At 38.4% G+C, this 561018-nt stretch overlaps 65 protein-coding genes, 4 long non-coding RNA genes, 5 other non-coding genes and 1 pseudogene across 139 annotated transcripts in view; 26 read left to right on the forward strand and 49 right to left on the reverse strand.

The window, feature by feature from the left end:
• The first annotated feature begins 507 nt into the window (after positions 1–507).
• On the forward strand, positions 508–8798 carry LOC135608750 (eukaryotic translation initiation factor 4G-like). 7 transcript variants are annotated; one of them, XM_065101826.1, is made up of 9 exons: positions 508–634; positions 1541–1687; positions 1807–1874; positions 1983–2039; positions 2286–3743; positions 3814–6877; positions 7007–7064; positions 7894–8088; positions 8174–8798. In XM_065101826.1, exons 2-9 carry the CDS (start codon positions 1585–1587, stop codon positions 8508–8510), a joined length of 5340 nt encoding a protein of 1779 aa, XP_064957898.1. In that variant the 5' UTR covers positions 508–634; positions 1541–1584; the 3' UTR covers positions 8511–8798. The 7 variants fall into 7 exon arrangements, with proteins under 7 accessions (XP_064957898.1, XP_064957891.1, XP_064957863.1 ...); XM_065101819.1 differs by having other exon boundaries at positions 3814–4015; positions 4115–7064; XM_065101791.1 differs by having other exon boundaries at positions 3814–7064.
• Positions 8799–14334: 5536 nt separating this feature from the next.
• On the reverse strand, positions 14335–19244 carry LOC135608792 (metacaspase-1-like). The gene is made up of 5 exons (XM_065101836.1): positions 18727–19244; positions 17376–17706; positions 15761–15881; positions 14907–15113; positions 14335–14584 (listed from the first exon to the last, which is right to left on the reverse strand). Exons 1-5 carry the CDS (start codon positions 19082–19084, stop codon positions 14525–14527), a joined length of 1077 nt encoding a protein of 358 aa, XP_064957908.1. The 5' UTR covers positions 19085–19244; the 3' UTR covers positions 14335–14524.
• A 386-nt stretch (positions 19245–19630) lies between these two features.
• LOC135608797 (uncharacterized) lies at positions 19631–27188 on the reverse strand. 2 transcript variants are annotated; one of them, XM_065101842.1, is made up of 4 exons: positions 26485–27188; positions 21628–22874; positions 20769–21157; positions 19631–20588 (listed from the first exon to the last, which is right to left on the reverse strand). In XM_065101842.1, the coding sequence occupies exons 1-2, from the start codon at positions 27159–27161 to the stop codon at positions 22676–22678; spliced, it is 876 nt and encodes a 291-aa protein (XP_064957914.1). In that variant the 5' UTR covers positions 27162–27188; the 3' UTR covers positions 19631–20588; positions 20769–21157; positions 21628–22675. The 2 variants fall into 2 exon arrangements, with proteins under 2 accessions (XP_064957914.1, XP_064957918.1); XM_065101846.1 differs by lacking the exons at positions 19631–20588; positions 20769–21157; positions 21628–22874 and adding an exon at positions 25214–25655.
• Positions 27189–27970: 782 nt separating this feature from the next.
• LOC135608807 (GATA transcription factor 26-like) lies at positions 27971–35787 on the reverse strand. 3 transcript variants are annotated; one of them, XM_065101866.1, is made up of 9 exons: positions 35513–35787; positions 32852–33217; positions 30669–30980; positions 30560–30587; positions 30313–30385; positions 30093–30196; positions 29825–30011; positions 29677–29734; positions 27971–28703 (listed from the first exon to the last, which is right to left on the reverse strand). In XM_065101866.1, the coding sequence occupies exons 1-9, from the start codon at positions 35577–35579 to the stop codon at positions 28315–28317; spliced, it is 1584 nt and encodes a 527-aa protein (XP_064957938.1). In that variant the 5' UTR covers positions 35580–35787; the 3' UTR covers positions 27971–28314. The 3 variants fall into 3 exon arrangements, with proteins under 3 accessions (XP_064957938.1, XP_064957925.1, XP_064957932.1); XM_065101853.1 differs by having other exon boundaries at positions 30560–30980; positions 35513–35785; XM_065101860.1 differs by having other exon boundaries at positions 30560–30980; positions 35081–35783.
• Positions 35788–41646: 5859 nt separating this feature from the next.
• Positions 41647–48336, reverse strand: LOC103975060 (uncharacterized). 3 transcript variants are annotated; one of them, XM_009389975.3, is made up of 9 exons: positions 47684–48336; positions 45824–45930; positions 45485–45553; positions 45004–45119; positions 44846–44900; positions 44448–44568; positions 44232–44279; positions 41986–42080; positions 41647–41903 (listed from the first exon to the last, which is right to left on the reverse strand). In XM_009389975.3, the coding sequence occupies exons 1-9, from the start codon at positions 47766–47768 to the stop codon at positions 41802–41804; spliced, it is 798 nt and encodes a 265-aa protein (XP_009388250.2). In that variant the 5' UTR covers positions 47769–48336; the 3' UTR covers positions 41647–41801. The 3 variants fall into 3 exon arrangements, with proteins under 3 accessions (XP_009388250.2, XP_009388256.2, XP_064957950.1); XM_009389981.3 differs by having other exon boundaries at positions 45824–45918; positions 47684–48303; XM_065101878.1 differs by having other exon boundaries at positions 45824–45909; positions 47684–47917.
• Positions 48337–50421: 2085 nt separating this feature from the next.
• On the reverse strand, positions 50422–55165 carry LOC135608839 (uncharacterized). The gene is made up of 6 exons (XM_065101887.1): positions 54986–55165; positions 53873–53961; positions 53710–53785; positions 52820–53097; positions 51576–51614; positions 50422–50958 (listed from the first exon to the last, which is right to left on the reverse strand). The coding sequence occupies exons 4-6, from the start codon at positions 53021–53023 to the stop codon at positions 50770–50772; spliced, it is 432 nt and encodes a 143-aa protein (XP_064957959.1). The 5' UTR covers positions 53024–53097; positions 53710–53785; positions 53873–53961; positions 54986–55165; the 3' UTR covers positions 50422–50769.
• Positions 55166–56313: 1148 nt separating this feature from the next.
• Positions 56314–60045, forward strand: LOC135608857 (GTP-binding protein YPTM2). Its single transcript, XM_065101911.1, has 8 exons — positions 56314–56486; positions 57357–57429; positions 58143–58190; positions 58274–58321; positions 58687–58758; positions 58959–59114; positions 59491–59594; positions 59689–60045. Exons 1-8 carry the CDS (start codon positions 56473–56475, stop codon positions 59780–59782), a joined length of 609 nt encoding a protein of 202 aa, XP_064957983.1. The 5' UTR covers positions 56314–56472; the 3' UTR covers positions 59783–60045.
• Positions 60046–60344: 299 nt separating this feature from the next.
• LOC135608844 (putative L-cysteine desulfhydrase 1) lies at positions 60345–68017 on the reverse strand. 4 transcript variants are annotated; one of them, XR_010485632.1, is made up of 3 exons: positions 66173–68017; positions 60684–60742; positions 60345–60537 (listed from the first exon to the last, which is right to left on the reverse strand). XR_010485632.1 is itself a non-coding variant. In XM_065101894.1 (2 exons), exon 1 carries the CDS (start codon positions 67545–67547, stop codon positions 66180–66182), a length of 1368 nt encoding a protein of 455 aa, XP_064957966.1. In that variant the 5' UTR covers positions 67548–68017; the 3' UTR covers positions 60585–60742; positions 66173–66179. The 4 variants fall into 4 exon arrangements, 2 of the variants coding, with proteins under 2 accessions (XP_064957966.1, XP_064957971.1); XR_010485633.1 differs by having other exon boundaries at positions 60684–60745; XM_065101894.1 differs by lacking the exon at positions 60345–60537 and having other exon boundaries at positions 60585–60742.
• A 2160-nt stretch (positions 68018–70177) lies between these two features.
• On the reverse strand, positions 70178–72572 carry LOC135608866 (uncharacterized). Of its 2 annotated transcripts, XM_065101918.1 has the most exons (3): positions 72445–72572; positions 72171–72336; positions 70178–70545 (listed from the first exon to the last, which is right to left on the reverse strand). In XM_065101918.1, exons 2-3 carry the CDS (start codon positions 72316–72318, stop codon positions 70403–70405), a joined length of 291 nt encoding a protein of 96 aa, XP_064957990.1. In that variant the 5' UTR covers positions 72319–72336; positions 72445–72572; the 3' UTR covers positions 70178–70402. The 2 variants fall into 2 exon arrangements, with proteins under 2 accessions (XP_064957990.1, XP_064957996.1); XM_065101924.1 differs by having other exon boundaries at positions 72171–72540.
• Positions 72573–73196: 624 nt separating this feature from the next.
• LOC103974965 (uncharacterized) lies at positions 73197–106862 on the reverse strand. Of its 4 annotated transcripts, none has more exons than XM_065101967.1 (26): positions 106506–106862; positions 104590–104645; positions 102278–102298; positions 102129–102183; positions 101920–102011; positions 101773–101828; positions 101589–101664; positions 101301–101367; positions 100655–100721; positions 93100–93166; positions 92086–92169; positions 91946–91987; positions 90343–90498; positions 86446–86523; positions 82427–82495; positions 82262–82327; positions 82037–82165; positions 79764–79820; positions 78384–78473; positions 77027–77092; positions 76701–76769; positions 76489–76593; positions 76229–76354; positions 74263–74321; positions 74147–74183; positions 73197–73576 (listed from the first exon to the last, which is right to left on the reverse strand). In XM_065101967.1, exons 1-26 carry the CDS (start codon positions 106609–106611, stop codon positions 73484–73486), a joined length of 1989 nt encoding a protein of 662 aa, XP_064958039.1. In that variant the 5' UTR covers positions 106612–106862; the 3' UTR covers positions 73197–73483. The 4 variants fall into 4 exon arrangements, 3 of the variants coding, with proteins under 3 accessions (XP_064958039.1, XP_064958032.1, XP_064958044.1); XM_065101960.1 differs by having other exon boundaries at positions 100655–100724; positions 102269–102298; positions 106428–106834; XM_065101972.1 differs by lacking the exon at positions 76489–76593 and having other exon boundaries at positions 100655–100724; positions 102269–102298; positions 106428–106834.
• A 940-nt stretch (positions 106863–107802) lies between these two features.
• Positions 107803–131353, reverse strand: LOC135608880 (uncharacterized). 5 transcript variants are annotated; one of them, XM_065101948.1, is made up of 24 exons: positions 131065–131353; positions 129100–129154; positions 128889–128980; positions 128742–128797; positions 128558–128633; positions 128269–128335; positions 127621–127687; positions 126605–126671; positions 125314–125397; positions 125174–125215; positions 123093–123248; positions 120888–120965; positions 116706–116774; positions 116542–116607; positions 116317–116445; positions 113776–113832; positions 112394–112483; positions 111045–111110; positions 110719–110787; positions 110507–110611; positions 110247–110372; positions 108818–108876; positions 108702–108738; positions 107803–108123 (listed from the first exon to the last, which is right to left on the reverse strand). In XM_065101948.1, the coding sequence occupies exons 1-24, from the start codon at positions 131302–131304 to the stop codon at positions 107977–107979; spliced, it is 2100 nt and encodes a 699-aa protein (XP_064958020.1). In that variant the 5' UTR covers positions 131305–131353; the 3' UTR covers positions 107803–107976. The 5 variants fall into 5 exon arrangements, with proteins under 5 accessions (XP_064958020.1, XP_064958003.1, XP_064958015.1 ...); XM_065101931.1 differs by having other exon boundaries at positions 108702–108876; XM_065101943.1 differs by lacking the exon at positions 123093–123248 and having other exon boundaries at positions 108702–108876.
• Positions 131354–132776: 1423 nt separating this feature from the next.
• Positions 132777–135381, reverse strand: LOC135608917 (transcription factor WRKY5-like). Of its 3 annotated transcripts, none has more exons than XM_065101982.1 (6): positions 135118–135381; positions 134846–134920; positions 134519–134671; positions 134036–134341; positions 133838–133951; positions 132777–133580 (listed from the first exon to the last, which is right to left on the reverse strand). In XM_065101982.1, the coding sequence occupies exons 1-6, from the start codon at positions 135292–135294 to the stop codon at positions 132972–132974; spliced, it is 1434 nt and encodes a 477-aa protein (XP_064958054.1). In that variant the 5' UTR covers positions 135295–135381; the 3' UTR covers positions 132777–132971. The 3 variants fall into 3 exon arrangements, with proteins under 3 accessions (XP_064958054.1, XP_064958058.1, XP_064958051.1); XM_065101986.1 differs by having other exon boundaries at positions 134063–134341; positions 134519–134677; XM_065101979.1 differs by having other exon boundaries at positions 134519–134677.
• A 6276-nt stretch (positions 135382–141657) lies between these two features.
• LOC135613211 (agamous-like MADS-box protein AGL80) lies at positions 141658–142497 on the reverse strand. Its single transcript, XM_065110310.1, has one exon. The coding sequence runs from the start codon at positions 142482–142484 to the stop codon at positions 141786–141788; it is 699 nt and encodes a 232-aa protein (XP_064966382.1). The 5' UTR covers positions 142485–142497; the 3' UTR covers positions 141658–141785.
• Positions 142498–148621: 6124 nt separating this feature from the next.
• LOC135608928 (uncharacterized) lies at positions 148622–148967 on the reverse strand. The gene is made up of 2 exons (XR_010485645.1): positions 148932–148967; positions 148622–148798 (listed from the first exon to the last, which is right to left on the reverse strand). It is a non-coding gene; the product is annotated as an uncharacterized LOC135608928 (long non-coding RNA).
• Positions 148968–158790: 9823 nt separating this feature from the next.
• Positions 158791–160803, forward strand: LOC135608936 (transcription factor MYB61-like). 2 transcript variants are annotated; one of them, XM_065102019.1, is made up of 3 exons: positions 158791–159159; positions 159232–159361; positions 159465–160803. In XM_065102019.1, the coding sequence occupies exons 1-3, from the start codon at positions 159027–159029 to the stop codon at positions 160456–160458; spliced, it is 1257 nt and encodes a 418-aa protein (XP_064958091.1). In that variant the 5' UTR covers positions 158791–159026; the 3' UTR covers positions 160459–160803. The 2 variants fall into 2 exon arrangements, with proteins under 2 accessions (XP_064958091.1, XP_064958084.1); XM_065102012.1 differs by having other exon boundaries at positions 158883–159361; positions 159465–160655.
• A 1656-nt stretch (positions 160804–162459) lies between these two features.
• Positions 162460–167681, reverse strand: LOC135608949 (pectin acetylesterase 10-like). Its single transcript, XM_065102030.1, has 12 exons — positions 167377–167681; positions 166275–166357; positions 165954–166083; positions 165778–165851; positions 165251–165337; positions 165062–165186; positions 164851–164911; positions 164658–164711; positions 164493–164570; positions 164221–164326; positions 163989–164134; positions 162460–162808 (listed from the first exon to the last, which is right to left on the reverse strand). Exons 1-12 carry the CDS (start codon positions 167540–167542, stop codon positions 162692–162694), a joined length of 1227 nt encoding a protein of 408 aa, XP_064958102.1. The 5' UTR covers positions 167543–167681; the 3' UTR covers positions 162460–162691.
• Positions 167682–169012: 1331 nt separating this feature from the next.
• On the reverse strand, positions 169013–172247 carry LOC135608931 (F-box/kelch-repeat protein At1g16250-like). 2 transcript variants are annotated; one of them, XR_010485646.1, is made up of 6 exons: positions 171882–172247; positions 171022–171579; positions 170200–170857; positions 169912–170046; positions 169588–169725; positions 169013–169447 (listed from the first exon to the last, which is right to left on the reverse strand). XR_010485646.1 is itself a non-coding variant. In XM_065101997.1 (3 exons), the coding sequence occupies exons 1-3, from the start codon at positions 172136–172138 to the stop codon at positions 170311–170313; spliced, it is 1362 nt and encodes a 453-aa protein (XP_064958069.1). In that variant the 5' UTR covers positions 172139–172247; the 3' UTR covers positions 170088–170310. The 2 variants fall into 2 exon arrangements, 1 of the variants encoding a protein (XP_064958069.1); XM_065101997.1 differs by lacking the exons at positions 169013–169447; positions 169588–169725; positions 169912–170046 and having other exon boundaries at positions 170088–170857.
• A 796-nt stretch (positions 172248–173043) lies between these two features.
• On the forward strand, positions 173044–174856 carry LOC103976194 (zinc finger protein ZAT1-like). The gene has a single exon (XM_009391405.3). The coding sequence runs from the start codon at positions 173531–173533 to the stop codon at positions 174434–174436; it is 906 nt and encodes a 301-aa protein (XP_009389680.2). The 5' UTR covers positions 173044–173530; the 3' UTR covers positions 174437–174856.
• A 672-nt stretch (positions 174857–175528) lies between these two features.
• On the reverse strand, positions 175529–189532 carry LOC135608958 (asparagine--tRNA ligase, chloroplastic/mitochondrial-like). Of its 3 annotated transcripts, none has more exons than XM_065102048.1 (16): positions 189028–189532; positions 188517–188585; positions 187688–187798; positions 186865–186972; positions 183618–183755; positions 182489–182566; positions 181560–181637; positions 181379–181447; positions 181184–181280; positions 180979–181088; positions 180736–180822; positions 179587–179682; positions 179422–179496; positions 177314–177440; positions 176000–176121; positions 175529–175923 (listed from the first exon to the last, which is right to left on the reverse strand). In XM_065102048.1, the coding sequence occupies exons 1-15, from the start codon at positions 189466–189468 to the stop codon at positions 176006–176008; spliced, it is 1800 nt and encodes a 599-aa protein (XP_064958120.1). In that variant the 5' UTR covers positions 189469–189532; the 3' UTR covers positions 175529–175923; positions 176000–176005. The 3 variants fall into 3 exon arrangements, with proteins under 3 accessions (XP_064958120.1, XP_064958123.1, XP_064958113.1); XM_065102051.1 differs by having other exon boundaries at positions 175529–175907; positions 180979–181062; positions 181206–181280; positions 189028–189530; XM_065102041.1 differs by having other exon boundaries at positions 175767–175907; positions 189028–189531.
• Positions 189533–189927: 395 nt separating this feature from the next.
• Positions 189928–190750, reverse strand: LOC135608997 (14 kDa proline-rich protein DC2.15-like). Its single transcript, XM_065102093.1, has one exon. The coding sequence runs from the start codon at positions 190493–190495 to the stop codon at positions 190064–190066; it is 432 nt and encodes a 143-aa protein (XP_064958165.1). The 5' UTR covers positions 190496–190750; the 3' UTR covers positions 189928–190063.
• A 108-nt stretch (positions 190751–190858) lies between these two features.
• Positions 190859–197703, reverse strand: LOC135608971 (adenine phosphoribosyltransferase 4-like). Of its 5 annotated transcripts, none has more exons than XM_065102077.1 (7): positions 197439–197701; positions 197114–197226; positions 196562–196672; positions 193764–193856; positions 192654–192692; positions 191709–191767; positions 190859–191163 (listed from the first exon to the last, which is right to left on the reverse strand). In XM_065102077.1, exons 2-7 carry the CDS (start codon positions 197199–197201, stop codon positions 191110–191112), a joined length of 444 nt encoding a protein of 147 aa, XP_064958149.1. In that variant the 5' UTR covers positions 197202–197226; positions 197439–197701; the 3' UTR covers positions 190859–191109. The 5 variants fall into 5 exon arrangements, with proteins under 5 accessions (XP_064958149.1, XP_064958144.1, XP_064958132.1 ...); XM_065102072.1 differs by having other exon boundaries at positions 192654–192803; positions 197452–197694; XM_065102060.1 differs by having other exon boundaries at positions 192654–192803; positions 197439–197694.
• On the reverse strand, positions 194668–196555 carry LOC135609006 (uncharacterized). Its single transcript, XR_010485660.1, has 2 exons — positions 196326–196555; positions 194668–196250 (listed from the first exon to the last, which is right to left on the reverse strand). It is a non-coding gene; the product is annotated as an uncharacterized LOC135609006 (long non-coding RNA).
• Positions 197704–202421: 4718 nt separating the features above from the next.
• LOC135609012 (flavin-containing monooxygenase FMO GS-OX5-like) lies at positions 202422–207775 on the forward strand. The gene is made up of 7 exons (XM_065102105.1): positions 202422–203110; positions 204895–204965; positions 205103–205255; positions 205340–205422; positions 206562–206697; positions 206785–206958; positions 207390–207775. The coding sequence occupies exons 1-7, from the start codon at positions 202543–202545 to the stop codon at positions 207594–207596; spliced, it is 1392 nt and encodes a 463-aa protein (XP_064958177.1). The 5' UTR covers positions 202422–202542; the 3' UTR covers positions 207597–207775.
• Positions 207773–212510, forward strand: LOC135609019 (uncharacterized). Of its 2 annotated transcripts, XM_065102113.1 has the most exons (4): positions 207773–208407; positions 211386–211541; positions 211634–211993; positions 212118–212510. In XM_065102113.1, the coding sequence occupies exons 1-2, from the start codon at positions 207987–207989 to the stop codon at positions 211454–211456; spliced, it is 492 nt and encodes a 163-aa protein (XP_064958185.1). In that variant the 5' UTR covers positions 207773–207986; the 3' UTR covers positions 211457–211541; positions 211634–211993; positions 212118–212510. The 2 variants fall into 2 exon arrangements, with proteins under 2 accessions (XP_064958185.1, XP_064958183.1); XM_065102111.1 differs by having other exon boundaries at positions 211634–212510.
• A 963-nt stretch (positions 212511–213473) lies between these two features.
• LOC135609029 (mediator of RNA polymerase II transcription subunit 16-like) lies at positions 213474–228967 on the forward strand. Of its 2 annotated transcripts, XM_065102120.1 has the most exons (16): positions 213474–214084; positions 214399–214467; positions 215455–215543; positions 217350–217462; positions 217808–217909; positions 219856–219946; positions 220018–220614; positions 220983–221604; positions 221695–221774; positions 221888–221970; positions 222666–222902; positions 224679–224853; positions 226036–226556; positions 227110–227286; positions 227572–227955; positions 228556–228967. In XM_065102120.1, the coding sequence occupies exons 1-16, from the start codon at positions 213738–213740 to the stop codon at positions 228694–228696; spliced, it is 3828 nt and encodes a 1275-aa protein (XP_064958192.1). In that variant the 5' UTR covers positions 213474–213737; the 3' UTR covers positions 228697–228967. The 2 variants fall into 2 exon arrangements, with proteins under 2 accessions (XP_064958192.1, XP_064958195.1); XM_065102123.1 differs by lacking the exons at positions 213474–214084; positions 214399–214467; positions 215455–215543; positions 217350–217462; positions 217808–217909 and adding an exon at positions 218648–218918.
• Positions 228968–231708: 2741 nt separating this feature from the next.
• On the forward strand, positions 231709–233295 carry LOC135609041 (CBS domain-containing protein CBSX5-like). Its single transcript, XM_065102131.1, has 2 exons — positions 231709–232034; positions 232219–233295. Exons 1-2 carry the CDS (start codon positions 231709–231711, stop codon positions 233063–233065), a joined length of 1173 nt encoding a protein of 390 aa, XP_064958203.1. The 3' UTR covers positions 233066–233295.
• LOC135609049 (uncharacterized) lies at positions 232142–235556 on the reverse strand. Its single transcript, XR_010485676.1, has 3 exons — positions 235367–235556; positions 235206–235285; positions 232142–233504 (listed from the first exon to the last, which is right to left on the reverse strand). It is a non-coding gene; the product is annotated as an uncharacterized LOC135609049 (long non-coding RNA).
• A 2400-nt stretch (positions 235557–237956) lies between these two features.
• On the forward strand, positions 237957–242756 carry LOC103974811 (E3 ubiquitin-protein ligase AIRP2). 4 transcript variants are annotated; one of them, XM_065102160.1, is made up of 6 exons: positions 237957–238378; positions 238488–238572; positions 239081–239231; positions 239303–239369; positions 239461–239695; positions 240927–242756. In XM_065102160.1, the coding sequence occupies exons 3-6, from the start codon at positions 239124–239126 to the stop codon at positions 241135–241137; spliced, it is 621 nt and encodes a 206-aa protein (XP_064958232.1). In that variant the 5' UTR covers positions 237957–238378; positions 238488–238572; positions 239081–239123; the 3' UTR covers positions 241138–242756. The 4 variants fall into 4 exon arrangements, 3 of the variants coding, with proteins under 3 accessions (XP_064958232.1, XP_018677973.2, XP_064958216.1); XM_018822428.2 differs by having other exon boundaries at positions 238503–238572; XR_010485678.1 differs by lacking the exon at positions 238488–238572 and having other exon boundaries at positions 237960–238378; positions 240927–241589; positions 241710–242756.
• Positions 242757–245552: 2796 nt separating this feature from the next.
• Positions 245553–247317, reverse strand: LOC103974790 (LIM domain-containing protein PLIM2b-like). Its single transcript, XM_009389680.3, has 5 exons — positions 246522–247317; positions 246327–246426; positions 246205–246233; positions 246017–246106; positions 245553–245928 (listed from the first exon to the last, which is right to left on the reverse strand). Exons 1-5 carry the CDS (start codon positions 246654–246656, stop codon positions 245722–245724), a joined length of 561 nt encoding a protein of 186 aa, XP_009387955.2. The 5' UTR covers positions 246657–247317; the 3' UTR covers positions 245553–245721.
• Positions 247318–248833: 1516 nt separating this feature from the next.
• LOC135609082 (actin-depolymerizing factor 1-like) lies at positions 248834–259034 on the reverse strand. 4 transcript variants are annotated; one of them, XM_065102193.1, is made up of 6 exons: positions 258677–259034; positions 257461–257602; positions 255338–255429; positions 252252–252371; positions 249370–249635; positions 248834–249293 (listed from the first exon to the last, which is right to left on the reverse strand). In XM_065102193.1, the coding sequence occupies exons 1-6, from the start codon at positions 258968–258970 to the stop codon at positions 249143–249145; spliced, it is 1065 nt and encodes a 354-aa protein (XP_064958265.1). In that variant the 5' UTR covers positions 258971–259034; the 3' UTR covers positions 248834–249142. The 4 variants fall into 4 exon arrangements, with proteins under 4 accessions (XP_064958265.1, XP_064958259.1, XP_064958254.1 ...); XM_065102175.1 differs by having other exon boundaries at positions 249154–249293; positions 252269–252371; XM_065102187.1 differs by lacking the exons at positions 255338–255429; positions 257461–257602; positions 258677–259034 and having other exon boundaries at positions 252269–252373.
• A 919-nt stretch (positions 259035–259953) lies between these two features.
• On the forward strand, positions 259954–266477 carry LOC135609109 (calcium-binding mitochondrial carrier SAL1-like). 2 transcript variants are annotated; one of them, XM_065102205.1, is made up of 11 exons: positions 259954–260267; positions 260518–260593; positions 260765–261952; positions 262052–262112; positions 262269–262387; positions 262485–262609; positions 263734–263833; positions 263936–264004; positions 265411–265494; positions 265617–265702; positions 265910–266477. In XM_065102205.1, the coding sequence occupies exons 3-11, from the start codon at positions 260876–260878 to the stop codon at positions 266058–266060; spliced, it is 1872 nt and encodes a 623-aa protein (XP_064958277.1). In that variant the 5' UTR covers positions 259954–260267; positions 260518–260593; positions 260765–260875; the 3' UTR covers positions 266061–266477. The 2 variants fall into 2 exon arrangements, with proteins under 2 accessions (XP_064958277.1, XP_064958270.1); XM_065102198.1 differs by having other exon boundaries at positions 260765–262112; positions 265910–266476.
• A 394-nt stretch (positions 266478–266871) lies between these two features.
• Positions 266872–275872, reverse strand: LOC135609119 (SKP1-like protein 21). Of its 3 annotated transcripts, XR_010485684.1 has the most exons (11): positions 275588–275872; positions 274122–274461; positions 273542–273766; positions 272982–273173; positions 272796–272906; positions 272553–272628; positions 271504–271607; positions 271267–271409; positions 269666–269799; positions 267320–267497; positions 266872–267146 (listed from the first exon to the last, which is right to left on the reverse strand). XR_010485684.1 is itself a non-coding variant. In XM_065102213.1 (10 exons), the coding sequence occupies exons 2-10, from the start codon at positions 274155–274157 to the stop codon at positions 267481–267483; spliced, it is 1038 nt and encodes a 345-aa protein (XP_064958285.1). In that variant the 5' UTR covers positions 274158–274461; positions 275588–275872; the 3' UTR covers positions 266872–267480. The 3 variants fall into 3 exon arrangements, 2 of the variants coding, with proteins under 2 accessions (XP_064958285.1, XP_064958296.1); XM_065102213.1 differs by having other exon boundaries at positions 266872–267497; XM_065102224.1 differs by lacking the exon at positions 274122–274461 and having other exon boundaries at positions 266872–267497.
• An 803-nt stretch (positions 275873–276675) lies between these two features.
• Positions 276676–283881, forward strand: LOC135609135 (short-chain dehydrogenase TIC 32, chloroplastic-like). The gene is made up of 8 exons (XM_065102231.1): positions 276676–276858; positions 278156–278387; positions 278553–278632; positions 279179–279332; positions 279474–279552; positions 281661–281745; positions 281959–282005; positions 283400–283881. The coding sequence occupies exons 1-8, from the start codon at positions 276753–276755 to the stop codon at positions 283565–283567; spliced, it is 951 nt and encodes a 316-aa protein (XP_064958303.1). The 5' UTR covers positions 276676–276752; the 3' UTR covers positions 283568–283881.
• Positions 283882–284302: 421 nt separating this feature from the next.
• Positions 284303–290004, forward strand: LOC135609143 (probable trehalose-phosphate phosphatase 2). Of its 4 annotated transcripts, none has more exons than XM_065102237.1 (15): positions 284303–284439; positions 284528–285440; positions 285537–285677; positions 285763–285871; positions 286071–286155; positions 287179–287542; positions 287640–287780; positions 287871–287942; positions 288093–288221; positions 288698–288754; positions 288830–288931; positions 289038–289115; positions 289197–289337; positions 289443–289535; positions 289638–290004. In XM_065102237.1, the coding sequence occupies exons 6-15, from the start codon at positions 287252–287254 to the stop codon at positions 289698–289700; spliced, it is 1167 nt and encodes a 388-aa protein (XP_064958309.1). In that variant the 5' UTR covers positions 284303–284439; positions 284528–285440; positions 285537–285677; positions 285763–285871; positions 286071–286155; positions 287179–287251; the 3' UTR covers positions 289701–290004. The 4 variants fall into 4 exon arrangements, with proteins under 4 accessions (XP_064958309.1, XP_064958312.1, XP_064958319.1 ...); XM_065102240.1 differs by having other exon boundaries at positions 284309–284443; XM_065102247.1 differs by having other exon boundaries at positions 284378–284996; positions 285088–285440.
• Positions 290005–290734: 730 nt separating this feature from the next.
• Positions 290735–291475, forward strand: LOC135613222 (auxin-responsive protein SAUR36-like). The gene has a single exon (XM_065110321.1). The coding sequence runs from the start codon at positions 290772–290774 to the stop codon at positions 291390–291392; it is 621 nt and encodes a 206-aa protein (XP_064966393.1). The 5' UTR covers positions 290735–290771; the 3' UTR covers positions 291393–291475.
• A 4732-nt stretch (positions 291476–296207) lies between these two features.
• Positions 296208–308299, forward strand: LOC135609161 (zinc finger CCCH domain-containing protein 19-like). Its single transcript, XM_065102260.1, has 10 exons — positions 296208–296751; positions 296845–296924; positions 297964–298151; positions 299028–299940; positions 300017–300144; positions 300697–300756; positions 300847–300897; positions 300990–301060; positions 304701–304849; positions 304959–308299. The coding sequence occupies exons 1-10, from the start codon at positions 296330–296332 to the stop codon at positions 307964–307966; spliced, it is 5070 nt and encodes a 1689-aa protein (XP_064958332.1). The 5' UTR covers positions 296208–296329; the 3' UTR covers positions 307967–308299.
• Positions 308300–309362: 1063 nt separating this feature from the next.
• On the forward strand, positions 309363–311117 carry LOC135609169 (GATA transcription factor 5-like). Its single transcript, XM_065102265.1, has 3 exons — positions 309363–309572; positions 309644–309985; positions 310076–311117. Exons 2-3 carry the CDS (start codon positions 309656–309658, stop codon positions 310796–310798), a joined length of 1053 nt encoding a protein of 350 aa, XP_064958337.1. The 5' UTR covers positions 309363–309572; positions 309644–309655; the 3' UTR covers positions 310799–311117.
• A 3490-nt stretch (positions 311118–314607) lies between these two features.
• Positions 314608–317363, reverse strand: LOC135613226 (probable pectinesterase 67). The gene is made up of 7 exons (XM_065110327.1): positions 316938–317363; positions 316704–316838; positions 315862–316045; positions 315601–315763; positions 315316–315522; positions 314985–315232; positions 314608–314909 (listed from the first exon to the last, which is right to left on the reverse strand). Exons 2-7 carry the CDS (start codon positions 316819–316821, stop codon positions 314756–314758), a joined length of 1074 nt encoding a protein of 357 aa, XP_064966399.1. The 5' UTR covers positions 316822–316838; positions 316938–317363; the 3' UTR covers positions 314608–314755.
• LOC135612094 (chromatin remodeling protein EBS-like) lies at positions 316875–317309 on the reverse strand. Its single transcript, XM_065107903.1, has one exon. It carries the CDS (start codon positions 317307–317309, stop codon positions 316875–316877), a length of 435 nt encoding a protein of 144 aa, XP_064963975.1.
• Positions 317364–317882: 519 nt separating the features above from the next.
• On the forward strand, positions 317883–319552 carry LOC103976191 (clathrin coat assembly protein AP180-like). Its single transcript, XM_009391403.2, has one exon. It carries the CDS (start codon positions 318017–318019, stop codon positions 319550–319552), a length of 1536 nt encoding a protein of 511 aa, XP_009389678.2. The 5' UTR covers positions 317883–318016.
• A 262-nt stretch (positions 319553–319814) lies between these two features.
• On the reverse strand, positions 319815–320623 carry LOC135609177 (germin-like protein 8-14). The gene has a single exon (XM_065102270.1). It carries the CDS (start codon positions 320602–320604, stop codon positions 319960–319962), a length of 645 nt encoding a protein of 214 aa, XP_064958342.1. The 5' UTR covers positions 320605–320623; the 3' UTR covers positions 319815–319959.
• A 1634-nt stretch (positions 320624–322257) lies between these two features.
• On the reverse strand, positions 322258–324282 carry LOC103974681 (plasmodesmata-located protein 6-like). Its single transcript, XM_009389558.3, has 3 exons — positions 323389–324282; positions 322828–322929; positions 322258–322734 (listed from the first exon to the last, which is right to left on the reverse strand). Exons 1-3 carry the CDS (start codon positions 324110–324112, stop codon positions 322724–322726), a joined length of 837 nt encoding a protein of 278 aa, XP_009387833.2. The 5' UTR covers positions 324113–324282; the 3' UTR covers positions 322258–322723.
• A 625-nt stretch (positions 324283–324907) lies between these two features.
• LOC135584254 (THO complex subunit 4D-like) lies at positions 324908–334577 on the reverse strand. Of its 3 annotated transcripts, XR_010485700.1 has the most exons (8): positions 334257–334577; positions 332062–332304; positions 331124–331267; positions 330969–331037; positions 329561–329751; positions 328668–328715; positions 325238–325535; positions 324908–325155 (listed from the first exon to the last, which is right to left on the reverse strand). XR_010485700.1 is itself a non-coding variant. In XM_065102276.1 (7 exons), exons 2-7 carry the CDS (start codon positions 332260–332262, stop codon positions 325298–325300), a joined length of 891 nt encoding a protein of 296 aa, XP_064958348.1. In that variant the 5' UTR covers positions 332263–332304; positions 334257–334577; the 3' UTR covers positions 324908–325297. The 3 variants fall into 3 exon arrangements, 2 of the variants coding, with proteins under 2 accessions (XP_064958348.1, XP_064958356.1); XM_065102276.1 differs by having other exon boundaries at positions 324908–325535; XM_065102284.1 differs by lacking the exon at positions 334257–334577 and having other exon boundaries at positions 324908–325535; positions 331725–332205.
• A 5375-nt stretch (positions 334578–339952) lies between these two features.
• LOC135609199 (uncharacterized) lies at positions 339953–344941 on the forward strand. The gene is made up of 3 exons (XM_065102296.1): positions 339953–340318; positions 342960–343197; positions 344526–344941. The coding sequence occupies exons 1-3, from the start codon at positions 339998–340000 to the stop codon at positions 344675–344677; spliced, it is 711 nt and encodes a 236-aa protein (XP_064958368.1). The 5' UTR covers positions 339953–339997; the 3' UTR covers positions 344678–344941.
• Positions 344942–350676: 5735 nt separating this feature from the next.
• LOC103974630 (uncharacterized) lies at positions 350677–372904 on the forward strand. Its single transcript, XM_009389498.3, has 23 exons — positions 350677–351288; positions 351387–351494; positions 353626–353774; positions 353861–353942; positions 354071–354462; positions 357414–357846; positions 357931–358154; positions 360475–360670; positions 360793–360929; positions 361000–361174; positions 361305–361358; positions 364092–364271; positions 366520–366632; positions 367349–367531; positions 369303–369360; positions 369691–369750; positions 369856–369897; positions 369974–370104; positions 370195–370330; positions 370416–370493; positions 371289–371405; positions 372358–372420; positions 372502–372904. Exons 1-23 carry the CDS (start codon positions 351124–351126, stop codon positions 372622–372624), a joined length of 3399 nt encoding a protein of 1132 aa, XP_009387773.2. The 5' UTR covers positions 350677–351123; the 3' UTR covers positions 372625–372904.
• Positions 372905–373813: 909 nt separating this feature from the next.
• On the forward strand, positions 373814–379602 carry LOC135609209 (transcription factor RF2b-like). The gene is made up of 4 exons (XM_065102312.1): positions 373814–374542; positions 376479–376611; positions 377115–377199; positions 378936–379602. The coding sequence occupies exons 1-4, from the start codon at positions 373938–373940 to the stop codon at positions 379292–379294; spliced, it is 1182 nt and encodes a 393-aa protein (XP_064958384.1). The 5' UTR covers positions 373814–373937; the 3' UTR covers positions 379295–379602.
• A 307-nt stretch (positions 379603–379909) lies between these two features.
• On the reverse strand, positions 379910–381064 carry LOC135609216 (expansin-A2-like). Its single transcript, XM_065102321.1, has 3 exons — positions 380845–381064; positions 380434–380746; positions 379910–380353 (listed from the first exon to the last, which is right to left on the reverse strand). Exons 1-3 carry the CDS (start codon positions 380993–380995, stop codon positions 380050–380052), a joined length of 768 nt encoding a protein of 255 aa, XP_064958393.1. The 5' UTR covers positions 380996–381064; the 3' UTR covers positions 379910–380049.
• A 4069-nt stretch (positions 381065–385133) lies between these two features.
• Positions 385134–386456, forward strand: LOC135609212 (expansin-A10-like). Its single transcript, XM_065102315.1, has 3 exons — positions 385134–385346; positions 385446–385758; positions 385839–386456. The coding sequence occupies exons 1-3, from the start codon at positions 385196–385198 to the stop codon at positions 386140–386142; spliced, it is 768 nt and encodes a 255-aa protein (XP_064958387.1). The 5' UTR covers positions 385134–385195; the 3' UTR covers positions 386143–386456.
• A 341-nt stretch (positions 386457–386797) lies between these two features.
• Positions 386798–390757, forward strand: LOC135609222 (uncharacterized). The gene is made up of 7 exons (XM_065102329.1): positions 386798–387149; positions 389373–389421; positions 389507–389609; positions 389707–389802; positions 389919–389993; positions 390085–390154; positions 390529–390757. The coding sequence occupies exons 1-7, from the start codon at positions 386838–386840 to the stop codon at positions 390595–390597; spliced, it is 774 nt and encodes a 257-aa protein (XP_064958401.1). The 5' UTR covers positions 386798–386837; the 3' UTR covers positions 390598–390757.
• A 913-nt stretch (positions 390758–391670) lies between these two features.
• On the forward strand, positions 391671–398107 carry LOC135609232 (superoxide dismutase [Mn], mitochondrial-like). Of its 3 annotated transcripts, none has more exons than XR_010485712.1 (7): positions 391671–392154; positions 392714–392760; positions 392857–392982; positions 393082–393138; positions 394752–394829; positions 396505–396716; positions 397126–398107. XR_010485712.1 is itself a non-coding variant. In XM_065102338.1 (6 exons), the coding sequence occupies exons 1-6, from the start codon at positions 391818–391820 to the stop codon at positions 396595–396597; spliced, it is 738 nt and encodes a 245-aa protein (XP_064958410.1). In that variant the 5' UTR covers positions 391769–391817; the 3' UTR covers positions 396598–396832. The 3 variants fall into 3 exon arrangements, 1 of the variants encoding a protein (XP_064958410.1); XR_010485713.1 differs by having other exon boundaries at positions 391769–392154; positions 397307–398107; XM_065102338.1 differs by lacking the exon at positions 397126–398107 and having other exon boundaries at positions 391769–392154; positions 396505–396832.
• Positions 398108–400617: 2510 nt separating this feature from the next.
• LOC135612099 (transcription repressor OFP1-like) lies at positions 400618–401448 on the reverse strand. Its single transcript, XM_065107920.1, has one exon. It carries the CDS (start codon positions 401446–401448, stop codon positions 400618–400620), a length of 831 nt encoding a protein of 276 aa, XP_064963992.1.
• A 7464-nt stretch (positions 401449–408912) lies between these two features.
• Positions 408913–410383, forward strand: LOC135613229 (EPIDERMAL PATTERNING FACTOR-like protein 4). Of its 2 annotated transcripts, none has more exons than XM_065110332.1 (4): positions 408913–409033; positions 409118–409490; positions 409578–409612; positions 409832–410383. In XM_065110332.1, exons 2-4 carry the CDS (start codon positions 409364–409366, stop codon positions 410066–410068), a joined length of 399 nt encoding a protein of 132 aa, XP_064966404.1. In that variant the 5' UTR covers positions 408913–409033; positions 409118–409363; the 3' UTR covers positions 410069–410383. The 2 variants fall into 2 exon arrangements, with proteins under 2 accessions (XP_064966404.1, XP_064966406.1); XM_065110334.1 differs by lacking the exon at positions 408913–409033 and having other exon boundaries at positions 409041–409258; positions 409352–409490.
• Positions 410384–413734: 3351 nt separating this feature from the next.
• Positions 413735–417759, forward strand: LOC135584275 (CBL-interacting protein kinase 18-like). Of its 2 annotated transcripts, XR_010485718.1 has the most exons (3): positions 413735–413915; positions 415249–416954; positions 417168–417759. XR_010485718.1 is itself a non-coding variant. In XM_065102348.1 (2 exons), exon 2 carries the CDS (start codon positions 415564–415566, stop codon positions 416893–416895), a length of 1332 nt encoding a protein of 443 aa, XP_064958420.1. In that variant the 5' UTR covers positions 413735–413915; positions 415249–415563; the 3' UTR covers positions 416896–417118. The 2 variants fall into 2 exon arrangements, 1 of the variants encoding a protein (XP_064958420.1); XM_065102348.1 differs by lacking the exon at positions 417168–417759 and having other exon boundaries at positions 415249–417118.
• Positions 417760–419104: 1345 nt separating this feature from the next.
• Positions 419105–425366, reverse strand: LOC103974546 (uncharacterized). 2 transcript variants are annotated; one of them, XM_065102362.1, is made up of 7 exons: positions 425167–425333; positions 424977–425077; positions 423533–423629; positions 421263–421444; positions 420952–421149; positions 419657–419716; positions 419105–419496 (listed from the first exon to the last, which is right to left on the reverse strand). In XM_065102362.1, the coding sequence occupies exons 3-7, from the start codon at positions 423621–423623 to the stop codon at positions 419353–419355; spliced, it is 675 nt and encodes a 224-aa protein (XP_064958434.1). In that variant the 5' UTR covers positions 423624–423629; positions 424977–425077; positions 425167–425333; the 3' UTR covers positions 419105–419352. The 2 variants fall into 2 exon arrangements, with proteins under 2 accessions (XP_064958434.1, XP_009387676.2); XM_009389401.3 differs by lacking the exon at positions 424977–425077 and having other exon boundaries at positions 425167–425366.
• A 208-nt stretch (positions 425367–425574) lies between these two features.
• Positions 425575–425656, reverse strand: TRNAS-UGA (transfer RNA serine (anticodon UGA)). The gene has a single exon. It is a non-coding gene; the product is annotated as a tRNA-Ser (tRNA).
• Positions 425657–426808: 1152 nt separating this feature from the next.
• On the forward strand, positions 426809–429985 carry LOC135609253 (protein LURP-one-related 7-like). Its single transcript, XM_065102366.1, has 3 exons — positions 426809–427232; positions 427688–427897; positions 429545–429985. The coding sequence occupies exons 1-3, from the start codon at positions 426999–427001 to the stop codon at positions 429665–429667; spliced, it is 567 nt and encodes a 188-aa protein (XP_064958438.1). The 5' UTR covers positions 426809–426998; the 3' UTR covers positions 429668–429985.
• Positions 429986–432605: 2620 nt separating this feature from the next.
• On the reverse strand, positions 432606–434187 carry LOC135609262 (sex determination protein tasselseed-2-like). Its single transcript, XM_065102373.1, has 2 exons — positions 433997–434187; positions 432606–433896 (listed from the first exon to the last, which is right to left on the reverse strand). Exons 1-2 carry the CDS (start codon positions 434080–434082, stop codon positions 433062–433064), a joined length of 921 nt encoding a protein of 306 aa, XP_064958445.1. The 5' UTR covers positions 434083–434187; the 3' UTR covers positions 432606–433061.
• A 4284-nt stretch (positions 434188–438471) lies between these two features.
• LOC135609270 (uncharacterized) lies at positions 438472–440696 on the reverse strand. Its single transcript, XR_010485723.1, has 3 exons — positions 440386–440696; positions 439867–440243; positions 438472–438614 (listed from the first exon to the last, which is right to left on the reverse strand). It is a non-coding gene; the product is annotated as an uncharacterized LOC135609270 (long non-coding RNA).
• Positions 440697–441679: 983 nt separating this feature from the next.
• Positions 441680–444363, reverse strand: LOC135584278 (patellin-6-like). 2 transcript variants are annotated; one of them, XM_065102382.1, is made up of 6 exons: positions 444218–444363; positions 444049–444120; positions 442610–443661; positions 442407–442531; positions 442194–442335; positions 441680–442119 (listed from the first exon to the last, which is right to left on the reverse strand). In XM_065102382.1, the coding sequence occupies exons 3-6, from the start codon at positions 443327–443329 to the stop codon at positions 441859–441861; spliced, it is 1248 nt and encodes a 415-aa protein (XP_064958454.1). In that variant the 5' UTR covers positions 443330–443661; positions 444049–444120; positions 444218–444363; the 3' UTR covers positions 441680–441858. The 2 variants fall into 2 exon arrangements, with proteins under 2 accessions (XP_064958454.1, XP_064958457.1); XM_065102385.1 differs by having other exon boundaries at positions 444049–444324.
• Positions 444364–448253: 3890 nt separating this feature from the next.
• LOC135609283 (uncharacterized) lies at positions 448254–449078 on the reverse strand. The gene is made up of 3 exons (XM_065102392.1): positions 448913–449078; positions 448596–448796; positions 448254–448433 (listed from the first exon to the last, which is right to left on the reverse strand). Exons 1-3 carry the CDS (start codon positions 449021–449023, stop codon positions 448398–448400), a joined length of 348 nt encoding a protein of 115 aa, XP_064958464.1. The 5' UTR covers positions 449024–449078; the 3' UTR covers positions 448254–448397.
• Positions 449079–449277: 199 nt separating this feature from the next.
• Positions 449278–449348, reverse strand: TRNAG-GCC (transfer RNA glycine (anticodon GCC)). Its single transcript has one exon. It is a non-coding gene; the product is annotated as a tRNA-Gly (tRNA).
• Positions 449349–449421: 73 nt separating this feature from the next.
• TRNAG-GCC (transfer RNA glycine (anticodon GCC)) lies at positions 449422–449492 on the reverse strand. Its single transcript has one exon. It is a non-coding gene; the product is annotated as a tRNA-Gly (tRNA).
• Positions 449493–453210: 3718 nt separating this feature from the next.
• LOC135609293 (uncharacterized) lies at positions 453211–468707 on the reverse strand. Of its 10 annotated transcripts, none has more exons than XM_065102436.1 (16): positions 468336–468706; positions 466751–467066; positions 466522–466624; positions 466082–466331; positions 465200–465492; positions 462522–463271; positions 462349–462443; positions 462189–462248; positions 462011–462099; positions 461861–461926; positions 460696–461247; positions 459081–459152; positions 457717–457787; positions 456905–456962; positions 455179–455443; positions 453211–454237 (listed from the first exon to the last, which is right to left on the reverse strand). In XM_065102436.1, exons 2-16 carry the CDS (start codon positions 466929–466931, stop codon positions 453516–453518), a joined length of 3627 nt encoding a protein of 1208 aa, XP_064958508.1. In that variant the 5' UTR covers positions 466932–467066; positions 468336–468706; the 3' UTR covers positions 453211–453515. The 10 variants fall into 10 exon arrangements, with proteins under 10 accessions (XP_064958508.1, XP_064958500.1, XP_064958516.1 ...); XM_065102428.1 differs by having other exon boundaries at positions 460696–460917; positions 460993–461247; positions 466522–467066; positions 468336–468704; XM_065102444.1 differs by having other exon boundaries at positions 460696–460917; positions 460993–461247; positions 466522–466899; positions 468336–468702.
• Positions 468708–469322: 615 nt separating this feature from the next.
• On the reverse strand, positions 469323–478824 carry LOC135609331 (PHD finger protein ALFIN-LIKE 2-like). The gene is made up of 5 exons (XM_065102465.1): positions 478574–478824; positions 478462–478494; positions 478166–478388; positions 469978–470098; positions 469323–469904 (listed from the first exon to the last, which is right to left on the reverse strand). The coding sequence occupies exons 1-5, from the start codon at positions 478671–478673 to the stop codon at positions 469653–469655; spliced, it is 729 nt and encodes a 242-aa protein (XP_064958537.1). The 5' UTR covers positions 478674–478824; the 3' UTR covers positions 469323–469652.
• A 1999-nt stretch (positions 478825–480823) lies between these two features.
• Positions 480824–492005, reverse strand: LOC135609334 (NF-X1-type zinc finger protein NFXL2-like). The gene is made up of 13 exons (XM_065102476.1): positions 490754–492005; positions 489268–489381; positions 489137–489192; positions 487839–487905; positions 486452–486544; positions 486250–486335; positions 485987–486149; positions 485681–485911; positions 485315–485505; positions 483720–483801; positions 482093–482299; positions 481318–481407; positions 480824–481230 (listed from the first exon to the last, which is right to left on the reverse strand). The coding sequence occupies exons 1-13, from the start codon at positions 491888–491890 to the stop codon at positions 481066–481068; spliced, it is 2682 nt and encodes an 893-aa protein (XP_064958548.1). The 5' UTR covers positions 491891–492005; the 3' UTR covers positions 480824–481065.
• Positions 492006–492846: 841 nt separating this feature from the next.
• Positions 492847–500578, reverse strand: LOC135613236 (phosphoinositide phospholipase C 2-like). The gene is made up of 9 exons (XM_065110337.1): positions 500066–500578; positions 497526–497722; positions 495237–495372; positions 494913–495152; positions 494572–494798; positions 494220–494337; positions 493590–493742; positions 493384–493470; positions 492847–493180 (listed from the first exon to the last, which is right to left on the reverse strand). The coding sequence occupies exons 1-9, from the start codon at positions 500396–500398 to the stop codon at positions 492887–492889; spliced, it is 1785 nt and encodes a 594-aa protein (XP_064966409.1). The 5' UTR covers positions 500399–500578; the 3' UTR covers positions 492847–492886.
• A 1521-nt stretch (positions 500579–502099) lies between these two features.
• LOC135609338 (dnaJ protein P58IPK homolog B-like) lies at positions 502100–514573 on the reverse strand. Its single transcript, XM_065102481.1, has 9 exons — positions 514302–514573; positions 512572–512737; positions 511046–511247; positions 510790–510950; positions 510616–510709; positions 510313–510525; positions 508676–508756; positions 503756–503974; positions 502100–502421 (listed from the first exon to the last, which is right to left on the reverse strand). Exons 1-9 carry the CDS (start codon positions 514399–514401, stop codon positions 502251–502253), a joined length of 1407 nt encoding a protein of 468 aa, XP_064958553.1. The 5' UTR covers positions 514402–514573; the 3' UTR covers positions 502100–502250.
• Positions 514574–515766: 1193 nt separating this feature from the next.
• Positions 515767–520678, reverse strand: LOC135584297 (uncharacterized). 2 transcript variants are annotated; one of them, XM_065102490.1, is made up of 2 exons: positions 519838–520677; positions 515767–516090 (listed from the first exon to the last, which is right to left on the reverse strand). In XM_065102490.1, exon 1 carries the CDS (start codon positions 520603–520605, stop codon positions 519844–519846), a length of 762 nt encoding a protein of 253 aa, XP_064958562.1. In that variant the 5' UTR covers positions 520606–520677; the 3' UTR covers positions 515767–516090; positions 519838–519843. The 2 variants fall into 2 exon arrangements, with proteins under 2 accessions (XP_064958562.1, XP_009387497.2); XM_009389222.3 differs by having other exon boundaries at positions 516033–516171; positions 519838–520678.
• Positions 520679–524344: 3666 nt separating this feature from the next.
• Positions 524345–528743, reverse strand: LOC135613240 (uncharacterized). The gene is made up of 6 exons (XM_065110343.1): positions 528586–528743; positions 526537–527243; positions 526372–526461; positions 526100–526244; positions 525378–525997; positions 524345–525300 (listed from the first exon to the last, which is right to left on the reverse strand). The coding sequence occupies exons 4-6, from the start codon at positions 526170–526172 to the stop codon at positions 525064–525066; spliced, it is 930 nt and encodes a 309-aa protein (XP_064966415.1). The 5' UTR covers positions 526173–526244; positions 526372–526461; positions 526537–527243; positions 528586–528743; the 3' UTR covers positions 524345–525063.
• An 806-nt stretch (positions 528744–529549) lies between these two features.
• LOC135613248 (L-ascorbate peroxidase, cytosolic-like) lies at positions 529550–533059 on the reverse strand (annotated as a pseudogene).
• Positions 533060–534031: 972 nt separating this feature from the next.
• LOC135609348 (deaminated glutathione amidase, chloroplastic/cytosolic-like) lies at positions 534032–540278 on the reverse strand. 2 transcript variants are annotated; one of them, XM_065102510.1, is made up of 9 exons: positions 540069–540278; positions 539119–539255; positions 537393–537521; positions 537087–537121; positions 535832–535944; positions 535628–535720; positions 535156–535258; positions 534346–534428; positions 534032–534253 (listed from the first exon to the last, which is right to left on the reverse strand). In XM_065102510.1, exons 1-9 carry the CDS (start codon positions 540258–540260, stop codon positions 534212–534214), a joined length of 927 nt encoding a protein of 308 aa, XP_064958582.1. In that variant the 5' UTR covers positions 540261–540278; the 3' UTR covers positions 534032–534211. The 2 variants fall into 2 exon arrangements, with proteins under 2 accessions (XP_064958582.1, XP_064958576.1); XM_065102504.1 differs by having other exon boundaries at positions 537087–537145; positions 540069–540277.
• On the reverse strand, positions 536860–537020 carry LOC135613787 (U1 spliceosomal RNA). The gene has a single exon (XR_010487373.1). It is a non-coding gene; the product is annotated as a U1 spliceosomal RNA (small nuclear RNA).
• A 691-nt stretch (positions 540279–540969) lies between the features above and the next one.
• TRNAE-CUC (transfer RNA glutamic acid (anticodon CUC)) lies at positions 540970–541042 on the reverse strand. Its single transcript has one exon. It is a non-coding gene; the product is annotated as a tRNA-Glu (tRNA).
• A 4472-nt stretch (positions 541043–545514) lies between these two features.
• LOC135609354 (kinesin-like protein KIN-5A) lies at positions 545515–553687 on the forward strand. Its single transcript, XM_065102521.1, has 23 exons — positions 545515–545761; positions 546064–546244; positions 546335–546464; positions 546564–546725; positions 546812–547285; positions 547523–547620; positions 547711–547867; positions 547959–548028; positions 548342–548418; positions 548524–548577; positions 548661–548741; positions 548833–548944; positions 549351–549437; positions 549535–549710; positions 549802–549963; positions 550032–550139; positions 550244–550402; positions 550496–550579; positions 552289–552494; positions 552591–552692; positions 552770–552879; positions 552969–553120; positions 553210–553687. Exons 2-23 carry the CDS (start codon positions 546075–546077, stop codon positions 553438–553440), a joined length of 3162 nt encoding a protein of 1053 aa, XP_064958593.1. The 5' UTR covers positions 545515–545761; positions 546064–546074; the 3' UTR covers positions 553441–553687.
• Positions 553688–554312: 625 nt separating this feature from the next.
• LOC135609357 (uncharacterized) overlaps positions 554313–561018 on the reverse strand; it is an 8513-nt gene continuing 1807 nt past the window's right edge. Inside the window, exons 2-3 of the mRNA XM_065102532.1 lie at positions 558217–561018; positions 554313–554817 (exon numbers count right to left, since the gene is read on the reverse strand). The exon at positions 558217–561018 is cut by the window's right edge and continues 1292 nt beyond it. Coding sequence (XP_064958604.1) covers positions 558254–561018 — 2765 coding nt within the window. The 3' untranslated portion in view covers positions 554313–554817; positions 558217–558253. The remainder of the gene's footprint in view (positions 554818–558216) is intronic.

Genomic DNA, 561018 nt, shown 5'->3' on the forward strand with positions numbered 1-561018 from the left:
CTCATCAAGACCAAATCCGTTCACAGTTAGAAAACTACATGATTTGTCTCAGTTCCAGTAGATTTGGATGGATGCCTTCAGTTAATTATTATTATTATTATTATTAGTAGAATCATGTAGAACTTTTGGATGGATATGAGTGGATAAGACTAGTAGTAGAAAACATACCCTCCTACGGCACCGTTAGATAATAGATGCTGTGGAGATTTAATTGGCTCTCAGCCTCATCGAACTACTTGGCTGCCCTTTCTTCCATTTGTCACTCGGAAAGCAGCAGCGGATCGATGAAACGATCCATACATGGCATGCATCATCCTTCCGTTTAGAGGATGTATTGTGTATCATTGTAGGAAAACCTATTCGTTTAGGAAACATACTATGGTCCATTGGGCCGGGCTTTGAGGCCCAACAGCCTAAAGCGTCACCCCTAACTCCGTTGGAGACGTCATAGCGCAGACGCCACCCACGGCGGGTATATATAAGCAACAGGATTGCGATCCCTCACTACAAGAATCCCACCTTTGAAAAACTCCTCTATCGTGTGCTGTGCTGTTGCCGATTCCCGCTTCGTTCGCGTCCCTCGAAGCCCTAATCTCCCCTGAATCGCACGGCATTTTCGCTCCCAAGCTCTCAGGTTAGCGATTGGATCCCTTGCACTATCCCCCCGATCACCTCTGTTCAGGTTTTTTCTTCGCTCCGGAGGAAGTGGGGTTAGTTGTTTCTCCTTTCTTGATCGGAATGCTCGCGCAGTTCGTAGGAAGGGCGGAACCTGTGCGATTTGAATGTTTTTTGAGATCGATCGCTCGTCTTTTATTCGTTGGGTTTTTGACATCTCGTCTTTTGTTCCGGCCGCGGTTCTTGTTTAGATTTGGAGGAAGAAGTGCGGTCGGGATTTATGTCCGTAAATCAATCTAGGGCTGAGAGGACCGATGGCCAACTTAGAAAACTCGTTCATCGGGTAGCTCGGGCCAGCAAAGGGGATTCGTAGACACGGGCGGCGGTTCCGCCCCTCCTCTTCCTGTTGTTCCTCCCTCGTTAATCTCCCCATCATTATCCACGAGCCGAAGGTGCCTGATTTTATCCGTCTTTGTGATTGATACCGTCTGTTCCCCGACGGAATCGTGTTTTCTTTTGTTTTGGGTCGAGTAATTAAAAAAAAAAGGATTAGGGTTTGTGAGGGATTCCTTTTGATGTCGGTCTTTGTAGTTTCAAAAAATCTAGTAATGGGCAAGACAGTCAATCTAGGGTAAATCCTGTGAGTGCGAGTTCTGAAGCGAGTGGTTCCCACTGCCACCGCCCATCGGGCTGTTCAGAATGGTGCTGACCCCTCATCGGCGCCCTCTGATGGTATTCTGTTCAATTTAAACTCAAGTTTATTGTTTCTAAAGATTTATTCCTAGGCCTAGCAGTAGCATCCGGGATCTGGAAACTGTTCGAGTTAGCTTTTAGGGTTCGTGTGTAATAGTGATGATTTACTGATAAATATTTTACCTTGTCTTTACTGGAATTATAGAGTGATTTTGATGTTGGCTTCTGATAGGATTTTCAGATGCACAAGCCTCAGGGAGGGCAAAGCCAGTCGATATGCCAACCCCTACAAATGCATCCCGAGCCATTCCTAAGGCACCATCTTCTCAATCTGCTGCTGGAGCTTCAAATTCTGCTGCACCATCGGTACCATCTAAAGGTTCAGCATTGTTCCTTTTGATTAATTGTGTGTTCATTTTCCTCTAAGTTTGTTCCGTATAGGAACTTCAGAAAGGCTGGCTTCTTTATGCTATTCTCATTTCGTGATGCTCTCTTCAGGGGACACATCCAGCGCTTTTACTCTTCAGTTTGGCTCAATAAATCCTGGCATGATGAACGGATTGCAGGTAACATGATTTTTGGCTACCTCAAGTTGTATTCTTGTGTTTTGTTGTTTCTTGTGTTGCTTGTGATTTCCTCACTCATACTTGATCATTGCCCATGGATTATTGAAGATTCCTGCTAGGACCAGCTCATCCCCGCCAAATCTGGATGAGCAGAAACATGAACAGGTTTGTGAATATTTTGACACTGCTGCATATATTTTTCCAGTTTGATCATTTTTGTTCATAAAATTATCTAGCATGTAGCTGAGTGTAACTGGATCAGTCTCCCCTTAATGCACTTCATTGCCATATCTTTTTTCCCCATCTAATTGACAGTTGACTTGCATTTATTACACTTTAGCTTCATTAGAGACACTTAGTCGTGTTGAGTTTGATTATCTTACCGATGTTTTAATTCCTTTAACTTTTCAGGCTTGCACTGAGTCATTCAGGGCTGTCCCTGCGTTGCCTACACCTCCTGCCCCAAAACAGCAGCAGCAGCAGCAACAGAACAGAAAGGATGTCAGTGGTGCTCATCAATCTAGCAGTGGGGAGTCCCATTCTTTACCTGAGGTAAAGAGGAATGTTCATGCCCCAATCCCTTCTGCTCCAGTTGTACCACAACCAAAATCATCTGTTCGTCCCATTCCTCGAATGTCTGTGCCTATGCCCATGCCATTTCGACCTCAGCAAGCACAACTTCCTCCTCAATTTATTGGACCCAACCCACAGATGCAATCACCAAGTCTTGCAGCCAATTCACTGCAAATGCCAATGACGTTACCTGTGGGGAATAACACCCGAGTTGTACAGCAGAATTATGTTCCTAATATCCGACCTCATCTTGTGCAACAACAGGCAGTGATGCACCAGGGGCAAAGTTTACGGTTTGCCCCTCCAATTGGTCATCAATTTTCCCCACAGTTAGGTAACTTGGGAACTCCCATTGCTCCACAATTCCCCCAACAGCAGTCTGGTAAATTCGGTGGCCCACATAGGACTGCAGTGAAGATAACACATCCAGAGACTCATGAAGAATTGAGGTTTGAAAGAAAAAAAGATTCTGTTAAGGAAGGTGCGGCCACCGTGCAGAGGCCACTTTCTAGTGTAATTCCTCAGTCTCAATCTATTCCAACATACACTCCCTCTCATCAGATGAATTACTACTCCCCTATACAGCAGACTACTTATAGCCAGTCTCAACTTATTTTCCCCAATACTGTTCCTCTGGTAAGGGGGCAGATGCCTACAACCTCACAGGCTCCCAGATATAATTATCCAGTTAGTCAATCTGGGCAACACTTGACCTTCACAAGCTCTTCTATGGTGAACAGTGTTCCTGGTGGCAAACCTGCATTTTCATTACCTCGGCATAGTATTTCTGGAGGGACTAAGTTTGAGGTGTTTCCAGTTTCCTCCTCCTTGCCCACTACAGGCCAGGTAACCATGAAGCCACCTGTTAGTTTACAAGGTGAGAAAGTTGGGCTGTCTTTGTCGAGGCCTCCTGTAGTAATTAGCATGCCTTCTAGCATGGCAGAAGCACCTGAATCAGCAAAGATTTCTGCGGATGATACTGTTCCTAATCAAAGACACACAGAATACAGTCCAGATGGACCTTCACAGCAGCCTAAATCAAGTTCAGGATCCTTAAATAATGTTCAGCTGCCTGTCACAGATTCAAGTTCTACTGCTGCTGTTCCTCTTCTCTCAACACTGATATCACTATCTGAAGCTTCATCAGCTTCTGAAACAGCAGCTGGTGATTCTGGATTAGTGCTCACTGGAAATGATTGCAGGAAAAGAGAACCTGCCCGAATATCTGATTCTTTGAAAGATAACCAGAGGAAGCCAAGTAAAAAGGATGTTAGAAACTGCCAACAGCAGCATCAGGTATGCGAGCTTAGTTTTCTTCCTTTCTCTTGGCTTCTTAATTGACATGCAGATATCTGAAATCTTGCAGCTAGATGCAGCTTCTCCTGAAGGAGCAAGACTGTCTCCCTCAAAAGCTACTAAGGTTGGCTCTGTGGGAACTCAGGAAGTATCCACTAAAACTGAGAATATTCAGACTCATTCAGCATTTGATCTGCCTCGTCCAATAAGGACTTCTCCTCAAGCTGAAGACAGTATTTCTCCCGAAGTAGTAGCATCAGAACCAGTTGAAGGTAAGATAATGCCTACTGCATCTGACTCATTTGGATCAATATCTGAGAGGGAAGCACATCACGATTCTGCACTTGGTTATGTTGGCTCATTTGGTGCAGCATCTGATGATGTTTCTATCAAGGATTATGTCCGTGCTGAGGCTACAACTTCTTTGGGCCTTATGGTGGATGGAACTGACTCTGAAAGTTTGGGTGCCAACTTGAGTGTGGTTAACACGATTTTGGATTATAGGAGAGAGGAACTTGGGAAATCTGAAGCATCAAATGATCCATCACAAGATTTCACTATTTCTAAAGCATGTCCATCTTCTGCCTTAGCAAAGTCTTCTGAGATCACAGATGAAGTTATGATGTTAAAACAAAATGATGGAATAGGAAAAAGTTGGGAAGTGAAATCTAGCAAGTATGACGAAGTGGACATCAAACTTCTTAGTGGCTCCAATGATGATGTCGGTCGTGAAGTGCAGGAAAGTATGACGCTAGATAAACTAAAAAGGCCTATAGATACATCTTTGCACTTAAATGATTCTGAAACTGCATTTGATAAGAATCTTTCATCTGCCAGTGATGTGAATGATAAACTTGATACTTCTTCAACCAAATGTGAAATGAAATACAGCGAGGATGTTGGTTTAACTGATTCTGGTGTGGCACTTTTGGAGACAGCCGCTGTCCATGATACATCTCTTTCTGAGGTGGTACAGAAGCCAGAATCGAAAGCTTTGGATTTACCTGATGATAAATTGGCATCTGCAACAAGCTTGGGGCAGAAGGAGAAGCCTTTACTGGAGACCTTGAAACCTAAGGTTACTGCTGGAAAAAAGAAGAAGAGAAAGGAAATGCTTTCTAAAGCAGATGCTGCAGGGAGTTCTGACCTTTATAATGCGTACAAGTGCCCAGAGGAAAAGCATGAAGATTTCAGTAGGTCAGAAAGTATAGATGGTTCAACGGCCGACACAAAGGTTGCACATCTAAATTCTCGAAGTAAGGAAGATGGACAGAATAAAGCTGAATTGGATGACTGGGAAGTTGCTGCTGACATATCATCACCAAAACTGAAAACATCAGTGCATGGGCAGCTAGCTGTGGGAGCAAGGAAGCAATGTGATGATAATGGTTTTGAAGCTACTAATCGAAAGAAATACTCAAGGGATTTTCTAATGACCCTCTCTCAGCAATTTACTGAGATTCCTGTGGGTTTTGAGATTGCTTCCGATATAGCAGACGTGTTGATGAGCATTTCAGTTGGAAAATCACCATCCTCAAGTCCTGGGAGGATCATAGATCGGTCATCAGGTGCTTCTCGGATAGACCGTCGTACAGGTGGCACTTTGGATGATGAAAAATGGACCAGCTCACCTGTCTCTTTTGGCACTGGCCCTGTCTCTGGGCGTGTAGCTGCAAATGTAAGTCTTCGTCCTGGGCAAGGTGCCAGTCATGGTGTTTTGAGAAATCATCGTGGGAAAACGCCCAATCAGTTTGGAGGAGGGATTCCATCAGGACTAGTGCAATCTCAAGGAAGCATGCCACATGGTAATGCTGGTGCAGACAGGTGGCAGCAGGCAAGAGGCTTAATAGCCTCTCCTCAAATACCCTTACATGCAATGCACAAAGCCGAGAAGAAGTATGAAATTCACAAAGTTTCTGATAAGGAAGAGGCAAAACAAAGACAACTAAAAGGCATCCTTAACAAATTGACTCCTCAAAATTTTGACAAGCTCTTTGACCAGGTTAAGGAAGTTAACATCGACAATGCTGTCACTCTTACTGGTGTCATCTCGCAGATCTTTGACAAAGCCTTGACGGAGCCTACCTTTTGTGAAATGTATGCTAATTTCTGTCTTCATCTTGCTGGTGCACTACCGGATTTCAGTGAAAACAATGAAAAAATAACTTTCAAAAGACTGCTCCTGAACAAATGTCAAGAGGAATTTGAAAGAGGGGAGAGAGAACAAGCTGAAGCAAACCAGGTCGAAGAGGAAGGTGACGTCAAACAGTCTGAAGAGGAGAGGGAAGAGAAAAGGCTCCAGGCCCGTAGGCGCATGTTAGGTAATATTCGGTTGATCGGGGAATTATACAAAAAGAAGATGTTAACTGAGAGAATTATGCATGAGTGCATCAAGAAGTTGCTGGGAAATTGTCAGAATCCTGATGAAGAGGATGTTGAAGCACTGTGCAAATTGATGAGTACAATTGGCGAGATGATAGACCATGCAAAGGCAAAGGAACATATGGATGCATATTTTGACATGATAACTAAGTTATCAACAAATCAGAAGCTGTCATTACGTGTTAGATTTATGTTGAAAGATGCAATTGATCTTAGGAAGAACAAATGGCAGCAAAGAAGGAAAGTTGAGGGGCCAAAGAAGATTGAGGAGGTTCACAGGGATGCTGCTCAAGAAAGGCAAGCTCAATCAAGTAGATTGGCTCGTGGCCCTGTCATCAATAATATTCCGAGACGTAGTCATGCAGTTGATTATAGCCACCGTGGGTCATCTTCATCGACCTCTTCAAGTTCCCATCAGGTTGGTGGGCCCCGTGGATTGCCATCTCATGTTCGTGGCCATGGAGCTCAAGATGTGCGGTTGGAGGAGAGACATCAGTCTGAATCGAGGACTATGTCACTTCCCCTTCCACATAGGGGTACTAATGATGATTCTATTACTCTTGGTCCTCAGGGTGGCCTGGCCAGGGGAATGTCTATCAGAGGACATTCATCAATATCTAATGTATCAGCTGCTGAAAGTTCTCCGGTTGTTGGGGATCTTCATAGAATGACACCGGGTCCCAATGGTACTAATGGTATGGCTGATAGGATTTCTGGAGCAACATACAATCAACTAAGTCATCAAGATCATGGTAATAACTACAGCAGCAGAGACTTTAAGGTTTTAGGTCCTGCTTTTGAGAGATCTGCCACATCTGCCCTACCTGCTGGGCGAACTAATGACACTTTAGGTAGCACCCTAACTGCAGTTTCTGAAACAGGAACATTTCCAGAAGTTCTGCAAGAAAAATCAATTTCAGCAATTAAAGAGTACTACAGGTATTGTTCCCTATCATGTGTTTTGTATACTGTGCAAGTTTTGGTTGTGATAATTGGGACTAGTCTCTGTTTTTCATATTGACTAGGCTTTCCTGTCGTTTGGGTTTGCATGATGGGAGTACACAAATTATCTTCGGCCTTATTGATGATATTTTTCATATTAGTCTTTTGGTTTATCTTATTATTTATAGTTTAGCTTATTGTTGTGAACATGTATTAATCTTTTCACTGTATGAATCTCTAACCTCTTTGTGCTTTGTTCATCTCAGTATTAACATGAAATGGTTGAAGGGTTGGATTGTCTTTCAAACTGAAGATCAATGAAAATTTTGAACATCCTTTAAGAGAAATATTACCTTTTACCTATTTCTTTCCAGTTTGAGGAGGACTATTATTCAAACTTACAACAATATGGTTGTTCCTTTACAATCTGGTGACTACGGTTTGAGTAATTAAAAACAATATCCCTATATGTAATGGTTATGCTGTGTACATCGACCCTCTTTAAACCCCGTATTGGTGAAAGCTTCGTGCATAGAGTTCTCTCAATTCTTGCTCTTCTAATAAACAAAGTCAAAACAAGACAAGGATGCTCTTATATCTCAATTTGTGAGTTTAGTTGCTTGGTAGTAAGAACTACCAATTTAGCTCAGATGACCAAGGAGCAACTTTGGATTAAAGTTTTTCACATGTCATTTTTCTCCTCTCATCTGCCATTAATCTACATAGTCATTGCTTTATTGCATTAGATACTGTTGCTGTTATTTTTTATATCAGAAGTTCTTTGGTCTTTGCTTGGAACTAATGTAAAACCTACCTTTTTCTTCAGCGCCAAGGATGAGAACGAGGTTGTATTGTGCATCAAGGAATTAAATGCTCCAAGTTTTTATCCTACCATGATATCATTATGGGTCAGCGACTCCTTTGAGAGAAAAGACATGGAAAGGGATCTTCTGGCGAAGCTTATAATCAACCTCTGCAATTCCAGAGATTGCTTGCTTAGTCGAGCACAGCTACTCCAAGGGTACGAATGGTCTAGAGAAACCAACTTAGGTACATCGTCTTATTATCGATAACATTTTCACTGATCACCACTTGGTTGTTGTCAGGTTTGAATCCGTTGTTTCTTTGTTGGAGGATGCTGTAAATGACGCCCCAAGAGCAGCAGAGTTTCTTGGTCGTCTATTTGCCATAATTGTTATGGAAAAAGTGGTGCCTTTGAGAGATTTAGGGAGACTGATACTTGAAGGAGGCGAGGAACCAGGTCGTGCGAGAGAGGTTGGACTTGCAGCAGAGGTTCTTGGTAGCATCCTCGAGACCGTAAAGTCAAAAGGAGGGGACTCCGCTTTGAATGACATTCTGGGTAGCTCCAATCTACAGCTAGAAGATTTCCGGCCTCCGCAGCAGATCAAATCCAATAAGTTGGATGCATTTCTTCAGAGTTAGAAGGATGCTATGTGCAGGGCAACACATGGGTATTTAGGTTCACTAGGGCTTTTCATCCAGGAAAACATGGTACAATTGGTCTTTATTTATGCATGCGTGCCGTCGGTGCCATTGGGGTTGTGATACGTGATGAACGACTTCCTAATTAGTGGGCATTAGCAGAAGGGAATGATGGAGGTAAAGCCCAAGCCTTTTTGACCTGTGGTAGATAAAGGGTAGTTTGACCCGGAAGAGAGACCGACTTGTGAACATTGATTAATTCATATTCATTTATTTTATTTACAAAAATCGTTCTTTCTTGCAACTTGGTATGGCTAACAATGACGAGGGCCGAAATATTAGCCCAAGTCATCGTGGTTTATGTGTTTGATTTGATGCATTGTTCTCCAACCTTACGACTCTCTCTCTCTCTCTCCCTCTCCTTTTGGAATGTTAGCATCTCTATGGTTATAAAAATAAAACATTTAGATAAAATATTTATCAACTGAAACATAAATAAAAAATAAAAAATAATTTTAATATTTTATTTGATGATGGTAGACAATGTCGCTGGCGGGAAATGATAGTACCGTTGTGTCACGGACAAACTTCTAAACAAGATGTTTGATGTAATGCTTATGTATGTCCGTGTCTTTTGACATGTTCATGTTTTGTACAACATGTAGAGGGGCGGTCGAAGGCTTGTATGTCCGTGTCTTTTGGCATGTTCATGTTTTGTACAACATGTAGAGGGGTGGTCGAAGGCTTAATAGTCCTATTTTAGTTGGGTTGATGGCTTCTTTAGGCTTGTAATATAAAGGTTGTGTCATGTGGACACGTGTGAGAGATTTTCGGTCTATAATGGATCATTTTACCCTTTATTGTGTAATTATTCAGAGCTTGTAAAGTCTGTTTGTAATTTGCATTGTCTATGAAGTGTTTTTCGGAGATGTTTGCTTGTGGATCCCGATTGAGGCGTTTCCTCTAACTCGTTCTCTCTCTTTCGTGGGTCCTAAGGGACATGGGAGACTTCGGGGAGGCTGACCTTTGCGGACGGACACGTAAGGGTGCCGCACGACTTAGGCAAAATCAGCTAAGTCCGTGACAGATGGTATCAGAGCGGGACAAGCACTCATAGAAACACTTAGCATGCAAACGTGGGGGACCTAGCGGGGCTGCGTTGAGGGCAGTCAGCACACGCGCGACCGTTTGGGGGAAAACGGGCATGGAGATGTAGGGAAAAGGAGTCGCTCGGAGGAGTGAGCATCTGACATTGGCATTCAGAGGAATGACCAACCCTTCGCACAAGAGGCACCACGAGAACAGGCAAGCTTGGAAGAATTTGGAGCGCACAAAGGTTGGGATGGCTGAGTTTGAGCTACGGCTCAACGTTGACAACTATACTTGATGGTGCTCAAGGCAAGCGAGGCGCTTGGCAAAGGATGAGACCATGCAAGGTGGAATGAGTTGCTCAGCGGTCGAAAGAGTTGTGCAAAGCTCACAGAGGTGAGAGGAATTGCTAACTCGAAGAATTCGGTACACATATATGGGCTTGTATGCGGACAATGGAATGTTCGCGGCCATCCCAAGGCGACCGAAACTCGGCGCCATGGAGCATTGAAACTTTCTCTTCGGCATGTGAAGGATACGTTCGTAGGATGCTGAAGTGTGCAATGAGTTCAGCATGTTGCTAAGCCTTGAGTGGTGCAGCGGGGGCTGTATTGACGTGGAGTCGCAATCTAGCAAGTGCGTTTGCAGGTGGCAGAACAATGCACAGTTTGGTCAGCAGATCGGAGTAGTCCAAGGGGATGGTGGTCTCCGAAACGAAGAGAGATGTTGCTCCAATGGGACAGTTATCCAGGAGGGATAAGTCCCGGCTCTCTAGAGGGAGAATCACGTGCGACGGACTGCACATGCTGAGGAGGAGTACCTCAACAAACAACAACTCCACGAAGCTCAATGGACCGAGCAAGCGGCGAGGAGTCGTCGCATGATCTCGCTCGGGAGAATGCATTGGTGGATGCATTGCGAGATCAAGTGGGGGAGCGACCCAAAGCAACTCAAATGAAGGCACACTTGGAGTCGATATGGAGATCGGACTCAAGGGAGGGCTGACCCGTGGAATGGTGGGCGCGAGGGCCACCATCGACTCAATGGAAAAACGAGGAGCGGAGCAACTTGGGTGTAACTTGGCGAAGTACCCAAGCCGCATGAAGGGAGCCATCATAGAAGTTGGAACATGGAGCAGAGGCGCAGTGCTTTCCTTAGACAGAGGTCAAGGACATGAACTCTTGTAGAGGCAAGAGTAGGATCATGTTGTTCCATGGGTCATTCATTCTATCAGAGAGGACTCATCTTGCATGGTGCCAAAGATGAAGGGAGCTTCTAGGCACATGCACCTTATCTCGGAGGAGCATTTGATGGAGGAACTAAGGCGACTCAATTTACGAATGTGAAGTTGGGTTCAGAAGGCCTTAGCATGGGACAAGAGGACGCAGAGGCGGGTACTCTTGAAGAATATGCCACAGTGTTGCCATTCAAGTTGGCATGAAGGAAGCAGTGCGCAGCGGAGATTGTGCTGGTAGGGGCAGAGGCCCAGGATCCAGACAATGGTGTACAAATTATAGTGAAGTCGGTGGACTTCGGGAGTTACTAGGCGACGGACTGTCCTAGAGCGGTGCTTCATCTAGGTGTGACCCAAGAGTGGGTGGATGAAGGTCGATTGCCAAAGGAGCGAACAAAATCGAAGGTGGAAGAGACCCTACGATGTATTGACAGAGGCCACACATGGAGGGTTCACAATTCGAGTTTATTCCACAAGGATCAGAATGCAATGGAGATGTCACCAGGAGGCGGCATGGTGCAGCGGATCGTGGTGGAACAGTTCGTGGCAATGCGATACACACGACTGAAGCCCGTGAGGGACTAGATCATATGGAGGTATGATCGGGAGCTACTGGAAGCTCCACTTCGGTGAACAACACGACGGCAAGAAGGGCTATGGATTCAAGAAGTGAAGGCCATGGTACCGCAGAGGCGGGTCTTCCGTGTGTGCATCGAATTTTGCATCGGATGAAAACCTTGGTCATCCGCATATGGGGGTTGTGTTCCACCAAGGGAAAAGTTCGAATGCAAGTACCAGTGAGTTCCATGGGAGGGACTTGATCATGCAAAGGTATGATCAAAGCAACTGGAGAGTTGGACTGCTCCAGAGCTCATATTCGCTTAAGGGAGCCCGGCAAGTCAGAGGACAAGGCCGAGTAAGCGAACGTTGTTACCAAGGAAGCTAAGGAGAACAGAATCGGTGCAAACTCTACAACGTGATGGCAGAGGCCATGCATGGGAGTTGCAGTCTGTCTTTCCATCGACCAAACAGACTGCTTGGAGAACACAGAGGTGTTGAAGCAGGGGGTCGAAAGGGGCGAGGAAGCAACGACGAGTCCAGAGGGACTTAGCTACCCAAAATCAAGCATCAGTTAGAATGGAGGTGAACTCGGAGGAGGGCCACAGAGGCATATCTACTGATCGTGAAGAAAAGGGATACATATGCGAGGCGACGGATAGTAGTGCCATGGGCATGGCAGCGCCATGGTACCGCAGAGGCGGGACTTCCGTGAAAGTCATTGATCCCTTGCTCTCATGGAGGGAGAGCTCTTGGTCGTGAAAGGGGCCGAGGAGGTGGAGCATGCAGAGGCAATCTCCAAGTACCGAGACAAGGCTGAAGGGCAGAGGCCGAGGAACTTCGTAAGACCGGTGTCAATGTGCTTCTCATCAAGATAGCCGAAAGTGAAGGACTTCGGGTCATGCAAGAATGCATAACCAAGGAACGAAGCAGGCAGTACGCGGTGCTGTACCTTTGCTACTCAGTGGAGTAGGCGGCAGGGTTGATGGAGAAGACGGTACAATCCCAAAAGCGACCAAACCTATGAGAGAACTACTCCAAGTTGGGGTGAAAACTTTCGGCATTCCAAAAGTTCAATGGCATTGAGAAGGTGAATCACAGTAGCTAACTCAATGCAAGGAGTGCAAACACTTCAAGTGCTTCAGAAGTGTGAGCAAAGAGCAGGCGAAGGCCAGTAACCAGCTCGATGCATGGAGTACAACCTCGAGGAGGCGGGCGAAGTCAAGTAACCTTTGCCTTCTCAACTCTTAAGAGAATGGGCGAAACCGAGTACCCCAATTCTCTTATCTATCCAGCAGAGGAGCTCTGCACAAGTTCAAAGACCCTTCGAAGATAATGGAAGACAATAGTTGTCAAATTCTCACCAACGGTGATAAGTGCTATTGAGAGTAGATTGTCCGCTTCATTTCCCAACGAAATGCCAATCGAAAGCGGAAGTGATGCGAACCTACTTGGATGTGATAACTAAGTGAAAGAAGAGTCAATGAGCAAATTTTGTGGAGGAAGGACCCAAAACTTCAGAAGTTTGCGAGACGATGCTCGTTAAAGCTCCAACAAGCATCCACCCAGTTCAAGCAGCATGAGGAATTTGAGAGACTGGCGCAATAAGGATGGTCTTTTCCTTCATCTGGGGGATCCGCAGGAATCAACAAGGATCAACACAACTCAGCCAACCCCACACCAGAGTCAGAGTCAATGGTGAGTTGAAGCAGCATGGCAGATCAAAGGTTCGACTACTCAAAAATAGCAGCGGAGAGCAGCTAGGAGCCAAGAGGCGCATTGTAGCTGGAGCAGAAGATTGAAGACTCAGTAAAGGCGAGGAGTTGCAATGGCGACAAAGGCTTCAACGAGGACGTCGAAGGAATAAGTGGGGGAGAATGTCACGGACAAACTTCTAAACAAGATGTTTGATGTAATGCTTATATATGTCCGTGTCTTTTGGCATGCTCATGCCTTGTACAGCATGTAGAGGGGCGGCCGAAGGCTTAATAGTTCCATTTTAGTTGGGTTGGTGGCCTCTTTAGGCTTGTAATATAAAGGTTGTGTCATGTGGACACGTGTGAGAGATTTTTGATCTATAATGGACCATTTTACCATTTGTTGTGCAACTATTCAGAGCTTGTAAAGTCTGTTTGTAATTTGCATTGTCTATGAAGTGTTTTTCGGAGATGTTTGCTTGTGGATCCCGATTGAGGCGTTTCCTCTAACTCGTTATCTCTCTTTCGTGGGTCCTAAGGGACATGGGAGACTTCGGGGAGGTTGACCTTTGCGGACGGACATGCAAGGGTGCCACACGACTTAGGCAAAACCAGCTAAGTCCGTGACAGTTGGGGGCTGCAGGTGGGTTTTATGAATGGAAAGAACAACGATGAAAGGTGAGGGCTACTTTACATTTGCGTTAATGCCAATACAAATACTGAACAATGAAAGGACCATTGATATAGATGTCGAGTAGTATCACTCGACAACTACGTAAACATCGATGCAGATGCAGAGTAATGCTGCTTGGTATTTGCATCAGTGATCTTTTCATCGCTCGATATTTACGTCGATACCAACATAGATATAGAGCGACCCTCACCTCTTGCCAGTCGCCCTTCTCATCCACAATAATCATCCATGATCCATAACGATGTTGTCATCAATTAAAATATTAAAATTATATTTATATTTTTTATTTTTATATTTTCATTAATAAAATTAAAAATAAATAAACTTAGATATTTCATTTTTATAGTTATAATAATATACTTTTATAATTGTAATAATATTAATATAATTTGTTGATAGTTAACCGTCTGTGCTACGCTGACAAAATCGAGCAAGCCAACGGCCGAACAGAAGCTAAAACCGTCGAGCGTTCTCGCATATTTTATGGAGAAAGAGGAAAGCGTCGTTTCACGTGCAGTAGCCGAGTTGTAATTCTTAGGACACAGACGGTAGTACAAAAAACTCTCAATGCAATTAAAGAAATGAAAACAGTAGTCTAAAAATTGTGAATGTAAGTTCTTTCTTACAACAAAAGAAACGAAAAAAGATATGTCCTACTAGGAATTGTGAATCACACAATTTTACATCGTGTAAATATTCGGGTACTGTACTGTTAAGAGTTGGAGAATCAGCAGCTGGCACATCATAGAGAGAAGGGCTTCGAGTACACATCGAATTGTTCCCACGCAGTCAGTTGTGGTTCCTGCAATAATATATCCATAATAAATGATGATATTTGTTGTTGCAGATCCACTCAAACTCAAACTATGCCACAGATCAAGACTCCCAGAAGGGACACTCCCAGGGATAACATAAAAGAAACAATGCACGGGGTAATGACATGGAAATCAGCCTTTTTCTGTCTGGGCTAACTTTTTAAAAGGTTATATGTCAACCATGCAACCCAAGTGCTGTGGGAGCATTAACCTCATTCGGTCATCTAATGACCCAACATATGAGACGATGCATGGGTCAGGTGGAGAGAGAGAGAGAGAGAGAGAGAGAGAGAGCGGATTCCAGATTACCTGTCGCAGCCCACCACTTAAACTGCCTCCTGTCAACAGCATGGTGAGGAGTGATGTTACAGGACCTCCACCCATGGCATCACCGGTGCTCCTGATGGTTGTTCGCATCGAGTTCAGTATGCTTCCGTAGGTAGCCCCATGACCACGCTCGATGGCTTGGATAAAGCAGAAGGTCATTGCACCCGTGGAGGTGATTCTTGATAGAGCCTACACAAAGAAACTGGAGCTTTAGCTGTTGCATGGATTGATCAAGTAGTACAAAGATCTGGCTTCACAAGTTTCATTAGCTTGTTGGAGACCTCAAGAGTGGTCAAATTTTTAACTCATAATGGTTCTTAAGACCAGTAAGCAATAGCAAATATATGATGGAGCTTTGTGAACAAACTAAGAGTGCAGTTCAATAAATTTGTACAATACGGAACTAAAAGGAGTTAATTACCACAAAGTTGCCATCTCTATTTGAAATTCAAACATGAGCTGAGATGAGACAAGACTTGTTAGTTTGTTAAACATTTTTAAAAAGCTTTTATCCTTCCCATGTTCCTGCAAGTAATTCTAGTAGCTGTTGCTATCGATGGAGAACTTCTCTGACACCTAATACATTTTATCTTTGCAACAGGTAATTTTCCAGAACACTATGATGTTTTTACTTTTTGAGCTCCAATGTTTCCAGGGCTTTTAGCACCTTTTTGTAGCTTTCATGTTAAATTCTACTTCATTGTTGAAAGACAAAAGTCCATATGTCATAACTTTTGGCTGGTAATTGAAACCATTTTTACAATGGATCGAATACTTTTTTGAGGAAACTCATCCTCTGGCTAAGTTGGATTAGTTGCCAAAAGAAGAGAGGTTACCGAGGTATCAGCAGAGGTTTGGTCATCATCGCAACCACTGAAGGAAATGGCTTCACCACCACTTGTACCTTTCCAAACACCAGATCGAGGGCGATGATCTTCCCATATATATTGTCCGCTCCTACATCGATAAATATGATATCAATTAACTATACCAAAATAATAAAATATATTCTACTAATTTTAATTGTTCAAGAGATAGGCAAATGATATTGGTTCTTCATCCAAAATGAAGAGAGTGCCACACAAACACTATCTGACGTCAGTACTTGGCATGGCAAAGTAACAAATGTGAAAAACATCAGCTAGTCAACTGCAAACTTATTCCTTATTGTTCTTTTAGACTAATCTTTTTCATGGTGAGACAGAATCAGGAGTAAAAAGCTACAAATCCACAAACAGGATACCATCAGTCTGACATAAGGATTACCAATGTGGTAAGACAATGGCTAGTCAAAAAGCAAGTGTAATTTTGCTCACAAAAGCTTCTGACTGTTGTTCTCCTAATCTGACTTGACAGAAGCTAATTTGTAGAATTAACCACTACAGCTAACTGGATCATCCCATTTTCTGCACAAAAATTACATTTAACAGTATATGTCACATGTTTCCTGGATATGCTGAACATGATGCTATGTGTTTTAAGGGGATGGAATTCATCCTGAACAGGTTCATTGCCGAGCTCATGCCATCTTAAACACACAAAGCACATCCACAGGACATATATACATACATACATATATATACATATATACATACATATATATATACATATATACTTACATATATATATATATGTTTAGAAATTAAAGTACATGAAATTCTTAAAGGTAGAACTTTCATGCAAATGGAATTCAGTACTTTTGTGAACAATTAGACAAAATTAATACATCGTAATTACTAAAATTTAAACTTCTGATCATGGACTTGAGAAACTTATTATAGATCCTTTTTTTTTTTTGCAAAACTAAAAAACTCCTGATTATGTGTTTCAACAATATTAGCATAATATTTCATCCAAGAAAGAGTGATTATCACCATTCAGATGAGTTCTTCGGACTCTGCGTTTCACTGGAAACTAGATGGTTTTATCTTATTAATGCAGGAAATAGTGTGGTGAACAAACTTGATAGTGTGAGCTAGATGCATCTAAACTTACCAAAGACTATGTTGGGCTAGTGATGCATCACAGGTATGGGCCTACTCTAGCTAATAACCCATGTATATTGATAGGGACACCAGGACAACCAACTACGACAATAGTGAACCTTTGGACTTAATTTTTTTCCTAACTAGCTTGAGTACATAAGGAATTCTAAAGGCCATTGAATTTACTGAAAACAACAACAATGATATTCCAAAGCTCATGTGCAACCCAACCTACTATAAGTTTAAAAAATATGATGGCTGCTAAACTTGTCCATTGAATTCTTGCAAAAGAATATTTTATAAGATTAATGTCAGATTGCCAAAAGGGAGAGACTCAATGCAAATTTAACAAGCAACGATTATCACATATCATTGAACATGTCATAAAAAGTAAAAACAACAGAAAAGTTAGACAATATTATGAAGGAATAGAGAAAAGAAAGAACAATCTGAAATAGGTCAATACCTATTCATCCTACAGAGGAAAGGTAAATCCAGTACAGTACCACTGTGGCAAGCATCTATTATTGCATGAAGCTTTACTCCATGAGGAAGCGGTCTCACAATTGTTGCATTGATTTCATCATCTACAATCATTCCTTGTGATTCAAAGTCCAGAGGACACAAGGTTTCATCGTAGCCATCAACCTCATCTGAGTGATAGCTCCTTTGTTGCGAACCATGGCCAGAATAATGGAATACCAATGAGTCTCCTGGTTGACAGCCTTGTACAAGCCAATATAGGGCCATCCTTATATTATGCTTTGTCGGGAACTTATATGGATCAGTCTCTTCTTCTGCAAATTAATTATCTATCTTAGAACTGCTTTATTTAAGAGAGCAGATATATGGGAAAGATGATTTAATGCCACAAAATTGAATGATGTGTGAAATGATATATGCAGTTTCAACAAACTCATGAAACATACAATTTATATTAGGCTTGAAGGAGGAGAGATCCCACACATATAGGAGCGGAACAACCATATTATCAAGAAACCATCATTTATTCAGCAAATGCAAAGTAGACAAACATTTTGTAGGATGCAACAACACATTACAACCTTAAGAATGTATATACCAAGTCATATATATTTCAGAGGAGCAAGCTTAATGTGACACTAAGGTCTGTGCTTGTCATACACTGACAACGCAAAAGAAGAATGCTCCACTAGGGAGTCAAACAGTGGAGGCCAGCATCTACGTGTGAAATAGAAATTTTCTTGATAATACCTGGGAACCTGACTAAGATAAAAGTAACAATAGATGAAATCATAAGAGAGAGGCTTCGTGGACTATTTGATTAATAACTACAGACGATCACACATTTCCTTGTTTTCTTTTGACACTTTTGGTGTTAGTAAATATTGTACACAAGAGTGTGTTGCATTTTCTCCCTTCTTGTTAAGCAATTTGAGAGCAAAAACTATCTTATGGAGTATTCACCTGGTTGAACAACATATCAACTCTTCCTAAGGAAGTAGAGGAACCTTGGCTCATTCCTCGAGACAATTATAACCATAGTAGTTATGAGATTGTGCGGAGAAATACTATTAGAAAGAAAAAGGCATCCGGAGACCATTGAAAGTCTATTGTGGACGAAGCCGTAGATTATCTGCAGGGCCACGTCTTTCAAGATCAATGCTATTTTGATTAATGCTATTTTGACGACCGAGGCAATTAACAAACGATGCTATTCAACCCTGACATGCCGATCCAAACCGGACAACAATTTAAAGACTACGCTATCAAGCACCAGAAAGCCGGATTCCAAGAAAGGAAAGATCGAACCGAGGAGGAGGGTAAAGGTGGCGCACCGGTGAGCATGATGATCGAGGACTCTGGGAAGTCGAAGCGGTTGATGAGGAGGTAGCGCATACACTTGGCGTCGTTGATGCAACCTTTGAGCTCGTGCCGGGAGTAACGGTACGAGATCCCGCAGATCACGGCCCTCTTCCTCCCGTGCGGCGTCGGCGGAGGGCCCCACGGCGTACCGGCGCCGGGCGACGGGGCTGCAGGGGGGCGGTAGCCCTGGGAGGCCGCCGGGGCGGGGGCGCCGCGGGGGTCGGGGATGTAGGTGACGGCCTGGCAGAGGGCGCAGCGGATGGACTTGGCCCCCGGCGGAAGCTGGAGCGGCGTCCGGCAGCCGGAGCAATCGACGAGCATCAAAGACATCGTCGCGGCGGGGACGCGGCGGTTACGGTGTCGCGTGGAGGCGCGTGCTTCTTTGGCTCAGCGGACGACGAAAGGCGAAAGAAAGGGGGAGGAATATGTGATCCCTTCTTCGAGAAGTTGTTTCGCTTTGGATTGGATCCCTTAACCAGGAGGACGAAGTAAGTTCAACGGTCACGATGGAGTGTTGTTGGCGGTGTGGACGGTCACGATGGGAAGTTGCTTCAGTTGTGGGATCTCCTGCGGGATGATTCACTCGTTGGACCATTCGATGTCAAACACAAATCACAGCCGTCGACCAACCCGCGGACTCTCCATCGCGACCCACCGACACATGTCCTCATCAGGGCCATCGCAATCGTCGACGCGTTGTCGTCGAGGCACATACCAACCGTCCACTTTTATTAGCCAACACGACTCTGAATGGGTTCTGATCAACCTAAAAGCCAATCTAAGCTCAACTTGAGTTCGACCTCATCCTCGTCCAACCTAACCTGATCTAAGAATGCATAGTAAACCATATAACATTACCTGATATCATATGCAGGGACAAAAAAGTCACATTTGAATTGAATTCTTAGTACACCTTAGTTTAAATTTGAATTTATTCTCGTGTAGAATAATGGAGGGCGGCGCAGTGAAGGTGTGCTTCTGCGTGCAGCGTCGAGCAAGCTGCAGTGTCTCCTCCATGCAAGCCTTCCTATGTTGTGTGGGAAAGATGAAAGCAGGAAGATATAACCCCAACGTGTCCACCAAATACCAATATCGATTAATTGAGCACTACATCAAGGCGTCGGAATAATAACCACGCGCGTGGCTTTGAAGGATCCTGAATCTAGTAGTTCATGCAAACAGTAGCATATCTCATTAGATCATAATGCTCAAGTTGACCATGTTCTGCACAGAATGGATGATGAACCTTGGACACCACTATACTTTAGAAGGATTATTCAAGAACTCACCTGTGCTTATTTCAGTCACAATCTCCATGAAAGAACTGCACAAATCGGATCCTTGATTGGTTCGACGGTGAGAATGGCATCATCTGATGAGTTGCATCGCCCACAGCATTCCAAATAAAATACCCAGTATTTGCATTGTTGGTCAGAGAGACTATTCTACAAAGCGAAGGCGAAGAGTCTTCTACATGCTTCACATACATGTTGTTGACCAAAGCAAATCTAAGAGTTGGATTCCTTTAATCCATGTTGTGTCGGGATCAAGCTTCCATGCTTGGTTACAGCCTGAACTTCATATAAAGAAAGAACAGTTGTGTAGAATCAGATTTCGATAGCTACTCTCGTTATCTCTTGCGAGAAGCCATATTCTACACCACTTCAAGCGGATCTGCAGGTGTCTCCTTGACACATTCTACATCATGAGACTCTCCAATAATATGTCCGGCTGTGCCATGGCACTCGTCATCAGCTCTTTTCTTGTTTTGGGAGTCATTTACACCTGCTTGTGGATGCCTGAGGGATCAACAACTTTCTTTCACCTGATTCACCTGCAGTGCAACATAAATACTGTAAGTTCAACATGAGAACTCATTCATCAAGTTAGCAATACTGAGTACAAACAGAAGTAAAAAACTATTTTAAATTTTCGAGAAATTTTCGTCCTGCCAAGTATGTGAAGAGCTCATCAACTAGCTTGTGTATTGTACATGGGCAGACAAGAAACATACCAAAAGACAAACTAGAAGCAGCTCTGGTGAGAGTTTCCGTGACGAACAAGACTACGATCATCGCAATACTGAACAAGGCGTATATGGAGCAAAATGGCATGCTCAACCTCTTCCTGCAAAGTTTTTGAGAAGGGGAATGCACATAATTCTTGATCAAACACCTCCTCTTCATTGTAGTCGATCAAACATCCTTCAACCAGTGCTGCGCTCTGGGACTCAACTGCTACAAGCTGGTGATGGAAGGTGTTGATTTCTCTGAGGAGGTGTTTTACATGTCTGATGACTTCATTGAAATGATGTGGAGAAGAACACTCTTCCTTGGCGACATCCTCAAGTGTGGATACAGCTTCATCTTCCAAGTAAGCAAGAATATGCCTCACAAGTCATCCCTGAAATGATTGAAGCATTCCATTTTCTCAGTGTGATATTACATCAGATGGTTAACTCCCACAAAATATAAATAGCAACAAATAAGTTTGACATCTAGAATTGTTTGGTATGGTGTGTGTTTACATCGAATTAAGTGTTCAAACTAATCCAAAAGTTCATCTATTAAAAGCATCAGATGCTGTGCCTATATGCCTTGTGATGTTCTGCTCGTCTTAATCATATATAAAAGAAAGCATCTACTAAAGTGCCTTTTTTGTGTCAATGTATCACCAAGATCTAAAATTATTCTACTAAACTTGCTGAGCAATGACTGAATGCAAATGACTTAATAAAGACAAAGCATGTTTATTTCAAAAAAATGCAGAAACATCTCTGCAGCATATCTAATTATTTTCATCTCTGCTATCAGGATATGAATGTTATTTGGTTAAGGAATCCGTTCACCAAGTTAAACCAGGAAGGAGAGGACCTGCAGATGAGTAGTAACTTCTACAATGGCAGACATTTGATGATTCCAACTTCTTCAACACTGGCTTCTACTTTGTGACCCCAAACAACAAAACTACAGCACTGTTTGATGAATGGAATGCATCAAAACACAACTTCACACGCATGAATGATCAAGAGGCGCTGCTGAGGATGAAGAGGGCAGGTGTTTTCAGGTGGCTGGGGTTGAAAGTGAGGTACCTAGACACCACATGCTTCACTGGATTCTGTCAAAACAGCAAGGATTTTGGTCAAGTGATCACAGTGCACTCAAACTGTTGTGTCTGTGAAGGCCAAGCTTACAAGTCTCGCAGCTGTGCTTGATGCTTGGACGTCAAATAATGGGACATCAAATGCTACCTGGCCTATGCATACTGGATTCTGCTTATGAGGCAGGAATGTTCACTATTTAAATGAATTGTCTCATTACCAAGTTTGCAACCTTGTCAACCAAAACCATGAGGTAGGTCATTACAATCATGATGTGTAATTGAAATCATAATATTTCTTCTTTTTCTAGATTTTGACAAAGACAAGATCCCAATAGCCAACAGAAAACCATTTATGCAGGCATTGTGCTTCCAACTTTAACTTTGCTCCCAACAACATTTGTTCAACAGACTGAAAATTGTAAGACATTACACTCTTTTGTGCTGTACAAACACAACTGATGCATTTCCATTCCACAGCACCTGGATGACAGTCAATTCTCCCGTATGAGACCAAGCTCTGTGCATTTTGTGAAAATTCTGACTTCCAATAAACCTGGATGGTAAAGTTGATGAGCTGCTAGCGATTCAATATTTCTGATCTCAGTTAACAATTCTATTATGGCAGTCCATACTTCCCAAAGAAAACCACTGCCTTAGCTGGCGATCCTCAAGTGAGCAACATTTTGCAGGTCAGCAGCAAGCAGAAATAACATGGCAATAATTGAACTACAAGTCAATACGACCAGTTTACATCTGAAAGTTCCAAAAGACTTCTTTGAATCTCCAGATACTGTAAGACTGCAAGCTACAATGGAACCATCACATATGCCTGTCCTGTGGGATAAACCCGGAGTAGAGAACAGGAAGGCAAGGTGCATAGAGGAACTTCACTGAGCATTTGGTTACCAAGAGCAATTCATCAGCTGAATCAGATTGCCAATAGGCTTTTGCTTTTTGGCAATAAAAGAACTTGTATCCAATTAATTTCACCCACTTCTTAAATCTCGAGAACCGCACCCTAAAACATAAGTAATCCAGCTTAGCATGAACCAGAAAGAATGAGATACTTAAAGAAGATATATTTATCTAGGCTTCATAAGACTAACATTAGAACCTAACATTCACTACTTGAGCAATCTCAGTTTTATATTGAGACACTGTATTTAATACTCTTATAGCCTGTCGAACACAGACGGCAGGATAGAAGGATAATGTCCTAAAGGTTTTCACCTATATCATTTTCCATGGAAGGACACTGTATTTAATACTCATATATTGTTATCAGAAGGATAACAATATAAGACTGTCGAATACAGTCTTATATTGAGACACTGAAAGGAAGCTCCATGATCTTTTAACAACATAATGATGAGAAGTATGCAAATTCAACAGATTAGCACAACGTAAAACACCTCCCATTTTTTCAAACTGTCTGTCTAAGACAACATGTAAATTCTTAGCAACCTAAACTTCGCATGCCTACACAGCCCTGCATTTTATGATCATTAAAGCAGATACTGACATTCTGGAAATTTGCTTGCAAATTTTATTCCATTCCCATCATAATAATTCAAATTTGAATTATTTGGATTGGCTGTAATGCCATATAGATATATATAGAGAAAGAGCGAGTGAGAGAAAAACAATGCAACATATAAACTTCAAAGTTCTCATCTCATGTACCTCTGAGGGTTATATACCATTACAGCACTACTACATTTTAATTACCAAATAAAAGTAATTCAGGAGAGAACACATTGAGCATACTTCCTCTGCGTCTTTATCCAAGAGGAGTAAACAAATAAATATTAGCAAATATCTTACCATGATGCAATGCACTGGACTATCAAAATTATAAAAAAAAAAAATCTTCAATTGAGAGTTCATAAGTCAAACATCATTATAGTAAATTCCCAAGTAGGCAAATTCAATCATGCTCTGAACCTTTTGGGCTGGTAACTTTATGACCTAAGACACTCACCTCCACAGAAACTACAAATAAAAGCCCCTTTTGTTCTTTTGTTTGTTTCTTGTATTTCCATAACATAAGTTCAGTAACTTGCTGAGCAAAATATCGGCTTCAAAATATTTCAGCGATTAAACAATGAAGTAAGATATCGAACAAAATAAAATAGACGTCGCCGAAGAAACCTTAAAACAAGGAAAACTCACAATGCGATGGACGCCGATGGGCCCATCAAAGATTCATACGCAAGTCCTTGTCTCCTCGCAGAGCTTCTTGATAAGCTCCCCCCCTTTTCGGCCGATGATGCTCTTCGCCTTCAGCAAGGACACGATGAGTCCGAAAACGTTGTACCCAGGCCACCCCGGCCACTCCTTGACCTCTGCACCACTACCGTTCGCCGGCGGGACCGCCTCGGTGGACAGATCCTCGTCCTCCGCCTTCACAACCAGTTCCTGGTCGGTCGGATCCCACTCGACGGGGGCGGCGTTCCTCTCGGGCTTGGGCTCCGCGTCGGCGGGGTAGGAGGGTGCCTCGGCCTCAGGCTCGACGTCGGCAGAGGTGCCGTTCACGGCACCGGCCACGACGTGAATAAAGAACGGAAAGCAAAGGGTTTGAGGCGACGAGAGGAGAAGGGTTTTTAGTCGGCAGCAGAAGAAGGAACGGCGGGTAGATCTTTTTGAGTTTGTACTAGTCGACCAAATCACACGTGTCGGACGAGAACTCGCACGTGCACGATCGAGAGACCATAGAAGTGGATCGTGCTGGGCTCCACAGAGCCCATCGTTGTTCCCAGAAAGGTGGAGCTTTGTGTCAGTTTCCGGCCGTCAACGTTATCAAATTTTCACATCTTAAAACACTCATATATATATATATATATATAATCCTAAAAACTTGTGTAGTGTATGTATCCTTGAAAGTTGCAATTAATCTTCATCACCTAATCATCATTTTCAGTTTTGTTGAATTTTTAACTATGATTAATATCATTTAAGATCTCATTATGATGAAAATTATTATGAGTATTTTAGATTTTAATATATATAGTTTTAACTCAAACCACAGTTACAAGTTAACCTTAGTTTTCTGGATGAATATGAGGACATGTTCTACTTAGTGTAAGTACTTATTTCCTGAACTTTATAAGAGTACGTATCTAAACCCCTTGATAAAAATAAAAATAAAAATAAAATAGATGAATTAGGTGGCTACTATCTTTATTTTCTTTTATTGAGAAAATTTGTCTTAGCAAAAAGCATAAACAAAGCGTCTTTACGAAGTTAAAAAAAATAATTATGACAATAATTTCCAACTTCATTCTCAGTTTAGGAAGGCTGATATTTTCGATCTCATTTGATCAATTTCATCATCATCTATTTGGAGAAAAACCTGAACACACTTGCCAATATTCAGACAATAAAATAATCATAACTATTTTTCCATCAAGTTGGTATCTTTAAACCATCTGAGGACAGGGACAACCTAAATATCCCCATCCAATTATTTTCTCACATCATATCAAGTGATTCACAGATGAAGATTGAACTATATGTCTAATTCAAATGATCTGTGCACGGAGAAGCAGGATAGAGACATTCATATATCACCAAACTTTTTCATAACAAAAACCTACATTGATTGTTTGACATGTTTTGCTTACAAATACCACTGTAGCTAATAATTTTCCTTACCTGGAATTTAGCTCTGTGGTTATCCCCATATAATCTTCTTCTTCTTCTAGTGGTTTATGCCTTACAGATAAATGGCTCTCTTTCCAGTAAATTGCTTTTCTAGCTGGTAAATCTATTTTGAGGTACTCCAGTGCTTCCTGGTGTCCTGAAGCATATTTAAATGAGTGTTCTGTTGTGAGGTTGAGTTCAGTCAGCATGAAATGATTTACAGATATAGCTTATGTTTATCTCACAGAAGTTACTTGTTTTTATGGATTTTCATGTAGCTATATTAATTGAAAGTGCAGCTGATAGCATGCTCAAAGGAACTTATCCTTTAAGCATTTCTCATAGAAGTTACTTGTTCAGGAACTGTTCTTCCTGTTTTATTGACTCATCAAACATGTGTCAGGTGATGCTTTTCCTTTTGAAAGACCAGAACAAACATCAATATTTCTTGGTGAATTGGTTGCAATTATATGCCAGTCAAAGAACTGGTCTTGAAATCATGATATGTGATCAGATACCCATAGCACTGTGTCATAGTGTTCTATGTCTTTTGGCTAACTATTCTGCCAGCATCAGATTATTATTCTCAATACCACCAGAAACATTAGCAGATCAGACACAAGTTTTTTGCTGTGGCAAACTCATGCTCCACAACTAATCCTGCTAACAATTAAGAATAAGCTAATGATAGCTGGACATGTAATGCAAGCTACAATCATTGTCAATACCAAAGCATTGGCCAGCATAGTCTTTCTTCCTCTCTTAGATCACAACAAATGTTTTGCCACTACATGTTCTTCAATTTCAACATCTAGAATTTGCTTATCAAGATTGTAATTTTTTTGTCAGTATAATATAACAAGTTTTTATCTGGTAATATGTAAAGAAATGATAATTTGAGAAGTAGAAGTAGAGAGATAAGAAAAGAATCTAAAAAAAAGGAAGAAAAATAAGAAAGTAACAGGACAAATTTATGGCTCTCTTACTCGGATCCCAATTCAAGATCTTGCTTCTCCTCCAACATCGGTCCAAGTTCGCCACCGTTGGCAGCAGCCGCCGCCTCCTCGCTGCTGGCCGTCAGATCGTCACGCACGCGGAACACAGCGTGGAGGAGCACGACCGGCAGCCCGATGGCCATGGCGAGCAGGAACTGCGGCACGGCTCGCGTCATAACCAGCTCGACGCCGACCACGGCCAGCACGAGCGCGGCCGCCAGCCTGCGGTCCAGGACCTGGCGGAGGAGGGCGGAGTTGGGGAAGGCCTTGAGGAGGACGCCGTAGAAAAAAGCGGCCTTGGAAGCGGCCATGAAGAAGAGCATGGTGGCGCGGCGGCGGGGGAAGAGGGAGGCGAGTAGGAGGACCCAGAGGAGGAGAGCGTAGTGCAGGCGGAAGGATCGGAGGTTCCGGACGGCGCGGACGGCAGCGGCCTCGGCGTCGGGCGGCCCCGCGAAGGCCTGGGGACAGGCGAAGCGGGCGAGGGCCTTGCGGGTGCGGCGGGCGCTGTCGCGGGCGCGCTCGACGACCGCGGCGGAGCGCCGCAGCACGCCGCCGTAGGTCGCCATTGGACTCTGGTTCGTGGCTGGTTTGGGGAAGGCTGTGGCCGCGGAAGGACGAAAAAAGCAACCACGCGTACTCTTCGTCCCTTCTCTCGTGTACTCATTCATTTCTCCCCTCCTTCCCCAAGTAATGGGAGGAGGCGGAGCTCGTAACGGGAGTCGGGGCGTCATTAATCAATTAAATACTTAACTAGGGGTCCCACAGATGAACCAACGAAAAGAACTCGCACGTGCAGAAACTTCAAAGGCGACCTTTGGTGGGTTGAAGGGCTCATTTCGCGGGCGATCTTTGACCTCAAGCATTTCTGGGTCAACCCAGCCCTGCTTTCTTCTTTTGACGGTCAACCCAGCCCAGTTTTTTCTTTATTTTCGAGCAATTAAGATTGAGATTTTTTCGATCACTATACACAGAATACAAGAATTTCGATGTATATATATATATATATATATATATATATATATATATATATATATATATATATATATATCCTTACCATTGGCTAAATATCTATTAATTAGATTAAAGATACACATATATATTCAATTTTGAGTTCAATTTAGATAGCTAATCAAATCCGAAAACTAAAGAATGCGATTCACAGATACTCTTATCTATCAAATAGAATAAGAGTGAAATTATTCATGAAATCAATAGTTATCTGGTTCTGGTACTCTCTTTCATCTAGCAATTCATCTACTACTGGAATAGAATATTTATCTTTGACGGTTATGCCATTAAGAGCTCGGTAATCAACGCATATTCGTCATGTTCCGTCCTTCTTGCATACAAGTAGCACCGGTGAAGAGTAGAGGTTTAAAGCACCTATATACAACAATCAATGTCGAATGCTTGAACAAACATTATAGGCTTAGATAGTAGCACAAGACTGGCAAAAGTTGGGAAGAGAACAACAAGATGAACAAAGTAATCAAAGCTCAGTGTATGGTGATGAGCACTCCTTTTTCAATGGCAATACATATAAACTCTGCAACTCCATCCTTTTACTCTTTATACAAACACCTATTTCACTCAGTTATATTACAACTTTCTTGCAAGGCTATACAAGAAACAAAGCAGACCCAGCCAGTTCAAAGCTAAATGTCAGTTTTCAGCATACTTGAAAAAAAAATAAAAGTAGACTGAAATGTTTTATAGGAAAATAAAAGGAGCAAGACTTTGACACCCATCATTCAAGCATTAGTCCCTTGCATCAAAGGGAAATGAGCGATTCGGATATACTAATCTGTTATCGGTGCTTAATTATTTACCGCAGAAACTTGAAGATGGGTGGTAAGAAGCTTCAAGTCCACTCTCAGCTGGGGAATCATTTTGGTTTATAATTTGTCTCCAAGGATGGTACAGGAGTTCTGCTTCAGGAAATGACGCACTGGATGGCATATCCAGGAGCAAGTCATCGTCTGAGCTGTCAGCGATGAACTGTTTTGGGGCTAGCGAGTAGCTCCTATCAGCAGCAGTAGCAAAAATCTTTCTTGAATAGATGCAAGCCGCTTCATGGTCTACAAAGTCTTCTGTGTCATCAGTTACTTTGGAAACAACACTAGATTCTAGCTGATTTGAACATCCTGAAGGAGGATTCATGCCCCCAGACCTGCACACTCTTTTAGGGCTTCTCATGCTGCTCTTCTGCTCTGAAATCCACAGCACAACCACCAATTATGTTAGGAGGGACAAGTTCCTTATTGAATTTTCAACTACCTATACAAAGTACTCAATATTTACATCTGGAAAACTTTAGACAGTCAGTTTTTGTAATTTCCAATCAAGGTGGAATATTCCTCTTTTGAAGTGCCAAATATGATATCTTAAATAGACCCATATTGGAAGCGGCAGGTGTTATGATCTAGTCCTAGAAATGTCTGGTACTAATACCACAGGTATTTTTGGGTCATGTGGTTTGAGGTCCATTATATCCAATTCCATGCAGAACATGATTTGAACTTAAACATTTTAGGCCATATGGCTTTAGGCTCATACAACTTAAGTCATCGGTCAGTAGGTCTTCCAGACCAAGTTATGACAACCAAAGTACAAAACAATATTTTTTCCAGGAAGATATTTGCGTCCTCGATGCCTAAACTTGATAATAACAAGAAAATGCCATCAGAAATTTGACAACATGATTACGAGTATGTGCCTATCATAGTTAAGTGTTCCAGATTCCCCTCAAAATATTCTACTGTAAGAATGTGGAACAAGTTCTAGAAGTACTAAGTATAATTATTTCGTTTAACTTCACACATAACTTAGGATATCTTAGCAAATAAAGTAATAATTTGTCAATACTAGAGCGACAATGAATAGGCCCAACAGTAGTAACTATCGTTTTCGTGAATTAAAACCACATTTTAGATAATTTAAATATTTGTTTGTATAACACCCATGATGTACATCAGGGGTGACGAATTCCAAGAAAATAGAAAGAAAAGATACTGATGGTTAGAATTGACCATGGTTAACAGAAGAATGAAAATGCATAAGAAAATTAATATCCCTATTTCAACATGCTTTTATCTAATCAGTGGAAATATTGAAGACTCAGAGCTGGATAGTTCTGATTTTGCCTCTCACAAATCCTTTTGTGAGAAGCCAAATTGGAATTACCAGGAAGGAGTTGTCTATTTAGCTTTCCATTTCCTCTTTTCTTGTTTGAGGATGAACCCTACAGCAAATGAGATATCAATCAGAACTTACGACTCAAACAGCTTGATTTTACTCCAAAGGCATAGCTCGTATGGACCATTCTTTTTACCTTTATGTCTTGGTAGAACTCTGACCATTGAAGGTTTGTGCTATTTAGTAATGCAAGCCTTTCCACAGTCCTACACTCTTCAGCATTTGCTCCTGAAAATGAGAGATCAAGAACTCCTTCTTGGAACAGTTGCTGAAAGCAAGATAATGTGTCCAAGAACTGAGGACTTGTGAACATGCTTTTGAGGCTGCCAAATCAGCAAGAAGATAGTGTGAGGACTGGATAGCAACTTTATATTACTAAACAAAATTACTGAAATGCAACAAACCTTTCAGGGGGGTTGGCAGCATCTGTAGATGGTAAATATTTCATCAATCGTTGTTGTTCTTCATATGTCAGATATTTCATGAAGACCTCAAAGTTAATGAAAACCTACCAAGGTGATATTGTCAAATCAAATCTCAGCTTTGCAGACTACATCACAAACACATAGCATAGTGTAATGCACTTATATAGCCACTAAAAGACATAGTGAACTATAGTCTTACATTTAAATCAGCATAACTCAGGCAAGAATTCCAATTTTGCAGGTTATTTAACTTTTCGTTCAATATTAAATCCCTGCAAAGGACAGACAAAATATGGGACTTCAAAATTTCAATCAAGATAATTTTGCTACCAAAAGGTGGGCTTTGTAAAGAATAATCTTCTGGTTTCAATGAGTCTATGCCTGAAGAGCATCATTCAGATATGAGCATATACATTTCTTTTTCAAAAATGTATGCAGGAAATTACCTTTTTGGATTTTCCTGGGTTACTGGTGCTGTAGACTTCGTTGGGTCAGTACCAGAATTCAGATAACTTCTTTTTTTGCTTTTAGTATTTACAGATAAGGATGCTGAACCTGAGAAATCTTCATTGGTAATGCATGATTTATATACTGGAAATGAGCTGGCTTCTGATTCCTCCTCAACTGATTTTGAATTTGGATGTCTAATGAGTACACCTCCATACCCGATCTCAAAAGAACCAAGTGGAGTTCCACTTTCATAAAGCAAATCATCATCTGAGGTTCTGGACAGGTTAGAAGACTGCTCTTCATGCAATATAGAATACAGATCCTTCGTGAGCTTTTCAACAGAAGGTTTTGGGCGAGTTGTAAATGTCCTCTTCTTAGATGGCACTAATGAATGCTCTACATTGGACTGAACTGAACCTGAGAAGCAAAAAGAAAAACTATTAGATGAAAATAAATATATATTGGTGACAAGTTAGAGCCTAATGTAACTACAATAAGAAGCTTCAAAAGATGGATGCCCATAGCTGGAACTGACACAGTATTGTTGATCATTAAGTTCACCCTCATATAGATCAGCACATACTATAGTATAAGAAGTACAAAAAGGGTACAAAATTGTATGAATGAGAAAGAAAAAAAGTACACATTTCAGTCACATTTATCTATCACATACTAACAAAAAGAATATGAATGCCATATTTAATAAAGCAAACAAAGTATCGTAAGACTGCAACGGAGGCATACTTGTGAAGTCCGAGGCTTGAAACTCGGATTATTTTGTTTTTCCCGAAAATAAGAAACTTCAAACTAAGAAGAAGAAAAGCCAGCTATTATATGAACCTAGTATACATCTTTGAGAATTGCTAATAAGAAAAAAATATGGAAATTCATTAAAAATTTTGAATAGGGATACACAATACTCAGATGCTGTGAATTTATCGTAGTGTTTTGTCGGGTTATTTATAATAGGTCTTCCCTTAGAACACTGACACCAGAATAAATTGCATGTGACAACCTCAGTTATCTCTAAATGCAGAGTGTCTGATTGCATGAGGACACATAGGAAAAATGACAATGATATTCAGAAGAGGTGGAGCCAAGAGGATCTCAGCCTCTCCATTAATATACTAGTGATAACTAGTTCTCGTCCGAAAATATTCACTGGTAAAAGAAAACATGATTAGCATCATAGCTAATTCCTGAAGCATATTAATTGATTAGCTACAGATTGTTCTACCACTTTCTGATTGCTTGTCAGCAAATGAACAATATATTCATAGCTATTGTTATGATAGCGATAATCAATCATAGTCCAATTAGGAAAAAAATTCATATATAGTTCTTCAATTCATAAATCAAACTACTAGTTCTAGAACATCGAAGTTCATCTTCAAATGCACAATGGGCTTAACATTTGAATTTTGGGTAGAAGAAAGAAATGCATGTTCCAATATCTTTTGAGGAAAAGAATTGTAAATGTGTTCATATATTTCCAAAAGGCCGAGATGCTGAATAACTTGAATCTGGCACCACAAATGCACAAGGGGAAGTAGATGCACTTTATAAATCTATACTGATTCCAAAATCAGAAGTATCTCTACTCATTTTCATTCAATGCTAGTTATATTTCTTTTCATATAATATCTTTCTGTGGAGTAGCTAAATATTCAGTTCTAAGGAAAGAAAAAAAACTGTGTATCTAATTTACTTTTCCAGATTTGTAAATGAAAGAAAAACTTGGAATCAAAACAGATATGCAGGGGTAGGCATCTGATTGACAAAAGAAGCTCTTTCATTTACCACATGCCTCATCCAAAGAGAAATTCCAAAGTCCAATTATCTGGAAAATGATGGAAAATGGCAGCAACTGAAATACACAAAGTACAGAGCAAATATGACATTAGTGACACATACATCAGATGGATTATTGGCTAAGATATATGTCAAATTTGTGTTATAAGAGTGAATAGTCAGAAAATTAGTATTCGGGTCAGCAAAATCCTATCTGCATATGACTTCAATGATTGCTGACGTACCTCAAGTTGGACTAGGTAAATTTAGAATTTGTTCCCAGAGAAGTAAAAAAGTGAAAACTAAAACCCTGTTTCTGAATAGACTGTCTCGAGGTTAATAGGATAGTATCATTCTTCGAGTAAGTACAAATTCTGCATTTCCACTCAAGAATGATAAAATATGAAAAATAAAACCAATGCAATCAGTCATTCAAATAGTAAGGTATTGTCTAAGGTTTTTTCTGAGGTTTACAATTAAATGGAAAGGATAATAACCTGTTATATCACTTGCATCAGTGGTCCCAAAATGTACACAGCTTTCTGAACCAGATATAGCAGACTCAGAACTGGATCGATTGCTCACATCTCCTTCAACGATCTTAAGGAAGTTCTGGTCATAATACTGAATTTCACATTCATTTTCCAGTGTACTTTTACTTTGTTTGTTCTTTTGCAACTTATGCTCTTTGGATTTAGAGGATATACTTTTGATTTTTGAAACTTTTAACTCATCTGAATTAAAAAATTCACGAGCATGCAGTGGTACGTAGTTTGTCAATGAACCCTTTGTTCTCCACCTGGAACCACATGCGTTGCATAAAACTGGCTTTTCAGGTGGTCCATTCCGCCAGAGAGGGGTACCTATTCAACAGAAGATTCAGCAACCATATGATTCCTTAGAAACAAAATTCTTATAGATCACATCTGTCAATAGAACAGTGGCACACAAATGTAGATTATCAACTAAAACAAGTCTTCTTCCTTTCAAACAAAATTGGTAAGCTTATGAATGAAAATAAAGATGACAACAGAATTATGTTATCAAGTAAAAAAAAACCCATTCCCATGAAAAGGCAAATGTGAGTTCGAGAGTAACTGAAATAGGAAACCAAGAATTAGATTGCAATCTGTACTTCAAAAAACCAAATGCTTGTGAGACCCTCTCAAGTAACTATTTCCTTGGCCTAGTATGTAATTTCTATCCAACGCCATGTTATTTGAATTGTAACTAAAATCTGACTCTGAAGTTTGATTGACTATCTCTTTGGATAATGTTTATACAATAAATAGAGAACAAAAGAAATTTGTAAATCAATATATATCTTGCATAATCTATAGACAATGTGATTAGCAAAGTCTTATTGAAAAACAAATGAAACAAACAGCCTTATGGATAATGCCAATGGAAATCCCTAATTTTGGGTTTCAAATTCCAAAAAGTCATCCTGGCAATGGGTGCTCCAAAGGAAAAAATATTATAGAATAAAAGAGAATGGAACAACAAATACCATTTGCTACTTGAAACAAGTGAATGCTTGTAAATTGCACATGAGATTTTCAGGGATTCATCAATAGAAGGATAGCTTAGTTTTGAGCATCATAGAACATTGCCAACGACAGAATAGCCATTCGCCATAACTTTTAAGTAATGAGCATTGAGGCTGAAAAATTGGTTTTCCAAGAAGACAGTAGTACTACATGAGATCCTATTTGAGGAAGAGTATGGAGCGAGAATACAAAACTAGAAATTCACCAACTCTCCTGTAAGATCTACATGTAAGTTTTTCTCCTTATAATTACATTCTATCAAAGTTCTGTATAACTAAAAACATAAAACTCTAATTTTATTTTGCAATACACCCGAAGTTTAAATGTCCATCAACAAAAGGCCTACTAGAAAACACTAAGTCCAAAAAGCTTGCTACTAGATCTCCCACTGATGATCAATGAGTAATCACTTTGTTATGAAACCTATGCTGCCAATGGAAAAGGTAAATAATCTCATCCTATCAAATCCAATGGACAAATTATATCGTTGTAAATTAAACCTTCTCCACCAGTTCCTGAACTAGAGGCAGGTAAAACACCAAGGGAAACCATTCTAAACAAGTGGATCCATGTTCTCTTGCTGGCTACAAAAACAGGGAGAAGGAAACACATATCCTTTGCAAATTCGTGATTCCTTCTGAAGTTCACTGCAATTTCTCAAAAAATTCTGACATAGCAACTGCTTAAAGTCCCTTTTTTTTTTTTGCCAGAATTATCGGGATGCTTCTTAATAAGCAATTTGGATCACATACTACAAAGATATGCAAGCCTCAATTGTGGCTCACTAACGATAAAACCAGAGGCGAATCTTAATTAAGATGAAACACAGTCTTCGACCGAATTCATTTGGTGATATCACGCAGGATGAAGTCGGTCCTTTACCCACCTAACTGAGCAAAAGCACAGAGCAAGAGGTATACGCAGAACGAACCAGAAAGAAGTAGCCAATAACCAATCGATTCCAGAACGATTGCATTAAGCCTTTGCATCACAAAATGATGCCCTCGTTAGAAAATTAACGGGAAGAAGAAAATTAATGTGTCCCAGAACGACTTGTTAACCTGAGGAAATTAAACCGTCGAAAAAGAACCTAAAAGAAGCAGACGAGTGGCAGAAACTAATCAGAGAAGCAAGACAGAGATCCAGAACGGGTCATAAACATGAACAAGTGCTCACTTGTAACTCCACAATGGCGGCAAGGTCCTTGCTTTCCCATATGTACCACTCCTTTCCTCTCCTCTCCTCCCCTCCTTTCGATCCCAGGAGGGATCAAGCGCAAAATCGAGAGCTAGAAAAATCAAGAAAAAAAAAGAAGGAAAGAACTGTTTTTTATGTGAGAATTTGGTGCTAAAATTAGAAAGAGTTCCGTGACATCTTCTTGCGCCCCTTCAAACAAATATCATCGAGTCCTCAAAGACTCGGAACAAAGTCACAGCAAGCACAGCCCTCCTTTCGATAAGCACCAACATAAAGCTACACCAATTCTTCTATCCAGTCCAAGAAGACCAGAGAGGGAAAAGGAAAGGAAGGAAAGGAAGAGGAGGGGGGGGCGAGGGGAGAAAGAGAGAGAATGGAAGACCGGAGAGGGACCAAGAGAAAGAAATTTACAGGGTGAGATGGGCTTGTAGGTTGGAATCTGTACAATCCAATGGGAAGGAGGAGTCCATTGCTGCATAGAGTTAAATGGTGGGGGAAAAAAAAAAGGAGCGGAGGTGAATAGGGAAGGAAGAGGGAGACCTCCTTTTCTTCCTTGCCTTGCTTTTTCTACACGTCCACTGTGGATTGGTTTCTATGGGTGTCAAGTAAATGACCAACTCAAATGCTAACCACACCATGCTATGATGCCCTGTGAATAGGAAGGAAGAGGAGAGGAGGCCCTCCTTTTCTTCCTTGCCTTTGCTCTTTCTATTTGTCTACTATGGTGGATTGGTTTCTGTGGGTGTTGAGCATATGACTTTTAACCACACCAAAATTTGTCTGCATTAGGTTGCTTATAGTGTCATGTACATCATGTTTATTATTATTTTTATTATGAAAAGAGAGAGTGAGTTATCCTCTGTGATGTATTTTGGGGAGAAGGGTTTACTAATTTGCTATTTGATTTGACCATGGACTTTTTCTCAGGGAGAGAGGATCCTAAAAGCCACCCCTCCCTCCCTAACCAAAACCAATTTGGTGGGAATGTTGTGGTCAAGATCTCAAGAGGAAAAGGAGATGATGCTTCTTGAATCTAAACCTTTTGATCAAGCACATAATTGTAAGCTATTGGAGTAAGAAGCAATAGTTTAGAGCTGAGTTGAGGCTTTTTAACTTGGTTTAAGCTTGAACTCAAATCATCTTGATTTAAGTTTTTTAAATATAATTGTAGTAAAGAAGTCTCCCAATAGGCTTAGTCAAACTTGGGTTTCAGACAAGCTCATGTTGGGTCAACCACAAGAATGATTGAAGAGTATTAGAATGTTATTTTATCTAAATATAACATGCAATGCACAAGTCAGTGCATTATTGATATCTTTATTGAGCAAATAATTGCTGGAAAAATATGGCATAAGTATGCAAATAATTTAATCACCATCCCATCTCAAACAAGCAAATGATGCAAGTTAGATAGATGTTCCATCCAAAATTTACTTGCTCATGAAAGAAATCAAATGTTTTGGAACATTATTGAGGTTTCCATCCTGGTGTATCTAAATTTGAGAAAGAAGAAATATTTGGAATATATATAAAGGAAAAATACAAAGAACCTAGAAAATTTAAAAAGGAGCAGCCAAACATAAAACAAGAAGATATTTGAGTGGGATTCATTAAGAAATGTGTTAGAGAAAAATATTCATGTTGGAATTGATTGGGAAATGGCAATTCAACAATAGCATCAAATCTACAAATGCAATGACCAGCAATTGAATCCAAAACCCAACTTGCAATAAATATGTTCCTTAAACTATTAGATATATTATAATTATATGGATGTGTATGATTATTGTTTGTCAATTATATCTAGCATGGGCTGATCTCAGAATGATGGCATTTGATGTATTTGGTTATTAACATTAAAAACTAATCAAGACAGCATTTATCACCTCCAAGCATCTGATTTCAAGTAATAAAATTAAGAGGATTCCAAGGTCTTGCCTTTCCCAGAGAAGGGGAAGAGGAAAAACCCTTTGTCATGCTTCTTAAACAAATAATAACACACAACAATTCCATTCTTCCCAAATCTTTTGTTTACAAAAGATGGAGAATTATTTTTGTTTATAGTAAGTCACATCTTCTCAACTGCAATTCTAATTGGTATCAGATTCCTATCAGTAATTGCCAAATATCCCAGACTTATCTGCAAAGAATAAAGATCACAATAAACAGGATATTCCAACTCCCGAGTAAACATATGTAAAAAATGGAAGCTTCTCCTTGAGTATACCCATCACTTTGTCATCCACCCTCCAACTTTTTCTTATGCTAAGCCTCTTCACCAACTGGTTGTTGACACAATGAGCAAAAGGTTGTGATAGATTATATATTATTATTATTATTATAAAGGCTATGGATATATATGTTGACATCATGACATGTGACCATAATTTTCTATTACATATTTGTAGAAGAATGGTATGGATATTTGACTTGGGTTGCATTTTTGGGTGGTCTTAATTAAGAATTTTAACAAGTGAAGTACTCATTAGTTTCACCAAACCATTTTGGTATTTTTATTTTTAATTTACAGTCATCTTAAACTCGATTAAAGAGTTGACATCTTCCGTTAATGGTGACAATTCTTGATCCATACTGCAATTAATGAGGATGACATCTTCTAACTTCTGAGGCAAATAGAACAGAAGAGAAGTTATCTCAGCTTTTACTTCATGATGGCTGTGTATGGGTAGAGATATACTCTTTTATGTTCTATTCAGCTGTTCTTTAGGGATGTTTTTAGAATTTTTATGTTGGATTCATAAATGGAAATGGGATCAAAATTCTACTTTTTTCCTTCAAAAAATTAGACAATTATTATTTTTTAATAATACTAATAATCAAGATAAACATCTAAGGTAAAAAGTAGCATGATGTTTGTTTGAACTCTTTAATTGTTGTAGAGTAGAATAGTCTACCATTTCTTCTCTTGCATCTGAGGGTCCCAAAGTCACTAGGCTTGACCATGAGCAGATAAACCCTGATAGCTTGAAAGGTTCAACTAGCATTTACTTGTCTAACTCTCTAGAGACTTGATGGAGTTCCTTACCTATGAAGTATTCATCAGGAAATTATGATTGGTCCTAACAACACAATGTTTTGTGATATGGACTGCATGATTCCTCCCCAAAGCTCTTGACTGGACCACAAAAGAAAAAGAAGGTAAGGAAGTGTTCCTGAATGGAAAGCACTATTCTGTGAGAGCTGCCTCAAATTAGTGGTGGGTTGTATGCCAAACACTCAAAGAATTATATGGCAAAGCACTATGAAGGCTTCCATGGCTGCCCAAGCAAAACTGAAGAAAATGTCAACATAGAATATTTTCTTTTAGAAAGAGAAATGCATGAACTTCCTTGTTTTATAGGATAAGAAAAATTGAGAGACAGTGATTAGGATACAGGATGATAATTTTATTTGTTGATCTGAATTTACTACTATTTTAGAACTTAAGCTGATTGTTTTTAACTTGTTTTTCTCCTTGAGCATTCTTATCACTGCCAACCAATGACACACAATTTTGTCTCCATCTTCCTTGTTTCTCACACTTCTTATGTAATTTGGTGGAGTTATTGCAACTTGAGAGTGATGGATGGAACATATGACGTGAAGGCATTTATGTGCTAAAGCAAAATCGAAGGAAAGCTCAATATAGATTTTATCAAAGAATAAATTTCCCTTGTTTTATGGGGTAAGAAATTTGAGAGGGAAATTAGGGAGAGAGTGATGATGGTTCCATAGATCTTTTTCATAGAAATTTAGCTCATACTTTTTTCCCTTGTTTTTCTCCTTTCGGGCATTCTTGTCTTTGCACCAAAATAAATAAATAAATAAAAGAAGTTCCAATCCATCTTCTTGTTTCTCTCACCTATGCAATTTGGAGTTGTTGCAACTTGAGAGTGATGGGTTTTATGTCAAATAATGGAATCATTATATGCCATGAAGGCCTTTATGTCTGCTAAAGTAAAATTGAAGAAAAGGGTTAAAATATACATTTTTTAAAAAAGATTAAACTTCCCTTATTTTATAGGATGAAAATTTTGATTAAAAAAAATCAGGGAAAGAGTGATGATAATTCTTTTATGCTTATATAAAATCACTACTATTTTATGCTTAGCTCATATTTCTTGTTTTCATCCTTTTGAGCATTCTTGTCACTGCAAAATCCTTACTAGAAGAAGTTTCTCTCCATCTTCTTCTGTCTCTAACTTTGTATGTAACTTGGTGGTTTTGTTGCAACTTGAGAGTGATGGGTTGTCTGCCAAATAATGGAAGGACCAGAAAGAAAAATTAAATAAAGCTCAAAATAGAAAATTTCTTTTGTTTAAAGCATAAACTTCCCTTGTTTTATAGGATAAGAAAAATTGAGTAGAAATTCAGGGAGAAAAACAAATCAGGACACAGGACAATTGTAAAATCACCATTGTTTTAGAGAAAATGTGTAGTACATAATATCACAATTTATATAGAACTTTATCTCAACTATTTTACTTACTCTTATCCTACTGAACCATTCTTGTCACTGCCCATAGAATGAATGACAAGAGAAGTTCCTCTCCATCTTCTTGTTTCTCTCACATTTTGTGCAATGTGGTGGATTCATTGCAAGTTGATTTGGTGAAGGCATCAGGTGGGGCAGTCCATATCAAGACAAAATAGTTAAGAAAATATTGGCCATTCACTTGGGTGACTCCACCACAAGTAAGGCAACATGGCCACACACACACTGGTTCAACATTGTTTGACATTTCTACCATGGTGTCTGTTGAGGGGACTACAACAAAGTTCCATACTTACCTTGCACTCATGCAATTGGTGTTGAACTTGCTGTAATAATCTTAGACCAAATGGTGAAGATCAAAGTCATCATGTAATCATAATGAGTTTTCAAAGGATAGTAATGTTTAGTTAGACTTTCAATTAACATTCAAAAAATAAGTAATCCATGAAGATTGACAATGATATATATATATATATATATATAGGTTGTTAGATTTTGAAGGATATGTAATGTAGTTTATATATGTGATAGGTGTCTCTTAATTCTTACATGAAGGTTGTCTATATGATTGGGCAAAATGGAGCAAACCAAATTAGCATGCATCATTTCTTCTCCTCCAAATAAATGATTTTATGAAATGAAAAAATATATCATAAGTTCATTCATAGGAAAGCAAGAATTCTAAGAGAATCAATGCTCCTTTTGAACCAATATGAAAGATGTAAATGCAAGGAAGTTGACATGAAAAAGATGTGTGAGAGATGCTAATGTAGCGATAGAGGGTGAGCAGGTGTCAGCACAGAATTCATCCCTATCAATATGCTATACATAAACTTAATATGCTACACATTTATGTAACTATTGTTTGGTAAAATTATATTTTAAAAGTCTATTAAATATTTTATGACAAATTTATCCTTCTAATATTTTTTATATTTAATAAAGTGAATAAATAAAATAAATGAATACAATGTAATCTTATAAAAATTTTGTGTGGCCAAAATATATAATAAATTAAAATATCTTTATACACATAAATAAAACTAATTTTTAAAAATAAATAAAAATTTTACCTTATAGAAAATATAAATCATATTATTTTATCACTAAATCATTTTAATAATTTTAAAATTTTAGATGAAGTCATGTGATACTTTTAGAATTTAAAAATTATATTAACATCCCACGAATGTTTAAATGCTAATGCTACCTTTAGATGACATCAACATTTGAATATTTTCAATGTAATATCCGGTTCAAATATGATTTAGAAAAAAATATTAAAAATTAATTGATATTTGAAATGTGCGAACCCAAATGCACATTTTAAATGTGTCCACACTTTTATTTCAAATGTTTTCCCAATAAATCAATCACGTTGGCCCTCCATGTATTTGATTGGGCCACGTGTGTGTATATATATATATATATATATATATATATATATATATATATATATATATATATGAGATTCTACCATTGGAAGTGACCATCAAATTTTGTGTTTAAGTCGTAGGATTACAAGTAAATGCAAATCATTGAAATTGCTGATATCTGACATTTCTTAGGTTGTTGTTTGTAGTGCAAAAAATTAGCTGGCTATGATTGGCACAGATATGAGATTGGATTAAAGACCACCGATGGATCTAAGAACATCTTCCCTGAAACTAGGTAAAGCTTCATCCTCTCACTTCAGGGAATTGTATATGTGATCCTCGAACTATAACAGTATAATCTGATTTCTTTGGGAGAACGGTGGTGCGAATTATTTATCCCAAAAGAAAAACTAAATTCATAACACAAAGGGTAAACAAAGGAGAGACGTGCGACAAACGTAGCAGACTTTATGGGCTTCAGCAAACCTTACACGCATCCCCCCCTCTTTTAATTATACATATATATTTGTCCAAAACTTACCTCTTAAGGGAGCTATAACTTCACCCTTTTCCTTGAGGTGTAACACCAGCCCTCCCCTCATTCTCTTGGTTCCATGGTCGAAGCCACAACAAATCCTCACCAACGGAGAAACTATTACCAGTAACAGAAAAGATAGGAAAAGAGCTTGCTTTTGATCTCGAGCTACGAACAATTATAATGCACTTGGAAAAACCCAAAAGAAGAGAACGTCAAAGCACACAAAGAAAACAACTGCATCCAAGTTTCTTGGCCATCAGACTCAAAATATAGAATAAGAGGTTGAGGTTGTTAACGACGAAGAAGACTATAAGAAGGCAAATCCTCGATTCGACTGACATCTTCTAGCACTAGCTCTTGCTCCAGCTGATGGCGTGTTGATTTCATGACCGTCTGGATGGACCAGCACGAGTTAATAACAAAAGTATCACAAGGCAAAATGGGTAAATATCATTTAAAGCAGCACATAACATACGTTGAAGTCCATGTACGAGGCACGCATAGCAAGCCATTGTTGATCCATCAACTTGAAAGTTATGCAGTACAATACGTCAAACGCCCGGTCATTCTCTGAAACAAAATAAAAGCACTCCTCTTAAGCGTAACGCTTGCGTTAGTAAGTTAGTTTGACTTAAGACACTTGATGGACAGGAAATAAAAAGGAGAATGAAGATGCCAGCCGAAGAAACAAATCAAAATATATAATTTTTAATTGCCTGAAGTTTCACAAAGAAATTAGGATAGAGAACATGAAAGCAACAGATAAAAAAAAGTAAAAAAGAGTTCCTTTTTTGGTGGGAAAAAAGTGTAAAGCTCGCAGAATTCAAGTAGGACAAACATTCAAGGTTAAGTCCCGCTTCTTGAATCCAAATATTCACAACCCAACATCTTCATCAATGTACAGGCAAACATCTAATGCAAAGACCTTGAAGATAAAGAGGATTTTTATCAATGTTTTGGCTTTTGTCTTTGAACCAGCCATAGGATAACTTTGCAACTACTCATCCACCAGCTGGATCACTCGTGTTATTAATTTAACCCAAAAAAGGCAGGGTTGTCTAGTGGGAATTAAGTAAAAAGTTCTGATTTGAGGACAACCTGAAAAGTCATAGTGCTAAAGAAAAGGAAGCCCCATTGCACAAGGCTCCAACCAATATCTGGTTAGGGAGATCAGAATCAATAAATACAGCCTTACCAACACATAAAGAAAGACCCTGATTACAAAGGTTGCAAAGGAGCAACCTTCCTATGGTGCCAACACTTGTCCTAAGCTACAAGAGCGTGTTGGTGGTGTTCCCTAATAATGATTTGCCACAGAACATAGAAACCTAAGCCACAAATAAATATTTCACGTAAAGCCAATCAATCAACTGCTTTTTTGCAAGAACCTCTACAGATATCAGACAAATAATCTTCCTACAAGTAGTAAGTCAAAAGGCCCAAAATTGAAAGATATAAGAAGAATTCTAAACATTTTACCTATGAATTATCAATTCATGTTCTTGAGACCTCTCCTTAGAAAACCTAATCAAATGTTGACTATGAAGGTTTTCTATTGCCAGGAGACTACTAGAGACCATTCAAATTTAAATGAAGAAATAAGCAGGACTACAACTTCATCTAGAGACAAGATTGTCTATAGGTCAAAGTTACATGGTTAACAATTCATCACATAAAGTGATTCAACAAAATATTGAGAGTCATTAAAACAGGGGTTTTAATACCGTTCCGTACCGTCCGATACAGGCAGTAAATACCAATCCGCCAGCAAACCTGCACGCGGACCACCCGCTATCAGGTAGTATCAGCCTGGCTACGACGAGACGAGGAGAGGAAGAAGAGGTCGTTCGAAGAAGAGGGACAAGCATCGAAGAAGAGGGAGAAGCATTGAGAAAGAGGATCGCGGAATCACCGATGTGCCGTCGCCAGCATCTCGATGAACCTAAACCCGTCGAACCTCGGTGCGAATTTGTCTTCCATACCCTTTCTCGATACCGATTCAGTGCCACCCTCCCTTGACGATCCCGATCTAAGAGGTAACAACGAGGAGAGTCGTATCTCTTTGGAGGAGGAGCTAGAGGCGCGGAGATCAGCGAAGTCGGTAGTGAGAGTAGTGAAAGAGGCAACAGCAAGGAAGGCGGCGAAGACCCCGACCTTCTTTATCTTCGAACGATCTCCTTCATCTATTGCCACCGCACGGAGAACCTTCCGATGTCGTCTTTCTTCTCCCCACCTCCTTGACGTTGAAGGCCACAGACGAGACAAGGAGAAGAAGCACAAGGCTACCGCTCAACACGCCCTGTATCCTCTTTATATCTTTTTATATCTTTATATATTGATTTTTATATCTTTTTTATATAAAAAGATATATATTATATATCTTTTTTATATAAAAAGATATATATTATATATCTTTTTTATATAAAAAAATATATATTTTTATATTTTTATATTAATTATATATATTTATTTTTATATATTTAGTACCGCTCGATACCAAAATTGATTTTTATATTTTTCTAAGCATACCGCTCGGTACACCGTACCGTACCATACCGAACAAACTCGGTATACCGATAAGGTATGAAATTTCAATCCTTACATTAAAACACAATAACCAATTCTTGGAAAACAAAGATATGAAGCATGCTATAACCACTACCATTGCTAAATTAATTTCTCGACAATGAACTCATAAAAATAAAAAGTTTTTAAACTTACCTGAGAGTAGCTTCAGAAATATAGCTCCAATGATTGACCTTGGTTTGGCTGCAATTATCAAAGTAGTCTGTTAGTGGTGTTAATGGAGTTTTAAAATATGTTGGAGACAGTTGAGATATCTATAGTTTAATCGATTGCTTAGGTAAGCCATCAATACCAATCAAGTCAAAAGAGTTTGCTAACAAAACCAATAAAATAATTGAGTAAAGTACAAACCAGCTTGAAGATCAAGCATTTGTATGAGCATGAATGTTATATTTACACCAGCTACTGCAAAGGGGTATTCCCATAGAGCTCGGTCACCATCCTGCTTCCTGAGGAGATCCTGGAAGGATTTCTGCATGGAAAATTCTGTAGGACTTCAGATTACAGCTAAAGGAGACAATGACAACCAGGTTACTAACAAGAAGACCAGCTGAATGATGCAAACTGTGATGGTGATAGGACATCCCAGTCTGCAGCATCAATATCATTTAACATCTTGTTACAGTTGAAAAATAGTAGTCACAGCAAAATCAAAATCCTTTTTTTTTGTCTTAGACCAAGGACATATTAAAATTGTTCTGCACTTAAACTTTACTAGTAGATAGCAGAAAAATAGAAAATTGACTTACAGGATAATTCCTGGCAAAGAATAATAGGTTTTCTAATGATATGAAACCACCACCCCTGCAACACAAGAGCAAAGATAGTTTCCAGATCTTATAATTAAACCAAAGGTGAAAGTAATTAGCAAATATTATTATGAAAAAGGTAAGCAAAGTATTAGCACCTAAAATCTGTTGAAGGATCTTTTCCTTGCCATCCCATTTCCTTCCATTGTTCAGAGATTAAATCACGGAGTTCGATTCCAGGATAAGCAGCATACCAGAGGCCCCTCAAGGCTTCCTAACAAAAGTTTAATGATCAGACAAACCAAGAAGAAATGCTGTTGAATATACGCACATATGGGCTCAACCAACAAGATAGATGTAAATATTACACTCTTAAAAGCCTGCTTAAAGTATCCCAAGTACAAGAGACGACATGATCACAACTAACATATTGACCCCTTTTTCACTTTAAATATAGAGATCAAGTAACCAACATAATCACATGTCACAAAAGAAGATATTGATGTTGATACACATTACAGACAGAAAAAGTTCAACAGAACAGACAACAAAAAAGAATCAATTAGATAACTAGAAAAACCAAATGTAGATATTTAGAAATAAAATATATATGTTACAATCATGTTTTAGGCTTACTACCTGGTGCTCTTTCTTCGAATTATCATAAGAAACATCAAGTCGGTATTGTAACCTATGCAAGCATTCCTCCTGCAAGAATGTTAAATCATCAACTTTTATTCAGCTTTTCAACTTTTGAAAGCCAAAAACGAAATCCATGGTTCTCCATATATGATATTGACAAAGCAATGTAGCTCTTACAAAATCAACATCTACCTCATTGAGAGAAGAGAAAGAGAGAGAGAGAGAGAGAGAGAGAGAGAGAGAGAGAGAGTTGACTGAAGGAGAAAATGTATTGTATTGAATGTTTTTATATCATACAACTTAATGTGCAAATAATCAATGTTAGTAGGAGGTTACCTGAGAAGGTGTTAGGTCAAAAGATACACGAGCATCACTTTCTCTTCCTTGGGCACAAACACATGAAAAACCTTTTCCAATCCAAGCTGTTGATCCTGTGACAACCTCTATAAATAACAAAAGCTAATGAATGCAAAGGTATAAGAAACATATATACATATTTATTGATATAATTATAGAGTGCCTTAGCTCACCCTACATAACATCTCAGCACTAACTATAAAATTTAACAGCACCTACTATCATTTTAAGTGAAAAAAAAAACTTTTAATTTTCTTTACAATTTGTAATATAAGGATTACAAGAAGCAATGAAGTGCAAATTTAGGGAATAGAAACAATTTGCATGGCTCCAACAAATTTCAACTTTAAGGAACTTTGGTGAATTAGGAAGATGAGAGTTTATGTAAATCCCTGTGAAGGCATGACCAAGTCTCATATTCATTGTCGAAGAGAAGCATGATGATCTGAATAACTATCAGCTCGAGCAATAATCATGATAGTGATCTTCTTCTAGTAAGGTCATATTGCACATCTGAGACCCTATTCATATGGCTAACTCTCCATATTTAATTCCAGAATTCAGCTGTCATTATCTTTCCCGTCCATACAATGTGTGTCCCAACCCCCCCCCCCCCCACCAAAAGAAAAGCCATAACAGAACTCAGTTAAGTTTGATTAAAAAGGTTATATCACCCAGTGCATGAGGCTTCCACAAATGCAGGATCTAGGGAGGGCCTTCCCTCTAAATATAGAGAGATTATTTTCGTGGCTCGAACCCTAGATCACAAAGGAACAACTTACCGTTGTACCAAGGCCCACCCTCTAGCTAAGTTTGATTATATGATTTAAATAAAGACTCTGATCCTAGATTTTGAAAATTAATGTAAAGAAGTTAAAGAACATCTTGCTCTTGGACTTTTTGCTTCTAAACTTATCATTTTTTGTGGCAGGATGTTGGTTTCTCAGTAGCCAAGTGCATATTTGCATTTTATGACATAATGCAACAATTGGCAATAGATCGACCAATATTAAAATTCTTCATAGGAGCTTGCAAAAACTCACTGATCTCACCTGGATATCATCATATTTGTAATAGCCATTCTCCAATCCTCTGTTTTGTATTGGCTAAAAAATAACACCATTTGGTGCTTGATCATAGGATTTGACTCACGTCACTCACCAATTAATTAATACCATTTAGATCCATGCTTTTCTTTTTTACATGAAATTCTCATGATATGGGTTCTATCACTTCTGAGGTGACCTCATACCATCACTAGGGAAGCTAGCCCAGCAAGTTCCCAACACTTTCTCCTCTTCTTTTCTATTTAAAGCACTCAGCAAAGTTCATTATCTCGCTCCTCTATTAAATCTTCATCTACTGCGGGTGCTTCTTCCATCTTTTCATGCTTTTTTTTAATCAATTTTCAAATCACTCAACAAAATTAATGTCTCTACCTTTGCTCGATCTTCTGCAAAACTGCATAACAAAAACAAGCATTCAGAACAACTATGTGCCGTGGAAGAAGCTTCTCATGAAATCCATATCGATCATGGAAAATCAGTTACCCAAAGATTATGCCAATGCAAGACTTTACCGGCAATATAAAAGAATAAACAATACCAAAAGATGATCAAATTCCGAAAGATGAGCAGAGAAAATTGGGCAACCTAAACTTGCAATCAAAGACTCAGAAATACATCGGTATTCAGAAGTCCAAGCATAAACAAAGATGCTTCAGAAACTATTTGCTGAGTGCGTCCGCCCACCGGTGGCAGGCTAACCCATGACCATCAACTTCAATATTTTCCCAAACAGAGAAAGAGAGGGAGGTAAGAGAAGCGGTTTGCCACATACCCGGTGTCGAATGGTAGACGCTTCCTCGATCCGGCCCCTGAGATATTCTTCTGACCTCCACAAAGGACCCGCCATTCTCATCCATCTCCCCTCTCGGCCACTTCCCCTAACCCGCCAAACAACGCCTCATCTCAACCCGAACCTCCACCCAACCCTCAATTCTCCCCGTAAGCTCTTTCGAGAACCACACGGCAACATAAAACTAGGGTTCCTCCAGCACAAGTACGCCGAACACGATTAAAAGGAAGCGCAGGTGGGAAGAAACAAAAAAGGGGCACAAACCCGCTCTAAAGACGGCGATTCAAATTCCCCAGCGCGGCAAGGACACCGCATCCGGCGAGGAGAAATCAAAAGGAAGAGAAGAGGCGTAGCGCCTGTGAGATCGCCGGCGAGAACAGGAGAGGAGAGAAGAGTGGAAAGCGTCGGAGCTCTCTTCCCCTTCAACCCTTGCGGCCTCTCGCTCTCTCGCAGGTGCAGCCTTCTTTGCCTCGCTCTCCCTTCCGCCGTCGCTCCCTCGCTCGCCTTCTCTGACTCCCCCGCTCGCACGCAGCTCGAGTTGGCGAATCCCCTATTTAATTCCAAGCGGCGTGCGAAAATAAACCATTAAGAATGTATTAACGTGCGGAATTGGAAATGGGAGTCTGACATTTGCGAAGTCAAAGTACAGTATACTTTAGGATTTTATTTCTCCGTTGGCTTCTTCTGTTGCCTCCAAAGTAAATGAGTGCCGAATCGGATGCCACCACACACACACACTACTTTGATTCCGAGTCAATTTTGTGTCGGCTAAATGGGGACGTGGCGGGTCCCGCCGTGCGACTTCTATCAGTTCCACCTGATTCATCGGGGGGCCCGATGGGCCGCACATCGACCTCAGTTTGTTCCGTCTTTAGGTGTCATTCTGTGCGACCACTTCTCTCGAAAGTGTCGTGGCAACACGCGCCACGTAAAAGAGAAGCGTCGGGACCTCCGTTATAAAGTGAGCCTCAAAAAATAATATATATCAGAACCGCTGATGATCATTCCATCAAGTATATCATGGACGTTCATTTGATTTTTATAGGCTTTTCTGCTGTATTTTTATACTTGCTTTACTAAGATTATTACGTCAGACTCATCTGACTCAAAATGTCCACCTTGATATTTCCGGTCAGTAGTTTAATGGGGTGGGTAATTAAGACAAACTCTCAGGTATCGGATCAGGACGACTCGGATCGAGATCCGAGCCCACGTGGCGTCGATCACTAAGTCAAATGAGTAATTAATTTCCGACATAAGTTGGCGAGAACACACATGCTTTGGAGGGCATTTAATTATTGGTTTCGGAGGATCCGATGCTACCGGTTAATTGTATTTGTAATGAAATAGAGTAATTTGAGGATGAAGAATATGAAATGTCGGGATAATATAAAATTAAAATAGCAAATTAAAAGTATAAAGCTTAAGAAAGAAGTAAAAGACTTTGTGGTAAGATGAAACCTGGTCGACTTAATCTCTTTTAACAGATCAAATAATTAAAACAAATTAAGAACATAATCAGAAAAAAAATAAAAAAAAAAGGAGGAAATTTTTTTGTTGAAAATAATGGTGATTATTTAGAACTCTAATTGTAGAGCTTAAAAAATACCCTAAAAATAAAAAAAAAAATGTATAGTGCAATGCACATCTCGTTTTAACGAGGGTGGTTAATATAATAATCCTAAAGGATTTTTAATTTTTTTATAAAATATTTCCAACAGGAGAATCCAAATAAGATGGGTGGTGGGACCAGCGAGATGAGGATGGCATCCCACACCAACCAAAAAGGAAAAGAAATTACAGCATGGGGGAAACAATTGATGCAGAGAGGATAAGGCTTCATTTTGGAGCAACCCAAATCTCTCTCTCTCTCTCTGCCGACTACTGTTTGAGGAAAAGCTTGCATGAACCATAAGAAAGCTTCACTTCCCTTTCTCAGTTGGCTTGGCTCCACTGTAAAGGACTCCCGAGTAATAGTTCTAAGATCTCCAAAAGTTTGCAGGTATAAATATGAGGCAACCTTCCCCCTTTCACATGTTAGTCACTGAGGATGCCATAAAATAGGAGAAGGTTATAAATGCAACTGGATGCATATACCATCTGTGGGAACATATATAAATGACTAATCAAGAATGCTGGGAAAAATAACTTCATGTTACAGGAAATTTTCAGTAGCATAGACCATATACAACCAAACAAATATAAGAAATATATTAGCTGAACCACATCAACATCCCAAACTAGTGAGAAAAAGTTCTCCCATAAGAAAGTTCAATCTTACATGCTACAATATACTACAACCATAATTTATTGGTCTTTGCCACAATGCTTACATAAATTTGTCTTGACTATGATTGCTCTCGATTACAACAATGCAAAGGTGAGAAGAAAGGGCAAAGGAAAAGACTATTGATCGGAGTAAACCTTGGGTCACCCAATCATTGATTCAACCGATGGATTAACTGATCAGGCTGTAGATTTAAATTTTTTTTCTTAAAGAAGTGAAATATATACATATATATTAAGTTAAAAATGTAAATCATATCAACAATATTTAAAAAATAATTTTTAAATAATATAGTGAAAGAAGATGATAAAGACGAAGCGAATACATTGAGACAATGAAAGAATAATGAATATAATAAATTTTGTTCTTTTGTTCTTACAATAAAAAGACTTAAATATCTTTTTAAAAAATTAAATATCATTGAGAACAAATAAAAAGCAAAGATGTTTCAATCATTTCAAGGGCTCAAAATGATTCAATAAGTGAATTGGACCGATAGAGAGTCCAGTTTCCGATTTTTCCAATTCGACCAATTGATTTGTTCATGACCCTAAATGAAAAAAAAAAAAATGAAATATGGTTGCAAGAAACAATTTTATGACAGAAGAAAACACTCTTATCAAAGCTTCAAAAGTTAAATAAGAAGCTCAAAACATAAAGAATCTGGGCAATTCCTTTGTATCTTCCTAGCTGATGGTAGTGATATGTGAGATATGAGCTACCAAACCCAGTGAGATAATGATGCTGGAGTGGGCATTGGGTGCATATTAAGATTTAAATGCTATCTTGCTGCCTTTCTTCTTCTTCTACGGCATTTGAAACAGTCAGAACACGGGTAATAGACTTCTGTTCTACTGACATCCTTTGTTTGAAGCCTGCAAGGTGAAACCTTAAAATCCTCTACGAGTACTTGTCGCAGCTTCAGATTCTCGTCGATCAATTCTTCGATCGCTAGCTGATGCTTCAGCAGCTGATCACATAAATATACACAGATTGAGTTGCAAATACAACCACATGTTTGTATTGAAAGAAACTTGCTTTTCTTGGTGAAATTAATGGAAAGAAGTATCTTTTCAACGAGGTTCTCCTTGAAGAGTTAAACCTTTGAGTTCGATTAGAATGAATACTACATTAATCATGCTACCTTATCAGGCATACTTTCAGCAAACTTCTTCTCGAAAAACTAAACCTTTTAATTCGATTAGAATGAATTACACATCTAATTATGCTTATCAGGCATCCTTCCAACAAGGTTCTTGTTGAAAAGCTAAACGTTTGAATTTAATTAGAATGAATAGCACATCTAAGCATGCTACCTTATAGGCATACTTTCAACAAAGTTCATGTTGAAAAGCTAAACCTTTCGAGTCGATTAGAATGAATAACACTATCTAATAATGCTACCTTATTAGACATGTTCACCTAAGTTATATCCATTAGACTGTTGAAATCGAATGTAAAACATAAACAAAACAAACATTAAAAGAAAGGTAAAGCAAAGTCCTTGTGATTACATGAAGTGTCAAACAACCAGCTGCATATATCAGGTTCTGAGGCGACTGATATTATGTAAAAAGAATGACTTACCATTTGAAGTATATCGTTCTCTGTGAGCAAGTTTCCAGCCTGTAAAACAACACAAATCAGAAAAAATAAAAAAAAAAGAACTACAGGATAGCATCATCTTATTTATTTCCACAGGTAATTCAACTTATCAACCAGAAAATGGCCAAGTGGATGTGACAGAGGAAATGTTAGATACATTCTGAAACTCTGTAAATTCTGACCAATTTCTAATTGATAGCACGATGAGGTGGTACTTGGAGAACACAGAGAACCAAGCATCTGATTGGAACTAACTAATCCATATCCAACATCAATATAAGCAATGGCATATCCACTTTACTGATTTGGTCTGAACTTATTCTCCTTTATGGTATCATAGAGGTCATAAAACTTCTAAAATAAATTAGACTCATAAGAATTCTGGATAAAAAATAATAAAACATAAAAAAAGATTCTAATAATTCAAGGGCAGTAGGAAAATTTGGAGAGATTAACCATTAGAAGAAAGAAATATAAGAAACAAGGTCATGACGTGTAGCACGCTTGGCATCTAAATATAATTGGACAAACCAGACAAGAAAGAAAGGTTCTGTCACTCCTGATTTTCACCCAAGTATTTGGGAGGGATAGTATACTACATTTTGTCAATCCTTTTAAAGTTTATCTGTCTATTTAATATATGAAAGAATTAAATGACTCCCCCATTTGAATTTGTTTCACAATCTTCATTTTAGTTAACCAATATGGATGGTCAAGTTATCAAATAGAAAACTAGTTCTTATTAGTGAAGTCCATGGCCAATAAGAATTAAAGAGGTATTTGTCATTAAGTTGTTGGATAATGTTTCATTTTGATGATTATCATGATGCATTCAACAGACATATAGATGATATATGTGCATTATAATCTTTCTTACTATCAGATATTAACAATATAATGTCTTTTACTATTTCTTGTTCTGTGTTGAGATAAATGGATATGTAACACTAGGCATAAATTGTAAAATTTTTGCTGGAGTAATTCTGCTAGAAATATTTTAAGACAAGCTAAGCATGGAAGGTGAAAAAGAGAGAAAGAAAGTTGCTTCTTGATCTTCATTGATGGACCAAACAAGAATATGACATTATGTGTGATACGTTAAGTCATTTTTCTACTATTTCAAATATATTTAGAGAATAGAAGTAAGCAAGTAGAGTTATCAACAATAAATCAACTACAAACTTAGTAGTTTAGGTTGAATGCAGTATTTAAAATATGTCATATACCACTTCAACAAGTTTGACCTCAGTATCCTTGAAAAGTGGATCCTGCAAGAAACTGTTGATAACTTTTTCAGTACGACTTGCAACTGACTTCTCTAATGGTGTCTCTTTTGATGCATTAGGACTATGCCTAGCTTCTTCAGCAGGTCTTTCATCATTCATCGAATATCCATAGCTACTGCCAGTACTTCCAGATTTCAAATCCATGACATTCTCACTTGAGAGTTGTGCATTTTCAACAGGAGTTCCACTTAGCACCTTGGTGCTGCTCTGACCAGGACCTGGGATGGAGAAGATCATGATGAATATAGGAAGTGTAGCTGGTTTTTCTTCTGTTCAAAGTGTCAACATATAGTGGTTGCACTTCGAACCATTGACTCTAAAGAACTTTGTCTCATCATTCTAAACTGGGAAGAGCAAAAAATTACATGCAACCGTCTTGTGAAATCCAAGGAAAATCCACCTTACAACAAACGTCATAAGAACATATGACAATTACCATAGCTAAGATTTAAGAGAAAAAAATAGCCAGTATGCTATTTTGGTCATAAAAGGATGAAAAAAATTACTAAGTCACAAATTCATTAAATACTTCAACACAAAAAAAGTTTATCCATTGAGATCAATCGAAATAGCCTTGTCTGTTAAGAAGGTGGAAAAAAAAAAGTTCATCAATCAAATCTCAAGTGGATGTCAGTAGAGCAGAAAAATACAATAAATATGTTAAAAACAAGCAAACCCTGAACGGAGATAAAAGCATATGGTTAAGGTCTGAAAAAAAAATCATATTATTATATATGCAACTTTGATAAAAACTGCATCGTGTCATAGAAGAAAGAGAAGAATAAGGTTTAAAGCAACTCATAAGCTATTGATTGCTCAGAAATCCATACCTACACCAAAACCGTGGCCTAAACCAACCCCGCATCTGAAACCAACTTCAATGTTCTTAAAGCCCAACTTCTTTAGCTAATTGAGAAAACAAACGATAACGAGAATGAATAGAGTTCCTTATACAAGAGATCTTAACAGTTTACAATAACAATCTGCTCTTACAGAACTGTTGACATGCCTCCCAACTCCAGAAAAAGCATCAGTTGCACCTCTAGCAGCAGTCAGGACTTTCTGAACTGCTGGTATCACACCTGCATTACAAAGGTTTATCTGTTTGTTTCAATAAATATCGACAAAACGGCAACTAGTCATGAACACCAAAAGTACAAAAACAAGAATTCCTTGGTCAATTTAGTATTCCATTTCTTCCAAGGAACATATATAATGGACTTTTACATATGAATTCAGCATCTGCCCCATGCATGCATAAGACTCTGTAAAATTAATTCCACACAAGCAGCCCTACTGAACTGTCAAAAGTCCATGTATTGCATTCCATATTTGTCTATATATGAGGCTAACCATATCTGCGAATTAACATCCCACGGGGTTTCAGCCGGAGGATCAAAAGAAGTCAGAAATTTGACACTTAAAAGAATGACGAATACGAATAAGCACCAAAATAAAAGAGGAATTCAGATGTTATATAAATATTATACAAGGCAAAACAAATCAATAGTTTATACGACTTGTAATTTTGATAGTAGCAGTAATTTTGAAAAGAAAAATATATGTAAAAGACAGAGAAGAAGAGATGCAATACCACATTGTTCATACTTGAGAATTTCTCTCATTTTCAGAAAAAAAAAAAAAAACACTGTAGATTAGCTTTTTCAAACTTATTACCAATACCATAGAGAGAAATGAAAATGCTTACTTACATCAACCATACATTCATGCAAAGACACATATAGCTTAATGAAATCCTTGAACTAACTTATCAATATCAATACAAAGAACAACATTTCCTCCACTGAAACAAAGTAGAATTTCACAAAAAACCACGAAACAACCGGTAAAAATTAAGAACCGGTAATCCCACACTGCTGCATAACAATCTGACACTCGGAAATCATGCAATCCATATGCACGCAACACGTTCGTAAACTTTCCCAAGAAAGTTCACAGCCAACAAAAGATCAACAAATCAAACCCTACGAGATTGAATCGAACGCTGTCCGTTCCTGGCTTCCAAGAACCTTCTCAGATCCATCACGAAAACGACACAGGTGCAGCGACGGTGGGAGACGCGGGTTATGGAAGGGGAGGAATTACCTACATATATGGGTCGGCCAGCGCCGATGCCGACACCCGTAAAGACCTGAGCAACCTTGAGGGAGGAGGGATTCTCTAACGACAGCGCGTGGTCTCCATTGGTAGTGCAGATGGCAAAAGAAAAGATCACCGTAGACGAGGAATTGATGCCGCGCGCGAGCCGCAAGAAAAGAATAATAGAGAGAGAGAGAGAGAGAGAGAGAGAGAGAGAGTCGAGTGGCTAACCACTCAAAGTCATGTAAATGCATCGAAGAGGTTCTACTTGATAGACTTCTGCTTGCCCATCGAATGTAATGCCAATTTTTGACAGCGTATTGTTATAATCGGGTTAATTACATGACCTATTTACATTAACAAAATTTATATTAAAATTTTTATAATTATAAAAATAAAATATCTGATTTCATTTATCATCAATTTTATCGACAAGTACGAAAAATAATAAATAATAAATAATTTAAATATTTCAGTTATATTTTTTATGATGACAGATGATGAAGACGATAATACAGATATAAAGCATCACTTGGTAATTGCATAAGCATCAATACAGATGTCAAGCAATCATTACGTAGCTTTGTATCTACGTCGACATCGTTCGATAATTGTATTGGTATCGATGCAGATGTAAAGTGTATAAGTAACGACATAAATATAAAGCATTGACATATGTATTATCGTTTTACTCCTCTCTCTTTATCTCATATCTCGTCGCTGCTATCTCTCCTCATCAATAATAGTCACTCACGACTTTCATTAGTACCGTCATCCATCATCATCAAAAACATAATTAGAATATTAAAATTATATTTTTTTTATCGATTATTTTTATAGTAAAACCAATAACATTTAGATAAATAAAGTTTGATGTTTTACTTTCGTAATTATAAAAAAATTTAATCTAATTTTTTTTAAGATTAAAAATTGAGATACTAAAGTATCTAACTACATATACTAATTTTTAATTAGCCAGCTACAAGCTGATCTTATCAAACAATTTGTCCCGTTTTGACCTTAGAACGAAGTAACTTCGGGTGTGACGTGAGAAAATAAGCCTGATAATAAATATTGACACGTGAAGTTAAGAGCCACGTGTGAAATTGAGAGCCATGTAGGACGATGAGATTCATTATAGCAGATGGACGACTGGATCGAGGGAAGAGGATCGATGGACGGTACAGATTTAAGATCCAGGATCGTAACGCGCCCGATCTGGCTGCTCCTCCACGTGGGCGCGGCTTATTGGTACACGATGAACCAAAGACGATCTCAGCCGTCCATCGCACCTTCTTCGCGCTGTCCTCATCACGCCCCCTATGTGTTCACGCCTCGCAGCTCGGCTTTCCCCCGTTTCTTCTCCTCTCTCGATTCCAAAGGGGAGGGGCAGGGATCCGTCATCTTCGATCTCAGACCCTCCACCGATCACGCGCGAAGCCTCACGGTGAATCACACCCGGACGACCTCAGCCACCGGCTCCAGTCTTCGCCATGAATCCGGAGTAGTAAGTACCCCGACCTTGAGGCTAGTATTTGCATTGATGCCGGTAATTGAATTGCTTTCGTTTGAATCTCAAACTTATCCTCCATTCGGTCACGGAACTGGCGCTTAGGGTCTGTGAGTTTGATTCGTGCGGAGTCAGGTATCGGGGTTTCTGATGGATCGGAAAATTCTCTCTCGGCTGTGTAGGTCGGGTTTTATCGGCATGGTTGTCGATCACGAATTCGCATTCGTGCTTTAGATCGGCGATGTTGACCGGCTGTATTCGTCGGATCTGGTGGTGTGGTTTGAGATCCGGTGATTCTGATAGGTCTAGATCATAGTCTATTCCTCCATGCTTGGCGCTGGTTGATTTCATGTGCCCGAGTTATATATTGATAAGCGTAATCAAGTAATGGACCCATTTGATGGTTGTGGCAAAGTGGATCTGGGTCATCCATGGGAAATGATCGTTTGGTGCCCCTTTTGTGCGACAGGTGGTTGAGGGAGTTGCTCTGTTTTCGCTTTACAAAGACAAATCCAGTAGAATTTCTTGAGATTTTATGTATAAATCGATGGGCATTCCCTTTCTGTCGCAGTAATTGTATTCCTTGTGAAGAACTTGACAGCTGAGGCATTTGTCTTATTGACAATTCCTTGATATTGCTTTCCTTGACATGGTGGCCTGGTGAAGTTTTTTCCTTGACATTTTGACAATTGTTTGGTCATTTGCTCCCTTCTGGACAGTACTTGTAGTAGTTGATTTGCAAAATAGAATTTCAATTGCAGATGAATTGTATGCGATTTAGTTAATATAGGTCATAATGTGTAAATTGGTCTGGGATTCTTGGTGATTTTTGGTATGGAACTAACTTGAAGGGATGTTTCTTTGCAGTGACTATTTATTCAAACTTTTGCTCATTGGAGATTCGGGTGTTGGAAAATCATGCCTCCTCCTAAGATTTGCAGTAAGGAGCAAAATGTCTTTTTCTTGATAATGTCTTTGTATTTTAGAAATATTAACAAATCTGGATCTCATAGTTCAGTTACATGATTTTTTAACCTCTTTTTCTGTGATTGATATTAGGTGGTTGCCTTCTTATTTGAAAACATGGTTACAAAGTGATATCCATGAAGATGTTGGCCAAAAGATGGCTCTTTATATGTAACATAGGATCCAAACCTCATTTAGTATCTGTTTTATTCTGTCATTTATTAACCATGAAATCTTTAGTTGTATGTGGGAGTTCTGTGGAGTTTTGATTCATGGCAACAAGTCTTCCCAACTTGAATGATATACGGATCTGATTGATCTGAAGTAGGATAAAAACCTTGTCGATGTATATCTTTCCATATATTCTTTTCTTGATAATATGCTTACAAATTGAAGCACCACTATTTTTCATTGTTAATTTTATGATTACTGGCTGCTAACTTAGTATATCTTCGTTGAGTAGTTTCTAAACAAAAAAGCTTTTATTTAAAATATTGTTCTGGCATCAAACACTAGGACCAAACATCTACACTTGAGGTGCCCTTCGGGAAATGTTATAACATTGTAGTATTAAAGTTGGCATATTTGTGTTGAGGTGTAATACAAGCAAAGGTGCTAGATCTGGACTGCACAAGACTTTCATATTTGCAGAATTTATGGCATGACCTCTTTTATTTACTTTTGTAGGATGATTCTTACCTGGAAAGTTACATTAGCACTATTGGAGTTGACTTTGTAAGTGAGCTTTATCTTCTATACCGAGACAATGTAATGTTTCGACTAAATCATCTTACAAAGATATCTCTTTTCTTATCCAGAAAATTCGCACTGTTGAGCAAGACGGGAAGACCATTAAGCTTCAAATAGTGAGTTTATTAATATGATGTTTTTATTGTGTATCTATGACTATGAGATTATTTTTCTAATGTTCTAGATTGTGTATCTATGACTAAAACAACATCATATATATGTTTGCTGTTGAATGGTCTGTTACTTCTGGGGAGATGTTTTCCTTTATGCGATGTTCTCATGGAGGTTCATAATGTCAACTCTCTGTAGTCATGTCATAATCTGAGAATTCTAGCAGCAGATTTCATGTCATTCAAGATTTTCCAATGTTAACGTTGGAGACAGTTCTCTCTCAATAAACTAGATGTTAAGTGTAATTAGGCTTTGAGGTATCAATTTTCTAAGTTTTTCCTTGTTGAGACATTTTTTCTTATGGTTGCAGTGGGATACTGCCGGGCAAGAGCGTTTCAGAACAATCACGAGCAGCTATTACCGTGGTGCCCATGGTATCATTGTAAGCCTAGTCATTGCTTTCTGGACTTTAAACCAACTGTATCATTGTGTGAAATCCTCACTTTGTGAATCCAAACCAGATTTATGCTGTTCCATTTTGTCAACTCAAAGCCCATTTCTTGATCTAATTATCAATATAAATTATTAGTTATTTGCATGTGTACTGAAGCAGCTGCTCATTATCTGCACCTTGAGTTGCAGGTGGTATATGACGTGACAGATCAGGAGAGTTTTAACAACGTAAAGCAGTGGTTAAATGAGATTGATCGATATGCGAGCGACAGCGTGAATAAACTTTTGGTGGGGAACAAGTGCGATCTTACCGCGAACAAAGTTGTGTCATACGAGACAGCCAAGGTAATTTGGAACTATCATTAGCCTTTCTCATGTAAAGTCCTCGGACATCAGTTTCCAGAACTCTAGAACCAAAGATCACTGGCATTCTCAGTAGCTATGGTTGCCACTAGCGTGCCTATGAAAAAGAATCTAGGTTTGGGCTTTATATGAACTTGTGTGTTTGCTGAAATATCTCATGTTATATAATAGACTGATATTAAGTATGACCGACCAAGAAATGTGAGATTATGGTTTGACCAGTAAACATAAAGTGCAGCCCTCAACACATTAGGTACCTTTAAATGTATCTAAGTGATTTATTATCACGTAGCTTTTGCTGATGACCGACAAATGTTAGATACATGGATTGCTGATGTTTTTTTCCCCTATCATACAGGCTTTTGCTGATGAAATTGGTATCCCTTTCATGGAAACCAGTGCTAAGAATGCTACTAATGTGGAGCAGGCATTCATGGCCATGACTGCTTCCATCAAGGACAGGTATCACAACTCTATATGTCGAGTCTCGGAAACGATATTCCATATTTTTTTGAGTAGGTTGTCTTAAGTAGTAAGAGACTATACGATGATGCAGGATGGCCAGCCAACCAGCCATGAACAGTTCCAGACCACCAACAGTGCAAATACGTGGACAACCTGTCAACCAGAAGAGCTCCTGCTGCTCTTAGGCTCTTCTTCCTAAGTCTTCTGACTGGCATGTAGCAATTACTACTACTACTACTACTGCTCAGATTGATTGATACTCTTCTAAGTCCGTTCTTGGGAACGGTGAATCACTATTCCATTCTTTTTCTTGGTTATTAAGTTTGTACGAGTTGGGTATTTGGTAACATAATCTGTTTGGCTGACGACTCAGCTCTTGATCGTGTTCGTCTCTTGTAATACTCAGACAGACATGGCAACAAAACCGACTTCAGATCTTTTGTAATTCTATCTCTGACTCAGTAGAGGCTTATAGAAATAACACAATCCCATCCTATGATTATGTTGAAGAAAAGGAAAAGACCTATGGATTTTTTAGCATTTCAACAGTTGAATGAAAGAGCTTCTGAACATTTTGTGGATATGTGACTTCAGTATTGGTTTTCCAGATGGTTTCAAAGTAATATATCTCATATTCATGATATATATATATCATTTAATGTAATAAAAATATATTTTATTTTTTAAAAAATAATTTAAAAGAAGAGACTTTTCTAGAACACTCTTGCCATTGTGATGGAGTAGTAGTGTTTAATTTGATTGATATTAATTATAAGAACCAAATGGACCATATCAACTCTTTTAACTTTCTCTGAAAGAAGCTTCTCTATAGATACCATACCGCCCTCGTAATAGACACATTAAATCCTTCTCTAGGGCACCTTGTCGTTGACTTATTTGACTACGCCTGCATTTTGTATTGGTGGTTGGTGTTGGTTGCCTGCGACAAATGCAGGCAAAAGTATATGCATGTGTCTGCACGTTGAATTTAGATGTCTGCATGTGTAGTCGCTACTTGCAGTTTCAACTAACACATAGAACGTGACAATTATGCAACCAAACTTACAAGGAGGATCGAAAGGATACCTGAATCCAAATTCTACTTTGCTGCAACCCAGCATGGTAGTGCACTACAAACTGTAATCCTGCTGCAACATGCATGGGTCAAGTTACATGTACACATGTTGCAAGTGACTAACTTGCAAATCTGCAAATAAGCTATTTGTTCCAAAATGACCTGTAGACAGTTTATTTGCAAGCAACCAAAGTTACCTAATAGACTCCCTAGCAACAAAAATAAAATAAAATAAAATAAAATAGGTGTCTATCATAAAATTGAAAAATTGACCCTACAAGTTTCTCAAGTAACAAGTTATAAATAAGGTGGGAGTAATATTAACTGTCAACAATCCACTGTTGACAATCGCTCCGGGAGATTTGGGAAGAAACAGATAAGAATTGGCGACAAAACAACAATCACTAATATACAGTCTTTCCCATGGACAAGTGAGAAATTATCACAAAAGCCATTACTTGGTTGCTTGCAGAAGCCCACGGGATACAACTTCTTAACCAATTAGTCACTAATAAGTTTGCAAAACCCTACACTCACACTTACACAGGAGAGTTTCATCGTTTCTCTATCTTTTCAGTGAGACATGAACAATTAGTTTGTATGGAAGTTACCAAAGGTATCAAGTCATTTAGGAGCTAATCATGGAAAGGTGCAACATATAACATACTACCTCTATGGTTCACCACCGAATAGAGGACTCGGTCTATTTCAGATTAATAATGAATGTCAGCTATAGCAAGTGGTAGATCAAGGAAGAAACTTAAAGGTGGAAAAATGATTCATTATCTTTAACATCTCAATGAGTGAATAAAAATGAAAAATTAGCTTATGGTATGCATAAGGATGGTTTTCAATAATTGTAAAAAAAATCTGCAACCAACCAAAGAAAGAATCAACCAAAGAAAGAACGAAAGAGACTCGTAGCTTTGATCACAAGTTCCAATTTTATTCCAAATCCTTCAAGCTTACGTTACAACAACAACAACAAAACCGTAAGTCCCAACTATTTGGAGCCGACTACTTGGATCTTTTGACGCCATTGAGATATGTAAAAAGTAATATGCATAGTTAAGCTCAAAATATTTAAATATTTATTTATAATTTCTATTAAAGTCTTTTTAGGTTTTTCTCTCCTTCTTCTTGTACCACTAACATTAATTATTTTACCTCTTCTGATTGTAACATCCGAAGGTTTCCTCAGCACATGCACATACCATTTTGAATAATTTTCTCTCATCTTATACTCTATCAGAGCGATACCTAATTGGTTACGAATAAAAATATCTTTTTTTATCTTTCTTACTATCACTACACATCTATCTCAATATTCTCATCTCAACAACACAAACTTTTTGTATATGTTTTTTCTTAACTGTCCAATGCTCAAATCCATAAAACATTATCGGTCTACACAACTATCTTATAATTTTTTTTTATCTTAAAGGTATCCGAAAATCATACAAGATTCCTAACATCCTTCACCATTTTAACCATCCTGTTTTTACTCTATGAATAATATCTTTATCGATCTCTCCATCTTGTTAAATAATTGATCAAAGATACCAAAAGCTTTTACTTAAGGAGATTTATTATCCATCTAATTTAAGTATATTCGCTTGTCTATTTCTATAATCATTAAAATTATATTTTATATATATTCAATTTTGGTCCTACTTAATCTAAAACATTAAGTTTCTAAAGCTTGACTTCATAACTCAATATTATAATTAATTTCACTTAGACTCCCATCAGCTAAGACAATATCATCAGTAAATAACATACACCAGGTAGGTCTATCATGTAAGTGACTAATGAGTTCATCCATTATCAATGTGAAAAAGTACAGACTTAATGCGGATCTTTGGTGTAATCCTAGGACTAATTACCCCATGTAGTTAATTACCTTTAGCATTTCAGTCCCTACATTTTAAAAACTTACATTGGCATCCCTATAGTTACGAAAGTGAAACATCTAAGTCTATTTATCCTAACGCCGTCGATTTTACCAACAAAAACATAAAAAAGGACAAACGAGTAATTTTGATGTTTCAATTTGTGGTGACGGATAGAGTCGATGGTCGCGAACGACGATGTTGTTGAGGGCCGCAGGTGACTGTTGTAGATAAGGAGAGCAACGATGAGAAGTGAGGGCCACTTTGCATCTGCGTTGATGTCGACGCAATTGCTGAGCAATGCCGCTCTGCATTTACGCCGGCATCGACGTAGATGCAAAGCAACCCTCACCTCTCGTCACCGCTCTCCTCATCCACAACAGTCACTTGCAGCCCTTAGTAACATCATTATCCGCCACCACCAATTGGAGCGCTAAAATTATCTTTTTGCCCATTATTTTCATGTTTTTGTTGGTAAAATCAACGGTGTTAGGATAAATAGACCTAGATATTTCACTTTTGTGACTATAGGGATGTCAATATAACTTTTTAAAGTATAGGGAATAGGATGCTAAAGGTAGCTAGCTATAGAGGGTAATATGTGATTAGCCCGTAATCCTATGTTAATAGAAAATTCACTAGACACACTCCATATAGTTCTAACACTAGTAGCTACATTATTATAGATATTTTTAATAACATCAATATAATAAGTAGATACACCTTTTTTTTTTCTAAAACCCACCATAATAAATCTTTATAAACCCTATCATAGGCCTTATCTAAGGTAAAAAAACCATATACAAATCTTTCTTTTTCTCCTTATACTTTTTCATTAATTGTCTTAATAAATGAATAGCATCTATGGTTAATCTTTCAGACATAAAACCAAATTGATTTTAAGAGATATTTGTTTCAAGTCTTATCATACTTTCAATATCTCTTTCCCAAAGTTTCATAGTATAGCTAATGATTTTAATTCCTCTATAATTTGAACAATTTTGTATGTCACCCTTACTTTTATAAATTGATACTACAAAACACTTTTTCCATTCATTACACATCCTTCTGATTCTTATGATTTTGTTAAATAAGCTAGTTAACCAAGCAGCTCCCTTGTCACTAAACTTTTCCAGACCTCAATAGGGAAACCATCAAGCCTCACAATCTTAGCTATTTTCATCTTCTTTAATGCGTCTTTTACCACTAATTTTACAATAAATCGATGATTATTAAACCCACCACTATTATTTATCGTTAAATCTAAGTCATGTGTGGAATATTCATTAAATAATTTATAAAACTAATTTTTCATCTTTCCTTAATCTTGTTATCATTAATAAGTATTATTTGACCTTCATCTTTAATGCATCTAATATTACCTAAATCCTTACACTTTCTTTCCCTAGCTTTAGTAATTCGATATTTATCTTTTTCACCATCTTTAATACTAATTTATTATAAAAATATCATAAGCTTTATATGTTGCCATACTAACCTCTTTTCTAGCCTCTTTTTTAGATTCTTTATATCTCTTAATTTTTTCTCATTTTTATAATTTTATCAATCTTTAAAACATAATCTTTTAGTAAAAATCATTTTTAAATTTCCTCACACCACCACCAACTCTCTCTTAAAGTTACACCTCTACCTCTAGTTTTATCAAGAATCCCTTTTGTTAAGCTCATAATTTTATTAGTCATCATAGTCCAAATAATATTTAATATTATCCTTATCGTTCCAAGTCATCTCCCTTTTTATCTTATTATTAAAAGTGTTTCCATTATCATCTTTAAAACTTCACCATCCAATCCTAATAATTTTTTCTATTATTTTTTTCTTCTTTCATTTTTTACAGTAAATGTCTAATACCATCAACCTGTGTTGATTCATTAAACTTTTGTTAGGCATAATGGAACATAATACTATAACATAGTAGTGCTTTTTTTTATGAATAAAATAATACAAATAAATCGATATCTATGGATATCAATTTATAAGTTTTGATACCAAAACTTGATTGAACCAACAAATACCAATTGGTACGCATTGACCGGACCAATATTCAAAATATTGTATTTAGGTAAATCAAGAGCATTATCCTTAATCATCCAATCTGACATGTGGGGCATAAGCAGTAATGATATTCAAAACATATTATCCTTTCACAAATCTTAGAACTATAATTCTATCCCCAAATCTTTTTACATCTGTAAAATTGTTCTTAAGATCCTTATCAACAACAATTCATATATGATTTCTATATTTATCTTTTTTAGTACACCAAATTTTAAATCTAGTACTATCAATCTCTCTAGATTTTTTCCTACTCACTTAACCCTCTGTTCTTGAACTAACTTCTTTACTCCCATTGGTTCATAACAATGATAGAACTCTTGCCTACTTGGTAACACTTCTGGGTGCCGATGTGATGGGCTACTTCCGACAACCTCCTAGCCTATAGTCTGCAATTTAGGACACCTATCTCGTGAAGGTGCCTCACATCACTTCCAAGTGATAACCTAGCTTTATACTGAAATCAATTCAGATCCATGTTCATGAAATATAATATAGTTTTACGTTGGTTGTTAGTGACCTAACGCAATCCTCCACCTTTTTTATCCTTCAAACTTACACCAAGGGAAGAAAAATGACCTGACATTGTTTATACATACTGTAAAAAAAGATGAATTTTCATTCATTCAACTTTGGCCTTGGTTACAAAATCTCTTCCCTTTAAATAAATTTCCCAAGCATAAGACAAACTACAAAGAGTATTATATATTTACGAAAATCTCAAGTAAAGGATATCAATGACCCATTTTTTCTTTTTGAAGATCTACTTTCAAGTTTATTTAGCATATATAATATTCCATTTTTCATTATTGATTAGCATTGAAATTCATCCTTCGACAAGATCCCCAATCACACACATTATTCCCCATCTACTTTTTCTTTTACTTCTTAGGAAATATTCATGGATTGCACAGAAACTTCCAAAAGAAAAAATAAACTAAAAAAATAGTCCAAAAAAAAGGTTTGATTATTATTTTTGATACATAAGTTACGTCATCTGAACCTGAGTTCAATGCCAATCTATCGGGATTTGGATTAGTCTCTCTTCTTCCTGCACCTAATTTAGTCCCAAAAAGTGTCTCAATCTCCATCAATTAATGACGACAACATAGAACTTTAAGCAATCAATTCAACCATGCTTTTACCTGTGATATGCTTTTGGTGTTCCCATCTTTACGTTCTCAGTTGACCAAATGAAATTAACAATGCTATAAACTGTCTTTCAGTTTACACATTCGTAACGAACCAAGAAGTCATTTACCCTAGACACTACAACCTTTAGTCAATATTGTTGAGTTTCACATGCAGAGTCATGGCAGTTTTGGCAATTTAGTCATTGCATTCCGGCTTATGTCACAACTATCAAGTTTCACATGCAAAGCATTTTCCTTTGACATTAGATAATTCAACCAAAGCTAGAAGATATCTCATGGTTTTAGGCAATCATAGACCAAATCTTTAAAGTGCAATGCATGCCACATAATTTATTATCAATTAACTTGAAGTTAACGCGATAGAAGAAGTCACCGCACCTTCTCATTAGGATGGAAACATTGTGCAGTTAAATCCATCATTTACCAGCTTGTGGACTGCATCTCTAAGTTTATGGTAGTCACCTTCCATATTGTACACCTGATGAGAAATCCTTACGTACCCAGTGACAGTACTGCTCCCGTCCTTTTCGACGACCTCACCATCCTTGGGCAGCTGATAGTGAATCGGAACTTCGACCTTGAATTCTTTTCTTAACAAGCTCCTTAGTTTCAATGCATCCTTCTCGCTCAAAATCCCCAAACATCCCGGCAAACCAACCATGATCATGCTGCAGCACATCTCCGGGGGAGATCCAAGAAACGTCCCCCATGCATCTGCCAGCATCTTTCCCATCTCCACCACCTTCTCGTGGTTCCTCTTCCTGATCCCTTCGATTCCACCCTCAAACCTACCGATGAAATCCATCATTGAGGGCACCACAAGCTGAGCACTGTAGTCCCTGGTGCCGATCCATGCGCTCTCCAAAGGGAGGCCATTGCCGTACTCATGGGAGACCACGGGGTGGTGCAAACGGGAGGAGGCGGAACACTTCTTGGTGTATAGGAACGCCACGGACGGGGGGCAAAAGAACCACTTGTGGAGATTGCTCGTGTAGAAATCGGCCCCGATGTCCTGCACGTCGACCTCGACACTACCAATGGCGTGGGCAGCGTCGACGAACACCTGATCGACGCCCTCCTCGCGGCAGATCCTCGTGAGCTCCTTGACGGGGATCACGACGCTGGGCATGGACGTGACGTGGTCGATCACGGCGAGGCGGACTCTTCGGCCGTTGGCCTTCCCGAGCTCCAGGGCCTTTCGGAACTCCAGGACGATCTCCTCGTTGGAGGAGACGGGGAAGGGGAGGGGCACCTCGATGATGTGGCCACCGGCGCGGGCGACGTAGGCGTGGATGGACTTCTTGACGGCGCCGTAGGCGTAGTGGAGCATGACGACGGCGTCGCCCTTGCGGAAGCCGCCCTCGGAGAAGGCCCAGGAGGCGTGCTGGAGGACGATGGCGGCGGCGGTGGTGGCGTTGTCGACGAGGGATACCTCGTCGAGGTCAGCGGCGTTGATGAGCTCCTTGACGAGGATGCGGGAGCGGAGAAGTGCAGGCTGGAGGCGGTGGAAGTAGAACTCGTCGGGCTGGCGGAGGAAGAGCCGCTGCCACCGGAGCTGGGCAGCCAGGACCGATGCCGGACAGCTGCCGAAGCTGCCGTTGTTGATGCGGGCGACGGAGGGGTCGTGGTGGGCGAACTCCTCCGCGATCTCGGCAGCGGAGATGGGGCAAGATGCCGGCCGCGGCCGCTTCGCCAGATGGCCGTTGTCGTCGCCACCGTTTTCGGCGCAGTCGTCGCGGTGGTGGGTACCCATGGGAAAGGCGCCGAGGAGGAGATCTGATCAACGAAAAAAAGGGCCACGCTTAGGGTTTGAGCGGCTAAGGGGCAGAGGAGCGGTCACGGGACTTCTGACATAAGGGCGATTTTTACGAAAAAGCTCCCCTTTCTTTTCTTTTCTTTTCCGATAGTGCCCTTGTTTTCGTTTTTTCCATCCCGAAATTATTCGCCGCCTTCGCTCCCCCGGCGACTCCGCCCTTTCTCTGCTCCGTGGGGCGGAGAGGACGCCTCCACCTCGCCGCCTTCGCCCCTTCCCTGCCCGTCGTACCCGTCACCTTCGCCTTTCCCCACCCTTCGCGCCCGCCGCCTTCGCCCTAATTCTACTCCATGAGGCGGAGGCCTCGCGATGGAGGCGGCGCGTCAGAGGCCTCGTGGTGGAGGCAGAGGAAGGGGCGGAGGCGGCGGGCGCGACGAAACGGAGGCGACCGCGGGGAGGGGAAGGGAAGAGAGGGGAAGTGAAGGATATTTTCGGGATTATAAAAGTTAAGGATAATATCTTAAAAAACGAAAAAAAGGTTTTTTTTTTTTTTCATAAAATCACTCTATATATAATCTTAACAACTTTAAAAACAACATTAGTCCTTCAAGTACTAAGAACTCTGTATATGCATACCACTATCATTAATAGTCATACAAAAGACTCAGGTTGATGGTCATCTCTAACAATGATAAAAAATTAAACTATTTGAATTAAAAATATGTCTATAATACCTGGAATAACCCTAATATTTTTTACATCGTAATAGTTTCGTGAGTATTAATACGAATTAGAGTTTCAACATATAATTCACTTATAATAACTAAAAGAATTAACTATAATGATACACATAACTAAGTACTTCAAGGTATATCTATAGATGCTAAGATTAAAGTAAAAAAAGATAAATATCAAAATCAACAACTTTTTCAAGGGATATACATAATTTTACCTAATATAATAATACCACAAAGAGGAAAATTAATTATGATGTCATATGGTTGTTACTAAGTTAGTAAAATAAAATTAATTGAAAGAGTAGGACAACACGGCTCCCGATGATCAAAAGCTTTCGGTTTGAGTGGCCGACGGGCATTTTGTCGAGCACTTCGCTCGCAATGTCCGTGTTGGTACCGATGGTAGTGAGATCAGGCAAGATGTTGAGATATTTAATAATAGCTGATGAAGAGAATAGGAGATACACAGAGATATACGTACTGAACCACGGTACTTACATATTATCAGTAATTAATTTTTTTAATTTAAAAAAATTATATATTAATTTTTTTATAAATATAAAAATAAAATATTTAATTTTATTTATTCTTGTTGATTTTATCGATGAAATATACTGACATAGAAATAGTACGAAAATAATTAACAAAATTTTTTTAATATTTTAATTATTTTTTTATTATGTCTAAATTAAAACATCTTCATCGACTGTTATGATGGAGGCAGACGATAACACCATCGAGGGCGGCAAGTGATAGTGGTCGACGAAAACGATGTGATGGTCAACCATGTCGATGTCGATCTGAATATTGATGATCCAAGCAAAGGCATCGACCATGGTAGTGATGACAAGTTGATGGTGTGGATCTCAAGAATATCCTTGGGGATGGGCAAAATAGAATCCTAGAGGTCAAGCTTGAGTGACTTCTACGTCTTCTTGTGGGGGGAGAAGGAAGAAGCGAGAGAGTGTGACGATCGAAGATGAGACAAAAGAAGAAGAGGAAGAGAACAAGGATGATGGTCGTGCTACATCATCCTGCATCTACATCAACATTGCTTTGCATCTACAATAGCACCGCCATCGCCTCATCCTCTTCCTACTCTCCCATTACCTCACCTCCCACATTGACGCAAATGCATAGCGATATCAACGCATATGCAATACGAAGCAGAGTGACCATCGTCATTATTATCTTCTTCCTCTCCCTTTGCCTCACATATCGTCGCCACTCTTCCGCCTCTTCCTCCTCCCCCTGCAAGAAGTCATAAAAATCACTAAAACTCCACCTCCAAGATGTCACCCCACCTATCTTCAAGGACATCCTTAAGATCCACCAACACTATCATTAAATTATCATCACTGTCACAACCCTCGGCCCTCCTCGATCGTCGATATTCAAATTAATATCGACAAAGTTGATTATCGTATCATTCTAATCGACCACCGTCACAACAATCACCTGTGACCCTCGATAACGCCATTGTTCGCTACCACCATAACAATCAACTAAGAAATTTTAATTATGATATAACAAAAAATATATAACTAGAATATTAAATTTATTTTTTTATCCATCATTTTCGTATCATTCCTACACATATTATATCTTCCGTCGGTAAAACCAACGACGTTAGAATAAATAATATTAAATATTTTACTTTCTTAACTATAAAAATTTTAATATAAATTTAAAATATTAAATTAGTCAACTGCTTATTAAAGAACGGTAGTATGCGACATGCACATAGTCTTTTTCTTAGTTCTTTAATTATATTTCGAGTCAGTCCCTTGATGTGAGCCTCAGGTTGCATCCCAAAAATATTTTCCTGTTAGCAGTTTGAGCATCAAATCTGCAGACAAAGCTCACACGATAACATGAAAAATTCTAGAGGAGTTCAGCAAATTATAAAGCATTTATTTAAATATTTAAAATAAAAGCTTGTAATCAGAATTGACTGAATTCAATCAGAAAGTAAATAAGTTAATATAGCATGGCCTTGTGACAAGAAGACATGTTTAAAGAGTAACTGTTGACCTCATCCACAATGGCCTAAAAAAAAACCATAACAAGTTTCCTCAAGCACATAAACAGTACAGATATCAAAGAGATGGCAGATACTCATTTGGGCTTGTCAAAAGCAGCTATATTTTGAGGCTCACATTCCGGACTAAAAAGGCGGACAAGTAAAGCGGAAGTGGAGCTTACTGATATTGCTCCGCATGAAGCCCAGCGTAGACTCCGTGGGTTTGTTATCCTCGGACCTGCATCAGCACTACTGTAATTATTTCTCATGTTGAAAACGATTTAGACAAAACATTTTGATGATGAAAGTGAGAACCAATTCTGACAGGAAAAAAATGGTTTATAATAATATGTACTATCTCAGGAAGAAAAAAATGAAATATAGAACCTTCTTCAGCTCTTGTCCTTCTATTGGAATAAAAGAAACATGCTTTAGTAAATGTAAGAGTTTAGACACAAGGATCTAATAACAGTATGTTATAAACAAGTTTTGGTGCATTTTTAACGTGATATGAGCAAATAAGTCAGGGAAGCCTCGAAGGCTTGCATAGGCAACCGAGTGAGATGACAGAGGCAAGGTCCAAGCGTATCTAAAGGTGTGTTTGAGAACACATTTGATATGTGGATTGATGGTCCAATGCACATTTTAAATTTTAAATATGAATTGTTGACAATTTTTTTTCAAATTGCATTTGGCCGGAATACTGCATTACAAAGGCTTAAATGTTGATGCTATCTTAGGTTAGCATTAACATTTCAGCATTTGTGGGATACTAATGAAATTCTTTGAATTTCATATGATATATTATAACGTCCTCTAAAGTCTTAAGATTGTCAATCATATAATGGAAACCCTAACCCTCATTTCCTCTCCCCTTCTCTCGAAACCAACATGAAATTTTATTTACTTATTTCCAAAGATTATTTTACATTCATTTATATGATTGTATTCTTCTATTTATTATATTTCTGGACCATACAATTTTTTTTATAAGGAAGGGTGAATTAACACCTGGGCAACGGCGAATTCACACTCGAGCAAGGCGAGGCAAGGTCCAAGCACCTCTAAATTGTTCGAGCAAGCAAATTCACATCTAGGTGAGGTGAAGTGAGACGAGGCCCGAGCACCTCTAACTTGTTTAACTAGGCAAATTCACACCCAGTAAAGGTGAGGCATAACAACGCCCGAGTGCCTCTAAATTGTTCAAACATACAAATTCATGCCTAGGCGAGGCAAGGGCCAAAAGCGTCTAAATTGTTTGAACATGCAAATTCATGTCCAGGCGAGATAAAGCCTGAGTGCCTCTAAATTGTTCAAACATGCGAATTCATGCTCAGGTGAGGCGAAGCAATGCAAGGACTGAGCGCCTCTCAATTGTTGGGCAAGCGAACTCACACCTGGGTCCCGGTAAAGGCAAGGCAAGGCACAAACACCTCTAAATTGTTCGGGCAAGCGAATTCAATTGGGCGCTGCTTAGGGGTGCCCAGTCCAAATCAATCTGATTGAGATTGAGTTGAACCCAAATTTATTGATTCGATTCAACCAAGATAACTTAACTTCCTCCAAACCCACCCCCTACTTGCCCTGCACAAACCCTAGCTTCCCAGCCCCTCGCCGCCGACTCTCCTCCCTGTCAATGATCAGTGGCCACCTTTCTCCCTTTACCAGCAATCGACATGCCCTGTGAAACCTCTTCCTCCCTTCCCAACAGCCACCGAATGGCACACGTACCCCTCCCTCTTCCCCCCTTCCCCTCTTCTCCCTTTCAAAACCACCGGCACTACCCCCACCGCTGACTTAACGGACAAGTTAGGTTAGGAAATGCACTAGGTTGATGAACAAGAGGATATAAAGAGATGGTACCATAGTGGAGGCGACAGAGGACCCAGAAAGCAAGGGCCCCACCGACGCTGAAGATGCCGGCGGTGTGGCGCATCAGGCGGGTGCACGGCTTCGCGTCCGACCGCATCAGTTCCCCATCCGACCATCCCAGCGCCCGCCTCAGCGCCATCCTCCGTCTCCTTGCTCTCTGCCTCTCCCAAGAAGACCACAGCACAAAAGAAGAGCGTAGGAAATAAGACGATGACGTCCGTCGGAGTTGGCGGTGCCGGCAACACGAAAAGGAGGAGGAGGAGACCTCAACGAGGGTCGGATGGTTGGGTTGTGGGAGCGGCGACGGCGGACAGGGACGGAAGGGACGACGTGCTGAGAAGAAAAGCCCTACCGCCTCCTGACGAGGAGAAAAGGGGTCGTAGTTATTAAACTCGAACCGGACCGTTTAGTCGGACCGGAAAAACCCGCGAACCGGACGTCCAGCTGATTCAGTTGGATGGCCATGATATTTATGTCTCCACAAACACGTTTATTTCAAAGCCACTACCATAATATTTTATAGCTCATAGAGAATGTGATCTGATCAACAAGTCTTAAGTTTGCATCTTTATCAGACATTTGGTTTTTTTATATATTAACTTTAGATCATAAAAGAGTTTGAAAAAACATGTGTACTGATGACGACAAAGTTGATTCGACATCATCAAGATAAATAACCATGATCAATGCAAGCAGCATGACGAGACCACATAAGTGGAAATAGATTGCAAGACTCAAAAAGGTGAATGATAGTTGGTCTTTATCTAAGTTATACACCACACTTCACCAAAGCTAAAATATATCTACAATTTTATATTATTTTATATAATTTTTAGAATATTTTTTATTTTTAGTTATTAAAAAATTATGCAATAATATCTATTTAAAAGACAGTAATAAAAATAAAATTACAACCATTAAACTACTATTGTTTACTAATTAGGCTAGAAATTTCACTTGTCCAAATGCAGGCTAACGTTGAACAGGAAAATCATTGTACAATAAGGCTCGGGAAGATTACGAAATATACATATTGAATCTGATTCCAAGGCTTTATCAACGAAAAGACTTGTCACCCTTGAAATGTTCTAAAGTAAAACAGAGACATTGTAATTTCTGTCGAAATACTTTTTGAAAACAATAAAATATCGCACTCATGCAACGAAGGTCAAACAATAACTAATTGGTACGTAACTCAGAGTAACAGTTCCCTGTTGTTGCTACCGTACAATGTTAACTAATTGGTACGTAACTCGAGTTATTGCAATGTGCTGAGCATCCATCGCCAGCGCCATCACAGCGTTTCATAAAGGAGTGTCTAAAGTTGCTTGCTTTTGAGGACTTTTGCTTGTTTGACTGGAAGACACTTCTAATGTATTTTCTTCACCATCGAGCATCTGATAGCGAAAAAAAAAAAAGCACCATCAGTAATTAAAAGAAGAATTGTGTTAAATGAAAGGCAACTATGCCTTCGTGACACAGCAAATTAAAAGAAATTCTCTCAGATAAAACAGTCAGAATGGTAGACAAAAGGGAGGGTGTAAAGTTATTATGTGTCTAATGAAACAATTAGATTTCTATTGAATACAAACCACAAATTTCAGTGCTAAGCTGAAAGGAATCAGAGTTATCTCTTACATACACGATTTCCACTACAGGAGGAAAAATATGAGAATCATGACTTTTGATTCATAAAAGTGGCAACAAGGCAGTAAAGATGTTTACTAGAATCCAATGTAGTGAAGTGTGCAACTGATCGTTTTTTGTAATATAATCTCACCCAATGTGTATTGACACCTGATGCAGAAGACTTGAAAATACTCTTCAATTTATAAATTAGGCAGCTCATTACCAAATCAGGATGAACAGAAACTTTATCCAATCATAAGAAATATAAATCATTATCTATATGGAGTATGTGAAATTTCCAGAAACACAACAAATGAAGAGGTAGGATTAAGCAGAACCTGGCTCAAAGTTTCCAATTTGCTTCGAACAACATCCCTGAACAGGACTGGTATCAGCATAAACCATGGGTAACCCAAGAATTGAGATAATAATTACACTAAAGGCACAGACATACCAGATTATGTCATCAACAGTGTCATTTGAGAGAAGGTAATATATATTGACCGATGAAACCTAGCAAAGCAAAGGAAAACATGAAATATAGTTTGTCTTGGTTAAAGTCGATTAGTGCAGCAAATTATGCCCCAAATAGTGCTAAGTGCAAGTCAAGCCTAGTACCTTGTGAGAGCAAAACAGAACTACATTATGATATTTAAATTTTGATGAAGAGACAATGTTAGCATGCTCTACATAAGTGTTAACTGACATGAGATAGTACTATAATAAGTACACATGAGCTAAATTCATGGTGAATTGGTAAAGGGTACTCAAGTCATGAATACTTAATTAGATGAAAAACTAGCACCACACAGTAAACCGATAGAATCTCAATGTGGCCACAAACATAGTAAAGACGGATTCTTCCTTAAATTGTTTGTTTGATTCAGATAATTCAGCATAGTAGACTTTGCAGACATTGACAATGACATTTATTTGTTAATATGAAGTTATAGTTTACAGTGATTGGGCGACCATCAATTTCCACCTTAACATAGAGAAAGTTCATCTCAAGGCTCTATATATCCAGATACTAGTGCTCAAGAAAGCAAATGCTAAATAATCAACCCACCTTTGGCTTTTGTTGAACTAGTTCTTTAACCACTGGATACATTAAATTCAGATTATATCAAATTAAAAATAGAATAGGTTATATTTCTATTGCAATTAGGATATTTATTTCTTATTTCAGTGAATTTAAATAAGAGGATATTGTAAATTTTACATTAGGGAGAATCTCGAAACTATAACTTAAATAATTAAATTTATCTATTTCAGATCTAGATTAGGATTCAAATTCTTTTTTAAAAAATCCTCTTATTTAAATCCACTCAAATAGGAAACAAATATCCTAATTGCAATATAAATCTAAAAATTTCAATTTTCAATTTGATTTATTCCGAATTTAATTTACTTGATAGTTACAATCCTCCCCCTATTTAATAAATATGATATCAAATTTGATTTTACGTTAGTGGAATAGATATAGATAATGCTCGTTCAAGTCTACATCCCGACCTAAATGATGCTGTCAACGGACATACATAAACTTGTTAATCAGGACGAGCTCATTCCTTTCCAAGATCTAGATCGGCTGCTCCAAGAAAGTGATATGGATCCTTCATATACTTAAGAACATGAAGATAAGAAACACAATAATGTGTAGCAGAGAGTACAGGGGACAATGCTAATTGGTAAGCCATCGATCCCACCATTTACAAAATTGTAAAAGGACAAATAAATCTAGGAGTAAATTTCTCATTTGTCGCTTTAAAACAGACATTGATTTCAAATTCCCAGTCCCTTCTAATTTGATTTGCATATCTCTTTTGTATGCTTTGATCAGCTGTCCCTAGCTCTTGCCAACTCCATCACAAAGAAGATCCAGAAGGAAAGGGTCACAAGAAAAAAGTCACAAGGAATAACAGGAAGAGGAGAGGGCACAGCAGAGGTAAAGAAGACAAGGAGCAAAGAGAGACGAGGAGAGGAAGACAAAGAAGAGGAAAGAATTTAGGAGGAAAATGGCAATGAAGACTGATTAAGGAACGAAAAAGAAGAAACAAATAGAGGGTAAAAAAAGAGCAAGAAACAGAGAACAAAATTTTTAATTTAGCAAAAAGAGAAGAAAAATAAAAGAGAGTAGAAAAAACAAAAGAATTGCAAGATTATTATTTTATATTTTATTATACATATTTTAAACTTATATTATTCAATAAGCCAGTAATTCGACTTTTTGACACACTGGACTTTTTGACCCACTGTTCTGATCAGTAATTTAGTGACACCAAGCTTGGCAATGACTGGGTAAGTTTTAATAAGTACAGATGATATTACTATAAAAAAGAAGCATTTGCATCCAAGCCAGGAAAGAGTATAATACATATAGGTGCACTATAAATTGTATCAATACCACGAATCATTACCTGGCCAATCCGGTGAGCACGATCTTCTGCCTGAATTATATCACCAGGAGTCCAGGTCAACTCAGCAAAAAAGATTGTACTTGCTGCGGTCAGGTTCAATCCAACACCTCCGGCTTTGATTGAAAGCTACATATGGGCATCACCAACAATAAACTTCAGAAAGCATGGAACATGGGGTTTGTTTTCACATAGAGCATAAAAATATTACAGTCTGAGCCGAGAGATGTAACAAATCCAATTGAAAGCAGAAAGGAGCCTACAACTGCAGCCTTTATTTCAATCTTCTCCTGAAATTCATTTACTAAAGCTTGTCTCATCGATGATGGGGTACCGCCATCTATTCTTATACAGCCAACATTCTTTTTCTGCAATAAATTGATCATTCGTGGGCGATTATGATGGTGACCTATTTACTACTATTTATATGAACATAAAATCTACCTTAGAAAGATGGCAATGCTAAGTAACTTACAAGAAGAAACTGATGTATCGCATCAATCAAGGGCTGATGGTGAGCAAATATCAAGAATTTGAAGTCTGCCTGAAAAGTGAGGATGAGAACATACATGAAGCACCATATGTGCTAAAAGTTTTATAAAGTGAAGAACTAAAACATAGCCATTCACAAAAGGGTAAAAGGAACATGATACAGATTAACCAAACCAGATAATTGAAAGAGATGTACGACAGCTGACATAATTGAATTATGCAACTAATTGGTTCACAGGCCATCAACATGATGTCTGGCAATAGTTATATCTAGAAAAACCACATGACCAAGCAATTAGTTCTGGTTACCTCAATAACAGTACTCAGGTAATCCAGAACTGCAGGAATTTTAGCTTCTGCTGAATCATTATATATCTGCAGTTTAAATAAGAGGAAGCCAATTAAGAATCAAAATGGACAGTAATAGAAGATAAAAAGAAAACCAAGATTGTTAGTTTCACAGAATCATGATCAAATCTTTTTTCTCTACACAGAAAGATGATGTAAAAAGAGAAATACAGAACAAGTGATGCACTACACATGTACTATTGGCCAAAACTTAAAGCTAACCAAGGTCTACCAGGACACCATCTTTTCTGTTTCAGCACATGGATCAAATATAATCCTTATGACATAAACAGACTCCTTACTGGTTAAGATACTGCAGTATTTCTCTCATAACTGTGGAACATCCCTATTCTGAGAATTTCAAGCAGAATAACCATGGATCTTCTAATGTTATTGTGCAGGAACAAAAGAATTTCTTGTTAGATACACAATTAAGCACATGTATCTGGGATAACTAATATAAACAGAAATAACCCAACATATGATCAAACTTTGAAAAGCAAAAGAGTTAAAAGTGTAGAATGCCAGAGATATCGACGGCAAGAGCAAGCCACATTGCAAAAGATATAGAATTTTAAGTGGAAAAGATCTGAAGCAAGCGAAGAATCGGAACCTTAATTATCATAAATTTGACTGTCAATCGGTAGGGAACACAATTTGAAATGCACAGTAAACAACACCAAAGATTAAATGCTTATGTTGACATATAACATAAGAGGAATGAACGCTCCACATACAACATTTTAAACTTTACTATTAGTAAAAGAGAATATTCAAAGCTCAAATTTGTCCATTTCTAATGCATTTACCATGCTGAACCTGAGGTTTTTTATGTAACATTCATCCTCACAAACTAGAATAAGGCACGAAGAAAGCACCCTACTACAAATAAGGTAGTTGTTTTAGTAAACCTTGAAAATGAGTTTCAAGGTCAATTCTCTTAAGGAGTAAATTGATAGTACACCTGAAATGTATAGAAAACTTGCTTTATAATAAATATTCTCATCAAAAGAGATGAACTACTATTTGAAATTACCATTACATTAAGGTGGTGTCATGTCAACAACAGAGATTAATCAACAAATAATCAATAAAAAATAATATTCAACCTCAAACTATCTAAATGTTGCTGCTTCTAGATCTCTATACATTTCAGACATTAATTATTTTTAAAAATGAAGCATTTGACTATTGTGTAGCTCATTATTTTTCCATATTAATCACTTCCATCATGCAAGCACAATCCCATACCATTTTTGGAAAATGCAGTATATTTGAACCCACAAGTACACTAACATGGAACAAAGAGTTCAGATACCTTGTTAATAAGATTTTTTTGCATAAATTTTAAATACTCCATCTTCTCAGGGGAATCACAAGCCTGAATGTTCATCTTCACTACCTCCAACTGAAAGACAAAAATGGAACAACTTTGGTCACATATATATAATAATAATATAGTAAACCACATGCCATATGTGGCCATAAACAAGGCATCATTCAGTTTTTAATTTTAAGATATGTTTTACCACAAAAAAAAGAGCTTGTAAGCTAAAACAAGTTTAAATACCTACACAAGAAATTCTGTGATACAATTAAGGTATCTTCCGCATCTCTTTTTAATGTCACAAAGAAAAAAGGAAGTAAAAACTTCTTTGAGAACAACTATAAATATAAATAATACACAAACACTTACTTCCTCAAATAGGCAATTTAAACATTTTCAGGCAATAAGGTAACGAAAATCAAAATAAAGAATTTTAGTGATTTTTGAGGTACACGAAAACAAAACACTATAGCTAAGCACATGTAGACATGTCATGCCCAAATTCTATTATTAGTTTGTCAAAGAAAATGGAAACCATTTAAATTAAAATAATAACTCATAAAGCTATTCATTTTGACCTAAGAGCTATGTTTGTTGCGACCCACATGAAACTTGTTACAAACTCATATCCAATTTTCAGCTTATTTTCAGATACCCCAATGAGCAATTTATCCACGTTCCTAACATGTTCATTTGAAACTCCAACTTCACTTTTTAATGAATGAATAAAATGGCATATAAAGGATTTAAAATGCAGATACACAAATTTAAAATATAATATACGCAAGTGAAGAAAAAGAACATACACATAAACATACATGAAATGCACAAACCGAAAGAGTTGAAGAGAAAGAATGAGCAAGTAATGTAATTCCATATTAGACACAATGTCAAGTAAAAAACAAGGACCAGTAGTACCAAGTGATTACAAAAGAAAAATCTTGTAATTTTGTATAAGATCTACAATGTGAAGTTGATAAATCTGTCACATTCATTACTTATTATGATAATTTTCACTAAAACAATAAGTAGGGGCAAATTAAATCTTAATTTCATCAGTACGACAAATGACTTACATAACTGTCATAGACAATACAGTTTTCTCACTCATCAAATCACATCATAATTTAATTTGTGGACTTCCATCTAAATCACATCATATACGACTACAATGGGTCAGACTCACTTATAAGTTGCAATTGAATCTACATACAGAAATGTTATACAACAACAAGAAGGCATAATGTCCTAACTAAAGAAAATCAGCGTGATCAATAAACGCATGCTAAAGTTCAAATACTAATATAGGACTAGAAATGACTATTTCAGGTATCAGAACATGAAAGATCAGCGGGTAGGTATCAGGATTACCTCACGAAACAGAATTCTAATTTGTTTCATATCTTTCTCATTCAAATCTAGGAAGACCTGAAAATAGTGGCAACCAATTATGAGACCAAATTCCTATGAACCGAATGAAGAAGGAAATTTACAAAAGTTATGATTAGCAAGAATAAAACTATATATTAAAAGATTAAAGAATAGCCAAAATATAAAAATTCCAACAGAATATTTCATATTAAAAATATCTTGAGACAAATGTATAGGGTTATTAGAAAAGATAAAATAAGAAATGATGTCATTTGTGGACAAATAGGGATGAACTAAAACCAAAAATAAAATTAAAGGAAAATCAATTAAGAGAACTTCCACATAAACCATTAGTATAATATGATTCCAAGCAACATCGTTGCCCAAAACATCCTAGCATGATCTGCAGAGTATTATGGATTTTTAATGATCTTTTTTATTTTTGGACAAAAAGATGAGGAAGCCATATATCAGTTGTATACAATATTATAATTACCCTTTCAACATTTGACTTTTTTTTTTCTTTCTTTCAGCAAACAAAAATAACATATTGCTCAAGTAAAACGATGATACAATCCCTTTGTTTTCATAAGCCTTTTTCATGTAATAGATTATGTAGCAGCTCAGAACCACAATTGAGGAACACTTCCATGCTTCTCTTAATTCAAGAAGGAATTTAGTCAAAAAAAAGGTTAAACATAAATATGCCTTTTGAGGCCAATTTTTTGACTTTCATGAAGTCTGTTATCCACAAATACAAAATGTCAGTTATTTTCACACCAAGCCCTATCCTCTTTGGAAAAAGTTTGCATGTTTCACATTAAGACATATAATTAAGGCCCAGATGGCATATGACATGGCAGTGTATGAAAAGAAAACATTTCAACGATTTAGTGAGCCTGTTTAAAATCTGTCCTGATGATGCAGCAGTTTAACAGGTTGTGCAATCTTTTAACAGCCAAATGCAATCTAGTGCACCATAATTTGAAAAGAAAACCATAAGAGCACGAACAAAGCAAAGAATGAAGTAACATTTTTTGCAAATTAAGTTCTGCAGTGATTATTTTGCTATTACCAAAGATCTTACGAATCAATAATCTTGGTTTTATAATAGGATACCAATTCTATAATAGGATTATAACAAATAGGTATATATTAAGGGTGAAATTACAGCTTAAATGGCAAGATCTTACTTGAGGATCTTATATTAGAATTCATTCTTGTGTTTTGTCATTCTCTAAATAATTCTTATGTTTCAGAAAAAATTATTATGACAATAAGTTCATTAGACAATAAAAGATGTTGATAATGTTGTACACTATAAGCAAGGTTTGCTATACCACTCAGTACGGGCAATATTTAACCAATGGAAGACCAAAAGCGAAGCAACCAAAATCGACCGGTACATGACCGGGATGACAGGTACTGCTTGGAATGTTATACCAGTCAGTGTAGGTCTATACCAGTCAGTAAGATTAGTTGGGGGTACGGTTGTCCAACTAACCATTACGTCTTCTATCGGAGGTTATAAAAAGGCCCCTCACACTATATACCAGTGTCAAATGCAGGGAATCAGTTTTATGCATGGGTCTTATAGACACACCATATCCATAAACAATTTCATTAAATCAAGGATTTGGATTCACCCAGGGTCAACTCACATCATTCATTGGTAACAGCTCCGTAAGGAAATCAATCTTGGACAAAGACCCGTACCAATCCTAGCCCATACCGGTATGGGTCTGAGTGGGTATATAAGTCATATAACAACTCATTTATCATAGGTGTAGCGAAGACTAAAATTTATAACCTTAACAAACAAATTTAAATTCTACATTGAAAATAGTTTCCAAAACTATGCCAAAAGAAGGGCATTATACTGGCTCATTTAATGACTCATGTTTATTCTTCAAAAACACACAAGCATAAGGTTATAAAAACTAACTTTAGGTTGGAATTCATATTTTCAAATTGTCTTCATCATTTTTCAAATGTTTAAGGTTTAAAAAACTTAGAAAGATCTTTTGAAACACTATTTGATTCATAATCAGATCCAACCTATGGTCCACCAATTTATGATGCGACTCCAACAATCGTTATAACAGTGTAGAATTTTTCTTTATGGAATCTCAGAAAGGAACTTGATCCTTGGCAACACTGTAACTACCAACAGCGCTAACAAAACAAAGAAGGATTCAGGCTGATTTGTGTAAAACTTAATCGATAATAGCTTGGCATGATAAAATCGGTGTATTCGGCATGGAGAATTTTACTTGTTGCCTACGCTTCACTGGCAGCTGTGAGAGGACATCGTTTTTTAATCTGCGAATCATGACAGTTGCTTTCATTAGACAATGTAGCTCTTCATGGTTGCTTGCACCTTGATAAAATCCAAAGTAACCCTATAAAGATAAATTTTAGAAGTTAGCCCTCCTGATCAAATAGACAACTGCATTTGATGACATATGATTTGAAAAAGAAAGTTAAGCTAATCTTACACCCCTGCAGTAACGATTCCCATACTCGTGAACATTTCTGTAAACACCAGGATACAAGGCCTCGAGCTGGAAAAAAAACAGAAATCAGACTAAAACATTGTTAATGCATCATAAACTAGGGCATAAAAGCAAGACGCAAAATCCATTAGTTGGGTAAAGCTGCACCTGCTTGAACAACTCGATAGGTCTGGATAAAGCAGGAGTTCCACTCAGAAGAATTGCGTATTGAGCTTTCTGAAATATTAAATTAGCAATGGTTATGAAATAATAGTGCAACTTCCCATTTGTAACCAAGAAGCAGGTATGGTTTGATGACCAAAGAAAAAGAGCTGTTAAAACCAGTTTTACTTAACAATGTGCAATGCCTAAAGAAATATTTCCTTATTTAGCAATTTGTACACAGCAAAGCTAGAAGGCCGATACAAGGTTCATAGTTCCGTAACATACCGCCAGGTATAAGCAATATGTACCAATCCGATAGGGGACCAATCCGATGGTACATACTAGTTTGTCAATACAACCCAACCATACCATTTGTCGGAATGTCAATACATACCATACCAATGGTCGATCGGTACACTGGTAAAGACCGGTAAGACGAACCATGGGTCAATAAAATTTTGACAGACTAGTGTCATTACTTATAAAAGGAATCTCACAATGTTCAATGTACAAAAAAAATGTTTAGCAGCTACAAAATTAGAAATCAAAAAAGAAGAAACAACAATAGATAAAATAGCCAACCACTTTTTTGTATTTACTCTATCACAATAAAATTTGATGTAATTCATAAGATAAAAATATTACAAGAAAATGAATACATCAAAGGCATTCCCAGAGATGGATTTGACAGTTTTTAAGGTCAATCAAACATATCAATGGTGTCAATGAAGCCAGTTAGCATGGATGGGAAGTGACTAAAGTGCTGAAGAAATTTTCAGTTGATAAATCTGGCTATAACTGCAAAACTTGGTAGTGGTAGGAACTAAAGGAGAGCTTTAAAGGAAAAATAAGGGCAAGGTTCCATATGAATGGCATTTGCACATGATTAACCAATCTTAAGTTACAGGGGAAGCCTGCTAAAGAACAAGTCAGCATGTGAACTTCAACACAGAACTGGATTTAGATTTCTGAGATAGGACATCAAGGTTCATGGCGACATTAGGAAGTACAAAGACGTCAAAAGGACACTTAGAAGAGTTATATTCCAAGGTAGGCAATACCGAATGATACCGCCCGGTACGGGTGGTACGTACCAGTCCGACAGCATACCGGTACGCAAACCGCCCGCAACTGGGCGGAACGGTTAAAAGCACCCCGTATCAGATGATACGAGGCAATATCGAGCGGTAACGATCAAATTGACCGTTGGAGCCCTTTCTCATAGTATTTAAACCCTTCTTCTTCCCTATTTCACTCCATTAGATTCTCATGCTCTCTTAAACTATCTCAAACTCTTTTTTCTCTCCTAAACTCTACAAAACAACGATTTGTTAATTCAATCGAGACTAATTTGGGAAGATTAAGAGGAAGAAAATAAAAGATCAGTAGCCATCGTATAGACACAGAAAAAAGCTCATCGTATTCACGACCATCATAATATATGGAGAATCATACGGGCAACAACAGTATGGTGATAATTGGTCATCCTTCTCTGAGCAATATATGCCTCAGTAGATCAGTAGTGAAAGTAGAAGTTCTGACATTCACCAATATATGCCTCAAGAGCTACCTCAGACAAATATGATTCATGACGATCAGCCTACGATCAGCACCACATTGATGCATAAATGACATACAGTGTATCAATACACTATGTCATGGGATCAATTTTATGATAGGGTCCAACAAACATATCATATTGATATGCAGATATATAGGATCGAGGACACCGATCCACCACCCGTGGAGGCTCGTCGTTCGTTTTGGTGGTAGAATCAACAATCAGGTATATCTACATATGTGATTATTTAATTCATTTGACTTTAAGAGTTTATATGATAACAAAATAGTCTAACAATTCAAATGATTTTCTATAGATATTTCAATATTTACAAAAGGACAATTCATAACGAACTGAAATACAAACCTTGAACGAAACTTCCTCAAAGCCCGAAAAAGATATGTGATACTATTCTTACCTAATTTACATTTATTTTGCTAAACTTATACTATTACTATATTTATTTCTAACTTAAAAATCCAATTCTAACATTTTTTTATTTTCAGGTATTTTCGAAAGGTTTTACACCCTAAATTAGGTGTACCGCTAGGTATGCCCTGGCGTACCGCTCGGTACGCGTTGGCATACCGCTCGATACACCATACCATACATACCGAGCCAGCCTCGAAACACCAGTACGGTACGGTATTGCAGACCTTGTTATATTCTATGTGTAATGATCCAGTTCACCTTATAAAATCAACTGGACGCTACAATAAAAAAATCAACACCGCTTGTTGGAAGTTGTTGACAGCTGTTGAGACTGTTGAAAAAATTCGTTGCATGTCTGCCTCCCCTTTCTTTCCTCCTCTTCAACAGCTATTTGACTCCCGGTTGCCGCGACCACATAAAAATCCACCTCCTTCAATTACTAAAGTTGCGTCCTCATGCCACTGCTGACACCTCCTTCAGCACACGTCGCTGTCTCATCCTCATCCTCCACTTGTCCTCCTCAGGCCACAGTTGATGCCTCCTCCAGTACATGTCACCATCTCCTCTTCATCCTCATCTTCCTCTGCTTTTACTTCCTCATTTGATAGACATCATAACCTCTTATTCATCTTCATTATCTCCTACTCCGCCTTGGGTCTCCTCCTCCTCCATTCCTTTCTCTTTCTCGCTAGTCCAATCAGTAGTGACTCCTACCAAGTGTCCTTCTCACTAATCCAGTCAGTAGTGACTCATTCGAAGTGTCAATATTGCAATCCATATTGGTACTACTTACTGGTCCTCACGTCAACCAATGTCAGCATTGAACCAAGATTTTAAAATGAATCACAATCAATATGAACCTCATACTAACCATAAAACATGCTCAATTTAATATTACATGTCATGTTATTTATTCAGGACTTGGGTAACCATAAATTTCATGGGGATTATACTATAAAATACTGGAATTTTTAATTTTGACATGTTTTCAAATTAGCTTGAAAATATACAAATTGGCCAGTTTCATTTTCTATAGATCTCTGTAAAAGAGAAATAAAATCAAACATTTGTTATCACATCGTAGGTTTAACTACTCCATTTCAGATAGGTCCACTTGTGTCCTGGAAGGAGCTCTAAATATCTTGTTTTCCCATTTCTTAAGTTTTATCACTGATCTCAAGTCAAATGAGTAAACTTGGGTGACAAAGTCTGAGCAGGAACACCATGAATGCAAAACAATTTTAGATAAGTTTCAGACTCCATTTAGGTTATCATGTACTGGAAGGAAGCTGAAATTTTTCTTGCATTACCATTTCTTAAAGCTTTGACACTAATCTAATAATAAACATCAGTTACTGGGTGACAAATTTGATTAAGCAGGAACACCATGAACTTTCCTAATTTAGTTTTAAGTCTGAGAAAACACTAAGTATTTTCTTAAATTATTTGATAAAATTGATCTAAATGCATATTGGGCCATTTGGTATTCCATTAACATTGATAATATGTCAAAGGTGACAATAAATTAGTTTGACTAAAGAAGTATAAAATAATGTTATTTGATACTTCCATACTTCCATGTGAAGCTGCATAAATTGCGCCTGATATACATCCACGAGTTGGAAATATTGATGATAGAATTTAAATGCCAATTTGGAGTAAAATGCGCCCATACAAAGTATAATATATGGACATCAAAAAGGAACTCTGGTTATAAAGTGTTATATAAATTATAAACTATGTTATGTTATTTGCATCCTTAGTTCCTTACAATAGTAAATACTTCAATGCATAACAACACGGGTATATACGAAATATGCATGAATAGCATGAAAACCATGTTCTCTTCATTTTGTTGGTAATATGATCAATACAGCTATAGGAGAGCTTCCTCATCATAGAGACCAATTTTTGACATCAAGCATCATAAATTCTATCACATTTCATCGGCAATGGAAATAACAAATAATGATTTTAAGATTAAAAAATAGTTCACACTCATACTAAAGGCTGTTATTCTATGTCAGACCTGAAGAACTGGAAGACAAGCATTTGTTCGCTTAGCCTGAGCATTCTTCATAAAATGTGATTCATCTGCAATGACAATCTGAGCAGGAACAATCAGAACTAAAACCACAGAAGACATTCCAAGGATTCTATGAAAAAATATAAGATACGAGGACACTAGATGAATATATCTGCTACAATTGAAAACCAGAATAGTGCATGAATTTCTTATATTTGAAAAAGAAGAGGAAGAAGATCACAATTGCAGCAAACAAAATGAATGTCAAATTTAGTTTTTTAACCATCTGGTTTACAATGGTGCAAAAATCTTAACACCAAAAGAAAAAAAAAATACGGATGAAAATCTTAGGTAAAAGTTTCAAACCAACATGCTCGGCGACAGTTTACTTGCATTAACAAAACCATATAAAGTGTTCTTGTTGTAGTGATTTAAAAAGCGTTAGGCGCCAAAAGACGCCAAGGTCGAAAAACGCCCGAGGCGCTAGACGCTCGCCCGAGCAAAGCGAGGCGCTAAAATATAAAAACATATAATATAATTAATCTAATTATTTAAATAAAAAATATGCTATTAAATTAAGAAAATCGAGTACAAAATCACAATGTCATATTAATAAAAAGTCTCAAAAATTAAAACAATAAAATTTTACATCAAATCTATTGAGTTGCTTTGTACACTTGTCATTTATTCTGAAACCTAACAATAATTTTAAATAAATAAAAATTAATAGTATTAAAATTAAAATAATATATTATTAATCAAATAAATAAAAATATTATTATTAGTATACGGTTAGTAGTATACTATTAATATACTATTAACAGTATAGTGAGAAGACCGAGGTTGCTGAATCAACGACAGCGGTAGCAGGCGATAGTGGTAGCTGGAGCGAGAGCGGCGAGTGGCGAGCGGCGACGGCAGTGGGAGCAGCAGCGACAGCGGGAGTGGGAGCGGCAGTTGCGAGCGACAGCGCGAGCGACAACAACAGCGGCGAGCGACGATTATGGCAACGGTGAGAAGTCGACGAGCAACGATTGTGGCAACGGCAAGCAGCGACAGTGGCAACGGTAGCAGAGAGCAACAACATCGGAGAAGAAATCTCAGCAGCAAAATCGCGAGTGTTAGGGTTGGGGAAGTCGGGGAAATTGCGAGAGGGAGCTTGATATTGGTGATTTAGTTAGTTCGATTAAACCAACTAACGCACCGGAGGCCAAACCAGACGTAAAACACTAGTTCGATCTCCTGGTTTAACCCGGGCGCTCGCCCGATGCGCCCGACGCCTGGGCTCGAGTAATCGCCTAGGCGCTCGGGACGAGGCGCGTGGACATGAAGCGAGGCGCTCCGGCCTCGCCTCACACGAGCGCCTATTGAAATCGCTGTCTTGTCGTCATCTCGATTAATAGTATTGTTCTAATCTTGGAAACACCAATACTCTCAATGAGCTTCCTTTTTCTTTCCTTTCAAAGGCATAACTAGTGGCCTTCAAACCTAAAACCATCCAACTTTGTGGGTTATCAAGATTTAATAGAAAAAGAAAACAAACTATGAGATGTCAGATGAAAAAAAGAAAGTAACATGATGACTTCACCAATTTGTGGCACAAGAGAGACACAAATAAACGCTCTAACCCTGAAAAAGTTGACTGAGTTCTCCTTAGATATTTTCTTTCATACGCATAACCAGTAAATTGCAACTAATCCAACTACAGATGGAGCTCTGTTAAGCACATCGACTGAACCAATTGCATGCAAAAATGTTGGCTTGTCTTATCAAAGCATTTGACATAAATAATTTCTAAACTAATTTGATCAACTACATACCACAGTCAAATCTATTAAATTACAAAGAATAGGCACTATTTTGTATTTTAGTTGAACCAAAAGATACACAAAACACATTTGAGCCAGCACCTTGGCAAAGCCGGTCAGGTTGCCGAGAGATTATCCTTCAACAAAGTCTAGTTGATCCAAACATGTTTTAGGGGAACAAAATTACATACTATTGACTACTGAGTCACCAAGACTCTGAAGAACATAAATGTTTCCATCGTTGTGCCGAAAAGAATGCAAGATGCAGCACCAAGTTAAGGTTTAATCATTATGGAAGTTATTTTTCTGGATAGATCATGCTCCTATCAAGCCAGTACATGCCTCATACAGTAAAACATCCTCCTGTACCTTGCTGTATACCACAGCACACGCCATATGTTGTTTGAAACTAGTTTTGTTCAAAAACTTAAGTTACTCTACTTTTCCCTGTGATAACCACAGTAATTATAACATGAAAGTGCACAAGGTCAGTGTTGATGTACTATTTCATGCCCTAACGGAATAGCTAGGTGCCACAGTCTGCACCATGTATACAACCATACATGTTCAGGATGACTGTGTGAGTGTACAGTGCTGGTAAATTAAGAACTCCCATCACCCTTTTTACGTTCTCGTTTCTTTTTATTTTTTCCCTTCTCTCCCATTACCTTCTCCATTCACAGCCATTCTTCTCATTACAAAAAATTTCATGTTTGGATTCACCAGTTCTGGGACTGCATTATGTGTAACAATCATTTCATGGACTTCCTTTACTCATAATGTTACAATTTCTTTCTTTTCAATTTCTTGGTTTAATGTGAAGCAAAATTGATCCAACCATGATTGTGATAGCGTTAGCATTATAGTTAATGTTATCTTGGGTGATAAATTAGGTTAATTGGATGTTTGGCAAAGAATTGGAGCTTCCCTTACTGAGTTCCAAGCTCCAGAAATTTCAAAATGGAAATCATCCAGACCGCAGTTATGTCCATACGCCATAACTCCATATACCGTGTTTTTTTAATGGGTGGTATGATTGAGTCGACTTACAACTATCTTAACATAGTGATTGGAGTTACTCACATCTTGCAAAACTAGAATAATTTTTTTAATTGAAGGCCTTGAGACAGCAGTAAAAGATGAAAGCATATTATGATAATCTTTAAACAGGGTTGTAAGTTTAGATCAATGTTTGGAAACAGATCAAGCTCAACTTGTTTGTGAAGCATGAGTCAAGCCCAAACAATCTATTTTTTTTTATGGATTAACAAGTCGAACAGACCTAGGTCATTTTTGTTGTTTCAATCCCGTTCATCTTAGCCTACAGTTAAGCCTAATCTCTACCAATCATTTGATCAGGCCACTAAAATCAAATCCAAGTCCTGTAAGTATTATGAATTGAGATTTTAGAACCCAATGCTTTCGTGCCATTCTCACTCTATTCTATTTTCTTCTTTGGTTCTCCCGGTGGTGGTCATGTGGACCCAAAATGGACCAACCTACTTTCCAGTGCTCCCCTCCCACATTTCTGAATCTCCACCTCTACGAATACAACTATTGTTGATGCCAACTTGGCTGCTGCCACCTACTCGAAACCTCCAACACATGATTGAGCCTATGACCAACAAAAAAAAATTAAATATTCTCAAAAAAAAATATTATGTACATTATAGTTGGGAAAAGAAGTGTAAATTTCTTCCAATGTGGTGCTTAGAAATGTACCATTACAAACAGCAATTTTCTTTTTAAGATTAAAAATGTTTGCATCATATTCAAAACCCTAGAAACAAAATAATTCCAATTATTTCAAACATAAAATTCCCCATGTTTCAAAAACTAAATGTGTTCAGCATATAAGCAAGTGAAAATTATTTAAATAAAGGACTACAACCTTTCAAAACCTCCTTTCTTATCATTTGTCAAGTCTAAAATTAAAAAATGCTTTGTTAATTCAATTTGAATCAGGGTACTTGGACCGCGGAAGAGGGTCTCTCGGGGCAGCCTATTTTATCGATAAAACGAATGATAATACAAATAAAGAAAATAAGATATTGAAATGAGACAGACATTAAGAAAAAAATGTTTCAACAACCTTAAACTCAGAAGCCAGAAGTATATCTTGTATCTTAGGAACAACATCATAAGAAATTATGTTGAAAACGCCATCTAAATGGATATTTGACTTCAAATTCGAGGACACTATCTTGAATCCAGCCTTGTTAGCCCCTCCACGTTGAGATAGAACTACCTTCAAAGACAATCAAACACGATCAATGTTCACACTTGATAGGATAACTAATGTTCACACTTGATAGGATAGTTCATGTTGTTTGATCAGTGTCCTTAGTTCTAGCACGAACTCAGATTTTCCACTTCAAGATGCATTATAAACCTACCAGTCCCAAACAAGGAAAGTGTAGAAAGTGTTATATTGAATTAAATAAAATCAAAAGTTCAAATATAAACAAAAATAAGACCATCTTTACATGTCCAGCATCAAGAAGCCACCAAAGATATAAAAGAACCATTTTGCAATAGCAGCATATAAACAAACTGGGTTTTTATGAACACTACAGTCTCTACACATTACTAGCTAAACTAAATTAAGAACTTCAATTTAGGTACGATATCCATTTGAAAATTCATATTCCACCAGATTAATACAATTATCATATGTCGCTACCACCATCAAAAAGGTGACAAATTCAAAAGGTTCCCACCAATGTTGATCTCGAAAAGGCTAAGGTATAACCCTAACCCTAGAAGTACAAACGGTGATATGGTAGTTTTATTCACTTTCTAAGCATTTATTATTTTAATAGAAAATTCATTAAATTGTCTGAGCTGACAAATGGAGACTGGAAAAAAAAATAAGTTTACAAATTGTGCCACAATTTCCTTAACCCCTCTCTTTATAGGTAATAAATCAAAATTAAGTCAAATAATTTCTATCAATACAATATTGTGCACAACTTTCTTAGGAATAAAACAATCAGAAAATGAAGAAACTGCAAAAATATTTCCTTGTGTGTTTACCGTTTTTAAACTTTTGGAAAGAAAAGAATATACTTGACAATCAGGAACCACAGTGCACTGTGTACAACATATTGTCAATATATTCTCAGCAAGTCAATATAGGAAATGCCCCTAATGACAATACTGTGTGACTATATTGGAAGAAGAGAAAACTGAAAAGGATATGTAGGTTTCTAATTCATGACAAAAGAGGGGCATCCTGGCATGAGAATTCCACCACACCAAGGTCAGGTGTAGGACCAAATATAAGCAACCCCGACCCTTCAGCAAAAGGCTAGCCCGATGATTGAAACCCATGAAGCCTAGGATGCAATGTAACCACCTTAAAAAGGCACCAATCATAAACAAAAGCAAAGAGAAAACATATAACATCCTGTTTTTACAATAGGCCTAGGACATTAATTATAACTGAAGCACCTCATAAGAACAATTGCAAAGAAAAAATGATAAGAAATTAAACTACTTTCAAAATAAGAGCATGTAACATGAATCCAACACAAGGATAAACTTTCATGAGAAGTCCAATTTTAGATTCCAATGACTAAGACATAACATTCAATTGAGAAGAATATTCAAATACAAATGAAGTAAATTTCGAGTTAAAACAAAAAAAAAAGACTTATAATTTAAGATCAAAGGCAAAAGCTTTTATTACATACCAGAATATCTGCAGAAGATATATTAAGCCACTGCTGAATCATCTGCAAAACAAATTTAATGATTACCGAGGGGCACAGAGTATGTTAAGAGACAGTGATTCGATATGAATAATCAAAGAGAAGTAGGGTCTAATATTCACAGAAGCCCATTGTAAACGCAAGGAAGACGGGGTGACAACAAGAACAGGCCATGCATCCGGAATGCAAGCAGCAACAGCAATTCCCTGTAGAACAAAGCAACCAGTTCTCGTAAACAACAAGTTGAATATCCAGTTGGTACACAATGAAATTTATCATCTCAAAAATAAAACATGTTAATGTCACAATACCAATGCTACAATAACGAATATTACTTGCTAGTGTGAGCTTTATGTCAAACGATTTCAACCTAATCTGCAATAGAGAAGAAAATGAACCCTAGATAAACATAAGTTACCATAAAGGAGTTGGAGAATGCTGAATCAGAAAGTATTCTCATCGTTAGAGACTGTAAGTCATTGGATAATGTTGAATGAGAAAGTACTCTCATGAGAGACTGTAAATCTAAATTTTAGGTTGCTGTAATTTTATATATTAAGATGCATAATCTACAATTTGAACAATCTTCTTTATAGGTCTCCAGAAGTTCAACTTTAGCATGATATGAGTGTCTTGTTCTAGTGCCTCCCAGTGCTATGCACTCTTGCTCATCCAGATTGCTTGCTTGCTTGCTGAAGGGTTTATATAATGCCATACATCATTACCGTGGCAGACACTTTCAGGTTTTAACTTCTAAGCCAAGCCATAGCTCAGAAGATCTTGCAAATTTACCAAATCCTAAGTAGCCTTGCTCATTTGGTTTGCTCATGCTTTTTGTCATCGTATGAATTGTTTTTTCAGTAAAACCCTACTTAATTTCAGAATTTATCTAAAACGTAAGGTTGGTATGATAATCTTAAAGTTTAAATAGCAAACAGCAAGTTTTACAAATAGCCTATGAGAATGCTAAGAGAATAATTATGAAAATAAAAACTGAATAGACAACACTAAATGATGGGAAACTAAATGCAAAACCAATCCTATAAATAAAAATATATAAGATGATCCAACTTGAATAATATAAGCAATGAAGAACTTAAAAGCTCAATACAAGATCTGGGCCCAAAATCCAATACCTGTAATGTCTTTCCAAGACCCATTTCATCAGCTAATATAGCACGTCCACCATGCTGCAGCACGAATCTAACGCAGAAAAATAAATTGCAGTTTAGATTACACTGAAAAATTCTGAAAGGAAATTAAAAAGAAATGTCCATTTCAATGAATGAAGTCCTTAGATATTCCAGTGAAACAATTCCAAGCAGAATTTACTGTAGAATTTATCAAAAGTAAATCGTATGGAAGAAAGAGAACACCAATAACTTCTATTACATTTGAAATTTGTCATGCAAGATTCTGCTCAGGATCATTTTGCTGGACACGAGATACTCTTACGATCTTGGTTATGATGGGGTGTCAAAAAGTTGTATTTAGGTACCCAAAAACCTCATGAATGTTAAAAATTGTACTGCTTTAGTTATGAAAAAAATGTTTTGGATTGGACACCATTCCACATTGGTAATTATCCCAGAGACACAACAAGAAAACTTCCACAACTTACTCTAGATATTAAAAAACCTCTTTTTAAATACTAAAATCCTTCTACTATTGAGTGGATATGAAGATAGCAAATAATAATATTTTACTGATCACTAATAAGTAATAAGTAACAGTGATTTAAAAAGCACTAGGCGCCAAAAGACGTCAAGGTCCACAAACGCCCGAGGCGCTAGGCGCTCGCCCGAGCGAAGCGAGGCGCTAAATTATAAAAATATATAATATAATTATTTAAAATTATCTAAATTATAAAAAATATATAATATAATTATAACAATAATTTCAAATAAATAAAAATTAACAACATTAAAATCAAAATAATATATTATTAATCTATTAACAGAAAATTAATCATTTCAAAATTCAAATAAACTTAATATTAAGAGTATACTGAGCCTGATAGAGAAACGAAGCAGCGGCGAGCGGCGGCGGCGAGCTGTCACGGACTTAGCTGGTTTTGCCTAAGTCGTGCGGCACCCTTGCGTGTCCATCCGCAAAGGTCAGCCTCCCCGAAGCCTCCCATTGTCCCTTAGGACCACCAAAAGAGAGAACGGGTTAGAGAGAACGCCTCAATCGGGATCCACAAGCAAACATCTCCGAAAAACACTTCATAGACAATGCAAATTACAAACAGACTTTACAAGCTCTGAACAGTGGCACAACAAAGGGTAAAATGGTCAATTACAGACCGAAAATCTCTCGCACGTGTCCACATGACACTACCTTTATTTACAAGCCTAAAGAGGCCACCAACCCAACTAAAATTGGACTATTAAGCCTTCGGCCGTCCCCCTACATGCTGTACAAGACATGAACAAACCAAAGGACACGGACATACATAAGCATTACATCAAACACCCTGTTTAGAAGTTTGTCCGTGACATTCTCCCCCACTTATTCCTTCGACGTCCTCGTTGAAGCCTTTGTCGACACTGCAACTTCTCGCCTTTGCTGAATCTTCAATCTTCTGCTCCAGCTACAATACGCCTCGACTCCCAACTGCTCTCCGCTGCTGTTTTTGAGTAGTCGAATCTTTTGATCCGCTATGCTGCTACAACTCACCAATGACTCTGACTCTGGTGTGGGGTTGGCTGAGTTGTGTTGATCCTTGTTGATTCCTGCGGATCCCCCAGATGAAGGAAAAGACCATCCTTACTGCGCCAGTCTCTCAAAGATTCATCATGCTGCTTGAACTGGTTGGATGCTTGTTGGAGCTTTAACGAGCATCGTCTCGCAAACTTCTGAAGTTTTGGGTCCTTCCTCCACAGAATCTGCTCATTGACTCTTCTTTCAGTTAGTTGTCACATCCAAGTAGGTTCGCATCACTTCCGCTTTCGATTAGCATTTCGTTGGGAAATGAAGCGGACAATCTACTCTCAGTAGCACTGATCACCGTTGGTGAGGATTTGACAACTATTGTCTTCCATTATCTTCGAAGGGTCTTTGAACTTGTGCAGAGCTCCTCTGCTGGATAGATAAGAGAATTGGGGTACTCGGTTTCGCCCATCCTCTTAAGAGTTGAGAAGGCAAAGGTTACTTGACTTCGCCCGCCTCCTCGAGGTTGTACTTCATGCATCGAGCTGGTTACTGGCCTTCGCTTGCTCTTTGCTCACACTTCTGAAGCACTTGAAGTGTTTGCACTCCTTGCGTTGAGTTAGCTACTGTGATTCACCTTCTCAATGCCATTGAACTTCTGGAATGCAAGAAGTTTTCACCCCAACTTGGAGTAATTCTCTGATAGATGAGGTCGCCTCTGAGATTGTACCGTCTTCTCCATCAACCCTGCCGCCTACTCCACTGAGTAGCAAAGGTACAGCACCACGTACTGCTTGCTTCGTTCCTTGGTCGTGCACTCTTGCATGACCCGAAGTCCTTCACTTACGGCTATCTTGATGAGAAACTTGTTGACACCGGTCTTACGAAGTTCCTCGGCCTCTGCCCTTCAGCCTTGTCTCGGTACTTGGAGATTGCCTCTGCATGCTCCACCTCCTCGGCCCTTTTCACGACCAAGCGCTCTCCCTCCATGAGAGCAAGGGATCAATGACTTTCACGGAAGTCCCGCCTCTGCGGTACCATGGCGCTGCCATGCCCATGGCCCTACTATCCGTTGCCTCGCATCTGCATCCCTTTTCTTCACGATCAGTAGATATGTCTCCGAGGCACTCCTCTGAGTCTACCTCCATTCTAACTGATGCTTGATTTTGGGTAGCTAAGTCCCTCTGGACTTGTCGTCGCTTCCTCGCCCCTTTCGACCCCCTGCTTCAACACCTCTGTGTTCTCCAAGCAGACTGTTTGGTCGATGGAAAGACAGACTGCAACTCCCATGCATGGCCTCTGCCATCACGTTGTAGGGTTTGTACCAATTCTGTTCTCCTTAGCTTCCTTGGTAGCAACGTTCGCTTACTTGACCTTGTCCTCTGACTTGTCGGGCTCCCTTAAGCGAATATGGGCTCTGGGGCAGTCCAACTCTCCAGCTGCTTCGATCATACCTCTGCATGATCAAATCCCTCCGTGGAACTCACTGGTACTTGCATCCGAACTTTTTCCCTTAGTGGAACACAGCCCCCGTATGCTGATGACCAAGGTTTTCATCCGATGCAAAATTCGATGCACGCCCAGAAGACCCGCCTCTGCGGTACCATGGCCTTCACTCCTTGAATCCATAGCCCTTCTTACCGTCGTGTTGTTCACCGAAGTGGAGCTTCCAGTAGCTCCCGATCATACCTCCATATGATCTAGTCCCTCACGGGACTCACTGGTACTTACATTCGAACTCTTCCCTTGGTGGAACACAGCCCCCATATGCTGATGACCAAGGTTTTCATCCGATGCAAAATTCGATGCACGCCCGGAAGACCCGCCTCTGCGGTACCATGGCCTTCACTCCTTGAATCCATAGCCCTTCTTGTCGTCGTGTTGTTCACCGAAGTGGAGCTTCCAGTAGCTCCCGATCATACCTCCATATGATCTAGTCCCTCCCGGGACTATGTCGTGTGTGTCGCATTGCCACGAACTATTCCACCACGATCCGCTGCACCATGTCGCCTCCTGGTGACATCTCCATTGCATTCTGATCCTTGTGGAATAAACTCGAATTGTGAACCCTCCATGTGTAGCCTCTGCCAATACATCGCAGGATCTTTTCCACCTTCGATTTTGTTCGCTCCTTTGGCAATCGACCTTCATCCACCCACTCTTGGGTCACACCGAGATGAAGCACCGCACTAGGACAGTCCGTCGCCTAGTAGCTCCCGAAGTCCCCTGACTTCACTGCAATTTGTGCACCATTGTCTGGATCCTGGGCCTCTGCCCCTACCAGCACAATCTCCGCTGCGCACCGCTTCCTTCATGGCAACTTGAATGACAACACTGTGGCATATTCTTCAAGAGTACCCACCTCTGCGTCCTCTTGCCCCGTGCTAAGGCCTTCTGAACTCAACTTCGCCTCCGCAAATTGAGTCGTCTTAGTTCCTTCATCAAATGCTCCTCCGAGATAAGGTGCATGTGCCCCGAAGCTCCCTTCGTCTTTGGCACCATGCAAGATGAGTCCGCTCCGTCAGAATGAAGGACCCATGGAACAACATGATCTTACTCTTGCCTCTGCAAGAGTTCATGTCCTTGACCTCTGTCTAAGGAAAGCACTGTGCCTCTGCTCCATGTTCCAACTCCTATGCTGGCTCCCTTCAAGCGGCTTGAGTACTTCGCCAAGTTACACCCAAGTTGCTCCACTCCTCGTGTTTGCATTGAGTCGATGGTAGCCCTTGCGCCCACCATTCCACGGGTCAGCCCTCCCTTGAGTCCGATCTCCATATCGACTCCAAGTGTGCCTCCATTTGAGTTGCTTTGGGTCGCTCCCCCACTTGATCTCGCAATGCATCCACCAATGCATTCTCTCAAGCGAGATCATGCGACGACTCCCCGCCGCTTGCTCAGTCCATCGAGCTTCATGGAGTTGTTGTTTATTGAGGTACTCCTCCTCAACATGTGCAGTCCGTCGCACATGATTCTCCCTCTAGAGAGCCGAGACTTATCCCTCCTGGATAACTGTCCCATTGGAGCAACATCTCTCTTCGTTTCGGAGACCACCATCCCCTTGGACTACTCCGATCTGCTGAACAAACTGTGCATTGTTCTGCCTCCTGCAAACGCACTTGCTAGATTACGATTCCACGTCAATACAGCCCCCGCTGCACCACTCAAGGCCTAGCAACATGTTGAACTCGTTGCACACTTCAGCCTCCTACGGACGTATCCTTCACATGCCGAAGAGAAAGTTTCAATGCTCCATGGCGCCGAGTTTCGGTCGCCTTGGGATGGCCACGAACATACCATCGTCCGCATACAAGCCCATGCATGAGTACCAAATTCTTCGAGTTAGCAATTCCCCTCACCTCTGTGAGCTTTGCATAACTCTTTTGGTCGTTGAGCAACTCATTCCACCTTGCATGGTCTCATTCTTGCCAAGCGCCTCGCTTGCCTAGAGCACCATCAAGTATAGTTGTCAACGTTGAGCCGTAGCTCAAACTCAGCCATCCCAACCTTTGTGCGCTCCACATTCTTCCAAGCTTGTCTGATCTCGTTGTGCCTCTTGCGCGAAGGGTTGGTCATTCCTCTGAATGCCAATCTCAGATGCCCGCTCCTCCGAGCGACTCCTTTTCCCTACATCTCCATGCCCGTTTTCCCCCAAACGGTCGCGCGTGTGTTGACTGCCCTCAACGCAGCCCCGCTAGGTCCCCCACATTTGCATGCTAAGTGTTTCTATGAGTGCTTGTCCCGCTCTGATACCATCTGTCACGGACTTAGCTGGTTTTGCCTAAGTCGTGCGGCACCCTTGCGTGTCCGTCCGCAAAGGTCAGCCTCCCCGAAGCCTCCCATTGTCCCTTAGGACCACCAAAAGAGAGAACGGGTTAGAGAGAACGCCTCAATCGAGATCCACAAGCAAACATCTCCGAAAAACACTTCATAGACAATGCAAATTACAAACAGACTTTACAAGCTCTGAACAGTGGCACAACAAAGGGTAAAATGGTCCATTACAGACCGAAATTCTCTCGCACGTGTCCACATGACACTACCTTTATTTACAAGCCTAAAGAGGCCACCAACCCAACTAAAATGGGACTATTAAGCCTTCGGCCGTCCCCCTACATGCTGTACAAGATATGAACAAACCAAAGGACACGGACATACATAAGCATTACATCAAACACCCTGTTTAGAAGTTTGTCCGTGATAGAGCGGCGGCAGCAGTGGCGGCAGCGGCAGCAGCAGCAGCAGTGGCGAGCGACGGCAGCGGCAGCGGGAAAGGGAAAGGGAGTGGAAGGCGCGAGCAGCGGGAGGCCTCGAGGGAGGCGCGAGCAGCGGGAAGGCTCGCGGGAGGGCTCGCAGGAGGCGCGAGCAGCGGTAGGGCTCGCGGGAGGCGTGAGCAGCGGGAGGGCTCGAGGGAGGCGCGAGCAGCGGGAAGGCTCGCGAGAGGGCTCGCAGGAGACGCGAGAAGCGAGAGGGCTCGCGGGAGGCGCGAGCAATGGGAAGGCTCGCGGGAGGCGCGAGCAGCGACAGCGGCAGCGGGAGCAGCGGCAGCGAGCGACGAGATCGCGATCGGGATCGAGAGCGACAGCGACAGCAGGTTAGTGTTGGGTTAGGGTTAGGGTTAGGGTTGGGGTTATATCGGTTTAGTTGGTTCAATTGAACCAACTAACAACCGAACCAGGACCGAACCAGACCTAAAATTCTGGTTCGGTCGCCTTGGTTTACCCAGGCGCTCGCCCGAAGCGCCCAGCGCCTGGGCTCGGGCGAGCACCCAGGCGGCGCCTGTTTGAAGCGCGCCGCCTGGGACATTAGCGAGGCGCTCGGGCCTCGCCTCGCCTCGCCCGAGCGCCTAGGCGAGCGCCCGAGCGCCTTTTGCAATCACTGATAAGTAACAACATGAATGTTTTAGGATCATGCACATGAGAAAAGAAGCTTCAAGTAACACAAAATGAAGAAAAAGGTTTTTAGTTCACAAATCAGAAATGTAGATTAGTCGGCCACCTAAAGCTACTAGTTAATTTGATATAATATACCAATTTGTTCTAGTTAATTTAGTTCACAAATCCGAAACACAGATTTTGTGAAGCAAAAGAACTTATCTCAATGTTAGAATGTTTGAACTAGAAATATAACTGCAGAAACCCAAACAAAAAGAACTTATCACAATGTTTGTGAAGCAAAAAAAAAAAATCATTGTGATCGACTCTTTTCCATTTTTGCTCCACACCAGAGTTAAGTGAAACCAATAGGACTATACCAGTTTATATGGAATTGAAACTAAAATGTATTTTATCTCAGATCTTGTATTGCAGACATTCTGGTTGAGAACCAGATCGATTAACTTCAGTGCTCCTCTTTACAGAAGGTAACTACACAGTTCTCTCTTGGATTTACAATGTGGCATGAGCTCCTAGTGTCTCCTACAGCAGTCTAAGTTCCCTTCATCATTTCCCTCTACCACAGTTAAGAAATGTCATAGAGTAGCTAGAAAAAAAGATGAGGCAAGAAGTAGCCACCATATGAGAGGATTTCCCCAGAGCAACAGATATGCCAGTTTGTGTACCCAACAATTAGTGCCGATAATTTTTTATTTTATGCACCAACAGACAACTGCTTATTAAGTTTTGGCATTGACAAGCCTGCACATGCCATTCTGTTGACCAGACATGGTTGTTGATAAATTTGAAGTTTCAGGTTACATAATCAAATTTAGATAGAGGTGTTGGGGTCTGGAAGGAATAATATCACTACAATTACCATCTTCGCATTGTTATTTTCAAACATAGAACTTTCACTCAATAATGTCACCCTATTAGATGTCCATCAGGAGAAATGTGCGACCAGCAAACAGATCCATCCATTATTACTATAGATGTATATATGCATTGAAATAGAGACCTATCTACATTTTACTATGGTTGTATATACGCAGATGGAAGGTAATCGCAAACTACATACTGCACGCACCACGCTTACGTCAGATACATAATTTAATTAAAAATACATTATTTTGAAAACCCAACAAAAAGACTTGCCACTTCGTACCTAATTCCTTCTCGTTGGAAAGGTAGAAGTTTTGATTCAACATAGCTTGGCATCCTGTCATATAGATCTTCTTAAAAGACAAGTTAGTATTGAGAAAGAAAATGTTATGTGAGAGCAACATAACAAGAAAAGAAGAGCGAAGGTTATATTGAACAATTTCAGTACCTATATGTGAAGGACTTTAAAAGCTATTTTAAAAAAAATTAATTATTATACTAATAAATAATAATAATGAATTTTGAAGATTATGCATCATGTCCACAGAAATAAAATGATGCCAGGATACACACTATAAAAAGGCTCTCTGATGACAAGAAATGGGTCAAGAAACAAACACCAAAATATTAATGAAATTAAAAAAAGGATCCAACAGAACGAAGGACCAATTCTAATTTGTAACTTGAAGATTGAAGTTTCATTTTCAGTTTATCTTCTATGCATGATTGAGAAATGTCATTTTCGTTAAGAGACAAATATGCTTGACAAATCTGTGGTATAGAAAAGTAAACTAAAAAGATGATTACATCATTGCATTTCTCATTCAAAGCTTAAATTTTGCTTCAAATGCAAGAATAGTACAGGCATAATCCACACCTCTTGTACACATGTAATCCATATTCTTAATGGAACTCTTGTTTACATGTACCTCGTAGATCTGGAACAGCAGATGCAGCAGCAAGGGCACGTCGGACTAATGGATCAAGCTTTTGAACCTGGAAGACATGGTGCTTAAATGAGTTAATTATTGCTTATTTGAATAAAAACTAATGTTAATTATGAATTCCTATCCGTGTGATATGTCACTGATTCAAAAGGTGAAAGACCACAAGATGGACAATAATTGAAACAATTTATCCTGTTTGATATTATTTCATTGATTAAATGTATTACAGAATAATATCATAAGCAAAGAGCTACAACATGAGGAGCAAACCTTAACATCCACACCAGCCACCGCGTTAAGAACTTCCTCAGCCACATCCAAGGATGATAGAGGGAACATCCATAGTCTAATGTTTACCATTTGAAGGAACATAAAATGTAAAGACAATTAGTTATCCCACCTAACTTAATGAACCCAATCAAACTCCATGAAAGTATCATGAATGTGTCAATACCTTTCCCTTCCATGCCAGCTAGCCTTTGGGATCTTATGAAATGCATCTACAAGTAACTAGAATGAACCCATAACAATAACAAATAGTTCTAATGAATTGTCTTTTGAATATACATCAAAGACTTCAGGTGATATGCCAATACAATACCGGATGATAATTGAACTTTGCCGCAATAACACCACTGGCATGAAGACAAAGTCTGACACAGAGCTTGGACACAGCAAAAGTGGTATCTTTCCCTGGAAAGACAAACCAGAGTAAATCATAATCATATGACAACTGTAGAGAAAGAGCAAAGAAGTATCTAAAAGCTCAAGATAAAACTCTTCAGATAGTGGTCAAACAGATTCACATACCAGTTTCTCTGGATGCATCCGTTGAAGATAGACCTAGCGCAGGAAAGGTTTCAACCTAGATAAGAGGAATTAGGCAAATAAGCGACTCACAAATTAGTTATGGAACTTGGCATTGATAGTGGCATATCAGGAGATGAAACATTTCCAACTTGATGCCTATCTTGTGAGTGCTGCAAAATCAAAAAAGACAGAAGAAATAAATCAGTTTAAAACAATGGATAAATGGCATTCCAAGCCATCAATGCAATATCTGTCTTTTGTGATATAGATAAATGAATTCAAAAAAATTAAGGCAGCCGTAACAGAGTTACAGACAACAATAAAGAGAGATAATATATTATCTTTTATCCAAATATATTGTAAATTGCAGAAATTGAAAATAGTTTCTGTGCTTTGAATTTATAAAGCGTCATACAAATTTGGAGTTCCTTCATCTTTAACCTTTCCTGGACTCTTCATTTCTTAAAAATTGGACTTTCATGTCATACTTCATAAAACAAAACAGAATACCTGTCTGCATTGGCTACATGTTGCCTTTATATTCTAATTTAGCTAGTTGCCTTCAATAGCTAAGGCTATTCAAATTAGCCAACAATCAAAGGTGATCATTCCGTGACTAACTTTTGGAAATTTAAAAAGAAATTGATGTCAAATAAGGGCAAGCAACATCTCCCATCATGATTAACCACCATAGTTTTAAATTGATATACTTCAAAATAAAACAGGTGCAGGGGCTATGAAGCATCAAATTATGTTTAAAAGGTCTGTGTGTTTCATCAAGCACAAAACACATTATTGCTTAGGAGGGGAGGGAAAAATCAAATAACATACATTTATGCTATCTTCTCTTTTTTCCAAATTAACATCTATAGAAATAAAAAAAGTTTTGAACTATACTTCTGCAAGATCTGTCAAAGATAAGAAGCTACCCTATTTCTCCAAATGCAAGATTGGTTCAGAAAAAATGCAATCGTGATTCTTCTAGATTAAGGCATTATCCTAGATATTACGTATCACAATTTTTATAAGGCTTCCAGTGGATATTTAAAAATGGGAGCGTAGGGTTTATGCAAAATTCAATAATGAGATGCTATATCTATTATAGTGACGATGGTAGTGACGACGGGTTGATGGTGGTGGATCTCGAGAATGTCCTTGGAGATGGGCGGGATAGAATCCTAGAGGTGGAGCTCGAACAACATCTTGTGGGGGGAGAAGAGGAGAGAGAGCGACGACAGAAGGTAAGACAAAGGAAGAGGAGGAAGAGGACGATGGTCGCGTTGCATCATCCTGCATCTACGTCGACACTGCTCTGCATCTGCAATAGCATCGCCATCGCCTCGTCCCCTTCCTCCTCTTCCTTTACCTCACCTCCCGAACCGATGCAGATGCAGAGCGATGTCAATGTATATGCAAGACAATACAGAGTGACCATCGTCCTCATTATCTTCTAACTCTCCCTTTGCTCACGTTCCATCGCCACTCTCCCATCGCTTCCTTCTCCTCCCCCTGCAAGAAGCCGTAGAAATCCCAAAAACTCCACCTCCAAAACGTCACCCTGCCCATCTCTAAGGATATCCCTGAGATCCACCACCACCATCATTAAACTATGATCACTATCGCAGCCGCCACCCCACCTCGATCGTCAATATTATAAATGACATCGACAAAGTTGATTATCGTGTCATTCTCGTCGACCACCATTACAACAATCACCTGTGGCCGTCGACGACGCCATTATCCGCTATCACCATAACAATCGACAAAGAAGTTTTAAGTATGACATAACTAAAAAAAACATAATTAGAATATTAAATTTATTTTTTTGTCTATCGTTTTGGTATCATTCCTACACGTGTTATATCATCCGTCAACAAAACCAACGACGTTAGAATAAATGAAGTTAAATGTTTCACTTTCATAACTATAAAGATTTAAATATAATTTTTTAAAATCTAAGAATCAAAATGTTAAATTAGTCAAACTACTTATCAAAGCACGGTAGTGTGTGACAAGCCCATAGTCTTCTTAGTTCTTAGTCATATTTCAAGTCAGTCCCTTGATGTGAGCCTCAGGTTGCATCACAAAAATATTTTCCTGATAGCAGTTTGAGCATCAAATCTGCAAACAAAGCTCACACGAAAACAAGAAAAACTCTAGAGGAGTTCAGCAAATAATAAAGCATTGATTTAAATATTTACAATAAAAGCTTGTAATCAGATTTGACTGAATTCAATCAGAAAGCATGGACTTGTGACAAGAAGACATGTTTAAAGAGTAATTGTTGACCTCATCCACAATGGCCTAAAAAAAACCATCGACAAGTTTCCTCAAGCACATAAACAGTACAGATATCAAAGAGATGGCAGATACTCATTTGGGCTTTGTCCAAATCAGCCATATTTTGAGGCTCACATTCTGCACTAAAAAGGCGAATAAGTAAAGCTGAAGTGAAGCTTACTGATATTGCTCCGCATGAAGCCCAGCGTAGACTCCGTGGGACTGCCATCCTCGGACCTGCATCAGCACAACTGTAATTATTTCTCATGTTCAAAACGATTTAGACAAAACATTTTGATGATGAAAGTGAGAACCAATTCTGGCAGGAAAAAAATGGCTTATAATAATATGTACTATCTCAAGAAGAACAAAAATGAAATATAGAACCTTCTTCAGCTCTTGTCCTTTCTATTGGAATAAAAGAAACATGCTTTAGTAAATGTAAGAGTTTAGACACAAGGATCTAATAACAGTATGTCATAAACATGTTTTGGTGCATTTTTAACATGATATGAGCAAATAAGTCAGGGAAGCCTCGAGGGCTTGCATAGGTACCCGAGTGAGATGAGAGAAGCAAGGTCCAAGCGTATCTAAAGGTATGTTTGAGAACACATTTGATATGTGGATCGATGGTCCAATTCACATTTTAAATTTTAAATATGAATTGATGTTTGATATTTTTTTTTCAAATTGCATTTGGCCTGGATACTGCATTACAAATGCTTAAATGTTGATGCTATCTTAGGTTAGCATTAACATTTCCACATTTGTGGGATGCTAATGAAATTCTTTGAATTTCATATAATGTATTATAACATTTTATAAAATCATAAGATTGTCATCATAAAATGGAAACCCTAACCCTCATTTCCTCTCCCCTTCTCTCGAAACCAAAATGAAATTTTATTTACTTATTTCCAAAGATTATTTTACATTCATTTATATGATTGTATTCTTCTATTTATTATATTTCTGGACCATACAATTTTCTTTTGTAAGATTCTAAATATTTATTTAAATAAAAAATATGTATTCACTTTTGAATGAACATTAAAAATATTATTCAATGAACTTTTGAAATACAATTTTACCAAACAACACTTACACCAATGTACAATTAAAATATAATTTTAATCTATTATTTACCAACACTCAAAGCATTCTACAACGACACATTCATTCAAGCACCTTTCTCCAAATGCACCTTCGAAATACAAATGTGTTCCAAAATGCATCCTAAATTTTAAGGAAAGGCAAATTAACACCTGGGCAAGGTGAGGCAAGGCTCGAATGCCTCTAAATTGTTCAGCCAAGCGAATTCACACTCGAGTAAGGCGAAGTGAGGCAAGGCCCAAGCGCCTCTAAATTGTTCGAGCAAGCAAATTCACACCTGGGTGAGGTGAGGCGAGGTGAGGTGAGGCGAGACGAGGCCCAAACACATCTAAATTGTTTTAACATGCAAATTCATGCCCAGGCGAGATAAAGCTTGAGCGACTCTAAATTGTTCAAACATGCGAATTCATGCTCAGGCGAGGCGAAGCGATGCAAGGCCTGAGCACCTCTCAATTGTTGGGCAAGCAAATTCACACGAGGGTCCCGGGAAAGGCGAGGCAAGGCACGAACACCTCTAAATTGTTCGGGCAAGCAAATTCAATTGGGTGCTGCTTAGGCGTGCCCAGTCCCAATGAATCTGATTGAGCTTGAGTTGAACCCAAATTTATTGATTCGTTTCAACCAAGATAACTTGACTTCCTCCAAACGCACCCCCTACTTGCCGTGCACAAACCCTAGCTTCCCAGCCCCTCGCAGCCGACTCTCCTCCCTGTCAATGATCAGCGGCCACCTTTCTCCCTTTCCCAGCAATCAACATGCCCTGTGAAACCTCTTCCCCCTTTCCCAACAGCCAACGAATGGCACACGTACCCCTCTCTCCTCCCCCCATTCCCTCTTCTCTCTTTCACAACCACCGGCACTACCCCAACCTCTGACTTAACGGACAAGTTAGGTTAGGAAATGCACCAGGTTGATGAACAAGAGGATACAAAGAGATGGGATCACAGTGGAGGCGACAGAGGACCCAGAAAGCAAGGGCCCCACCGACGCTGAAGATGCCGGCGGTGTGGCGCAACAGACGGGTGCACGGCTTCGCGTCCGACCGCATCAGTTCCCCATCCGACCATCCCAGCGCCCGCCTCAGCGCCATCCTCCGTCTCCTTGCTCTCTCCCACTCCCAAGAAGACCACAGCACAAAAGAAGAGGGAAGGAAATAAGACGATGACGTCCGTCGGAGTTGGCGGTGCCGGCAACAAGAAAAGGAGGAGGAGACCTCAACGAGGGTCGGATGGTTGGGTTGTGGGAGCGGTGACGGCGGACGGAGACGGAAGGGAGGACGTGGTGAGACGTAAAGCCCTACCGTTTCCTGACGCGGAGAAAAGGGGTCGTAGTTATTAAACTCGAACCGGACCGGTTCGTCGGACCGGAAAAACCCGCAAACCGAACGTCCAGCTGATTAAGTTGGATGGCCATGATATTTATGGCTCTACAAACACGTTTATTTCTAAGCCACTACCGTAATATTTTATAGCTCATAGAGAATGTGATCTGATCAACAAGTCTTAAGTTTGCATCTTTATCACACATTTAGTTTTTTTTATATATTAATTTTAGATCATAAATTATATTTTTTTATAAAATAAAATAAAGTTACGCATTAATATTATTTTATATAATTTTTAGAATATTTTTATTTTTTGTTATTAAAAAATTACGCATTAATCCCTATTTAAAAGACAGATATAAAAATAAAATTACACACCTTAAACTACTATTGTTTACTAATTAGGCTAGAAATTTCACTTGTCAAAATGCAGGCTGACGCTGAATAGGAAAATCATTGTACAACAAGGCTCGGGAAGATTACAAAATATACATATTGAATCTGATTCCAACGCATTATCAACAAAAAGAATTGTCACCATTGAAATGTTCTAAATTAAAACAGAGACATTGTTTTTTCTGATTAAAAACTTTTTGTGACCAATAAAATATCGCACTCATGCAAGGAAGGTCATAGGATAACTAATTGGTACGTATAGATTAACAATTCCCTGTTGTTGCCACGCTCCAATGTTAAGAGGTGATTTCTATACTTGTTTTATTAAGAGTAGTACATATGTTATTGGAAAAACAGAAAAAAGAATACCTGAAGTGAAGGAGGGCCTTGTTGATCTTTGCACCAATAGAACGGAGTCAGTAGTTCACGAGCATTAGGAACCTGTTCAAGTAAGCCAAAAGAATGAGCATCCAGAGATTTAATAAAGTATCAAATATTTTGCAGGCAAGTGGATCTAAGGGCCCCTAAAGAGCCGAGTAAACTGTCACAAACACAAGTGCGTCACTAGTATTTTTCTCTATTGATCAGATCATTCTGGCATTTGCAAGCTGTTCGTCAATTACAATAGATTACAGGCTTCACGAGAACTTGTCCAAAACCAAAAAAACAATAGACATACAAGAAATGGGGATATATATATATAATGAATGTTACACAACAACAACAAAATGTGTATCAAAATTTGGGAGTTTTTGCAATGTGCTGAGCATCCCCAGCTCCATGACAGCGTTTCATAAAGGAGTCTAAAGTTGCTTGCTTTTGAGGACTTTTGCTTGTTTGACTGGAAGACACTTCTAATGTATTTTCTTCGCCATCGAGCATCTGATAGCGGAAAAAAAAAAAAAAAGCACCATCAGTAATTAAAAGAAGAATTGTGTGTGTTAAATGAAAGGCATCTATGCTTTCCTGAAGCAGCAATTTGAAAGAAACTCTCTAAGATAAAACAGTCAGGATGGTAGAAAAAAGGGAGGGTGTAAAGTTATTATGTGTCTAATGAAAAAAATTAGATTTCTATTGAATACAAACCACAAATTTAAGTGCTAAGCTGAAAGGAATCAGAGTTATCTCTTACATACACGATTTCCACTACAGGAGGAAAAATATGAGAATCATGACTTTTGATTCATAAAAGTGGCAACAAGGCAGTAAAGATGTTTACTAGAATCCAATGTATGGAGTGTGCAACTGATCGTTTTTTATAATATATTCTCAGCCAATGTGTACTGACACCTGATGCAGAAGACTTGAAAATACTCTTCAATTTATAAATTAGGCAGGTCATTACCAAATCAGGATGAACAGAAATTTTATCCAATCATAAGAAATATAAATCATTATCTATAAGGAGCATGTGAAATTTCCAGAAACACAACAAATGAAGAGATAGGGTTATGCAGAACCTGGCTCAAAGTTTCCAATTTGCTTCGAACAACATCCCTGAACAGGACTGGCATCAGCAAAAACCATGGGTAACCCAAGAATTGAGGTAATACTTACACTAATGACACAGACATACCAGATTATGTCATCAACAGTGTCATTTGAGAGAAGGTAATATATATTGACCGATGATACCTAGCAAAGCAAAGGAAAAATGAATATAATAATACATCAATGGTCAACATGAAATATAGTTTGTCTTGGTTAAAATCGATTACAGCAGCAAATTATACCCCAAATAGCGCTAAGTGCAGTCAAGCCTAGTACCTTGTGAGAGCAAAACAGAACTACATTATGATATTTAAATTTTGATGAAGAGACAAAGTTAGCATGCTCTACGTAAGTGTTAACTGACATGAGATAGAACTATAATAAGTACACATGAGCTAAATTCATGGTGAATTGCTAAAGGGTACTCAAGTCATGAATACTTAATTAGATGAAAAACTTGCACCACACAGTACACTGATAGAATCTCAATGTGGCCACAAACTTATTAAAGAGGGATTCTTCCTTAAATTGTTTGTTTGATTCAAATAATTCAGCATAGTAGACTTAGCAGACATTGACAATGACATTTATTTGTTAATATGAAGCTATAGTAAACAGTGATTGAGCAACCATCAATTTCCACCTTAACAAAGAGAAAGTTATCTCAAGGCTCTATATATACAGATACTAGTGCTCAAGAAAGCAAATGCTAAATAATCAACCTACCTTTGGCTTTTGTTGAACTAGTTCTTTAACTACCGGATACATAAAATTAAGATTATATCAAATTAAAAATAGAATAGGTTATATTTCTATTGCAATTAGGATTTTTATTTTTTATTTCAGTGAATTTAAATAAGAGGATAATATAAATTATACATTAGGGAGAATCTAGAAACTATTACATAAATAATTAAATTTATCTATTTCAGATCTATTTCAAATATTATATAATTAAATTATTACATTAGGGAGAATCTCGAAACAATTACATAAAAAAGCCACAAGGAATAACAGGAAAAGGAGAGGGCACAGCAGAGGTAAAGAAGACAAGGAGCAAAAAGAGACGACTAGGAGAGGAGGACAAAGAAGTGGAAAGAATTTAGGAGAAAAATGGCAATGAAGACTGATAAAGGAAAAAAAAGCAGAAAAAAATAAGAGCATAAAATAAGAGGAAGAAACAGAGAACAAAACTTTTAGTTAAGCAAAAAGAGAAGAAAACTAAAAGAGAGTAGAAAAACAAAAGAATTGCGAGATTATTATTTTATATTTTATTATACATATTTTAAACTTATATTATTAATTAAGCCAGTAATTCGACTTTTTGACACACTGGACTTTTTGACCCACTGTTCTGATCAGTAATTAAGTGACACCAAGCTTGGCAATGACTGGGTAAGTTTTAATAAGTACGGATGATATTACTATAAAAAAGAAGCATTTGCATCCAAGCCAGGAAAGAGTATAATACATCTAGGTGCACTATAAATTGTATCAATACCACGAATCATTACCTGGCCAATCCGGTGAGCACGATCTTCTGCCTGAATTATATCACCAGGAGTCCAGGTCAACTCAGCAAAAAAGATTGTACTTGCTGCGGTCAGGTTCAATCCAACACCTCCGGCTTTGATTGAAAGCTACAAATGGGCATCACCAACAATAAACTTCAGAAAGCATGGAGCATGGGGTTTGTTTTCAATATAGCATAAAAACACTACAGTCTGAGCAGAGAGATGTAACAAATCCAATTCAAAAGCAGAAAGAAGCCTACAACTGCAGCCTTTATTTCAATCTTCTCCTGAAATTCATTTACTAAAGCTTGTCTCATCGATGATGGGGTACCGCCATCTATTCTTATACAGCCAACTTTCTTTTTCTGCAATAAATTGATCATTCTTGGGCGATTATGATGGTGAACTGTTGACTACTATTTATATGAACATAAAATCTACCTTAGAAAGATGGCAATGTTAAGTTACTTACAAGAAGAAACTGATGTATCGCATCAATCATGGGCTGATGGTGAGCAAATATCAAGAATTTGCAGTCTGCCTGAAAAGTGAGGATGAGAATAAACATGAAGCACCATATGTGCTAAAAGTTTTATAAAGTGAAGAACTAAAACATAGCCATTCACAAATGGGTAGAAGGAACATGATACAGATTAACCAAACCAGATAATTGAAAGAGATGTACGACAGCTGAAATAATTGAATTATGCAACTAATTGGTTCACAGGCCATCAACATGATGTCTGGCAATAGTTATATCTAATAAAACCACATGACCAAGTAATTAGTTCTGGTTACCTCAATAACAGTACTCAGGTAATCCAGAACTGCAGGAATTTTAGCTTCTGCTGAATCATTATAGATCTGCAGTTTAAATAAGAGGAAGCCAATTAACAACCAAAATGGACAGTAATAGAAGATAAAAAGAAAACCAAGATTGTTACTTTCGCAGAATCATGATCAAATCTTTTTTCTGTACACAGAAAGATGATGTAAAAAGAGAAATGAAGAACAAGTGATGCACTATAAATGTACTATTGGCCAAAACTTAAACCTGACCAAGGTCTACCAGGACACCATCTTTTCTGTTTCAGCACATGGATCAAATATAATCCTTATGACATAAACAGACTCCTTACTGGTTAAGATACTGCAGTATTTCTCTCATAACTGTGGAACATCCCTATTCTGAGAATTTCAAGGCAGAATAACCATATGGATCTTCTAATGTTATTGTGCAGGAACAAAAGATTTTCGTGTTAGATACATAATTAAACACATGTACCAGGGATAACAAAAATAAACAGAAATAACCCAACATATGATCAAACTTTGAAAAGCAAAAGAGTTAAAAGTGTAGAATGCCTGAGATATCGACGGCAAGAGCAAGCCACATTCCTAAAGATATAGAATTTTAAGTGGAAAAGATCTGAAGCAAGTGAAGAATCAGAACCTTAAGTATCATAAATTTGATGGTCAATCGGTAGGGAACACAATTTGAAATGCACAGGACACAACTCCAAAGATTAAATGCTTATATTGACACAAGAGGAATGAACGCTCCACATACAACATTATGAACTTTACTATTAGTAAATGAGAATATTCAAAGCTCAAATTTGTCCATTTCTAATGCATTTACCATGCCAAACCTAAGGTTTTTGATGTAATATTCATCCTCCCAAACTAGAATAAGGCACTAAGAAAGCACCCTACTAAAAATAAGGTCGTTGTTTTAGTAAACCTTAATAATGAATCTCAAGGTCAATTCTATTTAGTAAGTTGACAGTACACCTGAAATGTATAGAAAACTGGCTTTATAATAAATAATCTCAACAAAAGAGCCGAGCTACTCTTTGAAATTATTATTCATAGAGGTGGTGTCATGTCAACAACAGTGATTAATCTACAAATAATCAAGAAAAAATAATATTCAACCTCAAACTATCTAAATGTTGCTGCTTCTAGATCCCTATACATTTCAGACATTAATTATTTTAAAAAATGAAGCATTTGACTATTGTGTAGATCATTATTTTTCCATATTAATCACTTCCATCATGTAAGCAGAATCCCATACCATTTTTGGAAAATGCAGTATATTTGACCCCACAGGTACACTAACACGGAATAAAGAGTTTAGATACCTTGTTAATAAGATTCTTTTGCATAAATTTTAAAGACTCCATCTTCTCAGGGGAATCACAAGCCTGAATGTTCATCTTCACTACCTCCAACTGAAAGACAAAAATGGAACAACTTAGGTCACATAAATATAAGAATAATATAGTAAACCACATGCCATATGTGGGGCCATAAACAAGCCATCATTCAGTTTTTATTTTTCAGATATGTTTTACCAAAAAAAACAGAGATTGCAAGCTAAAACAAGTTTAAATACCTACACAAGAAATTCTGTGATACAATTAAGGTATCTTCCTCATCTCTTTTTAATATGTCACAAAGAAAAAGGAAGTAAAAACTTCTTTGAGAACAACTATAAATATTACACAAACACCTCCATCCTCTAATAGGCGATTTTAACATTTTCAGGCAATAAGGTAACGAAAATCAAAATCAAGAATTTTAGTGATTATTGAGGTACATGAAAACAAAACACTATAGCTTCACACATGCAGACATGTCATGCCCAAATTCTATTATTAGTTTGTCAAAGAAAATGGAAACCATTTAAATTAAAATAATAACTCATAAAGCTATTCATTTTGACCTAGGAGCTATGTTTGTTGGGACCCACATGAAACTTGTTACAAACTCATATCCAATTTTCAGCTTATTTTCAGATCCCCCAATGAGCAATTTATCCACGTTCCTAACATGCTCATTTGAAACACCAACTTCACTTTTTAATGAATGAATAAAATTGCATATAAAGGATTTAAAATGCAGCTACACAAATTTAAAATATAATATATGCAAGTGAAGAAAAAGAACATACACAAACATACATGAAATGCACAAACAGAAAGAGTTGATGAGAAAGAATGAGCAAGTAACGTAATTCCATATTAGACACGAAATGTCAAGTAAAAAACAACGACCAGCAGTACCAAGTGATTACAAAAGAAAAATCTTGTAATTTTGTATAAGATCTACAATGTGAAGTTGATAAATCTGTGTCACACTCATTACTTATTATGATATTTTTCACTAAAACAATAAGAAGTAGGGGCAAATTAAATCTTAATTCCATCAGTATGATGTGTGACTTACATAACTGTCATAGACAATACAGTTTTCTCACTCATCAAATCACATCATAATTTAATTTTTGGACTTCCATCTAAATCACATCATATACAACTATAATGGATCAGACTCACTTATAAGTTGCAAATGAATCTAAATACAGAAATGTTAGACAACAACAAGAAGCCATAATGTCCTACCTAAAGAAAATCAGTGTGATCATTAAACACATGCTAAAGTTCAAATACTAATATAGGACTAGAAATGACTATTTCGTATATCAGAACATGAAAGATGAGCAGGTTGGTATCAGGATTACCTCACGAAACAGAATTCTAATTTGTTTCATATCTTTCTCTTTCAAATCTAGGAAGACCTGAAAATAGTGGCAACCAATTATGCAACCAAATTCCTATGAACAGAATGAAGAAGGAAATTTACAAAAGTTATGATTAGTACGAATAAAACTATATATTAAAAGATTACTGAATAGCTAAAATATAAAAAATCCATCAGAATATCTCATGTTAAAAATATCTTGAGACAAATGTATAGGGTTATTAGAAAAGATAAAATAAGAAATGATATCATTTGTGAACAAATAGGGATGAACTCCAATGAAAAATAAAATTAAAGGAAAAACAATTAAGAGAACTTCCACAAACCATTAGGATAATATGATTCCAAGCAACATCGTTGCCCAAAACATCCAAGCATGATCTGCAGAGTATTATGGATTTGTAATGATCTTTTTTATTTTTGGACAAAAAGATGAGGAAGCCATATATCAGTTTTATACAATATTATAATTACCCTTTCAACATTTGACTTTTTTTCTTTCTTTCTTTCAGCAGCAAACCAAAATAACATATTGTTCAAGTAAAACGATGACACAATCCCTTTGTTTTCATAAGCCTTTTTCATGTACTAGATTATGTAACAGCTCAGAACCACAATTGAGGAACACTTGCTTCTCTTAATTCAAGAAGGAATTTAGTCAAAAAAGAGGTTAAACATAAATATGCCTTTTGAGGCCAATTTTTTGACTTTCATGAAGTCTGTTATCCACAAATACAAAATGTCAGTTATTTTCACACCAAGCCTTATCCTCTATGGAAAAAGTTTGCACGTTTCACATTAAGGCATATAATTAAGAAGGCTCAGATGGCATATGACATGCCAGTGTATGAAAAGAAAACATTTTAACAATTTAATGAGCCTGTTTAAAATCTGTCCTGATGATGCAGCAGTTTAACAGGTTGTGCAATTTTTTAACAGCCAAATGCAATCTAGTGCACCTTAATTTGAAAAGAAAACCATAAGAGCACGAACAAAACAAAGAATGAAGTAACATTTTTGCAAATTAAGTTCCGTAGTGATTAGTTTGCTACTACCAATGATCTTACGAATCAATAATCTTGGTTTTATAATAGGATACCAATTCTATAAAAGGATTATAACAAACAGGTATATGTTAAGGGTGAAATTATAGCTTAAATAGCTAGATATTACTTGAGGATCTTATATTAGAATTCATTCTTGTGTTTTGTCATTTTCTAAATCATTCTTATGTTTCAGAAAAAATTATTATGACAATAAGTTCATTAGACATCAAAAGATGTTGATAATGGTGTACACTATAAGCAAGGTTTTCTATACCACTCAGTACAGGCAATATTTAACCAATGGAAGACCAAAAGCGAAGCAACCAAAATCGACCGGTACATGACCAGGATGACAGGTACCGCTCGGAATGGGCTTGGTACCATCTGGTGTAGGTCAATACCAGTCAGTAAGATTAGTTGCGGGTACGGTTGTCCAACTAATCATTACGTCTTCTATGGGAGGTTATAAAAGGGCCCGTCACACACTCTCTCTCACTTTTTTTTTTCTCTAATATCTCTCAAAGTTCACTTAATTCCCTCATATCTCCCTTCCAAACTAATTGAAGATCACTAGGAGAGGTTGATTTCCACAAGAAGGGGAGTAAAAATCAAGATCCGAACCATTACTTCTTCAAAACAAGGTAATTCCAAACCTACTCTCTTAAGTTTTTTAGAGTTTATACTTACTCTTGCGGGAGACCCCCCACATCCATCTTGTTTCCTCACCAAGGCAAAACAGTAAGAAAACATACATGTTGCCACAGGAACCTCCCACCACATGGGTCATCGATGATAATGAGGCAATGACTGCTACCATATTATTGAATCAACGACACACTATAAACCAGTGTCAACTCACGTCATTCATTGGTAGCAGCTCTGTAAGGAAATCAATCTTGGACACAGACCCGTACCAATCCTAGCCCATACCGGTATGGGTCTGAGTGGGTATATGTCATTGCATAACATCTCATTTATCATAGGTGTAGCGAAGACTAAAATTTATTACTTTTACAGATAAATTTAAATTCTACATTGAAAATAGTTTCCAAAACTATGCCAAAAAAGGGCATTATACTGGCTCATTTAATGAAACACTCATGTTTATTCTTCATAAACACACAAGCATAAGGTTATAAAAACAAACTTTAGGTTGGAATTCATATTTTCAGATTGTTTTCATCATTTTTCAAGTGTTTAAGGTTTAAAAAACTTAGAAAGATCTTTTGAAACACTATTTGATTCATAATCAGATCCAACCTACGGTCCACCAATTTATGATGTGACTCCAACCATCGTTATAACATTGTAGAATTTTTCTTTATGGAATCTCAGAAAGGAACTTGATCCTTGGCAACACTGTAACTTCCAACAGCGCTAACGAAACAAAGAAGGATTCAGGCTGATTTGTGTAAAACTTAAGAGATAATAGCTTGGCATGATATAATTGGTGTATTTGGCAGGGAGAAATTTACTTGTTGCCTACGCTTCACTGGCAGCTGTGAGAGGACATCTTTTTTTAATCTGCGAATCATGACGGTTGCTTTCATTAGACAGTGTAGCTCTTCATGGTTGCTTGCACCTTGATACAATCCGAAGATACCCTATAAAGATAAATTTTAGAAGTTAGACCTCCCGATCAAATAGACAACTGCATTTGATGACATATAATTCGAAAAATAAAGTTAAGCTAATCTTACACCCTTGCAGTAACGATTCCCATACTCATGAACATTTCTGTAAACACCAGGATACAAGGCCTCAAGCTGGAAAAAAACAGAAATCAGACTAAAACATTGTTAATGCATCATAAACTAGGGGAAAAAATCAAGAAGCAAAATCCATTAGTTGGGTAAAGCTGAACCTGCTTGAACAACTCAATAGGTCTGGATAAAGCAGGAGTTCCACTCAGAAGAATTGCGTATTGAGCTTTCTGAAATATTAAATTAGCAATGCTTATGAAATAATAGTGCAACTTCCCATTTGTAACCAAGAAGCAGGTATGGTTTGATGACCAAAGAAAAAGAAGTGTTAAAAGCAGTTTTACTTAACAATGTGCAATGCCTAAAGAAATATTTCCTGATTTAACAATTTGTACGCAGCTAAGCTAGAAGGTCGATACAAGGTTCGTCATTCCGTGACATACCGTCTGGTATAGGCAATATGTACCAGTCCGATAGGGGACTGATATAGGTGGTACATAATAGTTTGTCTATATACCCCACCATACCATGTGTCGGTATGTCAGTACGTACCGTACCAATGGTCGATCGATATACTTATATGGACCGGTAAGACGAACCATGGGTCAATAAAATTTTGACTGACTAGTGTTAGTACTTGTAAAAGGAATCTCACAATGTTCAATGTGCAAAAAAAAATGTTTAACAACTACATAAGGAGAAATCAAAAAAGAAGAAACAACAATAGATAAAATAGCCAACCACTTTTTTGTATTTACTCTATCACAATAAAATTTGATGTAATTAATAAGATAAAAATATTACGAGAAAATGAATACATCAGAGCCAGTCCCAGAGATGGATTTGGCAGTTTTGAAGGTCAATCAAATATATCAATGGTGTACATGAAGCCAGTTAGCATGGATGGGAACTGACTCAATTGTCGAAGAAATTTTTAGTTGATAAATCTAGCTATAACTGCAAACCTTGGTAGTGGTAGGAACTAAAGGAGAACTTTAAAGGAAAAATAAGGGTAAGGTTCCATATGAATGGCATTTGCACATGATTAACCAATCTTAAGTTACGAGGGAAGCCCGCTAGAGAACATGTCAACATGTGAACTTCAGCACAGAACTGGATTTTAGATTTCTCAGATAAGACGTTAAGGTTCATGGCGACATTAGGAAGTACAAAGACATCAGAAGCAAGGTATATAGTTTCGAATGATACTGCCCAGTAGGAGTGATACGTATCGGTCCGATAGCATACCGATACGCGGACCACCTGCTACCAGGCGGAACGCTTAAAAGCGCCCCGTATCAAACGATACGAGGTTATATCGGGCGGTAACATTCGAAATTTCGACCGTTACCGCCTGACACAGCTCGGTAACGATCGATTTCGACCGTTAACGCACAGTAACAGTGCTCCAACGATCAAATTGGCCATTGGAGCCCTTTCTCATATGTTTTTAAACTCTTCTTTTCTCACATTTGTGATCTCCTAAACTCGGACAGTAGTGCCTCGACGGATGATGGCGATGATGCCGGGCAGCCGTTGGTCTCGTCTACACAACTTGAGGGTGGTGCATGGACCGATGAGCAATATTTTACACATGCCACCCAAGATTCAGATCATAGAACTCGACAAAGTACTGGTCAAGTTTATGCACGAAAAGGGAAGGGGAAGGCAGTGGATGAATTTGAGCAAATGCGACAGAGCCTACATGATGTAGACAAAGAAAGAAGCTCATCGTATCCACAACCGTCGTATTATAGAGAATCATACGGGCAACATCAGTACAGTGATAGTTGGTCATCCTTCTCTAAGCAACAGTATGAAACAGAGCAGCAGATCAGTAGCGAAAGTAGAAGCTCTGACATTCACCAATATATGCCTCAGGAGCTGCCTCGGACAAATGTGATTCATGACGATCAGCCTACGATCATCATCACATTGATGAATCAATGACATACGATGTATCAATACATTATGTCATGGGATCAATTTCATGATTGGATCCAACAAACATATCATATTGATATGCAGATGTATAGGATCGAGGACCCTGATCCACCACCCGTCGAGGACCATCGTTCGTTTTGGTGGTAGAATCAGCAATCATATATATCTACATATGTGATTATTTAATTCATTTGAATTTTAGAGTTTATATTGTAACAAAATAGTCTAACAATTCAAACGATTTTTCTATAGATATTTAAATATTTACATAAGGACAATCCGTAACGAACTGAAATATGAACCTTGCACAAGACTATTCCTCAAAGCCCAAAAAAGATATGTGACACTATTCTTACTAAATTTAAATTGATTTTGCTAAACTTATACTATTACTATATTTATTTCTAACTTAAAAATCATATGCTATCTCTTTTTTTTTTATTTTCGGAAGATTTTACACCTAAATTAGGTGTACCTCTCAGTACGCCCTGGCGTACCGCTCGGTAAACGGTACAGTACCGTACCGAGCCAAGCTCGAAACACCGATACGGTACGATATTTCAATCCTTGAAGTCAGAAGGAGCCTTAGAAGAGTTATATTATGTGTACTGATCCAGTTCACCTTATAATATCAATTGGATGCTCCAATAGCAAAAAGAACACCGCACGTTGGATGTTGTTGATAGCTGTTGAAACTGATGAAAAAAATTGTTGCATGTCTACCTCCCCTTTCTTTCCTCCTCTTCAACAGCTATTTGCCTCCTGGTTGCCGCGACCACCTCAACATCCACCTCCTTCCATTACTAATGTTGTGTCCTCATGCCACTGCTGACACCTCCTTCAGCACACATCACTGTCTCCTCCTCATCCTCCACTTATCCGTCTCAAGCCACTGCTGATGCCTCCTCCAGTACATGTCACCATCTCCTCTTCATCCTCATCCTCCTCTGCTTTTACTTCCTCCTTTGACAGACATCATAACCTCCTATTCATCTTCATTCTCTCCTCCTCCACCTTGGGGTCTCCTTCTCCCCCTCCATTCCTCTATCTTTCTCTCTAGTCCAGTCAGTAGTGACTCATACCGAGTGTCCTTCTCTCTAATCTAGTAAGTAGTGACTCATACGAAGTGTCAATATTGCAATCCATATTGGTACTACTTATCGGTCCACACGTCAACCAGTGCCGACATTGAACCAAGATTTTAAATGAATCACAATCAATATGAACCTCATAATAACCATAAAACATGCTCAATTTAATATTACATGTCATGTTATTTATTCAGGACTTGGGTAACCATAAATTTCATGGGGATTATACTATAAAATACTGGAATTTTTAATTTTGACAAGTTTCCCAATTAGCTTGAAAATATACAAAATGACCTGTTCCATTTTCTATAGATCTCTGTAAAAGAGAGAAATAAAATCGAACATTTGTTATCACATCGTATGTTTAACTACTCCATTTCAGATAGGTCCACTTGTGTCCAGGAAGGAGCTCTAAATATCTTGTTTTCCCATTTCTTAAGTTTTATCACTGATCTCAAGTCAAATGAGTAAACTTGGGTGACAAAGTCTGAGCAGGAACACCATGAATGCAAAACAATTTTAGATAAGTTTCAGACTCCATTTAGGTTATCATGTACTGGAAGGAAGCTGAAATTTTTCTTGCATTACCATTTCTTAAAGCTTTAACACTAATCTAATAATAAACATCAGTTACTGGGTGACAAATTTGATTAAGCAGGAACACCATGAACTTTCCTAATTTAGTTTTAAGTCTGAGAAAGCACCAAGTATTTTCTTAAATTATTTGATAAAATTGATCTAAATGCATATTGGGCCATTTGGTATTCCATTAACATTGATAATATGTCGAAGGTGACAATAAATTAGTTTGACTAAAGAAGTATAAAATAATGTTATTTGATACTTCCATAATTCCATGTGAAGGAGCATAAATTGTGTCTGATATACATCCACGAGTTGGAAATATTGATGATAGAATTTAAATGCCAATTTGGAGTAAAATGCGCCCATACAAAGTATAATATATGGAAATCAAAAAGGAACTCTGGATATAAAGTGTTATATAAATTATAAACTATGCTATGTTATTTTGCATCCTTAGTTCCTTACAATAGTAAATACTTCAATGCATAACAACACGTGTATATACGAAATATGCATGAATAGCGTGAAAACCATGTTCTCTTCATTTTGTTGGTAATATGATCAATACAGCTATAGGAGAGCTTCCTTATCATAGAGACCAATTTTTTACGTCAAGCATCATAAGTTCTATCACATTTCATCAGCAATGGAAATAACAAATAATGATTTTAAGATACAAAAATAGTTCACACTCATACTAAGGGCTGTTATTCTATGTCAGACCTGAAGAACTGGAAGACAAGCATTTGTTCGCTTAGCCTGAGCATTCTTCATAAAATGTGATTCATCTGCAATGACAATCTGAGCAGGTACAATCATAACTAAAACCATAGTAGACATTCCAAGCATTCTATGAAAAAATAGAAGATACAAGGTCACTAGCTGAATATATCTGCTACAATTGAAAACCAGAATAGTGCATGAATTTCTCATATTCAAAAAAGAAGAAGAGGAAGAAGATCACAATTACAGCAAACAAAATGAATGTCAAATTTAATTTTTTAGCCATCTGGTTTACAATGGTGCAAAAATCTTAAAAGCAAAAGAAAAAAAAATCTGCAAGAAAATCTTAGGTAAAAGTTTCAAACCAACATGCTCGGCAACAGTTTACTTGCATTAACAAAACCATATAAAGTGTTCATGTTGTCATCTCGATTAACAGTATTGTTTTAATCTTGGAAACGCCAATACTCTTAATGAGCTTCCTTTTTCTTTCCTTTCAGAGGCATAACTAGTGGCTTTCAAACTCAAAACCATCCAACTTTGTGGGTTATCAAGATTTAATAGAAAAAGAAAACAAACTATGAGATGTCAGGTGAAAAAAAGAAAATAACATGATGACTTCACCAATTTGTGGCACAAGAGAGACACAAATAAACTCTCTAAACCTGAAAAAGTTGACTGAGTTCTCCATAGATATTTTCTTTCAGACGCATAACCAGTAAATTGCAACTGATCCAACTACAGATGGAGCTCTGTTAAGCACATCGACTGAACCAATTGCATGCAAAAATGTTGGCTTGTCTTATCAAAGCATTTGACATAAATAATTTCTAAACTAATTTGATCAACAACATACCACAGTCAAATTTATTAAATTACAAAGAATAGGCACTATTTCGTATCTTAGTTGAACCAAAAGATACACAAAATCCATTTGAGACAGCAACTTGGCAAGGCCGGTCAGGTTGCCGAGAGAGATTATCCTTCAAGAAAGTCTAGTTGATCCTAACATGTTTTAGGGGAACAAAATTACATACTATTGACTATTGAGTCACCAAGACTCTGAAGAACATAAATGTTTCCATCGTTGTGCTGAAAAGAATGCAAGATGCAGCACCAAGTTATCGTTTAATCATTATGGAAGTTATTTTTCTGGATAGATCATGCTCCTATCCAGCCAGTACATGCCTCATACAGTAAAACATCCTCTTGTACCATGCTGTATACCACAGCACACGCCATATGTTGTTTGAAACTAGTTTTGTTCAAAAAATTAAGTTACTCTACTTTACCCTGTGATAACCACAGTAAGTATAACATGAAAGTGCACAAGGTCAGTGTTGATGTATTATTTGATGCCCTAACGGAATAGCTAGGCACCATGTATCCAACCATACATGTTCAGGATGACTGTGTGAGTGTACAGAGCTGGTAAATTAAGAACCCCATCACCTTTTTTACCTTCTCTTTTCTTTTTATTTTTTCCCTTTCTCCCATTACCTTCTCCATTCACAGCCATTCTTCTCATTACAAAAAATTACAGGGGCCCCATTCAAGTGAGCACACACGACGAAGATTGTTCATTCCAAGTGGGCTAAGTAATGCCTCTACTCCTGAATCGTAAAAGTCATTACAAATTTTAGTTTGAAAATAGTCAAATACTATTATATATGAAAATATGCGTAATTCTATAGCATTTGTCACAGTGTAATGCTGGTCAAATTAAATCATTGCTTGAAAACATAAAATATTCTCAAAAAAAATATTAGGTACATTATAGTAGGGAAAAGAAGTGTAACTTTCTACCAATGTGGTGCTTAGAAATGTACCATTACAAACAGAAATTTTCTTTCTAAGATTAAAAATGTTTGTGGCATATTTAAAACCCTAGAAACAAAATAATTCCTATTATTTCAAACATAAAATTCCCCATGTTTCAAAAACTGAATGTGTTCAGCATAGAAGCAAGTGAAAATTATTTAAATAAAGGACTACAACCTTTCAAACATCCTTTCTTATCATTTGTTAAGTCTAAAATAAAGAAAATGCTTTGTTAATTCAATTTGAATCAGGGTACTTGGACCGCCGAAGTAAGGGGGTCTCTCGGGGCAACCTATTTTATCGATAAAACGAAGGATAATACAAATAAAGAAAATAAGAGATTGAAATGAGACATTGACACTAAGAAAAAAATGTTTCAATTACCTTAAACTCAGAAGCCAGAAGTATATCTTGTATCTTAGGAACTACATCATAAGAAACTATGTTGAAAACACCATCTAAATGGATATTTGACTTCAAATTCGAGAACACTATCTTGAATCCAGCCTTGTTAGAGCCTCCATGTTGAGATAGAACTACCTTCAAAGACAATCAAACACGATCAATAGGTATTCAACAAGTACAACTAATGTTCACACATGTTAGGATAATTCATGTTGTTAGATCCAAGGTCTTCAATTTCGAATAATACCGCCCAGTACAAGCGGTACGTACCGGTCCGTCAACAGACCAGTACACAGATCACCCATTATCGAGCGGTATATATATATATATATATATATATATATATATATATATATATATATATATATAAGGCGACGTCGCGAGATGTCACCTTTTATAAAAATATTTATATATAAAAAATATTTTATATATAAATATATATATATAAGATTTTTTTTACTATTATATATATATATATATACATATATAGGTGACGTCGCCCCGCATGGGGAGAAGAGAGAGGCGAAGTCGCTTCGACAACGTCGTCGAATTATTATTATTATTATTATTATTATTATTATTATTATTATATATATATATATATATATATAAACACCTATACCGAATAGTATACCGCTCGGTATACAATATCGTACAATACCGAGCAAATGTCGAAACTCCGATACGGTACGATATTTCAATCCTTGGTTTGATCAGTGTCCTTAGTTCTAGCACGAACTCAGATTTTCCACTTCAAGATGCATTATAAACCTACCAGTCCCAAACAAGGAAAATTTAGAAAGTGTTAAATTGAATTAAATAAAATCAAAAGTTCAAATATAAACAAAAATAAGACCATCTTTATATGTCCAGCATCAAGAAGCCACCAAAGATATAAAAGAACCATTTTGCAATAGCAGCATATAAACAAACTGGGTTTTTATGAACACTACAGTCTCTACACATTACTAGCTAAAGATTTTAACTAAATTAAGAACTTCAATTTAGGTACGATATCCATTTGAAAATTCAAATTCCACCAGATTAATACAATTATCATATGTTGCTACCACCATCAAAAAGGTGAAAAGTTCACAAGGTTCCCACCAATGCTGCTCTAGAAAAGGTTAATGTATAGCCCTAACCCTAGAAGTACAAACAGTGATATGTGAGTTTTATTCAATTTCTAAGCATTTATTATTTTAATAGAAAATTCATTAAATTGTCTGAGCTGACAAATGGAGACTGGAAACTAAAATAAGTTTACAAATTGTGCCACAATTTCCTTAACTCCTCTCTTTCTTGGTAATAAATCAAAATTAGGTCAAATAATTTCTATTAAGACAATATTGAGCACAACTTTCTTAGGAATAAAACAATCAGAAAATGAAGAAACTGCAAAAATATTACCTTGTGTGTTTACCATGTTCATTTTTAAACTTTAAGAAGAAAAGAATATACTTGACAATCAGGTACCACATATTGTCAATATATTCTCAGCAAGTGATTATAGGAAATGCCCCTAATGACACTACTGTGTGACTATACTGGAAGATGAGAAAAGGATATGTAAGTTTCTAATTCATGACAAAAGAGGGGCATCCTGGCATAAGAATTCCACCACAGCAAGGTCAGGTGTAGGACCAAATATAAGCAACCCTGATCCTTCAGCAAAAGGCTAGCCTGATGATTCAAACCCATGAAGCCTAGGATGCAATGTAACCACCTTAAAAAGGCACCAATCATAAACAAAAGCAAAGAGAAAGTATAACATCCTGTTTTTACAATAGGACTAGGACATTAATTATAAGTGAAGCACATCATAAGAACAATTGCAAAGAAAAAATGATAAGAAATTAAACTACTTTCAAAATAAGAGCATGTAATATGAATCCAACACAAGGATAAGCTTTCATGAGAAGTCCAATTTTAGATACCAATGACTAAGACATAACATTCAATTGAGGAGAATATTCAAATACAAATGTAGTAAATTTCGAGTTAAAACAAAAAAAAAGACTTCTAATTTAAGATCAAAGGCAAAAGCATTTATTACATACCAGAATATCTGCAGAAGATATATTAAGCCACTGCTGAATCATCTGCAAAACAAATTTAATGATTACCGAGGGGCACAGAGTATGTTAAGAGACAGTGATTCGATATGAATAATCAAAGAGAAGTAGGGTCTAATATTCACAGAAGCCCATTGTAAACGCAAGGAAGACGGGGTGACAACAAGAACAGGCCACGCATCCGGAATGCAAGCAGCAACAGCAATTGCCTGTAGAACAAAGCAACCAGTTCTCGTAAACAAGTTGAATATCCAGTTGGTACACAATGAAATTTATCATCTCGAAAATAAAACATGTTAATGTCACAATACCAATGCTACAATAACGAATATTACTTGCTAGTGTGAGCTTTATGTCAAACAATTTCAACCTAATCTGCAATAGAGAAGAAAATGAACCCTAGATAAACATAAGTTACCATAAAGGAGTTGGAGAATGCTGAATCAGAAAGTATTCTCATCATTAGAGACAGTAAGTCATTGGAGAATGCTGAATGAGAAAGTACTCACATGAGAGACTCCAAATCTACATTTTAGGATGCTGTAATTTTATATATTAAGATGCATAATCTACAATTTGAACAATCTTCTTTATAGGTCTCCAGAAGTTCAACTTTAGCATGATATGAGTGTCTTGTTCTAGTGCCTCCCAGTCCTATGCACTCTTGCTCATCCAGCTTGCTTGCTTGCTTGCTTGCTTACTTGCTGAACGGTTTATGTCATGGTATGCAATTTCAAATAGTACCGTCCAGTACGGGCGGTACATACCGGTTCAATGACATACCGGTACGCGGACCGCCCGCTACCGGACGGAACGTGCTACAGTGTTATACTGTAGCAGTAAGAGGATGAAATATTTAAAATCACTTGGTACGCCCTAATGTACCGCTCGGTACGCCCTGGTGTACCGAGCGGTACATGGTACTGTACCGTACCGAACCTACCTCGAAACACCGGTACAGTACGATATTGCAAACCTTGGTTTATATAATGTCATACATCATTACCGTGACAAACACTTTCAGGTTTTAACTTCTAAGCCAAGCCATAGCTCATAAGATCTTACAAATTTACCCAATCCTAAGTAGGCTTGCTCATTTGGCTTGCTCATGCTTTTTGTCATCGTATGAATTGTTTTTTTCACAAACCCTACTTAATTTCAGAAATTTTTTAAAACATACCGATGGTATGATAACCTTAAAGTTTAAATAGCAAACAGCAAGTTTTACAAATAGCCTATGAGAATGCTAAAAGAATAATTATGAAAATAAAAACTGAATAGACAACACTAAATGATGGGAAACTAAATGCAAAACCAATCCTATAAATAAACATATATAAGATGATCCAACTTGAATAATATAAGCAATGAAGAACTTAAAAGCTCAATACAAGATCTGGGCCCAAAATCCAATGCCTGTAATGTCTTTCCAAGACCCATTTCATCAGCTAAAAGAGCACGTCCACCATGCTGCAGCATGAATCTAACATAGAAAAATAAATTGCAGTTTAGATTACACTGAAAAATTCTGAAAGCAAATTAAAAAGAAATCTCCATTTTAATGAATGAAGTCCTCAGATATTCCACTAAAACAATTCCAAGCAGAATTTACTGTAGAATTTATCAAAAGTAAATCCTATGGATGAAAGAGAACACCAACAACTTCTACTACATTTGAAATTTGTTACGCAAGATTCTGCTCACGATCAGTTTGCTGGACACAAGAGATACTCTTACGATCTTGGTTATGATGGGGTGTCAAAAAGTTGTATTTAGGTACCCAAAAACCCTCATGAATGTTAAAAATTTTCTTAATAGACAACAAAATATAAAGGACAAACATGTAAAGGAACTGCTTTAGTTATGAAAAAAATGTTTTGGATTGGACACCATTCCACATTGGTAATTATCCCAGAGACACAAGAAGAAAAGTTCCATAACTTACTCTAGATATTAAAAAACCTCTTTTTAAATACTAAAAACCTTCTACTATTGAGTGGATATGAAGTTAGCAAATAATAATATTTTACTGATCACTAATAAGTAATAAGTAACAACATGAATGTTTTAGGATCATGCACATGAGAAAAGAAGCTTCAAGATTGCCATCTGGAAGGAATAAGTTCACTACAATTGCCATCTTCACATTGTTATTTTCAAACAAAGAACTTTCACTCAATAATGTCACCGTATTAGATACCCATCAGGAGAAATGTGCTACCAGCAAACAGATCCATCCATTATTACTATTTACTATAGATGTATATATGCATTGAAATAGAGACCTATCTACATTTTACTATAAATGTATATATGTAGATGGAAGGTATTCACCAACTAGATATTGTACACACCACGCTTAAGTCAGATACATAATTTCATTAAAAATACATTATTTTGAAAACCCAACAGAAAGACTTGTCACTTCGTACCTAATTCCTTCTCGTTGGAAAGGTAGAAGTTTTGATTCAACATAGCTTGGCATCCTGTCATATAGATCTTCTTAAAAGACAAATTAGTATTGAGACAGAAAATGTTATAAGAGAACAACATAACAAGAAATGAAGAGTGACGGCTATATTCAACAATTTCAGTACCTATATGTGAAGGACTTTAAAAGCAATTTTTTAAAAAATAATTATTAGACTAGTATATAATAATAATGAATTTTGAAGATTATGCATCATGTCCACAGAAATAAAATGATGCCATGATACACACTTTAAAAAGGCTCTCTGATGACAAGAAATGGGTCAAAAAACAAACACCAAAATATTAATGTAATTAAAAAAAGAAGGATCCAACAGAACGAAGGACCAATTCTAATTTGTAACTTGAAGATTGAAGTTTCAGTTTCAGTTTATCTTCTATGCATGCTTGAGAAATGTCATTTTCGTTAAGAGACAAACATGCTAGACAAATCTGTGGTATAGAAAAATAACATAAAAATATGATTACATCATTGCATTTCTCATTCAAAGCTTAAATTTTGCTTCAAATGCAAGAATAGTACAGACATAACCCACACCTCTTGTGCACATGTAATCCATATTCTTAATGGAACTCTTCTTTACATGTACCTCGTAGATCTGGAACAGCAGATGCAGCAGCAAGGGCACGTCGGACTAATGGATCAAGCTTTTGAACCTGGAAGACATGTGCTTAAATGAGTTAATTATTGCTTATTTGAAAAAAAAAACTAATGTTAATTATGAATTCCTATCCGTGAGATATGTCACTGGTTCAAAAGGTGAAAGACCACAAGATGGACCATAATTGAAACAATTTATCCGGTTTGATATTATTTCATTGATTAAATGTATTACAGAACAATATCATAAGCAAAGAGCTACAACACGAGGAGCTAACCTCAACATCCACACCAGCCACCGCGTTAAGAACTTCCTCAGCCACATCCAAGGATGATGGAGGGAACATCCATAGTCTAATGTTTACCATTTGAAGGAACATAAAATGTAAAGACAATTAGTAATCCTACCAAACTTAATGAACCCAATCAAACTCCATGAAAGTATCATGAATGTGTCGATACCTTTCCTTTCCATGCCAGCTAGCCTTTGGGATCTTATGAAATGCGTCTACAAGTAACTAGAATGAACCCATAACAACAACAAATAGTTCTAATGAATTGTCTTTTGAATATACATCAAAGACTTCAGGTGATATGCCAATACAATACCGGATGATAATTGAACTTTGCCGCGATAACACCACTGGCATGAAGACAAAGTCTGACACAGAGCTTGGACTGAGGAAAAGTGGTGTCTTTCCCTGGAAAGACATACCACAGTAAATCAGAATCATGAGACTTAACTGAAGAGAAAGAGCAAAGAAGTATCTAAAAGCTCAAGATAAAACTCTTCAGATAGTGGTCAAACAGATTCACATACCAGTTTCTCTGGATGCATCCGTTGAAGATAGACCTAGCGCAGGAAAGGTTTCAACCTAGATAAGAGGAATTAGGCAAATAAGCAACTCACAAATTAGTTATGGAACTTGGCATTGATGGTGGTATATCAGGAGATGAAACATTTTCCAACTTGATGCCTATCTTGTGAGCCCTCCAAAATCAAAAAATACAGAAGAAATAAATCAGTTTAAAAACAATGGATAAATGGCATTCCATGCCATCAATGCAATATCTGTCTTTTGTGATATAGAAAAATGAATTCAAAAAAATTAAGGCAAGATAAAAAGCAGCCGTAACAGAGTTACAGACAACAATAAAGAGAGATAATATATTATCTTTTCGCCAAATATATTGTAAATTGCAGAAATTGAGAATAGTTTCTGTGCTTTGAATTTATAAAGTGTCACAGAGTTTAAGAAATTGAGAATAGTTTCTGTGCTTTGAATTTATATATTGTAAATTGCAGAAATTTACATTCTTCTTCTTCTTCTTCTTCTTCAGAGATCTTAGTACTATGACTTCAACAAATAGGAAATCCATCGTGAAAACTTTGTGAAGATAAAGAATATACAAATATAAAGAAATTTTATATGTGGTATAAAATGATAGACAAGAGAATGCCATCAAGAAAAACTGTTGAAGGACCCATTTGCTAGCTGCAAAAGGAAGTAACTAAGTCCTATCCCTATGAAAGCATCCAAACATAAAAAATGAAGATATCCTCGGATTCTGTGATCCATCTTTGAACTGATATTTATCATGTGGCCAGCACAGCAACATTCTCTAAAGACAAAAAAGAAATCAACCAACCTCAAACTGTTACCTTCATATTTCTAATTCTTCTCTACCAGTGAAAATAACCCTTAGTGTTATAAATGCACGGATGACCTTTACTTTGCACTTGGTTGAATTTATACTTCACACACAAAAGAACAAGATGTCCGATAGTTCTCGTATCAATACTCAATAAAAAACTTCCCAAAATTTCATTAATCAAGTCAGATGTGAAGCTGATGAGACCAGAGCATCCCCATCAAGTGTAGTGAGGGAAAAACAGGTATATCATTAGTAGCAAGAAAATACGTGCATATTTCAGTCATCAATGCAATTGTTGATGGAATCTTCATCACGTGAACCTTTTAGCCCTTCCTTCTCTATTATTCTGCTGACCTTTCATAACAAGTTAAAGCACAAGTCAACAAATTTGTGGATGAAGTAACCTATGTAGCACCAAGTTTGCAGACCACTTGATTCTTGATATGAATATGTAAGCTATTCAACCGACAATTTAGCTTCTTTGTCAACCAAGCAGGTCAAGCAGAACACTAAAGAAACTAAAATTTTCATCAACTAGGAAAAGGAAAAATAAAAATAAAAGACTAACAGATCATGCAATTGGTGTCAGAATATTCATTGGATGAACCTTCCCTTCCTCCTTCATTTAGCAGTCTGCTGAACTTTCAGATCAAGATAGAGCAAAAATCAAAAAAGAAATTGTAGATGAAGTAATCTATACAGCAACGAGTTTGCAACCGTAAGGGCAGGCACGCAGACCATTTGATTCTTGATATGTATATGTGGCGATCCAACCGATAATATAACATTTATGTATCCTTGTCGACAAAGAAACCATTCAAGTCAAGCAGAACATCAAAGAAACTCGAGTGCTAGGAGAAAGAGAGCAAAATAATAGCAAATCATGCAATCGCAAGAACCTCCTATCCCTGCCTCATTCATCATTCTGCTGACCTTTCAGATTGAGTTAGAGCAGAAAGTAACCAATACAGCACCGAGTGCATAACACTGGGGGCAGCCAAACTTATATTTTTGCTTCTTTGTCGACCAAGACACCAAAGAGGCTATTGAGAACATTACATAATCGTGAAACTTCCCTCGATGAGTAAAGGAAAACGCAAGAAAGAGAATAAAAAAATCAAATCATTACCTTTTGGTATCGTGATTCCGAGGAGTTTCTCGAGAAAGGCTGCTCGGGGGACACGGAAGGTGGGTTCATGCGGCTGGAGGCTTTGGACGGCAGGGGAGAAGAAGAAGAAGAGGAGGAGGGGGCGACGCTGACGGATGCGGAGGAGGAGGAGGCTTTCCTCTCGGAGATCTTCTTGATGGCGTCTTCCTCCAAGAAGTTGAGCTCCTCGGCGCTGAGGCCCCAATCGTCCAACTCCTCCATCTCGCCGCCGCTCCACGAAAACCCTCTCGCCGTGGCTATTGGGAGTGAAATATGGGAACGTTTGAAGCATTAGACATAAATCAGGAAACGACGGGGGGTTATTTGCAAAATCCGAATCGAATGTGTTTCATGTTTTGCAAAAGTACCCTTCACATATGCTTATTTGCACATTAAAAGATGCGTTGCCTGATTTTTGTTATTTATAATCTGAACTTTAAATATTTGTAAGTTATCACTTCATAAATATAGACATATATATTTTTTTATTTGATAATCTAATACCAATAAAATTATTTTCACTCCTTTGCTATAACCTTTTTTTTTTCTCCTTCTTCTTCATTTTCTCCTCTCCTCTTCCTCCTAATCACCAAAGATGATAAATAATTATAAATAATAAATAATAAAATAGAATGATCTAAATATGGAAGAGTATGATATTAGAAATATTTTTTATATTTGTTTATATGATTTAATTTTTTTTAGGGTTATGTAGATTTAGAGTATCTTAGAAGACATTATTTTCTGAGTTAATCAGAAGTGGTCATATTTTGAGTCTCTCCAAAATATTCAAAGTTTTATCTTTTAAATATTTTATAAAATATTTAAAATATAATATTTTTTAAATGATTCAAAAATATACAGAATATATCATTTTTCAGGTAATTATTAGAAGTCAAATGTTCGGATTAATATTATGAATATTTTATATCTTAAAATTCTGAATGTATAACATTAACTATTTTTTTCCTCTTCAGATGTTAGTAGAAATTAATAATATAAATGTTCAACTCATAATATTTATTCTATTTTTAAGATTATATATTATATAATAACCCAAAAAACTTCATATTTTAAGTCAGAAGTATTAGCCCAAAAGATGTAATGTTTTGAGCTATTACAAACTACTGAAACAGAAAATATCATTTTTGGAGAATTCATAGAACACTCAAAATATGATATTTTGTGTGGTGAGTCAAGAAAAGCTTAAAATATATCATATTTTAGTGGGTGGGGAATGTTGACAATACAGGGGCTGTAGAGAAGGAAAAAAAGATAAGGGTACAAATAAAAATAAGAGGAATTATAACTAGTAAAAAGGAGGTTTTAAATAGTAGCCTCCTCAAACAGACTGATCCTGTTTACTTATAGTTCATTATTTATCACTCAAAAATTATCATTAAATTATTGTTTGGTATTTAAAATATTATTTTCATCTATTAAGAAATTGAAATAGAACAAATAAATGATTTATATCCTGCTCAAATTTCAAACTAAATGAGAAAATTTGTGATGTAATATGTTTTTTATATATCTCGAAATTAATATTATGTTAATGACAATATTGTATCATTTTATAGCTGTGATATCTGTGAGGAGTATGAGAAAGCCATTATGAGCTTAAGAACATAATATTTTCTTAAGCACTCAAATTCATTGCATGAAGAAGAACTATATAATGTGTTTCAGAACTCTTTATCAAAAATGATATTTCATTTCCTCTTGCATTATTCCACTGCTATAATATCTATGCACAAAATATTATATGTGTCTGTTTCCTGCATCAAAGCATGCTGTGACTATGTCGAATGAAACACCAAGAAAGCTTAGCCTATCCAAGCGACTTGAGTTGAGGCTGTCGATGACACTTGAAGAACCTGCATGCCCTTCTAATTAAGAGAGAAGGTGGTGCAGGGCTTGGGGAGCTGAGGAGATCCAGGCACCATGTGAGCCCCGGCAGAGGGCACATTGCTACCGCCGGCTCCGGTTGAACTTGTCGGAGCTCCCATAATGGACGTGATGGCGGCGGTCAAGGCCGCGGTGAAGTTTGGATCGGTGGTGATCGCGGCAGTAACACTCTCGACCACCGCTTGCTGCCGCGGTCCGTGCTGCAACGTCTGCGGCCCGACCATGCTCGGTAGCTTCTGCGGGAGGCCGTATATGGGGAAAGGCATCTGGAGCGGGGACACCGTAGGGTGGGCCCGCTGCAGCAGCTGCTGGATCGGGTTCGCGGATTTCGTCAGGTCGAGGGTGATGGTGGGAAACGAGGTGGAGGCGGAGAGAGTAGCCATGGTGGAATCATAGAGTATGTGAGGGTGCAGAAAGCCGTTGGCGGAGGCGACGAGCGAGTCCTTGCTGGTGGTAGAGCCGGAGAGTAGCATGGCCGCGGCCGCCGACGTGGTGTTCGCCATGGCTTTTGCGGCGGGAGGAAGAGGATGGTTGTGCTTGCCTTCATAGGTGGTTATAAGTACCGTCTTGTCCTCGGCATATCTCTGCACCTATTGCATTCATGCAGACAACCATCAGTAGAATTAATGGCTTTACATGTTGACTAAAAGCATGAAATGGGCATTGATCGACAAGCTATTATGCAGATGCATTTGATCAATCACATGATTCGTTCTTCTTCTTCTTCTTTTCTTCTTATGTCACTCTTAGGTAGAACCAACAAAGTGCAATAAGAAAAACGATAAGCTCGTAAGTAGCCATGACCTTTCTCTAGATGCGATCATGAACTCAGAATTGCTTGCCCTACCTGCTTCCTAACTGGGCATCCGGTAGCCATGGTACAGCGATAGTAGGCCCGAGGACAGGGATTGCCCTTAGCCATCTTCTGACCATACTTCCTCCACTGACAGCCGTCACTGATCTAGAAACCACAACAATCTCTTTAGTTCTACAAAACCACAGTTCAACAGTGCTACTGAGATCGATCGTTCTGTGTTTGTGTTACCATTGGTGCATCCGATCGAGCACGCACCGAGACTCTCGCTCTCCGGTTTGAGAGGTCAGATGGTGTAGCAGCACTGCTTGTTTCTTGCGTTAGATTGGGGTTCTCTGAGGAGCCATCAACCTGAGAGTGCTGTGTTTCTGCGGATGGAATGATGCCTCGATCACTGGAGATTATGTTGAGCGAAGAGGAGTGTTCTCCGTCGCCGTCGTCGGAGTTTCCGTGGATCATCCGCATGCGAGCCGGTCCATGTTCCATGATTTGGTGTGCTGATGATTCTCCTTGTCTTGCCACACTGGTCTTGCCATCCTTTTGAGAAGGAATCAAACACCTCAAGTGACGGACAAAGATGAATTTGCAGAGATGGATTCTCTTGGTTCTTTATGATATGGATTCTTTTAGGATTTTGGTGGACAAGATTCAGACAAGACAACATGGTAAACGATAGGAATAGGGTTCCCAAATAGAGGATGAAAAGAGAAAAACCTGCCATCGGTAGATCTCGTGTTCTTTCTGTTGCACCGCTGGAAGAAGCTGACTGTGTAGGGCAGTGTAACTTTCTGTGAGCTGATCCAGCATGCTTCTTAATCTCCGGTTCTCATCCCTGACTCGGTTTAGCTCGATCCGAAGCGCAGAAAACTGCGACTGTGGTGTTAAGAATAAGTACATGCAGATTCAAAGAATCAAATTCCTCTAACACGCAACAAAGATCCTATATATCTTATAGATCCAGGAAAGTCAAATTAAGAGTTGACCTCCCATGGTGCACAAAACAGGAAACCCATATCGGTCTAAGAAAAGCTAACAACTCACCTTGTGTTTTGATTCCTCCTCCTCGACGACGACTTGGCTGGCCTGAGAATTCACTGTTAGAAGGTACAATCCAGTCTGGACAGCAGCAAAGAGAAGCCCTCATCATCAATTCTACACTTTGGATAATAACCCTCATATAATTAACCATGCAGTTAATTTGTACGCGGATCTTATAATCTCTATCTATTTCTAGAAACTAAACGAGTGCAAGTAATGGCAGAGTAGGATCCCTAAGAACTCCATGACCTCGATTCAACACTCTGTTAGCTTACGTTGACAGAGGCGCCTCCACGAGCCAGCGCGTTTTCCTCCTCTTCCTCATGGCCTTTAGGTGACGCAACGCCGGCTCCAGCTTCAGTGACATCTTGCCGACCGTTCTGGGAGAAGAAGTCGACCTCCTTGATCGGGTTCCGGAGGCGCAAAAGCGCCATGTCTTGTGGCCTGTCCATTGGAAGGACGAAGAAGATGAAGGTAAGCGATACAGGAAGGAGAGATGCGTGGGTTGTTCGAGGGCCGGGAAAGGAAACAGAAGGACAACAGGACAGTTTCGGGACCCTCGGTCCAATTTGTAGAGAGAGGGAGAGCGAGAGAGAGAGAGAGAGAGAGAGACGGCGTCACTTTTGGCGTCAGCGTGACAGGTGGTGGCCACAGAGGCGCGGAGAGGACGCGGGAATAGGCGGAGACGTTTCCGGTTTCCCGGTTCCCGTGGACGGACCGTTGGATCCGACGGTACCGGGGCGACGGCGAGGGGCGGGTTCCCACGTGGCGGAGGTCGCGCCCCGGTCAACGAGGTAGACGGCACGGCTCTCTCTCCCTCGCGGTGTGGCATCGTTGGTCACCATAACCGGGACCCATCGGATTTGACTTTGGCGCGCCACGTAATAGCGTAACTTGACTCCGCGGCCACGCCGCGTCATCCTTTGGACTTGACGTCGTTGGGCCCCATCTTTTCTTAATCAACGCTTTAAAATCGGTGCCGTGTGGACACACAGTTTACAGAAATTAAAGGAAAGGAAATTAATTCATGTCCACGAGAAATAAATCATTCTGAATTAATACGTCTTTGTGACGTTGAGGTATATCTGAAAAATATTATTTTCAGCTGTCTGTGTATTATGTAACTTGTGATATTATTTTCACGTCTCAAGAGATAATCGTAATAATATTCCTCTGAATCATCAATCATTTTCAAGTAATTATCACTGGAAGAAGTGATAGATCACAACTGAATGGAAATTGTCACGACAACGAACGATATAATTAGGTGAAAACATCTATAAATTAATGTCAAAAGTCTCTGGATAACATTAGGTGATGCTGATATAGAAGTTTTTATCATTTTATGTATGACTGAGAATCCAAAGAAGCCGGAGAATACACGCCAGCTTTATTGCTCTATCTATGTAAGCTTCAAGGAAGGTCCAAAAAATTAGATTGTGACTGGAAGAAATTTGGTGCACTTGTTCTTTCAAGTTGACAGTTGATCATAAAATGAGTTTTGCGTCGCATGGAAATGTGAGGATCAAATAATTGTAAAGCAAAGCTTGTTCATATGCTACTTATTCACCAGACTCCGCTACTCTTTTACATGGTCTAGCAATATGATAAACAAATTAATGTTTAGGTGGCCATGAGTCCAAGTGGATCCTCTAGTTATGATAACTATGCTAATGAAAAGAAAAAGGCCATGATAGTTTTCAGGAGACTGTTCATGCCTTTTCATCTGTGTACACATGCAGTGGAATATCCTAAAGATTTAAATAAAATATCATGCATTAAGAAGAAAAGGATTCTGTGGGCAGGAAAGATAAGAAGAAGAAGAAGAAGAAGAAGAAGAAGAAGAAATGTGAGGGTGAGAAAGGGAAGGTGTTGCGACTCTCATAATACCGATCACACCAAATTAAGAAGTCTCAGTTCCTGTTGGAAGACAAGTTGCGACATTAATGCATGCATGGACTTGCACTGCTCTATCTTCTACAAATCAGCATGTTTTTATTGCTACAGATGCCATTACTGGTGAACCAAAACGTGGAAACTTCGGTCATGGATTGGGGAAAAAAGGAGGAGACTACAACGTCCATGTGGTGGCAGTCAATGAGCTTTGTTGTTTGAATAAGTTGACATGAATCAATTAGTACGAGCCAAAACTTTGTCTTGTTACAATACAATTAGTATCGTAGACACTCGTTGGATCATTCCAAGGAAGATGAACTAAATAAAAATAGCATAAGACATGAGTAGCTATCCATGTCGACAGAAGTGAGGCGTGGAAGCTTGTGAGCAAAAGTTTTTCTTCATTCTTCGACGCCCCTTCCAATAGGCTATTGACAGAGCCTTTACATGATCTATGTAGAATAGACATGTTATGGTCGACGGATATGGAGATAAAGACGTCAACCTACCATATTGCAAAAGAACTCGTGGCTTTTCTAACAACGGAGAGAAGACCAAACTATGGTGTGTGATCGATGGTCCTCTTGGAGTGTCACATGCAACGCAGTTGAGTCAAGCAATCAGGTTAAAAGGTTAGCAAGCATATCAAAAGATCAGAAGAAGGGAGAAAGAGAGAGAGAGAGAGAGAGAGAGACTCGTGAATGGCTATAGAAACGCAAGCAAAAGAAAAGAAGAAAAAGAGAGGAACAAGAGACTCATGAAAGGCTAAAGTAAACACAAGCAAACAAGATGACGAAAAGAAGAGCGCGAGAGAGAGGTTCTAGTAAATGAAAGCGATGCCGGAGCTGACACTAAAGAACAAAAGAATCTAAAGGTCACCTTATCAATGAAAGTGAGAGGCTTTGGCTTAGCCATTGACTTCTTGTGAGTCATTTGGACCACCTCTCTCTCTCTCTCTCTCTCTCTCTCTCTAAATATATATATAATATAATATAATATTTATATTTATATTCACTGGCCTCATCTGTTGATGACTTGCATGGACAAGCAAAGCAGGACAACTAGATGGGCAAGTGGAGATAAATTACATAGTGTCCAAAAATGGAGTAGCATCATTAGGTGGGAGGCATATTTGGAGATACTTGACCTTGTGGATAACATTATACACAAATACATAATCATCCTTATGAGAAATTTTGGTCGGTAGTACCTTTCTTGTGTTCTTATCTTTCTCTTACATGCATCGTGCCATCACCAACTTGTAAGGAGTGGTTATAATATTCCTCAAGCAATATTTTCTTTTCCCTAATGTATATTATTTGATGGGATACCACGACTTCTGTTGATTGGGCCATGATTTTTATTATTATTTTGTCTTTGTGAAAAGCGTGGAAGCTTTAAAATCATAGTAGAAATCCATGGATTTAAACTTTCTAGTACAATTACCTAAAATATACAATAAATCGTAGCATAAATGAAAATAATATATTTGATGGGTCAAATATCATCTGGAGACTCAATCAGTACTAAAAATGAACTTTATCAGTATATGAATCACATATAAATAAGCTTCCAATGGTCAATTACCAAGTTAGGTTCACCTTCCAAATCTCACAATATTTCCCAACATTCGATGAACAAATGACTGATGATTGATGGTCTGAAGAAAAAGATGATAAAAGAGGGTGAGAATTCCATGTCACATAAGAGAAATAATCATTAGTAGGATATGTGGTAGATGTGAAACAATTAGGATAGACTACTGAGGCCTCTTAATCATTCATAGGAGCACAGAGAGAGACTGTAGCACACAGTTCAGTGACAAGAGGAGTTGCTTCTGCCTTCGTACTACTTCATTGCACTCATGCATGAGTACAGATCAGTAGGATATGGTTTCTAGAACACTAATAAACAAACAGGAACAATACAAGGAGACGTGGCACTCTGCTGGTCCCACAAAGTTTCTTTGGTGTTTGAAGTGGGAGTGACCTCGGAAAGGAACCACACCTCTCTCCTCTTTCTCTGACGAGACTTCGAAGCCCTCTTTGGACTCGGTGGTTCCCTTTCCTTTTCCATGGGTTAGCAGGAAAGAAACTACTCCTCGATCATCTCTCTCTGGCGAGACTTCGAAACCCTCTTTGGATTCGGTGGTTCCCTTTCCTTTTCCATTGGTTAGCATGCTAAGGAGGACTTGGACCGACCACCGCCTTGGCTGGAAGTGTCAAAGCATGTTGAAGTCTGGCCAGTGCAAACCAACACACCACCTCCTTTCATGTCACAGACTTCTGTGGCACCCTCCTCGATCCTCCACTATCGATCAGACTACGGTGTTATTTCTGTAGTCTCATGAAAGTACACTATGGATAAGACCACGGCGTTGGAGCAACGCCAAATCAGGGGTGAGAGAGAACAATCTTTGAGATGTGGAGAGCCAAGACGAAGGCACCATTGATCCAGCATCACATGGAAGCTACTTCCGAAAGGGAGATGCCCAAGTTGTTCATACATTGAATGGTAGAGGAGCCTTGACAAATGTGGTAGGTATTCCAAGAAGACGTCGAGGTGAAGGTAGGACACAAATGTCAAGATCATATATGACAAAAACCTATGGACATATGATAATCAATGTTAAGATAAATTAGGATAAATTATATGATTAATATTTTAGGCCAATTAGAACTCATTAAGTCGGCAGGATACGAGAAAATTGTATGATGTATGATTGAAAATCAAATATTTTATTTTTGATTCTCACACAAAATCTTTGATTGACTCTTACCATATATACCTTTGATATCAATACTAGTTATATAGATAACGCTTGTGATATAAGGGGCTCACCTCAAAGGAATCATACACAAAGAATACTTGCTAGATTTTGTTACTAGTAAGAAACAAATCACAGTCAAGTGCATAAATCATGCTTAATCTGCCAACAAATTGATTCCACGAATTACATGCAATCATAATAATATTTAACTCTGATGGGAGAATTTTAGGAAAGAAAGAGAACAGCAATTCTGTCCTGGTGAGGAAATTTTCATCGACTATGTTGTAGCTTTCAGAAACGTTTAGCTGCTAGTGAGTTTTCCCTATAAGATTACACAGTAGCTTCATCAGAATTCACAGTCCATATTTTTCCAAGAAGACAAACACAATTAAGTATGCTGAATGGAATCATGTTGGAGAAGGATGTGCAGATGAACATAGGAGAGACCAACAATGGAAGAAGCCATTTCTCATGTGTGCCAAGGACTGTCAAAGGTCACTAGCCTTTGCAAGGAAGTAAAGCACAAGTGAAAATTGGAAGGAGACTTGCAGTCCTTCATGATCCGCCTCTCCCCTTTGCCCGACTACCCTTCCCTACCTTCCATGGAATGATGATGACTTCTATTCATCTGTATGCAGGTGATGAGTTGTCCTTCTCCTGGATACTGCACCACCTTCCCTCCAACAAGAACTTGACACCAACAGGAGAACACCAGCAACGCCATTGCACTTGTTCTTCCAGAGTGGCCTAGGGTTAGCAAATACCTACCTGACTGAATCTAATGTTGGGTCACAACCTTGCACTCTTCAGCTCTCACTACTGTACTGATTCCTATTGACTTTTAGCTTTATTAGACACCGTTATTCCAACCTCACCTGTCCGAGCGATCAATATCCAACAAGCCTATGGATCAGACAAAGTTATCGAGGCTGCTGTGAGTTGTCCAGTCCATAATCCATGGGCCACTTTGAGAGCACTAACATTAGGAGCATATTTCGACATGTTAACGACACTATCCTTTCCTATCCTCAAAGCAGATGGCACAAAGTGCGTCACAAACTGGTGGTGGCATGCCATCTTCATGTTGAAGCCCTGACATTTCTGTCAACTTGAGGCAGCGAGACAGGTTTGTCCTGCTTCAATTCAAAACAGGGGATTGCATGCAACAATCTGTTTCCTGGCCAAGCTTAATACCTACCATAGTCAACCTGGACAGTTTTCTGCAAATCCCATACAGGTAGTTCATTTATTGAACTAATATTATAGCTTAATGATGGGAGTTCATGAACAATCCATGGATGGGTTGGTTCCTCAAAGTTACCATTCTGAATTACAAGTACAGGTACAAGTTCGATCAATGAATCACATCCCAATCTTGAATGTCGTAGGAGTAAAGCAACTTGTACCTTCGTCGAGTTTTAGATCACCACATGCAACCAGGTGCCACCAGAGACCAGCCTTCCTTCAGTGCCAAGAACTTTGGCCAACTTGTAGTGCTAATTATGTCTTCAGCTAATTCATCCTCCATCTCCTTGCCGGGAATCTTTGGAGGTGACACAAGCATGTCACATGGAGGACTTTGCTGATCTTTAACTAATGGCAATCATGCAATGGAATAGCAGAGTAAGATCATTGTTTCTGCAGTCATGGCTTCTTGGAGCAGCACATGATCGCCACCATGGACTGGAGCTCCATGGTGAAGTGATGGCTTGCACATACGAGTATGTCCGAGTGATGTGGTCGATGCATGACAGATCAAGGTCTATAGAACACATACCAAGCTCGTGATGCCTGATGTTATATACCAAGGTCTATGCAACTTCGCTTCCCTTTTGATTTGTGATCCACGCTTTGTATTGGAGAAGAACACGAAAAAGGAGAGAGAGAGAGAGAGAGAGAGAGAGAGAGAGAGTGTGTCAGTTGCAGTTCTATACCAACAGTACTCAATGCAGCATCACGATAAAGACCTCTGTTTAACTATAGAAAGGTTTCATGGTGTATGAGATGATATGTTTCTTTCAGAATTTAAGGTTAGATCTGCTACACGAACAAAAATGACAGTGAACTGTTTTCCTCGAGAAGATGTTGCAGAATTCTTGAGATCAAGAGGAAAAGGGGAATCAGAAAGAAACGCTGATGAGATCTTAATTGAAATCATTGATAAAAGGTAAAGAAAAAGACACTGCAGAACTACAAATCAAGCGAGTAACCCAACCCAATCTCTGCTTATTAACAGAGTTTAGCCAAAAGCACCAACGTGATAGAAATCCGTCGTCTTCAATTGAAGGGGAAGTAGAGATCCAGCCATGAGCTGTTGTGTTCGACGCAAGAAATTGGCATGATTTCTTCCCCGCCACCGCCGCCAAAGATTACGTTCTCGCTGGGATGCATGGCATCGAGGAGCCAGTTCTGCCGCTGAAGCGAATCCATGGCCATCTCGATCGGGTCCTTCGCAGTGACCTGGGAGGTCGCCGACGACTCCGCCGCGGAACGCAGCGCCAGCTGCGTCGTCTGCTGGTTGATCCGATCCTGCACCGACTTCAGCTTGGCGTCCACCATCCACGCGAGGCTCGTCGCGTCCTCGATGTTGACGTCGTATAGGCTCCGTCCCGCCACCGCCTGGTGCATCAGGAGGCTCACCTCGAGCTCGCGGTTGTCGCGCTCCTGCCGCCGGAGCTGCTCCTGCAGCTTGGCGGCCCGTTGCCGGAGGAACCCTTCCTGGTCCATCATCTTCCGGCACTTCTCCATCTCCGGCATGCTCTTGAACCGCTCCAGCAACCGCGCCGCCTCCTGCGCCGACGGCCACGCCTCCGGCTGCTGCTCCTGCGGCCCGTAGATGATCATGCACGCCTTCACGTTGCACAGCGTCGCCAGCTCGCTCACCTTCTTCATCAACCCCTTCTTCCGCTTCTTGAAGGTGGCCCGCCGCGTGGAGTCGTTGGCGATCCATGCCAGGTTCACCTTCTTCCTCGCCATATTTCCACCTCCGCGAATAGATCCTGTCAGATAGCACCGAAAGCCGACTTTAATAGGTCGGATCAATAGCAGAATCATAAAGATTCTGTCAATTAAAGAACAAGGAAACAGGAAACAGGAACAGGAAACAATGGCTAGAATCCCGCCTTTTCTTTCTTCCATAATATATTCTTTCCTTAAAATCCCATCATATTCCAACCTCAACCTCAGATTTCTCAATTTCTCAATGTAAACCAAATTACATAATCTTTTCCTATTCAAATCTCATTCGATTTATCTTTCCTATAAAAGCTACTACTGATTACCTCTGATTTATTCTTTATTTTGACATTCACTGATAAGAAATGTAATGAGAAAAAAATACATTTGAATTAGTTGAATATAATGTCTATTTATATATATATTAGAAGACAAGATTTTTTTCAACTGATCAATAACATTTTCTCGTATAGTTGGAGAAATCTTATCTGCTATCATGCTACCGTAAGATTGAGTTTCTGTCGATCTTGGATAATGTAATGAAAATAGTTTGCAGACGAGAGGTTTCGTGAGTGAGTCTACTGGTTAATTAGTTGTATGCATATGAGAAACGCGTAGTTGATGTCTGACAACTTGATCTTACACGAAGTGGAAGTTGATGCAATGTGTTTCATACGTGAGTGGAACACTAGATTGATGCATAAGTATGTGGCTTCAATAGTGTCATAATATATTATATGAGTAATTATGGAGTTGACGTTAAGTTCCTTGAGCAGATTTGTAACCCAATTAAATTCAACTGCATCGGTGGTAATGATATTGGTATTCAGCTTCAGTTGTGGATTGTGCGATTGTCTTTTATTTTTTAAAACTCCAATTGATTGGATTAACTCCAAGGAAGATAATATATCGTGACGTGGATGTTCTATCATCAAAGTTCCATGCTCAATCAGTATTAACAAAGGTATGGAGATGAAGTGGGGCATATTTATGGAGAAAAATGTCATGATTGATAGTCCCTTTAAGATATCGTAAAATTCGTTTGACCACAGACCAATACATAATAGATGTTCAATGCATAAATTATAATAATTTATTGACTACAAATGAGATGTCTAGATGGGTGAGAGCTAAGTACTATAAATAGCCAAGTACTTATAGGTATTGAGTCGAATCCGTATCAGAACTTCTATCACATAATTTGATTCATTAGTAGAGAGGGAGTTATAACCACTTTTGCATCATGCATATTTGTCTTTGATAATAAATATTGAATATACTTTCTTTGTGATAAGAAAAAACTAAATGTTGTTTCCACTCCCAAAAAGTAGCTCAAGGTTCATAGATCTTGGAAGGTGAATCGATCGACCAATTGCTTTAGGAATGCCTGAATCTCCAGAGGATCAATGCCCATAATAATAATATCATCCACATACACTAGAAGATATATTATGCCTCCATTTTGTTGTCGTAAGAATAACAATGTATCAAACTTAGAACCGATGAAGTCAGTTATTGTCAAAAATGAGTCAAGTTTAGTATACCAAGCTCTTGGAGCTTGACGAAGCCATAAATAGCTTTTTGTAGTTTGCAGATATACCTCGGATAATAAGGATGAACGAAATTATGAGGTTGTTGCATGAAAACATCTTAAGTTAAAGACGTAGCTTGATGTGACGTGATATAAAGACTTTTTGAGTTTAAGGTTCGTAGCATTGGAAAATATTATGTTCAAGAGATTATCCTATAAAAGTGCAAGGCTTAGATCGTGGTGTCAGCTTATGTGAGGCATAAGGACATAGCTTTGGATAATATAAACAATCGAATACATTGAATTTATGAAGGTTTGGAAGCTTGTGAAATAGTTTTTCAATCGAAGACGGGAGTGAGTATACGATTAATGAGATAAACCGAAGTTTGAAAAGTTGCTGACCAAAAAGTCGGTGGTGTAGATGCTTGATGTAGAAATAAGAGACTTGTTTCAACTATGTATTGATGTTTATATTCGGTAGAGCTAACTAATTCGAGAGTATATGAGTGTGACTTGAGGTGTTGTATTCCATAAGTTGAGAGGCATTAAACGAAGGCTTGATATTCTTCTCCAGCATTAGAGTAAACTATTTTAATTGAAGAATAAAAAAATTCTCAATCAACTTTCTAAAGTTGGTAAAAATTATTGAAACGTCATATTTATGACGGAGAGGATATAACCATATATATTTAGTAAAATAGTATTAAAAATGATATAAAATCTAAAATTGTCAAAAGAAATGGTTGGGGTTGGACCCCAAACGTTTATATAAATAATTTCAGATGATTTAAAACAAGATATAGAGGATGTTCCAAAAGGTAGTTTACGACTTTTATTACTAAGATAATGCTACTGGTTTTAAAGATAGGAAGAGAATAAGGAGAAATTAATTTTTGCTAGATACAGGATGAGAGGTGACCAAGACAATGATGACACACATCAACTAGAGCTATAACTAAAGAGTGAACAGGTAATTTGTGAAGCTAATGACCACTTATAAATATTATCTTTGTTCTGGCTTTGGACTAAGGATGCTCCTGTGCTCAAATCTTTAACGAGAAAGAGTCAAGAAAGAATTCAATTGAGATATTATTTTGTTTAAAGAATTGAGAAATGAAAATGAGGTTTCGTTTAATACGAGGTGCACCCAAAATATCATCGAGTGTAATGGTTACGGTAAATGAATTAAACGTTGTGGAACAGCAATGAGAATTCCTTTACCGTCACCGATGATGATATCTTCATTTCTACTATAGTTTTTGTGGATCGACAAGTTCTGAAGGTCAAAGGTGATGTGATGAGAGGCGCTAGAGTCCACGATCCAATTACGTTAGCTAGTAGTTGTAGTCATGAGATTCGCCTGAGGCCACCGTGATGGAGTAGGGAGTCTGGGTCGAGACCGACAAAACTTTCGTAGAGTTTTCGACTTTATCACACAGTTGGCATACTTTGTCGTAGAGTTCTCCGAATGATATTGGTGAGTTACATGCCCGAATTGCTATTGTGTTAAGGAAAATCCTCCTTGAGGAAAATTCTCCCTTTATTGAGTATTGTGTATTGTTTCAATCAATACAATCTTCTTCTTTTTATTTCATTTTTATCATGCATCAGAGAAAGCTGCTGCGGCAAGATGCAAGAACGAGAAGAAGAGGGTGCGGCGTGGTGACCCTTGTTTAGCTTCGAAGAGGCAACAATCCCAGAGGACGTCCGTGGAAAATGTTACAACGATAAGAGAATCGACGGAGGAAGATGCTGCTATTTAGAAGTAACCCTCTGATACCATGATAGAAATGAAATAGAAAAAAAAAGATTACATTGATTGAAACAATACACAATACTCCATATTTATATATATTTAGAAGAGAGAATTTTCCTTAACAGATTTCTGATATCTCTGATTAAGTGGGGAGATAGATTTATAATATCTTAATTGGGGAGATCTTGCGGAGGTTGTTATCACGGGAGATCTGTTATCAGGAAGCTGCGGCTATGGGGAAGAGGAGGGCGCGCGATAGATGACACCAGGTAGTAGGCGTTGAATCTGGGTGCTACAAGAAGGAGCAAAAGATTACAGGTAGGGGCATCAATTTCTAGAGCAGCGACACCTCGATGATGCACCTTGAAATGCTTTGGTGTGGGCTGAAGTTCGGCCTGGAGGAGCAGTTCAGAGTAGAATCCACAACTGATGATGGATGAGAGGAAGCAGAAAAGAATGCTCTCCAACAGGGAGTCGGCACAGAGGTCACAGAGGAAGAAGCAGTAGCACCTGGAAGATTTGACAACCTCAGCAGTTCTGTTGTAGAATGAGAAGAACCGGACGTTGATCCAGGTCTGTACGCTACAACAGCAGTATCTGTGTCTGGATGCCCAGAACACCAACCTCAAGAACCAGGTGAGGGAGTCACAGAGAAGCTGAAATCTATGAACTCTTTGCTTCGCTTCGTGGAGGAGTTCGACAGTACGACGATGGAGGTATAAATTGTGACACCGGATCCAATTCTCAAGCCATGGCAGCTTCTTCTTGGTCGGCCAAGCTGATCATGGCATCTGCCGAAATGCACTATTTTGATGTCCAGCCTTTGTTTGTATCTTCTTTATCCTGTCATGGTAATGCACTTTGTGTGATAATGTATTAAGGCTGATGTTCAGCCTTTGGTTGTATCTTCTTTATCCTGGAGTGATTGGGGTTCGACTGCCTCCTGTAGCGCCGTCACAATCGGGTTTGCTTGGCGTGGATGCCTGTCTCTGGAGAGCAGTAGAGCGGTGAGGACGAGCAGAGAGCGGCCTGCGACCAGAGGATCGCAGTCGCCGAAGGAAGAGAAGCAGCAATAGATCGCAGCCGAGATCTATTGGCGAAAAGCTCTTCATTGGTGAGGAGGGGTGAAGGTCAGCCGCTTGCTGCAGATCAGGTGATGGCGGTCGGCGAGGAAGAAGGGGGAGCAGTGTTGGTGAGCGCAGCACTAGAGGCACCGCAGCCGGAGGGAACGCAGTAGATGATATCCTGTATTGCTGACATAGGACCCTTCAGGGCTACAGTGAACGGACACTGGCGCAGAGCGGCAGCGGGAGAAGACAGTCATCGTTTGCCGAGAAGGAAAGCGTTGATCTGATCAACGTCGCCGAAGGTGGCAGATCGTTGTCTCCTGGGCGATTCTGTCGTGATAAGGAGGGTGATGCAGCACCTGCGCTTTCTTTGGGAGCGTCGTTCGCGGGGAAAAGACGAAGAAAGAGGGATGCTGCGCTGAAGGGAAGGGGCCGCCTTGCGCACGAACGCAAGAGAAGGGGGAGAAGACCCTCGACAGGAGATGTGGTGCTTGCCTTTGGAGCAGCAGAGGCAGCAGCGCAAGTTCTCTGGTAAGCGATGCAAGTTTCCACGGTCTTGGTGCCGGTACAGCAAGAGGAGGCGCTCCTCGGGCGCCGCCGAGGGAGAGGCCCGTCAAGGAGAGCTTGTAGACGCGGCCGTTGTTGCAGGTAACCCCCTCGAGGTAGGAGGTGAAGATGTTGCACGGGGCAGCGAAGGTGGCGGCCGTCCAGTTTCGGAGACTGCTGGTCGCGTCCGTCAAGGAGTTGCGCAGGTTGGATAGGCACGCCTCATCGTCCAGATCAGAGAGTGCCGACGGCAGGAAGCGAAGTAATGGTAGTAACTGATAAGGTGTGCTGGAGATGGCTGGGATCTGGGAGCGGTAGTGCGGAGCTGCTGGCCGTCGGGGACGAAGACCGCGCTGATGGTGCCACTCGAGGAAGAGCTGTAGGAGGCAGCAGCGGAGGGAGATAAAGGTGGCTCCTTTGTGGGTTTCCAGCGTGCGTTCCTCGGCCGGAATGGCCTTAAAAGCTGGAGGAGCTTTACAAGCCCTACTTCCCAAAGTCCAGTAGCAGCAACGGTCGAGGTGGAGTCCGTCACCGTGCTTTGCTGACGCTGTTGCGGGGCCGTCCAAGGAAGTGATTGGGTAAGGGCGTCGAGGGAGGAAGAGAAGAGGCGGCAACGGACGCGCCAGTGACGAACGACCTCTGGCAGTGGAAGATGGATGCGGAGGATCTCGTCAGTCCACTCCTCGACGTCGGGCTTGAAAGCGCAATGTTGTTCGTCGCTGGATAGCGAAGAAGAGAAAAATAATAATCTTGTTTAACGCAAGGGCTCCGGTACTAAGGTGAAATGTAATTATAAATGCTCACTTGAATTAGTTAAACATAATATTTATTTATACATGTTAGAAAAGAGAATGTTTTTATCCGGTTAGAAAAATCTTATCTACTATCATACACAACCCCCGTCATAAGCAATCGTCATAATGTAGATCTTATATGTTATGGTCTCTGTAGATCTCCGTTTCATCACTCTATTCGCATACGAGTCAGAGCTCATTACATCGAAGCTCCTGATAAAACAGGGTAGATGGTGGTTCGTACGGAGTGCTGCAAGTTTACTGGTTTTTTTTGGACCATCCGTGGATGAACATGTGTCGGGTGCAATCATTCACAACCAAGCTAGGCGTGAAGGTGGAGCAGGTAGATGTCCTCGGAAAGAAACGTTGTAGCTAGCGATTTCGATGATTGCTGGAGAATAGGATGTGGCTTGCACCGGACGTGTCGTGTTATCAGAACACCCACAAGAGTAAAGAAGAGGAAAGACGCAAGAAACTTAGTGCTTCATTTATTGACGATGACGACAAATCAACCAATACAGTAACACAACAGTCGAAAACAAAGCTAGAGTTCACAGAACTCTCAACAACTAGTAGAAGAAATCATTTGTACAGACGAACGAATCAATCACAGAGCAGCGCCACCATCGTATCACCACTTCCTGCAGACAAGAGCAGAAGATCCAAGAAAGGAACTTTGAACAACTCTTTCCTTCAGAACAAAGAAGTTGAAGATAGAAAGCATAATGGATGTGTCAGAAGTAAAGGATGGAAAAGACCAAAAGAGTTTGGTACCTTACAGAGAAGCTCCGAGGAGCAATTTTACTTGGTTATGGCGTACACCGCGTAGATGATCCCGGGGATGTAGCCCAGAATCGTCAACAACAGGCAGATCCAGAACTCCGCCTGCTCAAGAACGATGATCAGCTGATTTGCTCGTGAGATGAAGAAGAGGGATACGCATGCATACAACATCACTGCACACACGCACCTTGCATCCGAACTTGAGGAAGACACCGAGCGGAGGGAGGATGATGGCCAGAATGATATCGATGCAGTTGGCTGTGCCCTCGTCCGCCATTAAGTCGATCTCAACCAAGCACAGCGAGAAGAAGACGAAGAAGAAGAAGAAGAAGAAGACGACGACGTCAGGCAGATGTGGGAGAAGAAGAAAGAAACCACGGTCACTAAATAGACAAAAAAAAAACCACACGTGCAGATCACGTGAGCATCGTCCCCTTCCTCTCTTTTACTTCTCCGTGTTCGCTTCGCTGTCTTCGTCTCTATCTTCTTCTCTCTTTTCTTCAGTAAAGCTAGACCTACGCGACATTGCCGACTTCTCCTTCTTCCCATGTGCCGTCCCGTCGCTTCCACTGTGGTGGGCCGGACTCTTCTTGGTCAACTCGACAGCCAATGAATCAAAGACATGTTCGAGTTGCTGATTCTTTAGTCTACATTACACAGTATCATTTGCACGAGAGCGAAGACACAACAGCTCGGATCAGAAATTTCACGGTGATGTATTCATGATGAAACCTAAATCACAGCATTAATAATCACTATATGTTTCATGTCACATTCATGTCGAAGCGGTGGGCGGGTGAGGGTGCCATGTGCCGCTTTAATGGACGTCATGCTTCCCTGGCATCGTTATCCGGTGGCTCCATTCATTGGCACGAGTTAGTAAACTGCATCACGTTGCTGTTAACGTGGGCGGCCGACGGCACCTCGGTGTCGGTGGCGGGTCTACCGGCTCGCCTCCACGCTGCGACGTTTCTTGAGGTGTAGGCGAAGAAGAAGATGAAAGCAAAGGGAGAGAGGAGACGAAGAGGGGAAGGAGCAAACAAAAGAAGAAACGATAAAACAAATTTGAAGGAACATAATAGTTATATTTGTTGTTGGTAAAGCTGATGCATTAATAGAGAGCTACCCAAACATTTACACTGTGGATATGTGAACAGTGATAGCCCATCAAGTCCACGGGCCGGCCCAGTAAAAGCCCACATACCACCTCTGGTTTATAGTAGGCCCAGCAATCTGATTGCATCCACATGTAATTCATGTTTCATGTGTTAGTCATAGATTAAGCTTTAAGGTACAATTACTAATTCAATAAATATAAACTCTAGAGGAATTTTTATCCATTTAACATAAATAGTCAATTCAGAGCATATTTTTAGATGTAATATAAATCTTAATAATGAGACTCAAATAGAAAATAATTATTCACAGATGTTTCACATTGAAAGATCCAAGAAATTACAAAATTTATGAAATTAGATGAACCCATTACTATAAACTCAGACATGATTATCAGACTATTATAGGTTCATCGAACTATCAGGTCGGTGAATTTATCAAAATACATAATGACTTCTAACATCAAAGTAAACCGAATTAAAATTATCGTCGTATATCGTATTGCTACTAATTTGATTTTATTTTGATTTAAGTGATTAATATGTTATCAATTGAATGGGTGGATTGCATCCAATCACTTGTATCCTTCACATTTCTTATCAAGCCTCCTTGCATCTGCCCTTCTTCTCTTGGAATCAAAAATCATATATTCTGTATTCGAAATTTGATAGCCATATCCAATCTGTCACTGTACCAACATCCAATCTCATGTCACACTTGTCAAAGTACTATCATTGTCAATAAATTGGGTTTTGATGTTTTGAATCTCTCTTTATCATGAACTAAAATACAACTAGCTACTGATCTGATGTTATCTGCATCTGATTGCTTCAATTCTCTTGTGAATTGATGACACATAAAATTATCCATGGAGAAGGAGAAGGAGAAGGGGAGTACTGGGATTTTATAGTTCTTCTTCAGTTCCAACCTCAAAAGTGATGAGAGTAGTAATCACCTACTTCCGAATACCTGTAAACCTTTTTGCAGATGTAGTTTTCTTGAATCAAAAGTAAAAGGTGGTTTCTCTTCTTCTCTCTTCTCATGTGACCTCAGTAGGAGCCTCGAGACTAAGGACTCAGGTGACAACCTCGCAAAAAGTAGTGGCAAAAAGAAAAGGATTGGGAACAGTGATTGTGATTCCTTCATTCTCATGCATGATTATGCTTTCACTTCAACAGTGCATCTCAGTTGTGGTCGTGGGTGGAAAGAGATGTGTTTTGCTGCAGCAGGAAGAAAGAAAAAAAGAAAGAAGGATGGATGGAAGAGAAATGGACAGTTTCACATCCATCCAAGTGGTCAGAAGATTTCTGTGGTGCTATGTGTTTGCTCCTTCATGAAATCCAACAAACTCGATCATTTCCATTGCAGGAGAGATAAATCATTCGGCAGGCTGTTGTTGGCATGATGTGCCTGTCATTACTTTAATACAAAAGCCCACTAACAGCTGGAGTAAGATTAGAGCATCATCACCTTCTTCTTCAAGTGTTGGTTGGTTGCCCTTTCTTGTCAATTGTCTGTCCTTTTAATGTAAGGGTGGTTTTCTTTTGGAGCTTAGGGAAATGATGGGTAGGGATCATGCAATCAACAATCACCTCTCATTCAGCCATGTTCTTATCCTGATATCATTGATTTCCAATGGATCATTTTGGGTATTAACCCTACAAACATTTGCTTACAAACACATAACGAATCAACAATAAATATATTTATGAAGAAATAAATTAAAAATACTTATATTTACGAAGAAAAAATTAAAATACTTTGTAACATGAGAATAAATAAATAAAATGAATACGATTTCTCTTGAATTAATTCAAACACAAGAAACTCTTTACTTATTCTTTTTGATCTAAAATATAAAGTCACTCTCAATTATTTTTTTTCTACCCATCCTCACCGGATCAATATAATATATATATATATATATTTATTTCAAATATGTCCAATAATCAATCCTAGTATTTAAAGTTTTTATTTACGTAAGTTCATTATCCTCCAAATTATTTTCTTATTTTTTAAATAATAATTACACTTTATGATAAAGATGAAATTAACGATGCTTAAATCAACTCGACTCGGTCTAGGACCACATACATAAGAAATCTGATGTGATTGAAGAGGGGTCTCGAATCCTCGATACTTATTTTACGACGGATCAATACGAAAATCAAAATCATGTGAGTTCATCGAAATGATCCCTTTCACACTTACAAAAACCCAATACGGATGGAGTAATTTTAGTAAATAAAAATCAATCTCGATTATTGTGCTTAAGTTAATAAAGAGAAATATTATACGACATGAATGAATGGAATATTTCGTATTGTATCATTTTTAAGGTTGTTTACGACAGATAAAGTGTTGTTTTAGAGCAACTAATAATAAAAGTAATGGTATACGATAATCTTATGAATCTGACTTGGTGGTTCCTTTGCTTTTGTAATTTCATTTTGGCTGTCTGACGTGGAGCTGACCGTAGACACAGGTCAGTTCATTGGTGGAAGATACTTCCGGTCTTCGAACCCGCGATCAATCTCTCCGGAAGAATAATTCCCTGGGCCCTCCAACTGCCACGTGCAGGAAGGGGAGCGGTCCGGGGCCCGCGACCGACGCCTGACAGCTAGCCGCCACCGACGTCCGTGGAGGAGGGGGCCAGGGTGACGCGGCCATACGCGTTGCCGGGCCCCCGGCCGTGGGGAAAAAGGTCTAAGAAACCGGGGACCGCGTCCCCGTCGGCCACACGCACGTGTCGCGCGGCCGGTTGCAGGGTGCGGGTGCGGTTGCGGTTGCCCGTTGCCGTTGCGGCGTCGCCCTCCGACCACGACGTGGGAAGTCGCGCGTAAATTACGTGCGGTCCCGCAGCGGAGCCGCTCCGAGTTCGATTGAAACCGACGGCCGCCCGCCCGCTCTCGTCCGCCGTGACCATCTCTTTGCCCGTATTCATATTCACCACCACAAATTTGTCTCCGCCATTAGAGGATAATAACTCGTAGGCATGAGAGGAGGACCGTAAAGATATTTAACGATTGATAGAGGTGTGTGTGCATGTCATCCACTGCCACTAGTAGATTGACGTGTTCATGAAATTTATCATTTTGTGCATCGGATGGAGATAGATTTAACGTACGCCAAGCATGCATGCGCTGTGAATGATAGGTGCAGAAATGTTGATGCGGCTCACATTTTGATCGATGTTCATCCGGATGATGGAGATGGTGGAATCCTTTGATGTCAGTGTTCTTACGTGCACCTATTTATTATATACTGTCACCGATCCACTCAGTATCACTGCCTCTACATGGATCGAGGATAGAGATGATGATACGTGGAAGACCACCGGTGTCTCACCAGCAAGTGGCCAACGCCTCACTGCTATTTTTCATGCAGCAATGAATTCAGTCTCGTACTCGACCTCATGTTTTTCCATGGTCGGAGGAAATACGTAATCATTCTAAACTTTTAATAACGACCTCAAATGTAACAATCATATATCTCACCATAAAAAGTTCCTTCGAGTATATCATTTAGATCTAAAATTTTCCAACACTTAGACTCGAACACTTTGAGTAAGAGGTGCCGTTTGATTAAGAGGTGCTCGATTAATTTCCAAGTTCAGAAATTACAGGGTCACCAAGCATTTCGTACGATGAATCAGTGCTTTATAGGTGAGCAGATCATCAAACTGCTGCATATCATTGCTAAGGATAAACAGCTGAGATGATGAATATAGTTCTTCACGGTTGATTTAATTTCATTATCCACCATATGATAGCCGAAATTATTCGAGATTTGCCCAATATTGATGCCGAGAAAAATAGAAAGAACAAGTATATGTAGATCGTGAAATGGTAAGGGGAAATGGAAAGAGGCTATAAATCCATGCAAGCGTGGAGGCTCCCGGGCTCTGCTTGAACAGCGAAATTATTGAAGCTCTTTCCATCTTAGCCGAGTGCCATTCCTCGCGGGCATTGTCCTTATTGAGAAGGGAACATTACCTTAAAAACTGGGACGTCGATGGACCTCTCCTCTCTTTTCGTGAGCAGTTCCACGAGACGATGACCCTACGAGGAGTTGGGACATTAGGACAGTGGCCTTTGTATCGTGGCGGATGTCTCTCCTCCCCTAGTCACTCTCCCCGGCCACGACCCGTGCATGCTTTCGTTTGGTCTTGCCTGCTTAGTGGAGTTGGCTATGCATTCACAGCCGCAGAATGGCATCTTCTTTGTCGCTTCCCTGACCGATTCATCATTGATGGCTCCTCTTCGAGTCTCGAAGAGGATGTGGGAGTCCCTACGTAGGGTATCGTGTCCTACTACACATTCAACAAGCCATTTTGGAGGTCTTTATCCTCCATTATTTTGCCTGTGTGCATGACATGCATGCACGCAAGGTTTAGATATTATTGAAGGCAGATGAGAGGAGTACTTAATTTTCTAGATAATACATATGTATATACGGTCATGAGAAGATGCAATATGCAGTAAGTGGTCTATCACGTCTTGCCGCACATTCAACAAGCTTCTTCTCCTCCGTTACTTTGCGACTGTGCTTGACATGCATGCACACAGGTTTTAAATACTATTAATGATGGACGAGGGCACCGATATTAGCATATAATATGGACCGACATGCATTCAGTAGGGTAGCACGTCCTAATACACATCAATAAGTCCTTTCGGTGATCCTTCTCCTCCATTATTTTGCCTCTGTGCATGACACGCATGCTTGAATCAGTGGCAGATATACAACAAAGCTGATTCTATATCCATAAACAGTAACGTGCAGACATGCACGCATGCATGCATGGAATCCGCGACCGAGGTTCGGTGGCAAGCGCCGTCAAGATGCCAACACCACTGGACTTTACCGGAGGGGCCCCTGCACGTTGGGCCATCGTCTCCTTCGGCTGCGTCGACAGAACTTGGTGATGGATTTGTTGAGGAGGAATGGGATCCAGGCACTGAAGCTCGACGATGAAGGCTGAACTGAAACTTTGTTGTGTCATGGCTTTTGATGAGAGGACCACCGGAGGGGTCAAAATCATCATCATCGCCTAGCAGACGGCAGCTCGATGGTGACCAGACCATTCTGCTGATAATTCGCCACTGATAATTCATGGATACCGAGTCGAGGAAGGAGATGATTAGCTGCAGGGCCTGCAAAGCAGTGAAGCTGGTCAGGTGGTAAGTACATTATCTATGATTGAGTCGGAGGAAGAAGATAAGAAGCTGCATGAGCATCTACATTACATATTTTTGACCTGGAAGGAAGATATGTTCTGCAAACTGTAGGGTAGATGGCTTTCATGGAATCAAACAACATGATATGCTCAATTTTCAACTCTGCATCTTAATTTTTATCCTAAACAGGCCACCACAATGTTGCATGGGTGGGACCTAAAAGGTTCGTGATGTAACAGATGAGTTGACGCCTGTGACATCGGTGAGGACAATGAAGTTCAACTGGTTCACAAAATGGAGACACAAAAGAGTATAAAATTCTCGATGAGATTGTTTAGACGATAAGGAATATGTGGAAAGAAGAGAGGAAGATGCTGCACCGCACAGACTTGCTAAGAGTATTTGCCTTTCTACATGTGACAGTTTGGTGAATTGATTGTTTGTAACCAAATTGATAGCACCATATTTTTCTCGAGCTGTTCTCTTTCGTTCTACCTAACTACGTAAAAGATCCGTATATGCTTGATGATGTTCGGGGGACAATCCAAATCGTCCACTTTATGTCGAGGAAAAAGAAAAGCAAGATTCTTGCTCATCTTACTTACTATATGGGAGATATCGTCATCTTATTTGTGAAGGAAGTGCCTTTCGTCCTGGGCATCCTCGTACAATAATCACGCAATAATTTGCCTTTCGACAGTGATTTATCGAAGCCTCTTTCGAAAGATTTGCTACTACTGCAACTTACCTTCACCTTTGAGCCTCAAGAGACGCCTGCAGCCGTGAGAAGAGAAGAGAAGAGAGATAACTAAGCACCAGACAGAGGAGAAGTGAGAGAGATAAAGGGAGGACTACAAGACATGGAAGTGGGCCTCGGTGGCCATTCCATCGAGACCTTTCTCTTCGTCCACTGTCGGCGGAGGAGTACACGCACAATAAAGATCCAAGGAGCTACCGGGCCACTGCTTTGTATGGCTCGGACGTCAATTCACTTGTTTTACTTCCGGTATGAGAAACCTGTGACCGTACAAATGCGACCACCGCGCATAGATGAAGTTGGTGAAGACGATGATACAGGAAAAGAACGTGTTCTTTGCTGTTAGATATATCATATACCGAATCCTCAGCCACTAATCTGTGCTTCGAGATAGCAATACATTAGACTCAAGCGATAGATTATTCAGTGCCGCTCCTTCCCGTAATCGACTAAACAATCAATCACGCTTTTGACGCCAATGGTTCAGCGACGATATGCATCTATATCTGAACACTAAAATGTGGAAGAAGGCTTTACTTCGATGATCGAAAATGAACGATAACAGATGAAGATTTCAGGTGGGCAGTCAGTCCCATGTCGATTGTCGAATATAATACATAATCCTAATGTTTGATCGGTGTTTGAATTGCTATCAGATCTTTTTGGGACTTGACTAGTGTGATTTTAGGACTTGGACTATGATAGATGGCTCGGATGACATTGACATTAATTGTGATAGACCGGAGGAAGAGATGTCTTAGCAGAATACTAAGATTAGGCAGTGATAGCCACACAACACACACACACACACACACAGCTACTCCATGTGAAGGGGACATAGCTGCGGATGTGAGCCAGGTAATTTGGTCGCCTCCTCTCTCTCTCTCTCTCTCTCTGGCCATGGATTGCCTTCGGACATAATTGCTAGGGCTGAGCTGTCAGCAGATATTTCACTGCATTAACTTCATATATAATCGCATTTCATGGCTGGAATGTCGAGCAAGTCTACGACCCTTTTTCTATCGAAGCATACATAATTGCTAAGTGGATGACGTACGATCAACGTGACAATTTCTTTTGCTATATATATATATATATATATATATATATATATATCAATCAATCACTCACAAAATAAGTACAAGACTCTCATAAGAAAATAGAAAACAATTTATTGTGATATCATGATCATGACATCCTAACATTTTTTAGACAAGTTATATTCTTTTTCAGTCCCATCGACTATTTGTTACGAATTTTCTTTAAAAGATAGTCGATATAAATAAAAATCATATATAGAGGGTGATAGAAGAGAAAAATAAGTTTGCTCACTTTCTCACTCCTCCTATTTTATCAAAGTTATTATATTAATCCCCTATTTTATCGAGTTAAAATTGATATAATCATATATAATAATAATAATAAAATGTTAGAAGAGTCTATTATGATTAATATAATTTAAACAATTTTATGGATCAAAGCAAAGTTAGGAGATCAAAGAGTAGTGATTGCGCAAATTTAGACAGACAATTACAGTATCTATTTCCTCTCACCCACCTGTTGGGACATATCTAGCAGTGATTCATTTGCATTTGCCATTTGCCATCGCGGAAAAGACTCCTAAGGTTTTACCCGAATCAGGAAATGGCACGTGTCCGAAACCAAGCGTCACACCAGTACCGCCGTGGCCATGATTAGCGACACAATTGCTCGGTGGTCCATCGGTGGCGACCATCGATGGGTCTCCGATGGCCTCCGCCTCCACCTTCTTATTATTATTATCACACATCAGAACCATGGCGATTACGTAGGTCATGTTCATAATGCATTGGATTCTTATGAACATTTAAGGTTGACAGGCATTTGGGTTGCTCGCAATTGCTGGAAACAGCAAGGATTGCAGGCACAGAACACCACAAAAAAAAGATGATATGGTCAGAATCTAGAATTATTACGGCACACATACTTGTCATTAGCATCTTCCTTCCGTCTTTGATTAATGAAGGATTGCAGAGCCTCACATGGCCTCGACCTTGCAGCGGTGTGTAGTTCACCTCCGATTACTTTCACTGTCGTCCGGCATGCGGTCGGTTTGGTACCCCATGCATTCTCGACACTCTGATCGCAAGCATGTCATTGTCACAAGCAGTGGAAACAACAAACTTTCACTGATCGATTGGAAGCCACCATCAGAAGCAGTAGGAGCCACTGTAGCCATCCTTCCAGCAGAGGGTAGTCATGCATCCAAGGTTTGACCAATATATAGGTAATTGGTGTCGGAAAATGACAGTGTGGAGAAATCCAGTAACATGGAAGCTGTAGCTGAAGCTGATGATGTTGCCTGGTGTTTATGAAGTGGGTTCACGATGTCATGCACCGAAGACCTTGGTGGGTCAATGACATTTATTCCGCAGAATGGAAGACCACTGTGCTTTTCCTGGAAGTTTCCGGGAGCACAGGGATACTGTTAGACACAAGGAAGATGCCAATTCTTGTACAAAAGTACACAGGGAGGAGGTTCTGTTGCTCTCTCTCTACCGCCGAATGATGGACTCCTCTCTCTCCTGGTGATCATGGACTTGGGGATTTACCCAAGGATCAAACAGTTCGCTGCTGCATATGGCACAAGATACTGTTGGAATTCAGATGGTATCTTAGTTTCTAGGAAGAGGAGGAATTCATGTCGATTTCCTTTTTGTCCTTCACCTTCTTACTTCTGCTGGAGTGACTGTAAAGCTTCCAAGGTTTCTTCAGTTAACATCAGACCCACTGCCCCACCTATGAAACATTAGACATCAATTCTGAGAAGATGATGAGACGTGCAACTCCGACAATTCAACCTCTCTGCTTCTTCACGACTTTAAAAGGAAGAGGAAGAGGGAAGGGGGAGGGAGGGCAGAGGAAACCTCAGCTCGAACCTAATCCACTTGACTGTGACCTCCCTCCCTCCCTTTTGCTCTCTCTCTCTCTCTGAAGAAATCTTCAGCCATATTCTTCTCTGCAACAAGTTTGGTCCTGCAGTTGCCCTGAGAAATGGGAGGGCACTCCTGCTGCTACAAGCAGAAGCTGAGGAAGGGCCTCTGGTCTCCTGAGGAAGACGAGAAGCTCATAAAGCACATTACCAAGTACGGCCATGGGTGTTGGAGCTCTGTCCCTAAGCAAGCAGGTACTCTACCGGCTTTATCAGCCTTGAACATGGTAACCTTCCATCATCCTCAACACCAACGACAAATGGCAGGTCTTCAGAGGTGTGGGAAGAGCTGCAGGTTGAGGTGGATAAACTACCTGAGGCCTGACCTCAAGAGAGGTACATTCTCGCAGCAGGAAGAGGACCTCATCATCGAGCTCCATGCGGTCCTCGGGAACAGGTGCAGCCCCTCGTCCTTTCCATCTCTTAACTCCATCCATGTGCTCCGCCGCCACGCCTTTTGTGTTCGCTGATTGATCTCTTCCATCTGGTGACGTCGTCAGGTGGTCAAAGATTGCAGCACATTTGCCGGGCAGGACGGACAACGAGATAAAGAACCTGTGGAATTCTTGCATCAAGAAGAAGCTGAGACAGAGAGGGATCGACCCCGGCACCCACAAGCCTCTCGCCGAGGTCGACGGCGGCGATGACAACACCCAGAGCAACAGCGGGAAGAACTCCGGCACCAGCGACCTCCAAATCCTGGTCACCCCTCAGCTGGCGATGCAGGAGCCGACTCCATCGGTGTCGGCTATAGAGAAGTCGTTGGATGAGAGCGCGACCTCCAAGTGCTCGGCCACGCCCACCAGAGAACTCTTCTTGGACCAGTTTCTTGCGAACCATGAGAGCTCATCGAGCTGCCGCTCTTCCAATTCGATGGGATACTTCCCTTTTGCGCAGGCGAGCTTTGCTCCTGACTACGGCGGCGGCCGGACAACCTCGAGCGCTCTACCGATCAGCTCGAATCCCCTCCTCTGGTTCAGCCAGACGTCACGGCATTTGGACGTGACGAACGGCGACGCAATATCCACCGTCGCGCCGTCCCTTTCCAGCACAATTCTCTCGACTTCCATGGTTCCCGCACCGAGCTGTGCAGCAGACGATGCTCTCACGAACTGGTACGGCGGCGACTGCAATAGCAGTCGTCGGAGCAGCGTAGAAGACAGCGGCCGCATCGTGCTGCAGAGCACTTGCTCCTCCGACAGCTGCATCTTCCCATGGCCGGATCTGACGCCTGACAAAGATGTTCAGGTCCAGCTCGGAGGGGAGACCGAGGACCTCAAATGGTCAGAGTACCTTCATGGCGCATTCGTGGCGTCAGCAACGCCGCAAGCCCCAATCCAACCTCTGTATGGTGACATCAAGACGGGAAACCAATTCCCCATGAACTGTTTCAGCACTTGGCACCAGAACCAGCAGCTGCAGCAGCAGCTGCAAGCTTCAGACATCTACGGCAAGGATTTCCAATCCGTGCCTCTGGGCTTCGAGCATATATAGATCGCGAAGAGGCCCAAAATTATGATCGGAAAAAGGCTCAAGCAATAAATTCTTCAAAGTCATACAGGTGTGTGCGTCATACACTTCCTCATTCATGTCGAGCTGATGATACTGGAGCTCTATCAGCTCTTCATCTTTGTATACTTTGTGCAGTGTCATGAACAAAAGCTTGTGCCAGTCTCGAGTCTTTTCCCTTTGTTCTTCTGTGTTCTTCCTTCATGGCTTTGCAATCACTTGGAGGACAGAACTGTTCTATCTTGTAACCAGAATGTCTACATTCTTGCATTCTCCTTTTTCTCGCGCCATGGTAACAATGAGATGCAAATCTATCAGCTTCTGTACCAATCACCTACTGCTGTACTTCTGAAGACATGATCAAAGCATCATCTTAAATGCCACCTTAGCACCACTGGAGGAACAGCCTGAAACATATGCAGGGCTGCTCATTCGACAGATAAATCGTGGCTTAGATTCATTGTTACATCGAGTTGCAGATGGTGGGGAACATGAAACACTGATGGACTTCTTTTCCTGTGTTAAGCAAGGGACCATCATCAATAATTAATCTTTTTTCTTTCACTTTTTGCTGTGCATGTTTGTTCCAATCACATGATTTAAACTGCAGCAGAAGTAGAAGGAAGATGGATGTCAAACTCAGCTAATCAAATGAACAAAGTGATGTCGGATGGAAGAAACCCCCCGCCCAAGCATTGTTTTAGATGTTGGCAGACAGCGATCGAAGGCCAGAAATCTATGTACATATGAAGAGCGAGCAGACATGTCATGTAGCGGCAGAGTTGGTTTCAGCTCCTCATCAGCTACAGATGAAAGTGAACAGTGGTGAAAGAAGACATCAATTGAAAGAGAGTTCAATGAGCACTGTAGGATTTGACTCCCAGAATCTGTAGAAGATGCCATCTGTAGAGGATATCCCCAGTCTTGTTCTGCAGCAAGATGGATGCGATGTAAAGAAAGACCAAAGCGAGCCTGTTGATGATACGGAGGAGAGGCAAAGTACAGTGTAACATTCAATGTAAGGGTACACAAATGCAGGGTTTCTTTTTTCTGGATTAATATATGTCATTTGGATGAACTTGGTCAGCAAATAGTATAAGGAAGCTAAGCCGAACAGGAAAACGTTGATGCTACAACCAACAATCCAATACCTCTTACTTCCGAACAGTTGATGATCTCTCTCCCCTGTCTGCAACTTGACAGGTGCAGGAAACGATAGATAGCACACGAGTGCATCGATCGTTATGACAGGATTTTAGAGAATCAAACATCAGTTTTTAAGTATTATTCTGTGATCGATGACTTCTGTAACAGGACGTGCCGGCGTCGGTGGAAGAGATGGCCGGAGCAAGCCAGTGGATGAAGAAATGACTGTGTTAGATTATGTGATCCAATTAATCTAATCTAAGATATATTAAATATTTAATTAGATTTGATTAAGGTTATCCATCAATAAAGATAAATCTTAAGTATTTTTTTCCTAAATCTTTTGTTTCGCCTATATAATGAACTCTATAATAAATCAATATTCTATCGATAATAATGTTAATATGAAAAATAGGAAGACATGAGAAATATACGGTTCTATTTCTTGCAGATCGATCAATAGATCGAGATATCTTATTTGACCTCGAGATATAAGCATAATCTATTTTTTATTTATGATATTGTTGCCATGCCAATTATACTTCAATTTAATCTCATATGGAAAGTGAAGACGAAGATCTACAGTTTCGTAAGATTAGATAGAGAGCAAAGATGTAAGAGAGTAATGATGGTATATAAATCTTTTTCTTACATATAATAGTCTTGCCAATAAATATTGTTCATGAAAAAACACAGCAGCATGTTTCAGTAGAACAAAGAAAAAAGAAACTGCATTTATAGATCCATGTTTACAAGTATCTTTAAAATGATGCCATCTGATGATTGAGGGTGTAAGACATGTTGATGCTCAAATCTTAACATTACAGGAACACAAAGAAATAAACTGACATCTTAATAATAGCATTCAAGTTCATTTAATTTAGTTTTTTTTTCCATAAATACTATTGGATAAATAATCTGTCTCAAGGAATACAGAGTTTTGACACAGATTTAATGGCAAGTGAGATACTTGCGCATCTTTGTATCACTAGCTTCTAGCATTGTTGTTCTTTCACCTCCATATGAGTAAGAATTGGTTGATGAAGAGAAAATAGATATGGAACAAATAATGTTAGACCCTTCCCCTGAAAACAATGTGATGACAGGTACTGTCACAAGGGTATGCACAGTCTACTTCATCTACTTGGCTCCGATCGAAGAACCAGTCACCAACAGCTGTAGCGATTCTCTGCACAACAAAATAGTGTCAATTACTATAGATAATAGTGCTTTACGCGCTCAGTGAAGAATGACTATAGATAATAGTGTCAATTACTTAAAAAGTTTGATGAGAGAAGTCATATTAGTAAAACAGGATGTCAATCAAGCAAAAAAGCATTGCCGAGAGTTGACATCAAACTATTAGTGAAACTTTACATGGAAACAATAATGTTGAACTGAATATGAGTTTACATGGTACAAAAACCTCTCGAGCCAAAAGAAAAAAATGGAAACATTGAATGGCAGGGAAATCAATGACATAAAAACCTCTTGAGCCAAAAGAAGAATAGCAGAGCAAAGCAATGAAATATCAGCTTTTTGTGAAGCTGCCACATGTAAGTAATTTAATTCCTCAGCATTTGCATGAGTGGGTGACACATTCAGATGCTTGGACAAGGTTTGGCTATGATAAGATTTTTACACAAGAATTCCCAGATGAATCTTTAGCTATGAGCACAGTTAAGTATTAGTTTGATCAATCAGATTATCTGTGATGAAATAACTTGATGTTCCATTGATTTATTTACACATTCTCTTTGTGGTCATTTGAGTTAGTCCGCGTACTAAGGCAGCAGGAAACCATAGGTGTTTTCCTCAATGAATAAAATGTTGAAAGAAAAACAAGTCGAAAAGATAAATTCCAAATCAGAAGTATGTATGGAGCACATCTTAACATCTGAAGGAGATAAACAGGGAAACATAAACATCCATGTGGCAAAGTCGGCTTAAAATTAGTACAACATATGATTTGAATCCTATGAACCTTGTACTTATTTCTTTCTTGATTGTCAACCAGTTTTCATCCGCTATCTTTTTTTCATATTTCATAGTAGACCGATGACAAGAGATGAATATATAGACAAATAAGATAAGGGTTGAAATGAAAAAAGAAACTGTGGTTTAAGGGCATCCATCTTAATAGTTGATCCTCCTGGAGAAGTACAGATGGCTTCAAGCCTTTGTTCTTATTCATCCAATGTTTTATGACCTAAACCAAAAGTTGTATCTAGGTAGATTAACACTTCAGTTGATAGATTCAGTTTATACCCATAAATAGAGATCCATTAAAACTTCTAAAATCATAGCATGTAAGTAGCTTACAAAGTATTTGGGCATAAATTGATTGAGAGAAATATGATGAACCATACCTTATTCCCAATAAGTGGGGAATTACTTGCATACCATGTGTCCTGTCTCTCACTTTGGCAATGTGCGAAACATGAATTTATATATAACCCATTTTTACCAGAACTGGAGAACTCTTTAACTGCATTAAGCATTTGATCTCTGAACCCTGAATAATACAAAGATCCATATGTAATTAATTTACCGAAACTGATGCATCTAGTATCAAGCGAAAGTACAGATGGGAGAGAAAACCTTGCAAAAACTGGAGTTGATATGAATTGCAATTTGCATGGTTCATTTTACATTCTTTCCAATAACCCTGTGGATCAGCTGTTTTTGGGGCTAAGCTTTGCTGTAACTGAAAATCCAATAAATGCAATTTGTCACAGAAAAGAACCAGTAGCTTCACACTCTATGAAGCTCTCACCATCTATGGATTGCCATAGATCTATGCACACTAACATAGGTCGTTGATGTGTGATCAATGGAAACAATATAAAAATTCCTCAAAATTATGAATATACCTGCCATACATCATATGCTGTGTTCAACAGAAAAAGTGGAGTCTGAATATTGCCGACCACATTCTGTGGGAAGAAGCACTGCACCGGAAAATCAAGAAAGCTTAAGCATCGGTAATCAGGACTGTTATTCTCCGTCATACACCTCTGTGACAAAAGTAACATTACCGAAGTTGCATCCATGCGTGCTGTACAAGTCCTGGGCAAGTACCTCCCGGCACCCTTGAGGTGACAGATTTTATCATAAGAACAATGATATGAAATTTAGAGATACTTGATTAGAAGCGTCAAGTGACTGAGAAAATGACAATCTTTTAAGCACAATCTTCATGCAACAAAATGCATAGGAAGTGATCATTACCTGCAAACTTACTACATCTCCGAAGAAGGATCTCATGGTGTGCCCACCAGCGACATCGACACTATGATTTGTGAAGAAATCATATGTAACTTATAATAAAAATCAATAATAATTTGAAGCTATATGTACAAAACAAAAAAAAGTTTATTTATATATGACTGTATAGTCGTTTAGGTCATTTTTATCAAGTTGATGGAGCATGAAGCCTTACGAATCAAGGAACAAGCCAGCATCAGCAAAGCACTTGACGTTGGTACTACTTGAAAATAATGCTCGGAAATTATCACAGTGGAATATGGTCGATAGACCACCCGCAGAACATCCAGAAAGAAGGGCCTAGAAATATATAGAGCATGTAAATTATCGGCATGGGAAACCTAGATGGACAGGAAATGACTACCTGACTGGCATCGCGCATTCCATTTGACAGTAGTTCTTCCATAGCAGCTAGCCAAATACGCTGTCCTCTAAAATAAAGGCCTGCAGCCTAAACAATTTAACTATGCTATAAGCCTGTAATGAAGTTTGTAATTGTTATTGTTGCAAGAATAAATGCACTTCTCAAAAGAAATGAAACAAAAGACTGAATAAGTTTTGTTCTACCTATAATATTCCATAACTAGGAGTAATCAATTTTTCCAGCATAATTTCATTGTGGAACACAATTTTCACTTAACTTACAACTGAAACACTGAATGTATCAAACAGAAACTTCATATTCATTAGCAAAAACTATATAAACTAATTAATATATCTGAGCAACAACAGAATTCACACACTGGTGGCACAACTGGTGGCACAACTAGCTATCCTAATATAATATTAGCAGCCATAATGAGCTGATGATTTGTGGCATCGAAATCACAATTTTATGTTATTATTTTCCATGTAAGACCTGTGACCTAATGGAAGAGCCATTAAACCAACCTCGTTATAACTTTCACCCAAAAATGATCCACCATCACAGTAGCGAATCTTGACTCTGTTCCAGTTATAGAAGTCTGCAAATAGTGGAATTTAGTATGTTAACGAAACATAGCAAGTCATTCTGGTGCATATACTATAGAAGTTATTGTGAATAGGGGCGCCAGTTCGAGGCAAACCAGGATTTTCTTCAGGCTTGTTGCTGAGTATTCCAGAAAATTGTATCTGTTTCTCCATGTAGTAAGATGAACCATGGTGACCTGTCTTTCGGAAAGCACATGATTTGATGTCATTGCACCAGCCTCCTCCCTGAGTTGCATTCAGTTTGAAGCTCATCAGTAGCAACATCAGACAAAAATGTGATGTTGCAGAGACCATATTGAATGTGTTAGTTCTGGAAAATTTTAGTTTCGATGATTTCCAATATTATGATGCAAGACCAGATTTTCTGAATCAAAACCAGAGTTAAGATTATGCAATCTGTAGATTTAGCAAGTCACCTCTAGATTGACGATCCAGCTATTTGCTCCGGATCCATAGCCACGATGTAAGTGGTAGCCGGGTAAGCTCCCATCCAAACACACTGGATTCGGCAAGAACAAATTTTCATAAACTGACCAGTTTCTTCCAAATAGCTTATTAGTATGCATGAATCTTAGTAAAACAAATCAAAAGATAAACAAAATACATGAGATGTGTATATGTTTGAGGAAAACCAACTTACATCAAATTCCAAAGGTTCCTTTCATAAAATAAAGATGAATAGACATATGACAGTATAATATGACTACTATTTCGTTTTGCTTTCCTGTTATCTGAGTCAAGTTACAAATTTCATATGAGTGTTTTCAAGTATCACCCAGTCATTACTCAAATATAATGGATTTGGATCAGTACAATAATTTATATTAATTGTAATAAATTAGAGTTAACCCTCAGACTACGATAACAGGAGTTTCATATGATGAAAAGATATCCTAGTATATCAGGGGGCGAAGATGAACTATTTAAGGTCAGAAAGAGGCTTCAATGGATGACAAACATGGAATACTAAGGAAAATTGAAAGAATCCATATAGTTTTTGGACATAAAACCAAAGCTTTCGCTTTGTGTACCATCATGTCTCCGTGCTTTCTTTTAATCAGACTCCAGAAAAAATGATTCATATTAAAAAAAAATGGCAACAAAATTGAAAGTCATCCTTACAGTAAAGTGGCCAACCACTAAGCATACAGAAAAAATAGGAAGCATAAAAGAGAAGGATGACACTACTGTAATGGCGATCATTATATGACCTCATAAAAGTATCGCCATGAGTGCCAATGGAAAGACGTTATCACCAAAATGATTTTGAAGGCTCAACAACATGGATCTTTAGACTTGTACATAAACTATAACCCCAGTCAAATATGCCACACATAATGATGGGGGAGAACAGTTATCACTCCATAAACAATAGCACAAGAGGAAGATCACAAACCCTAATGGAAACCTGTTAAATTTCGACCTTGAACTAAGATGCTAAATGCTAAAAGCCATGCAGCGTGCACAGATCAGATAAAACCAAGAAACAGATGAGAGGAGGCAAAACATGAGTATTACCAGCATGCTTAGCTGCAGCCGACTGTATGAGAGTCAGACCCACAAGCAGAGGACTGCTGCCTCCACCTCCATTGTTCGCAAAGGCCACTTCACTCGTATTCCAGTACTCAGTCCCATGAGCCCATCTCACCCACAGAAGGAAACCAGCAACCCACAGAAGACTCATGGGGAACCTCCACCACCTCTCCTTCCTCTTTCCTCACGGGAGAAGAAAGAGGAAGATAGACTGGGAGGCAGATCTAAGAGAGCAGCTAAAGAGACAACCGAGCACAGCCCAACAGTGATATATAGAGGACAAAAGCATCAGACTGACACCAAATACGCGGAGGCGTGTGGTTTTAACTAAGAGAGGAGAATGCTATTAATCTCATTACTGCTCGAGCAGTAGAAATCAAAGCAGCGTACTCTTTTAACTACTACTTTGGAGTAACGTGGTGGGTAGATTTGTGCTATACGGGATTCCTTCATCTCAGTGTCGGCTAGTTCAGTTAAAATCCAAAGAGAAGCAAGCTGCGAATGGCTTGCGATTGATCTGCTTTCGTGTGCCACGCAATTAATGTTAGCTGTTTGTAGCACATTAGCAATCTGGTAGAAAGAACATTAGCTGATAGTGGAGATTACAGGGGTGGGAAGAAGGAACTAAAGACCACCACAGCAGTATTGCTTGCAGGGAAAGGAGACCCATCAGGCAAGTGGACAAGGAATAAAGCTTCTGTTTGTGTGGGACATTAGAAGGAAAGCCTGCTGCATTGCTTCTCTTCACACATTGCTTTTCGAGTTGCCACTGATTCCTGTACATTTTGGTCCCTTGGTTTTCAGTGGGGACTATTGGCATCAGGTTATGCTAAGACTGTTAAAGGTTCTACAAAAGGACCTAATGAGATCATTACATGAAATATTCACTACAACTGAAGAAATAATTTTCCTTTCGAAAAGCTTCCCAGATTAATGTATGCATGAGAATTCTGATAAAAAGGATTAATCAAGCAATTGGATGGTTGCATTGACACACTGCCAAAAATACTCACTAATAATTGAAGGAATCATTTCCTTTCAAAAAGCTTCCTGTAGTAATGTATACCCGAAAAGATCTGATAAAAGATTAATCAAGTAATTACAATCTGCCGATCAATGTTTCCTACATGCAACTCTTACATATCAATCCTCATGGAGAGAATGGTTGTGGAAGAATAATTAGGCACACTCCAGAAATCAGGTTTTCTGCATGACTTGTTTTTTCCTGATGATAAAGGCAAGAAGATGAAGCCTTAAGCATTTAATTAATTGAGGGGGCATCTAAATAATCCTCTGCCGACAAGCAGGTAGATATACAAATCAATTAAGCTTCCCCTTTCAAAGTGGGCCAGAAACCTTTTTGAGGTACATGTTACTTGCTCTTTGTTTCAAATTGGAATGATTGCAGCCATCATCCATGCATGGCTTACTGGTCACTGCTCCTGCATACCAAAGGAGCATTCTACAGCTTCTCCTCCGCCTTACCTCTACAATCTGATAGCACTGTCGGTTTCTCCTTTCTGTGCCATCGGCCATAGGAGCTCTGTGTAGTTCTCTTCGGATTGTTGGAAACAGTGTTGGTAATGACCTGCAAGTAGATAGATTGTAGAGTTCACTAGGCTTATTGTCAACATTCCTTAGTGGTTGATGAACTGACAAGCACACAACATACAGACATAACATGTGTTTCGGCAGGACTCATGTCCTGTTGTTGGGAGTTGCTGTTTGATTGTGCCTTTCAAGTCAAGCTGGCAAGTGATACAATTCAATCAACTTAATTATGAACAGCGATACCATGCCAATAGTTGTGCATTTGCAGCAGAGAGAAAAGCCTGAACCATATGTTCGGCGTAATTAAGGAGCACATTTAACTGTATACTTTGGCAGACTTCTTTCTTACTCCTATTCTTTGTGTTTAACAGGCTTTCTTTGTTTGTTTCCGTTCTCTTTCCTTTGCCTTTGTCCTCTTCAGCGGTACTCTGTTAGCTCTCTCAGAATGAATTCCTAGTAGTTCTTCTACGGTAAGATAAATGGTGAGCAGAAGACCGGGAGAACACTGGAGGGTACAAGAATTAACAGGGTTAAACATTATGTAAACAATGACTCTGAAAAGAACAGTTCATGTTATAAATCCTATAGTATTTTTCTATTTTTTTTGCTGCAATATCTTGTAAACACATGCATGAGGAAAGATACCTGGACATCGGTTTTGAACAAATGCTGCCCAAGGCAAGGCTAGCCACCAAGTTGCTAAGTCCAGTTCTGGGAGCATCAACTATAGAATCACAAACATCCTTCACGGTCGGCATCCACCATAGGCAGATGGTGCCATCCCTGATAACATGACGGAAATATTTGAGAACTGATATTTTCCAAAATTAAAGTTCTTAAAACAAACTACCCGAAACTGCAGCAATAATTGTCATCATCTTATAAATAATGATCTGCTAATAAAAAATTGCATCCAAAGCTACAACATCAAAAGCCCAAGTTACAAAAAAGAGAAAAAAAAACGCTCACCTGCTTTCTTGAAACCCAAAGAGATAAGCTTTATGCAGAACCATTGACCCTGAGATGATATCCACCTTTGTGGAATCATAAGGAAACATAGATCGGGATGGAAAACCATGAATCAGCATGTCATTCCCAATCCAACTAGCAAGGCATAAGCCATTTAATAACAAAGAATTCAAAGATTAGAAGGTAATTGGTCTTGCTATTTCTCTGAACAATCCTAACATCTTTCTTTTTGTAACATCATTTTATAAGATGGATACAATACAAAGCTTGTAAGGTAATTGGTCGTACCACTTCTCTGAATAAACATCATATCATGCTGGAAGCCATTGAGGTCTCCAGTCAGATCTTTCTTTTTGTAACATCTTACAAAAATGGATACAATACAAAGCAGGATGAACTCTATTCCTCCATTGAAGCACATCCTAAAATACGACAAGCTTGTACTGGCATAGGTTTAGCATCCTGCCATTCTAGTGGTGAAGTTCTTGGATCACAGAATTTAGTTGCATCTAGCTTCACATATGCATACGTATGATTGCTTGTGTTATACTTGAGAACCATACCTCCAACAACATATATGCACCTCCCAAATGCGATAAAACCAAACCCGAATGGACTCAATGGTCTATCGTGGTCTGGTAGAACCACTGCAGGATATACACCCAAAGCGTGCCAATCCTTTTGATCGGGCATCACCATGGTAACAGTGCCATCTGGAAGTATGCTGTAGATGTCACTTTCAATAATGGTTGTAGTGTCATGTGTCAATTTACAAACTGGCAGCAAATCTTCCATAACATGCCACTTTTGATCTGATGGATTGAAGGTAACATAAGTATCATGCTGAAAATTGCAGATTCTCTTGCCGACAACATGAAATTGGCCTCCATGGGATATGCTGAAGCACTCGATCAGGGGGAAAGGCATTGATGGTAAATCTTTCCACCTGAAAATGTTTATAGTTATTTGTTACGTGTGATCCCTATACAAGAAACCAACGTCAACAAAGTCGTAATGTTCAAACCATTTTAGGTAAGCTACATGGATCTTTTTTTCACCATTGAGACATAAAAAATCATATTCTTAACAAGATATCCATAAGAACCTTACTTATCTGCATCAGGATCATAAACTTCAGCAGTAGCAAGCCCTTCAGAACTACTAGAGTTGCTTCCACCAGCTACATAAACCTTGTCAGAGATAACAGCACATGCAAAATCAGTTCGTGCTGTTTGCATGTTAGCCGTGGCGTTCCACTGCTTCTTGAACGGATCGAACACCATCACCGATCTCGTCTCCCAGCACCTCTTTTCTGAATGTGATATGTGGCAGCCACCAATCACTAGGAACTTGTTGCTCACACTTACACATGAAAACCTGCATAGTTCATCATCATCAGTGAATCCTGGCATTCTTGGCAAAGGGTGCCAACGATCTGCATCAGGATCATAAGCATGCCACAGAGCTGGGCTGTCGGCTCCCAAAACAAACAGCCAATCCCCACACCACCCTTCCCTGGCCTTTATATGAGCATAATCCATGCTCCTGATCGCTCGTTTCCATTTCTTTGACACACATTCTAGCAATCCATGATATCCATGCGAGATCTTTGCCAAACACCTCAAGGCCAAATCATCAGGCAGACCAGGAATTATCGCTTCGCATGTCCTGCTTAGGTGAAGTCGACAAATCAGTAAATTATGAAATCACTTTAGCACGGTAAAAATCCAAGAACAAGGACGACATTTTACAGTAAAAGTCAATCAGCAACCTTCCAATAAAGGCACAGATCCAGCAAGGGATCCGTGCCTTTATTACCCTCTTGACACAGCCTGACGATCACGGAAAAACATATCTAATACAAACTCGGGAAATAAACCTTCGATTCTCTTGGGGATAAAGTCTTCAATTGTGAAAAGAAACGACACTAATGAAACGAAAGAAAGGGATCGAGAGGGTAACCAGCTTACCCATCATCGTCGTCGCCGCAGGAGTCCATATTTGTTGCTTCGATTCTTCGGAGAGCGGGAGGAGGAGGAGGGGGGCAAGAACAGCACCTTTCCGGCTGCCGGGTGGAAGAGAAGAGAAAGCCCTCTCGATCAACCCTAGAATAGTCTATCGTGTATTTCTTCGTTCCCCGCATGCGGGCTTTACTTGTCTGGGCCATCGGCTTTCGAACCACGGCCCATGGTGGGACTTTTCCCACCCTCATATGCCCCGTCCTCATACGCTCGTCGGTCGCGGTGGCGTGGGTGGCGCGGTTGGCGGTCTGTTTGCAGAGGCCTTTGTATGTAAGAACGATGAGTGGATGAATTGTGCTGTGTATGTGACATAGCAAAGCTGCAATTAGCTAATTGTTTGCTTGTTTTCTTAGATAATCCATTCTTCTTCGGAGACTGCAGCAGAAGAAGAGCACAAAAATACATGAATGATTTTAAGATAAGTAAAGACGGATCGAATCGATCTTAAAATTAAAGAGGGTATATGTTTTTTGTAAGAATATCCTTACCATTTTTTTTTAATTTCTTCAATCTTTAATGTTACGGAAAGAGTATTGACCTTCTTCAACATCGTACCTCTCGTCATTACCATTATAACAATTTGGTTAATTGATCTTTTACTCTGTTTCACTCGGCATCCACATATGATGTTGGGCGAAACTAAAATTCTTACTTATCAATCAGTGGTAATTATATTTAATTTTTTTTAGTATTTTGATTCTTAAACTTAAAAATTTTATATTGAAATCTCTATAAATTTAAAATATTTATTTTTATTTATCATAATATTATCGATTTTATCGATGAAAATATAAAATTGATGAGCAAGAAGATAATGGATGATACCGTCGTCGTCGGGAGCGTATGTGACTATTGTAGATGAATTGAAAGAATGATGACAAGAGATGAGAAAACTACACGGATATTTACACTCTACATCTGCATCGACACTGATGCAATTGTCGAGCGATATCGACGTAGTAGTCCGTAGGAGGGGCAGGATTCTAAGGACTAAGGAAAGGTGCTGAAGAACCTCCTTATTGTGTGTGTGACAGATTCTTTCACTTGTGATCACTTCAAAGAAAGCCCTCCCCTACCACACACACCACTGGCATTGCATTTGGCCTCTTTCCTTCCTTCGGTGTATGACTTCTTTTGTATGGGGAAATGAGGTCTGTGTTGTGCTCTTCATATGATTCCCCCACCTTTTCTAATGTTATCAGCTGTAGACATCAGTTGGGATGAAGACCTCAAGCACCTGAGTTGAGTACCAAACACATGAGGGAGGGTATAAAGATGCATGAGTTTAGGAATAAGCCTTTCCGAAACGCTTATATATTCCCTCTGCCCTGCTTTAATTAGAGAAACAGCCTCTTACTTAACCCTTTGCCTTTGTCTCTCTCTCTCTCTCTCTCTCTCTCTCTCTCTAAATGCTTCCCATAATTCTTCTCTCTGGTTCATGTGGAGCTGTGTAATCTTTTGGTGGAGGAATGCTTGTCGCCTACTTAATATTAAGATAAGAAAAGCTTTCACGCTTCCAAAGACGTCTCTTCCTACTCCTTCCGCACTCATCTTTTCCTCTGCTTCTCTTGGTTTGGTTGCTCTTTTGTTTGCTTCGTATGGAGAAGCACAAGTGTCGCATATGCTTCCGCCGCTTCCCCAGCGGTCGCGCTCTCGGCGGCCACATGCGCTCTCACGTAAGCTCTGCCACCCCTCCGCCCAAGCTCCATGGCCATCACTGCCCCGCCGGCTACGCGGTGGCGGAGGGGGAAGAGGAGGGGAAGCTTACCGAACAAGCTTCCTGTGGCCTCAGGGTGAAGGGTCGGAAGAGGTCCCGCCTCGAGGACCCGGAGTCTTCCTCCGCCTTCGCCGCCGTCGGGTCCACCTACGCTGTCGTCGAGGACGGCGAGAGCGAGACCGACGCCAATCACCGTTGCCGATCCAAGCGAGCCCGCCACGCTTACTCGCGTCCGGAGCCGGCGAGCTCGGCATCGGATGTCACGACGGAGGAGGACGTCGCACTCTGCCTCATGATGCTCTCACGCGACTCCTGGACCAGCGGCGATGTGGAGGAGGGAAATGTCCGTCGGATCACCTCCCGTTCGCGGCCGCCGCGGAGGAGGCGAAGCAGGTACCAGTGCGGGAAGTGCAAGAAAGTGTTTCGGTCGTGCCAAGCGCTAGGCGGCCACCGGGCGAGCCGCCACAACCACAAGCCGAAGAGCTGTATGCCGGCCGTCGGACAGCGGACCGAAGGCGACGACGACTTCGAGGCCGATGCGGATGCCAAGGTCTACGAGTGCCCCTTCTGCCTCAGAGTCTTCGCCTCCGGCCAGGCTCTCGGCGGCCACAAGCGATCACACTTAACATCCTCCGCCGCCACCACCATGACTACCACAAGCGATCACGCCAAATTCAACCGTGCTCTCGGAGTAATTGATCTCAACTTGCCTGCGCCGGCGGATGACGATGTGGCTCTGTCTGCTGCTTCGGACACAGAGTTCATCGTCAACCACACAGCGAGCTGAGATTTCATTCTTCATGCATCCCAACTCCGGAGCTGTACATGAAGCAAATAGTTATAGTTAGTTCGAGGTTACATATGAATTTTAGAGGAAACAAAATCAACTTTTTTTTTTTTAATGTAGAAATAATGGTTTGGTGATTCATTTTGTTAACCTATGACTTCCTCTTACTCTAGAATAAACATGTTAATTTACTGCTGCTTAGTTTCCAGTTCTTCTTGCTGAATGATTCTTCCTGCCTTTCGACTCGCCGCTTGCAAAGCTCTTTCTTTACCTTCATCTCTCCAGCCGAGCTGAGCTGAGGTTGCCACGTCTCCGCTTCCTTCGGCCCTTTGCGCCGCACCGGTGACGTACTTGACGGGCACATCCTCGTTTTCCACATGATTAGGTAAGTGAGCAGTGTTACCACTGTCGAAGTGGTGTCGCCCTGTCATGTTGGCACCACATTAACATCAGCAAGCAAGGTCAAACATTTGAATCGATCGGCGTTCAACTCATGGGGTGCTTCGCAGGAGTGATCTGTTCTTTTACCTCAAGCCTTGTGCCTAATTATTCAGGGGTAGGTACTGTCTCTGATCCATCGAGACAATGGAGGACAACAGTGGCACGTCCAATGATGGTGGACCTTTAATTGCATGCATGACTGGCTCTCGCTCCTGGAACCCTCGATTGCTTCAGGAGGTCTGGCGGATGGTTCGTCCGATCTGCACTGGACGGCTGTGATGCGATGTACGACATCGAGATCTCTTTAGTTCCAAGTTACTGCTTACCTGCCATGAGATTGGTACCCATCAGCGGAGCCACAGTTGGCACCGATGAATAAGCCATAATTGGATAGAAAGGCATTCACGAAGCTTACTTTTCTTTGTATGCTTCTTGTGGATGTCGAGCGGCCTGTCCAGCTGACACCCATCTACTGTAGATTTGTAAGGAAAATGAGAGAACAACATTGTCTCATGAGGCTGTAAAGAGCCTGTAAACAGACACAAAAAGGCACTTGGCATGCGCTTGCAACAAGATTTAGACAGCCTGACATAATGAGGGTGCTTCCTGAGAGGCAGACCAGCAATTTGACAAGTTTTGGCTCAAGAAACATGAAGATACAAATACAGATATAGGTTTGTTCTTTGACTATTTGGAATGACAATTTACAGTTATCCTCTGATAAATATTACATCTTAAAAGGAAGGAAATGGAAGTCCTGTTCATCAATACAAAAATACTTTCTTATCTGTTTAAGACTTTCCCATTGTGATTGACTGCACCAAATGGAGCGGGTTGCATGTGCGCCCTATCGCTGCCTCCGGTCACAAGGTAAAGCATAAAGGGTAGAAGAACTATTGCTCTTTATTAGAAACATTGAAGTCCACTGACCCTCCCTTTCTCAACCGAAATCACGGCAACAAGCTTTCAGTCCCATTGCTGCAAACTTGGAATCTCCTTTCATTTCGGTAATGAATGATAGATATATGGCCTGTAACGTGAGTTATCTGCTAAATTGTATGGCTGCTATCTGCTAAATTTCGATAAGGGTTAAAAGGGATAATATTAATAGGCACTACTCACGGTTCATTAAAAATCTGCAGAGCCAGGAGAGCGTGGGAAAGGAATGGCATCCCTTATGTTCTCAATCCCAGTTGCAAACTGCACGAGCCTCTCAAATCCCAGACCAAATCCAGCATGTGGAACTGAAACAAGAAGGGGAAAGCAAGAATTATTAACTCTATCTGTTAAAAACTGAATAAACTTTCAAACGGAGGTCATAATTAAAATTCAAACAAAAAAGGTGAGTTTCACATATACGGATTCTCAACGGTTTGCAATGGCTAGGAGTTTGTTACATAGGGGTGGTGGGATGCATTATAAGGTATATCATCTGATGAATTAGAGGTTCAAACCAAATTAATATCAAGTTGATCAAACTGTAACAAAGATAGGGATAATAATTCATCTAACTTAATAGATTTTTTGGCCATCCACGTTATAAATACTATAAAGCATAAAACTTAAAAATGGTTGTCACCTCCATGACACGTAATGTCATATGCTAGCACATAAACTGATACATAATCTTCAGCTTAGAAATAGATGTATAGGGAGCATTAACCCAACATTTGATAGTGGTTAGGAGTGAAGTAATGTGTTAAAACTAAGAGCTTCAAAATTGTTTGTCGATCAGATGGGAAATGGAAAAAGCTTCTTTCTGGTGTAATAATTTGTTGATAAAAGGTCCTGTTATATCATAAATTGAAGCTACCTAAGTGAACAATCTCAATGACATTAACAGAGTAGCTGATATTACTGTGACCAGTAACTGGCATTTGCCTCCAGCTATTAACCTAGAAACAGAGTATTTGGAACGAAATCAGATGGATGCCTTTTACGAACAACAACATGGGGTTTTGCATTCCCGATACCAATCAAGTTTTTACTGTTTATGCATGGAACCAGAACAGGAAGGAATTCCTAAAGTTGATTTGTACAAGTCAGTGTGGTTCAAGAATAGATTTCCCAGACTTGATCTTGTTTTGTGCCTAGTAATCAAGAGGAAATATTTTACTTAAGGTAAGTTGGTGGAGAAGTGTCGACTGCAAAGTTCAAAATGCCTTTTGCATCAAATAACCAACCATTTATTCTTCGTATGCCCTCTTGCTACAGTTATATGGGAAGAGCTGTTGGTGTCTAGCAGAAAACATAGGCAATTGAGCAGGAGACTGTTTTGTTCTCAAAGCAAAGCTTTGATGCACAATACATGGAAGCTTTCGCTGACTGTCATAGTTTATTACTTGTAGCTGGAGAGAGAGTTTACTTTTAAGGGAAAGCAGATGATTGAATACAGAAACCAACAGTAGTTTAATATACAAGCAAGAGTTTCCCAACCTGACCCAAAACGTCGAAGATCAAGATACCACCAGTAGCTATCCTTGCTAAGCTTTAACTCATCCAAGCGGCTTTCAAGATAATCAAGGCGCTCTTCTCTTTGACTTCCACCAATAAGCTCACCGACCTGATAGATAGGATAAATACAGACTTCACTGTAAATCCATCACCTTCATGATTTCTATAAAGAACAAACATACATGAAATTAAAGCATCTCACAGTTATGTAGTGCAAAAGTGTAGGCAACATGCAAATTGAATGATGTATAAAGCCACAGGCTGTAGATCTACATACAACATATTTATGTGCCTTTATTTTAGCATGGTATAGCATATATGTAGCACACCTTTTGGTATAACAGTATCAAAGCTGGTGTCCAGCTCGCCAATGTTCATGTCTGATCAATTGATGATCAGCCTTTTTGATATCATATAACATGTTCGTGTCTGATCTTTGATGATCAGCCTTTTTGATATCGTATAACACTACGCCAAAACAAAAACTATGTTGATGTCGAAAATGCCATTTCTATTTAATGTTTATTTTAATAAATTATGAAGCTTCCAAGAATTCTTCAGATATCTAATCTATTGATACCTCGTTGGTCACTGAGTCACATTGACAAAAACAGATTAGCAATAAGTTCACAACAGAGACATGACCCTCCTTTTTGAAACATATATCTTCATACATTGAATTCTATGAAATTATATGAGAAGTGCAAGCAGAGAACCTAAACTTTTCACAACAGAGAGTAGCAAATTACACTTGGGGTACATGCAAGTGTTAACATATTAAGAACTCTTGAAAAAAATATGAAATTGCAAAGAATAGAATATTTTGAGACCTTCTGAAGCAAATATTATGGACTTGAGAGTTAATTATTTTGCATACGAGGATCACAATAGGCTTTATATGTTCTTAATACACGTGGCATAATTGTGCATCAAAAGAAATTCCCATCTTCACACTCGAAAGTAACATCATCACCAGGTTGCATTATATATAACATGTGAAGAGCAATAGATAAGTGGTAAAAAATCACATCGACACTACAAGTGCATGATCAAGGTGCACGTATAAAGCATAAACAAGTTTAGTACACAATGATCTGAGATTTCAGACCAAAACTCAGCTTAAATTATCATGCTAAGTCATACTGATTACGCTGATCATACTGTACCACTAAGTGTCAAAGGAGTATTAATACACCCTTGGCACTTTTGCTGGCTTGTACTGATCAGAAAAAGGCCAGTACATAACATGTGTACTAATACCAATCCACTAAGGAACCAGTTTTAGATTGATCCAGAAAAGACTATTGAAGAAGGATGGACATAAGCGGATTGACAAGATAGGTTGTGATGCTGCACCAGCAGGTGATGTCAAAATAACCAATAGTGTGGCATGGTTAATTGGAGCCATGATGATAGGAGGAATAGAAGGAGTGGGCAAGGAAAGTTCTTTAACGATTCATGCCTACAGGGCATGTATCAGCAGAGATGATTGTCATTTTTGGGGGTGAGGGGAAAAGTTATAAAAGGATTAATGAGTGAATTGACAACAAAGCTAGTCATGCTGTCCTAGCAGATGATGGCACAATAGTGGCCAATAGTGAGGCAAGGTTAACTGGCACCATGATGATAGGAGGAACGAAAGGAGAGAGCAAGCGAAGTATTTATCAAATCATGCCTACAGGATATGCACCAACTAAGACAGTTCAGTGCAGCTGGCATATGAAATCCTTGACTTAGGCTTAACAAGACTATATTGGCTTTACCTCCCTTAAATGTTGCAAGTCGATATAAGTTCTAAAGTAAATTGAGCTAACTTCCTTATAATTTTTAATGCTCAGTACACCTTTATTATATAACATCAATATCAAATTTGTCCATTATCCTTGGAATTTAAAGTGGCATTCTAAATTGTATCAACTGTATATGCATGCGCTCAAGGATATCAAATTGACTCTTTTATAAAGGCATATGTGCAGTTTCATGCATTACTCAGAGGATTTGTCAGTAATTTCATGCTCTTACAATCTCAAAAAGATGAACCTGGATCTCAAGCTCAAGTACATAGAACATCAGCTATAGAAATGTCTTACCCTGGGAACCAGCAGATCCATAGCAGCAACTGTCTTCCCATCATCATTTTGACGCATATAGAATGCTTTAATTTCCTAAAGGATGAAAGTAAAGGGGGAAAAAGGAGATTAGTTGCCAAATTTCATCTTGACATGCAGACATGAGAGGCCCGATTTGAGACACACCTTGGGATAATCTCTAATTATCACTGGGCGGCCACCAAATGCAATTTCGGTGATGTATCTTTCATGCTCGCTTTGCAGGTCCAAACCCCATTTTACCTATCGAAGTTAAAGAAAACATGAATTGCCAGACTTTTCAGATAAAAAGATCATGATGTATCTAGAGAAGCAGAAGTAGACACTAGATAATAGATACTGTCATTAACTTTTACATACCAGATTTATAAGATATTTACACACTATTTGTCAAAGTTATCCACTTAAAATTATACAAAAGCACTGAAACTTTTCTGTATATTATTGAATGTGAATGAGACATAATATCATCCTAAAATTATAATTGGGTTAAAGAAAAGAACCTCACTGTAGTAGAAATAAGATTTGACACAAAAATATCGCTGGAGAAGCTTTTTTATAGATAATTCAACAGTGCTGAGGCTTGATCATCTAAAAACAATCATGACTAATTAAAACAAGCCGACTGATGAACTTGATGTCAGTATATGCTAATGTTATGTGCTTGTAGAGCTATTATCATGGAACATGGAATATAGTAAGATAGGTCAACTAGACAACCTCCAATGCTTTGTTCTTGTTATAAATACAATAACTGATCATTATGCCAAGCATTTGCAGAGGTCCAAAAGGTTGTTTCTTATCAATGACTGAACAAGTAAGCAAAGATGGTGGCCATGAAATCATCTTGATTGTAATGTGTTATACCGAAGAATATTTATTCTTTTACTTCGCAGAACTATTCATACATAGATCAGCAGCTATAAACTTATAAAGTCAAAGTGCAGAATCTAAACTAATCCATTTCACAGAATAACAAGATATGACAAAATATGAGTGGGAATAAAAAATTTTGGTTCAACCAGCATATAGAAGAAAACTGAAGTTCTTTTTCACAAGATAAATAATTCAATTGTTTTCATGTGCAAAATAAATTGTCAGAATAATGATGTCAACTTGCATAACCATAAATGATAAGGAATTATTGCAAATCGTAATATAAAGCAAAGCTATGAAAAGATCAAAAGATATATGTTAAGAAAGACTCATGGATGTTATATTATAGCCATTTAAACCAAATGGCATTTCTCACCAACAATACAATATGCTAGAGAAAATTTTATAGGGATACGTTACCGGGAATTCAAATTTCCTTTTAGATTTAAGAAGTAGTTTAACAGCATCAGAATATGTCAACTGAATGAAATCTTTCTCGACCACATCCTGCCAAATGTTGAAAGAGAAGAAGCAGAAAAAATAGTAGATTAGATGAAAAATTCCATGTGGAATTCTATGATGTTAATTAAATACAAAACGAAAAGGAAAATAATATGTGCTCTTATTATAAAAAAAAACAAAAGGGTAAGACAGAGAGTATACTTTCAATCTATTAATAATTCCTTTCTCAATCCATGTGTTAAAAAAATCCATGTCTTCTTTACAATTCTCAAGAATATACTTCACCTGCAAAATGGATATAGAATGGCATACTACAGATGAACATAAGGAACAAGAAAAGGCAATGTTTAAGCTTGTTGCAGACAAAAATAACACAGGCTATAGTATAAATAGAAAGCAGATTTACTGGATTTGAAGAAGAAACCTACTACATACTGGAGATATGCAGTAGCACAGGCCATGTCATCGTTCAGGTCCGCAAAGGCAAGTTCAGGTTCAATCATCTGGGTTTACGAAAAAAAATAAAGTTCAGAAATTCTATATGGAAATATGTAAATAATTATGAGGCTTGCACATGATCAAAACAAGGTGCTTCAAGTACCCAAAATTCAGCCAAATGTCTTGCAGTGTTTGAATTTTCAGCTCTGAAAGTAGGACCGAATGTGTACACCTAAGCAATCAAGACCATTCACAAACAATGATGTACAAAGCATCATAGAACCTGATCATGTAATTGCAACTCAAGCATGTTATCAAGGTACTATGGAGGAAGGAACTACTACATCAGAGAGAGCAGAAGCATATGTCTCAGCATTGAGTTGGCCAGAAACTGTCAAAAATGCCGGTTTCCCAAAGAAATCCTGGCAGCAAAAGAAGAAAACCCATTAGTGCCAGATTTTAAGGAATACAAGAACAATTGTATTTGCATATGCCAAAAAAGAAAGCCCACCCTTAGGCTTTGTTCAGGAGTACAATATCTCCAGTCAAACTCAGGGCCACTCGGTCCCTTTGTGTTGCTGTTATAAAATCTTCTCATGTCTTCTTCTATTTCTTCTTGAACTACTAATAATCTGAATAAACTCTTAACTCTTAAGAAGTTATCTGTTCCCTTAGGACATGTTCATTCCACCTTAAGAGTTTTGTCCAATTTATTCTCAAGCAGTTCTATGATTAATTGTTCATAAGACATCCATCAAAGAAATTCCACATGGAAAAACAAATATATGATATGCCCACACAACTATCGAATGAATATTGAGGTGACAAGCATGCATAATTGTTTGCTCATTCAATGAGTCAAAAGAGAATCTGTTATTAACTGTTCAAACACACAAGAAACCAATAGGAAAAACCATATCATAAGTTTTTTCGGTAATGTAGCATGCAATAAGGAAATGTAAAGTTTTTCCAGTTATAGAGCAGCATACAATAAGGCTCCTATATGAAAACAGATAAGCCAGAAAAAAACCCACAAGAATCATGACTTGTATGACCTTTTTCAGTTTTCATTAGAATATTATTTCAATTTGAAGGAAATGTGGGGCCAATAAGCCTGTGTACAGAAATAACTGCTTCTTTACTGTCACTATATTACAATATGAAGGGCTTATTAGAATAAAAACTATATTCTGCTTGCTCATTATTTGCAGCAAACTTGTATAAACAAAGAATAGATTATTTGATATCTCAGCCAAGCTAAGAGGACAATAACCTGTGACCAATCAACATTCCCTTCCATGGTAGTGGGGATGCTATTGAGTGGACAATCACTTTCTCCAGCATTTGATATCTGCCAAAGTAACATCATCAAAGTTAATATAATAAAATAAAATATTTAAACATTTTCACTATCAACACATCAAAGTGAAGAACTCAAAAAGGCTAGTCTCCCTCCTTTTTAACTACATTTTTTATGTCGTATCAAAGAAGCTTTAGGCAAGGAATTAGGCACTCATGAAATCCTGATAGATATTTGACAGGTTAAAAGCATATCCCTTACATGTCTTAAGCATAGACTAACTTCAATTGCCTCAAAGAAAAAAGCACATACAAGCTTGAAGTAAGTAAAAGACCAATATTTATAGAATAAAAGGTATCAAATGAAAAAGAAAGTAGACATAAATTATAGCAGAAACCAATATGTTTCCACCTTTTTCAGCCACATCAGATGAAACAGATTGAGCCACTGCAGGCCCGATAACCAGAACTAGGTCTCTGAAACTAGTTATAGGTGCAGGGCCTGTGGACCCTTACAAATGCCTACCAGATGGCTGATCTATGCCTTTAGAAATGGGCTCTTCTGTCCCATACAGTAAAATGATCAGCTTAAAGAACAGAAACAGCCTTTATAACAAAAGACCAGTCCAGTCCTTTGCCTCATTTCATCACCCTTTCTCTGCCTCTTGGGTGGCAGTGAGAAAAGGAGAAGAGACAGCACAGTAATCAGGTTAAGGGGAGAAAGATCAGAGGAAGGGAGAGAGAAATGGGGGAAGAAGGCAAGAGGTAGAGGAGAGATCAACCCCATCAAATCATGGGACTCAGTGCCAGGGGTCCTTCTTGACACATGTGATGCGGAAGCATATAGCAACCAAGAGGGAGGCAGAAATGTGGAGTCCACACCTAGAAGTCTGTTTCAACATTGAATGAGGCTCCTGGTCTTCTTTTTTTTCTTTCTTTCTTTTCTTTCCTGTTCCAGCAGCACACTGGTAAATGGCCAATTACAAAGGAAAAGATACGAGGATGAAAATAGTAGCCATTCAGACAGCAAGTCCTAAATACGTAGATTCGTTCCTAATGATTTGCTTAAAACTTAAAAGTAATGATATTTATTTTCAACATACCAATGTTGTCACGCAGAATTGTTCCCCAGCTCCTTCACAATCTGAAGCAGTGATAATGGGACTCGAGATCCAAACAAATCCATTTTCCTGAAAAAACTTGTGTGTTGCATACGCCAATGCATTCCTCACCCTAGTGACCTAAACAAGTATCCACAAACAAAGTAAACCCATTTTTGGGGTTTAACAATGAACAGTTACAAAAATGTCTTTCTCTTGCTTGGTACTAAATAAAAAAAAGAGCAAGGATTTGTTGATACCACTATGAAGAAACCCAAAATCAATAACAGCTCAAACATGTATAAAATGGAGATACATGTAGAAACTGAAGATAAAGAATCCAAACTAATTATGTGCCATAAGATGGCAAGTAAAATGAAAAACAACATGAGAAAACCCAAAAAGCATATTTCATCTTAGGTATTTATTGACGATTGCATACTAACAGCTAGGTATTTGATATTATATAGCTAAAAGCCTAAAACAACATGAAAACAGAAGACATCTGGCAAAATTAATTTCACCTACAAATCATCCCTTATAAACATACTTATTTGTGGGCAAAGGATCTTGACGGATTTTGCATGCACTAAACAAGGAACTTCTGGGTTGTCAGTTTTAAATTGCTATACCTTCTCCAATCAATCATTACCAAGGTTCCCAAGTATGGCTCCTCAAAAACTGCTTTACAGGAATAATCAACTGCTAGAATATCACTGTCAGGAGAGTATACTGAATTGCAAAGATTTGAAGTTTTTATGGCCCATTAAAATAGGTACTCAATTGTTATAGAGCAGACCAGACTTGACTTGAACTGTGCCCCCAAGTCAATCAAGCAAAGACTCAGTCAACTCTAGAAGATGGGGCCCAGGAGGTGCCATGGCATGCACACAATAGATTAATAATGTTAGAAACTGTGTTGATTCATATGAGATAAAAAAGGAAGAGAATCCATAGGGTTCTATGAATACTAGGAAGCAAGGCAGAAGTTCATCTTATTTAGAAAAAGAAGGAAGAACAAACCGGACAAGGATCTGACCCAACAGATAAACAAAGGAATCTTATTTAACAGGGACTTACAGCCCCTTTTTGGCAGCAGATTTCCCAATCCCTAAGAGCTAGTCTCCCTAATCCCTAAGAACTGACTAGGTTAATAAGCCAAGTGTCTTTTTCATTATTTCAGCTTTTTATTTATACTGTAGATAGAGCAATATAATAATTTTGAGCTTCAGTATGTATCTAGATTCAATGAACCAAATTTGTTTAGTGGCAAGGCAAAGAAGATGGAAAAAGGAAGGACTGTTCAGTTCATGTTACTGTGATATAAGCAGTAACCTAAGCAGGAACAATACAATTGATTTTTTTTTATAACAAGTCCTTCTCAGTGTAAGTTTCTACAGTTTTCTATATTTAGATAGGGTAGTCCATCTTGAGTTTGTATAAAGTTATTATATAAGAATTTCTTTACAACTTCTATAAGTTTTCTTGGCCATTGGCAAGAACTTCTTTATACAACTTCAGAGATCCTTGAGGATCATATGACATATATTTGGAACAACTCTTAAATGAATTGCATGGAAATGACTCTTCACCCACCAAAGAAGATCGCTTCTAATGTAAGAAATTAAATTTATAAATAACCTTATTGAGGGCTAAGTACGGATTACCCCCTGTAGTTAGATACCTTTAGCATTCCGGTTCCTACACTTTAAAAAGTTACATTGGCATCTTTATAATTAAGGAAGTAAAACATCTAAGCTCATTTACCCTAACGCCGTCAGTTTTACTAACGGAAACACTAAAACAAAAGACAAAAAGGTAATTTTAACGTTCCAGTTGATGATGGCAGACGACAGCACCGCAGGTGGATGAGGAGAGCGGCGACAAGAGGTGAAGGCCACTCTGCATGCGTCGACACCGACACAATTACCGAGCAGCGAAAGGATCGTGGACGAGACGACAGCTCTCCCCACGGCCGTCTGCAACCGATCCAGGAGCTGGAAGAGGAGCGCAGCGGCATCAACCGCGACGGAGGCCATGTCGATGATCCTCCGGCTCCAGCACAAGAAAGTCGAGGTCCAAATGTAGACGTGCTGGTTCAAGCGCTTCGCCAAGGAGAAGATGGCACACAACCATCGAGAGATCGTTGCCCTCAAGGACCTCCTCCTGAAGTATGATGAGACCATTCTCTCCCTCTCCTACAAGGTTAAAAACCTACTGCCACTGTCTCTTTAGCTCCGACATTAGTGTTTCTGATGCCCTTGCATCCGAGCCAGAGTCTCCAGATGAGGCCATCACTATCGATGCCCAATTTGACTTCTCATGTCAACAACCACTGCACGACTAGCAAGAGATCGCCGACATCTCTTGCTGATCGTGTAGTGGTGGCCGGCATAAGAAGTCGAATTGAGCATCGATAGTGGTGACCTCATCTAGAGACTCTGGCTCAAATGCAGGGGCATTAGAAACACCAATGCCGGAGCTGAAGAGGCGATGGCAGTAGGTTTTTGACCTCGTAGGATACGGAGAGAATAGTCTCGTCATCCTTCAGGAGGAGGTACTCGAGGGCGACGATCTCTTGCTGGTCGTGTGCCATCTTCTCCTCGTCGAAGCGCTTGAACTAGTGCGCCTCCATCTAGACCTCGACCTTCTCACGTTGGAGCCAGAGGATCATCGACATGGCCTCTGTCGCGGTTGACGCCGCCGCGCTCCTCTCTTTCTTAACTCCATGCGCAGCTCCTGGATCGATTGCAAGTGGTCGTAGATGGCCTTAGGGAGAGTCGCCACCTCGTCTGCTCCTTTAGCCACTTGGCAATTATGTCGGCGTCGACGCATGGAGAGCGGCCCTCGTCTCTTGCCGTCGCTCTCCTCATGCACAATAACCATCCGCAGCCCCCCAACAATGCCGTCATTCACCACCACCAACTAGAAAGTTAAATTTACCTTTTTGTCGTTTGTTTTCGCTGGTAAATGGACCTAGATGTTTCACTTTCGTAACTATAAGGATGCTAATGTAACTTTTTAAAGTCTAAGGATCAGGATTCTAAAGATAGTTAACTACAAGGGAAATATATAATTAGCCTCCTTATTGAAGCATCAAGATAAGATTCCTACAGAATAAGATAATACCATAATTACATAAATAACAAAAATTAATATAATACTGCACTTAAAACATCATGATGATGTGCCCATATGCAAGTGATAAAACTGTTGAAATATAATAAAAAAGAAAGAAGCACGTTCATACTGCACCAAATGTATTTGTTCGGGGACGGAGATGAGCTATGGTTCTCAAAAATTCTCTAGTTGCTCTCTTTTTCTGGATTGGATAAGCTGATGGATCACTTTTCCCTATCTGTGCCAAGAAGGAAACAAGAGAAATGCAAATGAAGCCAACGAAATAGAGAAAGTTAAGCATGAAAATTCTGTTTGCAATTCCAGGTTTAAGGTACCACACCATTCTATAAATCACAAATTTGATCCAGGGATAGAACACACTATCATGCATAACATTTTATGCTTGTTTAAGATGCTGTCAGTAAATCTCAGTATACATGGCAGAAGGTATTCTAACCCTCATGGACATGTGTCAGTACTCAGTAGAAATCTTTCTAAAAATAAATCTTCCTATACTAAGACCCTAAGGCTACCTCAGGATATTTTACCACATGAGAAGAAGCTTTCTAAAAATAAATCCTTCTATAATAAATAAAAACACCCAGAAAGGAATGATAAGTTCCACATATTAACATGGATACCCACTAAAAAAGGTCTTACTAGGCTAGCAAATACCGGTTTACTTTTTGTCGTTCTTTAACATGGAGTCATTTGTACCACTGAATTTGTACAATCTTTTATATGCTCTGAGAAGTACAACTTCACTCCCTCTTTCCTCTTATTTTTACTTTTGCCTGAAAATAACTGAATGTACAAGCTTGATTTGCCTGCCCAAAATTTTTAAATGAGAAAATCCAGTGCTACAATTACAAGAATTTTAATTACAAGTCTTTGCCTTAGCTAATATTATTTTAATATTTCACAAAAGAAAGCTTTAACATAGGTTCACTTACCAAGATAAGTGTTGCCACCTTTAGCTCCACCTTTTGCTTGGATCCTTGGCTGCTAACTACAGTGCCTTCTATTAGTACAGAAGTCCCAGTTGTGATAAAACCTGATTCCACCTGACAACAAAACCAGAAATATACAACTTTTCCAATATATAAGTCAAAAGAAGAAGAATAAAACATCTAGCAAGCAGTGCACCTTCAAAATTACTGAACAATATGATTTCAGAACTGCAAGATAAATGTTTGGAATAAGTTGTTCCATCTAGTCAGCATGAAGACAGTTACTTCCAGGAGTAGTTTAGCCATGACATATGTCAAGGTATAAGTACAAAGGCAACACACGTATTCCTAGTCTCTAATGACACATTGACAATGTCAAGTTTCATTTTCTTTAGCAGGGCCAAGTATACAATTTTTCAGATGGTCTTAATAATTAACAAAAATCACAGGGGAAGACACTCTCCCCCTATTAATTATCCAGAAAAGCACATCCCAGATCATAAGGGACTAATGCAGGACAAATAAAATGGTGACTCGGAAACTAAAAATTGAAAAATAAAGTGCACCTGAGAAATTCATCTACGGTCAAAATTTTGACATGGCAATTGATTGCAATGATCAGGATTTTGTATTGCCTTTACAATGTTATTATTTACTAGAATGATGGTATGACATTCAACTTTGTTAAATATTTCTAATTTCTCTCTAAAATAAGTATCAAGAGAATAGTGAATCACAGTAAGAAAGTGTCTCCATTAAAAGTCACCATCTGACATACTTGAGAAATTCTAATTACATAAACCAGGAAATATTAAATTAGAAGAAAATATACCAGATCGTAGCCTTCGGCGTCAGAACTCATCACACATTGCATGTTGGATAAACAGGAACCATCATTTATCTGCAATTAAGGTAAAATGAATTAATACTTGGACCATTGATTCACAAGGAGACAAACAGCATCATGCATTCCCACTAGGTATTATCGGATCATGCATCCATACCAGAATTAGTTTACATTTGATAACAATGTTATATATGTGGAAAAGACTACTTAACAAATCAAACATCAAGACATTGACCGGGCACCCGAAGATGATGCAAGATTGTTGATGTCTGGCTCATGTTATACCATGACAATGGTTGCTTGATTAAGATGGCTATGCAAGGACATATGAAGTCACCGAATAGGCAGGTACTCCATAAGAGAGTGGCAGAAAAGAGGTTCCACTTTTTCTAGTAGCTCGAACAAATATTTCTAATGGTGTTCTTCGGGTCCAAAGAGGACAACTTCGAGAAACAACTCTCTCAAATCAAAAAGCCTAATGGAGTAACGTATTCACCTCAATGAACGTCACCGTGCTCTGAACCCGACAAGTCCGGATCCAGCCCCTGACCACCAGCACCTCCCCCAGCCGGTCCATCCCCTCATCGGGTCCGCCCTTCACGTCGGCGATCCTCAGGCGCTTCCGGAACTCACGGACCTTCTCCCCAGCCTCCGTCGTGGCAACCTTCTCGCAGGCCTCAGCGTCGGCTGAGACCGCCGCGCTACAGAATCGCCTCCATCTGGAGCCAAGAACGTCGGCGGGAGGATCGACAGCGGGAGGGCGGCCGAAGGGCTGCGGCGGAGGGGGCGGATAATTGGGTCGGATGGTTCTTGAATTGGCGGCGGCCGCGATAGGGTTTCCCGGGCGGCGCAGGAGGAGGAGGCGGGCGGCCGATCGGGGGCGGCGGAGGAGGGAGGACGAGGCGGCAGGGGCGAGGGACGCCGCTGCGGCCATCATCCTTAGATGCTTCGCTCTATGGACCCTGACACGACTCCGCTATCCTCTGCCAGTGGCTCTCCCTCGACTACCCCTCTCTGTGGTTTTATAAGGGCTTCCGGTCCAATTTACTTGGACCGGAGACCGTGCACGGTCTAAATGGAATAAATACATTATATATATATAACACATAAATCTTTATTGAGATTATTATTATGCTCATTGGGAAAGATTATTTTTGATGCAATATTACGCTGACTTCATGTTCATTGTCATTGTGAGCTTTTCATTGGTTCTCTTCTTGTTTGTGAGCAAATCCCATGAAGCTTCATGAGATCACAAACATCTACTCGTGTTCATTGACATTGCAACCTTTTTCTTGTTCAAAAGATTGTGTGTTCAGAATTTGTTTGTCTTCAACCTTGTTTGACTGTATCATTTGCTTGGATGATTGTTTTGAGACTGCAAGTGTTGTTCATGTATTTGAAGTCCGATTTATTGTGCTATGTTATTGTACGAACATGAAACGTTTATGACATGCTTCACTTCGCTTTCTCCTCCTCCATGACCAGTGTTATGCTGCAGATGGCGCCGGCGCACCACCCAAAGGTCTTCTCTAATAGCAGAGGAAGCCTTTGGGGACCTTCTTGCCGCAGTAGTTGATGAGCAAACTGAGGCTGACGGGGATGTTGAGCTTGAGCCCCAGAACGTTGCCCTTGAGGGCGGTGCACAGGCACACGGCGGCCTCGAGGTCGACGAGACCCTCCAGCAGCGAGCAGCAGGGCTGCTTGGGCGGCGTGCCCAGCGTCACGTTGAGCAAGCTGCGGAGGACGTTGGCGCAGATGCCGAGCTTCAGCGCATCCCTCGGGCACTTGGCCCCCGTCAGCGACGGTAGGTTCTGCTCCTGCGGCACCGTCAGCTGGTGGCGCGGCAGAGGGCGAGGCCGATGCTCCGGTGGCTTGCCGTTGCTGGCGGCCGTGGCGAGGTGGGAGAAGAGAAGGTTGAGGGTGAGGAGGAGGGCAACCGACACCGAGAGCTTGGAGGCCATGGCTTCGCGGGGGGGAGCGGAGCGTGGAGAGTGTTGCTAGCTCATGGCACCGCTGGGGTACTATTTATATGTGATGGGGCGTCAGGTGAAGGCCATGCTTGAAGGCCGGTCGTTGAGGGGGCTTGTATGGTTGTGGAAGTGGAGAAGCGCATGCTCGGCAAGTGGATAGGGTGACGACCTGGGAGAAGATGAGACGGCGAAACGCTTTGGAGGTTTGCGTGCCGATGTTTAAAGTCAGCGTTGCTTCGTTGTTGCACTGCTCTGCAGCCATGGGGGATAGATGCAGACTTCATCCATTCCTACCTCCTGTTCTTGAAATCATTAATGCAAACACATTATGTGCATGTACAGTCGTCACAACAGTGAAGTATCAATCAAAAACTGAGAATTCAAGCTGCTAATTACAGACTGCTGTGTTTTCTGGTCAATAGCATATGTAAGAATAGGAAACAGAAAAGCTTGATGTAGTTGCCATTTTGTAGTTCCCATTGATGACAATGCAGCACAGAAGAAAGAGACAACATTTGTGGAACAACAAATGGTTCTCTCATGACTACATATTGGGAAGAAGAACAGAGAAGCAGCAGCGGAGGCATCAACCAAGAAGATCACCATCATCTGGACTCCATCAGTACGTAGAGGGGTTTGCCATTCAACCTTTCGCGGCCCTGCACATAGATGTCACACATTCCACAGTCAATCCAATGCTAGGTAAGAGCTCAGTTCATCTACAAAGCTACTTCAGTTCGATGCGATTACAATCTCATTTAGTATATCAGAAATCTCAGAGAAGGGAATTTGCAGAAATACGTCTATAGATCCTAACATGGTTTATTTCCACTAAGCTTATCTGTAGTTGTATCTACTGATAAATAGATTGGTTAATTCAACATAAAAGCATCCAAAAATAGTTCTTGAATTTTCTTCTTCTTTTTTTGAAAAGAAAGAAAATTCTACCATAAATTGTAAAAAAGCAGGTCAAAACACTGTTATGTGCGGCAATAATATGATATCAGGGTAAAACCAGCATGCCCCTGCAATGTTTTTCTCTAGGATTGCAGCAAAAAAAAAAGTAACTAAAAAGATCAACAGCCTAAAATGGAATTCAACGGTAAAAACAATTGGGAGGAACAAATAAGAACCAAAAACTTGGAGAAGGTACCGATATTTAAAAGCATGGCCATGTTGAAAAGCAATAACATGTCACACACACCTTCAATTCGGGCAGTTCAATAACGCATGCACATTCGACCACCTCAGCCCCAGCCCGCTCTGAGGTTAAGAAGAAAGGAATCAACAACAATAAAAAGAAAACCCAAGTATGGTAAAAGAAGCAATACCGATATGAAAATGAACAAGTGTTCGGCACCGACAAATATCACTACTTCTTACGAAAATTCAGGGTAAATGCATTGTTTATCTTTTGTACCAGACGCTGCAACAGAAAAATGCAAAAGGCTAAGCATTATTCGACACACAATTTTACCTTTGCTAGCATCATCTGCAAATTGGATCTTGGTACAATTAATAAACTAGACTAAAGAGGGTAAGACCACTAAATGCTAGTTAGGAAATATTTCCCACAAAAAACCACAAGGAACAGACATCCAACTATTGTGGATTATGTATATCTTACGGATAGAAATATTGTATCTTAGGCACCATCTGCCAAAAGAACTCCAAATTTATTTGCAAGACTGCAAATAAATTTTTCTACCAAGTTTATCTATTTGTTTAAAAAGATATAGCATTCTCATTGTTTTTATCATTTGTAGTCCACTTGTCATCAAATCTTTACCTCTGTCAATCCATCTAAAAGCTGAAACAGATAGATGGGACAAGAATTATTTATATATGTGCTAATTTTTCTAAGGCTGATCAAGGAAATTACAAGATTCAGACATCCTACGAATAGTCCTCTTAATTAGATTATTACGAGAATCTAAATGTTGGTTGTGTTGGTTAGAAATATGATCAGATCAGCATCATTTTGATGTAAAATCAAAATGTGAAAATACTGCAAACATATTGCATAAAACCGAAGTGCGATTGTATTTATGGCTGCATAAAATGAAAACCAGAATTATACTGAATGACAAGGTTAAATATGTAGATAGGACATAAGTAATAAAAACTGTATAATTCTCATTGTACAAACCAAGTAAATTCATAGCAGCCCGAAGGGTTCCTCCAGTTGCTACCAAATCATCAACAACCAAAGCACGATCACAAGGTTGGATTGCCCCGACATGCATTTCAAGACAGTCAGTTCCATATTCCAGAACATACTTTTCCGAAATGACTTCACCTACGCATTTTCATATGGAGAAACTGAGCCAAACCATATAAGAGCTTGGGATAAATTCAATCCATTACCTGATGGACATAAATTATAAATTAAAAAAAAACTTGAGAAGTTTATTTCTGCCATGTAATCCATTTGCAAGAAAGGAGGATGTCATAAATTTGATTTTGTAAGAATGTTATAAATTAACAATGCCTAAATAAATAAATAGCGAGAATGTGATCATGTATGAATGATCTAGCTGCTCCCATACCAAGATAAGTGCAGTTGCATACCTTATCTGTGTCATGGTCCAATCTGGGGCAAATTATTGAACTAGTTTGGATTTAGTTTTAACATAGTATGGTTTATAATGGCAAGAAAACCATTCTGTCAGATAATGGTGTATGAATTCAACAATCAAATTTGAAATCCCACAAAAAGAAACAAAAGAAACACAGATCATTAGAACTAACTATTCCCAAAATCTCATACCCATCAGATCTTGCATTTCATTTCACCATTCTCTTTTTCTACTTCCAAGAAATACCATTGAGCTTTTTATCTTTTTCTGTGCACGGGATGCTATATAACTCATTATCTAATACATTAGTTCTTATTAATAGTTTATGAATGGCACAAAAGACATTCCATCAAACATTGGTGTCCTTATACAACAATCAAATTTTATCACTCCAAAAAAATAATAAATACAGAACATTAACACTAAATAATATTAAAATCTCTTTTCCATTTAATACATCTTCAATTTTGTTTAACTATCATCATTTTCTAATCCCAAGAAATGGCATTGAGATTTACTTTTTTTTCTGTTCAAAATATGTTATTTTAACACATTATTACCAAATTTGTAAGCAAAAATGAATTCAAACAGATGCATTTTGTTTAGCTAACACTTCACATGTATTTCACTTGTCAAAACTGATGGTAAAATATGTTTGATTAATTGAGAGAATGAAGTACCTGGTAATTTTCTTGGCTTTCTCAAAGGAACAAATTTTGCTCCAATCGCTAAAGCAATTGGTGGACCAAAAATAAAGCCTCTGGCTTCAATTCCTGTCAAAATGGAGAAAACCTTCCATCACAATGACACCAGAAAAGTGTAAAATTTACCAATCAGATGTCCTACATACAATGAAAAATCAAATAGCTTGTATCAAAATCCAACAGAATGCTTAAAAAAATAAAACAAAAAATATAGTAAAGGAAAAGCAATTAGATGTTAAGTCAACAATGATTAAATCTAAAAGTCGCCCTTTGCAATCTTCCGTTGAAGCAAATCTATCATTAAACAAGCAAAAGACCCCACAATGTACAAGACAAAGACCAAAGGCATAGATCAAAGAGGTCAAAAATAGGTAAATCAAGATATAAATATATAGCAAATTAGAAAATCTTTTAACACTGTTAAAAGTTACAAAAATTAATGGCAATTTCGGTAGTAATACAATTGAACAAGTTATTATGTAACTTGCTGCTGTGTAACCCATAAGAAAGGGTATACATACTATGATACTAATACAATTGAACAAGTTATTATATAAAAGTCCTACCCAGCCAAGTTATTTTTACTTTTATTTACCTGCATCAGTGGTTAACACATTAAATGAAATCTTAACCAGTGCTTAACATACCATCCGAAACAGTATGACCTATACCAATTCGTCCATGGACAAATACCACCGGCCATCATGATATGGACACCCATGGTCTCGACCACAAAGTTTCATATCTTCTTCAAAAGTGCATAAAACACCAAATTCAAGCCAGTCTTAACCACATAAAGTTACGCCCATACATGGCCTTAACCACAAAGTTACATATCATGTTCAAAAGTGCACAGAACATAAAATTCAAGCCAGTCATATCCAGTCATTTATAAGCTATTTTCTATTAGATAAACAAACCTGACAAAAGCAGTTCCACCAGTGTGACCTGATTATGTCATAATCAACATTTGCTATACCGCCCAAAAACAGTATCGTACGGGAGGTACATACTAGTCCGGGCGAGGGTCAATACAGGGACCACCTCCTTTCAAATGGTCCTATTAAATTAATTAAAAATTCAAAGAAATGATGGGGCCCCTGTCCAAATTAGTGTTAAAAAGAAAAAAAAAAAAGAAAATTAAGGCTCGCGAACAAGAGCCCTCTTATCGCATAAGATGTGGCTGCCTCGTCGTTGCGACTTCGCCATCACATAAGATGTCATCATCTCGTTATCACAAACACGAGCCTTCCTCACACAAAAGTAGCCACCGCCTCATCATCACCATTGCCGCTGCCACTTCAACAATACTGTTGCCTCACCACTGCTGCTTTACCGCTACCACTAATCTTTCTCTCCTCTCCTTTCTTCTTCTTCTTCCTCTTTTTCCCTCTTCTTTCCTCCTTCCTCCTATGTTCCTCCACCACCCCTTCCTCTCCTTCCTCTTTTTTGTCCTTGCCGAATCTCTAGATGCACCAGTATAGACCAGTATGTACCATTCCATCAAATTGTCAAAACAAGTCTGGTACCCAAAAAGGCAATCCTTGGTCATAACATTATATATTTGCACAAGAAAAAAGATCGATTGTCAAAATTTCATATATATTTTGTAACATCAAGACATGAATGTACAATACATTAAATAACTAGCAATATGTTTTGTAATTTATCTGTTAACTTTGATATTTATAATAGTCGATCAATTAAAACATTAAATATGCTTAAGAAAGCATGAATCACACTAGTGGGATTAAATGAGGTTATCAGATTAGCAGTGCACAAAATGAAACAATAAAAGGAAAATATCTATCATTAGATATATTTAACTAATAGAGGAAAAACTAATAGATATATTTGAAACAATAAAAGGTATTAAATTGCTCTAATTGTATTGAACTCAAATAGGGCTCACTGAAGGAAATTAACTACAAAACCAATCCCAAATAATAGGGGCCTGGTAGAAACTTTATCATTGTTGTTCTCTGATGTGTACAGAAATCTTAATATGTTTCATTTATCAGTTTCATGAAAGGTAAAAGCATAACAGCTCACTAATAATCATGAACAGATGAACATATAAAACCTCATCAAAATTTCATCATACAATGGAGCTCATGTTAAATCTCCATGTCCTGCGACTGCAGACCAATATGAAATAAATTCAGAAACAAAAAAACAAGATTTCAAGGTCGTTTTAAACCAATATACTCCAAATGCATCAAGGAGACAATAAATTCTGTTCATTTCTGCAATCATAGCCATATAAACCAAATCAAAACAGTAAAGGAAAAGCACGTACAGAACAGAGGAACAGAATGTATAGGCCCGTCAAAGCTCAAACAATAGCCATTGTTTCACAAAATTACATCAGAGATTGGACCAATGTTGTCGTCAAGGCGAGGACTTGGAAATAGAGACACTCATGGTAGACCGCGACTTAAATAGTCCATGATAACATGGCCACTGAGAAGGCAATGCAGTCAAAGAATGAGCCCCTACCCACTGCAAAAAGGTACCCAAGGAAACAACAAGCCTTACCTAATTTCTCTAATGGAAATGATGAAACGGAGAAAACGTTTCTGTTCCAAAGTCTACCATACTGTAATTGGTAAAAAGATGAAGGCCCCACAACCGACACGCTCACAATAAGCATCGATGCGAGAAAAGAATGAAGCCGCGAACAATCCACCATAGAGAGAACATGCGCACACACATATATAGGTAACAAAAATCAAAGATTAGAAGGATGCATTTGTCATTACGGAAGAACTCACCAGCCACAACGGAGATATTCTTCCCCGAGTACCGCTCCACGAACAAGTCCACCGTGTTCTTGAACGCTTTTGGATCGAGCAGCAGCGTCGTGATGTCTTGAAACATAATTCCTACGATTTGTTCATGCAACAGTTGCAGTAAGATTAAGAAAGGGAGAAGAAAAGGCAATTGCTCATCAAAATTTGAGCTTGTCGGAAGAAAAGAAGCAGATAACTAAAAAAAGGAGGGATGCGGGGAGGGTTGACGAAAGTATAAGCATCGAAACTCTTGCTTTTGTGGGTTAGGGGGCTGAGAGCAAGAAACATTGGTATCAAAAGTCATATCTTTACGATGAATACAGTTGCAAGGAAATCACATACGAAGAAATAGACGAGCATGGATCCAGCGGGAGAGATCGAGCGCGCGAGGGGAGGTGGGCTCGGGGATCTTTTTTCATAAAGATCAGATTATTTTCTCAAGAATCAGTAAAAGAATCAAGAAAAAGCGAAAGGCGAAAGAAAACATGAGAGGAGGAGCGAGCAGAAAACTTTGGAACGACAAAAAGGAGGGACCTTTCTTGGGGAAATCGGGGACGACGCGGATGGAAGCGGCTATTCCTTGGATGCGAGGGTCCTGCTCCTTATCCTCGCCACACGCCATCCCTTCGAGCTCCAATCTCTTATCTCTAAGAGGAACACAGATTCAGAAGACAAGTAAGAGAGACGGCCGAGCAGAAGGCTTAGCGGAGAACAATATATATATAGGCGAGGAGCGGTAGAGTTGTTGATAGGGAAGAAGAAGCGCGCCGCACGAGAAAAAGAGTCGCTTAAAGCAAATGAGAGGGTGGAGGGAATCGTCTCGAGAAGTAAGAAGAGAGATTTGGTTGGGACTTTATACGTGCTCGCCGTGCCTTTTTGTTGGCCTTCTCCTCCTCCTCGTCTCTCTCTCTCTCTCTCTCTCTCGCGCTATGCTGTATAGGCCGTAATCGAGAGGGTATCACGAGGGAGATCTCCCCCCGTCTCTCTCTCTCTCTCTCTCTCCTCCCTCTCCTCTGTCTCAATCTCTCGCTCTATTTCCCTCTCTCGCTCTCTCTCTCTCTCTCAGATCACTCTGTTCGCTCTCCGTTCCAACTTTTCTCGAGGTGAGCACTACCTATTCATTCAAAAGCTCCCGTTTCGGGTCTCGTGATATCGCACTTTGTATTTATTGCCCATATGTTAAATATATAAATTATTGAATGATTTTTCTTAAAATAAATTATATTTTAAGTATTTTACAATCGATACCTATTTTTAATAATAATTTAAATTTAAAAAATACTCAAACCATATCTTAAATTTTTTTTATATATCTATTATAGCATCTTTGATCTGTTATAATATTTTGATCATCACAATAAAAATATTATCAGACTTATTTCAATATATTATAAATAATATAAATAAAAATAAATATAATATCAATCAAATATATTATAAATATAAAAATATAATATTATAATGATCTATGAGCAATGATAATTAAATAGGAATGATATGATGTCATTTATAATATTTTTAATGATATTTATTGTACTTTTAGTACTTAATAAAACATTATAAACTCTATTGAAAAGTAATATAAACGAATCAAATAAAAACATTATAATCAGTTGAAAATTGATTTTTAAAAAAGCAAAAAGAAAGTTTTAGTAAAAAAACTTTTTGAGGGGTATTTTTGGTACTTTAAAATTAAGGGTATTATTAAGAAAAATCAAACGATGAGATATCTTTTAGAAAATATCCAAAGTATGGGTATTTTCTAGAAAAATCATCCAAAATCAATATGGATGAATTTCCCAACAAATTGGTTAGTTTTGGTTTTTCTTCTTGCTTAAAATCATCCAAAACACTTTTTTAACTTTTCTTTTTTTTACTCATGAAAAGATAAACTTATTAGCACATTTTTAATTTTTTTAATTTTCTAGGCTTGGTTTGGTCATTTTAGATGGATTCAAATAAATTCGAAGTAGCTCTAAAATTGTTTATGTGATAATTTTTAAAATAATTATAAATGTAAACTTGTGAAATAAATGAAAAACATATGAATATAAACTTTAGATATTTCTATTTTAATATAATAATTTATAACAATATATACAACATTTTTAACTAATATTTTTTAAAATATTTATATATACTTAGATACTATTTTTAGAATATGGACTTGAATTATACTTTTTTTTTTGCCCTCTATAATAGTTTTCTAATTTATTAATTTTTTATATAATTTTAAATTTAAATTTTAAAATTATTATTATTTTTATTTCATTAATTTGGTCCGGTTTAATTCATTAGACCAATTCTTAATGCATTTAACTCGACCAAAGAAAAGATCAATTGTAAATATATAGGATGAAAGATTATTAAGTATAGATGTTCTTTCGAACTTAAAAAGTATGGACATTCTATGAGAAAAAATAAAAAAAAATGTTTTTTGAAAAAACAAAAACCAATGGTTTATTTCAAAATACATCCTATATCAAATAAATAATTATTATTATCCACCTACAACTATATATATATATATATATATATATATATATATATATAGAGTACCTTATGGATTATAATTCATGATCAATATAAAGATGAAAACGAGTCTAATATTTTCAATCATTTGATTCAGATTTAAGATAGGCTTAGATACTTAATTAAGTTTAGAAACAATTATTTCTCCTTTTTACAGTTTGGCCCATATAATATTTCAACCTCAGGTTGTCATAAATATGGTGTCAGAGAAGACAAACACAGATGAAGGATGAGAATGTTGGCATGGTGGCAATGATAGCCATGATATTATTGGTCTCATATTAAGCTAAGAGTATGAGTTACTGTTATTGAGGTGGTGGACCAATTTAACATCATCATCATAACAGTCATCAAATGTTGGTACTTTGTCCATATTTTGTCCAAATAGTATACCATTGAACTAGTTTTCCATGTTCAATAATAACAACTGGAGTTGGGAAGAGATATCCATGCATTTGATTTAAATATTGGATTGCTTGCTAATAATTCTCAGTGGATTGCATCAAACCCTCAGAAATTTTGATTTAAATCTAAGCTTTTGATGGAGTTCAACCCAAAAAAATTCAACCACTCAAACTCATAGTAAAAACACAACTCATGATCATTATTATTTAATAATGGGATAGAAACAAATAAGTTACTCATAAATTTCATCCTATTTGATCTGGATCCAATGCTTACATTTCTATCCATATTCTTTCCAATTCAATAAAAGGATGTTTAAACTCATTTTAATTAGGATCCAAAAAAATCAAGTTATTACCACAGTTAACTAGACACTAGAAAAAATGATACAAGACCCCTGAAAATAAATGGAAGAAAGAAAAACCATCACCTCTCTCTCTCTCTCTCTCTCTCTCTCTCTCTGCATCTATCAACCTGAGTCTTTCTGAAGACACCCATGTACAAATTCCAACTCCCATAAACTGCAGTTTCAAGTTTCAACCCTAGGGGACAAGGGCTGATCCTCTAGGGAACACCCCATCTTGCAATCCACCTATCTGCTCATATTACCCCATGACCTGTACCCTTATCTGGCACCTTGGTCCCTTGCCAAGCACCAACACACCGCATTTTCCAGGAACAGAGCCAGAACCTGAGTGCCACCAATGAAGAGAGGGCCCTGCGTCAGCAGTTGACTCTCTGGATTTGCCATGGGGACCAAATCCTCCTTTAGTACCAACTGTCCACCAAAAGGACAAGACATGAGGATCATTTTGCCAAATAATTGATAGTTAGTCACTCCTACTGTATCCTACTTGCCTTACTACTAATCATCACTGTCAGGAAAACACAGTAAGAATGAAGCTGGAGGTGTAAACATGAAGTTAAAGGCAGTAAAGTAACACATTTCAGGAATCAGCAAAATCTCCTCTCTGTTCCCTAAGGAGTATGAATAGTTATTGTTCGGTAGACAATTGTAATGAGCGCCGCAAAAGCTTCGAAGCCATTTCAGAAAGACAAGGACAACTTTGGAATTAGAGTTAAAGGAAGGTGGACAAGATAAGGCAATATCTAGTTTAGATCCTCAAGAGCATGCCTAAATGTATTTTCTTCAACTTTATGACAGGAGGTGATGACAAAGCCTGGCAGCCTAATCTCCTCATCCGAGAAGGACAAGTCAGTGAGTGTTGTTCAGTGGATGATGTGATGCAGATGCTAGGAGAGCTAATCAAACTTGGGACGCTGCCTTTAACCTCTTATACCACGGAACCAAGTGTGTCGTTTTGCATTGGGTCTTGCAAGTTCCATCCGACATCCAAAGATATTTTTCTATGTACCACAACTCCATTTTGTCACATTGTTCACGTCCCATCACCACCAGAACAATGGATATATGATCAATGAAATTGGAGACAGCAATCTTCTGAATTCAACATTAGGTTGCATGAATTCAACAGGTCCCAGGTTCTTGTTTCTCTTTTGCCTAAGGAGATAGAAAACTAGAACAATCCGTCATGTCATATGTAAGATCTAATCAGTAGAGACAAAACAAAGGTAAGTATTTGTACAGAAAAAGAAGGAAAACATACATAATCGAGAAACTATCATTCCTCGACATCTATCTAATATGTGCATGTTATGTACTTGGAAGGAAGAACGAGCAGCGATATGCTTAAATGCTCGATGTATGCGATCGATACAGATTCAGTGCTTCTTTCTTACCTCACTAATCTGATTTAAGCATCGAAGGAGATCTTCCTGTCTTGATGACTTAGCCTCCTTGAGAAGATCGAATGCAACTTAGAGCTAGCTGTTCAACTTATCAGCCACTCTGTGCTCCAGTTGCAGTACAGTGACATGATCATCCATCGAACCTTGTAGAAAAGCAAACCACGGAGCTCATCGATACAACTTTATGATTCCCACGCATCACTCCTAATAATATGAGCCGATTATTAGGTCTGATACAATCATACAAACAGTTAGCAGGCAAACTGGCAAAGGGCTTAAAGCAGATGTCTTGGACACCATAACACAACGCCAACTCTCATCTGTCCATCAGAGCATGCAAGAAGAAGACGACGTCGGCCAGAGCAAGAACAGCCAGCTGTTAAAAGCGAACTCAGCGAGCTACACAACAAGCATGGGACTGTAGGAGCAAGTCGATGGCGTCAAGCTGTTCTGACTCTGGCTGCGACATCGGCTCATGATCCACGGGTGGACTTGCTGCGATCGGATATGAAATCTGGGCGATTGAACTGGATCGATCATCCACCCATGGAAGATGAGCCGTGGGCTCATCGATGCCATTGCCTCCCTCCCCTCCTAGTGGAATGGCACCGAGGAGAGACAGAAGCGGGAGAAGCGTTTAATTAAGCCGCTCCTAATAATACACATAAAAATTATTATACGTGTTAAGTCATATTTGCATTGTACACATTAAAATTACCTAATAATCGATACAATTTATAATCAATTTCCTAAACCAACATACACATAGACACAAAGAAATATAATATTCTCCAATCAAATTGCAGTATAATTCTATCTAAAAACAATGTAAATGGTATAGTTAAGTGTAGTTAGTTTTCGATCGAAAATTCTTGGAAAAGTTCTTTTGTTTTTTTTTTGGCTACTTTTTAATATTTTCTAAAGGGCATTCTAATTTACTGTAATCCTTAAAATGCACAATGATGAGATATTTTGATGAAGGTAACAAAAATACTATATATTTTTTATTTAATTATTTTTGTTTCTAATATAATAAGGACACATATTTCAAATCGAAATATCAAAAAGGTATTTATTAAAAAAAAAGATTTTTCTTTGTTTGACCAAATTAAGTCAGTGCTTAAAGCGTCAGCTTATTGATTTGAGAGCCAAACTCTCAGTGGGTCCATCCAAATCGGTCTCATTCGCGCTCGGGAGGGCAACAAGCACACGCAACTGCCACCAAGCACACCGTCGCCACCCGTAGCCTCGCTCCCATGGTCCCCTCCCTCGCTGCCGCGCTGCCGGCTGTCAGCCGCGTGGCCGTCATCGGCGCCGGAGCCGCCGGCCTCGTCGCCGCGCGCGAGCTCCGCCGCGAGGGCCTCCGCGTCGTCGTCTTCGAGCGCGACGCCGCCATCGGGGGCACCTGGGTATACACCCCCGCCACCGAGTCCGACCCCTTGGGCCTCGACCCCGGCCGCGACATCGTCCAGAGTAGCCTCTACGAATCGCTCCGCACCAACCTCCCCCGCGAGTGCATGGGCTTCCTCGACTTCCCCTTCTCCTCCCGCCGCGCCCCCGAAGGCGGCGACGCCCGGCGGTTCCCTGGACACCGCGAGGTGCTCCGATACCTCCAGGATTTTGCTAGGGATTTCGACCTCTACGGGCTAATCCGGTTCCGCAGGGAGGTGGAGAGGGTGGAGAGGGATCATGATGGGAGGTGGCAAGTAGATTCGAGGAGCGTTGACGAAGCGGGTGGCGATGGGGGCGACGAAAGTGAGGTCTTTGATGGCGTGGTTGTTTGCAATGGTCACTTCACCGAGCCGCGTATCGCGGAGATTCCCGGTATTTATTATCCTTATTTACCTATATCTCGGCGTTATAGTCTCAATTCAAAGTTTTGTGGGTTTTTTATTCCTAACATGTATGAATTTTTAATTTTCCTTTGACTTAGAAACTTAATTAATTGAATGGCTAATGGCTTTAAGGAAAAAAAAAATCTAGATCTTAACCTAATCATTTAATAATTATTTTTCCCTACAATACCAATCTTGGATGTTGCTTTACTTCAGTTAGGGTTCTTGGTGCTAATAGGATCAGCGGATGGCTTCATCATATTTTCAGATAATCTTCTTTCTTATATGCGTGTGATCATTGTTCATCTTGTAAACTTGACTTGACAGTTAAAAACATTGCATTGCTGCCTATGTGACTTAGATCTCATTGTTGATTTGAATCTCCTAACTATAGAACTTTTATGGGGATGCACTAGATTATAAAAATTGGTAAATTTGGGGAATTCTTGAATGTGTGGCAGACATTGTCTCTTCTCCAAAATCTTTGAACGAATGTGATACTGATTTTGGTTGCCTAAATGCAACTGTCTTACTCTTTTTTCGTGCTTGCTATCTTCTCTTGAGAATGCAGACAGATAAACTATTTGATTTCCTATGCATTACAAAGTTTGTGATTGTTAATTAAGAAGATGGCAAAAAAGTGTTGAGAAGGCTTAGATAATCAAAAGAAACATAATGCACCTGAGGCAGAAAGACAATTGTTCTTCCGCATTGTCTTCTTCTTCTTCGTCGTACTCTTCTTCTCATTGTATTATTTATGGCTGCCACTGACCAAAAGTTCTAATTTAACATCCAAAAGACCCTAAATTCATATCTTATAATTGGAATTTTGGAACAACAACTCAACACCTCATATCAAGAATCAGAAAAGAAACTAGTAGGATCTGCTGCATTTCTCTCAGGCATGCAACATGTCCAATTTCACCAGATACATGTATTTTGGTAGCGGCCTAACATTTTGCTAACCATATAAATACTTTAATTAGTATATCTACACTAAAACTTGGTTTACTGTGTTCTTTGATTGCTAAAACACTTTATCAGAACTCATCAACTTTTCTTTTATGTGTATTACTAGAATTTTAAGTATTTAGTTACCTTCCTATATCAAGGCCACACATTAAAATGATGTTCAAGCGACTGTTAATGCTTTGCACGTGTCAGTATGTGTTTCAGAGCTACATGGGCCTGCATATGCCGTCTTCATACTAACACATTTCTTAAAATAAAATTTCCTGGTTCCTTCCGCATCATGAATATATTTGCATAGAGGAACGACAATTTGTAATTTACGTACTGGATTCACGCAGTCCTTATTTTAAGGTTGTTAAAGAAATTAGTTCCAAAGTAAAATTGCCATGACCAAAGTAAATATCTACCTTTTCCTTGCATTGACTTTTTTTCTTTTGTTCTGTAACTTATGTCACATTTGTCTATCCATCCATTTGCAAGGTCCTCTGGTTTTAGGACTCAATGTGTCATGATCTATTTTACTTTCTAAATAAATCTTCCTGATTTTGTGTAGGAAGTTTTTTATGGTGATGTATCTCTTCCAAGAAGATGAGTCAGGATGATTATGATGCTTTGATTGTTTGGATTACAAAAAATGTTGAATTTTATCTTGTTGAACCAAGTAGAAACATGGTTATCTTCTCAAAAAGCTCTTGACTTTCTAATCTTTGAGTAGCGATTATCTTCTTCCATTACAATTTCTTTTTATTGTTGCAATTTCCTGTTTCCACTGGATGTTGATTGTGTATGTATATGTTTCAGGCATCGATGTGTGGCCTGGGAAGCAATTGCACAGCCACAATTATCGTGTCCCTGAGCCATTTACTGATCAAGTATGCATTTAGTTAATATTTCTTATATGTTTGTTGACCAGAATCTCTTTTTAAAAATGTCACTAATAATTCTTGCAAAGTTCTAGCTGTCAAATTAATTGCTCTGGTCTAATTTAGAGTCTTCTGGTCTTGTACAGGTGGTGTTGATAATTGGGAGTGCTGCTAGTGCTGTTGACATTTCAAGGGATATTGTTAGATATGCTAAAGAAGTTCATATTTCAAATAGATCCCTGCCTGATGAACCTCCTAGAAAGCAGCTTGGCCATGACAACATGTGGCTTCATTCTATGGTAGAAACTCTTTCTTCTTGATGAAATAAGAATAGACCGAGATTTACATCTAAATAAAGTACTAATCAGAAAATTTTGTTACAGATTGCAAGCACCCATAGTGATGGCACTGTGGTATTTCGAGATGGGAGCTCTGTCCAAGTTGATGTCATTATACACTGTACAGGGTATGCATATCAACTACCACCGTATATTTTGAGCATCATTTTTGTCAATTAGATAATGAATATGAAATATCTTTAACATTTTACAACACTCATCAGACCCTTATAAGTCAATCTTAATCTTGTCTACTTCAATGTGGGACTAATCGAGGGTGTTACAATCACCCCTACTCAAGAGCTTGACGTCATCGTCAAGACCCAACATACCAGATCAAACCCTAGCATGGTACATGTGAAGCGTAGCCTAGTGGTGGCTCCACGTCATGACGAGTTCTCTAACTCCATCTATGGGTAGCCTTTCCTACTCGAGCCTCCTCACCATACCTAAATACTGGGTCGGTTTTGATACCAAATGTCACGATCCTGATGGGCTAACTGATCTATCAACTTCATTTGACAAAAACCACTGGCTAAAATGCTTAAGTTGAAGTTGAGAGTAGTACACTCATCAGACCCTTATAAGTCAATCTTAATCTTACCTACTTCCGATGCAGGATTAATTGAGGTGTTACATATATATATAGAAATTCATAATTTGGATTTTTTTGGTTTATATCGTTTTTCAAGAAGTGAGAGATGAGTTGTTTCTTTGTTTATTCTCATTCTTTCCATCCATAGTTTATGCATGCATGCTTCTGGAATAATTTTGATATTTATCTTTAGAAACTATTTTTATGAAATAACTATGTCTTTTTTGTTTGAAAAAATATTAGAGGAAATTCATGCATAAAAAGGATTAAGTCGTGTGCTTGCATTGTTTTGCTCCGAGTTGTTGTTCCAGAAAAGATGATGTTGACAGTTCCAATTACTGTCTTCTTATTTTCAATTTCTGTTCTTCTGAAGTTTTACGTACAAGCTGCAGGGACATGTATGCTAGCTTTGATGTGCAAAATAACCTAGGAGAAACTAAAACTTCCAGTGGTAAATGGAACATCTGAACTGCATATATGGTACAGAACTCATATACTCGGAGGGCGGTCTGAAGTAACGAAAATTTGCCTGGTTTTATCTAAATTACATGTTCATAGAAGAACTGACCATGTAACTTGAACTCAATTACGGTATCTTCAAGCAATTCCATGAGGTCTTTGTCAAATGCATTGTGAAAATGTGACATTTTCGGCAACAACAATGTTTTTCAGGTACAATTATCATTTTCCATTTCTTAAAACAAATGGTATCATCACCGTCGATGATAACTGTGTCGACCCGCTATATAAGCATGTTTTCCCACCGTCACATGCTCCAAGCCTCGCTTTCATTGGAATACCTTGGAAGGTTTATTTCCATAAGTTGTTCTTTTTCCTCAGTAACTTCTATTTGAGATGCTATCTTTTTTTAGTGTACTCATCACCGTAAAACCAGGTAGCTCCTTTCCTGATGTTTGAGCTTCAAAGCAAGTGGGTAGCAGGCGTTCTATCAGGGCGACTCGCACTTCCAACCAAAGAGGAAATGTTGGAAGATGTCAAAGCCTGGTACTCAGAACTCGAATCTGCTGGACGGCCCAAGAGATACACTCATAACATGTCAAACAAACAGGTACTTCATTTGTTCACTTACCAAATTTTGCCTTCGGAACTAAAAAAAAATGATATATAAAATGTCATGAGAAGAAACTAATCAACTCTAATCTTATTTTCCTTTATACGAGGAACATGTTGTAAAGTTTTAAAATTCTCATGCCATCTAATAAATCTCATATTCTTTAAGCAGCCTTCATCTAATTTTTGGTCATTCCATGAATTAACATAGGCAGAGTTGTCTGTCATTAACCCCAAATGGTCATGACATCAAGACTTATTATCACTGCTGTTGTTGATTACATTTGAATTAAATGAGAAATTATAGCTACAAATTGCAATTGACCACAACAATGTGATCTTGTGTGCATCAGAAAAAGGCAGAGCAGGAAAACCTATCACTTCTCATCAGGTCTAACGAATGTTTCGGTTTGGAATTGGATTCTGCAGTTTGAGTATCATGATTGGCTTGCGAAGCAATGTGAGTTGCCTCCTGTGGTAGAATGGAGGAACCTGATGTATGAAGCAGCGGGGAAGAACAGAGAAGCCCGCCCAGAGAGCTATCGTGATGAATGGGACGACGACCATTTAATTTCACAAGCAGAGGAAGATTTTACAAAGTTCTTATGTCATTCATCTATAAGTTCTATATATTAATTCATGTCACGCAGATTCGACTGCTTATTGTTGTTGGATTACGTTTTAGAGTAAGAAAACTTATGCTCTGAGAAAAAAAAGTCTTCTCAAAGCTCTCATGACAGTGTCTTTCATTTCCCAAATGTATTTTAATCAACATTGCGTTCCTCTTTATTTAAAGTTTAGCATTATTTTTGTAATATTCATTTTTTTTAATTATTACTGTGATCGAACGTAGATAAATCCATAATTATTAGAATAAAATAAAATATTCAATCATTTATTTCTAATTGCACAACTGATGAGTCTTAGATTCGAATCTATATGAAACACGATCAAAATAAAACAGGCAATCACTAAGTGTATTTAACCAAAACTAAGGCATTGTCTCAAGATCAAAAAGATAGAGGTATGCTTTCTTGGTTCCAAAGGCCAGAGGATTCTTTCGATAATAGGCAGCAGCCTCTTGCTCTCTACCGTGCAACTGTGAGATCGCAGCCCTCGTCAGACCCCCTGACCACCCAAAAACAATTTCACTTGATGTCGGCCGCCTTCGGCAACGACGACGGCGACGACGCGGCGGTGGCAGTCGGCACAGATCTTTCGGCGGCTACCTCCAGCGCTTCTCCTCCTTCTCCCCCGGGGTTTTCTGTCGGCGTCGCCCCCGGCGGCGGCAGCATTCCGGCCTCCTCCGACGGGTACGGCTTCTCGTCCGCGATGACCGAGATTCTTCACCCCGACCCTGACCAGATGCAGCGCGAGAAGGGATTCATCCTTCGGGAGTGGCGCCGGCGAGGGACTTTCCTTGTAGATCCGATCATTCGTCGATTCGGTATTGCCCTTCCTCTCGTCATTTTGTTGAGATATCTTGTCTCTTTGATTAATATCTTATATCTCCCTTTCTAATTATTCTTTGAAGGTCAATTGATTTTAGCTTTTTGTGAGCCAATATATTACTTGATCGGTAGTGAGGATCAAAAAGCTCTGGGCTAATTACTAGTTGGCCCCTTGTAGCAGTAGGTCCGACTGGTAAAACTTACATTGGAGTCTTCTCTTGTTAAGCCATTGGTTGGCTTTGAATGGCCCCCGGGTGCAATGGTGAGGCCACCAAAGGCACATGCCCACGACGGGCATGGTGGTGGTGGTCTCCGACACCGGTTGGGTTCCATCAACCGGAGATCTGATCCGTGAGCACTCCACTTAAAGCTTTTTCTGTATTGTTTTACCCCGTAATGTGAGGTGTGATTATATGATCTTTTGGCAACGTGATGATCACAGAGAGAGAGAGAGAGAGAGAGAGAGAGAGAGAGAGAGAGAGAGAGGCCTTCACTTCACTGTCAATGGCAATGCCAGCTTGTAGATGCGGATGATACTAGCGTTGTGTTTGTGTTGGAGAAGAGACAGGAGAGAGGAGAGTGAGTGAGTGTGAGAGAGAGAGGTCTTTAGTTCACTGTCAATGCCAGCTCGTAGGTATGGATGATGCCAGTATTGAGAGAGAGAAAGAGCGAGAGTCGCTATGGATGATGAAACTAGCGTTGTGTGTTTGTGATGGAAAGGGAACACAGGCTTGCAGCTGGGATTGTGGTTTGTCTTTAGATGAAAGAAGGGGCTTCAAATGATTAGATTTATAAACTTTGGAGAGTTGGAAGCTTTCACTGTAAATTAGCTTAATTTGAGGTGATCTGCAGCATGAGCAGAAGGAAGAAGAACACAAACGGAAGATGAAGAAGAAAACAAACATGAAATAAGAGATGGGCATGTGGAAGGTGCTGTGCTACCTTGACCTTGGGAGCAAGAGATGGCTCCGAAGGTCCATCGAGGTCATCGATGAGACTACCTACAAGGTGATTTGGGCTAGGGAGGAGCTCTCGTCCTTGAAACAAAGGCAGACGGCAAGGTCCGACCTGTCGACAGTGTTCATGACGCTAAGAGACGAAGATGACATGCATTGTCTAGGTTTGTACAAACTCCGGGGTCCTGAACTCCGCGGTGGGTCATTCAAAGCCAACCAATGGTTTGACAGGTGAAATGACAGTATTACCCTTCACGTAATTGTCAATTCAGCACGTGATGTCACATGCAGAGGATTCCGAGATGGTGTTGTTAAAAATGAAATAAATTGTATCAATTTTGAAACTATGGGGACCCAATGTAACCTTTCAAAGTCTAAGGACCCCAATGCTAAAAGAGGTCAAGTACAGGAAGAAATATATAATTAGCCCAAAAGTTCATTGCAATTTATGAGCCACAATGACAATTTGGTACGCAAACCTATTCCTGGACCTCTCTGGGTTGTTGGAGATAGTGAGCATCATGGTTACCAAATATCCTTGATGGCAGTAGATGGTGGAGTAGTCTTGATAACCTAAGGCAATAGTCCACTCTACCGTTTAGTATCTTGAACAATATCTTCATATTATGTCAGTTGCATATTGAGTTAGCCAATGAACATACGTTGTCAGATCCATAGCTTATCGAATAATGAGGGTTTTTATGTTTCATAATTTTATGAGATTAGCATAACTATTTTACAAGGTACTGTAGATTGTAAAATCTGTCCTGGCTCAGTTGATATGTAGGTCCTCATGCTATATGAACATATGCTACAGTGTAAGGATACGCATGTTTACATTTGATGAGAACTTGATTTGCCTCCTAGGCACCACCAAGGCAACTTCCTACAACATTGGTAGGAATATGAATCCTATATAAGGTAGAAGTCTTTCGAGATATAATACTGAAGGATAATGACATAGCTGTTGAGATTCTAGAATGTGGTGAGGAGTATATGATGTATTGATGAAAGAAGTTGCCAAGATGTGCCCTTTTTCCCCTTTCTCTTCATTTTTATTTCTTTGATCAACAAGATTTAGGAGTCCATTGTCCATAAATTTTCAGCTAAGAGTCGTGTAGGACCTCGAAAGCATACAATTATGGAGACAAAAACAAAGAACTGAGTTATTTTGGTTTCTATTGTCTGCTGGAAAAGTTTAGAATTTGGAATTGTTTTTTATCGTTGTGTTTGCACTCATTTTCTTTTGGTTAGTATGTGATTCCTCTTTGACTAGTTCTCTGCAATACTGGTGCCAATCAGTCCTGTTTTACAATCAGGAGGCTACCTCTTGCTAAAACCATCCTGAAGTTTTTTTTTTTTCTTGAAGAAAATGTGTTTCTTACTATTGTTAGACTTTTTGTAGTTTTAGATCTTTGTTGGCTTGCATAATTTAATAACCTAAAACCTCATCATCCTGTTAATGAGGCTGTCATTACTTTGAAGTTTACCACTAGTTAGATAGATATATTTACTTTCCTTTGACCTTTAGTTTTTAAGTATATAAAAACTGATTAGTGATCCGAATAATACATTTTGTTTGGAATAATCCAGATCTCAATCAGCCTAGGGCTAAAGACACACAAACCATCTAATTCACATGTAATTGGAAAAAAACACGTAAAACCCATTTAATCAGGTTGGATTGTACTAAGGATGACATGGCTAACGTGTCCTCATCAACCTACTTGCACTTTGAGCTCGACATCGACAACAATATAAGTAATCTAGTAATGACATGGTTAAGACTTGACATGATATGATAGACTCTAATGCGAAAATGACAGGTTTAACCTGATCGTTATAATCATCTCAACTTGGGTCATTCATGTCAATTCCCTAAACATGGTCCTAACTTAAACCAAAAATCTCATGCTGAGGTTGTGTTGTGTGAAGAGTTGGTACTCCTTATTGTAATCTGTCTTAGTTTTTCCTGTTGGTAAAGCTTGACAATTTTAAATGATTTGTTGCACATGCAGCCAAAATGTCATCCTGCTTGAGGAGGGGAGGAGAGGAAGGAAAAGGAATGTTGAAATCAAATTATCGCTGAAGCTGAACAGTACAAGCAAGCTTTCTATGCGAAAGGAAAATTGAACTGTGAGACAAACAAGTTGCAAAACAGAGAAAGAGAGAAGGTAATTAATTCTAATCAGCCCTGTCATGTGTTGCATCAAAAACTTATGATACAAAATCTTCCTTTAAGCAATACCACTTTGTTTATTGCTAGCTATACCTCTCCAACCGGGAGAAGTTCCACACAGATGCCGATAAAACAATACTGGAAAGCAATTGCTAAGCTTATAACCAATGAGATAGCCAACATCGAGAAGAGAGGGAAGAAAGAGGAGCAGAAGCCTTCACAGACCAAAGCCTGGAAAGCCCACTGATCTCTCGACGATGCGCCAGATTTTGGTAAAGCTGAAGCATACACCCACACCACCTTCCTCTTCACCAGCCAAAGATGTTGCTGCAGCCGATGAGATCTCTGTGCCAGAAGGGCAAGCAGTCAAACCAGAGGTAGCTGCAACTGCTTGATCCTCACATGCAACTATTCGATATTTATGTCGAATGATTTCCTACCATACCAGTGAGTTCTGCACTCCATCGGTTGTCCTACCTTTTGCTAAACCGGTTCATCGGGAATCAGGTTTGTCCTACATTGCTCATCAGATATGTTGATAAACTTTCAACCGTCGGCTTTTCTGTCTCAGGTTCTTATCAAGTTGGACGTGCTGCTGTTGCAATAGAGTTTTGTGATGTTTTTATACCCAATTGCAATGCAATTTGTGGTTTGTAATATCTAATTAGACCATGTATACTGGCTGCTGTTAGCAAAAGAGTTGAACATTTCAGTCCTAGTACTCATTGTGCGAGTAAAAAGGCTAAACTGTATCCGAGTTAAAGCGAGGGAGACCTGTAACCCTTTCCAAGATTAGATATAGCTATGTATCATGTTGCCAAACGATGTTTCTTTCGACTGAAGAAGACAGATGTGAGAAGATAGGCATCAATCACAAAGTGACATGTGGATCAAATTATTGTTATAATTATTTAATAAAGTTTTTTTTCTTACCCCATTATTATATTTCTTATCTCTTCTTTTCTTCCACCCTTTAAACATGGGCGAGACTCTTTCTGAGCACATTTTGGTATTGATATATATATATATATATATATATATATATATATATATATATATATATATATATATATATATATATTTAAAAATGTTAATAGATAGTGGTGCAATATTTTCCAATTATAATATTTTTGAATGAATTTATATTTTTTATTATTGGATCAAAATATTATGATCTTGATTAAAAAAAACTATAATTGATATGATGAAAAAAAATACGTTATAACTCAATTTAATAATACTATAATTATTTTAGTAAGAAATAATTACTTTCTGGATAAATTTTTAAAAACATCCAATAGCATCGAGAGATTCTCATAGAGCACTCTTATTTTATAATTTTTTTATGAAGTTTTTTTTCTTGTTTAAAAGATAATTTTATCTATTGCATTCACTCCGATCACCGAGGGGTTCACAGGCGATAGTAAGGGTGCACGAGCTCCTCCAATTTTCATTCATCATCTTTATTGTCCCCCTTGTTAATTTAAAATGAGGTGATCATGAGTAAAAATAGTGAGGGCAACATGCATTGGTTAGGATGATGATGACAAAAGAAGAGTGATCATGCAAGAGGAAATACAATGATTAACAAGGTGTGAGGATAGTTGGACGGAGATAAAAACATATATAACTAAAGGGAAAAATTGGAAGCCCATAAACAAAAGCGATCAAGGTAGAGGTATAGGCCGATCGGATCGAGACAAAGATAAAATCATCTTTTAGAAAAAAAAAAACTGTATAAAAAATATAAAAATAGGAGCTCAATTTATCAAAATTAAATGTATTATGATAATAAAAAGCGCTATAAGGATTCTATTTCCGCGAAATAATCCTAACATATATATATATATATATATATATATATATATATATATATATATAGAGAGAGAGAGAAACCACTTACCTCTTTACACTCACAACACTAACCAAGAAAGAAGTCCGACTCATCCCTCTTGCCGTCGTCGTCGTTGGTTTGGCGGTCTCTTTCCTTCTTTATCCACCCAAAACCGTCCCATTTCCCTACAACTATACGCCCACAAAGTCCAGATCTTGGAAGCCGCCGCCGTCTCCACCACGGTGATTCCTGTCTACCTCACGCCCCAAGACTTTCTCCACACCCACACCGCCCTTCTCCCTCCAATCGCTATAATAAATGACCTAAGCGATCCCCTTACCGCTTCCTCTATCCCGCATGAGCACCCCCGCATCAACCCCTCCCCCGCCCCCTCCACCTCCTCCTCCTCCTCCTCTTCCTTCGCTGCCCAAAGACCCACCGCCGGAGACGGACCAGACCGCGCCGAAGGATGGCGGTGCCGCTGGAGCCGGCGGCGCGAGAGAGGGCCGGGCTTCCGAGGGCGATGCGGGTGTCGAGGTGGAGAGTGGAGTAGAGAAGAAGGCCGAGGAGGGAGATCACCAGATGGACGGCGGAGACGCGCCCCTGCCGCCTCCCCCTGCGACCGTGTTCCGGATTAGGCTCAAGCAGCCCCCGTCCAGCCTTCGGCATAAGATGAGCGTCCCGGAGCTCTGCCGCAACTTCAGGTGTGCTTCTTATCCTTCAGTTCTGTGCCCATCCTTCGTGGAATCTTAATTCGAGGGGAACAAGGGAATCCCACAAAGTGTTTGAAGCTTTTTGGTGGAAAGAATGGAATACTTGGTTGGTTTTCTAGCGGAAATTTTGGTTCCATTAGGGACTGTAGATCGTTCGGTGCCTAGTCTCGATAATGAAGCGGAGTTTTTGCCTCTGCTACATATACGCATGTATATATTCTTTTGTCAGTTTTGGTGGAATTTATTCAGGAAAAAGCATTATCACGAGTCTAAGATGTTACGTTTCTTTTGGTTTTGTTGGACAGTGCAGTTGCTTGGTGCGGGAATCTGAATGCTATTGCTTGCGCATCAGAGACATGCGCTAGAATACCAAGGTCATCTTTCTCTTTTAAGTTACCAATGATTCAAGTTTTCATTTCTGTCATGCCATGTGGAACTAGTTTGAAGTGCTCGTTGGATTTTTAAAGGCCTAAGATGGACTCCAGCATCAAAAGGTCTCCTAAGAATTATTGTCTGTTGTGGATGCAAACAATCCAATTAGGCTTGTCATGTGTCAAAAATTATTAGTCGAAGCGTAAATTTTAGTCTAAGTTTAATCAAAGACTCCAGAAAAGTTTCTTATTTTACTCCTTTTTTTCCGTGGTTTAAAATTGTGTTGCCTCTTGAGTTTCGTCTGGCCATGATCTGTCAATGGTAGATTGGAGGAAATGTACCCTTGTATGCTTCTACACTTTGCTTGCAATTTCTGCTTCTCCCTTCAACACCATTTGTTCTGGTAACTACTGCAAAGTGTTTCCTCTTTACATACTGTACAAGTTCTTCAAAGAATGTCTTGTTTAACAAGCTTTACATAATTCGTTCTTTATGATACTTTGTTTTTCAGCAAAAACTCACTAGCCAAGTAACTAGTACAGAACATTCCTTAACCTTAAGTAACTAGTAGTAAGCAGCCTTACTCACCTAGCTAGCTCATCATCAACTTATGATGTGGGAGTTGGGACCACTCGGGAATCACATGGATGAATGGGAAGTAAGGGGTTATTGTGGAATGCTAGGCCATAAACATACATATAACTGCATGAGCTGTTATTCTGAAAGTATTTGTTTATTTTTTCACTTTTATTATTGTTATTTAGTATTTAATCGGAAGGCTTCAATTAATAATTTATATTTCTTCTTCATGTTTTGATTTATATTTAAATGTCAGTTACTACTTTAAACCTTCATGTCAAATTATCTTCATATAGACATTAACCTGTTTCTTGTCCTAAGATATGCTGTCTTGGTATTTAACTCGTTAATATACTATCTCTTATCCAAAGTTATTGTGCCATCAGCTTACTGGCTGTTATCTATTTCAGTTCTACTACAAATCCTCCATTTTGGATTCCAATACACATTGTCAACCCTGAGCGACCCACAGAATGTGCTGTTTTCAATGTCAAAGCTGGTAAATGATACTATAACTCAGTACTTCCGGAATATCCATAGTGTTTTGATTATGGTTCAGAATAATGATCTGGAGGGACCAATAGATTACCATAAACTTGTGACTTCTTTGTATCTGAAAGATACTTGCTGAATTGCTGCATGAAACTTCAAAATTTGAAGCTTGTTTGTGCAATACAAATTTGTGATCAAACATTTTCTTTTGTCTCCTTTTGCCTCTAACATTCTCATATCTAACATACACATTTGTGTCCTTTAATTTTCTTTGTTTCTTTCATTTTTGATGTTTCACTTCTTTCAGACTTTCATATTTTTCATTTAGCAAAAAGCTTGGCTCTCACTTAGAGTGATGAAAACTGTTCTGTATTAATCTTAGCTAGCACAATTATGTATCTTGTTTGGTGGGCTGAGACATAATTGTATTTGTTTTTTAAATTGTATTTTGTTGAACTCCTGAGCCTTTCGATGTATTCGTTGATATCTTACAGGTTACCATAGAATAGCAAAAATTTGACATTTATAACGAGAAATTTCTTTTAAAATTGTGTACACAATGCTACACTTGTTACTGTTAATGCTGAGTTTCTAGTGTATTATTAACACAACTATGTATAAGGATATATGACATTCTTATAGGTTTGATCTTCTTTGTTTTGTTGTCATGAAGTGATAAATGAGGGACTTTTGATTACTGTGATACCCAACTTCCACAGAGAATGGAGATATCTAGAATTTTCATAGGATTTTTATTTTGAAATTCCTGATACAGAATTTGTTAAAACAAGAAAATAATTTTCACCAACAGAATGTTTCCGAAGAATTATGTGCAGATGTACCTGGGCCTTCTTCTTTTCGGAGTTTGTGGAGAAAACCATATTTTGTGTGATATGGTTTTTATGCTTTCAGAATTTTGGTTTTAAGAGGATTCTAAAATTCCTCAGATGCATGGTTTCTAGTTTGAGTTCCGATTGTGTTGTATCATACTTATACAGTATCATGAGGGTCATTGTCATGTGGATGGTGCTCCAAGACAACTTTGGCACATGTTAAAAAAACACAAGCGAATCTTATGCTAAGTTAAAAATTTAAATTTTACTATCACATGATCATCGCTTCGTATGTCAGTCTGTTGTAAGGTTCACAGATCTAGGTTGGACATAGGGTGAGACATTTGGGATTGGCAGCACTGAATCAGCTAAGAAATACTTTTAGAAATAAGACAGTGAAAAATCATAAAATAGCTAAAATTAGAAAAAAGTGAAAATAAACATTATATATGCTACAAGATTTCTTTATTTTTGTTGTTCCAGAGGCTTTTAATAGAGAAGGTAAATTAAATATAAAAGATAATACTGAAAAAAATAATGGAGAACAATAGATTGAAAAAAACATTCTTTACTAATTGTGAAAATAACTATCAGACATGTTTCTTTCCATGGGGTTGCAGGTATTATTAATTAAAAAAAAACCAAATAAAGATTGTGACACTGAATAGACCTGGGTAGCTTATTTTTCCATGTTGCCACTTGCCACATCTCAAGTGGGTGCTACAGAAGCAAATACCAACAGCACCAATCTCTCAATTAAATAGAAAATTAAGAAAATTTACTTTATGATTTCTTGCATCTTTAATTTTTTATTTGTTACTGGCAGAATTTAAATGAAATTATCAATTTTATTTAGTTTATGCCATCTTAATTGTTCATTAGTTCTCCAAAGAAAATTTTGTATACATGTGTGCACTAAACTGGTACCAATCTTGAGGCAATGATATTGGTCTATCTTGGTGTATATTGTTTATCCACAGATTCTCCACGGGATTCAGTTCAATTTATTGAATGGTCTCCTAGATCCTGCCCTCGTGCCTTATTGGTGGCAAATTTTCATGGAAGGATCACGATATGGACTCAGCCTTCTCAAGTAAGGACTTAGACCAGCACTGTTATTATCCTCCTGGTATTTCTGTGAATGTAAAAAACACCAACAGCCTTTGTGCAAATGCTTCCTCTTCGTGCTTCTCTCCTTTATATAAGTGAATTCAAGATGTGTAGAATAATTGCAACATATAAAATTGCATTTATTTTTCTCTTTTCCTTTAACTGCTGAAACCTTGCATACTTGTTATTGTTACAGGATGAAAATTGTTTTTTATTTGAAAATGAAAATTGGTACTTTGTGTCCATTTCTTTATTAGCTTACTTCATCATATTTTTGTTCCTAAATTTTCTATGGTTTTTTATTTAATGTTTTTGTACAATATTACAGGGCCCAGTGAACCTTGTACGAGATGCTAGTTGTTGGCATTGTGGCTATGAATGGAAACAAGATCTTGCTGTTGTAACCAAATGGTTGTCAGGGATGAATCCAGTGTGTGGCTCCTATATTCTCCTTTGATTGTTTTGCATTTTAACTATGATACCGGGTTCATTTTTCATTGTTGTTATTAGTTATGATTACGCATTATGGATCACAGACTGATATTATAGTTAGTGTAGCTAAATGATCATAGCAAAGGTTATCCTTTGGACACTGATGGCTATCACATGATACACACTTTGACGGAGGAGACTTTTGGAAGAAATATTGACCATTTTTTGTGTATGTAATTAGGACAACATGATGTTTGGGTTAGTGTCATACTAATTGCATATCTGGAGATACAGATTAATGGTAAACAAAAGAAAAGAAACCTGATGGCTGACTATTAACATGGTATAAAATGTTGTAGACACTAAGTAGCTGCGACCCAGTTCATGTGATAATCTGCCTGGTTAGGCCTTTTTTTTTAAAGTCTGCATTAATAAAAATCTAGCTTGTTCATGACTTTTGACAACTTCATTGAATTGAAGCCAAGCCCAAATAATTTGATATTTTTGTTAAAATCAAAAGAAAATCATTGCACTGTTAACATATCTTGTTGGTGTCTTTGACTGTTAATTTGGTCTCCTTAATTACTCATCTATGTATCAAGCACGAGCTTAAAGAAAATAGTTGTAATTAAATTGTCATTTATGATAGGAGAGTTTTTTAATATCACAGGTAGTATCCTCCGATGCTGTCTTAGCTCCTATCTGGTCAGAAAGAAGAAAGGCATGACTTTGCTTGAAAGTCTCCATTATATGTGGTTTTGCAGCCAACCTCCTTTGCCCTTTTGGCATTCCAAGTCTGAAATCTGTCTAAGGAAGCCTGTGCAACCCTCTGCTACCTTTTGGGAAAAATTCTGCTCAACTTATCCTTTTTCTTGTTGATATGGGGGCTAACAGAATGATCGGGACAACAAACATCTGTCCCTTTCATAGTTTGTTGGAGGACAGCTTGTGTGGGGAATCTTTGGCACACACATAGACTGCTTATTCTTACCTAGCTTCCGATTATGGTGCTCATCTTTCCTCATTCACATATCAAATGCAGATTTGCAAATTTTTGTAGTTGGTACTGCTGCACATGCAATAGTTTTCTGGTTAGGGACTAAGTCCACCTATTTGATACAATGCTAGAGTTAACTGTGCAGTTTTTGGTAAGGGGCTAAATTCAATGACTTGATACAATGTTATGAGTATACCTGCTCTGATGACTCCTTCCAAATAAATGAACTGTCTCATAAATCCTGTAAATAAGTCCATTGAATGGATGAGACTTTCTACATATGCCAGATCATACTGTTGCCACAAATACCTCCACAAAGCAAGTGCGAAATCTGTCTGTGCCATTCTTTGTCAGATGTTTTGTGATGTTCCAGCAATGTACTGATGTGGTACATATGGTTTGTGCCCATGGCATGCCCATAGAGACATGCATGGTTATGTTGTTAGTTCTTCTGGAAAAAGGGTTTAAACAACATGACATTGTGGTACAGGCTAAAGTATTTGTGGCATGTTCCATATCCTACTAAACACAGTTTGGTAGACCCCTTGATATCCTTTTCCTGCTTTCTTTGAGCAAAATCATATTATTTGATCATGCAGAGACAAGTGACATTGATATGTTGATACTGAAATAATTATGCCTACATGTCACCATCACCAACAAATATAATCACATACTATCAGCATGACAAGTAGTTTCGATAATGAATACATGGTTTAGGTTGCCTCGCTGTTCTTTACTTTTGGGTGTTTTTTTTTCATAAGGTTTACCTGCATCTTGTATTGGAAGATAACTTGTCAGAACAACTTTCAGGATTTTTTTCTGTCTTGTTCTTACTGATTTTGCTGGCTCATCACTTGTGATTAGTTAAATGAACTCTCAATTAAATGAATAAGGAGAACTCTTCTTCTGCTTGGTTTGTCTGAGTGTTGGTTCCTTGGTTTCAGTATCGGTCACTTCCTTCAAATTCAAGTACCTTGGCCAGCACAAAGTCAACCTTTGAGGAAAAGTTTCTTTCACAACAGTCTCATAATTCAGGTTACAACTATAAGTCGAATAGATTTTTGAACTGTCTTTTGAATTTCTCTTATTTTCACTTTTTGTTGCAGTGAGGTGGCCATCTTTTCTTTGTGTTTGCTCAGTTTTTTCATCTGGCTCTATCCAACTTCACTGGGCACAGTGGCCTCCTGCACAAAATGATGCAGAACCAAAATGGTTTTCTACAAGCAAAGGGCTGTTAGGAGCAGGACCCAGTGGCATAATGGCTGCTGATGCTATTATTACAGAATCTGGAACTATGCATGTGGCTGGCGTCCCACTTGTAAATCCATCTACAGTTGTTGTCTGGGAGGTTATGCCAGGCCCTGGAAATGGTTTCCAAGCTACGGCAAAGATAAATACTGGGTGTGCTGTTCCTCCGTCTTTAAACCCCCCATCTTGGAAAGGTTATGCACCTTTATCTGCATACTTGTTTAGTTTACAGGAGTATTTTATTGCTGAAGAAAAGCAAGGAAAAAGGCTAACAGATCATGAGATCAATGAGGTTGCCTCACTTCATTGCTCACCTGTTTCAAACTTTTCTGCCTATGTGAGTCCCGAGGCTGCAGCACAGTCTGCTGCAACCACTACATGGGGATCCGGAGTTACTGCAGTTGCTTTTGATCCCACTCGGGGAGGGTCTGTCATCACTGTTGTAATTGTTGAAGGTAATTTCCTATTACCACAAGATTTCTACAAAATGATTCAAATCTTTTGATTATTAGATACTGCAAGAAGATTTTGCAGTAAACAATTTTTTACTACGATAGTGCAAAATGACCACAATAACTACAAGTCACACTCGTCTGGGTGCACAGTTACAACATTTAAAACACATTCTTTTATTGTGATTTGATTGTCCAGTTTAAAAGAATTTTGGTTTACTTAGACTTTGCCATTCTTTTTTCTGGTATTTGTGGTTTAAGTGGGCAGTTAGATTTAGTCTACACATCCTTTTTTCCTAGTGAGTGACTGCATTTATTCTTTTTTATTGTCTCCAATTTGTGAGTTTATTTAATAAATAATTTCCTTGTAGGGCAGTATATGTCCCCTTATGATCCAGATGAAGGGCCTTCAATTACAGGATGGAGGGTCCAGTGTTGGGAATCTTCACTTCAACCTGTTGTTCTTCATCCAATATTTGGAAATCCTGCTTCTAGTTTTGGTGGGCAACCACCTATGCAGACAGTGTGGTTAACTAGAGTTAATAAAAGCATTCCACCAACAGACGATTTAAGGAACCCTCAAACCTGTTCTGCTAAGCCAATGATATCTGATGAACTAAACTCGTCAGACTCTAGTGTTGAGAGAGCGAATAGGCTCAGCTTCGATCCCTATGATCTCCCAAATGATGTTAGACAGTTAGCTCAAATTGTGTATTCTGCTCATGGAGGAGAGGTTGCTGTTGCTTTTCTTAGGGGTGGAGTACACATATTTTCTGGTGCAAACTTCAATCCTGTTGATAGTTATCATATAAATGTGGGTTCAACCATTGCTGCACCTGCTTTCTCATCCACCAGCTGCTGTTTAGCCTCTGTTTGGCATGACACAATCAAGGACCGGATGATACTGAAGATAATTCGTGTTCTTCCCCCTGCTATTGGTTCCTCACAATCTAAAGTCAACTCAGCTACTTGGGAACGAGCTATTGCTGATAGGTACATGAGGCAGTAGTTTTCTTATTCTTACTTTTTCTATTGCTTAAATGTGAACTACGTATGTTTTATCACTAACTTTATCTTGCGTAGGTTTTGGTGGAGTCTTTTAGTCGGGGTTGATTGGTGGGATGCTGTTGGCTGCACACAAAGTGCTGCTGAGGATGGTATTGGTAGGCAACTTCTCTTTCCTTTGTCTAGCACAAATGATTCAAAGCACATTCACACTTCCTTGAAGTGCTTAACATTCAACAAAAGCCTTATGATGATCTTTTCTGTGTTTAAGTGTCTCTTAATAGTGTGATCGCTGTCTTGGATGCGGACTTCCATTCTCTACCATCTATTCAACACAGGCAACAACATGGTCCTGTATGCATTCTTTACTTTGTCATAAGTAATTTTGTCATCTTTGAACAAAGTTTTGAAATCTGCTCCAGCTGACATGGCTTGTTGAACCTGCATCTGTTGGTATTTATATCTGTGGATTTACAAAATCCTTATATATTTAAGGCCATTGGCTTAGCCAGTGGGATTGTTTGAACTTTGAAGTCTGCCTTGGTTGACACTTGACACCTTAACTGGAGCATACCAGCTGTGTTAATATCTCAATTGTTTTGTTGTTTCTACTTTCGAAAAATTTGAGGACAGTTGAAATTTAGTTTTCTTTGGCTCTTTGAATGACTATATATTGGCTTTTCTGTCATGTGACAGGGGCTAGCACACCAACTTGGAAATATTGCTTAAAGAATTAGCTGTACGGTTTATAAGTCTTTCAGATTTGTTACATTAGTATGGATTTCTTGTTATTACCATTCTGAGATAATTGGATTCAACTGTGAAACAATCTCCTTTATACGTAGGAATGAGGAAGCCCGAGATCAATGCAACAAACTGGTTGATGTAAAAACTATGTTTTAGACTTTTAGTTGTCATTTAAATGTGCAGATTAGTTATTGAATCAAGTGTGTTGTGTTTAATGCTTTAATCTCATTGTCACCTTGATTTTGGCCATCTTGAGATGTGAAATATTCTTTGCCCCTTGATCAGGATCTATTATTTTGCAGAACCTTGATAGGATAAAATGCAGGCTTTTGGAAGGTACAAATGCTCAAGATGTTAGAGCACTTGTATTGGATATGCAAGCAAGATTATTACTGGACATGTTGGGTAAGGGAATTGAATCTGCTCTTATAAATCCTGCAACCTTGTTACTTGAACCTTGGCAAGCATCCGGTGAGACATTATCTGCCATTGATGCTGACAAAATGGTTGTTGAGCAAGCTTTGGTTTCAAGCATACAGGTTTGCCTTGTTCTCCAGAGTCTCCATGAATTTTCGAAGATCATGGTTTTGCTTGCTTCAAAAAGAAAACAATTTTGACAAAGCTGAAACCCTGATATTTTTGGCTGCAAAGATTCGTTATCCTATCTTTTACACGATACTTGTGCTTCTATTTTATATCCTCAGCAACTTTTTTCCAATTTGGGGCTGACAGGAAGGATAGTCATGTTTGCATGTGTTGCCAGTGATTTTATGCATCTCTCTCCCTCAAATTGTTTCCTATGTATTGAAGATCTTGGACCATTTCCTTTTGGGCCTTGTTTTAACCTGACAACTGCAACTTTTATTTTTATTGTTGTTTTTTTCCTTTATGCTGATCCCTTTAGGATGGGTCTGCTGGCCTGTTAAATTGAAACAATTTCTGAGTTTTAACCTTGGTTAAGCTCAGTCTCGTCCAGTCCTGGTCAATTTGTCCAGAACTTAAATCTTGGGGAAAAAAAAGAAACATAAAGAAGAAAAAAGAAAAATCACTGGTGAGCCTGTGCACCTTAGTGTGATGAGGGTCTTGTTCACGTGTGCCCAAGTTGAGATTAGGTTGTGTAATATCTTTTTTTTTCGATTTTTTTTGGAAAAAATATGCTCAGGGAAGTTATCAATTGATAATTTTGGCTTTCTGAGGGACCTGTTCTCCTGCCAATTTATTGTCTATATTTTAGTTCTTAATAGAGAAATTATAAGAAAAACATAAGGATGATGGTCCTTGCAAAAATACAAGTATATGTATATATACACAGGATTATCTTTTCAAGATAATTGTTGAGTGCCTGGTAGTGAACTAAGATATATTGGTGGTATTTTCTGAAGTGTTTACCCCTCTTGCTTCTATTTCTATGGCATTTTTTTGTACAACTAAATCATCACTATGTATACATGTGGGCTTATTGACTTATCTAATCATGCTACTCGACAAACTGGGTGAAGTTTACCGCACTAACTGGCAGTAGGATTTTGAGTTATTTTCTGTTAAGATTCAGTAGTTGCATTGTTTATGCTAGTATTCCAACATTGTTTTTTCATCTTTACTAGGTTACAGTATGTGTCCACAAGATCCTAGTTACTCATGGCATTTATGAGCTGCTGTATCATGTGCAACGTGTCATAAGTAGGAGAATAAGTAGATCAATGGAGGCAAAATTATGCTATTTCATGGATGTGATATAGCGTTGGTCCCTCTTTGCGCAAAAGGGAGAGTGAGAAGAGAGAGGACAGGGACCACAAATGAGATTTCTATGCAACCTCTCTTTTAAGAATGCTAGTGTTTACTTTTTCACTTTGAGTTTTTTTTTGTTTCTCCCTTTGTTGGCATCCTCTTTTTCACCATTCTGTTGCTTTTTCAATTTTCTCATACTCCAGGAGTTGATTATAGATTTTATGATAGTATAGTCCCTGGATAATCCCATTATTGGTACTTCATGCCTCATGGCATCTTCTGGTAACAGTTTGGTGTTTTCTTAACCAAGAAATTCTTAAAATAGTATATATGGGGCATAGTAAAAAGAATACTTGGTTGTGATTCTGTGAATGCTAGCAAATTTCTACTTTCATAGCCAACCATTTTTATTTTTGTCTCGAGCATGTTAAAATGCTTGTTGAGGAATTGTTTATTTTTAAACAGGAATTTTTCAGCTGTAGAAGCGGTGAACTTCTCTATCTTGTTGTCATCAATTTCAGCTTGATATAACCTAGAGCTAATGGTTACTGTACACTTTTTTGTTTTTGTGCCCTTACATGTTCCAGGCATATGTTGATGCTGTCCTTGATCTAGCTTCACATTTCATCACACGCTTGCGTCGTTATGCTAGTTTTTGTCGTACTTTGGCTAGTCATGCAGTTGGAGCTTCCTCTGGTGCTAGTGGTGCACGTAGTATGGTGGCAAGCCCCACCCACAGTTCTACCTCTGCAACAAGTCAGGGTCAGTTTTCTAAATTTTGATATAGTTGATAGACTTTATAGGGTTATGCATATTAAATAACCTGAAGTCTCATCACACTAGCATCTTCTTTTCATAGTTATTCTTATCTAGCATTAGTGCAACCAGAAACTAGAAAATGTATCTGCACAAAAAATTGATGTTCGGCATCACAATAATGCAACTGATTTTTGTGTGCATGGTATTTTCTTTGCTCTTCTGTGACAACTCAGCCGTGTTAAAGTCTGTTAGCAATGTTGACTTGCTCCAATACATGTTTCACTTTGTTGAGCTTTTGATCTCCACTAGCATGCATAATATAGAGGTAGGATTCATTACCACACTGCTGAAATATGAACCATGTGTACAGACAACTTCTGCATTAGCTTAGCATGGTGCTATGGGTGCAACAGTTGATGAGTGTATCTACATTATCCATATTTACATTGTGTAGTCTAGGATGTCCACCAGTATCTCTGTAAAGATGTTGTACTTTGTTTCTAGAGAAATTAGGATTTCTAACTGAGATGTTATAACAACTTATTTTGGACATATTCAAAATTATATTTGATGGTCCAAGGCTGCTTCTGTTGATTGATGAACTGCATTCAGTTTATTTTTAACTGTCATTTACACTGATAATCATCAAGGATAAGTTGCATGTTTCTGCAGTGTGCTGCTAGTGGAGAAGTGATTTTTGCTAAAGGATGCATTTCAGATCTTCATTAGTATTATGTTTCTCATGAACTGTATATGATATGTGTTTTTAATGTGTGAAATATGAATTTTTTTTCTGTCACTTAGAACGAGCTGAAGCAGTATTCTTGACTCTTCTGTTCTATGCCAAATCTATGATGTTTCTTTTCTTAACAAATTTCTGCATTCCAAATCTATAATATATCATGATTATCAGTGTCTTTTACACTGATAATCATGGCATGTTTCTGCAATGTGCTACTAGCGGAGAAGTGATTTTTGCTGAAGGAAGCATTTCAGATCTTCATTAGTATTATGTTTCGCATGAGCTGTATCTGATATATGTTTTAAATTTTGTGGAATATGATTTTTTTTTCCTGTCTTTTAGAATGAGCTGAAGTTGTATTCTTGACTCTTCTGTTCTATGCCAAATCTATAATGTATCTTTTTTTGACAAATTTCTGCATGTTCCAATGCCATATAATCTAGGTTCCCAAAGTGGAGTTCCAAGTGCAAGTGGAAATTCTCAAATGCAAGCATGGGTTCAAGGTGCCATTGCTAAAATCAGCAACAATGCTGATGGAGGATCCTCGACTGCTCAAAATCCGATCAGTGGGCCATCTTCCTTCATGCCCATTAGCATCAATACTGGGACTTTTCCTGGAACACCTGCCGTCAGGCTTATTGGAGACTGCCATTTTCTTCACAGGCTATGCCAGTTGTTGCTTTTTTGTCTAATATTCCGCCGAAGGCAATCACCACGTTTTATAGGAAACTTTCAGAAGAACCCAGACTCTAGCTTGCAGAAAGCTCAGCCTGTTTTTAATGGAAAAGTAGATGATAGCAGTGCAATATCCAGACCAACTATTGGAGTTGCAAAAACTGAAGAAGGCCAGGCAGTTAGGTCTGGACAATTGATTGTTGGAGCAAAGGGGCTTGAAGAAGGCTGTACCAACAAGTCTGTAAGGTTTGGTTCTGGTAATGCAGGGCAAGGCTACACATCGGAGGAGGTATATATATAAGTGTGTGTGTGTGTGTGTGTTTTTTTATTTTGTATACAATTATTTACCATCTGGATAGATATCATTTTCCATGGGCAATTCTAGGTTGTCGAATGTAGATAATGTGAATGTGTTGCAGTTATAATATGTAACATGAATCACTTTGACCTGCTGAATTTGTCGTTACACCACGTGAGTTAAAACTAGAGGAAACAGATGCCTTCTTTGACCTTGACGAACATTGAAAGCTTTATGTTACTTTTTTATTCAAAAGCGTTATGTTACTTATTAATGCTATATGACGCAAGCATTTGAGGTATAACTGTTGTCAGGACTCAGGAGACCTCCGTATGCTACCACCTTCATTTTCCTTATCTACCCCTAAAATTTTTAATTAAAAACATGAAGTCCCAGAAATGGATTAGCGAAATTGATGACCAATTATAGTCTATCAGGAAAGAAGTGAAGGCTATTCTTGCTTAGTGAAGGCTATTCTCTTCCAGTTTTTTCAAGTTAAAGATGTACCATGTGTGATTGCCTTGATTAAAGCACTTTCCTGCAGGTGAAGGTACTTTTTCTCATTCTGGTAGATCTCTGCCGAAGAACAGCTGCCCTTCAGCACCCACTGCCTGCTTCTCAGGTTGGTGCAAGCAATATAATCATACGGTTACACTATATTGATGGGAACTATACCGTGCTGCCTGAAGTTGTTGAAGCATCACTTGGCCCACACATGCAGGTGCGTTATAGATATTGGAACAAGGTTCTTTGTCTGTGCCTTTACTGTTTATAGGCGGATGGCATAACTTGTTGTGACTCACCATATACTATATTTGCCAAACCTAGGAGATCTGTCTCTGTTAATTTAAGGTTATGGCTCACTGCAAATACCATAGTTGCACTGTTCATAGGCAGAGGAACTCCACAGAACTGTCTTTTGTCTTTGTAGTTCTTTTTTCTGTACCTCTATGCTATAGCTGCAAAATCGGGCCCACAGTGTAATTTATGCGCTTGCAATTTGTAGAATATGCCTCGTCCCAGGGGAGCTGATGCTGCTGGGCTACTACTCCGTGAGCTAGAATTACACCCTCCAGCTGAAGACTGGCATAGACGGAATATGTTTGGTGGTCCCTGGTCAGATCCAGATGATCTTGGTCCTTTGGATAACACACTGAAACCTAAGCTAGGTGGCTCTTTGAGCTCCTCTATAACTAATTTCGTAGAAGGTCACAATGACTATTCTGGAGCCCAGGGCCTCTGGCCGAGGAAGCGTAGGTCCTCCGAGAGGGATGCAGCATTTGGATTGAAGACCTCTGTGGGCCTTGGATCTTATCTGGGTATTATGGGATCTCGAAGGGATGTCATTACAGCTGTTTGGAAAACTGGTCTTGGAGGAGTATGGTACAAGGTTTGTTTTTCAAGTTCCTCGCTTTGCAATTTGCTTTTGTTCTTCCTCTACTGTTGTGCTCATTTGGGCAACTTTAAATGCAAAGGTTTTGTTCATCTACCAGCATAAATTAACAAAATTATTTACATGTTCTTTGGAACCTCGTTTTCCCTGATGTCATCAAGAAACAAATCCCTCTCTATCTTCCTCTATGGCAGTAGGTTTTCCTTGATGGAAGATGCCTTTATTTTAGTAAAACATGTTTATTGTTATTGTAGTGTTGCTTTTGATGGTGAAAATCTGAATACGAGGGATGCATTTTTTTTCAAAAAGGTAGTCAATGTTCTGTTTCTTTGTCTAGAGGTAACTATGCAACATAGAACATGCATTGTAAGTTCTAGCAGAGAAGGGAAGCTAGTATTGATGAACACATAATTCAATATTCGTCATCTCTGATCAAAATCTAGCGGTTGGTCTTTTATATTAAAAGCAATCTTGCGGTGAATGATTTATCTGTTATTTTCAGTATAATTAAATGTATGTAGCAAATACCCTTTGTTGGTAGTGCATTCCTGCATTCTGGTTTCTTTGCTTGTCATACAATTATGATCTCTCTTGCAGTGCATAAGATGTTTGCGTCAGACTTGTGCATTTGCGCAACCTGGTGATCCCAATCCTCAGAACGAACGTGAAGCATGGTGGATCAGCCGTTGGGCTCATGGCTGTCCGATGTGCGGTGGCGCATGGGTCCGAGTAGTGTAGTTCCGGAAGCTTCCTTCTTTTCGGCTGTTCTGCCCGGCTATCTGATGCACCAAAACTGCATCATTGTTCATTTCAACTCAGAGGGGGTAAACTAGGGTCATGTGTGATATTAGCAATCTTCCTTATACCTTGAGGTCCTTGACCATTGTTCATGATGAGTTTTCTTTTTCTTTATGACTTCACACCCAATTTAAGCTTTGGACACGTTGGTAGCTCGTTCGATTTGTAATCTGATGTAAAGGCAGTGAAAAAGAATGGCGGCATTTCTTTTCGGTGGTGATTCATAACGAAGCTTTCTCTGGCAGTGGGTTCTGGAGATCTCTACCCTTTTGATTACCAATACTGGTTCTCGAAGGATGCCTTCACCCATGTATCAATGTTTTTTGTCCCAATACGATTTCTCCTGTGATGATAAATGCTAACTAAAATTTTGCAAAATCAGTGCCACGTTTCAGAATTGATTTGAGATAATGCTCGTCTTTACGTTTTTTTTGTTATAGTGTTTTGACCATATTATTTTGTTTTTTGTTTTAATTTTCTCTATGGCATTTGTTTGTTCGAGTGAAAAAGAAAATGTCTCCGTACAATGTTCCTCTTTTACCTCATTTGAGATTATGATTCGAGTTACGATATTTATAGATACGATGCATGATTGAGTTACGACATTTAAGGATAAGATGATGTGCATTTTTCTTAAGATGAACAAAAAATGAACTAAAAAGGCTTAGTGTAAGCAGCTCGTCGTTAATGATTTGAAATTACATTGTCTATAAATCCTATTTGTTTAGCTTCGTGTAAGTTGTCCAGCTTGATCCGACATAAAGTTCGGCTAATGATTTCTATATTGGCCGATCGTATTCACAGCATCCTATATTATTATTATATAGATTCTTGTCTCAATTTGTACAGGCACGTGGGATGGACTTACGCAATGTCGGGTTGAGATTGGTCTTCTTCTACGTATTTGCTGACATATCCACGTCGGTGTCGTGGGTGACACACAGATTATTAGGGGGACAACGACACCCACACAGTCTTCTCTTATCGACCGTAAACGTGACGGCTCGATAAGCGCGCGCGCTGCTCATCAGCCTCTCTCTCTCTCTCTCTCTCGCCCATGTGGGGTTCGGCAGTCCGCTTAGTGGTTGCATGTGCGTTCTCTCTCTTATTATTATTATTATTATTATTATTATTATTATTATTATTATTATTATTACTGTCACAGCTGTCCCGCACACATGTCCACGTGATGCGTGCACGTGTAATTTGGAATGTAGAGTTGATCACCACGTGTACGTATTCTTAATACGGAGGGACCGAAATATATACGAACCCCAACTTATCAGGTGACACTGTAGTTTCTTGTGTTGAGGTATCCGTCGATTTTACTATGGACGGCCACGATTGATGCCACTCTCATCGATCATATCTTTTTTTTTTGGAAAAATTAATTTAAAATGATATTTAGGCGCATAATAAGCCGTCTGAGAATTCAAACGGTAGTTACTGTACGAGAGTCGATCGTATACGGGTTTGAAGTGACGGTCGATCCTCGAGGGGCGAGATGATACCTTTGTGCGACCGTCATCCCGAGACGTGCCGAGGAATGTCTTAGTACGGATTCTAGCTCGACGCATGAGAATGCTCCTCTTACTAACATGGTTGTGACATGACGGAGACATATCAAGAAACATCTTGGTACAAATTCTGACTCAACATGAGAATGCTCCTCGTACCCCAAAATATACATTATCCGATCTCACGTAGCGTGTCGAGTATCGAGTCGATGCCACACCGAAGAAACAAGCAATGATATGGGATGGTGCGAGTGAGAGCGGAGGAAGGGCCGCTTGTGGTGCCACGTGAACGGGCGATAAGGGGACCGGTAGCTCGACCATTAAAGTGAAGCGTCGGAGTTGCGGGAGTCGGAGGACGCATGTGGGCGCCGCTTTTTGATGTGCTGCGTTCGTGCATACGGTCTTGGCGATGGGGTACAGCTCGACGTCCACCCATGTGAGATGGGCCCGCTTCGAAAGGGACAGATCGAACTCATGAGATCGTCTTCCCCCTCCCTTTTTTTTTTTTTTTCTTCTTTTCTTTTTTCAAATAAAAATAAGAAAAAAATATGCATAAAAAGGGGGCCGTCCTCCTCGAAGAGTCACGTGTGCGAGAGAGGCATAGGGAGGGAGGAAGCAATTTGTAGGACAAACTCTTGCGTTAGCTACTAAATAAAACAAGAAGCTGGTTCTAGTTTGGTGCCATCACTGCTGTCTTCTTCTGTGTGACATGAAGCGACTCCTCAAGCTCAGCAGATAGAGAGAGAAGCTGTCTTTTCGCTTGGTTTCTTCTGCATGCTTCCTTCTTTCAAAGCAGGCTCGAATGATTGAGATCCTGATGGACCATAGCTCGATCGAGTCCCTGTAAGCATGAAGCCTCATTTGAGCTACAAGTCCAACTCTTCTGCTTTCTTCCTTCTTCGTCGTCTATGCTATCTATGCACAGCTTGTCGAGTAAGCATGCAACCTTTTCTGAGCTACATTCTTGCAGATCTTTTCAAGAGTCTTCTTCTTTCTCATCGAATTATTCCTGTGATAATGAATCCTACTCTGAAGAGCCAAGCGTTTCCGCTACCGAACCATCATCATCATCATCATCATCATCATCATCATCATCATCACCTTTCCTTTCTCTCTTAGCCAACTCTTAGCTCTCATTTCCATTTTATGGAATCACTTCATGGCTGTGCCGCTCGACCCCACCACGCCGTTTCACGTACGAAAATAAGTAAATGGTGGGAAACGAGTCTTCGAACGTTTCGTGGGGATCCGATTTGATACCGGGGGCAACCCGTGTTACGTAGGACGGATCCCGGCCATAGCCGGTCACCTCATCTTCTATTTATGGTAGTCGCGTCGTCTCCCCTTCCTCCCGTCACCGATCGCTTCTCTTCGAGCTGCTTTGGTCTGTTGGCTTGGGGGTTACAGTAGGGTTAGGGTTCGGTTTTTCCAGTGCATGGCAGTGAGCTTGGTGTCGAATGAGGTGTCGGACCTCTGCATCGGGAAGCCAGCGTTGAGATCGCTGCCGCTCTCCGCGGCCGTCGTCGGCGACGCCCTCTTCGCCCTCAGGAGAAGCGGCGAGCCCCACCTTGCCGTGGTCTCCGCAGACCGGGACGTGCCGGACAAGAAGGCCGTCACCGGGAAGCTCTGCGTCGCGGACGTCATCTGTTACCTCTGCTCCGACGGCAACCTCGAGTCGCCGACCGTTGCGCTCGAGCGGCCCGTCTCCGTCCTCCTTTCCAAGGACGCCGGCCTCGTCCGCCGCGTTGAGCGGCAGTTCAGGTACCCTTTCGTCCCTCTCAAAACGCCTTCTTGATTCAACCTCCTTCCCGTAGTACCACAAAACTTGAATCTTTGTCACTTTTTGTGGTATTATAAATAAGAAATCGAGAGAAAGTCGTCACCTTTCTGGCAATATGAATACCAAAGATTCGATTTTTACCTTTTTGGGGAATTCCATTCGCAGCGTATTGGAAGCTCTCGATTTGATCCTCGACGGAGCGCAGAACCTTGTGGTCCCCATTGGCTCCGTCGGCCGGAAGAAGCTCCACCATGGCGGTGGCGGGGCCACCGTCGAATACTGCTGGCTGACACATGAGGACTTCGTCCGTTACTTCCTTAACTCCATCGCCGTCTTCTCCCCCGTTGCCACGCTCTCCATCGATGCCGTCGGCCTCGTCCGCTCCGCCACCGCCCTCACCGTCCGCCACGACGAGCCCGGACTCGCCCTCCTCCCTGTCCTCGGCCGCGCTCTCTCCGAACAGGCCGCGGTGGCCGTTGTCACCGACGACGGCCGACTGCTGGGCGAGATCTCCCCCTTGGCTCTTTCTGCCTGCGACCTCATGGCCGTGACCTTGGCTGCCGGCGTCGCAACCCTCACGGCAGGCGACCTCATGGCCTTTGTCGACTACTATGGCTCGCCACCGGAGTCTCTCGTCCGCGCAATTAGAGCAGGACTGAAGGAGAAGGGGTTGCAGGAGATGCTTGAACTAATGGAAGACGTGTTGTCCTCGTTCTCCCACTCGTCCTCGTCGCCGTCGGCCTCCTCCGCCTCCTCGTCATCCGACGAGGAGTCAAGCGGGGGAAGGCTGCCGAGGAGGCTGAGGTCGAGGAGCTTCTCCATGGGGAGGAGATCGGAGGAGCCGGAGGTGTGCCACCCCGGGAACTCGCTGGTGGCCGTGATGGTCCAGGCGCTGGCGCACCGGGTGAGCTATCTGTGGGTCGTCGACGAAGACGACTATAGCCTCATCGGCATCGTCACGTTTGCCGACATGCTGAGGGTTTTCCGAGAGCAGCTGCAGCCATCTCTCTAAGATCTCAAGTGCGGGAATCAGGTCTCCATGGGAGGAGAGGAGTTCAGATGAATTCTCACTCTCTCTCCCAGTGTTTTGGAGTGTTGAATGTTGTTTCCTTTTGTGCTTTGAATGTATCGAGTCTGAGACATCTCCAGAGGCTTTGGTAGCCATGGATTGCTTGGTGTCTCGTCTTTGGACTTTAAGACTGTTGCTGCTTTATCTGAGACATCTCTGTTGAGGCTTTGTTCTGCCTGTGTATGTGATTGTTGCTTCACCCGAGATATATCTCTGCAGATCTTTCTAGCCATTAGGCCCATCACTGTTTGGACCTACTGTTGTGTATGGGCAAGAAGGTTGTCATTTGTACAATGTTTATGAGGACTGGTTGAGCTGAGCATCGACTGCTTAGTGCATCCGAAATGGTGAAGGATGCTTGCTGTATCTGATATTACCAGTGCTGCATCACAAACGAGAAAAGAAAGAAGGTAAGTGACATAGATCACAATAACATCAAGAACACATATTTTAGCTCAACAATAATATATCATCATCACGTGGATTTCATGAAAAGAAAATTTTAGATATCACCGAATGGATATAACAAAAAAGCATTTTGAGAGATAATAAACTGTAGATCGACACAATTAGAATTGTAGAGCTTGTTGTAACGATTCTTCATATAAAATTTGGATCAAAACCAACAATGTTTAACCGCTTGAACGTCTACTAAATCGTCAAGTTCAAATCTACCTATGGGATGGACCCAACACCACGTACACCCAACTTGGACTGCACGCCACAACAAAATTATTTATAAATCAACAAAAGTGATGATTCAAATTCGATCCAAACTCACAAATATATTCTTCAAAGGCCGTTTATAATTAGAAGATTATTTCAAAAGAATAGATATCATGATCCAAAACTCATAACTGTCCACTAGATCTTAATGTGCACAAGGCTGTCACCTACTTGAGTGAGCTGACACAAATTGATCCATCGTCGACATGTTTGGGTATGCTTTTCCACATGTTTTAGCTATATGGTTTTGACTCGTATGGATCAGTTTCAGCTTGAATTCAATGTTTCTTATATCACTCAGTCAGGTTCACCATTTACCAAAAATCTTCTCTAGCTTATCCATCCAATACTTGTCTCCATTGCTTTCATTTTCAAATCACATTATCAATCTTGGGTAAAACATGCAGTGAGACCATTTTAGCTTGGTTATGCTGTATCCTACTTCTCATCACTCAAATAGCTTTTTGATAAGTATAAATGTAACTTTAGGTAAGTGGCAAATATTATATTTGATCTCAGATTTTGCTATCAATTACCAACTGAGCTAGTTGATAACTTCTTTGTAGCATATAATCATGTTTATAACTTCTTATTACATCCAAACCTTAATCCTTTGATAAGAGCTATTGTTGCGGCAAATCACCTTGTCACAAGATCTTGGAGATTACTACATAGAGTAGTTACAAGATCTTGAGAGACATAAATTTACCTTGTCACAAATTTAACTGAAATTGTCTAAGTCGTGAGGCACCCTTGTATTATTCGTCCGCAAAGGGTCAAGCTAATTGTGACCTTGCTTAGGTCCCAAAATACTTGTAAAAAAGCAAATTGATTAGTTTGAAAATGAACAACGAACAACTTCCGACTTTTCGTAAAGAGGATAGCTTTACAAGCAATTCAGCAAATACTTGATATCCAAGAGAGAAAAGAAAGAAAGGAAAAAACAAGGTGTCATACACGTTGGTAAATTTCTATAAGCTTAATGTGCGTACTTGTGAATCCGATCGACACCCAACACTACCCCAAAACTCCATCCAACCTTATGTCACCTGGGGGAGTTCTGAGGTATTGAGATGATTGCCATTTTTATCTACACCATAGCTTGTAGAAAATAAGGTATAACACGTAAAAACTATACCATTTTGTGATAGTTTTGCTCATCCCAGTGAGTGATTGCTTTACAACCTTGCAAACTATTAGTAGACGAAGATGTTATGGATGCATAACGATCGTCCATGACAACCTGGTATTTTGAGGAAAAATGCTCGATTTAAATGGGCTCGTCTTCCAATTCCGATCGGTTTTGGTTCTACGGATTATAAATATCGTTTTGTACCAGTTTCTTTGCATGACTTACCCGCAGGGACAGCAGGTGACCGGAGAGGCAAGGACGGGACCCGTTCCAATCGCCTGTTCCATTCCTCCCTCTTCAGCATTCTATCAAACACCAACAAGGCTACTCGTCAACATTCTTTATACTACACAAGCTTGAGGTCAAGAAGAAAAAAGAAAACTTACCTCTTGGTTATGGTAGGATGGTGTCATTGCACACAACGGAATAGTTATCGACGCTGGCAGATTGGAACTATGAGCAGCGCTTGAAGCAGAGGGGAAAAGAGAGATGAACGAAAAAGTAGATCGTTTGGGAATGGCGTGTCGTGTGTTTTAGGTAACCTGGACTCGAGCGGGCCAGTGGTAGACGAACCAAAGTGATGGAGTACCGGTCTTAAATAGAGCTCAGTACAAACAGTTACGAACATTAAGGACATATTTCAGTTTGAGGGTAAAGGATATATTTAGACTTTTTTTTAAATATATTTTCATAATTTTCATAAAGAATGCTATTAGATAATTCTAGAAACGAAGACACTTGACGAAAAAATATCAAAAAGAGAGATTTTTTTTTTTCAAAAAATTGTCTTGGCAAATTAGAAACAACAAAGTTTTCAATTGAAAAAAAGTCTTTAATCAAATATTTGAATATTAAATCATCTTCCAACCAAATAAATGCTGTTTTTATTTTGGATTCAATATATATGTGATAGGATATATTTTGGTATCACCCCCGCGATAACAGTTAACAGCTACATCAACGTCAACACGGAGCCTTAGGGTTGATATGGTGTATTATGTCGATGTGACCCATTGAACTCGGATAGGACGGTTGCATGTTCCTGTGCTATTCAAGACTGTAAGAGACAACGCCGCATAGCATAAAGCCACTTCGCAAAGCTTGAAATAACGTTGCACGGTGCGGATCTGTGCAGGTTGGTTGACGTTCACATAAGAGGTACAAGCCAATTACCCAAGAAATCGATTGTCATTAACAGATCATATATGATCGACCCTTATTCACCTGTATAAAAGTAGGTCAAGGGGAAGACCTCAAACACTTCAACTCCACTTAAGGCTACTCAGCATTAACTTATGTTTTACTGAAGTCAAGTTGGGAAATCCCCCTCTCAACTTCCACCTATATGCAACAAAAATGAATTAGGTAAGAACACAGAATACTACATGTAAGGACAAATAATAGTTGTCATGCTTAGATCATATAGTGATGCCATTGGTCAATCGAATAATAAAAGCAGTGACAAATTAGCTGTCAGCTTCTAAAGATTACTTTAAGGAGTTCAAGAAAGACATATAATATTGGGAGGAAGAGTAGGCAAAGCCTGCCTTATCCTTCCACAGAGGTCAGTGGAAGAGCTTGGCTCATCTACTAGAATCTTCTTATCCACGATGGATGGGACCCAACACATCTTTTGCTTCTCCAATATTCTTCTTCTGCCAACTCAACTTGGTTTTCCAAGAAGAATATCTCTGTCGCCAAATGATTCTTCACCTCTCATTCAGTCTCATTGACAACAACATGTTGATTTGACATTACATTTTTAACATGTATATAATTACTTAGCTAATTAATTTGATGATGATATATTATGAAAACTCAATTTTTTAATCCTATAATTTTTTTAAAAATAATATCATCACTTACTCTCACAAAAAAAAAAAATATTATTTAAATTTAAATATTACTATATATTTATTAAATCATTTTGGATATAAATAGTAAGATAGGTTTGTCAAACATTATTTAAATGGCAGAAGCATATAATGAGGTGCATCAAAATGCCACGTGGGCAATGTGGGCCAACCTCCCACCTACTTACGTTGATCGGATAATATATCGAAATCAATATCAAATTGAGATCTTAAACCTTAAATTCATATATTATATATTATGAAAAATATAATAATGTTTTAAGCGATTAAGTTAAAACGTTATAAAAAATGGTATTGGACGGGATCGCCCGTGAAAGTGTCCAGGGTGACTTGGCCTAGACCTGCAGGCCCGACGTGGCGCGGTTCGGAAGTCCACCGAAGGGGGGAAACCCGAATCCACCGATTAAAGGCACCCGGTTTTGAGCACCACGTTTCCGAGGCCCCACGCCGTGGCATTTTCGTGGTTTCCTTCCTTTTCAAGGGTCCAATTCTCTCCATTAGATAGAGTATAGAGCCGTGACAGAGACGATTGCGTAGCATTGCCAAGTTCCAGAAAATTCTGTATCTATTCCGAGCAAATTGAGCGCATTATTTTCTATTATTGAGAACATTTATTTGTATTTAAAATAGAAAAACATTATATTCCATTATCCGACTCACCCACTCTATCGGTGGCGGCCGCTCCACCTTCCGGCGGACCCCACCCGTGGCTAAATCACTCAACGAGAGTATTTCTCCCACCTTTTGGGCCGCACCCGCTTGATTACTTGCATTATGATTGGTTTCTGTGGAGGCCAGATGCGGGTCCCGGTTTCTGTATCCAATAACATGGCAGGTGGGGAGGACAGAGGCTCAGTCGGTTACGTATCTCTGTATTGTGGTCAACCAACATAAAATAACGAAGAGGGTGGCGCACTAAAATATCTGCTCTCAGTGGATAAGGACACGGCACCGTTTCCTTCCATTCACCCATAAACCCGCACCCCCCGCGGGGCCGGCCGCAACAACCATGCGGGCCCCACGTATGTCGACCATTTGCGGGAGCGCTTCGAGTCTACCCATTACGCTGAATTTATCGCCTTTGCCCGAATCCGGAAGCGCCCACGGGCGTCCGTCCCCGTCCACGTGGCGCTTGTCCGTCGTCCTCCCCTCCCTTTACCCCCTCCGCCCTCTCTCTCTCTCTCTCTCTGTCTCTTCTAAGCAACCTACAGATCAACGCTTGCAGAGTGCAGCAGAGTGATCAAAGGAGGCAACTTTCCTTTTTATCTTCCTACGGCTTCCAAAGAGAAGAGGCAGGGGGGGATAGAGAGGAGGAGGAGGATGAGGAAAAGAGAAGAAGAATAAGAAGAAGAAGAAGAAGAAGAAGAGGAGGTTTAGGATTTGGGGTTTTAGAGGAGGAACTTTTAGGGTTTCGATTCCTTTGGATGATTGGAAGGAGGAGATGTTGTCCGGTGGTTCCATGCGGAAATCATTCAAGGACTCACTGAAGGTTCTTGAAGCTGACATACAGCACGCAAACACTTTGTATGTGCTGCTACTCTCTTCTTTCTCTTAGTTCTTTTGATAGGGTACTGGGGATTTAATTTCTTAATCAGCGTTTGGTTGTGCTGTGCTTGAATTGGGTTTCTTATAGACTATTGGATTTTAGATTAATCTGTGGGATTGCGATGTTCCTGATGATGGTCTGAGAATCAGAAAAAGGATAAATTTTCTATTAGGTACATTTAATTGACTTTAAGAGCTTGCCAAATTTTCTTGTCTTTTCTTTTTATCATGGTTTAGCGATTGGTAAATGAAGAACTTAAGAGGGTTTAGTGTTACAGATAGTCTTTTGTGGTGTGATTTCCTGAGGGGACCTTTTTATGCTTGTAGTTTATGCAAATTTGGCTTTTGGGGTTATGCAATTGCTATCTTAGATAAGAAAAGCAGAGTGGAAAGGGTTACTGTTTTTTGTTGTAATTGTATGATTGAGACTTAAATGTGGCCTAGTAATCAGGAAAAGCAGATTGATTTTATCAGTTCATCTTCTTCATACTTTATCGAGAAGAAGACTTAAGAGGCTACTATTGTTTAAGCTACTTTTTTGCTATCATGTTATGTTCCTCCTCTCATATCTGTCAATGCTTCTCGATTGGAATAACTATTTTCTAGTTAAGTAGGATGAAGCAGGTCTGTTGTGGTTTTTGTTATTTTGATGCATTCCGAATCCTTCATCATGATTTGCAGGGCTTCGGATTTCCCTACAGACTATGATGGTGCATGCCTTCAAATGCGAATGTCATACAGTTCAGCTGCCCATTTGTTTCTTTTTCTTGTGCAGTGGACAGATTGTAGCCTTGCTGGGGCACTTGGGCTCCTCAGAATTATGATATATAAGGTATCTAAATGTTTTGTAAATACGTACCACTAGGATTTCTTTTGTTCATTTGAGAACTCTGAGTTGTGCAGGTTCACATTGATGGATCAACGACCATGTCAACTCATGAAAGAAAAGCTAGCATTAAAGAGTTCTATGGTAGGTTCATTGCACACAAGTTTGACAATTGCTTTTCTCTCATTGGTGATTGTTAATTTTTTTTTTTCTCCCTTTTGGTACTCATCTGCAGCTGTAATTTTCCCCTCCTTGCTTCAACTACAAAAAGGTATATCTGATATGGAAGACAAAAAACAAAAGGCAGTATGCTTGGAGAGATACAGACGAAGAGATGACAATGAACGGAAGCAGTTCTCTGAAATAGATGCTGAAAGAGAAGAGGAATGTGGGATTTGCATGGAGATGAACAGCAAAATTGTATTGCCCAATTGCAGCCACGTGATGTGTATGAAATGCTACAGAGAATGGTACAAATCTTTTCTATTCAGAATTTTACTATTTTTTTGCTGCAAGCTTATCTTTTGTTGTGGTGTCTATGGTTCTATCAATAACTCAACTTGAGCCTGCAAAACTAAGCAATAATGTGAAGCCTTTAAATTGCCTCTAGGATGTTTGTGAACTTAACTTTGTGGGACATAATTGATGGTAAATGCAAAAAAGAAAAAAACACATGCCTTCAGTGTTCTGGTTGTAACTGTAAGAAAAGAAGAAAAAAATATTAGGTAATTTTCCAGGGAGGATCTAATCTTCGATTGCTTGGCAGTAAGAAAAGGAACTTTATAAAGTGGAAGGGTTTCAAATGCTTCCTCTGCTAAGGTTAGTGGCTTTTTTAGAAAATAATCAGTTGTGCAGCATAGTGACTAGTCAATGTCCTAGTGTAATGTAAACGAATCACATTGCAAGGTCAGCTGTTGAATCAAATTGAGGAATTATGGATAAGTAACCTGACTATTTCTTGTTTAGTGGACTTGCCATTGAAACACTTTATGTATAACTCAATTGAGAAGGAGCTCAATCAGAAAATTGTAACACCAAATGTATGATCTACTCGTTAAGCAGCTTAACTTTGTAAATTAAGATTCAGATTTAAGCAGGATCAGGTATTAATGTGGCAGTTGGTTAGCTCTGGTGGATTACAGATGTCAAAAGGTAATCATGTTAGACAGATTCATTAAGTATCTATCTTACTAGAACATGATAAGAGGATGTGTCATTTGTTTGGTTGAATGAATGAAATGGGAAGTAGTGCTTCTGGAGGTTTTACATGGTCACTTCATATGCCTGCAACTAGTCTTGTTACATTCACAGTATTGCTTGGCACGATAAGGTCTGGGTGAACAGTTAAAGAGTGTGACCTCTAATGCATGTTTTTGGGATTCAAGGTAAAGAAGGTGCTCTCGAAGAGCTATTTAACTTAGTCAATTTAACTTCACTTAAGTAAAAATAAAGAGACAATAGTAGTTCAAGCATGAGGTTTAAAGGTTTGAAGCGGTGTCAGTAGCAATTGGTCCTCCTTGTGAACTAATTACAGTGGCGATGAATGTTATATCAGTTTATTCACTTGTATGAACACCTCTTATATCTCACAAGTGCACTTCCTATCATTGAGCTTAAACGTGGACCTTGAGGTTTTTCTGCTGTCTTAGTTCTCAATTCTGAGGTCACATGAAGACTTAAAGAAATGATTTGTCATTGCAGGAACTCAAGATCACAGTCATGTCCCTTCTGTCGTGATAGCCTCAAGAGAGTAGACTCTGGCGATTTATGGGTATACGTGGATCACAGAGATGTAGTTGACATGGCAATGCTGATGCGCGACAGCATCAGACGCCTAATCATGTACATAAAAAAGTTGCCAGTGGTCGTTCCGGAGTCCGTCATCGATGCTTATGATTCTCATGTTAGGTGACGTGGAAAAGCATCTGGTCAACTTCCACGGATTCCTTAACGCTGCCAGCGGTTTGCTCAATTAGCTTAATTAATTTGTGCTTTGGATATCATTCTGATTCATGTTTGGAAGCTGCTGCTAATTTTTAAGCGGCCTATGGACTTCAGAAGCTATGTTGGGAGACATCCATCGAGCAACTTCAGCACTATGTAAATGTCTGTACAGTTAGTCAACTTGAAAGTTATGAACCATTTCAGTGTCAGCATAGTAAGCACTAACTGGTGCCAATGCCAGTGCTTAAGCTATTTCTAGCTATTGTTGTATGTGGGTGCATCGCATTGTGGATGGGTTACTCTTCTCGGTTAAAAGAGAACATTCCGGTCTCGGATAAATGGTCATCTGTAATGCTGTTGTGCCGCATTTGCTGTGACAGTAAACCATGGACATCATCCTCTGCGCTACATATTGAAGTGGTATGTTGCAGCTTTTGAAGTGAGTTCTGTGAGGTTATTTTTCCTGCCTTCATTGTGGCTTGCAGTATTTTCTCCTGAATGGATCGTTCTAGATGGTTTCGGTTGTCTTGTGTGATCAAGGAACCTGTCGTTTACTGGAATTACATGGTAAATTGGTGGTGAGGAAGATGAAGGCGCAGCTGGAAATTGAAAGCTGCATGTTTAAGCTCAGCATTCAAACAACTCTCATGTCAAGGTGGTGGCCATTGTGGATCTGTGGCAGTGCTGAGACATGAGAAGCTGGGTGTGGTGGAGGTGCCGGTCAGGTGTTCGACGCATTGTTGAAGTCGGCATTGTCGATATCTGTGCTTTCAACCAGCAGCTCTATCTGAAGGCAAGAAGCCACTTGGACGATGCGTAGAACACCAGTTTGTCTTCTTGGAACTCTGTCTTCAGGCTAAAGTATAACGATTCTGATAATAGTAATAAGAGTTATAATGACGTTAATAATTACAACATTGATATTAAAATAGGAGCTTTATGGCAACCCACAACTACGTTTCGGCTGCCCTTTTCTTGTAGTGTCCGCCTCTTTTCTCTGACTCTGAGGCTTTCTTTTTGGCTTCTCTTCCGATTGCTCCTTACACGTCACGAACCGAAGCAGGAGACGAAACCCGGCGTCGTGAGATCCGGGAGCGGGCGGCTCAGATGGCGACGGAGGATGACTCCCAGAGCATGGTGTCGACCTACGGGAAGCTGGAAGGGGTGGCGATGTGGGTAGGAGCGAGCGTGGTGTCCGCCTTCTTCGCCTCCCTCGAGCGCTGCTCCTGCATCAACCTCAGCACCACCGAGGACGACGGCGACGACCTCGAGGAGGCCAACGACCGCCCGCTCATGCTCACAAAGCCCGTGCTCCACGACGAGGAGAATCCCAAACCTTCCTCCCTCTGATCCAGTCGACTCCCTCGTCATCACCGTGGAACCCTAAATCCTTGAAATCGTTCGGTTCGTGGCATCGTCGATCTCGATATGTTTCTTGTTTCTCTCTCGTGTCGTGGTATTTCCTCTCTTTAACTCTTCATGTGTTGATCCATGCCTTTCTTTCCTACCTGTGTAGATCTGAGTTTGCCTTAGAAACCTGATCTTTGGAAGTGACAATCGTGAAAATATTGTGTTTCCTTGTCGTGATACGGTGCCTCTATGCTTTATTGCTCATCTTGTCATGGCCAGGTTTTGTTTTCTTGTGATTCTTGTTGCATATGCTCGTAGAGCTTGTCTAAATACTTCTACTTCCCGGTATTAGATTTTAGAAAGATGTCGATCCAAATGTTTTGGATCAAGATTGAGCTGAAACAAATCGTATGTTTTCCCGATATTGCTTTGATTTAATTTCTTGCACTTCTTCTTGGTGTGTGCATTTCATTTTCCCTGAAACAAGAATCCTGATTTCTTGGTCGAATGGCTGCTTGATGTTTGCTTTTTGTATTAGATTATAGGAAAATGAGACAAATGCACTTCTGGGATTTAGGGTGATGCACCTTGGGACCGTATCTTAGATCTATTCTTCCTTTCCATGGTGAAGTGCAGATAATCTTTGACTCTTAGAGTACGAAGTAAACTTCTTCTCCCTCTATTTCAAGAATACTTTAAAGGCCTGAAGCAGGGAACTGAAGGGTTGACTTTAATTTTGCTTCCATTACCTTTGTGATCCATCTTTATGTTCTCATTAGTTTCTTTGCTTCTTATCGTTCTGAATCTTTTCGCTTTCTTAATCTAATGTCACACTTAGCAGTGTGTGCATCCTCGTCGTTTTGTACACTGTCTGATGATCATTGTTTCCTCTTTTCCGTTCGCCGTAGTTCAACAAATAACCAGAAAAGCATGATCTAGGAACAGCCATAGCAGTAAAAGTAACAATAATCAAAAGAACGTGATTTAGGCACAGCCACAAAAATAGAAGTAACAAATGATTTCCATCAAACATGTAAACAAGAAGGAATGCCAATTTTGGTTTTTTTAGTGTCATGTATGTATGACATTTTTTGTTTTGGAGACTGACCCATTAATTCGATAGAAACCCTGATTAATAGTAATAGACAATCACTCATTTATCCCCCTGCATCTGATGTGGGACTAAATCTGATCGATATGGTCCAAACCGATGTGGAATCTGGAATTGCTCCTAGTAGAGCATGTGACTGCAAGCATTGTAATCCAATGGGAGAATCAATCCATTAATTAATCTGATAGTTTTGAAATCATAGGGTCCAAAATTCTTTAGTACAAGTTAATGGTAGCAGAATCATCGATTCAATTTATCTCTCCACATCTAATGTGGGATTTTATATATGAATTCCGTTGATACTTCCACATATTAAGAGTGATGTAGGAGACATCCCTTTTTTTCCTAGGGATTATCAAATTAAATATGAATTTAGGGTAAAGGGGGGTTTTCCTAGTTTGATGTTTAGTTGCTAAATTTAGTAATGGTTTAAATTTTTTTTCTTATTTATTGCTATTATGCACCACTTGTGTCATGAGATAACTAGTATATCAACTTTGTTTGGCTCAAGTTACTAGTAAAGATGTTTAAACTCACTCGTCATGCCACAATACTAGATTGGCCGTGATATCAATTATCACGGCCTCGCTAATAGCACCCATGTCAGACCCTTATAAGCTAATCTTAGTTTTATCTACTTTCTATATGGAACTAATCGGGGTGCTATAATATTTTTTTCTATTTGGTATGAGAAAATCAAAGCCAATCGATATTATTTTTTGCCATACATCATTTTTAATTATATCGATTGGCTTCGACTTTCTTGTGCCAAATGGAAAAGGTCAAACAATATGAATCCTTGGCTGCATCACTAGCACCCGTATGGTTGAGCTGGTTGCAGGGTTTGGTAAGGTTTCATGGGAACCTTCATGAAAGTTGAGTTTGCTGGAGCAGTATTGAAGAGCTTGCCATTGTTACCATAATTGAACTTTTTGTGAAACAAACTTGTTAAGAAAAAGAGGAGACACTCGTTAGTTGGTGTAGCTGAAACAATGGATTACTGCTAGTTGATATCATTTTCCACAAGTAACTTCAATATTGTTCTGAAGTTAAATACTGGCTTAGTTTTTTCACTTAAACATGGCCCTTCCCATAGATATTCAACATTTATTTTCTGTTTTTCGTTTCTTCTTCTTTAATACAAATCAAGATCATTACTGAGCATTTCTTGTGAGGAATCCAGCTACAACCATGAATGGTATGTAAGCATTTCTTGATTGTATTTTCTTTATAGTGGGTTTTTTTTTCCTTCTGTTCTTTGTTAGCGTAATCTGCCTGCTAGAAAAGCTGGATTTACAGTGTATGCAGGGGTAAATTTATAACCGAAGTCGATGAATTATAGGCAAATTCCAATCCTATGCCCCAAATCTTTTACTAATCAACTTTGTAAAATTGAACCAATATTAAAATCAAGTTGTATTGTTAGTTTACATCTGCAAGCTTTGCTAAAGAAACAATAGGGCTTTTACTTTGCCAGCCTGATGTAAATGTTAGTGGGAAAAGTGATACTGAAGAAACAGAAATTAGAAGATGCATAGCAAGTATTGCTTCCTTTTTTTTTTTTTTTTTTGCTCAATTGTTTATTTTGTTTTCCTAGCAACTATCTTTTATCAGGTCAGGAAATCTGGATGCCTAAACAGCACTGTTGCTCGCAAAATCTTGTGTACCTCTCTCTATTTGGTGTGTTTCTTTCTCCATGCAGGAAGATACAATATTGTATTCCTCCCCATTCCAACTGCATGAAAAGAAACCAAATCGAAGTGGCCACAGGCTAAACCGTGGCATGTTTGATGATGAGGTTTAATGGATGTGGATAAACTGGTGGTGTTAAGATTATTAATCTTTAAGGCCATCTTTTTGATTCACTGGTTTATGATAATAGGTCAGAAGAAGAAGAAGAAGAAGAAAAAGGATCGAGTACATGAGGAAAACATCAGAAATCAAAGCGCACAATTCAATTCCTCTTGATACCAGTAGTCCCAGGTGAAGAAGTCAAAACAAAGAACCAGAATGAACCTGGAATAAGTAAGCCTTTCTTATTTCTCTCTCTCTCGCTCGCTCGCTCGCTCGCTCGATCCTGCGCGGGCGGGCTTAGATGGGCTGCTCGGCCGCGTTCTGCTTCATCAGAGCCGCCTGGATCACGTGGCTGTAGCTTCCCTTCTCCATGAACAACCGAGCAAAATGGTGCTTGCAGTAAAGTATGCCGTTGAGTGCAGCGCAGGACGAAGGCGTGAGGGTGCAGCCTCCCACGGAGCACTTGAAGCAGGTCTTGTGGTACGACTCTCCCTCCATGGTCAGCTGCCACAACAAGCAACACGTATGGTTATTAGGTCTTCTAAGCTTCCACATCTCTAAAAACGTTTAAAGGTGGGCAGAGAGATCAGACCGTCTCCAGGGGGTACGCTGTTTTCTTGCAGCTTGCACATTTGTCCTGAGTTCCACTGAACATGGAGGAGAACTTGCTTGGCGTTTTAGACTGGGTAGGCCATGTCATACATACATACATCATGGTTTAAACATGAGAAAGACAAAAGGTAAAAGGCATCGAATCCCTAGATCATCAGATCGGCTTACCAGTTCATTCCTCTCTCCAGCCTTTATCCCTGAGGGATCACAAACCAAGAATCAAGCCTCAGGAAGAAGAAGCAATCAGCAATAGATAGATTTCGGATCCGAGAAGAATAATGGGAAATCACCTGTTGGGAACTTTTTGGTGAAGGTGCCTGTCTCCTTGAACAGCTGCTCAAAATGAGGCTTGCAGTAGAGGACACCCTCCATGGAAGAGTAGTTGCACATCTACGGTACGGAGGAGGTAGAAGTACACAGAGAGAACACAAGGGTTATTATATACACATTATATTTTGCGTGGGAATTGAAGGAGAGAGGTGCACCGAGAGAGTCCCATTGCAGTGGCTGCATCTGAAGCAGGTCTTGTGATAGATGACTCCATCAGCGGACAAGAGATCTATGAAATGGACGGTCTTCTCGCATGCCTTGCATTTGTCGAGGGTGCCGCTGAAAGACATATTCTGAAAGAGCCCAAAGTCCCAAGGTAGGTAGGTAAAGGTGGAGGAGGAGGAGGAGGAGGAGAAGTAGACACGGCCACCCAACACCGATGAACTAGAGATCACCCTGATGCATTAATCTTGTACGAAAGATAGGTGGACTAGAACATGGATGTGGGTGGTGGAGGAGCTTCTGCGTCCCTCTCGGTCTCAAATGAAGATGATAAGAAGACGTGCCAATGAGCCGAGAGAGGAGGAGGAGGTTGAGGGCTAATTTACATGAAGTTTGCGCAGAAACGTGGGAGTGGGGGAGGAAAGATAGGAGAGTAAAGCGGAGGGATGTAAGCTTAAATCCACAAGATCCAGTCAAGCTGGTGAGGCAAGGGCGGGCGGGCGTCGTCGTAATCCACGCTGTCGACGCCAAATACGTGGGAAGAAGTCCACAACCACTCAAGAATTCATTGCCTGATAGAAAGGGGGGGGTGGGGAAATGCAATCTCGTGAGGGCTTCATGGCAATCCTCATTTTGACTGCCAGCCATTGGAGAGTATTCTCTATTTTTGAATGGCCTGCAGTTTGAGATGGTGCCTGAAGAATAGGGAACAAACTTTTTTTAGACTGATCGATCATTGTCACATTTCTGTGATGTATTTTCTGATGCCTTTTTTTTTATGCATTTAGTATGGGACGTCCCTTTCTCTTTCTATCAGATGACTTGAATTGCACTGTATTATATATATATATATATATATATATATATATATATATATATATATATATATATATATATATATAGAGTGTTACAGTCATATATGAGGATAGATGTACATATTTATTATTTTTGAAGTATTTTAGACAAAGTTCACCGTAATACATTCAATTTGAACTAAAAAGACACTCGACTCTAAAACTCATATGCCTCTAAAAGATCTCAGACTTTCACAATTCCATTAGAACATAATTTTAATAAAAAAAAATATTTTTTTTTAATTTTAAAATAAATTTAGGATCATTTTATACCAAATCTCATTGTTTTGTTTTTTCAGATAGATTCTGTTAATGAGTTTACTTCACTCTGTGGTGAATTGTGAGGAGAATGTGATAGATTATGTTTATGCTTCAAATCCTATAATTCGATTTATGTTCTAAAATACAGTTATATTTTGCGTGAAAGAGAGGCTGTATATAAATTCATTTTGCTATCTGCGGCAATTGCAATGGAAGCTGTATTAGTAGTGTTTTCTCCTTCGTTTTCCGCAACGTTTTTGTGTGATGGAAGAAGCAAAGTACTCCATCTTTCGCAGGCAGACGCGCTTCCGACTCGTTGATTTCAGCCTTCTTCGGTAGACCAGCCGATGCTTCTCCTTCCTGCTAATCGTCTGACGGAGTTTGTCGGTCTCAGCAACGTTTCCTCGTGGATGGATGAACTCGCGCCATGAAGCCATCGATACTACGCCTTCCTTAGAGGAGGCAGCAGCAGCAGCAGCAAGGTGGAGGCCGTGGCGTCGTCGGTGACGAGCCGCGCCGACATGGGTGGAGGCGTAGTATCCACGTCATGCATGAGAAAGGTGGGAAGCAGCCAACGGGTGGTGGCGCGGTGGGAGACGAAGAGGAGGTGGCGTGGAGGATGGGAATGGCATGAAGCTTTAAGATTCGTGAGCTGACTACCTCGCCCAGTTTCGAATAGGCTAGTTTCTGGTCACCGTAGGTGAAGGTAATGTTCGGGTTATTTAAGAAGTTTGAGGCCAAAATAAATTTTTTGTGACCAGTTCGTCATCGAATGGGTATACGGTAAGCTCACGCGAGGTATCGGTACCCGTGTTTTCGTTGGTTGGATCGGCCCGCGTCATGGTCATCGAGCTGGGCCCGATATAACTATGCGCAGATCCGCTCTGGATTCCGGTCACCGCAGGTTCAAATAAGAACAGAGAAGTCGGACGGTTTTGGGCCCAAAAAAATATTTTCGGGCCATTTTGCGAAGAGATAGGTCGACGGTAAGCGTACCGGAAGTATTTGTACCCACAACCGCCATTTCACGGCCCAGAAGGCGGATTCCGGCCCAGGCTTAATTCACAACCAAATGAACCAACCCGGCTGGTTCATTACTCGGCCGTTCTCAGATTACCGGCCATGTAAAATGATGTGAAGTCTCTCATTTCGTTAGATAACACACATTAGTAATTTTGAGAACGAACAGCTGCAGCAAACACAAGTAGTGAACTCATTCATTCATTCCCATGGAAGAGAGCAACAATTCTGTTGATTTTAACCTCTAATTTACATATGAAATAATAACCAAAACACGGCTTTTACGATTCCTTGAGACTTCCATAAAGAGGTAATATTAGTCCATCACACACACACACATATATAGCGAGAGAGAGAGAGAGAGAGAGAGAGAGAGAGAGAGGGAGGGAGGGAGGCTAATTGCATCAGCATAATAATAGGCAATGTATGAATGGGTTGCGGATACCAATTGCGGAGAGAAGGAAGCAAAGTAGGCTCTCTTATAGAGCTCGCCCTTTGACAATGTCGATGCTCATCTCACTGGGGTCGGTTGCTTGCAGCTCCACCTGAATCCCATCGAGCTCCCTCTTGAACCTGTCCTTGGAGCTGGCGTAGAGCATCTTGCTCCTCACCCTCGAGGTATCAGGTGCCCTGCGCACAAGCAATGAGTTATCAGAATGGTGAAGCTCTGCCTCTGGGATGAGCGGAGCGAAGTCTTGTCGATTACCAGGATATGAAGAAGATCTTGCTCTTCTGGCAGTGCTCGTCGGTGACGAAGTCGAAGTCGAAGACGGCATAGCGGCATTCGTCGGCCGGCAAGGAGGCGGTGAAGTCGTCGTAGGTCTCGTCGGGTTGGCCCAGCTTCTCCACCGTCACCTGCTGTATCTTCTCGTCGATCTTGAAGACGATGAACCGGTAGTTCCTCTTCGCCTTCAGGTCCAAGAACTTGAGCTTGCACTCGTCGTGCACCGCCATTCCCGAGACCGCATTCGCCTTTGCAACCCACCCGCCGCACACATTAATCACCGTCGAGGAAGACAAGATGGATCAAGACATATTACACAGCAAACATCTAAAGATCTAAAGAATGTATGTGCATACAACTCAGAGAGACAGAGAGAGAGATAGAGAGAGGGAGGGCTCACCATGGCTTCTCTTGGATGGGGGAGGAGAGGAGAGGAGAGGAGAGAGCTGGCCAGTGGAGATTGAGAAAGGAGGAGGAAGAAAGAAGGTGAAAGGGATTAAAGGGGGAGGAGAGGAAGGCGTGTTGTCCTTGGAATGAGGAGGCGTCGAAGCTTGTGAGGAGGAAAAGGGAGGAAGGAGAGGATTCGACGGAGCTCGAGGGGACGACGACCTCCTCAAAGCACTTGCATGCCGACACGTCCGAGCTAACGCTTAATTTTGGTTTTCTGGCCCTTTGACCCAGCAATTCTAATCCTATCAAGTCTATTTCTGATTCCATCGAAACCACTCCTCATCTCAAGTTTGCCTCATTCAATCCACCACAACATTGGGTAAAGGAGTCAAACATCAACTGAATCCATGCTTTGATTCGGTATTTTATAATTTTAGAATATTATTTATACTTTTTCCATTGCTACTAAATGACTAAAAGAGACTAAACTATTAATACTTTTTATTAACATTCTATATATCTTTAAGACAATCTCCTCGATCAAGACAGCTCAACATAATGTCTAATCGAACATATTGGAAGAATTCCTACTCCAAAAGCATTTCTCATCAGGCAAGAACACGAGTGAGACATATCAACGAGACAACATATTTGAATTAAGTTGCTTGTTAATGCCAAAACCATTGCTCGACTGAGCTGATGATTTCTGTAACGTGATTAATTTGGTTGCATTGAGAGGGATAAGAATACAAAAAGTAGGACGGTTGATGATACATCACACAAGCGTAACCAAAAATTTCCCTCACCTCAAGGTATTCGATATCTATAACCATGGCCTCAATATCATCACACCACCCAAAAAGATGACGGTTCCACGCCGATCCATCAGCATCCGGATTGCATCGCTGTCATCAGGAATCTGCTTCTTTGGTTTTACGTTATCACCACCTCGAAGAAGAATACCATGTCGATCCATTAGCACCCAGATAGAATGACAGTCATCCGAGAAAATTAACAATTTTGGGACCCTGCTTCTTTGGTTTGGCATGTGTGTCCTTTAAAGTCTTGCCCGTCCCGACACCAACACCAGACGCTGAGTTTGTATTGGAGATGCCATCCTTCTTGCCGACTAAGATACTTTCTTCCATAAAATCATCTTCAAGATCATCTCCACCGAAACGAATTTTTTGATGTTCCTTGGGTTTGCCCACTGAAACTAATGAATGAAGAGCACTGTCAGTAAATTCAGATGTAAATAGATGCTAACAGCATCTTCACCAAATTCAGCATGATCACCTTCATTTTGTGAACAATGTTGTACATAGGCTACTATTTCAATTCCTAATAAACTTACCTAGGTTCTAATAAAGACATTTTTATGTGCAGCTATCAAATAGGCCTAACTAGCTGACTTACAGAGCATGATCAAATACACTGGACTTGATCGACAGTAAGAAAATTAGATCTTATGTGTGATTCAATCACGACCGGAGCTCGTCTCGCTGTTGCATGTATGGTTACACCAACAACCTACAAAACAAGATATCTGACCTAGATCATAATATCCTTTGTATCATGTATGCATGAAGCAACTGAGATATTCCCGAAAACTTTGGTTGCTGCACGACCTCGTAAATTATCATCATCTTACCGTTAAGTAGAGGTCAATTGATTTCCTATCAGATAGCCAACCACGACAAATTAGTATCTTGTTTGCACAAACTCCTTATCATAGAGGAATGTCAATTCCTTTACAAATTTCTTCTTTTAGTACCAGATGATGATTAATTTAATATCCTAAATTCCCATACCAACCATAGGGGAGAGTGTTGAAGGTATGGAGATGTCCATCGGACAGCACATAGAAGTGTTCGTCTAAACATCAAAATGTGTACTATGATATTTTCACCAATAGAGCAGCTTGTCGCTAGGTTTCATGTGTATTTTTTATCCCTAAAAGTAATGTCCAAATTCATAATATCAGAAAGCAAACACCAACAACCTTTTGGAGATAAATGCTCTGACGTAACTATAATAAGTTAACAAGGCCTCAACCACGAGAAATTTGCATTAAATTACCAACCTAGAAAATAAAAACAAGAATGGATACATGTGCTGTAAAGTTTGAAAACCTCGTAATTAACACTTGGAAGTTGCAAATATAACAGACTCCTTGAAATATTGTAAAATACTCATTTGACCTTTGAGAATATATGATATCACATTATCATTCATGAAAACCCTAGAAGGAATAATGACCATGTCATGAGGCACATGTATATTATTGAAAACTTGCAGTGACATATATGATACTCCAAAACTATAGGAGACCTAAGAAATTCCTGTTACAAGCAAAAGTGGTAGAGATCTCCCAATAGTAGTATATAGAGAAAGGTATAGAGATTTCATTTCATAGAAGGAACAAGAAAGCATCTAACATTCTGTTATTGTAGGATATTCTAGCATATAGTAACTGAACAACAGGACTTACAAAATTTCTGCTGTCCTGTGGACGTGTCCAAAGATTTATTGCCTTTGTTTGGACAGTGCTTGGCTAAATGGGTTACTTCACCACATATCCTACATGAACCACCCTAATAAAAAGTAAACCAAAGCTTATCAACTTGGAATCTACCATGAATAGTTAAAAATAAAGAAAATACATTGTATTACATGAAACAACAAGAAGAAGCATCAAAAGATAACCAAAAGAGTAAATGTGCATAAATCTCTAAAAAGAAGAAGCAACAATTATGTTAAAAGGACATACAGAGCTTCTACCCTGCTTAAACATATATAACCTCTTATATCTAACATAAATCACTAAATTTGTTGAATTTCAGCAGCAGATAATGAAATCAAGAATTTCAACAACCAAAGCGTTCAAACAAAACCAAATTGTGCACATTTTCTGCAAAGAAAAGCAAATAGCCAAACAATGAACCAGAAAATGTATTTTTTCTCAAAACACATTAAAATGCATGTGGAATATAACTTTAAGGAAAGCCTTTCGAGTGACAACACTTCAGACATGATAAGCCGAGCTTGTTAAAACCACCTAAATTTAACAATATCAAGTTTTAACAACCAATGCTTTAACATACTGTCACGAACGGTCGTCGCGCACTCGCAACAACTTCGTTCAACAAACCATTTGTCGCTTTTGCATGCTTGAAGAGAGACATGGCAGCCTGTTTTACCTTGGTTTTGTGTGTTTTTGCTTGTAAAAATACATGTTCGAACAGGTTGCAGCACACAGTACGACCACTCACTGTGCCGGGTCAAAAAGCCCCAAAATGGCTCTGTTTTCGCGTGTCATGGACTGTTTTTTGCAGCCCGCTGACCGCGCGAAATGTCAGCCATCTCAGCACCCTGGAACCCCCCGGTTGGCACAGGGCTGGATGGGGCTTCGATATATTATCGGGCGTTGAAAAATCTTCACAAGTTCGCACGTTGACTTTACGGGAACTTGCCTTCGCACCCGGCACCCGGTGAGCAGTTGTTTGTGGACTTGCAACTATTCGTTCTACCTTCTAAAATCCTTGGTTTCCTCATTTCTCTATTTTCTCCTGTGCACACAAGGTTCTTGCTGAATTGCTTGTAAAACTTCCCTCTTTGCGAGATGTCGGGACTTGTCCGTCGCTCGTTTTCAATCTAAACAACTTTTTATTTTATAGGTCCTTCGGGACCTATACGAGGTTGCAACTCGGCTGAACCTTTGCGGACGCATATGTTGCAAGGACGCCTCAAGACTTAGGCAATCCCAGCTAAGTCCAAGAAGTTGGCGCAAGAGTGCGTCGCGACTTAGGCAACTCAAGCTAAGTTCGCGTCTTGGCCGCAAGGGTGCCTCACGACTTAGGCAATTCTAGCCAAGTCTGTGACAATACATTCTTTCTTGAACTGAAATGTGATTCCATCCACAGGCTTTGACTTCCATCGAACTAAGGAATCTTCTATACACGGTTGACAAAATTTGTTCTCTTTTATGAACATTAAAATGAACAAAGACAAATTGAGTTGCTAAAGGTAAGCAAACATCTGTGATGATACCACACATGTAAAAGATATAGTGGTACATGACTCACTATATTCATGTAAATAAGAAGGGTCTAAATTATAATTAAACACAAAATTTGGGCAACAAAGATTATCAAAAGAGGGAGCACATAACAAGAAATGACTTGTATGATTTTGGGAAACATGGAAATTGGTACTCTAGAGGAGCCAACAAAAGTGAACCAGAAGTTGTGAAGAATCATGACCAAGATCACCGGTTTCCTGTATCCAAATGCATTCCAACAGAATGGGAAGAATAAACTTGAACAATATGGCAATGTGACAAAAGATTTTGCTAGAATATCACAGAGAAATTAAAAATAAAAACAAGAGCCAAAACAAGAATCCACCAAACAGAAACTTGGTAGTTAAGAAACACTTACACTCATAAACATACTGAATAAGATGAATGAAACAATTGAATGACTATGAGAACAGAATATTTTGAATAACAAATTTTGTACTTTCTTAAGATATTCTGTTACTGTCATCAGCAAATGTCACAGAAAATTATACACAACAGCATCAATGTCAATGTGAATTTTGCTGTAAGAATAAGGGGATAACTTGATGAAAATCAATAAGTAAAAGTTGGTTTCCATGGTATAACAGTGCAGAGAGAACGCTTAAGAGAAAATTATGTTCATGATTTTTTGGTGCAACAAAGGACATCAAAATTTTTTTGAGGAAAGAGTGCTCATGATGACATGATCTTCTTTGTAAATGGTCACCAATGCTCGAACCTCTGACAAAAATAAAATATGGATTCTGCTGCCAAATTGACTTGAGTCACAATGACCCTACTGTGTTAAAAGATTTAATTTCTCACTCAGCTAGTTAGGTCACTCTTTCATTACATGTGAAAGGTCCATCCATCCTGAATCACATAACACGATACCAGCTTAAGGTCCAGTTTTCAAAAAAGAATGTCCATGCTCTCATAAGCCTCTAAGAATCTATAAAATCCATGTATACAATTACTAACACCCCAAGATAGAAAAAACAGTAAGCGATAAGACATGAAAATACATTACATTGCTCAAAATCACAGTTTGGTGAATCATCATCACACAATTTCAAAGGCATGCTAGCATATCTGAATGTAATTATTTTAAAAGAAAGCCAATTTTTTTAATAATATCCACATAGGAAATAATTACTGCAACAATATGAAAAGATACTTAGATCTGATTTCTGTTCAGTTCAGTCAGGCAAAAAATATGAAGATTTAAGTCATCAAGGTCATTTCCGTGATAGATTTTCAGTACTTGAAAGTTGAAAGCTCAAAGCCACAAATCACAGCCAAGATAGTTAATTCTTTTAGTTAAGAAACTGATACGTTATCCTGTGTTTGCAAGACTTGTAAAGCAAAACAAATCATGCTCCACCACAATATGACCAGACTTGTGATAATCAATGGTCCAAATGTCATTATCTGATAGCATGTGACACAATAATGGTAAAAAAGTATTTATTTTTCCCTTCCATAAAAGAGTAAACATACCTTTGGATAGACTCCATGTGTGCTATTTGGACAATTCTTACTTAAGTGTCCAAGTTCTTTACAGATAAAGCAGCTTGCAAATTTAGTTCCCCCTGCATTTTCAAGAATTCCAAAGAAGGAACACTAAATGAAAACTGGAAATTTAATGTAATATAACCATGGACAAATTCCTATGACATTCAAGTCTTTCCATATTTTTAACTAAATAAATAAAGAGAACATAGATGATTTTCAGGGTTGTATATAACAGCCAACATAAAATTCTGTCAAAACAAATATAAACATAGATCTTGCTCAATACATGTCACAGCTAGTTCAGCACCTAATAAAACCAATGCAGCCAAATGCTTTGATAACAAAGTGGGTTAATAACTAATAAGCCAATTGAAAGTGGTCTGTCGCATTGACATCCATACATGGTGATAATTAAGCAATGATTTCATATTTTTCTATATTGTGCACAGTTACCTTTAATATCATAGGCTTGGACTAAATCAGGAAACAGGAATAATTTTAATTAAGGGATTATAATTCCTTAATACAACAATTAAAAACAAGGTTATCACAATTTGATTACAAGAAATAATGTGGATAGCAGAGAGGTCACATGAAAATTAAACATACTAAATACAAACTTTGGTCTGCAGAGAAAAAAACAAAGATATAGGAACAGCATTAAATATCATCGTCGATAAATATTATAAATATATATAGAAATAAAAAAAAATTTGGTGTCAAATTATTATTAAAATCTCTCGGGAAAAGTAGAAACTCAACATGTTATCACCAAAAGCTACTCCAATAGAATATGATGACCAGATCAGATATGAATATTGGTATGATTTGAATAGTGTGATACGGAAAGTTAAATGGACACATAAATAATGACTAATCAAGGAGGCAATCTTAAGGAGTGGATAAAAGTTACGACAGTCGATCACACAAGTTAGGGAAGATCAATGTGCATTGTCTTAAGCATGCACCTTGAATGGTTCTTTCCATAGCTTGAATGCTAGTAACTTAAGTTGCACAGGAGCAATCTTATCATTGTGCCGTGCCTCACTCTCTAGATGGAAATTATGATGTTAAAATAATAAACATATATGTAGCAAAAAGAACATGTCATAAAGTTTAGACAAGATGTAAAAACAATGAGATACTAATGTTTAATTTAACAAGAAAAAAGGAATAAAAATGTTGTCATTAGTTCCAAAAAAATTAAGAAAGAATAAAAATCTAGGTAAAAAACGAAGAGTTCTTACAAAACATAGTAAGATTAAAGAAATACAAAGAAGTAAATTTTACAATTACTTGACATTTTGTAGATAGCTTAGTAAATAAAAAAGCAAAAAAACATGGACAAGGGAAATAAAGGACAGAAAAATAAAAATAGTTCATTTGCAGGACCTTATGGTAAATATTTAAGCTTAAAGGGCTTGCAAAATTAAAGGGTAACTCAGCTGATTAGTTACTTTTACAAAAAATTGAAGACTAAGAAAACATCTAGATTAGAAAAAAGAATTGATACCAATTTCACACCAACAGAGGAGCTACGGGAAGTGGGTTAGACATATTCAAAGGCGACCTATGAAGGCCCCAGTAGAATGAGGTAAGCTAACTGAGAGGAAAGTCCCCAAACTAATTTGACATCCTAGCCAAAGAAGAGAAAAGAACTATATTCAAGGAATATGGACCACAAAGCCTCATTTGTTGGTCCAACTGCGGTTTGTTCAATACTGCTAGGATAAATGAAAAAGATCACAGCATATTTCACTCAAAATAACAACAAATTTTTGCTTGTAATCCAATGAGCAATGACATAAATCCAGCATTACATTCGTAATCGTCGACTAAAATAAAAGTGTTGTCCAACCATAAGGACTACTCATTATATTCCTGGAACACCTGAAATGATAAACCAAAGAAGTTTTTGCTTGTAATCTGAAATGAATGATTATCACTTTCTCTAGAAGATTTCAAGTTTGACTGCACAGCCACTATAGTAAATCACATAAACTTTATGCATATTGGATTAAGTTAAAGCATGAACAATGTTCTATAGTTCCTTTGTGGCATGTTAAAGTATACACATGGAATGTGCAAAGAAACAGTCAGTGGATTACCATCTTTAAGTGGTAGTGAACACCTAGAAAGTGAATGCCCGACTTCTCCACAATTGTAGCACAACTTCTTCTTATTGGTGTCATCACTTTTCTCTGGACAATTCTTCAGACTATGACCATGCTGCCGGCAAAGCAAGCAAATCTGAAGAACAACTGGAATTTATAATTTCTGACAGGCTAGAAGCCAGAAAAGGTACAGAACCACAATAGATCTTATTCGAAAATGCATATGAGAAGTATTTCTCAAATCAAGCCACCAAATATGATAAAACCATAGAAGCCACTATTACTCAGATACACTGGCCAGTGAATTATCAAAATTATTAATGATTCAAATTCTTAGAAAGGCAGTATGGTTTTCATGATTTGCTAACATGAAATTTATGCAGAACCCACAAAACACAAGTTCTAAAAACAACAAGTTGGGTTAACCTGTTCAACACTTTTTCCAAAAGCTAGTCACATAGTAAGAATATACACCACCGATCTCGGCTCCAGCATCAAAAAACACCAGAGAAGTCAAAGCTAATCCAGTTCACCATAAATTAAAGGATATGCGGACAAACATATGATTGAAAACATTGTCTGCATATGACATGTATGGACATGGATATAAACCAGCCAACTAAAGTAAGTGTGCCCTTATACCAAATAATTTGTGGTTGTATCTATATGACTGATTTGGTATCCCTATGCTACTTGCATCTGTTTTCGTACTTAATAATGAAACCTGAATAAGGGTAGACATTTTGATGAATTCTGGGACTTTTTAACCACCCGTGCCTTTGATTATTAGTAACTGGAGAGTTGGTACATAATGTCACTGCCATCAACTTTCAGACATTTTGCCGAATTACGATTTTGTATTTATGAGTGCCAACCACAAGCAAAGATATGTACTACTACAGAACTTTTTTTTTTTTTTTCAACTGTAACCTAATAACTCCCTATCAAAAACAGAAGACAAACAGCACAAAAGACCAAAACCCCAAAACTGAACCTCAATTCCAACGATAGCATCAGAACAAGAACTATTGGATTAAAACAAAAGAAATCATCATACGATCAATTACAGGTCATATCTCCAATTCCATGTTCCAAAATCTACGAACAAGAATACGACGTACCACGAGAAAAACGCTATCCCAAAGTCACCGCGATGAAAATAACGAAAGACACAAAAGGGAGGGAGAATAATCAAGAAGCAAAACAGGACCTTTTTCTTCTCCCACATGGCTTTCTCGGGGCAGAGCTTGGCGATGTGATCGGTGGCCTTGCAGATAAAGCAGCTCTCGCCAGGGCGCATCCCGGGTACCCTGAGTGGGTGCTTCCTCGTAGCGGCGCCCCCGGTCTTCTTCCCCTTCTTGAAGGCTGCCTCCCCCTTCTTCTTCTTCTCCTTCTTCTTCTTCGAGGTCGAGGTAGACGAGTGTTCCGGCTTCGGATCGGAGAAGAGTTGGGGATTCGCGTCGTTGAACCGCTTCTTGGCCTCCTTTTGCCTCTTGCTCACCATCTTCCCCCTTCTCTCTCTCTCTCTCTCCCTGGTTTGGAGTATGTCGGCGAGACGTCGCTGAGCAAAGCGGGGGGGTTTAGTTAGGGTCTTAATGGACTGACCTTTACGAGTCACCCGACCCGTATGGGAAACTATCGGATACGGTTCGAGTCCTAACCCGACCCGGTAACCAGCTTCGGCTATAGCCGCAATTGGCCGGAAGGCGTTGACCATCTAAAGATCGTTGACTTTTGATTTGGACTTGACCACCAATTAATTAGATCCCAAATCACACCATCCCCTAATCTGCTGCCTCCCTGATTCAAAAAAACACCTTATGAATCTTTAATCGGGAAAAATAATACGAAGAAGATAAAGAGATCTGAGATTAAATATGCTTATCAATGATTCTAATAAGAAAATTGAGATCACTTGGGCCTTTTATCATTTTTAGTGAGGGAATTTTGTAATCTACAATGTTGGATTGTGTATGCTACTGTAGTGGCTTTGGAGATGCATGGAAGAAGAGCTTGTATAAGCCCCCAACCTTCGCTCATCGTCCTCGTCTATGTTCGATCATCTTTACCTTTAGTCATGTCTACAAGCATCTCTAGTCATGTCCTCAAGTGTATTTACCTTACATCAGTGCCCTTGCCTCTTTTTCTCTCTTCCTCTATCATCATTGTTATATTCACCCATATACTCTCGTTGTCCTCACCAGTAACTCCATAGTAGAAGGCTTTCTCATTCTCTCGTAGTCACTTATGTTAAAATGATGAGGATGACAAGACAAAAATAACTAACGAATGAAGTAGTGGAACAAAGGCGACGATCAACCCAAGTAAGAGACAAAATTATCTTTTAGGAAAAAAAATTCTATAGAAATTTTATAAAAAAAAGGGGCTCAACGGTAAACTTCTCAAGTGGCTTTTTTTTTTGATATATATATATATATATATATATATATATATATATATATATTTCATGTGCGGCAGCAGCCGAGCTGTCCAAATCCCCGCTACTTTTGTACTGCATACGAAGAAGAACACGCAGTCGCTCGCACAACCACACGCGTAAAACCTCTGCAATCTGAATCGACGATGCTGGTGTAGTAGTATTCTCTTTGATCCTTAGAGTACTTCGCCGTCATATAATTTCGCATCCTTCCAATCTGCTACCAATGACATCTCCACTGATACATTGCCAGAATCTCGCCAAATTTCCACAAGAAACTGCAGAATAAATCCGTCTACCCTTGCTTTTTTATGATGCTTGCTTGAGACAATCTGTTCTACACAACGCTGTTACATGTCTCGAGGTACATAGGCCTTCTCCTCTCCGACTTGGTCCTGGTCTTGGATTTCTGTTCTATACAAAAAGGTCAAGTCTTTAGTGAATGTCTCCGTGGAACTAGGGGACAAGATGGAAGTTTTTCCCCCATTCTTGTTGCACGGTGCTTCATTTCGTTTCTTTGAGTTGAACATTGTGCCCTGTTTCTGTTTGATCAAATGACTCTTTCAGCAACATACATTGCTTTACTAGTTTCCGTGGGTTTTCTTTTGGTGTAGGCCGAAGATTTAATCATATCTGCAACTTTAATTGCTGGGTCACGGTTGAAGCAAGCTCACCTCTGTGGTCGTTCAGGTAGCTCTACTGAGATTTGTTGTGAGCTAGAGACTTTACCTTTTTCTCCTGAAATGTAGCTTCTGAATGTGGAGGACATTGCCTTCTTTACCAATGCCTAATCTACAGGATTTGCTCAATTGTGCAGACTCTGTTGTTCATGCTAATTTAGTATACACGTTTTGTTTGCAGTTGTTGGTGTCCCTAGTTGTTTCTGAAGTTGTCAAACCTGTCCAGAGATTAATCTGATTTGATTCAGCTATCCATTACTCATCAAGATGGCTTCTGCTTAAGGTCCTAATAATGGCATGTTCTCATGGATGTGCAAAAAATGATAAATCTTCAAGCAGATATCGGTGGGCTCCTCTGGATGTTCAATCTCATGTGCCAAATAAAATTTCTCATCAGAAAGATGCCTCCAGAGCTCGTGCAAAGGGCAATGCCCAATCTGAGACCAAATCTCCCATCCAACAAGTACGTACATCTGAGTTCATATCAGCTGTTGCTGGAATCTGGGATTACGTTGCAGATCCAGCAGTTTTCTACAGTGATGAAAGCTTGAAATATCATAACATTCATCAGAAAGATAATATCATATGCTACGTGGACAGGCAAAGAAATCATAAACCAGCAACTGCAAAAAGTGAAAGCTTTTGTTATGGACCCAAATCTTTAAGCTCTTCATCATCTGCAGTAAGATCAAATTTTGAGGAATTAAAATGGATTAAGAAACAGTTACTGCTTCCTGCATGTAATAGATATGTAGGTCATTCTTTCATTTCGAAACATGTCTGGTTAAGTGGTTTTCATCCACATGTAGGAAATGATAAGATGTCACGGAGCATGACTCCTACTGTTAAAACCAAATTATATGAAAGGATAAATGAGAACTCCGCTTTGGAGGATCTGAAAGATGTTACAGGCCACAGTTCTATTGGAAAAGGCAAGAAAACTCCAGTTCAAAGATCCGCCAGTCAGGATAAAGGAAATTATGTTATTTCCGAATGTAATGATACTTCTTCTGATCATTCATTGAACACAGTCGAGAAAGATCTGCACATTAAAGGTTCTCATTGTTCAACATATTCACTTATGCCAATGACAATTAGAAAAGAAGCGGTTGTTGGATTGAGAAACTATGATTCTAACCTTCATTTGGGCTACAACTTTGATTTCCTAACTTCGACTGATCGCACATGTGGACAATGTCAACAAGCTATCAGAGTTGTCTCTTCTTCACTTACTGAGGTTTCAGATGTCCTTTCTAACCCCAGTGATCATAACATTCACAGGAATGATAAAAGCTTTCCTCGGGAACTTTTATGTGAACAACAGTATACACTGAACGATTCGATCACAGTACAAGATAAACTCAAAAAGGTATTTTCCAAGAACAGACATGCAATTGCAGGAGCATTGGCTGGAATCATGGTTAGCCTTTGTCTTCATCCTGTTGACACAGTTAAAACTATCATTCAGGCTGATGGCATGGTTCAAAAGTCGGCCTATCGTACACTCAAAAGAATCATATCAGAAAAAGGTAATGTTAATAGCCAAAATTTTGGTCATTCTGTGCAATTGGGCTCAAAATATCAAATATCTAACATTTGTTGTATCCTCTGCATGTTTTACGTTCTATGGGTTTGAGGATTGTAGATAGAATCTTCCTGAAACTGCTTGTAGACTTTCCCTACAGGTTTATCAGGGCTATACCGTGGGATAGCTGCCAATATTGCTTCCTCGGCCCCAATTTCTGCCATTTATACCTTCACATATGAATCAGTTAAGGGAACTCTTCTGCCTATTCTGCCAAAGGTGACCCTTATTTTTCTTTTGCTAACTGTTATATTTTCTTAATTTTTACACATAATGGTTATTTCTTTTTATACTCTAACTGCTTATCCATATCCAGGAGTACCATTCTTTTGCTCACTGCATTGCAGGTGGCTGCTCGAGTATAGCTACTTCTTTTGTCTTTACTCCCAGTGAACGTATAAAGCAACAGATGCAAGTGGGTTCACAGTATCAAAATTGCTGGTAATTTGTTTAGCCATATCCTACTGTTTTAAGTTGGGTAATGAAGAATTACCTTTACATGTTATCTTGACTCTTGGATTCTGTGTTTTAAAAGAGGTGTTATGAAGAATTAGTTTCCTTTATCTCTAGCCTCATTCTTTTCTAGCATGACAAAGATTACTAATGAAGCATTTACTTTTGAAGGTTAACCTGATTCAACATCTAAGGGTGCAAGTTTGTCATTTGGCTGCTATTAAAGCAAGAATGCCATTCATGTTACTCAATAAAAAAGGTACATAGACTTTTTAAAGATTAAGGGCAAAAGAAAAAAAGAAAAAAATAATGGTCATTCGGATTATACATATGGTTCCAAACCTTATAGATTATATAGATTTAAGTAAATTAACCTTCATTGAATCTTCTAAGACACTGCTAAAATGGAACCAATTAATATGATGTTCATCAAGAATATCCAACTAGATCTGCTCATTTGTTTACTGAGACCCATTTCGTAGTTGGGTTCCCTTGTTTTTTCTTCATGCTAAAATTTTAAAGCTGAAACAATTCTAGATGATTAGGTTCCAGGCTTATTATGCTGGTATAATAAATTTTAGATCTGTAATACTCAAGCCTGCCATGAATTACTAAATGATATGTCCTGAAGGATGTGAAATATGGCCCTATATATCTTAGAACACACAACATAATGTATTAGTTGCACAGAGTTACAGAAAGGTTATTGTTTTGACTATCTACTTCTGAATCATATTTTGGATCCTTCTTCTTTTGTTACTTGTAAATCTTGTGTTCGAAACTTGGAAATTCCATATAGAAACAACTGAAACATAATTTCTTTTTGATCAAAAATGGGTTATTGAGTTTGATAGGGGATGACAAGATAACATTCCAAAGATATTACGTCAGAATAAAAATTTGATCTCTGCCAGCAAATAAATCACAATTTTTCTTACAATTTGATCATTCCAGGAATTTATCTTCCATTAGTTGACCTTGTTAAAGCAAACGATGGTGTTTTAGCTTCAGAATTTTTATGTCCACAGAACCAAAGAGTCTGATATGTCTTATAGATTCATAATTCTAAGATTTTCTCTTTATCAAACTTCAACTAGAGATTGTTTTCACAGGAATGCCTTTGTTGGCTGCCTTGAGAAGGGTGGACTGCCTTCATTATATGCCGGGTGGAGGGCAGTTCTTTGTAGAAACATTCCACACTCCATTATCAAGGTGTGTTCTCCCATTCAGTTATCCTTGCAATTCAACTAGAAGCATTAAAAAAGTTGATTGTTTTTTCTACTCAAATAACAAGTTCAGGCCTTAAAATTGCAGTTTTACACCTACGAAAGTTTGAAGCAGCTCTCTTCAAAGCCTGAAGGAGGTCTTAGCACATTGCAAACTGTTAGTTATATCACATTCCTTTTTCTAGCATTATACAATTACTTATGTAACTTACCTGTGGAACTAATAATAAGAGGCTTTACGAGTTTCAAACTTAATTTTATATTTCCCTAAAAACCTTCTGGAAGGCTTGTGTTATTTATTTGATCGAACTCCAATGGAATTTATAACTTCTAAGCTGTCAGCATTGTCTAAAGTTAATTGATCTGAAGGGGTTTGAAAGAATGTTCAAACAAAGAGGGGAACTTGATTTTTAGGGTTTCTTACATGCTCCTAACCGACCAAAGAGAGCACTCTTATAAAAGCAACAAAAACATATTGCATAAATTTCAAATGATGAACACAACATTAAATATAACAAGTTTAGCTTAATTACTAACGAGGGCTACCTATGGATGCCCTCGTTGCTCCAATACTAAGAAATTTAAAAACAGAAAGCATGAGTATCAATTTAGAATATAGGGAAAAAAAGGTTATGTGACTCGTTGCACGTTTACTAAATATAGATTGAGATTTTGACTAAGGATCTCAAACACATAATTGGATTCATGCTTCTTACATGAAAGGCGTGACGACCCAAACTAACCTATAGCAAGGTTTGTAATATTACCTGGTACTGTACAATACAGGTGGGTATTTCCCCGACTTACAACCTACCTGTATGTGGATCGGTATCAATTGGATAGTATATCTGGTGCAGGACTTGTACCATCTCGTACAAGGCCTATATTGAGTTGTAGCTTCTTCTTCTTTTTTTTCTCATTTTTTAGGTTTTCTTTTTCGAAAACTTGGTACACTGCCGCTCACTAACACTCGACACTCGGTCTAATGGTAAAAATCGGTATGATGTCGATTTGAGCCCTGATTGGTACATTATCAGGACACAAAATTGTGAACCTTGGCCTACGAAACTACAAGCCTGAGCAATTAACCATAAGCATAGATGAATTTGCAGTTCTACTTATTTTTTTTATCAATACCATTGCATCTACAGGTTTCGGCCAGGTAATAAAACATGATCTTGATTTATATTTTTGACACTCTCGTGTGTGGATGATAAAGGCTCAACCCAACACAATGGAATATTAGTCAAGGATATATTTTTATAAACGTAACCTGGTGAAGATTTGAAATTAGGATCTTTTGCTTCAACACCATCTTTAATTTTTTTACTACCCATTGCATTTGAAAGCTTAAGCCAGTATGAGACTCAATCTTAATTTATAATTTTTTATACTTTTAACACTACTGTTAGTCTGTTCTTTTGACCAGGCTCCGTATCTAGAGCTCAACTTCAATTTAAGTAGCACCTCTTTCATGCAACTCTCTACTGTGTATTCAAGTATTCTTGTAATTCGATGATTTGAGGAGTCTATCTGACTGCTGGAACTTTGTCATCTTTACAGCTATTATGTGGGGGTCTTGCTGGATCTACTGCTGCTCTTTTTACGACACCCTTCGATGTGGTGAAGACAAAATTGCAGACGCAAGTGAGTTCTCCATGATAATTGATGTCGACCTTAGTCAAAAGATCATTTGCATGTATGATATGCTGAACTTGGAGAAATCTGCATGACGATTTTTGCACTTCTGATGCCTTTTCTTCATTCAGGCTCCTGGAACTCTTCGGAAATATAATGGCGTTGGTCATGCGCTTCAAGAAATAGCTAGACAAGAAGGCTTGCAAGGCCTTTACAGGTAGAACGATGTGTGTTAATTCCCTAGTTCATGCTTGCTTGGTGCATGGAATTTTCTCCAAGTATATAGTACAAGTCATCCTCGCATGTGGACCCTATTTTCTTGTCTGCTGCAAATGGCACGGTAGTGTTGGTGGTCTAGATATGTTTGACTGACATATTGGTTCTTCATTTATATCTGATCAAGTTTTTCTTCTCATTTTTTTAGGGGCTTGACTCCAAGATTAGCTATGTATGTCTCCCAAGGAGCTATATTCTTCGCATCATACGAGTTCCTCAAGGCAGTTTTTGCTTTGGAAGCTCCTCGATTACCTGCTCAGGTCATTCACGACAAACAAAGAGCCAACAATTCCACATAATTGATGAACAGACTGCAGATTTGAATCGGAATTCTTTGGCCTTGGCTAGTTAAAGATCCTCCATCGATGGACTTGTTTTTGGGGAATTAAATCAGAGGCAGTCCTGATTGATCACCATCGAGCATGATGATGGTGATGGTGTGGAAGACAGGTCGCCAGGCCTCGTATCTGAAACCCGATGGTTTTAACAGCTTCATGCACTGGAATTGGTTTGCCTATGAAATAAAATCAGAGGGAAACCTCGATCGATTCTTTTGCTCTTAATAAGTACGAGCGGCTGTTGAACTTGTTCTTGGTCATCACCACAATTCCTTCGTTGCCAGTTTTCGCAAAGATAAATGTTCTTTATTATTATTATTTGCTTTCGCTAGATCTCATTGTTTCCATCCATGCCTGCTTGCTAGATCCAAGCGATGCAGCAACATTTTCATTAGAGCATCACTTCGTGTTGCCCGTATCTACTCGTTACGAGTGTTGTTCCAGAGGCAATATGATATGTTCCATGTACACAGCTCCCTTTGGTTCCTCCTCCGTTGCTCTACCCATTTGTTTATCCTTCAAAGAACTGTGCTTCCTATCCAGACCTGAATGGTAACTATAACAGTTTAGAATGTTTATATGAAAGACGAGTGATGAAAACATATTTTGATTTCAGGATCCTACACAGATCTGATAAAAATAATCTGATATACCAGACGATACCATCTGATATAATCTAAAGAAAATAACAAAGGCAGCTGTGATGCTCATAAGTGCTCGAAAGTACATACACGCCGAGTCTTTCACATGCCTGGGAAACTACAAATTGGACTAGAACAAAACAAAATTACCATAGAAGAAATAATAATATCCAACAACATAGCAAATTATACAAGATTGGAACAGGGTGGCTTTCCCGTATATAACTCGTGGAACAAATTATATCACCTAAAGGTTTGAACATTTACCAGGGATGGTCACTCATCCCCTCGAAGGCACCTCGGTGGATCATGGCCCCTGCAGCAGCACTTCAACCGGACTCCAGCTGTGGTCGGTTTAGAGTCTTGGCAAAATGGAGTAATCCACAAGAGCTTAAATAAAACTGAGCTGCAGCAAGTTAGGCAGATCAGACTGATGGCATCAGCTATCATCTAAAAATGTTATACACCCATTAAAAAGAAAAAGGCGAAGCAAAATTTGAAACTAGGTCAATTCAAAGAAGGGTCCAAAGGGGCAACAAAAGCCATTTCCGTCATCTGGTAGAGGGCAAAGGCTCATACAATTGCAAGAAGCTCTCACATAAGCAGTCACATCCATCAACTAGGCCACCTGCTTGCTTCCCCATGAGATGGTTTTGGCAAGCAGTGCAAGTACCGGCCAAGTTGGTCCTTCAACTCTTCTGGAAAAGGAGATACCCTTGCATAGAATTTATGCAGAACAACTATCTCCTGTCCAATCCTGCAATAGATGAGAAAAAAGCATCCGCTTGTCAAAGAAGCTGACATTTATATCCAGAAAAGGTGGAAAACAAAAAACTTTCCTGCCAAAGAGAACTTTTAGGCACAACACTTGAAAGGAAATACCGATGCAAGTACCTTTTTCATAACACAAGTTCTTAGAAGCTCATATACACAAGAATTAATGATACTCAAATGTATCAATTTAAAAAGGATGAACCCAATGCATGAGGCTTTCATCGATATAGGTTTTAAGTGACGATCAATGCACCCGTCCTAGTTGGATTTGTGAACTACTTTCAAGTGCATTTCCCATCATCAAAATCCAACCAATTTCTCTTCTCATGTATTGATAAATGTCTTACATTGGGTTACCACAGATCTCAAATGCTTAAGCTGCCAAGAAAGAGCCCAATTGATCTCTCTCACATGCAAGTTAGATTAGAATTGACACATAAAATTAAACCCAACTAAATGCTGCAAGCCAATTAAAGGGAAGGACATTGTTGAAATATTAATTGAACATCTAGTTAAATAAAGAGGGACAGATACAGATCAAAATTCACAACTTACTAGGTATCATGAAAATGATTTTATATTAAATTACCACAAACCCCAAAAGTTTAAGCTGTTAAGAAAGATATGGACCTATAAAACTTGGAAAATTATTTGGATGGGGCATAAATGGTTGCTCAATAACTTTCACTGTCTGTCTACACAACTTCTTGCAGAACCATCTTTACAAATTCAACTAAATATCTTCACTGTGTTTTTTGTAACTCAACTTTTTGTGTGCTGTTAAGGGTGAGTCCTGCGTCCACAGTGACATTGCTCTTTAGAGACCTAGGAATCAGTGGTTCAAATCATGGAACCCTAGGTTCTGCATAGTGCAAGTTTCATGCACTTTTAAACTCCTGTTCAATGATTTATTTTCTTCTATTTTCTGGGCAAACATGGTGAGAAGCTCAAGTTCTACCCATGCCTCAAATGATTGGCTAATTACAAATTACCCCAAGTAATTAGATCTCCTTAGCATCCTAGTCCATAGACTTAAAAAATTTACATTGGAATCCCTATAATTATGAAAGTAAACATCTAGGACCATTTACCCTAACGCCGTCAGTTTTACCAACGGAAACACAAAAACAATAGGTAAAAGGGTCATTTCAACGTTCTAGTTGGTGGTGGCGGATGGTGATGCCGCTGAGGACAGCGAGTGGCTATTGTGGATGAGGAGAGCGGCCTTTTTGTCGCTCGGTAACTGCGTCGACGTCAACACAGATGCAGAGCGACCCTCACCTCTCATTGTCGCTTTTCTCATCCACAGCAGCCACCGGTGGCCCCCAGCGACGTCGTTATCCGCTACCACCGACATCGTTCGCCATCACCATATAGAACGTTGAAATTATCTTTTTGCCCATTATTTTTTGTGTTTTCATCAATAAAATCGATAACGTTTGGATAAATGGATATAGATATTTCACTTTCATAACTATAAGGATTTCAATGTAAATTTTTTAAGTCTAGGGATCAGGATGCTAAGGAGGTCTAACTGCAGGGGTAATTTGCAATTAGCCCCTCAAATGATAACCCAGAACATAAACCAAAGCTTGTAAGGTTGGGACTAGGGTCAAATAAGAGGTCCCGGATTTGGGTACACTAGATAGAATCAGGGAATTGGGATCAGCCAAAAACATGATTTGAAAATAAAAAAAAAAGGATAAAAGGAAAAATATGCATCCACTAATATGTTGAATTTTCAATTGTCTTTGGGAAAGAATGAAAAAGTAAACATTTTCATTTTAAGATTTTATTTTTTATTTTGAAATGCAAGAGCTTAAATGTCACTAGACTGAGAGAGACGAGCTAGATGGTCCCTGCTGGTCGCTGAGCACGAAAGCATGATGGAGAGGAACCTTAACTTCAGGCTTTTCTCCCTTTTTCCCTTTCCATTAAGTCTCTAAGTTATAAGGTAATATAAAAGCAGACTTTTCTGAAGAAATAAAAAGAATACAAAGATAAAAGAGAGCAAAATCAAAAGTAGAAAAACTGAAAAATCATAGTTACGATAGCATGGCAGGTATGTCTGCCCTGCTACAACATAAGACAAACGAAGAAAAACAATCCCCTAATTACACATAACATGAAGCACAAAGAATTTAACAAGACCTGTGAACTTCTTAAGTGAACCGTTAGAGTTCATCAATTTTGGAACGAGCCTTCTATCTTGTCCAAAAGACAAAATTTCTTGCATTCTTTCGGGCCAATCAGAATTTAGTCTCCTGGCAAAATCTTCCACTTCTCTGCATAAAACAAAATGGATAATAAGCTTTACACATCCTAAATGCACAAGCAACAATTGCTGAGACCTGTAAGTACCATATAACTTATTAAAAAATACATCACCAAATAAATTAAGGATATGATTATTATACTTAAGCATCAAAAATTTTTAAAGAGATCACATCAGGTAAGATGCCAAAAAAAAAACACGGCAGACATCAGCAGAGAGTAACCTTTTGAGGAAAAATAAAAAAAATTTGAAAGCATAGGATAGTCATACAGCAGACTTTTCCCACAAGAAAATATCATATTATTGAGTTTAATAAAATATGTCATTCTAAAGATGAGTCATAATTTGTGGAATTTTAACTTTACAGGTGTCATACAGCAGACTTTTCTCTCAGCCTTAAGACTTTTCTCTCAGCCCTAACTTTACAGGTTAAGGCTGAGAGAAAGGTGGAATTTTACATGTTTCATAATTTGTATTATGTAGGGATCATCTCAGTCTGATACATCCAATCTAGGTTGGGAACTATAAAGTTAGCTCAGCTTGTACATTGAATTACAACAAAAAAGAGATAAAAGGCGGCTGATAAAGACATCCCAAAAGCTTCTTTTTTTTATTAGGTAATAGATGAGATAGAGAGAGACAGAGCATCACCACCTCAAATGTGCTTATGAAACCTCCTGGAAACCAAGTTTCAGGGACACGGATGCCAAAATCTCACTTGCAACCTAGTTTTATAAAACAAAAATATTACTCCCAAGCTAGAAATGGAATTGTTATCCAAGAATGTATATATAAAGATTGCCTATTTGGTCAAAACAACCAATGGAACAGAACCTAGGGCTTCAACTTTAGTATTTTTCAAATCTCCAAGTGACCAGAACTACAATGACAAGGAACCACTTTACCAGGCTGGGTTCCTGTCGACTCTTTCTGGGATAACCTAAGTTTGTAAAACCTAGAAAACCAGCTAAAATGGTCTTGATACATGAAGATGGATTTTAATACCAAGACAAGGTCAAGTAAACACTTGAAAATTTTTTAGACCCACATCCTAATGACAATCTTTATAAATATTCAAAAAAATTTATCCACTTCTCAATGACCTTTTCAAGAAAATAACTAGCAATATGTTAAAACATTAACAATTTTGCAAGGGAAAAAGGAAAATATCTAAGGCACTCTCTTCTCAGCATTATAAATAATACCATTTTAATAAGAATAAGTATCTGACCATAAAAAGGCACAGATATAAATAAGCTTATACAAGGCAGTTTAGAATTAAATATCAAATTCATACTAAAAAATCACCAACATAACACAACAAAAAATATGGATCAATCAAATTATCTTCAGAAGTAAATCAAGAAACAAAATGTATAAATCAGTTTAACATAAACTAGTTTTCATAAACATAGCCTGTTAAATAAAATAAGAAATGAAACATCAGCAATCATGCAAAAGGACAAACGGCACTAGCCTATCAAGTTCTTCCTTCACTGCAGGATCTAACTCATCATCAATATCACCATCTTCAAATTCACCATTTGATGCAAAAGCATCTTCATCGTTCTCCTGTGCTTCTGAACTTTGACTTGGACTCGGAGAAAATGTAGCTTCCTTCTATAGTCCAAACATCAAAAAGAATAATAGATTAAAACTACTAAATGATAATTGTAAATCTCATCATCTAAAGAACGCAAAGAAAACCAGTAACCTTCTTGTGCACTTTGGCAGGGTCATTTCTGGAAATATCTTTTGGAAGATCTTTCTTCTTCCTGTTCTTTTTCTTATTCTTAATAGCTTTAACTCCTTTAGAGTCTGCCAAAAATGAAAAGGTTATAAGACAGCATTTTTAACACTTGATCTGAAGAAGTCATCAACATCACACTTCAAATGTTAACCTCAAACATGTTTTGCACAAGCAGAATGAAGTCAATTTCAGTAATTATTGAGACTTCAGGGGAAAAAGAAGCCACATAACAAAGCATTTCAAAGAATTAGATTTAACAAGGTGCAGTTACCATTCCTCCGACCTAAACCATTATGTGCTAGCAAGCAAACAACCAGCTTATGTACGAAAAAAAAAGATTAGATAAAAAGGTTTCCACCAGAGCTCACAATAAAAACCAATAACCAAGCCCTTCTTATTAAAATGAATAGGTTATGAGATGACGATAACTAGAATCCCAAGGAATATTTATGTTTAAACATTACTGAACTCTGAGTAAGCACATCATCACCATCATAAGAAACTTTATAGAACAGAAATCAAAACAAAAAAGGCATCAAGAAAGAGGACTTTGCTAAAAGAACATGCATCTGACTTGATCAACCTAACATTCCCCAAAAGTTGGTGACTAAACCCCCAACCAAGACAACTTTAAGAAAGAGGATTTGCTAAAAGCCCCTGAACATGCATCTAAATGACCAGTATGAAACATGAATAATAAAATCGAGAACAGATGTGGTTTTCGACTTTGTTTCAATCAAAGGTTCCATGATAAAAATCTTAGATACCATAACAGGAGACAGATAAGCCATTTAAAAAACCAAAAAATAGTAAGAGACAAGTCAGAAAATTTATAAAGTGAAACTGAAGCAGATACGGTTATAATTCGAAAGCACAAGCGAGTCATAAATTGTGGCACTAGAAACAAAAATATAATGAAACTAGAGATCAGTCTCTGGAAACACCTTCATCTCCATTTATAAAAGATAAGATTTCAAAATATAATGAAACTAGAGATCAGTCTCTGGAAACACCTTCATCTCCATTTATAAAAGATAAGATTTCATCAACTGAACGCTCATCTTTCTTCTCTTCCTTTACTTCAGTGTTCTGAAATAAGTTTAGGTACCCTTTAGGAATAAATTTTAAAGTGTAAAAAAAAGCCATATAACAATTCACACAGAAGTTTTGACAGCAAAATATCTAAAACACATCTCCAGTGAGAAGAGCAGACATTTCTGAATTAAAAGAATAATCAAATCCAGGTGCTAAACTACCTTTAATTTCTGCCGCTCTTTTAATTCTTTTCGTTTTTTAGCATACAATCGATTGAGCAACCGAATTCGTGGATCATCATTCACATTTTTCAATGGCTCCAGCTTCTCTTCCTGATATAGGAACCCCATACACAGAGTAAGTGCAAGAAGAAATAAGAACATGTAATTAAAAGAGAAAAAAATAACCTCAGTAAGATCATCTGGCAAATGAAATGTCTCCCGAATCTCTTCTGGTGTCTTCCCTTCTATCATTCGAGCAAGTGCTCGACTGGTAAGATCGACCAATGGCTTTAGTTGGAGGCTGTCTGCTGCAGAAGTCAACTCACACAGTCGTTTTGTGTCCATCCTGATGAATTTCTCATCAAAGGATTTCCGTTCCTAGACATCATGGAGCAACAGTTAGAAAGCTATATGACACCTAATTATCCCCAACGCCTACCCAACCCAACCTAATCTCTGGATTTGTTCCTGCTTAGATTACATGTGTCCTATTTGATGTAAGGGTATACTCGAAAAGGAAAATCTTAGTCCTCGTGTCCAATTATGTCAGACTTCTAGCAGCCCAGAGATGATATCTGAATTTAGGGCCAATTATCACTTTTGTGGTTTAACAGGGATATGTATGTAAAATCAAAGATTTGAGAAGTATAGCCATTATTAAATGCCTTTTTGTGGGAAATGTATTTAGTAACACTGAAAGGAAAATTTGGTGTAGCCAGTAAAAAAAGAAATAATATGACAAAAACCTTATTTGAGCGGCCTGGAACTTGATGAAATCGGCAATAATCAAATATCAAGCTGAGAATTGCCGGGTTGACACGTTCAGGTAAAGATATAGCATAGTTCTTAGAAGATCCCATCCCTGTCTGGAGGATCTCTCGGTATATCATAGGACAAAACATTGCAACCTCCTCTTCAACTTGTTGAATTGACCCATCAGCACATTGGAGCCAGATAAATGACTTCATGACCTGTTATTACAAAAATAGTTAATCTTGTTATTGTTTGTCTTCACATTAATTAGCTTGATGAACAAACTAATATTTAAATAATTACTTCATAGGAACTGTCAGATGTCACTAACATGATATAGAATGTGACTAAAACTGGACATAGACAAAAAAGAATACAAGGAAATCGATGGAGCAAAAAATTCAGAGTGCCAAAAATTGATTCCAAGGAACACAATAAAAGCTGTTGATTCAGTGACCATGGAGCACCAGTGAAAACTTCTGAAGAACAGGGACACCCAAAAAATAGTTATGACAATAAGACAAATGAAATATATTCTTTTACTAGAAAAATTCATGACAATGTCAAATATACCTCTGGCTTTATTATAGCCTTTTCGCTCTCTGACATCGATGGAAACCTCTTTGCAAACTAGAAGAGAGAAAAAATGAATGACAACAAAGTCACAAAACTGATCCACCAAGTTCAGAACTCCAATATTGGGCATTAATGAATGATCTACCCCAGCAACAAGACCTTTGATAATAGAGTAGATAGTAATTGTTTACAAAAATAACCCCACACAACACAATATATAACTTCAAGGACATATAACTCTGCATAACTTGCACAGATATACTCTTTAAGCATCAAAACGGTGACTAATAGGAAAAAACCATGCTGATTAAATAGATTCTTCAATCACTTGCTTGGCCTATCAAGAGAAAAGAAATAACAGTTAGAAAGATGGATAAGGTCTGCCAGAAAGTAATAATAAAAATGGACACAAAGTACATATGAAACATTAAAAAACTTGCCAATCATCCACAGCAAAGTTCTCTCTATTCTAAATTCAGTTCCTTATTTAACACCCTTAGTTTTAATAGAGAGAAATTCATTGAAATCCATGAATCACACCTTGTGTACACCACAAATATCGTATTTATAATGCAGTAGAATCATACAAGGTCCATCATCAAAGAGTTAGCAGCACAAAGCAGGACACCATTCTCTTAGACTCTACAAGAACCACAGGAGCCCAACAGTGACAACTAATGTGGCACTATGCTGTAGAATAAGTCCACAACTCTCACTTTCAAGGTTTTCAGGTGAGAACAATGATGTTATGATGACCAGATGAATGTACAAATTTACAATGGACACCATTAGACATGCCAACGTTTACCAACTTCAACACCAAGTTTGACATTGCCTGAACAAGCTTTTAGTGCAGGAAACAAAAGATAGCAGCAAAGCAAATTTACTTTCCCAACCAACATGTTAGTAACAATGAGTATTTGAAGTGACATCATGCTTACCTTGGAAAAGCAACAAAAAGAAAAATCATTGCTATAAAATTATACCCATTCACAATTAATCAAAATCTACACTAATCCCATTAGTTGCAACCACCCACATGCTAAACCACAAGTTAGCCAACAGATCCACACTTCATTAGACAAAGGCAACATCTTCCAGAAAAGGTGGAACATGTAAGAACAGGTGGAAGGTCGAAGAAAAGGTGGAAACGTCATCCTGTTTCCATTTACAAATGTAAGAACAAAACATGATCCAGAAAAATACTGGCAAAGACAACACAATTCAGTAATCAATCACCAAACAACATTGAAAGATCCACCTTTACCGCAAAGCCCTCATCTCAAAACCGCACAGATTCCCCCAAGACGCAAAGATTTAAACTACCTACGGTCTAGAAAAAAAGAAACCAAGGCGAAACCCAACAAATATTCCACATAAAAACGAATGGAGGACCAAAGAACCGCCCAACTCATAGTCCCATTTTCCCGATTACAAGATAAAACACAACAAGATCCCACTACCTGACACCAGAACGTCTTCCAAGACCGCGCCCAAGAGCGAGCGAGTGGCGGGCTAGGGTTCACCGCGGCCGACTGCGAGAGAGGAACTTGATCCGAGAACGAAATGGACCGAGTGTCATGAATATTTGATCTCAAATTTAGGACTGGGGAAGACGAATTCTAGGGTTTTGGAAGAAATTGGCCTCTTCAATTATCGGATATCTTGTTCTCCCCCTCGTTTCCCGATTTGGGGGCGGGCGAACCAGACGAGCTCTATCCTATGAATCTTACGCGCACGCAGCGCCAAAATGGGGTTGCCCCACTCCATATAACTCCCTGCCACGACCATGGGCGTGGCTCAACCTGATCGGTCTGCAGCTAGTGTGCCCAATTAGATCGGGTCAATTGGGTTCGATCCGACCCATCAAAATATTAGAATTGGATCCGTCGTATGCGACTCGTTCGTCAAAAGAGGTTTGATACCATGGGCCGGATCGAAATAATTGACCCGAATTATGGACCCAATTAGATCTGGTCGATTGGGTCAATGAAGGATTAGAATTGGCTCCGCATTCGACTCGCACCTCAGATAAGGTTCAATTGCAAACGTAACACGTCGATGTTTCCTAGAAATTTGTGACTCAACAGCATGAAAATTAATATCATTTCAAACATATGGAGACTGAGACCAACAATTTCGATCAGACATGTATGCCAATGGAAACATTGACCATTTAATGGAATTAGAAAATAAACATTGATTTCCAACGTTTATGGAATGACAACTGGGTTGATGCATTAATGAAATGAATAAAAAGAAGATTCTTACCTTCTCCACATTTCTTTGATCTAAAAGTCGAGCATGGATTACTTGTAGTCGTATGCGACCAAAATTGAATTTTATGTTTATTCACCTAAATTTAATTTTAATTTACTTACATACATTTTCTATTAACTATTATTTGAAGTAGTTAATTTGAGTTTTTTCATATATATATATATATATATATATATATATATATATATATCATTTTCACAAATCTGCAAGGATATATATGTAATAACACGAATCTTGTTCACGGATCTGACCAAATTTGGACCCTGATTCATAGACTGTCCGAAACAGTCCAGTTTGAATTGGTACGGCGACCGAGCCAGCAAGAGCGAGAGAGAGAGAGAGAGAGAGATGTGGCCGTTCCACAGGCGAGGGCCGACCGGCTTCTCCTCCTCCTCCACGGCCGAGGAAGTGACGGAGGGACTCGATGGGAGTGGCCTGACTGCCATTGTTACAGGTGCTCCTCTGTTTACGGGATCCCTCTCCTTCTCTCTGTGTTTCCCTGCCATTTGCTCTCCAAGATTATGCTTCTCTTGCTTGGACTTACTGCCGATGCTGGAAAAACTTGTTGCTTATATGCATACTTAATCATCTAGTTGCAATGAAGATTTTCCAGTCTGTTTATTACTTCGTGCATCGAGGAAATAAGGGAAGTGCGGAGTATTTGGTTGGTGATCTTTCGTTTCTTGGTTAAATTTTAGCATTTTTTTAACAAGATTTCTTCTGTTTAGGGACAACTTTAGTGGTGTAGAATGAATGGGCTCACTTGGATTATAACTATAGAATAGTGCCAATTTGGGATCACGGGTCGTCTTATTCTTCATTTTCAGAGGACCGCTCTTTCGGGAGTTCCTTTCTTCTTCAGCGTGAAAAGAACTGCCCTTAGTGGGGATTGTAAGATCTCATGCTTCATTTTGGTTAGTCTGGAATGCTTGTGACAGCATATAAGCGAATTCACAAGTTTTCTGCATTCATCAACTAGGCCATTCGGTGTGTTTGGTCATGTACAAAAATATGAAATGCTTCCTAGTGATCCTAGTACATTTGTCTTTTAGGAATTTGATTGTTCTGCCATCCTAATGCTTGACATTGCATGTCACCCACTCAACTGCAGCTCATAGTTTGGTACTACATCGCATGATAGGTCTAGAAGACCACGTGTTGGCTTGTACTCTTTATTAGAGAATAATGGGATCTTAAATTTATGTTTTCTCTATGAACAAACCATAAATTTATGAGAGCAGTAACAGCTGGAACGATTAATTTTTACTATTTGGTTATGATAAACAAAACGTAAGCCTTTAGCATATTGCAAAACATATATATAACTGTGAACTTTATAATCATCTCAGCAATGTAAAAGTGTGTGGTAAACATCATGACTCTAGCTTTTGATCACCTGCCAACTATGTGATATATGCCAATCATTTGAACTTGGTATTCTGCTTAATTGAAAGGTAAGTCATGGAAACACTTCTCCAGCTTAATAGAATGCCAACTATGTGATAAATAACTGAAGTTTTTAAAGTTTAAAACAAGTAGGGAACCAGCAAACATGGTGTGACATTATTCCTTCAAGGAAAAAAGGTGGCCACAATAACATGAAGGGAAAACTTGCAGAAAACTAACATAGGAATTCATGATCACTGACTCGAAGAGATTTGTATGCTTGGAAGAATTTGGTCATTCATTAGACAAATGGTGAGCTTATTATACAAAAATTTTGTGAGATTAATATTTCATCTTAATTACAGGAGCATCAAGTGGCATTGGCACTGAAACTGCACGTGTTCTGGCACTCCGTGGTGTTCATGTTGTTATGGGAGTGAGGAATTTATCTGCGGGCCATAATGTTAAAGATGCAATCATTAAGGATATCCCCACTGCAAAAGTTGATGTCTTGGAGTTGGACCTGAGCTCAATGGCATCAGTAAAGAAATTCACTTCACAATTCGGCGCTCTAAATCTTCCACTAAACATCCTTATGTAAGCAATCTCAAGCATTCATGCTAATAGGCAAAAAATTATAAGTGTATAATGGATGTACGTTTTGGTCTTCCTTTGAGTGTACTTCTGATCTTTTTGGCTACCTCTCAAACTCAGTTTAGGATGTCAGGAGATGACATGACATGTTTGCCTTTTCTCTTCAAGTAATAATGCAGGAATCTTGGCAACTCCCTTTATGTGTTCACATGATGGTATCGAGCTTCAGTTTGCAACAAACCACATTGGTGAGTTACATTGGTATTATATCACTTTTTATGAAAATGAATTGAAATATGTTTTAAATACAATAAGTAGTAGAATCTTCCACTATATACTGATAGCTATAAGATTTCGATACATAAATGTTTCTAATCCATCGTCTTCGGAAACTATGGAACTCTAGCGATGCTAAGTGAATAATGTTTGTTTCTATGTGGAATTTGATCTGTATCCCACTTTATATGACATCTTAACTTTTTAATAAGTTCTGATGTCAGCATTACAGCAATATTAATTAGCACCTCTACTGTTGCACTAATTTCCTTTGATGAAATACTAATTGTTGTCAAAGGAATTTTTTGTTGGTATATATCTTATATTAGCCTTGTCTTCTTTGTAAAGTTCTTTATATCTTTCCTATGGTTTATATAATTATCTGCTAGAATCACTCTCTTTGATCTTTTTGTAATGAGAAGTGTAATCCTAGCAGAACGAGATCTTTGAGACATGCCTATACATGCTTTAAGGAATTCACTATGGTAAATTGATAAAATGTGTTTCTCATTATTCAGGTCATTTTCTTCTCACTCATCTTTTGTTGGAAAAGATGAAGAATACGACACGCAGCTGTAATGTTGAGGGCAGGATAGTCAATGTTTCATCTGAGGGACACAGGCTTACTTACCTTAAAGGCATTCGTTTTGACAAGATTAATGATAAATCAGGGTGAACTTTCTCAAATAATGATGTAAATTTAGAGTTGACATTTTCTGACTTATGCTCAGTCAACTATTTAATTGTTAAGATCTTTTTTGTATCTTTATCTTTTATATCTATTCATGTGACACTGATATAGTGTTTTTTCAGGTATTATTGTTATTTTGCTTATGGGCAATCAAAACTTGCTAATATTTTGCACACAGTTGAGCTATCTAAACGTTTAAAGGTATTCCTTAGTTCTGTTGGATATCACAATATCTTGATTGAGTACATACAAATTTTAAAGAACCTCTTTCTGTACAAGTGAGCATATTTAATTCTTTTGGTACTTATTACATAAAACATTTTTTTGTTAGTGTTATTCTCAACCACATTCTTTTGTCATATCTATATACTATTTTAATGCAGGCCTCCCCTAATTGTTCAATCTTATGACTTCTTGTTCTTGACTTTGTTAATTATCCATCGCCATGTATGCTCTATTAGTCTATTTAACATCCAATAAGGTCTTGTTAAAAAGATCGTCAATTATCTTAGACAAAATTTTAGTTTTCCATGTCACACTCATTCTAGTAATGTGCCCATAGTGGTATGACAAAGGGTCAGGTATGGCACTTCGACTCACCTTCAGCAGGTGGCACAGCCCTTGTGCCAACACCATTCTATGATATGGCATGATCAAAATTTACTAAAAATGAAAGAAACCATGCCCATACAAGATGAACACCTAAGAAAGAATAAGGAACAACAAAATGCTGTCGTTTCGTCTGTGCTCAAATACAGTATAGAAGGTAATTAGTTCTCCTTTGAGACACCAAATAACTTAGCTAGCTTAGTAAGAAGAAAAAGAATTGCATTTTGACTTACGAAGAGTTGCTTCCAGGTAGCAGAAGAAGCTACTCATGGAGATTGCAACAGTCAGCAAAGAAAAACATAAAGTTAATATGTCCAAGAAGGTAGGATAAGCTTCAGATATAGTTTAGAGGAGAGTAATTGAAAAAATATTAAATGTTTGAATAATTATGTAGATGAGAAAATTATGTGATGTCAAAAACATATTTCAGGAACCTAATTACTATCCAAAACATTGTAAGCCCACAGGAAGATTGAAATAAAATTTTCCTAGATCAGATAAAGGAGGATGACATTGTTGGTCCAATATGAATGAATTAGTACATTTTGATTACTTTTCTTCGTCCAAGTTGCTTCAGAAAGTTTACAGAATAGTACAGTGAAGCATATATTTACTAGACAAATGAGAAAGACAGTAATGCAATACTCATATAATCAGATCAGACAAAATTACACCCCTTCCACCAATATATGAACCCTAAATAATCTAGTTTTTAAATATTCTAGATGGACGCAGATTTTTTTCTTTTCAGATAGAAGTAGATATACCTAGATAGAATCATGAACTCATCAGATTGTAGAAAAAGGGGTCTTCTGTTAGTCACGGTTGGCACTAGATGATGTCTTAATATTTCCTAAAACTTTTCTCATGGCTTTGAAGGAAGAGCAGCAAGCATTCAGCAGCTGTTCTAATTTTTCCAGTTTTACTCAATTCCTACTCCTGTACTGGTGGGTTTGAAAATCTCAAAACTTATAATGCCTGATCTCATGGTGAAATTTTTGCTAAGAGAAGGTCAACTGACTGACTCAATGAAGATAATTATGTTCTATGAAAGCATTGTCCATGATGCAGTATGAGTCAACCTGGAAAAATAACAAGCCTGTGTTCTTAAGATTTTCCAATCATTGCCCATTTTTGAATAAGCCAGCAACAGAAAATGGTTGGTGTAAACCAATGTTTTCCTCTCATATTCTAGTTTCTTAATGTATTTGTTGTGGCATTATGATGCTGTTGCCTGAGTTTCCTACTTTATTTTAAATTATGCCATTCTTAACATGCATAATGAAAGAAAATTCAAAATTTCATCGTATTCCTAAGGCTTTTCTGCATGGATTGTTATTGTATTTGTCATAAAACAGTTATACCACCTTATTAGTAATGCATCAAAACAACTACTACAAGCCACAAAGTCCCAACACTATTTAGGGCCAGCTACATGAATCTTTTCTTGTCATTAGGTTCTATGGAGGGCAATATCAGTTGTCAAACAATTAGTTTAGCTCATGCTTGTTGTGAAATCCTTCTTAGTTGATCTTAAGTTCTGGGAAAGGGGGATTGTCTTAGACCGATAAAATCCATCATAAAATTTAGTTGGATCTTGTGTGAATTTAGCATTTGTGCATCATAACCATTTGTGTGGGTCATGCATTCATCATTAACAAGCTTCATTTGCATATGACATTAAAGTGCATTTTGTACAGGAAGAAGGGGTGAATATAACAGCCAATTCACTACACCCAGGAGTCATTGTCACTAATCTTTTCCGTCACCATGGTTTTGTGAATGGTAATGTACAAAAAGAATTACAATGCTTGCATTATTATTTCCGTCACCATGGTTTATTTCTTCAGTGGTAATGTACATGTTTGACACATTTTTCTACAGTATAATGACAATATGACAGATGTGTGCATAAGTTTAGATATGTTCATAAAGTGAACATGATTGGTTTTGAAGCCTCACCTTGTCAGTACTGAATGTGCCCTTTTTCTGTTGCAGCCATTTTGGGTACCGCTGGGAAGTTAGTGACGAAAAATGTTCATCAAGTGAGTCCTAATTCTGTTTGTTGCATGCATATTTTACATCATGAATAGCTAATAAGATTAATTTTATTTTAAATACTAATCACTTGTAATTTTATATGGTACGTATGTTTAATCTACTCATATAAGCCATATAGACCATTAATGTGCTCATGAAACATTCTGAGTCACCATTTTAGTAATTCCTATTTCAAGAGCAGTAGTCCTGCGTATCATACGAACGGTTATATCTCATTCAGGTTATTTGTCTTTACAGTAATCCTTTAGTTCATAATATATGCCCTTACTGAGGTATGTGCACATACTGAGTTATATCTCATTCAGGTTATTTGTCTGCACATACTGAGGTATGTGCAGTAGGCTTGATAATGAATGGCTTCTTAAGCTAGATTTACCTTAAAAATTAGGTTTTTTTTTTTCTTTTTTGGCAAACTGGCCACAGCAGCAGCAATTTTGAAGTCACAAGTTTCTTCCAAGAAATTTCCATATTACCAAAGTATAATGTATATTATGGCTGATGTAAATATAGCAATTTCAAGCAATTTGGAAGTCTTTATTCCGAGAAATACGACGATTTCGGAATCATCAGTTTTGGTTTCTCAAAACCAGGAATCCGAACTGAATCACCCAGGTTTCGGTTCTGGAATCAAAACCATTAATTCATGTTGTAGTTATGGTTTGGGTTTGGGCAGTTTCAAAACCGAACAGTTAATTTTTTTATTATTTTTTTTATTCAAAATAATTAAAAATTTATAATTTTATTTCTAAATTTTGAAAAATAGATGTATAATTATAATGAGTGTAATGACATAAAAAAGTTGATATAAAAAAGAATAAAATTTTTCATCAAACTAAAAATGCCTCTGAAAATTCAAACCTAGGTTATGTAGTTTTAAAATTAAATATTTAATCATAATACCAAAAGCCCTATATGTAATTTATTTTTATTTTTTTCTATTTAATCAGTTTGAAACCAAAATCGTCAGTTTTGGTTTCCCAAAATCAAGAATTGAGACTGAACCACCTAGGATCATTTTCGGTTCGATTCAGAACCAATGAACCATCAGTCCGATTTGATTCCGGTTCGAACCAAATCGTGATCAGGGCTATCTACAAGTATTGTACGAATAGCAGTGAGAGTTATTTGCTTGAGATGGCTGAATAATGTTTTCTTTTTTTTTTTAAGATGAACTTTTTCTGCTTCTTTAAACTAAACATTGTATATCATTGCATTATGTTTGTAACCGAAATTGAAGCAAGCATTTTTAGTTGCAAAAAATATATCCTTTATAGTTGGTAACAGAACAGAAACGTATCCAAGTGTTTTGCTTCATTATGTTTGTGTAAAGATTGCGGCTACTTTTGATACCGAGTATGCAACTGTTATACTTGTGCAGGGAGCGGCAACAACATGTTACGTGGCACTTCACCCGCAGGTAAAGGGGGTGACAGGAAAATACTTCAGCAACAGCAACTTTGCCACCCCAGGTTCCCAAACCTCTGATGCAGATTTGGCCAGCAAATTGTGGGATCTCAGCATGGATATGATCTCATCTTGCCTTTGATTGCATCTCAAATCTTTGATTAAATCTATTATCCTCGCAAATCAACTTTCAATAGTATTTGTACTTATTGTTGACCATGGCCGACAACAAGAAAGTGTCATCAAATGCCAAATCCAGGATGGCCCCTAATAATGAAGCATTATTAGCATGATCAACTATTTTTATTTAATGAGCCTCCTGTCGGCTCAACCAGTCTCTGTAATGTGTTAATTGTTAATCCCTCAAAAGTCTCATGTTTGACTACCCAAAAACAATTTGTATCAGTGTTCTGGTTGACCTTTCACAGTTGAGAACCAGTTATAAACAGAATGCTGACTTCCAATTAAGTTACCTTATGAAAGATTTGAATTCGGTTCTTCAATGGTTTAGCCTCTTGCAATTAGTTGGGAAACAGTCAAATTGATCTGATCATTTTCAGTCTTTTGATGGCATAAATAACATGCTGAAGTTGGAACAGCTTTAAGCATGTCATATATATATATATACTCTTTTTTTAAGCTTTTTTTTTACGAAGTAATTTTAAAAATAGGTATAAAAACCCAAAAGAAAGGTTTTCTCAAGAGAAAATACATATATATACATATATATATATATACATATATATATATACATATATATATATATATACACATATATATATATATACACATATATATATATATATACATATATATATATATATATATATATATATATATATATAGGACGCCACGTGGCTCACAATGGCATTTGTGTGTTGCCACGCCGCGTCGGCCGCCCACGGACTCGTGATGCGCGGCATCTCGTGGAAGAGTATTTAAGTCATCTGCGTCGCCTGGAATTGGGCCCAACGTGGTTCCCTTGTGCACCGTCTCCGATCATGACGATCGTAGGTAGGTAAGCTTGAGCTCAGGTATCTCTTGTTGATTCTTAGGCATTTTGCTGGCGGTGGCTGTTTCCTGATTCGGCGAACCAATTCAGTTGCCTCGTGGATATACCGAACGCCTCCTCTCCATAGATACGGCGCCTTTCTCTTGCGTTAAGTTTCTTGTCCTCTTCTTTTCTCTCCCTTCCCGGCCGCGGTTCGTTAGGGTTTGTTGCGGCACCAAGAAGCTGCGTTCGTAGGATGATCACCCGATCATAGGCTCGTCTTTCCGCTCCAGCATCCTCGTCAGGCAAATCTCTGCATTTACTTTGATCTTTTCTTTACATCTAATCCAAAAATCTGTTCGTTTTCTTACCAGTGATTGGATTTGTAATAGTTCATCCTATGGTGTAATGATTCCATCTCAATACGTGGTTTAGAAAGAGATTTCTATTTGCAACTCGTTTTTATTATTTACAATTCTATTTTAACAAATTTTAATGTCTTTACTTTGTTTTTTCCCTCCATTCTCCTCTTCTTCGGTTCTTCTCCTCCTGCTGATCGCGAATGGCGAGCGGTGAGAAGGTGGTTTTTCATTGATAGAAGGGTCGGGTAAATTCATAAAAGATCAAAAAATATAAACAGATACTTGAGGGCTGAGATTATTATGTGTCAGCTTGATTTTCATTAGATTTCGAAGCAACAAGATTTAGCAAGTGAACTAAATTTGATGGATTTGAAGACGGGTGGTTCAACCCCTGTTCTTACCGATCCTGGACCATTAAACAATTCAAGATTGAGCTTGCCTTCAAACATAAAACCATATTCCATAGCAGCACAAGCACATTCTTCCAGTTTGTACTCAACATTCCCCGGAAGGAAAGGAATACTTCGTAAGTTTGATGATGCTCATTTTAATGGTTGGTTGGATGCCATGAGATATCATCGCCTCCTAGCAAACAGCTGAATAAGGATGTCATATCTGAGCCTTCAATTGATGAACCTGATGTGGCATATCATACTTGGATGGTTAGTTTTGTGTTTATAAATTGATAAAATTGCAACCTCTGTTTAAAATATGTAAATATTTTTAAAATACATATCTGGTGTTCACTCTATTTCTAGATGAGCTTGCCATTGGCGTTAACATCATTTGAACATATTATATGTTCTGGTGAATGCAAGTAGATAGCTTTGTTTCTGGATTATGACGGAACTCTTCCTCCCATTGTGGACAACCCTGATTTTGCCATTATGTCCAATGAGGTAACTTTGTTTGTTGCTTTTCTTTGATGCAAACATCTAGTTGCATTAATCATTAGCTTTTTGTAACCTGCTTATTATTTTTCAGGCACAATTATGATTATGATTGTTTTACCTTGTCTCATATGCTTGTTGCTGTAAAAAATGCCTCTAAATACTTCCCGACTGCAATCATAAGCAGAAGGTCCCGTGAGAAGGTACATTCATTCATAATTCTTTCTTGCTGTTGTGCCGAATCTTTAAGAGAAATACTGAACATTATTTGTATATAAAAACTGTCTGTTTGTACACTCTTGCTTGTGACATGCTAATTATAATCCTGTGTGCACGATATATCTGTCATATTGTTCAGTTGTACAAATTTGTGAAGCTAACAGGACTATTTTATGCTGGTAGTCATGGTATGGATATCATCGGCCCAGTCAAAAAGGACAATATCGAAGATGGCCATCCAAACCACACTATTACAACTGATAAACTGGTGAGAGACATCCCTTTTCTCCACATTCAGATTTTGAAGCCATTTGTTGTCAATTTTTTTTGTACTTTATACTTGTTATTCGATGATCAAACTTCATTTTGCCACTTCGCAACATAATCCAGTAACCTGAAAAAATAAAAAGGGTGAGTGATTCATTGATGGCTTCACAGCAATGACATGATGATAAACTTTTGTCATATATAATTAAGCCAAAAAGAAAAATGCATATCACTTTGCCAATAGATTTGTATAAACTCATAAGGTTTAAACTTAAGAAATGAGATGACAGATTTCCTTTCCAAAAGTTATATAGCATATAGAAACATGACCAAACCTAGCAATCCAATTGGCTGTTCTATCCACTCCTCTCCCATGATATTATGAAAGTTGATGTTATCATTTTTTTTTTTCATTTTGTCAACTTAAATGGACTATGACGATGATGCTAATGATATGTAGTATAGGGGATTAGCTCTTGGTTGTTTTTTTTTTTTCTCATTTGTTCTTACTTTTGGTCTTCAAAATAATAAGAATTTATGTAAGGGCAGAAGGACACAAGATGCAACCAACAGTGAGAAGAGATGAGGCACGGCTGGTTCATTATCTGAAATAGTTCGGTAAATTTTGAAAATACTATTTAGTTGGATTAAGAGTGCAAAACTGAAATTTGTAAAATAAGGGGTGCCCCTAGATAAAATTTGAAACGAGAAGGGGCTCCTAGATAAAAATAAAAATGAGTATGGAAGGCTTTTCTTAGTAAATGGCCCTTTTTTATTCCACTTGTTGCTTGCCTCTTCTGCAGCTGCCTATTATTTTAACGTCATTCAAGCTGATGTCTCATTCCCTGATATAAATGCTTATGATTGTGAAAATGAGAAGGTACTGCAAACTTGGTGCTCTTCACGTATCTGTCAATTTTCAGGAGGCATCTCCTTGATGAACTGCAAACATGAGTGCGGTGACAAAAAATGTTGGAAAGGCAGTTTTTCATTGATAATAAATACGTATATAATCATGTGTCAGGTGGTTCACTGCTAGATTGCGTAGCTCTGGTGAACTGAATTTGGTGAGTGAATAGGATCCATTGCATTTGAAGATGTGTGGTTCATCCCCTATTCCTAGTGAATCTGCACCATTAAACAACTCAAGGTTAGAGTTGTCTTCAAATATAATATCATATTCAGTAGCAGCACATGCGCCTTCTTCCAGTTTGTACTCATCAGCATTATCCAAAAGCAAAGGAGTACTTGGTAAGTTTGATGATGCTTATGTAAGTGGTTGGCTCGATGCAATGAAATCATCGTCACCTCCTCGCAAACAGCTGAACATGGACGTCATTTCTGAGCCTTCAATTGATGAAACTAATGTGGCATATTGTACTTGGATGGTGAGTTTTGTGTTGATAAACTGGTAAAATTGAAACCTTAGGTAAAAAAAATGTGGACATTCTTAAAATTTCATTCTGGTGTTCGCTCCACTCTCAGATGAGGCATCCGTCGGCGTTAACATCATTTGAACAGATTTTAAGTTCTATCAGATGCAAGAAGATAGCTTTATTTCTGGATTATGACGGAACTCTTTCTCCCATTGTGGACAACCCTGATTTTGCCATTATGTCCAATGAGGTAAATTCGTTTTTTGTTTTACTTTGATGCAAACATCTAGTCATATTAACCATATTGTTTTTCCGTTACTCTTGATGTACCTTATCTCAGATGCGTGCTGTTGTCAAAAGTGCTTCTAAATACTTCCCCACTGCCATCATAAGCGGAAGGTCTTGTGAGAAGGTAAAGTTGTTCATTTGCTGAACACAAATTATTTTGAGATAAATACTGAAGATAAATCATATGTATATAATAATGGTACATGTTTTTTGCTCTCATGCTTATGACATCACACTCCTCTTTATGCACAATATATATCTGTATATTCTCCAGGTGTACAAATTTGTGAAGCTAACAGAACTCTATTATGCTGGTAGTCATGGTATGGATATCATGGGCCCAACAAGAAAAAATAATTTCGGTGATGGCCATGCCAACTACACTGTTAAAAACGATGAGCTGGTGAGAGGATATCCCTTTGTTCCACTTTTGGATTTTGAAGCTTTTTGTTGTCAATTATTTTTAACTTCTTTTTCAACTTGGTAGCATCCTGAAAACGCTGGGTGGCTGATCCATGGATGGCTTCACCATGATGAATATTACTTTGTAATATAGGTCCATAAGATCAAACTTCAGGAGTTGATTTATAGGAAAATTTTCTTTCCAAAAGCTATATAAGATATAGTAACATGAGCAAACTTAGCAATCCAGTCGAATATTATATTCCCTCCTCTCCTACAACATTATCAAAGTTGATGCTATCATTTATGTTTTTTCTTTCATTTTGTCAATCAAAATGGATGATGATGATAATGATATATCATGCATGGGATCAATTACCATTTTTGTGTTTCTTTCTTGATCATCTAAACTATTTCAAAATTACCAGCTTATATTATGTTACACCATTGCTTACTGAGAAAACCTTTGCATATTAGGGTAATGGGGTGCATCTCTTCCAGGCTCCGAGTGAGTTTCTACCTATTATCAATGAGGTACTTGTTAAAGATTTTATTTGTTACATCATCGGCCCCTATATATCACATGATGATTTAAGCTGATCAAAACAGGTTTGTAGCTCCCTGGTTGACATAACCGAGGATATGTTAGGTGCCAAAGTAGAATATAATAAATACTGTGTCTCTGTACATTACCGTCTCGTGGATGAGAAGGTAAGCACTAAAATCGCTCCATGGTTATGTTGTGCTAGGAAACAAAACCTCTTGTCAGCTGCCTGACAAAATGGAAACTTTTGTCGTCTTGGTTCTTAAATTGCAGCTTTGGCCCGAGGTTGCTCGGCGTGTGCTCAGCTTGGTCGACGGCTACCCTCGTCTCCGAGTGACCCACGGGCGGAAGGTGATCGCAGAGCTATGTTTAAGCTAATAGATGTTAGATCTTCCAGATTTTTTGGGGGGGTTAATTTTCTTTGCAACACAGGTTTTAGAGATCCGTCCTGTGATTGATTGGAACAAGGGGAAAGCTGTTGAGTTTCTACTCGAATCCCTCGGTCTCAGCAACCGTGATGATGTGCTTGCAATTCACATGGGAGATGACAAAACTGATGAGGACGCATTTAAGGTAACAGACAACATTGCATTACATGTAAAACTCGACAATGAATCATAGGAACTTCTGATGTATTTAGGCTCCGATTACATGTACTCGAATCATGATTGATTCCAGGTGTTGAGGGACAGTAACATTGGGTTTGGCATCCTTGTATCATCTGTGCCTAAAGAAACCAATGCATTCTACTCTCTCAGAGACCCCTCCGAGGTGATTTCTACAACTCAGAATTCTTTTGAATTGGCTGTGACTGAGCTCACTACTTTGCTGCAGATTGTAATCACGTTTAGCTTGCTATGAATTCTCTTGCAGGTAATGGAATTTCTGAAGTCTCTGGTCAAATGGAAGGAGGATAGTGCAATTGCAGCTCCATAGATCTTATATATATATATATATATACATCAACTAGGATTAAAAAATAATAAAAGCAATTAATCTTGATTCTTCTTAGATCAAGTCTAATTGCTTTATGTTTGCTTGAGATTTGATTCCATGGCGCCGTACCGTAGGGTACGGCCCACCTGACCCCGACATCGTTGTCGGCTATCTTTCGATGCCGCCGGGTTTAGATTCCGGTTGGATACGACGTGTCAGCCGACAACCTTCGGTGGTGCGCAATGACTCATCGCTCCGTTTTCATATATCGTATAGATAATACATCAACTCATCGTCACTTCCATTAACTTTTTATTTTGTTGGGTGCAAGTGTGCATCTTTTATCTTTACTCGCTTTTTGACCGACACCAGCTTTTGTTGTGGCTGAGAGGAAGAGAGTGGCAACACGCAAAAGCATAATCGTGGCTTCCATTCATTTGTATCCATTCAGTCAAAGTGGGATTGTATGATTGAGGTATACAACTCATCACGTCGATTGGAATATAACATATAATAATCTCATTATTATGTCATGAGAATGACTTTCTCTTTGATAATTATTGTATTTTTCTTCTTTATATTTTCATTTCATATCTCCGAGAGAGCTTTGACTTAAATTTTCAAATGAACTTCAATTTTTTTGGAGAAAACTCATTCAAGCCCATTCATTCATGGAGCTCTTATGTTATGTTGAGATTGAGATTTATTATAAGGTGTATCAAATTATTTTTTAATCGTTAATACGTTACATATGAACGTTCACTAAGTCAAATCAAATAATAATGATCGCCATCATCCCTAGTTTTTTTTTAATCTTACGTATGAATAGACTAATTCCAAAATAAAACGATATAGGAACAACACTCATCTAAAAATCACATTAAATGAGTTATTTTAATTAAAAATTCAACCTTCCGAATATGAAAGAGGAAAAAATAAATAAATAAATAATCCAAAATATTAGTCGCCATCAACAGCGCCCGACCAAATCCAAGAAGGCCGTACCACAAACGACATACCCAAATCCATCTACTGTTGACTCGTCTCCTTCCCCTAATCCGCCTCTTTTATATGTCGCTTCCTCTCCCCTCCCCTCACGCACGCAGAGAGAAGGAATGGATGTCTGAACCGAGTCTTTTCTCGTCGTCCTTGGGACATCAACCGACTCCTTTGGCCGTCACGATGAAGAGATACAGAGGAGGGTTCAGGTTGGGCCGCCGTCTCGTGAGAATCTGGCGGCGGGTCTTCCGCCTCGAAGGTGGCTACCACCGCCGCCCCGGCCCCGCCCCTTCCTCGGCCATCTCCAATGCTCGCCGCCGGATCGAGAGCTCCGCGGTGGCCACGAGGCTCTTCGATTGGGGCCGGAGCCTCTCCCGCCGCCTCCGCCGCCGCGGCGAAGACCGGGCGCCGCTCCTGGAGGAGGATGCGTGGGGGCCGCCTCCCAAGGGGCACCTCGCGGTGTACGTCGGCGGGGGGCAGCCGCGGCGGTACGTGGTGCCGGTCATCTACTTCAACCACCCTTTGTTCGGGGAACTGCTGCGGGAGGCAGAGGAGGAGTTCGGGTTCCAGCACCCCGGCGGCATCACCATCCCCTGCCCCGCCGCCAAGTTCGAGCGCGTCCGGACCCGTATCGCTGCCGCCGGCTGCCATCTCCGCCGGAAGAGCAGCAGCAGCAGATTCTTACCACTCTAAAGCAGCCTTTTACTCTCTCTCCTCTTCATTTATGGTGTTGTTATTGTTACATTAATCTCATGTATAATATCAAAATTATTATATTTATCCCTCCAAAAATTTAAACTATGATAACACATATATATATATATATATATATATATATATATATAATCTAAAATAAAATTAATTATAAATATTTTATAATTAACTATCTTTAATATTTCGATCGGTACACTTTCAACAATTATATTGATATCAATTCATTTACGAAAATAAAATATTTAATCTCATTATTTTAATAATTTTTTTTTAATTTTTAATTTTATAAAATTATCGTTTTAATATATCTTGATGTTTCATTTTCATAAAAATAAAAATCTCAATATGATTTTTAAAAATATAAAAATTAAAGTATTAAATATAATTCATTATAAAACTAATTATAATGATCTTATCTCTGAAATATAGTTAATTAAATATAGCTAATTACAAAATTAAGATATTAAATATAGTTATTATATTTTTGAATATATAATAAATAAAAATAATTATATATTTGTTTAATAAATATAAAACCAAATGATAATAGAAAATTAAAGATATAATTATCTGATCTCTCTTGATGAATTTTAAATGAATCTAATCTTTAGTTAAGTTAAGTGTCGACAAAGATTTAATAATCTTTGGTTGGAATTTTTAAATTTTGCTTTCGTCATTTATTTTTTTATACAAAATTATAATATTTGATAAAACACGAAACTGATAGGCTATATAAATCAATTAAATTGCTCCTTATGGGATGACATGAGATAAGATGTAACGAAGAAAGGATGATTAAAGCTATAAAAATATATATGTAATTAGAAAAACAAAAGTGACACGCCATCTTCGATCTATTTGTGTTGAAGAAAAGTTCGTAGAACGCTTTGACGCTTTCCCACTACGAACGTATTTCCAACACCGCAACTCTTCTTCTTCTTCTTCTCCGTTCAACGCGTGGATGCCACCGTCTTCCCTTCCATTTGGTCCCCCTGCTTGATGTGTGCTTTAAGTGGTGATGGTTGGCAAAAAGACGTGTGCTTGATTGAGTAGCACAGTTGAGTTTGTGTTCTACTACATGCACATGCATGAGAGAAAGAGAAAGAGAAAGAGAAAGAGACTAATTGTAGTGGTTGAATACGAGAAGCAACAGATCAATTGACATTTGCCGTAACTTCGAATAATCAAAAGAATGCTCCTCTTTGAAAATTAAATAACAGTAAAAGAAAAAAAAAAAAAAGATTAACTTTACTTATTATTGCCGTTATTGTTGTTGTTACTAATCAATATTATAATTAGACAAATGGTTTGATAATTTATAACTCATAAGCTCTTAAAAGATATATGAATTCTGAAAATAATGAATGATCTATGTAGTGACATCCAAATCTCTCTCTCTCTCTCTCTCTATATATATATATATATAGAGAGAGAGAGAGAGAGAGAGAGATTTGGACTACATCTTAATGTAAAAGTATTCATTAGATATTTAAAATAATTTTTATATTTAAAGGTCTTTAGTGAGACATTCGAGTTCATTAATATATTATTATTACACGAGTGATAAGTCTCATGTTTGAATAATATAATTTTATATAATAATTTAAAAATATATATATATTTGAGGGTTATGTTACGTAGATTTTTTTTTATTTGAACAGTAATTGCATAAATAGTGTTGTGGAGATGGCATCGTCTCGCCCTTATCTCCTAATGGATTGGCATGATGTTTCATCCTAGAGAATTGTCTTGGTTATGTCACGTTGAATGAGTGGCCACTTTGACCCATCCATGATTACATACATTAGCTAGATTATGCAACCTTCTCTCTTTACATCTCGATCGAGTGTCCCAATATTTCACTGTTCGTCATTTGCTGAGCTGTACTAAGTCTGAGGTAGTCAATAATTATCTCTGTGAAAGAAAATGAAGCTTTCTATATTTTACATAAGCATGTAAAATAGGTCGTGCATAAAATCGAATAATAAATAAATATGACATCCATTTTGAGTTTTTAGTTTGTATTTTTTTTTATTTCCGACAAAACGGATCAAGACGTGATAAGATTGTAAACGAAGGGCTACATCTCTAATTAATACATATGGTCCGATTCAACGTATTACCGACCCGATCTAGTGTTGGGCTTGGCCATGGGCTTCCGAACCTTTTTTTTTAAATCAAGAGAAAGTCAATTATTTTTGAATAATTAGGTCATTGAATTTTTTTTCGGATGATCGTTGTGCTCCTATAACAACTTTATTTGTTAGATTTTGATTCCTCATACAACTATTTGACTTTATATTTTTGTTTGGTTTTAATGTGTTTTCGCTTGTTTTGGTAGGTCAAGATGGTCCGTAATTTTACATAACAATCACCCATTGAATATAGTCCAAATGAATCAAAATAATCTTATTTTCACGTGTCATGAGTTGATTTCTCCGAACCAATTTGGCTAATTGTTGCTGTGTGTCAATATTTTCTTAAATGTCTCTAAGCAGAAACAACTCGATCATATAGGTGAGTGATAAACCATAAAATCATTTCGATAAGTGAACTCATGCTGTTGAACTCATTTGGCAACGATCGAGGAAGAATCCAACAGCTCATTTCTCCTTATCAAGTTGATCGGAGAACAATACGCTAATTCTTTTCTCTACCAATTCCAAATGATTTTTCGATACATGAATTGTATACTAACCATAAGAAGCATCGAGAAATATACATTGAAAGGATGTCTTGGATTATGGTCACTAGTCATATTATCAATGACTAAGCTCCTCTCGAACACTTTTGTTAGCTTCGATATGTATCGTTCCAATGAATCTTTTGACCCAATCTCCAACGCAACACATGTGATGGGAAGCCTCCTAAGCTCATCTTCAAGTCACAAAAAAAAAAATACTTCCTAGATGGGTGTGCTGCATTAATACCAAATACCGAATACCAAATACGTATTGTATGTATCATACATGACACCGGACTTTACGAAATATCATTCCCGAATAATGTTTCATAGTCATGAATCTTTAATTTTCTTATACCATACAATAATCCTGTTCGGAGTGTATTGATTCTTCGTTAGAAATTATTTTTGAATTTGTTATTCGAGAAACACTTTACTTCATTCCTTATAGTTTTGATCGTAGTTTATCTTATCGATCTATATTGATATATCGATCGACTATCGATACGATATATATCGAGTTCTATTGACACATGATACATGAGGATGGGCGCACCAATGTATTTCTCGTACTAATTTTTTATCGGATCGATACGTATTATCCGTACCGAACGATACGTCGAGGTATATAATTATCTCCTCGGTTTAATGTCACTAGTTTATAAGGTTCTACCTTTCACTTTTTCCTTGAAAAAAAGAAAAGAAAAGAAAAGCAGTTATAACTTTTGAACTCTAAAAATAATAATGACTTCCAAAGTAATATAAATTTATATTGTGTATCGATATCAGCTTAATTGTACTACGAATATAATTCTTTCGGGGATAGAGTTAACCTAAGAGTATAACAATATTCAAACTTATATCTTTTAGCTTACATACTCAACAAAACATCTAAATTATATCAAACAAAAGTAATATTACTCTGTTTCTTTAACAAGTGTAATAGTGTTTTTTTCTAACATTCTCTCCATATGGTTGTCCTATTGGAGTTCTTCCTTTCTTCCAATTTTTAATTAGTTGCTCCATCAATATGCTAATTAGCTTAGAAATCATTGGAGAGCAAACGAGTATCATTCATTTTGTTTGGAGAGGAGAGGAACCTTTGACTTTTTCTTTTGATCTTCAAGCACAATGTATACACTCATTATCTTATTTAATAGAATATCACTTAAACAAACAAATAATCAAATATAATATTTCTTAATAATAATGTTTTGAGAATTTATCCAATTATAATTTATACATTTGAGGTATTTTTCAATATCTTTATTTTTTTTTCATACAGTATCACTATTTTAAAAAAATATATATGCTAACTACTTCTCAATTTTTTTCTCCGATCGTCACAATAAAAATATTATAAAGTCTACTTGAAAATATCATAAATGATCAAATAAAATTAAAGCACATTAGAAATCATTTGATATATCAATTCAAATCCGTATTTATAAAAGTTTAGGAAAATGCCACCTAAATAGAAATAAAAAAAAGGACTGTACTAATGTTTTTTTTTTTGGACTACAATAAAAGTATAGTAAAGCCTACTAAAAAAAGATTATAATAATTCAAATAAACTCCTAATCTCAATTAAACTTACATTTAATTAAGATTTACAAGTAATAAAAACCAAAGAGACATAATATGATATCACTTAAAATATTTTTCAATAATATTTTTAATACCTTAATAAAAAGTATTATAAATACTATTTAAAAATAGAGCCAAATGAAAAAAAAATCATAATAAGTTAAAATTAAAAAAAAAGATAAAAAATTTTAAAGAGTATTTTGAGTATTTTTAAATTAGGAATACTACTAGTTGAAGAAAATAAAAATAAAAGGTATGGATTGAAAAATAACCAAAATATGAAAAAATGATGTGGAAATGGCCCTTAAATTAAGGTTAGATACAATGAATGGTGTCATTATGATCGTAAGATAATTCGCGTCTTAACTTTCTAATAACGCCGCGCGGTGGCTCGTGTCCGACTCCCGATGTCGCATGTTCCTGTCACGTGTCGGAGCCCCCAACCCTCGTCACGGTAGTAAAGAAAGTGGTCGACAGAAATAACACCGAACAAGAAAAAATACTCCCCCTATCGATTACACCCAATCTCACCTCACGCCTCGCTCCTTCCGACCCCCGCCTTCTCCCGTAAAACCCCGCCCCCTCCCCCCCCCTCCTCGCTCCCGTTCAACAAAGCTAGGGTTCGCCCCGATTCTGGTCCCGATCCATGGAGCCCCGGGATGGGGATCTCCAGGACGCCTACTTCCCCCATCCTTTCGACGACGCCGTCGTCCAGCGGACGCCACCTCCGCCGGTGTCTCCGGATGACGAGGAGGCCGACCAGGGAGACGCACAGGTGGCCGGTGCCTACGAGATGGACGACTCCCAGCTCGTCAGCTCACCCTTCGCCCTTTCGCCCGCGTTCGAGCCGAGCCAGGAGGACGCCGCGGGGGAAGAGGCCCTGCCGATGAGCGAGGCGGCGGCTGCGGTGGCGGCGGTGGAGGCCTCCGGCCCCGTGAAGCGGAAGCGCGGCCGCCCCCCGAAGGCTCACGGCGCCGGCAGGGTGCCGGTGCCGAAGAAGAAGAAGGAGGAGGAGGAAGTGTGTTTTATTTGCTTCGATGGTGGTGATCTCGTGCTATGCGATCGTAGGTGGGTTTGCTTTGTTCTTCCCTCTCTCGGTGCTCTGTTTAGGGTTTCGAGGTTCCTATTCTTCTTCGGTCTAAATCTAGCTCGATGCTGTAGGGGTTGTCCCAAGGTGTATCACCCGGCTTGCATTAACCGGGACGAGGCCTTCTTTCGTTCGCGTGCCCGCTGGAACTGTGGTAAGTCTACCCATATGCTGTTATATTCGGTCTACTATCGAGTTGTTTTGGCCGGACATGTGGTAATTTCTTTTCTTTTCATCGACATATTGCTTTACCATCAGAAGAGAAAAATGTTACGAGCAGCCTTCTGCATCATTTTTTTTTAGTTTTATCACATTTCTCTTAGTGCTTTATTCACGTGAAGGAAGCTAACCTTTTTCATTGATTTTTCTCTCTTGATTTTTGTAAATCTTTTTTGAATCAAGCAAATTGTTGGCTATGATAGTAAATTATTATGAGGGACTGGATTACAATTTCAAAAGCATTAGGAGGTTGGTTTTTGTAGCTTAATTTTGAGTATATATTGTGGCTGCCTTGACATAGTCTGAGGGTAACTTATGCTTGATTGGTTAATGACACACTGTTTTCTGCTTGTGCTGTTGCCATTCTGACTTTATTTTCGGTATCAATTTGGCATGAGATTTGGGAGCTTCGTTTTGTTTTTTGTTTCGTCAAATGTGAAAATTGTCTGAAAGCTTCTTTTGCATTACCCAACAATTTCCAGTCATGTTTAAATGTTTGTTTGCCTCCGACTTGAGTTCCATTATGTTAAAATATTTGTTTGCCTTCAAGTTTTCTCAACCGTTTGTCACAGCATAAATAAGATGCAAGTATGTTTTTTTATTGCTTGCTTCAGTGTCTAGAGCTTGACTTTGAACACTATTAATCCATGAACTGAAGGCCTCTTTGGAACTTAAATTTCGAGCTTGGTCTGTTTCCATTAAACCACATGATGGAAGTCATTAGTTTTGGCTGAACTACATTTTTGGGCCTTAAGTTAGAGCAAAATAAAAATGTTTTGGAGTGGTTAGAGGAGATAGTGACTTAGTATTATATGGTTTTCCAATAATAAATATGTTTTGAAACCTCAATGAAGCAGTAGCTGCTGTTATTACAGCTCCCAGTTCTTTTATTTTATTTGTTGAATCTCGTTTTGTTGTTAACACGTGCAGATTGATTTAGTTCTGACAATTGGTTGGTTTGCTGTGCATTGCAGGATGGCATATATGCAGCACCTGTCAAAAGGCTGCCACTTACATGTGTTTTACCTGTACGTATTCTCTGTGCAAAGCTTGCATTAGAGAAGCTAGATTTTTTTGTGTTAGGGGCAACAAGGGATTCTGTGAAGCCTGCTATAGGACTATAATGTTGATAGAATCTAATGGACAAGATAATGAGGAAAAGGTTTGCTTTTTATCAAACACTTATGTTTTCGTTGTTTTCTAAGCATGGATTTTTGGTCCATACTTGGTGTTCATATATCTGGTTTGATGCATCCAAATTAGCATACTGTAACTTGTAGGTGATAGTTATGAACTGAATTGGACATCAATTTCCAGTATATATCATTAGCTTAATTATGTAGGAAGGATGTTTGGATCTGCATTCATATGAGATGTTTGAAATATTGAAGGCTTTAGGTGATGATCTTATCTGAATACTGATGTCCAGAGATGGTGAAACAACTGAGTTTTAGTGGTGAAAGCCTGTTTTGAAATTAACTTTTTTTTTTTTTTTCAAAATAGAGTTATTGAGGTTGTGAGATAAGACTGAGATAGACCTGATGCAAATGTTAGAACCATTTGCCGTATTTGGAAGAAAGAAATTGTGGCCAGTTGAAAGACGGACCAGTGGTGCAGTTTGACAACTGCAGTAGGTCTGATTGGTCGTTATCTACACCTTGTTGGGCCTGGATTGAATTTGTTTACTTTTTCATGGGGAAACAGGATTGTAATAATGTTGAACAAGGTTTGGACAAGTCTTTATGCCTTTTGGAGGCATAGAAGATGGCTCTCGGTTTGGGAAAATAGGTAGAGGAGATTGGGACCTGCTGGGAATCAAAAGAACAGAGCAAGAATGACTGTTGCAACTTATATAGTCTTTTTTTGGGTTAGTGCTACTAATAATGTCCTGATTTTTGTTCTAGTATGTTGTTTTTTTTTTCCAAGTTGCATCTGACTTTAATTGAAAAAATAATTATGAAGAATATTAGTATTGTATTATTCTTTTTCTTGCTTCAGGATATCACTCGAGTATATCTCATACGGTCTTCGTTTACAGGTTAGGGTAGATTTTGATGATAAGAGTAGCTGGGAGTATTTGTTCAAAGTGTATTGGTTAACTCTTAAAAGAAAGCTATCAGTAACAATTGAGGACCTACATAATGCTAAAAATCCGTGGAAAGGATGTGATACTTCTATGTATAATGAGGAAACTTCTGATGAGTTATATAATGCTAATGATGACCAAGAAGCTAGCTCTGACAGCACTCCAGGGCATCATGAAGGTAGCATTTCCTCACGTAAAAAAGTTCGAAAACGTTCTAAGAAATCTGCTGAAATTGAAGTTCCGGCCCAGGATGTTGATAGTGAAAATAAATCTTTGTCCGAAGACAGTAAATGGGCTTCGCCAGTGCTCTTAGAATTTGTAGCACACATGAAAAATGGTGATAAATCTGTTCTGTCTCAATTTGATGTTCAAGCCCTTTTGCTGGATTACATCAAACGAAATAACCTTCGTGACCCTCGTAGGAAAAGTCAAATCATTTGTGATGCAAGACTCCAAAATATGTTCGGTAAACTACGTGTTGGACATTTTGAAATGTTAAAGCTTCTGGAATCACACTTTTTAATCAAAGAGGCTCCGCAGATAGGTATGGATGATAACCAAGGGGGGACTATAGATTCTGATTCTGGTCAAATTGATGCCGAAGAACACAACATGACAAGTATTGGTTCTGATAAGCGGCTGAAGACCCGCAAAAGAGTTGGGGAGAGAGAACTGCAGGCCAATCTTGATGAATATGCAGCAATTGATGCCCATAACATCAATCTGATTTATCTGCGTCGCAATTTAATGGAGGATCTTATTAATGATGACAATTTCAGCAAAAACGTTGTTGGCTCTTTCGTGAGAATAAGGATTTCTGGTGCAGGTCAAAAGCAAGATATGTATCGACTTGTTCAAATTATCGGTAAGGTTTTTCTATATTTTAGCATCCTTTCAGGACATAGCTTTATGTCTTTAAAATCAATCCTTCTTCTATACAGGCACACATGTGCTTGCAGAAAAATATAAATTGGGCAAGAAGACGACAGACATTGCACTGGAGATATTGAATTTAAACAAGACGGAAATCTTATCTATTGATTCCATCTCAAATCAGGATTTTACAGAGGTGGGAAGCTGGTACATTTTAATTTTTTCTCCTCATCGAGTTTGTTCAGCAATAGTATCTTGTGTGGGTTTGAAATCTTTGCTGGATACCCTGTAAATTGGTATTGGTTTCTAGGCTATATGAAGTAGATTTCCCCTTCTCTATTTGATATCAGATATGCATTTTAAGGAATCATTGTAATATCTTTACTTAAGGTTGGTTATTTAAAACTAGAAATCTACACTTTTAAACCCATTGTTTGGTTGCAAGTCAGTCATATTGTCAATTTTCTTGCATCTTTTATCTCTAGCTCAGTATTTTGGTAAAATTGAGCAGTAAGAGCTATCTGACATGTGGGTACACGTGCATACTTGTTTCAAGGTGGGTGATGGATTTTAGGTAACACTACCACTGAGATCTATAAATTGTAGTGATTCAAATGTTGACCGTGCCATCTTTCTTGCAAATTACATTGTCAAATATCCTTGACCTGCTTTCTTTCTGACATTTTCATCAATTGGAATTTTGCTTTGTGATTTTCTTTTATTCTGATAATGATTCTTATGTTTCTAGGAGGAATGCAAACGCTTGCGACAGAGCATAAAATGTGGCTTGATTAATAGGTTGACTGTGGTAAGATATAACATTCGAGCTAAATCCTTCAGACCCCTTTTGGCTTCCTGATAAAGACTGATCTACTTTTTTAAATATTCAACGTGTCAGGGGGATCTTTTAGAAAAAGCTCAGGTTCTCCAAGAAGTGAGAGTTAAAGATGTGAGTACATTACCAATACTTGTATTTACTTTATGAAAAATTTCCAAGTGTCACAAGGTGTGGATTTGAGTTTGCTTAGTCTTTCCTTGCAGTGGTTAGAAAATGAGAAGTTACGACTCAGTCATCTTCGTGATCGGGCAAGTGAAACAGGCCGCAGAAAGGAATATCCTTGTAGCTTAGATGCTCATGGTGCTTTTGTGTTTTCACTAGCATAACATAGTTTTTAAAAGAGTACATTACAATTTGCCTAGGCTTTTTGATGTCTGGAATCTTCCTGCTAGAAAAATTCATCTTTTGAGTTTGTGCTGAAGACATGTTGCTTGTGATTTTCCAAATATCATTTATAATGAAGATCAATTTCTCCATATGATCAAGATAGTCCTGGTAGGCATGTATGATCTGTGTTTTTTCTGTTCTGTGACTACATGTACTTCCTTTATGCAGGACTGTGGAATTAAATTGTTTTGTTTCTCATATATGTGATGCACTTGTACTGATAAGAACCATGCTTTTGAGTTATCTCTTGATGATGATATAAGTTCTGTAGGAGTTAAATTTGTGTATAATTACTGGCAAATGAACAGTAGGTTAAGTTATTCAAGGTCGAAGAGAAATTGGTAATTAGGAGCCTGAACCCGAAGTATCTGATCATTTAGAAGATTTTTGGTGGAAAGAATGATCTCCCTGGTGTTCTGTGGTTGGAGATAAGGTTAGGGGTAAATATTTGATGATCTATCCAATTGCCTACTTTGTACAGAGTTTAGAAAGGCATGGTCTTTTAAGTTCAGGTGGAAAGAGAGGGATAGTAATAAAATTTTTTTCTGAGGTCCAATCAGCTGAAAATTTCTGATTCTCAAGTTATGACTTTGACCAACAAAATCAGGAACTTCTTCTTGGTTCTGACACCCAATCCAGATTGGCTGCATGCTAAAGGTAGCACTAGCTAAATAAGGTTTGCTGCTGCTTAGTTAAATAGCCCCGGGATTGGCTGATTCTGAAATATTCATTATGTAGCCTAATGCTGAGTGACTACAGTATGTTCTGGAAAAGGGATGAGAAAGCAGTAGATTGGAGTAGGAACTTTGTAAAAAAAGGCCAAGGTACATGCGATCCACTAGAAAAACTACATTTTGAAATTCATATTTCTAATCATAGATTGTTGTTTTGCTTGCATCGGTACAAAATGGGCACTTGGTACATATCGGTCTGGGCATAAGAGGAACCATTAAAACGGTCCCACTGCAACTGTGGGCGGTCCGCTCCGACCCATTAAAATGGTCCTTCTGCAACCTGTTTAATTAAAACTTTTGAGTGCTTGCGTTTGCGAGTCTTCTTTGCCCTCTACTGTCTCCTCTTCCTTCTTCCGCTCCTTCCTCCACTGCCTCCTCTTCTTTCTTCCTCTTCCTCCAATGCCTCCTTATCTTCCTTCTTCCTTCTCTCCTTTCTCTTCTCGTCCTTCCTCTTCAAGTCACCAATATGTACCGATGTATTGTGTCTATACACTAGTACCAACTCGTACGTACCAGTCCGGCCAGGTCATCAGTAAGGGTCCAGTGCCTGAAACAACATTCCTAGGTCTAATTTTGCACTTGTTTAGCTTCCTCAACAATCAGTAAGCAACATATTTCTAGTTCTAAATGGAGGAAAAAAAAAACCTTCTATAGTTTCATGATTCTTATTATATGATTTCTGACATTAATAATGTTAGTCAAATTATAACTCACTATACTTGAAGCTTATGAATTGCCACTACATAACTTATCAAGGACAGCAGTTTTGTCTTACCTGGAGAGCTTTTGTGGCAAAGCCGATTCATGCCATGCCATGCCGTGCCATGCTATCGCTCCTGCTGGCTATTTTGTAATGGTCAAGACCATCTTTTGGCCTGTTTCACTTAACACTAGAGGTATGAGATACAACGCTGATTTGTATCATGTTGATAGCATACTGAAATTTACTGTGATGGAAATACTTATTAATTTTTGTTGCTTTACCTTAAATAATTACAGAATTTAACTAAAAATTGCATTAAATAATGAAAAAACAATTCAAATACATATATTATTTAATCTTGAGATTGAGTTACTCAAACCTTAAACTAGTAGAGTCGTCTTAAACCTAAGGTTGTCTAGGCTGCATTAGTCTCTATTATATGCTGCTTCTATTTTCTTCTTCAGATGTTGTTGGGTTTAAAATATCCATATCAAATTGCTTGTTGGTCAATTCAATTGCACTTTGTTTTTTAGCTAGCTATTTCTTGCTTTAAGTTGTGTCTGCATCAGTGTGCAGATATATTAGACAGTTGCAAAATATTATTGACCATTGGTTGTTCATACTTTGACCTATGCAGCTAACATGATCTATGAAGTTTGACTTGTTGCCGATAGTTGTGTCTAGATCTTTATAACTTTCTATATGTGGTATTCTCTCAATCATGGATTGGAATCTTGGTTTGATACTGGTTTCGGTAACCGACCGGACTAGAATGGTAGTAGTATACTGGGCACTAGGCAGTATATTAATCATACCGTCCGGTATTGTTGAATAGAACAATGAAGAAAATAAAAATGAATATTATTGTACTGATATCAAGCTTCTTTGTTGATAATGTTTCGATACCGGTACTTAGTTAGGCTGATAAATATTAGTTTGTACCAACTGGATTTGAAGCCTTGCTTTCAATTGATTTCTCGCAAGGAAAGTTAGCCTGTCAATTAGGCTGGCATGAAGTGATTAGAAATGTGGGGTTCAAAATTTAACTTTTGATGCAGCTGACTATCAAAGATTTTCACAAAGAATTATCTTTGGTATATAATGAAGTTTTTTATGATCTTACAAACACAATCCTTGACTAAACTTGAATTGTATGTGATGTTGTCCTCAACATATCTCATTGCAGAAAAAGGCCCATGTAGCAGACCCAAATAGTTGGACATTAGGGCTTGTTGTTGTTGGTGGTGTTGTACCCAAATAGTTGAATCTATGAGATGACATGGAATACATTTTATTCCGTAATTACTATACAGGTTAGATTTCCTCTGTTTAACAGAATTCTGTGGTGCTATTCTCAGAAAAAAAGCTTGCCCATCTATTGCAAGGAAAAGAAGTTGAACTGATGATCCTCACGAGTAAAGGATTTGAGGATTGTATTAAATCAATATGGGATGAAGATTATGTTTCCCAGAGCCACAGTCATTCAAGATTCGTGGAAATAAGAATTATGTTACTTTAGACTTTCCCAGGGGTATATACTTCATTGATGCTTATTATTATTAACCACTTGGTTTTCTAGGTTGGTTGACAACTCCTAGAGATAAATTTAGCTCTCACAATGAAGGTTGCCTTCCACATTCATAGCAGGTTTATTCTTGCTGTAGACTAGCTTTGAGAGTCAGTCTATAATCACATGAGGTTCCTAAACTAATCCTTTTTACCCAAATGGGCTTCTTTCGATCTATTGTCTAATCATGAGATGAATGACAATGGTGCCTCTTTTTCTTGTTTCTTGTTTCTGTTTAAGCATTGGTAGTTTGAATGTTTCTTTTAATGAAGGTGATGAGTGTATTTTTGCAATTTACCTACTCAGGCATCCAGAAAAGAAAAGAAAAATCTAAATGTTAATAGCAGTTGCATTTTCCGTCTCGTGTTCTGTGATATGACAAATAAATGGTTGTAAATGTTGCTTTCTTTTCCTGAATTGGAAGAATATTATCTCAGGACCGCTTTTGTAGTGAGATAAATTGTCATTGATGAACATAAAACATATAAAACATATTGTTAAAGCTTCCTTAACTATTTCCCACGCTTAGAGAGTGCATAGAAAAGTTGCAGATTCTGAACAAACCTGAGGAATACCAGCGTAGAATTAGAGAAGTTCCAGAAATACATGTTGACACCCATATGGATCCAAATTATGAATCTCCAGAGGAAGAAGCAGATAATAAGAAAGAAGGTATTTTGCTTCTAGGTTATGGATGCACTTGCTCTTGCAGCTCGTATACCTTTTAGTCTGACAATAATATCTCATCTTTTATTATTGTAAATTGCTCCCATGCTTGCAGATAATTTTAACAGGTCAAGGGGGTCTTTATCTCGTAGGAAGGGAAAAGAGTTAATTTCTCCGGGCAGAAGAGGGTCCATCCCAAATTACCATTTGAATGATGCGACTAAAAGTTTGAGTACCAGTTGGACGTCAGGTACACAAACAGGAGGTGCAGAAGAAAAGATAGAAACCATAGTTGCTCTAGGTGATAGGAAATGTGAAATATCACGGACTGAGAGTAATATTGGCTGGACAGACAGCTCGGGAACTCTGATGAATGGTAACAAACTTGTTACTGGTGTTGAACATCCATGCGGTGTTGCACCTGACACTATGATCTCCTCTCCTGGAGTTCCACTGCCATCAAATGTCTGCGAGAGTGATAAGGTGTGGCAGTATCAAGATCCTTCAGGAAAAATCCAGGGACCTTTTTCAATGTCACAGTTGCGCAAATGGAGTTCTACAGGTTACTTCCCACCAGACCTTAGGGTATGGCTAAAATCTCAAAAGCAAGAAGACTCTATGTTACTGGCTGATGTACTGCCAGAGTTCCTGAAAGACACACAACAGAAAGAACCTCAACTTACTAATTTTAGCCAGCCCACAAATTTTGTTGCTGAAGCAAATACAGGACATAACTGGGATATAGTTTCGAGAGGGGACACCAATCCACCATCTGTAGGTATCAAGCAAAACAACCACTGGAGTGCAAACCAGAATGATATTACCATGTCCATTGCTGGTTACAAAATGTCAAATGTTGATAGATGGGCTCCTCAGGCACCTAACTACATTGAACCAAGGAGGGAGTTGATGATAACTGAGGAAAGAAGGATCGGGATATCTCCAAGAGCTTGGGAATCAACAAAGGATTCTAATGCTTGGTATGGCCAACACACAAGTCATAACAACCCAAGCACCAAAATTTCTGTTCCATTTGCTGGGAATCCATATGATACACCAGCCTACCAAGTTACAGGGGGGCAAGCAAGTAATGCTGAGGGACGGAACAGGAACCAGGAGCATGGAAGTTCATGGAGCTCATTTAGATCCAAGCCAACAAGACCTAGTGACCAGGGTTACGATGAGCGACATTCTAATTGGAGCTCTTCGGGCCAACATTCGTATCAAGTTTCTGCACAATACCAGCAAATCCAACCGGTGAGTTATTCCAAAAGACAATGGGTGAATGATGCACACAATCCACCTACTCCTACCCCACAGCCAAGTGGCATGGTCTGGACAAGGGACCGAGATCATCTGAGTGCATCTTCCGCAGCTGCTGCTATTTCTGTTCAATCAGTGGGCTGTGGCTGGGAAGCCACTCCAAGTGCTGAGTTCAGTGAATTTGATCAGTTGGCCGCTGAGTCCATGGAAGGCAAGGGAAGTGTTCCAGAAATGACTTCCGCTGGAGGCTGGGCCAAGACATCTTGTAATTTGCTTAACCAATCTGCAGCACGAGAGGTTTGGGGTTCAGGGTCCACTGCATCATTAGCAACTTCTGGTGCTAATCAGAATTTTGGCAAGGTGGACAATTTGGATGAACCATCATGGGCTAGTAAGCAGGAGAAGCCTTTTGAATCTAATGCAACTACTTTAAGTGGTTCCTTCACGAAAAAGAGCCATTTTTTTGAAAGCTCTTGTCCTAGTCCAACTCCAAGTAGTGAGAGGGATGACATTCCTCTGTCCCAGATAAGTGAGCCTGATCCCGACGATAAGTGGAATGAAGCCTCTGGAACTCCAACTGCAGAAAGTGAGGCAATAGCTCCTGACACTACAGTTCTTGCATCCATGCCGTTAGATCTGAGTGTTCTTTCTTCTCAGGTAGTCAGATCCATGGATGAAATGGCAGATCAAAGCACTGAGATCGAAAATTTGTCTCCTTTTTCTTCTGCAACAGAGAACAATCAGCTTTCTCTTGCAGGAACAAGTGACGACCTGGGAAACCTTCCTTTAAGTACTATACCTGCAGCTAAACCTGATGCAGTGGAGTCTGTTTCAGTTCAAGAACCAGATTCAATGGTGGGTTCCCAAGTAGTGTCCGAACTGAAGGAAGCCAAATATGACCTAGATGGTTTACATGCCAGTGTTTCATCTTCAGGCAGTGGACTAGATCAGAATCAAGCTAAAAATCTAGAATGCTTTTCTGGTTCCAAATGTGTCTTGGAAGATACGAAGTTGCCATCTCCAACGCCAGCTTCTGAGCCTTCTGGACGGGTACTTGCTATTGATTCTACTTCAGGAAAAAGCCAAAGTGACACATTGGGCTCATCTGATGTTTTTCTTGCACCACTATCTCCAATCAGATCAGATCCATCTACAGGCCCTGCAGCATTTGGAAACCCTGCGTCCAGCATGGCTGAAGGTGCTTCTGACAAAGGTTGGACTCAAGGGAGTGCAAACATCATTTGGGGAATTTCTGGGCAACGACAGACAAGTACGGAAACAGGTTGGATGATGCCCAAGCAGAAAAGGACTAGTGCAAATACAAGTTGGGTGACACCAGCACAGGGAAATAGAGAAGAAAATTTAGGTTGGGTAACCCAAGGAAACATGAACCCAAATGCTGGATGGGGAGTACCTACTGCATCAAGCCCAGGTTCTAATCTGGAAGAAAGCATCAAGGCGAACTCCGAAGCAGAGACCGGTTGGGGAGTGCCAGGAGCTGGAAATATAAACTGGAGTCCACAGAAACAACAGGGAGATGACGACACTGGTTGGGGAACAGCACTTGGTAGTAACAACGCTGGCTGGAGTTCATCCGCCGGGTATCATGACGTCTTGATCTCACAAAAGAGGCATGGTGGAGACAGGTACCACGGAGGCAGAGAACCAGGTCATGGTGGTGGGAATAACCCACGAAACAAGACATACATTGGAGGTGATGGAGGTGGAGGGTGGTCGCAACCACCTCCTAGAGGACAATGGCAAGGGCTTGGCCGTGGTCATGTCCAGCGAGGAGTGTGCAAGTTCCACGAGAGTGGACACTGCAAGAAGGGTGCATCATGTAAGTATTTGCATCGATAACTTGAGGTGTAAGATTTTTGGCCCTCTTTATTTTCTTCTCTTTTTTCTTTCTTCTAAATTTCTACCTCTAACATTCCCCCTCCCCCTCCCCCTCCCTGGTGTTGCACCATCAAAGACTTTGCCTGTCCATGCCTTGTGTCTAAATTACATGAAATCAGAATGCATAATCTCAACATATTTAAGGTGTGTCCACTATTTGAACACTCCGTTTAGGTGGTTTTTATCTTTGTAAGCTACGGTAAGAGTCATTGAAGCATGACAGGAAAGGAAAGGCAGGGCAAGCTGAGATGATTAAATATGAATTTGACCCACTGATAGGGTTTCTTTTTTATACCTATACCTCTTTTTACTTGCATTTTCCTATGGTTCATCTATTTTAGCTTCAGTGAAATAATTTTGCTGTACAAGGATAGCACAAGAACTCTATTTTCTTTCATATTTTTAGATGACATTTTCTCTAAAATTTGAAGTGTGTGCGACCCATTAAATGTTATCATGGTTTATTGCCTAATAGTGAATTGGGGGGATACACATAAGACTGAAAATTTAAAATAGTCGGATTGATCTATAATTTTTTATTTCTTGTCTCTCATCGGTATCACGCGAATTCTATCCGATTACTCTTCTCGGACTTTTTATTTCTTCCGAGCTTATTTATTTGGTGGGGGAAATGTAATCTTCTTCGATGACAGCCGAAGCAAACCCACCCCGTCTAGTCTAAGTTGATGGAGACGTATCCCTAACGAAGGGGGTGTTTCAATTTCCACTTTTGCCCTTGCATGATGCGAAATGACTTCTGCGTCCCATGTGCACGCGTTCCCATCGCTCACCGCTTGCGATGGATCCTACTGGGCAATTCGGCCAATCTCAGGGGTATCTTAGTCAAGAAAAAGTGACGAACCGGACGGCAGATACGATGGTCTCCGGAGTCAACGTACAATGACTCGGTCCAATTTCCATTTCTTATCTTTCACGTCTTATATTCATATTCTACCAACTGACTCTCCCATCCGCCATTCAAACCAAGTCACGTATGGTTCTGAGTCGATCGTTGCCCGACCGTGATCCCTCCCGATCTAAGAACCAGTTGACTCGGGATGCTTCATAGTCAACCCGAGCGGCGATCGACTCTAGTGGTTATCCATGAGAATTTCCAAATTTCCAACACAGTAAAGCCGATAGGAATCCATTTTGGATCGAAGGCGGCTAAAATATTTGCGATATAATCTCAAAAAAAATATTTTCTTCTGTTGAACCGAAGTCTTGTCGTTCCCGTAATCAAATCAACGCAGCGGGAACCGCTTCCTGCCTGCTCGAGCCACTGCGGGACACTCTGACGCTCATTTGGCAGGCGTCGATTGGTGGAGATGTCAAAGGATGTGGGCTGCTGGGAGATGATAGGCAGCGACGTCGCGTTGCTGCTTGTTTGCCAGGCGTAGAAGCATCAACAAAGGCTAGTTGTTTCCCAGTCGTGGAAAGGTCGTCAAGTAGTAATTGGTAGTAGAGGAAACGCTCGGTGGTCATCCCATGCGCCCACCACCAAACGCTCACCAGCTCTTCGTCTTCTTTCCCCAGTCGCGCTCTTCGGTCTTTGCGTTTTCCGCAGGTAATTAGAAATGACCTCGCTTCACGGTGTTTTTGGTCGTCTTCTTGGTGTTGAGCGTGTGCGGTTTGCAGGTGGAGACAGGCATGGAGGAGCTAATGAATTGCCCAAGGCCGGGGAGTCTGATGGGGCAGCAGCAGCAGCAGCCAAGCCGGGGAGTCTGGGAGGAGGATGTGGCTTTGGCGCTCGAAAGTGGAAGCCTTTGGGTGGAGGAGTTTGCAGTCGACGAGCTCCTCAACCTTGAGTTCATGGAGGAGGAGAAGGAAGGAGGAGAGCAGGAGGGCGAGGTCAGAGACTTTGCAGACCACAAGAAAGCAGAGGACTTGGACTCCAATACCAGCTCGTGCTCTGCTTCCTCTGCTACTTCGTCTCCCTCCTTTGAGCCGGCGGTGGCTCTCACTGGAATCGGTCTCCCGGTGAGCCGCCCCGTTCCTCTCTCGCCAAGAATGGGCAGGAACGAAGGAGATTGACTTGTTCTGAGTCTCTTTTCGCTTTCCTTTCTGCAGGCGCATGACGCCGAGGAGTTGGAGTGGGTTTCTCGCATCATGGACGACTCGCTGTGGGCGCCTCAAAGCCAGCAAGACGACACCGCAACCCAAACAGAGGACCGGCCGGCCGAAGGTCCCTCTTTGGTGAGCCCAGCCGTCTGTCTCCTCTCCACTCAAGCCATGGTTCCGGTCAAGGCCAAGCGGAGCAAGCGGTCACGGAGCGCCGCCCCCGTCGTCGCCTGGTCCTTGTCCGGGCCGCTCCTCTTCGTCGAATCCTCCACCGAATCCACCACCACGACCACCTCTTCCAGCTCCTCCTTCTCCTCCTCCGTCTTCTCTCGCTCGCCCCCTTCCATCTCTTCCTGCCTCACGCAGGACCACCCTTCCGCCGCCGGCGACCAGAGCTTCTTTCTCTGCGACAAGCAGAAGCCGAAGAAACGCGGCCGGAAACCCAAACCAGCCTCGTCAGCCGCCGCAGGCGAACGGCGGTGCACCCACTGCGGAGCCCAGCGGACGCCGCAGTGGAGGGCCGGTCCCCTCGGCGCCAAGACCCTATGCAACGCCTGCGGCGTCCGCTTCAAGTCCGGGCGCCTCCTCCCGGAGTACCGCCCGGCCTGCAGCCCCACCTTCGTCAACCACATCCACTCCAACTGCCACCGCAAGGTCCTCGAGATGCGCCAGAAGAAGGACACAGAGCTGCCTTCCCCCGCCGCCGCGGCGTCGCCGGTGCCTTTTCTGTAGGTCTGGTCACCCCCCTGTATGCCTACCTCTCTTGCATCGGTTATGTTTCTTGTATTAGGTGGTGGTTTGTTTGGCTCTTTGGATTTAGAGCATAGCATTTTTCTCCAATTTCTACAGGTAGTGAGCCTAAGCAGTGCAATATTTCCATGGCTTTTGTGAGCTTTCACTAAAATTGTAGGGGCCATCAAAAATTTGTAACCATATTCATTTAAGAATACAATATTAGGAATAGATAGGTAGGTAGATGGACATCATCTCTTCATCATGTACTCTATTTATTTCTACTAGTGGATTGAGATGAAGAGTGCAATTTAATTTATTCATTGTAGTTCTCTATTTTATATATTATTTATTATGGTGGTGGCTAATTAATTTTGATTTATCTTTTGTTTGTTTATGAAAGAATATATATATAATTTATAATAGAAAAAAAAAATTATTTTATATATTTTACAATGAATATATGAAAAAAACTCTTTTATAAGGTCTTAGTTACCTTGTTTCTCAAAATATATTTATTAAATTTTATTTAAAATATACTTATTATATTAAGTGTGATTTATTTTACTAAAATAATATTAAAGACTCCTCCAACTAAAAACTAAAATTAGGTCTAATCCGAAACCAACTTCCAACCTAAAATGAGATAAATAGCACTTAAAAGACATAAATCACACGGTCCATATGATCTCCTTTCCAACAATGAGAAGATAGATAAGGCACTCTCGGTAGTGTTCTTCATGTTCTTTCCATTTATGATTACCTTCTTTGGCTTCTTTGCATGAGTGGTGTTGTTGAATTTGGAGGCTTTGTTAGGGTTCAAAGACACTTCTCACTCAGTGGATTTGGTCCCTTTGGGGTAAGTCATAGTGGGTGGGGTTACAGTTGCACCAACGCTAATGCAACACAATCCAACCCCTCAATCCCCACCTACTCAATAATTTTGTGTGTGTGTGTGGTTCATATGAATGAATAATAAAACTTTTATATGCATAAATCTAGTTAAAAATTTGGAAAGCAAAACTCATTATGATTATTATCTTAGTTTCATTAGTCACTTTAGTGTTTCACGAAGTTTTATGATGATATTTTCTTTAACTATTTTAGTCGTTTATTTGTTGAATAATCGTAACTTTTAGTTCTTGAAAATACATAAAGTGATCGATATAAAGAGATCAAAATAAATCTCTCCTTGGAGATGGATTTGTTCGAGATGTTTTATCTAATAATTTAATTTTGATTATGTTATTTAATTACTAAAAAACATTTATCAAATCATACATACAGTGATTTTTTTTATTGTAAGGTTCCAAATTCCTTCATCCCTCAATTTTTTTTTTTATTTTGTTTAATTTTTTTTTATAGATTTTGTGATCATTTTATGCATTTGTTTTCATAATTTTGTTTCCTTACTTAGGTTAGCAATCATGCTTGGTAGGTAAATAATTCATACCAAGAAGAAATGGTCAAACTATTGAACAGCTTCAACCAGTAGGTCAGCCAACTTCTCTTGACCTTTCAAGAGTTTGGACTTCCACTGTGAATGTGGAAGTGGGTCAAACAAGATGGTGCTTCTCATCATGCTTCCTTCCATATGTCAAAGGGGCCCCCATTGGGTCCAAATCTTCCACAATGCTTACATGATGAACACATGATGGAATGGAGAGACTTGTGGCCTATATCTCTTTGTAGTTTTTATTTTTATAAATAAAGGATTTTTTATTCTTTTTTGTCTGTTTTTTTTTTGCTACAATACAAGGACTCAAGACTCTCCTAACTAAGTTTTTTTTTCCTTCTTTAAATGAAAAATAAGACTATATATATTAATGAAGTGTCTTCATCCCCCAAATAATATAGTTCCTTAATTTGAGATACTTGAATTATTGACTTGAAATATTTGGACTCATATAGTCTTAATTATATCACTAGTGATCCAAATTTCCATTCTAGGCTATTAATACTATATCTATTCAGTCTTATATACTCTAACATTTGATGTGAAACTACATTAAAGCATTTCAATCTTTCCCACTTTGAATAGTTTAGAGTCCTATAGTTAAGTGATACATTGATTTGATAAATTTAAGTCTTTGATCAAATATATTTACAAGTTAATGGTAATAGACCTCAACTAGTGTTATATAAATGCATAGCCATCCTTCCATGTTCAACTTGAGTTCCAAGTGAGATGTCACTACTTTGGTACCCCACTCGAGGGCACTTAATAAGTGGCCATAAAAGAAATTATCTTCCATTAGGGATAAGATTTCAAATAACAGATATCTGTCCTAATTTTTTTTTTTTGTTTCAAAAACCATATGTTATTGACATATAAAAAATATATATTGGAGCCAGTGGTGGGACAAGAAAATTGCATGCTTCATGAAGTTGATATGTGACATGTGAAAGTTGAATGACTTTCCATTGCAAATGGATTGGTAGCTCAATAATTATATTATTATTTTATAAATTTTAGATAATAGACTAATTTGGGTATTGAAAAAAATTTATCGAGAACATTATAGACATAATAGATAAGAAAATTACATGCTTCATGATGTTGAATATTATATGCTAAACTAACGAGGAACATTCGACAAAAAAAAAGACTCAATATTATATTTATAAGATTTAATATCATTAGCAGTAGATTTAGAAAATATTCATCCCAATCAATTGAATTATGTAGACATCAACCTAATTAAATTCAATAATATCTATTTAAAAAGTTTATTGGGTCGTAGTAATCAAGATTAGCTATTGTTTTACTTAAATTTTTTTAGTTTTTTTTTTATTTTGAGATCGACTTTAGCGTTAGAGAGATCATATCGTTAACCCCATAAGATCTTGATCTTTTTGACTCTATTTTAATTTTTTATATATAGGGAGGGGCTCGAAGAAGTAATTCGAGCATATGTTATACGTGACATTTCCCATGTAAACAGTAGTACTTTCTCTCGACAACAGAGAGATTAAGGTTTCAGCAAATTAGTTCTCCAACGAATACGACAAATTGATTCTTATTTGAACTGTTAGTTGGAATCTGATGACCCACCCACCAGATGACAAATGAGCATTCTTATCCAAATGGCTGAAGAAATTTGCAGACTTGTACTCTTCATGAAGGAAGCTTCGGCGGCTGGAGCTTCTGCTGCAAACACCGCATACAGAAGGCTGTTTGAAGGCGGAAGTCTGCAAATACGAGGAAGCTTCATCGATCATCACGGATAAGAGCTACAAGAATGAAGATAGATAGAGGGGATAGAGAATTAATTATCTGGGAGTGTGTGATTCTTCCAGAGAGGGGACACGACTGCAGAACAAGTATACTGAAAACATGCTCAAAACAGATCAGTCATCGACCAGAATTAGGAACTTCTCTTAATTTAATCTGTGCATTCTTTAATTAGAAAAATAAGTAATCTCTCATGCAAATTTAAATCCCTATCTTTATAATACTAAATATTTCTTTACTGAAAAAATAAATCATATATTCTTCTTCGTGGGTCACAAGCGATAAAAAAAATTTTCTCCAAGATTGATCGGCCATCATCAAATCCATACAAGAACTAAAGATGAACAGAAAACAAACTCTTGAACAAGTCAGAAATGCAGCTGAAAGGGAAGGGAAGGGAAGGGAAGGAAAGGCATCACCAATGGCCACCTTCACAAAAACATCTTTCTCGTGGCCCTACCTGCACAACCTCCGCCGAGGTCTGGGAAGATGTGCACGAGAGGTCTTACGGAAGTCACCTTGAAGCCAAAAACACAACTCTCGAGGCAGGGGTAGCATTGAGTTTGATGGAGACTGAATGACTAATGTCCAGGTTTAATAGATCCTCCTCCTCGGAGAATTCATGGAGGAGGAACAGTGTCCTTGCTGGGTCTTAGTACAACCAAACCATAGTAATCGCAACGCTTAAAGCTTTATTACAGTAGTGCAGAGGAGCAGCATTTCTAGTAGTATACTGGTAACCATTCCTTGCCATCGATGAAGTCTATGGTGATGAAAGGTGAAGCCTCTTCTTCGTTGAGTTGCTTCGACCAAGGAACTCGAAGAGTTGTGTTGCTCCCCGGACCACGACAGTCGTACTCTCCGTACAGTAAATTGCTACAGCAGAGTATACACGAGTATCAATCAACATTCAATCTGTGACACGCACAAGTAAATGATGCGAATGCTTACTCTGTGCTGCCATCATAACTCCAATTAGTCCACCCTGCAGCTGTGACGGTCCTGGAGAGATAACTTTTAGCAAAGATGACACGAGAGTGAGGCCCCTTTGCTCGACCAAGATACGCGTCTCCCACCCCGTACACCTTGCCTTTGAGGAAGACAAAGCCACTGCTGTCATCTGAAGACGGCCTGTTCTGAGCAGTGATGGAGCCAAGTATCTTGATTCTCTTGTCATGCAGCACAAAGATCTCACAACTCTGCATTCGTTAAATGAGGAAACCGTGAGTGCTGGATGATTGTATTGCATGCGCTGCGTAAGACGAAAAGAACACACGCTTTCCTGGAATATAGACTGCCCACGGCCGAAGATGAAATCGATGTTGCCTTGGATGTAGCTACTCTCGTAGTAGTGTCGACCCTTGTAGTCGAACAGGGTATTGTGTGGGCTGTAGAAGGCGCAATGGTAGAATGCTACCTTATCTCCGGCCACCATGGTTGCGACTGACTGGTTATGTGGAGCGTCGGCAACGGCGATGAGGGCATCATTCTGTCATGGATGTACCGATGGTAAACAACAGGGCAGGGCATAGGAGAATCGAAGCGATGGGAATTGGGCAGAGGCAACCTTGAAGCTGATGCCAAAGGCAACGAAGTTATCAGCCCAAACAGTGAAGGTCGCAGAGAGAGTGTTATTGGTTGAGCTATCATCCCACACGATTGCGGTCCTTCCTTTTCCATTTCCTCTGAGGAATATATACTGCTTCTCCTTCGGGATCACCACTTTCTCTCTGCAACAGCAACGACAACGCATGTTTGTCATTGCACATCTCCTGCGCTCAGATGAAAGCATGAAAACCCAAAGGGCTTGTCGATGAAATTACATTACCTGTAGATGCCAGACCTGCAATGGACGATGATCCAATCTGAGTTACCCATGGGGACCGCATCAATGGCGGCCTGCACCGTCTTGAATTCCTCGGAAGGACCCACAAGGATGGTCCTATTGGTTTTGATCTTGGAAGTGATCAAGGGGCCATCGATGATGTCTTTGCTCTTGTGCGGGAGAACTCCTGCGAACATGGAAGAAAGGAGGAGGAGGAGGAGGACGGAAGCAATTCTAGGCGACATCGGCATCTCTCACCACAGGTAAATTACTCACCCATTAACATAGGTGGAAGGAAGGAAGGAAGAGGAGGAGGAATTAAGACGAGGTTTGTTTGATGTTGTTTGGCTTTCGGAGGTCGAGAGGTAAACACGGAAGCAATTTAAAATGGAAAAGCCTCTCTTAGTCATTTATCGTTGACGGTTTAATTTATATCCATCAAATCAATATATATATATATATATATATATATATATATATATATATATACATATACATATATATATATATATAGCATATAATTCTAAATGGAAAAAAAGGCTAATTAAATGGATTTCTTTTTCTTTTTCAAATAGAGTCAAAGGCTAATTAAGATATTTTGTTAATATTTTTTCACCTCTGTATTCATAAGATATCTATCTCGGAAAAAGAAAACAAAATCTAACTATAATGATAAGATAATTAAGTGAAGATTCAATTAAAAATGATTATTAGATGTTTATTAAAAAATTAATATCAATGATACTGATTTGCTAACAACACTCATCAATACCGCCCCCAACCATAAAGAAAGGGAGAGCGTAGGGAAGGAGGAGGAAAAGGCAGGGGAAGAAGCAGAGGCATACCGATCGGAGACGAAGATGACCCCAGCAGGAAGCAATAAAGAAGAGGGTAGCTGAAAGTTGCTTTCCGGTCCTCGCATCCCTCGCACAGGACCATGAGATCGCCGGGGTTATAAGGCATCTCATGTTCGCAGTACCCTAACACAAGATAACAATTGACCGATGTATCTACAATTACAACAAAGCTAAAATCAAGAACAGGAAGAAGAAGAAAGAGAGAAAGCAAGCAAGGCCTACATGGTCAGGGGTGAAGGCCCAATTGGCCGCCTTGTAATCGAAGCGACAGAAGAAGTAGTCCTCGGCGCCGACATTCTCCAGCTTGGTGTAGTTCTTGAAGGAGTGGACGACGCACTCGCACTCAATGGTGTGCGCGTCGAAGTGGCCGGACAGATAAGCCTCCTTGGCGCCGTGGAACTGCCGGCGGCCCCCGATCGGCTCCACGCGCACGTTGTTGAGATGGTCCGCCGCGATCTGAGATCCTTCGTGCCGGGCTTGGTCTTGACCACCAGGTACAATTTCTCGTCCGGTATCAGTCAAACCACTCGTTCTCCTGCTACGGTTTTGGAGACGGAAGGACGGTTTTGAATCTCCTGCTTTGATGATGGGCATAGAGATTGAGGAGATGGACCGACGGACGGTAGATGAAACCCTAATCGACGGGAGGGGAGGGGAGGGGAGGGGAGGGAAGAGAGCGCGCCATTCGATTCCGAACAGTAGTAGTGAGGTGGCACGAAGAAGGGGAGGTTTTTAATTACGTCACATATCCCCCTGCAATTTCAATTATTCTTTTATTAATCCCTCTTAATTTAAATTCAAAATTTATAATGCCTAAATCCCCTTAATGTAACTACAAATTGCAGTATATCAATCATGCCTCTAATTTTTAGATCTTCAATTAAGACTTGTAATTTTCAATCAAACTATATTTTATTTTATTTTATTTTTCTCGTCGAGGAGATATTATCCTACAATAAAATTATAAATTTATTTAATAAAAGATAAATTAAATTGCTATTGACAACTAATTATCAAACTATATTTTATTTTTATTTTTATTTCACGTTGAGGAGATATTATCGTTGACCTCGGCAGACTTTGTTTCCCAGCTTCGCTGTCCAACAATAGCCGACACGCAGCTCACGTTGTGTGGCAAAGGAGTTGACCCGGTCCGGCGTCAGCAGCAAGCTTCTCTCTCCACACCCATGCCGCAAAAGTTTTAGGAAACGGTTGATGAGCCATTCAAAGAGCGGTGGACTTGCTCGGATTCCAAATTCGCCGAGGAAAAGGAAAGGGGCGAAAGGGAGAACTTGGTCACCATGCCGAGCGTCCTCCGGCAGGCCATCGGCGCCATCAAGGACCAGACCAGCATCGGCATCGCCAAGTTCTCCAAGCGCTCCGCCAACCTCGAGGTTGCGGTCCTCAAAGTCACCTCCCACGACGAGGTCCCCATCGAGGAGCGTCACCTGACGGAGGTCCTCCTCCTGTCGGCGTCCTGCCCTTCCTCTGCCGCGACTTGTGTCCGTATCCTGTCCCGCCGCATCTCGCGCACCAGCAACTGGTTGGTCGCCGTCAAGACCCTCGTCGTGGTCTTCCGCTTGCTACGCAGCGGGCGATCCCAGTTCATCCACGAGGCTCTCGCGGCTCCCCAGGGCTCCCGCCGCCGCCGCCTCCTCGACCTCTCCAGATTCCGCGACCACTCCACCACCTCCAGTCCCTGGGACTACACTGCCTTCGTTCGCACCTTCGCCGTCTACCTCGACGCCCGCCTCCATTCGGCTCTCCTCGGCAAGCTCAGCAACCTTCGCAGCCGCCGTCCCTTGACCGCTGCCAACCTCTTCGCTAACATGAAGACGCCCCTCATCCTGGAACACATCGAGCACTGGCAGAGGCTCCTCGACCGTGCGATCGGCACCCGACCCACCGGCCCCGCCAAGGCCAATCGCCTGATCCAGATCGCGCTCTACGTTGTCGTCTGCGAGACCTTCAGCCTCTACCACGACATCTCCCACGGGTTGTCGCGGTTGCTCGATAACTTCTTCCACTTGCAACCTGAGTCACGTCTCAAGACATTCCAGGCATGCATGAAGGCACGTAAACAATTTGAAGAGCTCGAATCCTTCCACGATTTCTGCAGAAAGATCGGCGTCGGGAGGATGTCGGAGTACCCGAGGGTCCAGCAAATCTCAGCAACCCTCCTCGGAGCGTTAGAAGAGTTCCTCAAGAACCGACCGAGTTCACTCGCCACCTCGCCCAACGCCAAGCCCAAGTCATTTCCTTCTCTGCACCCGACCGCTTTGGAGCGGGAACAGGAGGATATGATGACAGCTCGCAGGCCACCGACGATGAGCGAGAGGGAATCGGTAGCGTCACGCCACAAGGACTGGCAGCTTCAACCCATCTCAAGCAGCGTCAACATCAACATTGGAGGGAATTACGTGGCTAAGAGTCTAGTCCTGGTGGATGATCATCAGCACACTGATACGGATTCTGAAGGATGGGAGATCTTGCTCGTCAGGAGCTTGAACGACATGTCAAATGAAGCTGGTGTTATCGATCCTCCTGCACAGAGCTTACTCAACCGGAGAGTTGCAGATCGAGCTGAGGACCTTCAGAACCCATTTCTCAGTGATCATGACAACAGAAGCCGTGTGATGATACCACCACCCACGTTTTGCGCAAGGAAACCAAATGCAGAACAAGCATACCAGGAAATGGATCCTTTTAACGAGGCAGCAACGGGGGCTTATTCGTTTAGATCCGATGGTTTGATGAGGCAGCAACGGGTGCTTCGTGAGCAACACATGTGGATGCAACAGCAGAGCAAGATCATGGCGAAGAGATTAGCACGTTAAATTTGCTCGCAGCGTTCACTCCGATGTGGTATAGTGTCAGCCATATAGGAATATAGAAGAACTGTTTTTCTAGGTAGACCAGCGTACATTTGCTAAATAGGTATTCTTGAGCGTAATGTCAACGCATTGACCAGAATACGTGATCTGTAAGTTTTAATGGCTCAAGTCAAAGGCAGATTTATTTATATATATATTTGTGTTGTTTTGTTTTGTTTTATAGAATGCATGAAAATGCTGAAATCACCGAAAGATAATGGACGCATACGAAAAGCAGATGATGATATATAAGACCAACATAAGATGGCATGAGCAAGAAGAAGAAGAGTACAAAGCGTCACCATTGGCTTAGTTCGTTAACACACATTGCAGAACACGAGAAACACACGAAACAAATCCTTGATATAAGCTTAGCCGGATCCTCCGAGAACTTTCTTGAGCTTCTTCACCTGCTCGTCGTCGAGGAAAGTGACCTTCTCCACCAGCGGAGAGGGCAAGCTGTTGGCAAAGAGCGCAAATGCGGTGATCTGAAGCCCAGGGTTGGGGCTACTGAAGCTCACGAATGCGACGGCGGTGACGTCCCCGGCATTGATTTGGAAGTGAAGCTGGCCTTGCGGGAAGACCATGGTGTCTCCCTTGTTGAGCGTCGTGAAGTAGACATCGTTGGCGGAGGAGATGAAGCCAGCGCAGATGGTGCCTTCGATGACGAAAAGCAGCTCGGAGCCACCGGGGTGGGTGTGAAGGGGGACGACGCCGTCGGGGGCGATGTCGAGGCGGGCGGCAGACATGCCGAGTCCGTTGACGCCCGGGAACTGGCTGACGAAGGCTGGCGTCACGGCGGCCTTGATGAGGTTGGAAGTATCGCCGGGCACACCGAGACCCGTGAAGACGAAGTCGTCGCAGGTGACTGCGGAGACTTCCTTGCAAGGGTAACCTGCAGGGGTATCAGAGGAGGAGAGTTCGCCGACGCAGAAGTCCTGCACAAGGCCATTGGCAGCCGAGAGGAGGAGGAAGAAGAGGAAGACGCACAGCGGAGTTGTTCTACCGTCGGCCATTTTGCTTTGCTCTTCTCCGACTTCGGCTTGGAGGGGGTAATATAGAGGAGATGGAATGCAGTGCAGTGCAGCGCATGCAAGGGTTTCACGTGCATGGACATGCATTATTGAGCCGAAAGATCACGTGAAGCCCTGTCGACCCTCAAACAAATATCTTAGATTTACATGTACGAAGTTGAGATTGTTTTCATAATAAGGAATTCTTTTAGCTCCATTATAATCATCTTGTACATTGTTTTCACACATGAACTCTGAAATATCTAATCTTTCATCCTCTTTAAAAGTACATGCAGGAGGAGGGTTGGGTGAATTAATGTAAATGATATGATGTCAACATCCGATCCACCCGTCATCACACGCCGGAAGTGGTGATGGGACGAAGGCGGCAGAAGAAGAAGACAGTTTGACAGCTCTTCGGGTCAATTCCACCGAGCATCTTTTTGATATAACTCCAGCAGCGCTTTCCCCTTCTTACACGGCAGGGAAGGGGACCGGAGAAGCCAACGGAAGAAGGTGGATTCCACACATGAACGGAAGACCTTCTCGTGGTCCGACGACTCACTCAATCAGTGGTTGGCATATTCCTAGGATCTAATGAAGCATACATAACCTGGCTGAAGTTTCACCTCTTATCGTTAGCACAGTCGGAGAAGAGAGAGAGAGGGTTTGGCTTCGTAAGTCATTCTGCAGCAGAAACCTTATCCGACGTGCTGTTCTTGTCGACAAGCATCGAATGGGTTGGCTCCGAGAGGGTTAGCCGGTGCATGATTTCTTGATTTCACCTTGCGATCATCATGGTAAGAAGAGAAGTAAGGCAAAGCATCTATGAAAGATGTGAAGAAGGGAGAGACTCCCTCGTGATGGAGGAGTGCTCGTAGTTAGGGGGGACTTTATAGTCGTCATTTATGTTGAGGTCGACTCATATTCTCAATCTAAAGTGTACTCTTTAGAGAATCCTTAATGTAATCAAATTATCCTCTTCTAATGATTTTTATTATTTTATTCACTATCGAAGATATGCATAATGATTTACAAATAAAAATATTTCTTTTCAATTTATCGAATGACTGTATACATTCACATCGATATTTTTATTTCAGTGATATTATTTGTTGTTTAGTAATTCATCGATATTCTTAATTCAAGTTATGTTTATTAAAATAAATAAATATTATTGTTTTAAATTTGTAAAAATCTCATCGTTAATGTCACTTCAAACATTAGATAATATTAGTTCTTGAGGTGGATCGTATCGATGATGATATGATTAGCCCGACTTGATTCAAGCCCACATAGACAAAAATAATAATAATAATAATAATTATGTCATTAAAAGCTTGTAAGTCTCGAAGTGAAAGCTGAATCCACAAGCGGTTTAAAACTAACTACATGACTTTACTCGTTAAAAGCAAGTGATATAAAAATGAATTGAATTGGGTTTCAATTAGTTGACGATCGACACGAAAAATATCTCAAGTTGGATCTAATATCACCGTAAACAAACATCTTGAAAGAAATATGTTTAATGCATTTGTCTGTGGACAAGCTAAATTTTTTCCTCATTTGTTATGAGCTTACTACTTGATAGGGATCATAGTCTTATCATCTCCAAGTGTAAAAACATTCCTCATTTTTAGAATGAAGCTACCAAGATTCCATAAAATATAAAGTTTGAAATGATGGAGTTGGTGAGCAAAAAGGATTCCCCCCTTCCAGTAGTATGCTTTAGTTGATACAAGAACATGGATCCAAGTCACCTACCATTACATCCTACCACATACCACCAAGCCAAGAGACAAGAACAGCATGCCATAGAAAGGGTTCTTCCAATAACTAAGAATAAATAATAGAAAGATCAAGCTACATGAACATGAGGAATGGGGTGTGTTTGGAATCTTCTCCTTTCATCTTTTTCTTCTTCTTTTTTTTGTGTTGGATACTTTCCCACTTCACTTATTTCAAGGAAGCATGCCTTTCTCATCTACTTTTTCTCTTTGTAGTCCCTCATACACTTTAAGAGACTACCCCACATCTTTAGAAATGGTTTTATAAAAGAACCCCAACAAGCTAAAAAGAAAGCACAGGCAAGAAAGCTTGGAGAAAGGATTACCAGTTCAACTTAGTATTTACCTGCAAATAGATTGAAACAACATATGTTAAGGGCTTGAATCTAATGGTACTTTGGATAACATGATGCATATGAACATTAAAATGAGAGCAGACCATAATTTCCAGCTTTTCTGAGGAAGGAAAGGAGGACTATTATGAGAGCAACTCCTGCTATGAGCCCAATGATAATTGCCAGTGTTTTCCCAGCCTCATCATCTGAAGATAAAAGAAATCATCTGCATCAATTTGTTCTACATAAAAGTATTCACCAACTCCAACCTTGACAATTTGGTCCTTATTGGCTCATCAAGAAACCTAAGCATTGTTTATACTATTGTTGGCAATACAAGATAGAATCATTATTAGCTCATCAAGAAAAGGTCACATTCCCTTGAAAGCCATGGAATTTACTTTAAAGGATCACTATTGAATGAATCAAAATGCTTACAAGAGATATATTTGTTAGAAATTCATAATAAGTCTGAGTCAAATTTATCGAATTAACATACATTAGATTTGATATCGATTCGATCCAAAGATCTTTTTATTGTGTTGTCGGTCAATTCTCTTAATTTTTCTAAATATGAGACTATTTCCTAAAAATATTATGCACTTACGAAAGCGAAGGAAAGAGATGAGCAGCAGCAACACCGGTGATCATAAAGAGGCGCTCACCGTGATCGGTCTTGGACGTGTAGACTCCATTGGACCAGTACCTGGCAAAGCACTTACCGAGGTAAGCGTCGCCGGCGACGGCAAAGCCACAGGCGGCCCTGAGCTCCGCCACCGCCGCTGCTAGGCAGTCCTCGCAGTGCTTTGCGCTCTGGTCGCCGACGCACTGCGCCACCGCCTGCACGTACCCCGCGGCGCCGATCCTGTAGCTCCCCCGGGCAGAGTCCGACGTCAGGTCGGCGAGCGCGGCGTCGCGCATGCCGAGCATGTCGGAGTTGTATCCTCCGCCGGCGGGGGGGCCGCACTTCTTGTAGAGGACGCTGGTGTCGGCCTTGCCGAGGAAGGAATCGTTGCCGTAGCGGAGGAAGCAGCCCCTGAACTGGATGGCAGCGCCGGCGGCCGAGGGGCAGAGGGAGGAGAGCTGGGAGAGGGCGGAGCGGACGCAGGAGTGGCAGTCGGAGAAGGGGAGGTCTCCGCGGCACTGGAAGAGACCGTAGGCCGGGGAGGAGGAGGCAGCGGCGGTAGAGGTGAAGTTGGCGTAGGAGGAGTAAGCAGCGGCGTTAGCGAGAGAGGCGAGGAGGGACTCGACGTTGAATTGGTAGGGTGAGCCCGGAGTGCACTTGGGCTGCGAGCATCCGGCGTAGACGAAGTCGGTGTAGCCGTCGGAGGCCGACGCTGACGGTGGAGCAACGCAAGCGAACAGAAAGATAAGCAACAGTCTACTCATTTCCTGCTTGTCTTGTTCTTTCTTTCTTTGTTGTTCTTGTTTCTTGTAGATAGCAGTGGAATGATGAGAGGGAGAGAGAGAGAGAGAGAGAGGTTGGATGTAGTAAGCAGATATAGTCGCCGAGGAGTGAGAGAGGCAGTGAATTGAGTGTGGTGGGGCTTTTAAGAACAAGAAGAGGAAGAGGGAGGTGAATATTCTGCGACATCATTGATAAAAGAGAAGAGATATATATATATATATATATATATATTTCATTTTTTGTTTTATACAGAGGAGACATTTGAGTCACATGACAGCCTCCAATATCAGTGAAGCTGGTTGATGTATAGTCTTTAGGTTTGCTGGTTGAGGCGTGATTAGTAACTGTGATGCACAACCCCCACGCCCCACGAATAAGATAATGAACTCTGCAATGAGAATGTCATCCTAGTGGCTGCACACTTTTATCTATCAAAGGTTTGGGTAGTTGAGGACTGGAAGATTGAAAAGCTTGGACATGAACTCGTTGCTTTTCGTCTACCGACCTATGGGTTTAGCTTTAATCATAACTTTCCGGGGACATAAAAAGAATGCTAATAGAAGTTACAAGCACCAGCACTTATCATAAGGGTAGCTGGAATAGTAAATTAAAAGGGACTATTTCCTACCCAAGGCATCATCTTTCTACGTGAGCCAATCCCCACATAGCACACTCGGACAACACTACACACTATTACTGCTCCAAAAGAGTGCATAAGAATACACGACATTAGGAGCATTTAAAACAAGTAGTGAGAAGAATACACGACAGCAACAAAAACAAGAAGCCTTTTGTAAACATCTCCAAAAGCCAAAATATAGAAATCTTCTTCACTCCTGATACAACTCATGAATGCCTGAAAAATACAAGAAAACCATGGGACTAGCTGTCTGTGTCTGCCACGATCATGCACACTGCTGGGTTTTCTTATTCTCGGACCACTGCATTCTGCAAAAAGGACATCCAAACTACTGTGGATATGTTCAGATCTCATCCTCGAGTGAGGCTTCTTCACACATTGTATCTGGTTCCGGCAAACACAACAATAAAATTGTTATTGTGTGTCCAACAAACAATATACTAGAGTGCAAACACCAGTATGATACCTCCATCAACCCCTTTTAAACAGGCATACACAAGACTTCCAAATTGGACCTCAAACCAAATTAAGATGTATTCATTGCTTCAGAGTGATAGGTCTCCAACTCCTTGTCCAACTCATCTGCTGACTTCTCAAGGTTTTGCTTCCTCCCACGACCACGGCCTCTGCCACTGGCACGGCCACGACCAATGCCTCTGCCACTGGAAATAGCATTGAGATGGCCACGACCACTGCCTCTGCCACTGGAAATAGCATTGAGATGGCCACGACCACGGCCTCGCTGGAAGCCTCCACGAGTTATCCTGCTCATCAGATAACTCGGTTAATGCAATAGCTAACATATACACACGGATAAAGAACACGTTGATCTCGAACACAAGGCAACCATAAGTGGGTCATTGCACTCGCCTGGGCTTTAATCAGAAATTATGAAATTTGCAACATTCCTAAGAACTGACTTACTAAATCTCCATTTAATGTTGTTCCAATAGATTCTTGAACAAATATCAAACACTGAGACACCAACAGTTCCAAATAGGCACTTCAAAAAGCCCGAGATTAAAAGCCATTTTTGCAACCACAACAGCATATCTTCAGTATTAGCATTTAATAAACATCAAAATTTCCAAATAGGCAGTATGATCACAATTAACTGCATTGGCAAGAAGTCAAGCGGCAGGGTTTAACATATGAGCAAGTTCCTTTTAATGTATCAGGAAAATGTGTATATTTAAGAGAAACCAGAAAATTTATATTAACAATGTCTTCCCAAAGAAGCAGAGCAACAAAAACAATGGGGCTTCTATTGTTTCAAATAACTGCCTTCAGAAGCCTTTTGCTTGAGAAACTAATTTACCATAATACAAAATGCTCCTACAGTGTGGCCCAAACCTGGAAGCTGGCCCCTCAGACGAGGGCTTAGCCAGGGTATCTGACTTTAGACTACTCCATTGCGCTGCAAAAAGACTAAAATAAGGGTCCACTCAGCATGGCTTAATCCAGGACAGTTCAGTACAGCACATAAATGCACCGATCCAGAAGGTTTCAACCCAAAAGCACCTAATTCGCTAATGCAATATTGTTTCTTATATGAGCCTTAATTCAGCACAGGACACTGAGAAGGTCAGGTCCAACTGAAAAAGGCTTTCCTAGCCAAATAAGTGTTAATCAGAGAAGGGAAATGGAGTGTTCCAGATATAGAAAATAGTGAGCACTTATTATGAGTAATCTTGAATTATATCCAAAAACTAATCCAATTGAACATGACAAAATAGGACTTAAAAGTCTTTGAGACAGGTCATCAACCTGACTTCCAAGCAAGAGTAAGATATAATTTTCAATTTTTTTTACAATTTTCATGTGATTGACATAACTATTTATAGTAGCCATTTTAGAGAGTCAAAGAAGCCTATTAAGTGTCTAACCAGTATTTACTCCCATAAAAGAGTGTCCAACAGATAAGGCAAATTATTTCACTATTAGGAATAGTATGTCAAGGGTTTGAAGTGTTTCTCTTGCTCCTGTAGAGAAACACCAATTCCCAACAGAAGCAAGAATAGAGATTCATGCAAAAGGTTAAGATAAGAGACATGATGATGAAAGTAAGACTCCATCTATTGCATCAAAGCTCACTTGTTCTAATGATAAGTTCTAGAAAACAATTTCTTTTACACTGCATATGGCACTATCGCTTTTCTTCTTAATCAATGGGAAGACCAGCGATTGATCAATTACCTTTTACAACCTTCTCCTTTTCAAGGCTTAGGACAGACCCTTAGACTTGATCACTCAACCTTTTATGAGTCACATTTATCTTTACAGCGTATTAAAATAACCCAATATGGTGGAAGACACTCAAACAAGACTGCACCACCAGGTATTTGCACCTCAAAAAGGCCTAAAAAATGAATCCAAACCAGCAAATAAAGTCCTGACAGAACTACTGTTTGACTCGGGGTGATACCTCAACCAGAGGTCAGTATCAACACCGACATGCATCGACATTGACACAGGTCATACTACCGATGACCTAGGCAGTAACAATGCCAGCTTGGACAGTACTACCTTTAAGTTTGGGTGGCACAACCATCGATACTGATGAAAAGTGCTGCCATGTGTCTGGCCTAGTAAGGGCCCAAGCCTGACCGAAATTCAAGCCCAATGTTTGTCACATGCTGTCAAATAGAGTGGACTCAATTCCAACCCAATTACAGCCCAATATGGATTCGACCAAGACTTTGACACTTTAATGGTTTTTCTGACTAGTAATTGAAACTTTCAACACGCCATCGAATCTTCCGGCATGTCGTCCCAACGAGTTTTGACTAGCTGGTCTAAAGATAATCAATCAATGTCATTATAATGTAAGGCACATAATTCAGTTGGCCAAACATAATCAATCTAAGCAATTCTCTTCTTGAACCATATGACAAAGCCCAAACCCAGACCTATGAAGTAGCTTGATGTTTGCCTGCGATTACTCAAACATAAACCTAAACAAGTTCTACGCAGAACCATGATCAATGCCTGGGATATTCTATTTAAAGAGTCACTTAGACTGAGGTCACATGTGTACACTCGGAAAATGACTTGTCCTTGGATAAGCTAGCATATGTCTGAAGCGTCAAACAAGCATTCTTAGCTCACATGACTATAAGTAAAGCTGATTTTAGAGATTGGTTTCTTCCAATCTCTCCAGATTTTGGTGGCATAAATTATGACAAAATGGATTTCATGAAAGTTCTAGATCAAATAGTACATGAGTATCATTAAAGTCCTAGAACAAATGTCTGACTACAACGTTTTACTTTCTTTCATCTTTCTAATGTTGCAAAAAGTGGTCAATATTTAATTCTTTAAGGTCCCAAAGATTGAACAAAGGTTATGTCCTGTGTATACATATACAATTTGATAGGAAATTGGATCCTCAACGTTTTAGTTGTTAAAATATCAAATTTGCTCCAATTACCTTTTATAGATTTACGTGGTTGTTCTTGGAATGGTTTTTTGTGGCTTGATTTCAGTTGTTAAAAATATCAAATTTGCTCCAATTCCCTTTTATAGATTTATGTGGTTGTTCTTGGAATGGTGACTTAGTGTGTCAGTGGAATAAGAAAATTGCAAGAAAGCACACCAGTCAAATAATGATGTCGCTTAGATCCTAGAACCAATAACCACCTCAAATTTGTCACATTGCCTAGTCCTTTGGCTTAGTATTTCTAATAGTCTGCAATCAACCCAATAAACTAGATTAAAAAAATTTACGCTAGAAGGAAACAGACTTTCAAATAGCACTACTACTAATACATGGATAAATTAAATAAAACTGAAGATTTGCAAAACCAACTAAAATTCTAACATTCTTAAAGTAGATATAAAGGCACTTAAGAAAGATTCTCAATAATCATAAGGTATATGATCTTATGTGACCTTACCCGGAAGCACGATTGAAAGAACTAGAAGCACCTCGACCAAATTGCGGGCTGAAAAGAGAATCTACCAAGGTTAGCTTCAAGTGAAAAAAAGCTCCTTTGGATAAGCGGAAGATAATCTCCATTAAAGAAGCTTGTCTTAAGTTGTGTTTTTGTGATGTGTAAAGGGCTCCCAAAATCCAAACAAAATCTTCATATCTAAGGGCTTTCAAAAGCCAAAACAGAAGCTGGTCACCCTTTGCCATCAACCTCATTCAAACTAATTTTAATGAACTGGGTTTCTAGAATTTTATGTTATAGTACAAAAAAGGAACATCTTGAGTCTTTTGAATAATCCATCAAAGATAGGCTGGCAAAATTAGTATGTGAACATTTTTTAGTATTACTTGTACTGAAAGATATTACCCAAAGAGCAAAATACAAAAGCAAATATGGTAGAATAATGAAATTAATGTAACACTTCACATGAAAGTTACATAATATTTTACAGTTTATGAAAACAATTTGCAAAAAAAAATACTGGAAAAGGAAAACATAAACCAACACACAACAGACAAACATATCAATGTTATCAGTGAAGACAGTCAAACAACTCAAACATCATCAAGGAAAGTTTCAAGTCCAATGAGGAACAAGGAAAATAAGACCCAAAACAAGAGGCAGTTTCTATAGGAAGATTCAATAGGACCAAGAAGAGCACAGAGTGAAATCCTGATACAGCGGACCCAGCAGTCCTTTTTTTGAACATAATCAGAATAGTCCAAAGAAAAAATAACAAAACGATATAATCTAGATATCTTTAAAAAAAATGAAAATTCAACATTTTTTAATGCATTGGCACAAACCAGTGATATAAATGCAAGCAAGAAGAAAAATAACAGAAAAGAACCACATACGTCATAACAACTGTCCTTTTTCCTCTACCATTTGGACCACCTACAACATTCACACGAGGAGTGACAGGCAAGCCTAGATTAGTGCCTATAACTTCTATTTTCATAGGCTTCCCATCCAGCTGCACATTGTTATATCGTTTTAAGGCAGCCATGGCATCACTTCTTCTTGTATATACAACCTCTGCTGAACCCTGTAAACAAATTTAAAGATTCAAACCAAAAACTGCATATACAACAAATAAAAAAAAGAAGCTTGTGCAAGCGACAAATATGCCCTTGTAACATGCACAGCAAAAATAAATCCCATCAAGGAACTGTCCTACAAATACAGAAATATTGCATGTATAATCTTACCAGCTACCACTCTATCGATGCAAATGATTTCTGCCTCAAGCACACAGAAATTCTTCAGGTGGATTATGCTGTTTGCAGATTACTTTTCCTATTTTACCCATTTAAATCTTGGGATTTTCCTTTTAGTGGCTTCATTGGGAAATTCTTCAGGTTTGCATGCTTGTGGTTGTGCATTTGATCTAATATGTGGTTTTAGTCTTATAGGCTCAAGTAACATAGATGGACTTTGTTTTTCAAATAAAAAAGCCTTATCAAGTTAAAGGTGGCTAAAAACCATTTTAAACAAATACATACAACTTTCACCCTCATCAAAGTCAAATACAGCACTGTGTGCACCCATCTAGATGAATGCCAATATTATTTTCAACTACTTTTTATTTAAAAACTCCTAAAATGTTATTTCAGTATTATAAGTGCATATTACAATTTGCTATATTTTAAATATTTATGAGAAAATTAATTATGTTGAAAATTGAAATACCAATAACACGATAAAAGAGAACATTAGGGAATTGAGTAGCCTAACACTAGTAACTCAGTTAAAACATTGTTTGACCATGTTGGCAATCATTGCTGAATAAGTTGTTCCAATAAGACATTTCTTGACCTATTATGTGGACCAACACAGCATGGTCCAAGATGAAGGCAATTACGTAATTAGAATGTCTCAACATTAGTATATTAAGGATATGGACCAGTGTGCAGAGTGTCCAATTATGTAATTGGAATGTCTCAAAAAGTAAAAGGCAATTCTCCCATTCTTCGACCTAAGATATATGGCAAGATAACTCATTCGCGCCAAATATAGAATTACACTCTTTCTATCTCCTATAGCCAAAAATCATATACACAAAATTTTTGCATAGTTTAGATGCAACAATCGATCTATCACCAAAAGGTAAAAAAAGATTACAGTTGCATTAGGGAAAGACAAGAAACTCACACTACGGCGACCATTCCTCAAAATTTTTGCATAGTTTAGATGCAACAATCGATCTATCACCAAAAAGGAAAAAAGATTACAGTTTCATTAGGAAAAAGACACGAAACTCACACTAGGGTGACCATTCCTGTCATAATGAACTGCATAACGCTTGAGGTCACCAACTTCAGAGAATAACTCCTGTATGATAATTAAGAAATAATAAAATTAAAATAATTGCAAACAGAAATGGAGCTAAATTCAGTCAATTGTGGACTTTAACTGACCCTTATATCTTCATTGGACACCCCATAATCTAAATTTGAGATGTAAAGTTTTGTGCCAGTTTCGATTCCTGAAATGCCTGCAGCTACCATGCTATCATCAAAGAGATCATGCCTCCATATCATACCCTTTGTTCTGCTGAAAGACTGATGAAGTCGCAGCCAAAGATACAGATAATGGAATAGATATGTTAGCACATAATCATAAAACTGATCTACCTAGTGTGAATAACAAGTTCACGGAAGAATGAAGAAGGTTCATAAAGGGCAGTGATCTAATGTACGAAGCTCCTACCAATGTGAGGTCTGTAGGAGGGCCAATTCAAACAACTTTACCACAACAAATAGCAAGGTTATTTCTATGACCCGAATTCTAGTCACGATGCAACCTTACCGTTGTATTAAGGTCCATCCTCATGAAGAAGAGTTCATGTAACTTATCTATAAAAGAGAACCCCCCGTAGAAAGAGTATACCTTTTACTATTATGTGATATGAGCTATAACATTTAGCATATAAAGAATGCACATGAAAAATGAAGATGAGGATTCCAGCAAAATAGCATATAATGTGTACAGAGAACAAATGGAAGTAGAGAAATCCACCAATATCATATGCTGATGATAAGTTACTGTTGAGAGAGCTCCAGTTCCGAAGTACAACTCCTTGAGCACTTCAACAAAAAAAGACTCCATGAACTAGCATATAAATTGAAGGCTCGACCGTCGAAGATTCAAAGTTCCAAATTTAGCAACAGATCCTTTGAAACTCTCCCCTTTAAATACTTCTTTAATGAATCATACACCAAAAAGCAATATAATCCAAAAGTGGTGCAAGGGCCTCTCCATGTGAAAAATTCAGATATTCTCCCCTTCATGTCTGGCATTCTAATGATTCAAGTTCTTGAACATGCAAAATAAACAGCAACATTTTTAGGCTTGCCTTAGCAATTTTGTACGGAGATGGCCGCATGTTAACACTGAGACTGCCTCGATGAAGCATGCCCATTCCCCTTCCACGGAAAGTATCACCACGTCCATGGCCACGCCCTTGGCCTTGGCCTCTCCCTCTCCCTCTCCCTCTTTGATTAGCAGTTCGATTCTTAATCAAATCATCCCTTGGCATTCCCATAGATGTGGCCATTTGACAATTGACTAGGAAAAGGCCAAATATAATAACTAAAACCTGCAGTACAAAAGAACAAGTTGAACTCATTTTATTTGTTCATTTAAAAGAAAAGACCCAAGGTATAAAACATTACGATTTCCATAAGATAGAAATCTCTTACAGAAATAAACCTTTGTAATGAAAAACTAAGTGCATAGATATAATGGTAGAACCAACCCTCTCAGAAAACTACAAGCAAACTCCAGGACTGAAATTTGGAAGTCCAAAACAATCAGATGATGCCTTATATGGATTCATCGAATCAATTGTACGTGAAAGAAATAATTGCGGGGTACTCCTTAACAATCCCTCAAAATCAGCATGATATGCAAAAATAAGTCAAAAACTCGAACACTTGGCAGCACAACGTCATTAACAGTTTAACACACTCAAACTCATATTTTCATTGCCATTCATTAAATTATCAAAACCAGATATCCCAAAATTGTCTTGTGCAAGCAGAATGTACATCATGCTCTCTGGAATTTAACATCAGTGACTAAAAGGATATGTTCAACAACGGCATCAAACCTTATAATAAAATCATACAACCATCTCATAAAACAAAAGGCAAATACTAAAGTCATGATAATATTTGTATTTGAAAAGAACATTTTTTTCAAGTGAAAACAGTCAGCCAAGCTAATAAGTTTGACAACCTTATTTAGTCTAATAAAACAATACTCATTAGCATAATTTTACTTCAGAGACCACCAGCATATGAATCACATATCACGGAACATAGCTACATCATTCTGCACGATCATTATCCCCCTTCTTCATTTCTGATTCACTCTTCAGTCTAACATAACATCATCCATGATCCACTATAATTTGCTCTCAGTCTTTTGCCATTGCTAGAAAGATGCCATATGTATAATCTAACATCCCCATCTACCTCCAAGAAAGAAATAGTTATAAAAGAAACAAACAATAGAGACCAAAAATAAACAGGAAAAAATTCCCAAATAGATATGGCATTTTTCATAGTGGCAAGGCTAGGTAGCATTTTTTTCAGTATAGCAAAAAAGAGAGCGTTTATGACCTTTGTTCTGACTGCATGCTATGCTCTGAGAACACAACAAGGAAGGATTCACCAGCAAACCACTAGGAATTCACCATGGTGAATCAACAGCTATATACAAGAAGAGGGTGAACTTTTGATTATCTAGCATTTCAGATGGCAGCAAGCTAGTGGTGCTCAATATAAATGAGATAGAGGACTTCTGTGATATTTACTCTCCATTGCGGTCTATGCTTTGCAAAATTCATGGGAAGGATTCACCAGTGTATAATCAGGAATTCATCATGGTGACTTGACAGCTTTTAGCAGAAGAGAGTGAATATTTAATTAACTAACCTGGTGCTTAATCAACAACACATAATGGAAATTTGGACATCATGCATACATGAGACACTTTGGTAATAAGCTTTGTGCTTGAGATGCAAATTATGACAGCCATGAGAAATCCAGATCACTAAGATCCTCTATCGCACAAACATGGCATCTTGGGAGCCACGCATTAGACACTGGTATGCATCAGATATGTGTGGGTACATGTCCAATGCATCTGCCAAGTATGAGGACAACAAAAGAGAAGCAGCTACTGGCAACAGAAGTCCCCGCCGCCACCAGTTAGAGGCCCCTAGTGAGGAAGGGGCAGGCCGGCAATAGAATTTAAGATTGGACGCCTCCAACACACATATCAGAACTATTAACCACCACCTAGATCTCTAAAATGCACTTTTAACCGTCACATGCACTGGCATATAAACGTTCATTCTACAGGAAAACATACACAGGGCTCATAATCACATTATACAAGCATCGAATTAGTCTGAAGCAAATGGCTCGAATCAACGATCTTTCAGCAGCAGTCACAAATGATCAAACAATTAAAAGCAAAATCCAGATGAAAGATCAAATAAGTAATCTAAGGGGAAAACCACAAGAAAGACAAAAGAAATACCTCGAGATCACCACAGATTCCTCCTCAGCTAGCTCAAAGAAAGAAGGCCCCGCACACAAGAGAAAGGGGAGAAACTTGAGCGGCCTCAGCGGGAAGAAGCTGATGAGTCTAGGGTAAAGTATCGGAGAGGGTTAACGCTCCCAGCTTTCTACTAGGCTTTCTGGTGATAGAAACTCCGACGGATTCAAGTGGACATGGGAGAATTTGGATGGATTGGACGTTCTTTAGATGATTTCAAGCGTTTCTTGGTGGGGGGTGAAGCGGATGGCAAAGTTTGATCGCTCGTTGGAACCCTTAGGGTTTCTCTCGCGTCGGCAAAGGTCAAGCGTGTGAAGTTAATGATTCTATTGAAGCAAAATTCCATATATATCCCTGCTAAATTAGGTCATTCATGTAATTGTCCCTACAAACTACCATTTAACTGCACATGCAATTGGTATATAATATGGTTAGTTAAAATGTGTAGGGTTTCTTAAATAAAATTATAATGTTTTTTCTCGTCTTTATTATTACTATTTGTATCATAAACGAAAATGAATATAATACTTAAAAAAAAAGATATATACCTAAATTAAGATTAATTGAAATTATATCGAATAATATTGATTTCGTACAAACACTCAAATAAATCATTTTATGAAACCTCAAAATTTAGGATAAAATTAATAATTAAAGTTGATATCGATTTAGAGTAATCGAAGTATAGTTAAAATGTTTTTTTAAATAGAATTATAGTGCATTCATAATGGGCCGAGCCGCAAACCGTTTGGGCTCTGATCGGATGAGCTCAAACGAGCCACGAAGCTCTCAAGGCCTCGGAGCCCTAGTCGCCACCGGCCCTCCCCTTCACGAGCGCCGCTTGTGTAGTCGTCACCGTTTCGTCCTCCGACGCTTCTCCCATTGACACCACCGCAGCCTGGATTGGTCCTCGCCGGGTGCCGACCCGTCCTACAAAGTACCTCGACAGCAGGTTCCCCGGCCGAGTCCCAGTTGCTTATCCATCACCGGCTCGAGTAAGTACGTTCTTGTTGAGTTTTTACTTGAGTTATGGGCTAAAACAGGTAGACATGATGAGGCTTTCTGTATATTTTCATGTTATGATATTATCAAAACTGAAATTTTTATGAGATTCTGCTAATCCAATTTCGATGCTATATTGCCCAGACATAAACTATTTTCTTTTCATGCTGTCTTTACTTTCACAGTTGTTGTTGGGGAAATCTGCTAAAGCTTTTAGTAAACTCCTTGAGAGGATTAATTAGTTTTAAAGCATTAATTTCATGGGGTGTGAGAACAGTGAACTACTCTGTGTCTGGTTATGATAGACAGTGTCTAAAACAGAAATATTGGAGTCTTGTTAGAACATTGATTAAATTTAGGTGTCATCTTTTTCCAAAGTGTATATTCCATTTATCTCAAGTAAATTGTTGCATTCTCTAGGAACTTAGCTAGCTAATTGTAAGATCAGGAATAGTATAGTTAAAAGGGTATATGATATCCTTGACTCTTTTCTGATTTATGTTAGCATTTGGCACTCGATAAAATAGCTCTATCTCATGCATAATAATGAAAAGGCATGTTAGATTCGTAATCCTACATATTATCATCCTGGACATAAGGCTTCAAACGGACAGAGGCTTTCAGTAACCGAATTAATTAGAAGCCTCATGGCCCAATTATGTAGTGTCATTGAATTTTGACCACTTAGGGTCATGATTTTACTGCATAATGTCATACTGGAATGGGATTTAACTCGTAACAAGACTCATCACAAGTGTCGTTATGGAATTCTTACTGTTTTGTTGCTTCAATCTTGACACTTTTGAGATGTCAGTGCTAACATTGTGCTTCAATTTGGTTGGTCTTTGGCTGGGTTTTTCCTTGTGGTTAAGTTGCCTTCGCTTGAAGAAGCTGAAGTATTTGGCACTTTAGTCGATCGTTGTAAATTTAATAATCTTTCGATAAAGGAAAGATTCAGATATAATGTGTATGTCACACTGTATACGATAAAGATTGGTATAGAACTTGGCAGATCATAGAGGAGCTATGGGTCCTTATTCAGGAATTCACAGAGGAACCTGTCATGATATTTATATGGACACGACTCTGTTTCCTGTTTAGGATCTAGCATTTAAGACGCATTATTACTTGCTGATTTTGATATACATCGACTAGCATTCTTTTTTGCGATATTGATTTGTAGTCATGACTAAAGGTCATGAGTTACTGGGAAAAAAAAAATTACTCCATGGGGAGTCTTCTTTTGAAGTTTGTACCTCCTTTCGACTGTTGTTTAGCTTTCAATGTTATTAAGATAAACTGTGTTGTAATACCCAAATTCTGTTTGATAATCTTTTTATCGATTACTAGGTAGAATACAATTTCATGGATGGAGATTCCGCCGTTCACTTTGGTGGTTGCCACTGTAAGCATGTGAGGTGGCAAGTTGAAGCACCATCAAGTGTGGTAGCATGGAGTTGCAACTGCTCTGACTGTTCCATGAGAGGCAATATCCACTTCATTGTGCCATCATCCAAATTCAAGCTCGCAGCTGATTCTGATAAGTTCCTAACAACATATACTTTCGGAACCCATACTGCCAAGCATACCTTCTGCAAGATATGTGGTATAACTTCTTTCTACTTCCCAAGATCAAATCCTGATGGTGTTGCAGTGACGGTTAAGTGTGTCGACGCTGGTACTCTTGCTCATGTTGAAATTAGGCACTTTGATGGGAGAAACTGGGAGAGTTCCTACGATCAAACTTCCATAGCATCATTTTCAAGATCAGATAATGAAGGACAGACATAGTTGTCTGGTAAGTCACTATATATATGGCTTTTGTAGTTGGTCAGTAAGTTGTACCTTGTGATAATATCTAGAACAGTTCAGTGGACAATTACAGTTCCTCCCTTCATCTTTCTTGTCGATTGATAGATTCACTTGCTACTTTACGATAGATCAGGCCTGAGGTGTTAACTTGAAGTAATTTTATCTAGTTTAGTTTGATGGTGAGGTGTCTCACCAGTGCTTGGATCTGATCTCATAATCCGAAAATTGAACCATATCAATGGGATCATAGTCGAATTGGAAACTGAAATCTGTTGGAGTTGGAAAGCCAAATCGATTGACATGTTTGATTCATGTTCTCTAATTTCAGAATCACCGTGGAAGCGCCTTTACATGTTTGGTTCGTGAGCTGCAAGATCAGTATCAAAATTGAAGTTGGTTGCCAAAACCCAGTAATTTTAAAGGGGAAGATGAGTAGTTATGTGCGATAGTAGTTTCACTATATTTGATTGAGGTATATATTTACCACGTTGATTGTTTGATAGGGTAGTTTGACATGTGATGATGTCGTTCTTTCTCTCTATGATGCTTTGATTGAGGTATGTATTCACCTTTGATGCATGACGAAGGCGAATATGGGGGAAAAGGGGGAAATGATAAAGAGTATTTATCTCTATTTATAGAGAAATATTTTAGAATTATTAAAAATATTTAAAATAAAAATTATAAATAATAAAAAGGAGTTACCAATAGTAATTTTTTAATAGAAAATAAGATTATAGAGAGATATTTCATTTTAGGTTTTCTCTAATCATTCTTTTTATTTTTCTCAAATAGTATCCCTCTTTTCTCTTAGTTTCAAAATTTTCTTGATAGGAATCTTGTCCTTTGCATTGGACTAATCTATAAGCTGAATCGGTCTAGTAATAGTATTTTTATTGAAGGATTAAAAAATATTATAACCCTATTTAAAAATCCTACAATAAATTTAATTTTTTATTTTGATTTTAAATAAAAAAAATACCAATTTGAAATCTCATTAAAAGTGATAAATTCATTTGTATTGTATTTTGAGTCATTATTCCTCGATTAAAGTAATTTTCTATAGGTTTATATAAAAGTAAGTTTTTTTTTTTTTGCATGTTTTTGTTCCCTAATCATCAAGAATACATTTTGAAACCTTAAATTATTTTATGAAACCTTAATAAATATAATAAGGTTAAAAATTAATATTTATGAGAATTAAACTTTAGATTGAATTATAATATTTTTAATAGGATTATGATGATTCTAATTCAATAAAAAAATTATTATATAATCATTTACAAATATTATAAATATATTTTAGAATTTCTCGTATAGCATCCTAAGTTTGAAAATTTTTCGCAAAGTACCCAAATTTCTCATAAAGCACCTCTAAGTGCATAACAATATGATTTTGGCATTGTCGTTTTGAAAAATTTTTGCCTTTGTGCCTTCGCTCGTGTCAACCTTGCTCCCTTGCCTCTCCTTTTCTCGAGTGTGATTAATGCCAAAGAGGCTGTGCGACCCCAATCGGACCTTGCTAAACTCTCAACCCTCACCATGATTGTTGATTGCAAATGAGCCACACAATGTGGCTAGACCCATACTTACGTAAGGTTTATAAGGGTCGCCACTATTGCTTACACCCTTACTCAAGGGTGTCGAGGACCACTGCTAGCTGTAAAGGTGCCATGTAGTGTTGCCTATGCCCTTGCTCACGTGAGGGCGACAAGAGTTGCTTCATTGCTGGTCCAACGGGGTGCGATAAAGCCCATTGTGTCTCGATCACTAGGTGGGTCTGACAGAGGATAGTGATAGACGAGATGATAACATAGGTAGGTACTGGGTGAGGGCAATAGGGGATAGGATAATCATTTTGAAAGAAAAAAAAAACGATGCTCTAAAGGTATTTTTGAAACTTATGATGCTATTTGAAAAATTATGGAATTTAGAGAGTTTTTTTTTCAAGAATTTACTCTTGAAAAAGTAAAGACTGCTTGGTCAAATTTTCTAAAAAATCTCATACTTTTTTATATTTATTGTATTGCACTTTTAATTTGAAAATATTTGAAACAACGCACTTGGCAATGTAAAGATCATTTTGCCCATTCTTTCATTGGATTTACCTTCATTGACCACATCGGCCTGGTTGCTACACACCTTGCTCGTGACCCTTGCACAAGACAGTGACGATAAAAGTGTGTGCATTCTCCTTCATCCCTTGCTGTCGACGACAAGGGTGAGTCACACCCTCTTCTTCCTCGCTTGTGGTCGATGACACGAGTGAGGCTTTATAGGCGACAATGAAAGCCACAACCTCTCCTTTTGTCAATGATGGATAAGGATACACTATCACTCCCTCTCCATCTTTGCTCATGATCGATGACATTCCTCTTTCTTTCCTCCCTTACGGTCAATGACGAGAATTGCAAATGACAGTTCAAGGTGAAGGTAGGCGATCGACTGGTCCAAGAGCGAGGGTAAAATAATTATTAAAAAATATCATTTTAAAAGTTTTTTAAAAGAAAAATACTTTACGAAAAGTTTTGAAAAGTAACGATTTTTTTTTCGAAAATTCGTCTAAACACTTTTTTATCATTTTAGAAACGAGGACGCTATGCGAAAAAACTTTCCCTAGAAATAGTCCTTTTTTAACTATACTAGTCTTATCAATCATTGGGAGAGATGAGAAAGATCGAGAACAACCCTTTACGACTCGAGATTTTTCGTACCCAATTAGTTACCTGCCATGTCAGCCAACGAAGTTGCAGGGTCTTATCTGTGGGTCCGTTGTTTAAGCCACGTTGATATGCTCTGTTTGAGGAGTCATTTCTATTGGGCATATCTAGACGCGCCAGCGTTGACACGTTTTAAACGCAACCCCACCCCCAGCCCCTTCTTTCTCTCTCTCTCTCTCTCAGTGCGAGATGGTGGACTCCGACGGGGAGACGACGAGAACCAACGGCGGAGTGGGCGCGGACGGTGGTGTCCCCCGTCCGATCGAGATCGAGGTTGGCCCCTCCGCCTCTGAGGGCGAACTTACGCTCTACTCCGTCATCTGCGACTTCCTCGCCGGCGTCGTCTTGCCACCGCCCGAGGCGTCGCCTCCTGCCGCATTCCTTCGGCGGCTCAAGTTTTCCTATTACAAGGCCTCCCCCTGCCTCCGAGAAGCTTCCAGGAACTCCGCCCGGGACCTCCTCTTGTGGACGCGCCGCGGTGGCTCTCCTCGTGCTCTGTTTGTCATCGCGGTGCGTGGATAGCCTTCTTCGTGCAGTGATAATCGCTTATAAACTCTTCAAGCTAATTGAATCGAATATTCTTTGGTGGTCCGTTTTCAACCCCTCTTGTAATTGTAAGATTTTGAGTCGATGTTTGGTATGTTGATTCAGAAAGCTAAGATCCTTGATGAGAAGTATATAGAACTACTCAGACTTTTCGGCCCCAGGAACGACGTGGGAGGATTACCGACTTAATTTAGTCAGTTAAGGTTGTCTTAAGGTGCCAGATCTCCGAAAAGGGATTCGAGTCGAGGGTAACTGCATTTGTTATCCTTATTTTTATTTTGTCAAAGATAATACTGCTTAGGTTAATACAATTTTATGCAATTTAAGCCTGTAATCCACTGCTTGTCGCAGTTTATATTATGTCAAATGAAACCTTAGGGAGTGTTTACCTTGCCCTAGTTCAAAATTCCGATTTTTTTCAAGGGAAAAGTTCGTTAGTTGATTTTCTCACCTCTTCTTTTCCTAAACTAGGAAAAAAAAAAAAAATCCTTGCAGTAAATGTAAGTTTTAAAGATTTTGCTTCTGGAATGCCTGCAAAGTAGCCCTTTTCTTTTTTTAATTTCAGTTTAACTTCTTTTTTTGATATATAGACTGAATTCTGTACTATGACATGGAGATGCTCCAGTTGTTGCCAGGAACAGACTGCAGATGTAGCAAAGGTTTCTACCTTGCAGTTGTAGGCAAGGGATATCCAATAGTTTGGAGCTATTTGTAGGATGGGCTGTGAAGAAATTTAGCCATGGAGAATGGTTGTTGGCCTAGTAATTTCAAGATATAAAGATATCAACATGTCCTTAGTAACCCATGACAGGTAAGCATAGTGAGTCATATACCTTGCTTTCATCCTAGGTTATGTTTTCTGATCCAAAGAAAGTGGTTCATTTCATAACCTTAGGCTGATACAAATATTCAAGTTCCTGTAGTTCTTAGAAGTAAAAATACAATAAGTAAATCTCGTGACATATTAGGAATTCATTGTAAGATTTCATTTTAGGAGATTAACTATTAGTATATGTGACAGTTGGAAAAAGAAACATAGTGAATGAATCTCTCGTTATCTGATTTGGGTGTCTAAATAGTGAAGTGGGCATGTTATGTAGAAGAAACAGTAAATTGATCCATTTTCACTTTGTCAAGTTGTATTTAGGACTTGCATCAGGTAGCCATTATTCTCTTACTGAAAAGGAGTTAATTTGTCCCTGGCCGTCTGTAAACAAATTAAGGGATTGATGTGACTTGTAGGATATAGTGTCAAAAGCAATGTTATGTATGTTGGGAACCTTAGACTATTTGGTGTTTTATAGGGAGGCATTCATATACATGGAAGAGAGGTAGATACAAGGTCTCTAGGATGAAGTAAGGGCAGTGGTTTTAGTTAGATTCTCAACATTTCACTGTATCCAGTCTTATGTGCACTTGGTCCTAGTAATGGGGGGTGGTGCTGGAGTCTATATAAATCAAAAAGTGCTGACAAGGAAAATTTTCTTGAATCTGAATAGTGGAATACGGTGTCGAGAAACTAAAGTGTAGACTTCAAGGATCTTGGGCAATTTGGTCGTTTGGTGTGAGGCATTGGCAGCCACCTAAGGGTGAAAGAAACCGAGTATAGTAAGTGTGGTTCTATCGTGATTAACACATACATTATGATGTAGCTAAAAACAGTGAGGTAGGGTTGGAAGCCCCATCAATGGGAATAATTTTCATGTGGGTGCTTCTCTGTGGGGTTGTACGGCAATGAAGGGGTTGAAGCTTAGTCAGACGAGGAAGTGGAACAAGTTTGTGGCACTAGAATAGGAGGTTCTCTACACCTGCTGTAAGGAAGAATGAGAAGTCAGATAAAAAACTTATAAGTTGAAAATCTATGCAAATTGTATACTGGGACACACCAAATAACAAATTGATAGTTGAAGTTCAGGTTAATGACTAAATTTTCTTGCAAACTGAAAGTTTCTATTACACATTTTGAGTTGAAATTATGTGTTATTGTCTATGGAAGCCGCAGGCTGAAAACCATGCTCATATTTGATAATGCAAGTTGCACTTTCTGTTTGCAATGCTTTCAAGTTATTGTATCTTCTTATGCTAACGTATACAATGTTTGCACCTTATGAGGAACTAAGATTCTGTCTGCAGCATATTGCTTCAGTTACACACCTGGCAAATGCAACTGCAGCATCCTGCATCATATTATCTGCTCAAAGCCAATCTTCAAACTTTAGTTCTTTGGTGCAAGCTTGACACAAAAGCTATTGGAGTTTCTTTTCAGTGCCAGTATTTACAATCAAAAGTTCATTTTAAAATTTTGTCTTTTGACTACTTTTGCTACATAAACAGTCTCTTTATATTTGGAGGGAAGGCTGCATATCTTAATCCTCCCCCAGACTCCACATTGATGGGAACCTAGTCACTTATACACACTGCACTGGTTACTTCCTTTTTGTCTCCTGTTGCTGCTTAGTCACTTGTACACACCACAGGATGTGTGGAGTGTCTGGATTTATGCTAGTTCAAGTAGTAATATGTTGATAGTTTTAAGTAGAAACCCTAGGTTTGTCACTTCCATTCAAATTGAGAACAACTTACAGTTGTCTTTGCTGCATGACAGGTTGGAACAATCACTCTTCTGGCATTGACAGGGCTGATGATTTGCATGTTTTTCTTGTTCGCGGCCACATTAAATGCTATCATTATCTCCTTTCTAGTATCATCTGCAGCTGCTGGAGGCTTTTTAGTTGTCTTCCTTACCTGCTTAACCGCAGTTTATATTGGAGCATTACTATTTGCAACTTTTGTGATTTCAACTACAACCATCTCAGCAATAGTTGTCGTCTTGATAGCTACTGGTATGTAACAATTTTCATTTTATTCTCATCTAGTGTCTCTTAATTTCCGGGGGCTATATAACGCAAAAAAAATCTACCTTTTATCCTCTGGAAATTTATGTTGTCTGAGCTGAACAACAAACAGACATAAAATGCTGTACTTGAGCAGCAAAAACTCCTGTGTAGTCTTTTCATTGCTTTTGCTCGATGAGCTAGAATGTAGCCCTGCTAATAAAGACCTTGTTCTCCTAAGGATCTGTTACTTTCATCAAATAGGTTCCTTAAACAACTTCCTTACCACATCAAAGGCATAATCATGGGAATCTTCACCAAGTTTCTTGCTTCACAAGACTCACGTGGTCATTGCTTTCTGAATGATCATTCAACAGTTCAAACTTGGAGTGTATTCTATAACGTCACAAGTCCCTCCATTAGATGACCAAAATTTACTTATTTATTATCTTATTTTTGTTAAAGTTCTGGGTATTCAAGTCCTTGCTGTACAGCCCAGATGGTGCAAACATAGTTGCTCCATGTGAGTTGTTCATTATGAATGCTCAGACTGTTGCCTCAAAAAAAAAAAAAAAAAGCACTTATGATCTAGTGGTTGCTCCCCACCTTCTAGAAGAGGTTCCATCTTTAACAATGGAGTTTTGTCATTTGGCTCAAATCTGTATCATGTGCTTTTTTTTCAGCTGATGACTTTCTAGGAGTAAGTTCCTTGTCCAAAATCCAAATAATAAAAAAAGGGTCCATAATGAGTTTCTTTTCTCTTCAGGGGCTTAGCACTAACTCAAGTATACCTTACTCATATTATAATTTGTTTGCTGTTAATTTTTCTTAGAGATAGTTCTTAACTTGATAGTAAGAAGGCAGGATGTCTTTGGCTTTTCTTATAGCTTATATTATTGTTTAAGTATAGAATGAACAAGGGATTGTTGCTATCTTGACATAGTTATTCCCAAAAAATCCTTTGTCAATTAGGTATGTTATAAAAAAAGCTGAAAACAAAATTTTTAAGCATCTGAAATGGAGATACGACAGTTCTATATGATATTAGTTTTGCTTATTGTAGCAAGTATTTTGTACATAATGCTTATTGATATTGTACAACTGTTGGAGCACGTAGCTAATTTTTATTTGAAAAAAGGTCCCAAGGAAAAAACAAAAATCAAAGAAGGAAGGCTCCAAAAGCTAGTTTGGCTGTTGAGACCATCTGATTACATAACGTAGAATCTAAAATTGTTTTATTATGGTTTTTCAATTGGGAGATTGCATTTTTTTCCCTTTTTTGTTTTGGCAGTCTCTGTAATTTGACCTGCAAATATTGTCACAACATTGTGCTGTAGGATGGATCGGATTCATCTGGATTGTTTGGCTTGCTGTTAAGAAAAGCGTGGACCTCACCAGGCAATCAGTGAGCATCACGAGCACTGCAATATCAGCATATTCAACTGCTTGGCAAGCAAGACAGAACGTATCATCCAAGTCTGCCGATTGAACCCAATGATTGACCTTGTCGTCATTCATATCCTGCAACACATTTTCCTTGGGCATTTTCTTATGGATTTTAGACGTGTGCATATCTTGTATCTTACTATGATGTTCAACTATGCATCTTAACTTTATATTCATGTTGTGAACTTTTGCAAGGTTCCAGTAAGATTATTTCTTTGCTTATATTTAATATCGACCAGGCACCATGTATATATGAAGATTATGTAAACAAGTACTGAATGTGCATAAAGATACAAGTATATTTGAAGTTGTTGTTAGGTCTATTTGGTAAACATACACCAATTGATGTTCTTCATATCTTATATTCATTTTCAGTCGAGAATTTATGTCAAGACAAAATCCTGTGACTTCATTGCAGGCTCTAATCTTTTACTACATGTTACGGAAACGAGGAACCATAGCTCATGAAAGGCGTGGGTCTCTGCTAAACTTTGTTGGAACGGATGTATGAACTCATCTGCAGGTGAAACATTCCAATGGTAAAGTTCTATTCTCGGTGACAGTGATAGCGAGAATTAAGTAGTTCTGAATATTGCAAACATAAAGCAGTTTGTCTAGGTGTATGTAGCATTGGCCTTCTTTGGTATTTTCACTCTTCAAAGCTATTGCATCAGACTTCTAAAGCTCATGTGCATATTTCACTTGCATTTGTGGTGGGAGTAACCAAACTAGATTCCATGTAGATGCACCGTAATCAATTGAAATGCAATGTTATTGTTTATGTTTGCTGTGTAATTGTGTGTAACTTTCTCATTACACCATTTGGTTTAGTTGATTCATCTTGCACAATCAACATACTTATATATCTTTTCTGACCATGATTTTCTAGTAGGAAATATCATAGACATGGAATCCGTTTTTATTGTTTCTTACAAAATATTTTCTGATTTACTTGAATTGATCTATAGATCTTTCCACAATGACAGTACAGTAAGCCATTGCTTTATTGCTGTGTAATATGGCCCAAAGTTTTGAGTTGCTTTATGGTATTAGAGTTTCTCTGATTTTAATTTTTTTAAGGTCAATTGTCAAAATGAACGATGGGAATTATTCCACCAGAGTAATTATGCAGAATCATTGGGCATTATGTGGGGTATGTGTTGTGATTGGATTATCTATATAAACTCCTTTATCAATTGTTGATTGTATTTCTCATTTTGTTTTTTTAAAGGATCTTTTATTAATAGAAAAAGTTTGAGATAAAAGTTATGTGAAATGGTTATCTATAAGAAATTGCTTTGGAGGTTAAAAAAATAAGTTAACATGTCATATTAAACTTTATTCTTAAAAATGAGTTGATGGTTTTAACAGTTTCATTTCCCCCATAAATAAGATCTTGAATATATTTAAAATTAATTTCGTGTATAATCTGGAATTCATCCATTTTCCTTCTTAACTTATACCGATCGAAACAAAAAAAAAGGTGAAAGGCCGTTGTGTTATAATAATTAAAATTATCTATTATTGCATCCAACAAATGCCTTTTTTTAATTAAAAATATCCCTTTTCCCATTTTTTTTTCTCTTCAAAAGATGAGCAAAAATGTAGAATATGAGCTATTAATCAATATAAGAAGGTTAAAAAAAATATATATTTTAGATGATGGATAAAAAGGAAAAAAAATCTTTACTTGGCATGTTAAGTTAAAGCGGTGAAAGGTCTCTTAAGGTCACGTCTCGTGACCGTATCAAATTGTCCTTTAGTGGGAAAGCGAGTCTTCGATCATCGTAACATCGAAGTCCATATCGGAAGGAAACCCTACCTCGGAAGCATTTACTGTCTCCCTCTTCTGATCCACCGATTAGATTTGGGTCTGGGCGGAGATGGCGACGGGATCGGGCATGTTCAAGTTCCTTCGGCCGCGCCTCCGCCCTCAGCCGACGGACGTCGCCGCGGCCGCCACTTGGGGCGTCGCCGCTACCGCCACCGCCCTCTGGCTCATCCAGGTATAACAGAGATGATCCCCGTCCCCGTCCCCTCTGTTAATCCTATTAGTAGATCGATGCTTTCTTTGCTGGCTCGAATAATTATCCCTTTCCCCCTTGCGTCGTTACGATCTTAACATCTCATGTTTGAGAGCGAAGATTATCGACGTTGTGCGTCTCGACTGGGCACCACAATCAATCGTAGAGATTTCTTCTTTTGTATCTGTTTTTCAGATCTTCGTTTACGCATCGTTGTCGCTATTCGATGCAATTATATTTTGGTGAAGTTTTTGCTCGGAAATTTTAGTTGTTAGAAAAAAAAATCGTAATCAAGTTACTGATGGTCGTCAACGCTTCAAAATATTCTTTCCAAGTGGGTGTGTCATCTTGTGACAAATACCACTTGCACCAGTGAGACGTAGCATTAAACCATATAGTATGCAGCATGTGAAATCTACAATTCCTTAGCTGTAGTCAAGCAGCTGATAATTATGAAGACTTAACTGATTTGAAAAAGCCTAGTTAAATATGGGAAAATCTATTTTACTTGCGCAAGTGAGCCCAATTGGTTATTGTAGGGCTCATCAGGCTTCCTAGATGGCTGAAAATAATGGTTTAGTGGAGGAAAAGGTGACTCCGGTCCTGGTATTGTTGTTGTTCTTGTTGTTGAGCATACCATGTCTTCCTCCTGCAATAGGAAGTTGTAGTTGCTGCCATCGCTCTCTGTAAAGGCTGAACTACTGTCAATTGTATTATTGTTGTAAGTTCAGCAGTAGGTATACCGATATAGGGAAATTGCCTGATCTGCTTGAGGCATAGTGCCATTGTAGGGAGTGCCATGTAAAGGTGTTAGGCATGGTCGCATGCACGAATGGATCTTGGTTTAACCGTATGAAGCTTGTGGTGTCATTTATTGTTGCGGACAATTGGAAACATAATTTGATTGGTTGAATTAGTGCTCGAGGTATCATTCCGCCCATGAGCAAGACCACCACAAGCAAATTTGATGCACCAGTTTGACAACACACCTGGTGAGTTAGGCCGACTGCTGGTTGGCTGGGTTGTTATGATCTTCACATATTGCAGTTACTGCTTGATCAAAGGTGCTTCCGTGATTTCTTTCCCTCATGCAGCAGTAGATTTGTCAATTATAGTGTTTTATTGTGGCTTAAGGAGGGACACTTTATTGGGGCCTTGGTAGTGATGCTCTTATGGCTTGATGAGTAGCATGCGCATGACTGGCATGTTGCTTCTTTCCTATTCAAGTTCTTTCATATTTGGGAATAGCTTTGGATAACAAAGCCGTTGATACTTTTGGCCTGAAAGCTTATTCTCAGATGTGGGTGGCACCGATGAATGTCTCCTCGACCGTGATCAGATCATAGAAGCTCATATGATTGCTCATAGTGCCTTACTGTAATACCAAGCTGTTAAAATTAACCATCTTCGTTAGGTTTATTTTTAACATTTATAGAGGACTAAGGCCTTTGAAGGAACTAATTGAGAGAAAACAAATTCCTAGAAAAATAGAGTCTAGTGTCTTGGTTTACTTAGTCGCTTTTTGCAAATTCCATGCAACCTGATACTGTTCTTTATGCACTTCTTGTAGCCTTCCACTAATATATCTTTTATAACCATTCCAACCAATTTAAGGTCAATATTACCTCCTAGTCTGATGGGACATGAACAATGCGTAGGATATATTTGTAGCTGCTTAATGAGAGAACTGTTCTTCTCCTGCTTCTTTACGTTCCCTTAGATGTTCCTATCTCTGTAAGAGTAGCAACTTATTAGAAAGATTGATTCTATCAATAATGAAAATTAACAGTAAGATTTAGGAACTTCTGTAAATATCATATACAGCTATTTCTAAAACTTAAGATGGATAAGATTGCAGATTTATGAAACTTTTTCAATTTTTCTTTGACCATTTCTTCTGCGAGAGTAACTTATTAAACATATACCAATTTCATGTACAAGCGGTGCATCTATGAGTAGTAGTAATTCTTAAGATTGTTTTTTGATGAGTAACTATGAAAACAGGTGGTTGCTTTGCTTGAGCAACTACCAGGCAACGATCATATTCCCAATGGCTTTTTGATTAATCAATATGCACCTAATACCTTTCTTGGCCTTTTGGCTAAGATCAAGAAATATAATCAAGTTGGATATTAGCATTTAAGGATCACCGATAAAATTAAGACCTGTGGGATCCTTGTCCAAAAGTGTGATGAATTGTTTTGGGCCTTTTGGCCTTCCTAAAGATATAGGATCATGATTTCCTGAAAATTTTGATTGATAAAATTAGTACGATTTGGCATCCCACAGAAAAATTGCATTTGGCAAAGTTTTTAAGAAAAAATTATGTTACCAGAATGCATCTTTCGACCTTGCCTACCTTTGGCACTTGAAGCTGCATGTAACACACATAAACAACTTAAAAGTTGTGACCAATTCCATCATTCAATGCATATTTCTCGAGAATCTGTGCTCGCAATAAAAGAAGTTGATTCAGAGAGGTGCGCAATATTTGTACATATCCATACTTGTAGCTCATGACACCACCAATGCATGCATTTGTAGTACTATGATTGTATATGTGATGATTTGTTACATTGGTTTCCAACTAGGTTATATATGTATTTAAGCACACCAATGTCCTATTCTTTTCTATCTAGATTGATAATGATTGTACATGGAACTATTTACGTTGAGCATGATTCATCCAAATTACAATCATAGACATACCTACTAGGCTACTACTACGACCTTACTAACAGAACATAATAGTTTGAAGACAGACTTGAGGAAGAACAATACATGAATAACCATGTGAGCATTGCAGTCTTTATCACCTTCGACTATTTTTACTATTTTTTGGTGTTTTTGAATGTTATTTTTGTTGTCCTGCATCACCTATAAATATATTTCTTGCTATCATTATCGTCCTCTTTATGAAAAAAATTATTAGATTGTAATTCTAAATCTATCTCTGCAGCCTTTCGATTGGTTGAAGAAGCAACTTTTTCAAAATCCTGAGCCTGAGAAGTGACTTCTGTCACAGAAACTTGCAAGAACTTCTGTTTCCCATATCGGGAAAGTAAAAAAGTTTGGCTGAAATAAAGATGCATCACTTTTATTTTCCACATGACTGCGGGCCTATAGAACCTGTGATGACTTGCTTGTGAAGTTTCGTTGCATCAGCCATCAACTGAAAAGTTGTGTTTTTTGTCCAGATAATTTCTGACTGATATGTGAGTATGATTTTATTTCAAGCATGATCAATGTCCAGTAACAAACCCAGCATTTGTACCAACAGTTGATGAATCATGATACTATTTTGCAGGATGCTGTGCCAATCTTGCAAGCCTGTGTGTTTATAATCATAAACATACTACATGAAAATTATTAATCGCACCGATATAATTTGTTTAGTTTATTTGATGTGTCTTCAAAACTAAACTGAAAACAAAATTCCACTTTATGTGAGCTGAATAAGTTTATTAGATGATTGAATATAAAGCATTAACCCAGTATACAAAGCTCATGATGATACAAGAGGAAAAAAAATCTCTAATTTTTGTAACTTTATGTTGAAAAATAAAGAGAAAAAAAGGATTATTTTCATAAAAAAGTTTTTTCTTGTTAGATTCATTTTAGGAGTTGGTTTTGATTTTAATTTTTTAATTTAGTGTTTTTTTCTCTAATGCTCTAAATGTTCATTGCGACCTTCGTTTTATCGTCTTTTCTTTGAGGAAGATGAAGAATAAGAGATGGAGGAGGAACTTTTTATTGCGACCTCCATTTTTCTCTAATGCTCTAATGCTCTAAATGTTCATTGCGACCTTCATTTTATCGACTTTTCTTTGCGACCTCCATTTTATCATCTTCATCTTATTTTTTCAATGCATGACACATTGAGTGAACTCGACTTTTCTTTGAGGAGGATGAAGAATAAGAGATGGAGGAGGAACTCACTTTTCTTTGAGGAAGATGAGGAATAAGAGATGGAGGAGGAAGGAGGAAAAAAAGAAAAAAAAAAAGGATGAAGGGAATTAAATTTTAACAAAGAAGAAAATTATTATTTTTAATGTTTTTACAATTCTTGGATGCATGGAAGATGATGTATTTGACTTTATAAATTAGTAATATTCTTATACTAATCGATTGTCATCATGGCAAGAATAATTTGGCGATAGGCTTAAAAATGGCAGACAACATATTTTTGTTTGGGGAGAAATAGAGAAAACACAAATCTGAGTTTTCTTTTTAATATATCAAGAAAAAAGGAAAAGATAATTTTAATGGTTTTGCGGTGCTTTCTTGCATGGTAGCCGTAGGATCTACCGACGCCTTCTTTATCCACCGTTAATAGCTACGTTCTTTCGCACTGAAACTTGCCATTCAATTCCCCTCCGACCCGAGATCTCTCAGATCTGATCTGCCAACCCCCGTTCCTCTTCTTCTTCTCCGTCGTCGTCTTCGCCTCGAGCCGGAGACGAAGATGTACATGGCATATGGATGGCCCCAGGTCATCCCCTTGGAGAGCACCGCTGATGCCGCCACCTCCTCCTCCCCCTCTTTCGATCGGATCGTCTACCTCAAGGTCATCAACCGCCATCTCCTCGTCGTCTCCCCCACCCACCTCGAGCTCTGGAGCTCCTCCCAGGTTCGCTACCCCGCACGCCCCCCCCCTCCTTGTACGCTTTTTGCTTCCCCGATTGCTGATCTTTGCGTTTTGGTTGATCGATTGGCTTGATCCGGCAGCATAAGGTGAGATTGGGCAAGTACGTGAGGGATGCCGATTCGGTCGAGAGAGAGGGCGAGAATCTGCAAGCCATTTGGAGCCCTGACACCAAGTCGATCGCCGTTCTTGTAAGTGGGAACCTACTGTAATCTTGTTCTTGGTTTTATTGATTTTTTTCTTTCGAAAATTTTGCGGAAATTGGATATCATGGTCTGTCCCGGCTTTTGTGTTACTCTGTTGTAGTATGTGCCGCCCGGTCCCAGGCCCTCTTGCTTCCCCATTGGCCTTCCTGGGCCCTTTGCAACTTTAGGTTTCTTGATATGTTATAATAGATGAATCATTTGTTAGTCATGAGCTTTAAGCATATCCTGAACCATATCATGCTCCTTGCTACCTAAGCGCTTGCACCATTTTACGCACTTTTCACTTTTTACGATGAGATATACTTTCTGCTCATTAGCTCTTTCCCTGAATTTTGTAAACTAGACATATTTTCAATTTGCTTTAGCATTGCAATTTCTTTACTGCATAAAAATCAAATTGGAAACAAGTATGTTTATTAAAACAATATACTTGGTGTTTTGTTAGTGTAAACTTGTGGACAGTTGATTTAATTGCTCAGATACACCAAATGGCTGCTGGTTCCAGTAGGTTTAGACATTTGGTGTTCTTTTCCCGAGAACTCGGAGTAATTCATAGTGCAAATCATGGTAAAGATAAAAGGGCACATTGGAAAAATGAAGATTACTGAACCTATAATTTGCTTTTCATATCATGCACTGAACAAAATTTTCACGTGGATTTTCTGTTTGAAACCAAATCTTATAGACTTACTTTCATGTTGCACACCTTTGGGACTTAATGGTAGAAACTTGAGATGCTTCTGTGGTATCACATGCGTGTTGTGGTCTGTGCTGCTTTGTATACAAGATGTCAACTGACTGTTGGTACATACAGTATGTATAGTATGTTGGCATGGTTCTATTTAGTGGTTTTGACATTCTATTTATCCATTTGTCATGTTAATAGAGTCCCATACACAAACTGATTGGGAGATGAGCTTCTTCATGTTTCTCTCTCTATATTTGCTGTTTCCACGTTCTACCATTAGCATGTCATAGGTGTGCCTATGACATGACATTATTTGCACATACGAGATGGACTATGGCCAACATGAGGATGTCTTTGGAAGCGCTGGAACGTGAGTTTTCATTGTCAGTTTTATAAAAGTTCAAAAAAGAATAATATATGAGTACAAATGTTCAGTAGGAAATAAGGTGAATTAGGAGGATCATAATTATGAATACATTAATTAAATATCATTTATTAAAATGATTTCATAATAATAAATTATACACATGTTATCACAAAGGGGTTAATATATTCAACTTAGGTTACATGCCATAATATAGTATTAAGAACACATCATAATTATATAGTCATGCATTATTACATATAAATCATTAAATCAATAATTATTAAGTCTTGATGCATGTGATGGTCTCCCATCAATGGATGGAGAGGTCTTACTCCTCATATAAATAACTCTTCCAGCAACGGATGAAGTGACATCTCTTATCTACCAGGGTGGAGACATATCTCACTTGCAAAGCAGGAGACAATTTAGCTGATGATCTAGCTGATGATTCACTAATTTCTGTAGGAAATTATCTTACCAATGCTGATCTGCCTAACCATCAATAGAGACAATGTATATAGCATCACATCGATATCATTTGTGGTATCAACTTTCATACAGTTTATGAAATTATCATGGACTCATCATGTAATATCAAAATATTAGGAAGACAAAACAAAAATATGTATCATGGAATGTACTAAGCTTTGAGTAAGAAATTCCTTTTAGGCCTCTTTTTGATTGGCTTCTTGGGACATGCTTTCTGTTTTATTGGATATTTATATATAAGAATTCAAGATGCATGTTCTTGGACTCTGCATAAGATTTATCCACATGATAAATTGGGTATAACGTTGGAATTTTTGCCACATCTTATTATATAAGTAAAAGATACATATTAATAAAAGGACCCCTTAAACATAAGGATTAGCATCTCTAATCATAATGCAACATTTGGGGTAGCTTACTAACTTTCATCAGAAAGGGATGATTACCTTAACTGTAACCTTATAGTACCATTTCCTACATTGTGCGTGGTTGTGCAATCCTTTTTTCCTTTATCGTGAGGTTTAGGTAACCATTATATGACTTTTCTAATTCTTTTACTGGTAATGCTGCAGACTTCTGCATCATATCTTCATATTTATAAAGTCCATTTTTCTGGAAAAAGGCTTATGATTGGAGGCAAACAACTCCCTGGTCTGTTTCTTGCTAGTGTATCACTAGTTATCACTGAGAAGGCGCCTTTCCGAGAGAAAAATTTAGTAATGTATGGAATTATTTCTGAGCTATCCAGGCCTTTGATTGGCTCTTTCAAAAGACTTATATGTGTTACTTGCAATTTCTTTTTTTCAGTAGCAATTTTGTGTGTGATAGCAAAAACATGCTGCTTGGACTTTCTGATGGACATTTGCAGCTTGTTTCTTGGATTGGAGAGGTATATATTCAATAACTTTCCAATTTTATCTTGTGATAATTTGGTAGCATTCTGCAACCATTCAAGTGTTTTTTTCCGTAGTTGTTTATGGGCAGCTTTTCATACTTGGTGTTTGTTACTACATCCAGTTCCCTAGCATCTTCAAAATTTGTTGCCAGCCAGCACATTCTGTAGTGGATGCATCTTCTGCTTTCCTAGGAAATGCAAGTGTGCAAGAATCTGTCCAGTGCTGTACTAGAAGTTCAGCCATTGTGCAGCTTGAGTTGTCATTACAACTGAGGTTGTTAGTTGTTTTGTTCTCTGGTTGTCAAATTGCACTTTGTTCTGTAAATAAAAAGGGTTTAAAGCAGACAAGCTTTATTAAAGCTGAAAGGTGGTTGAATACAGATGATGCAATGTGTGCTTCTGTAGCTTCTGATCAACAGATCCTTGCAGTTGGTTGTAGCAGGGGTGTTGTGGAATTATATGACCTGGCAGAGAATGCAACACATCTTCGCACAATTTCTTTGTATGACTGGGGGTAAGTTCTTTTACTCTATCTAGGCTAATTAATTTCTTTGTACATTGATATATTGTTGAAATCAAGTTTTTTTTTCTTTTTTCTGGTCCTTCAATTACAGCACAATACCTATGGAAACATTTGGAAAATTTAGGTTTCGAGTGTCCTGTGAGAAGATGTAGATATGGATTCAATCATGTTAGATTCCATTGTGGATTGAAAAGTAGACAAAATGTCTAATAATTTTCATCATGTAGAAACTCAGAGTTCCTGATTCTGAAGTGGTAGATGCAATCAGGATCAAGATTTCAAGTACCACTATATGTTCCAGAATCTTGAGACCTACTACACACCATCTAGTATAGTTGACATTTCTATGCTGATTAAAATACTTTAAAAATGATTATTATGTCTGTTCCAATTGGTATGGTTGGTGTATTAATATATCAGTACGTCATTTAGACTAGTATGATAGGTTTACTTAGTATTTGAAACCACGACTAGGACCTAAGAATTTATGTATCATGTAGTTAACTATATTAAAATTTGAATCTAAATGAAAATACCTTACTTGCTAAAAAGAGGCTTCGTTAGGTAGGACAGATAGCTCTGGTATCAGATATAATGTTGGACAAGTTTGTGACATGTGTGTATATATATATGTATGTATGTATGTATGTACGTATATTTGTATACACACACACACACACACACATATATATATATATATATATATATATATATATATATATATATATATATATATATATATATATATATCAATATCACACACATACATACATAAATATAATTTTAGTGTGGAGGAAAAAAAGCTAGAAAGGAAGCCAAAGATTATAATTGTAAATATAATAGAAGAAAAAGATAAGTATTAGACTCACTCTAGCTCAAGGAGAATATTTTGCATGAAGATGATGAAATCACACCAACGGGAGTTAAAAGTGTGACCTTGCAGCACTCACACATGCATCTCACACGTACAAAATGATCTCATTATCTCTAATTCATGCCAATTACAATTTCTTTTCCCCTTTCTATAGACCCCTCAAGTAAAAGAAGAAAGAAAATAACAAATATAAAGAAGATTATAATTACGTCAATTCAAATATATCACTTGTTCTTTCCTGATTTGAAGAAGACAATATTCCATATCTGATTTGAAATATAATTTTCCTTTTTAATGATATATCTGATTAATGGGTTTCATCTACGTAAGGATGAAATTTCCATGTAGAGCTGAGATCCTCAATGAAACCCATGATGGTTTTTCTTTTTTTTGCTTCCTTATTCTTCTTGTTGAGCAATCTTGGTAACTAATATTAGGTTGTAGTAGTGTTGTCTTATGAAATTTGCAGAAGACATGTTAAACTAATAAAAATTATCCAAGATGGAAATTATGGAACCAAATTCTTCTGGAAGGTTTGTGATTTTCGGGGTAGTAGTTGTTTATCACCTTTCTTTTATAAGGGGTGAGAAGCTAATCTTTTATAGTCCTATTTTGCCCAACCTTCTTTTATGAGGGTGTGGTTTTATTGCTGGAATCCTTCATGAGAGGATTTAATTTTTGGTTCAATTAACTTCTCAAATTCTTAGTCACCAATTTATTGACATCTGTTGCTCAAACTGATCACTTAGCTGATTTTCAGTTTGACATAATCCAAGGATCTTGATGATCGTCTGCTTCATGACAAGAAGCAGCTTTCAAATATGAAATAAAGCTCCCTTGTTTTTTTTTTTCGAGGTTGGAATAAGTCTTCAGTTGAAGACTGTAATGTTGGACAAAGAAAACTTTTCCTATGTATATGGCTTGAAAGAGAGCCCTATCTCTACTTGAGAGAACCCTATCCACTTTCAAGCTTTATGAGATTTAAAAGTTATTGTGCATCATAATGGATAATTAGTTGCTGCGTGGCACAGATCTAGAAAACAATTGTAGAACCGTGGTTTTAAATACTGGTCCTATATCATTGAATAAAATATTAAAAAATAAAACTGAATTGTATATGTTGCCAGGACCATGCTTTACGTCTTGATGCTGGTACTTGGTTGAACTAGTAATGCCAGCAGGTCCATACCGGTCCAACTGGAATTTAAGACTGTTAAGACAGTAATGCACACTGCCTTCAAAACACTTCTATCTTTGATTAGACCATGATAGTCTGGATAATGTGGAGGTTCACTTTTGACAAATAAATAGCACTCTATGATGGCAAGTTGGGAGAAGATCTTGTGCTATGTTCATAATCAGGTTCGGAATCATGAAATCAGGCTTATAGCTTCAAAATGATTCCAATCTTTAATGAAATGAAACATATGATTGGTTCTGTTGAAGTTCAAAGTTAGAGACTGAAAAGAGAAGGGATCCAAATAATAGTCTATAAAGGGTATGCTGCAAAAATACAGACTGTAAGGATGTTACTGAAGACTGAAATGAGAGGAAAAAGGATGTTTCTCTGGCTTTATTGCCTTTCCCATCAATGGTTTCATCTATTTCCTCACTAAGTTACTGTCGAATGGTCAAGGACTCTGAGATATTTGTTCCCGTTTTCTTAACAAAAATAAACAATCTGCTGCTTTATTTATTTGTAATATATACATTATGCCTTTATTTAAGTGATTCCTCTCCTATTCATGTCTGGTTTTCTCTTTTCCGTAGCTATAGAACATATAGCTGCATAACTCATGTTTTCCTTGTGTCCATTGGATTGTTGTGTATAGCAAGATAGTCATTCTACACATTGTCACTTGAGGTTATCCTACAATTGGAAATATTCTGGGTTATATCTACTGTTAATATGTTCTGAAAACTGCAATAAGATGTTGTCATGTAACTCATTTTTAAAAACTTGACCATAGTTCATGAACTCATTCTCTCTTGAACATTTTAATTTTTCTTTGTTATTTTTTTGTAAAAACGACTGCAGAAGTTAGATTTTGCTTTTTATAAAATGCAGGTACTCTATGGAGGATACTGGTCCTGTCACATGTATATCTTGGACACCTGACAATTGTGCTTTTGCTGTGGGGTGGAAGTTTAGAGGGCTTACGGTTTGGTCTGCATCTGGGTGCCGATTGATGTGCACAATTCGTCAAATTGGAATGAGTTCAGCTTCATCTCCTATGGTTAAGCCTAATCAGGATTTAAAATTTGAGCCTCTTATTAGTGGGACCTCACAGGTTCAGTGGGATGAGTTTGGATACAAGCTTTATGCAATTGAAGAACGATCATCTGAGAGGATTTTAGCATTTTCATTTGGCAAATGCTGCCTTAACAGAGGGCTTTCAGGCACATCATATGTTCGCCAGATTGTATATGGTGAAGACCGAGTCCTTGTTGTGCAGCCTGCTGATACAGATGAACTTAAAATTGTTCACCTTAATCTGCCAGTAATGTCTAACATGGAACAACTTCTTTGCTTACCATGAATTATTTAATTTTTTTTTCTAATTTTGTGGGTCTTCTTGAATCAGGTATCTTATATTTCACAAAACTGGCCTGTTTTACACGTTGTTGCTAGCAAAGATGGTATGTACTTAGCAGTTGCAGGTGTCCATGGCCTCATACTGTATGACTTGCGCAACAAAAAGTGGCGAGTCTTTGGGGATGTTACACAAGAGCAAAAAATTGAGTGCAAAGGCTTATTATGGCTTGGCAAAATTATCGTTGTATGTAACTACATTGAGTCTTCTAACACGTGAGAACTTTAACCTCTTAGTTTTCTTCTCCCTTTTACTTTTAGAAGCTTCCTCCAATTACATTTGCCGCTTTAAGTGTCTTCTATACATTAGAGGATTATTAGCATAGTTTTATTGGCATTGCTTGATAGTCTCTTATGTTTTAAATTTGTAATGATCTGTTAACAACTCTTCATTTCAGCTTAATATGGTTGTTATGACAAATGCCAGATGTTAGCCAATCAAACACTGAAATGGAATATATGTTTGCCTTTTTGTTGGTATTGATTATACTATTTGTTTTATATCTTATCTCATGGAACCAGTGCTTCTTGTAAATGCACGTTCAATATTTTAGTTAAGCTGTGCTCAGTGCCAGAAACTGTAACTGCAATTTGATTTAGTTAATTTTGGTGCTTCTACTTCCATCACCTTCGGATTTGGGCTGATCTTCCTGCTGTAAGATCTATTACCCAGGATTCTACTATCCTCAATGAATGATCTAGTTTATGAATTAAACTAGATTAGTACATCAATTATGAATAGTAATTTAAGTACGGCAAATGTAAATGTAATGAAAAAAAAGGGTGCTAATTTGATAATCCTATAATACCATAACAAACACCCTGGAATATTTCAGTATTAACCATGCAAGACATTGCATTTCTAAGCATGTCTGCCTATCCAAGTTTTTTCAGTGGACTCACAATAGACCTGTGGAAAGCTGGGGAATTACCCATTAAGCTTAATTTTTTTTTAACTCACTCTGGTAGATGGTAATTTTCAAAAAAATCATTGCCTTCATACGAATATGTTCCATTTGAACTTTGTTATATATATTTTTGTACAAGTATGCCATTAGTTTTACCTAGATATGCATATCTGGGGCCTTGTCTCCCCATCAGTACAAAAGTTGATGCATGTTAAATGTGTAAGGATATGCATTGGACCCTCCTGATGGTGCATCTGTGTGTCCTTGAATGAGGAAAAATAAGGAGAAGGAAGAAGAAGAGAAAAAGAGAGGGGGAAGAGGAAGAGAAGTGGGATCTACCATAGCTGTTGGCTTGTTGCTGTTGGTCCTGCTGCCTCATTTTCCTTTATGCCATTACTGATTGCCACATGAGCACCAAAGTATAAAGAGAATTCCCAAAGGTATTCACTGCCCATTCTTTCCCCTAATGCCTGATACTATACTTAGGTAGTGGTGGTAGGTGTGTGCATGGAGTAAAAATTATATAATCAAGAATATATATGTTAATGTCATGGTTCTATGTTTCGACTGGACCACCACATACCAGTTTGAACATGTACCTCTCATCATCGTGTATACTTAAAAAAGGTTGTGCAGCATGTATCGGCATAAGGCATGTTGGTATACCGGCACATGCAAGACCCAAATTGGTTCAGCCGACCTGGATCAGATACCTGAAACGTCAAATCATGGTTAACATTTTATGGTTTACTTTATTTGTTAGGATCACATGTATCACGTATAATAGCATTAGTCCGTAGTATATATATATTTGTTTTACAAATACAAATTGGTTTTTTTTATTAAAATTGTACGTTCTATACAAGAATTCTCTATATACTAATTATATAATATAAATATATTATTTGTCTCTATATAAGAGTTTTTATAAAATATCCTGTATCCTTTTTTTTTTGCTTGCCAAATAGGACACAAATGTGTCAAAATTGTATTCCTGTAATTGTGTCCAGGTAACACTGGTCTCATGGACTGGCTTCCAATGTGTTTCTTTTGTTCACTACTGCAATCAACCTAGGTTTGTCCAGGTAGTCTTGTCCATGCTTATTAGTTTTTGCTGTGGTTTTTCTGCTTCAGGATTTGTATTTGTCTGCCTACCTTCCTTCTAAGATGTTCAGAGTTCCAGATACTGTAGGTGACTCCTTGCCCCTTGGTGTCAGTGATTATATTTTAACTCAGCTTATTTGTTAAAGAAAAAAACTGTAGGAAGGGGAATGACTGTTGTTTTGTTTTACTAGTATCATGTATGGGTTATCTTAATTCTTAAGGGACCTAAACATGTTTTCTGTGTTGTTTCTGAAGCACTGAATCAGGAACTGTCTTCTAATTTTTATTCCTTCTTGCTTGGACCTTAGCAACCAACAGAAACTTAGCCCCTCAACATTTTTTGAAAAATACAAGGTGCACAAAAAGGAAACTTTAGCTATAATTGTAGTTCAGCTACTCCAACATAATACATGAAATTTCTGTTCAAGATGAATATCGACTATTGTGGTTGTTTCTGTTGCTTCTGACTTCATCCAATCCTAATATTGAGTTATTAAGTTTTAAAGGTCTACAAATCCCTGTAGGTATGAGTTGTTGTTTTATCCAAGATATCATCTTGATCAGAGCTCATTACTCTACCGGAAACAATTACTCGGGAAACCAATGGTCATGGATGTGTTCCAGGACTATGTACTTGTTACTTATCGCCCATTCGATGTTCATATCTTCCACGTGAAGATCTCAGGAGAACTCTCACCTTCTAGTTCCCCAGTTTTGCAGGTAAAGTTTGATTTGCCATTGATCAGTTTAATCTTCAGAAAGTGCTTATTTCAAGTTTAACATATATAATCTGCCAAATAAAATACATGTTCTTATGATTTAAATAATCAAATAAAGAACAGCTTTCCACAGTACGGGAGCTTTCCATAATGACTGCAAAGAGCCATCCAGCCTCAATGCGCTTTATTCCTGATTCCACAGCAGAAAAGGCATTGGAAAAGAACAATTCTTTGGATATCTTATCTCAACAACCATCTAGGTACGTAGCCCCTTCCTTCCTGAGAACAAGATGGGCCTGGGCGTCTAATTGTGATTGCTTATAATGTCAGATGCCTTATATTACGTACAAATGGAGAGCTTTCAGTACTTGATTTGGATGATGGGCATGAGCAGTTGCTCTCTAACTCTGTTGAACTCTTTTGGGTTACTTGCGGCCAGTCTGAGGAGAAGGCTAATCTTATCGAGGAAGTTTCTTGGCTAGACTATGGCCATCGAGGAATGCAGGTATATAAGAGCAATATTTGCACGTTTTTAGTACTGTTTTGCATTCTTTAGCCTGATGTTTGTAATGAGGTGATGTCAGTTTCTGTACTGCTTTCTAATGCAATTTTGATATAAAATTTGTTCATTACAGGTGTGGTATCCGTCACCTGGTGTGGATCCATTCAAACGGGAAGACTTTTTGCAGGTATATGTATATCCTTATTTTTGTGGAGATATAGAATTTTGTAGTCCAGTACAGCCTTTGAAATTTAAACCTGTTTGCTCAATCAGCATTAATTTACAGTCATGACTCTAGGCACCAGTGATCCTGCAGTAATTTGTTTCAGCTTGTCATTTTTCGGGTAGTTTCTAAATTGTTGTCTAGTATCCTGCACAAATATGTCATGTGGCAGTCTTAGGATGTAACTAGTAAAAAGTGTAGGCCTATACACAAGAATTCTCCAATTATACTTTTTGGGGAGGATCATTGTACACATCCTTAACCCTATGAGCCCAGTCCATGAGGCCTCTGCCAATGTGCGATCTAGGGAGGGCTAATTTATGTAGCTTTACCCTTGCAAGTAGAATTATTTTTGTGACTCCACTGGTATTCACCCAGGCCATGGAGGGGTAACCTTATAATGGCATCAAGCTCAGTAATTTATTTTCAATAAAATAGTCAATAGGAGTCAATATTTTTATGTGACTGTATGCCCTTGTCCTACTGAAGTTTTGGTACGACATACCATGTTTTCCATGCAATGGTATGAGCTAAATGGCATGCCTAGTGGCTATGTTGGTTTTGTTCCAGTTGCATGTATCATGACTCCTAATGATGGATCATGGTGCTGTATAAAAATAAAAGATACTGTATCATGATGGCATGGGTTGGAATAAGGTGTCATTAAGCCATTGCATGGTAATTTATTTTTTGATAAGCCAAATCAAATTGGAGCATTTGTTTTGGTTAGGCACAGTTTCTTTGGCAATAAGGGTATTTAGTTCCGTAACATGTTCTATTTCAGTTTTCTCTTCAAAAGAGATTGAATAAACAGTATATAACTGGATTGGTTTATTGGCATATATGTTCAGATATCTATCATTGGGTCCAATGAGATCAAATGGTTTAAAGCATTATCTTTTTTATCCAATTGTTTCCATCTTATTCTCAAACCTATAATAGGTACAGGCCCACTTTCTTTTATTTATTCTTTTTTAACTCTCCCCATCCTTCTTTTAATGTCTTCTCTTCTTGTCCTCACTCTGTGATCTTTCTGGCAATTCTAAAATAGCCAAGCCATAGAGACCGCAATTGCTTGCAAAAACCTTTTCCACAATCATATGACTCTGTGTGTGTTTATCCTACGCTAATTGGGTTCTTTTGTTCCTTAAACTCTGTTCATGCCTATCGCTTATGGAGGAGCTGTTGACAAATTAGATAATTATGTTGCATCTGGTATTTATCAGTTACTGACTAGGTTGCCTGGATAAGACAGAAGCTACAAGATGGCATGCAAGATGAGCACTGTAAGAAGGGAGCTGGAGTTGCCTTCAACAGAGTCTCCTCTAGCTAAATATAGCTAAGATAGCAACTAGTAGAGAATATAACTGCGAGCCATGATAACGGTTTTGTTATTGGTACAGGGATTTTCTGGTTGTGGAGGGTGAACCTTTGACCAGTTCTGATTGGATGGTTGAGAAGTAGTGCCTCAGTGAGCACAGTCTAGAGAATTTTGGAAGACTATAGCTGCTCATAAGAGCAAGGCAAACTTCATTTGCCTGAGCACTTGGCCTGAGCCTATGGGCAAATGGGGTCTAGGCGTTGCGACTGGGCATTGGCACAAATGTTCCCTTTGGAAGGGCTCAAAGCAGAGTGGGGCTCAGGTCCTTGTCTGGTCTGAGGTGTCATGCAAGAACACAAGGTCCATGTCAAACTTTGTGGTGAGGCAGTGTCACAAGTCGTGGCTTAACCTATGATAATGCTCTCACTAGCTGTTTCATCAACTTCCCCACTCCATGATAATGTTCCAAACGTCCAATGGCCTCCCATGGTATATGTGTCCTGCTGTGATGGACAACTCCCTCTTCTTGTCACACCTCTATCTCGATCCATCATCTCTTGTCAGGTCTGTTCATCTCTCTTTCATCATTCATGCACTGAGATGTGACCAATACAAGTGAGTTACCCATCTATTGCATTTCCTGGGTCATCTCTGTTCTTTGTGTATCGGACACTCAAAGTCTATAAAACCAAACAAATTTGAACCAAATTTTTTGTTCAATTTGATTTTATTTCTCTCATATTTCATTTAAGTTCAGGAAATCGTAAAATCAAAAGTGTTGTTTTAGTTGATTGTTGGTGTCAGTTACCATTCATCTGGGAACTGCATGCATCCTTAGGCTGCACTGCTAATAACAGATAAAGAAGAATTTATAAAGAGAATAAAGTTCAATTACATAGGAGAAGAATCATAAGTTGACCATGTCATGCCATTCTGAAGTTAACATAGAAAGAGCTAGATATTTGATCCTGAAGGTTAAATTTTTTTTTTAATTTATATTTATTGATCAGGGCACAAATAAGCTGAATAAATTGAAAGCTGCCAATGCAGCCACATCAGAAGTTCATTAAAACCAAGAAGGGTCAAAAAATGTGCTTGACCTTGTGATGGAACAGAAATGCATGTGCATTTTTCTGTCAGTTAACAATGACAACATAGAACTTCAATTTGTTTATTAAAACTGTTTTCAACATAAAACTTGCTTTATAACTACTTAACTTAAATAGAGGCTCCTTTGGAGAAAATTGGGCGATCTCAGGTGTAAATGTTTTATGGCTTGCATTTTGATTCTAGTCACCAAAGTAGCACCTTTTGCTCTTGTACAATTTTATTAGCGATGACATTGGGTATCCATTGTCTAACTTTTTCACTTGTAGCTGGATCCTGAGCTTGAATTTGATCGCGAGATTTATCCTCTGGGGCTTCTTCCGAACATCGCAGTTGTAGTTGGTGTGTGTCAAAGGATGTCTTTTTCAGCATGCTCTGAATTTCCATGCTTTGAGCCTTCCCCTCAAGCTCAGACTATCTTGCATTGTCTACTTAGACATCTTCTTCAGGTACTGGTTTGAGTTTTCTATTAAGTTCCATTGAAAGTCTTCTAGTTCCTTTGAATTTGATCCTTTTGTTTTCCATCTCATACAGCATTTAGAGTACGTTCCATGTAGTTCTGCATGGTTGACTTTGGAGTATGATATTTATAGCTCTTTATCATTAAGAAAGCTGAGACTGGTAGACCAGAGATAAAAAAGAATTTTCTGAAATATAGTCCATTATGATGTAAAGAAAACTTTGTATCAGACTTTTTATATTCACCAAATTCTACTCCCATAAATCTGTAGCATTTGTAAGAAACTGTAGCTAGTTTTGTGACAAAAATTTCACCTTGTGATTTCATGATTTATTTGTATCAGATCCAGGTAAATTAGCATTGTAAGATGGTGACTTGAATCCTTGCTATCTGTTTTCATTGGGTCAGAAGAAATAATTGTATGTGCCAGCTGTGTTGGTTGACCTTGTCACATTCCTTACTGTATGGTACTAGCGCGGTGGTGCATGGCTTGTGGAGGTCTGTGGTTGTGGATGTCGCTTGTACTGTCCATCCAGCTACTGATTATATTTTAGAAGTTCTGATCTATGGAAAGATTAACTGGTTTGATTTTAGCTTCACCAATTTACATAAAAAGAAAATCATCAATTACCTGTAGATTGATGTAATATACAACTCTACTATTTGATGACAATATGTTGACATTGGAAAAATTGGAATTATGAGGCACAGTTTAGTTTATAAAATTGAGCAGTTATATTAGATATGAATATGTTTGTTATTTGTTTGTATATATATGAAACACTAAATTTGCATCTTTGGATCATGGGTACAGTTTATGTTGGACCATTGTATGTTCATTACCCCTGACTTTGGACTGATGAATGGGATGTTACTCTTAGGTGGAGTTGCAAAGCTCTGAAAAAAGAGTCCCTATCTTGGCTTTTCAGGCAACACTCACTGTGAAATTTTAAGTTGCCATTTTTTTTATCTCTTTTGCTATTCTTCTTGTTCCACGTCTTTCTGAGTCAAGTTCTTTTTTTTTAATAGATTTCCATCTTGGTGATTGTTATGTTGGAGAGGTGTCCAATAATCTGTCTCACAGACTACAAACTTTTGGAACTTAGTATTTCCACAAGGGCAAGAAAATGACATTCAGTCCATGTGACTATACACAATCCAGATTATGACTGTGCTAGCACCCGCACCTAAAGGCGCATGTTATGCTTACTGTCAGAATGTACTGTATCAGTGGCCATTCAGCAGCCTTGGGCATAGCTTGTAGCACCTTGACTTTGGTGGCGTAGCAGAAATCAGACAATACCACATACTCCTGTTGGACCTGCGTCTAGATGATGAACTTTGTTATAGCAACTATAGTTGACCCAATGTTCAAACCTTGATGCTTCTTTGTGGTGTAGCATAGAGAGCTAGTTATGTTTCCTGCTATCAACAAATCAATACCTTCTTGTATTATAACATAGTAATTTTCTGCTTTTTAACAAATTATTCTTTTTGAATTGGCAGCTATAAATTATTTTGAATAGGAATTTCTGTGATTGTCTTCAGATCTTCAACTTTGCATGACTGCATCTAAGTTTAGGAGGATCTTGATGTCATGTTGAATCAGTTAATTCTGCATCTTAATTATCTCCATTTTTTGAGATAAATGCAAACTAGCTCATGGGAGTAGAAGCCTTTGAAACTAGTGATAAATAAAGAAAAAAAGCTTAAAATACAAATGTGTCTACTTCTTGATGTGGTTGAGTCATTCTAAAGTTTGGTTGTGGCTCTACTTGAGTTTGGTATCGCAACATCATTGCTAATTGATGATTTCATATTGCAAACCTATGATAAGTCCAAAGTTAAATAGTCAATAATGAATAGCCAACTGAGTTTTTTCTGTGGTTGGAATTGTAATTTAAGTATGAGAGATTATTTATTATTATTATTTAGTTTCTTATCAAATCAATTATGTTAGGCACAACAACAGATATATTGGCCAATATTTCAAACTTTCATCCTTGATGATGATTTTCATGTTGTTGTGGATGTCAATTCTCCACTGTCATCTGTATGAACCAGTTTTATTCCATATTATAGTTTCCTTCCATGGTACAGCAATATTTGTTAGTATAAGATGAAGCAGGCATGCTTTTATCTGAATGGATGTACTTTATTTGAGTTCAGCTTAAATAAATGCAACATACTGAAGTCCTGAATTCTGACTTTGAGGTTTCTTAATATAAATACACTAGAGGGACAAAAGTGAAGAAGCATTGCACTTGGCATGTTTGTCAGCAGAAAAGCCTCACTTTTCCCACTGCCTGGAGTGGCTTCTCTTTACTGTATTTGATGCTGAGATATCAAGGTATGCTAGCGATATTTGTTATTGGTTTTACATCTAATTTGTATAAACTAATGTTCCATTTGCAATTTACATAAACGAATTTGAAACAATTCCTGGGATAAGTTCCTATGGACATGAATAACCTGAAAAATAATGTTGTTCACTCAATCAACATGATTAAAAAAAATGTTATGCCTAAGATGATTATTTGACAAATGTCACTTCATTTTCGTGCTGATGAGGTGAAGTTTATGTTATTAAATGGCACAGCATCAGTTAAAATGCTAGCTTCAGTTACTATTCTGCCCCTATAGGACCTTTTAACTGAATGAGTTACCAATTTTCTTTTGTTTGAGACTCTTTTTTGTCACCACACCTTTATTATAAATGAAATCATTTTCTGTAATTTGTGTTTTTATAAACTTGGCTTCAGTATGAGTCTCGTCTTATCATTGTGCTACTAAGCCTCTGGAAAGTATGCCTTGTTCTCTCTAAACCTTCAATATAAAATGAAATCATTTTCTGAAATTTATGTTTTTATTGTTGTGCTGCTAATCATCTAGAAAGTATGCCTTGTTCTCTCTCTGTACATAATACCGTATTTTGTGCATCCCATGTTCAAAGATATGGAAGTGGAGCTTATATACTTTATAGTTTGTTTAAAGGTTGCATGTATATGAGTCTTTATATTTAAATTTTATGAGTCTTTTTTAATGACTTGATTGATTCATGTATAGGCAAAGTGCAAACAAGAATCAGTTCTCTGCTTCATTAACACCTTCAAGCAACTCACTCTTGGAGAAGACATGCAATCTAATAAAAAATTTTCCTGAATATGTGGAAGTTGTTGTTAGTGTTGCAAGGAAAACAGATGGCCGGCATTGGGCTGATCTATTCTCTTCTGCTGGAAGATCAACTGAGTATGTTTTAAGCTGCAGACTTTTATTAATGTCTAATGATATCTCATTTTAGTTATCTTGTGTTTGAAATAAGGAGATTATCATAGTTTTGCTGTATAACTTTCCTGATGTATAAATTTCTGCACTACCAGAAAATGACACTCTAGCAATCTCATTTCTTGTGTTTCTCTGTATGAATTCACATGCCTGCCAGTCACCCCACATTGTTCATGCTGTATTGTACCAGTAGGGTACTGACACTTTGGCATGCTCACAGTAACATAGGCACATGGGTGACACATGAATAACCATGGGCAGATGATGAGATCTATTGATGAATAACAGCTTGCCCAGCACCGTGATAATAAAATTTTGGTTCACTTTATTGTACCATGGACTTTGTGCTTGTATTAGACATATTAGATATTCATCTCCACCAATCTACTTAATGCATCATTCTTTTAATTTCTGGTAAACTTTTTTAGGGATTTCTGTAAATCTTTCTTTGGGAATTTACGTTTTCTTTGCTTTCTTTTCATACATTAATAGAAAATTTGGCAATGATATCAAAGTTAAAAAGTTAAGTTAATACCTACATTTTCACCACAATTTGCAAATACTCTTTCTGAAAATGTTGCAACTGGAAACAGCCTCTTGAATAGATGTTGCAGTAACTCCTCAAATAATGGGCTTCTGCAAGAGACAGAAATGATTGAGACATTAAAAGCTTATTAAAGGGAAGTGCCTATTGACTACAGGAGGTTTCAAATATATATATGTTTGCTATTCAAAATTGAAATAATAAATGTAAGTTATGCAGAATTTAGAGAAATTGGTCAACTAAATGTAAATTATGCAGAATTTATAAAAATTGGTCAACTGCCAAGGATTATTAAATCAACAACTTTTTTGCAACTCTGAAAGTTGCTGAAGTTGATGGACAGGAAATGGTGAAAAAATAAATGAATCCGTTATAGTACTTCTTATGTGGAGGTTCACTTGTTACTTTTGTGTCACAGGTTCTTTTAAAAGTGTTGACATCATCAAAGAGCTATCAGTAGAAACAAGATAACTTGCTGAATGCATCAGATTGAGCACTGATATGATTGATCTCAAAAATATATTGTTGAATGCATAAGTTTGATAAAGCAATACATAATTTGCTGTCATAGAATTTCTCTGTCATATGCCTAAGTTTCTTTGTGATTTTTCAACCTTTTCAACATAACAATAAACTTAATTAACAGATCTTGTTAAATTAATATATCTCATAAAGCATACTTTTATTCATAATTTCATACATTTAAGGACATTGTGATCCATGTTGACTTACATGGCAATCCTTCTGTGCAATGCCAAATGAACCTAAAGCTTTGACCTTTTGTATTTATTCTGTGTTTTGTGGCACCATTTCTTATATGTACAGAAGTCAAATTATATCCTTATCTCATGCCTTGTGAACAACTGCAGATGATTTAAAGCAAATTTAGTTGTGTGTATCATGTAAGAGGGTTGTACTTATTTGATGGGTGAAACTTAAAGAAAATTTTCATTAGTTGTATTTTTGTCAATACGAGTTTGTGTTGCATCCAAATTTTGATTTGGAAGAATTTTGATCTTTCAAGCTTAAATCCACAGGAAGTTTGAAATATTTATATGTTGTAACTTAATTATTGAATGTTGTGTTCTTCCTGGATCAATGGGAACACTCAAGTTTAATATGTAGCTGAAAATTCTTTTCTCTTATCCAATTTAAGTCCGATTTTTAATGACTTCTGTATCATATGTCAAGGTTGTTTGAGGAATGTTTCCAACGCAGATGGTACAGGACAGCTGCTTGCTACATATTGGTAATAGTTCTTAAGTATGATTTATCTGTCTTCTTTCAATTTCATATCTGGTTTGCAGTATTGTACATTTGTTGATTAAAGGAAAACATTTTCCTTCATGGAATTTGCATTTGAGTGTTGGATCATATGTCTGCTGAAATTTGATCTCAAGCTTCCCTATTTTGATTCCATATGAGGCTGAAGTACTTCTAGTGTTCAAAACAAGTGAAACATGTCTCAGTCTTTTGTGAACTCGTCATCAAATTAAAGCATAGGAGAGAAATTTTTGAGATTTTTCAAATGTTAAAATGGCACTCAGAGTTTTAATTTAATTAAGTTATGATTGTATAGGTTATTGCTAAGTTAGAAGGTCCAGCGGTGAGCCAGTACTGTGCCCTACGCCTATTACAAGTAAGATAGTTATATATTTTTAAGAACTTTGTTCATTATTAGTTAGGACTTATGTTACCTTGCATTAAATTGTTGATTTTTTTTAATCATTTTGTGATCATGCAGGCAACACTTGACGAGTCCTTGTACGAACTTGCTGGGGAGCTGGTACAGATTGTATATTTATTTTCAGTTGTCAGTGCTTAGGTCTTCCATAGGATACTTACACAATCTGATGACTTAGGTACGATTCTTGCTTAGATCTGGAAGGGAGTATGAAAATGCTACTACAGAGTCTGACAAACTCTCTCCTAGAATTTTGGGTTATTTTCTTTTTCGTTCTCCATATCGTAGGCAGTCATCTGACTTGAAAAGGTATGCTTGTATCAATCTTGGACTTTTTCCACTTCTATTCTTAAATAACCTCCAAAAGATTTATCTCTTGTCTATTTCTCATTGGAGCAGCACATCATTTAAAGACCTTAGTCCACACATTGCTTCTGTCAAGAATATTTTAGAGACTCATGCTAGCCACTTGATGTCTGGAAAAGAACTTTCAAAGCTTGTAGCATTTGTGAAGGGTACACAATTTGATCTGGTGGTGAGGTTCTCAGTCTTTTATCTTTTAATGTTTTATATATATACATTTGAGTACTTGACAATTCAATATACCCAACTTACTCCAGGAATATCTTCAGCGAGAAAGACAGGGGAGTGCTCGCTTGGAGAATTTTGCTTCAGGGCTTCAACTGATTGGGCAGAAGGTTTTGGCTCTCAGACTTACATAGTGCATCTGGAAAAACCACTCAATCAAGTCTCTCTTATTTGTCACTTCTTCTATAATGCTACTTTATATTTTGATTGTCAGACTCAGAGGAGAAAAGTTCACATTGACATGCTTACAGGATTCATATTTCTTTAGATCAGCCTGCCGTTACATCTTGATAACAAGTTCAAATATGCATGATTTGATTTAGTGTTCTCTGTTATGATGCAACCAAATCATTGTGACAATTTTGCTGTCTAAGATCAGTTTGATTGCCTGCATTTCTTTAATCCAAAACAATAGAGAAATTCACCAAAACTGAAGAGATTGAGTTAATCATATATAAGAAGTTGTAGGTTATAAATATAGAATTTGAGACATGATTTATATATCCTTGTAAAATCAAGCATGGAAGAGATAAGATGCATAAACACTTACCATAAGCTCATCTGCAGCAGCATAATAGCATCACTTGCAGTTGATAGCATTCGTGGAAAAATAGCTGAAATATTTTGATTAGTTCTAGATTAGTCATAAGGGATTGAAAATTGCATGTCCAGTTAGAGTTTAATAATTTCTTTATCTTTTAGTGATTCATACTCTATTTCCTTTTGATTTAATTTAATATTCAAATTCATATCTTATTTGTGATGATTTTTCTGTTTCAAGTTTTCAGGGTTTACCTAATTATGGCAATTTAAGGAAAAGTGTTAATGTTGTAAAGAGCTACTGTTAGAATTATTGAACTGCTAACATACATTCTATGAGATGCTTACATGTTTTCCGTCTACAGCTCCAAATGGATACCCTCCAAAGTCGGTTGGATGCTGAATTTCTCTTGGCACACATGTGCTCTGTTAAATTTAAGGAATGGATTGTAGTTTTAGCTACTCTCTTGAGGCGTGCAGAGGTATTACTGTAGTTGTATTTTTGTCACCCATACATGATCCATTCTTTACCTTATAACTTGGATCTTGTGTAAAAGCTGTGCAAATATAAAAGGAATAGGGAACAATTGCTCATATTGTTTTGCTATTTTCCACTGCTGTATGATAGTTGTCATTAACACTTTTGAAAGTTACTTTCGGTTCCCTTGTGCTTATTCTTAAAAATTCTCAAATCTGATCCTTTTCATATATCAAAATAAGAAATCTATTGGCAATGCAAGTTAGTAATGACCTGTTTTTTTTTTCCAGAAGACAGATGATCTTCTAATTTGCATTACTAGTATGAATTTTTATGCTCATGAAATGAAATTAGTATCCTGTTTTGAAGGTGATTGTGAAGGTTCCTACTTGTTCTGCCTTCTTCGGATGGAGAAATAATTTGTCATGTCCAGCTTTTAAACATGATGCACATTTTTAAATATTTGCTGTTTCTATTGATTAACGGGTCAGTTAAGTTGATGCTTGAAGTTTTGACACAAAAATATATTATGACATATTATCACAAAAGGACATATCCTGGCATTTATCAGGGTGACCTCTATTTTGAGTTAGTCTTGCATGAATTAATATCCTTGGTAGTTGTATACGTGAAGTTAATACTTCTTTCTTCATCTATCCGGACCCGGATATATCTGACATTTCATCCATTCATAGTCTATCTGATCTTCAACAACATGCAACATATATATAAATATATTAATCTGTAAAATTGTTCTGATTTCCCTTTACGTGATGTTCCATAAAAATGATAATTAATGTGCCTGCATTTGCTCTTTGGGTAGAAGTTTCTATTTGATTACCCTAAATGAAGAGCGCATATGGTTTCCATAGATTTACTTGATTGCAGAATAGTGAGCTTTTGCATTTGAGTTGTTCTCAGTATGGCACTTTGTTACTTGATTATGATTTGTTCAGGTTCTGGTTGATCTTTTCCGTCATGACTTGCGCTTGTGGACAGCATACAGCAGAACTCTTCAGGTTTGAGCTTGCTCTTCATTTCCTTTTAGTGCCGCAATTTTCCGATTGTCGTATCTTCCTAACATTTTTATTATATTACAGTCCCATCCTTCATTCCATAATTACCTTGATCTCCTTGATGTGTTGGAAGAGCAACTTGCTTCTGTATCAGATCAGGACATACAGAATGGGCCTGCCGCCTCGTCTGATCACTCATCCGAGTAACTGTCACTACTCTTCTCAGTGGTGCCTCTGTAATTTATATTTATACTCGATGATCTGAAGCGCTCCAGAAGAAAAGACAATCCGATGTCCCCCATGCCTTGGTAGACGAGGAGAAGGAAGGTTTTGTTAAAAATGTAAATAGCATAACGTAAGCTTCTGGAGTGGATTTTTTCCATTTAATAAGATGTTAGGATATTTTTTTTCTTATGTTGAGAGTAATAGCTACACACTACCTCGGCTTTTGATGCATGAAATGGGCATGTATATTTTGTTTGTGTTCTTCTCTATCCCAAATTTGTTCTCATGAGAGAAATGCTGTTGAGTACTCAAAAATTCTCTTTTTTTCTGTCTTCTATAATATGTTGTCCCTATTAACATTGACATCGGTCACAAGTCATATACTTACGGCAACTTGACAGAATGCATTAGAAGGAAAATGATGATTATTTTTCTTGTGTTTTGTCCATTTCTACAATGTCGAAAGTATGACTTATATATCTACAAATATTTCAGTCTGATTTGTAACTGCATCATTTCGTAGGAATCATGATGGTATTGCACAGTTCCAAAGCCTTCATCATCCAGGAAAAAGTGGCCATCTTTTTTGTCTTTATTTTACGGTTTATCTACGATTTAAGACAACGATAGCCAAATAATCGTTGCATCATTCTTACGGCATGCTGTGACCTTACATTTGATGAATGGTGGTTATTACTTGTCCTTGTCGTCGATGCAGTCTTAGCAATCCAAGGACGGATAAGGACCGTTCATGGCATTTTAAAGGTCACCCTCATTCTTTGTTTTGGCAACATTATTGACTTAACCATCATGTTTCCATCCGCAGCATTGAGCTCCATTCACATAATTGGAGTAAGCGCGACTACAATTATGAACGCCATTTTAGATGTTTCATACGCCATCAATAGATCCCACTAAAGCACAAATCTTAAAGTGCTTACTCGTGGATGTTTCCATCCCCCTCGTTGTTCCATGCCCATTAGCGGGACCCGAACCCATTGTGTCGGACCCGAATCCACATTTGGCCCTCGATGTATGCGGATCCAGCGGTTTCGCTTCGGATCAAATCGCTTTCAGTATCTGTTTTTGAAAACAAATTTAGTATCGCGGAACCAGGAAAACGCTGCCGAACAGTCTTTATGTTTTGTACCAACCCACGTGATGGCCAATCCTCACACACACACAGTCACAGGCACGCCCTTTTCTTTACATTCTCTCTCCCTTCTCCCCCCGTCTCCTCTCCCTCTTCCTTATGAGGGTACGAGAGGAGGAGGAGGAGGAGGAGGAAGCCCGCGATGCAAGCACGAGTCCCCGATCCGACCCCGTCTCCAAACCCTGACCCCAACCGCGTTCTCCCTCCCAATGCGGCCCCCTTAGCAGCAGCGGCCGCCGGAGCTCGGCCCTCCATGTTGCCCGGCGTCAACCCCGCACCCTGCGCCCTGCCGCGCGGCTCCCACCACCGGCGGGCCAGATCCGAGCTCGCATTCCGTGTTCCCGACGACCTCGACGTCCGCGGCGGCGGCGGCGGCGATCCGATGGCGGCGGCCGGGAGCGTCGACGAGATCGGCTCTGAGGATGATCTTTTCTGCACGTTCATGGACATTGAGAAGATCGGGTGCAAGTTGGAGGCCAGCGCGTCCGGGTCGGAGGGCGGAGACTGCGCGGATCCGGCGGCGGAGAGCTCCGGATGTGGCGAGGAGAGGAAGATCGGCGATGCCTCCGGAGCGGCGGCTTCGAAGCCCAAGCATCGACATAGCAGTTCAGTGGATGGATCTTCAATGACGTCGTCAGCGACGATGAAGAGGGAGGGAGTGTTCGGAGAGGTGATGGAAGCCAAGAAGGCCATGACGCCTGGGCAGCTTGCGGAGCTGGCCGTCATTGATCCTAAGCGAGCTAAAAGGTGAAAACCCTTATAGTTTCTCTTAAACAAAATTAGTTTCTTTATTCTGTCTTTCTATGCTGTTTGCTGTAGGTCTTTATCTTGGTGTATTTGAGCTTCATCGTTTAATCTCTGAGTTTGCATCAGCATTTTTGTTTCCATGATTCTTCTTTTTCTGTCATTAATGAATAAAAAGAAAGTAGCTGTTCAAAAAAGTTAGGAAGAAAAAATTTTAACATTTTGAAAATTTAAGCGGGATGCTTGCAATGCTCACCTTCTTTGGAGTTCTGGCCTGGCCTTCTTAGAGTTTGTAGTGAGCTCTCAAGTACTCCGTGTGTGTTTGAAGGAACTCCGAACTTAAATCCTTCTCTCCATGTGGATTATGTGAGTTTACAAATGAACTATGCATTCAAGAAATGACGAATTGTTGCATGTGATTGGGCTATGCAGAAGCTCAGGTATCATGTTTGAGTTTACTGTTTGACCTTGATGGATGTTTAATGATCCATACCCCAAATGCAAATAGGTAAATATCGGATTTTGGACTAAGCTCTCTGTTAGGATATCTAAACTTTCTGATAGAAGTTATTAAAATAAAGTTGCAATTTTGTTTGTTGTTCTAAAACTCTTGGTTGTTATTAACATTCCAGCAGATAGATTGACCTCTTTCCTGATTCATAGACCATCTAATATCTTAGGGCATTGTTTCTGTGTTGCATATTCTTTTAAAGTTTAGACTCTGTGTCAAACAACATACTTGTTTGAACTAACTCTAACCACCGGCTGAAAATATTGACGTAAAATAAAGACACTGGATGCTTAATACTCCATGTCATCACAAAGATTCTGCTGCGTGGTGCCTAATAGGACTTGCTTTTTTGTAAAAGGTGGATGATTGAATGGTCCTACCCTATTAGATCTTGAAGCTAGCCTTGTTTTTTTTTTGTTGGCACCCTGCATTATTGTATTGGCTGGAATCAATTATACCAGCTAGCTTTTATATGTTAAGATTGAAACGACAATCCTCTGTGAACCATCAGATACACTCTTTAAGATGGAAGAACTACCAATAAGTGGGTTCATTAATATCCAAACATAATTGTTTCAGATTTTAAATATTCCACACCATGTTCTTAGCTTACTAGAATATACTGTTGGAAGTTTATCAATTTAGGATATTGGCATCGAGTCCTTGTGCTTTGACATATACTTGAGGGTTAATAAAAGCGACAGCGTATCATATTCCTATAAATGTGGCTATCCTGAAGCAAAATTATGGTTCAAGGCACATTATCATTATTCTATTTTTTTTATTTTCACACCAAAATGGAATCGTTATATATACTCAGTGTTAGCACCTCATGTCAATGATTAGCAAGTCTTACCACTAATTTTAGCTGCCTCTAGTTCTTTAGCAGACCCTTCTTTGTAAGATATTTTTCAGTATCTACTATTATAAGCATTTGCTGCATGAGCATCTATAAATTATAAAGAAATATTTTTTAATCAATCAAGAGAAGAATTGCATCAGATATGTCAGTAAAATTATTCAACTATAAGCTGATGCATTTTCTCTATACTAACTATTAGAAAATATGCTGCATTTTAAGGATTATTTGGACAAACTTCTAAGTTAATCTGCATGTCCATTAAGCTATGTGATTTCATTTCTTGAAACATAATCTTGATATATGGGTTCTTTCTTCCTTGATGGGCTCCTCTCTTGGGTACTCCCTCAGAGAGGAAGACTTGTTAAACAAAATGTACTTCCAAGTAACTTGTCTATAGATCCTAAGTTCAAAGAACGTAAAGCTCTTAATTCTGCCAATACCATTATCTACAGTTGCAACATTTATTTTAACATCAATGCATCTTCTCATGTAGTTCTTGGTACTATCATCGTATCTCCAATGGTTCTGTAATCTTTTTGATTTATTTGATATGTCTCATTATGCAGAATTCTAGCTAATCGACAGTCTGCAGCTCGCTCCAAAGAAAGAAAGGCCCGTTATATATCAGAACTCGAGAGGAAAGTTCAGACCCTCCAAACTGAAGCGACAACTCTCTCTGCGCAGCTCACCCTATATCAGGTCCGTGCTAATCAAATATTTTGTCCATATTAATATAAGTACCACTGGAAATATTTGGAGGATTTAATTATATCATTACTTCTAAATGTCTCTTGCAACTGACAAATTTTAAAGATTCAAGGAAATTAGTCTAAAACCAGTGGTTCCCTTGGTCATAGTTCGTGGATAGCATAAAATTGAGCGTATTGGTCTTTTCGGTTCCAAAGCCCTACTTAAATTCTTAAGCTCATTTATGACTTTGTGTTGCTATGTGCCCAATTCTTTCAGACATGATTTTTGTTAAATATTTCCCTCTTGATGATGAGAGTGATAATTTTAGTTGATTCGTGATTCACTTGTGTGATATTATCCATGTCTTCTGATGGATGGGTTCATTTATGATCCTAACTGAGTCTAGTTGAGTTTAGTTGATGTCTTCTGAAAGTATTATGTGTTTCATTACTGCTAACCTCACTCTGAAATGATAAATTTGATCCTTCTCTGTTTGCTGCTTTCTCTTTTAGAGAGACACAACTGGACTTTCTGCAGAGAATGCTGAGCTTAAGCTACGGCTGCAAGCTATGGAACAACAAGCTCAATTACGTGATGGTAAGCAGTTTATTTAATTTCTGTTTCGTCCAATGAGTCCTCCTTAAATGCAATAGTAACATATCTTCTCCAAATGGAAGAAATATGTTTACATTGTAAACCAATCAACATGAATCAGTTATTTAGTTCATCACTCAACTGAACAGCAAAGCTATTTGATCGTCTTTGGAAAACTTTTGGGTTTAAAGGCTCTAAGTATGCGCAATATATACCAACAACATAGAACTTAAATATTTTGATTCTAGCCATCTAACATGCACATAGTCCTCTATGTATGTAATTTCCAAATATTACAGAAACAATAGAGTCTTATGTTGGTTGCCCTTCATGCATCACAAACATAATATGGCCAACCTAAATTCGATGTCTTGCTCAATTTTGTTTTATTTTTAATCAATATTTTAGCCAAGAGAACTACACTTTAAACTTGTTTCAATGTCGTCTGATAATGCTTGGGAAGAATGTCATGGGGAAATTATTTAATTGGATGCTTAGCTCTGGATTGATGGTTGTTGTCTGTTTTAGAAACATTTGGTTGTACATATAGATATACAACCTAATAGATTGTACTTTTAACTCTTTTATTCCTTTGGAAATATCTGGTTGATTGAGCATCAAATTGACCTTAATAAATTTTCTTTAACATAGTTATTACCTTTGTCATGGCGTTTGAAAACTCCTGAGGGTAAGATATTCTCTTTTTTCACTGCTCTTTGCCAATCGGTTGAACATTTTGCTGGGTCCAGTTAGTTGACATTAAGTAACAGAACCTAACCTTGTTAGTGGTTTAACTTCCATCATGGGTCTGGGCATTAAAATCCCTTACAAAAAAATGTTTGGCGTAGACTCTGACTCTGACACTATCATGTAGTGTAATTTTTAAAATTCAACTAGGTGCATAACTTCAGATTGAAAGGCAATGAGAAATCTAGAAACTAGTAGCATTTAGTTAAGAATGCAGCAAAAGTTTGAGCTAGCTTTGCTGTCACTAGGATCATTACTCTCGCTGAAGGGCCATAAGGTTTGAAAAGACCAAGACATAATAAACAGACGCAATGAGTTAGTAGCAAACTTTTCAGGAGAATTCATGCTAGGTTCAGTGGAAACAAATAGCTCCACTTCATATGTTTTTGTCTTCTATATTGTGCTTATTAGCTGCCCATCTTTAGATTGGCTGAGCCAGACTGGTGTTTGACCTTAGAAGAATGCTTTAAATGCTCCTAATTGTTTTTTTTTTTTTTTCTGTTCTTGGCTTGTGGCTCTGGGAACATACTTGCCTCGGGGTTGTGCCGACCTTTATTGGAAATATTTCAAAAATTACGTTGATGACCATTAATGTGAACCTGATCTATTGCTGTTGAAATTTGGAATCTAGTTCTTTTGTTTTACATAACCAAATTAATCTTTTCAGCCTTTTGTATATTGAACATGCTATAATAGTACATATGATGCTTGTCTTTAATCATGGGGCAAAGAATGAATTAATCATGAGCTGTTACTTTTAGATATTTGTTTCCATTTTGAAGCAAGTGCATTCATTTGTGGCCTCAAGCCTTCCCTCTATCAGGCCACCATATGTATATCTTTGTTGCCCAGCAGCTAAATAGAATGTTATTGTCATTATTGTAAGTTTATTTGTTGTGGATTTCATTCCAAGGAACAGAAAGCACTGAAATGTGTGAGCCCATTTTCACAGTAAAACATGCTTCATGATGCACTTTGCTGTGTCCTTGCAGCACTGAATGAGGCACTAAAGCAGGAAGTCCAAAGACTGAAGCTTGCGACTGGTGAAATATCAAAACCTGATGAAACATACGACATCGGTCTGCAAAACATGCATTACAGCCCATCATTCTTCACACTTCCCCAACAGCCGGCAGTGCACCACCAAGCTATCCAGCTGCAGCACCAGTTCCAGCAGCCACAATCTGGCATCTCGGCTCACCAAATGCTCAGTCACCCTAATAACCTTCCCGACGTGTTCCAGCAAGATCCCCTCGGGAGGCTTCAGGGATTGGACATCAACAAAGGTTCTCATGTTGTGAAGTCAGAGAGTTCCTCGGTATCCGTCAGTGAAAGCAGCAGCAACTTCTAACAAGGTCAGCCGCCCAACAAGCACCACATTTACTACATCCACTAGCTTGACATCCTCCTGCTGCATCCATGTCATTCTATATATTTATTCCAGTCATTCTACTAATCTGAACTTGTTCACTAAAGATCCCAGGAGTGTAATATTTTCTCTTCTTTGGTCTGTCTGTCAAGCTTCAAGATTTGGGTGCATTATGTGTTGGATTTTCACAATGTGTAATATTGATTTGTTTTCTGTGTTGTAATGGAATTGGGAGGGTCTCACACTTTATGGCACAAACAAATTATCTATCTTAGCCTCATTATTTATTGTGTTCGGCGTTGTTTTGTGATATTATTTTCCTCAACAGACTTTCTGTTCCATCTGAACCAGCGATTTTGTAATTGTATGCGATTGCGGGCGGGACACCTGTGTCTTGACCGAGATACCAAACACGGGAGTCGGCACTACCATTGGTCATCAGCCGCAGGCCCCAACGAAAAGCACCGTGGGCCCAGGTGGGGCACAGGGCTGACAAGCAACGGGAGGCTCTCCTCTCGTGTTTGGTCCCTCTTCCCAGACGCTATAAAAAAAAACAGTTTATTTATAGGGTTCGAACAATCTTGGAGCTTTATCGCCTCTTAACCTTTTATTCGTCTAGTAGTTTGATTACATAAACAATATGATAACAATATGAACAGTTCTTTCCACCAGGCCAAAGCTCCTTGAAAGAAGCCGAAGCCACCTTCCCTTCCTTCCCTCTCGAAGGCGCGAGGTCTCTACAACTGCCCTCCCTCGAAGGTCTGCCCGAACTGCCACCCGGCGGGCGCGACGTCGTAGCTGGTGACCGTCCTCCCGTCGCCGGTCGTCACCTGGAAGGATAGGCTCTGCCCGTCGAGGTAGGAGTTGCTCTGCCAGTTCTGGCCCCAGTTGCGCGACATGCTCTGCCACCCGGTCTTGGACCCCTTGATCGACACCGCGTGCACGTCGCCGGCCCCGCCGACGTTGGTGATCAGCACCAGGTTGAAGTAGGAGTGGCCGTTGATGGTGAACCTTATGCCTCCCTTCCTCACGCAGGGCACCCTGTGAGACAGCAGCAACGTTGTGCCATGAGAAGTTTTATATAGGCATGTCTGCTTCCAGAGCGGCGGAACGTCGCACACCTGCGGAAGGAGACGGGGACGATTCCGGCGCGGTACTGAGCGATCTGGAGGAAGGCGGGCTCGGAGAGGTCGAAGTGCCGCAGGGGAGGGTTGCACCAGCCGCCGTTGTCGTTGGGGAGGGCGTAGTTGGGGGGGCAGAAGTTGGTGGCGGTGACGACGATGGAGCCCGGGAGGCACCACCGGGGATCGTCGGCGCACCGCATCTCGTAGCAGGCGCCGCAGCTGAGCCCGTTTTCGAAGAGCGTGGTGCTGAGGGCGGCGGTGTTGGTTCCGTAGCCCTGGCCGTAGAGGTTGCCGTAGCCACAAGCCCCTCCTGCGGCATCAACCAACCGAACCACCTTAAGATGCACGAGAGATATTCGAGGTAATTCCAGCAAACATAATGGAGTCTGTTGTAGACGTCATGCATACCCATAGTGCCGGAGGCGTCGCCACCGCCGTAGAACGTGGCATGGGCGTTCCGCCATCCGTAGGAATCCGCGAGGGCTCCTGATAGGAAGAAGCACAAGGAAGGCAGTGAGAAGAAGAGAACATGGTAGAGGGAACACTTTGGCAAAGCCATTGAGCGAGCAGATGGCAGAGAGAAAAGAGGGGAACTCGCGGCGGCGCTTGTGGCTGTGGTTTGGGTTATGAAGAGAAGGGGAGGGGAAGGAGGATGTATTTATAGTGGCTAAGGAGAGGTGTGTGTTCTCTATTCTTCCTCCGAAGAAGAGACAAGTTGGCTGCTTGCCTTGGGTCATCGTAAGCAGTGGTCAGGGCATGTGGGTCCTCCCACCCACATGCATCCCCTTCTCTCCCCTACGTTACGATGACGATAGAAATCCAAGTTAGATTTGCCCGATTCTTGTTTGCTTGGAACCCCCTCAATCCAAATCCAACCTCTAGATTGGTGTGCGAAAACCAACCGTTGGCGGTGGTAACTATTTTTGGAATTTCTAAAATTAAATATTCTTAAATATTTTTATTTAAAGAAGTAAAACGAAAAATATGTTCAATAAGAATTTATCTATCAATTTTTATGTTTTAAAGAAGTAAAACTAAAAATAGTTTTCCTCTAGTAGATTAGGGAAATTGAGATTTTGTTTTTCTTATATAGGAGAGATTGATAAAATAAATTATCTTCCTTATTTCTTATATTTGATTTTTTTCGAGTACCTATTTCACATAAATCTTGAATCAATTATTATAAATAACGTGAAGAATAATCTACACTTGAACATAAGGTGCAACCTTAGCAATCATCTCAGTTCTCTAATGATTGGCACCCCACCAACAAGTGGGTGGGCAATCATTTGGCCATGAATCATTGGTAATCTATCTAACTTTGATCTCTTTATCATTAGATAACTATTAATATTCTTTTCCCAATTGTACTTAGTGTATTGTTGTTAGTTAGGTCTTTTTGATTGTTCAGAAAAGAATGGTCTTTGTTTAACAAAAATGATTGTGTCTGAGGAATGATGTCTTGGTCATAGGTATTATTTATATAACCTTATGGTTAGATAGTTTGTCAAATATATCTTCATATATATATAAAGATATAAAATATTTGATGTGCTATACATTGTTAAGTATTTGACCTTTGCCACTAGTATATTCCTAAAACATATTAACACATAAACAATGTGAAAAGTTGTACTTTAACCTCCTTTTACATCTCAAGGTTGATAATCAATGTGGTTATAGAAATTTCTTTTCCTATTTTATTTTTTTATCTTTGTTAATCAAATTTGTGATAAGTATAGAAAGAAAATTAAGTTTCATTAGATCAAGGATTCAAGTTAGTTAATAAACTAACATAAAGATTATTTATTTATTATTCTTATATTATCAGATTATTTGAATTTAAAGTTATATTTTTTATTCTTTTTATAATTAAAAGTGAAAAGAAATCATTTCTTAACAATCTTTTTGTCATCACCCATCATTTTATAACCATAACTACCATCAAATTTATTATTTGTTAGGATCAAGAGTACTAAGAGGGGGGGGGGTGAATTAATGCAGCGGAAAACTTTCGACGATTAAAAAGGTGTTCGTACGATAAAAGTGATTTCAGTAGAAAAGTCGATTCATAAATCTCTTTAACTTGTAATCAAGCGAGATGTAATTAAAGGAAATCTATGAAGGCAGTTTGCAGTTATGATGAAAGTTAAAATGTAAGCGCAAATTGAAATATGATGTTCGTACGATAAAACCGATTTACGTTTAAACGCCGATTCGGAAAATACTGAACTTTAAAACACGATCATAAATGTGCAGAAGGCAATAAGTTATTGAGGAGGTTTGCAGTAAGGATAAGATGCTCAAAGTAAATGCAAACCGAGATTTATTGTGGTTCGGTCAATCTTGACCTACATCCACTTTTGGCTTCTTCCACCGATGAGGTCACCGACGTCTATTAGAGGCTTTCCTTCAATAGGCGAAGGCCAACCACCCTTTTACAGTTTCACTCCTTTTGACGGGCTTAGGAGACAACTCTTACAGAATTTTCTCTCCTCTCTTTAAAGATCAGAACTTGGAAGAAAAGAGGGAGAAGAACTTTTGGTCTTTACAATAATTTTGAGCTCTAAAAATCACAGAATAAGATCAGGATTTCGGTGTGTTTTTGGTGCTCTTTCAGTGCTGAAAGGGTGGGGTATTTATAGGCCCCAACCCAGTTTGAATTTCGAGCTCAAAACTGTCAATTCCCGGAATTCCGGGATCTGGCGGTTGCACCTCCTAACTGAGGTGGTTGCACCGCCTAGCAAAGCTCGAAGACCGAGCTCAAGCGGTGCCACCTCCTGTCAGGGGCGGTTGCACCACCTAGTCTCGCTCGGAGACTGAGTCCAGGCGATGCAACCACCTAGCTCTATTTATATTGTGTTGCTCGTGGTTCTAATTCTTTTACCTCTTCACGTGTGATGATGATATGTTATCAACTTATTTGCTTTTTATTATGTGTGGATCTTTAATGGATTATAATAGTTTTGATTATTATCTATCTACTTATCTCTATCTTCATCTTCATTATTGTCACAACATAAAATAATTTTATTATATTAAATGATGCACATGGATGGACTAATCGACTCGGATATCCCGACGAAAACACGACACTATCATCGTTATTACTATTTAATTTGGTATCATAATTAATACCATTATCTAATGTCATCATAATTATAACTCCATTCACTCGGTTTCAATTACATGACTTTATTAGTGCACCTAAATTGGGGACACCTCTATAGCAAAGCTGTTGCCCCCTCCGAAACCTAAAATTAGCACCGGTGTCCACCTCCACATGGGTGCCTGTACTCATCAATCTAAGAAGCTTCAAACCCTTCTTCCATGGAGGGTGAGATCCACACGCACACCCCCACTGTTCTTTAGCACTTGTCATCTCCTTTGGACCCTATCTATCTACCTCTGAAAGCAACCTCTCTTCAACTCAATTGTGTTCTGATCCACCCACTTTAGACACCGTCGTCTGTCCTTCCACCTCTCTTCAACCATCCATTATCCAAAAAAATAACCTTACAATTACAGACTATTGATCGTAAATCAGATGACTGTCTCTTCGTAAAAGAAAAAATCAATTCCATTACAAAACAAAATCTCAACTCAAAAGTGGAGTTTTAATCTTCCAACATATCATGCATGTCTCGCGGGCTATACTCGTAGGCTTAGGCGTGAGTCGGTCCATAGAAGTTGACGTCTCCGGTGGTGGGCTCCACCACCACCACCACCACCACCGAGGAGGAAGGAAAGCCACGTGAAACACTGGAAAAGTCTGACCCGAGTTCGATAGAAAGATGCAAAGGATTCGTAGGACATAAGACTCACGTGCATGGCATGTGGGGTTTGGATGAACTCGTTTTATCTTAGAAATACACGTAGTAAGTCAACATGATCGAACCGGTCAACACCAACTTCAAGATAGATTAGAGAAGCCATGAGGGTTCGTTCGTATCTGACCCGCTCGGCTCCAATCGACTCGGTTTCACGACAGTAGCACTGCTTGACGCGAGTCAATTCTGCCACGTTTCTCTCGCCGCAATTATTTGTGTTGGCATCATCACGTGCTTAAAAACGACAAAGCTACCGTACACTGCACGATTGTACGGAGAGTGCCTCGAGACAAAGACTATGGGTAATTTTGACCCGTTCGTGCCCAACTCCAACACGTAATTGACGTCACGCGCTCCTCGTCACGTGGTGGGTCATATTTGAACTTTCCATTAGGTAAATTGATATCAATTAATATTTTTCTATTTTCTATTTCTTTCTAATTTCCTTGGATTTTTTTACCATCAAGAAATAGATTTAGATTCTTTAAACATGTTTATATAATAATAATAATAATAATAATAATAAAAGCTAAATAAACAAACAAAAAAACTATATCAAATCATTTTTGTTAAACAAAGACCTAACTAACAAGACTCTAATTGCAATTGGGCAAAGTCCAAACCCCACAACATGCGATAAGAAATATGATTAGCTGAGGACTATGAGGCCTTGAAACATAAACAAACAAAGATGCTGTTATGCACACACAGGATCGAATTGCTTCTTTACTATGATCTAATGATGCAGAGAAGGAAGGTAGAGAGACCAATGATTACTTGTCGGTAGTGTCAATCATCATCGGATTACTGAGAGGAACACACGACGACGTCACCTCTACTCGACTAGTATAAATGGATCCTTCCTTCTCCTCGAAACCCAAACGACAGCCGCAATTCCGCCTCTTTTCTCTCTGTCACCTGCTCGCTCAATGGCTTTGCCAAACTGCTCCCTGTACCATGTTCTCTTCTTCTTACTTCCTTCCTCGTGCTTCTTCCTATCGGGAGCCCTCGCGGAGTCCTACGGATGGCGGAACGCCCATGCCACGTTCTACGGCGGTGGCGACGCCTCCGGCACTATGGGTATGCATGACGTCTCCAATATCTCTCCATTATGTTTGCTGGAATTACTTCGAATATCTCTCGTGCATCTTAAGGTGGCTCGGTTGGTTGATGCCGCAGGAGGGGCTTGTGGCTACGGCAACCTCTACGGCCAGGGCTACGGAACCAACACCGCCGCCCTCAGCACCGCGCTCTTCGAAAACGGGCTCAGCTGCGGCGCCTGCTACGAGATGCGGTGCGCCGACGATTCCCGGTGGTGCCTCCCGGGCTCCATCGTCGTCACCGCCACCAACTTCTGCCCCCCCAACTACGCCCTCCCCAACGACAACGGCGGCTGGTGCAACCCTCCCCTGCAGCACTTGGACCTCGCCGAGCCCGCCTTCCTCCGGATCGCTCAGTACCGCGCCGGAATCGTCCCCGTCTCCTTCCGCAGGTGTGCGACGTTCCGCCGCTCTGGAAGCAGACATGCCTATATAAAACTTCTCATGGCACAACGTTGCTGCTGTCTCACAGGGTGCCCTGCGTGAGGAAGGGAGGCATAAGGTTCACCATCAACGGCCACTCCTACTTCAACCTGGTGCTGATCACCAACGTCGGCGGGGCCGGCGACGTGCACGCGGTGTCGATCAAGGGGTCCAAGACCGGGTGGCAGAGCATGTCGCGCAACTGGGGCCAGAACTGGCAGAGCAACTCCTACCTCGACGGGCAGAGCCTCTCCTTCCAGGTGACGACCGGCGACGGGAGGACGGTCACCAGCTACAACGTCGCGCCCGCCGGGTGGCAGTTCGGGCAGACCTTCGAGGGAGGGCAGTTGTAGAGACCTCGCGGCTTCGAGAGGGAAGGAAGGGAAGGCTGCTTCTTTAGGCAGAGGCGTTGGCTTGGTGGATCGCAGTGGTTGTTTCATTAGCGCCCGCTGAGGCGTACATATGTCGATGACTATTGCAGAGATTGTAGCAGGACACGATTCAGGATGAGTGGATTGTGCACAGCAAGCCAATTAAGGCCACGCTAGCATATTTTTTACAAGGCTTTGAATAGGAAGAAGGTCGTATAGATTTCATATTTGTAACTATAGCTAGCATATTTTATTTAAACGAAATAATATATGTTGCTACGTTTATTTACTGATTTCATCAATATTTCTTTAAGAAGAGTTAAATAGTAGTAAATTAGTCCAGTATTATATAATATGTGGTAGGCAAATATCTTGATGCTAAGTCTCAAGATCACGATAGTACACGTAATTGACGCCTCAGATCCTTTCTCAGGCTCCAGATAACCCAAACGAACGGTGATTAAGAGCGCACGTGTTTGCCGAATGGCAGCTCTCATGGTTTCGGATTTCCTGTGCTCCTACCAACAGGATACAGTCTGTTTGGTCCAGTTATATCAGTAGAATCCAAACATTTACCGCATTAGAAATGCTGAATTCTGTCTGCGATTAGATAGCTGATCGGCGCCTCTATCTCTTTTCCGTCGAATGTCCCCGACTGCGCCACTCGGTGTGTACAAATGTCGGCAGCCGCTTCGTCGTCATTGTTGCTGTCGAAGGCGGCTCGGTTCCTCGCCGCGCGAGCCCCTGGAAGCTTCGCGAAGCCGCGCGCCGTCGAGAGCCTTATAAGGCCCCTCCGCACCTTAAAGACTCCTCCGATCGCTGCCGCCGGGATGGAAGGGGGGGAACGCGGCTCGGCGTCTAAGCCCGGGATCTCGGTCTCTTCGGGCGGTGGATCGGGCCACACCTTCCCGATCTCTCGTTCGACCGTCCTTAAGATCCAGAAGGGGGACATCACTGTGTGGTCCGTCGATGGATCGACCGACGCGATCGTGAGCTCTCGAATCCCTTCTCTTCCCGTTTGGTTTATTATATCTATTGGAATTACAAGAACTGTTAGGAGTGAAATAGCTCGTTTTAGGTTTATCTCGTTTGGGAAGATTCTTCTTGAGATTTCGTTATAGGAACAATTGAAGGTTGAGTTTCTATCAGTGTTAAATTTCTCTCTCTCTCTCTCTCTCTCTCTCTCTCTCTCTGATTGCACAATCAAGATCTCATCGATGAATTGGTACTTTTTCTTGCATCAAACTTGAATTGGATGAGCTCACAGAATATTGCTTTTGCTTTATTATATTGAAAGTTTGTTAGGACCTGACATGTGTTCTACATTACTGTTTTTCTCATGCAAAGTAGTTCCGATCGTGACTACATTAGGTTGATGAGAGTGAACTCGGATCTCTATACATTTCTTGATGATCTGATTGTGCATTTTTAGGCCAAAAGGAACATGCATTCCACACAACGTTAGCCAAAAAGGAATATGCCTTTATTTGATGTTGCATGCCTTTACCGTACTGTTTTGATTTGTTGTGTTAGACAGAGTCTGAATTTGTATCAAGGAACAGTAGGATTCTAGTCTAGTTTGCATTTGAATCACTTGCAATTGATGTCGAACGATGACTGTGGTTGCTGTCTGATGCAAGCAGGGAATCTGGCTTGCAGAAGAGAAGAGAAGAGTCAAAATCTGAGCAGTTTAGAGGACTATTCACATCGATTTTGGATGCATGATTGAAGAAAGGTTGTTTGTGTACCAAGAAACTAGAGGTTTTAGATCTTCTACCAAGACAGAAGAAAAAAATAGAAATGAACAAGGAAATCAGTGCTACTGAATAATCTTACAATTATGGCCTACAGTTATCAGCTACTAAGAGACTCGACAAAGAAAGAGTTATGGGCAATCTTTTAAGCTTAGAATTTAGATTTAGGGGAGTAAGTTAGAAAGTAAGAGAAAAGAATAAGTGAATAGGAAAGATGGAAGACTCATAGAAAACAGGCCACTGCCTTGAACCTCTTTCAGTATACAGAAATTTCAACATACAATGATTATCTACAAGAGTCCATTAACCATGATTGCATTTATATAGTGTTGTTACCTATTCAAATTACTCCCTGACTGGAGCTTGAGAAGAGAAAAGATTTAGCTTTTGTTTCGCTCAAAAAGTATTCATGGAGCTGCCCAGTGATCCACCACAGATGGCCTAGGACCTATTGTGAGTGCTGGGTGCCTAGGCAGATTGAAGATGTGCAAGTGCTAGTATAGACCTGCCCTTTCCCTTCCTCGTCAACAGAGAACATGGTTTTCAATTTTGGGGATTGTCAATCCTGTAAATCATTTAACAGGTGATTAGTCAATTTTATAGAGCCTCACTGACTTCTATCCGAATGCTACTGGCCTTGGTCCCACAGGAGAATTGTAGCTTCACTTGACTTATAATTAGATCCTCAACCAGAATGTGATCTCCTCCAACTTGTGTTTTACTGAAGGAGTGCGCCTAATCAAACCAGATACCAAATTTCAGGAACTAGTTAAAATAAATGAATGATTTTGATGGTGACATTTGATGGAATGATATGTGTGTATGCCACTTACTTGATGAAACTTGGGGAGTTTAGAAATTAGACACTTGCATGCTTCAGTATGGAAACTTGTTTGAATTTTCCTTTGCAATTAACTAATTTTAACCTTTTATATGACCAGAAAAAAAGTCTCAAATTGCATACTTTGCTATATTACATATGGTTATGGTTATATATTCACATAAAGAACATTCCATCGATATGCTGCTACAGAAGCTTTTGAGCAATCATATTCACTCTCAGTGACTATCTACTTGTGCACATCAGAAGCAAAGAAGATAAAAACATGGTTTGCAACATCATACTGTACCGCTCGGTACGGGCAGTACATACCAATCCGATAGAGGATCATTATGGGTTGTACATTGATACATCTTAGTGTATCGTGTGTTGGTACACTTGGTACAGCTCGATATGTACCATACCAATGGCTTATTGGTGCATCAGTACGGTACGATATTCAGAACCTTGGATAAAACATCTGATAAAATGTGCATCTGTGTCAGTTGCTAAAAGTTATAACGAAGACAACAAAATATCATTTAATAACTATATGTATGTGTCAAGAGAAAAAAAAAACTATATGTAAATCACTTCCCTTTTCATGTATGAGTTCCTATAAAAGTGGAAAATTTCAGGTAAATGCAGCAAATGAAAAAATGCTCGGAGGTGGTGGTGTAGATGGAGGTAAGTGCTCAGGTTTTTTTAACATTATTGTCTCATTGATTTGTTTTCTTTCTTTTTTTTTCTGAAAGCTCAATAATTGTATCAGCCATACATAGAGCTGCTGGCCCAGAACTTTTAGAGGCATGTCGAAAGGTCCCTGAGGTCCAGCCAGGAGTTCGTTGTCCCACAGGCGAAGCCAGGATAACTCCGTAAGTTTTCTTTCCTTTAGAGACAATTGTATTACTGCATTCTAATCCTACTTTGCCACTTGCCATGAAAAGACTTGAATTATCAAACTTTGTGTAGAGCTTTCCGGTTGCCTGTGGCACATGTGATACATACTGTTGGCCCCATCTATGATGTTGATAAGCAGCCTGAGGTTTCTCTGAGTAATGCATACAGGTAAAGCTGGTCTCTTGTTGACTGAGGATATTTTTGCATAATATAGAACTTATTGCTCGTCTGGCAACTTTGTGACCAGCACATCAGTAACAATTAACTTAATTATCTGATTGCAGAAATAGCTTGAAGCTAGCTAAAGAGAATAATATTCAATATATTGCTTTTCCAGCTATATCTTGTGGTGTCTACAGGTATTCAACATTAACCATATATACTTGTAAGGTTGGAAGTAATGGTTCTTGAATTGAATTTGATTTTTATGTTCTCTTTTCACTTCCATAGATACCCTTACAAGGAAGCTTCCAGTATAGCTATATCTGTGGCAAAGGAGTTCCCTGACGCCTTTAAAGAGGTAGATCAGCCATTCGCATCTCTCAATTATTACCTTAATGTGTCTTTCATCCAACATATCAGTCTAGCTGTAGTACTTATTTTGTGGTGTGTTTGTGTGGCTTTCATTTATTTTATTTTTTCTCTAGAAATGTTATTTCATGTGTTGCAACCAGTGACTTGGGATCTGATTAATTAGTCACTAGATAGAACATGTTCTCATCCATGCCTATATTTTGTTGGATTCGTAACTGATGCTTGATTTTTGTTTACAAAGATTCGAGAAATTGTTGGCCTTGTCCAACTTTAATGATTATGTTTGATGTGATTACGCTTGACGAGTAAATGAATATATCCTAGTCCAAAAATAATTAGATAAACCTTTTTCTTTTGCAGGTACACTTTGTGTTGTTTTCAGATGAACTTTACGGTGTCTGGCTTGAGAGTGCTAATGAGCTGCTGTAGACATGATGGTAAGAATGCTCGGATACATCGAAGCTAGGACCTGATCTGGATAAGCATTAGTAATATAGTTATGTCATGAGAACAATGTATTGTGCAACCTATCTGCAGAATGGTGAATCTTGTGTGCCTGTTAAATCTCTATGGGAGAAACTTTTTATCACATCCTTAATCTCATGTTGGTTTTTACAGGCTTTGGATAAATATCAGAACAAATACTTTATAGGAATTAAATATTCTCAAGAAATAAAAATCCTGAAGAGCCTATAGTTGTTCTGTTGATTGTAGATGTGCATCTCTTATCCTCGTGAAGATTGAGGATATTATGCATCTGTATATACTCTGAAATCATTGCATCTTCATTTGGATAACATTGCCTAATGGTGTCAGAAGGTGAGATTTCTTGAAAGATGGGTGGCGAGTGAAGTCCTGAAGAATATGCTCCAATAGGAATTGTCCGACGGATAAGAACATATTTGTCTTTGTATCTCAACGAGTGAAATGCCTATTCTGCTATCTGTTGATTCAGCTTTATGGATTCTGTAAAACAGCGATTTAGTTTTGGACCTTTGGTCACTAAATCAATGGTAACTTTTTGTTAAAAATCTTGATTCGTATGAAACTTATTTCATTAGAAAATAGATTGATATATTTTTCAGTAGCTTTCTTAAGGGTATTGGAGCATAATTGATAATCTGAAGTATTTGTTCTATGTGCCTCTTGAATTCTGTCAGAAATCGAGCTTTGATCGATTTCGCGTATTCTGAATTAAAAAGAAATAAAAAAAATATATAAAAAAGAAATATTATATAATGATTTGATCATGGGAAGATCTCATCGGAACTCATTCTTGGAGTGACTAACTTATGGATTACAACAGTAATAATAATCAGTCATAATCTCCTACACTAATTATAGATTAACTTAATATTCTTTAATAATTTCGAGAATATTTTTAATAATAATAATTTCCAGATTATTTTTAATAATAATAATAATATTCAGGAATAAACATTATTATTTTTTGGGGGTTCTTCTTGCAGCCGGTTTAAACCGGGTTTCAAATTAAAACTAGGCCGGCCGGTTCAATGAGGACCGTATTGTAATTCTCATTTTAACTTTGGGGTCAACGGAATTCACTCACAGTGTGCTCTTCTCCGCTTTATAACAACAGTGGCCGCCGTCGAACCGTCGTCTCATCTAGAGCTTGGGGGGTATCGGCCATGGCTCTCCGGACCCTCTTCACCAAGAAATCCCTAACCCTAGCTTCCGCCTTCCGCCCCATTGCCGTCGTATCTGCCGCTGGAGACGAGCGCCTTGGATCGGGTCTCTCGCAGGCCCGGGGCCTCACGGTCGCCGCACTCCCGGACCTCCCCTACGACTACGGCGCCCTCGAGCCCGCCATCAGCGGCGAAATCATGAGGCTCCACCACCAGAAGCATCATCAGGCGTACGTCACCAACTACAACAACGCACTCGAGCAGCTCGAGGCGGCGATCGCGAAGGGGGACGCCACCGCGGTCGTCCGGCTCCAGAGCGCCATCAAATTCAATGGCGGAGGTCCGTGCGCTAGTGCATCTTTTCTCTTTCACCCTTGTGTTTGCTCGTTTTGGATCGGATTATGGCTTAAAGAACGCCTTGTGGTTTCCATCAGGGTTTTCTGTTACTTCTTTTGGGGTTTTCACTTGTATAAGTTTGATCATCTATCAAATTTGTCTGAATTGGATAAGATATACATAGATATATTCTGGAAAGGCTTAATCCACAGTATTATTATGTGGAGAATTGGGGATTAGTAGGATTATTATTGGACTTGTCCATTTTCTCCTCCACAATGTTGGTCTGGAGCGGTGAGAGTAATGTAACAACCCAGTTTAATCTTACATTCTGATGCGGGAAGAGAATTGAGTTGGTTTATAAGGTAGATGCGTTTTGGATCGGTGGCGACACAGCAATTCTTAGATTGCATCAATGAAGTCGTACGTATAGTTGTCAGAAGTCTGCAGGATATACCTAGATATCTGTTGAAGCTGGCTAGTAGTGGGAGTTGAAGATATTGGTTTCATGATACCTGTTGGTCTGAATTATTTCAACAAGGGATTTTGATGCTTTCTTGCAGGTCATATCAACCACTCGATCTTCTGGAAAAATCTCAAGCCTGTGAATGTAATTGCAATCTTTCCTATTTAATTACATACAGAACATCTTGACTTTGTATCTTTGCTTCCACTATGTTATTATGGACAAAGGAAAATCTTTCAGGAAGGTGGAGGTGAGCCTCCACACAGTTCCCTTGGGTGGGCAATCGACACAGACTTTGGTTCTTTGGAGGCTCTGGTGCAGAAAATGAATGCAGAGGGTGCTGCTTTGCAGGGTTCTGGCTGGGTGGTGAGTTTGTTTAGTTTAACAATATAGAAGGTCTGTTCGATGTGGTGCATGTTTATCTGGGTGCTTATTGCTTACTTTTTTTTACTATCTTTATAACAGTGGCTAGCTTTGGATAAGGGGTTTAAGAAGCTCACTGTCGAAACCACTGCAAATCAGGTAAGACAATCTTCCACAGCCTCATATGTATTATGAATGCAAGGCTGCTTTCCGCTAACCTCTTATGAACAAAAAATGTTTTTTGTCTATCACTTAATTGCTCAAGAAAAAATCAGAAACTGAATATAAGTTAATCATAAAACCATCCCATCAATCTAATTTTTCCTTGTTTAGCATGGACATTAAATTCTTTAGCCTATTTACTTCTCAAAAATGTGTATCCAGTTGTATTTTATCTTTTTTCTTGAGGTATTTGATGAACAAGCAGAACCAAGTGTCTCAAAGATTTTCTCAACATATCAACATTACGGGTCTTGTTTATGTTGTATGGTGGGAAATTACTTATATTTAGCTGCTTTCTTTTTCGCTCATATGTAAAACATTAAATGATTCTGTAGTAATCATCATATTTAAGCCAATTTAGTTAAATTGTTTTTCTTTTTTGTTATTCGTTCTTGGTTTGCTAAACAATACTTCAATAATGCTTGGAGAAACTCTTTATCATTAAGTGTTGTCTCCTTTAACAGACTGGTTGTTTATGCATATTATATTTTTTACAGGAGTATTTTGATGCTTTTATGGCAAATTTGAGAAAACTTTTTCCCGAGTTTCTTAGTGTTATAACCGATGTGAATATTACATGCTCCTTTTTAGTATATGCTTTAATCAGACAATTGATTGTGTATGCATCTGCTATAATCCAAAAATAAAAAAACACAAGTGTGCAGTACATGAGTCCAATCTCAGGTATACAAGAGTGTAAGCTACATGCTTTTCTTGTCGGAGCATGTCAGTTAGTTCTCATGAAGATTGATCTATTAGTTGTGATCAAACTCATTATAGCAAGTAGTTAGATTAATTTGTTTCGATTAAAGCATCATTTGTAGTTCAGTTTGTGGTTTTCTTAAGATTTTATGATGCCATAAAATTATAATACCCCAACCCTAGCAAGAAATTAGGGGCGATACAATGCCATATTACCATAAGTTACCCAGTGGGAGTGTAAGGTTTGATACAAATTAAATAACTTACACAACACATTTATTAACTCAGAAAGCATTTGTTGCATATTCAATAAATTCCTTTACATCTTAAAGGATTCGCATTAATTTTCTTGGTAATGTTTGAATGAGTATATATGTCTATATTGCGAAGATCTTGTTATTAATTTTCTTGGTAATGTTTGAATGTGAAGATTTTCGGTTTTCCTCTAGAGCGAGAGTATATTTGATACTGAAATGATTGGGTGTATATTGTAATCAATATCTTGCCACTTTAGACAGGTTGGGATGGTATAATTACTATTTTCTTTTCATGTCATAAATGCTATGAGAAAATAGGAGGTTAATCCTTTAGGCTATACATATGGGAATATAGAGTATCTTGGGTTCTCCAAACAGCTGCCATAATATAATTATTTCTGAAGTTCAATTAATGTCCTAAAATTTTATAACATTTCAATGATTTGTTTCTAAGCATATGCTTTATCGTTGTTGTATCACAGGATTTAGTAACTTTGAGCCTTTGATGTATGCATTTTATGTTCTGGTATTCTTCCATTACTTTTGTTTTATATATGCCTAGAGGGGATTGGCTAACTGCTCTCTTTACAGGATCCACTAGTGACCAAAGGTGCAAACTTGGTTCCTTTGCTAGGTATTGATGTGTGGGAACACGCATACTACCTGCAGGTATATATGTTAGCCTCTTCTATGTTTACCAACTAATATCTGTAGATTGTCAGAAAGTAGGTCATGTTGATGCAATATCACTCTTTAGGAGCATACAAATCATGGTTTGCCTTACTAGTCCATACCAATGTACCGACCGACATCAATATGGTATGTACTAAGCTGTACTGATGTAGTGACATATAGTATGGTAGGATATATCGACATATCAGTATGTATCGCCTATATCGGTCCCTTGTTAGATCGGTCTGTACCGCCCATACCAGGTGGTACGCCACAGCATGATGAACCATGATACAACTGTGGTGATCATACGAGAAATATAAAGATGTGCTTGGATTTATGCATGTTTATGCCTTTGCATACATCTCACATACAAACATGTATATAAATTTGTGTGTGAAGTATTGAATATGCAGGTGGTAAGTTATCAGATAACACATTTGCAATATATGTTGGTGCATCTGCTATTAATATATTTAACAAAACATAATCAAGCACAAACAAATAGTAGATAAAAAATAAAGGGATAAATATATGCCACAGTCAAATCGTGAACTTATAAAATATTTTTGTACTTACTAAGAAGCTAATGAGAAGTTGTAGGAAAAATATCAATTTAACTAGATTATATACTTGGCCATGTAATAAAATATTAAAATAGTCTGTACAAGTGACAATGAGAAGACATTTAACCCAAAATGTGATCACATCTCATGCTTAATACAGACATTATAATTGTTAGTTTCAACATATGTGGTCACACATGTAGCTGCATTTGCTGCATACTTAAGCAGCATCTGCCTTATGTGATGTGGTATCATGATGGCATATGCATACCCAATTGCAATATGATATATATTACTTTCTAAAAATGTGATACAAATTGAATGTTCAAATGTAAGAATATCCAAAAGCTAATAGCAAATATCCCACCGAGTAATAAAACATTTAACAAATAGATCGCAAAATATAGCTTGACTGTGACTATATCATTGTATAAAGGTTTTTTTGGTAATTTTCTGTTTTGGGAATTTTGATATGATATACCTGATGATGGTTTACCTTTGGTTGAAGAAGTGATATCAGAAGGGAATTCTATAACTGAGAGCTAGAACTGCTTGGCCTTTTACATCTGCACCACTGTTGCATGGACATGGGATTCTGATAAAATGTGTATTCTTGTCCTATGTGGCATGTCCATGGTGAAGACAAAAAAAGAAAAAAATGCTTGCATTTTTCTAGGATGCGGGAAAAAAAAAGCTTTGTCCATTCACATGAATTGGGACATGGTCTAAATGGACAGTTATCATGCCAATTTTGATGTGTAAGAACGAGGACAGTACTGATTTTAATATGCTTGACTTGGAAGAATAGGTTGGACAGATTTGTTGATTCCTTATCTATCTAGATGGATAAGATGACTAAACCTAGCACTGGGATCAGTTTTTCACTTTCTGCAACTGATGTTGGCAATGAACGTGGTTAGATTCTAGGGATTTAACTATGCATCTTCAATTCACTCCCGTTCCTTAAATAATTCATAACTTTGTTTTGAAATCTCATTGCACATGATGATTGGTTTCGTTTTGGGATTCGGACTCCTAGACCTTTTGATGTGTTTGTACATAGCATGTAAGTGTTATTTCTGAACCATGTTTCCACTTTGTTGCAGTACAAAAATGTGAGGCCAGACTATCTGAAGAACATATGGAAGGTTATAGACTGGAAATATGCTAGCGAAGTGTATGAGAAGGAGACCGCCTGATGTATCACCTTTCTATTCCCTGGGTGAATTTTCCGGCATGTAATTCCCCCATTGTGTTTACTTAGAGGACTTCTGTATCCAAAAAAGAATAAGGAGGGCCTGTCCTGTCTCGGACGCAGGTACACTTTTGATCTAGGTTCCAAGAATCTGTCACTACTTGTTCATGCCCTGTTTTTTTATGCTCTCTACTAGTAGAACTACTGCTTGTGCCAATGCGGCAACTGGAGTATCACAATATGCAGTGTGCACCTAGCGCTATTAGATTCTTTGGCTGCATCCATCTGGGAGTGCGGGGTTCATGGTATGTCACCTGTTTGAGAAACTGGCACAGAGCAAAAAGGGGTCAATTTTCCACCTTAGTATTTTCTGGTTGTATCCAAATGGTGAGCCGGTGCTTCCATGAACTCGACACTCCCAGCCAATTAGCAAATAAAAGGACTATTCTCTCTCACATCTTTGAGTTGCAAGTTTGACTAGGTTGTAGTTCCTTTCCGTTTATTTTCTGATGATTCCCTTTTGTCATTGAAGATCGACTCCGTCGGCGGAAGGTATTGTTGACTACTACTATGAATCAAAAGAGTTAGGGACTCGATGCATCTCCAGCATTACTAGGCTCCTGTCTTTTGCTTTTGTAGGGCTACATATGCCATCGCTACTCCCTCTGCTGCGTGTATATTGCTTTATTTGCGGGTATATAGTTCGTATGCAGATCATGTGAGCAAGCCATTACTGATAATGAACATACATATGTTATATCGAGGGTTTCAATCATTCATATCTGAAAAGGAGATTGGAATACTCACCATCGAGTCGAATTAAGTAATTGAGTTCATTTCCAATCTCGAATATGAGGAGAGACTTGAAACAGTTCTTGGAGAATCCTTGAATACTGTGTGGAGGATGTTATGTTGCAGCTGAAATATGCCACATTGATCAGAATGTACTTCGGTGTATTTTGTTCCACCAATCCCACTACGAACTCTTGTTCCTGCTACATTTCATGAATAGCAACAACTTCTCTCACCTTTTTAACTTTGAAGGGAAGAAAAGAAGGTAAAAGAGAACTCAGCCAATCCTTTCAGGCCTAAAGCACTTAATTCCATACAGAGAGCTGCAGAAATGGCAGGCAAAACAGCATACTGAAACTTTGGCAAGCCTTCTCGCTGCTGCCAGGAGAAACGGAAAACTCTCCAAACCCCAAACATGTCTTTGTAGATGGAGAGGAAGCAACAAAAAAATGAGGACTGGCGCTATGTTTTCAGCATCATTTGGCCGCATGTGCTTCTCTGCTATGCTAGCTTGTGAACCTCTCTTTCTTTCTTCTTGGTATTCAGGGTCCGTTGGTTTCCTGCACACTCTGAGCCTCCTGTTGGCTACCACTGGTCATTAAGGATGCTTCACCCGATGGAGAAGTGTGGTGAGAGATGAATCTCTCATGTTCATCATTCTATGTTGGCTGTTCTTTGCAGAAATGAAAGGCAACTATCTCTTTGCCATGATATGCTTGAAAGTCTGATTGCTATGATTGTGATGAGCTCCACTGCCAACCCCTAATCTTGCACCGCAATGATCGAACCACAATAAATTCTTAGATCACCACCCACCTAGATTTTGGTTGCATGCAGGTTTGGCAAAGGCCTACCTACCCTATTGATAGATTTTTGAATGGCCATCACCCTACGCGGTCTTCCATCTTCCATCTTGCTTGGGGCTGATACTCCACCGGTGTAGCTATCACTGAAGCTAAGAAAACAAAAGAGCATCAAACCAAACAGGACAAGAACAACTCGATAAAGTGGAATAGTTCATGCTGTTCATAAGTGCACAAGATCCAGCTCTGCATGCCTCAACTCTGCGAAGGGTGTTGAGGACAGCAATTGTCTCTCTGCAGATGGACCCAAGTCTGGTCCCCGATCCTGTAGAGGACGCAATGCTTCTGTTGACATAAGGACACTGCTATGCCCACTTGCAACTTTCATAGGCCATGTACTGTGCGATGACAAGTGCAGCAGTTCTGAGATCATGGAAGATTGATAACTTTTTTTCATTTCAGAACATGTATGTATGTGCAATCACATTATGAGACAAATCCGTAGAATTTTATATCATTGTTATATTTGCTATGGTAAACTTATTTCCTTGCCAAGTAAATAATCCGAGTTCAATTTTTTTGAGCAAGACTGCATACTCTGCTGCTTATAAACCCAAGAAAGGTGCCTTCAAATACCTTAGTGAAGAGTTGCAAAGAATCCAAAACATCATATTTTCAGCTTTTGATGGATTATGAAGGAAAATATCTGAATTATCTTAAGTTGCATGCATTTAAAAGACATGAAATAGAGCTTAAATTTTCCACCTTATTTCCATCTACTAAGCAAGCTCTAGAAAGACTGAGCTAATCATATCATATACATATGAAGACCACATAAAGGCAAATAAAGTATGCCAAGACTTCCAACCCTAACCAATATTTTGAATTATGATGATTAAAAAAAAAAAAAGATCTTTAAATAAAATATAGAATTCATAATTTCTCAAGTATTTTTAATGTTTTTTTCTCAGATGTCAGGAATAATTCTTCTGAAGAGAACCAAAAGGACATCTGAAATACATGGTCTCCTGGTGAATTCAGATGTCAGGGGTTTTTCCTCTGCCCTCTGTTACTAACTCCAATCAGTATGGAACCCTTTTTCCTCTTTCATGTTGATCAAAGCTCATCATCTTTTTGTAGTTTTGACTATCCTTGATGGTATAGAGTCCAATGCCTCATGTACTGACATTCCATGACACAAGCAACCTTTACTGCTTCCATGCTTCCCTCTGGTAGTTTTGCTTTACTGAAAGCTTCCTTTATTTCTTTTTTATCTTGGGACACAAGAGGAGGAAACTTCATTATCTACTTGGTGTATGTGACTCTATCCGCCCATCTTTCTATGACAGGGATATATGTGATGTCAACATTAATATTAAAACAGACAATGTGATGTTAGAATGTTATGATAAGATTGTTCTTTTGCGATTAGATGACTAAGATCATTGATCCTTTTAGAATCCTGTACTGGCAGAAACCTTGGGTGTCCTTCTGTCTATCTATACTGAAGTGGATAAATCACATTAGATTTCAGGTTGATGTTAGCTTCCACATTCGATAAATGGAGATCATATGCATTGAATGACACACATTTGGTGACCACATCATCCTTCAATGTGTTTAGGTCTTGATTCAATAATCCACTGAAGTAGTTTTTTCCACCTGAGTCAGCCAAGAGTTAGATATCCATATGAGGTGGTGGGTGGAATGCCACCTACCACATTTAGCTAAATGACCTAACTTGGATATAATTAACACATAAAGAGACAAATAAGCAACGAAAGGATCGTTCATCAACTGTATCGACGTCGATACAAATATAAAGCGGTCCTCACTTGTTATCGTCGCTCTTTTTATCCACGATCCCTCGGTAACACTGTCGTCTGCCACCACCGACATCATTCGTCATCCCCAATTGGAACATTAAAGTTGGTGCGGTATGTATGATCTCGAAGTAAACAGATCATATGTGATTTGTTGCACTTAGCCAGCTAAAAGAATTAGATAGATTCATGCAAAACAAAAGTGAAGCTGTTTGGGTTGTGAGCCGAAGAACAACCATCAAGTTTGGAGTCCACGAATCTGTGCAACCGAGCCATCAACCACAGATTAAATGTGTTCCCGATGAAGCTCTCACCACCACACAATCCCGAGTATCATTTTGCATGTCCTGAGCATGAGATTCATCATGGATAGAGAGAGAGAGAGGTTTTCGTAGAGTTCTTGGACCACCACATATTGACAGATTGGCATGACAAGCCTTGTTGAGTTGTAAGGATGTTTAGGATGGGACTAATTGATTGGTGATCATGACCTCCTCCTACTTGCAAGCAAACTAGTGTTCTCTCCTTTGTGATTGTCCAGCAATGGTGGCAAAGGAACAAACACATGCAATGGAGAAGGAGAAAACTTGGAAGCCGAACATAGCATTACATTCTAAGATCAGTTAGAGCAAACCAAACATGTTCGAAAACCTTGATGATGTCTTCGTGATACTCCTTGGAGTTCAGTGACAAGTAGCAAGCGAGCAGCTCCTCCAAATCCTTCAGCTCGTGCAGGTTGTTCTCCACGATCATCTCCACCATCGACTTGGTGAAGTCCCTGCGGGGATTGGAGGACGATTTGATGATCACCAAGCTCTCGGACACTGCTCTTCGCTGCCGCATCGCCATCTTCCTCCTGCTCTCAACCCTGGGAGAGTTCTGCCCGATTCTATTGCGATGAACTCCTGATGCTGATCTCCTTGCCGCTGTCCCGTGATGATGCTTAGTGGAAACACGAGCGTCATGCGGTGCAGGCTTTAGCACTTCCTTCTTCACTGGCTTTGTTAGTATGGGAGGCAGGTTGAGCTCCGATGCCACTTCCAAGCTGCTGTCGGCCGTGGTGACGAAGGAAGAGGCATGGAAGCCGTCACTGTTTCGGATCTCAGGCATCATGGATTCAGCGTTGCACACGGAGGCTAAACTGCGACGACGATGATGACGGCAACAATGGCAGTCTGCCGGAGAGGCCATGGCGTTGACTGGGGAGCGAGCAGGTGTCTCTGCTCTCTCTATGGTGGGGATGTAGGAGGAGGCTCGGTTGGGAAGGTGGTGATGCTGCTTGGGCTGTGGAAGTGGAGGGAGAGTTGATGCCGAAGCCAAGCCTTTCTTCATGGAGTGCCGCATGCTGTGGCTTCTATTGGCTCTGCCGAGACCTTTAAGCTTGCAGAACCAAGAGTTGGAGATGATATGAGATAGCTTGAACCTATAATTTCCCATCTATGGTGACTTAATCCTCCAAGAGAAGGATATCCTTCACAGAAACACTAAATCATCTCAGCAAATGGTAGCAAGGAATAGCCTATGGATTCCATCTTGCATCGGTCTCCTATCTTTTGTTGCGAGGTAGTGTTGCTAACCTTCTCTAGGGGAAGAGCTAAGCATACACAAGTAGATGGATTCTCTCTCTCTCTCTCTCTCTCTCTCTCTCTCTCTCTCTCTCTCTCTCTGTTGCTAACCTTCTCTAGGGGAAGAGCTAAGCATACACAAGTAGATGGATTCTCTCTCTCTCTCTCTCTCATGGGTCAAATTTGTATGGGTTTTGGAGGGTGGAGGGAGATAACTAGAGAGAAAAGAGAGGGGCGTAAAGAAGAAGAAGAAGAGTGGGTTTGTGTCTCTACGTTGATGATAGGTTCGAACTAAGAAAACATTTTCTTAAAAGGCAAAAATCTAGAAGAATCAGTCCCTCCATATCTCAATTTTATAGCATTATCAGAACTTTTGACAAGTGAAATGGATGTGACTATGAGGTTTTGATAGACGGCAAGGAAGAAAGAGTTCGGTAGGGGTCCATTGCGATCATTGATTGCAGGTGTTGGGGAGGAATGTGCTGTTGCACCCAAATTTATTATGCCTCCAAAATGATTAGCTCAAATCTCTGTAAACACATTGTTCTATTAGCCCTGTCAGACACAAGTATATTTATGCCTTCAATAATACAACATCAATAACAATAACGATATTGTAAATTTTAATTATTTGGAATTGATTATATTGATCTTTTCTAGATTTATAAAAAAAATTATGTATTTAGTTAAATTTATAAAATAAATTATTTATAATATTTAAATCTCTACTTATAGTTTCTATTAAGATCATTTTAGGTTTTTCCTTACTTCTTTTCTTATCACTAATATTAATTATTTTATATTTTCTTACTATCGTATCCAAAGTGATATATAATTATTCATAAATAAAAATATTTTTTTAAATAATTTTCATTTAAAAGTATCTCCTCAACACATACTCATATCATATTTTAAATGATTTTTATCTTATCTTGAGATATAATTGTTCATAAATAGAAATAATATTTTCTTATTTTTTCTAATAACTCTACATATTCATCTCAACATTTTCATCTCGGTAACATAAACTTTGTGTATATATTTTTTCCTAACACATAGATCGATAAAATATTATTGATCTCATAATTATCTTATATTTTTTTAATCTCAAATATATTTTTTTTTTCCTCATCATTTTAACCATCATATTTTTTGCTTTATTAATAATATTTTTATCAATTTTTTTTTATTTTATTAAATAATTAATAATCTAAAAAATTTTAACCACACACGATTACTTTTAATGAAATTATTAATAAAAAAGGTATTGATGTGCATATATGACGCCATATAAGATTTGTGTGGTGAATACGTGAGATGTGAAATGACCGACATATTCACGTCAAGTTCGCTCAATAGGCGGAACTATGGCTTATCTGATGTATATGTCACACGTGGCAGCACAAGAGCTGTTTAGATCTATTGGATCCTGAATGTGACACCACTGTCATTTTAATAATATGTAATCATTAGAGCGTCATGTCACAAATTAATAATATTTAATTTTTCATTCATGTTCATCTCAAATTTAATTAAAAATTATAAATTAAATTAATTTAATTGAGTGGGATAAACATAGATACCTATATAAATCCTCATAGGTATGTTATGTGGGCTTAGGTCGGCCCAAGTAATACATGGATTCTAAAATAGAAGCTTGGTTGATTGAAGATTGGGGAAATCTTACCTAGGGTTTATAAGCCACAATCTTGATCCAACCCAATCCAAACCTAGATTGAGATTTTTCCTACCTAAACCGTACTGATCAGGGCTAATCTTAATTTAGATTCTTCTCACAAATAAATAAAATGAATTAAGAAAAATTATAAGAGTTTATTAGGGAGATGTCGATGATGTTCGGATCAATCTAATTTGGTTCGAGCTAGTATGCACAAAAAAAACTTATGGGTCGAAAAGACCTCATATGTTCTTCGATCAAATATCGACCTAATAGAGTTTTTATACATATATATATATATATATATATATTATTGATCGGATCCGTCCTTCCTTTGTTGGATATATTATCATACGTCGATTCATGACGGCCATAAATATTTTTTCTATCAATAATATTATTTATTATAAAAAATCCTTAAAAGGAGTTTCAGAATTTACATTTTAATATTTAAACAAGCTTAAAATGTAAACTGTACTCAAATATTTAACCTAAGTGAGCTCCACTCCAACACTGCATGAATACTATAACAAACGATCCCACGCATGCATGTCATCCGTAGCTCCGACCCTCAAAGAGAACGAGAGAGTGGAATGGTAAAGCAACCATTCCTTTCTCTTCCTTACACTGCACTCCATCGCCGTATGATGCTACCCTTGGCTTCCTTCGACTCCAAGCTCCTCATCCAGCCATGCAAAAGGCTCTCCCGGCTTCTCACCCTCCCCTATGCAGCCCCTTATTAGCTTCCTTCTTGAGCCTCTGCAAAGGACCCAAGTGAAGCAGCAGCAGCAGCAGAAGATGAAGGAGTCGTCTCCGCCGACAAGCATGACGGACAGAGAAGACAAAGGGGTGGAGGCGGCGTGCCGGAGCTTCGAGAAGTATCTGGTGGAGATGATGGTGGAGGATGGGACGGTGAGGGAGCTGACGGACGTGGAGGAGCTCCTCCGCTCTTGGAACAGCTTGACGTCTCCTGTCTTCGTTGATCTGGTGTGCAGGTTCTACGGGGAGCTTTGCAGTGACCTCTTCTCCGGCAGTCGAGAACATGAGATGCACGATGAAGCCATGTGATCGAATCAGTGCTCACATCTTAGTCTTTCTTGCTTTGCATTCTTGAAGCGCAAGGAAAGTTTATTCTTCGAGAGTCCTACGAGATGGAAGGCAGTATGTTCATGGTTTGCTCTTTCATGCTCGAATCAAAGACATGTATACCAAAATTACTTTGTTCTTATTTAGTCGATTCTATGCATTTGAAAGGCTACATCTGCTGCAAAGAAGTCGAAATTGATCGTTAATTCAGATTATAAACATAAAAGGTCACTTTGAGATGATATGATATTCCTTTTATCAAACATAAAATATTAGCCGGTAAAGGATATCAGAAGCTTAAATTGAATGGTCCGAAGGTATATTAATGAAATAATCATCAAAAACAAGTGACAATTTGTCCAAGTAATGCATGTGAGTTTGCTTAGGTTTTCCCATGGTGTGAGTTAGCTTTGCTAGTAAAGACTTTGTTAGTATAATTATGTCTTTGCCACTTACCTTTTGTAAAGGAAAAAAAGATGATATATAAGCTTTCCTAATCAAATATTTAAAGCTTTAATCTCCCCTCTTTAACATTAGTCTCAATGAAATGGGTTGGCCCAAATTAAGCCCATTAACAACTATTTTTGGCTATGCAGTTTTTTGGCTTATTAGTAGAGGATAGTTGTTATTAAGAATCATTGTATTAACATAAATCAAAATTCTACATTTGATACTGAATATTTTACATTGTTTATGTCCATTTTATAAAAACTCAAGTAGGTATAAAATAGCAGATATTGCATGTGGACAAGAAAAAGTACTTCAAATAATTGGAATAAGTCAAATCACATGGACTCGGAGGGAAGGCATACATGTAGGATGAAAGAGAATACATGCTTTTAGCTTAGATCCATGAATTCATTAACTTATTTCCTAATAGATTTCTATTTATTACAGTTATTGATGTTGATAGAAGGCATGCACAAGTGATGCTAACTCACTGTAACTATATTTTTGGAATTTATGAGATTGTTGGTTTCTAAATGCATTGAGTTCAATAACAATATCTGAATTTTAAATATCAACAATGGATGAAGAATCTTCAAAGAACCAAATAAAAGAGAGAGAGAGAGAGAGTATATGTTTGTTTGCACTTGTAATAAGCTGTGTAGTCTTTGAGAAGATGAACCAATTGTTAGAAAATAAATAGATAAACAAGCTGTAGAAGAAGTTGATTATTATTAACATATCCTCGTTCCTTTTATACAGGTTAGAAGGGAGAATTTTCCTCAACAGGTTAGAGGATTTCCCTCAACAGAGTTGCATAAGCTTGGATAGAAGACTGAGCTTGCAAGTACGCGAATGATTTGCCAGGGTGGTTTGCAGTGTAGACCATGCATCAGCAGCTGTCACACATGAAGATATCAAGGGAGCAACGGATCCAGCAACTGAAGCTTGAATAGCTTGGAGAATGAGACGATCTTGACGTAGTCATAGTTTGTGAGCTGGATTGGGTACTGGACTGGGATCGCCGGGGATGTTGAGCATGGCCGGAGGACATCTGAAGGAGCCATCAATGTAACCTAGCAAGTCGTATCCAAATAAAAGATTAGAAAATTGAGCTCGCCAGGACGCATAGTTGCCACCCTTTGATAACTTAAAGGGTATCAGTGTGGCAGCATTGATGGAGATAAGCCCTGTAAAAGAACAAGAAGTGGGAGTCCCTCCAGGAACTGAAACATCAGAAAAAGTGAACGAAGACATTTTTTTTTTCTCTTCGTTTTTTTATTTTTTATTTTTTATTTTTTAGAAGAGGTGGAGAATGAGGGAGGGGGCTGCTGCTATAGATTGCTGCAGCAGATTAGGCAATCTACAACAGTGCCCAAAGTTGTCGGCAGCTGCTGTGGATTGCTGCTTGCTGCAGCAGATTGTAGAGGCTGCAGTTCGCCGAAAGATGGCCGCGAAAACTGCAGCGATACTCAAGACTGTGGTTCGCTGCTTGCTGGGAAGCGGCCGCGACAGCGAAGGAGGAAGATGCGGCAGCCGTCGTTAAGCAAGGAAGACCGAGCGAGGAAGACACCATCGTTCGCCGTTCATAGCTATTGAGGAGGAGGACACCGCCGTTAAGGAGGCGCCGTTGTGTAGAGGGAAGCGGTAGCGAAAGCTGCTGCGGTAGAGGAAGATGCAGCAGTTGCGACTGCTGCTGGCCGGGAAGCGAGGAAGACACCGCTGTTCGCCGTTCACCGCTATTGAGGAGGCAGTGAGAGAATGTTTTCCTCCTTGCGTGATGACGACGGAGAGTGTCTACTGTATGCAGCAAATAGGAGAGGGAGCAAGGCCGGCGAAGAAAAGCAAGACCGGCGATGAAGGAAGAGAAGAAGTGGATGAGCAGAGCCAAGACGATGCTCGTTAGCACTGGCTCTGAATCCCTGTCTTGTGCTTCTTCTTAAGGCAGGGTGTTACTGTGACCGCTTGGCTAACACACGGCGATACTGTTGTCGCCAAGGAGGAACTGCTCTGATACCATGTTAGAAAATAAATAGATAAACAAATTGTAGAAGAAGTTGATTGTTATTAACATATCCTCCTTCCTTTTATACAGGTTAAAATGGAGAATTTTCCTCAATAGGTTAGAGGATTTCCCTCAACAGAGTAGAGAGATTTCTTCAAACAGTTTGGGAAATCTCATCTACTTATCAGGTTTTCTTCTCTTCGGGTAAAAGATCCTATTATAGGTGCAATAATGTATCATTGTGAAAACATTCTTGAATTGCAGTAAACTATTTCTTTTCAGCTAACCTATCATAGGAGGTAGAAAAATCACTCATGATGAGAAATCATCATTAAGGTTACGATTGATCATCCTTGTTGATGGAAAATATTTCAAACACTAGTTGAGTTGGCGGGAGAAGATTGAGTTGGCAGTTGGCACCTCCTCAATCATCCCCCACTAGCCTCATGCCGCACGAGGTGGTACGAATCGATGTCGTGCCATAGGAGTCCAAACAAGTAGACTAGCGTCGCTAGGTGCTATACGGGTTTGTCGCTCGCATGAATACGTCGCAAAAGGTATGAGTGACCCTTGTAGCCGTAGTTCCCTCCTACTAGCTCCACATGTATAAAAATTGATCCTCGACCACCTGAGGAGGAGATCGAGAGGAGAATAACTCACCTGATATAGATCCATTTTTCGTATACTAACTTAAGCATCGGAGTGATTGAGTCAGAAATCCCCTCGAGACTACTCGAATCGCTTGACAACAATCTCGAAACTGTCCTCTCCGGCCCCTACCTCGCTCTCGCTAATCCATCTCTCCCTTAAGAATTTACCTGGACGATCTTGTGTCTTTGAGTCAGGATCAAACCATAGCACTAACGATTTCTTCAATCACAAGTAACTACACATCTTTGGCTTGGAACTTCGTTGACCCATCTGAAACCATTCAGCCATCATTAAAGAAAGTGAAATGCATGGCCTAAAGCTAGCTCAGACACTTTAAATAATGCAGGTTTGACCAAGACAAGGTCTGAATGAATCATTTCCAATTGAACCAAGACAAGTGCTTGATATGTGTCCCCAGTAGGTGAGTGAGCATTGAACCTGGTTGCAGCTGAACCCTGCGCAGGGCTGTCTCTATATACAGGTGAAATGTCACACCATTCAACTCTATCAGGGTGGCTACTCTTTAGCTACCCATGAGAAAGCACATGAAGTTTGGCAATAAAGAAGGTAATATTTGGTGTCTTATCAGAATGCATGACACAGATAGCAGGTTTAATGATCTCAAAACCATCAGCAAAAATATTCTCAAGAGAATATTAAGCGTCATATTCTTCCTAATAGTGATTTCCGATTCATCCTGTGACACCTGACCAAACCTAAGTAAGAAGACATCAGCAGCACAAGTTCTTAATTTTATCCTGAAAATGCTTTTGATGTATCAATCAGCTCAACGTATCTCGGTGAAGTTTGAGGGCACAATGCAGCGGCCAGGCTTGTCACAGTCCATGACAAGAGAGCGGGGGTTCACTCTCCATACTGATCAGATTGATACCTACAGTTGTGGAGAGAGAGAGAGAGAGAGAGTGTGTGTGTGTGTGTCTCTCTCTCTCTATCTCTAGGCAGTGTATATACATAGATACTTTTATGCTGGAAAGGCTTCGGGCGTACCAGCTCAGTCTCGGTAAAGTCTGAGGCTCACTGCAGCGACCGGGGAGGCCACAGTCTATGACAAGAGAGTGGGGGGGTCAGTCTCCAGCTCCCATCGTGCGTGGGGCTGTCGGATTGCTAGATTTGAGCAGGGGGGTGGGGCCATGCATCAGCATCCTGCAAGGAATAAAGGTGCCCCCCTGGGGAGGACTGTAACAAAGGCTAGGTGACAAGCTCAGTACCCCCCACTGTGTATCCTCTTGTCCACCTGCTCTTCGCGAATCCACAGCCACACCCTCGCCTGCATGTGCGACACAGCAACTGTGAGATGGAGCGTCTCATTCTTTTAGGGTTGGGTCCGATAACATCACCGTGGGCCTCGGAAAGAGAAAGGTGGCAGCAAAAGATAGTTCACAGCTAGCGTTCTTCGGTCAAAAGGTAACCATTATTTCGTGCTTTCAGGTTGCCATCAGACGGAACACGCAATCTTAATTCCAAGTTTGACTGTATTGGCTGCAGCTGTATTGGCTCAGATGGAGTTCGCGACGACCCGGCCATCCTCCTATCTATTTCATCAAATAGTTTCATGAATACACAGTAGCTGTGTGTGTGTGTGTGTGTGGTTTGCTGCTATAATTGCTTCCTATCTCTATCAACAAAAGGAGTCTTAAATCCATGTCCTTGCAGCGTGGAGCAACTGGGAGGAACTTTGTGAACCAGCAAGCGGATCTTTCGTTCTAGCTTGGAGACAGGCGCACCGATCGAAGCAAAGCCCCGCGATCAGCTCCGTAGCCGTGCCTAGATTTCACTGCTTGTCTTCTTCGAGAGGTGGGAGATCTGCAGCTCCAAAAGACTCTTTAGATCTCCAGAGCTGTGGTTCATCGATCACCTGTCTATGTTCATTGCTTGGTTCTTCTGAAGCTTTACTTGTCCATGGGGATGAGAGGGAACCCTGAAGGAAGATTGGCGTCAAAAGTGGCCCTTCTGTGCTGTGCTCTCTTGTTTATCTTCTCTGTTCTCAGTCTCGCTGCAGGAAACAGCAGCGGTAGGGATCGTTCAGGTGAGCAAACTCCATCGTGCGAGCTGATGTTATATCTCTTCTTCCTTTCTGAGTTCCTGACATTGCTGATGGCATTTGCCGCTGCAGAGATCACAAGCTGGAGAACAAAGTTCGACCCACAGGTGAGTTCTTCATCGAAGCCTTCTCGCTCTCAGGTTGAAGATAAGTGACAGAGTGGCTTCTGATTCCTTATTTGGCTACATCAAATGGTTCTGAGAACTCGGCGGTGCATTTTAGCGAAGCGCTCCCTCGCTAAGATGCGCCGGTCCGGGCCGGTCGATGAGGAACGCTGAGCGCCTCCGTACTAACTTGCGCCGGGTGGCGAAATCGTGTGACCGCAGGGGTGGCGGTGGCGGCGGCAGGGGCCCGAGGCCGCGGTGGCGGCGGTGGTGGCAATGAGACGAAGGGGGCTGATGGGGCCAGGGTCGCATCCGCCACGTTGCACATCGAGGTGCGGCGCGTGCACCCCGTGCTGGCCGGTGCACGTCCCGGTCCCGCCAAGGGCGCCAGCGGACGCCGCCGAGTACTACCCCGAGGCCTGGCGGTGCAAATGCGGCGGCCGCCTCTACGTGCCGTAACCAACACCCACGACCTCCACTCGCGCAGCAGCACATAGAGGAAGAAGAAGACTCCCATCATACTACTCTACCCTCTCATCAACAGAGAGAGAAAGAGAACCTGCATTTGCCACTACTGCACAATTCACCTGCCATGCGTGTGAGCTCAAAGAAGCATTAAGCCCTGAGAAGAAGCACTTGAAATTAATGTACAGTAGCATACATTCATCCAAACAACGTATGTTGCACAGTGCATGCATCTGCCATTTTGTGTGTGTATATATACATTGATTAAGCTCTATAAGGTTTGAGCCTTGTAGAGAAAGTGCTTATATAGATGCATGGTTTTTCTAGCGCATCCATTAATAATATGTTTCCATCCTTTGATTGTGTAGCTCCAATCATAGATAAGAAGAACTTGGTTCATTCAACTATGTATTCAACAATTCAAATGCATGTAAAACTATTTATAATAAAACAAATTAGTTCTTATAATAATTTCAAAATATTGATTCCATTTCTAATTTCTAGGAATCCAAATCAAACCAAATGATCTTGATTCTAGTTCGAGACCATCGTTGAATTTATTTAGTTTTGATATCGGAAAACTACTAATAGATCGGTTCTTATGACGCATTATCGTCTGAACCTTAATGACTTAATAGTATTCTTAATGATGGTATTTTATTCGATGTTTAATTTTTATCTTAATCTAAGTCGATAGGTCGTAACACGAAGGTGCCACATGACTTAGCCACATGACTAAGCTAAGCTAAATTTAGCTAATCTATGACAAATTATATGTGTATGACTAAAGTTTTTTTATTTTAGATATTAGTTTTATGCCACAAAGTGAACCTTTATTCAACAAAGACACAATCTCTAACATTGTGTTTGTTGCAAGATGATTGTGCAATATTTTCTTGGAGCAAACCTATTCTGATATCCCAAATGTTGAAATTTCTAAGAATAATGGTCATGCATTCTTTCTTCATCCAAATCTTCCAACTTTGGGCCTTCTCATTAACATTTTTTACTTGACACATTTCAAGGAATTCTGAAGTATGCCAGTGCAGTGAAGAAGGCAAAATTTGATTTTATGATTAATCATGGAGACCAAAATAATTTATTTAAAATTTGTTCATATCACATTAAAAATATTATTATTGTTGTTGTTATTATTAATTTAAAGTAAGAATGCCACATGCTATTGAGAATACAAAATAAATAGATCTTATTCTATCTATTAACTTAATTTTTTTGCGTCTTATTAGTGTCGAAAAATATTATATACGGGTGATGATCAGTTCAAATCATATATACTATTAGGCATAGAATGTATGATCATGAAGACAAATATGATTTACAATGCATGCAGATAATGAAGTGTTCAAACATGTTATCGAAAATATAAAATGCATAATAAAAATGTAAATATACAATTAGTCCAATAGATAAAATTGGCCACCAAGTTTAAGAGTAAGTGATGCTGCTTTTTATGATGCTAGTGGGTGATGAGCCATGGGGAAATAAAAAGGTTGAAGATTTGTAGGAGCTCTTTGAAGAGGTTATCTTGGAAACTTGCAAATTGCACAAAGGACATGGAAGAAAGTGTAGCACTTTCTTGGATCCTCTTAACATCCATCACATGCAACTTGACCACTCTACAACCCTACTTCAAAAGCTGAGTGATGATGATGATGATGGTGTGGTCACAAAACCTAATCATTCTTTTGGCACAACTGTGCTTTAAGACTGAAGTGTCAATCTCCATTAGTATGAGTTCTTTTGATTTGCTAGTGAGGACCCAAAAGCCAATAAAATATTTTTTTTTAATTTAAAATTTATTATGTTTAGAAATATGTTATAAATGTGTACATTAATATTTGATAATTATTTAAAATCACATTTGACCTGTATGTTATATTGTAAATGCTTAAATGTCGATGTTATCTTATGATAATATTAGCAATTTAGTATTTACATGATGTTAATAATTTTTTTAAATTTAAAAGCACCCTGTGACATTTTGTAAAATCATAAAATTATTAGTATATAATTAAAATCCTAACCTTCGTTTCCTTTCTCATTCTCTTAATTTTTATCGTCATCGACTCTTTCTATAATAAGTCCACCCTATCGCTTGCTTCGTCGCACCACTCGTGAGTTGTTTGTCAGCTTCGTCGCTAATATCAAGAATGGAACTAATTTTTTTTAATTAATTAATTAATTAATTATTAGTTTATATCTATATTAAAAATAATATAATGATAAATTCATCACATAATATTCAATGAACTCTTAAAATATAATTTTACAAAAATATTAATATATATTTAAAAAATATTTTTCATCTATTGCTTATCAAGCACCCAAAATATTTCACAACTACACATTAACTTAAACCTTTTTTGTTTCTTCAAATATATATCAACAACATAAATATATTCTCAAACAAACTCGTGAACTCCACCACAACTAAACATGTTAGCAACGTCGTATCATATGGAAGATATGAAATCAAAAAATTTTAGCCGCATCTTATTCGATTGGACCGAATCACGCCCATGGGGGCCCAGTCGGCGTCGTGTCGAACCTAAACCATGCATCGTGTCCCACCAACCAAATGCGGGGCCCGGCGACGTCACACGCTTTGATTGAAAGGTGTGCCAATTCTTCTGGGGCCCATGCAGTTATTATATATATATATATATATATATATATATATATATATATATGTGTATATATATATATGTATATGTGTATATATATATAACACCAAAAGAAAATATATATAATATTTAAAACCTGGGGCTAGATATTTTTTCGTAACGCGGACGGTGAGAGGTCGTCGCCGATGTCGTGACTCAAGTTGTCGGTAGTGCGCACAGGAAACTTCTGCAAGACGCCAGAAGAGCAACGTCCCAAATGGGCCGAGGTGGGCTGGCCTCATTTTTTTCCTTTTTAATATTAATTAAGCATAAAAAAGACAATAAATGTAAATCTCGTGGGAAATATTGTGAAACTTCTGTAAGACGCCAGAAGAGCAACGTCCCAAATGGGCCGAGGTGGGCTGGGCCCATTTTCTCCTTTTTAATACTAATTAAACATAAAAATATAGACAATAAATGTAAATCTCGTGGGAAAGATCGTGAAACTTCTCTAAGACGCCAGAAGAGCAACGTCCCAAATGGGCCGAGGTGGGCTGGGCCCATTTTTCTCCATTTTAATACTAATTAAACATTAAAAAAAATAGACAATTAAATTGCTATGATCCCACCCACCGTCGCATTATGCCAACAAACAGTCAAGAGACTTAGACTAATGCATTAGGTTTAGATTCCCCATTAAGAAATGATAGAAAAAACAAAAAACATCAATAGAAAATTAATGTGTAGGTTTTTGTACTCATCCTTATGAAACTTATCATACAATAATTGATATGATGTTGAATTAACATTAGTGTCCGATTGTCGGCTTAATTTTCTTTATCGATATAATAAGAACAATTTTTTTGCTTTTATAAAAAATTGAATTTGATATTTAATGGAAATTATTAACAAGAGCGACAAATTAGAGGGGTCCAGAGGGGCAAACTCGGCATTTCCTAAACTTTGAAACAGTACCTGCGTATGATCACCGTAGATATATAGAAATATATATATAAGGATTCTACTGCCCGAGGCGTGTCAGAGCGAGAGAGAGACAGAGCGAGAGAGAGAGTGCATATTAGGAGCGATTGGGGGCGCTTCGCCTTCTGATTCCATCCCTCCATTTGCATTTGCTTTGTGTGTCTCTTGGATCCTTCGATTCAGATCTTCATCGGCCCCTTGTGGATTTCTACCGGGATCTTCTTGTGCATAAAAAGGTAAGAATTCGACCAGGTTGTGGCCTTTTTGCCGTCCTTTGCTTCGATTTCGTCTTTGGATTCTCATACTATAGCCGGCCACGAGATTTCTCTGTTTCGGCATCCCGATGCGGGAAAATTAAAGAAAAAAAAAGAGGCAATTTTGATGCTGTTCAATCTGTAAAGAACGCATTTTTGTTGGGTTTTTTTGTACAGATGGGTTTTCTTTATCATTGATTTGAGTTCCATTTTTTTTCCTCGGTTAAACACGTTGTTATCGTCACAGATTTGTAGGCTAATGGCGAACAAGAAATTTTCGGTACTCGAATTGTTGGATCCACATATGTTTGTTTGGAGATTTGTTTTTGTGATGGTTTTTTCTTTCTTCTTGCGTCTGTTATTGCAGTCTTGCATTGCTGTTCTAATTTCTTTTCTTTTGATTTTGTGAGAAATTAACTTGGTTTCTTTTAATTATTATTTTGGTATGGTTCATTCTTCTATTGATTTTTTTATTGGATGTTAAACAAATCTGTAAAATGTTTCTCACTGCTTTTTCCTGTTGATTAAAACATTTTATTTCGAATCAGACGTATTCCCTCTCTCTCTCCCTCTCTCTTTCTTCTTCTCAATCTAAAAAAGGAATAAAAAGTCGATATTGGAATTAATAGCAGATGAGATGGTGAATCATATCTTTTTCTTTCTTTGAGGATAACAAACTTTCTTATTTGCTAGTATTGTCATCTTCTCTAACATGGAGTTGAGTAACCATTAGTGCAAGTATGCTGCCATTTTCATTTTTTTTCGTTACTATTAAAAAGGCTCTTGTCTGTCATTAGTCTCGTTTTTTTTATACGTTTCTTTTACTGAACCTGAAATATTTTTTTTCTAGATTAGAATTATTAAAAATATTTTAAATATTTTTTTTATATTTTAAGGGGGTTGTTTAGTCTCTTTCTTAATACAAAGAAAAAGAAATACTAAGAAGGAGAAGGGGAGGAGACAGAAGAAGAGGATATTTATGTTCATTTGTAAAGGAGTAGTTTCGAATTATTAAAAAATTTTAAAGTGAGATTATAAATAGTAAAAAAAGGGTTGTAAAGAGTAGTCGCCTAAATTTTAATTCTTTCCATTACTATTACAATGTCTAATCATTAGTGCAAATATACTGCCATTTTTTCTTTCCATTCCTATTAAAAAGGCTCTTGTTTGTCATCAGTCTTTCTTTGTTTAGATTCTTTGCTCTAATTTAGAGTGACTATTTTATGTTTTTTGCTTTATTTTAAACCTCCATTATTATATCATGCCCACATTTTTTTTTCTTCGAAAAACTCTTATTTATTCATTTCTTTTGTAGTCTCCTGCTGAAAACTGGAAGACAAATATCAGGGAATGCTGAAAGATGTGCTTGAACGCTAGGAGATCTTCATCTGTAAATTTTAATGTCACTTCAGCCAAGCTGCCCTTGTTCATCCTTGATGATATTGGAGAGCACAATAACATCCACTCTGTGCTTTATGCACATTGTTTCGATGGAGCTAGATATATTCCAAAAGCTGTCGTATTAGACCACGATCTTGGGGACGACGGTTGATATCAACCACACTGAAGATACCACTCCTAAAGGAAACAATACACACCAGTGGGATTGCTTTTTAGAATTTTTCATATAATGGAGACAGAAAATAAAGGGAATGTGTTGTTGCAGAAGTATGAGGTTGGTAGATTACTAGGGAAGGGAACTTTTGCCAAGGTTTACTATGCTAGGAATATAAGAACTTCCCAGAGTGTTGCTATGAAGGTGATTGACAAAGAGAAGGTGTTGAAGGTTGGGCTTATTGATCAGATCAAACGAGAGATATCGGTGACGAGGCTGGTGAGACACCCAAACATTGTGGAGCTTTATGAGGTCATGGCCACTAGATCCAAAATATATTTTGTCCTGGAATATGTGAAGGGTGGTGAGCTGTTTAACAAAGTTGCTCAAGGCAGGCTCAAAGAAGATGTTGCTCGAAAATATTTTCAGCAGCTGATTAATGCCGTGGACTTCTGTCATAGCCGGGGTGTCTATCACCGTGATTTGAAACCCGAAAACCTTCTGCTTGATGATAATGGAAATCTGAAGATTTCAGATTTTGGGTTGAGTGCTCTTGCTGAATCTAAGAGACAAGATGGCTTACTCCACACCACTTGTGGCACCCCGGCATATGTTGCTCCTGAGGTGCTCAGTAGAAAAGGATATGATGGTGCCAAAGCCGACATATGGTCTTGTGGGGTGATTTTGTTTGTTCTTATGGCTGGTTATCTCCCATTCCATGATCCAAATCTAATAGAAATGTATAGGAAAATTGGAAAAGCAGAATTCAGGTGTCCCAATTGGTTCCCCTTGGATGTTAGGAAGTTGCTTTCACGCATTCTTGACCCAAATCCTACTTCCAGGATCTCAATTGCAAAGATTATGGGAAATCCTTGGTTTAGAAAGGGACTTGATGGAGGATTAATAAGAAATGGCAAAGGAACACAAGAAATTGATCAATCCGATACCAATGAGGATATTAGTTCCCCCGGTACCAATGTGTCCGAGGACAGGCGAGAGATGGGGAAACTTGCTAACTTAAATGCTTTTGACATCATCTCTCTTTCAGCTGGATTTAATCTTTCTGGTCTGTTCGAGGAGACCGACCACAAGAGAGAAGCAAGATTCATATCTTGTCAGCCGGCTTCTACGATTATCTCAAAGTTGGAGGATGTTGCAAAGTTTTTGAAGTTAAAAGTGAAGAAGAAGGATCATGGGGTGTTGAAAATGGAAGGAACGACGCAAGGGAGAAAGGGGGTTTTGGCAATTGATGCAGAAATCTTCGAGGTTACGCCAGCGTTTCATATGGTCGAGATAAAAAAGACAAATGGAGATACCCTGGAATACCAGAAAACGTGGAAACAGGACATCAGACCAGCCCTTAAGGACATTGTCTGGGCATGGCATGGGGAGCAGCAGCAGTCTTAACCTTGATGCTAAAGTTGCAACATTCTGATGCAGGAAGCAGATATGTGTTTCGTGCTTAAGTAATCCCCCCCATATTCTAGATACTCGGTATTTCCATCTTTGTTGTCTATATGTTGCTATGCTGTTTTCTGAAACTATGAAACTTGTTTAAACTAGTGCTTTGCTGCCGTTGTGTGTAATCCTCATTGACTTGTTCGAATATTATTATACATGCTTTGCTGAACCATTTGTGCAATGCTTTTGTGACTGCTGACATAAGCTTATTGCTGTAGGATTATTGACTGCAAGCTTATTGTCTGAGGCCTCATATGGCTGGCTGTTCTCGTTTACAGTTTAAACCTAGAGGTTTGGCATATTTATCTGTGAATGTAGCATGCAAGGGTCTCGATGGATTTGTAATCCCTTCTAGATTCATTCTCTTGGGGAGGAAACCTGAACTGGAACATTCCAGGGTTCGATGAGTGCTATTTATGTGTTACCTACTGTGGCACGTTAAATGTCTCAGTAATACCATCCAAGTCTTTATGGTACTGCACAAGGATTACCATTTCATGGGCATGGGACATGTGCCTATACCTTCTGATACAACATGATTTTATACAGTACTATGGCGCAAGTCCAGAACTGGCTTAATCATCATATGCTTCGGGCTGCAGTTGTCTTAATAATATTTTCTGATGTAGCAAGCTGACGTGTGTTTCTTGCTTAAGTAATCTCCAGATATTTTATATGCTTGGTATTGTATCTGTTTATATGTCACTATGCTGCCTTGTAAGTATAAAACTTGTGCAAACTAGTGCTTTGCTGCCCTGTGTGTGTAACTTTCATTGACTTTTTTTAATATTACATTCATGCTTTGCTGAACTATTTCTGTAATGTTTTTGTGAGCTAGCTAAGTGTCAAAGCAGGAAACATGGTCTAATGGTAGTAGTGATGCTTGCAGGCATAAAACACATTGATGTGATGACTGCAATTTTTTCGTTTAGTGCTCATATGGCTATGCCGCTTTCATGTTGAATATAATCTAGAGGGTTGGGTAACGTATAATGTTTTTTTTTTTTCTGGAAATCTATCTTGAAATTTGTAATTCCTTCAGTGAACCGCAACATTGTTTCTCGGTATCATGACTGTTGCTTATAGCTAGCTGTTCTTTCTTCTTAACATGGAACTCCTAGTGTTGGTCATATTTTGTAGTTCTGCCCAAGGATTACTATTTCTCGACATCTTGTACATGTGCATATACCTTTCTGATACAACTTGATTCTGTACCATGCCTGAGGCACAAGTTATTAATCAGCTTAATCATATACATCCACTTTTTAGGCTGCAGTTGACTTAGCATATATGTGTACCTTGTTGGCATGGGTAATTGTCAACCTGTGTCCTATTGATTGGATCCAATTGATAGGTGTGCCTTTCTGGCACCATGCTTAGTGCATGTCAATACTTATGTGCTGATTGGTACACAGTCCACAATGTTGTAAACTTAGATAAACAAAATGGGTTAATTTTGTAAATAGTTTTATTCTTTTTTTACTTTATTATACATGCATAATGGACTATGATCCTATATGCAAAAAATCAAATGTTTCCCTTAGATGGTGGAGGATCACAATGTGTTGTTTGGTACCAATCAGTGATGTTTAAATACTTTGCTATGCTCTATGAACCTGATTAGGTCAGATACCCATTGGTACCTACTACCACCAAGACTGCTTCATCTTCCTAGGTACTTGCTATTATAGTCTATGAACATGATTAGGTCAGATACCCATTAGTACCTACCACCACCAAGACTGCTTCATCTTCCCAATGAAGTTCTTAATTCCCATTAGTACCTACTGCCACCAAGACTGCATCTTCCTACTGAAGTTCTTAATTCTAAATGAGGTCTTTCAGCTAAAAGAAGCAATGTTGTTACTTTTTCGGTTTAGCTGATCAGAGTTCTAATCATCTATTTTTCCTTTTGTCTAAAAGAGAATGATTGAGACTTGGAAAAGATAGATTTTGGATTGGAGACAAATGATACTAATGCAAACCAAATCAGCATTATCCCACAGCTGCAAAACATTATTTTTCATTAAACTAATCCTTCAACAACAATTTAGAATATTCCTTTCAGATAACAGATATTGCTAACTATTGCAGTATGTGGAACACTAAAATTGCACAGTAGACATATAACAAGATGAAGAATGAGGCAGACATGTGAACACTAGAATAATACTGAGATATTTAAGAATCACAGAGCCATGAGATGTCAAGTATTTACTATTACAAGGCCAGGTTGACTAGGTAATGTACAATACCGATATGCTTATGCACAAATGACAAGCTTGAGGCAGATGTTTTCTATTTACAGCACTGGAGAGTAAAAGATTATTGCGACATAAGTTCAACAATTATGCTCATGTGCAGAGCGCAGAAATATCTTAGGCTTCTTTTTACCTTCATAGCTCAAGCATCAGCAAGCATGGATGCAGTGAGATCTTCTTGACTATCCTTGCATGCGTGGATTGCGGTGCAGACATCATTCGTCTCGAGAAAATTCTCAGCGTTGGCGAGGATTAGTGGGCCATATTGGAAGAGCAGTTTCTTACACTGCATAAAGAGAAGAATTGAATGACAAGCCCAATCACTCGTCTTGGGTAATTCACATTTGATCGTAAGAGGAGGCAATCCATCACGTCTTTGAGTTTGAGAAGCAAACACAAGATGATTCTAAAACCATGAAGCGAATATAACATGGAGAAAAGCTCACCTTTTGGGCAAAATTCTCCATTTTGCTGCAGCCTTTCAGAAGTGTCTCGAGCACCTCAAGCTGGAAAATATCCACAGGTAGATTTGATTAGTATTCCGCAGGTGAAAAATCATACTTCAAGACATGAACAAGACGCATTTAAAGGATCTGGTGAGCTCATCAGTCTTATGATGTGGAACAAGAACTATACAAAAAACAGCATAGATGAAATAAACATGTAACCTAATTTACGCAAAGATTACAAGAAGCTCAATAACAAGAATGAATTTTTGTATCACTTATAATAAAGCATTATCGTCACAGAAAAGCAACCTAAACATCGGCTTAAGTACTAAACATTATGTTGAAGTACCACAATAAAGTTTGCAAGAGCCAAAATCACTCGGTGATAGGCACTGAAGAGAAATTTAACATTATAAATTGTACTGCCAGAAACACACAAGACGGTCATAATCCATAAATTCATTTCATTTCATATATGATTTTGTTGTCAAAACTATAGCCTTATAACGAAATTCTCATTGAAAAAATTAGTGGGAGGAGTAGCAATCCGAAATTCCTATGAGAAAGAAAAGTCAACCTTGACTAGATCTTTGGATTGTAATTATTACCTTCCTCATTTAGTCATCCATATTGATTTGCATTCAGATAAAATGAAATTTTACAGGAAATAATGAATGGACTATTTAAAGAACAGCTGACTTATATTTTGTGCGAAATAAAAGGCACCATTTGGAAGGAATGATCCTCACATTGATGGTCAATCTTATATAAACAACAATCACACAGTATATCAAATGTGGAGCCTTAAAGCTGATGCAAACAATTAGGAGAATGTTTGCTGGTTAGATTAGGATATGCATCTAATTGAAAATAATTACACCTAATCACTGCAATAAAATTGCACAGAATAGCCTATATTAATGTATAAAGAGCATTTCTAGTGTATCTATAAATTTCTGCAAATTATTGATTCTTGCCAAATGATAATATAATATGGCATGTTATATGATAACTATGGATAATCAAGTCATTACAGGCATGAAGCAGAATTTATTAATCCTCAAAGATTGCATTAAATGGCATTGATCTGACGTACCAACAATATATTGATGATGCTACTATTATGGAACTACGGTTTTAAGATATGAGAAAATTTTGTTCTGTGATTAAGATGATAGTAGATAGCACCAAAAACATGTCCTAACTAGGAAGAGAAGCATCTGAAGCATTATAAACAGGGACCTGGTATTTCACAGGAGATTTTTTTTCCAGTATTGCAAAGGAGTTACTACCTCTGTGTCAGGATCTTTCAGTTTGACAAGAACCTCTACAACAACATTCTGGCAGAGGCTGCAGGCATCATCGCGCTTTGGCAATTGCATCACTAAAGTCTCCCCACAGAGATTCACCTTTTCACAGAACTGCCCTGGACTTACTGTGGAAACCTCCAAGAAAAACATTGGTGCATAGTAATCTACCAATGTAATACACTGACAAGAAAAAAATTGTTCCAGAGGAGAACAAAGAATTAGAATTCACAATATGTATATTAAAAATTTTAATCAGAACTAGATGTTCTCCACACAAAAAAAGGCAAGCATACCTGTTGTTTGAAAGAATGCAGTGTGGAACATGCTTTATGAAGTGTACTGAGAACCTGAGTCTGAGTCTCATTTTCACCAAGATAGTATAAAGCCTTGGAAGTGAAGTCTTCACAGAGTGTGCACAATTTTTCATTCCTTACGATGCTACTTTCACTTTGTATCTTGTTATCCACTTCCACAACTAAAACATAAGCATGAAACTAATCAAGTATGCAAAAACTTTCCTGATTCATATGATTGATAAAACACAGTTCCAGTACGACCACATAATTTTGGAATTGATACATACAATCCAGTATCTTTTTTGTATTTTACCTCTTGATGAAGTCTGATTATCATTGATTAATTACACTTATGTCTGAAGGTTCTAAAACAGATTGGATACAGATCAGTTATTGGAAAAACCATGTGTATTTACACTTATATATGGATACTGGGAATGTCATGCAACCATATTTGTTTATAAAGGATATGAATATGGATTCAAATGGGTTCTAAAGCAGATATAGATGTGAATAGTACATCTGTATCTGCCACCCTTATTTTTCTCAACCATTATGATTAATTAATCAGGTTTTGTTAAAATAGATACTTGTAGAAAATGACCACGCATAGGAGCTAAATAAGAAAATTCCTGATTTCCTTAGATTTGATTATTCAAAAGAAAAAGGTCACATTTGCAACTAAAGAGGCTGCCTTCATTGAAGCCAAAAAACAGCCTCCCTTCTAATTGATAGGACACATGAAGACACATGCAAATATTATGAAGTTATACCTCGAGGAAATTATATAGCAAGACAGTTTTTTTTAAGGGAATGGAAGAGAAAGAAAAAGGTAGATCAGATGCTTCTGAAACTAAATAGCGAAGTCTAAAAGGTGAAAATATGAATTTGGAACTTGAGTGAAAATGATGCATATACAATGGGATATTTCCATATTGTTAACTAATTTAATTAAATGTGTAACGAAAAAGTCTTTTTGGAGAGTTTAAAAAGTCATCCATGCCTTCGATATAGAGTTGGTGGTGCTAAAAAAGAGAAATACCATGGAGCGTAGTATAAAATAGTAATGATGAAGAATTTTGGAAAAAATACATCAAAAGATAACTGATTAAAAAGGATGTTCATGAGCCAAATACAAAGCTATATGATAGTTCTCAAGCAATTCTATTGGTTAAGATGAAAAATCAATTATAGACTTGATAAACTAAAGGAAATGAACAAGATATGTAGACACTGGTAATCGCATTAAAAAACAAATATTAACGGGTTCTTGCAGAAGATATTAAAATTTAGAGAAACTGAAGAAAATATCTTCAAGATATCTGGCAGGTACATAGTATTTTCAAATTAAAAGGTCCAACAAAAGTGTCCCTTTTGATTATCTAGTTACAATGCTTGCATACTAGTAGTGAAAAACAAAAAACTGTATAGGGGATTTGAGATAGTTCGAAGGAATGGCCAGTGTTTGCAATACAAAAAATTATAACCACAATCATGTAATACCTATTTTAAAATTTTATAAATTACATATTTTATAAAATAAATGATTTAACACTTCTTAAACCCACAACACATAAGGTTACAAGTTTAACTCAGGTGCAACTTCTATGTAAATCTCTCATTTGTCGTTCAATTGAACTCAAGTTCTTATTGAAATAAATAGTTAACAAAATTCCTTGGACAATGTGCATGATTTGAACGTCCAGTAAATAAGTATACAAGTATACACTAACAATTTTGCACACATGAAGTAATGTTCCAACAAAAGGATTATCATTTCATGGCATACGAATATGTCAATATCTTTGGCATGGTATGATATCATGTATTCGCATGCCCCTGTGTCAGTCGGCACAACATATTAATTGGATTATGTGTTAACGCCTCCAACACTTGTTCACATGGCATGTGCCAATAACATTTTTGTATAGTACATTGCAACCTACCTGACTTACGTTGACCAATAGGACAGTCCTTTTCCCACAGTAAAAGAGACGAGAACAAAAATAGTCAAGTTAATAAAATTTGAGCAATCAAACATGTCATATTAGATTCTAATCGATGCCTTTATATTGTGTTCTACATAGTCGAGATTTACTGTGTGTCATGGTTTTACTAAATTACATGAAATTATGAGCTGGAGAAGTAACACAGATCACGTGATATTGTGCACACTAGCCAAAAGAGATCCCTCGTTAGAGTACAATGGCATGAATGAAGCAGTTTGAAAACAAAATTACCAAGACAATCCACATAAAAAAACTCACCAAAGGCATCCAAGGTAGCCAGACTTCTGGCATTTGCTGGAATAAAGCTGATTACCAGCATAAGAAGTGAAAAGCTTAATCTTGAATCCATAGTTACCTGTTACATAAGCAAAATATTGGTTTATTTCTCAGTATTCAACCATTGATTAAAATATATTGTCTATATGCCTACTACCATGGATATATATTTATCAATCATTCAAATATGCTGATTTCCGTAAAAGTTCCATCTCCTTGGCTTCAACGTGAATATTTGGCAAGAATATGCATAGACATTCTCATAAAGAAAAATGGTTAAAGAAATAGAATAGATTGCAGAGATGCGCTTAGCATCACTAGGAAAAAAAAATAAAAGACCAACAAGCTAAATCATGGTCAAAACTTAACCATGTTTAGAAAAGATATGCTTTTAAGTTTGGTAAAACAGGTCTCAGAAAAAGAAAATTAGTATTTTTTTTTAACCTAGCATGAAATGTTGATGATGTGGGATTTGATATTACAGTAATGTTGTTCCTTTGAGACCTAGGAAATCAGGTTCAAGCTTTGGAAACTACCTTTCTAAACATAGAGGTAAGACAGTATGCATTGACCCACTCAAAATCTAGCATTGGAAGGAGTCTCGTGCACTGAGTTCTCCCTTTTAGCATGAAATCTTGATATAGTATCATTTACAAAGTCCCCAGGCTAAAATATGTGACATGCAAATTATCTTGATTATGAAGGTAAAGACTTTGAGTTGTGAAAATTTTTAGATCATTATCTGTCATAAATTTGACAAATTTGCATTAGAATTACCAAACCCATGCAAAATAACAATCACCAGAGCATAGAACGCACATGTTCCCCAAAGCTTGTAGCTACTACTAGTACCAAAATTCTAAGACTTAGATGATCTTGCTTATCGGATTCCCAATTTAATATCCCAATCACAAGACCAAACACAAAAAATTTCTCCAGCTTCGCTTAACATCTAGAGACCAAAATACCACTTCACCAATTCCCTGTCGAGTGTTCTGCCAAGATTAATGGGACTAAAGCTATGTTGATACACCATCAGAGGAAACTGAAATCAAAGTCTCTGTGGTTCTTGCAGATAAAATTTAGATCACTAGCTATCGTAAATTTGGAAACTTTGCATTAGAATTACCAAACCCGTGAAACAGAACAATCATCAGAGTATAGAAGAAGGCTCATGTTCCACAAAACTAAAACTTGTAGCTGCTACCAGTACCAAATATCCAAAAGTTCGATGATCTTGCTTATCGAATTCCCTATTGAACATCCAAATCTCAAGACCAAACACGAAAAACTCTAGCTTTATGTAACATCTCGAGCCCAAGATTCCACTCCACCAATCCCTAGTTGAGTGCTCTTCCAAGACAAAAAAGCATTGAACGGGATGAAAACTCTGGAGCCGGTCAAGAATTAATGTTCAGATCTTAACCTTGTGCAAGAATCAAAATACCCCTCATCAGATATGGATATCAGTTCAAGGTCTCTCCAAAGGGGCAATAAATTCCTCGAAATTTAATCTGTCTAGTGAACCTGAATAGGCAATCATACGAGATGCCGAAAGATGAGATCGGAGATGGATCAAGAACAAGATGAGGAGATAAGCATCAGATCGAGAGTACCTGAGATATTACTGGAAGGTGGAGGTGGCACGATCTCTCCTCTCCCTCACTGGGCCTGTCCAATGGCGAATGGAAGATGGGTCGACTATCACGCTTAATAGGAGAGGGAAGGAGATGAGAGAATAGGAGACGACGACGCTATTGGCTGATGTCTATTCACCCTTTACTATCTCCATCTTTCATTGGCGTTTGGAGGAAGAAAGCGTGACGTGTTTGGGAAGAGCAATCATGGGATGCCTGGCGGACTTATAATAGGAATAAAATTATTTTTCCTGTCCTGAAGAGCTACCCAGCAACGTCATTGGCTGGACCCACAAGGTGGGCCCTAGTCGTTCGCTCCCTTCCACGAGGGTTGACGGGTAGGAGAGGTATCATGGGCTGGTAATAAAAATACAAAAAAAAAGAGAACGTCGACAGCAGGGTTCGAACCTGCGCGGGCGAAGCCCAACAGATTTCAAGTCTGTCTCCTTAACCACTCGGACATATCGACGACGGTGACAAACTTGTCGAACTAATTTATTTAATATATAATATTTTAACTGAAGTCACATTTATTTCAGGAATACTTAATTTATTTAATACTAAATAAATAAAATATGATTCAATAATTCTTAGACTGATTTTAAAAATTTTTATCCTAATTTTTTATAAATAATAAGTGATAAGTATAATATTTGATCATGTTATTTTTTACTATCCTCTATTTTGGAAGGAATGTTTATTTTCAACTTATGGGTTTTTTTTTTATCAAATTAAGAATTTTTTATAATACTTTATTTCGTTTGATTTGGATGAGCTATCGAAGCCTTGGTTTGGTTCTCTTGTCGGTAGACTCTTATGGAGGCTATCTTTTTTGGACGCTATTTCTTTCCTCTCCCCCCCCCCTCCTCCCCCCCCCCCAGTCAAATCTATTAGATTCATCTTTTATAAGATAGTGATTTATTATTATGATTGAATTCTAAATATAATCACGGAGGGTACTCCTGATGAGATTCGTAATATCAATGCAGTGATCTAAATCAATGGTTCAAACTCTCCTCCCCCCGGGTCAAATCTATTAGATTCATCTTTTATAAGATAGTGATTTATTATTATGATTGAATTCTAAATATAATCACGGAGGGTACTCCTGATGAGATTCGTAATATCTTAATGCAGTGATCTAAATCAATGGTTCAAACTTAATTCAGATAGATTTTTTTAATAGATAAACGATTTAAGATTTCTACTCTATCGAGTCATATTTATTTATAGAAGATGTTGTTGCCCGAGCAAATCTAACTATCATGATAAGTTGACAACAATTCTAAAGGGTCGTCACTTGGCTACAACATCCAAAGGATCGAGGTAGAATCCGATGCTAACACAGTAAACACATTCAATCACTTGATTAATAACATATGGACAATTATCCCATATTTTCTTAAACTAAATTCAAGATAACTATTTTTAAGAGAAGGTAATATGTTATATTTTAATTTATTTTAAGTTTTTATTTTTTGATTAACAAATGATCAAATAATCTTGATATGATACAATGCATTATTGTCTTAAATATAAATTTATTGGATGAAATTTCGGAAGTCTTAAATAGACTATTTATTAGATCCATATAAACGAGCAGCCTTCGGTGGGTGATGATCCATTCGAACCTGCGATCGCAGGGCTCTCTTGTCCGCGCTACCTTCCCCTATGGTCGGGTGGAAACACGCACCATCTCAAGTAGTCGGGTCAAAAAAGGCAAGCTCGCGATCCTTCTCGGTGTGCCCGCTGCGCTGCCCTCGCACTCTTCCGACCTCGACTTCTGCTCTTTCCCTTGCCCCAGACGCTCCATGGAGACCGCCTCCTTCTTCCCGGTGGATCCGCAGATCCCCGTCGACTTCAAGATCCGCAAATCCCTCACCGGCCACGGGTTAACCGTCCGCGACGCCCAGGGCAGCCTCGCCTACCGGATCTGCGCCCCCCGGCGCCTCCGTTGCTCCTCTTCCTCCGCCCCCAATCCTCGCCTCACCAAGACCCTCTTCGACGCCGCCGGCAATCCCTTGATCAGCGTCGTCTATCACAACGTTAGCTCTTCCATCCTCTCCTTCACACCGCGTTCAAATATCATCTTTTTAGTATTATTTTTTGGTCGTACCCGGTAAAGCATCAATAGCTAATTCTCGTGGACTAGTTCGTGCTCGTGAATTCAAGAGCTTGGCCACTAGCCGTGGTTGCAACTTCTTTCTGATACTTTGTTCTTCCTTTATTCACCAGCTTCAAAATCTAAGGATCGCGTTAGGTTATTCCTTAGGGCGAATTGTGGTCTTGACAATAAATGACCAAATTTGCAGATTAAGTCGTCAAGATTCCGTAACTTGGATGTTCTTGTGACTCGATTATTCATGCTGATACGATAGAGAGGCGGACTTGTACAAGTAGCTTTGATCCTTGTAATTTATGGATATCCATTTTGTTTCTTAATATAGCTTAGCTTTTACTTTGAAGTTTCACGGTTGTTCTGAAGTACATAATCTTGTAGGATGAGTGGCACGGCTTCAGAGGGAACAGCCAGGAACTGAAGGATTTGATTTTTACAGTGAGAAAGATATTATACTCTCCATTTGAAACTGAGCTACACGTGTTCTTATCAAGCACGAATATAGGTGACCAAAAACCATGTTTTAGACTCAAAGGCAACGCTTTTCGAAGAGCATGCACCATAATAAGTGGGAATTCGACTGTGGCTCAGGTAATAATCAATTTTGCTCCATTATTTGCTCGACTTTAAGGGCATATTATGTCACTGGTGTAATTTTTGTTAATATTCTTCAACATCATTATGATTCAGGAATAAGTGCTAAGTTTGCAGGGGTTCTGTGATGAATCCTATTCTTCTTTTATTTTCTTCATTTCCATTTTTTAGGGGATGGTGGTGGGTCATAATTTTTTGTTAGCATATTTCAAGGATGGTATGACCAGTTGGAGGAAAGTTATGTGGTCTTGGTTTATTTGATATCCCGAATCTTTCTTTGTCTGGTGAGTGATGGAGAATGATGAATGCAGAACATAAGTTAGTTGTAAGCAGAAAAATGGTTCGGAAGGTCTTTGTGTGCTTTACATTGAGATAATCATTGTGGATTTCTCCTTGTTGGTAGGAGATGATGAGATTTGTTGATCTGTACAAATGTAGTTTCGAATGAGCTAATTGTAACTGCTGAATTGCAAGTGTCCAGTTCTCTGAGAAATTGCTTTGGGGGGAAAATACAATAGTAGTAGACGTTCTGAAGAACATTAGATAATCATCTGATGCAGGAGGAAAAAATGGTTGATGAACTGGATCAGTCCCATTCTGGATGTAAAATGATAAAAAGTGGTGATCAACTAACATGGAAATATTTACATTGTCCTTATATATATTTCTCAATAATGGAGGGCTTTTGACTCTTTTTGTCTCTTTCTAGTGAAAGGAACAGCATCCATTCCACTAAAGCCCTTTTCTTGGCTTGAGAACTTTAAATTTTTATAATGGACAATCTTCTCTAGAGAAGATAGTTTAGGTGAATTATTTTTGCATTTTCTACTCTAGTGAATAGTATTCAGCAATTAGTTTATACGACATTCCACCGCAGAGAAGATTTAGATTTAGTTAGAAGTGTGCTGTTAGAAGTTGAAGCAAGGCAAAAATTTCAAAAATCTTTGTGGCTGGGATGTGAAACAGGAGAACAAGGAAAAAAGATAAGTTTTTGTGAGATGTTTTACTGGCATCTTACATGTGGACATCATGTAAAGAAGGAACTAAGACAGTTTTCCTTCTTGATATTTTGTTGTCAAGTCTTTTGTTTATTCTGGATTTCAGGAGTGCACTACCAAAGATGTTGGTTCTGTTTTTAGATCAAGAAACGGCATAGTTTAATGTATTTTTTCCTTGTGACAGTGCTGTGGACCCTTTGCATGTTAAGATGAAGGTAAAGAAGCTTAAAGACGACAAAATTTTAGTATATTTCTCTTGTTTTATTACTTCCTTTGTTTTGGTTACCTAGGTTCTGTTTGGTACACAATTGGCTCGGTACAGGAGGATATTTTTCATTTTATAAATAATTTTCCTTTCTATGTCAGCATCTATGAGCGAAAACTCGTTTCTAGTTTACTTTCTGTTAATGAATACTCCATAGATGTCTTTGTTCCACATTTTTCGAGCCATGAGTGCAATCAGTTCATCTTTTTGGAGTTGTTCTTTCAAACTAGTTTTAGGTCTATTTTTAAACAGGCCAAGCTGCCATTGCAGCAGATCTAGTTTCTATTGTCTTTTGGTTAATTGGATATCATATTATGGGTCATCAAACCAGTTAAGTCTGTCAGATTTGTGTGAAATAATATAACTCTTTTTTGGCTGCAGACAAGTCTCTTGTACAAACTGAGGAAGATTATTTATTCAAGGCATAAGTTTCGACTTACTGTTTATCCTGGAAACGATTGTGTTCTTGTCATCGCGATGCTCATGGCTTTCTTTTGGAAGTAACCTGCTAACGGAGGGCTAAACGTTGGTGATGCAGTTGTAAGGAGTTCTCATTCCTCCACAAGTAATCTCCTGAGCCAGGTCGATTGGGCAATTCATTGATTTTTCTCATGAATGATGTCTTATCACTGGACTGTAAATTGTTACTGGGGGCATTTTGAATGTACTGTAAATAGTTCCATTATCACATCGAGTAAAGATTTATCCATTTAACCTTGGCCTTCCCAGTTTGTTATGTCTGTGCACTAGATAAGAGGCCCAAGGACATTATTTGCTGTGAAGAAATTGGACGGTAATCAGTACAAGATTCGGTTTATGTTTTGCCTGGGTGCTTTACCTATTTCTGAATCCTGCTCTAGACAAGGTGTACTCCAGTCGACAAGTGCAGACCTGAAACACACCAATTCCTTCCGGATGAACGAAGGCAAAAATCTGTTGCTTGATAAGCAATACATCAAAAAATCTGTTTCTTGATAAGCGATGTGTTGAAGTTGTTGGATGCTTTCTCAGGAGGCAAAAACTCATGTTCTTGCTAAGAGTTTATTTGTGATGTGAAATCCATGGAACTTTATGGTTCTGAAAGTTTTAGAAGCAGGTCTTTGTAAAATATGGATCCAATGAATTAAACCTGCTATAGGGTGGATTAAGTTGAATGATGATGAGACTTATGATGATCAGGTCTAAAAAGGGTGGTGTTGGTTTCTATTGTCTGATAGTAATGATGTATGTCTACTGACAAACTGCAGAATTTTCTTGGAAGGGAGGAGTAGATACAATGGGCTAATGGCCATTTGATGGGATCAAGCCAGCTATCACAGAGGGCATTCAATGCCTTGAAATTGAATCTGATGATGCTGACTTGGTGAAAGTTTTGAACAGGGAGGAGCCACCCCCATGGTGTCTGACTAACAGTTTTAGAAAACTTATTTGTTGGCTAAACAAATTTCAATATGTAAAGATTCTTCATATTTATAAGGAATGCAATAGATGTGGGCATTGCCTAGCTGCCTACAAATTTTGTTTCTGATCAGGTCTGGAGGGCCTTCAGATTTTGAAGTAATATATCCCCTTTTTTTTTTGAAAAAAAATAATCTGCCATGTGAAGATGGAGTTTTCATTGCCATCCAGTTAAAAAGCTGCAACTGAGAAATCAATGTGCTATTCTTTGCTTCATCTGCATCTCTGTGACATGTCATTGTGAATTAATGTGCCAATGATACAGTAATCACTCTTTTTCAGATCTACTTGTTCTCCAAAAGCAGACCCACATACTTGTCAAATGTTTATGAAATTAGGGTTTCAACCAGGACAAATCTGGACTAGAGACTTGCAATATAAATTTTTTAGGATATTTCCAAGAACCCATTTAATTAGGATTAAGCATTTTTATTCACATCATCAGTGTTTGCCCAACCATCCAGCACCTGATGACTTTTCTGTTCTTCAGTTGTGATGGTAATTGTCAACCCACATGTCTCTCTCTCTCTCTTGCAAGTATAATTCATATTGAGAGAGAGAGAGAGAGAGAGAGAGAGAGAGAGAGAGAGAGAGAGCGTAGCAAGTGGATAAAAAGTTGAATTGGTATATAAATATAAGGATTTGGTTTATACAATATCAGTAAATTGAGATTAAATATTTTAGATCATAATGCCTCGGGAGACTAAAACTACTACTTTTCTTGCATAAGAGGGGCACTACAATCAATATCAGCAAATAATGCATACTTGAAAGAGGCAGCACCATCCAGTTCCAAAATAAATATACACCACTTCAATGCACATGATTCTGTCTCTGTTCACAAACTTCCAGCTAAACACCTAATCCAAAGTGGTTTGCAATAGAGTTAGGAAAACCCATGGCTATTTGCCATAACTTGCAAGAAATCTCCCAATAGTACATAATATAGAAATATATGTCACTGTGATACATACAGGTGTGTCTTTCTGGTGTCCACTTATTTGTTTATTTTGAGGGAATTTGTTTGTGTATTCTGACATCACTGATACATAATCATTTCTGATCCTTGATGTGTCCTCTAGTGGTTTAGACATAAAAAATTCAGTCCATTTCCCAAGTCAATTAATTCACAGTATGATCACCTAAATTAGGCACTTGTTTCCTGAAGAAAATATTTTATTTCATTTGAGAACTTCTTAGTTCATAGCAGGTTAAGTAATTACATCTGTCCTGCTCAAGGTCTTGATAGCTTCAGGAATGAGTTTTACATGTTTATTAGGCATTTAAAGCATTAAAAGAAAGTGGTTTGTAATGCAGCCACATACTCCAATCTTCTTCTGTTATCAGCCTCTTGATCTTAATTGCTTACAACTTTCAAATTCTAATGTTCTTGAGCTGTCCTTTAGTTACTTTCACTCTGCATACATATATATATATATATATATATATATATATATATATATATATATATATATATATATACATATATATATTATATGAGATAATAATTTTAAATACGAAACGATATGCTGATCGGGTTTTGATCAATCAGATTTTTCATTCGATAAAGATCAGTATTGAATGATTTATTGATAATATACTGAGATTTAAAGAAACTATGGTTTCCATAAAATTGAGCAACAGGAGGAACAGATGGACTAAGGTCATTTTGATTGGGTAAGTTTGACACTTGGTTAGCTGATCATCATATGACAAAACATTAAATATTCTTGATTCCTGTATTAAGGCTTTACATAAAGTACAACATTAGGTGATACAACATCATAGATTCAGAAATGAGAGCTCATTATACTAATCTGTAAAAAATGAGATTGTGTTGACCACTAACCAGAAGAAGAAAGATGACAAGCAGATGCAACACCTCAGAGCCTCTTAACAACTTGCTGCTACTAAACCAATGAAGGTTTGCATTTTAAGCAGATGGCTTAAAATCAGACAAATGAAACAAAGTTGACAAGGCAAAAAAAAAAAACCTCCATGTTATTATGATCAAGAGTGAAATAGACAGCTTTAATTACCCAATAAAAGAAGGCATTGTTAGCTGTTACTTGTCTTCAAAAACTCACAAAAAATAATCATTGTTTAAGCTAGCAAGACAACCCATCATTTTTATTCTGATAAGTTGCATGTACTAAGCTAATAAGAGCAGTGTACCAATCGATTAAACATCCTCTCATGTGTAGCATGCTTGCTGACTTTTTCCATTTCTTGTCACATCCATTGCTTTGATTCTGGTCCGTGAGAGAGAAATCAAATGGACAGAACACTGTTTGACTGCACAAAAGATGCAATCCATTTCCTGAGCTTGTTCTTCTCGTTAGGAAGAACTTGCATTTATGGTGATTCGGAAGACTTCAGCCGCAAAGAAACACAGATGAACAAAGAAGAATGCGGACGATTGCTGGCCAGGGCAAATCAGCTACAGACCAATGAGGTTTCTTGAGGTGGTGACACCACCGTCAACCACAAGGTTGTGGCCACTCACATACTTGGATTCATCGCTGGCAAGATAAAGTGCGGCTTCGGCTACATCTCTGGCCGTCAAGGTGACGCCTTTGAGGTTGGCCAGCTCCCTCACGAGCTCCTCCGTCTTCTCCACCTGCTTCTCGGTCGGCGGTGGCGCCAACTCGACGAGGTCTTCGACCTCGTCGTCGGCCTCGTCACGCCAAGCGTTCACCAGCATCTGGGTGGCGACCCCGAAGGGCGAGATGCAGTTGACACGGATGCCGTGGGCGCCGAGCTCGTAGGCGGCGTTCTTGGCGAGCCCGACGATGGCGTGCTTGGAGGCGGTGTAGGCGTGGGGGCCGAGGCCGCCCATGACGCCGGCCACGCTCGCCACGGAGACGATGCAGCCGGAGCGGCGGGGGAGCATGGCGCGGGCCGCGTGCTTGGCGCCCAGCGCCGTGCCCCGCACGTTGACGCGCATCACCCGGTCGAACTCCTCTGCGTCCAGCGCCACGATACTCCTGCGCCGCCGCGTCTGCGCCCCGAGCACCCCGGCGTTGTTGCACATCACGTCGAGGCGGCCGTGCCGGGCGACGGTTCGGTCAACAAGCCGCTCGATGTCGGCTTCCACGGCCACGTCGCAGTGCATGAAGCTGACGGAGGGGCCGAGCAACGCCGCCAGCGCCTCCCCGGCGACGTCCTCGATGTCGGCGATCACGACTCTGGCGCCGTGCCACGCAAATAGCCGAACCGTGGCTTCACCGATGCCCCTGGCGCCACCTGTCACGATGGCCACCTTCCCCTCGAGCCTACATACGATATAACAGTAGCACACTCATCGAACATTGCATCATCTACCAAATCTATCTGGGAACAGAGAGAGAGAGAGAGAGAGAGAGAAAGAGGCACCTTTTGTGCGTAGGAGCAGCAGATTCCCATGGAGGGACGTGAACAAGTGGATGGGACTTCTTAGGCATCACCTCAGTAGCAGGCATTCTTGGCTAAGGGTGTAGGAATACGATTGGGGGGTTTATATAGGGAAGAGATGAAATGAGGGTGTTTGACCAATAATTAAATTTTAAATATACAAATCGAAGGATTTTTTTTTTTAGTGAATATATAGTTATGAAATTCTTTGAGTGTCTAGTAAATAAAAAAAAAAAAAATTAAATTTAAATATATATATTGACATAATATTGTTTGGTAAAATTATATTTTAAAATTTTATTAAATTTTAAATTAATAAATAATAAATAAAATAAATAAATGAAAATATATGTAATCTTATAAAAAATTTCATATGGCCCAAATATATAATAAATAAATACATATAAAATAATTTTTAAGAATAAATAAATAAAAAAATCACCTTTATAAAAATAAAAAAAATCATATTAATTTTTCACTAAATCATTTTGACAATCATATAATTTTAGATACAGTCATAAAATACTATCAAATTTAAAAAAAATTATACTAAAATGTTAATGCTCTCGTAAGATAGCATCAATATTTGAACATTGTATTTAGACTAAATGCAATTGGAAATCACATTTCAAATATTCATTGGGCTCTTAATGTATATTTTAAATGTATTCCCAAACGTATCCTAAATGACTTTTTTCTTCACACATTGGAAACAGAGAAAGGCTTCAAAAGATTCAACAATATCAGATAATGTGGCAACCTTTCTTTTGGGAAATTAATATCTATTTTCGGAATTATAATTAATTAATCATAAAAAAATATTTTTATAAAAAATAAATAGATGATTGAAATGAAAATTAATCGAGATATGGATTCCTAAGTCACAAGAATGGTCTTGGATAAAAAAAATAAATGTATAAACATTTCCTACTATAATAAAAAATATTCATCCAAAATTTATAATATGAAACTAATATTCTAAATAAAAAAAAATTGTAAGAGAATCCTGAATCTAACATAATCGAGTAAAGTATGTTACTACTAAATTAATATTTCAGGTATATCTTTTATGTGTTCTAGTCAAATATAAATCAAATAATTTTTTGTTTTTGTTTTTGGAGGAAGACTTTTGTGTGCAACATGGCCTACATAGAAATTATATTCATCATTTACATCTCAGTAGCCTATCTATTTAATCAACTCAATTTTATGGTGATTATTTTTTCAGAAATATAAAATGATTAATATGAAAAGTGAGAGTAGATCATGTGTATAGTGCTCTTTACAAACTTTTCATACATAATGACACAGTTAGGTAATGATAAACTCTAACAATTTGGTAAAATTAATAGACAATAAAAATAAATGATAGTAAAAAAAAAATCATTGTCTCTCATCTTTACTCAACTTGTACCTTTTCCTTTTATAACTCCAACTATAATGTACTAAAATTTTTACCTTCCAAAATAATTGATTGATTTTTTTTTTTGCACAATGATCTAATGATTGAAGGCATCTTACTTAGCTAAGCCATGCATATTCAACATTCATTTACTTTTATTTTCAAACAAAGAAATTTAAAGTAACCCTCCTCAAACTCTCAGGATTATTGTGCATTGGATTGTTCTTGCTAAATAGAATTTTAGATGCGGTGTAAAGTAGACACAATTGCCAAAGAGTTGAGCCTTAAAAGTCTCATATGTGTAGCACATATTATTGACAAGCCTTTAAGAGTCTCACAAGTGTAGCACATTATTGACATGCTCCTAAGTAGCAATAAGCTAATGTATTAATAGAATATTAGAGAGAGAAAAAATAAACTTTGATTGGTGTTGATTAGTGGCTAAGTTTATTTCAAGTTTTTTTAAAAAAAAAAGACAAATGACGAAGGTTGAATTGGAGTTAGGATCATGTGATAAATTGTCAAAGTCTTTACTAACTAAACTTGCTGATACCTTGGTTGGTTAAGAATGGAATCTAATCATGTTTATGTCAAGGTCTTTATTTCATGTTGGTCCTACCTGGTCAACAAAGTGATGTCTAATTTAATGGCTACTTGTCGAAGATGATATTACTTGTACTTTATAATTGTGGTTAATAATAACTTGAAACTGATGTGCAATGTTCTTCTCAAAAACAGAGAAAAAGAAAATGACCATAAATTTAATTTCAAGTGCATATATTCATAATCTAGGTAATGGCAATTTGGCAAGGAGATTTAGTATCACTTTACTAAAAACAATAAAAGGAACTTTAAATATTTTTAATGTAAATAAAAAAAATGAATATGTGTAAAGCTTAATAATGAAAAAAGAAGACTCATGTAATTTAGACATAAAGAACATAAAAGAGAAATGAATCTGATATAAAGCTTAACAAAGTACTGGAAATTTAACTGGTTCACACAACCCATGATCCCATCCATTCCAGAATAGAAAGGAGATGGTTGTATCAAGGATAAAATGCATCAGAGTAGCAGCAGCAACTGATGAGACAAATTTAATGACCAACTTCAGTCTGGGTTTGTTTTGGCATGCAAAATTGGGTTGGAGATCTCATGTTGTGTAATCATTGTGGCTTAATTAGTTTATGCATGCTGTACTGCAGATATCCCTACTCTTTTCTTCTTTTTTTTCCCCATGACAGCTACCTTCCACCTCACAAGAGGATGAATGAACAGATATAGGATCTCTTTCTAGCAAAGAAAAAGAGAAAAAATCTCTCTCAGAAAACAGCACTTTCAGGTCTTAATACTGTTAGCTTTCAGAAGAATGTCTCTTTCCATGTGACATCTCATTTTAATATGATTTTGTTGCAAGAAGGTTTATGCATGTCTAAATCTTTATTTCTATGGTTTAACATCTTGTAGTTGCTAAAAGTAGGTAGTCTTGATTAATTCAATATCAACTAATCAGTTACCACATATGCACTACTCTGAGCAACACTAGTAAGACATCAAGTGGGCATATTTAACCCATTTGCATACAAAATCAAAGAACATGGACTCAAGAAACCTAACTGATAAGTCCACCTAGCAGTTTAATTTAATAAAGCAAATCGAATTATAATATCATCATTTAGTGCCAACAAAAAGCAGCTGAGGAAAGAGGTGACATATATATATAGTTGGTTCTGTTTGCACATCAATGTTTGCTTGTGTGAATCTTGCCAAAATATTTAACATCTTTTCAGTACCCTGTTATATCTTCATTTTTCAACGGGAAAATTATATCATCTGTCACTTGTTTATTTGTTTTGGGGTGTCATCAACATAGATTATAACTATTCAAACATATCCAAGTTCTACTTCATGTTTACCAGATGATTCTTCATGCATCGTTTAAGCTGCATCAAATAAGCGGATGGTACTTTTGATTGCCTTGCTGCTTTTTCCTGCAAAAGAAATCCATAACTATTATTAACACAAGGGTGTAGTAGATGATTGCAAAATCGTATGCAGTGTGTAAACAATGCAACTAAAGAACCTCAGTGGGTATACAAATTTGTGCTATATGTGTACTTGCTTCCTTTCGAAATGCTTCAGCCATCCTTTATGAGCTTTATATAGATTGAATGTTTACAAATAAGTATTTCCACCTAAATTTCTTAAGAAATTATGAGTATTTCCAATTAAATAGAGAACAGAAAATTTATTGAAAAAAAATAAGGTAAACATTAATAAAGAAAGGGAAGAGCAATGCAAAATGAGAACAATTTTATCTCAAACAAACAAAAATACATGAAGGAAGGACTCTTAAGAATTATTATTATATATATTTACCTAATTTGTGATCAATCATATGTATTTTTCTTTCTTTCACGTGCATTGCACAGGATTTTAGCTTATAATAATGGATTCCTCAAGAGAATGATTTATAATGTTTCAAGTTACCAACTCTCTTTTAACAACGTAAAACACAACCCCATCTTCATAAAATTTTCTATAACATGTGCAGCACACACACTGTCCATGTTCCAAAATGAGAAAAATATTGTAAGAGATTATGGCCCTTTAAGCTGCTTTCTGGGCTCCGGAAAACACTGAAAGAAACCCTAAAAGTTGGTCATCACATAATCCAAACACATCCTTCTCTTGCTTTCTTTATTGTATGAAGTTGGTAGAAGATCTTGTCAAGTGGCTTTTGGAAGAGCTTTAGGACAATTTGATTTATACCCATTGATGTCCCTTTTGCCAGTTATGCTTCTCATGGTACATGACTTAATTGCACCAATCTAGTTCATTGCATGCAGCATCATTTCATGGGGTTTCTGTTTCCAAGGTTGGAGGTGATGGTGAAATGGTGATCTCAGAGATGAGGAACCTTCATCTCTTTGTTAATAATAAAAAATTAGTAGCTGATTTGTTTGAGAAAACCAATAAAATCTTAGTAGCCCAATTTGCTTAAGGAACCAACAAAATTATATGAGAAAATGAGAACAAAAGATTAGAGAAGAAACCTGGAAGCCAAGGCTATCTATCATGACTCTGCAGATAGCGGCCAAGGAAATTGAGATTGTTTCATGGCTGACCATAATCATCCATTCAAGATATAAGCCAAACATTATCTTGATTGAGGAATAAAGGATACTGGTGAATAGACTATCAAACGCAAGCAAAAATACAGGTTAGGAACACACAGAGGACCCAGTGAAGTGATATATCTACAAAAATTTGTTCGTTATCATAGCAAATTTATTTCTCAAATCATTGTAAGTAACATCTTGAAAGATAAACAGCATGGGAAAGATAGTCTGGATAGATTATTTGGCCTTGCATACCCTCTTAGCCATGACCAACGCAAGAACTGATTGGAAGTAAGAAATCATAGGCAGTAAATTTAATATCCACACAGAGAAATTTGTAGAATATAAGAAAAAATAAACATAAGTTATCATGATTATAACAACAATAATATTAAGTCATAATGTCCCAACTATTTGGGGCCGTCTATATGGATATTTTGATCTTCTTGTTTGAAATAAAAATATATAGATCTTTAATTATAGTTCCTAGAAAAGATTTCTCAAGTCATTCTCTACCTCTCCTTGCAACACTAATACTAATTGTCTCACTTGTTCTAAATATAGCATTTATATATCTCTTCAGCATATGTCCACACAACCTTAAGCAATTCCTCCTCATTTTATCCTCTATAAGAGCTACATCTAATTGTTGACATATGAGAACTTTTTTTTCTCTATCTTTCCTAATAACTCTATATGTTTATTTCAATAGTTTAATCTCAACCACATGGATTCTTTACAAACGAATACTAGAAAGGAATATCCGAGACCAGAAACACATGGACCAAGCCTCCAAAAAGGAATACTAAGGTAGTTTTTAAATCCTCTGTTAAAAGCCACACATAGGACCTAAGATGCAACCACAGACAACTCTATATTTACCATTTATACCCTTGCATCCCTTATAAATGAACAGTCCATGAAATTGTCTGTAGATGTGGCAAGCTACAACAGCATATAAGACTAAATGATGTTCTAAAATGGTCAACTTTGGAACTGATTAGAGTTGATTTGGATCCTATCAGGCTGTAAAATGTACAATGTCAAGAAATAACTTAATTGATTTGGTTGACTGCTGATCCACATATGATCAGGAGAACAGAGCTTCAGCTAAAGTGTCAACCTGTTTTTGTTGGATGCTAGAATCGTTGGTTTACATCCTGGCTTACCTCCATTGAATCAATACCTAATCTAGTTTTCTTTGGGTAATAATGAAGACTGCATCAGATTGATGCGAACCTCCCCATTTAAAAGTCCATTCAAGTTGAAGGCCATCATAAAAGAATTGTGCATATCAACCACAAAACAGATTGGTTAAACACACCAACCTCGGGGATGCCAATAGCTTTGTGAATTAGCATTCAGAGGTATGCTTTTGACTTTCAGGTAAGTCTGCATGTAGTCTCAACTAAGCTTAATCATCCCAAAGTTGGGCAAAACTCCTCGGCCAAGCATATCATCAGTTAATTCAAGTGCATCTGCCACTCTTCTAATTTTGAGGAACACCAAACACACTAATCAATTCGGTATCAAGTATCGCTATCTGTGTCATACATCTAAATCTCCAATCGATATGAAGTTAGAGAACATCAAATTGTAGGTTCTGGAATCCGGCTAGCTTTTCCTAGCCCCTCAATTGCATGACAAAATGCCACACTACGTGGGTTCAAACCAGAAGCCATTGTCGATGTGCTGATAATATAACCTGCGCATCAAAGAATTAAAAGGGAGTTCTCCTTTCAGAACGACAAACTTGCAAGCCAAAAGTGAGACATCCGACACAGACAACACAAAGAGGATATCTCGAGTCTCTGTATCACACTTAGCTTCAATGTCCTCAGACTTACCGAACTGCTGTAGAAACTCGGCGGGCCCTTTCCAGATTGGGTTCAGCGCCGGTATTATTCATCCCGAGCAAGACTTCTTCCACAAAACCTCGAGGAACTTCCTACTTGGCAAAGGGCTTTCAACATCACAGTTCCATGCTTCAACACAGGATGTCACCTCGGCTTCTGCTGCGGCCCAATAGGAGAAGGAAACCATCGCGGCGTCGCTTACATGGCTCTTCGAGGGAGACACCACGCGGCCATTTTGCATTTGTGTGGTGGGCATCAATGTAATTACGGATCGACGAAAGGGCCATTGATGCAGAGTGACCTTTTCGTTGCTCGGTAACTTTACTGATGTCGACACATTGAGTGATCATTTTCCTGACATAGTTGCTAAGCGATAGAAAGAATCGTTCGATAACTCATTTTGCGATAAAAGGGTTATTATTCGAAGTGCATCAACTTTGATGTAGATACAGATTTTGCGATAAAAGGGTTATTATTCGAAGTGCATCAACTTTGACGTGGATACAGAGCAGAGAATCGTTCGATAACTCATTTTGCGATAAAAGGGTTATTATTCGAAGTGCATCAACTTTGATGTAGATACAGAGCGGCTCTCATCTCTCATTGTGTTTCCTAATGACACTGTCATCCACTACCAATTATAATATTAAAATTATCTTTTTTTATCTATTATTTTTATATTTTTATTTATAAAATCGATGATGTTAGAATAAATGGATCTAAATATTTTATTTTCATAACTATAAGATTTCAATATAAATTTTTAAATTAACCCGCCGTAAACCATACGCATGGCCGATTGGTGTGAAGTAGACTCGGATTAACAGAGGAAAAAAAAATTCATAATATATATATATATATATATATAATTATCAATATACCTGTGATCAACTCTTAGTCAAATTGATAAAATGTTTTTTTTACTTATAATATAATGTTTCATCTTTCAAATCATAAATTTACTTAGTTGTAGTATGCATGTCATACAATTTTATGGCTTTTCCGCTTTTTTTTTCAGATAAAAAAATAATATACATATAATAAGAGACAAAAGGCTTGAACACAGATGACACGCTCTGGTACAAGTGAAAGCATGCGAGCGAAAGTAGGCAGGGAAGGAGGAGGACGACCGGCACCTCTTTTTTCCAATATAGACTGTAAAGAATTCTGTCCCTTCTCACTCTGCCCCTTCCCTCGAGAAGTGAGAACGGGCCCATCGTCCCCCATCCCCCGTCACCCACCATTGACCACCGCAACCACACTCTTAGATTGTCACTACTAAGAAGACAGACAAAGGTGTTTAATATTCATTCCATGCTGCGTAAGATATATGGGCAAAAGAGGCTACATTTCCTTATGATACACGTCGAGAGATTGAAGCCAACTCATGCGTACACTACCGGAAACGACCGAAATCAAAGCAAGCTGACGCAGTAGGCGGAAGAGGAACTCGAGTAACTGCAACTACATCGGTGGCTTGCGGACGCAGTATCTGTAGGCGGCCACCTTTCTTCTCCGGGTGTTGGTGTTGTCGATGGACAGCACCATTTTCCCTGCTTCCTTGGTGGTGAATGCGTCGTGGACCGCCTCCTCGGCGCCCGCCGGAATCCTCCTCGTCTTCTGCACGACGACCGTATAACTCCCCTCGTCGCTCGGCACGAACTCCGCGCCGTAGTCCACGTCCCACCCCCCGACGGCGACGTCCCATGCTATGGTTGCTCCTCCCTGACCCATCATTGCACTACATTAAGATCTAAGCAAGGCATGCAACCATGGCATTTGTGCGTGTCTGGATATACCTCGATGCCGTCGATTTCGAGGTTTACTTGTTCTCCGCCCTTGATGGCGAACTCGGTGGCCGGCTTGGGCGGACCGTTCTGCAGGTCCCCCGGCCGGCTCAGCCCCCCGTACTGCACCGGCACGAACTCCGGCCTTATGAACCTGTGGCAGGAGTTGGTGTCAGCATCGGCGAAAAGCAGTGAGGAGGAGCAGAGGAGGTTTGAGCGAATCACTTGTAGAGCGTCTCCGCCACATTGCCTTCTCGGGCGATCACGAACTTGCTCTTCGTCCTCTCCGTCAGAAACGGGCTTATCATCGCGTACAGCACGCTGAAGTACCAGGGGACGTTGATAAACACCTGCGGTTGATGGATGCATGGTTGAGAGGACGAAGCAGAGGAGAAGCAACGGGGAAGAAGACCAGCCGTGCCACCGACCTTTCTGGCGACCATCTCGGGGTAGTTGTCCTGGAAGAGGGAGAGGATGTGGTTGGAGGCAGCGCGGAGCTCGCGTTTGGGCATGTCCTTGAGGTCGGTGACCTGGATGATGGAGTTGACGCCGCCGGGGCGGAGGTGGAGCAGGCGGACGCCGCGCTCCATCACCTGGACGCGCCACCGGAGGAAGCGCTGCAGCTTGTCGGCGTCGCCCAGCACGCGCTCGTACACCGCAGCGTCCTTGAAGACGCCATAGGCGTTGTAGCACACGGGGTGGCCCCGCCGGTCCCAGCCATGCATGTACGCCACCACGCCCTCCACCTCCTTAAGCCCCACCATCTCCTCCTCCGCCACCCCGTCCGCGCCGAACTCCCGCCGCCACTCCGCGCACCTCAGCAGCATGGCGTGCGCCTCCCCCACGTCGAAGTCGCGGGCCCGCAGGAACTTGAGGAGCACCACGTCCGCCCGCTCGTCGGCAGCGGCAGGGGCGATCGGGACGCCCCACATGGAGATGGGTTTCGGGGAGGCGGAGAGCAGCTGCTTGAGCTCCTGCAGGGCCTTCTTCTCGGCGGGCTTGAGGCTGGAGGCGAGGTAGGAGTCCTCCTTAAAGGAAGAAGAGCGTTGCAGACCGGCAGCAGCCTCCATAAGCGAGCTGAGCAGGTTCCGTTTGGTGGCAGGTTTCGGAGAAGCGACGGCCTCTGCGGTTGCCTGACATGGCTCCATTCTGTGAGACGAGAGAAGGAAGAGAGAGAGAGACAGAGCTCACGACAACCAGGGTCTTCTTGGGCGTGGTATATCTGTAGGCTTAGAGCTAACCACTGCTACCGCTTACCACCACTTGAGCTTTTTACCAGGTTGTACTGGTGGAGTGTCTAAGAAGGAAGAGGGAAGAAGAAGAAGAGGTGGGGAAGTTGAATGGTAGCGGCAAAAGGGTTCAGACATTATGATGGTGGCGTGATGGAAGACTTTTAGCTTTTATGACCTTTTTTGGAGCGGCTCAATGACCATGGCCGGCCCGTGAATAGTTTGATCTCCTCCGCCTTCTCTTTCCTCCTCTGCATTCACAAAGAAAGTACTTAAGAACATTTTCAAATCCACATCGCTAAAACTGCTGATAAAAGACTAAATGCTACTTTGGCTAAAGCGAAAAATGGTGCTTTACAGCAAAATAATATAATCATAGATGACAAGTTTCCTTCGCGATCGATCAACAACATTAACAAATGTGATCGAGTAAACAGTTGGTAATATTTTCTTCTTCATCGAGCTACGATGCTCGTCTTCTCCTCCAATAGATCTATTTTGCTTAATCTACCACAAGATCTTTGAAATCTCAGTAGAATATATATGTTTCTTTTGATGCTAAGGTACAATAGAAGTAGTTGCACAAGGAAACAAGAAGACTGGGTGGGTGGGTCTCGGACGGGTGAATTGGACTGGACCTTGGCAATGGCAAAGTGAGCTGATGGACCACCAGACTGCAGGACTTTGTGCGTCAGAAGAAGTTTCTTTTGCTGGCAGAACACAGGAAATCCAACACGGGCAGAGTGAGACACACAGAGAGAGCGGGGAAGGAAAGAGCTGAGACTGCACATGGGAAGCGGTACGTACCTGCAATGGCAGTGGTGCAGTGGGAGCAGCATCGCAAGGCACCGCTTGCTTTAAGAAGGCACCGCATGATATAAATCAGACGGTGGACAGGAGATCATCCTGATGGTACACCGCTCGTCCTGTGACCTCCCCCCCCCCCCCCCCCCTCTTTTATTACTTGCTTTATACAGGGAAAGGGAAAGGGAAAGCAGGATGGAGACAGCACGAGCACTACGTGCTGCTTCGGGAAGAGGAATACCACTGTATTATGTTCATCATTAAACCACACCAAGTCACACGATGCTTTAGAGGGAGGCAACGACATGCCATCCATTAAAGGAGAGTATAGAATAGGAAAAGGACTTGTCCTCGTTCGAGGCCTCACTGACTCTGAAGCTTATCATAATAGCAATAAAGCAATAAATTGTTTGTTGCATTTGCTTTTCATTAGACTGATGCTAACTTCATGTTGATCAACACTATTTCTAACTTATGGTATAATTCCAAGGAGTTACAATCTATGCTACCATGATTACTGTATCAAGTGATTGATAGTTTATATACCATCTAGTATTATCATATGGTGGAATCCTGCTACAAACAATGTTCAGTACACTTGTTTTCTACAGCTAATTTCTGACACATTACACTTGTCAGACAAACATTGACTACATTGAAGACCACACACAGACACACACACAGTGATGCTAAGTAGATTTTGAACATGAAAGGAATAGATTACATGGTATGAGAACCTATAGCATCCAGGCTTAGCAAATTCAAATTAAAGACGATAGCATCAGTGACAGTCATAGATAGATCACTAAACTTATTTATGGTGATGAGATTCATAAATAGAAATCTATTATCATCATACCTCAGATAACCTCATACGAGCGAATTGAAGAATCCCCTTGCAACTCTCCTCCATAATTATAAGAATTCAGCTGGAAGTTACCCCAAAATACAATAAAGGAAAGACTACATATTGATGATGATATAATGGCAGAAGTTCATGTCATGCTATCATCCCAAGGAACTTATAGCTGTCAACTGTAATGAAATGAATCAGAAGGCATATGCCAATCAATATTTAGTTATAGAAACTGCTAACTAAAATTTTGCTTTGATGCTAAGAGGCATAGTGAAAACTCCTACCTACTTTGAAGCTCAATTACCTCACACTTCATTGGAACCTAAGCATGTCACACACACACATCATAGATAAAATGCAGGTACTGCTTTTTAGGAAATAAATAAGAAATGCAATGCCAAGTACCAATTACATGCCACAGATTGGATACTAAAGCACAACTCCAATCTTCATCTCTACTGTCAGTTCACTAGTGGCTAATATTCACAATATGAAGATTCATCAAGTCACTTAAATCGATATATGTATGATAATACATTGTTGTCATAGAAGAATTGCAAACAGTTTAATAATCTTGTGGCTAATATTCACAATATGTTACACAAAGACTGCTTTGACAAGTGAACTGTCTCTAACAAAGGTACAAGCACATATGTATTGCACTTAGACAAATATTTCAATCAAGTTAAATATCCTACATGATTTAAGACACTTGAGATTTGATAAGCCTCAACGTGACCAGAAGACTCCTTTGATAAGCACATGTTGTGCACATAGTCGAATGTTTTGACTCTGCTAAATACCCTCAACATCTCATCAAAGCTCTCACTCTCAATACTTCAATCCAATGTTTCCTTGAAATCCATTCATTATCTTAAAGAATAAGTCAAGATACTAATGAACTCTGCAGTTTGAGACAATACCTATAGATTTGTATCTTATGCTTGGTGCAAATGCCATCTGTGGATGTGGATCGAAGAAAAAAGCATGAAGGGGTTACAATGGAATAAAAGAGAAACACTGTATCCCTCTTCTCTTGATGCTCAGCGGCATCAAATATTGATCATGGTGTCCAGTTCCCATACAAAGTAGATGCATAAAAAAACAAGACAAATAAGTCTTTTTAGGTTGCAAGTCCTCTTTGTTCCTTACATTCTATTTCTTTTTTGTTCTTCTCTATGCTTCTCCTTTTGCCCTCACTATGATCTCTACCTTCTGAGCCGAACTTTCTACTTGTGCTACTTTGACAGCAGGCATACTGCTGTTTGCTGTAGGCAATGTTGGCAGCCCTTAATTTGTTCTTAACTCTTTCACCCAGGTGTACATCCTGAATGAACAATGGGTTGAACCAATACACTTAGCTTGTTTTGGGATTAGAAAAATTTCTAAAACTAGTTCATTCATGGAGCTACCTGATTAGCAACATAGATAAGCTCCTTCCCCTACTCGAGGATGCGACTGAATGTGTTCCCAGCATTAATGGGAGACAAGTTGAAGTCTGGAAAACTTTTCATGGATAAATCATGAAATCAAATCAAAGTATGATTGCATGCACACCTACCAATCAGGATAGCAGATCCATGATAGAAAACTGAGAGGCTGATAAGTCGATAATCGAATGTAACACTGGTTCAAAAGGCCAAATTAGAGGTTACATCTGCATTTTTCTAAAGCATTTAGGCCAACATTTAGCTAAATCATTTTCTTCAAGAATATTAATGAATCATAACAATGATAATAACATATAGTCTTTAGCCATTCAATGGACAAATAATCAACCACACTCAGTGCAAATATCCGAAGGACACTAATAAAATTTCTTACATATGTTCCACAAAGATGCATTAATCATAGAGAAAAGTAAGGCTCTGTTTGGAGAGAAGAGAAAAGATAGGTTCGTTATATTTCTATCTTTCTCTCCAAAACCCTCCACTTGTACAGAGAGAATAGGGAGTTTGAAGTGACGTTTGTATCCTCCGTTCCTCTCCACTCTCCCAAAATTTGTATGCAAACAAGAGCAAGTATTTTTTTCTTCTCCACTTGTAAAATTACTAAAACCAAATGACAGAAAGTATTCTCCACACTTCTCTCCATCGAGAAAAACCATAAATCATCATGTGCAGATCCTCTCATCTACTGTTATCAGTATATCCAAATTCATAAGCATAAAAAAGATAAAGCATAGCATTTGCTACCAAATAACAATTGAGAAGCAGAATTTACTTGACAACCAGAACACAACAGATATTTTTCATAAATCATGGCAATGATTAAAGTAATACTCATAGTGCAAGAAAATGTATTACTTTAAGGAAAAATCCTCATGAACTGAAAGTGACAATCAATCAACACATAATAGCATTTTAAGCAGAAGAGTTTGGACCAAAGATGAAGTGCATGCTTAAGGACTCTTTAGATGTAGCAGCTTTGATCAAAGCAAAAACTTTTAGGATTGTACTACAAAAGCTGGCATACTCGCTACAGTCTTCCACCAAAGCAGCTATAGTTTCTCCATTCTGCATGGTACTAGATGTAGACTGAGATGCTTGATAAAACATTAAAGCCATAAAAGAAAAATATCTAACCAATAGTAGGTAATATAAAGGGATAAAAGCTTATAAGAAAGAAGCTTACTTTTCTGCCATCAAAGACACATAATATACCATGTACTGTAAAGTGTTTCAAAATGTAACTTGTATTTTACAAAATCATAGTTATCAACCTATATACATCATCAGAATGTCCATGACATAGTTTTTCTCTTTTTGTGAAAGCTAGGAAACAACAGAGCTTGACTTGGACCCTGATGGATTTAAGAATTTGTCAACTTCAACTGTACCACAACATAACTAACTGCAATGTTTGTCAATTCAAATATCTGTTTTCATCCATTTTTTTCTCTTCCAGGTGTCTACAAATCTCTTGAGTGAACAATGACTTTCGGTAGAAATTACATACTGATTCCAAAATTTCTTCTTTTTTATTTCACAATGCAATCTCAACCAACAAATAAACAAGGTTAAACTTGACTAGCAAAGATGCATGTGTCTCATTTCTATGGATCCGGTTTAAAATATATAATCTAACAAAGGTCGTGTAAGCTAAGATGGAAGCCAAGTGCTGCCAAGAAGACAAAGAAAGGATTGACCAAATGTTACAGTTTAAGCAAAGATACCATGAAACTTAGCGAAAGTGCAATAGATCTGCATAGAGATGACAGATAACTTTGCCAAAAGTCACACACAGATCACACCATTATATTTATGACAATATGCATAGCATTTGACTCCAACATACTCGATTTAAAGGACCAAGGCCATAAAAACCCTAAAATGTCGACCCATTCCATCCAAAGTTCGAGCCCTGCAAAACACAACGAGATACACCATTAACAACATTAATTGCAAAAAAAAAAAAGTTAATTTTACATCATCAAGAATGGTGCTGAGGATGATGTAGGTGAGTCCTAATCAAGAAGGATCACCAACATCCCCAATTTGGCAGAGAAAGGACGAAATCACCCACCTTGGTGTCATAAAACTTGAGGAAGAAGCGGGATTTGGGGACGGACAACTTGGTCTCCAGGATGGCCGCGACGGCGGCGCTCAGCTTCTTGTTGACGTCGGCGTTCAGGCCGCCTATGGAGACCAGCTCGCCGTACGCAGCGGGCTGCTCGGTTCCCCCGAAGGACATGGGCGCCGACCCTTTAAGGACTATCATCACATACTGCACCCAAAAGAACATAGCAAGAAACGTAGTCAGCATTTAGAAGGCAAGTACAAAGCGGAATCGAGATCGAGCAAATTGATGGGGGGATGGGGGATGGGGGATGGGGGACGGACGGCTTCGGGCTTGCCGATGAGCCTGGCGACGGTCTTGGATGCCTCGGAGAGGATAGCGGAGGTGTCGACGCCGTCGAGGCTCACGTTGGTGGAGAGGTTAAGGCACGGCATTCTCCCTTGCTTCGATTTCGTTCTCTTTCGCTTCTCGTTGGGGTTGACTCGTAGAAGAGATTGCGGGCGACGATAAAGTTTCTAAGATACTAGGTGTCAGAGAGGAGAAGGTGGACGCGTGGCGTTATCAGAACCGTAGATATTACGGCACGAACACGACGTTCGATGCAATCGTTAGCCGTTGGGAAGCGACACTGGTGCTTACCAACCGGGAATCGATGCAAGAGCGGACTATATATATAAATACATGAAATTGCACCAGCCGGGAATCGAACCCGGGTCTGTACCGTGGCAGGGTACTATTCTACCACTAGACCACTGGTGCTTCGTGATTAGTGCAAACATTTTAACCATTCATTGTATTTATATTAATTTAGATTCACACAAAAAATACTTTATGCACCAGCCGGGAATCGAACCCGGGTCTGTACCGTGGCAGGGTACTATTCTACCACTAGACCACTGGTGCTTTGTTGATAATATTAACATTTTATTTTATATATATCTTATTATATTTCGCAATGGTGGATTCCAATCACTATAAATTCTTTTTGCACGAGCCGGGAATCGAACTGCACGGTGACAAAGAAACATTCTACCACCAGTATTTAAATATTAAAGACTTAAAATTTATAATTAACACCCAACTTAATAGAATTAAGGTTGCATTAGATCCGAAGATGGATATCAAATCCAATTCAACATTTTAGTAATCATGCGAAGGTTTATGATGAAAATAATACAAGAATAATTATTGAAGAAGTTTTATTGTAATTAACACCCAACTTAATAGAATTAAGGTTGTATTAGATCAGAAGAAGATGGATATCAAATCTAATTCAATATTTTAGTAATTATGCCAAGGTTTATGATGAAAATAATACAAGAATAATTATTGAAGAAGCTTTATTGAAGATGAGAAGCTTTAGCTTTATTGAAGAAATGAAAATGCTTCAATACATTAAATGTTTTATCTCCTATTTATACAAATTAGGAGAAAAAATTTTCCTCAACAGAATAGAGGATTTTTCTCAATAAAATAAAAAGATTTCCTCGTATAGTTGAGGAAATCTTATCTTCTATCAGTTTAAACCAAAAACCAATCCATCCAAGAAATTACAATCATCTCACGATGACAATACGGGGGTTAAGAATGACATAAATCATCAATCTATTCTCAAGATGATATGACCCAATTTATGCAATAAGGTTGCGACTAAATCATACAACTAAAAACTACTCTCGTTAGATGATCAGATTAAAACACTCATCCAGCATTTTTCTCTCTTCCGTTCGAGCAAGCGCAATGGATAAGTCATGTCTAAGTAAAATTGACATCATAATATCTACAACAAACGACGGCTTCAATCAATCATATTTTTTTTATTAAAAAAAAATTAGAGAAAAAGGAAATCAGATTGACAACCGACTTTGATTTTTTATTACATAAAAAATAAAAGATAAAGAAAAGAAAGAATGATTTTTTTAAAAAGAAAAAGTTGATTAACTATATTAAAGATTACAAAAACCTCAACCGAGAGGGTCACTTCCCTCTTCAAAGACTGCTAGCATACCTGATAAACCAATTGATCTCCGCAAGATTTCGCATCCAGTGGCCGAAATCCCTCAACCAAAATCGCTTGCTTGCATACTATACTGCAAGACTACAACCATCAAAACAAAGATATTGATTGAAAGACAAATATAATAGCAGAGAACGGAAGGATTCACACTTCCGCACATACACGATAAAATTATATGAAAAAAATATGATCACACATAATCATACCAAAAAGAAATATAACCTCACGCCACTCTCACATATTATATCCATTACTATGTATAAATCCTATAAGAAAATATCCAAAGAAAAATATAAAATTATAATTATATCAAATCAAAGAATCATTTCTTCAAGATGATAACATTTCATATTTAACTTGAAAACATTATTTCTTTTGTAAATATGAATCTTCAAAGATTTTCAATCATAACGATAATTTGATTTTTAATTTTTTTTTCACATTTGTTTTCTTTTCCCATTGATAATTGAAAAATTGTATCAGAACTATTCTAGATTAGAATTATTATAGATGTTACCATTTGACAAGATGCAAAACAGAGAAAAAGCAGATTGCAAGAAAGAGAAGAAGTTGACTTAGGTCCAAGCAAATACATAGCATAAAATATGCAATAACAATGTTGTATAAATCTGGATGGAAGTCAGCATCTTCATACTGCATATATTCTGATAGCGGTAGGATGGCTAATCAAGCAATCAACTAAAAATAAACCAAAAGTAACAAATAATGCAATGTGCAAGGTAAATGTAAGATGAAGAATTGATAATGACTCCAGAGATCAAAGCTAGTGACTTTGTACAATTCCAAAGTTTGATGTAAGATAGTACATCTCCTGTAAAACATTGCTGAAGAAAAGCAAGTAGTAGACTAAATTAATCAAGAAACCTGAAAACCTAAGTTGCATGATATGCATTCTAAGAAAGAACACTGGTATAGGTAAATTTCTGATCAAGTTGACATAGGGCTTAGCATGTTTTACTCACAGCACTGGCAGGATATGAAGAGAAATCACACTGACTTTTCTTTGATAATCTGAAATAAAGATCAGCTCTTCCTTCAAAAGTAAAGCACCAGTGTAAGATATACAGACTAAGATACTGGTTTATGAATTAACAACAACCAAATCCTGTAAACTGTATGGTTTATAGTTATGTAACCCCGTCTGATATTATGGTATACTGTATCAGACTGACCAGTATTTTAAACAATGCAACATATGTCAGCCTTCTTGCTATTCCTGTGACACAAAGCCATCATGATAACACCTCCACATTACTCCATAAACCCATCCTTTCTGCCATAGCTCTGGTGGGTGTTGAGACCTCCATTTTCTTGTATTCTCTTGGTAGTTCTAACGCAACAATCTTCTGATACGCCACGTTGCAGAACTGTCATATAGTGGGCTTGCATCACAACCATGCTTGTCTTGGAAGTGATTCACGTCTCATAGAAAATAGAAAAAGAAAATAATGAGGGATAAGTACAATAAAGAAAATGAACACATCAGATGCACCCTGAACAATTTGATTATCAAAAGAAAGCACCTACACACTAGATCATAGAAAATATAGCTACAGATATAAAAAGACATGTTTCAGATGAAATCTGACAAACAATATTGAATCTGTCAGGACCATTGTTATTAAGAAGTCACAGGTACACAAAAATGATTGATATTTCTCACCAAAAAAAATATAGTTTCTATTTACTGCTAAGTAGCAAACGTAGCATACAATATTGCAATGTGAAACTTACATCAAGACAGAAGTCATGAGAAGTAAAGTTATTTGAATTGCACCAAAATGTGTATCGAAAAACTTGCAATGCAATGTATCAGTATATAACACCATATCATGTGCCAGGAAAATGATGGTAACCAATGGAAAAGGTGCATCTCTGTTGCACGTCTGTTGTCTGTCAATGTGTGATAAGAGTGTATCATCTAACCAGGAACAGGTAGTATGCACCTTTGGGAGAGATTCATTAGTGCATGCCATGGAATGTGCTAGCACATGCACAGATTAGCTTCACAAGTATTATGTCTTAGATTTTGGTCAACCCAAGTCAAAGAAAAAGGAAAAGTAATCCTGTAATCCCAAGTAGAGGGTGTCCCACAACATAATAATACAGTAATATCAAAGTGGGGAACATCACAACTCTCCAGAAGGACAGATCTGCAGCATCTCATGTTCAAGCTTCAGATGTAACAATAATAGCATGCAAGATTAGGGACACTATACCTAGCTATTGCTCTGTTATGCTAATTTTAGACAAATGAGATGTGATTGTCGTGGTTGAAGCCTCTCTCGATACAGGAAGTCCGAACCTGAAACAATATAACAGAGCAATTAACAATTAATAGCAGAAATCGATCATCTAAGAACTTGTTTAAGAGGCCAAGATAATTCTTCTTGAACTAGAGGTCAAGTAACTCACCATATGTGAACTCTGAAAACTTCAAATGTGCTCGACGCATACATGAAGCAAAAGGATAAGCAAACTTTCTTCAATCAAGTTGGAAATCTTGAAATATATCAACATATGAAGTCAAGTGGAATATCAACCTCAAAGTAGATGTTTAATATTAATCTTTCAAAACATAAATTTAGATATTTACAAATGATAATCTTTTTATTAAGATGTGTATCTACAAACATCTCCAGGTCAACAGCCAGCAAGGAAATGCAGCTTGCTTAACGAACACGTAAATGAAAAATAAGATATATACAGTCAAAGTTTCTAAACTTGAAAAACAAGATATTCTTAAGGTTACTAAACTGGTACACCAGGAGAAAACTTCAGAATGTTCGGAAAAAAATTGCACCTCCTGCACTTCATCCCAGAAGAATCCATAGAGTACTTACAGAAGTGACAGCCAGATGGTATCCCAACTAATAAACAAACCAACTTTAGATCATCATATTAACTTCAGATAGGTCATCCATGGGTATTTCAAGACCCATGAAATCATGATCTTGCAGACCATCTTCATCAATGTTCAACCATGAACCTATATCCTGTCCATTACCTCCAAAATCACCAACATCAAGCTCCGGCAGCTGCAAACTGGACAAGTCAATGACCTCACAATCATTTGATTTATCCTGCATCCTAAGAGAATGTGAATGCAAGGCAAGATCATTCTTTTTGGTACCTCCACCAACTACCTCAAATGGTTTCGTTGAAGTCAGCACTGTACCAGATAGATCAGCAGCCTTACAAGGATCATTAATGGAAGCAGATAACTGGGTCATCTTTTGTTTTGGCTTTGTTTTGTTCTTTCTTTCACCTTTCAAATTGAACAAAGCTGGATGACCAATTCTAGCAGAGCTATTCCTAGTGGATATATCCTTGTTTAGTGCCTTTCCCTCTCTATCTCTCTCACTCCTCTTTCCCTTTGTACTATTAACAAGAGAATTTCCATTACCAGAAGGTGTCCGAAAGGAACAGTGAGCTGAACTACCAACAACACTGTCAAGCAGTAGTTCCCTTTTCTTTATTTTATTTGACCATGGTTCCTCCTTACAAGGTGAATCTTCTGATAAGTGATTGACGGAGTCAAAAACATCAGAATACTTGTTATCATTAGCAACTCTCTGACCTTTTTTTGGTGTCAGGCTAGAATTACAATCTGCAAAAGAGATATACAGTTTATAAACAACCAAAAATATGACCTAAAATAACCAATCTATAGATTAATATATAAAATTCTTGAGACAAAAAAATAACAGCTTTGACAGGAAACTGTAGAACTTGAAACAAAGTACCAGCTGATCCTTTAGGAAGGAGTGTGATTGCTGATCTTGTACAAACAAAACCTTGTGAGGCTTGGCTTAGAATCAATTTGTATATAGATAGACGATAAAATTTGGCTTGTTTTGTAAAAGTTCAGCCTAAATTATACCAATTCTAATTCAAGCCTATGGTGAGCAGCTTGATAAGCTAATTTCATTTTTAATTAATATCTTGCATTTTTCATTAGTCACTTGTATAAATTTCACTTATAACATGATTCAATTATATTTCAATCTAAAGTTTTAAGCTTGCTTCAGACTTATTTCTGAACCAATATCCATATTATTTCTGCGTCTACTACAAATTCATATCATCATAAAAATATGTATATATATATATATTTATTGAAACATGAAAGGCACTAATCAATAAGCAATTGAAGTCGGAATAAACAACTGTTGCATGTATTCCAAAATCATAATAACTACTTTTGTGAATGAATATAAATTTTATAATATCATAAGATGGCATTGAGACCAGTTATTTAGCATATAGGTCTATATGTACACACATGGACATATTCAATATAATTTTGAGCAAATTCAAGCAGAACCCAATAGCAGCAAGCTGAGTTCAGACTTGTCTTGAGACAAGTTTGAAGCATATTTTAATTGTTAATGACTAGCTGGCTCATAATTGAGCTCAGAATCGGTCCAAGCTTGAACTATTCATGAGTGGTTGGTTCAATTGCAAGCCCCACTACCATGCATTGAACAGGAACAGCTACATTCAGCAGAAAAGCTACAGTGGCACACATGAATATGGAATTTGTTTTACCTATGAAATTATTTTGCAACTGTGGTACAGTGGTGTAATGATTAGCAGGTTCTCCATCACCATTGAAGTCAGTGCATTCTGAATCACTGCAGTGGGAAGATGCAGAGTAGAAAATATCCCTGAAAGCCGGGCCACTGAAACAACTAATTCCTGTATCCTCAAACTTTTGGCATCGTGTTAATGTTTGTCTTACAAAAGATAATACAGCATGTTTGCTAAGTTCATTCACATTTTTGCTTCTAGAAACATTAGCACCCTTGCATGCCTGTTGCATGTAAAAGTCATGTTAATTAGATAATCATATTAACTGCAGGGGCAAAATAATCACTTAAACTAGAAAATAAAAATAAAAAATGGTACAGTTATATGTAATATAAACGATGGTTTGTTTTATCGGTCCATACTGGTATACTGACCAACTGTCGGTACCGAGTTACACCGAGCATACCAACACATGGTACATGGGGGCATACTGATGTATTGCTCATATCGATCCCCTGTTGGACTGGTATGTACCGCTCATACCGAGTGGTATGACAAATCTTGATATAAACTACATTTGAATAAAATTTATTGAGTTGTAAACTTCAATACTTGAAAATGATAATATACGTTACCCTTCAATTCTTGCATAATATATACAATACCAACCAGACCTAAGCCAAGTGATTGGTTCTACTCTTCATCTTGAAGAGGTTTTGGGTTGGATCCTTGAGGATGCAGTGCCCAGGTTTTTGATCTACATAATTTCCTAAGTGAAGAATCACTCGGTCTGTCATTCCCGGAAAAATAAAAAAGATGACATGCAGTCTCCATACTCAGAGGAGAGGATGGAAGCTCAATAGGATTGGAGGTTACTGCAAGGAAAACAATTCTTGTGTGGCAGAATGTATGGCCATGCTTCAAGGACTAAGGCTCAGCAGCTAGATCTGGCAAACATTCTGGTTAGGTCTGATGCTTTGGAGATTACTAATTTCGTAAAGGGTAGGACTACTACCCCATGGTTCCTTCAATCTTCAATTGCTAAGATTTGTTATTTAGAAGAGAGATTGAAAGCTGTTAAGTTTGAGCATATTTCTAGGAAGAGAAACCTGGAAGCCCATAGGCAAGCAAATTTTGGCAAATCCACTTGCAGACACTTTTTTTATTAGACAGCAGACACCACTGCTGCTAGTTTTGTTTTGGATGTAACTGGTTATTAAAAAAATGGTGTATCACCAAATACTACGGTGCTAAACAGAAAGTACTTCCATAATATGAACTCTTCATCAAGCAGCCTAAACAATCTAATAATGCCATTTGTCAAAGGAGGGCATTTCATCTAAAGCAATGCCAGATAAATAACAAATGCAATATGACTGCAACAACATTTGTCTACTTTCTACCTCTTGATGTTAAGGTGGAATCTGAAAGCTATTTAAATACCCAAGGAGGGTCACTAATAGAAACTTATATTCTAACAATGTTCATCTCCAGATAGGAACAAGAAATCATGGTCAACATTTGTTTATCAATAATTAGGGTCAACATTTGTCTACTTACAGATGGCCGGAATTGATGAATAAGAATGTAACTGGAGACCTCCAATACCATATTAATGTCTTCCTGAAACTAACTAATCAGAGGATCATACTTGAGCCTAACACATTCCCTATCTTGGGATGTACAACATGATGCCACATAGAAATATGATCAGAAGAGAGGAGCAAAAAAAGTTAGGAGATACCATATATTTCTCATATGCTATTGCTACAAGTCTGTCAAAAGCAATATACTCAAGTTCCCTGCAAAAAGAGGATAGTAGTCAAGAAGAGAAAAAATAAGAGAAAATCAAAGCAAATCATACATATCACAAACAACTTGAGACAAGTTAAAATATTTGATTAGTTCAAATAGAAAAAAACTATTTTAACATACACAGCATCTCTTTCGTTTATCAAGGGTTCTACCAATTGATATCTTTCCACAAATAATTTAAATTCAATTTGTTGATATGCATCGTCAAAATTTGTTTACTTATGGAATCCATCCATCAAGCTCTCATTAATGAACCTACAAACCCCTCAAATTGGATTTGACTAAATCCAAGTATTGTGGATATTCCTTTGTTTCTATCATTCTGGAGCATCTTAATCTTAAGCTTCCTGAATTTTGAAAGATCCCATTATTAGCTCACCATTTATCAGACCATACAGATCAATCGAGCAACTATGAAATTTTAGCCAACTCCATATATGTATTTCATAAGTATGAACAGAAATGAGATAGAAAAATGAAGAGCATTTTTTTATGCAAGTTCCAATTTCAGACATGTACAAATGGAAATGAATTGATTAAAGCACTCCCAAATGTCATTTAGGCTTAGTCTTATAAGGAATATCAAATTTCATTCAATTTCTACCTATTATTATGATATTACAATCAGATTGATTGGGTACTCAAAAACAATAAATGGATTCAAAAGGATGAGATTGAATCTCTATAAATACGATAAAGAAAGATGAGTAACATAGAGTTTCCCTAGAATATGCTACATACCTTTTCTGAGACACTTTTGCTTCCACTACAGCCTTCTCTAGTTTCCTGAGGATGTTCTTCTTCTTCAATACCTTTTCCAACCAGTATAAAAATGCATTATTATCATACAAGCAGAAGATTAGTCGAAATATTCAATTAGATGCATTGTCTAATCAATATCTATAAAATATTTCTTTCATGAAAACAAGAGAACTTCACCATGTACTATCACTAGAACTAGAAGTATAACATGTACGTCTATACAATATATCAGATCTTCTAGCATGAGGCGTTTTACTAGTATATTACTACAGGTACTTGCATCAGCATCTCGTTAGAGAACCTTCATTCTCAAACTGTATACCATCTAGGGTCATAATCAGAAGCCTTTACAAGCAACTGAAAATAGCACTACTATCAAATATGACTTGAAAATTGAGATTTTAAGCAAGCAACACACATTATAGAGAACCTTTTTGTTGAGCATGAATAAGGGAGATAATTGATTAACTAAATCAAATATATGTATAAATAGTCTCTTAGTTTCAATGTTACACAGATTCTATCGCATATAGAATATATCAAGACAAGAACATCGCTGTTTAAGTAGGTGAGTATAAAGAAAGCAGGTAAGAGTTATAAATTGAAGGATGATAGTGCAACTGTAATAATTCATGTTCAAAGCAAAGAAAAAAAGATGAACAAGGTTTTCGTAATAAAATAATATCAGTTTCTTAGAAAGTCAAATTGGTTGAAAATTTTGGAAAAAAGACTACAAAATAAGATGGTAGGTTGAGTTATGCATCTCACTTTCTGAAACTGATTGTGTAAAAAGAATAGCCTCCCTCGTTATTGACTGTAGCCAAAGGATTGGTCAATCTCAACATCTAGTAATTGGGACATGATGATGTAGAATGGTCTCAGTAGCACTCTTATGAAGTCCTAGCATATCAACAGCTTGCAATACCGTGTATGCCTATCAGCCTAGAAGTACAAGCACTCCTTTGCCAGTGAAAATATTTACGGACTTTATGGAACCAGAAAAAAAAGGCCTTGTCTTTTCTGATTGCATCTAAAATTATGTTACATTCTCACACTTGTAGAATGCAATTTGTAATGCTAGAATAATCAAACCATCCTGGCTTAAAAAAAAAAAAATACAAATCAGAATTTCATGTTCATAGAAATAACCAAACACCCCAAAGAAAGAGCACCTAAAGTCCACCAGAGAAATCTCCACGATAAAAAAATATGCATTGCCACTTTACAAGAGGCCACCAAAGATTATGCATGAGGGGCAGCAAACAAGTTAAATATTCATAAGCATGACCCTGAACAAATAAAAAAAATCTCTTTAAAATGGCCTTGATGGTTACATAGAGTACCTGCTCATAAAGCTTTTTCTCTAGATTATTGATTCCTCTACTGAGATCATCTTCACTCTGTGCTAGGTCAGGCTGGAACATAATGTATATAGATGTCAAATAGTACAATTCTTTTTCAAATTATTATGCAAATCTAAGCCACAACTTAGACAAAAATTATACGCACTGCAAATAACAAGATGAATTTGGAAACACCATTACGAATGATACTCAATAATCTGGCTCAAGAAGAACCAGTTGTATAATTAATGAGGTTAAACAACAGGAAATTAAAACGAGTCAGATATTAAGAAGACTACGACAAGTTAACCAGAGTGAAAAGGATAACATTACGGGTGAAAGGGTGGGTAAGATCATGCAAATTCATTTTTCCATCTGACTGGGTCTATCTTGTATTGTTACATATACATATATATATGACACAAACCAATCAGTATTTACATTCAAATTATTGCTACTATATCCATAGTTCGCATTACTAGTCCATACCGGTGTACCTACCAGTTGTTGGTATGATACATATTAAGTGTACTGACATATGGTATACCAGGGCATATTGATGTACCACCTATACTGATCTTCTATCGGACCGGTACATACTGTCCGTACCGAGCGGTATGCCTCGGTACGACAAACCTTGATTATATCTTCCAAATAGTTGTATAGGTTACTTCCATCTTTTTTCGTTCCAAATATATGCCAAAGTGCTGAATTTACTTTAACCTAAGATGTCATTTATCAATTTTTTTGGTCCAATGTGTTCTCCATTTTCTCATTCTCCCTCTCTTTGCTTTATGGTCTCCACAGCCTTATATCGGACTCATGGTGGGTTTTAGTTAGTGCCATTTTTTAGAGTACAATACTAGATTATTATTTGGTGATATCTGACTCATGTAAGAGTCTCATCTGCCTCAGCCTTATATCTGATTCAAAATAATATCACAACTACTTCATATTAAAATAAATATGAAAGCAAATTATACTATCCGTTAATAGCAACAAAGTTCAGATTTCTTGTTAATATCAATAGAAGTGTGTTTTTTTTTTGGTATTGGTATATACAATATATGCACCTTTACAACTAAAGAAGATGATGGGTATGAAAATGAGAATATTTGTCAAAGGAAATGGTGTTGATCACATCAGAAATGCAAGAGGGGATACCTAGCCATCACAGGATTGAATTTAGCAAATAATCCTGTTCAGTATATGGCAAAGCTTCAATGTATAAAAAAGACAACAGACAAATTCTAGAAGGAAAAGAACAGCTTCATCAACGCCAAAGGACCACAAAAATGGAATCAACAAAAAAAAAGTGCCGTTGCAAATACAAGATCAAAGTGGTAATAGATGTAAGTGTAACCTTGTGTTAGATGTAAGCGAAAATACATAAATTGATCACACAGAAATGGCAAACTTCAGATGGAAGAGCAGAAATTACATAAATGGCTATATTGGGCTAAATTATTTGTATGTCTGCATAACTATTTAGAGCTAGTGACAGTTTGTGCCTATGACAACAACATCGCACCAAAACTCCAAAGTCAAATTAGAAACATCCAGAACTTCTATTTTAAACAATGAAAACATGCTTTTAGATACCAATAGCACATACCACAGGATCTGGGTAGAGTCCAATTTCACTGAGCTCCAAGAGGATTCTATCATTGATGCACATTTGATTGTACTGGAATTGGGTGCATAATGTGCTAGCCTCTAGAAATGTACCATTACCTCCCAATTTCTGATGTGCTAGTTGATCATAGCACCTCCAAACAGCATTGACCTTCAAACCATTAGCCACACCTCTCTCAGCAGACTCCATTGTCCTTGATGTCTGCAAATCCAGGCCATTGTGTTTAGTCTCCACCTCAAGCTCAAAACAACTTCCATAAGAATTGAAGAAGCTAACTTTGAAGTTGCCAATGTTTATATTTTCGATCTCCTCTTCTTCAATAATAGCTGAAAGAAGTGTTTGGCAAATTGAAATCCCTCTTTGCTTCCCAATTCCATCAAATAATTGCTCTAGAAAAGGTTCAACTTGCTCTTCTGGCCAAATAAACCCTAGATCCTTCTCGTATTCATTAATTCCAAAACCATTGGTTGCAATACCATAGCAATCTCTATTGATTGGAGTTGACTGCAGTGGGACATATTTTAGATCCCCCTACGAAGAAAGGCAACCAAAATTTTCTTATGGCAGAAATTAAAAAGAAATCAATAAATTTATTTGTATAAAATAAAGAATAATAATTTCAAGAAGAGAATTTCTAACACTAAGAATATTAAAAAAAATGATGACAACGATGACGACAACAACAACAATAAGCCAAACAGTCCCTATATATGAGGTTGGCTACACGGAATTTTTCCACCATTGAGGACAAAATAAGATGCCATTGGATACAAATACAGCTACTAATTACTTCTAAAAGAAATTTTGCATTGCTACAATGAAATGGCAGACATAAAGCTAGCAGATATGAAATAGAAGCAAGTAACCAACAAGTATCTAAACAAGTACTCATGAGACTCATGCTGAACATATCTCGACATGAATCCACAAATTATGTGTCACTTGCTGTGCTGCACTGCACAAGATGCACCAGTGGCATGCCCGAGCCTGTTCAAGGCTTAATATGTGAGCATGATGCATTGGTCTGCAACTTGGCAACCAGGATTGCAAATAGTTCATAATCAAATGTGACTAGAACAATGTCAGATGGACAGGTCAAATTGAATGGGATACACCATTACTTAATTTATGAGGAATTTAATACCTTCAAGATATGGTCATCATTTTCTGCAACATGGCCCACTGAAGTAGATTCATTAATAAGATGAATCTGGTTGGAGTAGTTTGGGAAAATCAACATTAGCGCATGAAGTTATCTGAAAGATATGAAACAAGAGATTTGGCCTTTTATTACCTGTTCATTCAAAAAGGTGACATCTTGTAAAGACAAAAACCGAAAAATGGGCTCAATTGTCTTCCAAAATGTACTGGGACAAGCACCCCCTGCATAATTTTATTATAAACTTGAAATACAAATATTGGTTCAAGAATTGCAAAGGAAAAGACAAGATTTTTTGTGGAAAATGTGCTACTTGTATCCAGAGCAGCACTTGCTGCAGCTAAAAGCACTTCATGGTCATTAATGGGTTTCCCTGAAATGTATAAATTAACAATCAAAAGTATGTCCTATGCATATGAATGCTTTTGGAGAAATAAATAGTTTCAATGATATGATTCCAATAATAATTTTACCAAAAAGGTCTAAAGAAGCATCGTTCATCAAGTGTCGTGGATAAGAGCGTCCCCTTTGTTCAGACAATTTTTTGATGGGTGGCCTACCAGTTTTGCTGATTAAAATGACATGACAGTTAAACCCTACGATTTGAGTCAACAGAAATTTAATTGGTGGAGATAATTTTTATTACCTCTCAATCCTCTCTGAACCAACTCTTAAAGTTCTTGCCTGTGATAAAGAGGCAGCATTATCTGCCTTCTCCATCAAGGCACGTATGCCAGATCCTTTGGGCATTAAACCTCGTACAACCCTTCCCTGTCTGTGGACACCAAATCCAAGATCCCTGTGAGCAGCCAGCTTTCTTTTTTTAGAAGTTGATGCCAGTGTCACAACTTTCTGTAGAGTCTGACTAACATTTTCCTCTACTTCAGATTTCTTAATTTTCTCTTTTCTTTTATTTACAGCAACTGCAGTCTCCTCACTTTCTGACAACAACTCTGATGGTATCTTTTCACCCTTTGACTTAACTTGAACAGTGTTAGAAGATAACCGTCTTGTAAATCCTGAGCTACCCTCTATGCTGATAGAGTCATCTACTGTATCTGAAGAAGGGGTGTCAAGATGGTTGGAAGTTAGGGGACTTAAATTTGATCTTCTTGCACCACGTGATAACTTTTGAGGCCTTTGTCCAACCCACTGTGCTACAGGTGGAGATGATGACTGTTCACTTATAGACCGTTTGCGGTTGATGGCCCCATTGACTGAATTGAGCTTGCTAATACATTGAGGCTCCCAACCATCAGAGTTTTTAAAATTTTGTGGAAAATTCCTAGATGCCTTTGACAAGGAACCTGAAGTTGATCTTGGTCCTCGAGGAGGTATCTTTGCATTAGAAGTAGGGCTAGAACAACAATTTTCTTCACATTCACTGGATCTGAAACTAAAGCAAGGAAATACATCAGGAATATAAGATAACAAAAGAAATACAATTTGAACGAGTGTAAAGATCATGCATATGCTGGTGTCTTCCGGCAATAGAGAGGACCAGAACATGTCATGCCAATGGGTGGCATGGGGTTGACATGAAACAATTTCCCTACAGGGGACTTATCATGTGCCGACATAATACAGAAATCAGTACTACTGAGCCACCAAGTCATGATAGAACGGACTTGGCATGCAACACTTTTAATCCTTACTTCCAAATGATAAATTGATAATGCCAAATCTCATTTCTTAACAGGAAATATACATGTGAATATGATTTGAAATGCATGAAGAATTCCAGTTACTTGTTGGTATGGACTGCAGGTGTGACATATCATCAACTTTTGGCTTGATATCAACAGCGGGCACAGTGCCATTTTAAACCCATGCACACATTAGTTTAGGTGTATTCTGTTCCCGACACCATGTAAAACCCACTTTTTCAAATCTATACAAGTAATTGGAATTCTTCATGCATTTAAACACTTTAATCCTTACTTCCAAATGATAAATTGATTATGCCAAATCTCATTTCTTAACAGGAAGTATACATATGAATATGATTTGAAATGCATGAAGAATTCCAATTACTTGTTGGTATGGACTGCAGGTGTGACATATCATCAACTTTCGGCTTGATATCAACAGCAGGCACAGTGCCATTTTAAACCCATGCACACACATTAGTTTAGGTGTATTCTGTTCCCAGCACCATGTAAAACCAACTTTTTTAAATCTATACAATGTGAAACCCCCTTAACCTCCCTCATTTTTGTCCTACATGTAATATCAGCTCCCAAATGCAAACTGGGCATGCCCTGATATAAATCAGTTGATGCAAACATATACTACATCTTGTTATTTAACTTTGTGCTTGTTTCCTCAATTATGACAAAAAACAATAAGTGTCAATAACTGATGACCTTGTCGAATAAGAGAAGCTTGGACTTGACAGAGGAGGGCACTGCCAATCGTCCTCAAAACCTTAGAAGATACGCACAGCGCATGCCATCAACACAAAATGCTAGCTTACTAATCAGAGCATGATAGAATGCCATAAAACCAATCCTGATTTGAAATTTATACTATTAACTTGTGTGCTTCAACCAAAAAAACAATTACTAATATTATAAAATTTGGGGTTCAACAGTCACCTCTCATATTGATGAAGTAAGCGAAACAATGTATCAACATAAACTTGAAATCCGATAAGACCTAGGAATTTCCTTTATCCTTATGTGCAAAATTTTCATTTAGTTATTTCCTCAGGACCTCTAGATCCTAAACTACAGAGAACTCTGTCAATTAGGGATTCATGTATGAGGTTAACAACATACTGATGATGGAACCCTGAAAATTAGAAAATGAGAAGTCCTCTCAAATGTATAACTAGTTAGATAGTGACATTTAGGACATCAAAGAATTAGGATCTCCACTATAACGTCAAACGAGGTAGAGAAAAGGTCTTTGAGACACACATAACCTTAAGCAAATCAAATTGATTGAAAATTGGAGCACATCAGAGAATCACAAAGTTATAGACCTCAAAGTAGTAAACATGTCTGATCACAGAATTAAAAGGGGGCAGGGGCAAAGAAGCAAATTTTCCATGTGCCCTTGGAAATTGACCAAGACAAGACACACAGAGTGCTGTAACCAAAAGTGCTAGTTGTGACACTAGGGTTTTAACACAACATAATCTGATTGGCTTAGTATTAAAACAATGTCTTTATGTAAAACTGGTCCAAAATTGCCTAGGTATCATCTGGAGATGAAAGGAAATTTATTATGAAATGCCTTGCTATTTTGGTATCCTATATAAAGCATGAAATCACCATCAATACACAAACTAAGTTCTCATAATGTCATATCAAGTCAAACCTGAAAGTGTGGTTGTTCATTTTTGGTTTGCCATCAAGCTTTTGCTGTATTCCTCGTTGTTTAGGTTCACAATCACCATTTGGAGGTCTAGCCAAAACTATGCTTGTAGAAATATCTGACTTAACGATTGAACGCTTCTTCTTCATCTTGGACTTTGCCAAACCATCAGCACATGGTAGTACTCGAGCTTTTTCTTCTGTTAGTGCAGAATTACCATTTGCAAATTTGGTGACATCTTTATCCCTATCCAGCAACCCAGATGATCTGCCAATACTGTTATCTCTTGCATCCTTCTAATAGAGAAAAATATATATTTCTTTCAATGATGAAAATGTGAAAATAAAACAATGAACAACATACTTGAAAAGTACATAATGTTGCAAGATTTAAGGAGTCCAAATGGTATCTATTGCCTACTGCAACTAAATATGAATGAGCTTAGAAAAGTTATTTCAAGAAAAATATTAGCAACACTTTCCTATTAAAATAGTGTCACAAATTTTCTGGCACATATTGGGTACAGAAAAAAATTAAAATAGAGAAAGGAGTCGAAGAATGAAAGAAGAAAATTTCATTAACAAATTGCAATCTGTATGATAGAGACATATAACATGAGATATAATCATGTAGCATAAGCCATAAGCAAACAACAAATTACATTAAATTCATCTTATTCATAAGGAATTAGTTTACAATATACAAGCACAGCCCAAAATGCTCCTGCCACTTGTGGATCTGGAAAGACTAAGGTGCATGTAGGCAAAGCATCTAATTTAGTTAATTAACAGTACAAAACATACAGAAATTCAAATATAGATTACCTTAAAAAATCATAGCAGGAAGAAAAGTTTTACAAAATGTGAAAAATAAAATTCAAAATACCATCAATGTAGTTCGTATTCGTCTGTTTGATAGAGCACTCTTGGTCCTTTCATCTGACTTCAGTAACCCAGGCTCAAGACTAGCTGCAGTTGGCAGGCCTTGAGGGGTTGTCTTAGAAATATTTCCTCCTGGCGTCAATGCCATAGGCCTCTCGCTTGATGAAATATTTTGTTGGGAACATTTCCTTGATAAGTTATGGCGATGCTTCTCAATTTTCAAAGCAGCATCACTAAAGGCTTTTACACGATTCCTTTTACACAAAGCACAGAGATTAACAGCTCATTAAAAGCACTATAGCAGAGTGAGCAGCAGAAAATTTGGGCACAAGAACAATTCAGAACATTATAAATGGAAGAAGAAACATTTAATGCAACAAAATGTCAGCCTCTTCATAATGATATAAAAAAGCAAAACTTTGATTGAAAGTAAACAAGAAATACCTCGCTTTAACAGAACTCTCATGAAGGTTAATCTTCATTCGTTTGATGTCCTCAACAGATGAAGAAGGCAAGTGTCTTGCGGAAATTGTTTTAGCCAAAGATTCTGCTGAGGAGATGCCAAAGATGGAACTTATTTCTCTCTTTAGCTCTCCTGGTCGAGGAGACTTATGATCAAATAAAGAAACTTTCAGGTCAGATATAAGCGATTGACAAAGATTAGATGCTTCGCCTTGAGATGGTATGGAAGTAGATCTTGGCATGCTTGTGAGTGGTGATGGGATGCAAACATCGATGACCTCATGGAAGCTCCCTAATCTTTCCATCGAACTGGTTGTATAAGGTCCACGTTGCCCATTTGAGTAGGTTGAACCATCAGGGCTGGTGGAATAGTCAAAGCGATTAGCTGCCATTCTTTGAATCTCTTGAGACTCTTTTTGCAAACCAAAGTCATGGACAATTTTTCATCCAAAAAAAAAAGAAGAAGAATCGCCAGAATTCAGTAAAGGCTAAAACCAATGGTCATCAATTAGTGAATGCAGTAACAACTGCCATAATTTGCATTTTTCATGCAAAATCAGTGGAAGAGAAGATAACAGATGAGTGCCAACAAACTTAAAAGCACACACAATAACACAGAATTACACATATTCAATCATTATAAAATGATGAACTATAGCTCTTAATGTCAAATTTTAATTAACTGAAAAAGACAGGTATTCTACATGTTCTAAATAAAAATTGTGAACATAAATTTAAAGCATTTCAAAATATGATCATAACATTGTTGTTTATTGTGCTCTCTTTATTTCGACTTGATTTCCCTTCTCCACTCATTTCAGTGTATACTTTTAATTACAACAAACTGGTGTAGGAACCTAACTGCATGTCAATTAGCACACACTGAGAGCTTCTGCAGCAGCACTGCTGCGGGAAAATCTGGAGCAATAAAACAACATACAGCACAAAACAAACTACCATATTGAGGAAAGGTTCAGAGATTGAAAAGAAGAAAACAAATATCCTTAAAGGATCCTTAGACTGCCTTCTTTCCATCATATAAAAAAAAAAAAAAAAGCAAAAGCATAATTGATTAACATATTAAGAAGGTAAATCATTTTTTATTAAAAATGACACTGAAACCTAGATTTCACTTGAGAACTCATTGCCCCACCAAAGATACTTCCCATAATAAGATCACCAATCCATGGATTCAACTACTATAAACAGAAATCTGATTGCAAACTGATCATTACAATCTGATAAACCATTGAACATTTCATGGCCCAAATCCATCTCAAATGATCTTATCCTATAAAAAAAGATCAAGGTTGACCAAAAATTCAAATTCGAATATTGCACTAATATCCATGACTCTGGCTATTGTCCTAAACTCACGTCCGATATATATGTATATGTATATGTATATACATATATGTATATGTATATGCATATACATACAAGTATATGCATATACATATACATACATATATATATATATACATACATATATATATACATACATATATATATACATATATATATACATATATATATAATGACGATCGACACAGCACCTTACACCCCCACGTTGTTCTCGGTCTCTGTCTGAATCTAAATTCCACTGAAACCCCAACATCTTTCAAGGAAATCAGTAAAACCACCAGTAAAATAGCAATCAGCTTCATCCTATCAACAATTCAACTATCAGGCAATCATACAAACACAGATAATAAGTAAAATTTCGTCAGAATCCACCTCAAATGGAAGCAAACAAGATGATCACTCGGAATAGAGGCGACAACAGGAGAGCTCACCTGAGATCAGCTAACCGCCGCTAGGTTTTGATGAGACTCTTGATTCCTATTCAACGATCCCCACGAGTGGAGCACGGAGCGGAGAGAGATCGGCGGGGTCCAAGAAAGAATCGAAAGGAAGCAGCAAGAAGAAACAATCGACGGGATCGATCGAACCCTCTTAGATCGAGGCGGGTCGCAGAAGCAGCAGCAGCAGCAGCGGCAGCGATTCGAGGGTCGGTTTGGGGAGAAAGAAATGCGACAGTCTTGGAGTCGGAAGCAGCGATATAATCTCACGCTTTGGACGTAGTTTGACGGTCAAAAGCGACCGGTTTGTGAGCGTTCGCAGCTGGCGGTGCGCTGGAGACTCATGCTATTTACCATTGCTGTGTTGCCATGTGATACATGCATGGCTAGTTTAAGCCGCAATCGTAATTTAATAAAGTTTTAAGTGGCAATTGTAGTTCAATATATCTCACATTCTTCGAGGATGCAATGGACTTCTACCGTGAAGTGTGTGACTTTAAATCTGGACATTATTGAAAATATTACATCTCTTAGTAGGATTTTTTAAAATGCTCTTTTAATAACCTTTCTTTTTAATTATATCGTCGTCACATCATGATTTAACCCCAGACCTCAACCATTTTAAACGAGCAAGCAAACTGTCCCCATTTCCAGTTGCAAGTATTCTATTGAGTTACTTGTCTGATTCCGTGTCATGATCGAGCAGCAATAGTTGTTTCCTGGCTCGATCGCCTCTCACCAAATTATTGGATGTTTGTCTTGACAGCTTATGCTAGTTACAACTCTGTTATGCTTCCGAGGAAGGGAGAGAGAGAGAGAGTGATGAAGTCACACATGTGCTGTTTTTTTTCTCTTTTGGCGGGAAAAAAGAGAGATGCAGTAACTTCATATATGGGCCAATCAATCAAGCTGAGCACAGCTAATGATTACTTGCAATGACATGCAATGAATGCTACAAAGGCATCCCTACTAACTGAAATATACAGAGGAACTACACATGCAATTAATTACTAACCAGTTTGATAGAGCATGATACACAAAGTTCAATGCAGTTAGACTAACACACTTTGTCAGATGGAAGTATAAAATAAAAGAAGGATCGATGAGTGCTTGACTAGTTAACTACAGCAACAGAGTAGACAAGCATGGAGTCATAAATGTAAATATGGATTTCTCGGACCATAGTAGAATTCTGTTTCAGATGAAGGTAGCATTTGCATAGGCCCTACCACTAGCAGTTATCGAGAAACCAAGTTTCAAGGACTTAACTCTTTGGTTTTGCCATTGGAGGAGGAGTGCTGGCAGTAGTTCTTACTGCCTTCCTTTCTTTGAACTGCAACTCGGGCACTTGTATTGCTTTATGCTCTCGGCTTTTGCAGGAGTTATCTTCACGCACTTGCCATGGAACCACCTTTCACATACATCACATGCAATCCAAAACTCATCCGCACTGTAGCTTCCACCACAAGCTCCACAGAGTGTTTCGCTGTGTTCGTCGTCGTCTTCACCGTAACCCTCATCAGCTGTTTTCGAGTTGCTTTTTATCTGGCCATCACTGGTGCGCTACGGGGAAGTAGTTATTGGGCAAGGATTAGGAAGGGAAGCAGAGACATGTGAGAGATTCAAAAATCATTACCTTGGTTGCCGTTTTAGATTTGCTTCCACTGTCCATGCTAGACTTCTCTCTTGATTGTCTCCTATCTGAAACCACTTCGAAGACAGATGGAAGCTCATTGATCATGCTAAACAAGCGTTTCCTGTTGGCATGGAGGACAAAAAGATGTTTTGTTGTCAAATACAAAGTAATCAATTAGAGTACTGAGCTTCAGTGCTCATATTTGATGCAATTCATCTTAAATCATGTTTTTCTTTTTACTGCCAAGACTTGTAGCTTATCTGAAAGTCCAACAACCAACTAGAGATGTCTTAACAATTAAAAATGAGTGACTTGTGACTGCTGGAGAGATTATTGTCACAAACTTTGACACGACTTTCATCCCTAGAAAGAAACTAATGAATGCAACAATACCCATTTGGTCAAAGATATCTAACATGATGAACTTCAGTACTAGCAACTTTTCTTTTTCAAGTGGTTTTCCTACTAACATCCAATAAGCTCATGGCATCAACATAAATTTCACTATGAAAACTCTTCCAATTGTGATGTCAGCTATTGAATATAGAGACAGTGACCGTTTAAATTTTAACAAGAACAGAAGAAAAAAAAAATGCCAAATGATATCATGCAGCTTTTCTAGAACTTGCCAACGAAGCAAGAATGCTAAACACTTGCAATGACAGATACTCGGTGGGGGATAGGCTGCTTCACCATTAATCAACATTCTGAGTGCTCCCATCTGGACCTAATTCAGTCCAAAAGATAAATTCTACCTCATTGTAAGTAATTTGTGACACCAAGTAAATTGCACATGTAATTCTACCTTATTGTGAGTAATTTCTGACACCAAGTAAATTGCACATGTACATGAACTTTTATTTGTTCTTTCAGCAAAGTCCTGCAGAAACCAAGGCAAAGAGAAACTAGACAAGCTGGAGCACAATTGTGGCATATATTTTGAACGACCAGTAGCTAGGACAAGGAATGCTAAACAAGATAACCAATAGATAATGACTGGAGAATGTCAAAGTATGAGCAGCTAAGACAATACTGTTTTCAGCTAAATGCCATCATCAGCATTTTGTCTTTGTATATTAGTATCAGACCGACAGCATATATGATGCTCTTCATGCCTGGAAAACTAGGAATCACAATGATATTTAGCTGAGGAAATGCGTACAATCTAATGAATTACATTCAAATAAATCAGAATTCCCAAGTTTAGAAAATCAATCAATTTGGCTCAGGATCAGTGAGATGAAACTCAAAACCATCCTTGTCCAATCCAGAACACTAGAATTGGAGAAAAGGAAAAAGAAAAGAAAGATGGAAAAAATATAGCCATTTCAGCCTTGCAATGGCTGCACTGAGGTGACACGGTTGCTTGGTGTGGTCATGTAACCATTATAGAGGGGTGATAGAGTATATAGAGGGGGTAACATGGTTGTTGCAGATGGTGGACTCCTCGATAAGTTCATAAATTTTTCTTATGAAAGCAACATTTTAGTGCAGTTTATATATAACATGAACTCAAGAACATAATAAAAACCCATATCTGGTAGTAGAAATTTGATGTCTTTTAAAGATCTTGGATTCAAGTCGAAACATGGTTCTTAATAGTTAATAGAATCATTCATGTTTTTTTATAATACATTTTCAGATCTCAAGTCAGTTAATTGCTGCTTTAAATATGAATGAGTACTTAAGATAACAAACTGGTTTCCAAGTCACTTAATCAACTAACTCACTATTTTTTTTTCTTTTTCTTTTTTTAACAATCATTTCAAACTAACTAGGATTATTTTTTCAAAAAGCCGTTTAGACGAAGACTAAAACCAATATATGCTGTAACTTTAGCAAAGCAAGAGAAGTATTGAGAGTACCGTTAAGATAGACGAGACATTTCTAAAGGCATGAGTTTTAGATATCTTGGATCTATTAATAATTGGAAGGAAAGAAAGATCAATGAAGAAATTATTTCATAAAGACAAAACGAGATGACTAAAGTGATCATCAGGAGTCTTTTCTGATTGTTGCATGCTCTTTCCACTAAAAGAGAACTTCTAGACGGAAGTGGTCAAGCCAGATTTATTTAAAGGTCAAAATGTGTGATAGTTAGGAAACAACACATACAAAAAATTACTGCTGCTAAGATTAGGATGATGAAATGCATGTTAGGTATTTTGAGAATAAAAAGTGTTTACATTCATGACAATTAGGCCAAGCTTTGATTAAAAAAAAAAGATGAGTGAAAATTGTCCAAAATGATGTGAAGATAATCAAAAGAGATATGAATTCTCTGGTTAGATGCAAGTTGACTATGATTAGTAGTATGAGAAAAGATTGAAAAAACACCTAAAATAATCTTAATTGAAATAATGAAAACAGAATCGATTGTTCTTAGTATGACTAGTGATGTTGTCTTAAACACATCTTAATGACACAAAAAGATCTATTTAGTTGACCCTAGATGGCTGCGGTCATTACGATTTATTGTTGTACAGGCAACTGAAACAATTTCCATCAAGGATTGAAATTTCGTACCGTATCGAAATTTTAAGACTTATTCGGTACGGTATGGAATAGTACTGTATACCGAGCAGTATATTTTGGTATACCGCTCGGTATATATATATATATATATATATATATATATATATATATATATATATATATATATATATATATATATATAAACCGCTCGGTTTACCTCTATGCGGGGCAACGTCGCCAAGGCAACGTCACCTCTCTTCTTGGGCGACGTCGCAGGTAAAAAAAAAAATTACGACGCCGCCTCCCTTCCCGGGCAACGTCGTAGATTAAAAAAAAAATTGCGACATTGCCTCCCTTCTCGGGCAACATCGCCAAGGCGACGTCGCAGATTAAAAAAAAAATTTGCATGCGACGCCACCCGAGAAGAGAAGAAAAAAAAAATCTTCGCCTCTCCGCCCCGCGACGCCGATGCCTCTTCTCCCGCGCGCATATGAGAAGTCGCCGACAGACGAGGAGGAGAGCGGCGATCTCCAGGTTCTCCCTTTTTTTCCTATTTCTTTCTTCCCCTTCTCCCTCTTCTTTCTCTCCCTCGGTCACCGTCGATGATAATGCCTCAATTAACAGTACCGCTCGGTAGCGAGCGGTCCGTATAACGATCTGCTGACGGACCGATACATATCACCCGATACCGACGGTATCATTCGGTATTGCAAACCTTAGTTTGCATAACAAAATATGATAAAGGTAGCAAAAAGAGATACAATTCAAAATTGGACATATTTTTCATCGTACTGTGAGAAATACTAGTACTTCAACATTAATTAAGTCATGATAAATAGAGACATCAGACAAGGTGTAAAGATAAACCTTAACAGCATATGCAGTTTTTGTATATAGACATGATGATAAAGAATAAGCCGATCCATAGTAAATCAGTAGTCAGCTAAAAAGAATTTTCCATTGAACATGTTATTAAAGCAGGAACAATAATTTTGAACTGTCTAATAATGCTCAGACCTTATTGGAAACACAAGAAATAACAATTATGGCCACATTGCATGATAACATTGGTGCCTAAAACAAAAGATCAATCAGGTATTAACTTTTGATTACAGGCAGCAACTGCAACACAACCTCCAACTTAGAATATTCCAAGAATTTGAACCTATTACCTACATAAGCACCATTAATTCACCATGCTTCGGCAAAAGTTGATCCAGATGACTAATGTCTTATATGACTGTGTTCAAAATCACTGCATCATTCAATATGGATATCTCAAAGTTATACTGTTTTCTTTTTTTTTTTCCAAGAACATCATGTTATACCACTCACCATTTAAAATCCCATTGGCAGAACTCTTTCAGAATTTGCAGACATTGAATGAGTGCATTGACCAATTTCCAAATCAAGGATAGAAATTTGGAAGCTTCAAGATGAAAAAAAAGGTACTCGATTAATTTACCAAATAGTAAATTGGCAGTTACCATCTTTGACAGTGACTAATTAAATGTTCTCAGCCACCAAATATAAAGGTTGGCTGACATATGAAAAAAAAAAGTATATGTGCTACTTGATGCACAAGAAATGTCCTCAAAAGATATCATAGAGCTGAATTTTGCATCTTTACAAAGAAAATTTCACTTCGTATGCCATAAATGTTCATAGTTTTTCCGAGAGTCAAAAAATAGGTAGCATTACCCCCACTGTTCTGCACTCAATATGTTGAAGCATCAAGTTCTAATTTCTCAAAATCATTATAAAAATCCATAAAAATCAAAAAGAAAATTGAATGGAAAAGGGATGAATCTATAAAATACTTATATTAACCTTATTTAAAATAATCATAATTATATAGCCCTAGTAGCATTTATTAAGTAACAATGAATGATGATCTATATCTAGGTCATTTTACACCAAGATTAGGAATCTCAATTTTTGTGTTATGATGCAACTTGAACCCATAACAGGCCTTTAAAGCTTCAACTTGAACGAAGGCCCCAACCTGCCCTGTTTTAGGACTGTTTGACCCTTTATTTAGTTTAAGTACAGTGGCGCACACTTGAATGGGCCAACTAGAGTATGTAACCTAGGTGGTGATGCGGAGACTTTTAAAGCTTGCTTTCAGGTTAATCTTGATCAATACAGCAGCTAGCACATCTGATATCTCACTTCAACTGGAAGTCTTGTAGTGTCTTGTTCCCTTGAGAACTTCACTAGAGAAGAGAAATTAGAGAGGTAAGGATGAAAGAGACCTTACCACATCAAACAAGAGAAAATATACCTGTTTGGTCTGAAAATAGGGCCATGGGTTAGTCAGTCCATAGGCTTTCTAATACTGTTTATAACTTGTAATTTAGAAGAAAACTCTAAATAATGAAAGAATAAGACCAGTTAGGATTTGGGACAAAAGTAACCCCATCTCCATATGAAGTGTCATGATCAAGAGGCATGCATGGATTTTGTTCTCTCTTTTAACTTTCATTTAATTTTGCTAGTTTAGATTAACTAGATTAGCCTATTAGCTTCTTCTCATTGTTTCCTATTAGTCTATTCTGGTCCACAAATTTCTCTTTAGTAGGTTCACCTTGAAGACAAAACTGTGGTAGTTTGCCAACCAATATAAGATGATACATTTGGTGCCATGGGACAGCTACTTTCTAAAGACTTTCAGCAAAAGAGGGGCAATGGTACAAAAGCAGAAATTTTAATAGAATTTGACAGAGAAAACACCATCCAGAATCCAGCTCTGAATAAGAACTTCATAAACAGAACAGTATAGGTAAAATCGAGACTGGACTAAAGAATGAAATCCACTAAGTTCAGAGGAGAAATAGGGTTATTCAAGGAACCAAATAAGTAAACAAAACCAAAGCGAAACATTTAGGGAGACCATTTATCATGACTTTTTGCCTTCCCATGTGAAAAAATGAGCTCTCCCAAAGGCCCATTTATTTCACCAAAATTGAACCATCTACTGGACTTCAATGAAAGTAGCCTGTGATCTTGTGTTTGGTTACCAAATGAACTAGAACTAGATCCAGAATGACATAAGTTTAGAGAAAGTGGAGTTGGTTGGAGGAAGATTGAAAGTCATTTGCAGAAAGTGGGAATGACAGACTGGTCTAATTTAGCTTTGCGGAACTCTGCAATCCACACCATCCTCCTTTTCGCCACATGCTATAGGCTGCTCCACCTCCTTCCTCCTGGACCTCTTTGTGCCAAGCCACTCCTGTGATTTTTTTCTGCTCCTCAACCCACAGGCACTGTGGCCTCGCCTTGCAGGCAGCCTCCTTCCACCCGGCACCTCTAGATCCCTTGAAGAGTCTTGGTAGAGAGTGATCAGATTCTCCTAGATCACTGTTATTTTTTGAAGATCTGAAAGGACTGTTCATCTTGCTCAATTCTATTCTAAATCTGATGGACATTTGGAAGCGACATAATACTTGATGTTTCTCCTTTTGTTTTGATCTTTCTTGCTCAAAACATCAAGCATATTTTCTTGATTCATCTAAAGTTGTGAAAATTATTTGTTATTCTGGTTCAGATTTGAGATTCAGTTTCAAGAGCATATTCCAATTATGGTAGTATGAATTATTAAACTATTTAATATTATTTAATCATGATTTCTAATTAAACCTGTGGTTGACTGGTTGATCCACCTTAGTGACGTGATTCTTGGCCAAGTTGCTGCCCAATTCAAGCCTGATAACTATGGGTAAAACAGTGAAGATAGGAAAAAGAAATAATAATGCATAGTGGAGGATAAGATTCAAGTGGTTCAGGCAACAGGTCCACGTCCAAAGAAAACCTACCACTAAATCCGATAGAAATGCTCCATTTTCACTATTCTAGGGCCAAGCAAATGTAGGACACTTCCAACAGATTTAAGGTAATGCAAATTCAATGTGTGCAAAAGAAACCATCAAAAGCCAGTTTCGTATAACGGAACTAAACTTCATCTTGCACTACCCTTTGTTGATTATAGAATAATCTTGTAGAGGGTCTTCATGAATACTTAAGGTACCTCCAATCATCAAATTTATATTAATAAATGGAAACTTCAAATTTTATCTTTAAACAACCTAATCTCAAGTGCATTAGCAAGTTTAGTTTCAGCCCAAGGTACCGAAACCAAATCAATACCAACTGAAGCTATCGAGGGATCATTTTTAAGCTGTTTCAGAATGTTGACTGAAACAAAAACCTCTAGAAACTGTTAGGACCCTTTTTCTGAGCTTTTGAATAATGTTTATTGAGTTCATTTAGTTCAGTTGTTTATTGAGTCGTTTTGGTTCAGTTAGAATCAGGTAGAGGTTTATTTAATATTTATTTATTATTAGAGTCCAAGTCCAAGTGGACTCTGGGTGGAACTCTATAAATAGTAATGTAACCCTTTCTTTTCGAAATCAATCAATCAGTTAATCAATGAAATGTTATTCCACTCTGTGGACAAATCCTAGGAGGCCGATCCCCTCGAAGTGATCAAGGAGGGCCGATCCCCTCGAAGTGATCAAAGAGGGTCGATCCCCTCGAAGCGATCAAGGAGGCCGATCCCCTCGAAGCGATCATTATCATTCCCTTTTCTTCCCTTTCTTCCACGATAGGACTTTAGGGTCTTATCATTTGGTATCAGAGCGACGATAAGACTTTAGGGTCTTATCATTTGGTATCAGAGCATCTCCATTTTTTGATTTCTTTTACGATAAGACCTTAGGGTCTTATAAGAAACTTAGTTGCAAATGCTACTTACATTTATTGGTCCTTCTCAAACAAGTACTGACCTGATTGATTCATTTTCATGCACACAGACCTTTATAACTTAAAGGTCATATTTATAATAAACCATGAATCATGAAACAAAATCAAAAGTTGCCCGTGCCTTTAATTCCTCAACGCTTTGTTCAAACCAGCTTATATAAACATTCTTCAAGCAGATGAAACAACAACAATCATTTTAGACAGCAAATATCCAAATGCATCTCAGTTTTAAACAAGCCATCCTTCAAAAGTTGATGAATTTCAAAGAACAGTTATTTATTCAGATGGCTCTATGAAATGATTCAACATGATATATTGAAAACTGAAAAAAATGAAAGTTCAGTCAGGATAACAATCAGGACAACAGTGGCAAGGAAAGTTTCGTATCAGCCTAACTGGCTGGCTACAAATTAGGAGGTCTGTATCACACTTTACGATTCACAGAAACAAAAAAACAAATCCCTGAATATCCTTCAAAGTTGAAAAATCTAGACAATAGGGTAAAGAACAGAAAGAAAAAAAGACAAATGGCATGCTGTTTGATTACAATTTGGTAAAGAAAAATCAACAGAAAAGGCAAATAAAAGTTATATGGGCATTAAAATCAGCTAATTACATCAGAAAATAAAACTGGCCAACAAGAACATTTCTGTGGAGGGAAACAATTCTCTGTGACAATCATCAGAGATCTCACATCTTTCATATATTTCCTACCTACATATCCATCATCATGACCAGTAAAATTAAACTATAGTGGCATCGAGTCTCTAGTGTTATTATTTTTCTTTGGTCCATCCTATAACCGTATCAAACAGCAGTCAAACTAGCCAATGTATCGATCCTGCATTAACAGATATATGACCTACACCCCCAAACCATCTGTTCCTACTTTCTACTCAATGCCGCAACATATGAGCATACGAAACATACGACGAGAGAATCAAACTCGCACCTCTCGTTGCGGTTGAGGCGCGCCCCAAGATAGAAAGCAACAGACAAGAGCCAGGAATCGCTGTGCACCGCGATGAGCGAGAGCCAGTCCCTTCGTTCCATTCCATCCCTCGCGAAATTGATCCCTAGGGCCGGCTCCGGCAGCTCCGGCGGCACCTCCTCCGCCGGGAGGTTCACCTCCCACGAGTCGTTGGGGTGACCGTACAAGCACAAGTTCTCCTTCTCTGCGCCACCAACATATCCGGTCAAGAAACGAATCAGGTCGGATCTGCGCGGAAAAGGCCAAAGGAGACTCACCCGGATCGCATTGGGCGTAGAACTCATCGACATCTGAGAAGTCATCAACAGGCCAGTCAGCCAAGGAGGAAGAAGGAGAAGAAGAAAGGGATCAAGAGAAGGGGAAGAGGACCGTTGGTGAGGGCACGGATGATGCCGGCGCGGCGGCCGCTGTAGTCCTTATAGATCTCTTCAACGGAGCGAGGGGCGGAGGAGATGGAGCCGACTTCCATGGCGGCGGAGGCTGAGATTGAGATCGGAGGCTCACCGATTCGGTGACTATCGGTCGATGGAAGAAGACGTTCGGGTGGAATGCATGCAGAGAGCGGAGAAGACGAGCGAAGTGGAGAGAGAGAGAGAGAGAGAAGGGTGGGGTTGTAGATTGCCCTTTCGCTTTGCTAATTATTAAATGCGTTTTTCTCCTATCTCTTTTGTTAATGTGATATTAATAAAATAAAATGCATTTAATTGCTAATAAAATAAGATGCATTCACAGAAATAATATAGTAATATAGTTGTGTGGATTATGTGACAGTGATGGGTTTAAATCAGAGTTGATGCCAACTTTATCACAAATTTCCTCTAAGAAAATAATTTTAATCTTATTATCTCACATATTACATATAATTATATAATTTGGTATGGATAATTTTTCTTAAAAAAACCCATATTTTAGGTATTTTTCAATCGATACCTCTATGTTGCTTTTTTTTCCAAAACCCATTGATTTTAAAATATCAAAATTACCTCTCAAAATTTTTTTTTTGCTTGTTAGAATATTTTTGTCTATTATAGTATTTTGGCCACCACATCTAATCTAATATGGTAGTATAGGAATAGGGCTAATTACATATTATCCCATCTAATTATATCTTTTTAGCATCTCGATCTCTAAACTAAAAAATTTACATTTGAATCCTTTATAGTTATAATTATAAAAGTAAAATATCTAACTCCATTTACCGTCATTGGTTTTAATATTCTAATTGATGATGACGGATGACCTCGATAGTAGCAGACAACAATGTTGCTGGGGTCATGGATGATTGTTGTGAATGAGAAAAGCGACAACGAGAGATGAGGACCGTTGGACAATTACGTCAGTGCCAATGCACATGCGGAGCAGCCCTTTAGCAACTCAGCAACTACAATGACATCAATACAGATGCAGAGCGACCCTCACCCCTTTCACCATTATTCTTCTCATACACAATAGCTACTCGTGATCCCCAACGATATCATCATTCGTCACCATCGACATCATCCACCACTATCAACTTAAATATTAAATGGACGACGTCGTCCACCACCGACGCCGTCCATTTACTCTAATGTCGTCGATTTCACTAATGAAAAAATATAATTAATTGATAAAAATATAATTTAAATATTCTAATTAATGATGATGAACGATATCAATGGTGGCGAACGACAATGTCATTAGGGGTCATGAGTGACTGTTGTGGATGAGGGGAGTGACAACGAGAGGTGAGAGGGACAATTGTGTTGGTACCAATGCAAATGCTAAGTAGCCCTTTAATTGCTCGATCACCATTATTCTTCTCATTCACATCAATCACTCGCGACCCCTAACGACATTATCATTCGCTATCACCGACGCCGTCCGCCATCATAAACTTAAACATTAAAATTATATTTTTATCCATTATTTTCATACTTTCGTCAATAAAATCGATAATGTTTGGATAAATAAAATTATATATTTCATTTTCATAACTATAGAATTTCATATAAAATTTTTAAGTTTAAGAATCGAGATGCTAAATAGATCTAACTACTAAATTAATCTATAATTAACCAATAAGAATAACACTACTAAAATAAAAATAAAAAACTAACTTATTACAATGTTTCAACTACAATAATAAAAATACTATAAAATCAAACCACTATAAACACTATCGAAAATACAATAAACAACCTATTCGCATCAGACGAAAGCTTTTATAGCATTTTTATTAGCTGTATTTTGTTAAAAGATTTTATAGTATTTTTATTAGCTGCATTTTGTAAAATGACCTATAAAAATATACTGTAAACAAAAATACAGTATACTGTATTTTTATTAGCTGTGTAAAATGACCTATAAAAGTATACTGTAAACAAAAAACAGTATACTGAAATTGCTACAAATACTAAGTATGAGGTTCAAACCAATTGAAATAATTAGCTATGATCAAAATTTTACTTGTAAGCTTAAGAGAGGGTGGTGTTCAGTTGCCTACAAAAAATATCAAAGCAGTTAATCAGAACTTGATATATATAATGATTGATTACAATATAAGACCATATAATTTTTCTGATATATATAAACAAAGATTTACCATATGACATGACATCCCAACAGCCTCAAAGCATAAAATAATGAAAGTTTAGTCTGTTATGTGATTGGACCATTAATAGTATGGGCTTAAGGCACATTGAGGCAATCAACATCAAACATCTTCAACATTCAAGATCAGCATACTCACATTATTGCATTTTATAGCTAAAATGCTGATATGCTATTCCAATTTTTGTCATTTTACACACAGCTAATAAGCTTTTATTCCAACTATTTGGGGACCGGTGGAGACTTGAAAACAAGTCCTTGTTCTCCTTTAATTAAAATCTTGGAACAGCAGTTCTTCTATGCAGTCTTTGTTCCTCCATTTCATTCATCCAATCCGAGAGCAGGAAAAGACCCTTGTAACCATAGTAAACACTTGCAATGATCACCATAAATATCATACTAATGATAAGACCTCGCTGTATGGTGGACTTAATTATCTGTAAAAGAAAGGAAAAAGAAATATTTGATCTCGTGACTTTCAACCTGTAAAAGATGACAAGAGTATTAGGGTACAAATAAGTCACCTGGAACTTTGAGGCTTGTCTGGCTTCTTGAATGCGTTCGCGTCTCCTCCTGCGCTTGGAAACACTTGCTACTTGCACAATCGGGTGCTCCTGAAAGAAAGTAGGCTAAATATGTGGACATTTCAAGATAGATTACAGTTCTCCACTGAATGCTCATATTGAAAGAACTCATGGAAAAAAAGGAGAGCAGATTTTTTATGGTATTCTTGATACATCATGGCTTAACAACAAACTAGCAAGAAGCTGCTGATTTTGAAATGCAACAATGTCATGACCTTTTTGTTGAAATGAATTGCTACATAGTTCTCTAACAAGATATTTTTGCAAGAAAACAAGATTTTAGAACAATGCTGGGTGGTGGGGAACTTAGTTGAATGTTCTCATCATCACAGGAGGCTACTTATGTGCGCATGCAAAGAGTAGCAAATGTATTTATGTATCACAATCAATTGTTACATATCCAACACTAGAGCTAATACCTGTGTAACTTTGGTGCCTCCACAAATAATCTCTGAAAAATTAAACAAGAAATTTCCACAAGAACATATGTATATGTATGTATACATATACATATATATATGTATATGTGTGTGTGTGTGCGCGCATTCAAGTTTCAAAAGGAACCTTCTCGAGTAAGAAGTATATTGTTTAAGTATATATTTTGATAAATCACTACTTCCACAAATAAGTTTGCATAAGCAGTTAAGAAGAAAACATTTTAACATATGAAAAACTATGAGATAGAAAACTTATAGTGGCAATCAACAGTTTGTACCTTGGTCTCATTAGCTTTACGGTGCTGCAATTCAGATTTCGCAACATTGGCTTTATTTTCACATTCTGTACTGCATGCAAGAATACCAACTCCAAACTGATTTTTTGGAATATCTTTTGGATCACGACCAGAACTGCGGTATGCTTTTAGGACTTCTTGACATAGCCACTCCTTCTTCAGATTGTTACATGCACAACGGACATTCACCTAGAAAGATATTATCGACACAAAAAAAAGAGGTCAAAAAGAAAAGTAGCTAAGATGCTTATGAGAAAGTGATTTGAAAAGAAGGTTGCAACATGAAATTGTCTTAGCCTCTTAGGACACATCTGATGCAAGAGGAAGAACATTAAGCAGAATGCACATTAATTTCCCATAGAACTCCTTATCGTTTTTAACTGAAAATTATTTGTATTGCAGTATCTTTTCCACATTATCCAAATGGAAACAAGTAACTAGTAGCCCATGACACGACTTAAAGGTTCAGTCCAAAAACCATACTGCTCCTTGAGAGAATCGGTATGGTTGACTGTTCCATGTATCATATGGTCCTGTGACGATCATGAAGTCAAAGGAGGAGACCGAGGAGATGAAGTCAAAGAAGAGGAGGAGAAGGAGGAGAAGATGAGAGAGGAGGCGGCGGACAAGGAGAAGATGTGATGATACATAACAGTAGGAGGAGGCGACACAAAGGGAAGGAGGAGACAGCAGCAATGCAGTTGTGATGAGGCAGCAATGATGGCAGGAAGGTGAAGGAGGCAAGGAGGGAAAGAGATAAAGAGGAGAGATGGAGGGAGAGAAATAGAGAAGAAAAGAATAAAAAAGGGATAACAACTGTGACAGCTGTCATAAATTAAAAAAGAAATATATTGATGCCTGATTGTGTGCTTCTTGCCTTGTACCGAAGAGTTTATCAGGCCATACAACTTTAATTTCTTCATCTTTCCTTAGTCTCCTTATTGTTAACAAATATTTTTTTATCTTCATTTTACTGCATCTAATATTACCTACATCCCTATTGTTTCTTTCATAGCTTTAACAATTCAAAGTATATCCTTATGCTGAAAGTTGATTAGAACAATTCAAAAAATGACCTAGCAATACGTCAACACCTCTACCATGGGTCAGCATAGCATGATCGATACTTCAACATGATACATTCTGCCCTATGCCACTCAGCATAGCAAACTTAGCCACATAAGAGTGCAACCATCAAAGTATTTAGTTAGAGAAAAGACAGAAGAATGTAGTCAATGTGACAAAAAAAAATCTTAAGCCACCAGTGGTTCTCCCCAAAATTTGAAGAATGCTACTGTATAACAGATGCTCTCAGAAAACTATTGGTACTAACTAATGTAATTCCTTTTCTTAAAACAAACTCCATATATATTGCCTCTGTATGCAGTATAAAGTTCTTTTGACTCGATATAGAGTACAATCATGAATCCTGCAACAAACCACTATATTACATTATCTGTGTGTTTGCTTCTAATAGTTCACACCTCGCCTAAAGCAACCCAGTGCATTACTAGTATCTAATAAATCTTAACTTGTTGTGTTTGTTAATTCTATTAATAAATACCACCATAGAAAAGAAGCCAGAAGACAATAGATACCAAATCTTTACCTTTTTGTTGCAGTGATCAACTGATGGGCATTGACCAGGATGGCATATTTCAGAGCATAAGTGAGGGCAGTTTGGTAACTTTCTGCAAATGTAAAATTCCATCATCAGGATTACATTGGAAAACAGTCAGTTTAGGCAAACAATAAACTGATACCATATTATATGATCATGTGACAATGAAAGCAAAACCTATTTTCATTCATCATATTGAAGATGAAAATAACGAAGCAATAGAAATAACGGGTTAATGTAACCACCACCTCAAATAGGAGACTATATCGCATCCAACCTACATAGGGAGCAAATATAGATCTGCTTAAACATTACTTAATGTAAAGTCTTAAAGTGATAGAAATTGTGCAAATCATTCCCAAATTATGACACGACAAGACCCAACATTTCTCCAGAAGATGATATATTTAATTTATGGTGCTCATGATAATACACATGCTATTCCAAGTGTTCTATTTCCCTCTGATATATCACTTTTCTTAATATGAAATCCAACTCCAAATTCTTGATTCTTGGACACTCATCTCACATCCCATATTTACTCGAACCTCTTCGCTGATCTCCATCTGATTGAATGCCATTGCTCAAAGAAACCTCCCTTTTTTTCTCCACGGCAACAGAATTCTATCTCCACCTTCCACGTAACATTTCTAAGCATATATTCCCACATGTTTGTTCCTCTAGTTCACTGACAATGTACTCAGTTTCCACAAAATAAAAATCAATGAGTCCTAGATAACTAGAATAGTCACTGTAGAATATCTAATAATAGCCTATTGAGGTATTAAATATACAATTTCAGACTTAAGTCATACAATCTAGATATTGTTCTATCCCTAAAGGATAATAAAGCATATGCTAATACCATTTTCAAACAATATAAGACTTAAACAAATTTTAATTGATTGCATATAGTAGTCAATTCATCATATAAAGAAAGCATCAATTTAGCTATAGTGGTTTGTCACAAATGGACCCTCTCAATGAGATGGCATCTTGCTGGATTAGTTAATGCATAGTCTAAGAGTGGGCATGATTAGGTCTGAGTTTGATCGTGCTCAAAGCTCAGCTCAAAATTAAAGTCAAGTATAAACACTAATCAAGCCCTAGAAATATAAGAGGTAATTATGCCAAATTAAGTGCAATTTCAAATAGAGCCGAAGATGAGTCCAAGTCAAATAGCTAGATAAGTGATGATACTCAAATTCAGTCAAACATAATTCATGCCCTGAAGCACTGCACTTTGCTCATTAATAAAATGTAACTTACAAAACACTTCTTTGTGGAGGTGAGAAATTGTGAATTAAAAAAAATCATAAACTTCAAAAACTAAGTTCTACAAGGTTGACTGTGCATGGTCTTCCATTACAAATGACATGCACTGCATTAAAGCTACCAAAATATCATAACTAGGTGTACTTTATGTTTGCTCAGGAAACACGAAACTACACGACTCAAATTAGATGGTAATTACAAGCAACTAGATCCTAACAAGGAAAGCAAGATACCAAGTAATCTCAGAGCAGCAAACGGCAAAACCTTCAACCTTATAAAGGAACTAACAAATAGTATATACAACTTACCTGTGACATGGGCCACCACATGAACGTATTCTTTGTTGCTCCTCATTGCTTAAGCTGTTATAGTGTATGCACTCAAAAGCATGCACCATGGTACCACAATGGCATGAACGCTTTACAAGGACCTTGCAAGGGGGACATTCACTGGAATGACATGGTAGAGGACAAGGATGTGGGCATGAAGGCTCCCTAACCTAAAGGACATACACAAGAACAACAAATTGAGATTTAGTAACAAATCACTTCAAGTGACAAAATAGTCATTCTTTCCTGCACTCAAGTTTTCAGTTCAAGAAAACATTGAAGTACTAACTAAAAGAACAGAAATGCCTTAGTGAAGGTAATGGGATAAACAGAAGGTTGTTAAACCTTTTGGCAAGGAAGAAAGCAATCTTCACATGGCTCTCCTTGCTTAGTGACAGCATTTAACAGCAATTGATCTTGTTTTTCAGTATTAGAGTCTCCCTGTCCATACTGATCCAAGTTTGATGTCTGATTCTTCAGCACATGACAGGGTTTGGTGCAGTAATGGTTGCCACAGGAAAGAAGATTTCCACATAAGTTCTGACAGGAAAACCGTCTCTTACTGTGGCAAAGCATCTAGAAAAAAGGGGCCAAGTTAGAAAACATGAAATTACCAGCATGATGAGGAAATCTGAGAAAAGAAAAACATACTGCACGTTCTTCTCCAATATGTCGACCAAAGCATGGAACCCATATGACTTCCTTGCAAGGAGGGCATGGTGATCCAGGTGCACACTCAAGATGCTTATTTAATTTCTTTTTTGTTGGTTTCAATGTGAACTCTGGGTTTGGAGGCGGAACAGGTCCATGACATCTAAAAGAAAAAAGAATAATAAAATTAGTAATCTAGAAGTAGTGGAGATTATTTAAGACAAGTCGACTTTCACATGAATAACTTGCAAACTTAAACAAACCTCTCTTTACATTTATGTCCACAAGAAAGTTCATCACCACATTCTAATCGACAAGGCGGGCAAGCTCCATAGTGGCATTTGTGGGACTGCCAAAATGAACAAAAAATTCATGTGGAACTTGATATAATTTTGAATTATATTGTGATTCTTAAAACACAATCTTGTAAGTTGTATATCGAACCAAATGAAGCAAGGACTTTACCCGGCATTCAGACTTGTGTCTACAAAGACGAGATATACGACATGGCCTAGAACATTTGGGTGGCTTTTGATTCTTTTCTGTGCCACAAGGTACCTGAATAATTATATTGAAGAAATATTAGCATAAAAAGGCAAAATTTCACAAAAATATTGAAGTTGTCGTGTTTAGGTATTACCATATTTCAAACTTTGGAGCTAATAATTTGATGGAACATTATCATTAAGTCAGAATGACATGTATTTTTTCTATTTGTTGAAAAAGGGAAAACTATTTCCACTCTGTCTTTTTATCACGACATGTTGATCATTTTAGAAACAGTAATACATAGAAAGATAATATTACTTGGAGCAAAAAAAGATGTTTATATTCATATATATCTCATGCATACAAGATACCATAGATATAGACTCTCTTCTTGCATATGTAAGGCTACACCCTCCCCAGACTTGCATAGGTAAGTTTTGATCTCGACACCTGCAACTAATCTATATCTCACAAACTTGCTAAGTACATGCTCTTATATGAATCAAGAATATTTAAATATTTCTTTATAGTTTCTAGGAAAGTCCTTTTAAGTCTCCCTTTAACTTTCATGCCACTAATACTAATTATCTCACTTCATCTGACCAAGGCATCTATAGGACTCATTAGAATATGATCATACCATTTTAGATGATTCTCGCTTATTTTGCATTCTATTATGGCTATGCTTGATTGTTCGCAAATTAATATTTTTTTTCTATGTTTCCCCGTAGCTCAACACGTCCACTTGCTAAGTATTGACACATGAAGACAAGGTCTGCAATACCAAATGATACCGCCCGTACCGGGCGGTATGGGCTGGTCCGTCAGCAGACCGGTACACGGACCGCTTGCTACCGAGTTGTACCGTCGATTGAGGTATTATCATCAAAGGTGACCAAGGGCGAAGAAAGAAGAGGGAGAAGGGGAAGAAAGAAATAGGAAAAAAAGGAAGAACCTGGAGATCGCCGCTCTCCTCCTTGTCTATCGGCGACTTCTCATCCATGTGCGAGAGAAGAGGCATCGGTGTCACAAGGTGGAGAGAGGCGAAGATTTTTTTCTTTCTTCTCTTCTCAGGCGACATCGCCGAGAAGAGAGACGAGCAATTTTTTTTTTTAATCTGCGATGTTGCCCCGCATAGAGGTAAACCGAGTAGTTTACCCCTATATATATATATATATATACACCGAGCGATATATCAAAATATACCGCTTGGTATACAGTACTGTAACGAATAAGTCTCGAAATTTCGGTACGGTATGAAATTTCAATCCTTGCATTAAGATATAATTTCAAAAATTTCCAATGATATGCAAATAAAATGAAAATGTAACATGGGATTTAAAATTCACGGTTTAATTATCACCTCAAACAGAGTCTCTCCACATGAACATGAAATCGACACCATCAAGGGACAAGGAGCACATGCACCTCTAGAAAGAAAATGCAGACCAGGATTAGTGTTAAAACACCTTAAGTCACAATCACAACAAAAACAATATTCTGTTCAAGTATCTGAAATTGCTTAAACAGACACTGAAAGATAATACAAATCATTAGGCTACTGGAAAAGAGCATCACAAAATACTAACAACAACAGGTCCCTTGATGAAAAATGGATAACATGTTACAATGTTTAAAACTAAGAATGTTCTTAAATTACTGGCTAGCATAAGATAAACGAAAAACAAGACAAATGAACATCCAGAGAATCTGTATCTCAAAAGTAAAAAAACAGAGAGGAATCTTTGTCAAAGTCAGCACACTACTATACTTAGAGGTATGGCCCATTGATAAGTATAATATAATTTAGTTTAGTGATAAAGTGTTACATATTGGAATAAAGTTTCGTAACACTCAAATGCCAGGGCTTCGTGCATACATACCATAAAAAAGTTGGAATATATTTTTTATGCAATATATTTTTACTATCAAAGTGGCGAATTTAGATAGATTTGCTTCAAGGAAAATAACCATAAAACTTCAAGTCCAAAATTACACCAATATACTTCAAAAGAGCAAGTTTGGATCCAACAAGAAGCAGTACAAGAGAAATGTGTTTTTTATAATCAGCAAGATTAAAATTTTCATATAGACACTAAAATTATTTTTTTAAATATACTTCCTTCAAAGGCGGCGATCCCCTTAAAAACAGCATGCATGCAAGGAATCTGACATTGTGAAATATATAAATGGAACTATGGAAGTATGCAAAATAAAACTTAAAAGGAATATAAATGCAAATGTGAGGACTCATTGAGGTACACATTCAAAAATACTTTTGACACTGAGGCAATTTTTTGCATTTAAATATATAAAGAAGAATAGGTAGCAAAAAACATTGATCCATGATGTACTCTTGTGACTGACGAAGGAACTTCATAAACAGGATTGCTTCTTGTGTAATTAAAACACTTTCCATTCTACTGCTTCCCTTGAACAATATGTTAAATGACTGTAGAGTAATTTATTTATACAACTTTATATGAGCATATGAAATTAATCATATATTGTGCTATTGCTTTCCCTTTGCAGTTTGCCCCATTATAAGATAAGGTTACCATGACAAATCAACAAGAGACAAATAAAATCATAAATCCATCCAAACAGTGAACAATGTCATCAATGGGACACAGAGAAAGATACTAATACTAATCGAAGTACCTGTGACATGGTGAGGGGCATTTGTGGTTGTTGCATCTGAGCTTCCTGCTACATATCTGAAGTTTTGGTTAACGAGCATTTCTACATATTATTAAAGGAAAAAGGCCATAAGAAAATTCTGTTTCACACACCTCTGGGCAAGGTGGGCAATCACCATCACAGCAACGGCGCTTGCATGCATGGCGTCCACAATCCCTCACCTGCTGACATTTTCTCTCGCAGACCAAATCTTGATAGCAAGGAACCTAGATTAGGTCAGGGTTTAATTGTGCAATTTCAGCTACTATATACATGTATACTTGGTTTACCACAAATTTTCTATAGATTATTTGGAATTGAATCAACTTGTTCAAGAATAATTTAGCAATTGATCATATTCAGAAATGTTTTGATAAATGATACTACAAGATCATAAACATATTAATGAACCTATCATGAATTAATTCAATGACTACTAATTACCATAAGAATTAGAAGGTTACTACAGGTGGAGAAAGTTACTGTTACCAGTAATTTGTGAGATTAAGCTCTCCATCACTTCATCACAGTTACTATAACCCGATGCCTTGGCTAATACTGCCATTAATGGGCTATTCCCAGATTCAGTGAACCTAAAAATTCAGATCTTGACAAAAAGAATGTGAATCTACACCTTAAACTGACCATTATCGCTATCAAGATATTGTTCTAAGTTGCAACATGCATATCTTGTCTTCCGATTCCCAAGGGCTTTAACCACAGGTCACTAAGGTGTACATTAGCCCCTAGCACCACAAATTTGCAAAAGCACCTTTCTATTCTATCAACTAAGCTTTTATCCAAGAGATATATTTCCATCTCTTTGCAACTTTTTCCTGATAATTGTAGAAAATTAATAGATCACATAACCATAGCTTTTGTCTATCAATCATTATTAGCAACTCATTTCCCTTATGGTTGTGGTTCATATTTTTTTGCTAACTCCAATGTTATTGTAGCCAATGTTTTACCTTGTAATTAGATTTATCACTAAACAATTTGCTGATTCAATCAGCACTAACTCATCTGCTAACAACACACACAGTTGCAGGTCAGTTTGTTGATAAAAAAGACTACATGCTAAGTGCTAAAATTTTAAAATATTCAGTTTCCATAAACAACTATTTCTGATGTTTCTGAAGCTCTTTTATACATGTTCAAAAGCTTCAGTAAACTAACCATGGACAATTTGGTCTTTGCTGTCCAAGAAACCCTTGTATTTCACCATTGCATGACACCAAGAGAATTCATGACAGCTAATTCAAGGTTAAACTCATGAAGGAAATACTTAACTTTTTTGTAGCAGTCAGGGTTAAAGAATCCAATTCATATGAATGACATCAAATATGAGTCCTTTATTCCACAACACTACCTTCGGCAACTATAAAATGTCAAAGAAGTCTGTGTTAGTTTAACTTTCGTGGCATTGCCACGAGCATGCAATATTATGGCCTCAGATATACATGAAATAGTTTTTTTTTAATTCACTGAAGTTCATTACCACTATAAGCAGGAACATTACACCCGAACAGCAATAAAAAATCCATAATGCTGCACAAGCTTTAAGAAAAGAAGCCTATGATTTTATTAACTACCAACCTCCTTTTTCAAACCCCCACATCTGCAAGACTTCATGACAACCATCCTACAAGTCTCGACGCATGGCCCACGGTGGCACCTCTCATGACACCGATGAATCTTGCAACTCAGCTTTTTCTCACATGTGGATCCACATGTAGGCACATCCATGTCACAAGAAACACCCTTGTACTCCTTCTTCCCGCATGGGCAAGTCCTCCTTCCCTGAAGTGGGCAATCCCCACAAGGCCCAGAGTGACAACCTCGGTCACACACATGCTTGCCGCATCCAAGCATGCCAGTGCACCGTGCGTCACAACGGAATTCCCTCTCTGAGCACTCCCTCTCCTCCTTGGTCTTTCCACAGGCGCAGCTATACACCTCCCTGACCTGACATGGCGGACAGGGCCCCTCATGGCACCTCTCTGGGCATCGATGCGTCTGACAAGGTAATGGTTTGGGGCAGGGCTTGTTGCAAGAGAACAGCTTTTGCGCGCAACGGCGCACGTCTTCTCGTGACCCACAGAAGCAGCGGGAGCTGACAAGCTTGGGGCACGGTGGACAGGGACCGGGGTGGCAGAGGAGTAGACAACGATGGCCACATTGACCACGGAGGGGGCGGTCACAGACTTCTCCACAAGAATGTGGCAGGATCCACGGATCTGCGGGCGGGTCCTCAACCTTGCCGCAGAAGCAAAGATAAGATCTAGGAATCTGGGTTCTCGGGTAGAGGAGGCGGCACTTGGGGCATGGCCAATCCGAAGAGGCAGCGGCGGCGGCAGCTGGGGAGGTGGCGGAGGGCGGGCGGTGAGACGACTGTTGAGCCCAGCTCTGGATGCAAATAAGGTGGAAAAGGGCGTGGCAGCCGGAAGCGCACGACCAGGTGGGGTCGCCGGGGCGGACGCGCTCGAGGCAGATGAGGCACGAGACCAGGGGGCCGCGCCCGGCGGCGGAGGCGAGGAAAGATCGGATCTTCGAGAGATCCGGCGAGGCCCGTCCTGAGATCTGGAGGTAGGCAGCAAAGATGGAGTCCTCAAGGGCCGCTCCGCGGCCAGCGGCCTCGTCCCCGTCGCTTCCGCTGGCGTCGGAATCGGAGAAGATGAGTTGGGAAGCGGGATCGGGTGTCGGCGGTGGTCGAGATCGAGCGGCGGCGGCCATTAGTGACGAGGAACCGCGCGGCTTTGGATCGCCGGCGAAGGGAAGCGAAAACGCCGGTCTCGCGAGCAATCGAGCCAGCCCCAGAATTTATAGAATTCTTCCGGAGCAGGTCGCTTCGGTTCAAGTTGCTTTATGTAGCGTTAATATATATCGGTTAGGTTTTCGGACATATACATTAAAATGATCTAAATATATCAACATTAGGTTTATAAAAATTGAAAGGAATATATCGTAAAATTTGCATTCATGTAAAAATAGTTTTCTTTTATATTATTGAACCTTTTTGATGTCTTTAGATTCTCTTTTTTTTTTTCAACAAAGGATAAGATAGGCTATTCGATATCTCCAAATTTGTATGATCAAGATTTAAGACTTTATTTTTTGCTAAGTCTATTTGATATTTATTTGATATGTAAGTTTTTCTCTATGATGATTTTATATTTCAATAAAACTATATCAAATATATATATATATATATATATATATATATATATATATTTTACATCTCAAAGATTAACTATTGTAATTGATGATTAATATCAATTAAGATGAGATTTAAGGAAAAATACTAATAATTAACATTTTTGCAATTGATATATGAGTTTCGATAGAAAATTATATATTTGGTATCTCCATTGTAGACTATATCTTAAGAGGAACCTAAAAATTACAGTTGATCAGACTACTCTTTTGACAATGCAAACATCAAATTGTAGAACAAAATATCTAACCCAAGTTGAAAAAAAATAATTATGCTAACGAATTATATTACAAACATTAACATCCTCCCTCACAATTAAAACAAACATATACAGGACATCTCAACAAGAATATCTTAGCCTATTATCTTAGCAATACAAATATCAAATTGTAGACCAAGACATTCAACTTAAGGTGGAAAAAGAATGATTATGCTGACAAATTATATTACAACAAGACATTAGCACCCTCCCTCATAATTAAAACAAACATGTACAATATATCTCAATAAGAATGTCATACAAATTCAAATCGCATGAGCACTCTTACAGATTTAAACTTCATCCCTTTGCGATCAAAGAGTGGCACGGCACGGAAACCTCGTCTCAACTCTGATACGGGCAAGCAAATTTGGCCAGCGAAGTCATCCTTCCCTGACTTATCATGTTCATGGACTTCGATCCGTAGCAAGGCTAGCTCAGGCACAGTTAAGGGAAAGATGAACTCCTCATCCCAAACAGGTGTCCAATTATCCTCTACTGCCTTTGTTTTCTTCATTGTGGTATCAGCCGGAACCCCTGCTATCCCCACCTGTTGATCGATAAACAATTTGTTTAATATATTGGATTTGGATTGTTCTTCTTTTCATATTAGGTTCAAGATAGATGTTATCAAAGAGTTACATAGAGAAGTTCCAATGTACTGATCAGTACATTGGCAAATTAAAAGATGAGAAAAAAGTGATCATACATAGAAACATGGGGTTGAAGCAGTGAATATGGTTGTTCTTTTACCCTGGTATAAAAATCTGGAGGGGAATATGAATCAAAGTGGGTCTGTTTGAAGTCTGCATGCCAACCATCTCCCATGTATACTTTGACCTGGAGAAAATCTCAGAATTCGAGAAAACAATCTGAACTTCAGTAGAAGTGAAGATAATAGTGCAGAAACAAATCCCAGTATTAGTTTGAAAAAAAATAAATAAATAACTAAATCACACCTTCAAGGTTTTCTTTACGGGTAAATCAGCTTTGGGATCAAAAACATCATTATCTGAACCATGCTCTAGCAGAAAATCTGGTTTTTTTACATATCCACATCCTCCGTTGCCTTTATAAAATCCATGCATCAACCATAGTGACCTTCCATACCCCTATCAAAGATAAAGTAGAATATAACTTCAAAGAAAACCTAAAAACCACAGTATCTGAACATCCTGAAGAACAGAAAATTGATAACAATGAGCTCTCCTAGAGCTAATGACTCATTTTCCAGGCATTGATGAAGTAAATTGGTACAGTGCCCTCTACTAACATACATCTGATCATTCATGAATATCTTCTAACTTAAGGAATCAACTTATGGACCCATTATCTTATGAACTTAATATCCATCAGCTATCTCCCACATCAAAGTCATTACCACTTGTGTAAACTTTGGAACTTGATTTGCTTCTTAATTTTCCATGTCTACTAATGTATTATTAGTGACTATCTCAAAAGGTACTTTGAAACATATCATAATCAGATAAGCCATATCTGACTGCATAATTAGTTAATGAAACATAGTAAGTTAGATAACAACATGACTAGAATACCCAGTACATACACCAGTGATATCTCAATCTCACCTGCATATTAAATGCAACCATCTGAGCACCATGAATCCATCCAATGAATGGATTATAATTAGAAGAATTAACGCGTGTGCCTTTTGGATATATCCGGAGTAGATTTTTCTGAGTAAATCTACAAAAGAAAGAGCATATCAAGAAGCTTCCAGCAATTTTACCAGTAGGCAAGACAAAATTGAGGTCAAGAAGCAAGTTGTATGACAAAAAACTGACAATCCCACACACAAAAGAAAATTGTTCTTTTGTCCCTTTTTTTTCTCCTCAAGAAAAAAAACTAATTTTCTTCAATAATCAAAAATAAAAACTGTACCAAGTTATCCAAACAAAAAACTCCAAAGACAAAGTGTACCTTACTAGATCTGACCCATGAGAAGGTGCTGCCTTCACAAGTTCCTTTTCACTCAAACTGAGACGCTTAACTTTATTGGGATCAACTCTTAATGCTTCGCTCATATCGCTCTTTGGTTTTCCAGCTTGAATAGTGATTAGACTTTTATATTCAAGTGGGGAACTCTGGGGCTTTTTCTGATCATCATCATCACTATCAACACCATCGTCCACATCCTCATGGTCATTCTGTTCAGTCCGACCATATTCATTCAGATGAAGGATTATACTTTCCAGAAATCAAATTTCTATATCTGTCCGGTGAATAATAATAAAAAGGAATTGCAATTTAGCAATAAGTACCTTTGCGTATTCAAGCTCAGTTTGAAGGTCTGGGACCTCCTTTCCCCATGCTTCTTCATCAGATTCCTTCTCCTCTTGGGTTCCATCATCATTTTCCTCAACATTTTTGGCTTCAAGATACTCTTTTGGCGGTTTGGTTGAAATAATGATCCTTTCCTTCAAAGCTTCTGGTGAAGGGAACTCTTTAAGAGATTCTGTGTCAGGGTAATATAGCATGTCCCCGAATGTTTCTACGACCATCTAATAGAAGCTTCAGTTAACTGTTAAAACTTTATTTAAAGTAAATCAAAAGTGAGTTCTAGGAGAAAAGAAATGAAAAGATACCTCAGCCACTTTAGCCTGAAGATCAGGAGTAAGATGGTCCTCTAGAGTTATGATAACAGGATATGGGGATGCAGAAAAGGCATGTTCTTTGATGGACCGTAGGCATTTAATAAGCTCCACGGGAGAAGTCAAAGTCCTAGGAAATGAAAATAACAAAAAAATGAATTACAAGAGAAAAAGGATAAAGAAATATAATACATTTTTAGGCTCAACTTAGTTCATCTTTTGTTAACAAAATGCAGAATCCTGCATATTACCAATAATATACATCCTGAAAATGATCACCTTCAAAGGAAACAGAAGAAAAAGTTCATCTGTTGTATCGAACAGATAATCAAGGTTAGAGTAAAAACTACTGATATTGTTAAAAAATTTCACAAGCTGATAAAAGAAAGCAAATTGCTTATAACTTCATATTTCATGCAACAACTTGTTCTTTAGAAACCCAATAAAAAAAATTGATAATCAAATTTTTTTGGAAAATTTTTAGTGAGCCGAACAATGAAAACCGAAGGAAAAAATATCTTACTGATGGTAAAAGATATCATCTATGCACTACTTTCAGCCAAAATAAGCCTCCTCTTAATACAAAGAGAAAAACATAAGTTGTTGCCTAAGGAGAACTATATTCTCCAGGTCGATCAAACTATATTCACTAAATTCATATGCACTAAGTAACAAACTGATAATTTTGTTCTAAAAAATAATCCAAAATATTCAAAATGGCATTAAAGTCATAATTTTGTGTCGTGTCATGGGAACAGAAAAGCTATCTTTGTTAACAACCTGTGACAAGTATCTCTCATGGTAGTTACCCCTTTTATGCCTAGAATTGGTAACTTAAGTTTCAATGATCTAGAAATGCAGTTTTAATTGTACAAAACAAATTATGCCGCTCCATTTTTTTTCCCATTCTAACTGGATGATGCTTTCAAATGCATAAATTAGTCATGCAAGTTAGCTTAGCTGCCTCAATTCTTCTGTCTACTTCAGCCTAAAATGCACCAGAGGCTTGTTTTTCACTGAATAGAAATTCCAACCTTGACGCTGCCTATGCATCCTCATTTTTATTCATTTTTTTTCACAATTGATGCCGACCCTGGACATAGACGGTGGATCATGTTAGGCAGTAAAGCTTTGTCAAAGGTTATAAACATGGATCACTAGTGAAGCTAAATATAGAAAATATTCATGTAGCTGAACCCAAATGGTTGAGATATCGAGGCTTGTTGTTTTTGTAGAAAATTCTGACCTTCAAAAGAAAACTTGGTACATAATTATTACTTCTACAATCAATCAAAAATGCTGTAGGTGGTTATATCTAGTTCAATGTGGAATCTGAGACATGTCATTTGACCTCCCTGTTGAGGAGACATTTTGTAGAGTCTTCACATTCCTTATTCATGAGTTAGAAAAGGAGAATTAACCTTTTTGGATATCACACTTTTAATATATGATTTCTTCTTTGGAGATTAAGATTTGTTCTAAATAGAAAAAAAAATCTTTGCAGCTCCTTCGGCACATGGAATTGCAAATGGATCCTTAACTTTCATAAAAAACAAACTGCCAAAGTAGCTCCAAGCCTACAAAATAATCTAGTTGAATTTCACTTGAAAATTATTGTCCAAAGCTGCCTACAAAGGATTACCTTTATTTTGTGAAAATTGGATTTCCAAAATTATCACTAAAAAATTTGATGTACGATTTTACCTAAATTCAGAATTGCCTTGGGCTGTTAACACATGTTGTTGCCTATTAATTGGTTCGTGTCTCTATGCTTGCATGGGTAAGGCTGCATATGTTGACCCTCCCTAGGCCATTGGGTCATCTTTTACCTTCCATGATCCAAGTACTTTTTATTAAAGTCATTTGTACCATTCCCTACATTTCCTCTCAGAATAAGCACTGACAATCCAACCCTGAAGCTTAATGCTAACAATGGCAAATCATCACACTTTAGGAAGGAGCTTGATAATAGAGCCTTGATACAGTAAGATAGAGTTGGATAGAGAAGCTAAATATTTATCATGCAGATTCTCCTTGAGATAAGAAAGACAATCGGAAGATAATCACGTCCTTGTGAAGTATGCAATTGGCATTACTACCAAAGAACAGCTCTTGTATTGGCTTCACTCTGAAACATCTAGTTATCTTACACCTTTAGAAATTTAATTCAGCCTCTAGCTTATTTTAGATTTATCCAAGATGCTATGATCAAAGAAACAGTAATCAAAACAACTTTGAAGAATAGATAAGAATCCATGAAGTTATAACTGGGTGTTTCAATACCTTCCATGAAGAATATCAATGTCATCTTTAGTAGCATTGGGCCACATATCTAGCTCAATTACTCTCACACCATCCTGGAGTGCTTTTATGATTGGGACATCACTGCAATCACTGCTGAGCTGGTTCCCAGTCAAGTATGAATTATGTCCTGTGTAGATGTAATAATGGGACAAAGGAGCAGTCATATCTTGGTGAACCTGTTCATGAAAAATAAGTCGTCATATTAATTCACAAATAGACTGTTAAATAGTTGTCATATAATAAGTTCATTGACTGTTTAGGTGTGAATTTCATTGCAAAAAACATATAAGTGGAGTATGCAGCAAGACATAAAAAGCACATGCTGATCAGTAAGAAATAGCAAAGATTTTGTTCACAATACTAATCGCTCCTTGTGTTACCAGAATGAGTCAAACTCCTAGGTCTTCAGCTTCACCGAACAAATGCTTAAGTAGCATGATAAGGATATTAGGATGAGCAGTTAAAAGATGGGTTTTAATTCAGATGATGAGCAAAATTTTTACAATTATAGATCACAAGAGAGAAGGTTGCACTGAAGTACTTTAAAAACATTAAGAATGTCAATCTGAGGCCAACTTCTTAGAGCTAGTGCAAGATTAAATGTAGTAAAACATTGGTCAAGTTATGGACTTGCCATAGAGCATAAAGTGTTAGCTGGAAACTAAGAAGATCAACCTCACAATTTGCAGTTTAAGCTCATGTGACAAAAATGGGGAAATCTAAACAGAGAGAAACTAATCTCAAACAACAAGAAGAGAGAAAATTGTAGAAGACAGCTTCTCATTTGTATGCTTAACTCACACTTCAATTGAAAAAGAACAGACAAATATTTACAGGTAACTTATATGTAGTTCATATTTCCTCTCAACAGAATATCCTTAAGCACTCTGTTTATGTTACACAACCAACAAAAGAGAGCATCAGTGGCGAGCTCATGATAAAACTTGACGCCCAAAATGAGTCCAGTAGGCATGAGATATTTCCAATACACATCAAACACTTGGATCTGGGGTGTCAAAAATAGATAGCAACTGAAATTCTTGGATGATGACTCAAACTCTTCGGGAAGACAACTTCTAAGAATGAGGAATGTTGAACAATTTTGTAACCTTGAGCTAATTGTATAACAATATTCTGCTACTTTTAACTGTTCTGCTGTTGGTGTCTGTTAAGAAGGCAACATTGAAATCCTTTGGGAAGGCCATCTTTCCCACTCAGTATGCTAAAGAAGCAACAGTAATAGGAAGTAATTAAGGGCCAAGAAAAATATAGACATAAATATTTTTCTAGAAAACTCAAAAAGGGAAAAACCACAAAACATAAGATCAAATCCACTAAAGATGAGAATATGCAACAGTAAAAGAAAGTAATTAAGCACCAAGATATACAGATACACTAATACTTATGTACAAAAACCAAAAAGGGAATAGCCTTTGTTATCAAGATTAAGAAACCTAAACACAACAGTAGTAGAACTCTCCAAATGCACAAGAAGCTGTCTCCATACAAGAACAGGAATGGCTTTCTTTATCAAGATTAGAGAAACTCATTGACAAGATGAAAACTCAGTCTCCAAGGGCCCCAAGCATCCTTGTAAAAGAGAACAACAAAAACCTCTGGTCTTCAATCTTAAAAGAAACCTCCTGGTTTTCACAAAAGCATACACACACTTTCCATCATATCTTTTCTTGTTACATCGGGCTCAGTTGTATTAACGACAATTTGATCTGACTTAACTGGACTACTTCTCATGGGACTAGTAAACCCCAGTAGGGACCCAACAAATCCTCATAACCAAACCGATTCCTTTTCCTCATATTCTCTAGTGGTAGCATCGATAGCAAAACTCGTATATAACGAAGCAACAATTGTGTGTTTCATGAGCATTCATACAAAATGTTATTCAGTCCTCATCACATCATATACATGAAAAATATCAATTACCAAAACACATCTACAATAAAGATCTCATCATGTTCATGTAGCTATTTACTAATAAGTTAGCTTAGGTGGATCATTCATGAAAGTAAAAAATGTAATTGAATTATTATCATAAACATATAAATATTAGTTATAAAAACACTTTTCAATAAAGATTTCATCATTTTCATGTGTCTGTTACAACTATTTGTGAATAAGTTAGCTTAGGTTCCCTTCTAGCTTGATTTACCCTCTTTAAAGTGCCATCCACAGGTACACTGGTCAATCCACTTCTTCTCGCACTGATTTCACAATTGCTTTTGTCCAACTACGTTCATGTATAAGCTCTTAGCACATTTATCCTTACTATCTTAATCCGTGTTTATACAGAACATTCCAATTCAATGCACATTTCTCCCAGAACATTGTCTCCAGTAGAGAGTAATCTACACCCACCATAAACCACATTGCATTTAGGCTGATTCATGATGCATGGGAATCATCTAGATGTCCATATAAAGCAGGCTCAATTGGTCAAAAACGTAATTCAAGTTGACAAGTGCCAAGACAATGAAAAGAAAAGAGGAGGTTACCGTTACCTGAGATCCGAGGGGAGGGTTAAGCTCCTCAGAGAAGAGGTAGTTGTAGAAGTCGTCGACGGTGAAGGCCGGCTTGGCGAGCTTGCCGAGGAGGGGCTGGCGCTGGCGGAGCAGGAGGGCCTGCTCCATGACCCGCTCGGCGTTGGCGTCGGCGCCGTCGCCGTCGCCGTCGCCGCCCTGCGCCTCGGACATGAAGCTGCGGAGCTGGTCGGCGGTCATGTGGGCCGCGCCCTCGGCGTAGGTGGCGAAGGCCGCCCTCACGTCCGCCGGCGGCTGCGCCTCGCTCGACCGGAACCTCCTCGTGAAGCAGAGGCAGCAGGTGTAGCTCCCCATTCCGCGATTCCACCTCCTCCCTCTCCCCTTCCTCCTTCCCCCCGGCGGCCTTCCTCCTTGTCTTCGCGTTCTCGAGGGGGCCGAAAAGAGAAGCGAGCGAGAGAGAGAGAGAGAGGGACAGACAGACAGAGACAGGCATCGAGGTTGGAACGCGTTCCCAACCGTCGAAACGCTGCTGCTTCCGCGGCAGGAGGCCGTTCGAAGCTTCTATTTCGGAATTTATAATATAATAGTAATAGAAATAATAATAATAATAATAATAATAATAATATTAATATTATTATTATTATTATCCTCCTATTTTAGTTATAATCGAGGAATAAAAGCCGGGAATTGTGGGACCATTAAATGTAGGACCCAGTTATCCTTACCAATGGAATTGTGGATTAGTCGTAAGACATCCATAATTATCCTGTTTGATCCGTAATCCAGAAAGAAAGCCCGGAAATAGAAAAGCCAAAATGACTATAAGTAGCTTTCTCATTGGTGAGAGTAATGATTCGGCGGTGGGCGACAGTCTCCGACACGAGTCGAGTCGAGTCGAGTCGTTGACGAGTTAAGGATTTATTCGTCGAGATTAGTAAACCAATTTGAGATTTCATTGCTTTTATAAATAAGCTAAGTTCGAGCATGATTACCAAATAAATCAATCTAACGAATACCGAAAGGTGATTTCTTGGAAAAGGCTTTACTTTTTTTTATTTGTCTAATTTCAAGTATATAGAAATACTATATAACTGATATAGAAATCAAATTATTTGAATTTTTATTTTCTTAAATTGAGAACCATATATTTGAGTACTCCCCTAATATATTTTGAGTCTGAACATTGCTCATGTTCCTAAATATATTAAGAAATGAACTCAAAACATATTAAGAAAATATTTATAAACCTTGTTCCATTTCAAATAAGTATGGTTCTTTCTTTTAAAACAATAAATATTAAAATAATTTGACTTTTACATGAGTTAGAGTGTTGTTATGAACCTATACAAAAAAAAAAATATTTTATATTTTTAAAAACACTAAAACCTCAATATTTTTTATGGAGTTAAAAGTGTTTTGAATAATATAAAAAAAAATCCCTCGATAGAAAAAGAAAGAGAAAGAGAAAGAAATGAAATAAATGACTAACTATCAAGTCAAGTCAAGAGTATATTAAGAATTAGACAAAGACAAAAAAAAAAAAAAAATACTGTTAGGAAAATCTGAAAAAGGGGGCATCTTTCAGGAAAAGCCTAAAAAGAAAGGCTTTCTTTTTATTATGAAAAATCATCCCGGAAAATAATTAGAAAACATAAATAATCGAAAGCATTGTAGCTAACCTTACACGGCTCTTCCTCAAAACATTCAGTGGGATGCTCCTCGATTTGGGAATAGAATGGTTTGCACCGTTCTGCTGATGGCAATTCCACTCTTCCAGCTGCCAAATGCATCCTAGTACTAATGTACCATATATCAGCCAGTTAAAAGGAAGAGTAAAGCTTTTCTTGCACTTTCTGCATCTGGAACAGCTACAAGTGCATAATTTTAGGGGAAAATTCTGTAACCATCAGCATTTATTTAGAAGAACCTGAATTTTTTTTTTAATCGATGACAAGGTCTTCTTCACAACAAAAAAAGAATCAATGCTGGTGTTCTAGTGACAGGGATGCTCACTGCAAGTCTTCCAATAGATGTTGCATCACTCGTCTTGTTGCTTATGAGCTTCCCCTAGTAATTTTGGGGTCTATCAAGAACATATTCTGAGTTACTTTGGTTGCTTAATTTCCGTGTTCCTAAAGCACTTCTGTCAGTGAGTAAGCATTGATCATAGGGAAGAAGTTTGGGAACGGTTGAGTGTCATCAGAAGTTAGAATCCGAACCCTCCTGGGAATCCACCACCTGGAAATCCACCATCAAAGTGAAAAGTGAATTGTTGTCCGCCGCCAAAAGGGTTAAAGCCTCCACCTCCCATCCCCGTACCCTCATCAAGATCCTCGCCTCTGTCATATCTTACACGTTTCTCTTCATCACCAAGCACCTTTATTTAAGAAGAAAAGATGATTACACGATCAGATAGTAGTGTGAATCGACCATATGAAAAAAATATAACCATTCCTCATAACTGTTTGAGGATTTCTGCCTTGCCTCAATCACAAATCCAGGTGTGCTATTTGATCAATTTATCATGATAACAACTCAGAGAAAAATGCAAAGAATTGAGAAGCAAAATAAATACATTATTTATTTATGAGAACATACTATATAGCAATCTTGAAACATGGAACATGTATTATCTACTTTAACAAAGACGAGAGGTTGATTCACTTAAGAGTAGTTATTGTTGTCGGTGGTAGATGCCACAGTTCATACAATTTAACCAAGTAGCTGCAATGTATTGGTAAACAAAACAGCACACTGTTTCTAAGCATAACAAGCAATTCGGCTATAGATATAATTATTGTAAATATGTAGCGAGCTTCAACATGGTATGAAAATTATAGTAAAATGACAGTTAGATTATTGTTGCAATATTTTTAAATATCTAAAATATGATTCACCTAACCAATCCGTACTGATGTATCAATCAGTCATCGGTATGATATATATTAATGTACCAACATATAGTACGATGAGACATACTGAGAAACTAGTATGTACTGTCCATACCGATCCCCTATCGGACCGATATGTACCACTCATCAAACGGTATGTTACGGTACAATAAACCTTGATCTAAAATAATTTTGACAATATTGGTTTCTTGGTAATAAGAAAGAAAATAGCCAATTTTCGTGCATAACACCAACAAGGTGTTAATTACTCTCAACTACTTGGAGAGTTGATTGATCCCCTAGTTCTCCATCGATACCCATGGGCAATTCATCAAGTCATTTTAACTCTCTTAAATGATCTCTAGTTCTGTTATCAAAATAATGAAATTAAGGAAGCAAGATAGGTTCAGGAAACAATTTGCAAAATGACACTGCAGCTCGAACTAGCATATACAATAATAATTACTGCTATATGATTGAACAATATGTTGATCGACGCTTTGTGCAAAGCAACGAAAGGCAAGAATGACTGTTCTGCACATGACTTCAATGACAGAAACTATAATACTGAAAAAAGCAAGTAATTGTTAAATGCTGGCTAGAAAGACTTAGTTTCAACTTAAATTACAACAAAAATGAAGCTAGCATTTTTTTCTTTCAAATGTAAAAACTACAGTATCATATAACTACCCAATTCATAGACAACAACAAAAAAAATCACATTCTAAAAAATGATAACAAGAAACCATTATTTTAAGCTAGGAAAACTTCAAATAGAATGCTAGGTTAAAAGGAAAATTTACATCTAAGCCTGTATTACCTCATAGGCAGCAGCAATTTCCTGAAACTTGGCCTCAGCTTCCTCACGGTTATCAACATTCTTATCTGGATGCCACTGTAAAGCAAGCTTCTTGTATGCACGCTTTATCTCTGCAACAGAAGCAGTTTTTGAAACACCAAGGATCTTGTACCAGTCCTTGCGTTTGCTTAATTTCAATGATTTTTCAGCCCTCATCAGTGCTTCTCGAATATTCATGTCCTAAAAATAGAATTACAGTAAGATTTATATCCATCTGACATTTTTTTTCATTAATTTGATAAAATGCATAATATAGCATGTCAACAAAGTAAGTAATATTGAATTCAATCAAAAACATGAGAATGGAACTATTATGATCCTATTCATGAAATATTCCAACAATGAAACAATTCTTTGTTTGGTTTACGATAATCTTTGCAGAATGGTTAACGTTATGCTGCCAGCAGCTCTTCAGGATTAGCAAAAGTGATCACCCAAAATGGCATCAACATTCTATGATGTTCCAATGACACACTTCTGTTCCACAAGCCTATGTAAAAAGATCAACAATCTGGAATTCATGCTGACCACTTTGGATGATTTCAGGCTTCAAAATCAGATATAACAAAAGCAGTTCTTTTCCAACTGGGATGAATGGACCTAATCAAGAGCTGAGAGATATCTTCGGCAGCAACTCAGAAACACTTACAAATAAATTCTGGGAACTTGTGTAAACATAAAAACTATAATATGCTACTGTTACGCAGAAGAACTTTAATATCAGGATTGAAATCAAATAACAATATATCATATTTATGATGTGCACTTTTTGATGCCATCCAGAAAAACCTTTATTTGATCTGCAAGGACAGCGTCTTCGGATCCGAAAACCACAATGATATCGATCTACAAGGAGAACTAAACTCACTTTCTATCTCTTCCTATTCTTTCACAGGACTACTATAATCGATGGATTAGGGACAAGGGAGGATGAGAAAGGAATTGTAATCTCTCAATAACTATCACGTATCCATGTCTCATGGTCTTGTGTCTGTAGTATTTAGTTCCCAGGAGGTCCTGTTTATATATAGACGAGAGCAGAGGGTCTAAAATAAGTGATTATAAGAGTTCCTCTCATCAAGATCATCTCCTAAGATATCCTACCATAAGTGAACTTCCTTTCTATTAGCTGATAACTGTCATCAGATCAGATCTATAATATATTTTATCTAATTAGATAGAGCCACATAATCTAACATTCTCCCACTTGGCCCAATAATTTGTAAGATATAAAAGAAATTCAAAATCAAAATAAACAAAACAAAATTTGTTTAAAAAAAATTTACCTAATTGGATTCTAAAAAATTTTGAAAAACATTTTATACATGGCCATAAATTTTAAGACAAGCCAATAAATCCAATAAGCATAATAATACTACATTAAGTCAAACTATCAATGCGAGTTATAGCAATTATGTCATCAATGTTACACTCCCTTCTATATACCACAACACTGTTAATCTTTTCTAATATAGTTCATAATGATCCATATAATTTGTCTTGTCAAGACAAACTTATTATTACATTCAACTATAATATGCATAAACATAAATGTAAACAGAATAGCAGAAATAAATAACTTTAATTAAGCAAGAAAAAATGTCAATAATAACATCCACCTGAACACGAGTCATTATATCTTTTATGGTTTGCTTACAAGCCTCATTTTAAAAATATGTTATTTAAATATTTTATACTATAAAGCCTTAGTAAATGGATCAACAATCATCAAGGTGGTGCTTAGGTTCTTAATTGACACTTATTGTTTTTGGACTCTTTCTCTAACCACCAAGTATTTTATCTTGATATGCTTGGAACCACTAGAGTAATTGTCATTCTTAAAGAAGAAAATTGTTGTGGTGTTATCACAAAATATTTTCAGCGGCCTAGCAATTAAGTTGACCACACCAAGTCTTGAGATGAAATTTTACAGTCATAAAATTTGATTTGTGCCCTCAAAACATGTCATAAATTCAGCTTTCACGGTTGATGATGCAATAAGCAATTACTTTAACTTTCCTAAGATTTAATAAAAAATACATCCAATCAAATAATCAAAATATAGTCATGATTAGATTCAATAACAATTAAAAAATAAATCATAGATATAAAGAAAAAATTCTTAATTTCTTAGGGGAAAGACTATAATTTTGTTGATAGGATATAAAGCAAAATTAGAACTTATAAAGGGCAAAACTATCAAAAAGATTAAAATAAAATTAATGAGATATATAAGGGTAAAACTGTAGTTTTATAAAAGAACCCCTACCGCCACCTGGTAACCGTCGCCTGTGTGGCTGTCACCTACGCGACCAACCTAGTGCACGGCCCGCGGTCGTCGCTTGCGTGGCCGTCGCGATGCACGGCCAACGAGGCAGATGACTTGCCGCTTGCGTGGCCATCACGATGTGTGGCTATTGCTATACATAGCCACTTGCTGCTACCACCTGTGTGGCCGCCACAATGTGCAACCATCATTGTGCGCAGCCGCCTACTACTGCTGTGGTGCATACGCTACCCGACACAGTCGCCCATGGCCAACAAATCCACCATAGTGGCCACACGCAACGATGCTATTGCAGTCGCTGCACAACCACTATCGCTGCCACAAGACTATCGATCATTGAAGATCGCAGTCCTCAATAATACTATCGTCGACAACAAGATATCGACGATAATACATTGATCTAATACAAGGAACCTTAAGTCGCCTATAAGCAAGCGACAAGACAGAATAGATAGGAAGTTAGATCGATAATATACACGGATCATTTAAGCATCATAAATCAAAGTTAACAAATCTAAGGTATTTGATTTCAAGAAACTCGACTCTGCTATCAATTGTAAACATAAAAACTATAATATGCTACTGTTATGTGCATGGTTTGCAGTACCGGTCCGTACCGGTCCGACAGGCTTCCGGTACTGTAGCAGTACTGTAGCACCATTATACCGTACCGTACCAGTACTGAGCCCAGGTCGAAACTCCGGTACGGTACGGTATTGCGAACCTTGGTTATGTGGAACTTTAATGCCAAGATTGAAATTAAATAACAATATATCAGATTTACGATGCGTACCTTTCGATGTCATCTAGAAAAACCTTTATTTGATCTACAAGGGCACCATTCTCGGATTCAAAAACTACAGTGTTGTCGATCTATAAGGAGAACTAGACTCACCTTCTCCTCTTTTCCTATCCTTTCACAGAACCACTATGATTGATGGATTAAAGACAAGGGAGGCTGAGAGAGAAATCATAATCTCTCAATGATTATCATGTATCCACGTCTCATAGTCTCATGTCTCTATCTCGTATCCATAATATTTAGACCCTAAAAAGTCTTTTATATATATATATATATAAACGAAAGTAGAGGGTATAGCATAAGTAATTAAGAGAGTTCCTCTCCTCAAGGTCATCTCCTAAGGAATCCTACTATAATTGGATTTCCTTTCTATTGGCTAATAACCGTCAACAGAATCCAATCAGAACTATAATATATCTTATCAAATTAGATAGGACCACATAATCTAAAAACTTGCACTAAGATTAGGAACCATAAATACTGTTTGGATTCCGAAAGTAAATAAGGCAGAAAGAAGGCTTGATCAATGGAAATCTAAGCTGTTATCATACAGCGGAAGATAGTTACATAAGTCCCATTGACTATATGAATATATTCAAATTACCTAGTTGGACAGTCAAAGGTAATGACAGAGCTACAAGACAGTTCCTTCAAGGAAAAAACACAATGAGGCAAGTGTCAGTAGCTGTAAACTAGGATCAAGTGTGCAAGAAAAGAGAGATGGAAACTTAAGTATCAATTAAAACACAAATCACAAAGGAATGCATCAACTGAGACACTGCATCCTCTGCAGCATTGAAACAGAAGACATTCCACACATTAATCACTTGCCCCCATCAAGCATTTCTGGTGGGGAAAGCTCAAATAATTTTGGAATGCGACAGATTACCCTTGCAACTTGACTCAGTTAATTGGTGAATGGACAAGGATAAGAGTGAATAAGAATGTAAGAGTGACAAAATACTTGCCACCATCATGCATTTCAGGCGGGGAAAGCTCAAATAATTTTGGAATGCGACAGATTACCCATGCAACTTGACTCAGTTAATTGGTGAATGGACAAGGATAAGAGTGAATAAGAATGTAAGAGTGACAAAATACTTGGAAGGAATGAAATAGATAATTCTTCAGGAACAAAGGGAGAAAGAACAATGCTTGAGGCTGAGCTAGACAGTCCAGCTTTTCTACCAAACACAAAAAAGCTCCAATACAATAAGCTCGATGATGCACTGAAGGTCTAGTAGTCCTAGTAATCATCTTACTTGCTAAACATGTCCTTTCCAATAAATATTTTACTTCAGTCTCCAAATTTTATAACATATACAACCATACTGGATAGTGTATACAGGTAACTATGCATGTGCACTCTGCATTTCTAATTACATATGCAACACCATTATAATTTTTGTACAGTATTTACTATGAAAGAAATACACAGAAAGAAATGGATTAGGTAGAAATCATCTTTGCAATAATGATTTTTCTTTTACACAACCAAATGCATCAAATGTAAGTTACTATAATTGACTAAACAATTCTATATAAGACAATTTAATTTAAAGAAGCTATTGAAATCCAAAGTCGTGTATGTTATGCTCTTAAAGAAAAGAAACCATCTATACTTCCTACTCAAGTGTCTGCAAGCAGACAAAACCAACTGCTCCCTTAATTGGTTTCAAAAGAGATGGCTATGCATGAATATAAGCTTGCAAGGAATGCAGAAAGCAGCATCCAAAACAATTTATTTATTTCCATAATGCACACGTGCAAAGATTCAGAACATGCACCAAACCTGTGGAGACTTTTGAGCAGCTATTTTCAAGTCTTCCACTGCTCCATCCCAATCTTCTGTTAGAAGTTTAGCTTCACCTCGCTGCAAAGAAGAAGCTAGGTCTCTTAAACAATGGCCACCAACTCTGAGCAAAAAAGACTACTTGTGCAAGAAGTACTACTGCAATATATTATAGGAACTTCTGGGACACAAAAAATTGTGGTTATTGTTTATCAAAATAATCATATAAAAAATCATATCATAGAAAGAAATAAAATCTGAAAAATACAGCAATTAGCAGTTGTGAGATGCAATAGTAGGAGAAATCATCACTTAGTCAAAGAAGGCAATTTGAACATGTAAATAACTTGGCAACTTAATTACTGCATAGGCCACATTGATCTGAGGTCCAATACATTAGGAAAATCCAGGCTACAGAATTATTTAATCACTTTAATAATAAACATTTCAATCTAATAATATTCCACAGTAAGATCACCATCAAGTAAAATTTAAACAAATGTCTTTCACAAACAAAGATATCTGGGAAATGCAGAAATAAGAAAGGATCTTAGATGAATGGCCTTCAGGTGTCCACACCAATTTTCATCCACAAAAAAGGTTGATAAGTTAAGAAGTAACCCTTGTCACTAAGGCATGCTGATACTTGAACAGACACATACCATATGTACATAGCTTGCCTGAGTGGGCTACTACCTACTCATTCTCTGTAACACTACCTTTTTTTTCACTTGACCTATTTATCCATCCAATAAAACCTTCAAACTGTTATGTGCACTTGATCCACATGCCAATGACTCAGGAAGCAAGACTTTCATTTTCATGGCATGCTCTCACGGCAGTAATTTGCATTGTAGGGGCAAGAGAGGTACCAATTGGCACAGGCACCATACAGCCTATAGCTACATTGTAACATCCAACAGAATTGTGGTGCACCAGGGTCATGCCACAATGGTACCTGCCAGTCAGCATGAATAAACATGGCATGTGGAATTCCTGTTGAATAGTACTCCACATGGATGTGATCTTTGCACTCCTAACATATTACCAGAATTCAGAACCTCTGATCCTATTCAAAATTATGTCACTGATGAACATAGTTCTACTTTTGGTCAAACCTTAACCTATATATCTCTAAAATATTAGGGGACTAGAGAGGGTAGCAAGAAATGATCGTGGATGTACTTTAGCTGCAGGCAGCATACAATAATATTAAATGAATTTTCAGAACAAATATTTTGATATATTGGATTCACAAATTCAATGGCTTGGAAAGTGTTTTAATTTCATTAAAAATGCATCTAAGTACACTGTTTTCAGGGTGTTCAAAAATTGTTTGTAAAAATTATGAAACTACAATTGCTCCAGACATGTTCAGATTATAGTTTCTACTTTCTAACAAGATTACAAGTAAACTGAGTAAGTAATACATCCAACAGAGTTTGAAAAACAAGATGTCAAAACAGAAACATGAACAAGCATTATTCCATAGGCACTCTGGTAGAGCTTCCAGCACTTATGTTGAAGTATCATGTCTATATGTTCACTCTGCACCCCTTAGTGCCGGTCAAATGATAAAAATAGAATGAGGACTGATAGAACTTGAGAATATAGCCACTCAAAAGGTCATAACAAACCTGGACCAAGGCCTCAACAAGCTCTTCATCAATGTTGAGCACTTCTGTGCAACTATCAATAGCATCTTTTCCTCTCCCAAGTTTAACCAAAACCTTGCACAATCCAAGGTGAAGGTGCACGTTATGTGCTGTGTGATTGGGGTCCAATGCAAGGGCAGCCTTGAAGTCCTCAACAGCCACACGTAACTTTCCCTTAGCAGCATTGTCTTCTGCCTGAAAGAATCTCAGTAATGTAATGAATATTCTAATAGTTAATGATATTAGAATTTACATAACGCTTCTAAATTATCGTCCTTTTCTTACACTTTTTGTCTTCTTTAGCAGATTTTTTAATCCAAAATATGCTTTCTTCAGATCACTATGCTCTGGGTCTAGACGCAGCCCTTTCTGATAGTGCCTGGTAATCATAAAAGAAATTTTAGAAGCAACATTAAGATCCCTAAGTGGAAGTTCCAATAAAAATTCAGAAAAGCAAACCTCAATGCAACATCATGATCGGAGAGATAATAATATGCCCGACCACGTACTAGGAGTGCCTCCAAGTTATCTTCATCTTCTTTTAGTATAAACCCACTTTCTGAAATTACACTAGAGTAATCTTTCAGAGCCAACAGTAGTTTCACCTTGAGAATTTTTGCCTGCAAATACAAACTTACGCAGCGTAAGACTGCAGCAAATAGATAAATATCTTGTCTAGTATGCATAACTGAACATAATATATTCCAAAAAGTACCTCCAAGCAGCCTGACGAATAGACAAGGACAATTTTATTAATGTAGTCCAGTGCTTTTGAATGGTCACCGGAGTCAAAATGACTATATGCAGAATTCAGTGCATCTTGGGCCTGCAATGACTTAGAAAGATCCTTCTCAACTGAAGAAGTTCCAGGCTTTAGCTCCAGGAATTTTTTGTAGTCCTTCCCAGAGTCCTCAAACCTGCATTTGTCAATGTTTTCCTTATTTCTGTCATAAAAGCTATATCACCCACAAAAGTCAGAATTCCTGTGTCATTGTGTAGCTATTACTTTTGACCAAACTGTGGTATGTGGTTACCATCCACTATGTTTATTGATTTTAAGGAACTCTTTTGTTTTTGAATTTATAATATCTAGAAAACTCTCGTGGGTTAGTTATGTATGACTCATCAAGGTCAGCTCTGGCTTTTGTATAATCATTATAAGACACCAATTTAGGGATGCAAAATTATTTTACGTCTAACATGCAATATAGGGAATTCATCAGCAGCAAGACCTTATCATCCCAATCCTCCTCTTTCTTCCCCTTCAGTTGCTTCGTTTTTTCATGTAGGTTTTGACTATTTAGATTTCATTATTCTCCGAAAGATACCTTCATGTGAGATCCACAAAAGGCCATCTTACCCAATACACTACATATGCTTTTTCTGCCCGACACGCTATGTTCAATTCTCTGGAGGCAAATATATAGTTGCAATAAGTTCAGCATCATATTGTCAAAAATCTAAAGAACAGTAAATGGCTGCTCAAACAACTTAAAAGCTACAAGCCTCTTCTTAGACAGAAATGCTAACACTTATTATTTTCCAAGCTCAAGTCACCATATTTTCTTATACTTTGTGATATATTCAACCAAACAAAATGAAGAATGAAGATACAAACTTCAGATTCTCGATGAAACAAATCGGTGCCTGTTAAATGGGTTACTAAGATGCTTTGTGAGTAATCACCGCATCAAAAAGTTAAGCATACTAGAACATTTAATTTGATCACAATAGAAGAGAAGATGAAAGAAAATACAGCACATATCTGCTGAAAGTTATTTGTCACTTTCTTGCATCACTCCATTATTTAAGACCTTTAACAACAATGATTCTAGATCCAACATTGCAAAGAAGAATTATCAAACAAGGTACAACTTTGGTGGCGATAATGATACAAATTATGATCCCCTCAGATAATTCCATTCTATATATCACCTCTAAGACTTATTCCAGGAATAAGAACCATATACCTTCAAGGCTTCAACAATCTTCTCGCTTTGTCTTAAAAATGTTAAGCAGATATATACACAATATTCCATTCTAGATACTATATCTTATTGTTTGTTTTCCAATTCACAAGTTATTCTAAACACTTCAGTACAAATGGTAAGACCCATACTAAAAGCATCAAAAAAGCTTTTTCTGTTGCATCATCAGTTCATGACTTGTTGCAATGCCAGACAAACAAACAAAATGAATTGATACAAGGTCAGCAAACAACAAAATATTAAATAAACATACCTACATAGGTGAAGAAAAGCAGTAGCACGCTGCTGGTAGGCCTCTGATAGATTTGGATCTGCTTCTATAGCAGCATTTAAAAGTCCAACTGCATCGTGGTGTCGCTTCACTTTTATCATTTCAGAGGCTCTTTTCAATAAGTCTAGAGCATCACCTGTTTGGCTGTCTTCATATATGCTAAAGCAGGATCAGAAAACTACAAAGTCTGGGATTATATAAATTTTGTATATAACTTAATAATTGTATTAAAACAATAGAAATAACCACCAGAAAACACTCTTTGAAAGAAGGTACAAACAAGAGTCATTTTAAGTTTACATTAGATAGAGCAATAGAATTGTAAGTGTAATTTTAGCATTAGAAAATATAATAACCTATTCAATTACTGGAATGAGATGTAATCATTAGTTAAAACTTGGCATCAAAGCCCTTTTGCAGGTCTATGCAATCAAAGTAAAGCATGAAACCAATCGGTAAACCTGTCTGTGGTTGTCTATGTTCTATCTAGAATCTACGAATGGCAATTTGGAAGCAAATATAGAGAGGTCAAACAAAAAGAGGCTGTCGTAGTAGCATATTATGAGAAAAGAAAAGACAAGAATGACAAGCAAATAATTATTAGAACAGATGGAGACGTGTGTATTTTTAAATTTGGCAGTTCCTTGGTTTCAGTAACTTTGCTCTATCGTCTGGGTTTTCAATCAGAAGTTGTGAGCATATTAGAATTGCCATGAATACCTCTCCACATCGACAATATAGTTTCTTTTGTCTACAGAAACAAAGGGAAATTATGATAAATACTAAGCTCATAATAGAGGTAATATGTGCTCTATCAGCCTATTAGTGTTTCTAATGTCCTTAGAATGATAAACTATATGCTCAATCCTATCAATATATCCTCTTGCTAGAAAGTGTTCAAAAAAGGCATCCATCTTCTATCACTTATAATGACTTTTGCATATCACAGACCCTCTAAGAGAATACTTTCTACAGTTTTTGGAGCAATCATGCTCCAGGATCATCATATAGGTTTCCTATGTATCTGGCACATCAAGCTATCTACAACATCAGCCACTCTAACCAACATATTCAGGCACAAAAGAGTCAGTTGTGGTTGTCCCATGCAAATAATTAAATGTACCTTCCAACAAAATGATGAACTCAAACAAGATTAATTCTAATCATGCCCAGAAAGCTAAATGGTTAAAGGATGTGCTAATCAGAAAAAATGACTAAGGTATTGATAAATTTTTTGTTTTAATTTTTATGATATAACCATAATTCTAGAAACCTATAGAGCCTAACAATTATCCTTTCGAAAGAAATTTGCTAAACCTCGAAGCGCTACTTCACCAACGAGGCATTAAAAGTCCAGTCTTCCACTCAAATACAAGTTTGTCTCTCTCTTTTTTTCCTCTCCCTTTGACTTAGTGTTCATCCTTAGGAAAATGCTAAGTGGATTAAAGTACATAAAATCACTTGTTTTTATCAGCTTAACCTCAAGGAATCAATTTGAGGCTCTTACTAAGCACCCCAAGCAACAAACTTGGAGGCACAGCAGTTAGCAGCACCAAGCGATCTACAACATCAACCACAGAACCAAAAAAACCAAATGGCTTAAAGACCAAAAGGTCCACAACGAGTACCACATTTGACACATCAAATCTAGAATCATGAGCTCCGAAAGGCTCCAATCACGAAACGAAGAAGAAACAACAATGATAGAGTACCCTGGGCGGAGAAGACCGGCCGGTGGAAGGCGGAGAGCAGGTGGAAGAAAAGAAGGGGCAGGACCGCGGTGGCGGCCGAGCGTCGGATCCGCACGACCATCGAGAAGATGGTTCACCGATTTTTCCCAGGGCGACGAATCGATGAAGGGAAGAGCAGATCGAGGAGAAAGTGGTGGCTACTGATCGGTCGTGGAAGCTGCGTCCCTCGGCTCGTCGCTGTCCGAGATTTGGCTTCCCCCCACCCCACCCCCCTTGTTTTCCTCTCTTGTTCTAGTTTCTAGTTCGGTTTTCCTCCCATTTCTAATGGCGTTTCCCTTCGGTAATTTGAATATCTACAGGAACGCTTCGATTCGAAACCCGCTTTCTTACCTGTTATAGTGTCGAAGCCTGTTGTGGGACTCACATAAATCACCAATGAAAAGGCAGATAAGACTCAGGGAAGGGCGTTAAGAAAATGTAGATGACGCATTTTTATTCTAGGACCTCGCCACCGGGGCGATACACGTCAATTCGGCCAATGAGGGGCGCCCACGTAAACCATGGCCCTTACGCTCGGTTTTCTACTGCGGGCTTCACAAGCCCGGCCTGCTGTGAACCGCATGAGACGCATTTGCGAGCCAATGAATAATGATTAGGGTTTTGAGTCTAATAGTATCATGCTACTGTCATGAATGATCTTTTTCATTGGGTGCATGAAATTTTATTTTGACAGTATGATATAAAATACTCTCTTAATATGTTTAATTTCAAAGTTCATGATAGGATCAACAAAAGAGAGAGAGACTCCTTGAAATATCACATTTGTTTTATATCTAAATGATATGGTCAAATTTGATTGGCAAAGATATCACAGCCACTCAGTATCACAGCCTCTATAGTTTTATACCAATTCTTAATCAGACTATTATATACCAATAACATGTTATTATGAACTGAACTAAAAAACAAAAACATTTGCCCCATTGTTATGCTGTAACTAATCATGCTTTGAAAACCATCAATATCGAAATCAATGGGAAAAAAATGAATCAATCTATGTATTCCAGCCAGACCTGGTAGAAATAGCATCTGCCTTCTCTGCTACTTCTTCACCCACAGAAATGGCACTTAAACATATTGATGCTCTGATCCACCAAGTCTTCTTATAATCAAATTGCAGACAAGCTGATTAGCTTAAAGATAAACATTAGATTCAGATCAATATTTATCAAGACTCTAGTACAGAAGGGAATCGAGCTATGGGTAACTCTACTGTGATGTCAAAAATAAAAGATGAAGTGCATTTAAAGTTTAAACTGTTGAACCCAAATGAGATTTAATGGCAGAAAAAAAAAATAAAGTTTTTTTGTGCGTGCGCGCCGAGAACCAGTAATAAGCATGGTTCAGGTGAAAGTTACAACACACCTATTTTTAGCAGGTTAAGTGGTAGTCGAAAAGTAATAACCAGAAGAAGCAAAACAGTACATAAAAGAAAAGAAAAGCACAATTTTCCTTCCACCACAAATACAAGATTAAGATAACAAGTCCTGCCCCTCACTAATGAATTGACTATCTAGTGGTCAACTCAACAAATGGTTATAGGACATAAACTCCAAAAGACGTGCTTGACATGTATTTGCATTTGCAATTCAACATGAGGAATCCTCTTAAGTCCTGGCACATAGAGCCACAACGTTACGTATTCATCCGGTATGCGCACCTTTGTACATGGAATCTGCCACTCTTCCACCACTTATCTTGGTAATTGCTGCAAATGATCTTTGAAAGTGTCATTTCTTGAGCCCAGATTCTGGAAGAGGAGGACGAGAACCCAAAATGAGCTTATTATCCATGTGAAGTAGGAAAGAAGAGCTACACATCATAGTAAGTGCTGCAATTAATAATTTAAAGTGTTATTTCTTAAGCCCAGACTCCAGAAGAGGATGAACACCCAAAATAAGTTTATCGTCCATGTGATAAGTAAAGAAAATGCCAGACAACTCAAGGGTCAGCCACTTTGGGTGGCATCAATCAATACATCTCCAATGCAAGAGAGACAATTGAAGACAACAAATTATATGAATTGAGCTGGTGCTGTTCATACAGATCAAAAGGCTGGAAAATATCAGAGAAGATGTTTCAGCAGAGGACAAAAGGCGAAGATAGATAAAAAGAAAGAGGGATAAAAGTAAGATATCTTCAGGTATAAAACAGAGGTAACAACAAGAGGCAGCCTGATAGAACTAATGTTATTCCAATTTTTTTTTTCACCTACAGTCTGCATTAACAGTAACTCTAACCCTCATTCAAATAACTTTAAACAAACACATCATTTTTTTTTCAAATGATTATGTCAAGAAAAGATGATATATTTAGGCCATATCCCTATTCGTACATGGGACACATAACTAATTCATCTTTTATCAGTAAGTTTGATAGAACACCATCCATATTTACATAGATGGAACTGCAACTGCCCCGAGTTTGAACCTGGAATTTTAACTACCATATGTGTGCAATTGAGTCTTCCATCGAGGTCCATATTTAGGGCATATCACTATTCATACATGAGGCATCCGACTGAATCATCTACTAAGTGTAAATTGGATAGACCACCCTCCATCTTCACAAAGATGGAAGCTGCATGTGCTCTAGTGAATCTGAAATGTTAACCATCAAACATAAGGAAATGATTCTTCCATCTAGGCCCGCCTAATAGGATCAGTAGACAATCACATGGCTCTCGCTCAACATCTATATCTATGGTAAAGGGAGCAGAAGTTAGGGATCTACTGCATTTGGTGAACCAATTTCAACTCTCCTACTTCCTCCCTTTCTCAACTTCTGCTCCTAGCACAGAAAGGAAAAGGGATCCTAGGCAAGGATGCAAAGCCAAAATTTAGTCCACCCACCAAAAGGAAACAGTTCCCTAATTTGGCCGTTTGTAATAAACTCGAACAGGAAGATGCTCTGGGCATTAAGCTGTCTAATTGTTCTACCGACATGATACTAACCTGTTTCAAGAATCCATCCTCCCCTTGACACTTCACTCTCCAGGACAAAGATAAAAAGATTTAAAACCTCCAATGCAACATATTTGACAACCAAAACCTACTCTCATGTAGGGCACAGCCAAGGTTGTTAAACTTGCTAAAGTGCAATCTTACAGCCCAGATACGTTGGAATCGATTACTAAACCTCCTCCCCAGACGACGCACGACTCGTCGCACCGATCATCAAAATGTTGGAATCGGCCTAACTCGCAACTCGACTCGGAAAGATCGATCAACTCGAATCGAGTTTACTAACGCAACTTGATGAGCTTCACATAAAAGGGAAAAAAACAAACACTCTGATGACATGCGAGGCTATGAACAACATATGAATGATGCGGAGACAAGAGCCCTAGACTGTTGTTGTCACTAGCAACGAGAGGGTGTCGACAACCTTGCCTATTGTTCAAGGTGACATTGATTTTCACTTCCTCCCCCGTAGCCCAAAGGTACTATCAATGTCTCTCCTCTCCTCTCCTCTCTAAATCAAGTTCTCCAAATCAAGTTTACTAAGTCAACTCAATGGGCTTAACTAAAAGATTAAAAAGGAAAACACTCAACGACATACAAGGCTACAAACAACATACAACTAACAAGGAGATGAGAGCTCTAGACTGTTGCTACTGCTAGCAATGATAGGTTGTCTCGTTATTGACAACCTCATTGGTCATTCAAGGTAGTGCTGATTGTCCCTTCCTCAGCGCAGCTCAAAGGTACTATTCATGTCTCTCCTCTTCTCCCCTCCCCATCCTCTCGTCCCATCTGCTCACCTTTCTTCTCCTTCCCTTTCTCCCATCTCGTTTCCTCCCCTCCTACCCTCTCTTCCCATCTCCTCTTCTTTCTTCTCTTTCATTTTCTTCTAAGAACAATTTCACCATCCTCTTTGTCCTTAATTTTATTTTTTTCGTGTGATAATTGTTTCAATACTTAATGATATTTAGTATATGCTCGATGATATTTAAAATGATAAGACACGACTTGATATGATCTTTTCAATAAACTTACATTTTATTTTCCTCCGGTTGTTTTCAATTTCTATACCATACTCCCATACAATACCTGATCAATTTCCAAGAACATTTTTTTCCTTAAAGCCATATATTCTAATAAAGTAATTGAAATGGACAATCAGCTGAAAGATATTTTTCTGATGGAAGAAAATATAAATTAATAATTGATGGTTAATAACAGAGTATGCAGTTCAAGTGTTCACATAGTATACAGTTCAAAAAAGATGTTTAGCAAGATGAAATATCTTGGTTTCATAAAAAGACACTTGGATTATTAACAATGAATCTTGCAAGAGCTGAGACAAAGAAAAATCCCAAGATGAACAACCGAGTAGACTTTTACAATGGTCCTTTCATGCAACAAAAGAAAAGATAAACATGCCGAACCACTAGAGTATCATACATACAGTAAGAGCACAAACATAAAATGCACTACATTTATGAAGAATAGAAGAGAAGAGGTGAGAAGAGTACGGAACAAAACAGTCGAAAGGAAAGAGAGGAGAGAGGTGAGGAGAAGAGAGAGGAGGGAGAGAAAAGAGAAGGATCGAACAAGAGAGGAGACAAGAAAAGAGATGGGAGAAGAGGGGAGATCTTTTTCCCAAGCATGATTACTATCAAATTGCTTCTTCAACAAGAAAAGGACCACACAAGAAACCTTTTCAGTGTTACACAGAAACAGAATGCCGTAAACTGACATTTACGGACCCATAACTGGATCCAAAAAATATAATCAACCTATTGCGCAAACATCATTTCAGTATCATGTATCACATTTGTTGATAATTTTTTCAATGAGAGAACGAGCGAGTACAGTAACAGTTGACTTAATTGAGACACTTAAAGGAGTCATCTTCCAACGGGACTTTCACAAAAGACATAATTTAACAAATACCTTATCCAAACAATTTGGCATAAGTGCTACACTCCAGAAAGCCCTAAAAGGCTCTCTTGAATATCACAATTTGGTCCTTTGTTCCATGTCAGATGGCTCCAAAAAACAATTGGCATTGTAGCACAAAAAAACACTCTCCAACCAAATAAAAGCTATCAATCTCATGCAACAAAAAATTGTTTCTTAACACACATCGTATCGTACAGATGATTCAACTACTACTTGAACAGCTGATCAAACAAAATACTTAAGGCGATTAAGAAGATCACTCAGTGATGATAACTTGCATCTAGCGACAAAAAGAATCCTTCTAGTATCGACAGAAAGATCCAATTCCAACATTCCTTTAAGCTATGAAAAAAGGTCTCAACTTTACAATTCTAACCTTATATAAAAAGGTATTTCTACGACATTACATCATATATCCAATTACCCACACACAATCAAACCGCAGTCACCAATGAACAAAAAAAAAAAGATATTTCCAGCTAAAGCAAATAGAAATCTTCAAAATGAAATTGGAAATCGATAGAGAAGACTACAGAGATTAGAAAGACTAATAGTAGCAGGAAATCACAAAGCTGTAAACGAGCTCTCACCAAGAATCAGAATATAATGAGCAGCGAGAAAAGCATGTACACGAGCCAACAAGCGTAGGCGATGAGACCACGGTGCTCATCTCCGCACGATGCCAACTCCACCAGAAACCCCGTGCACACTCTCGTTGACCACAGCACAAACACCGCCGCCAACAGAAAGATCACAACGCCGTCGTGGGGCACAAGAAGGGACAGAGCCGAGAAGATCACCATCGGCAGCATACAGTACCCAATCAGGCTCAAGCACAGGTACAGATCCAAGTTCCCGTTGCGTCCCGCGAGCATATTGAAGACCACGTAGAGAAAGAGGGTGGCGACGGTGACCCAACCCAAGATGATCCCGAAGTGGAACTTTCCGGCGAGAAGCTGGAAGAGCCCGAATGCCATGACGAAGAGGAAGGGTCCGGAGAGGTCGGCGTCCTCGTGGAGACTAGGGCTCACGCGAAAGGGGTTCAGGATCGAGACGGTCTTGCGCCAGATCTGGCGGGTGTTGATGCCGAGCTCCTCGAGGAGGGGCGGCTCGTCCTCGAAGGAGCCGGGGACGGAGGCAGAGGAGAAGACGGGGGCGGAGAAGGAGGAGGAGGCCGGGGCGGATCCGATGTCGAAGGACATGAAGGGGAGGGGAGGGTTGGCGGGGCCGGGGTTCGAGGGGCGAGGCGGCTGGAAGGGCTGCGGGGCCGTCCCCGGCGCGCGACGCTGGTGGGGGACGTTGGGATTCCCGGCCGACGAGGGGAAGACCACCGGCGGAACGGAGAACTCCTTGGCCATCACGGCGATCCGAGTCGAGATGCTGAGTCAGGACTCGGTAAGCACGGCGAGTTGGGTTGTGCCTCGCAGAGTGTCAATATGGCATTTATATGGCTAAAACGAGTTTGCGTGTTACTTCAACTTCAACACGTCCTTAAACTATAATTGTTTTCAGCCATTAATTGTGTGTGTGTGTGTATATATATATATATATATATATATATATATATATATATATATATATATATATATATATATATATATATATATATATATATATATATATATATATATATATATAATTCAAATTAATTTTGAAAGTACGAACTCTCTTGAAAAGTCCTTTTTTTTTGAATTTTTTTGGAGGTATATTTTTCATATTTTTTGAAAGATATATCTCATTAATTATAAATCTAAAAATGTCCTATGATAAAACAACTATTATACTATGCTTGATTGGATGCATAGGGTGTATTAGTCCAATTCTTTTTTTTAAAAAATTTATATTATTTTAAGAGAAATATCAAAAAATATTATAACTTATTTAAAAAAATGTAATAACTAATATAGAAGTTTTTCCAAATCGATTTTTCCTATTTATAAATATTTGTCGGTCATTAATACACGATGAATAGTCCATATTAGTAAGTGCTCCCTTTGTGTTAGAAAGGAATCTATATCCACTATTAAAAGTTCCATATGACTATCGGAAGAATCGATAGCCATCCATGTCCTGTTGATCATATTAAATGCTCATACTTTATTCAACATGGATTGACATTTATTATGACTTACTTTGGGCTCTTTCTTTACAGTATTCTTTCGTTTCCATTTGGACAGCAAAGGAAGTCCCATCTCATCGACAACAAAAATACACATTAATAAACAGTGATGCAAAGCTCTGCCGCGACCAAATAGTGCCAATGGCTTCAAGCTGGGCTCACAGGAGAAACCACACAAAACTACAACACTACTAACGAGTTCCAATCAAAACTTAACCATCGACAATTTGATATTTCACGTTTCACTTTTCCTTGGCAGCAGCTTTTGGTGATCTTCGCACCGGTGGGATCCTTCTTCTCGACGCCCTTGATCACTCCCACGGCCACAGTCTGGCGCATGTCCCTCACCGCAAACCGTCCAAGGGGTGGATACTCGAAGAAGGTTTCTACGACCATGGGCTTCGTGGGAATCATCTTCACAAAGCCAGCATCACCTTTCTTCAGGAACTTCGGCTCCTTCTCAAGCTCCTTTCTGGATCGCCTGTCGATCTTGGTGAGGAGCTCAGCAAACTCGACTGCTATGTGGGAGGTGTGGCAAACTTGACCGGGGCATAGCCATTGCCAATCTGACCAGGGTGATTCATGATGATGACCTGAGAAGTGAAGCTGGCAGCCTCCTTAGCAGGATTTTCCTTGGAATTGGATGCAACAAAGCCTCTCTTGAGATCCTTGACGGCGACGTTCTTCACGTTGAAACCAACATTGTCACCAGGGAATATCAATGGTAATTCCTCTTTCACGCTCAGCTTTAAGCTTGTCAAGCACCCAAGCATACTTGAATGATCTCTTGTTCATCTCCGCGGCCTCCTTTTCGAACCTCTCAATTACACGCTTGTCAATGCCACCCAACTTGTAAATGAGATGGCCAGTGGTGGTTGACTTCCCAGAGTCGACGTGACCAATTACCACAATATTGATATGAACCTTCTCTTTACCCATGATGACCACAAGCGAGTATTAACTGCAGAAAGTGAAGTGAAATTCCAATCAAAAAAGAAGAAAAACATAGCATTCCATACAATCTATAACGATGAGGAGGAGTGACTTATGTCATGCAAATAGGAAAAAGGTGCACCATGGAACGTTGTGAACTAAATGGCAAGTAGAAGTTCCTAACCAAAGTACAAAAAAGTTGGCACCAGCCATATATATCTTCTTGAAATGATGACTTCATAGGACATAAAAATGTTTCAACTTAATTGGGTAAGAAACTTATTAGTCAACAACTACACCTGCAGCACAAACTGGAAATTGTGCAGCTAAGCCTAAACCTATGCTGATACCTTGACCCTTGAGGGCTTCTACAAGATCATCTTTTACTTACATTTACAGCTAAAGTTGTATAGGTTTTAAAAAAAAATGCAAATTCTGTATTGGATAAAACTACAAGACAGTTGACTTTGCACAACACACAACAAAAGTCAGTAGCATTTTAATGTGTTCTTAAGCAGAATTAGTATATCAATCAGAATAAGTATGTTCCAATCTCAAAGTGGAACAAGGAATAACAGTTTCTAGCAAGTATTAGACATTTATAGTTCAAGTCACATTAACCAGAATTTGAGCACCAACAGTTGCTACACCAAACCCATAAATAATGGAAAATTTACTATGTAAAAGTCAATAAGCATAACCAGATGACATGAATGAAACTGCAAGAAGCAACAGTATAGAAGTTGTCCCCGTGAGAACCTTAATCTCAAATAAAGACTAAGATGAAACATTCAAGATAAATATGTAACTAGCCTTATCAATAATACACAACCAAAATTGATCACACTATCATGAACTCCAAACCTTGAAAAAGTAACAAAATTATTCACCTAGATATCCAACTTGAACCAAAGAGATACCCTATTTCCAATCCCATTACATCAATAATAAAAAAAAACTCCACATCGTCCAATAGAATGTGTTCCACACTCGATGGTTCGCATCTCTCTCGCTGACTCTGAGACTAGAATCTGGGAACGATATGAACTCCATATCGTCCACAAGAATCCGCTCGATAGCATAAAAAAGGGATCTTCATTTCATGCTTATTGCTACTGTCTCATCTAATTCACCTCTACCCTCCTCAAAGCTTGATTCTTTAACAGAAACATATGGATCGTCCTGGATGAGATCCAGGAACTAAACAACGCACAAAAGAAACACAATATACTAGCAATTCAGACATAAACATATGGATGCAGTCCCTCAATCACAGATTCAAGAATTCAATGTAGAAAAGCATAAGCAAAAACAGCAGGCAATGAGACAAATTTCACCTTCGGCAACAGGGAAGGAAGGATCGGGGCAACTCTTAAGACAAGAAGCGTTTCTCACGCTAGGCTTTTATGGAGTCGCACGGGTCCAAGGAATGCTTGGGTTTTCTTCCTTAGCCATCCGATACTCCCATCGTACGGTTCTTGAGTGGACCATTCTAAGCCGTCAATTCTGATCGCACGTCGTTTTTCCGATCTGACGGCTAGTAGGCGTCTTCTCCGAAACCCCGGGCGGAAGGCACGGTGGTATTGCGTGTTTGATGAAGCCACGAGAACCGTAGGATTCAGACAATCGACGGCTGACGAGTGGCGGCTGATGAATGTTCGTATAAGGATACAAGATTAACGTGCTAGATGGATCCCAAATCATGATATCCACCACCACTTGTCCACATCAGGCGTGTTGGATGTCAAGCTCGTACTTGGCGTTGACGTCTAATGTGGACCGTTATTAATACCCACCACTTCTTGTCCATATCATGCGTGTCGGAACAAAGCCGTCAAAATATATCAAGGTTGACCTACTCGGATCCCGATTCATAATATTCACCACTTCTTATTCACATCATGCATGTGTGGTTGTTAGGCTTGTGCTTCGCGTTGACTTGGACAAGGAGAAAGATCTCAATTGGGTTTCAATCAAAACATCTGCAAATAATTCTTGGTTGTTAAACGAGTGATGCAATCAAAACATCTCGATTGGGTCTCAATCAATGCTGCTTCTCCCATTTCATATCCAAATAAGTTTTTGACTGTCAAAGAACCTATAAAATCAATTCAAGTTACATCCAATTAGAATCCATAAAGATGGGAAAAAATTTTGGTCAGACCAAGCTGCAATTCAATCACAAAAGACAAAGAAGCAAAATATCTGTCCTCCATCTTCGCAGAACATCATGAAACTTTTTAGTTCTCATCAGTGGACGACCATAAAAAAAGATGATTCAGATAATGCTGAATGTCCATAACTCAGATTCCTTGTGTCTCTAAGTTGAGAGCAGCACTAGTTTTCAGCCATTTCTTTCACCGCTCTGTGTCCTGAGGTTTTTGCTCGGCCCATCTGTTCATTCTGCAGGAACAATATTTTCCTTATCAATATCCATGACAGGTGAATTCCAGCGTGATAACTTTCCCAATTACATGTTACCTGTCCACCCAGACAAGGAACGGGATTTCTCGGTAAGGTAAGAACTTCTATCGATCAAAACCATTGCTCCGTTGTTAGGAATATCTGTCATACGCTTTGGACGCGGATGACCACCTTGCTCATTCGCACTTGGAATCCACACCATTAAGCTTGACCGGCAACTTCTTTTGCTATTTCAGAAACCTTGAACGGGACCACGGGACCATCTTTTGAGGGGCAGAAATCCTCAAGCAGTGATGGGGCATAATTTTGGCTGTGCTTCAGATAAACCAGTAAAGTCATTCTATTCAGCAAGCTTCGGTAGATTTTCAAGAGATTGGGATCTGTGCTTCCGGTTACGAGTAAGAGCAGCAGAATGAGTTTGTGAAGAACCAGAATTGAGGGCTCTGTTTCGAGTCCCAGGTGTAGTATGCTGAATTGTATCGTGTTTTAGTTTATTCACTGAATCAGTCTTGGAGGCTCCGGCGGTGGCTTTCAGAAAACTGGGCTGCTTGCTAGTCTGTGTGGTTAATGGTTTCTTCTGCAAATCCAAAAATAAACTCCAAGTTACACACAGATAGAAGAAATGAAAAGAACACTATGGTTAGGCACATATACCACTGGAGATCTGCAGCATTTTGTTGCAGAGTTATTGTTAGTGGAGCTTCTTGGATGATCCCCTCTGGATGGCTTAGATGTTACTTCATCATCTGGAGTATTTTTCGTAGCATGCGGTTTGGAAGACTGGTCCCCATGATCTTCGGATCTGAGGCATGAACTGCAACCTGCCGAATGAACTCTATCATTGTCAGCACTTTCCAATGACAAGGATGGAGAACCGGTTTCAATGCTATAGATTGCTGATTTCACAGCAAAGCGCGTTGATGAAAATGATCCCGAAGTAGCACTGTCAAAAGAGCTACTTGGTGTACTTGAAGTTAACTTCACAGCAGAATTTGAAGATACTGTAGAATTACTTGCACTTCTACCGACAGTTTTAGTTCTGCTTGTCCTCATAGATGCTGTATTAGTGATTAATCCAGATGAGGAGCGATTGGTAGCTCTAGATGTACTACTCATCCTTGTTATGTCCGAAGGAGATTTAAGATTTTTGTCCACTGAATTTCTGACCAAAGTCAAAGTCGTTTTTGATGGTTGGGAGGACTTAGAATTGCCACTGGAAGAACCTTCATTCATTTTCTTGGAAACCACAACAGATTTTGGCATTACCACATTGCCTGCCAAAGCCACACTTAAATAAGAACAAAATTCTAAAGCAGAATATATATTATATCCAACTGCATTGGTTAGAGATGCCTGAAGATTTTTCTTAATTATACCTGGTTTTTCTTTTGTATTACTGGTTCTTATTTGGGTTTTTGCAGGAACCAAAGTCGTCTTGGCTGGCATCATTTGTACAGTTGCTCTGGACAAAACTCTTGGTGGCTTTGACACTGTCCTCGAACTAGTAATTCCATCAACAGCCTTAAAGTGTGAAATGTGAACTTGAGTCAACAAATATTTCAATTTATTTGTAATAATTAAAAGATTAGTCTCATTTTGTGAAGGAAAATTTTAGAGCCAAAGCAATTAGTATATAATATGCACATACCACATCTGTAACAACAGTGGCCCCTCTAGAATCATGCTTACGGAGATGGTTGCTAACACCGTGTCTCTCCGATGTCACGGGAGACTTCTTCTGAGGTGACACAAGCTATCAAAAATTTGTGTATCAATGCTATAAAATAGTGAGGTGATTATTAAAAAGATATACCTTATTGTGACGAGATGGTTCAGACTTCACCGGTGCTGCAAAACATTATGAATATACTTAGAATAATTGCAATAATACAAGCAACACTGAAATTATACTCTGATTAAAATTTCCTATGCAAACTTCAAATAGATACAGGACTTAAAAGCAAGTGTTTCAGACTTTTAACAGGTTTAACATTCTTACATTTATTGGGCAGTGCCCTTCCCTTCGCTGGATTAATTTTCTTGCTGGGATGTGCCAATTTCAAAGCTTTTTCACCAGTACCAGGAGTCTTTTGATTGGAAGTTTGTACATTTTTAAACAAATCTACCTCAAGCTTTTCCAAAGCCCATCTATCATTATCTAAATATGAGTTTAATTCTGTTGTTTTTTTTGCTTCTTCTGTAATTATAGGAAGTGAACATGCTTCACTCTTCTTGAATGTACTGTTTATGATGGCCAATTCTTCATTATTCAGAACACCTGTGAACAAGAAATAAGATCCACTAACCTTATAAATCTTGGTTCAATCTATGTTAGTTTTGGAATCACAAAGTCCATACCTTCACTTGTAAGAAAATCTCTATCCCAATCTAAACTGTTCCGCAAGTAATGTTTGCTGGTCTTTGATTGTTTTTGCTCCGAGGATTCTACTGACTGGAGAGCTTGTTTCATTTGCTTGCTCATTTTCTCTTGACTCTTGCCATACTCAGAACCAGCAATCACTATTTGAAAACAATTCTTCTCAATGTGGTTCCCCAAAAGGCACATAAAAATAAAGAACTAAAGCAAAGACTGAAGAATCACGTACACATGCTGACAGGTAACAAGTTAGCTACTGAAAAAATCTCTAGATCACACATCTATAATTGTGTTTACAAAACCGATCAAATTCCACTGGAAGCTGGTAAAATCATAAACATCATGAACATGTTACACAGGACTGTGCAGAAAATAATGTTAGTCATAAAACATGAAGGACACAGATGTAGGAGCTTGTGTTAAGAACAAAGGTCATTCAAAAGTAGAGTTTGGAAACAATCTTTATATCTGTATACTTGTGGTTGGGCTCATGTAACTCTCAAGGATTCAGATTCTGGTGACCATTGCCACCAATCATCACAATTGATCAAAAATTTAACTGGGACAAAATGTCACATTTAATGGATTAATGTGTAGTTAACCTTTGAATTTATGCGTTGCATGTTTATATAATGTAATGCATTCTCTTGAGTAAAATAAGATAACCTAAACATTTTGCGTAAGGATAGACCAAACCTTCTGATCACAGAAAAGATATTTCTGGTCCATGTGTAGAACATTAAAATATAAACAGAGCAAAAAGCTAACACCATAAAATTAAAATTACGCAAGTGGGTCCTGTCATCACAATAAGGTTGCTGTCTATGTCATGGGTCACCAGAAATCAGTTCATGGAAATAACCTCTCTACTTGATTCTCACCAATTCCCACTTCCACAAAATCCTCAGACATTGGGCAGCCTTTTTTATATTAAATTGAATTCATCAACCTATTTAATTCTACCTATCATAAATGAGGCAGTTATCCACGTCATGAGACACTAGGATTTGATCAAATTCAAGTTTATAGGTCATAAATATGGATTGTCAACCTATTTAATGTCATCGTTGAAAAGAGCTTCCTACATTGGGCTATCATTCTCACATTAAATTCAAGTCTGTAGGTCATAAATGCGGATTATCGAAGCTACGCCGTATCATTTTCACATTCATCCAAAAGGAAGGGGGATCCAACAAAGGTAGACAAAGAGAGATCAGAGGTATTGCCTATCTTTCATTCTTGCCTAATTCAGAATGAGACATCAACCAACAAGTCACGTATTGCCACATATTCTAAAAATTCATCTCACGGATTAAACGCATTCGAAACTCTAAAAGATTGTTCTCGTATTGCATTCAACAAAAAGCAATCCAGAACGACCAAGCAAACCCTACCACATTCAATCTAAAGAATTCCAAGTCTTGTAGGACCGCATTTTGGAAAGAACAGAAGCAATGACAGAACCACGACGAGAGCGATGACTACCTGACGTGCTTTGGTGGACGGAGACATCGCAAGAGGAGGACGAGGAGACGCGATCGTCCTCCGACGGGACGTCGATGAGAGGGAACCTTTCCATGGTTGTCGAGAAACCTAATTCATGGTTGTTCGCGAGAGGAAACGATATGGGGGAGGAAATAGAAAACAAGAAGACGAGACTAATTTAAGGCTACGGTGAAACAAGACGCGTATATGGCCGATGTCTGCTTTAATTAGGAGGTGATTTTTGCATATATGTCCTTGACAAATTCTAATATCTTTTCGTAATAATAATTCGGAGTTATTTAATAAGAAATCAGTATGCATAAGCTTAAAATGACCATTGTGTATATGCTTACGTGTGATGGATAAAACCTTCGTCACCACACCGAACAAACTCTTAATTGTGACTTTGAGCTAACAGACGCCCCTTTCAAATATCATCTTCAACACTTAATCATTTATATGAAGATGTTAGTTGATTTAATTGGTAAAGATGAGTATGTGAAAGATTCAAATTGGATTTGTGTACTAAATAGAAAGATAATCTATTTAAATTTTGACACTTTTATTATCATAGTAAACTTTATAAGGTATTATTAGCATTACAATTTCAGATAACAGTCCAATGATACTCAAATGAACCTTTTAATTTTCAATCATATATTTAGGCTTTTAGATTTGAAGGGGGCATGCGAAATTTATATGTAGTAACACTGTAGCAGTGCTACAGTGCTCGGCACGCCTAAATATATCGAGCGGTACACTTGAGTGTACCGCTCGATATACCGTATCGTACCAGTACCGAGCCCAGATCGAAACTCCGATACGGTACGATATTACGGACCTTGGTAAAATATAATTACGATAGATCCACACTAACCTACCAATCCATGACACAAACCAATATTTGAAATAAAGACCTTTCACTGATACCGTCGCCATAAAACTTTAAAATAGATAGGTGAGACTTTTAAGATGTAGTACATCAAAAACAGAGCTCGAGTTAAAAGTACTAGGCATTGGATGCCATGTACAGGCAGTCATGAAGAACAGAAATTAGTAATGATGAATAGGCAAAGCATGCTGCATCGTTCGAGTAGCTGCAGAATTCATCATCACACATTCAAACAGATACCATAACTACTTTGGCTTGATGATAGTGGAGATGATTGCAGTACACTTACGGTTATGTCTAAGTAACTGTCTGACAAATAACTAAATATTAATCTCGACAAAAGATAGCATACAACCATCAGATCTTAATCCTAGGATATTTCTGATGATTCTACTCGGCAGACAACATCTCAAAACCCGTGCAAAATGGCTTGCTGAATCTGAACATTCACTCTTTACGCCTCGGCAAATCTGAAAAGCAAAAAAGCCACAATGATGATTTAGATTGTGCCATTGAATTGCTTGTTTAAAGTTCCACGGACACTTTAACGCATACCCCAGTTCTGAGAGCCTCAGGTGAGCTTCAGCATAATCAGCAAAGAAAGCATCCTCATCCTGAGGGCATGAAAGCCAGGATTAAAATGGAGAAGAAATCACCACCACCATTCTTGGCATAACAGACAATATAGTCATACAATCGATGATGGACAAGAATACATACAGCAACATATTTTTCCGACAAGAGGGCGGAATACAGGATCATTTAGAAGGGCCTTGTCAGAAGGCAGCTGGATAAGGTCTTCTTTCTCTCCACTCAGGAGTTCCCTGACAGAAAAACAAAATCTATCATTCCACACCATTGTGAAGAGAATTATTAAAAAGCATATGGATCAGACAAATTTTAATGTTTCGTGCAATTACGGAACCAAAACAGATAACTGGCAAACTTTAGAGGATTGGTCTGTGCAAACTTACTTGAAGTATGAGTTGTCAAAAATTAGAGGATTGGAAGTTCAAGCTCCTTCAAAGCCTGATCACTCCTTATGGCACCTTCCCTGTTGCAAGAAAGCAAAACATGTAAAAAGGAGAGAAGATAACAAATAGTAGTAAACAATCTGGCAAGCCATGCATAGAGCACAACTAGAAAATTACCAGTGTGTGACCACCAGAGAGTGCAACAATATCCTGATCACTGAGACCCATGTGACCAAACACATCCCTGAGGTGATCAGAGCCTAAAGGATTTAGAAAGAAAAACAAGTCACAAGTTGATCAGGTTTGTGTTACAACAAATTACTTTGCTTTTATGATGTAAGGACAACTTAAGAACAATCAATAGAATATACACCACAATATACACCATTGGACAGCTTTGGGAATATGGAACACTTGAAATGCAACCAAAGAACCTTCCTGTTATCCAATTACAGTTTATATATGTTTGCAACACCTACTACCACTACACAAACATACTGATCCTCAGATTATATGAGTATGTCACCAATACAGAATGATTATTGGCAGCAACTAAGAATTATACTACTAGTAGTCAAATCTAACACAAGCATCTGTATACTAAATGCCGAAAATTTGAAACTCCAAAAGATTATATAATCATTGAGATGCTATATAAACAGCCATACCCTTGGAAGCATCAGGAAGGCGGCCTTCTACAGGAGGTTCAGGTTAGTCCTAGACAAACAGAAAACAGAATGTCAATATATCAGCGCCAACAACCATGGCCATAAATTGGTTCAAGGACATAGCAATCGATACTAGGATTCATAAATAATCAACCTAACAATAGTAAAATGATTTGACCACAAATCAACATTATTTCTTGATATCTGAAATTTATTGAACCAAATAATTAACGTACAAATCAATGTCAAACTACATTAGAACATCTCGATAGAAAACAAAACTTATGTCTAGCTTCTATTACATAAGACATAAGTCTAACTTGATGAATAAAATCATAATATGAACATAACAATAAATTTTCTTGCATCAAGTTTCACACTGAGCTTGCATGCAGGTAAAACCAAGATCAACCTGGGTACAAGGCTATGGCAGTAAAGATAGAAACACTTCAATTATCTTGCATAGCTGAGTCCAAACAACAATGCAGAAGACTAATTAGTGAATGTAAAAAATGATCATCAGTTAAATTTATTGTTCTTCCTAATGTGAATGGGATATGGTTCTTCCTAATGTGAAGAGCAAAATAAATGGACTTTTAACAAACTGCAAATGTGAATATCATCCCATTATGTTGTTTAGAGATTTTTTGGAGACATTTGGTTGATTGCAACTGCAAATGCCTACAAACAACAGTTGGAAGAAAAAGCAAATGCTACAAATAGTAGTTGAAATTTCATGTGCTTGAATTTTCTACGTGTGGTTGCCACTTGGAAAAGAAACTGATATAGAGGAGATAACAACTAATACTTGGCAGTACGGAACACAATATAGGAGCAATGTGTTACGAGGAAATGTGTGAGAGGAGGGAGAGTCCACCAAATCCAAATTTGACATGCAACCCCATCCAAAAATCTAGCATGCGATATTTCATTTCACAAGTTTATTTCCAACATATGAGGTTCTAATTGCATGTACGCATGCCCTAAGCAACCTAATTGCAAGCAACCAAACATTTGCAAATGAAAAGCGGCAATGGTTCATTAACTCTCCTTTGCTGCTTCTTGGAAGGAAAGAAGAGATTCAAAAACAACGTTCGCAAAGATGATTAAACAATGGTTATCAAATTTTCCCAAAAGCACAAGTGGCGACCGACATGGATTTATACTGAATACTATCTAATGTATGTGCCCCGTTCAAAACAAACCCCATAAACCCTTATCATTTAGTAATCAATGGCATCACAATTACCCGACATCATTACGGCAACCCGACCAAAAAACTGGTTACAGAAAACGAATCGCAAGTCAGAACGTGCATCCAACCCATCCTAATCTCAAATCCGAACAACAGTGAACCACTAATGTTATAAAAATGTTTTGTACAATATAAAGCAAGATCGAGATCGCATACCTCCCTTCCGGGATGGAAAGGGACCTCGAGTCCTCCAGTAACTTCCACCGCCACGACTCCAGCAAGCTGCGATTAGAAGAAGGCATGCATGAAACTAACATAAAGAGCAGGAACATATACCAGCGCCAGATCCGAGGATGATGGACCAACCTGGTAGAAGTCAGCGTAGGTCAAGATGGGGAACTGCTTCTTGATGGTCTCCAGGAGTCGGACGGAGATGTCGAGGCCGTTATTGGCGCCGTGGGCGAGCTCCGTTGGGAACCTCATGGTCCCGAACGGCCCGCTGGTCTTCGACACGACATCGTACGTCCCCGCTGAGTGCCACCTGGAACCAACCCCCCCAGTCGCCGCCGTCCGTCACCAGACCACCTAGAAAAAATGAAAATGAAGCAGGACGAGGAGCACTTACGCGAGGCGGAGCATCAACGGTGAGCAGTTCTTTGTCAGCGATGAGGCCGCGGAGCTTCCTCTTGGCCTTCTCCACCGCCTTCTGATACTCCTCGCTCACCGCTGGGATCGACTTCCCCATGGAAGACAGGACGACTGCAACGGAGCAAGTTAATGGGGCGAGACATGGCGACAGCAACGACACCCACCATCCCCCCGCGGTTCTTTTAAAGCGAGGGAGAGAAGGTTCTAGTAGCTTACTTACGGCCGTCGGATGGTGCGCGATGTACGGTCACAGTTCGACTAAGATTGGACGGTGCTGATGCGTGTGTATCGCGACTTGGTAAGTGGAATCTCCGAGGTCATGCGCGGCTAACGTGAAATGGAATGTGTACTGCGAAATTACTTTAACGTCCTCAGTTGGACCGCTATCGTGAAGAGCCATAAGGGCAGAATGATCTTTTTGCCCGTGGAAAGTGTGATTGGGCGTTTCGCCGAGAGATTCCATCAGAGGGGAGAGGCGAAGAAGAATGGAACATAACGCGTGGCATACAACCACTGGCTGAATTATCTGACGCTTCGTCTGAGTTGGGTATAATCTTACGACGGGCCGAATCTCCCTCCAGTTTCTCCATCAGGACCGTCCGTTCATGCAGGCCCCGCATATCACATAAAATGGACGGATGAGATGTTAGACAATGTGAATGGACGGTAGGATATCCGGAGAAGATTCCTTGCACTGTTAGTGCTCGGACACCAATCATGATGGATTGATGACGGGTAAACAAATCCTTGGCCTGAGCCAGTGGAGCCCACATGGGATATCACGCTTAATAGCACGAGACGGTGAAATCTCTAAAAACCTGTGCAATGGCTTTATTCGCCGTTGAAAGTAGATTGAAATTATTCGATACATTTGCACACAGTTACGTGTTAGGCTTCGCTGCAGACTGTTCATGCTTCATATATGTTTGCTCCTTTTTAATAATAGCAGAAGAAAATTAGCATCAAGGGAACAGATTGTAAGAAACAAATAAAAAATACAAAAAAGATAATGTCTAGGGGCATTTTTCCTCTAACAAAAGGCAACTTATTCATAAAGAAAAACACAAAATTGCGCACATATGCATATCGCCATTTTCACATTCTTGATTCATGGAAAAGTTGCATTATTCCCCTCCATATTTAGGTGACAATGGCATTTTATGCCTCCTAAAACATTTAGGAGAGTTTAAACATGTCATGGTAATTCCATGCATAAATACATGGCTACAATTCAATAATCCAATGCAACTCATACAGATTGGGTTTTTAAGCAACTGCCTATCCTCTGATGCTGCAAAAAGATGGGGGAAAGACAGTTTAGTCTGGAGAACAGGCTTTAAAATAATCTGTATTTTGAATATTTAAAATAACACAGAAATTTACTTGGGCGATTGGCATCCTCCTTCTAACAGAATCAATCCTCGAGAGGTCGATGTCAGCTACTGCAACTCCTGTTGCCAATCGATCTGTAAGGTAGAAAAGCTCAGGCCATTAGATCTAAAATGCACACTTTTGACAAAGCACACACTAAGTATAGAAAAGTTGAGCATCAAGAACTATTATTGAGCACTAAAACAGATATAGAATGTGAGAAAGGCAATCACACGTATTATATTATACATGAGTAGCCTTGTACTAAACGTACTGACATGAGTAGACCAACATTTTAGATGTGCTGGCTAGTTTAGAGGAATGACACTGAATTATACATGTTCAAAAGGTATCAGCATGATGTCCTCATGCCATGACATGACATTTTTTGCCATCCATAGCCTTTAAACGATGGTTTGCATTTCATGTTACCCTCGATGTTATTGTTCCTAGCCACACAGGCATGCTCTGCGGTTGCCATGAGTAATGAAGCTCAATATCCAGATTAAAAAGAAAAAGAACTTTATATTTGAAGTGCCTGAGAACAGGTTGTCATCTCAAAAGATGAAAATTCGTCCACTGCTGTTCAAAGTTGAAATCTGCATTAAACTGTTTAGAGTTACTACAAATAGCTAACTATCAAATGCTTAAAAATTGCCTCCACACATCCTTTTCTTATTGATTAGCATAACTGATTAAACAGATCCTGGGTGCATGAAGAGATCATTGTGGATAACACCTGACAGCTATAAACAATGATGTTGTTTTCTTATTAATTACATAATTCTGACAAGTTTGCAAATATAGAATACTCAGTGTTACCTGGAAGTCGAGCTATAACTACTCCCCATGGATCAATAATTAGAGAATCACCATAACTTTCTCTCTTCTCACCGTGTCTTCCAGCTTGAGCCGCAGCAACAACCTATAAAAGAGGTACCAAAGACAATCAAATGTAGGTAGTCCCTACCAATGTGAACTTTGGATGCTAAAACCATAGATAAGAGCAACTAGTGTTTCTTGATGTAATCAAAGCCTTAACAATAAATACATCTTTTAAGAACAACGATATAGGACTAACTTCTGGTTATAGAATAGGAGGCTGTTGATTGTCTGTTGGGAAACTCAAATGAAGTTCAGCAATTGGGAACTGTGTTTATGAGTTCACTTTGTCTCCATAGTCTTTTTATTAGATATATCCATCTAGGCTGTCAATGAAGAATCTACCCTTGTGTCTCTTCTTATAAAACAAATTAGAAAAGGAAATAATATATAAGAAATATCACATACGTACATAGCATTGAGTCTCAATAGCCCGCGCCCGAAGAAGAATTTCCCAATGTGCCTCCCCTGTTACCTTTGTGAAAGCTGATGGCACCAACAGAATCTTTGCAGACAATTATCAGAAAAAAAAAATTGGAGATTTTCAGGATTTATGTACTTAATAGAAATAAAAATCCATGAAAGAACTCCTGTATCCTAACATTACAACAAAAACCTGTGCATGGTGTTGAAAACGCAGCTGTTGATAAAGCTCTGGAAATCTCAAGTCATAACAGACAGTAAGACCAAGGAGCCCAACAGGGCTCTCCGCCACTACAATAGATTCACCTGGTAATTAGAATGTCAGTATCGATCACCAAGAAAATTAAGGATTAATGAAGAAATTAACCATACTAGAGGTATAAAGCTTCAATTTAGACATTTAGGTTTGCCTGAAAACAAACATAAACATCACATGTTTTCTCTAGTCCTAGAAAACAAATGCAATTATCTTGAAAAGTTGATAGTTCAAATTGGTATAGCTAGATGAACAAAGTAATAGAGATGACGAAGGATATCAAGTATATCTCCTATTTAGGTATCTTGTTGTGTTATGTCATTAAGTCAAAATTGTTTTTGCACAAGCATCTTCAATAGCAAGCATCCTCAAAAGTTATGGTCAATAAATGATACAAGGAAAGAAAAAAAGAGAAGGTCCAAGTTTCACAATATGGCATATTAACCATTGACATCAAGGACACCTCTAGATATTACTCATGGTGTCGACCTCTCTCAACTGCTAAAGCTTTGCCTCGTTAGTTAGGGTTAAACATGAGCTATATTGGTTACAAAGTACCTTCATCTTCATCCATCTTCCAGCTATTCTTGTTCTCTACCTTATCCACATCCTCCCCCCTTTAATTGATCCTCTCAACAATATCCTCCTCTATTTATAATCAAGAGAAGCTTAGATAACGATTCATCAACCATTGCTACCCACCAATCACAACATCCTCTGTAATAAGCTTGTGATACACTACGAGCTTTAAATACCAAGGGGGCTTTTGGTATTTGGACAGAGATGGCGGTTGCATCAGCTTTGTTTCTTGGGATGGGCAAATAAATTTTTCTCCTGTCTCCTCCCATATATGAAATTAAGATTGTACAGGATATAAATGTTCGATGAGTCCCACTGTGTCTATCTTTTTATCTATTTATTTATTTTAAATGGGATCTGTATTTTTATTTATTTATTTATTTTAAATAGGGACTGCATGAATGCGTACCCCCACTATCACAAATTATGACATCCATTCTCCTACTTGGAGAGATGGAAAACCAACACCCCTCCCACATGCAATGGAGGTTGCAGGCCCTGACCCTGGGCCTTCTTGATCACACGATGACCACACCCAGGTAAGTCACTGTATCTATATGTAAAATGGCTATCCACCACAACTACAGAAGTGTTGAGTTGTCAAAGTTCAAACCTGCAGCTGTGGAATCACTCTCCTTGTATACCATACTGCCAGGGACATCCACATCAAACCTCAAGATGATAAAAATGAAGTCAGCAGTCAGATTTCATTATCTTATAAGTAGGCGAGCAACAAGTCGCCACTAAGAGATTAGACCCAGGAAATGTAAAGTTTTGCAACTTCAATTCAAGAGAATTACAAATCATAGTGAAGTAACTGTTTAATTTTTCACTATCAAACTGAAAATAAAGACATTTTCCAACAGCCAATGCTACTACTGTAATGAAAAAAGCATACCATGAAGCAATCAGATCTTACAAGTGTATTTTACGGTATGTTTTTCTGATATTTCCAGAAGAATCAAGCAAAACATGGGTGTTATACAGATGGGAATCATCAGGTCCTTTCTCTTGAAATCCTCCAAGTGACAGCCAAATATTTGATTCTCTGTTGCATCCATCAAGACAATCAGGCTAAAGCACAACCCTTTTCAAGCTTTAAAATTCAAGACAACAAGAAAAGATAGAACCAAGAGGGAAAAGAACAAAATATCTATTGAAATATTATATTTATACAACTGATTGAATGGTTAATGAACATCAATTATGCTGAGTAGAAAATAAGCATGGCTGAAAAGATCCTTGGAGGACGCTCATGGAAGAAAATATCACGATCCCAAGGGTAAAATATGGTAGATATCAGCTGAAATGCATCTAAACTATTACTACTTTTGAGAACACAGTTCCATAATGGGAAAACTCTTGCCTATATGCATATCAGATCATCTATTCACAAACTACAGAGATACCAGATAAAATGATTCCAAATTTTTAGCAGCCAGAAACATGGACAAATCACAAATTCGTTAGGCAAAGTAGTGAAAATTTAATATAAAGCTTTAGTTTTATTTGTATAGTTAACTAGCAGGCACCCACATATCAACAGAGACTACCAACAACGACCATGTGTATGAATAGGCAACTAACATTTTGGGAGTAGCAAAAAAAGTATCTCCATCAGGATGAAACAGATAAGTACTTACTCATAAAAGTATATTACAAATCCTATTTTACGCAAATAGGCACCATAGAAATGCTAAAAATGCATAATGAAGGCAGCTACCTTTGCACATAAATCCATGCAGAAATGAACATGGAGGTAGATATAAATATACAAAAAATCCAGTGAATACATGCATGAACTTCATAAGATACATCTAAATATGGAAATACCGATACATAAACATCCATGTGCATAAACCACCGATTCTATTTTATTGGGACTCTGGTATATGGATACAGGTCCAAGTGTTTCGCATGGTTGTTGTTCTAAATCTATATATGGGAAACAGTGGAAAGAAGTCCCAAGTGGCAGCATTCAAATGTTAAAAATAATATAAGCCATAAGTAACATTGTCCGTTGTTTTGATATATTAATATTTTAAATATTTTTTACACATAATAGAGTAAAATTTTACTATGTTAGAAACTTTTTTAAGCTAATTTGGTGCTATAAATTAAAACAAAATTTTAATTTTCATGAAATACAAAGGACAAAGAATGTTTAGATACCCCAACTCCATTATTTGTCTTCTTTCTTTTTCTTTTTCTTTTTTATTTTACCCTCTCTTTGCTCATTTCATGTGGGGTGTCAAACCCTCTGTTAAGTTTCAGATATTAGATATACTTCTTAGATAGATAACCTGAATCATATCATTTTGTCGCTCAATAGCTTCCTAATCAATGCCCAGCATCAAAGAAAGATCAAATAGAAACCTTAGCCATATTGCAATAAATTTAAAACTCAAGATAGAGCAAATAGGTCTCATGTTCAGTGAATTTGAGGCCTCTTAATTACAAGCATGAAAAATAAATCTGCTCAAATTAACTATCTTTGTAGATTTACCAAAGTTAAACAATTTAGATATAGCAATTTTATCACCAGCAGGTGTTTGTCTGAGAAAACAAATTGGTTATTCATAAGGTGGCTATCATTTGGTGAAAAAATCAACAAAGAGACATGTGAAAAACAACTAGCATTTCACCGTGCAAGTGAGGAGTATCTCTGCATTATTGGCCCATCTAAAGGTTGAGCTATTTTAAGAGACTCTCCATCCTTGGCAGCTACAAAGGAAAAGCTCTCAGGAAGACAAAGCAAATTCACTCCAGCAGCAGCAGCCTCCTATATACCATTTGCAATTTATCACATGTTAGAATTGAAGCACATTAATTTTTGCTATGGACACTGCGACATAAAGACATAAAATATGAGCAAGCGGGCAATAACTCCCACATACTCCAATTTGAGCAAAGCAGTGAAATTTTAACAAAACCAAAAAATGACATGGGAAATAAAATATAAAATTATATTTAGAAAACCAAAAATAGCATATGCGATTGTCACAGTTCAACAACTCTTTAGATACAATTTATAACCTTGAGACAGAGCAACCATCCTGCATGCATATGAAGGCCAAAATTAAAGGATTGATTACAAGAACCAGTCTTTGGGATAGCAAAAATCCATTTAATTTGAGTCATAGATTTCTTTTTTGATCAGTAATTTTGTCGCACTCATCACTGATTTTGACTTAGGATAATTATCTTGAGCCAAAGCCATTTGGTTGGCATGATTCAACCTGTTTAGATGACCCACTGATCACAAAGGTCAAGAGATCTTTTAACATGATCTAACCCTGATTTTTCTTTTTTTGAGAAACATTGTAAAAACAATATCGTCACCTACCATCCGACATGACAAGCACCTTTCATGAATTCAAAACCTGGACCTCTTACACAAGCTAGAACATCAACAACGTGAAACCTTTAGGGTTTCCGGACACTAGACAATCTACCCCGTCAGAACAGTCACGATGAAGTTTTTCTAGTAGCATCACCAACATCCAACATAAGAATCGGATTCTAAAGAGTAAAAACGGAGAACTTAGGTCCGAAGAGAGTATGGAGATATATAGAGGGCGGCAAAGGGGGTTGCCTTGACGAGACGAGAGCAAGTGTTGTAATTGGCTTCGAGGTCGTTGGTGGAGGTCATCTGGGCCACGCCCACCCGCAGTGGCGAAGCCGCCATGGAGCAGCGGGCGGAGACGGCAGCTGGGGTGGCGGAAGGGCAGCGGAACACGGGAGCTCGGGCGAGATTTTTTGGTGCGAACCGAAGGGAGAAGGCCATAAGAATGCTGAGGTAAACTAACACCAAATTAGAAGCTTTTAATCGTGGATTGTGACTCTCCTACTCCTGCGGTAATTTCACCACCCGATCATGACTCATAAATTAATCGGGGTTGTTTCATGAATTGATCAGATTCGAACCGAAGGGAGAAGGCGGTGATTGTACCATCCGATCACGATTCCTGAGTCACTTGGGCGGTTTGTGCATTCTGATACTACCATCCGATCATGGTCGGAAATTAATTGGGGTTTATGGGTTCCGTTACTTGTACGGTTAGTTTACCACACATCATGAGACATATGGATACGGGCTGGCATGGGAAGCCTCTCAATTAGGGTAGCGAACGGATGAGATTTATCTATTGACTTAGTTGATAAAAATCTCGATCGTTGATCACAACATTGATCAACTGGAATCGGCATCAAGCTAATTCAAACCGGAATAGACCCAACATTGAGCAACCGGACCAGGATCGAGTCAGTTCAAACCGGAATCGACCCAATAAATGCGGACCACGGTCATCGGCCCGAAAATTGTGATAAGGGATTACAAGGGACGAGATCAAACCGGAATCGGCCCGACAATTGAGTCCAAGCGGACCACGGTCGATGCAATTCAAACGGGAATCGACCCAACTAGTTGGCTAACCAAGAGTCGAGGCCGTGAAACGAATATATTATAGGTAAAACATAATTCAAATAAAAACTAATTCCGTTGCCGGGACTCGAACCCGGGTCTCTCGGGTGAGAGCCGAGTATCCTAACCAACTAGACTACAACGGATGTTGAAATACTATAATAATTATATATAATATTTCGAAAAAATCGATTTGATTGATTTATAATAGGTATGAATAGTCAATTTCACCTAAATATAAATATGTCTCAATAATAGTTATTAGTCTGCCTAAACCCCATTTCAAACTCTTACATGGTTATTAAAGTTGATTTAAATCAAGAAAGATATGTTATAGTTATTAATCTATTTATGTCATTTTCTAATGGTTTAAGCTAGTTATTAATCAATTTTTTTCATCGGACTTATCACTGTTTTTATCATCTCATCACCTTTTGTTACCTTCGTGCCCTTCTACTCGGCACGAGGTTGGTTGACCAACCTTATTTTTATTTTTTAAAAGAAAAATCGACTATTAATTAATCAACAAAGACCTCAGTCTCGAAGAACACAGAACTCCCCTCGGAGATTTGAGGAGAACAAAAATGTCTTGCTTGGTCGACAAGGCTATGAGCAACAGTGTGTAATAACCTATTGACATGTTTAAAATACAAGACATTGATCCTAACATACAGATTAAAGACATCAGAGCGAGTGTTCCTCAGATGCCAAGAAATGAGAATGGCTTCAGGACAGTCAGACTTGATGACAATGCCGGATAGGTTCAGTTGAGTAGCATTTCATAGCCCATCACAAATGGCTTAGATTGGACTCGAAGAGTGTACGTTGTTTGGTGGACATTGGAGCCCTCGAACACAGTTTATCCCTACTGGTCGACAACGCAGCATCGCAGTGGCTACGTTAGTGCTTTCCTCAAAGGAGTTCATATATAGAAGAGGTTGGAGGAGAAGAAGATGTGCCCTGAGGCAGCTGAGATTGGTAATCATCGGAAGGGATTTGGTGACCTTTGGTTTCATTTCTATACTTCTAAATGAACCAAAGGGAAGTAGCGATAGTATAAATGATGAAGGAAGCAAATAGTTATACTTTGATATGGTATTGGCAAACTTGACAGTAGACCAATAGCTAACAATGGAGTGCAAAGGTGTAGCGTTAAGCATAGAGTTGATAGAAGTGGCTCCTTCAGCTTGAGATAGGTGTCTCTGTCACCCATTGATTTTATTGAGATATTTGTCAATAATTTGAATCTGAATATTGATGGATATCTTACTATTATGAGGAAGAAAGGTGTCCAGAGTATGAAAGGTGTCGGTAGGACTTAACATTTTTGAAAGAGAAAGGAGTGATTCTTTTCTCATCAAAGACACTCATCTAATATGCTGACAGCTAACATAGAGACAGCATGAGCATCAATATGGGTACTGACTTTAATGAATGTTCGTATGCTGATGTGGACATTGACATATCGACATGAATGCAGGGCATGGATATCATGGCCTGTCTAAACCTATACATTGTTTCTATAAATTACTTTTGCAATGAGTATAGATAATAGAATAGTGATGGAGGCAGGTTTAGATTACTAAATAGTTAGATTTGGATTCATAATCTTGTCACCATCTTACTTATTTTTATCATCATCATCATCATCATCATCATCAGCACACCCTAATGTGTCACAGATGAAATCCACCAACTCCAATTAGGTGTTCTGAATCACTTGTTCAGTACTTGGAGGAAGCCCCCAGCAAAGTGATAGAATTAAAGTGCTAGCTTCTGTTCAGTACTATTTTAACTGACAAGTCAGATATCATAATCACTGGGTACAATTTTATATATATGTATATATATTTGCATGTCTCGATTTAATGTCACTCTTACACATCTTTTGTCTTGTGTTGCACCATTCTTGAAGATTACATGGGCCATGTAACACAAGACAAAAAGTTGTGTACAAGGGACTTTATGCCAAAGAAAACTCTATATTATGGCTTGTAATGATACAGTAGCAAGAGAGATAATTGTGATCTTATTATCCAGTGATTGAGACAAGCAATGGCATAATCCATGGTAGGCTCCCAATGTGCAACGTTTGGTAGATTTGGGTCAACAGTGGACTTCATATGTGATACTGCAAGGAAGAGCAAAGAGCAGTGAGCTTGTAAGCAAAAAGTGCAAGTGACATCACATGCACTTCTAACCCACTGGTATTGGTAGAATTGTATCTCATGTTCTGTCATAATAAAGTGCTGCAGTCCATGGATTTGCCTGTCTTCAAACCAAGCCAAAGAGTGAGCAGCAACAGGTTGTGGTCCTCATCTCCTTCTCGCATGAATTTCTTGTACTCCATCTCCAGTCCTTCAAAATCGCACACCACCTAAGAGACAGATTGCCTCACTGAAAGGCTGCTGTCAGACTGGTGCAGAATGGGCAACAACTGTCTGCCTTAGAGAAGTCGTGTCACCAGTTTTGCCCACTGTCAGTGCCATGCCATGATGCTTCAACATGGTTGCCCAGAGATATCATCAGCTCAGGTGATTGCTTCATGGTTAGCAGCTGTGGAGATGTGGCCGGCATGCAGAAAGCAAGCTGACACACTCTTTTGCAGCTTTGTGCAAGCTGGAAGTTCCCTGCCATGCTGCCTGAGCATGGAATGGTTGGCACCAGCAGAAATGTGGTTACCATTCAGAAATCAAGCTTCCAGACTCTCTTGCAGAAGTCTGATGATGTTTGGTGAATGTGTCAAAAGCAGGTGTCTTTGGATGCTTTGCTTGAGGACAATGCTACATGCAAGTATACATCTTTCAGCATTCATTCGGTAAACTTGATATCTTTTGACTTGTCCAAAACCTATCTACGACGAATGATTGGTTTATGGTTAACATTGGCAGAGAGGTGGTTTGCAAAGCAAGGTTACACACAATGTTGCAGCTTTGAGCAAACAACAACTCCAATGATGTTAGGTTCATCTGTCAAAGTGTCTTTGGATGCTTTGCTTGAGGAGAATGCTACATGCAAGTAAGTATACATCTTTCAGCATTCTTCTGGTGACACAGCTGGAGATAAATTTATACTCTTTTAACTTGTCCAAAAGTTATCTTTACCTGTTTGCTACAATGACAAATGATTGGCTCATGGATAACACTGGGAGGAGATGTGGACTGCAAAGCAAGATTACATACTATGTTGCAGCTTTGAGCAAACAAGAAGTCCAGTGATGTTTGGTGCATCTGTCAAAGTGTCTTTGGATGCTTTGCTTGAGGGGTATGCTACATGCAACTACATATCATACAGTCTTGGTTTGGTGACAGTTGAGATGAATTTAATATCTTTTGACTTGCCCAAAAGCCACCTTTAATTATGGGCAAGTAAAACAATGTAAATTTTGTGGATTGTGTGAGGGTCATCTTCCTTTTTCCATAAATTTTTTGTGATTATTTCCCAAGTATAGAAAAATGTATTTGCATACAATATATGTGCAGTAAAGGGCAATGATAACACATGTAATGAATTGCTACAGCAAATGAAACTTCTGCTGCAGCAAAGAGAATCACCCAAAGATATAATTGCACTATTTATGTCAGTTTTGGAGCATATAATGTAGACATTATCAAAGCAAAAAAATTGCAAAATGAATAATGTGATCATTCCTTGATAAATAACCTCATAATTTTATCATAAAATTAAAAGAATTGGAGCATGAAAAAAAAAACAACAGCAAACATGAACTTTTTTTTTTTTTTTTTTCAGATTTTGGTGATAATGACAAAAAAAAAATTTGAGATTCGAGTATATTTTGAATGATTTTATGAATAATTAATCAAAGTTGAGTTTGAAATGGATGAAATTTATGAATATCATATCATTTTTTTATTTTTTAATTCCCAAATCTATCCAATATGCTTTAATTGGATTTGGAGAACTCTTTAATCAGGTTAAAATATGCTCAAATAAATTAATAGTACTCAATTTGCTTTCATGTTTCTGGATAATTTATCGAAATAGATTGAAATTTGCATCTATATATTCATATTCCCACTTATAATTAGCTTGCTTCATATTTTCCTCGTCCCATATCATAACATAAAAATATTAATATGTTATGATACAATGAGAAAGAAAATTCACTCACATATGAAATCATGATGAAAAATAGACCTAAAAAAGCATTCATCTTAGGACATAATTTATCTAGTGATAAAATCAAATGACGTCTTATTTATCTCATTCTAGGATGAAATTTATTATATTCGACCCGAAAAAGTTATGCTACATAATGTTGTTATGTTTGATATGGACATTACATGTACCGTATTAACTTGACATATCATCCAAATCTACCAAATTAATATGATATATTATTATAAATATCTTAACATACAAAGAATTAATACCCATGGATTTATAATGATTTAATAATATGATTATAAAATTTCAATGTATAGTTGATAAATATGATAATTTAATATTAGTAAATGAATTTTCAAGCATTCATACTATATGCCTAAGAATTAATTGACGCGGAGAGACACAAGACACTAAACGGCTTCTTGACGCCGTCTAGCGTATTCTTGACGCCGTCAAGAGGCGTTTCCGCTTTAACTCTTTAAGCTGACACTTCTTTTTCTTTGTTTGAGCGACTTCCTCTGCCCCGTCCTCCATTCCACATCTCTTTTCTCTCTAATCGAGGAATCGCAGTTGGATCGATAGCCCCACAGGGCCAATCCGTACCAGTCAGGGAAACCGAGGTAGCGAAAAAAGGGAAAGAGATCGAGCAACGAGGAGCGCGATCTCCACCCATCGCTTCTGTCATACTCTACTCGGCACCCGGTGCTTCTCCCAGATTTTGCGGCCCCTACCCTGAGGTGTTCTTGCTCGTTCAACCCCCTCTTCCTGCGGTTGCATTTTGTGTATCGATTCGCGGTTTTTTTGCTCGTTTCTCCTGCTTCCTGAAGTGAAAAATGGCACCCTTTTGCGGTTCTTGGAAGGATTTTGGACGCTGATTTGGGGATCTTGGAGTTCTTTGCGGAAATTGTTCTTTTTATTTGGTCGATCGGAAATGAGGGTTGATACTGAAGCAATGTCGTGTACGAGGTTGAAGAATCGCGGGGTTTCTGTTTCAGAAATCAATGCTTTGTTATTAAAGATTTGTGTTTTGATGTAGCAGGTTGTCGGGGAATGGAGGGAACTCAGAACAAAGGGGGAATGGTTCCCGTGTCGCCCTCCCAGACGCCGAGGCCGACGCAGAAGGCAGGGAGAGATCTCCGGTCGGTAGAGGGGAATGGGAACTCCCACAGCAAGTATGATAAGGATAAGGGAGTCAATGTGCAAGTCATACTCAGATGCAGGTGGAAATTTTGTTTTTTATTGTCATTTTTGTTATTTTAAGATTATTATTTTTGTTTGCTCTTCTCCTTAGTCTTAAGAGTGTTTTGCAGACCATTAAGTGAGGAAGAGCTGAGGATGAACACGCCAGTGGTCATATCATGCAATGAGCACCGGCGAGAAGTTTCTGCTGTTCAGAACATTGCTAACAAGCAAATTGACAGAACTTTTGTGTTTGACAAGGTTATTAGATTTTGACTTCTAATTATTTTATAAAATACCTTTTTTTTTGTCATCTCTGAGCAGCAAATGCAAGTGCATGATCAAGTTGACCAAATTTAGGTGTTTGGCCCGGCATCAAAGCAAAAGGATTTGTTTCATCAAGCTATTTCCCCAATAGTTAACGAGGTCCTTGAGGGCTACAATTGTACAATTTTTGCCTATGGGCAAACTGGGACAGGTAAAACTTACACCATGGAAGGAGGAGGTGGAAGAAAAACAAAGGTAATTTCTCTTCTCAAACATAGATTAAATTAGAACGTTCACCTATTTATCTCTAGTTTCTAAGTCAACTTTGGTTGCTAGTATAGATTGGAGAATTCCCAAGTGATGCAGGAGTTATCCCTAGAGCAGTGCGGCAAATCTTTGACATACTTGAGGCACAGTGTGCTGAATACAGCATGAAAGTCACATTTCTTGAATTATACAATGAAGAGATAACAGATCTTTTGGCCCCTGATGATTCAAAATCATCCGATGACAAGTCGAAGAAGCCTATAGCCCTCATGGAAGATGGGAAGGGAGGTGTTTTTGTGAGAGGACTAGAAGAAGAGGTAGTCTATACAGCTAGTGAAATCTATAAAATCTTGGATAAAGGGTCTGCAAAAAGGCGTACTGCAGAGACTCTACTCAACAAGCAAAGCAGTCGATCTCATTCCATATTTTCTATTACAATTCACATTAAAGAATGTACTCCTGAGGGGGAAGAGATGATCAAATGTGGGAAGCTTAATCTTGTGGATCTTGCTGGTTCAGAGAATATTTCCCGTTCAGGTGCAAGAGATGTGAGTAAAATATTCATCTTTCAAGGTTCAGCAAGATGGAATAATCATATTTAGTTTGTGTGCTCTTCAAATATCAGCATTCTTTTCACATTGTCCCCCATCACTTTTGAGGTTAACTTATGATGACTGGGACAAGTCCATTTCTTCTTTAAAAGGCCCTTTGGGGATTTTTGTTCAATATGCCTTATTTGGGAAAATTTCTGCTATGGATGATTGTAAAAGTAAATACTACTGCAGGGCAGAGCAAGGGAGGCAGGAGAGATCAACAAAAGTTTGCTCACTCTTGGCCGTGTTATTAATGCTCTTGTCGAGCACTCTGGCCATGTTCCTTACAGGTGGCCCAAATTACCTTCATCTGATATTGTGTTTGCAGAGTATCATGTATTAATGGAATGAATATTGATTTTCGTATTTTTTGGTTTCAGAGACAGCAAATTGACAAGATTACTAAGAGATTCTCTGGGAGGCAAGACGAAAACCTGCATTATTGCTACCATATCACCTTCCATCCACTGTCTGGAAGAGACTCTGAGCACCTTAGATTATGCACACCGTGCGAAGAATATAAAGAATAAGCCTGAGGTCATCAGAATCTGTGTTTTTGTTGTTCCTAATTAAGGCAAATTATGTTTGTAGAGACTAAGCTACTGTCTGTATTCGTGCTTTAACACAGATTAATCAAAAGATGTTGAAATCTGCCATGATCAAGGATTTATATGCAGAAATTGACCGTCTTAAACAAGGTTTATCTTTTTTCTAATTTCATATTTATGTTTTCAAATATTTAATGATATTGTTATATTTTCATTTTCCAAGTCTAAGCGTCTTGAATTATATGATAATAGTATTGTGCTATCAATTATATGATAATACTATTATAAATTTAATCTGCCTGATACTTGTTAATGATTTGACTGAATCCTTAAAATTGAAAGTCTCCACATCATGACTATTGTTTACCTAAGAATATTTTTCAGAGCATTTTGATTTTAATAAATGATATTTTCTTTCCTCTGAGTAGTGTTAAGTAGTTTTAAGTTTCTTGTCTTTTTACAGAGGTTTTTGCTGCAAGAGAGAAGAATGGCATTTATGTACCACGGGATCGCTACTTGATTGAAGAAGCTGAGAAAAAGGTTGGATTGTGATTGTTATTTGATTCTATATATTTTATCTATGATTTTACGTAATTATGAATGTTTTGATCAACCATTGCACTCTAAATAAAATTTCAATTTCAGGCCATGAGTGAGAAAATAGAGCATCTGGAACATGATTTGGATTTAAAGGATAAGGTTTGTCATTGTATCTTGATAATATTTTACTTATAGCATAGTTTTTTTGTGGAGATTTAAACCTATTGTTATGATTTGAGTAGCAACTGTGTGGGCTTCAAGAGCTTTACAATTCCCAACAACTGTTAAGTGCAGAATTAAGTGAGAAACTAAAGAAAACTCAGGTAAATTACTTTTTTTGTTAATGGTTTAAAAGTCTGGTATGATGCTGGTTTTATCTTCTCCCTTTTTGTCTCTTTTTTAAATTTGTTGTAGAAAAAGCTGGAGGACACTGAACATGCATTTTTTGACCTAGAAGAAAGATACAGACAGGCAAACTCAAAGATAAAAGAGAAAGAGTTTTTGATATTTAATCTCCTTAAGTCAGGTGAGAATAGTGTAGCTATATTTCCTCTTTGATGTTGGGAATTTAAACACCATTTATTCCAATTTCCTGTTTTCTTTTATTTGGTGAAATGATGTTTATGTTTGCTCATGCAGCTAAAATGGAACTGTATGCTATTATCATACAGAATCTCCTTTCTGATGTAGATGTTACAGCTCCATCATTTTGAGGGGACCTAGTTACATGCTTCATTCATGATATGATTATCATTTCTGTCAAAAACATAACATGACAAGTTCATTTGACATCAATCATAAGTTGGGCATTATTCGTGGATAGCATACCATAGATACAAACCTGCTTAGCTGGTCTGTGTATCACATATTTCTTTTAGCAAGTCTCATTACAGGTGGAAGTAAATAATTTTTTACTGCATACCTTACCACAGAAAAGTCACTTGTTGAGCATGCATATGAGCTTCGGTCAGAGCTAGAAAATGCAGCTGCAGATATTTTTGGCTTGTTTTCCAAAATAGGTTGGTAACATTCTTTATTTCAATTCGGATGTTCTCTCTTCTGGGGAATGTAACCCATGATACTTTCTATTATGTCATCATCACAATTGGCTTGCAGAACGGAAAGATAAGATAGAAGATGGAAACAGAATACTTGTCCAGAAATTCCGGTCTCAGTTGACTCAACAGTTGGAAATTTTGCATAAAACTGTCTCAGCTTCTGTGATGCAACAGGAGACCCAACTGAAAGAAGTGGAAGAAGACATGCAATTGTTTGTCTCTACGAAGGCTGAGGTATATTCACTCATACTTAGTTTTTCTCTCTCTTATTATATGGTATATCTAATCTGGTATGGGGGTAGATTAATCTCATATGTTTTTCCAGGCCACCAAAGAAATCAGAGGGCATGTTGAAAGGCTGAAGGCCATGTATGGATCTGGGATCAAAGCTTTGGATGATTTAGCTGTTGAACTTGACAAAAATTCTCAGTCTACATTTGAAATATTGAATTCACAAGTGCTTATGCACTCTTCTACTCTCGAGGATGTGAGTAGATTGTATACATACAGGTAAACCTATTCCACTTGATCAATGACCCCTTTCTTTCTGTGCAGTGCTTTAAAGGAATTGCTCTGGAGGCTGATCGATTGCTTCATGAACTTCAAGTGAGCCTTTCTAAGCAAGAGGATAAATTAGTTGCATTTGCACAACAGCAGCGTGAGGTAGGTTTCTATACTTCATAAAAAAGGGCTGCAAGTTTTTGTTTTTGGTGCATCAGTTGTGTAATCTGACTTGAAGTAAATATATTTTGTATTGGGAACAAAAGGGACATTTCAGAACTGTGGAAGCAACAAGGTCAATTTCGAGAATTGCTTCAAACTTTTTTGATACACTCAATATTCATGCATCTACATTAACCAAGATTTTGGAAGAGTCAAAAACTGTACAAGACAAACAACTCCGCGAACTCGAGAAAAATTTTGAGGTATTGTCATGTCATATTATTACTGTTGAATTAACAAGAGTAATCACAATTCTACTGTAAGCCATATTCTTAATCAAATGTTTATTCGTGCAGGATTGCGCTGCTAATGAAGAAAAACAACTGCTTGAAAAAGTGGCGGAAATGCTGGCCATCTCAAGTGCCCGGAAGAAAAAGCTGGTACTTAATATTTCATCAAGAATGTCAAATAAATATTTGCATTGCAGTTTTTTCTTTTCAAAGCATAGACATATTAGACAAAGTTTTGTGATCTATTTTGATCATGTTACTGCAACTGCTACTTGTAGTCAATGCAACGACGATTATTTGTATGCCAGGTGATTGACAAAGATTGCAAAATACACTATACATATTTGTTTGAAGAAAACTCACGAAAACACTTGAAACTCAATGTTTCCTATCCAGGAATGATTCATATTCTGTCAGTTAAGAAGTGCCTTTAGAATTGCATTATATCCTAGGAAACAAGCGTAGAAAAGAAGTTTGAGAATAAGCATGCTGAATTTCTTATAAATTCCCCCTGTGTCAGGGATCATTCTTTCAAAAGCTCTAAAATAAAAGGAGAAATAATTTTCAAATGCCACAATAGTATATAATTACACAAATGCTTGTCAAATTCTCCAAAATAATAGTTAGATTTCTACAATTCAACTCCTAGCATCATCCAAAACTTCAAACAAGAACAGATTTGACAGTTAAGCATATATCAATCATCAATCGCAATAATATGTGTTAGGATATAAGAGATGAGCTCAACAAAAAGTAACCAGTAGACTGGCAGCAGCTGACTAAGTATGAGTAAACATCTGATCATAGCATATGCTTGAATCCAATTCGTATCAACACTATTTTTGGCTAAGTGATTGACTTGTCAATGTGATGCCACCTATTCCAACTGATCCAAATCCCAAATTCTGTTATCAATGCCTGATTAAATGTGAAAATCCATAGAAGCCAAGACTTTATAGCAGGGTCTGTCATACCGAACCATACCGCCCGGTACGGGCGGTACGTATCGGTCCGACAGGTTGTCGGTACGCGGACCGTCTGTTACCGGTCCGAGTGCACTGTAGCAGTAGCACTGCTACAGTACTCGGCACATCTGGATGTACCGCTCGATATATCGTACCGTATCGGTACCGAGCCTGGGTCGAAATACCGGTACGGTATGGTATTGCGAACCTTGCTTTATAGACATTAATTTTGTAAATAAAAATTTCAAGCTTCAATGAAACAGGTGTATAATGGTGGCATTGTTCGTTCAAAATTCTGGTTTTGTTGTTTATATTCTTCGCTTCCTCTTCTGGAAGCCATGTCCAGTTACCTGACTCGGTAGGCTTTTGATGAAATAAATACTCGGCTACACATTTTTGATAAATAAATGGAAATGATTAATAAGAGGATACTTTGAGGGGATAAATCTCTAAAGTCAGTTTGCAAACCAAAGATTAGATATTTCCAATGTTAATTATCTCAGGGTGACTTAAAAGTCTTCCTTTAAAGTTTAAACCATGATGAATTTCTATTGAATGCCAATAAAGCCATAGTTTCTATTAATTGTAGAGAATCTTCACCATTTATGATTCTGTCTAAACATGGGAATGTGAGATAATAGTCAATAGTTGAGAAATGTGAAAATGAAACCAACTGTATCAGATGACGATTGTAGTTCTGTTTATGCCTCTGGAAGGTTTTTGTTTTGCAAAATCTGACTTACCTTCAGAAACTGTACAAATATCAGAAATCTGTACTTGTTTGGAAGCCACGGCAGGCAGTTCACTACTCAGTCTAGCATTGTGCATGAACTTTATATTTAAATCAGTCTGCTAATAATCATCAGAGCTTTCACATCTGATCTTGTTGTTTAGGTTCAAGCAGCAGTATGTAGTCTCCGTGCAAGTGCTGCTGAGAGAACAAGTAATCTAGAACATGAAATGTCAACTGCTCACAAATTTACTTCATCTGTGAAAGAACAATGGAAATCTTACATGGAAGAAACTGAAGATCATTATCTTGAGGATATTGCAGCTGTTGAAAATGGCAAGCTCCACCTAGATGAAGGTTTAAGAAGTTGGTAAGAATGGATAATAGCATCAAATTATACATTTTAGCATCTTGTTCACTGGCTGAATCAAATTTATAATATGGAATTTGCCTGTGATGATCGAAGCATGGAAAAGGCAAAACTGGGTTCACAACAATGGAGAGATGCTCAAAATTCCTTGCTAAACCTTGATAAAGTAAATGTGGCATCAGTAGATTCAGTAGTCAGGTAACTGAGCTAAATGATCCTTCAAAATTAATAGTACTTTTGCTACGTCTACAATGCTTTTGCATGGACTTACACAGGAGTGGATTGGAAGCCAATCAACTACTGCGGTCTAGGTTGTTTTCTGCTGCCTCGACTACTCTTGAAGACATCAATGTCGCAAATAAGGATCTTCATTCCTCAATTGAATGTAACATACATCATTCCACATTTGCCTACTTGTTATAATAAGTGTCTAAGATCTTCAAAGCAATCAGGCATATGCATTTTCTTTTCCAGATTCGCTGAAACTTGACCACGACGCATGCACAAACATCAATTGTATGCTTGTCCCATGCTGTGGGGAGCTAAGAGGACTGAGGAGTGGACACTACCACAAGATAGTCGAAATTACAGAAAACACAGGAAAGTGCCTCGAGGAAGAATATATGGTAAGTTGCATCAACACGAGTTAAATTTGTGTTAGGAACTCTAATTTCCACCATCATGTTCATCAACTCACAGTACATGACCTACCCAGGTGGATGTACCATCATGTTCCACCCCGAGGAGGCGATCAATCGATCTGCCAAGTATCACATCCATCGAAGATCTCAGGACTCCAGCATTCGAAGAGCTGCTGAAATCATTCTGGGTAGCAAAATCTACTTCCAAGGAGGCAAATGGGGATGTGAGTCGCTCTTCAGAGATGCAGGACCCTCAGTTACAGGACTTGAGGGATGCCAGATTTGCTTTAATGGCAATTAATTGAAGTTAATGAAGTAGAACATTGGTAAGATTATGTATATAATATAGCAGCTATATAGTTATTCATGTTGTATTGGTCTTTTCATTCTTTATCCAATTTGTTGATGACTTCACCGAGACTGATCTGTCTTGTACAGTCCAGAATGAAGATATATTGCAAGATAGTACAGTTTTCCTTATAAAAAATATTTCTTTCTTTTGCTCCAATGGATTGTAATTTAAATTAGAACCAGACAGTTATTTGTGTTTTAGTAATTATTCAATTTGCTTGTTTACTTGTTCGGTTGTAAAAATGAATTTAAATTATCTGTTGGGAAGTTCTTTTTTTTTTTTTGCACAAATGATATATATATATATATATATATATATATATATATATATGGAATGAATTTTTTTTATTTTTTTTATTAAAAATAAATTTAAATTATTGTTCTTTTGGTAATTCCAGATTAAAAAAGAATGCTTCTGCCAATGTTGCAGCTTTCATTGTAAAATCTTGAATTAATGATATGCTGGTCAAGCATAAAGAATATGTCAAAAATAAATTGTTCTTGCATAAAAAATATTAAAAAATATATCTTTGTGATGAAATATCTAAATTTATCAAATAAGATTTTGAGACATCACACTTACGAATTGGGTTTAGAACATCACCCTTAATAATAGATTTGGAATACCACCGGATATTAACATCACCATTATTATCATTACTATCGTCAACATAACCACCAATCACGCATGCATGATATGGAATGAACACCGTGAAGACATAATTCAATTGCAGAAGAAAGACGTCAATCATCTTATCATCCCTTATTTGGGCCTTTTTACACATGCAAACTATGCAGGTTGACCAGAGGGAATGAATCCACGATAGATTAATAACAAAAGTATGATTCTGAGCACTAATAATGATGATAGTTTTATGCAACATATTAAAGGCATATAATGAAGATAATCCACTTTTAACAAAAATGCAGAAGCAACGAGATCTCCGTCGCGATGTTATTTCGTTAGCCAAGCCATCAAGCGACAAAAGGAGCACATAAGCAACTTGAACAGTGTGATTTTCCTCTCAAATAAAAAGAATGGAATGGTGGTTTGTGTGAGATAAATTTCTCTTATCTGTTCACTACATGTTCTTCTGGAGCAATGAAAGCTATCGAGGTTTCCAAACTGGCGAAGAGGTCATTCTGACTTGGCAATTGCGCTCAGCTGATTGCAGCCGCAAGAGGAAATGTACATGGAAAAAACCGCAACCCGAGTCAGAACAGGAGACTTAAAAGTAGGCTAAATAATGAATGCCGATATGGTGCACTGGCAATCAAACCAATCACGACAAGTCACCAATAATTTTGTTCATATGGTTCGCTTTCTTACCCTGCAAAAATGAATGATCAGCATGTTAGAAATCTCACCGAAATTATAAAGCAAACCAGGAGAACATCAACAAATAAAGGAATCACATATGAGAATCACATTAACACTATTTCTGGATATATGGTATTGGCAATTGTTATCACTAGGCCCATTCAAACTCAACATGTTAGAATTGCCTGATCTTTCATACATTTTTATTCAGCAAAGCAACTATCATGTCAGATCTTGCTAACAAGGTCGACCCACCATAGCATTTGTTCTACTAAGCTTATAACCAAGGTAAGCCAAGAATAAACGAATATTCTAACACAAAGAATATAGTAATATCACTTGCACCAGAATGTGCAACATGAAAAGGTGCCACCACATCAAACAACTCAAAATGGAAACCTCTGGAAAACAGTGATAACATTTCATGGAGGATAGATTTCGGGCAGTACTTACCTGAAATAGAACTCTCATAATGATAAGCATCTAAACTTTATGAGGTTCTCATCGTTTTTGGTACCTTGAATTTCTGATCACAAACACTGACTAAGTTTCCCTAGTTAAAATTAGGAACAAAAGTAACCACCTCCACCATGAGAATTCATGCCAAGTATCTTGCAAAGTTGCAATTGCTCATTCATTGGTTTTATCAGTTTCTTTCATGAGTTTATGATCCATCATGCACATCAAGTACAATCTATATATATATATATATATATATATATATATATAATTTATATATGTGCAATATGTTTATATACATGACTGACCAGCCAGAATACTCTAGAAGGATGACACAACTTCAGAACTAATGTACCACCCAACAAAGTCCAAAGACCATGCACTACTAAATAAATTGTATCCAAACATTGATATACACCTACAAGGAATCACCCAACCAAACAGAAAAACTTCATGCAAGTTTCTCTATTTGTCAGTGGACAATGTCCATTAAATAAAACTCATAAATAAAATTTAAGAGCTCTAGAAAAAGATATTCCCCAGGCATTGTACTGAAGATCAGATCAAACCAAAATTTAGTCTGTTCATATCATAGTCCAGTATCTTTTCTCTATTATTTAGTGTTCATGTCAGAGTCCAGTATCTTTTCTCTATTATTTAGTATTCCAAACTAATTTTCGTATCTGGTTGGTCCAAAATCCAAATTTGAATGGTGAATTTGGAAGTCTAATTTGAATGGATTAACATGGTTTAAAAACTCGGCTGATATCAGAAAGCCCCATCACTTTGTTTATAGTATCTTAGCCCCGTAATCAGCTCAATCAACTCTTGACTAGTTCAAGCTGAACCCAAATTCACCAGTATCCGAGCAAGAACCCACACTAGTCACTGCATGCTGGTACCGATGTTACATGCCACTATAAAATGCAGTAATTATACTTGAGAAAAGCTTGTTATATGATGTTAGCAAATGACCAACATAGGCATGGAGTGGTACTCATGGTATACCCATGTGATACTGAACCAACCACTTATCTATATGACCAAAGTACACATACTTCAACTGGCTTTTCATTTTTCTCTAGTGATAGTACTCATGGTATACCCATGGAGTGGATGTACTCGATGTTGCGCACTACTACGCGCGCGATACCCGCTCTTGTTTCCCAGTTGAGAGGTGTTCGACTAGATCTTCTGTTACCTATGCATTTGATATGTATGTGAGTTCAATTCATCGTCAATGTGCCTTGGATTCGAACAAAAGAAGGTGAAGCATTCATAGGAAGGAGAGGAAGGATGGGCATACAGTGCAAGAGGGCAAAGAGGTTGCCAATGGCATATAATCGTCAACCAGGAGCTTCTCATCCTTGCTGTAGTAGGCCATGAGAGACACCAGGTTAGAATGGTCCATCACGTCGATGGCCTCGATCTTCTCCTTGAACTCCCTCTCCACTAAGTTCATATCCTTGAGCTGCTTCACCACCACCATCACCCCGTTTAGAGCACTGCCTTATATGTCATCCCGAACGTGTGCTTCCCCCACACCTCTGCCAACACCCGTAGCAGGTCCTCTAGGTCGAACGCCCTTGCCCCTCCCTCAAAGAACCCCGGCTTCTTGCCTCGCGATGAGGCAGCGATGATCGCCACAGCCTTCCCCGCGATCATCACTGGAGTCGCTGACCCACCGTTGACTTTTGCTCCACCTTTGCTTAGACCCTTGTCCCTCTACTCTATTGTCACCCCCATCTCCATCTACTTCTCGCCCACGGCTGATGACTACGCCTTCCGCGGTAAAACAATCAGCCCTCGAAGAAGAGACTCGCGGGATCCTCAGCACAAAGGATTTGTGCGCCCACCGCGATCAAGCCGTTGCGATGTTGAAGTATCGAGGGAAGGCTTTTGCGGTGGAGACGACAACCATGGTCCGGAAGTAGGCTGCAAAGCAGCTCCTACCGACGGAGCTTTGGAACTATCGAAGCATGCTTGACACCATTGGGTGGATGGTTCGACAAGAAGGGGTGGGGAGCCTGCAGCAATGCGAAACGAGGGCTAACAAGTTGGGGACGCATGTGGCAACAAGCGATGGGGCTGGTGGCGATGGTCCAGGGCGGGGGCTAACTATTTTGCCCTTCATTTTGGTGCAAATTCTGCACGTGATGTCACGTGTAGTGGATTTCGTCAAAGAAACAGACGAAGTTATTAAAAATGGAGTCAATTATGGCAATTTCGAAACTATGGGGACCCCGATGTAACTTTTTAAAGTACAAGGACCACGATGCTAAAAGAACCTACGTACAAGGAAAAATATATAATTAGCCCTTTCCCATTGATCACTATGGTGACAATCATCAAGAAAAAAGCCACTTTCTAAACGTTACAACTGACAATGAGACACTCCTTTCAAAACTTTAATAAAACTAACTGGTATATAGTGATTACTAAAATACTTCTACACTGGCACAAAATTCAAGATAAATTCAAAGAATACCTAAAAACTTATATATACCCAAATGTCATAAATAATCACAAGGAAAATTTCAAACTAATTGCATATTCCTATAGACTTCAAGAGCTAAAAATTACTACTAAAAACCAAGAAAGAATCGTCATTATGTGAGATCCAAGAGACCAAACTTTCAAATGAATCAAAAGACAATAAAAATACTGAGATAAAGAAATAAATTGAAAAAAAACTATACCAGAATCAGCATTCCTTTCCATGAACATTCACAGAAATGAAGCTTGGCATGTAAGGAAACCACCAAAATATATGCTTTAAATTGGACAAGAGATCTTTGCATGAACAGAAGTCATGATGCGGTGCAAAAAAAAAGTAGAATATTCAACCTATAGCAAGTAGCATAATTGACGTAGACATAAACAAACTGATATCTGTGAATTGAAGACAAATCAAAATTTAAGAATCTGATAATGTTATTACAAGCATTACCTAAAAGATACTGCAACATAAATATGTTGGTAAGGATCTAGTAGAGTCCATTCTTCATGGTAAGGTCATACTGAAGCCGAATTGGCCTCTCTTGACTAAATGTTTCATCATCAAAATCTTCATCTGTTGAGTTCTCTTGACATACCAATCTGTTTTCTCTCAATGAATTCACTCCTGGACCATCCCAATTGCCCTGGCTCTTCTTGATAACAGTGGTTGTGTCCATAAGAGGATGTATATTCTCCATATCGGGCCTCATATCTTCAGAAACAAGTTCAGCTTTTTCTCCTGCACTGATGAATGCTGCATCAACATTCAGATCATCAACGTGATCCTGACCAGAAGAAGAGCCACCAACCAAGACTCCTGCATCAACGTCATTAACTGCTCCAATGTCAGACTGGTCTATAGAATCTTTCCTTTGCCTCTTCCACTTTTTAGTGGATGATGTACCATCATCCTCGAAATCTTCTTCTTCCCTGTCCCTGTGCAGATAAACCCACAATTTTCTTTCACTATCAAACTGTACACAAGGATCGCGTTCATAATGCAACCGATCTAGAGCCCCACTAACAACTTGGTTCACTTGTGCATCAGAAATGTTTTCAACAATGTATTGCGAGTCCCGTAATAGAGTACAAACATCTGCTCTAGTTCCAATACTACCTGGCAATCTAGCAGCTGCATCTCGAACAAGACAAAGAATAGTAACATGTGGCGGTCGATCAGGTTTAAGCATGAAATGGTCCCGAGCTTTTGATGTTGGCTTTCCACCACCCCTTCTAAGTGGAGCAACTATTGATTTTTTCCCATCAGCAGCTGTGTAGGAAAAGGCCCGATCTGGAACCGAGTACCTTAAGAATTCCTCTCTGCGGAAGTATGTTCTTACTTCATCAGAGCTAGGGCTAATGGTGTTTAGACTCTTTTGAGCTCTTAGATCTTTGAACCTTTCCTTCTCATCCAAGTTTGAAAGCAATGAAGTAGGAGGTGGAGGGAGGCTTCCAATCTGCTGGAGCGTCTCTTGACCACTCTTAAGCCAATTAGCAAAAGCATCAACCAACTTTACAAGCATCTTGTGAGGAATTCCCCATGCTTCTGAAGAAGTTTCTTCTTCTGCATTATCATTGTCAGATAAACTAGAAGCAACTGGACCTGCCCATGACCAACTTCTGTTTGATTTCTCATATACTACTAGGGGCTTCCAAGCCTTTGCCCCCAAAGGCGCTGTCTTAGAAGAAAAAATCTTCAGAACTCCTCGAATTAAATCCTGAAGTGGTTCCTGTGTTTCGAGAATGCATGGATCTCCAGGGTTTGATCTAACTCGATCGACGATCTCTTGAACAGTGAGAGAAGGCAAAATATTCTGCTCTAAAGAATGATTATCCATATTCTCAAAAGAATAAGGAAGGTGTGTGCCATTGACTACCTGATGCATTTTATTCTGCTCTTCTGTTTTTTGTTTAGTCCTATTGTCCTCAAGATGGTTGGCTGTCAGTATAGTATCTTCCATATGAGGGGTAATCATTGCCTTCCGGACAGCTGAAAGAAGATGTACGATGGAAAATGAAAAGCCAGTGTGAATAGTAGGAGTGATAAGAGTAAATGGTTTTTTCTGTGGCTTTGCCTTGAGCTCTCCATCTTTATCCTTTTCTGATGTTACCAGATCCGCAGTTATTACAGTCAAATTATCAGTTTCAGCATCTGCTTTCCTTTTGCCCTTCCTAAGGACATTAAGGTCATCGATCTGCTGCTGCTCTGGACTCAGTTGTAGGTGGAGGGATTCATCCAGCTCATTCAGGTAATGACCATCAACCTTCCGTTTAGGTTTCTTAGGCACAGAGTTGCACCCCATTAGGGGCATATTTGATCTTTCTTCAGCAGCATCAACATCAGAGGTTTCCATCATGTTCCCTAGTTTGTTGATTGTATTCTTGCCGCCTCGTGACTTGGAAATTTCATCCAAATTCTCCATGTATTCATCCATTACGCCACTGCCATAATCATGAGAGTAAAATGATTGCTGTGGGGAATGATCCATATTGGCCATCCCTTTATACCTCTTCTCTGGATATGTCAACCTTTCATTTGGGTGCGGTACCAGGGCCTTCTTTACCAATCTTCCATGTTTCCCTTTAACAGGGTATGATTCTACATCCTGTGTATGTATGCTCCTACCAGCATCAGAAAAGTCAGAAATACCTTTTTTATCTACTTTCATGAGCTTGTTTGGCTTTTTAGGATTATAGGTTGATCTCACAACTCCAGCGCGATGGCCCGCAACATCACCACTTTGATGCTCCAACTTCTTGACTGCAGAATTGCGATATCCATCATCTTCAACCTGGTCGGATGAATCAGATTCTGTCTCCTCACTCTGAGAAATCATAGTAGCACCACTTGAGTAGTCCACATCCATTCCATCATACTGAGTCATATTATTTTTCACCTTCCCTTGTAATATCCTAGCTCTCGGATCCTTTTGGAGATATGAATCACCCTTTTGTCTCGGAACAGGTTGATAAGAAGTATTTTTCAATTCGTTACCAGCTTTACTTTTACCGGCTTTGTACTCGTTTCCTACCTTGCAATTCTTGGCTCTGCTATTCCAATTATCAGATTTAACTGAATGGCCTGAGGTAATGGCTTCCTCATGCATCTTATTTCGTTGCAAGGGATTGGTTAGCATATGATTTTGCGCTCTACCTGTTGTAGGATACACCCACTCTCTGTCAGCATAATCAGCATTTCTTGTGAGTTCACGAGACTCATGACCATATGAAGCAATAGTTACCGCATGCTCTG

The sequence above is a fragment of the Musa acuminata genome, chromosome BXJ1-2 (assembly GCF_036884655.1).
Source record: "Musa acuminata AAA Group cultivar baxijiao chromosome BXJ1-2, Cavendish_Baxijiao_AAA, whole genome shotgun sequence".
Lineage (NCBI taxonomy): Eukaryota > Viridiplantae > Streptophyta > Magnoliopsida > Zingiberales > Musaceae > Musa > Musa acuminata.

Bases quoted from the DNA above. Each gene is read 5' to 3' on its own strand.
- LOC135608750 (XM_065101791.1), top strand. From the start codon at position 1,585: ATGCCAACCCCTACAAATGCATCCCGAGCCATTCCTAAGGCACCATCT. The intron at 1,875-1,982 runs GTAACATGATTT...GGATTATTGAAG, and splicing joins GCATGATGAACGGATTGCAG to ATTCCTGCTAGGACCAGCTC. The intron at 3,744-3,813 runs GTATGCGAGCTT...GAAATCTTGCAG, and splicing joins ACTGCCAACAGCAGCATCAG to CTAGATGCAGCTTCTCCTGA.
- LOC135608792 (XM_065101836.1), bottom strand. From the start codon at position 19,084: ATGTCTTTGATGCTCGTCGATTGCTCCGGCTGCCGGACGCCGCTCCAG. The intron at 17,707-18,726 runs GTGCGCCACCTT...ATTAATTTGCAG, and splicing joins CTCGATCATCATGCTCACCG to AAGAAGAGACTGATCCATAT. The intron at 15,882-17,375 runs GTATTGACCTAT...TTATCGATGTAG, and splicing joins TTCCTCTGTAGGATGAATAG to GAGCGGACAATATATATGGG.
- LOC135608797 (XM_065101842.1), bottom strand. From the start codon at position 27,161: ATGAATGAGTACACGAGAGAAGGGACGAAGAGTACGCGTGGTTGCTTT. The intron at 22,875-26,484 runs GTAAGAGAGCCA...CTTATGTTTTAG, and splicing joins GATCTTGAATTGGGATCCGA to GGTGCGGTTCTCGAGATTTA.
- LOC135608807 (XM_065101853.1), bottom strand. From the start codon at position 35,579: ATGCAGCAATGGACTCCTCCTTCCCATTGGATTGTACAGATTCCAACC. The intron at 30,197-30,312 runs GTAAGACTATAG...TCACCTTGGTAG, and splicing joins TGAGTTATGCTGATTTAAAT to GTTTTCATTAACTTTGAGGT. The intron at 29,735-29,824 runs GTAAAAAGAATG...CATTTGCTGTAG, and splicing joins AGTTCTACCAAGACATAAAG to GGTTCATCCTCAAACAAGAA.
- LOC103975060 (XM_009389975.3), bottom strand. From the start codon at position 47,768: ATGGATGAGAATGGCGGGTCCTTTGTGGAGGTCAGAAGAATATCTCAG. The intron at 45,554-45,823 runs GTAACCTCCTAC...ACATTCTTGCAG, and splicing joins TTGACCTAACACCTTCTCAG to GAGGAATGCTTGCATAGGTT. The intron at 41,904-41,985 runs GTATGTTATGTG...TGGTCCATCCAG, and splicing joins CCTCGTACATGGACTTCAAC to ACGGTCATGAAATCAACACG.
- LOC135608839 (XM_065101887.1), bottom strand. From the start codon at position 53,023: ATGGATTTGAAATCTGGAAGTACTGGCAGTAGCTATGGATATTCGATG. The intron at 51,615-52,819 runs GTATATGACATA...GTTGTTTTACAG, and splicing joins AGGTCAAACTTGTTGAAGTG to GCTGGAAACTTGCTCACAGA. The intron at 50,959-51,575 runs GTAAGTCATTCT...TTATGTGATCAG, and splicing joins AGAACGATATACTTCAAATG to CTGCTGAAGCATCAGCTAGC.
- LOC135608857 (XM_065101911.1), top strand. The intron at 58,322-58,686 runs GTGAGTTTATTA...TTATGGTTGCAG, and splicing joins AGACCATTAAGCTTCAAATA to TGGGATACTGCCGGGCAAGA. The intron at 58,759-58,958 runs GTAAGCCTAGTC...CTTGAGTTGCAG, and splicing joins GTGGTGCCCATGGTATCATT to GTGGTATATGACGTGACAGA.
- LOC135608844 (XM_065101894.1), bottom strand. From the start codon at position 67,547: ATGGGTACCCACCACCGCGACGACTGCGCCGAAAACGGTGGCGACGAC.
- LOC135608866 (XM_065101918.1), bottom strand. From the start codon at position 72,318: ATGGCGCTGAGGCGGGCGCTGGGATGGTCGGATGGGGAACTGATGCGG. The intron at 70,546-72,170 runs GTACCATCTCTT...GTGCTGATGCAG, and splicing joins CCTCTGTCGCCTCCACTATG to GTCCGAGGATAACAAACCCA.
- LOC103974965 (XM_065101960.1), bottom strand. From the start codon at position 106,611: ATGGCGCTGAGGCGGGCGCTGGGATGGTCGGATGGGGAACTGATGCGG. The intron at 82,166-82,261 runs GTAAGATTAGCT...TTATCTTTATAG, and splicing joins GGAATCGTTACTGCAGGGGT to GGTTACTTTGGATTTTATCA. The intron at 76,594-76,700 runs GTAAGTTACTTA...AATTTATTGCAG, and splicing joins CGATACATCAGTTTCTTCTT to AAAAAGAATGTTGGCTGTAT.
- LOC135608880 (XM_065101931.1), bottom strand. From the start codon at position 131,304: ATGGAGGAGTTGGACGATTGGGGCCTCAGCGCCGAGGAGCTCAACTTC. The intron at 129,155-131,064 runs GTAATGATTTGA...CCTCTTATCTAG, and splicing joins CGGAATCACGATACCAAAAG to GTTGAAACCTTTCCTGCGCT. The intron at 112,484-113,775 runs GTAATCCTGATA...TTTGTCTTTCAG, and splicing joins TTAGAATTCTGTTTCGTGAG to TTGGAGGTAGTGAAGATGAA.
- LOC135608917 (XM_065101979.1), bottom strand. From the start codon at position 135,294: ATGGACAGGCCACAAGACATGGCGCTTTTGCGCCTCCGGAACCCGATC. The intron at 133,952-134,035 runs GTAACACAAACA...TGTGGTTTCTAG, and splicing joins CTCGATCGGATGCACCAATG to ATCAGTGACGGCTGTCAGTG. The intron at 133,581-133,837 runs GTAGGGCAAGCA...TGAATGCAATAG, and splicing joins GATGCCCAGTTAGGAAGCAG to GTGCAGAGATATGCCGAGGA.
- LOC135613211 (XM_065110310.1), bottom strand. From the start codon at position 142,484: ATGGCGAGGAAGAAGGTGAACCTGGCATGGATCGCCAACGACTCCACG.
- LOC135608936 (XM_065102012.1), top strand. From the start codon at position 159,027: ATGGGAGGGCACTCCTGCTGCTACAAGCAGAAGCTGAGGAAGGGCCTC. The intron at 159,362-159,464 runs GTGCAGCCCCTC...TGACGTCGTCAG, and splicing joins CATGCGGTCCTCGGGAACAG to GTGGTCAAAGATTGCAGCAC.
- LOC135608949 (XM_065102030.1), bottom strand. From the start codon at position 167,542: ATGAGTCTTCTGTGGGTTGCTGGTTTCCTTCTGTGGGTGAGATGGGCT. The intron at 165,852-165,953 runs GTTTGCCTCGAA...CACTATTTGCAG, and splicing joins CAAGCCTGAAGAAAATCCTG to ACTTCTATAACTGGAACAGA. The intron at 164,571-164,657 runs GTAATGTTACTT...TTTCCGGTGCAG, and splicing joins CACGCATGGATGCAACTTCG to TGCTTCTTCCCACAGAATGT.
- LOC135608931 (XM_065101997.1), bottom strand. From the start codon at position 172,138: ATGAGGACGGGGCATATGAGGGTGGGAAAAGTCCCACCATGGGCCGTG. The intron at 171,580-171,881 runs GTAAGCTGGTTA...TCACCTAAGCAG, and splicing joins TGCGGCGACGACGATGATGG to GACATGCGAAGCGATAATTC. The intron at 170,858-171,021 runs GTAAGGTTCTTA...AAACATTTTCAG, and splicing joins TATGATCCTGATGCAGATAA to GTGGAAAGATTTACCATCAA.
- LOC103976194 (XM_009391405.3), top strand. From the start codon at position 173,531: ATGGAGAAGCACAAGTGTCGCATATGCTTCCGCCGCTTCCCCAGCGGT.
- LOC135608958 (XM_065102048.1), bottom strand. From the start codon at position 189,468: ATGATGGCCGCAGCGGCGTCCCTCGCCCCTGCCGCCTCGTCCTCCCTC. The intron at 181,281-181,378 runs GTACTTGAAGCA...TCGTAAACCCAG, and splicing joins GACATTTGGCTGAATTTTGG to ATGATTGAACCTGAACTTGC. The intron at 181,089-181,183 runs GTAAATCTGCTT...GTTCATCTGTAG, and splicing joins AGGTTTCTTCTTCAAATCCA to TATGCCATTCTATATCCATT.
- LOC135608997 (XM_065102093.1), bottom strand. From the start codon at position 190,495: ATGGCCTCCAAGCTCTCGGTGTCGGTTGCCCTCCTCCTCACCCTCAAC.
- LOC135608971 (XM_065102072.1), bottom strand. From the start codon at position 197,201: ATGGCGTGTGGCGAGGATAAGGAGCAGGACCCTCGCATCCAAGGAATA. The intron at 196,673-197,113 runs GTCCCTCCTTTT...AACAAATCGTAG, and splicing joins CCCCGATTTCCCCAAGAAAG to GAATTATGTTTCAAGACATC. The intron at 193,857-196,561 runs GTGAGTTCTTCC...CCATTTTGACAG, and splicing joins GAATATCTCCGTTGTGGCTG to GAATTGAAGCCAGAGGCTTT.
- LOC135609012 (XM_065102105.1), top strand. From the start codon at position 202,543: ATGGTCCCCTCCCTCGCTGCCGCGCTGCCGGCTGTCAGCCGCGTGGCC. The intron at 203,111-204,894 runs GTATTTATTATC...TATATGTTTCAG, and splicing joins GCGTATCGCGGAGATTCCCG to GCATCGATGTGTGGCCTGGG. The intron at 206,959-207,389 runs GTACTTCATTTG...TGGATTCTGCAG, and splicing joins ATAACATGTCAAACAAACAG to TTTGAGTATCATGATTGGCT.
- LOC135609019 (XM_065102111.1), top strand. From the start codon at position 207,987: ATGCTTTCTTGGTTCCAAAGGCCAGAGGATTCTTTCGATAATAGGCAG. The intron at 208,408-211,385 runs GTATTGCCCTTC...TTGCACATGCAG, and splicing joins TCCGATCATTCGTCGATTCG to CCAAAATGTCATCCTGCTTG.
- LOC135609029 (XM_065102120.1), top strand. From the start codon at position 213,738: ATGAGCACCCCCGCATCAACCCCTCCCCCGCCCCCTCCACCTCCTCCT. The intron at 220,615-220,982 runs GTAATTTCCTAT...ATTTCCTTGTAG, and splicing joins CACTGTTGTAATTGTTGAAG to GGCAGTATATGTCCCCTTAT. The intron at 221,775-221,887 runs GTAGGCAACTTC...TCTGTGTTTAAG, and splicing joins TGCTGCTGAGGATGGTATTG to TGTCTCTTAATAGTGTGATC.
- LOC135609041 (XM_065102131.1), top strand. From the start codon at position 231,709: ATGGCAGTGAGCTTGGTGTCGAATGAGGTGTCGGACCTCTGCATCGGG. The intron at 232,035-232,218 runs GTACCCTTTCGT...TTCCATTCGCAG, and splicing joins CGCGTTGAGCGGCAGTTCAG to CGTATTGGAAGCTCTCGATT.
- LOC103974811 (XM_065102144.1), top strand. From the start codon at position 238,296: ATGTTGTCCGGTGGTTCCATGCGGAAATCATTCAAGGACTCACTGAAG. The intron at 238,379-239,080 runs GTATGTGCTGCT...CATGATTTGCAG, and splicing joins ATACAGCACGCAAACACTTT to GGCTTCGGATTTCCCTACAG. The intron at 239,370-239,460 runs GTAGGTTCATTG...ACTCATCTGCAG, and splicing joins TAGCATTAAAGAGTTCTATG to CTGTAATTTTCCCCTCCTTG.
- LOC103974790 (XM_009389680.3), bottom strand. From the start codon at position 246,656: ATGTCTTTCAGCGGCACCCTCGACAAATGCAAGGCATGCGAGAAGACC. The intron at 246,234-246,326 runs GTGATTTCCCAT...GTGATCCCTCAG, and splicing joins CACCAAAAAGTTCCCAACAG to GGATAAAGGCTGGAGAGAGG. The intron at 246,107-246,204 runs GTAAGCCGATCT...TGGCCTACCCAG, and splicing joins CTGGAGAGAGGAATGAACTG to TCTAAAACGCCAAGCAAGTT.
- LOC135609082 (XM_065102193.1), bottom strand. From the start codon at position 258,970: ATGGTGAGCAAGAGGCAAAAGGAGGCCAAGAAGCGGTTCAACGACGCG. The intron at 249,636-252,251 runs GTTACTATATGC...TGGGTTGCAAAG, and splicing joins TTTGTAAGTCCTGTTGTTCA to GCGAATGCGGTCTCGGGAAT. The intron at 249,294-249,369 runs GTAATCGACAAG...GCTTGTGCGCAG, and splicing joins AAGATCTTCTTCATATCCTG to GGCACCTGATACCTCGAGGG.
- LOC135609109 (XM_065102198.1), top strand. From the start codon at position 260,876: ATGGCATGTTCTCATGGATGTGCAAAAAATGATAAATCTTCAAGCAGA. The intron at 262,388-262,484 runs GTGACCCTTATT...ATCCATATCCAG, and splicing joins TTCTGCCTATTCTGCCAAAG to GAGTACCATTCTTTTGCTCA. The intron at 262,610-263,733 runs GTAATTTGTTTA...TTGTTTTCACAG, and splicing joins TCACAGTATCAAAATTGCTG to GAATGCCTTTGTTGGCTGCC.
- LOC135609119 (XM_065102213.1), bottom strand. From the start codon at position 274,157: ATGTCAGAGAGCGAAAAGGCTATAATAAAGCCAGAG. The intron at 273,174-273,541 runs GTTTTTGTCATA...CATGATGTCTAG, and splicing joins TTCCAGGCCGCTCAAATAAG to GAACGGAAATCCTTTGATGA. The intron at 271,608-272,552 runs GTGTTTCCAGAG...CATTTTTGGCAG, and splicing joins TTTTATAAATGGAGATGAAG to ACTCTAAAGGAGTTAAAGCT.
- LOC135609135 (XM_065102231.1), top strand. From the start codon at position 276,753: ATGTGGCCGTTCCACAGGCGAGGGCCGACCGGCTTCTCCTCCTCCTCC. The intron at 276,859-278,155 runs GTGCTCCTCTGT...TCTTAATTACAG, and splicing joins CCTGACTGCCATTGTTACAG to GAGCATCAAGTGGCATTGGC. The intron at 279,333-279,473 runs GTGAACTTTCTC...GTGTTTTTTCAG, and splicing joins AAGATTAATGATAAATCAGG to GTATTATTGTTATTTTGCTT.
- LOC135609143 (XM_065102237.1), top strand. From the start codon at position 287,252: ATGTGTGGTTCATCCCCTATTCCTAGTGAATCTGCACCATTAAACAAC. The intron at 289,116-289,196 runs GTGATCGCAGAG...TTTGCAACACAG, and splicing joins GAGTGACCCACGGGCGGAAG to GTTTTAGAGATCCGTCCTGT. The intron at 289,536-289,637 runs GTGATTTCTACA...ATTCTCTTGCAG, and splicing joins CTCTCAGAGACCCCTCCGAG to GTAATGGAATTTCTGAAGTC.
- LOC135613222 (XM_065110321.1), top strand. From the start codon at position 290,772: ATGTCGCTTCCTCTCCCCTCCCCTCACGCACGCAGAGAGAAGGAATGG.
- LOC135609161 (XM_065102260.1), top strand. From the start codon at position 296,330: ATGGAGCCCCGGGATGGGGATCTCCAGGACGCCTACTTCCCCCATCCT. The intron at 300,757-300,846 runs GTAAGATATAAC...TCAACGTGTCAG, and splicing joins TGATTAATAGGTTGACTGTG to GGGGATCTTTTAGAAAAAGC. The intron at 304,850-304,958 runs GTATTTTGCTTC...CCATGCTTGCAG, and splicing joins AGCAGATAATAAGAAAGAAG to ATAATTTTAACAGGTCAAGG.
- LOC135609169 (XM_065102265.1), top strand. From the start codon at position 309,656: ATGGAGGAGCTAATGAATTGCCCAAGGCCGGGGAGTCTGATGGGGCAG. The intron at 309,986-310,075 runs GTGAGCCGCCCC...TCCTTTCTGCAG, and splicing joins TCACTGGAATCGGTCTCCCG to GCGCATGACGCCGAGGAGTT.
- LOC135613226 (XM_065110327.1), bottom strand. From the start codon at position 316,821: ATGCCTTATAACCCCGGCGATCTCATGGTCCTGTGCGAGGGATGCGAG. The intron at 315,764-315,861 runs GTAATGTAATTT...TTGCTGTTGCAG, and splicing joins TGCAGGTCTGGCATCTACAG to AGAGAAAGTGGTGATCCCGA. The intron at 315,233-315,315 runs GAAAGCGTGTGT...TAACGAATGCAG, and splicing joins GTGGGCAGTCTATATTCCAG to AGTTGTGAGATCTTTGTGCT.
- LOC135612094 (XM_065107903.1), bottom strand. From the start codon at position 317,309: ATGCCCATCATCAAAGCAGGAGATTCAAAACCGTCCTTCCGTCTCCAA.
- LOC103976191 (XM_009391403.2), top strand. From the start codon at position 318,017: ATGCCGAGCGTCCTCCGGCAGGCCATCGGCGCCATCAAGGACCAGACC.
- LOC135609177 (XM_065102270.1), bottom strand. From the start codon at position 320,604: ATGGCCGACGGTAGAACAACTCCGCTGTGCGTCTTCCTCTTCTTCCTC.
- LOC103974681 (XM_009389558.3), bottom strand. From the start codon at position 324,112: ATGAGTAGACTGTTGCTTATCTTTCTGTTCGCTTGCGTTGCTCCACCG. The intron at 322,930-323,388 runs GTGAGCGCCTCT...TTTTATCTTCAG, and splicing joins CACGTCCAAGACCGATCACG to ATGATGAGGCTGGGAAAACA.
- LOC135584254 (XM_065102276.1), bottom strand. From the start codon at position 332,262: ATGGCCACATCTATGGGAATGCCAAGGGATGATTTGATTAAGAATCGA. The intron at 331,038-331,123 runs GTCAGTTAAAGT...ATTATCATACAG, and splicing joins TGTCCAATGAAGATATAAGG to GAGTTATTCTCTGAAGTTGG. The intron at 328,716-329,560 runs GTATGTGGTTCT...TTCTCTTTTCAG, and splicing joins AAAAGGACAGTTGTTATGAC to CCCGCAATTTGGTCGAGGTG.
- LOC135609199 (XM_065102296.1), top strand. From the start codon at position 339,998: ATGGTGGACTCCGACGGGGAGACGACGAGAACCAACGGCGGAGTGGGC. The intron at 340,319-342,959 runs GTGCGTGGATAG...GCTGCATGACAG, and splicing joins GTGCTCTGTTTGTCATCGCG to GTTGGAACAATCACTCTTCT. The intron at 343,198-344,525 runs GTATGTAACAAT...ATTGTGCTGTAG, and splicing joins TGTCGTCTTGATAGCTACTG to GATGGATCGGATTCATCTGG.
- LOC103974630 (XM_009389498.3), top strand. From the start codon at position 351,124: ATGTACATGGCATATGGATGGCCCCAGGTCATCCCCTTGGAGAGCACC. The intron at 354,463-357,413 runs GTAAGTTCTTTT...TATAAAATGCAG, and splicing joins ATTTCTTTGTATGACTGGGG to GTACTCTATGGAGGATACTG. The intron at 364,272-366,519 runs GTACTGGTTTGA...TAAATACACTAG, and splicing joins TACTTAGACATCTTCTTCAG to AGGGACAAAAGTGAAGAAGC.
- LOC135609209 (XM_065102312.1), top strand. From the start codon at position 373,938: ATGCAAGCACGAGTCCCCGATCCGACCCCGTCTCCAAACCCTGACCCC. The intron at 374,543-376,478 runs GTGAAAACCCTT...CTCATTATGCAG, and splicing joins GATCCTAAGCGAGCTAAAAG to AATTCTAGCTAATCGACAGT. The intron at 377,200-378,935 runs GTAAGCAGTTTA...GTGTCCTTGCAG, and splicing joins ACAAGCTCAATTACGTGATG to CACTGAATGAGGCACTAAAG.
- LOC135609216 (XM_065102321.1), bottom strand. From the start codon at position 380,995: ATGGCTTTGCCAAAGTGTTCCCTCTACCATGTTCTCTTCTTCTCACTG. The intron at 380,747-380,844 runs GTATGCATGACG...TTGATGCCGCAG, and splicing joins CGACGCCTCCGGCACTATGG to GAGGGGCTTGTGGCTACGGC. The intron at 380,354-380,433 runs GTGTGCGACGTT...GCTGTCTCACAG, and splicing joins GTCCCCGTCTCCTTCCGCAG to GGTGCCCTGCGTGAGGAAGG.
- LOC135609212 (XM_065102315.1), top strand. From the start codon at position 385,196: ATGGCTTTGCCAAACTGCTCCCTGTACCATGTTCTCTTCTTCTTACTT. The intron at 385,347-385,445 runs GTATGCATGACG...TTGATGCCGCAG, and splicing joins CGACGCCTCCGGCACTATGG to GAGGGGCTTGTGGCTACGGC. The intron at 385,759-385,838 runs GTGTGCGACGTT...GCTGTCTCACAG, and splicing joins GTCCCCGTCTCCTTCCGCAG to GGTGCCCTGCGTGAGGAAGG.
- LOC135609222 (XM_065102329.1), top strand. From the start codon at position 386,838: ATGTCGGCAGCCGCTTCGTCGTCATTGTTGCTGTCGAAGGCGGCTCGG. The intron at 389,610-389,706 runs GTAAGTTTTCTT...AACTTTGTGTAG, and splicing joins GGCGAAGCCAGGATAACTCC to AGCTTTCCGGTTGCCTGTGG. The intron at 390,155-390,528 runs GTAGATCAGCCA...TTTCTTTTGCAG, and splicing joins TCCCTGACGCCTTTAAAGAG to GTACACTTTGTGTTGTTTTC.
- LOC135609232 (XM_065102338.1), top strand. From the start codon at position 391,818: ATGGCTCTCCGGACCCTCTTCACCAAGAAATCCCTAACCCTAGCTTCC. The intron at 392,155-392,713 runs GTCCGTGCGCTA...GCTTTCTTGCAG, and splicing joins CATCAAATTCAATGGCGGAG to GTCATATCAACCACTCGATC. The intron at 392,761-392,856 runs GTAATTGCAATC...AAAATCTTTCAG, and splicing joins AAAATCTCAAGCCTGTGAAT to GAAGGTGGAGGTGAGCCTCC.
- LOC135612099 (XM_065107920.1), bottom strand. From the start codon at position 401,448: ATGGGAAATTATAGGTTCAAGCTATCTCATATCATCTCCAACTCTTGG.
- LOC135613229 (XM_065110332.1), top strand. From the start codon at position 409,364: ATGGGGATGAGAGGGAACCCTGAAGGAAGATTGGCGTCAAAAGTGGCC. The intron at 409,491-409,577 runs GTGAGCAAACTC...TTGCCGCTGCAG, and splicing joins CAGCGGTAGGGATCGTTCAG to AGATCACAAGCTGGAGAACA. The intron at 409,613-409,831 runs GTGAGTTCTTCA...GTGTGACCGCAG, and splicing joins GAACAAAGTTCGACCCACAG to GGGTGGCGGTGGCGGCGGCA.
- LOC135584275 (XM_065102348.1), top strand. From the start codon at position 415,564: ATGGAGACAGAAAATAAAGGGAATGTGTTGTTGCAGAAGTATGAGGTT.
- LOC103974546 (XM_009389401.3), bottom strand. From the start codon at position 423,623: ATGGATTCAAGATTAAGCTTTTCACTTCTTATGCTGGTAATCAGCTTT. The intron at 421,150-421,262 runs GTATGCTTGCCT...TTTTCTTGTCAG, and splicing joins TGCATTCTTTCAAACAACAG to TGTATTACATTGGTAGATTA. The intron at 419,497-419,656 runs GTGAGCTTTTCT...CTCTTTATGCAG, and splicing joins TGGAGAATTTTGCCCAAAAG to TGTAAGAAACTGCTCTTCCA.
- LOC135609253 (XM_065102366.1), top strand. From the start codon at position 426,999: ATGGAGACCGCCTCCTTCTTCCCGGTGGATCCGCAGATCCCCGTCGAC. The intron at 427,233-427,687 runs GTTAGCTCTTCC...ATAATCTTGTAG, and splicing joins TCAGCGTCGTCTATCACAAC to GATGAGTGGCACGGCTTCAG. The intron at 427,898-429,544 runs GTAATAATCAAT...TTTTGGCTGCAG, and splicing joins GGAATTCGACTGTGGCTCAG to ACAAGTCTCTTGTACAAACT.
- LOC135609262 (XM_065102373.1), bottom strand. From the start codon at position 434,082: ATGCCTGCTACTGAGGTGATGCCTAAGAAGTCCCATCCACTTGTTCAC. The intron at 433,897-433,996 runs GTGCCTCTTTCT...TATCGTATGTAG, and splicing joins GCTGCTCCTACGCACAAAAG to GCTCGAGGGGAAGGTGGCCA.
- LOC135584278 (XM_065102382.1), bottom strand. From the start codon at position 443,329: ATGGAGCCATGTCAGGCAACCGCAGAGGCCGTCGCTTCTCCGAAACCT. The intron at 442,532-442,609 runs GTCGGTGGCACG...CATCAACCGCAG, and splicing joins CCGAGATGGTCGCCAGAAAG to GTGTTTATCAACGTCCCCTG. The intron at 442,336-442,406 runs GTGATTCGCTCA...CTCCTGCCACAG, and splicing joins GTGGCGGAGACGCTCTACAA to GTTCATAAGGCCGGAGTTCG.
- LOC135609283 (XM_065102392.1), bottom strand. From the start codon at position 449,023: ATGCCGTGCCTTAACCTCTCCACCAACGTGAGCCTCGACGGCGTCGAC. The intron at 448,797-448,912 runs GTCCGTCCCCCA...TTTTGGGTGCAG, and splicing joins TCATCGGCAAGCCCGAAGCC to TATGTGATGATAGTCCTTAA. The intron at 448,434-448,595 runs GTGGGTGATTTC...TGTGTTTTGCAG, and splicing joins TCAAGTTTTATGACACCAAG to GGCTCGAACTTTGGATGGAA.
- LOC135609293 (XM_065102400.1), bottom strand. From the start codon at position 466,931: ATGGCAGCTAATCGCTTTGACTATTCCACCAGCCCTGATGGTTCAACC. The intron at 462,444-462,521 runs GTAATAAAAATT...CATTTTAATCAG, and splicing joins GGTTCAGAGAGGATTGAGAG to CAAAACTGGTAGGCCACCCA. The intron at 454,238-455,178 runs GTAAAACAAATT...TCTCTTTTGCAG, and splicing joins GTTGCAAAATAATTTCATAG to ATTGTAATTCTAGCCTGACA.
- LOC135609331 (XM_065102465.1), bottom strand. From the start codon at position 478,673: ATGGAAGTCGGCTCCATCTCCTCCGCCCCTCGCTCCGTTGAAGAGATC. The intron at 478,389-478,461 runs GTGAGTCTCCTT...TTGGTGGCGCAG, and splicing joins CTACGCCCAATGCGATCCGG to AGAAGGAGAACTTGTGCTTG. The intron at 469,905-469,977 runs GTAATGATTTTT...ACTTCCCCGTAG, and splicing joins AATCTAAAACGGCAACCAAG to CGCACCAGTGATGGCCAGAT.
- LOC135609334 (XM_065102476.1), bottom strand. From the start codon at position 491,890: ATGGCCGCCGCCGCTCGATCTCGACCACCGCCGACACCCGATCCCGCT. The intron at 483,802-485,314 runs GTAAGTTGTATA...TTACATTTGCAG, and splicing joins TGTGGTGGCCCATGTCACAG to AAAGTTACCAAACTGCCCTC. The intron at 481,408-482,092 runs GTACAAACTGTT...ACTTTCTTTCAG, and splicing joins GTAAAGCTAATGAGACCAAG to GAGCACCCGATTGTGCAAGT.
- LOC135613236 (XM_065110337.1), bottom strand. From the start codon at position 500,398: ATGGGGAGCTACACCTGCTGCCTCTGCTTCACGAGGAGGTTCCGGTCG. The intron at 497,723-500,065 runs GTAACGGTAACC...TTTCATGAACAG, and splicing joins ACCCTCCCCTCGGATCTCAG to GTTCACCAAGATATGACTGC. The intron at 493,743-494,219 runs GTGAGATTGAGA...TATCTTTGATAG, and splicing joins TGGTTGCATTTAATATGCAG to GGGTATGGAAGGTCACTATG.
- LOC135609338 (XM_065102481.1), bottom strand. From the start codon at position 514,401: ATGGTCGTGCGGATCCGACGCTCGGCCGCCACCGCGGTCCTGCCCCTT. The intron at 510,951-511,045 runs GTACTTTTTGGA...TTGTATTTGCAG, and splicing joins ATTCGTCAGGCTGCTTGGAG to GCAAAAATTCTCAAGGTGAA. The intron at 503,975-508,675 runs GTTTGGTGCATG...TTCTATTTTTAG, and splicing joins CTGCTCAAAAGTCTCCACAG to GACATGAATATTCGAGAAGC.
- LOC135584297 (XM_065102490.1), bottom strand. From the start codon at position 520,605: ATGGCCAAGGAGTTCTCCGTTCCGCCGGTGGTCTTCCCCTCGTCGGCC.
- LOC135613240 (XM_065110343.1), bottom strand. From the start codon at position 526,172: ATGATGCCAGCCAAGACGACTTTGGTTCCTGCAAAAACCCAAATAAGA. The intron at 525,998-526,099 runs GTATAATTAAGA...TGGCTTTGGCAG, and splicing joins TAATACAAAAGAAAAACCAG to GCAATGTGGTAATGCCAAAA. The intron at 525,301-525,377 runs GTATATGTGCCT...TTGGATTTGCAG, and splicing joins AATGCTGCAGATCTCCAGTG to AAGAAACCATTAACCACACA.
- LOC135609348 (XM_065102504.1), bottom strand. From the start codon at position 540,260: ATGGCCTTCTCCCTTCGGTTCGCACCAAAAAATCTCGCCCGAGCTCCC. The intron at 539,256-540,068 runs GCAACCCCCTTT...AATGGTATATAG, and splicing joins CTTGCTCTCGTCTCGTCAAG to GAGGCTGCTGCTGCTGGAGT. The intron at 535,721-535,831 runs GTTTTTGTTGTA...TTGTCTGCAAAG, and splicing joins GTTTTCAACACCATGCACAG to ATTCTGTTGGTGCCATCAGC.
- LOC135609354 (XM_065102521.1), top strand. From the start codon at position 546,075: ATGGAGGGAACTCAGAACAAAGGGGGAATGGTTCCCGTGTCGCCCTCC. The intron at 548,419-548,523 runs GTTGGATTGTGA...TTTCAATTTCAG, and splicing joins TTGAAGAAGCTGAGAAAAAG to GCCATGAGTGAGAAAATAGA. The intron at 552,495-552,590 runs GTAAGAATGGAT...TGATGATCGAAG, and splicing joins GATGAAGGTTTAAGAAGTTG to CATGGAAAAGGCAAAACTGG.